Source organism: Urocitellus parryii, chromosome 6, assembly GCF_045843805.1.
Source record: "Urocitellus parryii isolate mUroPar1 chromosome 6, mUroPar1.hap1, whole genome shotgun sequence".
Lineage (NCBI taxonomy): Eukaryota > Metazoa > Chordata > Mammalia > Rodentia > Sciuridae > Urocitellus > Urocitellus parryii.
The window spans coordinates 68766172-69342887 of NC_135536.1; the positions used below are offsets into that span (position 1 = coordinate 68766172).

Sequence of the window (576716 nt, forward strand, 5' to 3'; positions counted from 1 at the left end):
AAAATGAAACTGAATCCCTTTCTCTCACCATGCACAAAAGTTAACTCAAAATGGATCAAGGAGCTTGATATCAAACCAGAGACTCTGTATCTGATAGAAGAAAAAGTTGGCTCCAATCTACATATTGTGGGGTCAGGCTCCAAATTCCTCAATAGGACACCCATAGCACAAGAGTTAAAAACAAGAATCAACAAATGGGACTTACTCAAACTACAAAGTTTTTTCTCAGCAAAAGAAACAATAAGAGAGATTAATAGGGAGCCTACATCCTGGGAACAAATCTTTACTCCTCACACTTCAGATAGAGCCCTAATATCCAGAGTATACAAAGAACTCAAAAAATTAAGCAATAAGAAAACAAATAACCCAATCAACAAATGGGCCAAGGACCTGAACAGACACTTCTCAGAAGAGGATATACAATCAATCAACAAGTACATGAAAAAATGCTCACCATCTCTAGCAGTCAGAGAAATGCAAATCAAAACCACCCTAAGATACCATCTCACTCCAGTAAGATTGGCAGCCATTAGGAAGTCAAACAACAACAAGTGCTGGCGAGGATGTGGAGAAAAGGGTACACTTGTACATTGCTGGTGGGACTGCAAATTGGTGAGGCCAATTTGGAAAACAGTATGGAGATTCCTGGGAAAGCTGGGAATGGAACCACCATTTGACCCAGCTATTCCTCTTCTCTGACTATTCCCTGAAGTCCTTAAAAGAGCGTATTATAGGGATACTGCTAAATTGATGTTCATAGCAGCACAATTCACAATATCTAGACTGTGGAACCAACTTGGATGCCCTTCAATAGATGAATGGATTAAAAAATGTGGCATTTATACACAATGGAGTACTACTCGGCACTAAAAAACGACAAAATCATGGAATTTGCAGGGAAATGGATGGCATTAGAGCAGATTATGCTAAGTGAAGCTAGCCAATCCCTAAGATTCCCTTTCTACATTGTTTTACTTTCTAGAAGATAAAAGCTTGGAAGAGTCCATAAGCGTTCTAATAAATTTCTATTCTAACAATTGGCTTATAATCTTATATGAATGACTTAATTGTTCTCATTTAAGGTTAGGACAATGTTCACTTTTATGTAGTTTAGTACAATGTAATAATAAATGCTATTACTTTAAAAAAATTCTATATTAATAGTAGTATTGTTTTACATTTCTTTATATTTTAAAACAACATATTACTTTTAAATCATTTAATGTAAACATTTTCAAGCACACACAAATAGAGAATATAAAATAATAAAATCTCTCAGATTGGCCATTATTTTTTGAAGTGCTTTATTTTCTTTCTACTTTTTTGATGAAATATTTTAATATTAGTCCCAAATATAATATCATTTTGCCCCAAATGCAGTATTTTTAATACACTTAATAACATAATTGTGTATTTTTGATAAATAAGGATAAAAAAATAAACCCAACCACAGTATTGCAAATTTTTGCAATGGACATTTTCACTCTCTACAGTTCTTCCCACGGCTGTGTTATGCCTAGCTCGGCCACCAGGGGTGCTCATTGTTACTTGGTTTTCTTTATAGACCTGTGCTGTCTGCTAAGGTTCAGTACAATAGCCTCTACCTACAGGAGGTTCTTTATTCTTGGGTGGGGGCGGACCAGGTGTTGAACTCTGGGGCACTCGGCCAGTGAGCCACATCCCAACCCTATTTTGTATTTTATTTAGAGACAGGGTCTCACTGAATTGCTTAGCACCCGCTTTTGCTGAAGATGGCTTTGAACTCAAGATCCCCCTGATTCAGCCTCACGAGCCTTTGGGATTACAGGTATGTGCCACTGTGCCTGGCCACAGGTGGTTCTTGATCACTTGAAATGTAGTTAATCCAAATTGAGATGTTTTGTAAGTTTAAAAATATGCACTGGGTTTTGAAAACTTGGTATGAAAATGTCCATTCTAGGGCTGGGGTTGTGGCACAGTGGTAGAGCTTTTGCCTAGCTTGTGCCAGGTCCTGGGTTTGATCCTCAGTACCACATAAAAATAAATAAATAACATAAAGGTATTATATACAACTATAACTAAAAAAATATAATATTAAAAAATGTCCATTCTAACATTTTTACATGGATTATATGAGGGAATGAGAATATTTGTGATATTATTAAAATGAATTGCACCTGTTTCTTTTACATTTTTAAAATATAGCTATTAGAAAAGTCACTTGTGTTATATTTCTATAGGGTGTTGGTGTACTAGGCCTTTTTAAGTGACTAGAACTAGATAATGCCTATAGTTTGAAAGAGCAAAATAAATAGTGCTTTCATAGTGATTCCTCATTGATGCTAATGATGACATAGTTTTAAAATTTAAAAGACAACTAATTTTGATTTTCTATTTGTATCTCTTTCCTCTTAAGACTGAAAATATAATTTCCCATTTGCTGTGTTTTCAAAGTAATAGCAGCAATACTTTTATTAAAAATGTTATAACTGGATGCCATCTATGATTTTTTTCTTTATTGAGGTGTAATGTACACATAAAATTATGTATATTTATAGTAAACAATATGATTTTTTATTATGAAATGATTATACAATTTTTACTCTAAAATGATTATACAATCAAGTTAATTAATACATCTATCAATCTACGTGTTTATCTTTTGTGTGTGTATAGAGAAAATTAAGATCTACTCCGACAGCAATTTTCAAGTGACAATAAATTATCACTGATTACAATCACTGTGCTGTACAATAGATCTCTGAAATTTATCTATCCTGTCTAACTGAAACTGTACCCTTTGGCCAAGATCTCTCCATCTGACCTCTTCAGTTCCTGGCAACCACCACTCATCCTACTCTTTACTTCTAGGAATTCAACATTTTTAGATTCCATGTATCAGTGAGATCATGTAGTGTCTGTCTTTGTGTACGTGGCTTAATTCACTAAGTGTGATGTACTTCAGGTTCATTCATGTTGTTAAAAATAATGGGGTCCCCTTCTATTTAAAGGCCTCATCATATTCCACTATGTGTGTAAGCATTTGTGCACGTGCTGGTGTGTGTGAAATTTTCCTTCCCTTTTCATTTGTTAGTGGTTACTGAGGTTGATTCCACAGCTTGGCTCTTATGGATATTACTACAGTGAAGAAGGGAGTACAAGTACAAATATCTCTTCAAAATACTAATTTTATTTCCTTTGGGTATATATCTTTGGGTTTACAGAATCAAATCAATCAAATCAAAATTTGGGTATATATTTTTTGGTTATAATCTTTGGGTATATATCTTTGGGTTTGCAGAATCAAATATTAGCTCTATCTTCCCTACTGTTTTCCATAATGGGTGTACTACTTTATATTCCACCAACAGTGTAAAGATGGTTCTTTCTCTTCACACCCTTGCCAACATGGATTATCTCTGGTCTTTTTGATCATAGCTATTTGAACAGGTGCAAAGTAATATCTCATTGTGGTTTTAATTTTCATTTCCCTGATGATTTGTGATGTTGAGCATTTTCCATGTATCTGCTGCCCATTTTTTCTCTCTTCTTTTGAGAAATGTCAATATCAAGTCCTGTTTTCATTTTAAAATAGAGTTATTTTCTGGCTTTTGGATCTTTGAGCACCTTATATATTTTGGATATTAACTATTAGATGATGGTTTGCAAATATTTTCTCCACCTCTAGGTTGCCTATTCATTCTGTTGATTGTTTCCTTTGCTGTGCATAAGATTCATAGTTTGATGAGATTCCCTTTGTCTATTTTTGCTTGTTGCCCATGCTTTTGGAGTTATCTACAAAGAATAACTGTCAGAACAATGACAAAATTTTTTCCCGTTTTTTCTTCTAATAGTCTTAAGTTTTAGATTTTCAATGTAAGTCTTTAATTTATTTTGAGTTGACTTTTTGCATATAGTGTGTAAGGGTGCAATTTAATTTTTTCATGTTGATATACATTTATATGCCATTTATTGAGGAGATTGTCCTTTCCCCATTGTATATCATTGACACTTTTATCAGAGGTTAATTGACTATCGACATGTGGATTTGTTTCTAGTCTCTATTCCATCTTATTGGTCTAGGTGTTTGTTTTGATTGCTGTAGCTTTGAAGTATATTTTGAAGCCAGGTAGTAGGATGCCTTCAGGTTTGTTGATTATTTGGAGTCTTTTGGGTTCTAATCATATTAAATTTTTTTTCTATATGGAAAAATCACATTGGACTTTTATTAGGGGTTGCACTGAATCTGTAGATTGCTTTACATATTATTAACATTTTAACAATATTCATTATCCCAATTCATGAACATAGGCTATCTTTCCATTTATTTGAGTTTACTTCAATTTCTTTCATCAGTGTTTTAAAGTTTTCAATATATAGATTTTTTTTTACCTCCTTGGTAAAATTTATTCCTAATTCTTTTATTCTTTTTGATGCTACTATAAATTGCATTGCTTTCTTGTGTGTCCGCATGCGTGTTTGTGTGTGTGTGATTAGTTTATTGTTAGTTTATAGAGATAATACAGATTTTTCATATGTTGATTTTTTATAACCTCCAACTTTACTGAATTCATTTATCAGTTCTACATTTTATTTTATGAAATCTTTAGAATTTCTATTTATAGGATAATGCCATTTGCAAACAAAGACTGTCTTCCTTCTTTCTTTTTGGTTTGAATGTCCTTTGTATTTTCTCTTGCCTAATTGCTTTGCCTAGGTCTTCTTATACTATATTGAATAGAAGGGGTTAGACTGGACATCCCTATCTTGCTCCTGATCTTACAGGAAAAGTTTTCAGCTTTTCACAATTGAGTATGATGTTAGCTATGGGCTTGTTATATATGGACTTTATTGTGTTGAGATAAATTCGTTCTGTACCTAGTTTTTATTATGAAAGGGTATTGAATTCTGCCAAATGCCTTTTCTGCACCTATTGATAAAATTGTGTGGTTTTTTTATTTTCATTCTGTTATTGTGGTATATAACATTTATTTATTTGTGTATATTGAACCATTATTGCATCCCAGGAATATATTCTGCTTGATCATGTAGATTTGGTTTATAGGTATTTTGCTGTGTCTATTTTTTATTGGAAATATTGTCCTGTAGTTTTCTTTTCTTATAATATCCTTGTGTATTTTTGAAGTCAGGTTAATGCTGGTCTCCTAGAGTGAGTTTGGGAGTGTTGCCACCTCTTGAATTTTTTGAAAGAGTTTGAGAAGTATTGATATTAATTCTTGACATGCTTGGTGCAAATCATCAGTGAAGCTACCAGGTCCTAGGCTTTTCTTCATAGGAAGGTTTTTTAAAAGTGTTTTTTGTTCTTTTTATTTATACATTAGAGTAGAACATTTTTTTGATATATCATACATACATGGAGGCAGGATTTCAGGGACTCCTGAAATTTTTGTGGTTGTACATGATGTGGAGTTACCCTGCTTGTGTATTCATATATGAACATAGGAATGGTATGTCCAATTGATATCTTTCCTGTTTCCATTCCCTCTCCTTCCCTCTATTCCCCTTTGTCTAATCCAAAGCACTTCTATTCTTTCCTACCCCACCACCTTTATTTTGAGTCAGCATCCACCTATCAGAGAGAACTTTCAGCCTTTGTTTTTTTGGGATTGGCTTATTTTACTTAGCATATATTCTCCAGTTCCATCCATTTACCGGCAAATGCATAATTTCATTCTTCTTTATGGATGAGTAATATGCCATTGTGTATATGCACGTTTTCTTTATCCATTCATCTGTTGAAGGGCACCTAGGTTAGTTCCATAGCTTAGCTATGTGAATTGAGTTGCTATAAACATTGATGTGACCATGTCACTATAATATGCTGTTTTTAAGTCCTTTGGATATAAACCTGCAAGTGGGATAACTGAGTCAAATGGTGGTTCCATTCCGAGTTTTCTGAGGAATCTCTATATTGCTTTCTAGAGGGGTTGCACCATTTGCCATCCTACCGGCAAAGTATGAGTGTAACATTTTGTCACTGGAAGGTTTTTTGATTGCTTGTTTATTCTCCTTGTTTGTTTTTGGTCTGTTTAGATTTTCTATTTCTTGTTGATTCAGTTTTAGCGTGTTGTATATTTCTATAAATCCATGAGTTCTACCTCCCTTATCTTATACATTTAAGTCCCTGAAATCCTGCCTTCATGAACTGCTCTCCAATCCTTACAAGTGGCTATTTGAAAATATCATGTTCAAGTTTTGTAATTTGACACCAGCTTCTCCATTACAACTGTGTTTGGAAGGCTTTAAATTCATTTTAAGTGAAAGAAATAGGAAAATAAACTGAGATCAAGGATATATTTATACAAGTAATTTTCACTCCTTTCTTTTTCTATATGATTTAGGCTCTGGTACAACTATTTACAAGTGTTTGGTCACACCAGCCAGTTTGAGAAGTGACAGCCTGGGGTTAATCAAGATCTTAAAAATTGAAGTTCATAACTGACTTGAATCTAATGTATAAAATATGATATGTCAAGAGCTTTGTAATGTTTTGAACAACTAATAAAAAAACCTAGGAACTGAAAAAAATTTAAAAAAATCTATGTATTAAAAATAAATTAAGGGACTAGGATTGTGGCTCAGTGGTAGAGCACTTGCCTAGCACGGGCGAGGCCCTGGGTTCAATCCTCATCATCACATAAAAATAAATAAATAATTAAAGATATTGTGTCCAACCACAACTAAAAAAATAAATACTTTTTTTTCTTAAAAAACAAGAAATCAAAAAAAGAAAAGAATTAATAGTGTTTCTCTTAACCATTCTATAATGGTTAACATTTCCAAAGTGGAACCCAAAGTGTGAATATACACACAAGATACCCCAAACATTCTAGCTTTTACAAAAATCTCTTGATAAAGTGAATGTTTAATGTCATTCCTCCTCTCTTTGCTCTAAGTATCTAGACCAGGTAATTTCAATATCCTTCACAGCATCTTTCTTGTTCAGTGCCCCAGGCAACAAGAAAGATCCAACCACAAAGTTACTTCCTATTGTCTTTAAAGTTTTAGTCTCCAAGCTTGAGACCCTTGCTCTTTCCCCTGTCACAAAATGTTCCCATTTGTCTTCTGTCACCTCTAACCAAGCTACTCTGATATGGAGCCACACATGCTTGGCACTTTCCAAGGTGCTTTGCACATCTTCTGATGGACTGGGCATTTACATTCTTCGTTTGATTGCAGAGAACTTTATACCTTTCCTTAGCAAACTACAGTGTTACCTCCTATGCTCTGTATCCCAGAAAAATGGCAAATTTCTTCAAGGACTTTGTCATATATGCTGTTTGTGCCTACCTCAGATTTTAACAATCTGTTGGTTCATAGCTGTTCCACGAATGTGCTCAATAGCTAAATTTCAGATTTAAATAACATCACCTTCAGAGCTGCTCTCTGTATGATTTTTCAAGGTTATTTTTTTCCCAGTATTATTGGTGTTCTACTTAAAAATTAATTCCTTCAGCAAACATTTTGAAGAACAAAAGTTTCAAAGACACCATAAATGTTGATATGATGCACATTGCCTATGCAGTTAGTGCTAAAGAGCAGATTTTGCCAACATTTTTGCCCATGACTCTCACCTTCAGGGACTTATAATTTCAACAGTAAAAGAGTATACTTATTACATTTAAGGATGCAAGAATTCATAGTACTAAGCTTTTTTGAAAACAGTGGCACAGCATGGGCATTACGGTTATTTTGCAGAGCTGGTTACTTGGGTCATGCTATGTCATGTCTGGGGTGGGGTGGTCATTGCCATGCAGAGCAGCCCTCATTTGTGAACCATTAATTTTGTGCCCTTGGCCGCCTTGAGAGCCAATTAATTGCAGTAGAAAAATAAGGACATTTTATAATGAGACTCAATTTATTCTGGAAATTGAAGACTATAAGTGAATATTTTTCTTCTTGTATTTCCTGACAAGATTTCAAATTGAGAGACAAAAATAAATGTAAGGGATATCTAGGAGTTGTTGCTAGAAATTAAAAATGATCACCAGTTCTTTGAATTACTTTTCTGTTAACATCAGGACCTATTCCTTATTCTGTCCACACTGAGGATTCCTCTTTTTGTCAGAGATTAATGTTCCCTCCCTTTTTGTACAAAAGATTAAAGAGGACATATAAATATGAAACATTTGCTTTTCATTAATCAAAGTTTTAATTCATCTTCTTGATAGACTTCAAAAGACAAATTGCTACATCAGAATTAGAATTGCATAATACAGCTAAAAAGAAGTGGACAGCTTTATTTTAAATATGTAAGAGCATTTAACTTATTTATCCATTTTCCTACTAGAAGAGGAGTGGTATGATGGGTTATGATCCTTGCCTGATAATGTTATGGCCAGATGGCAATAAATCACCAAGTCGATCTTAAAGCAGGAGAGAGAACCATCTTTATTCTTCAGTTGCCAGTTCAGATTCACCAGCTGGCGGACCAAGAGGCAGGCTGCAAGTCTACACCCTTTGACCCCCTCCAGGGGTGAGAGCATACCTTTTAAATCATATCAGTACATTCATCATAAGTGGCTGTTGCTATGATTCGAAACCATAAACAAACATTATGAGATCATAAGCAGAAGGGGAAGTGGGTCAAAATGGTCGCTAATATCTAGACAATCATCCTCTGACAGGATACATTGTCCAAGAAAAATGGGAACCAAAAAAGAGAACAATTTCACATTATATAAGAATTGCCATTTTGTGTTGCCAAACGTGCTATGCTCAGCAACTGTTGATGGGTACAGAGGGAGGGTGTTCCTATGGGAGAAGCATTTCTTACATGACATGGAGTCTCAGAGTAAAATGGAGTCTGTTTGGTCATTGCCCATATAGCCTGGCCCATAACAATAGGATTCAAGGCATCTTTATAAAAACCCACCCCTTCTTTCTCTGTGGGAACAGTGAGGGTCTTTGGTTGGATGCTGTAGCCATACAGAAGGAAAGGTGTGTCTAGGTGAAGGTCAGTGGAGCTAGCTTATTGTGATAGCATATTAGCATTGTAGTGCTTAGAAGATACTAGGGACCATCACTGGTGATCCCTTGGTTACAGACATGGAAAACAGATTTAAAATGGTAATGAACTTGCATCTCTTAAGTGGCCAAGAAGAAACGAATCAGGAAAGGTGCTCTTTATTACCTGAATGGTCAGCCCATACTCAGTCCCACAGCCCTGCAGGGTGTAGAGAAAGGGGGAGGAATTCTTACCTTTCCCTTATTGTTCCATGACCACAGGTGAACTAGGACTTAGCTTGAAGACCTTTGTGATGAAGTATTATAAGGTCGAATGAACACTTTCTGGTGGCCTGGTTCTCATGCAGAATGTCTGTCAGTTCCCTTTCAGCTACCTGTTTTCACACCTGGTGAGCCAGATCCCATCTGCTCCACCAGGAGTGCAGCTCAGGTGGTATTTCCCCAGAGGGAGAGGGAGAGCTAAATGCCACACTAATTCTAACATTGATGAATTGTGCTGACTAGTACCAGATGGTTTTGGCATTGCACATAAAGGCAAAGTGATTAAAAGTTGCAATTTTCACTATTTTAAAATCTGTGAAATTAAAAAAAAATGATGTGCTGGTTGAAAATATTTAAATATCACTGAAGATTCCTCCTCTTTTCCCATCTTTCCTTTCTTGTTCCCTGGTACTCACTGGTGTCAGCGTGATCAAATTTCAGGTTGTTATTTATTTGTAAATTAAAACATTAAATTTTAATTTTATTTATTTATTTTTACAAAAATGAGCTGTATTCCGTATCTTTTTCTTTTGTCCCCAACAATCATTCTTGGATTACACTCTATCTGTTCTTAATTGGACAATGTTTTATAGTTAGGATAATCTACTAGGTATTGTAATCTTTCTGTGTTGAAGGACACATAAATTGCCTCCTTTTTTTTTTGGCTTAATATTACAAGTAGTACTGGAATGAATGTCCTTCTCACATGTGTGAGCATTTCCTTTTACTGAATCTGTAGAGGTTAATTAAGATTTTTGGTTAATGTATTTAGGCATTTAAAATTTTTCTAGATAGTCTTTTTTTTTCTTTTTTTGGATTTGATATAGAAGTGAAATCCAAGGCAAGAGGGTAAATTTACCTAAAAGTTATGAGAATTCTGAGTACCCAAAGTCTATAGTATAAAGAAACTAAAAGAGTTGGTCATTCTGACTTATCTTGACTTTTCACTCAAAGTGGCTCTGAGCCAGAGGTCTCCAAGATCACACTCAGATTTGTGATGTGCCAGAAGGACTTGTAGGACTTAGAAAAGTCCTGTTTATTACAATGAAACAATACAGTTTAAAATTGGCAAAGGTAAAAGCTAATGGGTGAAGTCTGTGAGAAGCTAGGCATGAATTTCCAGGTAGCCCTTCCCAGTGGAATTACACAGAGACACTGAGTTCTCCCAGGGTGACAACACGTGGGAAACAGACCAATCTGGAAAGCCTCCCTGAGCCTTGGTGCCCAGGGTGTTGAGCTTTGCAGTGTTTTAGGCCAGTCTTATGGGTACTCAGCACCCATGGGACTGACCTCAGATTGTAGTCCCTGTGAGATCAAACAGAGCCAGTATAGCCTAAGACCTCAGGCATGCTACAACAGGCCTCCTCCACAAGTAACATGCTAGCATAAACCATCTGGTCAAACTGATGCAGCTTGGCCAGAATCCTAAGAAATACAAAAATGTCTGAGTTAACCCTTTAATGAACACACTCTTTGAACTTCATTGAAGTGATTCTGTGAACATGGGTTTTGATCCACTCCAAGGAATTAATTACCGTATTAATGTTACTTGGTGGATGTTTGATCATTTCTTTATTTTAGGATGGAGCAGTTTCTATTATTTCATAAAACGGAAATATAATGAACACCAGGGGTCCGGTGTCTAACTAGGGCTGAAGTGACTTGATATGAATCCTAGTCTAAACGAGTCTGAATTCAAATCTGGAGACATTTGCCATTCCAACAAAAGCCAGAGATTTGAACATGGGAGCAAAGTAAGACTTTTCAGGGGTGGGTAAACAGTGATGTGAGTCTGAAGGAGGTTGGGTGTTGTCCTATTGGTTCTTAAATGGGAAAAAAGCAACATGCACTAATATTCAAGATACAACAAAAGTTAATTCAAATAGCAAAAATAATTTTTTTTTTAAAATACCTTCCACATGAAGGTGCTAGGATATCCAAGTGGGGATAGGACCAACTATAGGTAGAGGTTCAATGGGACCAGCCACCCAATAGTATAAAGCTTTGGCAACTGTATCAATGACTCAGTTCTAAGGAGAATGAAGTCCAAGGCAAGAATATAATTTCTTGGGTAAATTGAGATAGCAGGCAGAGAATTCAGGCTTTGGAATTTTTATTGTTGAAGAGAAAAAACAATAACCCCACTGTGAGGTTCTAGACTGTAAGTTGGGAAATGAGTTAAAGAACAGTAAGGGTCCAGTGTAGGGATCCAGTCACAAGGACTCAGTATGTCAAGGCAGGAAGTCAATTACTGACAAGCTAAGGTTTTCCATGAGTGAAACTAGATGTATAATTGGAGGACAGACTCCCACATTCCCATGTAGGACCAAGTTTGGCCTCAGAGTCGGGAAGGGACTTGGTGGCTCCAGTTGTAACAAACAGTTGAGGCAAACCATTCTTATGCACACGGGTGATGTTTGGCTTTTGAACTTTAAGTAACAAACAGTTCATCATATGACAGGAAAATATAGATGGAGTTGAGTTATTTGAGAAGGGAGATAGGTGGTGTGAACTGAGGAATAACAATGCAAAACCATGGAGTGTCCTAAATTTTGGTGATTACAAGTGACTTATTAACCAAGTACCACAAGCAAGTGGTTTAAACAACATAAATATATTGCCTTATGGTTCTGGGGCCAGAAGTCCAAAATCATGATGTTGGCAGTGGACAATAGGAAGCACCAATTCTACTCTTGTCCATTCTCAGAAAGACCATCCCTTCTGTTATGGGCTGCATTATATTCCCCTGAGACATCTCCCCATTTTTAGGAAAAGAAAGAAAGAAAATTGGCTGGAGTTCTAGTCTTGGACACCTCAAAGCATGAGCTTGTTTGAAGACAAGGTCCTTTCCTAGGTACTCCAGTTAAAATGAGGTCATTAATGAGTGGGTGTCCATCCAATATCGATACCAAAGTTTACTCTTTCCTCGAATTGAAGTATAACATCAGAGAAGCACTCCAGACAAGTGTAGTCTAGAAAGCTATTTAAAGCCTTTATTTAAAGGATAGTAAAACAAGACTTCTCCCTGGAGGAAGAAGGGCCCCCCAAAAGCTGAATCCCTGGGATGAAGTAGTCCCATCCCTTTTATATCTAAAGTTTTCTTTGTGCCTCTATATTCTTCTCCTTTATCTTGATCTTTTCCCTCATTCTGCATGTGTAATGGGGAATGCAGGTGGGCAGGCTAAAAGCATGGGGAACAGGTGGGCTGAAGAGGCCTGGAGGTGTGATCTGGGCCAGAAGGGAGGCCAGGGAGAATTAATTAACTCTAGGCCAGGCTTTGGGAACATTGACATTTCAATCTCCCAGGTGTGGTTTCTGACTTCCCCGGACTCAAATCAGTCTCCATTTTCTCAGACCTGATTTACCGAGCTATGCTAACTACCTGTCTTTAAATCTGGCTTCAGTGTGACGGGGTGTCCTTACACAGGGTGAAATTTGAAAGCGCAGAGACAGCAAGAAGACAGCTATCTACAAGTCAAGGAGAGAAGCCTGGAACAGCCCCTTCCCTCCCAGCCCTCAGAAAGAACCAACCCTGGCAACATCTTATTTTGAACTTCTGGCTTCCAGAACTGGGGACAGTATGTTCCTACAGTTGAAGCCTCCAGATTGTGGTAATTTGTTAAAGCAATGCTAACAAACATACACCTGGCACAGCTGCCTCTTTCTCAGCCCTGCCTTCTAACCCCAAAGGCATGGACCTCTTGATATTTTACCCTGGCCTGATATTTTCTTATCCATCAATTCTCCTTTAAAATAAATGTCTGCAAGTCAAAAGAATAGATTAGCGAGATCATATTAATAAATAATGATATAGGTATTAAATAGAATGTAGCCTGGAAGTCAATAAAGAGAAAGATAAAAAACACAGTGGGGAGATTCCAAGATGGCCGCGAATAGAGTGCATCAAACCCCGTGTACCGTGTCACTGAGCAGGTGAATAACGAGTTAGAACAACAAAAAGCTATCTTGTTAGGAATTTACAGCAAAATTGGGGTGCACCGAAACCTAGAGGAAGGATTTCCATCACCGAGGACCGGTTATTGAGTCTCAAACGCGAGCCAACTGTGCGACTGGAGATCCAGGCTGACTGATCCGCCGCCCGCCAAGCGGCACGCCCCGCGGGTACAGATGGTGGGGCGCCGCCGAGAAGCAACCGGCAAGCAGAGAGAAACAGTGCTCCAGATTCTGTGGAGTCCTGCTGGCTGTGCCCTCACTGAGCTGTGGGCTGAGTTCGGGGTTTGAGAAGGGAAGGAAGCGGTCCAGTTCTATCCCCCACAATGGAAAGTTCACCAAGGAAGCCAGTGGCCACCATCTTGGAGAGCTGACGTCACCACCGCCAGTTTCCGACAGATTGCAACAATAAAAACAGGTGTGTGTTACTCAGCCCATCTCCCATACAGCGGGGAATTCGCATAAAATCTCTCCTAGGCTTTCCGGGGGAGGGATTATCAGAACGAGCCTGCATAGAGACATGGGGAAAGGTAGAGACACCTGACCTTCAACTCCCCCTCCCATCACCGGCAAAAACGAAACCTGTCTTGCCAGCTCTGGGGGAGGGGCAAGCGGAAAAAAATCAAAACAATAGGGTGCCGGGGTTCCTAATAGCCACCCTCCACACCCAGCAAATGGCAGGCCCAGAGGACAGTTTGAACTGCCGAGAGGCATCACACAGGGGAAGGCCCGGCTAGCAGGAGAAGCCAGGGCTAGCAGGAGAAGCCAGGGGACGAGAGGCCAGGCCCTCGCGACTGGGTGGCTAGAGACCGCCTGCCCTCCGGCAACCGATTGCCTGCCCGCTGCCCAAGCGACTGGGCGGCTGGAGACCGCCCGCCCTCCGGCGACCGCGCGGCTAGACCCCGAGGTGTGGCCCAGCAGGTACAGTGCAGAGACTCTAGGAAGAGGTCTATAGCCAGGCCTTCATGAAGTAACCAACCGGGAGCTGAAACCAACCAGAGACAGACCAGTCCCACCCCTCCCTTCGGACATCCCGGCAAGGAGCCTGGGGCCCGCCATAGCAGAGAGGTGACGTCACCGGAGTTCGGCCAACGGAATTCCTTCCCAGCGGAATCCACTTTAGCAGGCATAGTCTACCACCACAAAGGAGAGACAACAGAGATATACAAAACTAAAACAAATTTATAGGAGAGAGCAGAAACACAGCAATCAAACAGAGCTAGAAAGTAACGTGAACAACATGAAAAAACAAGGGAAAAAAGGATTATAAACAATGCAGGACAACTTAAATCTACAGGAGGACCTAGAAGCATCAGAAACATGGACAGGGAAAGAACTCAAGGCATACCTAACTCAGATGGAACGGAATATTAGAGAAGACATGAGACAGCAAGTCCAAGCAATGAAAGTATATTTTGAAAACGAATTAAACAAATTCAAATGGCAAAGAACGAGCTTTACCAGGAGATAGAGATTTTTTTAAAAAATCAAACAGTAATCCTAGAAATGCAGGAAACTATGAACCAAATTAAAAACTCAAATGAGAATATTACAAATAGACTAGATCAAGTAGAAGTCAGAACATCAGATAATGAAGACAAAGTTTAACAACTTGAAAAGAATATAGTCAACACAGAAAGGATGCTTAAATCTCACGAGCAATCTATTCAAGAGATATGGGATGTCATAAAAACCAAACTTGAGAGTCATCAGGTAGAAGAAGGTATAGAGGTTCAAACCAAAGGAATGGACAACCTATTAAATGAAATAATTCTAGAAAACTTCCCAGAAATGAAAGATGGAATGTATTGCCAAATCCTGGAAGCCTACAGGACCCCAAACATTCAAAACCATAATAGACCAACTCCAAGACATATAATTATGAAGATAGCCAACATACAGAGCAAGGAGAGAATATTAAAAGCTACGAGAGAAAGGAGGCAGATTACATTCAGGGGTAAACCAATTAGGTTAACGACTGATTTTTCATCACAGACTTTGAAAGCGAGAAGATCCTGGAACAATGTATTTCCAATGCTGAAAAATAATGGATTCCAACCAAGAATACTGTATCCAGCAAAATTAAGCTTCAGATTTGACAATGATATTAAAATATTTCACGATAAACAAAAGCTAAAAGAATTCGCAGCCAGAAAACCAGCACTGCAAAGCATTTTGAGCAAAATACTACAAGAAGAGGAATTGAAAAATAGCACCCAAAACTAACAGTGGGAGGTATCTCAGTAAAGGGGGAGAAAAATAACCAAAGAGGAAAAACTAGCCAAACTAAAATAAATAAATAAATAAACACGACTGGAAGTATAAACCATATTTCAATTGTAACCTTAAATGTTAATGGCCTAAACTCACCAATCAAGAGACATAGGCTAGTAACCTGGATCAAAAAAACAAATCCAACAATATGCTGCCTTCAGGAAACTCATATGATAGGAAAAGACATACACAGGCTGAAGGTGATAGGTTGGGAAAAATCATACCACTCACATGGCCCTCGGAAGCAAGCAGGAGTGGATATACTCATATGGAATAAAATCAACTTCAAACCTAAGTTAATCAAAAGGGATAAGGAAGGACATTATATACTGTTAAAAGGAAACATCCACCAACAAGACATGACAATTATCAATTTGTATGCACCAAACAATGGTGCTGCAATGTTCATAAAACAAACCCTCCTCAAGTTCAAGAGTCAAATAGACCACAACACGATAATTATGGGTGAATTCAACACACCACTCTCACCATTAGACAGATCCTCTAGACAAAAGCTGAATAAAGAAACTATTGAACTCAATAACACAATCAATAACCTAGACTTAACCGACATATATAGAATATATCAACCATCATCAAGTGGATACACGTTCTTCTCAGCAGCACATGGATCCTACTCAAAGATAGACCATGTATTATGCCATAGGGCAACTCTTAGTAAATATAAAGGTGTGGAGATAATACCATGCACCTTATCTGATCATAATGGAATGAAACTGGAAATCAATGATAAAAGAAGGAAGGAAAAATCCTGCATCACCTGGAAAATGAACAATATGTTACTGAATGATCAATGGATGACAGAAGACATAAAGGAGGAAATAAAAAAATTCTTAGAGATAAATGACAATACAGACACAACATACTGGAATCTATGGGACACAATGAAAGCAGTTTTAAGAGGGAAATTCATTTCCTGGAGTTCTTTCCTCAAAAAAAGAAAAAAACAACAAATAAATGAACTCACACTACACCTCAAAACCCTAGAAAAGGAAGAGCAAAACAACAGTAAATGTAGTAGAAGACGAGAAATAATTAAAATCAGAGCAGAAATCAACAAAATTGAAACAAAAAAAAAACCATTGAAAAAATTGATAAAACTAAAAGTTGGTTCTTTGAAAAAATAAGTAAGATCGACAGGCCCTTCGCCATGCTAACGAAGAGAAGAAGAGAGTGAACTCAAATTACTAACATATGGAATGAAAAAGGCAATATCACAACAGACACTACAGAAATACAGAAGATAATTAGGAAGTATTTTGAAACCCTATATTCCAATAAAATAGAAGATAGTGAATATATCGATAAATTTCTTAAGTCATACGATCTGCCCAGATTGAGTCAGGAAGACACACACAATTTAAACAGACCAATAACAAAGGAATAAATAGAAGAAGCCATCAAAAGACTACCAACCAAGAAAAGCCCTGGACCGGATGGGTATACAGCGGAGTTTTACAAAACCTTCAAAGAAGAATTAATACCAATACTTTTCAAGCTATTTCAAGAAATAGAAAAAGAAGGAGCTCTTCCAAATCCATTCTATGAGGCCAATATCACCCTGATCCTGAAACCAAAGACACTTCAAAGAAAGAAAACTACAGACCAATATCTCTAATGAACTTGGATGCAAAAATTCTCAAAAAAATCCTGGCGAATCGAATACAAAGCATATCAAAAAAATTGTGCACCATGATCAAGTAGGATTCATCCCTGGGATGCAAGGCTGGTTCAATATACGGAAATCAATAAATGCTATTCACCACTCAATAGACTTAAAGATAAGAACCATATGATCACCTTGATAGATGCAGAAAAAGCATTCGACAAAGTACAGCATCCCTTTATGTTCAAAACACTAGAAAAACTAGGGATAACAGGAACTTACCTCGACATTGTAGAAGCTATCTATGCTAAGCCTCAGGCTAGCATCATTCTAAATGGAGAAAAACTGAAGGCATTCCCTCTAAAATCTGGAACAAGACAGGGATGCCCTCTCTCACCACTTCTATTCAATATAGTTCTTGAAACACTGGCCAGAGCAATTAGACAGACAAAAGAAATTAAAGGCATAAATATAGGAAAAGAAGAACTTAAATTATCACTATTTGTGGATGATATGATAATATATCTAACAGACCCAAAAGGGTCTACACAGAAACTGCTAGAGTTAATAAATGAATTCAGCAAAGTGGCAGGATATAAAATCAACACGCATAAATCAAAGGCATTCCTGTATATCAGCAACAAAACTTCTGAAATGGAAATGAGGAAAACCACTCCATTCACAATATCCTCAAAGAAAATAAGATACTTGGGAATCAACCTAACAAAAGAGGTGAAAGATTTATACAATGAAAACTATAGAACCCTAAAGAGAGAGATAGAGGAAGATCTTAGAGGATGGAAAAATGTACCCTGTTCATGGATAGGCAGAACTAACATCATCAAAATGGCGATATTACCCAAAGTTTTCCACAGGTCTAATGCGATGCCAATCAAAATCCCAATGGCATTTCTTGTAGAAATAGATAAAGCAATCATGAAATTCATATGGAAAAACAAAAGACCCAGAATAGCAAAAGCAATTCTAAGCAGGAAGTGTGAATCTGCAGGTATAGCGATACCAGATTTTAAACTGTACTACAGAGCAATAGTAACAAAAACAGCATGGTACTGGTACCAAAACAGGCAGGTGGACCAATGGTACAGAATAGAGGACACAGAGACCAATCCATAAAATTACAACTTTCTTATATTTGATAAAGGGGCTAAAAGCATGCAATGGAGGAAGGATAGCATCTTCAACAAATGGTGCTGGGAAAACTGGAAATCCATATGCAACAAAATGAAACTGAATCCCTTTCTCTCGCCATGCACAAAAGTTAATTCAAAATGGATCAAAGAGCTTGATATCAAATCAGAGACTCTGCGCCTGATAGAAGAAAAAGTTGGCTCCGATCTACATATTGTGGGGTCAGGCTCCAAATTCCTTAATAGGATGCCCATAGCCCAAGAGTTAATAACAAGGATAAACAAATGGGACTTACTTAAACTAAAAAGTTTTTTCTCAGCAAGAGAAACAATAAGAGAGGTAAATAGAGAGCCTACATCCTGGGAACAAATCTTTACTCCTCACACTTCAGATAGAGCCCTAATATCCAGAATGTACAAAGAACTCAAAAAATTAAACAATAAGATAACAAATAACCCAATCAACAAATGGGCCAAGGACCTGAACAGACACTTTTCAGAGGAGGATATACAATCAATCAACAAGTACATGAAAAAATGCTCACCATCTCTAGCAGTCAGAGCAATGCAAATCAAAACCACCCTAAGATACCATCTCACTCCAGTAAGATTGGCAGCCATTAGGAAGTCAAACAACAACAAATGCTGGGGAGGATGTGGGGAAAAGGGTACAGTTATACATTGCTGGTGGGGCTGCAAATTGGTGAGGCCAATTTGGAAAACAGTATGGAGATTCCTGGGAAAGCTGGGAACGGATCCACCATTTGACCCAGCTATCGCCCTTCTCAGACTATTCCCTGAGGATCTTAAAAGAGTGTATTATAGGGATACTGCCACATCAATGTTCATAGCAGCACAATTCACAATATCTAGACTGTGGAACCAACCTAGGTGCCCTTCAATAGATGAATGGATAAAAAAATGTGGCATTTATACACAATGGAGTATTACGCAGCACTAAAAAATGACAAAATCATGGAATTTGCAGGGAAATGGATGGCATTAGAGCAGATTATGCTAAGCGAAGCTAGCCAATCCTTAAAAAACAAATGCCAAATGTCTTCTTTGATATAAAGAGAGCAACTAAGAACAGAACAGGGAGGAAGAGCATGAGGAATAGATTAACATTAAACAGAGATGAGTGGGGAGAGAGAAAGGGAGAGAGAAGGGAAATCATATGGAAATGGTAGGAGACCCTCAATGTTACACAAAATTACATATAAGAGGTTGTGAAGGGAAAGGGGGGGAAACAAGGGAGAGAATTGAACAACAGCAGATGAGGTAGAGAGGGAAGATGGGAGGGGAGAGGAGGGGGGATAGTAGGGGATAGGAAAGGCAGCAGAATACAACAGTCACTAATATGGCATTATGTAAAAATGTGAATGTGTAACCGATGTTATTCTGCAATTTGTATTTGGGGTAATAATGGGAGTTCATAATCCACTTGAGTCAAATGTGTGAAAGATGATATGTCATGAGCTTTGTAATGTTTTGAACAACCAATTAAAAAAAATACAGTGGGACAAAGACTTGATTGAGATAAAAGGGAGAGAACTGATTTTAAAAAGTCCTTCCTGGGGATGTTTAAAAATATGTCATCATGGAATAAATAACTAAACCAGTCCTCCACTGTGTTAACACTGCATTGCTGATAGGTTTCGATATGTAGTGATTTTATTTACTTATTAATTATTTGGTACCAGGGATAGAGCTTAGGGGTGCTTAACCACTGAGCCACATCCCCAGGCCATTTTTAATATTTTTTATTTAGAGACAGGGTCTCAATAAGTTGCTTAGGGCCTCACTAAGTTGCTGAGACTGGCTTTGAACTTGTGATGCTCCTGCCTCAGCCTCCTGAGCCGTTGGGATTACAGGCCTGTACCACCATGCCTGGCTAGTAATTTTATTTTTGTTCGTAATCTTTTTAATTGGTTTTCCTTCTCATTCATAGTACTTTTTTTTGGATATAGTTGGCTTATAAAAATTTATGGTGGTTTGGTTCATTTGTCAATTCAAATTCCTCTCTTTGTGCTACTTAAGTCTTTGCCTGAAAATTGGTGTGTGTCCCTGGCTTACCTTTTGTTTCTGTTTACCTGATAAATATGACACCATCCTCTAGCTGCGGACAGGTGGTTCTCCCAGCTGGATTCTTGTGTCTAGTGGGCATTGCGATGGTGTGGCATGGCCTGATGGAGGAGGATCTTACTGTACTAACTCATTGTGGCACATGAGAAATTATAATCCCTGACATCTTCTTTTCCAGGTTTCTCCCTTCCTTTACTTCCCTTCAAGGTTTTGCCTTTCAGGATGAAATACTTCCTCTTGCTCTCTTCCTCCATCTACTTACTTGTTTCCTTGAAGCAGTAGCCTGATATGCCCAGAAAGACATGTAGTACTGTATGAGTCATCCAGGCAGTGGCGGCTCAGGGAGAGGGTTTTGCTCAGTCTTCTACCAGTGCAAACCCTGATTTTTTTCTGATCTGGGGAGGCAGATAATAGGAAAAAGACACACGGCCTACAAAAACACATTTGTGTAAGATCAGGCAAGGCGGGCAGCAACCAAAGGAGGCAGATTTAAGGCCGCTGAATGAGGCTTTATTTGAGATATTGTAATGCCAGATTCGTGGGACTCCAATAGACCTCCAGGAACTGAATCCGATGCAATCACACAAGAGTCTTTATTGCAAGCTCCAGCCTGGGCTCACACTGTTTCCGACGCAGGGGTCCCGAGGAGGGAGCCCTGGCCCTTAGTTCAGTGAGGATTTATAGGTTTTTGGGGGATACTCTATGCATCACAACATCACACAGCAAATCATTTCATACCGCGGGAAAATCAAACAACAATTCTTAACATTGATTAGCACATTCACTGGCGGGAACAAGTTGGGTAGGGGTGATTGGTTAGTACAAGAGGGGGATTCCTTTGAACAGATGGGTTTAAGGCTTGAGGAGAGTACGTGCTAAACCACATGGTTTCCCAACATGTTATCAACCACCAAGACCACTGGAGGGTCATCTGGCATGTCAGGTGTTTTCCCTGTCTCATGCTGATTGGTGGTTGCTAGGGGGTTGCCATGGGTCCCCACCTAGCCTGACTGAGTCAGGGACACCTGGTGCAGCAGATCTCTCCTGTTATTTACACACAAACAACTCAGCAGGGTGGGTGTGTGCCTAGGAGTGCTCTGTGGGTTTTTACAAGGACAAGGGCCACGCCCCCTCCTTTTGGACAGACCTTGAGGTAGAAGCTGGGTTTTCAAAAATGGAGTTACATCAGTTTCTCCATATCACCCTCAGGTAGAAGTGGATCAGACTGACAGAGTGGACAGGAGAAGGGTCTGAGGAGAAACCGCATGGGAGCTTGACTGGAGTGGACTTCTATGGGGCTCATGGCAGGAAGGGAAGGGCTTGGGACAGGAAAAGGTGTTTTTAGAGTCCCTTGTCCTGCTGGAGTTGGTCAGGGGAGTTGGCTGAACTCCAGGATTGGCCAGGGGGTCCTGCTGATTGACAGGCGTTTCCCTAATTGATGTTTCTTTCCAGCGCAGGCTGCTTTGTTCTAAGTCGCTGCCACTGACCTGTCAGTTTGTACACCTGACGTTATTTTTGCCAGGCCCTGTGTTGTCTGCCGCTTTGTCTGGTGCCAGACTCAATTTTTCTTTAAGAGAACAATCTCCTCTCTATTCTCCAGGGCTGACAGGAAGCAGGAACAGGGATCGACACTTTCCCTAGAGCCTATTTGCCCAAAGTGATGCTTTCCTAGAAAAGGAGATCCACAGAGGTGGTGGCCGAGGCACAGCTTTGCACACCCCTCCTGTCCCTGCTGGTGGAACCTGGCAGTGAAGGCTGCTGTTCTGCTCAGTCCTGTGCTTTTCTTTTTGGCTCCAGGATGGAGGCAGGTGGCTCTGGCCTGGCCAAAGCACTGCAGGGATTCATTCACAGATCAGATGTGACCCGAGCAGAGCCAGTAAGACCTCCAGGGCCACCACAGGAAGCCTGAGATCCATTCAGCCAACAGAACCCAAAGACCAGGAGGAAATGAGACTTAAGAATATCGTTCCAAGCCTTGGATGGAGCTCTGCCTGTACTATCATGTTCATTTTAGTTGGATTTTTTTATCATCCAATGTAATTATTCAAATGGAAATAAAGGAGCAGTGGATACTAGTGGCAGGGGGATGGTGGCTTCTCTCCCCTCTTGGGATCACTTTGTCACCTCTGCTTTCCCATTAAAAGAGCTACCAACAAACCCCCATCATCCTTGCTCCTACAGCAGCTGCCTTCGGGTCCACTGAAATCCCTCGCAAATTGTTCCAACAGCAGCAGCAGCCAGCCAGTTTTCTCTCCGCTTCTCTTAAACGTTTAGTAGGCGGTGGCGTGAGAGTTCATGAGGGATGCTCAGCCAGGCATGCAGCAGACCAGGGTGATGGTGCCTTTGGCTGAGCTCCGACGGGTTCTCATTTTGACAATTGTTCTCAGCCATCGCTCATTGATTCCTTATTACTTTTTTTTTTTAAGTTTGCCTGCAGGTGGCAGGAAATCCAGGTCAGACTAGTTTAATTATTTTTGTTATTGTTTGTTTGCTTTTCTCATGAAATGAAGAAATGGAAGTGGGTACCGTGGGCTGCAGGTGGTTCTGTGATGTGATCAGGGACCTGGCTTCCTCTGTGTTTCTGCTTAAAAAAGCGCGGGTCATCAACCTCCAGGACTTCGGGTCTTGAGACATAACTAAAGACCAAGGAACAAGCACCAGGTGCCAGTTGAGTGGATCCTTTTAGAGAACCTTCTCGGAGGTCCCACCCAGTGAGTGACACTTCCTACTTCCCATAGCTCCGGTTGTCACTGAACCTCCCCTAGCTCCAGAGGAGGCTGGTAAGGACACATTTACTTAGGCATGTGGTGTTCCAAATACTAACAGTTCTTTTATATAAAAATATTTTTTATTAGTTCTAATCATGACAATAGAAAGCTCTTCGATTCATTGTACGCAAATGGAGCAGAATTTTTCACTTCTATGGTTGTACCTAAGTAGGGTCACATACAATCATACATTACCTAGGGTAATCTTACATTACCTAGGGAAATGCAATCACACATTACTTAAGGTAATGATGTTTGTCTCATTCCACCATCTTTCCTACCTTCTTACCCCTCCATCCCTCCCCTTTGCCCCATCTAAGGTCACTCCATCCATCCCATGCCCCCACCCCCATTATAGATTAGCATCCACTTATCAGAGAAAACTTTAGGACCCTGTTTTTTTTGGGGGGGGTTTGGCTTATTTCATTTAGCATGATTTTCTCCAACCCCATCCATTTACCTGAAAATGCCATAATTTTATTCTCTTTTAATACAAATGGAGCAGAATTTTTCACTTCTGAGTAATATTCCATTGTATATATGTACCACAGTTTCTTTATCCATTCATCTATTGATGGGCATCTAGGTTGCTTCCACAGCTTAGCAATGTGAATATAACAGTTCTTTGAGCAGGCAAGAAGGTGAGAATGGGGCTTGACTGGGCAGCTGGCAGCCTGTCTACAGATGAGTAGGTGCTGGGGATGGGGGGACTGCAGGTCTCATCTAAGTGGTCCTTGGTGCCCCAACTTTTCTACATCCTTAGTGCTTTGTATCTAGTCCTATGCTTTTTTGGTTATTAATATTCTCTGTAGGAGTAATGATCACTCTTAAACATTTTATTTTCATTTTTTAAAAAAATAAAATTGCTAGGCAATGGTACAGCATTCACATCTAGTGTTCATAAACACAAAATACCAGCTTTCTTAAAGTGTAGAAATGATAATACATCTTTAGGAAGAAGTAAGTTGCTTTGCACTGCTTACTTTACTCTTCTCCATATATTGGGATACAATTTTTGAACATGGGATATTATTATTTGAATAGAAATATGTGTGTATAACATATATATGTATATATGTTATACACACACACATAAGCATGTGTATGTATATATAAGCATGCTGTGAAAATAGCACACAACAAATCAATATTTTAAATTCTAGGATTGGGTAGTCTTTGACATGATGATTATTCTTTTGAAGCTAAATCTACTATTGATTTTTTATCTAGGTTTTTACTTCCAGTAGATAAGAATTTTGAGTCAGTTGCATTATTGTCATTTAAAACAAAAAATAAAGGCTATATATTCAAAGATAAAATTTGGAGATCCTTGTTGGTGAAATATAGCCAAATGTGATGTGCATATTGATTTCATAGGATGAGATAGTACAGCTTAGTGTTTGGAGATTTATTAACCAGGGCTACCCAGGAAAAATGATTTTATAACATTGTACCAATAAGTAAATGTGCTCTCTTGGTTTGCTCTTGCCACATTCAAGATTTTAACTTCTCAGGTTATTAACAAAATTATTGTATAAGTTAGCTAATAGAATCTTTAGGTTTAAATAACAGATGGATGGTTTCTGGGGGGTCGAAAGTCATGGGCGTTTTTTGGTAGCAAAGACCCTTTGCTTTGCTTTGGAATGTTGCATCATTTGTGTACATAATTCATCTTCCCTGTCCAATTGTTTTGTTCAAATCAAATGCCAAAATGATATTTCTAGTAGTTTGACGTCCTTTTGAGGAGTAGTTTGTGATTCCAATGCAAGTGTCTTTGTTATCATTACCTCTACACAAGGGGAAAAAGCAAAGCCCCTTTGTTAGAATCACTGCACATATTTATGGGGAAAGTATTTTTAAAAGGCTAGACTGATACATTTGAGCATAAGAAGCTGGTCACCTTGCCTGTGGAGGGGTGGCAATAATCTAATCATTCCAAAGACGGAGCAGAAACTAAGTCCCCCTGGAATCTGAACAGACAGGCACATGGAATTGCCATTTGGAAACTGTGACCAGCTAGTCTGGACTTTGGAGACAGATTAGCCAGTGACTTAAAGCCATGTCAAATGCAGAAACTATATTGGGACTACAGCTATATAAATTGGAACATTAAGTGTAAGTTTTCCTCTCTCTCTCTTTGTAAAAGCATATTTGTAAACTCAAAGCTGAGCAGAAGTGACCTTTCCTGAGTTACTGAGTTAACTGTGTTCCTTCCCCTAGCTCTCCATCTTTCCTCTTTCCTTTCCTGATAACAACTTAGATTTTTTTTCTTCAAAATTAAATGGAAAACTTCCTGCCATGGATTTATTTTTCTTTGCAAGATACCTGTTCATAGGGCCTGGGATAATGGCTCAGTGGTAGAGTGCTTGCCTAGCATCCGTGAGGCACTGGGTTCGATCCTCAGCACCACGTAAATGTAAAATAAAGATATTGTATCCACCTAAAACTAAAAAATAAATATTAAAAAAGATACCTATTTATCGCCTTCTTTAAATATAGATGTTCCTTTATGTGTTTGATATAAATTTCTTTTTATAATTGAAAAATTCTCTCTTGGGCTGGGGATGTGGCTCAAGCAGTAGCGTGCTCGCCTGGCATGCGTGCGGTCCAGGTTTGATCCTCAGCACCACATACAAACAGAGATGTTGTGTCCGCCGAGAACTAAAAAAAAATAAATATTAAAAAAATTCTCTCTCTCTCTTAAAAAAAAGAAAAAGAAAAATTCTCTCTTTTTTTAAAAAAATCTACTTTTTAGTAGTAGTTGAACATGATCTTTATTCTATCTATTTATTTATTATTATTATTTAAAAAATATCTTTATTTATTTATTTCTATGTGGTGCTGAGGATCAAACCCAGGACCTCGCACATGTGAGGTGAGTACTCTACCACTGAGCCACAACCCCAGCCCCTCTCTCTCTTCTTTTTTTGGCCGGAGGTGGGGTGGGTGGGGGAGGCCTTGAGTCTCTTTCCTACAGGTCCCTGTTTTCTGAAGTGTCTGAAGCTCATCCATATTTGTATGCTGAAGAATCCAAGTGGATCACATGTTTCTATTAGTCATGATAATATTTTACATATTTAGGCCCTACCTGGGCCAATGGTAGGCTGGAGGGAGAACTACTGGCCCTGAGAGCTGGTTGTTAAGTGCTGGTAATTTTTAAGCCATTTATAAAATATTTCCATCATGAAAAACTGAACTATGTAAACCTACAATGAAATAAATTACAGCGCTGCACAGCCTAATGACATTTTGATCAACAATGAACACCACAGAGATGATGGTGGTACCATAGATTACATCACCTAGTAGTGGTATAGCCATCTTTCTTTGTGTTAGTACACTCTGCGATGTTTGCACAACAATGAAATTGCCTAACAGCTCATTTCTCAGCATATGTCCCATCATTAAGTGATGTATGACTGTATATTTAAAACAAAGGAAATAAACACACAAAATGAGCACATCCTCATCATTCCACTCTATATTATCTCTGTTCTTGAGGTTATTTATGTTTATCTGTATGGTGAAAATTAAATAATGATGTGCTGCTGCTCCTCTCCTCGCTATTCTAATAGCATCATGTTGGTAGCTGGAAAGGGCCATGTGTGTGTGTGGGGGGCGGGTGACTGAGACCATGGAAATTGGCAAACAATGCTTAAGTGATTGTTTTGTTGATTGTCCGTCTAAAGCTAAGAAGGTGTTGGAGAAAATGCTAATCAATGTGGGTTCAACTTAAATGTGAGGTTTTGTTGTCATAGCCCTCAAATTTGAGAAAATGTTCTAGAATTGGGAAATTGTTATCTTTTTGTTCAGCAAAGAAGTAATTCATATCACAGAGGGACTAATGAAGTTTCAACTGACATATGAATTGTTTTGCATTTGTCTTACTAACATTAACCAAACCAACCAAAATTCAAATTCAGAATCACACTCAGAGAACTACTGGTCCACCCAACATCACTGGACCCTGCCTCTAACTTCTACCTGCCTCTTAGTCTCAAATGAAACTTGTCTGGCACTGTGTTTACTGACTCCTTACTTTATGTGTGGTTTTCTTAAATCAGGTTATGTTCATTTCATTCTTTTAACAATAGATAATTGATAGATTATATTTGACCTCCATGTGGTGGACTTCAGCATTGTGGATAGTGGCAGGGCCCACCCACTCCATTACTCCCAATTCATCCCTTCTCCCATTACATACTGGGAGGCTGGAATTTGCAGAACTTCTCAGATACTCTGATGAACAAGCATGGAGATTCTCATTACACCCCCCTTAATTGGCTCTAACTTTATACTTCAGTGTACCAGATTGCTCCAGTTTCTCTAAGATTGATCAAACTGAGGAAAATGAGTCCAAAAAAGCTGAAATGTGTAGCAGTAGCTGATTTTGAATATAAGAGAGGCAGCAGTATTCTTTAGAACATGGACAATTGGGCATTGTCCACCAGCTCAGTAAAATAATTTTATCAAATCACTTTTTCTTGCCAGTCTATCACATTGTTGGCTACTAAGATGGTGGTGTTTTTCCAGATAAATAGAGAGAAATCTCATTAACTTAGACTCCACCACTGTGTAAATTTGAACAAATGCTCATTTACCTGTGTATCATTTATGAAGAACAAAGAATACTAAATGAATAGTCAAACAAGAAGCAAGAGGGCATTCTTAAGTGCCTCAGCAGAATGCTTGTAAATTGTTTTGTTTTGCCAGGGTTGCTAAGTAAGCTAACCATTAACGTAGCTCTCTTGGAGGCTTCCCTTGGTAGAGTCATGTCAGTTGCTAGGCGTGTTCAACTTACTAAAAAGCAATGTGATTGTATATCTTTAAAAATCAACCATGTTCATATTTTTCACTAATTCAGATGGGTATTTTTCTTCAATTAGATATTATGGTATATGAATTTAGGCATAGTTCTCAAATATTACATATATTGCATAAAAGCTCATTGATATGTATTTCTTAGGTTGGGCACAGTGGCTCATGCCTATAATCACAACAGCTCAGGAGGCTGAAGCAAGAGTATCACAAGTTCAAAGCCAGCCTCAGCAACTTGGGGAAGTTCTAAGCAACTTAGTGAGACTCTGTCTCTACATAAAAATATTTAAAAAGGGGGAGGGTGGCTAGGCATATGGCTCAGCGGTTAAGCACCTCTGGGATCAATTCCCATTATCACTCCCCAAATATTTATTATATTATTAAAATAGAATATTAGCACTTTTTTTCTACTTAAGGATCATTATCCTCCAGTGAGCATTTAAATAATTATGAGTGTGAGTATGTGTATGTATGTGCATGTGTGTGTTAGAACAGAGTCTTGGGTTTCCAACTTTTCTATTTACTTGATATCACTGCTGCTTTGGGTCTGTCTTCTGTATTAGTCCATTAATTTTTACTATAACAAAACACCTGGGTCTAGGACTTTATAAAATACAAAAGTTTATTTGGTTCATATTTTTGGTGGCTGGAGAGTCCAAAGAGCATGGTGCTAGCATCCTAGAAGGTCCCCTAACTATATCACAATATGGTCAGAAGGGAACAGAGTGAATTCAGAAGGGACCAGGTATATTGTGTGGCCCTACTCTGTAACAACACAATCTTACAAGAACTAACTAACTCTGTGAGACCAGCATTAATCCATCTGAGGACAAGGACAGTGCTCCGATGGCCTAACTGCCTTTCTCTAGAAGCCACCTCTTAACGTTACACCATCTCAACACTACCACAGTGAATGCCAAGCTTCTAGTACATGAACATTGGAAGGATAAACTCAAAACCATATCCATACCATAGGATTCTGTATCCCCAAGGTTCATACCCTTCTCACAATGCAAAATACAATCATTCCAAACCCAGTGGTTTCAAAGTCTTAACTTGTTCCAGCATTGCTTAAAAGTCCAAGCCCAAAGGGTCATGTGGGCTCAAAGCAAACTCTTTACACTTGTGACCCTATTTAAAAAAAGAAAAAGTTGTTTTCTTCTAAGATACATTGGTTGGATAAGGATAGAATTAACATTCCTATTCCAAAAGGGAGAAATAAAGATGTATAAAGGAGCAATCGGCCCAAAGCAAGACTGAACCTAGCAGGGTCGATATTAAATCTTAAACCTCCAAGTCTGGTTTCCTGTGTACATAGGATCAAGGTGATACTGGTGGATGTCCAGTTGGGATTCAGGTTCTTGGCATCTCTACTAAAGAATTGAGCAAGACATGCAGAAATAACAAGCAAAGCATAGACTTATAAAAGGTGAAAGTGAAAGTAGTACTCTGTAGAGTGGAGTGGGCTCAGTCAGAGAGAGGCTCAAGAGCCCATATCTGGGTGAGTCTTGTCTTGTTTTTCATTTTATTAAAATTATTATTATATATATATTTTTTAAACCAGGGATTGAACTCAGAGGCAGTTAACCAATGAGCCACATCCTCAGCCCTTTAAATTTTGTGTTTTTATTTATTTATTTATTTTTAAAATTTTGAGACAGGGCCTCACTAAATTGCTGAGGCTGGCTTTGAAACTTGTGGTCCTCCTGCTCATCCTCAATCTTGTCTTAATGTTGAGCTGTGCCTTATTCTCTCCTCATGGGCCTGATTGAATACCTTGCCTCATTTCTTCCTATTGATTACTTTATTTTTGCCTAATTAGAAGACAGAACCTGTGATGGGAGTTGCTGTAGTACTGGGTCCCACTGTGTCAGGGATATGAGGACTCATTGCCTCCACCGTCTTGATGTCCCTAAACTCCTACCTCAAAGGGATGGGTCCCCAAGGCCTCAGGCTGTCTCACCCCGTGGCTTTTCTGGTTGCAGCCTACACAGCTGCCATGCTGATGTCTGTGACCTTTTAAAGCTGGCATCACACTCTGTGGGAGGCTCCACCATTCTGGGTCTCAAGGGCGGCAGCCCTCCTCCGGCAGCTCCATTAGATATTGTAGTGGAGAGTCTGGACCATGACTCTGACCTTGCAACTGGCCTCTGCTTGGCTTCCCAGTCTTTCATCTGAAACCTTAGTGGAAGCCGCCATGGCTGTACAGCTTTTGTGATCTGTGTGTCTGCACAATTACCACCATGTGGAGGCCACCAAGGTTGGTCTCTTGCTCCTTTTGGAATGGCAGCATTAGCTGTGCTTGGATTTGCTTGAACCATCAGTGCAGCAGCTGTGGAGCATGTTCTGGAAAGCAGGGAACAGAATCCCTAGGTAATCCTGGTCATTGAGCCCAGAGAAAGGGCCTGGGGCCATTTCTTGAAAGAGTTTTGTTCTTGTAGGCCTCTGGGCCTGAGGTGGGAAGAGTAGCCACAAGCATTTCTGAGATGTCCTTGATGATCAGTACCTGGCTCCCTTTTATCTGTGCTGATCATTTTTAGCAAACTGAACCCTTCTTTCCTGAACAAGCTGCTTTCCCTACTCTTTTTTTTTATTGGTTGTTCAAAACATTACAAAGCTCATGACATATCATCTTCCATACATTTGATTCAAGTGGGTTATGAACTCCCATTTTTTAACTGAGACTTCTCCCAATCTTTCCACTCTGCCTCCCTTTCAATTACACAGGCTTTAGCTGAGCCGCAGTCTAAGGCTTTGTTTACATCTTTCCTCCACCCGATATCCTGGTTCACTGCTTTAAGTTTGGCCTTCCATAAAGCTCTAGAGTATGCACCCGGTTCAGCCAAGTTCTTTTCTACTTCATAACAAGGATGACCTTTCCCCCCAACTTTCTGTAGAATATACCTCACTTCTATCAGCATTTTGGTCATGAACACTTAGCTAATCTCTACAACATTCTAGCTCCTTCCTGGTCCTCTTGTCTTCTGGGATCTCACAGGAGTACCCATAATCACTATTTACAGCATTCTACCCTTCCCACCCCCAGTCCTTCCCAACTCTGCCCCTTACCCAGTTCCAGAGTTTCTCCATTTAACAAAAGGTAGATAGATATACCCTTTAAGCTCCTTGTTGAGCGGTTGATGTTTTTTTTTCATTCTCCCTCTTCCTCTCATGCTTTTGCACTCCTTATTACTCAAATGTACACTCACCCCTGGAAACAATGCAAATTCTCAGAGATAATAGAATATAATATAATCCTACAAGATAGAAGAAGAATCACAACTACTTTATAATTTGTGAGGCTACTCCTCTAAAATTGAATATTTCACCTTATTATGTAGGGCATAGTTTACTCATCTTTATTCATTCCTCTCCATTCCCTCCAAATGGTGCCCCTTCAGTACCATGGAGAATCAAAACCAAGCAATAGTACATACTTCTTAAAGAAAGCATTCAGTGACAAAGTCCCAGCTTTAAGGGCTTTGGTAAGGTCTTAGGTGAGTTAGCAACTGCTTTTTTTAGTATTCTACCTGGGCTGGAGGAATTTAATTTTTTTTTTTCATTTTACCACTCTTGTACATTATGCTGGAACCTACTCATTCTTCATGATCAGATATTTTAAGCTTCTCCCTAATTCTCACAATCACTCATTCCTCTGTGCTCCAATGTTAACTTTATAGATACCTTGTCTATGGTGATGTTGATGTCATGAGAGAAGAGGTGTCTCCAAGAAAGTGTCTGAGAAGTTCCTGGAGAGAAGGGAGAACTCGACTCAGGACCAGTGGGGACCTTTGCTTATGTGATGGGAAAAAAATTCAGCACATGCCATGCAGAAGCACAGACAGAAGTTTATTTGGGAAAGTAGATACATATTCAAGGAAAGATATGGGGAATCTCAAGAGAGAGAGGCCTTTGGGGTAGAGTAAGGCAAACGCATTCAAGGGAGCATGTGGGCCATCTTGAGAGTGCGAGATGATGTTTTGGGGTTCCAGGCTCTTTTAAAGGAAACTTCATGAGAAGGGTGAATGGAAAAGTATGTAGAAATTATATCAATCAGGCGATCTCAAAACAGTTTCTGATGGTCTAGTCAATCTCTGAATCCTTAGTCTGATATAATCTTTATTATCTGATCAGTAGATAGTGCTAGAAAGCCCCCTAAATATAGGTTTCTCAAAATATCATAACTTTCTTTAATTAATCTGTTTATTGGGGAGTTAATTAACAGTGCACAAGTAGATTTACAGATGTCTCAGGAACTTGGGAATGATAGACCTGGAAATAAGACTGACTTAGGGAACAACAGACCTAGAAAAATTTGTGGAAATTCTGAATTAAAATTTTGTTTTCTTCCTTTATTTCTCTTTTCTACCTATTTTAAAATTTCTTTTTATCTCAGGTACTCAGAGACCTGGTACCAATTTCTTTATATATTGATTTAGACTGTCCTGTCCAATAAGGTAACCACTAGCTACATATAGCTACTTATATTTAGATTAATTAGAATGAAATACAATTAAGTATTCATTACATCCGCTGCATGAGTTCCATTTGAAATGCTCCATAATCACATCCAGCTCATGGCTACCATATTGTTCAGAGAAGATACAAAACATTTCTGTAATCAGACGTTCTTGTGGAAAGCTCTGCTGTAGAATTTAGGCTGTGAATTCCTGTATTAATAATCTTTCTTTTCCTTTCCCTTACTGTAGTAGCTCTAATAGGTGCTCAATAAATGCTTGTTGAATGAGTGAATAAATAAAAGATTGACAAAGAATTCCTTTGTGAGTTTTCAGCAGTCCGGAATAAGTTTTCCATAAGTTTTTAATCTCATTTTAAAAACTGATTGGAGACACAGGCTCCATCATTTGTTCCTAAAGTGTTAAGAGTCCAGTCAAGTGGGCTGTGTTGTGGCTCAGTGGTAGAATGTTTGCCTCACATGTGTGGGGCACTGGGTTCGATCCTCAGCACCACATATAAATAAATAAAGATATTGTGTCAATCTTCAACTAAAAATTTAAAAACAAACAATAAAAAAAGTCTAGTAACGTGACTTGGAACAGGGAACAGGGCTTTCTTTGCATGGCAAACAGAACAAGGAAGGGGATCAAAGGAGGATGAAGTGACAGGAACAGAGCATCAGGTTCATAGATAATTGATAACTTAAAAGTTAGTGATGGTAACTGTAGTTGAGCCCTAACAATGTGCCAATGTGTATCCTTCCACATACTCTACGTATATTGTATCACCTAATTTGGGAGGAACGTTATTATCTCCATCTTACCAATCGGAAGTCAAAGGCACAGAGAGGTGAAATGAGTTGTTTAGGTAACTCAGTAAATGACAGAGCCAAGATTCATGCTCAGTCTGACTGAAGCTGAGGCCTAAATCAACAGGTAAGGCTACCTCTCCCCCTGTGTAGGAAAGGCTGAGAGATTCGACTGGAGAGGAAGTTAGAGCCAAATCATGATGAGGCTTGCTGGGTGCTCTGAGGAAACTGAACTTTATCTTGAAGCTCAGGAAAAAAATAACTTTTTCATGTTTATTTTAGAAATATCACTGTGGTAGCCAGCATAATGGTGCACACCTGTAATCCCAGAGTTTGGGAGGCTGAGTGAGGCAGGAGGATCATGAGTTCAAAGCCAGCTTCAGCACCTTAGCGGGGCTGTAAGTGAGACCCTGTCTCTAAATAAAAAAAACAAAAAAGGGTTGTGGATGTGGCTCAGTGGTTAAGTGCCCCTAGGTTCAATCCCTGGTTAAAACAAACAAATAAATAAATATTACTGTGGTTGCAGGATGCAGGATGGATTATAGAGGCAGATATACTGCCAAAAGATTTACTACTAAAAGTTAGACAAGCTATGATGAGAGTAGTCTGCAGGAGAAAGTGTGGAAAGGAATTGATGTGAGAGACATTTGGGTGTTAGAAGTGACAACATTGGCAACACCATTCGATGTGTAGATAAGGAAAAGAGGAGCCTGGACAATGACTTGCCCGTCTGAGTGTTATCTGTGGGAAGACATTTATTTTAATCTGGGTGGAGAAGGGAGACTAAATGTTCAGGGTGAATCTTTAGATGTATGGATTTGGGATGTTTGTGGGCTACTTGGAGACAACCAGGAGGTGATTGCAAATTCAAATCTGAAGCTTGGGAAAGAAGCGATGGAGATATTTGTTTATCTTAACACTCAAATGTTCCCCTTTGATCCAGTGTTATGATCACCTGGAAGTTTAATATGAGCCATCTGACAAATTTGGGGTGATGTATGCCTTTACTAGGTATTGATTTTGATTATTAGTCCTGAGTCTGGTATATTGCTTTGCTCTGGGACTTGGGCTTGTGTTCATATCCTGTTTTACCAGGATATTTGGCCAATCTGTGACTTACACAAACGATAACCTTTCTAGGTCTCAACTTCTTGTTTTAAAAATATCAGACAAACTGGATCAGTAATTTTATTTTTAGCCATAGAACTCCTTTCTCAAATGATATAGTATGTGGGAACCTCAATATACGACAGAGAAAAAGCTATAATTGCTTTGGTTGAAATAGGGTCACATGTAACCAAATCCTATATTCTTAAATATCATGCTATCCCAATAAATGTTTTTAGAATTGAATGTTAAGTTTTTACTTAAATAGACCCAAGTCTTGAGAGTTCTCTGAGAGAAATATAGTTTGGCCAATCTGATGATGATGGTTTTAGTTGGCTTCATTCTACAGCAATGAAATACCTGAGGAAGTGAACTTATAAAGAGCAAAGTTTCATTTAGCTCACAGTTTTGGAGGTTCCAGTCCAAGATCTGGTGGCTCCATGGCTTTGGATTTCAGGTGAGCTTGCCAGACAGCAATGGTGGAGAGATGTGTAAAGCAAACCACTCTCATTATGATCCAGGAATCTGAGAAACACTGAGAACCTGGGATCTCATAATCCCTTTGGAAGGCATGCTTCTTTCCCCAATGACCTAAGGACTTCCCCTAAGGCCCAGCCTCCTTAAGATTCCACCACTCCCATTAGCACCCCCTGGGAACCAAACCTGCAGCACATAGGCCTTTGGAGGATGCTATCCATAATCAGAGCATAGCAATGATAATGGTGATGACAGTGATGGTCTTCTGTGATGCCAAGGCTAACCACCCTTCCTTGTCCATCTCATCTCATTTCTCCTTACCCTTCGACGACTTTTTATTGTTGGCAGAGTTCTGAAAAGTGAACTTTCTCTTAGCTCCCAGGGCATGAATCACACCTGCTCCAAATCAATTATGGTGATCTCATTAGGGATGGGTAGGGTGTGTAACTCAGTCTTGGTCTATAGGACTCAAGGTAATTCTGCGGAGAAGATTCTGAGAAAGGCCTTTCTCATTAATAATAACAATAAAAAAAGCTGCATGAAGTTTACACACCTGCCACTAGCTGGCTCTTGTCATCTACCGGTGATGTCCATGCCATAGTCATCTTGTGATTGTCAAGGGAGGAGCTGCCTGCTAAGAATCATAGAGCAGGGAGAAGAGATGAGCCTGGAGGCCTGAAGATGTTATTATGTAGCTGAAATAACTGACCCAAAGCTGCCCTATCCTTGGGCTTCTAGCTACATGATACAATAAAATTTTTTATTGTTTAAACCTCTGCTATTTGGATCCTCCATTACTTGCAGCTAAAAGGATCATAACTGATTCAACTCTTCTCTTGTCATAAAGGTTATGATCCTGAAAACCTATTCATTCATTTATACACTCAATAAATATTAATGGAAACTGTACGCAGTGAGCATTGCCAAGGTGCTGAGCATGGAGAAGAGGAGAGCACAGATAAGGAGCTGACAGCCTGGGACAGAGCAGAAACAGGCACTCGGTGTGGCTGGAACATAGGGAGCTGTATTGTGAGATTCAGTCAGAGAGACAGGAACCAAATTATGCACAGTATTGTAGGTCAGGTTGAGAATTTTGAATTTTATTCCATAAAGGGTAAGAAGCACTGAAGAATTTTAAGTGAGGGAGACATAATCAGATTTGCAGTTTTAACAGATACTCTGGCTTCTGTGTATAAAATGCATTGAAAGAAGTCTAGCGTGGAAGAAGAAAGGGCAGTTATTCACCACAGTCCAAGGGGAGATGAGGTTGATTTGAAAAATGGCGGTAGCATAGAAATGGAGATAATGAGGTGACTTTAAGCTATGATTTAGTGGTAGAATGATTAGTCATGGTGATCAGTTGGACCTGGGTGGCACTGGAGGAGACCCCTGGAGGAGGATGGTATGGTATTTGAGGTAAGGAACAATGGAAAAGGAGCAAATCAAAGTAACAAAAGTTCAGTTTGGGACCTGTTAATGATGAGATAAATAGGAGAAACTCAAGTGGAAATATTAAGAAGGAAAGGGGACACATGAGCCTGGATCTTAAAAAAGTCTATGAGGACATAAAGAACATAGATTATCTGGTGTTCCCTTAGTTGTAGTGACTTGTGATTTGTGGTCAACTCTCTGTGGCTTAAAGCCTGCTAAATAGGCAGGCACACTCCTGGGATGTCTCACCAGATCCTAATAAAGAGGAGTGAAATTAACAGAGGATTGAGTCTGTATTCTCAGGGTGAGGGTCCTATTGGGCTTCAAATAATGTGAATTAACCTGCATCCGTAAGTCACTGACATGCCTGTTGACATGACTCTCAGAATGGGGCCCAAATTCTTTTTCTTTTACCATCTTCACTACTCTAGTCCTAAATGAGGCCCCCATGACATTTCATCTAGATCAGGCTTCTAGGGTCCTTTGGTAGAGCTGTTAAGAAGGCAGCTGGGGGCATGGTTTGGGGGGTCAGAAGAGAATTTGGATTAGAGGTGTTAATCTAGGGTCCTTAGAATGAGGTGGGAGTCAGTGTCCAGGTAGTCATGCAAGGGAGTCTTCCAAGAAGGGGGAAAGTGTGCAAAACACAGAGGTGTGAGAAAGAACTGCTGGGAGAGCTACCAGTTAAAAAGGAAAATAGCACTGAGCATAATTAGCCACAGAAAGCTTGTACCTTAGATAAGTAATAATGCCTCAGGGGACACAATCAGATCTTTAAAATATATATGGGGCCAGGCATGGTGGCACACATCTTGTAATCCCAGTGGCTCAGGAAGCTGAGGCAGGAAGATTGCAAGTTCAAGCCAGACTCAACAAGGGTGAGATGATAAGCAACTCAGTGAGACCCTGTCTCAAAATAAAATACAAAATAGGACCGGGGATGTGGCTCAGTGGATGAGTGCCCCTGAGTTCAATCCCTGGTACCAAATAAAATAAAATATATATGGGTCCATAGGTAGTTGGTGATAGGCAAGAGAGATGACTAATAAGGCTGACTTGGTACAAATACCTGGACAGTCTAATGTGCCACACAAGGCCTTTACATGTTTTGACTCTAAGAACCTATTTGTAAGCTCTGGGTGATGGCATTGGAGACAATCATCTGGAAGGGAGATGAGACACAGGAACTTCTGACTGTGGTACATGTTGGGACATGAAGCCAGAGGGCCTCAGGTCAGGAGACGCAGCGAGGGAAGATGGTCCAGGGAAGGGCAGGCGGGTGAAGGACCAAGGACCCAGAGAAAGCTTTTGTGAATAAGTGAGTGAGTTTGTTGTGTGTGCAGAAGGAGACAGGACTGTCATTGTCAGCAGAACAGGTGACAGGATCAAAAAGAGATGTGGACTGAATCTGTGAGAAAATCAGACTTTAACAGATGCCGGCAAATAAAGTTCTAGACTTACAAGAGATCAATTAGGAAGCAGTTAACTCTGTTACCAGTTAATACTTGGTTTCATGAAAGAAATCCCTATCAAATACATAAGCAATACATTTTTCTCCAGGGAGAAGACAGAATCGTATTTAAAGTGTTTATGCCACTCTTCGGCTCTCACAAGAAGTAAGGTTCTAAGACCTTGTTTAAAAAACCCCTGAAAACCCTCCCTGCTATATATAGCAACAGCCTTTTCTTTTCTCCTTGAGTGCACATGGCTCTATGGCTATGGCTCTTTTCCAGTAGCTCAAAGGCAACTGTGGGCATGCACAAAGCAGATTAAAAGTGTAGGCAATGGAAAGAGATTAACAGCCTGAGCAGGTAGTGGGGCAGTTGCTTTGGGGGAAGTTGATCACTTTGTTTTATGGACTATGGTCATTGTGATAATATTGGTCAAAATCTGTCCCAGGGAGGCACACTGCTTTTATCAGTACTGCTGTCCGTCTGCAAGCCATCAAAGTAGTTTTGTATGCGTTTTTGGTAATTCTGTGTTAAATCTGGATAATACCATAAGCATAAAAGAGCCAGCTTAAAAAAATCAGAAAAATTTCAGAATTTACTCTGAAATCATAGGATAGATCTTAAAGGAGAAGAGAAAACAAACTGGATTTTGCTAAAGCTAGTCTGTTTTCTCTGAAAAAAAATCGGAAAATCCCTAAGGTAAATCTCCCAAATTTATATTTAGAACATATAGGGGAAAAAAGAAAGCCTAAAGATTTTAATACTCATTTTTTTAGCTATACATGGACACAATATCTTTATATTATTTATTAATTTTTATGTGGTGCTGAGGATCGAACCCAGGGCCTCACATGGTTGAGGCAAGCACTCTGCCACTGAGCCACAACCCCAGCCCTTAATTGATTTAATAACTTGTTCAATGTCTATTAAAAAATTTACCCAATTAAGACTGTCTTCTGAAGAAATTTTTTTTTTGGGGGGGGGAAATACAGGTTTGTGTCTCTCCCTGACCTCTGTCAACCATAAGCTTCGTAGATTGAAGGTATACTATATATTGTGTGTGCGCATGTGTTTAAAGCTTTTGCTAAATTGGATTTTTTTCGGAGCAATCTTACAGGAGGATTTGTGGAATCCTTTCCAGATATGATATTACATTATTGCAAAAGCTTTGCTCCTCTTATCTTTGTGGGCAGAAGGGTCACAATGGACTGCATACAAGGATTAAAATCAGCCTGCCTGGAGCAGAATAAACTGAATGGATTACACAAAAAAACATTTTAACAAATGCAGAGGTCCTGGCTTGCCTTTAACTTTTACCTCTGAGATTTCAGAAAAATGTTGTGAGAACATCATTTGGTGGAAAGCAGAGATCAGATATAAAAATTCCTGTAGCTGTGAAGGCTGAACTTAGGTAAAACATTAACATTGATCTTAGTTTCAGGAACCATTTAAATTTTTTTTTTTTTTTTTTTTGGTACCAGGGATTGAACCCAGGGGCACTTAACTACTACACCACATCCTCAGCCCTTTTTATTTTTTATTTTGAAACAGGGTCTCACTAAGTTGCTGAGGCTAGCCTTGAACTTCTAATCCTCCTGCCTAAACTTCCCAAGTTGCTGGAATTATAGTCATGCACCATGCACCACCATGCTTGTTTTTTTTTTTTCTTTTTTTAAATAACAGTAGAAATATTCTTACTTCTTCCTGCATTGGGGAAATAGGGCACTCTAAGGCTCTGTTCCACATTCAACTCTCCCCTCTTTTTCAAAGGAGCTCACTCCCCTCCCTGCTTTCCTCTGTAATCTACAAGTGAGGAGCTGACCAGTTCCCAGCTATACTCTCTCTGGAGCTCTCCTCACACCTGTGGGTGGGGACATCTGATTGACCACTGTAGGATTCAAAGTTCTGACAGTGCCTCTCATCCAGCACAGCCAACATATAGCCCAGCCCCTTTGAACAGTTATCACTGAAGGTTTTGTGAGAAAGTATTCACTGGAGAGCCTATTGATAGCATTGGTTGGAATGAACATGATACTTTCCCTCCAAAATGTTACAACCTGAGAATTGCATTGGCTTGCCAGTGCTCTTGGAGAATTACTAAGAGCAGCTCTTGCTACTTCCATTCTGCACAGATGAAGGTATCAATAAGTTACAAACCATGAAGGTATAAACACTAAGGTCTGTCAGTTAAAAAAAAAATACAACTGAGCATCAGCTGACTTTTTAAGTGGGCAGAATACTTGATAAAAGTGAGAGAAAAAAGCCTGGACTGGGAACTAATGAGGGGGAGGGAAAGAAAAAAGAAGCCCTTGAGCCTCTGTCCTCATTTTCTGGACATCTACCTTAGGGAACCTAGAGAAGCTGGTACACTGTTGAGCAAAGAACTCTTAGAAAAGCAGTGATATGCTCAAATCAAGCCACAGGGAGGAGTAGGGACCTAAAGTGTCGTGCAGGTTGAAGTGGGAGGGGAAGTTGTGAAGAATCCCAGGGGAAAACCAGCTTGAGAATCTGAGAAGCATGGAGTTTTTAGGGAGTGACTAATATTCAAATTTTGTCATGCATCCTCAATATTTGTTCCTCAATATTTGTGTTAGTTTTCTGGTACTGTAATAAATACCTGAGGTAATCAACTTATAAAGAGAAAGGGCTTATTTTCGCTCACAGTGTTAGAGGTTTTAGTCCATGATTTGATTGGCCCTGTTGCTTTGGGCCTGAGCAGCATCATGGTGAGAGTGCATATAGGAGCAAAGCCATTCCCTTCATGGTGGGGAAGTGACTGGTATCCCACAGTCCCCTCCAAGGATGATGTACCCGGAATAACCTAAAACCTCCAACTCTGCAAGTTCCCACTAGTTATCAGTTAGTGCCATGGCAGGGACTGAGCCTTTAAGGATATTTAAGATCCACACTGTAGCAGTCTTCATGCCTGGTATTTTGCATAGAAATCAAAGCAAAAGGGGTTATGTTCATTCTCTGACAGAGCTGGAGGGACAGAGTGAGTGTGACTAGAAAAGACAAAGTGACTCTTTTATGATCTTCCCTGCTTGGTCCTACCTCGGGGAAGATGGTCAAGACAGCAACCTCCCATTCTCAAAATGCATCTGAATTACACTTGTCCATGGATCCTGCTTGTCAGGTATTCCCAAAAGAAAATCCAGAAATGGTAAGAATCCAGTATGGTAAAGAACATACTTAGAGAATAATCTTTAGAGCCCTCGTGACCTGAGTTTAAATACTGGATCTGAAAATAGAGAATCTGTATGACTTTGGCCAAATTTTAAGACTTAAAAAAAATGACTTCTCATTCTCAATTAAGGGTAGTGATGCTTACCCAGAGTCTTGTACTGAATTATATTTGTCAATCAAGTGGCCCTGTACCTTGGACATGTTAATACTGGCAGATTGGGTTTCTCCAGTGACACTCCAGGGTCTGCTAAAGCTGAGGGAGGGGAAGTCATGGGAGGTGGCTCATCCATTTCTCACTCCTTTGACCTTCCTCCTTTGACCTTCATTATCACATGCTCTCCCTGCTCTGTCCTGGCACTGAGGTGATGTAAACACTGAAGTCTGAACGTTGGAGGTTCAGGTGGCTATCTGTTCACAGTGTGACAACACGAAGGAAATACAAAGGGGACCCTCAGCAGCACAGAGGAACTTCCTTGATCCTCTGGCCAAGAGAGAGCTTCCTGGTGCTCTCTTGGATGATTGACAGTGAGGCCCTGCAGGCTGCAGAAATACCCAATGGCCTGGATTTTTATCACAACAGGGGATTTTTGGCACATGGCTCCATCACTTTCCTGGGCTGCTTTAACAAGTCAGCACGGACATGGTGGTTTCAAACTACTGATATTTACTCTGTTCCATTGCTGCAGGCCAGAAGCCAAGGTGTCTGCAGGGCTGGTTCCTTCTGGAGGCTCCGAGGAAGAATCTACTCCATACCTTTTCTGGCTTCTGGCAGCTGTGGGAAATCCATGATGCTCTTGGCTGGTGAATGCATGGCTTCTGTCCATCTCTACTTCTGTGTCCACATAGCTCTCTCTTGTGTGCCTCTGAGAATCTTCAACTTCTTGGTGTCTTTTAAGGACAACTGTTTTTGGATTTAGGATTTAGGATCCATTCTAATCCAGGATGATCTCATCTCAAGATCCTTAACTTCCTTATGTCTGCAGAGACTTCATTTCTAAATAAGTTCACATTCATAGGAACAGGGCATTGGGACTTGGCTGTGGCTTTCCTAATTAATATATAAGATTAAGGCAGGGATCTTGTAAGAACTTAGCAGTGATCACTTAAGTGAGCTCCTATAGGAATATGATGTGTCAAGGATTGCTTTGGCTATTCTGGGTCTCTCATTTTTCCAAAAGAATTTTATGATGACCTTTTCTATTTCTGTGAAAAATCAAAGGTCAAATGTTTTCTCTGGTATGAGGAAGTTACTCCAAAATTAGGAGGGTGGTGGATAAAAAAAGAATAGAAGTAAGATCAGAGGAGTGGACAAAGGGGAATGAAAGGAAGGGAAGAGGGTTGGGATAGAAAGTCAGTGGAATAAATCTGACCTAACTTTCCTATGTACATATAAGAATATGCCACAGTGACTCTCACCAGCATGTATATCCACAAGGTACTAATTTTAAAAAAGCTATAAATAAGTAGAAAGATCAATAAATCAGAGGGAAGGGAACAGGGGTTGGGGGGTGAAGTGAGGGGAAGGTGAAGTACTAGGGATCTAATTAGAACAAATGAATATTTCATGCTTTTATAATTATGTCATAGTATATTCTGTTGTCATTTATAACTAAAAAGAACCACCACCACCAACAAACAAACAAACAAACAAAAAACATTAACAACCTGGGGGAAAAAAACCAATATGATATGTCAAAAAAAAAATACCAAACAGAGCTCTGGAGATAAGAGAGGTAGCCCAGAAAGCACCCCAGCATGTGCTTTCCAGCTATGGTCTCAGGGCCATAGTGATAATATGATTAAAAACAATGTTAATGCAATTGTAAAAAATTTCAACAGCAATTATGTTTATTCAGCTTGGATGATGTCACAGACATTGTGAAACCTGCTTGAAATACATTATCTCATTTAATTATTATCTTGAGATAGATACTCAATAAGAGTACTGAATAAACTGATTGGATTACACAAAACATTTAAATCTTATGCTGGCGCTCCTGGACTGCCTTTATCTCTTACCTCTGAGATTTCAGAAAAATGTTCTGAAAACATCACTTGGTGAAAAGCAGAAATCAGATATAAAAGTGAAGGCTGAACTTAGGTAAAATATCGATCTTAGTTTCAGGAACCACTTAAATCCTTTGTACTTTTTTTCTTTCCCCTCAAGGTGAGGAGTCTTGAGTATCTGTTCTGAAGAGAATTGGGAAGCACAGGAAGCTTAGGTTTCTTGGCTGAGGATGCACAGACTACTACCATGGTAGAACTGGACTCCAACTCCAAAGCTGTCCCCTTAAACCCTGATGATATTGCCACAAAGCCTTGGTCCTTTCCCTTGCCAACCACCTTTCCAGTAGGATTCTCTGCAGGTCCCCTGTCAAGCCTCCTGCCTCTCTCCTAGCTACTGGAGCTCTCCTTATTGATCCATGCCCAGAGTCGTTTTCCCTGGCAGAGACCATCTTCCTTTGGTTTCTGTTTTTTGTGTTGGTGTCTGCACCTCAGGTGTTGTTGAAACCTACTTCTCTGTTCCCAGCACACCGTCCAGGCTGCTTATGCCAAGTGGTCTCTACTGTTTTATTTCATTTCTCTATTTTATTCCCTAGGCCTACTCCAGTCTCCTTTCATGCATCCTATGGATACATCCCTCAAAGACAGATATTATGTGTATGTATCTATAGTTTCTCTTTGTGCTATAGTTCTACATATTCTATTTCTTACTAGGTTTCACTTGACAAGTATAGATCTAGGTCACATTTTGGTTGCTGTGCCATGTTCTTGCCCACGTTTTACTTACCTGTCCTTCTCGTGGTGAACTCAGGATTTTAATTAGGGAAATGCACAGACCTGGGCCTGTGACCAACAGGTGTATTACAGACCCAACCTGTTGTGTGTACTTTTAAACACCCGGATCCTTCTAGAGAATAAATAAACAACTGAAATTGTCTTCTCTGACCATCCAGTTGCTCCCTAGGGGTACATGACCCCGCCTGACCTCACTCCTCACCCACAGCTCATCAACAGCTCATACCCAGGGAAAGAAAAACAAAAAATTTTCAAAGTGATCAGGATGTTTTCTTCCTCACTCTCCCCTCCTTTTCTAATCTAAATCTTGTTTTTGCCTTTGTTCAATGAAATCAATCTATCATTATCATTATTATTTTTGGTTACAAGTAAAATTGAGAACTAATAATATTTTTGTTACTCTTCGATGACTCTTATTTGGCCTCTAATTCCTGCTTCTACAAACAATCTTATGTGGCACTGTATTATAAATATCTTTGGATATATTCCTTGTGCTTACAGGCAAGAGTTTCTCTGAGAATCCTGAAGAGAAAGTTAGACGGTTATAGGGAAACGTGTATTTGATTCCATTAAATACTATCGAATTTCTCATGAGGATGATCATCATATTAATTCACAATCACATTAACCATGTAGGAGGGATCCCATCTCCCATATTCTGGCACCTATTGGTACTATTTGACTTTGGAGTTTTTGCCACTGTGGCATTTCTCTGATTAGAGTAATACTGAGCACCTGTTCATATGCTTGGTGGTCATTTGAATATTTCCTTCTGTGAAGTATTTGCTTGCCTTAATTGTGCTGATTTTAAGGAATTCCTCCTACATTCCATGTAGTAACTTCTTGTCGGTTTTTGACATTGTAATTATCATCTCCAAATCTGCCACCTGTATGTTAACTTGCCTGTAGTGCCTTTGTTTAATAAAATTCACATTTTTAATATATTAATTTTTAACTTTTTTAGCCTTTGGTATGTGCTTTTTTGGGGGGGAAAGGTAGCAATTTAGAAAGACTTCTCAGCATCCAAGTTGAGAGAATCTTTCATACATACCTTCCTATTAGTTTTATTGTTTGCCCTTTCATATTCAGTTTTTTTAAAATACAACTATATTGAGGTGTAAGCAATGTGCAATATATGGCACCTATTTAAACTATAGCATAATGAAGTTTAACGTAAGTATACCCTCATGAACTCACAATATCAAATAATAGTAAACATTTCATTGCTCCCAAAAGTTTCTTTCCTTTCCTTTATAATCCATGGCTCCATGTGTTTTAGTCAGCCCTTTCACTGCTGTGACCAAAAGACCTGACAAGAACAATTAGAGGAGGAAAGTTTATTTTGAGGCTCACAGTTTCAGAGGTCTCAGCCCATAGATGGCTAACTCCATTTCTTGGGGCCTGAGATAAGGCAGAACATCACAGAGGAAGTGTGTGGCAGAGGAAAGCAGTTGGGGACATCATAACAGGAAGTAGAGAGCTCCCTACACCATAGACAAAATATATACCCCAAAGACCTGCCCCTAATGACCCACCTCCTCCAGCTGCACCTTACCTGCCTACACTCACCACCTAGTTAATCCCTATCAGGTATTAATGTGCTGGTTATGTTAAGGCTCTCAAAACCAAATCATTTCACCTCTAAACTTTCTTGCATTGTCTCACAATGTCCTTTGGGAGGACATCTCATAGCTAAACCATAACACCATCCAGCCCATTCACAGACAACTACTGGTCTAGATTCTATCACTCTAGTTTTAAATGATACATGATTTTATATGAATGAAATCATGCAGTATATAGACTTTTCTGGCTTTTGCTCAGCATAGTGGTTTGGAGATCTGTCCATTGTGGCATGGATCAATAACTTCAAATTTATTACATTGTATAGATATATCATACTCTGTTTATTCATTTGTTCATGGACATTTGGATTTTTCCAGGTTTTAGCTATTACAAATAATGTTTTTATTGTTTTAGTTCAGGCTGCAATAAAAAGTACTATAGACTGAGTGGCTTGTCAAAAACAGAACTTTATTTCTAATGGTTCTGGAGGCTGTAAGTCGTAGGTTCAGATTTGTTGAGTTACCATTGCATTTTCACATGGTGGAATGATGGAGCAGGAGTAGGGTGTGGGGGAGAAGGGCATGCTCTCGGTCTCGTAAAAAGGCATTAAACCCATTCATGAGGGCTTTACCATGGTGGGGATGGGGCAATATACACATTTTGTCCACAACAGCTCTGAACATTTATGTACAAGTCTTTCCATGGGCATGTTTTCAGTTCTCCTTGTATAATATAGTGTATCCTAAGTTTATCTTTAACTTTGTCTGAAACTGCCAAGCTGTTTTTCAAAAGAGATGGTACCATCTTACATTCCCACATAAATTCCACTCATTCCATGTCCTTGCCAATAGTTGGTATGGCCAGGCTTAAATTTTAATGTTTTTTAATTTTAATCTAATAGATATATCTCATTGTGACTGTACTTTATATTTCCAAGATGACTAAAAATGTTGAACGTTTTTTAAGGTACTTAATTTGCCATTCATCTATCTTCTCTGGAGAAGTAGCTGTTCAAATATTTTATATATTTTTGGAGGGTTATTGAGTTATAAAAGTTCTTATGTATATTGGATACAAACCATTTGTCAGATATAGGTTTGCAAATATTTTTCCAAGATCATAGCTTGCCATTTCATTTTGTTCTTTTGAAGAGCAAGTATTTTACTTTTAAATTTTTAATTGTGGTAAAAATAACATAAAATTTATAAATTATAACCATTTTAAGTGCATAGTTTAGTGGTATTAAATACAATCACATTATTTTGCAACTACCACCACCACCTTCTCTAGAAGTCTTTTCATCTTATAAAACTGAAACTCTGTATCCATTGAGCAATAACTCCTCTTTACTCCCTCTCCCTTGCCCCTGGCCATCACTATCCAGTCTTTATGAATTTTACTATTCTAGGTACTTTATACAAATGCAGTCGTACACTATTTGTCTTTTTGTGACTGGCTTATCTCACTTAGCATAATGGCTTCAAGGTTCAACTATGTTGTAGCATGTGTTAGAATTTTCTTCTTAATTAAGCCTGAATAATATTCCATTGTATGCATTTGTGACTATTTTGTTTGTTCACCCCTTGATAGACACTTGGGTTGGATATTATAAATATTGCTGCTATGAATATGGCTGTACATATGTCTCTTTGAAACCTTGTCCCCAATTATTTTGGATATATATCTAAAAGTGGGACTTCTGGGTCAAATGGTATTTCTATTTTTAATTTTTTTGAGGAGACTCCATTCCATTTTCTATAGCAACTGCATTATTTTCATGACCATAAACAATGTACAGGTTTCCAATTTCTTGACTTTCTCACCAGCATTTACTTTATTTTTCTGTGAATGTGTGTGTGTGTGTGTGTGTGTGTGTGTGTGTGTGTGTTTTGGTATTGGCCATTTTAATGGGTGTGAGATGGTAATTCATTGTGGTTTTAATTTTTGTTTTTTTATTTTGGTGAATTTCAGTTTATTGATTTGTTCTTTTTGTAGTTTATCTACTGCTGTACTCTGGAAGGGATCTTTATTTAAACCAAGATCACTAAGATTTTCTTCTGTTTGCTTCCAGAAATTTTTTTAGTTGTAGCTCTTATATTTAGGTCTCTGATCCTGTTCAAGTCAATTTTTTTTTATATTGGATGAGGCATGAGACAATGTTCACATATACATATGCTGTTTTGCATACAGCTATCTACTCCAGCACTATTTGTTAAAAATAGTCTTTCCCCATCAAATTGCCTGTCACTTTTTCAAAAACAATTTGATCATATATGTATGTATCAATTTTAGGACTCTCTATTTAGTTCTGAAAAAAACCTATATATATATATATATATATATATATATATATATATATATATGTGTGTGTGTGTGTGTGTGTGTGTGTGTGTGTGTGTATGCTGGGCCTTAATATTGGCATTTTGTTGATTCTGTAAACCAACTTATTGAAAACTTACTAATATTGAGCTATTTGGTCCATAAAATGATAATTTACTCTTATACTTAGTCTCTATAATTTCATTCAGGGTATTTTTTTTTTTTTAGTTTTCAAGGTTCATGTCTTATACATCTGTTAAAATTTTAAGAATTTATTTCATTGTTTTTGTGACTAGTATTTTTTAAAATTTAACTTCCAAGTTCTTTGCTATTATAGAGAAATGCAATTGATATCTGTATATTACTTGAAATATTTCTGCTACAGACTGTTTATCATGCCCTCCCCCACTCATATATTGAAACCTTAACTCTCAATGAGATAGTATTTAAAGATGGGCTCTTTGGGAGGTAAGCTAGTTTGGATGAAATCCTGTGAGTGGGGCTCTCATGATGGGATTAGTTCCCCTATAAAGAGAGACACCAGAGACCTTGCTCCCTCCCTATGCATGAAATGAGGAAGAGCCATTTGAGTGCATAGCAAGAAAACAGCATTTGCAAGCCAGAAAGGAGTCCTTTACCAGAACCCAACCATACTGGAGGGTTGAACTTCCAGCTTGCAACTTCTTGAACTTCCAGCTTCCAGAACTGTGAGAAAATTAATTTCTGTTATTTAAGTCACCAAATCTGTGATATTTTGCTATAGTAGCCTGAAATGACATTTACTAAATTCAATTTTGAGATTCCTTAGGGTTTCTACATACATGATCAGTTTTCTATGATTAAAAAGCTTTAATTCTTCTTTTATAATCTGCGTGTCTTTTATATTTAAAAAAAACATTTCACTTGCTAGGACTTCTAGTGCAATGTTGAATAGGAGTGGTGAGAGAAGATATTCATTGCTTGTTCCAAATCTTAGACAAAAGCATTATTCAAACATTCAGAATTTCACCCAAACATTCATAATGCTTCAAAACATTCAAAATATTCTTTTTTGAGGTTGAGGTCATCTTCTATTTATAGTAGGCTGAGAGTTTTTTTAAATCATAAAGTGATGTTGAATTTTGTCAAATATTTTTCAGCACCTAGAGTCAATTATGTAAATAAAGTAAGTTGAAAGTTACTGATTTTCACGTTTAGTCATCATGACATTTACTTGGTCATGATGTCATTTCCCCTTTACAAATTTTTGGAGTCAACTATCTAAGCCTTTGTTGTGGACTTTCAAGAGGGAATTGTCTGTAATTTATGTACTATCTTTGGTTTGGCATCTGGGTATGATTGGATTCATAGAATGAGTAGAGAAGTGTTCCCTAATCTTTTTTCTGGAAGAGTTTAAGATTATTTCTTCTAAGTTTTTGTCACAGCTAATCAATAATCACTCTGCATCTGGAGTTTTCTTCATGAGGAAAGTTGTAAAGCAGGAAGGCAGCCATTTGCAAGCCAGAAAGAAGACCCTTACCAGAACCGAAACCATATTGGCAGAATTTCAGTAGGTGACAGACACTAGGCTATTGAGATTATTCTTGGGTAAACTTTGAGGGTTTCTGTTTTTCAAATAATTAGACTGATTTAAGTTTTAAAACTTATTGGGATTAAATTATTTATAATATTCACCTATGGTCTTTTGAATGTGAGTAGAAATTCTAGTTATGATCTTTTCTCCATCCTGATATTGGTAATTTTCTCTTTCATGTTCTTGAACGGTGTAGATAGACCTTAATTTTGTTGATTGGCTTTTGGTTTCCTTATTTTCTCATTTTTCAATTGTGTTTTGTTGTGTTCTTATCTTCATTGTTACCTCTTCTCTGCTTACATTGAACTTGCTTGAAGGCAGAGAAATTCCTGAGTTCAGTTTGATATTAACAATTCCTTGTTGCCCTCTACCTGAACCTATCCCAATGCATCCTTCCTCTCAGGGAACTTCTCTGTACCTTTATCCCACAGGTTGTTCTTTTCTAATGAATGTATCCCACCGTTGTGATAACCAGGCTCTTGGGTTGATAGAGGTGAGAGAAGGGACTGGCTCATCCTGCAGTTATTGGCTTCCTCCTGCAGTTGGCTCTTCCCAGCTGGGCCCCAGCAGAGGCTTTCAGGAGGGAAAATAACTTCTGCCAGCCTGTTCTCTGTGCATGGTGTCTGGGTCTGTTCTGCTCTCCACTACCATTTCCTGCTACTTCATGTTCAAATTGTACCTCAATAGAGGTTTCTTATGGCTTTTACCTTCTGAGTTTTGCTAACTTCTTCCTGGTATCTGGGCATCACCAAAGCTCAGTTCAAAGATGAGAATACCAGCTATATGTACCATCCTTTCCCCATCTCCATTCAGAAATGCGCCATTTTGCATCTCTGCTTCTGATCAGGTGTTATTTAGGCTATTAGAGAATTTAATTTTCTGATAGGTCTTTTGAATCTGAATGCATCTATTTAATATTGTAGAATCTTGGTTGCATTGATTAAGGAGTAACTTAATTGGGCTGGGGTTGAAGCTCAGTGGTAGAGTGCTTGCCTCTCATGTGTGAGGCACTGAGTTCAGTCCTCAGCACCACATAAAAATAAATAAGATAAAGATATTGTGTCTATCTACAACTAAAAAAAAATTTAAAAAAAGTAAATTAATCAATGAGTAACTTCAGACAAGGAGAAACTCCCGGTAGGTGTTCATCCTGAGTACTAGAGAGATATTTCAGAGCTTGTTAAATAAATAATTTGAAAAAATACCTATAAATTGTCTCACAGTCTAGTTTGAGAAAACAATAGTGTCAGGATTGCATTGAACTTTATAGGATGGGCCAGGTGCAGTGGCACATGCCTGTAATCCCAGTGGCTCGGGAGGCTGAGGTAGGAGGATCATGAGTTTAAAGCCAGCCTCAACAACTTAACGAGGCCTTAAGCAACTTAGCGAGACACTGTCTAAAATAAAATATAAAAAAGGACTGGAGATATGGCTCAGTGTTACATGTCCCTTTCTCTGGGTTCAATCCCTGGTAGCAAAAACAAAACAAAACACAAAAAGCCCCCAAATCAAACATTATAGGATGGGCATTATCAAAATCATAGAACTTGAGGTATGTCTCTTTATTTTAAGATCACATTAAAGTATTCTGGAATCAAGATAAGGCTCTGGGGAAAAAAAAAGCTAATAAAAGCTTTCTTTGCAACATGCAAATTAGCTGTCTGGAGTGGAGGCAGAGGTGACAAATGCTGGCAATTTGGCTGATTTTGTTTCTTTTCTTGAGGGGAGGATTTGATCATCTGAAAGCACTGTGTGAAGGAAAACATTGTAACCGCAAATCATGTCTTTATGAGAAACAATGAAAAACCTACTGGAACCCGCTTAGTTGCAACATCAGCTTCTCTGAGCTATGGAACTTCCAAGTGTAATTAACTGAGCCACGCAAAGACAATGAATTTTAAAAAGAAAAGCCAGGCAACCAAGGCAAGAACATTCCCTCCGTTTATGTGTAATACACACTACTGCCACACAATAAATTTCTTCAGTGTTTTCTAAGCTTTAATAACATTCCAATATATTTGGTATATCCAGAGAATAATTATTTTCCATTAATGAGTGATAATAATTGTTCTATATTGACCTTATGTGGCCAAATGATGACCTCTGTATTTCTGTTACATTTTTTTCTGTGTTCATATTTCTTATCCCAAGACATTTTTAAATGAAATTATTATATATGTCATCTCTGTGCTCTTCGAGCGTACTTGTGAGACTACATAACACATTAAATGTCGGCTGGGCCATTTACTAACTGTGTTGTCTTGGTCAGGCTAATTAACTCCTTGTGCTTCTGTCTCTCATGTGGAAAATGGGAATCTTGATGCTCCACACATGGGGGAAGATTTAGGAGACTTGAGAAAAGTTATGAGTGTGAAAATCGGGTTTACCCTGGGATGCAAAATACAGACGTGAGTTATTTTAATTATCCCTAATGAGATAATGATTACAGTCATTAGAGAAACATGTTCCTATCATTTACTGAATAATCTGGTTTTTAGAACACTCTGTCAGGATTCAGTGGAACTTATCAAAATTCATTGTGTTAAAAGCCCCTATTTCTACGTTTAGCTTTCACAGTTAACTTTTTATTTCTTAGTGGCATAGCTACCAATGGATTCTCAGGGAAGAGCAACAACTTTGACCCTATATGACATTCCCTGGATCAGCCTCTGGTGTGTCAGTCCTTCAGTATTAACACATGTTTGAAAAATGTCCTTTTAAATCAATCACATTTATATCAATAATTTGTTTCTTTTTATGAATTTAAAAATACAACTATATGATTTATTTGCCTAGATGGATCATCAAGACTCCAGCTTGGACATACAGCAGATGTCCACTGATGGTTTTGCAAACTCATTTTACCACCGCAGCTTCCATATTGCACAGTTTATGTGGTTCAAGTGGGCCCCCCGGGTACCATGCTTGTCCTTGTTGGTGACCATGTAACAAAGGAAGAACGCTGAAGGCTGGCCTCCGTCCTCTGTTGAGAAGGTTCAGTTTTGCTTACTCCTTGAGTTTATTTGCAGGACAAATGGCATTCCAAAGGTATCTCCATCATTACCACTTGCTTTATTTTGTTCCAATGACCTTATCCAATTTTTCAGGGAGCTTGACTTTTGTTGCTATGGTCTAGGTTTGTGAACCAGTAGGAGTTATGACAATGACAGAGTCTCCACCTATTTGAGTTGGTTTAAGTGAGTCCAGTCTTGAAAGCAACAAAATCCACAACTGCCTGGAGACACTGCCCAGCCTAATAATTCTATGGTCCCCTGAAGAACGTCATACTTAACAGGAAAATGAAACACTTCAAGGCATCACCATACTCTCTCTTTGTTTCCTTTCGTCTTCAATATTGTGACTTGGCAGAACAGCCTCTCACTCTGATCTGTCGGTAAGGAACATTGACAGTTAAGTTCCTTGTGTTCCTGCTTGAATTTAAGAGGTGCTTATGCTACAAGGTTCAAGTTGATGAAAAATGAACTCTTTAAAATCTGTGCCTTAAAGCAAAAATATCTGAGAGAGAAATTCCTGAGAAGGATACATTTCAAATTGAAACTTATAATTCTTCTCATAGGAAGACAGCCAGGGGTTATTTTGATTTTAGATCATTCTATTCTGGGTTTCTATAATTCTACATGCCTTCCCAGGTATTTGCTGTGTATTTATTTTATGTCCTTTTCTGTTTTACTTTTTAGAAAATGTTTTTATTAGTGCATTATGGCTATACATACTATTGGGGTTCATTTTGACATAAACGTATGTGCATGGAATACAACTTGGCTCCATTTCAGTTCCCAGTACTTCCTCTTTACCTCCTTTTCTCCCTCTCCCTGTTCTTCTTCCTCTATATACTGGTCTAATATTTACTTAATGCTTTTTTTTAAATTGGTACTTATTGGCATACATAACAGTGAAATTCCCTGTTTTATATGAGTACATGGTATGATTTGGTCAATTTCATTCTACTATTCCTCCTTCCTTCCCATCCCCCTCCTTAATTCTCTTCCTCTACTCCACTGATTTTCTTCTATTTTCATGGGACCTCGCTCCACTTTTCCCCCCTTATTTTGCTCTAGCTTCTGCATAGGAGAGAAAACATTTAACCCTTAACTTTGAGTCTGGCTCATTTCACTTAGCACCATGTTCTCCATTTCCATCCATTTGCCAGCAAATGCTATAACATCATTCTATGGCTGAGGAAAATTCCACTACATATATACCACATTTTCTCTATTCATTCATTAGTTGAAGGGGCTGAACATTTATTAAGCCTGCTAGGTGCAAGTCACTATTCGAGGTGCATTATCTACATTATCTTGTTTAATCCATAGAGGGATATTATGAAGCATGACCTATTGTCCTCATTGTTTAAGTGAAAAAACAAGACAAAACAAGGAGCAAAAAGGTTTGACAATTTGTTCCAGTTCCATAGTAAACAAAATACTAGGTGACAGAACTTAGATTTGAATTTAGATGTTGGGCTAAAAGGACTATAGGAAAAACCAAACCAAAGTGTTTGCTGTTTTTCCACAGTATTTCACACAGCCAACACAGACTGCTTCTGACAGCAGATGTGTATGGATTTTTTTCCTTACTTGCCAAGCAGTTCTCTGCTAGTCCCCAGCAGACACCAGCTAGATGTCCTCTAACTCAACTTGGCTCTTAGGCTATCTACCTGGAGGTGGTGGCGACTCCCATGGGCTAAGCACTCAGTCCCACAAGGCTGTCCCCTCCTCCACCTTCAGAAGCCATTTGGGAGCACAGGTTGTGACCTGTGTCTCTTCTTCTTTGGGATTGATTTGTTTGCTAGAGTGGCTCACAGAGCTCAGTGAAACACTTGCTTATGTTTCCCCATTTATTGTAAAGAATATCGCCAAGGGGACAGATTACCTCCAGGGGGAGGTATGTGGGAAGAGATGTGAAACTTCCCTGCCTTCCCCAGCAGCCCCACCCTCTAGAAACCTCCATGTGTTCAACTATTTGGAAGCTCATAGAACCCAGTCCTTTTGGATTTTTATGGAAGCCTAATTACACAGGCAGAGTTGATCGAATCATTGGCTATTGACTAATCTTCAGCATCTCTTCCCTCCTCAGAAGAGGTTTTTAAAATCGTGTTAAAATGTTTTACTTATTTAATTTCCTCAGCAGCCCTGTGAATTAAATCTCAAATAGCTCATGGGGCTGCTGCGTAAATTAAATAAATAAAATATTTGGAAGAGATTGGTTCATTTTTCCATGTGGCATGTACTGATGGGCCCCATGCTGGGTACATACTGGTGTACAGAACCAGAGGAGGCTTTCGCCCCAGGAAATCTTACAGTCCATGGAGGAGAGATGACCATTATTCACAGAGGCATACTGAAAACCATTCTCTAGCCCCTTTCTTTAGGAGAGTTAACTCATTCAGCCCCGAAAGTTATCGAGTGTGGGAGGATTATGGTTACTTGGCCTCCAGCCAGCAAGTCGTGCTTGTGAGTGAAGCTGAAACCAAGTTTCAGTCCATATCTTACTTACCTTAGGTTTGTCGTGAGGATATCTGTGAGCTGATTAAAGAAAGCAACAAAGAGCCCAGGTCACCTTGGAGATGAGCCAGGACTCTCTGCCTCCTCATGGATGCTGGGGCCTGTTGGCTTATGATATCTTGATTCCGTGGGTTTTCCCTCATCGCACTGGCCTTCCATAGCCCACCAGGGCCCTGACAGGATTTCCTGTCCCAGCTCTGCTCATCCAGGCAACCTAATCATCTTAATAGTGTCTAATTTTAATTTCCAAGTTGGAAAAGCTTTTTGCTCCATCTCACACCCAAATCCCAGAACACTGTATGAAATGCTACTCCTCGATCAAGGCCATGTTTTTCATCCTATCTGTTGTGGTCAGGAGTTCCGGAGGAGGGGTGAACAGGGAGGCCCTGTGGTGGCTGATGTGATGTTCCAGGTCTCAGCATGATACTTGGTTGAAATATTTCTCCAGACCATCTTCTTTGTGTATTCACCAGACGACAATCTTCTATTAACTTGTATGTCTTCTCAGGTGCCTGACTTTGGGAACATGGGCTGTGAATACATTATGAATGTCTGGTCACTCCATTGAAAAATAGCACATGGATATTGTGATCGATGGATTCATCTTTTGTTAGTGACCACCAACATGACCCAGCTCTAGGTCTAGTGAAAAATTGAATGTGAAAATCAGAGATCACATGGGCTGGTCATCTCTCCAACAGCCACATTCTTTTTTGTAATCTTGTTTTTTAGTCTCACGTCATTTGAGTATGGTCCTGCTATTTCAGTTAAAATTTGAGAACTAATTTGCTTGTATATCATATTTGAAGTTACTTTTTCTTATACAAAAGCAATGCAGAATAAATATATGAGCAAAATATATAAAATAAACATAGCTATAATCCTTCTACTGAGCAATAATCGCTATTTAGATTTTTATGTACATCCTTCCCAAAAAGGATAAAGTGTCTAAAACATAGATATTCTGGGTTTGATCCCTAGTACCACAAAAACCAACAAAACAAAACAAAACCCTACAGAAACCAAACCAAACCAAAAAACATATATACTGCTGTATTTATAAAAATGGGATTACAAAGTCGGGTGTGGTTGCACATGCCTGTAATTCTAGCAATTTGGGAGGCCGAAATAGGAAGATGTCAAATTCAAGGCCAGCATCAGCAACTCAGCAAGGCCTTAAGAAACTTAGTGAGATTCTATCCCAAAATAAAAAACAAGAAGGGCTGGTGCTGTATCGCAGTTGTAAAGTACCTCTGGGTTAAATCTCCAGTACCAAAAACATTAAACAAACAAACAAATAAATAAATAAATAGGATTATATTGTTCATACTTTTGTAGTCCAGTCATCAATATTAATCAATAATACTGAAAATATTTCCACAATATCCAATTATTTCTATGATTTTTTAAATGATTTTTTTGGGGGGGGGTACTGGGAACTGACCTCAGGGACACTCAACCACTGAGCAACATCTCCAGCCCTATTTTCTATTTTTTAAAAATTGTTCTAATTAGTTATACATGACAGCAGAATGCATTTTAATTCATTGTACACAAATGGAGTACAACTTTTCATTTTTCTGGTTGTACATGATATAGAGTCACACCATATAAGCAGTCATTCTTGTACCTGGGGTAATGATGTTCATCTCATTCCACCATCTTTTCTGTCCCTCCTGCCCCTGCACTTCTCTCCCTTCCCTTTGCCCAAAGTTCCTTCATTCTCCCCATGCCCCCACCCCACTATGGATTAGCATCCACTTATCGGAGAGAACATTCGGCCTTAGTACGTACATGATGGAATATTTCTCAGCATTAAAGGAGAATAAAATTATGGCATTTGCAGGTAAATGGATGGAGTTGAAGAATATTGTATTTTATTTAGAGATAGGGTCTGATTAAATTGCTTAGTGCCTTGCTAAATTGCTGAGGATGGCTTTGAGCTTGCAATCTTCCTGCCTCAGCCTCCCAAACCACTGGAATTATAGACTTGTGCCACTGTGCTTGGCAACCTTATCTTTAATGGCTAAAAACATTCTGATACATGACCAAACATACAATTCCCACATTTTAGGGCAACTAAGTGTAGTTCTTGTTATTATAAGTGGTATCATAATGAATTAGTTTAGTGAAACATTTGCCAGCCCCTAGGAGTATTTCCTTGGGGTACTTAGGGGGTGTGGTTCGTGCCTGCTCAGTCCCCTTTGTTAGAGCAGCACCCTCATCCTCTAGCTTTTGTGTTTTGGCTTCTAATGACTTATGACTACACTCCCTTTCACCAGATAGTAGGTGTTCTCAGCTAATGGGGACCTACTTTCTCAAAACCTTCCAACTTCAACTCCTGGGGGCATCTTCAGCCAAAGACTGACTAACATGGGGTACCTAAGACCAGCCTTCTTGATTCAAGGTGAGGATGATTCTTCAGGGTCAATTTAGGCTCCAAACCCCCATGGATCAGGCCAAAGTTGGATTTTGAATTGGCTTTATTTTTTCTTCCTTCCTGACTGTAGCCCCTACTTCTTTAGACATTATCCTAGAGTACTCCCCCTCAATACATAACCACCCACTTGAATCCACAAATCTATTTCTAGGGAACGTGGATGGCGTAAGATAAAAAATGAATACCTGCAAGTTTAGAGAGCACAAGTAAAGGATTTTGAATTATTGATTTTTTGAATTATGTTTACTAAGGTAAAATTCCCTACCATACACTTTGTCCATTTAAAGAGTACAAGTCAATGGTTCTAAAATATTTAGTTATTGTGAGTAATTTTCATCATCTTAAAAATAACCTGGGGCTGGGAGCTGTGTGCACACTTGTAATCCCTGTGCCACGGGAGGCTGAGGCAGGAGGATTGCTGGTTCAAAGCCAGCCTCAGCAAATTAGCAAGGCCCTAAGCAACTCAATGAGACCCTGTCTCTAAATAAAATACAAAATAGAGCTGGGGATGTGGCTCAGTGGTTGAGTGCCCCTGAGTTCAATTCCTGGTACCCCCCCCCCAAAAAAAAATAACCTGAGGTAACTTTGACTTATCACTCTCCCCAGCCTTAAGGAGGTGCTAACTTACTTTGGTCTATGTAGATTCACCTAATTTGGACATTTCAAATACATGAAATAATATAATTATGTGATCATTTTTCACTTAGCATGTTATTGATTTTTATAATTGTTATAGTATGTATCAGGATATCATTGCTTTTTATTATCAAACATTGCCTTGTATAGGTAGAAAACATGTTGTTTATCCATGTCAAAGACACTTAGGCCAAGATGGATCGAATGCCCTGTGTTCCTACATAAAGAAAATAAAGCTTAAGCTTAACCAATCATAAATGGTCAGCTGAACATTGGTTATATAATCAGGGACTTCACCAGGATAGTCCAAACCAGGCAACTGCTCAAGCTTTAACCAATCAAATAGTCTTATACCTGTGTGTCTAACCACATAAACCTATCCTTTTAAATCCACTAGTGTTTTAAATTATGTAGAAAACAAAATGCAAAGTGATAAACCACTGTTAAAATAGTACTAGCTTTTATCATTGCCTGTGTATTTACCTTAATTGAGATTTTTTCACCTATCTTGCAGGGCAGGTCTAGTGGCAACAAACTTCCTCAGCTTTTCTCTTTTTTCTTTTGAGGAGGAATACTTAATTATTCCCTTACTTCTGAAGGACAGTTTTACTGGATATAAGATTCTTGGTTAACATTTTTTTTTCTCCCTTCTAGCATTTTGAAAATACACCCCACTGTCTTCTGGCTTCCGTGTTTCTGAAAATAAATCTGCTGATAATCTTCTTGAGGATAATTTTATATGATCTATTGCTTCCAAGATGCTCTCTTTGTCTTTCAGAGTTTGATTATAAATCTTGCTGTGGGTCTCTTTGTGTCCATCTTACCTGGAGTTCATCTAGTATCTTGTATGCTTACATTCATGTTTTTTTTTTTTTATCAAATTTGGAAAGATTTCAGCCATTATTTCTTTTAATACTTTCTCTGACTCTTTCTTTTCTCTTCTTTTGAGACTTGCACAAGGCTTTTGGTTGGCCCACTTGATGGTGACCCATGGGTCTCTTAGATCTTGTTCATTTTACTTTGATTTTTTTGTTTTGTTCCTCAAACTTGATAATTTCTATTGTCTTCACTTCAAGTGAACTGACTCTTTTGCCTGCTTTAATCTAATATGGCTTTGAATTTCTTTTCTGATTTTTTTTCCATTTTCATTATTATAGTTTTCAGCTCCAGAATTTCTTTTTTGGTCTTTAAATCTTTTTCACATTTTAAATTTTGTTGATATTGTTCATATATCATTTCCTCGACATCTTTCTTTAGTTCTTTAAGCATCTTTAAAATGATTTTTAATCACTTTTTTCCCTAGAATATTTGCTATTAGGTATTTTCCTTCCTTCCTTTACTTTCTTTCTTCCTTTTCTTTCTTTCTTCCTTCCTTTCTTTCATTCCTTCCCTCCTTCCCTCTCTCCCTCCCTTCCTTCCTTCCTTCCTTCCTTCCTTCCTTCCTTCCTTCCTTCCTTCCTTCTTCCCTCCCTCCCTCCCTCCCTCCCTTCCTTCCTTCCTCTCTCTTTCTTCCTTTCTTCTTTCTCTCTTTCTCTCTTTCCTTCATTCCTTCTTTCTTTTCTTTTCTTTTCTTTCATGGGAATTGAACCCAGGGTGCTTTACTACTAGGTTACATTCCAGCTATTTTAATTTTTTTTTTTTTTGAGACAGGATCTCACTGAATTTCTGAGGATGGCACTGGGCTTGTGATCCTCCTGCCTAAGCTTCCTAGTTAGCTGGGATTACACCTGTACCCAGCTAACCTTAGTTTGGTCTTTTTCAGGGAAATTTTTGTTTATATTTTCCCCCTTTCCTTTTTCTTTGTATGCCTTGTGATTTTTGTTGTTGTTGAAAGCTGCAAATGTGAATCAAATAATGTAATAACTCTGGAAATTATATCTTCCCCTTCCCTAGGGTTTGCTCACAATTTCTCTGTATGTTCATACCAATAAATGTAAGTGGGTTGCTCCAGGAGGTGTCTGCAATGAGGTGGGGTAGGGTATGGGTACCTGCTACTATTCTAAGAACTGTTAATTGACTGAAATTAACCAGAGTTTACATCAAAATATTTCCCTAGAATTTTCAAGCCTTCAATAACTCCTAAGTTCCAAAATAGTTACACAGGCAAATTCTGCCAGTATAATTGGATTCTAGGTGAGTAGAGAGATTGGTAGGAGTACTTACTCTGCTGTCTTCCTAGAATCTTCTAGATCATTGATTTTTAAAAAAATATTTTAATTGGATATAATGTTAAGTATACAGAAAAGTTGCAATGTTACAGGGAACTCCTATAAACATTTTATTCAGATTCACTAATTATATACATATATCCAAAGAATAGTTCTACTTGAAAAGTTAAAAAAAGTATAATTACAAAAGATTAATGTATTTGGTTACTTAAAATTAAGAGCTTAGCCCATAAAAATAAAATAAAATGCAAGAAAAAATTAGGAGAAAATATATGAAACACATATAAATAAAAAGGAAAGTGGCATCTGGATTGCATTTTTAAAAAGGTAGTCCTTGGGCTGGGGATGTGGCTCAAGCGGTAGCGCGCTCGCCTGGCATGCGTGCGGCCCGGGTTCGATCCTCAGCACCACATACCAACAAAGATGTTGTGTCCGCCGAGAACTAAAAAATAAATATTAAAAAATTCTCTCTCTCTCTCTCTCCTCTCTCACTCTCTCTTTAAAAAAAAAAAAAGGTAGTCCATTGAAATGTGAGTAGAAGACATTTCACAGAAAAGAAATCACAAATGGCCAATACACATGAGATGCTTAACCCATTTCATAATTAATAAAATGTTAATTAAAATCCTAGCAAAATACGTTTTTACACATAGTAATATGGTCCAAACTGACAATATCTCATAGTAAGAATTATTGGCAAAGGTGTAAAGTAAGAGAAACACCTAAAATACTATGGGTAACATAAAATGTTTATGGGAAGGAAAGACTGTAAATAGGAAATGAAACAGAAAAATATATTAAGAACCATATTCTGAGAGCAAAGTGTATATGCAATAAGAGTTCTAAGCATGGGGTATGTGAAGAAGGCTTATTAACAAGAAAAATCACATTAATAGATGCCTTCCAAACTGCAAAATATCAACACACCATATGAATCAAAATGCCTTCTGCTGTCATATATACCTAATTAAAATTTAAAAAAAGAAAGTAGGAAAGAGTGAGAGAAAGAGAGGGAACACAACTAACCTACTCTTTTGCTTATAGATTGTGAAAAGATTCATTGGTCTCTTGTTCTTATAGAAAAGCAACAGAATAACTGAGGGATTATTCTACTCTCATCAGTCTAATTTCCCAGCAACATAGTTCTCAGAACCTAATATTGGCAAATGGTTTTTAAAAATCAAAGTTAGGGTAGCTTCATTTTCAATTGGTTGAATGTGATCCTTTGAAATAGTATTTTTTTAAAAAATTACCGTCCATATATGTACTTCAGAAGAATAAAGTAGAGGCTTTTAATACTGTCTCAATCATTATTTCACTTACTCATATGAGACCCAAAAATGTTTTCTTTTTTCAGTTTTTATCTGGCCTATACATTTCAGTATAATAACAATGTGCTTTGACTATTGCTACACTAATCTATTAATAGTGGCTTTGTAGAACAAAGAATTAGTCAGGCATGGAATAGACTATCTTCAGCCAGCCATGTCTTTCTCCTTGACTCCTTTATTCAGGTAATATTTAAAACTCAATATTCAGGTAATATTTAAAGCTCAAAACCAACATATTCTATTTCCTCCACCTAGTGTGATGTCTTATCAGATCACTTGGAATGCTGATAGTTCTACATCCTTTTGCTCATAATTCACTTCTTTCCTACCCTGCAGGGTGGCAATGTAAATGCGAGGCATCACTATCTTTGTTTGAGCTTTCTTCTCGAAAGTTGCACGATAAAAATATCTAGACTCAGTTTTACTTTCCTCTACCCCCATCTGAGTTTCTGAATTCTATTTACCCTAATGTAATAAATCTACTGGATTCATTTTTCACTGAATTCCAATTGTTTATATTTTGATTTCATTCACTTGCTTTATCATTTCTCTCTATAACACATACACATTATTTATCTTTTCTTTTTTTTTAAATTTATTTTTCAGTTGTAGTTGGACACAATACCTTTATTTATTTATTTTTATGTGGTGCTGAGAATCGAACCCAGGATCTCACACATGCTAGGCAAGCACTCTACTGCTGAGCCACAACCCCAGCCCCTTATCTTTTCTTTTTTATTGGAGTTTTATAGTTACACATAGTAGTTGTGTTATCCCAACCAACTCATACAAGCATGGAATTTGATTTCAGTTCATGATCCCCCTTTTCCCTTCCTCTTTTCCCTCCTGTCCTCTCTCCCTTCTTTCATTCTGCTTCCTTTACTCTTCTAGTCAGGCATGGAATAGACTATCTTTAGCCAACCATGCCTTTTTCCGTGACTCCTTTATTCAGGAAATATTTAAAGGCTCAAAACCAACATATTCTATTTCCTCCACCTAGTATGATATCTTTTGTTCTTCTATTAGTTTACATCTGGTTCTTTCTACCTATCATAATGGTGAAGTTCCCTGTCATATATTTATATATGCACATAACATGAGTTTTAAAGAATTCATTCTGCATTGCCTTCCCTTACCCATCCCTTCACTCTTTCTCTTGATCTTTTTACTTCTACATTACTGATCTTCCCTGTATCTTTATGTTATCCTATCTTTCCTTCCCCATTTCTTTTCCTTTACTATAGCTTCTGCATTTGAAAGAAAACATTTGACCTTATAGTTTCTGAGTTTGGCTTATTCATTAGCATGATATTCTCCATTTCCATCAATTTAGCAGCAAATGTAATGATTTTATTCTTTATTTAATATCTGAGGAGAATTCCAGTGTGTGTGTGTATGGTGTATGTGTGTGTGTGTGTGTGTGTGTATGGGCATATGGGTTGAATCCATAATTTAGCTATTGTGAATTGTGCAGCTATAAACATTGAGCTGGCTGTATCACTGTAGTTTGCAGATTTTAGATCTTTTGGGAAAATACAATACCAAGGAGTGGGATAGCTGGGTGGTATGGTGGTTCTACCACTAGTTTTTTCTTGAGGAATCTCCATACTGCTTTCCAGAGTGGTGGTACTTGTCTGCAGTCTTACCAACAATGTACCTTTCTCCTCTACAACTTTACCAGCATTTATTATTATTTGTGTTCTTGATCATTGCCATTGTGACTAGAGTGAGATGAAATCTTAGTGTAGTTGTGATTTGAATTTCCATGATTGCTAGAGATGTTGAACATCTTTTCATGTATATGATGGTCATTTGTGTTTCTCTTTTTGGGGTTTCTATTTAGTTCTTTTGCTCATTTATTGGTTGGGTTATTTGTATTTTGGTGTTAAGTTTTTTGAGTTCTTTGTATATTCTGGATATTAATCCCCTATGGGAGGAGCAGCTGGCTAATATTTTCTCCCATTTTGTAGGTTCTCTCTTCACTCCCTTAACCATTTCCTTTGCTATGCAGAATCTTTTTAATTTAATGGCCTCCTATGTATTGATTCTTGGTATATATTTCTTACGCTTTGGGGGTTTTGTTAAGGAAGTTGGTTTCAGCATCTATATGATAGAGTGTTGACCCTGTGTTTTCTTCTAGCAGTTGTAAAGTGTCTGGTCTAATTCCTAAGTGTTTGATCTATTTCTGTTTGAATTTTGCAAGGTTAGAGATAGGAGTCTAGTTTCATTTTTCTACATATAGCTATCCAGTTTTCCCAGCACCATTTGTTAAAAAGGTTGTCTTTTCTCCAGAATATATTTTTGACATGTTTGTAAAATCTCATATGACTGTAAATATGTGGATTTGTCTCTGTGTCTTCTATTCTGTTCCATTGATTTTCATGTCTATTTTGATGCCAATTCTGTGCTGTTTTTGTTACTATGGCTCTGTAGTATAATTTCCGATCAGATATTGTGATGCCTCCTGTTTTGCTTTTCTTTAGTATTGCATTGGCTATTTTGAGGTCTTATTCTTCCAAAAGAATTTAAGAATTTATTTTTTTTCTAATTTTGTGAAGAGTGTTGTTGGTATTTTGATAGAGATTGTGTTGAACCTGTATAGTGTTTTGGTAATATGGCTATTTTCATGATATTAATTCCATCTATTCAGAACATGAAAGGTTTTTCCGTCTTCTAAAATCTTCTTCAATTTCTTTCTTCAGCATACACTAGTGTTCTGAACTATTTAAAAGTAAGTTTGGTAAAACATGCACCATGAATATTTAAGAATATATTTTCTAAGAAAAAGAAACGTTTCCCTACAAAGCTCTTGTACAAATATCAAAGTAAAAAAATGTAACATTGATAAAATGGTATTCTAGTTCACAGTTTATGCTATAATTTTATTATTTTGAAATTGACTGTTAACAGTTATTTTCCCCTCATTATAACATCTAATACAGAATCATGTAGTATGTTACATTTGCATGTTTAAAATTTCTATGATTTCTTGGTGGATTGGCCTACTTATTATCTAAATAAATAACTTGGATATAAAGTTATTTAATTTAGAAATTCTTTATGTAGTTTGGACACAAATTCTTTGTCAGAAGTATGTATTGCAAACTTTTCTTTCCCTGTTACGTGGCATGCCTATTTATCTTCTTGATGGTATCATCTGACAAGAATCTTTAATTTTGATAAAGTCTAATTTAATGTTATTTTTATGATTTTTGTTTTCAATATCCTATCTAAGCAACATTTGGTCTATGTCCCAAAGATATTCTCCCATTTCTTTTTTTCCAGAAGGTTTAGAGCTAAAGCATTTTCCTTAAGTCTATAACCCATTTAAAAATATTTTTGAGGTATGTTGAGGCTTATTTTTTCCCATAGGCAACATATGTATGCATAATTTTATAAATAGACTTCCTTTGTGGTCATATTGCTTAGATCTTTGTTTAAAAACAAATGATGGTAAAATTTTGCATCTATTTCTGTGATATCTACTTCTATTCATTTATTGGGTTATCTGTATGCCACTATATAACAGTCTTGATTACAATGCTTCTAGTAGTTCTTAATTTCATGTAAGTTAAGTCCTCCAACTCTATTCTCCCTCTTTAAGATACTTTGGAAAGTCGAAGTTCTCTGCTTTTTCATATATATTTTAGAAAAACATCCCCAGTTTCTGCAAAATGCCTTCTAGGATTATGATTGAAATTGTGTTGAGATGATAGATAATTTGGACATAATTAACATATTAACAATATGATTGCCAATACATGAACATAGTGTATTGCTCCATTTATTTAGGACTTCTTTAATATTAGTGATTTTTATTATAGATATATTTATTCATGCCTAATTGTTTATTATTTTGATGGTATTATAAATGGTGTTAAAAATATTTTTTTCCAATGGTAAATAATTTACTTCATTTTTGTATATTGATGTTCTGTCCTGAGACTTTGCTGAGTTCATTTAGGATCATTACAATTTTCTATTTAAATACTCATGTAGCCTGAGAAGAGACTATTTTACTTCTTTCATCCTAATTCTGCCTTATATTTTCTGTTCATGCTTTTTTCCCTGGTTAACACCTCCATCCAAGGTTGAATGGAAGTAGTTAAGAGAGGACACACATGTTTTGTTCTTGATCAATTATGAGAGAGCAATCAATTATGTACGATGGTAAGTGTCTTTCTTAGTTGCCTCTTATTAGGTTAAAAATTTCCCTTCTGTTTATAATTTGCAAAGATTTATTGTACATGGCTGTTGAATTTTGTTACATGCTATTTTTGTGCACCCATTTAAATGATTATGTGGTTTTTCTTCTTTATTCATTTAACATGATGAATTGTATCCATTGATTTTGGCATGTCACACCAAACATGTTTCTGGGGCACATTCTGCATGATGATTCAGTGATTTACTTTTTATGTATCACAGATTTTATTTGCTAATATTTTCTTGAGTAATTTTGCAAATATGCTCCTGAGGGATGTGTGTCTTGATAAAGCTAAATGTTTTAGTCAGCTTTTTTTGTTGCTGTGACTAAAAGACCTTGCAAGAACAATTTTAGAGGAGGAAAAGTTTATTTGGGGCTCAGAGTTTCAGAGGTCTTGGTCCACAGATGGCCAACTCCGTTGCTCTGGACCCAAAGTGAGACAGAAAATCATGGTAGAAGGGTATGGCAGAGGAAGGCTACTCAGGACATGACAATCAGGAGGCAGAGAGAGAGCTCCACTCAACAAGCACAAAATATAAACCCCAAAGACATGCCCCCAGGGACCCACCTCCTCTCACCACATCCTACCTGACCAGTTAATCCATTCAAGAAGATTAATGCACTGATTAGGTTAAGGCTCTCACAATCCAATTATTTCACCTCTAAACTTTCTTACATTGCCCTAAAACAAGAGTTTTTGAGGGACATCTCATATCTAAACAATAACACTAAAAAAAAGAAATTTAAAGCAATAATGTAGTGTCAGTTTATAATGTCTATAGTTAATGAGTGAAAAGCAGTAAGGAAATGTGTTAATAATGTTTGACAAACTTGTATGAATTTACATATAAAGGATGAGAGATTTATAAATCCTCAATTGCAAATTGTCAAGTAGGTTATATACACAAAGACTGAAACTAGAATTTGAGGATTTTCCTTTTTTAAAAATTTTCATGTAGCAAACTTACTCTGGGTCAAGATAACAAGAGATTTCTTTTATTAAGTAATTGTTTTTGGATATGCAAGTTATTGAAAAAAGATTATTTTTATTAAGGTTAAAAATGCTAATAATCATCATTACTTTTAAGAAAATATTGCATATAACTATTTTATTTTGTTTTTGGGTACTTATGACTTATGTTCTTATCTTCTTGGCCAGGCCTTCTTGATTTTTGTCTTTCCCAAAAGCAGACCCCAAATTTATAATGATAAAATTGTTAGGATGACCCTCATGTTTAAAATATCTTTGAGTTTCCTGGAATGGCCCCCAGGAAACACAAAGATTTCCTCCCTCTTACTCTTCTTGTGCTTGCTTGGCATTTTCCAGATTTTAATTAATTCAAAGCTTATTGTGAAAGTGCTTTCGTTTGCCAGACTCGGGACAAAGGAGCAATATATGAAACCAATGAGTCAAAATAGAATTTCAGCCTTCTTGAGATATTTATGTATAAATAAAATGTTAATATGAATAGATTTAGATGATTGCGTATCTTTCATATTAAAATAAACATTAGCGTATTCATTTATAAAGACTGACACACTATCTCTAGAAAGGTTTTGTTTCTAGGTTTAAATATGCTTGTCAATCAAGGATAATCATAATATAGTTTGTGGAGAGACTAAAGGCCCAGAAATTTGTCTTTTTCTCACTTCCTAAAATATACTCTTTTTTTAAGCATAATCAGTGACTAAATCTTTATATAATTGATTTTGTCTTATAGCTCAGTAGAGGATCCTATTATTCTTTCTGATATTGTCAGGTATTATAATAAATTAACAAGAGCGTTGAGTCTTACTGTTTGCAGGATTTTCTGCTTTTTATTTTTGGTTTTATTCCTTTTTTAATTAACAAAAAATAATGATTATATATACATTTATTGGGTACAATGCAACATTTTGATACATATATACATTGTAAAGTGATCAAATCTAGCTAGTCAATATAGCCACTGAATATATATATATATATATATATTTATTATTCCCTTTGATGAGGATCTTTAAAATTCTCTTTTAGCTTTTTTTTTTGAAGTAAACAATACATTATTATAGTTACCATGCTGTGCAATAGATCACATATTATATTCACCTAAATTTCTCTGATTTAAGATTAAGACTTGGAATGTGTGTTCTGTAAGAAACACCAAAAGAATCTGAGTAAGGAATTGTAACAGGCTCCCTCCCTCCCTCCCTGTGTCATGAGCCAGGCCTTGCACAAGGCATTCTGGCCAGCATTTCCTGCTAATGTCTCCACACACAGCCAGTGTAGACCATCAGACAAGCAAATGAGCAAACTTTTAGATGACTTCAACCCTTATCCTTCAGGTCCCAGTGAAGCAGAGTTGAGCTGGCTTTACTGAACCCTGCTCAGATGGATGATCTATAGACCAATTAAATGTTGCTTTAGGTCATAAATTTTGGAGTAATTTGTTATACAATCATTGAAGTCATCAGATCCAGTGAAGCTATATGGGGTCCTTCAAGATTCCATGTGAATTTTATGACATGAATCTATTTTTCTATAATTAGGATATAAATAGATCATTTTGTGTCTTATATTTATTATCATAAAGCACAACCATGAAGATAATTTATCCTCCAATTCTTTGTCATATAATCTTTAAATAATTACCGAGACACATTTTCCCACTACACGTTATTATTTTTGTAGACAATCTTCCTGTTTTGAGTTCCTTCAATAAACTTAATAGTCTTTCTTTCCAAAGTATACTTTTAATTTTCCCCTTGTTTTTATGTACTTATTACATAAAGTCCATTAAGTACTTATTCATTCGTTAAATATTTGTTGAGCTTAGCAAAAGCCAAATGTTGAGCTAAACGTTTCTTTTAGCACCCCTGATCATATTTCTGTTGATAAAGTACTAGTTTCAACTAAATCAAGGACCATACATTTTATATTTAAGGACATAATTTGGATAATTATGGGATGCATTGCCCAAATTACTCTTAATGATATGCAAGGTAGGCCTAATTTAGGGAAAAGTATTTTCATAACATTATATAAATCTTTACTGCACATCAATTTTTATTGAAATTGCTACATATATATCTGACAAGATTTGAGCATAATTTTCCTAGATTTTTTAAAAAAGCTTTAATCCTGTACATAAAAGGAAAATCATAAATTTTAAAGCGAGAATTATAGAAAAATGTTTGATAATCTATATTTAATAGTAAAAAAGAACTAATGTCTGTGGTCTGTAAAACATAAATGAAAATCTCATAGAATGATTCTTAAACGATTAAACAATTAAAATTAAAATTCTTAAACAATTAAAAATTATATATATTTTCCTGCTAAAAATTTATTTATTGATTGTTAATAGTGCTCACAGATCTATATGTCTTAAATGCTTGAAAGTCATTTCCAATTTAAGACTGTGTTGACTTGAAATGCTGAAATCCTGCCCTTGGGACACACCTTCGTCCAGCATATACACATTTTATCTCTTTTGATTCTAATTTGTATCCTTTCATGACTATAACAGCTTTTCTGAGTTTTGTGAGCCAGTTTTAGCCTGAGTGCAATCTCGGGGCCCCTGACACAAAATGCCAAATGACCAGGGCCATCAAGGATGGAGTTGGATGAACAGCGTTTATTTCTCCCATGATTGTTAAGTGATGGCCTATTCAGAGCATTGGCAACCAAGAAGGTCCAGCTGGGCCTGGGTGTTTTAACTGTGGGTCAGTCAGGTTGGCATGGGGCACCAGTGTGGCTGAATTTACTCTCTCCTCATCCAGAGGTCACCCTGGTGTAGCATGGCCCAAGGCCCTCACCTTAAGTCACACTGTTAGCCCGAACTTCCTTGCATTCCCAAGGCCCTAGGTATATACAGACAATCTTATCAAATAGGACATTCCAAAGACTTAGAGGTTATTCCCGAGGAGCTGGCCAGGGGTTAGTCTTTCCTTTGTAATGTGCAGAGATTTAATAACTTAGTCCCCTGAGTCCACCTTTGACTGCCTACACCCTGTACCTGAGGTGTTGAAATCTTGCCCATCTTTTGAGGTCCAGCACATTTTGTATCTCTCCATGAGGCTCTCCCTAAACTTCTCCCTCCACCTACTGGCACTAACTTCTCCAAACTCTGTGTTTTAAAAGCACTTTTTAAATTGAACTTGTCTTTGTAAAATTCATGCAAATAACACCATGAGTTATAAATCAAGCTAGCGTACAGTGTGGTTCCCACAGTACCTGAAATGACATCTTTCTTAGACGAGACCAATGATAACTGTTTATTGAAATGAAATATTATTATCTCTGCTCATGTTTTGTCATCCCTACTTTCTTATCAAATTACTTTATAGGACTACATTGTCTTAATTTTAAAATAGGTACCGGTGACATTTATGAGTCATGTAACTTATTTTTCCTATCTCTGAGAAAATATAATCCCACCAAGATAAACATCGTTAAATGTTGGTGGCTGAAAATATCATGCTATTGTTCAATGGAGGAAGCAGCAAACAGAGCAGAATAATAATTTTATTTTCTGTAAATCTCCTGTCGTCACTGTCTATATGAGGAAGCTGCATCATTGGGTTGAAGTATACCAAGGAGATGCTGATCTGGTATATCAGAGGTTGTGGACCCCCAGAGGCAGTCTGCTATCTCTATCATGCCATTATTTTATTTTATTTTTTAAAAAAGGCTTTGCCTACATGGATGAATTAACATTTGACTATTTCTATTGCAATTAAATTAAATAAATCATTATTTTGCCACCTAATACATCAGAGGTAGACACTTTTATGGCTGGCAGAAACTCTTGCATTTGAAAATTTCCAGTAATTGCTAAGTATTCCTGAAAACTTCCATCTCCTACCATGTTTTCCAAAACTGTGCAGTTTGCTTTCCAAGTTCTGAGAAGCAGAAAACACATACAATCTGATCATTTGCTCTCTCTTCTTTGCAAAGAGAAGTATGTGCTCTCCCTGTTGGCGATCTTCCACTCTGGCACAGACCCAAGAGCCCAGGTCTGTGTCTTCCATGGCACCATGCTCCCTTCTCAGAATACCTATTACTGTCCTGTCCCACTGAGAAATGGGTAATGGGAGCAAAAATGATAACACACATTAAAATCTCTCTAGTTTAGGCTCACCCCAGGCTTCATACCTACTTAAAAAGAGGAAAAATACATATTGGCATCAATACTTCTCCACCTCTTCTCTCCATCATGTGGTGGGCCTCTCCAATTTAATTTCTTTCTTCTCCTTCCTGCCAAATCCTTCCTGATTTCCTGATTCTTCAATCATAGTGAATATTGGTGTCTAGATGCTTCAGGCTGGTCCCTCCCTCCATGCCTCGCTCCTTCCCTTTCCCTCAGTGCTTCGGCTTCTGCTTTGCCATTTTTTTCTTCTTTACTTAGTATTATGGTGTGTGTGTGTGTGTGTGTGTGTGTGTGTGTGGTGTTGAGGATTGAACCCAGGGCCTGTGCATATGAGGCCAGCACTCTACCAATTGAGCTATATCCCCAGCGCCCATTATCCTGCTTTTTGACGTCTTTCTTTTACACTCAGGTTCCATCTTCTATGTTCCCATCAAACTTTGTCTGTTCTTCTGTAAAAGCAATGTTTGTGCATTGTGATAATTGGACTACATATATGTGTTTCTTTTCCCCAAGGTTTTCAACTCCTTGGGGAGAGAGTCTTATAATAGTTCTCTTCTGCATTCCATTGCTTATCACAGAGGCATGCAAAAGATACTGAAATGAATAAACAAATGACTCAAAAACACAGGTTTAGTAATTAGATCTGAGCTGGCATATCAGCGCTACAACCTATTTGCTGTGTAATCTTACACAAGCTACATGTCTTTTCTGAACCTTCTTTTTATCACTCATGAAATGAGGATGTTAAAATCTTCCCCTCAGGGCTTTTATGCAGTTTAATGAGATTACATATGTAAAGTTTCTAACACAGGGCTTATTTTTATTCTAGAGAAAAGTAGTTCCATTCCTTACTTTGCAAAATATATACTCAATTATGTCAAAATAATCAAATACAGGAACTGATGACAGGATGGGAGAAAAGAAAATCATTTTAGGGTCATATATTTGCTACTATGAATTTACAAAATGATGCATCCATATGTTGATTGGAAATTTATCAAGAGAAGAGGTGGGAATTCGGAATTTGGGGTAGATTTAGCTTTATCAGCATTTTATCTTGTGTACCTTGAATAGAAGTTGCATTTATAGCAGTCTTCTCCTTGTGTACTTGCTGGGGCTAGATGTCTGGTTTATCACTTAGTTCATGCATGTTTTTCACTTTAACCAGTTATCAATCTTTTGGTTGTAATTGACAAAAAACAAAATTCAAACTAACTTGAACATTCAAGAGAACGATATGTCACCCTAACACATTCTAAGTGTGCATGCATGTACTTCAATTTGAAGCTCCATCTAGTGACCTACAAAGTACCAGGCTCTTTATTTTTTAATTTAAAAAAATTTTTTTAGTTGTTGATGGACCTTTGTTTTGTTCATTTATTTATATGTGGTGCTGAGAATCGAACCCAGTGCCTCACACATGCTTGGCAAGTGCTCTACCACAGAGCCACAACCTCAGCCCCAGGCTTTTTATTTTTACATATCAAAATGACTGATTTAATACTTCAAAATCTACCCACTAGGGGAGAGAGAGAGCTTCTCTTTCCCAATAATGTTCAGTAAAATCATTTAATATCTTCTTTGTTCTGACTAACCAGTGTGCTCATCTTTAAATCAATCATGGTGGATAGAGTGGGTAGGAAGTGTTGATTGACTTAAGCTCCATGGGACCCCTTTCCTGGTGCAGTAGGGTGAAGGCAATCTACACAATGTGGCTGGAATTGGGAGAGGGATGGTGCCAAAGAAATTTTGGTTGCAATTTCAAAAAGACATGAGACAACAAGGAATACAGTTCACAGAGAGCCAACTTATGTCCAATACACATCTGTTGACCATCTATCCCATTACCTGGCACTGCAGTGGTAAACACTGAGAATTTTTGACAGTATCTCTTTTAGTTTTCAGGTAGAATGTCGCACAAAAGATAATGCAGAGGGTGTAGGAGGGGGTATTCTTTTTCTTTTCTTTTTTTTTCCATGTGTACTAAATAAATAGGGAATGTTGCTAGCATTATCTTGGTTATTGCCAAGAAAGAATGAGCTTGTTTTTAATTTAGAATAGAGTCATTTTCTTACATTTAATTTTTGTCATAATGGATAGATATTAGGTGTTTTCTCCAGTAAGTCCCTTGGGAAGTCACATTTTTTCCAGTTATAGGTGCTTTCTGTTTCCTTCCATATGGAATACAGTTTAAAGCAGAATGGATTTTGAGCATTCCTGAACAAAGAGAGGTTTACAAACATGACATATGGAAAATATTTTTTTTTAAGTTTTGTGAGTAGCATTTTAATTCCTGAGTTTATTTAGGTCGGATTCACTTTGTTACACACAAGACAAAGTGATCTGAGGAGCTGCTAATAGATTACAAAGTTCTATTACATTAATAAACATGAACTTACTCTCTGGAAATTTCATTTCAAGTGTTCTTTTTTGAAGCTCATGTAGGTGTCTGAATGAAAACATTTTCTTCACTATATTTTGGTCAATTTTTCCATATCTTGAATGTAAATAATAAAGTGAATGTGTTATTTAGTACCTAACCTCTTTATAAGATGACAGAAGAGTTTTCATTATCTGATTATCCCTAATTATTTTGTAAGGTATTTCTAAATATCCAGTTCAGATTTTAGGAAGAAAATTTGAGACTTCTATCAGCAGGAATCTTACCATTGAAAGAGAAATCATGTGGGTTGTTGTTATGGGCTAGATCGTGTCTCCCTGAAACTTAGGTGTTGAGGTCTTAAACCCCCAAAGCCTCAGAATGCAGCTTTGTTGGGAGACAGGACATGGAAGGAGGTGATTAGTTTGTGAAGAAGTTCTGAGGGTGAGCCCTAGTTCCATCTAGAGGTTAGGACACAGATGTGAACAGAATGAGAACCCTGTGAAGACATGGTAAGAAGGGGACATCTGTGAGCCGCAGAGTCCTTAGCACAAACCAGACCTGCTGGAATTCAGTCTGGGCTGGCAGCTTTCAGAACTGTAGGAATGTAGATATTTGTTGTTTAAGCCACCCGTTTGTGGCATATTGTTATGATAGCCCTCGAAAACTAATAGAATCTTCTATCAATGACGCCATGTTGTTTCCTTGTGAACTTATGGAGATCAGGGACTGAGGTGGATCCATCTGCTTCCACCTAAATGGAGCCCGCCCTGGAGGTGTGTGGAACTGTTTGTTGAATTGAACTGAACAAATACCAACTATGTTTTGATCACAGCAGTGGCAGAGCAGCTGGCTGCCAGCCTGACAAGTTTCCAGACTATTGCTTGTTTAGTTCGTCCCAAGAAAAATGACTTGTTTGTTGTTGTTCTTTCTTTTTATACAAAAGTGGAAGTAAAAGCATACAGATATAGAACTGTAATCTGGTAAAGCATTGTAAAAATTGTAAAAATAATCTGATAAAGCATTAAAGTATGGGGGAAAAAAAAAGTAAAATTCACCCAGAGTTTCCCCACCCAAAGTATTGACTATTCAAGTTTTGTGTAAATATTTTTTTCTTCAGGATTTTTCTGGGTGGCCGTATCAATATTGTTATCAATTTATTTTTCCCTAGCCAAAAAAGTCGTGATTTACATAGCATATTCTTTATAATATCCTTACTCCCATATAATAGATTGCAGATATTTTTTCATCTTAGAAAATAAAATAAATGTAGATTTATAGTATCAATTTCCTTTTTAAAAAATATTTATTTTTTAGTTATAGGTGGACACAATATCTTTATTTTATTTTTATGTGGTGCTGAGGATCAAACCCAGTGCCTCACGCATACTAGGTGAGCATTCTACCTCTGAGCACAAACCCAGCTCATAAAGTAGCAATTTCAAATAGCTGGATTATAGTTCATTTAAAGAGTATACAATGACTTATTTAGCCTCACCTCTGTTAATGGTGATTAGATTATTTCTTGTGTTTTCCTAATGTGAACAGTACTGTGAGGAGTTGGTCTCTTTGTTGGTGTTCTTGTCACATCATTCCTCTTTTTTACTTCCAATCTCTTTACTTACTAATTACAGACAGATGTAAAACCCCAGGCTCTATTCGATAGGTGAGGAGTTGTAGAACTTGTGGATACAGAGGCAATGCAGTCATCTTTTGAGGTTCTGTGCAGACTTTTTTTGGACGGCTCCCAGAAACCAGAACCTTTCTTGTGAGCTCTAGACTCAACCACCAAATTGACTCCATGCCCATGGCTTGCCTGTATCAAATCCAAAATGTCCCAAATACGGCTTCTGATGTCTGTCCTGAAACCTGTCTTTCACTTATTGGCCTTTCCCCTTTGAATCAAAAATAGCAACTGTTGCTACAGTTGGAATGAAGGGGGGATCCCTGCTTCCTCGATATGTCTTAACTTTCTACATCTATTCACATCCCATCCGAGAATCTCTGTTTTTATTTTCTTCTCCCATGATGCATCTTCAAACTATCATGTTCTTTCTGTCTCTGCTGTCCATTTTGTTCCTTGCCATAGCCTTCTCACTGGTTTCCCAGTCTTCCCTCTGCTTCTTCCACATAGCAGCAAAAGCAATCGTGCTGTACAAAGACTCACTGATATTGCTATCGCAGGATTTCTTCCATTCCCATCTCGTTATTTATGTGAACAACATTTACTGGTGCTTACAGCTATCAAAATGAAAAATGAACGTGTTTGAATGCAGTTTTCTGTTTTCTGTTTAATAATACCGATTTGTAGTGAAATTTTTCATCAATTGCATATTCACAACATTAATAATGACATCTCCCAATTAAAAGATCATGCCACAGCCCATCTTAAAATGCCTCAATGGTTCCTCTTTATACTCTGATTTCAAGGAAAGTTCTAGGTCCTTGCTTTGGTCTACAAATTCAGAATGATAAGGCACTTATTTATGTGATCTCACCTGAGATTTCACAAGTGGTTCCCCCTGGCTGGCCTGCTTTTTCTTCTTCTGGACTCCTTTCCCTCCTACTTTGCTATTTTTGCCCTCCACAGAGACACTTGCACTGAGTATCTAGTCTAAGTCGTGCCCCCTCCTTTATTTTTTCTTTGCTCTCAGCCTCTTGTCCTGACATCTTGGAACTATTTGTCTTGCAAATGTTTACTTTTATTGCTGTTGTTGTTGTTTACTGTTTAACTCCTCTACTTGAAGGTGGCTCCAAGAGGGCAGGGCTGTGTCTGTCTCAGTCACCAATGCACCTCGGAACTGTAGCATGGCGCCAAGCACACAGTAAGCTCTCAAAAAACAATCTGGTGATTTTTGTGATTTCTGTGATTTTCTTACACAACCATGCTTGTATAGCAGTGTTAAAGAGCTTTAACTGCAGGCTTAACCCCACTGTGAGGTTGAGGAAGTCTTAGTACCTAAGGAGATATGTGCCTACCAGATGAGGTCTTGCTACTTTAAGCTCAAGGTCTAGTGACTTTGAGATGAATTGCTAAGTGCTTGCAGTTTGTTGAGCTACAACTTCCATTCTACCCCTCTTCCATTCTGTCTTGTCTCCCTTCTCCCAGTCTCATCCCCTTTTTCCAGAGCCTGTTCCAAACTACTGGACTTCTGCCTTTGATATGGGTTCAAACTTAAGTTGTAGGCTAGGACTCGTGGTTTCTTTGCCTAAGGACCTACCAGCCCCTCTCCTGAAACTGGACTTGTTCCTGAGCTCGTCTATGGCCTTGGCTGGGATGTGCCTCTGATCAGATAGATTGTCCTCCTCTCCTTGTTCTCCTACCCCACCCTACCTGTTCCACTGGCTCAACTGAAAATATTGCCAATCTTTAGAGATGTCTGCCATGTGTCACCCAAGGTATGGATGACAGTCTAAACTGGACTCAAGTTCACCACTGTCATTTTGGATTTGGGGACTTGAACTGCTTGCTGCTCAGTTTCATTGGAGGCAGCTCTAGGGAAGAGGCCTGGATCTGAATGTTGGTTTTGCCACTTATTGGTTGTAGGACCTTAGGTAAGTAATTTGAGTCTCAGTTTTCTCATCTGTAATTTGGTGGTAAATAATGTCTATATTGAAAAGTTGTTAGAGTGAGAGATTGCCTCCGACAAGCACCTGGTACAGAACCTAGCACAGAACAGGTGGTTTCTGTGTTCCTAGTTCCCTTTTCCATCCCACTAGCCCATGGCGCAGGTTCTGGCCTATGTCCAAGGAATCACATGGGCTTTTTTGGGCTGTTCTCTTTCTCTAAATGTGAACTGAGCTGACTTTTTTTTTTTTTCAACTTTCTGAGTTTCTGTTTTCATTTGGCCTGTACATATCCTTTGAACAAAAGCGTTCTCTCTCTCTCTCTCTCTCTCTCTCTCTCTCTCTCTCTCTCCCTCCCTCCCTCCCTCCCTCCCTCCCTCCCTCCCTCTCTCTCTAAACTAACTCTGGTTCATACATCTAAGCCACTTTGATCTATTCCTTTCTAGCATAAGAGCCATTTGTTCACCTTTGGAAGTGAACATGCCACAGTTTTTTTTTTCAAAGAATCCTATAGACAGAGAAGATGTTGGCCTGATTTCCCCAAAGATGGGTATAGGGTGGACATTAGTCATTACATTCACATGAGAAGGTTATTCTTAAAATTGGAAACATTTTTAGATGAATTCTAAAGCTATAATGGCTTTATTCACCAAATGAAATGTAAACAATGGCTGTTCGTGATAAAAAACTTCTTTGAGATGACTTTTAAAATACACGATGCATTTTTTTTTTCCAAAATACAATTGGAATTGCATGACCACAGAACTTCTCTGGAAGGCATAAAGCTGCTCTCTGGAGCTCAGACACCTTGGTATGCATAATTTGAAGAATTACTGGGATTCCATATGTTTCTTCATTCCTCCTAGACAGTGTTGATGTTTAGAGACTTTTTCTTAGTTTGCTCTTTGTTTAAACCAAAGCATGTTTGGTTTAATCAAAGAGGTTACATAAACTGTTCTTTAAAGAATTGGTACCATATTCAGAATGGGATGTTTGTGACACAGCAGATGGGCTTGTGATCCGACTCAATTGCCATTTTATCAAATTTAGAGTAAACTGAAGAAGATCCCTAGCAGCTAACCCAGCTCCTCAAACAACAGAAGCTTAAAATATGTTGGTAGAGAAAGAATGAACAACTCAGGGTTAGAACTCTATAAATTTAAATGAGTTCAGGATTATTTAATCTTAAAATGTCAGAGTAAGTAAATTTTTGTTAGTTTCTTTTCTGGAGAAAAACCATCAGAGATCACAGTGGCTTCTATTCATTGAGTACCTCCTATAATGGGTGCTATCGCTTGCTTAACTCTCTCTTGCATTTGGGAAACTGTACCTGCCTCCAAAGTCAGTGAGACTACCCATATGGTGTTTACCAGCAACCAGGATAGAGTATGTACCCCAGACTAAGCTAGTGAGATGCTGCATCTCATTTGAAACTGTTCCTGGTGTTAGCATTGACGTGTAGACATGTGACCACATTAGGAGAAGTCAGGGAATTCTCTGGACTGACGATTAGATGATAGAACTCCTATAGTTTGGATCTGGATGTCCCTCAGTGACCCAGTATTAAAGTTCCTAGCTGGGTGCTATCTATTGGGAGGTCACAGAAACTTTCAGAGATGGGACCTAGTGGGAGGTCCTCACGGGCATATCCTTGAAGAAGAACATGGGATGCCCTAGCACCGTCTTCTTCTTTTTTGTTCCCTGTGGTGAGCAGTTTTGTCCCCACCCCACAAGTCTCCCACCAGTATGCATTGACTAAAGGCCCAAAGCAACGGGCCAATTGATAATGGACTGAAACATTCAAAACTATGAGCCAAAATAAACATTTCTTTTTATAAGTTGATTTAATATTTGTTACAGCAATGAGAGGCTGACCAACACAGAAATAGAGAAGTTTCTTTTTACATTGATACAGCTAAATTTAGAAGTGGTGGATCTGGGCTGTAGTGTGTAGGTAACAATGTAAACAACTGGCTTTCAGGAAAAAAAATGCATATGTATGTATATACATGTATATTTAAATTCATTTTAAATTCTGTTAGATGTATAACACATACTTTTCAAATGATATTAATATAGTCAACTCTTTTTGTGTATTTCATCTAGTCCTTTGATTCTCATGGGAAATTTTCACAAATTTTTGCCCAATTCCTGGATCTATCGTCAACCTCTGGTCATAAGCGATAAAAATGTTGTTGAACAAGGATTAGTATTTTCATTTATCTTAATGATGAAAATGAAACAAAAAAGTTGTATGTTAGAAATTTATACATTTGTCAATGCTATGAGCAACTTCTTTCTTGAGCAGGGTAATAGGTTTTGAATACTAAAATAGCATTTCCTTGACCTTTTTTTTTGTTATTTACTATGTTACTATGGTTTAAATGTTTATGCCTCCCCAAAATTCAGATCTGGGTTATTGTCATTGGATATCCAAGGTTTGGAGGTCCACACTGAGATGGGGGCAGAACTTCCTGACTCTCTCCTTCCTCTCCACGGTGTCTCCCTTCCTTTAGACAAGAGAAAATGTTCTTATCCAGGATGAAGGTGGAGCATATAGAAAGATGTTTATTACTAGATATTTTCCTAGTCTTTTGAGTGACACTGTGGTGGAGTGGTTAAATAGAATGAGAAAGAACTTGGGCTCTGAAGGTGGAATACCTTCATAATTCTGGTACATAATTCTTGTTATATCAGATACCATCTTTGTGTCAGTTATTTGACATTTTTTTTACCCTAGTTTTATTTTGGGCTCAATAGGGATAATTTAAACACCTGCTATGGTGCCTGGTGCACAGATGTATAATAAGAATTTGTTGAGTTGAATTAAATTCAAATTTACTCTATTATAATTAAATGGGAAAACGCATGTAAAGTACTTAGAACAATGTCTCACACCTGGTAAGGATGTACATAGCCTTTCTTATAATACTTTTCTTATTGCATTTCTGTTAGTCTAACGCGTAGGCTTTTGAGACTCAAATACCAGGAAGAGGTGAGCTGTGGTGAGGAGTGGGAATACAGGAGAGCAAGAGGGCCATAGTCTATATGGGGGTCAGGGAACATTTGATGTTTCAAAAATATCAACTCGTCATACGTAATGGCTTCTTATCTGGTTTATCTAATCCTGGACTTTTCTTTTCCTAAGACATCTTGTATTCTAATTTCATACCGATTTATCTTCCTAAAATACCATGTCACTTCCTACTGGAAACATGCCTTTCATTGCACACAGAATAAAGCCCAAACTGCTCAAGTTGGCCTGACAAACCCCTAACTGTGCCTCCAAGCATCTCTCTCACTTTAAGTACAAATTTTCTACTTCTTGTCACATACACAAACTTTCCTTTCATCATGATTTTTCTTTTTTTTTTTTTTGTTCTTTTACCTAGAACGGACCACTCCGCCCTCCACCCTGCCTTCTCCCTGAGGATTCCCAGAAAGTGGCAAATAGATGCGGAAACCTGATCTTCTCATAGACCAGAGTGCTCTGACTTGGGCCTATCACTCTCTGTCAGAGGTACCTTTTCCTAATTCTCATGAAGATGCCGTAGGGGTTGGTGGCAGTTCTGGTGAAGGAGGTCCACAAAGTTTCAACTGTATTTGTAATCTTTTCTCATCAGCAGCGAAGCAAATGTTGCATCTGGAAACACGGGGTGGCCTTAGAACCAGACACAGAAAATGCTTTTTTGCCAAGTCTTTGGGAAATCCAAGGCCTCTTGGAGGAAGTGACATTTTTCCTATCTTCTGAAGGGGATGGCTGGTCATACAAGCTATCAGTGGAGGAGGAGAGAGGGTGCTGTAAGTGGAAGAAATAAAAAGGTGTAGAGGCAGCAAGGAAGGGTGAGGATGTGGGATTGGAGTAACTGTCCAGGTAAGCAGGAGTTGTTAGGGAAGGATGCAAAAAATGGAGTCAGGGCTTTGGACCTGAGGGAAAAGAGAATCTTGGAGGTGTTGAAACAGGGGAGTGATGTAAGCAGATTTGTGCTTTAGGAGGATCACTTCAGCTCCCACACAGGGTGAAGAATTGATTGGGTGAAGTTTGGAGCTGGGGTGGAGGATACAGGAGCACACAGGACACAGGGAGACCAGTGAGAAGGCTGCTGGGGAGTCCACAGGAGAGATTATGGGGCCTGTCCTTCAGCGGTACCCATGGAGGGAGAGAGTAGGGAATACTTGGCAGAGAAGTGTTTGTGAGGTTGAATGGACAGGATCGGACGTGGAGTTGGAGAAGCATTGAATTCACTGACTTTAATACCTGGCATGGATAGAGGGGGAAATTCTGAGGGAGAAAATTTGGGCAGGCTGCAAGTTGATGCATTTGCTTTGAGTATGTTAAATGAGAGGTCCCTGTGGAATTGCCACAAGGAGAGAGTGAGTCACGACATAGGTATATGGTTCTAAGTTGTAGGAAGGAAGTCTGTGTTTTAGAATCCAGAAATTTATAGATTTCTGTATATTTGTATCTCCTTTTTCAGGGTTATCAAACAATTAATATCTCAGCAGGAAAACATGTCAATATTCACAGCGAGTGGGATAAAGAAAGAATATAGATGGCTATATGACAGCTCAGATCAGGTTTTCCTGGCAAACAAATTTGTGGAAAATTTATGAAAAAAATACTTTATGTCAGATTTTTCTGTTTTGTAAGTATGGACACAGGATTGTCCATCTGTACTATCTAATTTAATGCTTATATCAACCATATGAAGCATTATTACTATTCTCTCTCTCTCTCTCTCTCTCTCTCTCTCTCTCTCTTTCTCTTTATTATTCTCTTTTTTAACAGATAAGAAAACCCTGGCACAGAAAGGTTCAGGTGCTGAGATCTCATAATTAGTATTAAAAACCAGTCAGTCTAAGGTAGGAGAAGGTTTCCAGAAGAAGGGATTACTATTAGAGTCAAATGTTCTAGGCAGGTAAAATTGCCTCACTGGATTTGGCAAATAAAAAAAATGCCCTTTTGGGAGGTAATTTCAGGAACAAGTGGAGTGGACACCAGTGCATGTGGGTTAAGGAGTGACTAGGAGGCAAGGAATGGAGCACCCTGTATAGACTCCTCTTCTGAGATTGTCCAGGAACAGAGTGGGTGGGGGAGAGAGAAAGAAACAGCCAGTTATAATAATTTTTTTTTGTGGTGCTGGGGATAGAACCCAGTGCTAGGCAAGTGCTCTGCCACTGAGCTATATCCCCAACCCAATGAAAGCATTTGTAAAGCATATTTAAAGTTGAAGAGGGAAACGAGGAGACCGTCAGTAAAGTGGGTTCTCTCTAGAAGTACAGGTGAGTAGGATCCAGAGCAGAGGCGGAGGGACAGAGACCATAGTTGCTTCCTATTTGCTCAGAAGAAAGAAGGAATAAAGAACAAAGGCAAGAGTCTAAGAATTGACAGCATGACCTGTTCTCTGTGAGTCATCTTCTGAGATTGGGAGGTGAGAGGGTGACAATTGAAGTGTGAAGAGACACAAGCACTGAGAAAGCTACTGCAGAGAACTAAAGACGCAGTGGATCGAGGAGTATAGAACTGGGTGCATGGAAAGGGTCTGGTTCAGTTTGGAGGTCTGGAATTTACAGCTCATCAGTCTTGGAGGTTTTGTGATTCTCTCCTGAGATTCTCAGCAGCTACAAATACTGAAAGAACTGAGTATGTTAGAGTTGGGTTTTGCTAAGTCTTCATAACCATCTTGGATGCTGAGGTTCTTGGCACAATATCTAAATCCCAGAGATTCTCCTAGAATGAGCATTGTCCTAGATAGTGACCCTCCATCCTGATGCACATTGAAACCACATGGAGAACTTAACAACAACAACAACAACTGACATCAGTGTCTCATCTTCTGTTTTGGTTGATCTGGACTATGGCTTGGACTTTGAGATTTTTGGAACTCCCCAGCTCCCCAGGTGATTCCTGAGGTCAGTCAAGGAGAAAATTTTTGTTCTTCTAATTTCCTATGTCCAAATGAAGTTCAGAAACTATATCAGCCAGAATAGGCTATGTTATAGGATAGTAACAAACTGAAGAATCTCAGTGTCTTAATACAACGAAAGTTTGTTTTCTGCATTAGTAATGACCACCACCTACATAGGGCCTTTATTGAAATACAAGTAGAGGGAAAGAACAGGCTTATGTATTTACTTTCACACCCTTATATAGTACTTATTGCATGCCAGATATTATTTTAATGGATTTCAAATAGGAGCTCATTTAATCCTCATAACAGCCCTATTAAGTAGCTGATTTTATGTTGATTTTTTTTCAGAAGGGGAAATTGAGGTTTAATAACTTGTTCTAAGTCATGTAAGTAGCAGAGATGAGATTTAATTCCAGGCAGTCTGGGTCCAGAGTCAAAGTGCTGAGCCCCCATTTTGCTGGGCCTCTTTAGTTTTGCTTGCTCCCAGCTTAGATCCTGTATGGGGTGAGAGGAAAGTGTGGAGGTGGAAGTGTAAGTTTAAGTGCAGGACTTTGTGCATTCAAAGGTACAAAGCAATGCTTGTATATGGCACTGCTAGTGCTCTAGAAGGGAGGCACGAAGTGAGGTTTGGGGAGAAGGAAGTGGAATGGATTGATGCTGCTGTTTCTGAGACCAACCCTGGAAAGTGACTTCTGACCTTTTCCTTCTTCCCTTCCTTCCATTCCTCCACCAGTCATCCATTCAGCATCAGTCGATTGGATTGCACCCTGGCTCTGTACTGGATTTGCTTAGAAAAAGAGAGCAGGGACAAGGAGAAAAATCATTCCCTCAGAGAGTAGTGGTTGGGCCATTTGTACATAAGGGATCAAACATTAAATCAGATTTTCTGAAAATGGATGTATAATTATAGCTACTGTCAAATAATTTTAATCTAGGCAACCCATATGGGCAGCAGTTCTCCTTGTACTGCTTGGCATTCCTTAGTCACTGAGGCAGAGGAAGAGGAGCATGGGAAACTGAGTCATAGCTTTTCTATGCTTGTACCAGGAAGTAACACCCATCACCTCCAGTCATCTTTCATTGATCAGCACCAGTTGCGTGGCCACAACTAATTTCAAGGAGGAAGAAAAGGCAGGGGCATATTGGCAAACATTAGTATGTTCGCCATTACTCTATATTTTAAAATCCTCAAAGGAGGAGTGTTTGATAAAAAAAATCATTCAGCAAATTGCAGATCATAAATTCCTAATATAAAATTTTTCTAAAGCTTCACTTTTCTATTGGTTTCTGTTAAAGGGGAACACACCTGCAGTTCAGCTCATTGCAGTTCATTCTGTTTTGTCTTCAGAGTCTAAAAATACTTCCAGGCATTGGAACTCTGGGTTTTCATAGAATTAATATATATGAACATACCACAAGACAGAAAAAAGGGCACATGATCTCACTTTAAAATGGATTGTTTTTGCAATAAAATAAACAAAATGAAGCCCTCTATATGACATTGAGGCTTTTAAATTCCTCTCTCACCTGTTAAGTCCTGTGGTTTGGTCACAACATATGGACTCTGTTTGCAAAACACTTTTTAAAATGCTGTATTGGCACCTCATTGCAATCTGCCAGCACAATCCTTAGGGTCAGGCAGTCCATACGGCTGCTGCTGTATTTTCCTTAACTCTGTTTTGATTGGGAGCTGTTGCAAGTTGTTTCCAGGAGCTTCTCCTTTCTTGTGCTGCAGGAGCTGTTCTGGCAATAGAGATGGCTGGATGTTGATGATTGTTGCCAAACTAATCCACTATTCAGGTTATTTTCTATTACTTACAAGGAGCTTTGGCTACAGGGTCAGGAGACCCGATTGTAGTCTCTAGCTGAGTGCTCCAGTGCACTGAGTCATCTAGGACAAGGCATTTCATCTTTCTATGTCTCACTTTCTTTCTTTACAAAATGAAAAATTTAAACTGCAAGACTAAGAAAAGTGTGTCATCCAATAATTTGACACTTTATAACCACCAATTGCTTTTTTTACAGTTATTAAAATAATCAAAAAGTTTCAATGCTGGGCAGTTATTAAGGACAAAGAAGAAAGGACAAATGTCATTGTAATTAAATCTGTAGATGGAAATAAAGGAGGATGTTCTACCAGTAATTGTGTGACTGTGTCTTAATGGAGTCCACAAGAGTTTCCTCTTTGGGAAGTGTGAGCTAATACACCCACAGAGCAATGATTAGGAACAGGGATATTTATACTAGATGGGAAATGCTGGGAAGCTGGGATTTTAAATCAATACCCAGAGGCGAGATGTGGGCAGCTGATGATGTGCAAAAGAACATATAGATTTGAAATATTCTCTGTTAATGATGATGATAGAATTATCATCCCATGCTAGAAATCTAGGGTAGCAATCTGTGAGAAAAAATACACATGCATATTTTAAAAATATAAGCCTGTCTGTTCACTACCTCAGTCAGTGAATGTGATTAGTCTAGGATATTTTTCACAGGTCGTTTAAGACTCACTAGAGGGAAAAAATTCAACTGTGTGGTTTAGGCTGGGGTGGATGTGTGGGTTTTGAGTTTCCCTACGGCTGTTGCACACCCTACCAAACTGCAGTGAGGGAGATGTAACCTCTTTCCTGAGGCAAGCTAAACATAGCGGATCCAAACTGTGACTGAGTTCTTGTTATTTAACTGAAAACATCCCGACGTATTTAAAAGACATTCTAGCTGTAGGGGGATTCACTCACCTTCCCTGCAACGCTTCAGGAGAAAACTAGAATAGTCTAGTATTATTACATCTAGTGTCTCTCTCTCTCTCTCTCTCTCTCTCTCTCTCTATATATATATATATATATATATATATATATATTCTCCCCCCCCCCCCAAAGAATCTTAGCAGAACAAACCACTTTTTGCTTTGTGTCAACCTTCTGGTTTGCTCAGATGCCCAACATCTGGCTGGGCAGGTGGAAATTTCAGAGAGGAGAGGGAAAAAAACGGCCCTAAGTTAAAGTCTGGTTGTGCATTTAACTGTTTCGCCATCTCTGGACCACTGGCGCTGGTCCTTACCCAGCGTGCTCTGGAGAGGGAGGGAGGAGTAAAGGAGGAAGGTGGGCCCACGCAGGGTAGGGAGGAGGATGGTAAAAGGGTGAGTTACAAAGTCCCCTGAGGACTACAAAGTCCCCCCAAGGCAGGTGTCTTAGATGTTACCCCGACCACAACCCAGGAAATGCCTTCTGCTTCTGGCAACCTGACCAAGATCACTTGGCGCTAATATTTTGAACCCAGCAAAAGTGGACGCATCTATCCAATTAACCTTTCGTTTTTGGCACCCACGACTTTGCTGTCACAAAGCACTGACTCCGCTCCAGCGCACTTTGTGTCCTCCACTTATTGACCCTGCCTATACAGTCCACAGGTCCAGGTGGAGACACTCGAGGGGAAGTCTTGCTGGGCTTCTCAAACTTGACTGTGTAACATGTTTACTGGAAGGCTCCTTAACAACAGTTGGTTAAACTCCATTCCCAGAGTTCCTTGCTGCCTAGCTCTGGGATAAAGCTCCAAACTTTGCATTTTTAACAAGTTCTTAAGTGATACTGATGTTGCCAGTATGGAGCGGACCGCTTTGAGGACCAATGCTTAGCTAAAAGAAGGTGCCACGGCTTGCGATCCCCCTTTCTTTCCATTTCTCCCCATTCTATTCGCATTTATGCAATTTTCTCTTCTCCGTGGCAATCCCTGGCTTTTGGACCGCTTTACCCGTTCCACTGATTCTGAACGTGTATGATGGTGGTGGCGGCGGTGGTGGAAAGGGGGTTGCCCCTGCCCTAGTCTTGAGCGCTTCGTCTTCACAGCCTTCACTGATTTCCCACACAAATGCCACCTGTCCCACTGCCTCGCTTGGTGGGGATTAGCCACACTCTTCCTTTACTCCTTGCGTCAAATGAAATCCCTTTCTGCAACTTTGCCGTGGCGATAAGGCTTGCTGCTCGCCTCTGGCGCTCAGCAGCCTTTGGGGAAGGTCCCCTGTGAGGATCCTTGCTCTTTAGTATGCCAGACCTAGCCTAGGGCAGAGGGACCTTCCGGGTGCCAGCTCTGCCCTGGGACTCAATCTGGCTCCAGTTCGGGGCTGCGGGGTAGACCGGGTGCAGAAAGCTCCTCCGTCTAGGCTTCAGGCGCTGAAGCCCGGAGGGGGGCGGTAGCAGCGTCAGGTGGCCGCTCTGCGTCCCCGCGCACCGCCCAGTCAGATCCTACTCCGCGCTCAGCCTCGGCTGGTAAGGGAGTCCATCGGTACCTCTGCCGCTGGAGCCACGTTCGTGGGAGCTGCGGTGGCTTAGGATACCGGCCGGAGAATGAGATGTGACCCCTCCAAGTTCTCATTGCCCTCCCTGGCGCTCTCTTCTTCCACTCTAAAGCGTTTATTGGACAGCGGGCGCTAGCCTCGATCCTCGGGAAGAGAGGAGCGGCGACTAGGTGCACAGCCCAACAGAAGTTGGGCAGCGCAGGGCAGCTGTGATCCAGCTGCCCGAGCGGGGTGGGTTAGGAGACCCGGAGAGGCAGGCGCAGTAAGGGTTCTCTATCTGGGCTAAGAAGGGGCTTGAATTTGTTCTTTCTCTCCCCTGGCCCCGGGGCGCGGGGCAGTGGGAGAAATGCTGAGCCCGCGCCCAGGCGACCGCCGCCGCGGCAGCAGCCTCAGCAGCAGCCCCAGCATCAGCACCGGCGGGACAGCGACAGCGGGGGCGGCGCAGGCGCACTGTGCCCGGCGGAGCCTGCAGTTCCCGAGCCCCGTGTGCGGCACCGCCACAGTCTGGGCAGCGGCGGCCGGGGGAGCGCTACTACCATGAACTGCCTGGTCCTCCTCCCCAGAGCTGCTCATCCGGGTCGGGCTGGAGACGCAGTCAGGGGACCCCGCCGCCGCCGTCGCGCCCCCTCTTCTTTCGGATCCATCTCCTCCACCTTTTCCTCCTCTTCCTCCACCTTCTCTTCCTGCTTCCCCCCCTCCCCCGCCGCGGATCCTGGCCGCCGCTCTCCAGACCCAGGATGCCGGGGGGCAAGAGAGGGCTGGTGGCACCGCAGAACACATTTTTGGAGAACATCGTCAGGCGCTCCAGTGGTAAGGAGAGTTGCAGTTCAGAACACCCCCACTTCCATCCCACCCGCGCGCTCCCCCCGTCCCATCCCTCTCTTAAGGGGGGAGGGGGATTCAGGGAGTCTTTCCTGGTGGTTTCAGTTACTAGTCGGACCCGATTTTGGTGGGCGCGGGGTGGGAGTGAGGTGACAGAAGAAAGTTAGTTGATCTCCTTCCTGGGAGCCATACTCCCCCGCCTCCCACCTGTCCAGAGCCCCGAGCAAGGGAAGGGGGTGGGGTGGGTAGAGTATAGGTACATCCGGAGAATAGAAGTGAAATTTCGCTTTACTGAAGGTTGTCTTTCTGTTTATCCTCTTCTTATATTTATTCCCAAGTAGCCTGCAGAAACTGACCACATTTTTAAGAGTTAATCTCTGAGGAAGGATTTCCTTTGAATTGGGAATGGCTGCGAAAGGAAAGTGGCTACTTAATCAGATTTAAGTCTCTGGAAGGGCTTTTGGTCACAATTGGCACAGCTGAAAGATATCCTGTCTTAGGGAGAGTAGTTGCAGTTTAACCTGAAAAAAGAGTGCTTGAAAAATGGGAAGGAATTACTAGGGTCAAATTTGTGTTTAAAGTTTCTTTCTTTCTTTCTTTCTTTTTTGATTCTTTTCATTGTGCATTGATCTATATGATATATTTCATTTGGCTTAAGCAGAGAAATGTAGACGTGAAGCAGTAGCTCCTGTGCTTTAAATGCAGTTGGAGAAGAGATTTTAAAAAATGCCATCCTACCTGGCTACTGATATGAAGGTTTTGTCTTAAAGTGTCTTTAAAATATCACTTAGGCATGTACTTCCTACAAGATAGTCTGGATAGGAATAGCTGTATAGTTCACGTTTGAGACCCTATTATAAACTTTGCATTTTTACTAAAATCTGTATCTTCTACTTGTTTTTAATTCCTTTATATAATTTTAACTATGTAAGCAACATATATGGAGTATTCTGTAAAGTTTTTCCTTCAGAGGCCTGTTATTTTATTTGAAGACCCCTTGCTAGGAGAAAAGGAGAAAGACAGTTCTGCATATGGAGTACAGTAGACCTTGGAACAAAGCAGTGGAAATACTCTATGCAGTTCTGTAATTCCTTGTTTATTCATTCACTCATTGAAACAATATGTATTTGGGTGCCTTATACAATCAACACTCTTTGAGTCCTTTGGAAAAAAAAGTGATTGAGACACTTCTCCTGTTTTCAAGAAGCTCCTGCCTAGTGGGCAAGTCAGAGGCACACTTAAATGATAATAAATAATCAAATGCAATGATGTTTTTTCTGACTTCGTAGATTATACTGATTCTTAGATTAGGATCTCCTCTAATACTAGGCTTGCAAATATTTCCTCTGTTTTAGGGACTATCTGTCTCATAAGGTTTCCCTTAAATCTCTGACTGGTATTTAATCTGAGGTTTGTGACTTTATTTCTTTCACTTTGGTCAATGCTCAGTGTTATAGAAGTCTAGAGAGGCTGTCTTAAAATTGGGTTGAAAAAATAAACTAATATAACCTAGTCTTGTATACATTTTTAATACCTATAATATTTTTAGCATTCCAGTGTGATTTCATATGAATTTTCAATTTTTACAGTGTAAAATGTAAATTCATACTGGCATGTAATTTCTAAACTTGTACATTACTTACTTGTGCTAATACTATACATAGATTTAGAATATGAAGGAATGTTACTGTTAGAATAACCAATCATTGGGGGGATTTAAAGGTTATTGGAATCAGTTACTTAAGACGAATGAGTATTATTTCAGCTTTCTCATCCTCTTGGGTTATTTCAACTCCACATAATTTGGTCTGTGAGAGGACTTTCCAGAGAAGCCCTTAGGAAACAAAACTCAGACTCTGTAACTCTGCTTGGTAGAGAGAATGAAGATGAAAATTCCTTGGTTGAAGTTTACTAATATAATATCTTGGGTTGAAACTTCTTATACAGTCTGGTATTATGAGCCAGTTTTTATAATGTTTTGCTTTTAAATATAGCATGAAATTAAGGTTTACCTTATATGGTCCAGAAATATCTGCTTCAGTTGCCTCCATTTTACGTCTACCAGCCAACTTGATGAATATTTTATCTTTTCCACGCTTCATGCTCATAATTGTTTTGGTGGTTTAATGTTTCTTTACATGGATAACACCAAGTGTGAGTGTAAATTTATCTGTTTTGGCATTTTAAAATCCCACCTCTAATTGCCTATGGTTAACTTTGAATAGCTACTTGAAACTCCTAGCTTCATTTGAAATGTGTTTGAAACTTGAATGTATGTGCACACCTATATTTAATAAGTGCTGAAAAGTCTCGGTACTTCTTTCACAGGAATTCTTCAGAAATAGAGAATTACAGTACTAGTCCACACTTTCATGTTGGAGTATCCCATAGTTGTCATTTCTATATGATATGACAGATAAATTGAAATATTTATTTTATGAGATTGTTTAATTGAGATTAACAGAACACTTCTTCAGGGTTCTGATAGATGGATCAGGTTTTGTTTTCCACAATGAAGATTTTGTTAGTCCATAACTTAACAACATTGAAGGTGACATTTTGGCAGAGCTTTGGTGACAAAGGAAAGTAAAAGAGCCAGTTCCCAATCTGTTTAAGAATTGAGCAGAGACTTGTACTGTATATTGACCTGTATCCCCATGAAAAGCTTTTTAAATTTTTCCTGGTACAATGTCCTTTTCTTCTTATGAAAAGATCAGATCTTGTAGTGAGAGTCAGATAAACACACACACACACACACACACACACACACACACACACGACATAGAAACATATAGATAAACAGGCATCCACCCACACACAGAGACAAGACACACAGGAAGCAAACTAACTCGTGCTTTTTCACATACACAAAGGGGGAGAGAGAGAGAGAGAGAGAGAGAGAGAGAGAGAGAGAGAGAGAGAGAGGGAGGGAGGGAGAGGGGAATGGATAAGGGAAAGGGAAAGAGATGTTAGACATGAAAGGGAAAGGGGCACAAAGAGAAAACATCAGGCATTTATTTTTGCCCATGGGTAGCTAATGAACAGAAATCTCAGTCAGTTAGAAATCCATCAGAGAACTTTTTGATGATGCAGAACAAAGGAGCCAGAAGTATGGCATATTTGAGTAGAGCTTTTAAACCTTAGAATTTCCCAATAAAGTTTCAAACTCCTCTGCTGCAATTTCCCAGGAAAACTGTAGTATTGCCTTCCCTCAAGTAGCAACTATTGCCTATTTGCTGTTATTTTACACCTCTTGAGATTGGATTTTTATTTTCTTTAGTGGACTCTGTTACAGAAAAGGGTTGCAAGTTGTTACTGTTGATTCAAAGTCTATAAAATAAAATAATGAGAGCCACCGAGTAGGATGGATATCCACACACACACACACACATGCTTTGTAGCCAAATCTCAAAATAAGACCAGTAGGGAATTCCTCTCTTTACTTTTAAGATTCAAGACAAGTTAAGATCATTTGTAGACAAATAAAAGAAATTATAATAATTCTTTACATGTGATTCTAGTAAATTAGAGCACATTCTTACTTCAGAAGTTGGAAAGTAGAGAAGTATAAGGGGCAATAGAAATGTTTAGATAGAAATTTTTAAATATATTTTTATTTTTGATTGACATAGTAATTACACATTTATGGGGTATAGTGTAACATTTCAATATGTGTAAACAATGTATAATGATCAGATCAGGGTAATTGGTATATCTGTCGTCTCAGGCATTTATCATTTCTTTATGTTGGGAACATTCAAATTCCTCTGTACTACTTATTTTGAAATATTAAATTAATGTTATCAACCACAGTTAAGTTTAGATAAATTTTTGGTTAGTGGGATCAATAGAAGTTGTTAGGAAGGAAGGGCTTGAGGACAATGTATGAGTTCATTACATCTGAGCAGTGCCTCCCACAAGGTCCCTGCCTCAAGTATGTACTTACTAGATCTATGGAACATAATTAGGATTTCTTCCCTTATGTAAATTTTAATTATTTATGAAAGCTATTCATCAGTATAAATTGGGCTGTAGGGAGCAGTAAACTTGTGGTTACAAGTTAAATACCTGAAAGAAAGGAATTGTTTTTAGGACTTTTAGGTAGACCTTTTGATCAAGAAGATAAAAAAAAATTGTAGCTCTCAGTCTGATTATGTCATATGTTGTCTTTGATTCCTTAATGAAGAGGCAGAAGTGACTCACTTGGGTGACAGAAAACTAGGTTTCCATTCTGAAAAATTCTAACTATAAATTAACATCTTTTTATTAGAAATCAATGACTGTTTCTCAATATTTTTAAGTACTGTGAAAAATTAGATGTTTTTCTAGTTTTATGAAAATTAGAAGTAATTTTCTCGTTAGAGGAAAAAAGGATTCAGGAAAGAAAAAAAAAAACAGAGAAGATAGTGTTTTCTGAACCTCTCATCTTTCAAAAGGAGAAGCTCAATCTCCCCAATTTTCCATTGTTCTAGAGGTAGCTGGGTTGCTCTGCCAGTTTTTTACAGTCATCTTTTACTTGTAGAAAAATTGTTTTTGTGCTATAATTGATATTTGTAAAAACCGAGATCTTAAACCTATAAGAGAGGAAACAGAATTAGTGATTTAAAAACAAAACCAAAGGGTAATAACTTTTAAGCATCATCCACTTTAAAATAAATGGTGGAAAGCAAATGGATTTTTTGTTATAAGGTTCTTGATTTTTTTTTCTTGAAAGGCTTTCTGTAACATCTAAGACACCATTCAGGAAATATTGATAAAACCACATAGTGTTTTTGAAGCATTGGTTTACCCAGGTCTTATAATATACCACTTTAACATTTAAAATAGCAAAGAGGTTGAAATTATACAGACCACTTCCTAAATTATATTGGTAAGTAAGCCAGAGGGTAGTGGCCGGCTTTCCAGCCCACATTGCATTATGTAATGAATGAAGAGCATTGCTGACTACATGGTTGCTAACCCCTGGACACTGTTGTCTGCACTAGAAATCTGCCTCTTTGTCTATCTATTGCTTGCTTCCAGAAGTTGGATGTGTAAGAAATCCATTTACCTAGCCATCTTTTAACTGACCTACTAAAAAAGCCTATGTAAAACCACTATTTTTTAATAGAAGGGAGTAATTTTGTTTATTTTAATTGATGAGGACTGAGTAGATTTTCCAGGAAGAAACCCTTTAGTTTAGTCAATGTTTACCTTTACTTTCATTGTGATGAATAGCCATTTCCTGGGTTGGAGAATCAGTGCTTCCACATTCCCCAGATAGAGCCTCTGCAAAGGTTGTGATATTCACCCAAGTTCTGTAGTTATCCTGTACCACAAGAGGTCACTGTAGGTTCTGGCACAGGTGAACCAGTAGTCAGTATCTTTCCTTTTCTCCCTCCTTCCCTCCACCCCCACACAATCTAATTGGGAGTCAGTATAGTTAATTGTTGTTCTTGGAAGAAAATATCTAAAATGTAATACAGAAAAGTTCAATGAAGTAAGGTACTTCTTTCTTTTAATTATTAAAATTTACTTTACTGCATGGCAAACAACATCATATGACTAAAGGAATGTGATATTAATACAAATATTTTAGATTAATAGAACATTTACTTTAGTGGATAAAACTTTGTTAGGCAATATATATGAAATATAAAGTTTTGCAGAAAAATGCCTTAGGTATAATGCTCCCTACCAGGAATATGATGACATATTTCCTATTTCAACCAAATTCTTCCTCTACCAGATGTCTTCATATAATTTATATTAAATTTGAGAGGCAGAATCAGTTCATAACAATGCTTTAGTTTTTTTCTTTTTTTGGTACTGGGGATTGAACTTAGGGCAATCAACCACTGAACCACATCCCCAGCCCTATTTTGTATTTTATTTAGAGACAGGGTCTCACTGAGTTGCTTAGTGCCTCACTTTTGCTGAGGCTGGCTTTGAACTCTCAATCCTCCTGCCTCAGCCTCCCAAGCCACTGGGATTACAGGAGTGTGCCACTGCGCCCAACAATGCTTTAGTTTTATTGGAAGATAGTTCACAGATTTAGGATGTTATGTTTTTCTAGTGTTTTGAAGTCATTCAAATTTTAAAAGTAAGATACAAAGCCCCCAAAAAATTATTTTCAAAGTTCTCCAGGTTTTTAAACTCTAAAAGACATATGATTGGGAAATATATTAATTCCTATGAACCAGCAAATGAATTTTGATTTTAGGGATTTATTTTTTTTAATAGGGTTGGAAACTATGTTGAGAGATGCTTTGAAATGTCCCATATAAAGTTGGTTTTAATGGTAAAAGTTAAAATATGCCATAGAGTGCTTTTTTGAATGAAAGAGATATGTTGTGAAATCAGATAAACATGAATAACAAGCCTGAGACCCATGGCATTTATTGTTGTGGAAACTGAAGTCAAGGAAAGTATTGGGGTTGATGGGCTTGAAGAAATTAACATTTATAAAACATATTCATTTTCCAATAATAGAGTAGGATTTTAGAACAATTCTCAGCATGTTCCCCTAAATATTTTAGCTTAACAATACCTGACATGACCTTTCATAATTTAAGAATGACTACAAGTAATCATTTAAATATTCTTATTTTATATAACACAGAAGTTAATATTGGAAAGGCTGAGTCTTAAAAGATATTTGATCAAGTGAAGGCAGTGATAATTATTGTCATAGAAATAAGTATTCCATGTATTATTTTAGTTTTTGGTTATATGTGAATATGATTACCTAATGAAGTGACATACAGGTATACAATCTTGATGGTAGTTTTGTGATTTGTTAAGTTTGCAAATGGAGAAAGGTAAGTAAACAAATGGGCAAGATAATTTAGAAAGGAAGAATGATTGAAAAGCTATTTGAAATTCTATTGAAAATATTTCTCTTTCTCTTTTTGGGTCTGATCCAATCATAGACATACGACCAGTAAGCACAAAGTCTTATGGACTTTGAGAGAGAAGAGATGTGAGATCTGAGCTTAAGTGTACAATCATAGCAGCTTATAGCTATAATGATATATAACTGCTGTCTCCTATTCCAATTTGATGTGAAGCTGAAATATTTTCTAATCATTTTTGTTTTAATCTCCAAGGGCTTAAATGCTGGACTATTTTATATAAGACAGAACTGTTTACAGTTTTGTAGATTCTGATTACATTTTTAACAACTTTGCATTTAGTAGTTATTGATGGTAAATTTTATCTCTGGGAATCAATCCTTGCCTGCTTAAGTATCTTCTGAAAGTTTTGCCTTGGGTAAAAGCACTTACAGTCCAGCCTCAAATTGCTGAATTAAACTAAAAATTGATCAACCCACTTGGGTTGAGGGGAAATGTTAACCTTTTTTTCCTGATTTTTTTCTTCTGGAAGCCTTTTCTGTGGGCTTTTCTGGATGTCTTCAGCACCTTTTTTGTTTGGGGTAAGGGATGCACAATGGGTTTATTTTCATATATTTGCAGCATCGTAAAAATAGAGAAATTCTACATTGGATGTTAAATAGTTTCAGAGTCAGTCTCCTGAAAACAACTCCCACCTCTTTGCCTGACTCTCATGTCTTTTATAGCTAATTGTTCATTAATGCAACAAAATTTTATTGAGTGCCCACTGTGTGCCAGACATTGATCTAGTACTGAGAATGCAAAATAAACACAATGACAGAATAATGTTTCTCCTTAAGAGGCAATATGCACATTGGTTAGGGTAGGCCTGCTTTTGAGTCCTGGCTGATATTCACTAACTGTGACTAACTTACTTTACTTGTACCTGGTGTCCTCATGTGTAATCAAGTAACAATAGTATGTAGCTGGTGCAGGTTAGAGTGAGGATTCATAACATAGTATGAGCAAAGTGCAGGGAATAGTATCTGGCACATAACAAGCACCATATCCATGTCATTAGTATTATTATGATTTTGTTGTTTAATACATTTAATTTCGAGTCATCATTTCCTTCCATACCTTGTGGCAGCTAATTTATATCTAGTTCCTAATGTGGAAACTTCCTAGAAGATTATAAGTGAGCATTCTTGTAAACCCAGAGGCCTTTTTCTTTATCTATATTTTTGTGTCTGCAGGATTTAATATGGCACTCCCCGGCGCTCTAACAGGTGCATCTGTTAGCTTCCATGCCTACATGTTCTCTTGCCCTTCTTACTGGATTTTTTCTGGTTCTCCTCTCTTCTCCCTTTCCTTCTCCTTCCTTGACCTCCTGAAGATCAGCCAGCCACTGAGGTTTTCCCTTCCTTTCTTTTTAAACCTTTGCCATGTGTTTCAGAGCAAGCTTGCTCTGCATTATTTAAACTTCATGCTCCAGTCCTGTGTTTGCAGTGATATATGGAATTTCTTTTGTTCTTCTCCCAAGTCATCTAAAACTCCATAAGCCCAGAACTGAATGTTTGCTTTTGGCCTCAAACAGATGGGTGTTCTTTGGTATTTTCTCATGTCTGTCAAGGGCATCTTTAATATTTTTGTCTTTTATCCTTAAAATCTTAGGGTTGCCTTTGATTTCCCACTCAGTAGAACATTAGATTTACCCCCAACCTGATTTCAATCCTATGGGTAAGAATTTTGCCATCTATTTCTCTTATATTTCCTGAAAGTGCTGTTTGTAGAGTAAGTGAAATTGTGCCATTCACTATACTGACTCATCTCAGGGCAGGAAACTGACCATAACTGACCTCATATGCAGCCAATGCATTATAAATATGATGGACCAAAGAGCAACAAGAGTTGCCTCATTAGCTGAACTCAGAAACCAAAGATCTCCAAGAGTGAATAGTGAAATGTGGAACATTTCTCCTCCTGGCTGCTAAAGCAACCTCTTTCTCCACAAGAGCAACTACAGTCCAGGTTGCTGGTAATCTTCCTAGGTCTCTGAAGGGCACTTCCAAGGCTCAGAAATACCTGTCCTGGCCCGAGCCGTTGCTTGCAGTGACACACTGAGTCTCTCCAGGAATCCAACACCTACCTTACAGTGTTGCTGGAGAGATTTGGTGAAGCCACAGATGTCACAGATCTTGCACTACACTGCATCAGAGGAAGGACTCAGTACACAGTCACCTTTTCATATTTTTCTACATAAGGTAAGGTAGGAGAAATTTTTTTTCTATTTCTTTTTGTTTTAACCTCAAGAAAGTAAAGTAATAAATAATTGAGACTTTCCTAATACAGGTTAAACTTAAAAGCATTTGTGTTCACTTTATCAATGGTTTACTAACTTGGAGAAAAAACCAAACCAAATGAATAAATGACTCACCCTGCCCACCTCCCTCCACCCCCAAACAAAACTTACTACTTAGAGCAAAAGAAGCATCAGCAATGGTGACCTCAGAACCTAGCAGTTCTTCAAGAAGCTGAAGAAGGAAGCAGGGCCTTTAGCCCCCTTTTGTAATTGGCCCAGTGAAGACTGGCCCAAGGAGGAAATGGAATCTGTAGGAGCATATTTTTCTCTAGAACAATTATCTTCTCTTGCATAGATTGTAGAAAAAAATGAACAAAGATTTAGAAAATTTATTGGATTGCAATGCACTTGGAAAAGCTTCTCTTCTGCATTTGTGCCATGTGTGCAGGTTTCATTAGTCTTTTAATTGTAGTTCTTTATCAGTTATCTTGCCATTAGTGTTTGGTTGCCTTAAAAGGTAAGCTTCAAAGAAAAGTACAGTCCTTTCAGAAAAAATGTGGTTCGTTTCTAAAAGAAAATTTGGTCATTTTCAGGATTTAAAATGATGCTTGAGCACCACATATGTCATATCCTTTTTCCTGATAAACATATCTTGACTTATTTTGCTTTTATTCCTCAATATTATGTAACTAGCATATGTCTGAAGGCTTTTTAGGTATTTTAAGAAATTTCATCATAACAGAATTCAGTAAAAATTTGCCATTATTTACATCATGGTGAATATTTTCTATTGTATTACAAGTCTATGAATCATATCAGTCATTATTAAACATTATTAGAATTACATTTTGCTTCTAATAATTTTGGCCAATATACATTTTAGAAATTCATTTTCTTGTGAACAAAACACCAACTAGTAAAAGTAGAAACTGAATTCTTGAACTTTTTTTTTTTGTGGAGAAAATATTTTAACAAAGTTTCTATTGTCCCTGCCATTAGAATTTCAGGCACATATGTTAAAGGAGCTCATGCATTCTGAACCAGTTTGGCTGGATGGAAGAATGATGAAGTTAATGCCATCAAAGAAACACAGAAACTTAAAAATGTACCTTTGATCTTGAAGGAGATGAAAAGTGGAGGCATATTTTTATCTTTGATGACAGCTGAACAAGTTTGAATAAATTAACAGATATTTTTTGCATATTTCAAACTCCCACAGTGATGGTCTGTTTAATGTTGCCAATATTATTATATAATAATTAGTCGCATTGTGGAAAGCACAAAGTGCATGTCTGTACACTTTTCTGTGTGGATATAGAATTGTAGGGTAAAGGTGTATTTTGTAGGGATATGAAAGAAACCAGCTCTGTATTTGGTTATTGACATAGAAACAGGCAATGCACAAACCAGAGATCAACATTGTGAATGTGGGCATGACATATAAATTATTTATGCTTTTGTTTAGCCATCTGCATGAAGATTTTATTTAACCCAAATAAAATGTGCTATGTATGCTTCAGTGATTGCTCTATTACTGTTATGTGAAACTTAAATATATTTGTAGCTATCACTCACAAGACAAATTTAAACAAATAATATAGATTCCATAATTTAAATTCACAAGTTACCAGATGCCATTCAAAAATGCAGGGAATTCTGTTTGGGAACACTATTATTCTTCTTTTATTGTGTGGTCAGTTCTATATGCCTAGCTTAGTCCTTATCCACATTCTTGACAGTATCTAAGCACAGCTTTATGGTTGTTTATTGATGGTGTGACTTTAAATAGGAGTCAGAAAGTTTTTGATTGGTCACTCTTCAAACATTTGTGGATACATAGTGATGAACAAACTGACATGATTCTTGACCTTATGAATCTCTTAGCCTGGTAGGTGAAACAGGTATTCCACAAACCCACTTCAAATATGTAATTAGAAATCGTGGGCAACAAGTGATAATGAGAAGATCAGGAGAGGTCCATCAGCAAGTGTGAAATCATGATCAAGTTCATGATCAAGCAATGGGACTCATGAAGCAGAAATGCACAGTGAAGGAAACCACAATTTTCTCGAGTACAAAAAGGGTACTAAGTTTCTCTGATGGAAACCTAGGGAGGATCAGAATTAATCTAGAATATGTTAATATCACACTAACGAGAAAAGACAGAGAAAGCAGAGCAAAAAGTTATCAGTGAAATACACAAGGCAATAATTGGGCTTTAAATCCCTTGAGGATTTACTTGGAGAGACAGATATACAAATGAAGATGATAATTGTCAAACTCACTCAAGCTGGATGATTATGGGGAAAAGATTTTATATAAGAAGTAGAATTTGACCTAGTCCTGAAAACTACCATGTGTTATACAAGTAGAGTGTGTTTCTGTTTTATTTTCTTTCTTTTTTGTTTGTTTTTTATGTTTCTAATACTTCCTCTCCCAAAGGATTTTGTAACATTCATGAATGTTAAAAATCTACTGAATTGCTAAGAAGAATTACACATTTTAAGTTTCTTATTTTAAAAATAAAATTTTACAAGTAATCACAGCTTTAGTGGGTAAGCAACAGATAATACTAGAAATATTTTGTTAGCAAAAGGTAATCAAGTAATATTTTTAAAGGAATGTATTTTTACTCCAAAGATCATGAAGTCCAGAAACACCTGACCCACATCCTAAACCCCTGTAGCTGTCTAATTTTAAAAGATTAAAAATGAATTTGTCAACATAAACTAGAAGGGAAAAATTAAAAGGATTAACTTTCAAGCAACAACAACAACAACAACAAAAAGAAATTGTGGGCAAGCATTTTGAAGGAAAAGGGGAGGGTCCTGTGATCATGTGTTAACAGAGACTAATTTTGATTGGAAAATAGTGTTAGAAAGGCCTTTCTAAGGAAATAGTGTTAAATCGGTACCCAAAGTCAGAAGTAATGAGATAAATGGGAAGCATATTTCAGGCAAAGAACAAAATGTGTGTAAAGCTAAGGAGGGAAAGAGAAAATGAATGGCTCAGTGTATGAAACTTAAAAGTCTCATACAATTAGATTATAGAGGATATAATATAGAGACAGGGGGAAGTTTTGCGTTATATCCCACACATACTGCACAAACCTGCAGGTCACAGTGATTGCTTGTTCAGGGCTGGAGGGAGAAGGAGCTAAAGTAGAAGATATGCTAGGAGGCTATTCCGATGGTCCAGGAAGGTCGTGATGGTGGCTTGTCTGGGATAGCAGTGGTAGAGGTGGATAGAAATGGACGTGTCCAACATGTTTTGTTGGTAGAATGATCGTAAGGACTTAGTAATGATTTAGATGGCATGGATAGGAAGGTGAAAGATGACTCCCAGGGTTTTGGCTCCAGCATCTGGGTATCACTGGAGGTAGGGAAGATTTCCTTGAGATGGGAGAATTGGAAGAAGGCCATCTTTGGAGTGAGGCTCTAAAGATCACCTGCGTCATCACTTTGTCATCTTGCTCCCTTTTCATTTGTTTGAAGAAAAGAAGACTGCAGCCAAGGACACCCCGCTTAACTTTGCTGGGTACAGGCAGATTTCTGTATTCTACCTGCAGAGTTCAGAAAGGAGATATCACATACCAGGTAGTTACCTTGGACAGTCTTGTTTTTCCTATGTTTAGAAACATGTAGCTTCAAATTTTAAATATTTTATAGATTCCATAATTTAAATTCACAAGTTACCAGATGGGAAACAAAGTAAACTTTGGAATCAAATCAAAGTCCCAACTCATATCTAACTTTATAATGCATGGCAATCAGATTTTTGAAAAGGCCTCTTCAACCAGTCTCTTCCAGACGTCTATATGAGTTTTTTTGTGTTACTTTTCAGTTTCAAATTTTCCTTCTTGGTCACTAATTTTTGGAATGTTTGTTCTTGAGCCCTTTTGAATCAGGACTGTGCAGAGTCCTGGGTGTGATTGCATGGGACTGTGCTGTACTTGGTCCTTCTTCAGTGACAAGACGCAGCTGGAAAAAGCCCTGAGTTGGCTTCTGGATTCCGACCCCACCTTGTCTCTGCTGGAGGAGTTGTGTCTCAGGTCTTGAGGGCTTTCAGAATGGCAGCGACAAGATCCAGGAGGAGGACTCCAAAATGACAACTACATGAATATGATCAGAGCAAAAATCCAATTGGCTTTCTTCAGAGGGAGCCCTAGACCTTGGCAAAGCTGTCAATTAGTGAAAGCGTTTTCTTCATTTTGTGAAGTCCTCTCCCTTCCCACCTCCACCCTGAGTACTTCTGTCTTCCTTTGTACTGTAGAATTCATTTGGGTGTCTTCTCATTTCTTAAAATATATCTGAAAACTCCTGCTAATACTCTGAAATACTTCTCTATAGGATACTTTGCATAAAAAAGTTTAGAGGGAGAAACAGCAGGAGTATGACCCCCACAAAGGTGTTCCATTGCTGTCTTTCATTTATTTCTTCTTCTTTGTCGTCTTTTTTTTTTTTTTAATTACTGTATACCGTCAAGTTGTATAACAGTGTTTTGGTGTCCATATACATAATGACATTATTACTACAGTCAAGCAAATGACAATGTTACAGTCAAGTAACTATCTCCCACAGTTTCTTTGTGGTAAGAGCTCAAATGTTTCTTTTCAGTATACAATACAGTATTATTAACTATATTACAAAAGCTGAGCATTTATTTGATCTCTAGACTTACTCATTATATGTTACTGCAAGTTTGAACATTTGACCTTCTCTCTATTTACTTCTCTTCCCTGCACCCATTTTTAAGTCTGGGAAGTTCTATATGCAAAAAGGGGATAATTTCACAAAAACAAAATCCAAAACCATAAAACCAAAACCAGTGTGTTCCCCAGAATTGCTGTAGAAAGGAAAGAAACATTTTAATGATTTTTGGTGCTCTTATTGACTGGCTATAACCTCTCTTCTTCCCCCAATTTTTGTCAGTCAGGATTATTGATCTCCTGGTTTGAGTTTCTTTTAGGAATGGTACTAGGATGTAGTGCTATTAATCTATTTTTTAATTAATTTTTAAATTTATATATGACAGTGGAATGCATTACAATTCTTATTATACATATAGAGCACAATTTTTATATCTCTGGTTGTGTACAAAGCATATTCACACCAATTCGTGCCTTTATACATGTACTTTGGATAATAATGACCATCACATCCCACCATCACTTCTTTCTACTCCAACCCCTCTGCCCTATCTAGAGTTTGTCTGTTCCTCCCATGCTCCCCCTCCCTACCCCACTATGAATCAGCCTCCTTATATCAGAGAAAACGTTCGGCATAAGGTTTTTTGGGATTGGCTAACTTCACTTAGATTTATCTTCTCTAACTCCATCCATTTACCTGAAAATGCCATGATTTTATTCTCTTTTATTGCTGAGTAATATTCCATTGTGTATATATGCCACATTTTTTTTATCCATTCATCTATTAAAGGGCATCTAAGTTGGTTCCACAGTTTAGCTATCATGAATTGTGCTGCTATAAACATTGATGTGGCTGTGTCCCTGTAGTATGCTGTTTTTCAAGTCTTTTGGTTATAGACTGAGGAGGGGGATAGCTGGGTCAAATGGTGGTTCCATTCTCAATTTTCCAAGAAATCTCCATACTGCTTTCCATATTGGCTGCACCAATTTTTAGTTCCACCAGCAATGTATGAGTGTACCTTTTTCCCCACATCCTTGCCAACACTTATTGTTGTTTGTCTTCATAATAGCTGCCATTCTGACTGGAGTGAGATGAAATCTTAGAGTGGTTTTGATTTGCATTTCTCTAATTGCTAGTGATGATGAACATTTTTCATATATTTGTTGATTGATTGTATATTATCTTCTTAGAAGTGTCTGTTCAGTTCCTTGGCCCATTTACTGATTGGGTTATTTGTTTTCTTGGTGTTTAGCTTATTGAGTTTTTATAAACCCTAGAGATTAGTGCTCTATCTGATGTGTGAGGGGGTAAAGATTTGCTCCCAAGATTCAGGTTGTCTATTCACCTCACAGATTGTTCTTCTAACTTTTGTTTATCATGGAAGGTTTTTAATTTCATCATCAACTCTAAAGCTTAGTTTTGCCAGATATAAGATTATTGGTTGGCATCCCTTTTCTTTCAGGGCTTGATATATGTTGTTCCACCATCTCCTGGCTTTGAGGGTCTGGGTTGAAAAATTTCCTGAGATACAAATTGGTCACCTCCTATATGTGATCTGATTTCTCTCTCTTGTGGCTTTTAAGATTCTATTCTTATTCTGTTTGCTAGGAATTTTTATTATAATGTGCCTGGTGTAGATCTGTTGTAATTTTGTACATTTGGTGTCCTTATAAGCCTCTTGTATTTGGCTCTCCAATTCGTTCTTCATGCTTGGGAGATTTTCTGATATTATCTTATTGAAGAGATTATGCATTCCTTTGGTTTGAAATTCTGTGCCTTCCTCTATCCCAGTAACTCTTAGATTTGGTCTTTTTGATGCTGTCCCATAATTCTTGCATGTTCTGTTTATGGTTTTCTTACCATCTTCACTGTTGATCAACTTTATTTTCCAGATTGTATACTTTGTCTTCATTATCTGACATTTTTTTCTTCCAAGTGATCTAGTCTGTTGACTATGCTTTCTATTGAGTTTTTTTTTTGATTTATTGTATCCTTCATTTCAAGGATTTCTGACTATTTTTTTCCAGAGTGTCTCTATCTCTTTCTTGAAGTAATTTTTGCTACCTGTGTTTGCTCTCTTATCTCTTTGTTGAAATGATCAATTTTTGCCTGTTTTGCTCATTTAGGTCATTCTTTAATTCACAGATCATTTTAATTATGAATCTTCTGAACTCCTTCTCAGACATTTCATCAACTTCGCTGTCCATAGGTTCTGTTATTTAGTGTCCTGGTTTGTTTGGGGCATTATCCTCCCTTGTTTTTTTCATATTGTCTATGTGTCTTCCTTTCTTGCAATGTGCATCTGAGATATTACAGTTTGTTTCCTATGTTCTTGTAGTACCCATGCAGATTGTCTTTACCTCACCTTGATGTTGGGCTTCCATACCCTGTTGGTGTCCCTCAATGTATGCTACTGCATCTAAGGGTGGTGGCGGCAATAGCCAAGGTAACTCGAGATAATAGTTAAGGTGCCCCAAGATGGATGCAATGTCTTATAGAGATGGGGCTGAAAGAGTTGGCCTCACACTCCCTTTGTTATGCCTGCTCTGATATGCAGCTGTTGTCAAAAAGTTATGGGCTACTGCATGGGGAAGACTATGGCGATGACTGCAGTGTCCCAAGATGGAAGTGGGTTAGGCTTTGGCTTCCAGGTTGGACGAGGGACGAACTCGGACCTACCCTGGACCTGGGTCACGTGCAAGTTGGTGTGGATGGATCTGGGCCAGGTCTGGACTCCCAGGTCAATCTGCTGGTTGGAAGAGATGGTCCTGTGTTGGAGGCTGAGCTCTGGTGGGTGCCTGCTGGTGGAGGGGTGGACCCAGGCCCTGTGAGCCTGGATCCCACTCGGTCTGGGCTGGGTCTAGTGCTATTAATCTAGATAGGGTTATTTTCCTGTTGTCTGAAGAAATTATTGTATAAAGACGTGTCTCCTTATACTAAAAGTTAAACGAAACAAACATTTGGACAGAAGTTTTGAAACGGTGTGATAGAATAGAAAGTTTTAGATGGTGAAGTTTAGTTCTGTCTTCCCCCCCTATTGGATTTCCCCCTTTTAAAAAGTTTATTGATTCTTCTTAGTTATTAATGATGCAGAATCCATTTTGATATAATTATACAAGCATGAAATATATTGTATTCTAGTTAGTACCCCATTCTTGTAGATAGATGTACATGATGGTGGGATTCACTGTGTTGTTTTCATATATGTACATAGGAAAATTATGTCAGGTTCATTCCGCTGTCTTTCCTTTTCTTATCCCCCCTCCCTTTCCCCCATTCCTCATTGTATAATCTATTGAACTTCTATTCTGCCCCTCACTCCCCCCCCCCAACCCTCTTATTGTGGGTTAGCTTCCACAAATCAGAGAAAACATTCAACCTTTGGCTTTTTGGGACTGGCTTATTTCACTTGGCATGATAGTCTTCAGATCCATCTATTTGCTGGCAAATGTAGTATTTTTCTACATTGTGAAGAGAGAGACATGCTCTGCTCTGATTACTCTTTGAAAAGAATAGCAGGTTTTAGGCTGTACCTAAACCTGAGCTACTCCATAATGTAAAGCAGTAGTTTTCCATGAACTACTCCATTTTGAGTCCAGGTGCCAAGGCAGAATGACAACACATCTTGTTTATACAAGTAAACAACCTCTGTCTGCCTGGCACCACCACAAGGCACACATTGATAAAGAACTTACATGTGCCATTTTATCAAACTTCATCAAGGAGTATCTAGACAAGTGGACTTACCAAATCATATCAGGAACACCAGACTTGGGAGCCTAACAACCTCATTTGATGAGAACACCTCACTTGAGTCCTATAAAAAGAGGAGCCCCCTGAGACAGATCACAGTGACACCTTGACCCCATGACCTGGTCACTCACTATGGGCCTTGCCCAGGAAAATCACCACAGTGACAAACCTCTGATCTCCTCTCCCGTCACCGACGTCAGGTTTCTCCTGCCTGTGATGATCGCACACTGCTGACTCCAAGCTGACACCTTGAGCTGATACTCTGAAACGGAAACTGCCATCTCTCTGGACCCTCTGCTTTGACAGCGCTGCAGAACTGGTTCATTAAAATCTTTATCTGGCCACTTTCAGTGACTCTTTGGCTCTGTATTCATGTCTCTCTCTCTCTGCCTGTACTCTTGACTCAGCATCTGTGGCCCTGAGTCCATTAAACCCTTTATTAGTCTTTCTGTGACTTATTTATATATTACTGTGTGAAGTATGTGTGACTTGAGTGTTCTAGATAATGGAAATTAAGATTGGAATGAAACGACCTGGGTTTGCCCAGCTTATGACTACCAGGTGACCCACAAGTATTCAGTGAACTGCCATTGATAAAAGTGGTGTAGCTTGTGAATTCATTGTTATCCAATGAATTCTGAAATTGTGGAATGACACCAACATGTTTTCCCCATGTTAATGACATAGGACACTCTTGACTTAGGTCCACCAGGCCAGTCCTTTAACTTTCCTGGCTTGCTTTTCCACCAGTCAAAAAGGAAGGCAAGATTGCACGAGGAGGATACTTTCACGTGCTTGGGAATCACCCGAGGACCTTGTTAAAGTGTAGGTCTTGGTTCAGAAGGTCTTGGGTGGGTCTCAGGTTCTGCATTGTTAATAAACTTCTGGGTGATGCCCGATGAATATTTTGAGTAGTATGGTACCAGATCAAAGTGTCCCAAACTTGACGGAGCATGAGACTTGTCTCTATGGCTGTATTTTTGTATTCTATCCCGAGGGAGTCAATTCAGTGCATCTGCATTAGAATTTAGCAATCTCTATTTTTGACACTCGTGACAAGATTCTATTGCAGCTGCCGGCGTTTAGGAATTATTGCACTAGATTAGTGCCTCTCCACCCTGGCTGCACATTAGAACCACCTGAGAAGATTTAAAAATAAATATTAATACTTGGGTTCCAATCCGGACTAATTAAAACAGGTATGGTGTCTTGGGTGGGTGACTCCTGTGTCCTCCTCCAATCTTTCCCACCCCCCTCTCAAGCAAATATGCAGCCAAGGTTGATCAACACTGATAATCGTTCACAGGGAGCCATTTTTAAAAGATTAATTTTGTTTTTAATTGAAAATTCATGATTGTATATACTTTTGGAGTCCAATGTGATGTTCTTATACTTGTATACATTGTGGAATGACCACATTAGACTAATTAGCATATCTGTCCCCTAAAGTGTTTGTCATTTCTTTGTGGTAAGAATATTTAAAATTTTCGCTTTTAGTAATTTTGGAATATGTAATATATTATTAATAATGGTAGTCACCTTGCTCTGAAATAATCTGATAATAACTTTATACCTATTGGGGCAGTGTGCAAACAGGAACAGGGCTGGGGAGTCCCCAGGCCAAGATTTTTAAGCCTCAGTCAAACTCAGACACTTCACAACTCCACACAATGCACCTGAGGTACTTCTGTCCCAATATCTCATCCTTTTGGGAAAACTGCCCGGACTTGGGTTTTGAGGGGGCTGGGGTCTCCCCTTTTCCTATCCATCTCTCTTTCCCAGTCTCCGGTAACTGCCATTCTCTCTCTGCTTCTAAAAGGTGTGTATGTGTGTGTGTGTGTCTCCTAAAACATTGTATATTAAATTTGATTTTTTGGGGGCTGGAGTCGTGGCTTAGTGGTAGAGTGCTCGCCTAGCACGTGTCAGGCCCTGGATTTGATCCTCGGCACTACGTATAAATAAAAGTATTGTGTGCAACTACAACTAATGAATAAATAAATATTAAAAATTTTTTTGATTTTTTTTTAACTTTTCCGATGGCCTTAAGGGACCATTTTGAACCAGTGGCCTATGAGTTGGTTTTTAACCTTCCAACTCTTGAGAAAAAAGTACTTGTTTTATTTGAGGTCCACCTCTTAGAGGACACTGGGTGGTCTTGAAAGAATATAATGTTTCTCAAGCCTACACCTCTTATAGGAATTCATTCAAGAATCTGCTGATGTGTGGAATTGCAGCTTCTGAAATCCTCCCTGCTGGTAGGGAGAACGCCCTGATCCTCAGGCTCCCCATACAGGACTGCAGTGTATATTTGAACCATTTGGAGATTAAATGTTTGTAAATATCTTCAAGGACCAGAGCAGCCTGGGTATTAAGGAAGGTTGGGTTTTCCAGAATTCATGGCTCCATGTGTACTAAGAAAGTGAGAACAAACTAAAACTAGTTTCATCCTCTCAGGGTGAGGGCCCTGAGAATTCGGGGTGGTTTCCTTAATGGATTCATGTTTTTGAAACTCCTGGGTAGTCTCACTTTCTAGTATTGCAGCTCATTTGCTCTACAGAGAAGTTATTTCTCTGAAATCAGATTTCTTTTCTCCACTATGTTTAAAAACTAAAGGAAATTAAAATTTTCTGGGAAGCAATTTTAATTAATTTGTTATCTTGTTCTTAATATTTATTAATAATATTAGATTTCTCATTTGTTGAAACAAGAAGTTTTATGGTTGCAGGGAATGGAACAATCATATGACTATTTCATATATACATAGAATGTTTCAGTTAACACATGGACAAATTTACAAAAGAAGGTCATAGATCTTTTAGTTTTTGGCATTTTCCATCTAGTTTGGTCTTATTTAAAAAAAATCTGTCTCATGTATTTCTCATTTTAAAATATTTTATTGTAGTTTAGTTCTCACTGATAAATATAATTTTGTAGGTTTGTGGGTTCAATTTTTAAATGTTTTTTTCTTATATATGCATTCACACACACATCTTGCCCACACTCCAAACTTTCTCTGCTTATATGACACAGTTAGAAAAGAATTTTGCATACAATAATATTTTATAAAGCCTTTCTGCTCCAATAGTTAGTTTGTAAAAACTTTGCTGACGTTATCAATTATTTAACCTCCATAATTATCCAGAGTGGTAGTTATCATTATCACTAGTTGGTGTATGAGAAAACCAGTGACCTAATTAAAACTCCCCAGGTTTTTCAGCTATTCTCTTGGTAGCATTGAGAGAGGATCCAAGAGTAGAGAGACTATTTGGGACAGGGATTTTTGTGGTATTTTGATTATTATGAACATTTATCAGTTGATGAGTTCTTATATTAGCATTATGGCTAATTTACTGTACTATGGTTTTATAAAACATTCAGAAATGATAGGAACAGTTCTTTTATTTGTCCTTCATAGACCCGGAGTGCATATTATTAAAAAGCAATCCTTAAAGCTTTATGGTAGGGGCTGGGGAGGACTGGTCCAATGATGTCACTCTTTGATGGTCTAAATTACTGAACTCAATCATAAAGTATAAATATGAATGGAAAGCAAGTTTCTATTCTTTTGAACTTTAAGTTGGTTTTAAAAAATGCTGAGTTTCTAGGTCTGATTGAATATGCAAACAGATACTATAGAACATACCTGGCAGATATCTAAATTGTTCTTATTCTGTGTTATTGGTTAAGATCCAATAGATTTTTTAAAAATGATTTTGAAGTAATGGAAAATATCCACTAGCCACTTTTGATAAAACTTTCATTTTTTTCCCCCTACACAAGTCTGCCTTGAAGCCAATAAGGAGAATTAATCTTCCATGCAGGAAGTTGCTTTAGGTCTTCCCTTTCATGCCTAATCTTCCTATGTTTCTATCTAAAGCAAAAAAAGAGACACAGTTTCCCTTAGAAAGAGTTTGAATTTACAGATCTTTCAGGCAAGAATTAGAATTTAGGGAACATGTGTTCTAGTTGCTGCTTCTCCCTTTGGTAGTCTGGGCTTTGTAAGTTTCTGGCTTATTGTTTGTGAGCGATCAGTAGAAGGGAGAGGGAGTTGTTTCCTGGGTTGCAGGTAGCAGGGACAACATCAGGCCCAAGTCCTTGCACAGTGTGTTCCCCAAAAATACTTACTCATGATGCCCACTACTCAGTCAAAATACTTTCCCTCCACCTTTGGCCTGCCAACCATGGTACTTTTCACTTCGATCCTCTATACCTAAACACCTTTTCTTCCCCTTCCCAACCTGTTGACATTTACTTTTATATAGATGTGAACTGGCATGACTCTTCAGGGCATCTTTCCTGACTAGGTCACATCCCTTGTTACATAATTATTTTTTTTGGACATGATTTACTCATAGTTGCTTTTGTTATTAATTCTGTTATCGGGCAGAGTTATTTTTATTGGCATATAAGTGAAATAATGTTATTGACAACAAATGGGTAGTGATCATTGGGTGCTGCTGAGCTGGACCCTGCTTTTCCATTGCAGAGCTATTAAGAGTGGTATGATGGGGAAGGAAGGGTAGGATTTTAATTGTAGAGTTGACTGGTAACAATTAGAGCTCCTGATTTAAACCTAGCACTTGTCTTTAAAAACAAGTTTGTTTATGAGAGAGGGAGGCCTGCAGAGCTTTGGAGGTTTGCTTCAGACATGTTTTTAAAACCATGAGATGCAACCCTTCATTGAGGTGTGAAATTGATGTAATGGGTTTTGACTTACACACCTCAAACTGAAACAGAACAGAAAATGGTAGAGTACATGTCATGCAGTAAGCGTTGTCGTCAGAAATTCTTCAGTTGTATGTTCATGTGTGTTCATGCCTGTACACACTTTGTGTATGTCTACACCTTATTATTTGTTTCTTACAATTGAGCTTCAGTTAAAAAAAATGTCTGAAAAATACTGGGTTGCTAAAGAGTACCAGAAGAGGTAAATCATGTCCAAAAAAAAAATAATTATGTAACAATAGATGTGACCTAGTCAGGAAAGATGCCCTGAAGACATGCCAGTTCACATCTGAATAAAAGTAGATGTTAAGGGGTTGAGAAGGGGAAGAAATGGTGTGTAAGTATGGAGGATCGCAAGTGAAAAGTACCACGTTTGGTAGACTAAAGGTGGCGGGAAAGTGTTTTGACTGAGTAGTGAGCATCATGAGTAAGCATGTTTTGGGAACACAGTGAAGAAACGGACATAACTGCAGAGGCACGTGGACTTTAATAGTAATGAGATATATGTTTGCATTAGTAGAAAGGTGAGGCTAGATTTCAGAGGGCTCTGTAAGTCTGGAAGGGGATTGGAGATTTGATGGTGTAAGTTGTTTGGATTCCTGAGGAGGCTAGGATGGAGGAGGCTTTCAAGGGGTCAATTTGAGCATGAGAGTGAAAATCAGGAGTTAAAGCAGGGAGACTGGGTGGCTGTGTGCTGGGCCATAGTTGTCTGATCATGAAGTGGAGAGCTTATGGATTAGAGACGATAAACTGGCCTGGGATAAGAGGGGAAAGGACATTTTTGATGATCATATTTATAATTGATACTACATATAAAGGAAAATATGATATATTTATAGAGGAGTTTATGCTTTCTGAAGGATTTTTGCAGCAATTGCCTCATTTTGATCTTCACTGTAACTGCTGTAGGTACCATGGAGAGATAATATTACCATTCTCATAGCTAAGCCTCAGCTCAGATATATCACTGTTTTCCTGAAACTCCTGATTCTCTGGTCAAAAGGGATTATCCACTCTCCTCCTTGGGTTTTCTTTTAAATTTATATGCAGTAAAATGCACAGATTACAAGTATACAGTTCAATGACAAATACGTTAACCTGTGCAAGTTATACCATCATAGAGAACAATGAAATCTCCCAGAATGTTCTTTTTTTGCCTTTTTCCTATGAGTCCCCTGTTTATTTCCTTCAGAAATTGTTGTTCTGGGTAATTAGCATATCCATTACCTTAAGAATTTATCATAAACAAAGAAAGAAATCCTTGTTCTGATCCCTTTTACTATATTAGCTTTCTCTGTATTCAAGTTTTATATGGATGAAATTATACAGTATACCTACTTAAGTATTTGGCTTCTTTTGGTGATCATAATGTGTTTGAGATTCCTGAATGTTGTTAACTGTGTCAGAAGTTTGTTCCACTTTAGAGCTAAGTGTTATTTCTTGTATGAATATGGCACAATTTGGAATCTGTTCTCTTGTTGATGAACATTTGCATTGTTTCCAATGTGTTGGCTCCTATGAATGAATCTGATGTGAACATTTTTCTGCAAGTCTTTTTGTTAACATATGCTTTTATTTCACTTGAATAAATATCTAGGGGTGAAGTTTCTGGGTCATAGATGAATTTTTAACTGTACAAGAGACTGTTTTCCAAAGCAATCATACCATTGTAGATTTTCATGAGCATTTTATAAAGTCATCCAATTGCTTCAGATTCTCATGCTCATTTTGTGGTGTTAGCCTTTGTAAGTACTCTGGTGGTTGAGCAGTGGTATAGCACAGTGATTTTAGTTGTCACCCCCCTCATGCCTGATGACTGTGAAGTCATATTTTGTGCTTACTACTACTGCATATCTTATTTAGTGAAATATCTGTTCAAGTCATTTGCTTATTTTATCGATTAGGTTGTTTGATCTTTGGTAGGAATTTTAAAAAATATATTCTGGATTGGAGTTCTTATTGGATGTGTGTATTGTGAATATTTTCTCCTAGGCTGTAGTTTTCTATTTTATTTTCTTTACAGTATCCTTGAATACTTAGTTGATTTTAATTTTATTAAAGCCTAATTTGGCATCTTTTTTTATGGTGATTGCTAAATGAATCTTATATAAGAAATTTTTGTCTCCCTCCATATTGCAAGATTTTCTCCTATGTTTTCTTTTAGAAGTTTCCTAGTTTGTACTTTTGTAGTTAGGACTATGGCCTTTGACTCCTTCGCCTTAAAAGACATTTCTGCTGGGGCCATATCATTCAATAAACTGTCCAAACTGGGAAATCCTCTTGGGATGGACATAGTTAAATGAGTGTCTCACCTGATTATCTCTATTTTTTCAGTGTTTAATTTTTTTTACCAGTTTCTGCCCATTTTTGTTTTTTTTTTCCTAGCGTTCTTAAAAGGTTTTTTCTCATATGTTGTTCTGTGCTTCTTGAATTAGTATCTATTCTCCTAAGTTGGATTTGGTTGTTATACACTTATTTTTCTTAACATGTAAATTTGTTGAGAGCCAAGGGTATGTTTTATGAATCTTTATTCCATTGTCTAATCAAGAGCAATCCATTTTAAGTAGTAACTACTACTTAGCAAATGTTGAATTGCATTATTATTTTTATAAAGACTAACTTTGAGATAGGACTTCAAGTCTGCTACTCATAAGCCTATTTTTATTTTGAGTATACTACCCTGAATATGAGCCCAAGGGAGATTTTTTTTGAGATAAGTTTGGAGTACTGTATTCATTTTAGAATTTTTACTCTTTAAAGATTTTTATTTTAAAATATTTTTCATTTTTATGTTAATATTTTAATATTAATTTTAATTTATTGTAATGTTATCTATAATACTGCTTAAAGTTGCTGCTTGAAATGATTAGATTTTTCAATCAAGGTTGATACAAAAAGATATTTGTTTTTTGTGTTAATTTTATACCTGAAGCAAACCTACTTTTCTATATTAATAAAGCAGAGATATTTCTTATATGTAATACTGGCAGTTTCTAAATTCTGTGTAATATGTGGTAGACAGTAGTATCTTTGAATAATTTTATTTTAAAAGAAGACCCTTTATTTTTTAATTTTTAAAATTTGTTCTTTTTAGCTATCCATGACAATGGAATGTACTTTGACATATTATACATACATGGAGTATAACTTTCCATTCTTGTGGTTGTATGAGATGTGAAATTACACTGGTTGTGTATTCATATATGATTATAGAAAAGTAATGTCTGATTCATTCTACTGAAAAGAATACCCCTTATAACTATTTAAAATTATACTTCTCAAGATCAATCTAATATATAAAGAATTTGTCCCGTAATTTCAAAATTGTATTAAAAGAATTTTTGGAGAGGGGTCACACAATTTGCCTCTGTTGTCAAGTATTTTTGGAAAAGTGCCCATAGAGTCTTAATAAATTAACCCATTTTTAAGTGTAATTATTATAGTCAATAATATTATAGTAGTAATCACACATTGTTTTCATAACATAGGGTGTACTTGAATGCAAAGAGTTATTATAGTTTCTTTAAATGGCATTTTTAGTTTGTGTATAAATCTTGTATGTATTGCAGATCTCATTGATCATCATGCTATATTGATTTCATAGGTTAGGTTACTTGTACCATAATCAGCCATCTTTTTGAATTTGCCTCTTTGATTACTTGAAAGAAGTAAATTGTTGAATAAGGCTAAGTAACTTCCTTTGTTTCTTTCTTCCTTAGAATCAAGTTTCTTACTGGGAAATGCCCAGATTGTGGATTGGCCTGTAGTTTACAGTAATGACGGTTTTTGTAAACTCTCTGGGTATCATCGAGCTGACGTCATGCAGAAAAGCAGCACTTGCAGGTATGTCATGGAAAAAGTTAGGAATCTTTTCTAAAATTGAACACTCTTCTGAAAGTAAGTAAAAGCTTTCTCCTTATTTGGACTCACATATACAATCTATAGGGTAAAACTTATATTAGTAAACTAGGAAGACTGGATTGTCAATGGAAATATGTAGTTTAAAGAACCATTGTTAACTTTTGCAAAGAGAGAGATTTTTGCATATCTGTGAATTAATTCATTCATTCAACAAATACTTTTTGATCAGTTTCAATGAGCCGGGAGCTAGTAAAGATGCTGAGGGTTCAGAGGAGCATCCCATGTCAGAGAACCACTGAAGGATTCAGCACCTGTGGAGGGACTAACAGTGTTTTAAAGAAAATCAAGATCAGTGGAGTTGAGGGAAAGGAAGAGGGAAGGGACAAGGGCAGGGCAAGGGGAAGTGCTGGGGACTGAATTAGAGCAAATGACATTTCTTGCTTTTATAATTATGTAATAATGAATCCTAATGTTATATGTAACTAAAAACAACCAATAAAGTAAAAAGAAAAAAAATATAAACAAACCCCATTCAAGGAGAACACCATGGTCCATGAATGTTTAAAGGACATGAAAATGAAGTGCTTATATCCTGTGTCAATCACATGTGCTTTGTAATGTTGGCATGTTTTACTGTTGCTATTTTGTCTTATGTAAAACAGAATTCTGACATTTATATTACTTCTGGCAATTTAAAAAATATACATACGCCATTTCTGTAAGTTTAAAGAGAGTATTATGATAAAAGGAGACCAGGAAAAATAAAACTGCATATAAAAAGCAATTTAGAATCTAAAACTTTTTCACAACAATTCAGTAAGGCCAGATGGGGTGTTTTTTTCCCCTTGATTTAATTTTTCTTTTAAGCTCTCAATTAAGCTCTGAAATCAAACTATTTTAGAACTGTGAAGGATCTAAATTTTTTTTTAGTTTGATCCTGTTTTTCAGATGAGAAAACTGAGGTTGAGCTATGTTAAGCAAAACAGTGATTTATCTTTTATCTTCACATTTATACTGAGAAACTATATACATATATCTACATTTACATCTATATGTTCATTCTGAATCTAAAATGAAGCCAGGGATTTCATATTATACTGGTGAATCTAAGCCTGACTAAACCTTAAAGAGCTTTTGCAAAACATAGATTCCCCTACCTCTTAAATCTATTGAATCAGACCCACCAAAAGCAGGTGGATAGGGTCAGTAGTTAGTTTATCTTGATGTTTATCCAGGTTTGAGAAGTAGTCTGATCAAGCCTCCTCTTCCTTCCTGTATCTTCCCCTAGCTGTCCTCCCTACTATAGTCATTCCTACATGCAGTCTTTACTTGCAGGTATGCAGTTGGTAAACAGGAGTGGTGAAAAGTGTGGCCTTTGGTGGAGAAACTCCTTTGGTGGCACTGATGTCTTTGTGACTTTTTATCCATAGGGCAGGCGTTGCCTTTTGTCATTAGGAGTGTGTCGTATGTTCTGGGAGATTGCAGGTCTGCGTCATGCATCACCCTTTCCTGTATCCCCTGCAGTTTTTAAGTTAGGGAAAGGTTAAATTTTGTGGTTGACCTTACCCTGTGCAATAGGCATGATAGAGAGCCCCAGGGAACATTGATGTTCCCACAACTGCTGACATCTCATTTTCATACCAAATCTGTCTCAGATGCCATCTTGTACCTGAAGGTATTTATGATTTCCCCCCAACAATAGGTGTCTCTCTTTTCTTTGATTCCTCCTAGTTCTTTGTGTGTATTTCTGTTGACATCACTCTTTAGTCCTTAACTTATCCCTTGGGTTTGAATTTTTATTGGTTTTGTTGTAATTTTGGGGCAAGGATTGCTGTTCATTTCTGGACATACCATGAAATCCTGCTCCCATTCCTTCTGTATCCCATGTATTTGCCCAATTCCCAAAGGGGTTCACTTTTGTAAGTGTAATTTTTCCTACAAAAGGATTCCTTAAAAAAGCTGGCATGTTATATTAACATATTTTCACCTCTAAAAGAGCTATTTAACCCTTCCTTTCGCCACTACCAGATTAAGTGCCTTGAAATCAGGAACTGGTCTTATTCACTTTGTATGCACTATAGAACACAGGACAGTGTATTGTGTCATTTTTGTTGCATTAGATTGGCTTGTTTTGCAATAAACCCCAACTCAGCTCTTCCGTGCTTCTGTAAAGCATGCTTCCATTTCCTCCATTTCATCCAGGACATCTGATCTGAGTGAGGGAGAGTGTTGGACTATACTGGATTTTTTTTCACTGTGAAAAAGAGTGTGCAAGCCTTCCCCTAAGTCTTCACCTATTAGAGTTGTATTTTCAAAATGATCATATTCTGAACATGAACTGTTTTTACTTGCTTGCACAAGATGCCAAGTGTGTTTTGCTAATCTGAAAATTGCAGCCAGTTTAAGGTCCACACAGAGCGATGAAGTCTAGCATCTGACAAATGAGCAAATGATATCTGAGCCCTGGCAGGTTTTCTTGGAAGCATGATTTATTTTAATGCGCTCCCATTTTAAACTTCCTCATCCCCCTTTTAAAATTAAACTACACCCATTTTATGTTTACTGCAGCATTATTTAGAAGAGTGAAGATCTAGAAATAATCAAAATGTCTAGTTGTGGGAGATTTGTTAAAACACATTATGGCAAAGTCCTACTTTCTAAACCATGTGTTGGAATGATAATAATGCTAGAAAAAGCTAAAAACATATTATAAAAAAAAGAGAGAGAAACTTCAAAACCAAAAAAACCCAGAAAACCACCTCCAAAATGTTTATAAAACTGTGTCTGTGTCACAGTTCTGAGGTTTTGTTTAACATACAGCTTTTCCACCCTTAAATGAATCTATAAAGCCCTTGAACATGAGACTTAAAAAAACAGAAAGGAAAGAAGAAAATTATATCCATATTTAGAGACACAGGGTTAATAATGACAAATTATAGTCTTTTGGAATCACTGAATTTCTACTGAATATGGAGATAAATCATTTGACAGAGAAAATAGCCTTGTGAATAATTTAGAGACCTTCACTGATTTTAATAATGACAAATTTTAGATGAACTCAAGATTATAAGAAGCTACCAATCAGGAAAACTTGGAATGGAACCACCATTTGACCCAGCTACCCCTCTCCTCGGTCTATACCCAAAGGACTTAAAAACAACATACTACAGGGACACAGCCAAATCAGTATTTATAGCAGCACAATTCACAATAGCCAAACAGTGTACCAACCTAGATGCCCTTCAATAGATGAATGGATAAAAAAATGTGACATATATACACAATGGAATATTACTCAGGAATAAAAGAGAATAAAATCATGGCATATGCAGGTAAATGGATGGATTTGGAGAAGATAAATCTAAGTGAAGTTATCCAGTCCCCCAAAAACAAATACTGAAGGTTTTCTCTGATAAAAGGAGGCTGATTCACAGTGGGGTAGGGAGGGGGAGCATGGGAGGAATAGAGGAACTCTAGATAGGGCAGAGAGGTAGGAGGGGGCATGGGGTTAGCAATGATGGTGGAATGTGATGGACATCATTATCCAAAGTACATGTATGAAGACATGAATTAGTGTGAATATACTTTATATACAAACAGAGATATGAAAAATTGTGTTTAAAAATCTCAAACCTGTAAGATTATCAAGCTTTTGTCTAAAAAGAATTTATTATAGAAATGACTGAAATGATTAAAAAAAGAAAAGAACCTAGTGAGCTCCAGTTCATGTGGAAAAATGTGGCTGGTGACACTGTATATCTGAAAAAAAAATTTAAAAAGAATCATTTTTTAAAAATATTCAAATGTGAATTGTTTTATGGGGAAAGTTTTTAAAAATACCAATTTGTGTTTTTACAATGTCAAGAGGCTAAGATTTATTTCTTTTGTTTTCTTATCTTTTTCTTTGTTTTTTCCAATTTCTCCTCTACCAGACAGAATCAAATTGAACATACTTCTCAATTTGTTAGAATATTATCAATATGCTGTCTTCATTTCTTTTTCAAAAATTCCCCTTCCACAGCTGCTCATTTTAGTGTGTTTACTGGATGTCTTCCTAGTCCATCTTCCATTTACTTATTATGTGTGTTCTTGAAATGCTGCTGTTTTCCACGTGCTCATCTACATGACCCCCATTATCTCTGCTATGCAGAAATACTTATGTTTTCTTTTTCCATTTAACGTTATGTTTTTTGAGATTTCTTTATGTTCCTGTATCACAACCTGTTTTATTATATATGAGTGTTGCCTGGAGCTCCGGTATCTTTATGGCCTTTCTTTGATTTATCCATCCTACTGCTCATGCGATCCAACTTCTGACTCTTTGCTACCCATGACAACATGGAGATAAACATCCTATATACATCTTTTTGCGGCTTATGAGAGAATTTTTTTTTCTTTTGTCTGCATGCCCAGAAATGGGATTGATGGATAGTAGACCAGAGGCAGAATTTTAGTCAGGTGCTGGGCTATTGCTCTCACCAGTATGAGTGAGCATTCTGATTTTCCCACATCTTCACTATGCTATTATAGTATCTAAGTTTCAATTAAAAAATCTGATGTATGCTAGCTACTGTCTCATTTTTGTTTTAGTTAAAATTAAAAAAAATTCTATGACTCATTGAATGCCTAGGATTTTCAAATCTGTTCCATTTTGTCATCTAACAATTGCATTTCTGAGCCTTGAACTGTTTTGCTGTTTATTGGAGAACACAAGAAGTATTGCAAGTTTAAAGGAGAGTATAGGTTTTGAGGGAATGCATTTCAAAGTATATGATCCTATCTGATGACCCTTAAGAAACTCTGACATGCAAGAAATATTGTGATAGGTTTGGTAGGTAAGATCCACATTAGCCTTTAACCTGTCAGTAACTTGACACTTAAAAAAACCCTTGCTGCCTTGTTTTTTGTTTTTGGATAGAAGGGTGAGAAGAGCAATCTTGTCTGTAGGAAGGGAGGATTAAAGAGTAGTTAGATGCTTTTAGATATAATTACTTTTTTTCTGGAATGCTATTAATAATCTCTTACTTAAGCTATCAAATTAGACAACCAAACAGAGATACTAAGATACACTTTCTGGGATGGATTTCACAAGCAGTTTTATTAACGCAGGATTAACTCAGCAGCCAACAGGAGCACATTATGCATGATGGATGAAAGTCAGTGTGCTTCCCTTTGGCTGAGGGCTCTGCTCCTCATGGGGGCACTGAGGACAAGTGCAGGGGGCGGAGGTGCCTCAGTGATGTCAGACTCCTAAGGCTAGAGGCAACCAGTCCTACCCATGGCTTTCCTTAAGAACATGTTATTGATCTACCATTTATAACTCTATCTAAATCCTTTTAAAACCATATGAATTAATGGGTTGTGAAGCCTTTTGGTAAAGCCTTTGAATTATTCTAAAATTATAGTTTTGAGATTTTGAAGGCTGTGTTCTTATTTGTTTTTAATTCTTTTTCCTTAACTCCTTTTCTCAGGCTTCCTGATTTTTATTTTATTTGTTTATTTTTATGTGGTGCTAAGGATCAAACCCAGTGCCTCACACATGCTAGGCAAGTGCTCTTCCACTGAGCTACAGCCACAGCCCCCTTCCTGATTTTTGATCTTTGACCTGAGGTCTCAGTCCACTTCCCTTTAGCCTTTGTAATTATCCTACTGTTACAGCCTGTTCTGAGCCACAGACCACATTTCCCAAGTGCATTAAATGGACTGTGTTGGTTCTTGGAGGAAACTTTTGATTGTTTTTGAATTACAGCTGGCATATAATAGCACCTTTAAGAATGGTGACTGAATATTTGTGATGTTTTTGTCTGGGAACATTATCACTCAATAACAAAGGAAGATAGTTTGGTAGAGCTCATGATTAGGTTGTATTTCGTTTGAGTTGTAAAAGTTCTTTTCTTCCTTGGTGGTCCATCAACCATTATAGACATCCTTCCTGTGAGATATAATGAAGCTTGTTTGTACTCAGTGCTTAGTTTAGAGCCTTCTTGTCTCTTCTTAAACATACAGTTCTTAACAAAGTTTTTATACAATACAATAGATGGGAGCAGAAAGAATATTATTCTTTGAAAAAAAAAATCCTGTTGTAAGTCAAAGCTACCTATTCCCCAATTTTTTGGAACACAAACCAAACATAGTCACCAGTCAGTGATATGGCATGATTATAAAGCAGTAAGTTGAGGCAGGAGGTCTGCTTGAAAAAAAAAAAAACACCTTGTAGGCTCACAAAGGGAGATGCCCAGGATTATGGGCATCTCCTTTTGAGATATAGTGAGTCTGTGAACAAACAGGATCCAATCTGTGTCCCAGAATGGGAGAAAGGAAAGGAATAGCACTGGGACTAGTGGGGAGGTCCTTCTAACTCCACTTATAAGACACATTCCAGCAATGGTCCAACCATTGAACACTAACTGCATTGTACTTTGTAACTTCACATGTCATCCTTTTAGTCTTCACCCTTTGAGTTGGGTTAACATTATCATCATTTTGCTGATGAGAAGACTGAAGGTCAGAGAGGATATATGACTTGTTCATGAATTACAGTTTGTAATTTTCCAAGGGCAAGGGAATTATACCATAGCTACTCCCTATTATAGCAGAGATGGATTACTTCTGTGAAACCAATTTTATTTTCCTTCCAATAAGATAACACTGAAGTTGTAGAAGGCATTTATAATTACTAAAGGGGAACTTGGTATTCAGTGTAAGATAGCAAGTGGAAGTTATATATTTTTTTATATTCCTAATATATATTCATTGAGTATATTCAATAAGAGGCATGAAACCAATAACATTATTACACATAGGTTTTCAAGTCTGGTGATGACTGCTTTTAAAATTTGGCTCCCTTAAATTCCATTAACCATCCCAAGACTGTGTTGTGCTTGAGTCTGTTGTGCTTTGGGAAATTGTAATCAGACATTCAACATTTACATGTAACACAGCCAAGCAAATAAACATGTGCCGGGCCTAGAGAATGTGGAGTCATCGACTTTGTACGGTTTGGATAACTTTCGGTGGAAATACTTTCCAGGGTTTGAATTAACCTCTGGAACATTTGCTTTGAGAAGATGGATAGTACATTTCAGACTTTCTTTATAGTCCATTTAAAAATACCTTTTATTCTTGAACTGCCATGTTTCGCCACTTCAGGTATATTCTGTCACTAAAAAGACATAGTATCATAAACTCAGAATGAAAAGTCTGAACGGAACAAGGTAAGAAATATAGAAAGGGCCTTAAAAGAGGTTTTCAGATTTTAAATAATTGGGATTTTTTTTTTCCTTAAGCATTTTTACTTTGCTCTAGTACAGGCTATTTTAGTCTCAGAAAGGATGACTAAGGAAGATGAAGTTTTCAGAGTTTACTTGAAAAGTTGCTTGTTCATTTTAATCTTCTCTTCAGACCTTTAACTGCACCTGACCTGTGTTGTATTTCCTATTTTCTTTTTTGTACCAGGGATTGAACCTAGGGACGCTTAAACAGTGAGCCATATCGCCAGCCCATTTTGTAAAATTTTTTAAAAATTTGAGACTGGGTCTCACTAACTTGTTTAGGGTCTCAGGAAGTTGCTGAGGCTGGCTTTGAACTTGTGATCCTTCTGCTTCAGCCTTCCGAGCTGCTGGAATTAGAAGCATGTGCTACTGCACACAGCATTATTTCCTCTCATGTGAGTGGGTATCTTTGAAGGCTCTGTGTCTAATTGCATTTCAACATTTTCCAGTCTTTTCTTGAAGAGGGTGCTAAAAATTGCCCAGCTTCAGGCACCACCACACCTGCATCTGTCTCTGGTCAACATGCAGCTCCTTGAAAAACGGAAGTAAAGCCATAACAAAGATAAACATTTGACCCTTCAAAAACTTTCTTATCCAGCAGTGTCACATATTCTTGGTAAAAGAAATGGTCTGGACAGCCATTAGCTATTTTAGAATGATACAACATAGCACTATGTACCCAAAACTAGAAGCACAACTTGATTTTGAAAGCATCAAAAATGGAGTTTTAGAGATGAGGGTCCTTGAGAGAGTTCAGTCTTGTAGATGATCAGATGTTTGTGAGGCTGTCTTATAAAAATGGAATGCCAGACATTAGGAAGCTTTTTATACATTTTTTTTTCTTTTCAATTAACACATAAAAGTTGCACTTATTTCTGGGGTATTTCAGTACATGTATGTGATGTGTACTGATAAGATGAGGGTAATTAGCATTTCCGCCTCCGTATTTCTTTGTTTAGAGCCTTGGAGCTACACTCTTCTAGTTCTTCATAATATATGTAGTAGTTCACTGTGAACTCCAGTCTACCTAGTGCACTGTAGATAGAGTATTAGAACTCATGCCTTCTGTTTTGTTACCAATTATCCAACCTCCTTTCCCCCTTTACCTGCTCCTCTTCCCAGTCGCTAGCAATTAGTATTCTACTCTATTCTACTTTGAGTTCAACTTTTTCATTTTCCACATTTGAGAGAGAATATGTGATATTTTTCTTTTTGTTTCTGACCTATTTCATTTAATATAATGTCTTCTGGTTTCATCCATTTTTGCTTTAAATGACAGGATTTTATTTTTTTTAATGATTGATTAATATTACTCTCTCTGTATATATATTTATATATATTTATATTTTTTCTTTACCTATTAATCCACTGGTGGATACCTAGATTGATTCCATTTTCTGACTATGGAGAATAATGCTGCAGTTTACTTGGGAATGCAGTTGTCTCTTTATTATGCTGAATTTATCTCCTTTGGATATATATTCCAACGTGGGATAGCTGGATCATATGTTAGATACATTTTTAGTTTCTTGAGGAGATTCCATAGTGTTAGCCATAATAGCTGTATTAATTTACGTTCCCTCCAGCAGAGTGTAAGAGTTTTATTCTCCTGCATCTTTGTTAGTATTTGTTATTTTTTGCTTTTCTGATAATAGCCATTCTGATTGGGGTAAGATGATGTCTCATTGTTATACTTAATATAATATCCTGTGGTTTTGATTTACATTTACCTGATGGCTAATGATGTTGAATGGTTTTTTTTTATATAGTTATGGACCATTTTTATTTATTCTTTTGAGAAATGCTTATTCAGATCATTTGCCCATTTTTAATTGGATAGTTTTTTTTTGTTATTGTAGAGTTTTTGGAGTTCCTTTTATATTATGGATATTAATGTTTTGTCAGATGAATAGTTTGAAAATATTTTCTCCCATTCTGTAGTTTTTCTCCTCATTCTGTTGTTTCCTTTTTTTCTGTGCGGAAGCTTCTTAGTTTGATAGAATCCCATTGGTCTATTTTTGTTTTTGTTGCCTGTGCTCTTGGGAGTCCAAAAACCACTCCCCAAATCCCTGCCTGTACCAATGTCTTGAAGTGTTTCGCCAGTGTTTTCTTCTAGGAATTTCATAATTTCAGGGTTTATGTATAGATGATGGATATATTATGAGTGGATCTGGGATAATTCATTCTCCTGCATATGGTTATTCAATTTTTCCAGCACCATTTATTGAAGAGGTTTTCCTTTCTCGAGTGTATAATTTTTGGCATCTTTGTGTAGAGCCATTTTTAAAGTCGATGGGTAGATTGATTTCTGGGATCTCTATTCTTGGTCTGTGTGTCAGTTTTTAGGCCAGTACCACATTGTCTGGGTTACTGTAGCTCTGCGGTATGTCTTGAGATCCAGGACAGCAATGATGGCCCCAGCTTTGTTCTTTTTGCAAAAGAACCCTTTTATTATTTGCGTTTTTTTGTGCTTCCACATGAATTTTAGGATTTTTTTTTCTATTCCATGAAGAATGCTGTTGGTATTTTGATGGGGATTGCATTGAATCTATAAGTCATTCTGAATAATATAGACTTTTTTTTTAGAATTTAAAATAATTATCTTGTATTTTTTTCCTTTACTTACAAAGTATAGTGAAATAAATCTTTGTTTAGGTAGATCTGCAATTATAGCCAAATCTGATCTCTAGTTTTTTATTTATTTTTTAATTAGTTGCTCAAAACATTACAATGATCTTGACATATCATATTTCATGCATTTGGTTCAAGTGGGTTATGAATTCTTATTTTTCCCACGTGTACAGATTGCAGGATCACATTTGGTATCCATCCATGTTTATACATACTGCCATACTAGTGTCTGTTGTATTCTGCGGCTCTTCCTATCCCCTTCCTATCCCCCTTCCCTTTCCCTCCCCTCCCATCACCTCTCTCTACCCCATCTACTGTAACACATTTTTTTCTCTCTCTCTTTTTCCCTTCCCCCTCACACCATATTATATGTAATTTTGTATAACAATGAGGGTCTCCTTCCATCTTCCGTGCAATTCCCCTTCTCTCTCCCATTTCCTCCCACCTCTCGTCCCTGTTTAATGGTAATCTTCTTCTCATGCTCTTCCTCTATGCTCTGTTTTGAGTTGCCTCCTATATATCAAAGAAGATATTCGGCATTTGTTTTTTAGAGATTGGCTAACTTCACTTAGCATAATCTGCTCTAATGCCATCCATTTCCCTGAAAATGCCATGATTTTGTTATTTTTTAGTGCTGAGTAATATTCCATTGTGTATAAATGCCACATTTTTTTTTTATCCCTTCCTCTATTGAAGGGCATCTAGGTTGGTACACTGTTTGGCTGTTGGTTCCACAATCTAGCTATTGTGAATTGTGCTGCTATGAACATTGATGACGCTGTATCCCTGTAGTATACTCTTTTTAGGTCTTTTGGGAATAGTCGGAGAAGGGGAATAGCTGGGTTGAATGGTGGTTCCATTTCCAAGGAATCTCCATACTGCTTTCCAAATTGGCCACACCAATTTGCAGTCCCACCAGCAATGTACAGGTGTACCCTTTTGCCCACATCCTCGCCAGCACTTGTTGTTGTTTGACTTCATAATGACTGCCATTCTTACTGGAGTGAGATGGTATCTTAGAGTGGTTTTAATTTGCATTTCTCTGATTACTAGAGGTGGTGAGAAATTTTTTTGTGTATTTGTTGATTGATTGTATATCCTTCTCTGAGAAGTGTCTGTTCAGATCCTTGGCCCATTTGTTGTTTGGGTTATTTGTTTTCTTATTGTTTAATTTTTTGAGTTCTTTGTATACTCTGGATATTAGGGCTCTATCTGAAGTGTGAGGGGTAAAAATTTGTTCCCAGGATGTAGGCTCCTGTTTACCTCTCTTATTGTTTCTCTTGCTGAGAAAAAACTTTTCAGTTTGAGTAAGTCCCATTTGTTGATTCTTGATTTTAACTCTTGTGCTATAGGTGTCCTATTAAGGAATTTGGAGCCTGACCCCACGAGATGGAGATTAGAGCCAACTTTTTCTTCTATTAGACACAGAGTTTCTGGTTTGATTCCTAGCTCCTTGATCCATTTTGAGTTAACTTTTGTGCATGGTGAGAGAAAGGGATTCAATTTCATCTTGTTGCATATGGATTTCCAGTTCTCCCAGCACCATTTGTTGAAGATGGTATCCTTTCTCCATTGCATGCTTTTAGCCCCTTTGTCTAATATAAGATAGTTGTAATTTTGTGGATTGGTCTCTGTGTCCTATATTTTGTACCATTGGTCTACCTGCCTGTTTTGGTACCAGTACCAAACATGCTGTTTTTGTTACTATTGCTCTGTAGTATAGTTTAAAGTCTGGTATCACTGTACCACATGTTTCACTCTTCCTGCTTAGAATTGCTTTTGCTATTCTGTGTCTTTTATTTTTCCAGATGAATTCCATGATTGCTTTTTCTATTTCTGCGAGGAATGCCATTGGGATTTTGATTGGCATTGCGCTAAACCTACAGAGTACTTTTGGTAATATCGCCATTTTAATGATATAATATGGACATTTTAACAGTACGAATTTTTCCAATCCACGGACATGAGGTCTTTCTATTATTTTGTGTCTTCTTCAGTTTCTTCCATTAGTATTTTGTAATTTTCATTGTAGAGGCCATTTACTCCATGAGTTAACCTTGCTTTCAGGTATTTTATTTTATTTTATTTTTTACAGCTATTATGAGTAAGATTGCTTTTGTGATTTTCATTCTTAGCAAGTTTGTGATTGATGTATAAAAGTGAAACTGATTTTGGTATGTTAATTTTTGTATCCTAGAACTTTACCAGATTTGTTTATCAGTTCTAATAGACTTTTGGTGGGATCTTTAGGTTTGTCTATACATGTGGAAATAGAGATATTTGACTTCCTCCTTTTCCATTTGTGTTCCTTTTTTTTTTTTTTTTCTTTTTCTGGCTTAATTGCTCTGGCTGACTTCCATTCTGTGTTCATTAAGAGTGGTAAAAGTTTGTCTTATTCCATATCTTAGAGGAAACACTTTCAGCTCTTCTGTGTTCAGTATGATGTTGCTCTGGGTTTGTCATATAGAGCCTTTGTTATGTTGAGGTATATTCCTTCTACAACCGATTTGTTCAGATGTTTTATTTTATTTTTTTTAAATCATGAAAGGATGTTGAATTTTATTGAATGCTTCTACTGCATATCTTGCAAAGATCATAAGGTTTTTGTTCTTTATTCTGTGGATGTGATGTATTACATTTATTGTTTTGCTAATGTTGAACCATCTTTGCATCCTTAAGATAAATCCCATTTGATTGTGATGGATAATCTTTTTCTGTGCTGTTGGATTCAGTCTGAGTAGTATTTTGTTGATAATTTTTACATCTGTGTTCATAAGAGATATTGATCTCTATTTTTCTTTTATTATTGTCCTTGTCTGATTTTGGTATCAGGGTAATGCTGACTTCATAGAATAAGTTTGGAAAAGTTCCCTCCCTTTAAATTTTTTGAAATAGTTTCTTCTAAGGTTTCTAATTTGTCATGTATAATTGTTTGTATTAGCCTCTAATGATAATTTGTATTTCTGTGATCTCAGTTCTATTATCTCCTCAATCATCTCTGATTTTATTTATTTGGGTCTTCTCCCTTTTTTTTTTTCATTTGTCAGTGTACCTGAAGATTTGTTAATTTTGTTTATCTTTCCAAAAACCAACTGTCCATTTTATCATTCTTTTGTGTGGTTGTTTTAGTCTCTGTTTTGTTTATTTCAGCTCTGATCTTTGGTATTTCTCTTTATCTACTAATTTGGGGCTTGGCTTGTTCCTTTGAAATTCTTTGAGACAGATTTTTTTTAGGTTGTTTAAATGAATCTTTCTTTTTTTTTTTTAAATGCTATCACTTATGGCTAAAACTTCCCTTTTAGTGTTACTTTTGCTATATCTCGTAAGTTTTGGTATATTGTGTTTCCATTTTTATTTGTTTCAAGAAATTTTGCAGTGTCCCTTTTGATTTCTTCAATGACTCACTGTTTGTGCCAAAGCATATTATTTAGTTTTCACATATTTGTACAATTTCTAAAGTTCTTTTTGTTGTTGATTTTAGTTTTTTCTCCATTGTTGTCAGACAAGATACAGGAAATTATTTAATTTTTTTTGAATTTGTTGAGACTTGTTTTGCACTCTAATATCTGTCCTATCCCAAAGCATGTCCATGTGCTGAAGTGAAGAATGTGTATTCTGCAGCTTTTGGAAATGTTCTATAATGTCGGTCATTTCCATTTGGTCCATCTCTGATCTTTGTTGATTGTTTGAATGATCTGTCCATTGATGAAAGTGAGGTATTGAAGTCCCCAACTATTATAGTGTTATCATAGCCTCTCTCTTTGAATCTAATAATGTTTGGTTTACAAAATTAGGTACTCTGGTATTAGGTGCATAAACATTGACAATTTATACCTCTTGTTGAGTTGATCCCTTAATCATAATGTAGTGACTCTTTTTGTCACTATGACAGTTTTTTTCTTTTTATTTAGAATCTGTTCTAGCTAATATAAGTATAGCTACTTATGCTTGCTTTTATTTTCTGTTTGTGTGGAAACTCTTTTTCCATTTCTTCATTTTTAGTCACTGTGTCCTTACTGGTGAAATAAGTTTCTTGTAGCAGCATGTTGTTGGTTTATTCTTTTTAATCCATTCATCCAATCTATGTCCTTTAATTAGGGAATATAATTCACTTACATTCAAGGTTGTTATTGGTATGTAAAGGTTTGTGTCATTTCATTAATTTTCTTCTTCTTTTTTAATATCCTTTATCCTATTCTTCCTTCTCTTATTTATCTCTATAGTTTAGTGGTTTTCTGTATTGATAAGATTCACTCCTTTTCTCTTTCTCTTTTTTAATGTAATTTTTTAATTTATATGTGAAAGCAGAATGCATTACAATTCTTATTACACATATAGAGCACACATTTTTCATATCTCTGGTTGTACATAAAGTATATTCATACCGATTTGTGTCTTCATACATGTACTTTGGATAATGATGCCCATCACATTCCACCATCACTGCTAACCCCATGCCCCCTCTCTTCCCCTCCCACCTCTCTGCCCTATCTAGAGGTCCTCTATTCCTCCAAGGCTCCCCACCCACCTCACTATGAATCAGCCTGCTTATATCAGAAAAAACATTCGGCATTTGTTTTTTTGGGGATTGGTTAACTTCACTTAGCATTATCTTCTATAACTCCATCCATTTACCTGCAAATGTCATGATTTTATTCTCTCTTATTGCTGAGTAATATTCCATTGTGTATATATGCCACATTTTTTTTCTATTCATTCATCTACTGAAGGGCATCTAGGTTGGTTCCACAGTTTAGCTATTGTGAATTGTGCTGCTATAAATATTGATGTGGCTATTTGCCTGTAGTATGCTGTTTTTTAAAGTCCTTTGGGTATAGACTGAGGAGATGGACAGCTGAGTCAAATGATGGCTCCGTTCCCAGTTTTCCAAGAAATCTCCATACTGCTTTCCATATTGGCTGCACCAATTTGCAGTCCTACCAGCAGTGTATGAGTATATCCTTTTCCCCACATCCTCACCAACACTTATTGTTGTTTGTCTTCATAATAACTGCCATTCTGACTGGAGTGAGATGAAATTTTAGAGTGGTTTTGATTTGCATTTCTCTAATTGCTAGTGATAATGAATACATTTTTCATGTATTTGTTGATTGATTGTGTATCATCTTCTGAGAAGTAACTCTTCAGGTCCTTATCTTATATTAGACAAAGATGCCAAGAACATGCATTGGAGAAAAGATAGCCTCTTCAACAAATGGTGCTGGGAAAACTGGAAATCCATATGCAGCAAAATGAAATTAAACCCTTATCTCTCACCATGCACAAAACTCAACTCAAAATAGATCAAGGACTTAGGAATACAACCAGAAACCCTGTGTCTAATATAAGAAAAAGTAGGCCCTAATCTACATAATGTGGGATTAGGCCCCAAATTCCTTAATAAGACTCCTGTGGCACAAGAATTAAAATCAAGATTCAATAAATGAGTTGGGCTCAAACTAAAAAGCTTCTTCTCAGCAAAAGAAACAATCTGTGAGGTGAATAGAGAGCCTACATCTTGGGAGCAAATTTTTACCCCTCACACATCAGATAGAGCACTAATCACTAGGGTATATAAAGAACTAAAAAAACAAAACAAAACAAAACCAAAAACCAAAACAGAAACAAAAAAACCCAACCACATGACCCAATCAATAAATGGGCCAAGGACCTGAACAGACACTTCTCTTTTGTGTAATTGCTCTTCTGTGGATTTTATACTTTCATATATTTTCATGAGTCTTTCACTTCTATATGTAGATTCCATTCATCCAATCTATGTCCTTTAATTATGGAATATAAATCACATATATTATATATAATATATATAATAATTAAGTATAATTTGTAAGTTTATTGTGGTGGTGAGGAATTCTCAACTTTTGTTTCTCTTAGAAAGTCTTTAATTCTTTTTCATTTCTTCATAGCTTTGTTGAATATAATATTATTATTTTTTCTCTTTCAGAACTTTAAATTTGACATCATATTCCCTTCTAGTCTGTAAGATTTCTTCTGAAAAATCTAGCAATAGTCTAATAAGGATACCTTTAAATGTGACATGATTATGAATGATGAGTTTATCTTGTTCTTTTTAGAATTCTGTCTTGAACTTTGACAGTTTATAAGATGCCACGGCAAAGACATTTTTTGGTCAAATCTGTTTGTGGTCCTTTGGGATTTCTGGACCTGGATGTCTATGTATTTCACAAGATTAGGGAAGTTTTGTGCTATTTCATTGACTAGGTTTTCTATACCCTTTCCTTTCTCTCTATTTTCTGAAATCCCCAGGTGTCTCATAAGTCCCCTTATGTCCCATAAGTCTAAGAGCCTCTTTTTATTTTTTATTTATTTATTTTTCTTTCTTCCTCTCTCTTAATGTTCTTTCTATCAAAATATCTTCTTGTATCCTATTGGACTTTTTCTTTTTAAACTTGGTACTTAAAGGAAACACTTTATGCCTTTTTTCTGGCCTATCTGAATTGCCAGAGTCACTACTCTTGCACTTTGGGACCCTTGGTAGGTAAAATAAGGGTTACTAGAACATAAACACTGCAAAACTGCAACAATTGATTTGGTAACTGAGATGAGTAGAGAGTAACTAACTGGTGAGTAGCATATAGAGTATGGATACTCTGGAAAAAGGGGATGATTCACATCCTGGATAGGAAAGAGAAAGAAGGTTAGAGATTTTATATTGTTGCTCAGAATAGCACACAATTTTAAACTTATAAGTTGTTTATTTTGGAACTTGTCATTTAATATTTTTGTATCAATGTTGACCATAGGTAACTGAAACCACAAAAAGCCAAACAATGGATAAGGGGTAATGACTGTACTCATGTTTTGTAACTAGCAGTGAAGTTTGTACTTATCCAGTTACTTTGTTAATATAGTGTGGTAACTGAAATTTGAATGTTGTTGTTATGAAATTGGTGTTATTTAACTAACTCGTGGTAATGAAAATCCATGCACAGAGGAATTGTGTAAAGCAGGGACTCCCTGTCCCCAATATTTATTTATTTATTTATTTATCCATCTATCTATCTATTTATTTATGTATTTATTTTCTCTCTCTTTCCTTTTATCTATAACATCTTAAGTTAGCTGTTAGCAAGTAGTTTAGAAATCATAATGAAAATATGGGTTAACATTTTACTGTGTATATGTGTCCTATAGCATTATGTTGTAAGCCTCAAGCTCAAAAAAATTTATGTAAATAATGTTCTATATATTTTAGCTCATTGTATGGGAGCAACATTTCTGGTTTGTAGGCATATTTGAATGCTTAAATCAAAGATGACTTATGATTTTATGTAGCATTTTAAAAGCAACACAAAACTGAAGCTTGTTTTATTTATTTTTTATTTTTTCTTTTCCAGTTTTATGTATGGGGAATTGACCGACAAGAAGACCATTGAGAAAGTCAGGCAGACTTTTGACAACTACGAGTCAAACTGCTTTGAAGTTCTTTTGTACAAAAAAAACAGTAGGTATTTCTTATATTAGTAAGATAAGCCAACTCTTTATATTTTGGTAAATAGTAGTTAAGCTACAATGTAGACAGAATGTGAACTTTGATCACTTCTTGTTTGGTGGAGGGGGTGCAATTTACTGGTGAAATTTGATAACAAAATTTCTAAAATGATTCTACCAATGGAAAACAGCCTTTTAAAGAATGGAAGAAAATAGGATGCATTTTATTTTTAAAATTTTTGTTATAAATTGTCATATTTGTACATATTTATGGAGTACAAAGTGATGTCATGATTTATAATTCCAATGTAGAATATTTAAATCTATCTAATTAGCATATCAATCATCTCAAATACTCAATTTTTTTGTGGCGAGAATATTTGGAGCTTACCCTCTTGGTGATTTTGAAGTGCACAGTACACTTTTATTAACTGTATTCACCGTGTTGTGTAATAGATCTCACACACAGATGCTTCTCTTGTTAACTGAGGCTTAGTACCTGTTGGCCATCCTTTCCTCAGTCCCTCAACCCCCAGCCTCTCACTTCATTCCATACAGGAAGTAAATCATCCCTTTGTTCAGGGTATCCATACTCTATTCATTACTCACCAGCTAGCTATTCACAGTTCTCCTCTGATTTTTTGGGAGTTTGATTTTTTAAATTAAATTCCACTTAAAAATGAGAATGTGTGGTACTGTCTTTCTGTGCCTGGTTTATTTCACTTAGCATAATATTTTCCTGGTATATCCCATGTTGTTGCAAATAGCAAACTTTCTTTTAAAGGCAGACGAATATTCCATTTTGTATGTATACCCCAGTTTCTTTATCAGTTCCTCTGTTGATGGACATTTAGGTTGGTTCTGTAAGGGGCTATTATGAATTGTGTTTCCATGCACATGAGAAGGCAGAATTCTCTTTGATACAGTGATTTCAAATCCTTTTGGTTAATACTCAGAAATGGGACTGCTACATCATATGTTAGTTCTATTTTTATTTTTATTTTTTTAGAAACCTCCACATAGTTTTCCATAGTGGCTGTGTTAATTTACATTCATAACAACAGTGTATAAGTGTTCCCCTTTCTCCTTATCCTTGCTAAAACTTACCTTTTGTCTTTTTGATAGTAATAATTCTGATAGGTGGGATGGCTATCTATTGTGGTCTTAATTTGCATTTTCCTAATGATTAGTAATGTTGAGTATATTTTTTCCACAGACCTATTTGCCATTTGTGTATCTTATTTTGAGAAAGTTCTACTTGGGTCCTTTCTTCATTTTTTAATGGAAGTTATTTTTTTTCTTCCTATAGAATTGTTGAAGTTTCTTATGTTTTGAATATTAACCCTTATCAAATGTTCTGGCTTATAAACATTTTTTCCCACTATAGGTTGTCTCTAAAATTTGGCTTTTTTGTATATGTGTCAGCTAGGGAAATATTTCATATAAACATCCTATAGTTATAATTAATATAAATGATGAGATTTGTGTGTGGTTAACTGTCCAGTATGTGATCACAGATCTCATGCCATAGACTCTCTGTATTAGAGTTTGGAGGGAAAAAAAAAAAAAACAACCAAAGGAAAAAGCAATGAGTGTGCTCAACCATCAAGTCCCCTTTATAATGTGATTTTTTTCATATGGTCACTTACATTTTTCTCTTTTTGCTGCTTTCTTAAATTGTCCTTCTTTCTTGAAATGAATAGTCACTTCATCTTTAGAATCAAGGCCAAAGAGATATATCTGTTTGAAGTCCCAGCCAAATGTCATCTGGCTTATCATTTAGACTGCAATCCATTCTGAATGATCTGCTCTTTTTCTCTGTAAGAGCAAAGGCAGTTTCTCTGTGCCTTCTGGGTCTTTTTCACAAGTTCCAAATACACATTGTTAATTCATGGGAGAACCATACGCCAAAACCACTTGCATTTTTCATGAAATGGTTTGTTAGCCTTTGAATGACTTAGATATGTAGCCCAAGTGTAGCAAAGAACACTTAAGGACACTCCATAGGACTAAGGTTATGCACTGTGACATTTAAACAGAACAAACAAATCTTTGCTTGATTTTCTAACATCAAAACCAAGTCTGTAGTTTCTGAGTTTATCAAAAATACCTTAGTAAAATTTCTGTTTTGTTTATTGACTTTAAATCACATTAGTGATAGCTTAATATTCATAGTTCCAAAAGTCTCCTTTCAGGGCAGTTTAGATATTTTTCCTGATGTTAATGAATTGAAATTATTATCTGACCTAGTTCAGGCCTGTCTGGCTCTTTTCAGATGGCTGAGTGAAAAGAAAAAAACATTTTATATATATATATATATATATATATATATATATATATATATATATATATATATATATATATATTTATATAACCATTAGGAGGTAGAACCCACAACACCATGGATTCAAACTCTTGTCTTTTTTCTAAAAATACCATCTGCATTGAATTTTACTTTTGATTTTTGCTTTAATATGAAGGATAGGCATCATCTATGTGTTATTATGGAGTTCTACTATTTAAAAGCAGCTTAAAAAAAAGACCTTGTAAAATGTCAGCTGAAAGCTTTTGACCATGACTGCAAAAAGTATATTCTTGTGACTTCTAAAAATGTTAAATAGGGAAATTCTCATGTCTCGAAACTGTTTTGGGAATGCCGGAATGCCAAGTCCTCCCAACACTTCCATTATGTAATTAGGTTAAACATCATTTTGCAAGTGGGGGAAATAGAGGTATCTGATTTAGTATGTCTCAGGATTGACATTTCAGTTTGTGGTCTTTGTTCTGTAGGTCCAGTGCTCTGATTAGCTGTTGCTACTATGGGGAAAGAAATAGTAGCTCTGGGGTAATGATTTCAAATAGCCCCTCTGTGTACACAAAGGCAGAACTATGAGCCTCAGGATTAGGCCAAGTAACCACTACCAAAGCCCTGCCCTGGGTGTTCAGTGGCCCTCCACCCAGGAACCTCAAATCTAGAATATAAACCATATTTCACCAGCCGCTTGGCAGACATTCAGCCTACTTGGGGAAGACTGGCTAGCAAAGTTGAAAAAAAGAAAACTATCTTGATATCTGAAAACAGCTTTTAAGACAGCCCTGTCCGCTAGAATTTGAAAAGTTGCTGTTTTCATAGGAAGGCATGAAATGTTACACCATCTCTTTCTGTCCAGATTTCTAACAGACCTAGGAAAACGACTTATTTTTATGCCCTTTTCTCTTTTTTTATGACCCTCTGCCTCAAGCTCATTGTGTTGGAACAGCCATAGGCCATGTACACACCGATGTCTGAGTCTGGTTATTTGTAAAACTGTTCACATCACTCACAGTTCCTGGACACGCTGGGTAAAATAAGAAACTGAAGACAAAGAACAAGCCTCTGTGGGAGATGATGTGATTGTTTTCAAGGTCCCTGTCTCATCCTGCAATTATTTTGGAAAGGGCCATGTCCTTCCATAGCCCTGCTGGGGTTACAAAAGACATGGTTGCCAGAACTGAATATTCCCATGGAAATCTACTCTCTCTAATTCTCTGACTTCTTTTGGTAGTTGAGTTACTTCATCTTGTCTAAATAGCAAGTTGTCCTCTACAGTGGCATTGGGTGACTTTTTTGGACATGAATATGAAGGTGCTTCCTAATTGGTTTTCACTTGGAGTTGCTAAGGCTATCTACTCTCACCTGCAGACTGTTAGCACCTGCGTAGTTCCTAAACTGTTCAAAAACCTTTGTGTCTTTAAGAGAGAATATTTGGAGGGGCCTTATTGCACTATTGGTGAAAATATGATGAAAAATGTGTCTTTGGTTCTGATAGAGCATTCCTTCAGTGTTTTATCACTTAATGGATAATTATTCTTTGAAGGCATTTCTTATGCATAGGTTTATTATCTGCTATATGCCAGGTCCTGGTTTCTTCAAATCCTAGGCTTTGATGCTCTGAAAACCTCTCCCTGGGTCTACTGTAGCCATTCTTTGAAGAAAAGGGTGACAGTGTATGGCCTCATGCATTGAGTGAGGTGGGTAAGAAGCAGAGGCTGGTGAACACCCCTGAGACTCTCAAAGGTTAGGAACATGTCTTTTATTCCTTTAAGATTGCCTGAAAGGCTTCAGGTAGAGCCCAGTACATCAGGCATGAAGTGTTGTTGATGACCTCTCTCTAATATGGGGATGCGATCAAAATAGTGAAGGTGTACTATAACTTTATCTGACTGATGAGAGAGTCGTAGGATAGAAGCAGCATTTCAGATGTTCCTCCGGGAGGAATACTTATCAGAGCATCAGGTATTGCTGTTGCCGTTAATTGGAAACACTTGTCAAAATGACAAGAGGAGAGAAGCCTGTAGGAGCGATCACACTTGGTGAGACTATCAAAAAGAGAACAAGCAGTAGTTTAGGGACCTAGACCCAAAGGTGACACTGGCCTTACCTAGGTAGTGAGACTGCCTTCACGTGCTTGCTTTGTGAAGTGAGACTCTATGCTGTACTTTAGAATTTTGATATCTTGGGTTGAAAAATGTTTATTTAATTTGAAGTACTGGTAGTTGACATAAAAATAAAGGTTTTGGGATTCTTTGTGGCATTGAACATACTGTTGTTTTGGTGCTAATTCCTGGCAGAGCAATTGGAAGCTGAAGGAAGAGGGAAGGCAGAAGAGCATTGGTATGGCTGGGTCACATTATTGTCCCTTCTGTCTCTCTCTGTTACAGGGACCCCTGTTTGGTTTTACATGCAAATTGCACCAATAAGAAATGAACATGAGAAGGTAGTCCTGTTCCTGTGCACGTTCAAGGATATTACGTTGTTCAAGCAGCCGATAGAGGATGATTCAACAAAAGGTAATAGTCAAAGAATTATTGCACTTAAGAAGTAGTCTATTCCTTAAATAGCTTCTTCATCTTATTTTAACAAACTTCATTGGAAAACAAAATTTTAGTATGTGTGGCCCTCCTTTGCTGCACATTCACACTATTAATTGCCCAGAATCAGTTTTGTTCAGTCACATTGTCTGTATGAAATAGCATTGCTATCCAAAGTTGAAATAGATAGTTAGTTAACTAACATAATAGGGGGGATTAAAATAAGACATTTGACTCTGGAGGCTGAGACAGGAGGATCGGGAGTTCAAAGCCAACCTCAGCAATGGCAAGGCTCTGAGCAACTCAGTGAGACCCTGTCTCTACATAAAATATAAAATAGGGCTGAGGATGGGGCTCAGTGGCTGAGTGCCCCTAAGTTCAATCCCCAGTACAAAAACCAAACCAAAACAACAGCAACAACAAAAACCCCTGATAGGACATAAGGAAGAAATTAAATAAGGCATCATTAATTTAGAATCAGCATAATTGGACTTTCAGCACCTTGTACCATGATGAGCTTTAGAACTGAAAGAGTACAGAGTTCGGGATGATTTGGCTGAAGTCCGACTAGAGCTGTGTTGATAAGTTGATTGAATTTTGTCCAGTCAATTAGAGTTTTATTAGCTGACTTTTCCAGTTTACTTTGCTTTTATTTATTCAGTTGTTGCATTTTCTCTTGAGTAGATGTTGCTAGGTTATGTAAAGTATAATTTTGTCATCAAGAGCGGTTGGCCAAATGCAAACCTCCCTATTGGAGTCTATTGACTATGACATCCAGAGAGACAGCTATAGAAACCTACAGTGTGTGTGCTTTTACCTCTTTTCTATGTAATTTATTCTCTCCAATTATGTTTAAATTAGAAACTGGTGTCATGTAAATGAAGAATTTCAAATACCCTTAGAAGTAGTTTTTATGTTATTTTTAATAATCTCTTAGGAGACTAAAAATGAAATGTCTTCCTTTTTGCATTTGGCAAACATTGCCCTTTTTTTTTTTTTAAAGGAGAACTGGCACAGAAGCTTTAAGCTTTCCAACTATAATTCTAAAACAAAAATCATATCAGTTTATTCCTTGCCTATGAGTTCACATATTAATATTATATCTGCTCATTTTCTGGTTAGCATCAATTGTTAAAGAAAAAAATTTACAATGTGCCAGTTTCAAAGTATGACAAAGAATAGTTCTTCATTCATCAATGAACTATCCGTCAATGACCACATGCTGAGTCATAAAACACTCTGACAAATTTAAACAAATAAAAATCTTAAAAGATATGTTCTCAGAACACATGGAATTAAATTAAAAATCAACAACAGAAAGATCTGAAAAATCCCCAAAATATTTTGAAATTAAGTAAAATATTTCTAAATAATCCAAAGGTTAAAAAAGTCTTAAATTGGATTTACATGGAAATACAATGTATCAAAGTTGTGGGATGCACTAAAAACAGTGCTTTTGAGCTGGAGTTATAGCTTAGCGCTAGAGTGCTTGCCTAGCACAAGTGAGGCACTGGGTTCAATTCTGAGCACCACATTTAAATAAGTAAATAAAATAAAGGTTTACCAACAACTAAAAAATTAAAAAATTAACATGCTTTTATCTTAGGAAAGTAGACAAAGAGGAGCATTTTAATCCAAAAAAGCCAAGAAATTATAAACCTTAGAGCAAAAATCAATGAAATAGAAAACAGGACAACTTTAGAGAAAAATCACCAAAATCCAAAGTTGCTATTTGTAAAGATCATGGAAGGTAATAAATCTCTAGCTAGGCTAACCAAGAAAAAAGGGAGAAGAAACAAATTATCACTATCATAGATTAAAGAAGGTCCATCACTATTCATCACTGGGACATGACAACATAGTGTAGGATTATTATGAACCATCCTGTGGTAGTTTAGATGAAATGACCAATTCCTTGAAGAATAGACTACAAAATCTCACTGAAGGAAAAAATAAGACAACCTTAATTGCTCTGTATTTGTTAAAACTTCAATGAATTTTGAATAATCTTCCAAAACCAAAGAAATATTTCCTAGATAGTTTCATCAGTAAAACCCAGTAGACATTTAGGGAAGAAATAATACCAGTCTTCAAATCTCTCCCAGAAGTGGAAGCAGAAAAAACTTTCTTAACTCATTCTGTGAGGCCAGTACCATTCTGATACCCAAGTCAGAAAAAAGTCATTACAAGAAATGTTTTTCATGAATGTAGTAAAAAAATTCCTCAACAAAAATTGGATCTAGTGTTTTTCATGAATATATATCTAAGATTCCTCAAGAAAAACTGAATAGAACAAAATATAAAAAATTACACTTGACAACCAAATGGGATTTATCCCTCCTATGCAAGATTGGCTCTGCCTTCCAAAACCCATCCATTCATGATAAAAACCATCAGAAAAGTAGGAATACAGTGGAACTTTCTCAATATGTTCACCTGTGAAGGCACGTCTGTGAAAACCCTGTAACAGTGAATACAGTAAAGTGACATATTTTAAAATAGAAGACAAAATGATTGATAATTTGATTTGTGGCCCAACGTCTTCATTTTTGTGTGTGTGGGGTGGCTAGTGGGGATTGAACTCAGGGGCACTCAACCACTGAGCCACATTCCCAACCCCATTTTATATTTTATTTAGAGACAGGGTCTCTCTGAGTTGCTGAGTGCCTCTCTTTTGCTGAGCCCAACATATTCTTCAAATGTATTTTTGTAGCCTCCACACATGAATGACAACCAACCGGAGTAAAAAGCTTTAATGCCCCCTCCCTGCCCCCGCCACGTGCATGTGTGTGTGTATATTTGTATTTATGTATACATATATATACACATCAATATGTTTGTGTTTGTATTGATGAATACCGTTTTCTGTTATCATTTAAGTGCTTTCATGATACAGTTGGAGCTGATCAAGAAAAGTATAGATGTGCAGAATTTTCTCATTGCTTCAACCTGTTGAACCTTCATGGTGGGGAGTCAGCAACTACACACACACACACACACACACACACACACACACATATACAAATGAAATTTGAAAGTTGTTGGCAGCATTTTACAGTGAGTTTGGGGAAAGGAGGGAAGGGGTGCTCATCTGGAAAGGTTGACATTTACTTCTGAAATGAATGTCCCTTCTTTGGTCTGCCACCACCTCCATCTCTCTGCATCTCCACGTCAGAATCACAGAGTACTTTGTAATGTACAGTCTCTGAATGAAGTATGATTTTATAAAAGAAATATGAATAAGCCCAACCACTTTAGAGCATTTGATTTTCAAACTAGGAGTTTATTAGTCGTGTACATTAAAATTTATAGAAGGAAAAATCAGATCCCATTGTGTCAAGCATTAGTATGAAAAATAAAAATTCCAGTGCCAGAATTTTTAAAGGAAGAGCTTATTGTAAAAAAAATTTTGAGATTCCTCCACGTTGTCCAGATGTGTAACAGATTACTGGAGGAGTATTGCATAATGTAACTATGAATGGTGTATATGAGCTACTTTCTATTATTCATGTGAGCTGTATATTTATTATGAAAAATTCAAAAGAAATGAAATATTTATGCCATTGAGTTATCATTCTACTGTATCTTTCATCTGAAGCCAGCATGATAGGAAATTGTGTTTTGAAATCTTGACCTGATAATATTTTTCAACTTTTCAAGTCAAAAAAAGGAGACCATGGAACTCTTGGCAAGTAGCAGGTGAGATTTCAAGATAGCACCATGATGTCAAAGGATCTGGGTCTAGAGCACTAAACTTGGAGGCAGTAAACTTGCTTTTGACTCAGCCTTGGACACTAGAGTTACTTTTCATGACCTTTATAGGAATATTGAATTTCATTTATTGTACATTTAGCTTTTTTTTCCTCAAATCAAAACTGAGGACAATACCTTTGATTATACCATAACGGACAGTAGCAAAACCTACGGAAAGGGAAGAGATCAGCTTTGAGGAGTAGTTAATATATGGAAGGAATTTTATATTTGTTATTGCTCATCCCTGTAATTTTGAAAATTAGTATTACTATCTCTATTTTACTCTTAAAAGAGACTGGCATTCAGCCTGTGGCTTATTTCAAATCCCTTGTTTTCTCTATTACACCATGTTTTCTTGTCCCTTTCCTTTGAAAACTTAGTTTTGGGGTATAGCTGCCTTAATCCCCTGCTCCCTTTTCTTCCTATAAAAACTAAGCACAGGCTGGGGTTGTGGCTCAGTAGTAGATCACTTGCCTAGCATGTGTGAGGCTTTGGGTTTGGTTCTTAGCACTGCATATAAATAAATAAAATACAGGTCCATTGACAACTAAAAAAATTAAAAAGACAAAAAAACTAAGCACAGGTTGGGAATACGCTCCATCTTATAGAGTGGTACTGTTTGAATCAAAGAAATTAACTAATGATAATTCAAAGGGGCAAATTATTCTTGTTATCTTTTGTTCCTGATATTACAGTCTTGGAAATTTTCAGATAATCAGTCAATGGTATCTGATACATTATTTATAATAATACCCAGGGGGAAAAATCACAGCCAAGAAATCCATTCTGTTGATTATCCTTATGTGTTCTAAAATAGATGGCCCAAATCTTTGCCCATTTATACTGTACAGTATTTTCAAACAGACTCCAAAACTGCCAAGATAATTACAGTGTGAACTACCCTGTGCCAAATAGTTATGGCATCTTCTTGCCAATAATTGAGACAAAAAATTCCTGTAGAATAAAAATAACAGCAAAAGTAGCAGCCTTCTTATGAAAGCCAATGGTTTTCTTTAGAGAGGAGACAACAGATGAAATATGAGTAATTATACCATGTAGTCCCTGTGGCCAGGAGCATAATTGTTTACCTAAGCTTTTTTCTTATAGATTAGAATCTTGTGTTGCAGTCTAGTAGATTGATTTAACTGCCTCTGTGACTTCCTTTTATTTTTAAGATTAGGCAGTCCATGACAAAGAGGTTAATTGCAACCCAATAGAGCTAAACTAATGTTTTATTAAGAAGGAGTTGGCATCCTGAGCTTTTAGGAGAACAAATGTTCTTATAATGCCATGAACAACTTACAGAGCAAGTATTAGGCTCTTCATATTCTGCTGTCTGTTCATATTACCCCATATCGACCACATCTAAGTAACATCAGCAAACTGTGCTGAATAATCAGTCACACCAGTTAGGTTTATATAAAGGTGAGACCAGGAAATGTATCACTGGGAAACATTAGAACTGCTGATACATCTTTTTTTCTCTGACCTAGACAGTGTGGCTGCTCAACTTTTTCAAAGTTTGACTGTACAATGGGGGTTGGTGAGAGATCAAATGAACTCACTTAACTGCTAGCATAGCAATTCCAGATGTGCTCAAGAGCACAAAGGGATAAGCATAAGGAAGTTCAGTGTGGCATTATTAATAATAGTGAAAATCTAGAAGCAACTCAAGTGTGCATGCATGGAGCATATGCATGATCAGGAAGGAGCAAATCCTCAGTTCTCTGAGATCAAGGTGCAGGCAAGAACCAGCTGCCATTGTGGCTTGATGTGGAGGTGGAGGGAAGAGAAGGGACTTTGAAGGCTATTGTGTTTCTTATGGCTTCTGTTCTATTTTATTTATTTATTTATGAAGTATTTGGGTATATGATGGAGTGAGAAGAGGTAGACAAAAGGATTACTGAGTATCTTCCAGTGCGTCCATTGCTTTAAATGTGAAATGAGCAACTCTTGGCTTTGCATTGGTTCTCCATCTTTAGTGCATTTTGATAGCAAACTCCTCAATGATCTCTCGATTTGACAATTGCCTTTGGCTTTGATTTCTCCAGGAAGAAAGAATCCTTTCTAGATCTTTCCTCCTTAATCTACCAGTATGTCTGAGTCAGTTCTTCCTTTGCCATTGCCTTTTTTCCCCCTGCTAGTTGGTCCTTGATTTTTCTGACGGTAGAAGCCAGTTGTTAGTACTTCCAACATCCCCCCGCCTGACCCACAGCCTCAACTTCTACCTTCCCCTCTCGATACCTTTCCCAGTCCAAATCCTTAGGTTATAAATTATGCTAACACCTACTAAAAGTTGAGCATATTTCTTTCTTTATATTTTGATTTAAGTACATAAAATGCAGATACTGTGTTAATTCCTATTTAGATTTTTTATTCATTTCTTCATTCATTCATTCAGCAAAACATATTGAATGACCACTATGTGCCAGTCACCCTTCTTGATAACCAGGTACAGAAAGAACATGAAAACTCATATTACTTAATAAATTCCCTTTTCTTCTATGTTCAGGATAATCTAAAGTGAGACCAACCTTTAATCAGAGTTAACTAACTGAAAACACTTTTAGAATGATGAATTAATATTGCATCTTTCTTTTACTTTCTTTCTATTATAGTTCAGTGGGAGTCCTATTTTTATATATGGAGGGAAAAAATACATGTGTTTTATTTTCACTGCTTCAAATTTTTTTCTTTAGGAAAATAAAATAAGGTAAAAAGATGGAATATTCCTTGATTATATTACTTATGATCATTACCTATTACATATTTTAATCAAGTTATATACACACAGATGTATGTGAGCAAGCTTTTGAGGGTGTTTCCTTATTTAGAAATAGACAATCAGAAGATAATGATAAGATTCCACTGATGTGTTTCTCCTCTTCTTACATGTACTTCTCTGTATGATAATATGAAATAAGAGAACACATACCATTTAATGATTCCATATTATTCTTTGTGTCATTGAATTTAGTCCTTTAGTGTATTCTTTTATTTTCAAAATGTTTTCTAGATTAGCTTTGTTGTATATAGGAATAAAAATGATTTTCTCTTTTAATCCTACTCAGATGTACAAAGGGGTACAATATTACCTATCTTAGAATTGTGATCTTCAGATTGTCTTGGAAGGTTTTAGAAATAGTCTATATAATTATAATAGTCAACTGATATAAGACAGGGAAATTATCCTCATATAATTTTTTAATATGCTGATGGCGAATGTAGTTACTGCCATCTGAGGATACTCTTGCCACTTTTAGCCAATATAGCAAAACCAAACCAAAACTCAATGACAATACAACAAAAATGTTGTTTGTTTTTAATCTGATTTTTAATGTTATAAAAATTTAACTAATTATTTATTTACTTCTTTATGCCCTGTTTTATGGTAGCTCTGTATCAAGTACTGAAGTATGGAGAGATGAATAGTAGTTTAGCAAAAGTAACAATGTCAATCAGCACCTGCATTGGTGTGGTTAGTGGCACGTATGGTGTGTAAAGTATGGTGTGAGTATGAGACCAGAGGTGATACTGGAATTGAGAATCAGATTCTGGGACCCTGTTGTGCTGGTGATGAGGATTGAACACCCCAGAAATGCCAAGGCAAGTGCAGAAAAGAAGTTTTTTTTTAAAGGATAGAACAGACACAGACTTCACCTGAGGAAGAAGTGAATCCAGAGCTGGTATCTGAGGGAGTGGGGGTGTCCTCTCCCTTTTAAACATTTTGGGTTCCCCTTCTTCTTATGCCCCCTCCTCCCCTTATCTTGCCTACATGACCAGTGACCAAAATCCTGGAGAGGAGCTGCCCAGAAAGTCAGGAAGGGATTCACCCAAGGGACACTCATGGACAACTCCTTGTTGTGAGGAATGGTTCCCTGGAGGCAGGTGACCTTGGCAACAGGTTGGAGGAAGGGGAAGTGCTCTGGAGGGATTGGCATTTTATTTCCAACTCTCGACGCAATCATTCATTACCTACACTGACTGTCTGTTTGCCCCAGCCTCAAATGTACAGAGGAAGGTACCTCTCACTTAGGGATGGATTGAAGAAGCTTCCAGAAAGAAGTGATCCTTTAATTGATCTGAAGGTCCCAGTAAGGGTTAACCAAATAGATGGGGAAGGGAGAAGACATTTAGGGTTATAACATGTTATAACATGTAAAAACATGGAAACACAGGACATGATAGGGTAGACAGAGAATTTCTAGTAGATTTTACTTTGGATTAATTGTCACATAATGTGCTATTGTTTTAGGAAGGCTGGAATACAGTGTGAGAAGACATTAGGAGATAAACATGGTGCAAATCTTTGTGGTTAGAAACTAAATAATCTGTATGCCAAAGATATACAGTGTTATCCTAGGAGCTTCAGGCTGCTGCTCAAGGGTTGAAATAGGAGAATTGGATGGTCAGGTTTGTGCTTTAGGAAGAACTTTGTGAGTCAGCAGTATGGATGTGGACCTTGCCACCTAACTCAGATAAAAGATGATGTATTGTGTGACATAATAAAGATGGAGGGAATAGACTTGAGAGATATTTATTGACAAATTATAATCTATAAGACTTAGAAGTGATTGGGTGTATGTGTGTGTGCGCGCGCGTGTGTGTGTGTGTGTGTGTATGTATGTGTAGGAAATAGTGAACAGAGGATGGTGAATTTCAAGTTTCTGATATATGCAATTTGAAATATCATGAGGCAATAGATGAAGATCAGGAATGCACGAATGATGCAGAGTTGGGGCTGGGGGACAAGATGGTGATGAGGTGAATTTTGGACATGTTGAATGTCAGACATCTGTAGAGCATCTTAATAAGAGGCAGCCAATGCCAAATAAACACCTAGGTCTAACAAAGAGAAGAATCTGCGTTGGTGAGAGAGATTACATGTTTTTATATGGATATAGAGTTTTTAGAGAGCCGGTGGCATCTGGTACCTCTTTGTGTCTCCTTCACATTGTACAGGGTGAGCCTTAGGGCTGTATATAATTCCAAAACTTAACTTTTTTTGGGATTCTAGTCACTCAGATGAGGTCCATCAGTGAAGAAGAAAGCAGGCCTGTCCATCACTGGTGATAGTTTACTTCTTTCCCAACCTAATTATTAAATACATAGAAGGAGCTGAATTTGGTGGGAGAAATTCAAAGTAGAAATGAAATCAGAATTAGCATAAAGGATAGTAGTAAAGTATAATGTAACTTTAGGTTAGTGTATGTCCAGAATTTCTTCCTTAACCTTTTGTCACATCTGAATTTCATAATGCCTTTAAAATCTTTCCTTTAGACCCGTAGGAGTCCTTCATTTTTAAGTTGTTTGGCAAATGTCTCAACAATAGGTAGTACCATAGAAGTCATCAAATAGTTTTAATGAGATATTTAGTAGATGAGAGCTACTAGATACCCGAGGAAGGATAGTTGAGGCAGGTTCAGGATATGGTTGGTTTTATTCTGTTTGTTTGCATCTCATTGACATTCCTTGGAATTAATGATTTTAATAATGGCAATTTGAGGCCCCAGATGAAATTTCTTTCCCATTAAATTCACATTTCTTTCTCCCAGAAGCTACTGCTCTTTCAGAAAGCATTATTAGAATTCTACGTATTTCAAACATAATTTTTAGATATCACTGCCGTTCTTAAGAGAGAAATAACATTTTGCTGTTACAAGGACAATGGAAATATGCAATATGAAGCATAATAAGTGAGATTTGTTAATATTGGTCTTTTTCTGCTTACATGTGTTTATGTGCACACAAATATATGTAGGACCATTTTTATTAGGGTACTATTAGCTGCTTTAAAATAACAATAATATTGTATTAGTGTTAATAAAAGAAAAAAAAAGGTTGATTTGACACAAAAGAAGTGTTTTTCTTCTTCGTATCAGTCCAAGTCAAGTGATCCTGGCTGGCATATGGCATTCTCCCATGCAGTGATTCAGTGACTTTGCCATCTCCGAGGGCCTTATCATTTGCATGCAGCTGGCATAAGGAGGAGAAAGTGTGCAGAAGCCACACTTGCTTCTTAAGTTGTGACATGGATGTGACACATGTCATTTCTGATTACATTCCATTGGTGAGAACTTGGAATGTATGCCTAGTTCCCAGATGCAAGGAGTACTGGGAAATGCTGAGAACTGGAAATAGGCACCGATTTTCCAGCAACAAATCCACACAATGATAGTGGGAGCACAGAATTTGGTGAACTGCTCTCTGCCTTGGATATGTGATAGACATGAGCAAAACACAAAAGTAACACATAAAATTTGCTCATTACTTTGTAGGCACACTTCAAGTATAAGTTGGTTGGTGTCCAGGTCAATAAAAAGCATTATATTGATATTTTTCATTTGTTCTGGTGTTATATGGTTGTGAGACCCTTTGAATGTTACCAAGAGTATTGGATTCCTTATTCATTCTGTATGAAAAACTGACACCTTTTTTTTCTTATTTTTTAAGGTTGGACAAAATTTGCCCGATTGACAAGGGCTTTGACAAATAGCCGAAGTGTTTTGCAGCAGCTTACGCCAATGAATAAAACAGAGGTGGTCCACAAGCATTCAAGATTAGCTGAAGTAAGTGTGAAACTGACGGGGCTTCCCAAGGTGGTAGTGTTGGTACATTGTCTTGTCTTCCCCCACATGACTCAGTAGAACTATTTCTGGCTATTAAATTATAAATACTTACCTGGTAATTAGTTTTTCTTTTGTACAAGTGTAGAAATTCCAAGTATTTCTTTTTATTCTCTTCAACTTTTGAAATGGGATTGTAGTTTTGTACATTCAGTGATTGATGCCTGTGGAGTGTGCAGTTTCTTTTGAGCAAATGGGATAAGAGATTCCTTTATCCCACCAGTAACCTCAAAGGATGATTGAGGGTTTGCTCTGGATGTGGCTCTCTGAAAAGGATGTGAAGATAAATAAGATGTGGGCCCAGTCATCAAAGAGGTAAAGGGCTAGCAGAGTAGACTGATAACATAATGTAAAAAAGCCCATGACAAACAGCAGGAGTGCATGTGGTAGCATTAACCCAGATTTGGGACGCTAGGGGAGGCTACCTGAGTGAGGTGACACCTGGGCTGAGTAAACATTGAAGGCAAAATGTATGTACTAGGCAGGTAGAGGAGGGAGGTCAGCATGAGCTGAGTCTGATGACTTCAGTGGTCCAGTTCATGTAGGGAAGGGAGGGTTATTTAGGGTGGCATACAGTAACATGATGGCTGTGGGTGTCTCATGCCAGGAAAATGACAAGATCTCATTGGTGAGTCAGAAAAATTTCTCAACTGGAGATTGCTCCCAACTGTCTACTTTTGTAATCCCATGCTTTTATTAGACTTATTTAAAAACATTCTAACAAATAGTAATTTAAGAACTTTCATAGCTTTTACCAGCTTGCCTAAGGAATCCAAGGTACGAAAGTGTTTAAGATCCCTTTCTTGACTTACGGGTTCTGTGGAGAATGAGAAGGCAGGGAAAGCAGTTTCAGTAGTAAAGTCCTAGTAGTAAATTAACTAGGATGACCATGACCCTAATCAAGGTAGTAGTAGCAGAAGTGGGCAGATTGCAGACAAATAAAACATCCTTTTTCTTTTGGTCTGGGGGATTGAACCCAGCGCCCCATGCTTGCTAGGCACACACTCGTCTACTGAGCTACATTCTCAGCCCAACACATCTGTAGATAGAGTAGAACTGAGTGTGAAACAAGGGGATGAGTCAAGGACTTCTGGGTAGACAGAGCTGTTGGTTAATAAAATGAGAAATGCAAAAAGAAGGAAGAGGAGGTTTAGAAGCAATAACGAGGATAGTTTTGGACATGTTAAGTGTGAAGTTCCTGTTGGGAATCTACGTGGAGATGCCTAAAGGGCAGTGGGGTATATGGGTCTGGCGCTCTGGAGGGATATTTGGGTTTGAGTTGTAGACTTTGCTGTCATCCTCATAGACATGTATTTAAAGCCATAGGATGAGACAGTGTCACCCTGAGAGATTGTGTGAAGACCAGACAGAAAAGGGATGAGGGTAGGACTCCCAGGCAGCTAACAGCTTTCCTGTCTGATGTCTTCTGTAATCATCACTTATTTTACTGGTATGAAAGAGCTGAGATGCTAATTGCTGTATCAAAGCTATGCTGAGCATGTAGCAGGCACTCAGGTAACCTACCATAGAGTAGAAAGATAAAGTCAAATTCATATGTTTATCAATTTCCTCTGCCAGAGAAAGTAGCTGAAGCTCTCCAGGGCAACTCTCCCATCTAGTTGTTAATAGGAAATCTGGTTTGTAGAGGGTTAGGAAGTAAAATATGTTCCCAGAATTTACAGAGCTGTGCAGTTTTTGTTAGCCCATAGCTAACTAAAAGACTCATTATAGTCTTCTGCTCTAAATAACACTGTTAGCTTGGGGTAACTTTAATACTTTGAGGTACAGACATGTTTTTTAAAACTAAAGTAAGACATAACATAATGAAATGTTTATTAATATCTGTAATATTTAAAAAGATGATATTCAGTTAGCACACAATTTAAAGCAATTATATGCGACTTCTTTTTAAATATCTCCTGTTTGTAAGTACTGTTTGGTTTTGAAGCTACCTCCTCTTTTGCCTTGAGTTGTTCACTTTTTTCTAGAAATTGGGCTGAGGAGCAGGAGTGTGTTTGACTCTTCAATGTCATGGTCATGATTCCTTCTGAATCATAACTATATTTCATTCAAAGATTTTTTTCTCTGTTATACAGCAGGACAAGAACAGGAGATAGGGGATTATTTTAAAAAACCTACCTTGAGTGGAAAGTTTCTTTCCCTTGACAGCTTATCATCTTTATTTTTTACTTTTGAGACAAAACTTTCATTCCTATTTCTTCCCATCTGATTTTTATTTGTTTTGCCTTTTGATATTAGTACTTTCAATTGGTCATCCCTAATTCATAAATCAGTTCTGTTACAAAATTGCTTTCTGTCAGGTTTTAGGCTTGGGTTTAGAGAACACACCAGAATAACAAGGTTTTCAGTGGCGATTTAATCTGTGGTTTGCCGTATGTGGTCTTAGAGTTCCAAACACAGATCCTGAAAAAACACCAACGAAGCACAAGAATGTTGCTTTTTCCAATTAGACTCAAAGACTCATATCGTCCAAGTGTCTGGTTTTGCTCTGGAATTTCAGGCTTCTTTCCTTTTCCCAAGACAAGTAAATCTGATTTCAATTCCACCTGATCTCTGAAGGTAGGAGTTTCAAGAGATTCCAGACTCTATGTAAGCAGTTAATTAATTTCCCACCTGCACGACATCCTGCTGATTGCCTTCCCTTGGTTCACAAGTGTGCTGCCGGGGGTGAATGGCACCTCTCCCGTGCCTTGATAGAGCCTGACTCCTGAAAGTCCACACTCCCAGGGCCTCGGAGAGGAAGAATGTATCCGCGTTGGTATAGACATACCTCAGCAAATGTGATTTCACCCTCCCCCCAGCTACCTTAAAGTACCTTAAAGTAGTGGTTTGCACATGAGGATGATCAAAACCTTTGTTTTATTGTTGTTGTCCTTCTCCTCCTCCTGTATCTCTTTAACCCCTTACTCCTCCTCTTTGTCCTCCCCATCCTTCTCTCCCTTTAGCATTTAGGCAACAGTTTACATTTGCTATAGTCGTTGTCTAAAGGACTGGGTCAGGGATGTCTAAAGAAACACAGAAGATTTTACCTTGAGCTGTACCTTGTCATCACCTAGAATGGTTTTGAAAATATAGATTCTCTGAGAACCTACACAAGACCAAATTGAGTCATTCTATGGAGTGGGGTCTAGTTGTGAACCCCTGTTGCACTTTCTGAAACATCCTCACCTGATTCTCATGTGTAGCCAGACTTAGACACACTGAACCGGAGATGATCCCCTTCTGTCTCCACAGGAGAAGGTTTATGTATCTCCAGGTGCTTATTCATCAACATAATAGGCACAATATCTAGTAGGGCCCATAACACTTTTAGGAATTCACAAAATATTTTAATTTCTATTAGCAACAGAACTAAAGATGAACATTTAGATAAAAGTTGAATATATGATTTTTAGTATATTCACTGTGAACCACTGTAGTTATAAAATATAACTTTAATTTATTTTTAATGGGAAAATGGGATTCAGGAAAGCAAGAAGGCCCAGTGTCCAGGGAGGTGGTAGTGTCTTCTGGTGCTGAGTTTGTTCTTATTTTCCAACTCTGATTTCTGTGTGCTCAGACTATAGTCTGTGGAGATGCAGCTGGTAAAATACTAATATTGACTGTGAAGGAAATTTTCATGTTTCACACAGTGAAATTGGAGCTGATAGATCAGTGGTTGAAAGGTGAAAGAGAAGGCTGTGATTATGTACGATTCTTTAGGTATAATAGTCCAACTCAACATGAGGCTTACATTCCTGGGAGGATGATTTGCTGTGAGTAATTTAAGATCTTATGGGGAAAATATGCCTGGGGTACTGAAAATGTACGTAAAAACACGAACCATCCTTAAAAACAGTCCTTCTAATCTTCCAACCCCAAATAACAATTATTATGCACAACTGAAGAGAATACCAGTGGTGTTTTTCACATTGAAAATAGTTAGAATGGATGTTATATGGTTTTCAGTTATGTAAGTTCTATGTATGAGAGAAACTAGGGCACTCTCCCGAGTTTCAAAAGATGCTTCTGCATTTGTTTTGCTTTGTGGAATAGAAACCATAGAGCTACATTCTAATGAGTATTTTTGTTTATATCTATTCCTACATTTAAATTTTAATGCATTTATGATTTTATTATTTGAAAATTTGGACTCAATACCTCTTGGTTTCCATTAGTTCTAGAGACACTGAATAATTGGCTGAATAAGATGAAGAAAGTCTGTTGGAAACATTATTTCACAGATTTTCTCAAACCAAACTCTTTAACACATACACTGTCCTTTGCTTCATTGATGGCAGGAAGCAAAGGTTTTTGATCTGCCTTTAACTCCTTATTGCAATTTCCATGTTCCAGGTTCAAGAAGCCAACACTAAGTCCTATATTTGTTAGCTTTGGCTAAGGGTGCCCAAACCTGTCATCTTGCTCTTTCATCTGCTTTTGCTCTTTGTTTCTTCCTTTAATCAGAGTAAATCCAGATTCATATAAATGAAAGGTAGGGAGGAGCAAACCTGGGTATTTAAGAATTATTATTATTATTATTTTGCTAAAGGGAACTTGCATCTGACTATAGAGACAATATTTTAAAAGTGCTGGTTTAAGGGAAAAAAAGGAAAAACAAAACAAAATAGGGTGTAACACAACACATTATACTGCTGCTAATCATCAGAGCCCTTGCTGAGTGTCACTCAGCAGCAAGATCACCAACAGTGCCCTGGGGTTCTGAGGCTATCAGAACTGAACATGTATTTCCTTAGGTGCTAAATATGTGTGAAGAATGGATAATAGTGAGTCACACAAATAGCTGTTGGGCAGTCAGTGAGAGCCCTACAATTCCAGGCTGGCTCGCAGAGTGGGTGTGCAGGCAATAATCCCAGGAATATAATCCAGTAATGTTGGGGATTCGTCTTGGCTACTGGAGAGTAGGACAGATGGAACAGCAGACAGATCCACTTTTGTGGAGAGGTTGGACTTGGAATGATTTCCATTGAACAAACTTTAGGACAACACAGAAGAGGAAGATGAAACTATGGAGCATGACTGTCCTTAAAACCCAGAGTGGTGACCAATAGGTGGTGATTTGATTGTTTGTATGTTTGAATTCAGTACAAATTGTGCAGAGACATCCAGTTAATTCACATATGCGTTTTCTCCCTTTTAGGTCCTTCAGCTGGGATCAGATATTCTTCCTCAGTACAAACAAGAAGCGCCAAAGACGCCACCACACATTATTTTACACTATTGTGCTTTTAAAACTACTTGGGACTGGGTGATTTTAATTCTTACCTTCTACACCGCCATTATGGTTCCTTACAACGTTTCTTTCAAAACGAAGCAGAACAACATAGCCTGGCTGGTACTGGACAGTGTGGTGGACGTTATTTTTCTGGTTGATATTGTATTAAATTTCCACACAACTTTTGTGGGGCCCGGTGGCGAGGTCATTTCTGACCCTAAACTCATAAGGATGAACTATCTGAAAACTTGGTTTGTGATCGATCTGCTGTCTTGTTTACCTTATGACATCATCAATGCCTTTGAAAACGTGGATGAGGTAAGTGTTTTGGTTTTATTTATTTAGTGGATCATATGTTTCAGAAAAAAAAATCAGGATAAAAGAATTCCACTGACAATACAAACATCTTTTAAGCCCTCACTTTCAATCTTCATCCTAAAGGTTACCTGGCTCTAAGTTACAATTGGTTTTCATCCACTGTGGCTATGTCTGGAGCTTGGGGTTGGAGGAGGTGGGGAGAGAAGCAGAATGGTAGCATTTGGAATCAAATATAGTTTATAAATCAGACAGTGTGTTAAAAGATGATGTATATAGCCAGGTGTGGAAGTGCACCCCTATAATCCCAGCAGCTCAGGAGGCTGAGGCAGGAGGATTGCGAGTTCAAAGCCAGCCTCAGCAACAGTGAGGTGCTCAGCAATGAGACCCTGTTTCTAAATAAAATACAAAATAGGGCTGGGGATGTGGCTCAGTGGTTGAATGTCCCTGAGTTCAGTCCCTGGTACAAAAAAAAAAAAAAAAAAAAAAGATGATATATATGGTTTGGGGATGTAGCTTAGTGGTTGAGTGCCCCTAGGTTTAATTCCATGGTACAAAAACAACCCCCAAACCGATGTATGTATATTTAAAAAAAAAACCTGCAGCATTTTAAAATCTGTTCATGCATAGGTCTTACTGACTTATCCTCTCCAGATACATATGGTATCAGTGCTGGATTTAACATAAAGATGAGAAAATTTTCATGCGAGAGTAATTCTTGAATGTTTGCCATTTTGGTTTCTGCTTTTGTTTGAAGTTTTGTCAGAATACATTTGTGGGTAGAAACTTATTGGATGACTTCTCATGTCTGGTCTACTTGAAGGGTCTGCTCCTTCAATGCTGTTAGAGCAATTAGAAGTACTTAAAATATACAGTATCTTAAAAGACTACTTCATTTATAGTTTCTTAACCTCTAACTTAAAAGTGAGTGATTTATCAGTATATTGTGAACATTTTCCATGTTAACAAATCTGTATCTCAGACAGTTGAGATTGGAGGATTGTAAGTTTAAGAAAACAAAGCCATTTTAATTTATTTTAAAACAGAGTACGTTATTTATAAGTTGCTACACCAAGCTATTAGGATTAAATATTATCTCAATGTAGAATATAATCTCAATATGGACCATGAGTCAATACAGAATATCTTTTTTATTAGAATGCTTTCATAATGATAACCTTACTAAATCAATTTTACTGAAGACTCTACTATGTTCTCCATGTTAGACTGCTCAGTTGAAAGATTTTCTGCTACACTGTTATTGCTCTTGTTATTCTATGTGTGTTGGAAGGTAGATCAAAATTTTCTTTGGTGAGTTTTTCCATTAAACTTCTACATTCAGTCAACTCTAATGGGATTAAAAATGATTTCTCCAAGAGACATTTTCTGATACCATAGATATAATTGTTAGTTTAAAAATTATGGAAAAAGGAATCATAAGTAGTTCATGTTGTAATTTTAGATTCTGTTTGCATCCAGCTTTTAAAGCTATGTTTGATTCTTGCAAATTTATACTCTGGAAAGGGTTAAAAGTAGTCAAATTTAAAATATTAGCTTGGTTATAGCAAGAAAGTTGTCAATATCCATCTAGTTTTACCTGCGTGTTTATCAGATTCTTTGCTCATACTATATTCAGTTGCATTCTTCGCTGTTTTTCTGGTTTAGATTCTGTAGATTGGCTCATTAGTATCCATTAGGTAGCATCCAGGTTCACATTCCAGTAGCCTTCCTGCATCATTCTTAAGCATCTGTAATTAATATCTTCACCATTTTTCATCTTCACTCATGGACATGCATGCAATTAATATAGTTAACATTATTTTGCTTTGTTGTTCAAGAGCACTGTAGCAGATGGCGGATGATCTGGGGTCTTAGCTTTTTCAAGGGCATATTTTGTGGTGAGATTTTGGGATGGTTTCTCTTTCTCAGTTTCCATATTGTGAAGAAGGAAAAGGAATGCTTGTCTTTTATATCACAAGATGGTTACAAGAAATAAATTGGAAAAGAGACATTAATGAAATATGGATTTCTGCCAGTCTGATGGGATATTATTATCTCATTTCTAATAATCTCATTTATATAACTGCTTTACAAATTCTGTGGTGGAGAAGAATGCATCTTCTATCTCCTTGGTATGCCTTCATTGTACTGCATACATCCCAGAGACTCACTGACAGGAAGCAATCCGGTGTTAGCAAGGTTTTGGTAAATTGTACAATGTCACAAAAATAAAATGGAACTTAAACATAATGAACTGCGCTAGTGGTGACTTGGGAGTAAGAGAGCATATGAGTCTGAAAATTGCAATTTAATCCTCTAAGCTGATGGTGTGCAGAATGACTGAGAGGACCTAATAATGCTCTTTATTTTCAAGACCATCAACGTACTCTCTGAAGGTAATTTGATTTTTAGGAATTCATGAACTGGCTATGTGATTTTTTTAAAAAGTAAACCATGAGGCAGGAAAGACAGGATCCATTAGAGAAAGCCTTCTGTCTGAAAAGAAGGAATACAAGTTTCCTAGAAAAAATAAACAGAGGGAAAAGATGCTCTCACTAAGAATCCAAATAGAACTGAGCTTTTTGGAGCAGGCATTGTATCGACTTTAGAAGGTGTAGGGAACTTGATTTCTGGGAGCTTAAGGGTTAGCTGAGTCATGGAACATGAGAGGATGATGGGTCAGCTTCAGAGAACACATTGGTCAGCACAGAGGGTGTAGGAAACCTGATACACAGGGAATTTAGATGATGAGGAGTGCTGTTACTACCTGGTAAACAAGGTAAACTAGGTCAGAACAAAATGAAATTGGGAAAAAGATCTCTTGTGTGTTGATTCAGCAAGAAAAAATGAATGAACCAGAAATTTCCAAGTGGAAGTATATAAATATTTTTAATTTTTGAAAAGCTTTTAGGAAGCAATTTATATATTATTTTTTTTTCATGAATTATACTTGTCAAGCTGTCATGTGTATATTTCACTTTATATGTTTATAATTTCATCTCTAGTCACCAAAATGAGAATTAGAAGTCAGAAAGGCTAATTATGCTTGTATATTTTAGTGATTCTTGTCAGCCTAGAATCTCTTTTTGTCCTTTTTGCCTTCTCAGACCTTTTACCAAAAGTAGTAGATTGGAATCATTATTTAAAACCATTACTTTTAAAATTGAAATCTAAATAATGTTTGGGTGGTATAGGTGGGAATTATATAATTTTTCTGTTTCAGTTTTCTAGCCTTAATCTTACTCTCTTAATCTGCCTTGTACTGCTGGGACAAAATACCACAGACTGGGTCATTTATAAAAAAAAAAAAAGTCTCAAGGCTGGAAGTATAAGATCAGGGAGCTGGTGAGGGGCTTCTCACAGAGTTCTCACATAGCAGAGGGCAGGAAAGTGAACCTTTTTATGGGGACGTGAATCTATCTGTGAGGGTGGAGCTCTTGTGACCTAAACACCTCTATCATGTCACATTTCCTGACACTGTGGCATTGGAGATTAAGTGTCATCAGGAGTTTTGTGGGAGACAAACACATTCAAACTGTAACACTGCTCAGTCCTCCTTGGAATTGGTTGATTTCTCTTTTTACTGTTCCCTACATGATGAAGCCATGCCAATGTTCAGTTCTATACAATCTTCTTTAACTCTATAAAATTAAAGCATTTTAAAATAGACTTTCAGAGCAGTTTTTGGTTGACAGAAAAATCAAGGGGAAGATACAGGGATTTTCCATATACCCCTCACATACCTGCAGATACAGATTGACGTGCTATCAAAATCCCACACTAGAACGGTACATTTGTTACAACTGATGAACCTATATGGATACATCATCGTCATCACCCGAAGGTGACGGTTCACCCTTTGTTTTGTACACGTGCTGAATTTTGACAATATATGAAGACAGGTATTCACTGTTATTATCAGATAGATTATAATTTCACTTCCCTAAAACTCTTGTGTGCTCTGCTTATCATCAGTCCTTCCCTGCTATCCCCAGGTAACCATTGCTTCTCTGTCTCCTTTCCCAGGTGTCCCATAGTTGGAATCAGATAGTTTGGAGGCTTTTCATATTGGCTTCTTTCACCTAGTACTATGCATCTATGGTTGCTCCATGTCTTTTCAAGTTTTGTTAGCTCATTCTTTTCAGTGCTGAATAACATATCATTGTGTGATGTACCACCATTTATTTATTCATTCACCTACTGAAACACATCTTGGGTGCTTCCAAGTTTTGTCAATTATGAATAAAGCTGCCATAAACATTTGTGTGAGGATTTATATGTGGATATAAGTTTTCAGCACATTTGGGTAAGTACCAAGGAACATGATTGCTGTATCATATGGTAAGAATGTGTTTAGCTTTGTAAGAAACTGCCAAACTGTCTTTCAAACAGGCTGAACCATTTAGCATTTCCATCATTAATGCCTGAGAGTTTCTGTTGTTCACATCCGTTGCCAGCATTTGATAGTGTTTTGGATTTTGGCCATTCTAATAGATCTGTTGTGGAATATCATTTTAATTTGCAATTCCCTAATAATATAATGATATTGAACATTTTTTCCCATGCTCATTTGTTATCTCAATATATTCTTGGGTGAGATGTCTTTTTGGATCTTTCATGCATTCATTAGTTAAGTTGTTTATCTTCTCATTGTTGAATTTTAAGTGTTCTTTGTGTATTTGGGATTACAGCTATATATCAGATATGTCTTTTATAAATATTTTCTACCAGTCTGTGGCATGTCTTGACAAAGTCTTTCACAAATCAGAATGCTTAATTTTAATGAAGTTCAGCTTATCAACTATTTCTTTCATGGATTGTGCCTTTGGTATTACATCTAAAAAGTTTTCATCATAACCAAATTACCTAGATTTCTATAATTACTATGGTTAAGAATATGTTGTCTCCCATGAAACTCATTTTGAAATTTAATCCCCATTATGAGATCTTCAGAGGTATATCCAGGTGTGACATTTTAGAAGTGATTAGAGCTCTGCCCCCATGAGTGGGTTAATCCATTTATGTGTGTTGACTGGATTAATAGACTGTGGTGGGTAAAGTCAGGAGTGGGTCTTCTATGAAAATCAATTTGATTTTCTTTCATGTGCTCCCTCGCTCATGTGATACCTGCACTGCCCCTGGACTCTACCATCAAGAGGGCCACCATCAGATGTGGTTCTTTGGCCAGAACCATGGGCCCCAAGTAATTTTCTTTTCTTTATAATGTGGCTATGGTATTATGTTAGCAACAGAAAATGGACTAAAAGTTTTATATTTTTGTGTTTTCATTAAAGTATGTGATCCATTTTGAGATATTTTTTTTTTTTTTGTGGAAGGTAAAAAGTCTGTTTCTAGATGCATTTTTTTTTTTTTTTTTGGCATGTGGATATCCACTTCCATTGCTGTTTGTTGAAGGATGATGTTTGCTCAATTGTGTTGCTTTGCTCCTTTGTGAAAAATCAGTTGACTATATTTATGTTGCTCTATTTCTAGGTTCTCTATTCTGCTGATTCATCGATTTGTTAATTAATGTGTTAATTAATTGTTAATTAAATTAATTTGTTAATTAATCCATCACTAATACCATCGTGTCTTCATTGCTATAACTTTACAGTAAGTTTCAATCAGGTAGCATCAGTCAGTCCTCTAAAGTTGTTCTCATTCAGTGTTGTATTGGCTATTCTGATATTTTTGCCCCTTCATACAGATTTTTAGATTCAGTTTGTTAACATCCATTATCTAACTTGCTAGGGTTTGAATTGAAACTTTTGTTGGATTTGTAGTTCAAATTCAGAGGAACTGACACCTTGACAATATTGAATCTTGTTATCTGTGAACATGGAATATCTATTTATTTTTTTTGATAGCTTTCATCAGAATTTTGTGTTTTTTTTTTTGTCATACAGATTTTGTACACATTTTGTTAGGTTTATACTTAGATTTTTCATTTTGGGGAGTGCTAACAAATTGTGTTAGTGTTTAAATTCCCCTTGTGCATTGCTGGTATGTAGGAAGGCAATTGTCTTTTTTTTAAATTATTATTTTTTAAAATTTTGAAACAGGGTTTCACCAAGTTGCTTAGCACCTCATTTAGTTGCTGATGGGGGCCTTGAACTTATGATCCTCCTGCCTCAGCCTCCTGAGTCATTAGAACTGAGATTACAGGCATTTACTCCTTTTTTTAATTTACCAGCTCATGTCTACATTGTGAATCATGTCATTGTTGAATGAAGGTCATTTTATTTTTTACTATCCACATAGGGTATCTGTTATTTCCTTTTCTTTACTTATTGAATTAGCAAATTTCCATTATGATATTGAAGAAAAGTGGTGGGAGGAAAACATCCTTGCCTCTTTTTTGATCTTAGTGGGAAAGCTTTTAAGTTTCTCACTATTAAGTGGGATGTTTAATATAGGTTTTCTGGTATATATTCTTTGTCAAGTTGAAATTTCTCTCCATTATTATTTTTCTAAGAAATTTTATCATGAATAGGTATTGAATTTTGTCCAAAGCTTTTCTAACATATATTGATATGATCATGCAATTTTCCTTCTTTAGCTTTTTGATTATTTGATTTGCAAATGTTGAACCAATCTTGAATTCCTGGTCATGGTGTGTAAATTTTTTTTGTACATTGTTTTGTTCTGTTTTCTAATATGTTGTTGAAAATTTAGCATCTGTGTTTATGAGAGAGATTAGCCTGTAGTATTTTTTTTTTTTTTTTTTTTTTGGTAATGTCTTTGGCTTTGGTATTAGGCTAACGCTGGTCTCATGAAGTGAGTTAGTAAGTTTTCTCTCTGTTCCTACCTTCTGGAGGAGATTGTACAGAATTGCTATCAGTTCTTCCTTAAATGTGTGGGAGAATTCACTGAACTTATATAGGCCTGATGTTTTCTGTTTTGAAAGGTTATTATTGACTCCATTTATTCAATAGATAAAGTCCTATTTAGATTGTTTATTTTTATTTGATTTTTAACAGAGGTTTCTTTCAAGGAGTTAATACATTTCATTAGGTTATCAAATTTGTCTGTATATAGCAGTTCAAAATATTCCTTAGTTATCATGTTAATATCCATAAGATTTTAAGTTACATAGTGGTATTCTCTTTAATTTCTGACATCAGTAATTTGTGTCTTCTCTATTTTTCTTAGCTCAGCTAAAGGTAGATAAATTGTATTTTTTTTTCAAAATTGTATTAGTTTTTCAAATTGTATTAATTTTGTTGACTTTTTTATTGACTTCCTATTTTCAGATTTATTAATTTATTTTCCAATTTTTATTATTTGTTTTATTCTACTTTTGGATTTATTTTGCTCTTCTATTTCTTGCTAAGGTGAAAGTTTAAGTAATTGATATTATATATTTCTTATTTTCCAGTATGTACATTCAAAAACTACAAAATGTTCTCCAAGCATTGCGTTCACTATAGCACAAAATTTGTTAAGTTATATTTTAATTTCATATTGTTCAAAATATTTTTAATTTCCCAAGATTTTTTTGTTTGACTAATGTGTCATTTAGAAGCATGTTATTTAACCTCTAAATGTTGAAGACTTTCCCAGGGATTCTGTTATTGATTTCTGATTTAACTCCATTGTGATCTGAAAGCAGGCATTGCATGATTTCTGTTCCTTTTAAAAGAAGCATAGTGATTTTTGTAATAATTTTAAAAATTACATTTTATTGAGTATTAGTGGTTTACTCATACTTCTTTCATCCTTTACTTCTACTAAAGAATTGAAATCCAACAGAGATCTTTAGGCAACTGAAGGTTAGGCACTGTATCAAAGGCAGACATTATGCTTCCACAAGTCAGATTCCTGTCTTTCTAACTCATCTTTTTTTTTTTTTTTTTTTTTTTTGCAGTACCTACCATAACGCCTAGCACTCAATTGCCATTCTATGAATATTTCTGTTGAAGTGAATGAGCCTATTAAGGTTTATCAAAGTCTCCAAAATATACCTACTTCTTGTAAATAATGGGAAAGACAGGACCAGAAGGAGATCTTTAATAGCCTAACCTTAGCTGTACTCCTAACTTCTCATGGATAAGAGGACTGCTCACATCTCTCATAAGTTCCTTCCCATACATACTTTTATGCTTATATGTAAGAAATATTCTAGTTATATGGGTGGCTCTGCCATCTTTTAATATATGTTTAGTGTCCACCCTAGGATTTAGATCCCTATGCAGGGGCTTCCCACTAGGAATGCCCATTGTAAATTCCTACAGTGAAGAAGTAAATGTGGATATAGTCTCTGGATGGAAACGTACCTACCTTCTAGTTTGAGGGAAAAACTTGCTTATAAACTGTTACTGATATTAACAGAAGAGGGGGTCAGCGTGAAGGTTGAGAAGGGGAAAAGGTTTGGGCAAGAATAAGACTCAGATTCCAAATTGAAATGTGGTAGTTATGATCTCAGCCTCTAAATTCTATTCCTGGTGGGGATTGGTGGTAGAGGATGTTATCAGCATTGGGTAATACACAGATTTAATGATAGACATCCTTCTTATGTTTGAAAAATGTAGCAATGTTGCAGAACCATATTCCTTTGTATGAATTTTCCACTGAGACAAAGCAGACTGCCTAACTGAGGGAATTAGCTCTGAGAGAATAGGAAATAACAAGCAATAAGGAGAGCAATCAGGCTCCTTTATTTGATTTTTTTGTTTACATAAGAAGAAACTTTTGTCTGTACTTATCTTCATTCATGATGAATGCTTCCTATTAAGAATCAGGGAGTGATTTTAATATACAAAGGCAAAGAAGGTTGAAATATACATGAAGTCTGTATGCTTTAACTGTCTAAAATATTTTCCTTTAACTGATCTTAGCTGTAAGTTATTTATTGTTTGTGTGTGTGTGTGTGTGTGTGTGTGTGTGTGTGTGTGTAGTAATTATCTTCATGTTTGGAAGTCATAGTTTTGTTACTGTGTTGTGGAAGCAAGTTCTGGTGGAGTTCATCCCTCTTCCATTTGCCCTTATTATAAGGTTTTATTTTATTCTGTAATATTACTTCTTTCACATAAACACATGAAAACTCATGGAAATATGTTTATCTTTGTATTGGATTTCTTCATCTTATTGTATACATCATTGGTAAAAGGTTAATAAAACCATTTTCATCTCTGCATGTGAATTTGACATTTGGTCAAATTTTTTTCTTTATCACCCTGGGAACTGATGAAGGATGTATACCATCTATGTTTGTGGGCAGTATCACTCATGTTAAAAGAAGATCCCTCATCAGTAAGTTGTATCTGGATGGCAAGGAACTTTTACTGGACTATACATAATCTGATGAGGGTACCAAAGCTGAAAGTTCTTTGATGTCTGAGCATATCCCATGTGGCGCTCTGAAACTTATGCCTGTACTATAGTGATTTATTGTCACTCAAGATATTGGATTAGGTGGAATCTTTTGGCATGAGTTTTTCAAAAGCCACACCTCTTAAACATAATCAATATGACCTGTTAATAAGACGAAGCTGAGTTGAATTTATTGCTTACCAAAGTAAGGAAGAATACTACCTCAAAAAGGTTTGGCAATGCCTCTAAGCAGAAAAACAGGAACAGAATTTATGGAGACTTGCAAGTGATCTTTAAAAGGAAGGGAGAGGTTGAGGGAGTGGACTTTATTAGGATTGGGTAAGGTTCATGGTATAATGGTCCATGATTGGTGGAAACAGAGTGAGGATTATTTAAATTCATGTCTTTATTATTTTGGTGCTGGGGATTGAATTCAAAGCTTCATGCATGCTAAACATGTCACTGGATTACAGACCCTGTCACAAGGTAAGGATTTTGAAGCCAAAACATTCAAAGAATCTTTTAGTATAAGCTTTTGGCTGATATTTTCCACCAGAGAGTTAATGGGTTTTTGACAAGTTCTGGGAATGAAAGGTAATGAAAAATCAGACCAGAATGTGAGCAGGAAAGTTCTAGAAAAATAAAGTCATTCTAAGGGAGAAAACAAAGTAGCATCAAGTCATGTTGATGTAGACAATAAGGGATGATTTCAGTTCTCCGTGTTCAGGCTGAGACAAAGCAGGACGGGAGGTGTACACTTTTAGTTCTCAAGGCTTTTAAGTCATATTGGCTTTAGTCTCTTTCTCACATTGGAATTCTCCCCGGAAGGATGGGACTCAAGGAGCATAGTTCTGTAGATTGTTAAATAGACTGCTAAGAGGTCAACTCCCACATAGCATGGTGCCTGATATTGCTATACTGATAACCAGTGACTCCTGTCTTCTACCCTTCTGAGTCTACTGATGAAAAGCAGGGTTTATGGGAGTCTTGGGAAGCAGAATGTCTAAGTGGTCAGAATTGCAGACACAGATATGGACTTTGCTATCATTTTTTCTAGAGTGCATTTTTCCTAAAGATACTAGTTTTCACCATGATTTTTTTTTCATGTATTTAGGTCAATGTGTTAAAAAGAATATCAGCCATCTTACAGTTGCTTTTACATTTGTACACAAGATTACCCTGAGTTATGAAAGGCCTTACTCATAAGCTTTTGTTCACAACTTTACAGATGTTGCAATTTGTCTTGGATTCATCATTAATGAAGTGGTCTATTGCCTGGGTGACAATTAGTTTAGTATAATTACACATTTTTAGACTAGTTGGATTTTATACTCAAAATGGTGTTGCTTCACATCAAGGAGAAAACTTCAGACCAATATCACTAATGAACATAGATATAAAACATAAGCACTTCAAGAAGATAATACATTATGATCAAGTGAGTTTCACCCCAGGGATGCAAGATTGGTTCAACATATGCAAATAAGTAAATGTAATTCACCACATAAGAGAATTAAGGACAAGAATCACATGATCACCTCAATAGATGTAGAAAAGGCTTTTGATACAATCCAGCACCCATTCATGTTAAAAGCACTAGATAAACTAGAGATAGAAGGACATTATGTCAACATTATAAAGGTTATATATGAAAAACCCCAAGCCCACCTCTGAATAGAGAAATCCTGAAAGCATTTCTTCTAAAATCAGGAACAACATGAGAATGTCTACCCTTATACTCCTTTTCAATATATGTTTTGAAGCCTTAGCCAGAGCAGTAAGGTAAGGAAGGAAATTAAAGGGATACAGATAGGAAAAGAAGAGCTCAAATTATTTCTGTTAGAAGATCCAAAACATCCACCAGAAGATTTCAAGAACTCATAAATGGATTCAGCAAAATAGCAGAATACTAGATCAACATACATAAATTAATCATGTTTCTATAGTCCAGTGATGAATCTGCTGAAAAAGAAATTAGGAAAACTATCCTATTCACAATGATCTAATTAAAATACTTGGGAATTAATCTAACGAAGGATGTGAAGGACTTTTACAATGAAAAATATAGAATGTTAAAGAAATTGAAGAAGACCTTAGAAGATGCAAAGAGCTCTCATTCTTGGATAGACAGGATCGATATTATCAAAATGGCCATCCTCCCCAAAATTTTACACAGATTCAATGTGATTCCCACCAAAATAGCAATGACATTCTTCACAGAACTAGAAAAAAAAAAGTCCTAAAATTCATTTGGAAAAATAAGAGATCCAGAATAGCCAAAGCAATCCTGATCAGGAAGGGTAATGAAGGAAGCATCATAATACCTGATCTCAAATTATGTTACAGAACTGTAGTAAAAAAAAAAAGCATGTTGTTGGCATCAACTTAGACATGAAACCAGTGGAACAGAAAACACAGAGACAAATCCACAAATCACAGCCATTTGATATTTGACAGAGGTACCAAAAATATATTTTGAAGAAAAGATAGCCTTTTTAACGAATGGTGAATGGGAAACTGGATATATACTTTAGTCAACTTTTTTACTACTGTGAACAAAAGATCTGACAAGAACAGTTTTAGAGGAATTCATTTGGAGCTCCTGGTTTCAGAGGTCTCAGTCCATAGATGGCTGGCTGTGTTGTTTTGGGCTTGAGGTGAGACTGAACATTATGGCATAAAGGTGTGGAGGAGGAAGGCAGCTCAGGATATGGAACCTCATCAGGGACAAAATGTATACCCCAAAGCCATGCTCCAGTAACCCACCTTCTCTAGCCACACCCTACCTGGTTATAACCACCACTCAGTTAATTCATATCAGGGGGTTAATACATTGAGTAGGTTAAATGTATCATAACCCAATCACTTCACCTCTAAAATTTCTTGCGTTGTCTCAAACAAGAGCTTTTGGTGGCCACATCATATAAAAAAAAAAAATACCAGGATCCATATGTAGAAGAATAAACTAGATCCCCCTCTCTTACCCTGCACAAAAGTCAAATCAAAGTGGATCAAATATTTAGGAATTAGACCAGAAACTTTGCAATTCTTAGAAGAAAACATAGACTCAGCACTCTAGCATGTGGTACACACAACACCAATTTCCTTAATAAGACCTCTAAGTCTCAAGAAATAAAACCAAGAATAAGTGGAATGGCCTAAAATCAAAAAGCTTCCACACAGCAAAGGAAATGATTAAGAGTGTGAAGAGATCTTTCAGAATAAAAGAAAATCTTTGTCAGCTACTCCTCTGACAGAGGATTAATTTTCAGAATCTATAAAGAACTCAAAAAACTTAGCATCAAACCCCCAAATAATCTGACTAGTAAATGGGTAAAAGAACTAAACAGACAATCCTCAAAAGAAAAACAAATGGCCAACAAATATATGAAAAAATGTTGAGTGTTTCCAGCAATCAGAGAAATACAAATCAAACCTTCCCTAAGGTTTCAATTCAACGCAGTCAGAAAGGCAATTATCAAGAACATGAAAGATAATAAATGCTAGAGAGGATGCAGAGCAAAGGTACACTCATACTTTGTTGGTGGGCAGTGTGGAGATTCCTAAAAAGACCAAACTACAACCACTTTGGAAGGCAGTATGGAGATTCCTCAAAAGACTAGGAATGGAACCACCATATGATCCAACTATCCCACTCCTTAGTATTTATCCAAAAGAACTATAATCAGCAGACTAAAATGATACAGGTACATCAATGTTTATACCAACACAATTTACAATAGCCAAATTATAGAATTATCCTAAATGTCCATCACTAGATGAATAGATTAAGAAAATGGGGTATAAATATATAATGGAGTTTTACTCAGCCATAAAAAAGCATGGAATTAAGTTATTTGCTGGTGAATGGAACTGGAAAACATAACGCTAAGTGAAATAAGCTGGGGTGTTTTAGCAGTAAGCTACATTCCCAGCTCCCTGTTTTATTTTTATTTTTGAGATCTTACTAAATTGCTTAGGGCTTCGCTGAATTGTTGAGGCTCATCTTGAATTTGCTATCCTCTTGCCTCCACCTCCCGAGTTGCTGGGATTATAGGAGTGCACCACTGTACCTGCCAGAATATGACTTTTTAAATTTTGGTACCCAGGATTGAACTCAGGGGAAACTCACCACTGAGCCACATCCCCAGCCCTATTTTGTATTTTATTTAGATACAGGGTCTCACTGAGCTGCTTTGCACTTTGCTTTTGCTGAGGCTGGCTTTGAACTTGCAATCCTCCTGCCTCAGCTCCTGAGCCACTGGGATTACAGGTGTGTGCCACAACGTCCCACCAGAATATGGCATTTTTAAAGCAAGGAAAGAAGTCCTCTATGAACAGACTGCACAGAGTGAGACTGGAGAGGTAGGCAAAGACAGTTTATATTAATGAGTCTGGACTTTATCCTGTGGACCATAGAAAGTTATCAAGGAAAGATTTAAGGCATCCCCCAACTTGGTTTACTTGTACATATTTCATAATGTTTTGGGGGGAAAAGTCAAGGTTTTAGGCAATATACCTCTTTATAATATTGCATATTTTGATTAAACTTTATATTTACTATAGACATAATGGATATTAAAGTCTTTTCCACAACAAGAGACATTTAGAAATTTAGTACATTATGATTATTGCTAAAAACAAATGCCTATTTTTTATGTAACTAACTATCTATCTATCCATCCATCCATCCATCTCTCCAGACATATCACTGTAACTCAGTAAGGATATAAATTGGCTAACACAGGTATTGTGCACAAATTATTTAAATTCAGATCCTTTGCTGAAGGATGCTAGCTAATGCTTGGAGTAATTAGAATTATTTCCCAATGGAGCTCTTGGTAGAATAAGTTGGAAAAGTGGGCTCTGAATAGGAGAGAAGCAATAGAATTTGTTATCTGGGTTAGAGGTTCAGGTAACAAATGTAGATTGCAATTTTCTTTCAGTCTTTAAATTGCCATCTACAAAAGGAAATGGAAATGGACTATGTAGTCATTCATGTGTAAAATCTATTTAGAAAAAGAACCCAATGCTTATGAAACAGATCTTATTTCGTGGTTTCTATCTAGTTGTCCGATGTGGTCTATTCATGAAGATTAACCAGCTCTTAATTATTATTACAGTATCAGTGCCAAGGGAGTCAAAAATTATTACGAGAGTTTTATGTATTGATTATTTTATTCTTTGATGAGTGTCCTCATTCTTTCAATAAACATTTGAGTGCCAACTGTGTGTCATAGAGTGCTGGAGAATGTGCTGGACATAGAAGAATGGTCAAAATATGATGTGCCTGCACAATCACAGAGAGACAAATGTGAAGGGAGTGTTCATGGTCTCTTGAGATTATATAATGAAATGAGCTGATCTAGATCCGAAAGGGAAGGTTCCCTGAGGAGGTGATGACCGTGTTCACATCAAAAGTATTCACAGACCCAAGTAAGCTAAGGACAGGGACATGAAAGAATTGGAGAATATTCTATTTATGATGAATAGCAATTTGTGTGTGTGTGTGTGTGTGTGTGTGTGTGTGTGTGTGTGTGTGTAATAGTGGTGATTGGACCCAGGGCCTCAGGTGAGCTAGAAAGTGCTTTACCACTGAGCTCCATCCCCAGCCCATGGTTCCTGCATTGGACAGAGTGTGGCATCTTCAAAGATTTGGAAGTTGGATGCAGAGTGAACAGAAGAATGGGGAAGGACAGAAGCTAGAGTGATAAGCAGGGGCCAAACCATTGGGCATGTGTGGACCAAACAGATTTTAGAACAATGAAAAGTGATCATATGATTTGAAAACGAGAGTGATTCTGAAAAGCTAAACTATTTTGTAGTGTTCAAACAGATTGAATGGGTTCAGGTAAACACCTTGAATACAGGAAATTTTCATAGGTATAGGAGATGGATGCTCACAGCATGATCTAAGGTGTTGACAGTGGAGATGGAGAAGGAGACAAATTTCAGAGATGGTTAAAAGTTAAAATGGTTAAGATTTAAAGTTAGATTAGGAGTAGGGGCTGTCAGCAGGGATGACGAGGAGATCTCTTGGTTTCTGATTTGCTTAAACAGATAACTGATGTTAGGAGGGTGAAGGGAATCTATCATCATTATTATTATTTCATGAGAGGGACAGGCAATGTTTAAATATCTATGAATGAATCACACATGATTGAAATTTTGAGTAGAGAAAGTTTGAAATATAATAAATGGTGACTTCATAAGAAAGGTAGAATAATTCACAGATAGTTGAGAGAAACAGAGGTTGATTATGGGGGATTTATAGTGGAAACAATCTACTCTATGGTATGACTTTCTTGAGCAGGTTTTTTTTTTTTTTGGTACTAAGGATTGAATTCAGAAGCCCCTTAACCACTACACCCCCAACCCTATTTTGTATTTTATTTAGAGTCAGGGTCTCACTGAGTTGCTTAGTGCCTCACTTTGCTGAGGCTGGCTTTGAACTCCTGATTCTCCTGCCTCAGCTTCCCAAGCCAGGCTCTTGAGCAGTTCTTAATACAGCATAAATAGAGCTGATATTGAGCCAGGATCTATATTTTGATGGAGGGTATAATGAGATTTCAGAGACGATGAGGAATTTGGGGTGTTGATATTACTGAAATTTGGGGCTACATAATAAAGGAAGGAGACAATGAAGAGTGTTAACCAAGGCCAGCTTCCTGAAAGGTTTGTTCACATGGGTATCACTGAGGTGACAGTAAGATTTTAAGTGAGCTTGGATTTGAGAGATATTTACAAGATATTTGAAGTAATAATTTTGAGTTTTTTTGTTCTCATAGAGTATTCACTGTCATAAATCTGTGCAAAACACAATTGTGGTGCATATTCCAATACAAAAGATAAATAAGACTTATTGTATATTAAATTCTATTTTACATATATACATCTTACCTATTTGGTAAGATTTTGATTAAAATGGAACCTCTATATCACTAGATATCTATATTTCCTCCCATCTTAAGTCATACAAGATGAAATTCTTTACTTGTAAACATATAACATATACACTAGTCCCACATTTGTATTAGCTGTTTTTCTTGCTTGCAAAGTAAACTATACCAAAATTTTGTGGATAATAATGACCACCATTTTTGCAAGTTACGAGTCTGTGGTTTAGTTAGTTGAGTAGTTCTGCTTATTTGAGCCATTTTTGATTTATCTCAGTTAAGTTCACTCATGCATCTGTGGTAAGCTGCTGAGTTGGCTGGGACTTCTGGTCTAGGGTGACTGAAATGCATGACTCAGGGGGTTTCTTCTGTGCTCTCTCATCCTCCAGAAGGCTTATTGGTCCTGTTCACATACCGTCTGGCTTGGGTTTCAAGACCACTAGGAGATAAGCAAGGCCTGTTGTGGTCTAGGTTTAGATCTGGCACAATAACATTTTTACCACATTCTGTTGACCAAAACAAGTTATAAGGCAGTCTAGATTCTGGAGATGGAAACAAATCTTATCTTTTTTTTTTTTGTACCAGGGATTAAACCCAGGGATGCTTAACCACTGAGCCACATCCCCAGCCCTTTAGAGACAGAGTCTTGCTGAGTTGCTTAGGACCTTGCTAAATTGCTGAATAAGGCTTTGAATTCTTGATCTTCTTGCCTCAGCCTCCTGAGCTACTAGGATTATGGGCATGCACTATAGTGCCCGGCTCAGGTCTTATCTCATGATAGCCTGGGGGGGGGGGTTGCAAGTTACTTTGAAAAGAGATATGAATACAAGGAGAGAACTGACCACACTTTTAAAAAAAAATCAACTGCAACATCTTGTGTTGTAAGGTTGCAAGATGTAGGTGAAAAAACTGTGCCACTAGATATTAGAAGTCAATATTCCTGATCTATTGTCCACTTAACTATCATGGTTCCTTGGTCAAGAAAGTTCTTTGATCATCTGTTTTCTATTTATAAAACAAGGGAGGGAAGAAGGCAGTAAGGAATGTTGGCTGAATTATTGGCCTACTAATATTAGTGAGGATCAGTTGAGAAAGTTGATTTGCATTTTGGATAGTTGTATCATTGCCAGGTATTATTTTTGTGCCAGTAACATCTCATATCTCTTTATTGTGTGAAAATCCACAAAAATTACGAAAGAGTTAATAGCACAAGAGATGTCTCCTGGATATTGTTCCTTATGCTACAATGGCCTGGAGGGTTTGCCAAGGAAGGAAATTGGCTAGGAAGGTGGAAGGCTGATGACTGAAAGTTCCCCATTAACCCTGCTGTGTTCTATTATGCATTTGATGTGTTTGATATTCTCTTCCATGAGAGAAACCCCAGGGATTTGTGTACTAAGAGCTCAGAGGTTAGGAAGAGGCAGAAAGCCACTGGAGTGCAGAGGAGGGCACAAAAGGATTGGAAAGTTTAGAGTGAAATGAGGCAGAAAATGAATGAACAGAGACGACGGGCGGAAAGTAGAGAATCAAGAAATTGTTATCAAAAGGGTGGGAGTACAGAAGGAGGACATTTTTTGAGGATCAAAAATGTCCAGTCCTATTGTATGAGTGAAGCTAAAATTGCCAACAATGAATTAAATAAAATTTGTGGCTCAATGTAAAAGTTATGTGAATCATAAAACAAGGAAAAATGTCTCTTTTGGGGAGATATATGTTGGATATGAACCCCTAATCATATTGTGAGTAAGAAATCATTAATCTGAATCATGTATTGTGGTGAAATGTTAACCTAACAACAGAGAAATGTGACATACTTAAAAGAAGAGTACACCAGCCTTAAGTGTAAAGCTGAAAGTATTTTCACAAAATGAACACAACTAGTAATGAGTAGCCACTTTAGGAAACAGAGTGTTACTGGGACCCACAGAACTTTCTCTTCCCCTTCATTAGTCAAAGTCCTTTCTCCAGCAGTGGAAGCCCCTTTCTTACTTCCAATCCCATACAGAAGTCCTACCTCTTTTTTTGAATTTGTCATAAGTGGAATCATACAATATATGCTCTTTTGTGTCTTGTATTTGCTAAACATGATGCTTTTTTAGACTTATTGTGTTTAATTGTAGTCTGTTCATACTTAACTTTGAGATAATATTCCATCATGTAAATGTACTAAAACTCACGTATCCATTCTACTGGATGGAGGTGGACATTTGGATTGCTTCAAGTTTTTGGTATCTACCACATTTTAAAAATCACATCGTTTCATTTTGTGTTTTGATTTTTAATGATGGCATTAATTTTTTGATACAAAGTAATGAAGAATGCGAATTTCCTAATAAAGTAAACTTAGTTACTTTTGTATACTGTTACTTTTGAATAACAGTTTCTGATTTGGCAAAAAGATGAAGGGAGAGCTGGGGTTGTGGCTCAGTGGTAGAGCGCTTGCCTAGCATGTGTGAGGCACTGGGTTCGATTCTCAGCACTGCAAATAAATGCATAAAATAAAGGTTCATTAACATCTAAGAAAAACAAAGAAAGGAAAAGATGAAGCGAACACTAATGACAATTTGGGGTTATGTTGGAAGAAAAAAGAAGTTGGTTTGACTGTTGTACTGTTGCTATACAGAGGTACAGTAGAAAATGACCCAGCAGTGAAACAGACATAGGATGTGGGCATTGAAGGTCTACCGAAGAAATTGTACTTAATTTTATATTCGTGATGAAACCCTTGGAAGATGAGCTCAGTGGTCTTCTTTCAGGAAGATTAATATTGAAGTGATTATGTAGCTTAGATTGGGGTAAGGGTAGGAAGACCGAGTAGCAGCTAGTTGCTGTGGAAAATGAATTAAGAATCTGGAGGACTGGGTTGGAGTGACACTTCATTCTTTGCTAACTATGACTTTGGATGAGTTGCTTTTCTATCCTGAGCTTCACTGTCCTCATATGAGCAATCAAGGTAGGAGTCGTTGGTTATTCTGAGAATGCAATGAATTGCTTCATGTTAGAGAACTGCAGATTACATAGAATTGGTAGGGCCTCCATAGACAACTTCTGGAGACTTTTGTTGTGACTGAGTGTTGAGAGAAGGGGGGCTTAGTCATTTAATCTCCTTCATTCATTCTTAGAGAATGACCCATGGCTAAGCCAGTATTGCAGGTGCATAGAATTTAGTTATAGCAAGTTTCACAGAAAGCAGAGATTCTGGAGCCATTGCTTGCATCTGAATCTTGGATCCCCCTTATACTAGCTAAGTGAACTTGGTAAAATAGTTTAACTTTTCTGGGCCATGTTTTTGTAACATTTATCACAGAGAGTAATTTTGAAGGTTAGATTAGTTGAGCCATAGAATACACTTCGAACAGTAAATACTCAATGTTATCCTAACCTTGCTGACATTTCCAAGTAGCAATGAATGATCTAGCTTTTTGGTTGGTTAACTGCATGGTGCTGTATGGCACAGGCTTGTCGAAATCTTTACTGTATCCCTCTCTTCCTGCAGCTCCAACTATGAGCCGGGTTACTCACATTAGGATTATATAGAATGAACTCAACATTCATGCCCTTTGTATCTGAATAAAGTTATGCCTTGCCTCATTCTCCTTTTTTCCAGTTCCTTCCATATTTCCCAGTATAGTATGGTTTTTGAGTTCTTTTTTTTTTGTGTGGCAGTTATCTGATAAATATACACAATGTGTCTCTTACACATGTGGCCTGGTCAGTGAAGAGGTTACACAGAAATTCTCTTTCGTACTCAATGCTATACTCTCTTAGTATAACCCAAAGTTACATTGACTATTTCTTTTCTACATTATACTTTTAAATCACATTGGGTTCATTATTGACCAAATTCCCAATTCACTGCTGAATTTGCTCGTGTTGCAAAAGTTATCCTCTTGCTTATTGACTGCTTAACCTAGTTCCATATGCCAGCTGCATAATTGACATTAGATATACTTCTGGAGTTTCGAATTACCTAGGATGTGATGCATGCAAATAGACTTGTAATAAAGCACGATAGTAATAATTGTTGTAATAGAGATGTGCAAAGTGTGTGTAACACAAAGAAAGGACACCCAGTTCTCACAGTGAGAATGGTAGGTGGGGAAAAGTTTATAGAGAGGTAGTGTTTGTTATCACTATAAGTAAGATCCAGGCCACCAAGAAAGTGGGAGGGAAGGGTGTCTCAAGCAGAGGGAATGATCTGTAATGTAGCATGAGTCTTCTATGAGCTACACATGGCTGAACCTGGCAGCACTATGGCAAGCCCAGGGAGGAATTGGTGGGGGGGATGCTGGCCAAGTGGGCAAGTACCAGGCCCTGATGGACTTTGTATGTCATAGTTGGGAATTAATATTTGATCCCATAAGCAGTGGGCTAATATGAAAAGATTTTTAGCTCAGAGAGCAAGATCATTAGATGGGTATACATTTAAAAAATACTAGACTGACATCCAGTGTGATCAGTAGAGAGAACAGAGGGCGGCTGATGCAAAGGTTATTCCCATCACACAAATGAAAACAAAACCAAACAAAACACCATGAATCGTGACCAAGAAAAGACTGTAGGAACAGAAAACAAGGAATATTTTTGAGAAACTTATTAAATAGATAGATTTTGAGCACTTAGGCACTTGTAGTGAGATTGTCAGGACTTGAAAACCAGCTGGATGTGGCAGAAGAAAGGAGGCATTGAGTTCAGCTTCAGGTCTGAGCATCGAGGTGGATAACGATGTTACTCCTAAGACAGGAGATAAAGAACCCAGGTGGGAGAAGTGAAGATTCCCTTTGGGTCCTATTACCTTTTGGATACCTATGGGACATCCATATGGAAATGTGCTGCAGGCATTTGGCTTGTGTGTAAGAAATTCAAGACAGAATACTTTTTGTGCTGAGAAGTGGACCTGTGAATCTTCCTTATATAGAAGTTTGCAGAAACCTGAATATGCAATGGGTGGACCAGAAAAGGATAGGGCAAGTATGATGAGAACTCTAAGCCACAATAGAAGCATGGAGTAGGTTAGTCTAGAAAATGATTTTGAGGAATTGGTTAACAACCAGTTGGGGAATTGGTTAAAAACCCAGTTGGGGAATTGGTTAAAAACCAGGAGAAAGGGTTGTCTTAGAATCCATGGCAGAAAGAATTTACGATGCTCACAAAATATTTTGTAACAATAGAAGGAAGACCCAAGACCCGCAGAGTAAAGAGAGAAGTGGGGAGAGGGGAGGGGAGGGAAAGTGGAAGTACTGAGATTGAAATGAGCAAGTTATATTGCATGCACATATGAATATGTCAAAAGTAATCCCATTCTTACATAACTATAATGTACTAATAAAAACATTGAAACAATATTTCATAATATTTAAGTAATGTTAAATGTGAGTATAGAAAATGTGCTTTTTAGTGAGTGGCCTCTAGAGCTGGTGCCCTTCAGGGAGAAATCTGCCTATTACAGAACAGAGGAATGTATCTTCTCATCCTTTGAGCTTAATTCTGGTAGATTCCGATTATTTCCATTCTGGTCATGGCTGTTTTTTTTTTTTTTTTTTTTTTTTTTTTAATTCTAGTAGGGTGACGATTTCTTTTGTTTTCCCTTCCTTTGTTTTTAGAGAGAACAATTCAGGTAGAAATGACTTTTCTATTCAGTATTTAAACAGAAATTCCATAGTTCCTTTAAAAATTCAAGTTACCTAGAAAACAGTATCTCCAGCAATGTTATTTTTATTTTCAAATTGAACTCTTGAGTTTTTCATGCATTTTGATTATGGGTTTCTTTAGAACTGAAGCAAGATATATTTATCTTAATGTCCCCAGGGCTCAACTAGAAGCCCAGCCTACAGAAATGCTCAACAAATGCTTATTTTTGTCTTTCATGTTCATGATTACACAGGCCCATTTTTGAGAGCTTCTAAGTTGTCTCAGATCTTCTTACCTTGCAGTGTCTCATGTCACTGAATATTGCTAATTTGTCTCCCAAATTTTATTAATCCTGCTCTTTTTAACTACCTAAATGTTCAATAGCTGCACCCCCCCCCCCAAAAAAAAAGAAGTTCAAGTGAAATGAGAATTTATCTCAAGGTTTCACGTATGACTCGACATTTGAGAGCTCAACTGAAACAAGGCATGACTGAGGAAATCAAGGCTGAGACAGAAAACCCAGAGGGGGGACCCTGCTACCCTTTCATTTCTTTGGGCTCTCCTGTTCTCTTTCTCTGTATTCACTCTCTTTCTCTCACTCTGAAATTCTTATGGTATATTTCAAATCTATACTATATTACAGAGGATAGAATATACAAGCCAAATGTATTCTTAGCTTTCCCCCCTTAACTATCAAGAACTTGACCATTACCTAAGAGGAGCCTGGTGAATGTCAGCCCTTTCCACTGCATCATTCAATCCCTCCTGTTGGTCAGAACTAAACTTCACCTTCTGGGAGACAGAATTAGCAGTAGGAGGTCATGGACCTGATTTGAATTGTAGGTGATGAGCCGATGACAAGAGGCTTCCCAGGTCACTGCTCTGACTTCCCTCCCTGCCTGTTTTGTGATCTGTATCAGGAATACATTTATCCTGACACCCCCTCCCCAGCTCCTTGTCTATCATGTGTTAAAAACAAAACAAAAAAAGCTTTGATACTGTTTTAGTCAGCTTTTCGAGGCAGTGACTAAAGACCTAACCAGAACAATTGTAAAGGAGAAAAAGTTTCAGAGGTCTCAGTCCATAGACAGCCAGCTCCATTCCTTGGTGAGGCAGAAGAACATCATGGCCGAAGAGTGTGGTAGGGGGAAGCAGCTCACATGATGATCAGAAAGCAGAGAGAGAGACACCACTCACCAAATACAAAATATATACCCCAGTGGCATACCCCTAGGGACCCACCATTTCCAGCCATACTCTACCTGCCTACAGTCACCACTGTTAATCCCATCAGGGCATCAAGACACTGATTAGGTTAAGAATTTCATAATGCAATCATTTTTTCCTCTAAACCTTCTTGCATTGTCTTACATATGAGCTTTTGAGGGACAACTAAAATCTAAACCATAACTGTTACTTTTTCTTTGAAGAAAGAAAGAAAGATTATGCTTTTTTTTTCATTTGCATTATCTTTATTTGGTACGTTAAGCTTTTCAAAAACTATGAGTATTTTTTGCTGCTCTTCCTTTTTGGTATTCTTTTCTATAACTATTTCTAGAGGGTGATAGGAATTAGCAGGCTGTGTACCCATCCTAAGTTCGGCTCTGTTCACTTTTCCAGAACTCTGAAGATTTAGTGTTTATCAGGATTGTGGCAGGAAGTAGTCGGATTGACAATGGTATTTGCTCACTCTCCCCATGTACACAGAAGTATTTCTTGCTTGCTTGCTAGTAAGATTGGTTTCCTTCTTCAGAAGTTCTGTTGTTCATAGCTATTATGAAATTTAAAAAAAAAAAACTTTTAGAGTAGAGTCAAGCTTTATAAAAATAAAAGGCCTGAAATTCCCAGCCCTGTTTCTACACTCTGTATATAGCGTATTTGGACATTTTTCTCATTTGTTATTTTATAATCCACATTATGAAAATAAACTGGGCATTCCTTAGCTAATGGGAAATGGTTTTATCTGGTGATATTGGAAAATTGTATTTCTGATTGTGGTGTAATTTGCACTTCTTAAAAAGGTTTATCATTTTGGCCCTTTTTTTGATTGTTTACATATAGTCATAGCTCTATCCTGTCTGTGCTTAGATCAAGTTCCTGAAATTGACCCACTGTAGTGTTTCCCCAACTTTTTGTTTTCTGAAAGTGAGCTGTCATTTCTTATCTCTCATCCAGGGAATCAGCAGCCTCTTCAGTTCTTTGAAAGTGGTGCGTCTTTTACGCCTGGGCCGTGTTGCCAGAAAACTAGACCATTACCTAGAGTACGGGGCGGCAGTCCTTGTGCTCCTGGTGTGTGTGTTCGGACTCGTTGCCCACTGGTTGGCCTGCATATGGTACAGCATTGGAGACTACGAGGTCATCGATGAGGTCACCAACACCATCCAGATAGACAGTTGGCTCTACCAGCTGGCCTTGAGCATTGGGACTCCCTACAGGTACAACACCAGCGCAGGGATATGGGAAGGAGGACCCAGCAAGGACTCACTGTACGTGTCCTCTCTCTACTTTACCATGACAAGCCTTACAACCATAGGATTTGGAAACATAGCTCCTACCACGGATGTGGAGAAGATGTTTTCAGTGGCCATGATGATGGTTGGCTGTGAGTATCTTTATTTTTGTATTTTTAATAAATGATCCGTGTTGACATTTTTCCTGGCTCCAATCTCCAATGGGATTAAAATGAATTACTTTGTCTTCAGAAAGGTGTTTTAATCTCTATCATTTGCAATTGATTTAGTTTTATGTGGCCTTAGAAAATAAAAATGTGAAAGAACATATTTTCCTCTTTAGAATGTATTAACACATGAAAAACAGTATTGGGTAGATGATGCGAAATTCAGAATGATTTAATTCTATTGAGAGTGGTCTACCTGACAGAGCTCTCTTGAAGGAATCGGGACCAGCATCCAGTCAGGGGGCATCTGGCACATTCTGGAAGTTTTGTTGGCAGTGCATTCAATTCCAAAAAAGCAAGCAGAATCTGATGTGAGATGCACAGTTTGGAAAATGTTCCAGTTAATAACTGAGTTTGTGAATTGAAGTCAACCCCAGGATATAGTTTTATGTTTGCTTTTACAATTTAAACTAGTAAAAGAAAGTTTTATTAATCTCTGTATTTAGAAACTCTAGGTTTATAACACTTTAGGTTCAATATATGACTAAAAGAATGGAAGAATTAGTGCATAAGCCCTCCCAAATGAAAAAGTGTCTAGAATTTAGCATTCATGCGTGAGTATGCAGTGGCTTGATCGTATTCTTGGAAGTGGAATGTCCTTTGAAGGAGCCAAAGTCTCTACATTTGAATTGAGACTGTATGACATTAGAAGACCAGAATATTAAGGAAATGCATACCCAAGAAAGCTGTTCTAAAATCTCTTCAGGAAGACTTCACCACTGTCTATACCTTCAAATTCACTTGGATGATTTAGGCTAGTCTAGTTTTGATACCTAGAGAACTTGACAACTTTTGGACTGAAGGTGTGATTAGCATTGTTAGATCATGGCCATTGGTCTTTGGTCTAAGCCATCTGTTTTTGAGATTCTACATTATAGAGGCTTGAATTTTGATAGGAAAGATGTTAGAGTCCCCAGGCATTGGTTGGCCTCGAGAAAGAGAGTGGCTTGGGTCTCAGCAGGTAGCTTTCATCGTTCAGAGTGTCTGAGATCTGTTGGAACACCAGTGTTGGCTCCTGTCTGCCATCCATCACTCTAGCCCTCCTGTGTCCAGATGCAGAAGCAAAAATGCACAAGTTCTATTTTCAGGTGGAAGCCTGCAGTTAGAGGGAGAGTTAAAATTCCAAGCGCTATTGTTCCCGAGGCTTTCAGGAGGACACTGTTTTAATATACACAGAAACCTTGATGATTAATTCAGCGGATACCTACATAGCCAAAGAGATATTGGCAAAAATGTACTTTATAAATTGTGAAGGTGATATTTTTTCAGGTATAATACTTAACTACGATCTACTTTTAATGTCTGTGCAATTCATTTTGCCTTACACTTGGGCATAGTTAGGTTTTTCAATAAAAACTTTCTATTTCGAAGTATAGATTCACTTAAGTTGCAGAGATAAGTACAGAGGGGGCCTTCGTCCCCTTCACCTTCCATCTTCTATAACTATAGCACAGTGTCAAAATTGACATCAGTACAATGTATGCACATAGCTCTGTGTTGCTTGAGCACATATGTAGATTCCTGCAGTTACCACTCTAGTCAAGATATACAGAACTGTCACCACAAAGATCTCCTTCATTTGATCTACCTCTTCCCTCAATCATCTCAGGTTCCTGAATACTAACCATCCAGCTCTATAATTTTGTGATTTTTGAGAATATTATATAAATGGAATCATATAAAAGGCGATTTTTTGAAAATTTTTTGAAATGGACTCCCTCCATTCAGCATAAAGCTATTGAGATTCATCTAAACTGAATGTATCAGTTATCTGTTTCTTTTCATTTCTGTGTAGTATTTTCTATGGTTTGGGTATACCAAGGTTTAATGACTCATCTATTGAAGGAGATTTTGTTTGTTTCTATTTTTGGACTATTACCAGCAAAGCTGCTATGAACACTCATGTATAGTTTCCTTCTTTCTTCCTTTCTTTCTTTCTTTCTTTCTTTCTTTCTTTCTTTCTTTCTTTCTTTCTTTATTTCTTTCTTTTGTTTTTGGTGGAGGAATACTGGGGATTGAACTCAGGAACACTCAACCACTGAGCCACATCCTCAGGCCTATTCTGTATTTTATTTAGAGACAGGGTCTCACTGAATTGCTTAGAGCCTTGCTTTTGCTGAGTCTGACTTTGAACTCCTGATCCTCCTGCCTCAGCCTCCTTAGCTGCTGGAATGATAGGTGTGCACCACTGTGCCTGGCTCATGTATTGGTTTTTATAAGCTCATTATTCTCTGGAATGAATGCCCACAAATACAATTAAGTGTATATTTATTTTCTGAAGAAATTGCCAAACTATATTTTGCAGAATGGATGTACTAACATAGTTTTTCATAAGAGAATCAGAGGAAAATAAAAATCTGTGTAGAGTTGAAGAACGCTGTCATACACTTCATTCCACAGGCTCCCGAGCTGGGAATCATCTAAGATTCCTGTTTTTCTCGTGTGTTCCACCCATTCTAGATAAAACCCTTTGGTTTGACCTGCAAAATACATTTGATTATTTCTCTGTACTTCTTTAGCTTACCACCCACGGGCAACTCACCATCATTGCTGGCCTGAACTTTTGAAGTTACCTCCTGTATATGTTCCTTCTGTTTCTATTCCTGCCCCACAATCTCTCCCTAGAAGCCAGAGTGTTCCTTTTAAAGTAAATAAAGTCACACTGTTCCTCTGCTCACATCTCTCCAATGCACATGAAATAAAATCCAGAGTCCCTGCTCTGTCTTTCAAGGCCTTTCTGATGAGGCCCTGGCCTGCTTTACCCCCACTTTACTTCCCACTAGTCTGCTGTGGCCTGTTGTCCTAAATTCATGTTGACTGCGAAGTCATCAGGCTCAGTCCTGGGACAGTGTCTTCATATCTGCTTTCCCACCGCTTCTAACACTCCTTTCCTTTCCCCCAATTTCAGACAGGTCTCCACCTTTTCAGAAATTCCTCCCAAAGCTAACTTACTATAAAAATCACCCCTGTCCCAATCACCCATATTCTAACCTTTGACCCTCTTTCTTCACCTTTCCTATCAAGAATTGGAATTGTGTTTACTCTGGGTTTTTTTTTTTCTTTTCCATCAGAATGTAAACTCCACACAGTGGGGCCCTTAATTGTCTTTTCCTACCTCTACATCCTCAATATTTTAATTGTCAACAGCTCTCCTCTCAATCTCAATTTGTTATTCAAACAAAAGAAGTTGTCCCAGCTAGTCATCATGAGGATCTCTTGTCCTTGCATCCACCCCAAATAGGTGTCTGAGGAAGATACCTGTCAGGTAGCCTGGCCTCAATTCTTTTGTGAGAGCCCTCAAGTGCTCACCTGTATTATCTCCTTGGGAGTGCACTAGTTCCTTGCACTGGATTGCCCAACCCTACATCTCTCAGTTGGCCCATTAATACAATTTCCAAGAAGTTAGTGGAAATACCAACAGTCCTTTCTTCCATCACTTTTTATTATCTAGCCTCATAATCTACTAATGTTGAAAATAATTTTCACATAGATTCGGTTGAATTTTCAAAACTTCATTTGATTCAGAGTTGGTTCTATTTCTTCCCTACTTCACGAATGGGCGATTATACTTGCTAGATCTCAATTTCATTGCTGGGCATTATGGTATGTACTAGTAATCCTGGCAACTCAGGAGGCTGAGGCAGGAGGATTGCAAGTTTGAGGCCAGCCTCAGTAGCTTAGGGAGACCCTGTTTCATAAACAACAACAAAAACGAGTAAACAATAAATTGAAAAGAACTGAAGATATAGCTCAGTGTAAAGCAGCTCTGGGTTCAATCCCCAGTACCATGAGGGAAAAAATTCTCTCCTTTTCTGAAGTTCCTGTCTTGATTTCAAAATGAAAAACTAGCTTTAAACCTGATCATTTTCTTCCCCGGTTTTCTGTATCTCCTTTCAAAGCCTGAGCAGTAGTTTTCTGCTTACATTCTGATGTCTTCTTGCCTGTTGACTTTGGAGTTATTCAGAGGCATAAAACGGAAAACCAGTTTCTATAGACAGAGGATTTTAGGAAGATACCTCTGAGTTTTCTTCTTGTTTTGTGGGTTCTTGATAATTTCATGGCATATTTCCCTTGACATAAACCGAGAAGATTATAGAAATCTGTGTAGGTGCAAAGAAGTGTTATAGTAAATTTGAATAATTCCAAAATTTATTAGACACGCCTGTACAGAATATCAGCCAAATGGGCATATTGTAGCTGTTTATAATTTCAATATTTTTTTCTTATAATAATGCCAAGGAAAACAAACAGAAACAAACCACCAGTATTCTCACAGCCCAATATGTGCTGTCAGCCAATGCCAGGAATTCAGAGGTGTGTGTGTGTAATATGTTGAGGAAGGAGGAAAAGAAAGGAGGGCATAGGAAACAGAAGGCTCGTGCGTTCATTTGTGCTGGGAATCCAGTCACTGTGTGCTGGCCGCCTGAGAGGCACGACTTGAGACCTTATAACTCAATAACTGTGAAAAACCATTTATCAAAAAGTTGATGGAGACACCAACTGCTTATAGTCTGTGGGGAAAAAATAATCACTACTTGTAAATGATAGGATCTTTTTCTTGGAGAATCCCATCTAAAATTTTTCATGTTTTCTAGCAAAATTCAGAAATTTCAACAGCAGCAAGTCCAGTTTGTAAGTCCCTTTATAAGCCCTCTTCTTTGTTTTATGGCTTTTTCTTTCCTGCCTAATGCTCAGTCACACGTGACTCTAATTATTTAGTCTCAGAGTTCTTCTTGTTAATATCAGACAAATCTTCAAAAAAAATAATTATGACTGTGGCCTATCCCAATCCCAGTCTCCTGATGTTCCCTCTGGATTCCTCCTGGGTCAGCAGGATCCGGGGATATTTCCCTTACCTGCTACCTAGGAATTTCTTAGTCTGAAACCCTTCATTCCTATGCCTGCCCAATGTGGAGGATCCTTCTGTTCAGACTGGTTCTTCTCAACACCCATACAGTTTCCTGAGCCAAGTGACTTCCACCACCTAAGGAGTAGCCTTTGCCCTCACCCATAGGCATGTCCTCCCCATTCTTCTGCATCTGTCCATTCATAAGTGAACCTGTCTATTTGCTGGCATTCATGGGATTCACTACTGAAGGGCTTCAGTGAAACAATATTTTTGCATTTCAGTTCTGCAGAAGTTGTGGAAAATAACAGATTTTTTTTCTTTTCTTTTTTTTTTTAGATCAAGATGTGGGTAATCTCTTTGCTAATTTGCTCAGTAAACACTTAATGATTCCTTCGTGAAATGTTTTCTAATCCATTTCATTTACATAATCTTATTATTGAGCCCCTAATAATTTTCCATTTTCCAAAGAAATGACAGACTGACTAATTTCTCTGCTATTCAGAAAGCACCTTAGTACACTGATACTTTGTTTTGATAGTTATAAAACAAAGGAATACAAGTATGGAATTTTTCTAATATGATTAGCCCCTTGTCTTAATGTATTTTTATGAATCCTTTTCTAAAGGCTCATCAAGGAAGCAATTACTTAGTTCCTTCTTTATTACTAAATCATCACAGTGCTTTCATTTTAGTTGAATCTAACCATCATAAAGAACTTAATATTTGCATATTTCATTAAAATTTTATTAAAAGAAAGAAACATAAAATAAAAATATAAGTTGTGGCTTACTTGTTTTCATAAATAATTTAGTGTTCAAACAAATCTGTCTTCTCATATGCATATATGTATTTGTTTTAATATATTATTAAATATATTATTAATATATGTAGACAGCATACGTCCGTGTTGAACTTCAAGTATTTATTTTGGTTGAATGCATAGTTTACTCTTTTTCTTGCTGTCTGTTTAGCTTCTGCTGTCTGTTTAGGCAGCCTCACACACATGTTGTATGACACTCAGACTATGATGCAGGTTCTGTGATGGTATGCAAACTGAGACTTGAAAAGCAAAAACCAAGCAATGCTAAAAAATCATAAATTTGAAAATTTCTGAGATTTCATTGGTAGACAAGAAACCCAGGCATACTGATGTTGATCTGTAATTTTCAAAAAGGATGTAATTGATGATAGCTTGCACAGTCTAGAAACTTTTTGTAATGGACTGGTATAGCTTATAACCCAGCAGGCCAATGGTTTACCAGTTTTAGAAGTATAGCAGGACCATCTGTCAGTGAAATATGTATGAAGGGAAATTTGAATCTCCATGTGGGTGGTTAAGGGCCACTGAGAAGCATTTAGTCACACACTGGTTACTCAACGTTGTGTAGAGGAGATCAGAGCCAAGTATCATGTTCTGAGGTTGATGAACTCACTTGGCGTCCTCTGTGGAATTCAGATAAAAGCCAATCTGAGGTTATAAGCATTGTCCTGACTCCTACCCATTAGAAAGGAAAATAAATAAAGAGTGGTAAGAATTGGGGGTTGTGAGAATATAGAATAAGTTTGGGACAAAGTCATGAAGGATTTTCTTAGAGAGTCTTCAAATCTGGCTGGGTTCAGCTGTGAAAAGCAGAAGTTGTAACAAATGGCTTTTAAATCATTTTTCCCCAGTGTTAATATTCTATACATTTAGGAGTCTATTGATGCAGTTACACCATGGTCCACAGATTGAGGCTGATTATTGGAGAAGAGGTTACGATGGAGAGGAGGTGGGGTCACAAAGATTTTAGGATTTTTCATGAAAAGGGCATACCTTGCTTTATAGAGAATAAGAAATCTCTTCTACAGAGAGTGTTTAGTAAAGAATTGAGAGAGAAGATTGTCAAAGAATATTATGGAGATTAGAAAATATGCTTTTGGAAAGATAAGTTTTTTTTTTTTTTTTTTAATATCATGAACAATTAGGCAGCTCAGAAGACTGAAAGACATTGTCTCAGGGCAAAGGAAGCTGCAAGGGAGACATCTGGAGACTTGCTCAGTGGGGACGTGGAAGGGTACTTGATCTATATGCATACCCAGACCAGCTTAAAAGTGGGGTGCTGCCCTTTTTTGGTACTAAAAAGTAATTCTACAAATCTTAATATGATACTTCCATCAACTCAGGGAGAGTATTAAGTTATATGTTAAAGTTTTTCTTGCCCTTGCTCTCGTGGTGTAGGTAGGAAATGGAGTGTGAACATGAGATTTTTGTTTCTGGTTTTAGTTTTAGCCAGATGGAGAGAGCTTTAAGCCTAATGTTTATTTTGGAAACTGGGTCAATTCTTTGTGTCTGCTTTACCCTAGCTTGTAAGAAAGACTTTTTCTTTTATCTTTTCTTTTCTTTAATGAGCTGAGTATCCCATGAGGAAAAACATTTTGTGGAGCTCAAAGTTCAGGGTTATAGGTACTTTTTATGGTTTAGTAGTTTCAGATGTATAGTCAAGAAGAAGGAGAAGGAGAAGGAGAAGAGAAGGAGAAGAAGACTATGTGATGTGCACTGTATTCCCTGTTTCTTATTCAAAACAGAATTTGTCTTTGTAGGAAAGTTCTTTTATGTCTACGTTTCTTTTTATGCATAGACACATTTTCACAAGCCCTCTCAGATTCTGGAAAAGTTGAGTTTTTTCCCCAGAAAATAACAGGACATTTCCTCAGTGCCTTATTAACTTGCCTGGACTCTGCAGAAATCTTGGTTCTCTGAAACTGAACTGTGTCCTCGTATCATTCAGAATTATTTAATTCATTCAGTGTTATACCAGGTGGTCTGGTAGGCATTGGTTCTCAGCAGTCAGCAGTGATATGGTGGGAGTGTCAGGAAAATCACAGAACCATCTCCTCTCTCCTCCCTCCCCGTCCTCCTTTTTTGTTCTCTCTTTCTCCATATCCATCCCAGTGCCTCCATCTCATTCTTTATACTCTGAATGGAAATAAATAAGTTGAGTTCCTAAGATCAAGGTCTGTTTGTCCTGTCCATTATTGTATATTTAGCACAAAGCATTGTCTCTGAGCTGTTAGCTGTGTTTATTGAGAATATGTTGAATGAGTGAATGATAAAGCCACCTGTCATAATACATGACTAAACCAGTCCGGGTCACTGCGCTGGCACGAAATGATCACACAGAGACAGAGAAATACTTTTTTCTTTGGGTTCCATGACAGCTCCTTTGAGCCAGCTCTCACCAAGGAGGCAAGACAGGCAGGAAAGAGAGCACGCCTCGAACCCAGGTTTTATTGGGGGAGGTTGTTCCATGGAATATTTTATCCCCAAAAGGGCAAAGGGGTAGGGTAAAAAGGAACAGGTGAGTGTGACTCGACCCCAGCAGTGACGCCTACTCCTGGAGCCACACTTTGTTATCCCAGCTGGGGTAATGCCCAAGTTACTGTGACCTGCCAATAATTGTTCAGAACCCAGTGCATTAGGACTTACAGGCGTCTGCATCCAGTGCACCTCCCGACAGCCACCTAGCTCAGCCGGAGGGAATCTAGGAAGGTGTTTAGGAAGAAAGTGACTCTTGAGCTCACAATACAAAAATAAGTGTGTAATGAGCTAGGATTTAGGTATTTTCCAGAAAAGAGAACATGTTTGAAAACATAAGAATGGGATAGTTTGACCTCTTTGTGTAGCACCATGCTTGTTCACTTTGGCTGAAGTGGGAAGTTGATGTGGTTGGAGAGGAAGAAAGGAACATAGGTGTCAAAAGGCCTTTCATCATTTTATAAGGCATTTGCATTTTACCCTGAAGACTGTGAGATAAATAAGAAGAATATGATTCTTTATTATATAATGTAGATTGGAGAAGATGATAGCTATAGTCAAAGAAACCAGTTAGGAAGGTGTTGGAATAATCCAGGAAGACAGACCAAGTAGGAGGTATGTAGAGGGTGGTGGAACAGAGTTGGCAAGTGATTTTTTTTTTTTTTTGGTAAAGGGCATAAAGTACCTACCTTAGGCTTCATGGACCTTAAGGTCTCTGTTGCAGCTGTTCATCTCTGCTGTTGTATTGCTGAAATAGCCATTGAAAACACATAAACAACATGCATAGCTATGCTGAGCATGACAGGGTTCCTATACAATTCTGAACAGGTGGCAGACCATATTTGACATGTGGACTATGGTTTGTGAAAAGACTATAGACTTTGGAGCCAGACAAACCTGGGTTCAAGTGTTTCTATTTATTTATTTATTAGTATATATTTTTTTTAGTTGTAGATGGGCACAATGCCTTTATTTTATTTATTTATTTTTATGTGATATAGAGGATAGAACCCAGTGCCTCACCTGCTAGGCAAGATTTCTACCATTGAGTTATAACTGCAGCCCCTGGGTTTAAGTTTTCTATCATCACTTATTAAGAACTTACATCCATTATCTAAGCTGTGATCTAGAAAATGGACAGAAGAGTCCCTACACTGTGGATATTTGGAATATCCAACAAGAGATTGCATGTAAATTCCAGACTCATTTTTCTTAAGTTGTACTCGGTGCATAAATGAATGTGTGGGCAAATGTAGAAGAAGAGTTCTAACAGACTTGTAGATTTCTGCAAATTCAGCTGAATGGATGACAGAACACTTTTCTAAGACAGGAGAGAAGGCACAGGTAATACTGGAGGAAAAGGGTAGTTCTTTTTCCTAGAAGTTATTCCTTGGAGATGTCTACTTGGCAATCAGAAATGTGATTTGGGGTTTCAGAGATGTGAGACATGGAGGGATGTCTGTGGGAATCACAGTGTATAGAAAGTAATTGGTTGTCAAGGGAATGTAGGGAATAGTCAGAATGAAGCTGTCTGAGGGTGGACACTTGATGAAGGAGAGCCACAGAGGGGCTAAGGAGAGAGCCCAGAAGGGTAGAAAGTATGGCTTTGTTGCTGACAAAGAACGAGAGAAGCTAGACACTGTGACACACGCCTGTAATCCCAGAGGCTCAGGAGGCTGAGGCAGAAAGATCATGGGTTCAAAGCCAACCTCAGCAACAGCGAGGAGCTAAGCAACTCAGCGAGACCCTGTCTCTATTAAAATATAAAAAAAGGGCTGGAGATGTGGCTTAGTGATTGAGTGCCCCTGAGTTCAATTCCTGGTATCAAAAAAAAAAAAAAAAAGACAAGCGAACTCCAGGATGGAAGAGGGAACCATAAGAGTACTAGGACAGGAAGTTAATAGAGATCTGGCCGACCTTCGGAGATCATTGGTGATTTTTTTCTAGTGGAGAGGAAAGAGGCAGCACTTGAGGAATTTATAGAATCCAAACTGATTTTTTTTTCTCCTATACGAAGGAGAATAATTTTATTATTAGCAATTAATCTAGTAGAAGTAGATTGTGCTTATGTAGTAATTTTTACTGCCAGTGATTTTTTTTTTCTGATTCAACTTTCAAGTTGAATAAATAAGTAAATAAATGTGTTTAGATTGTTAGATGAATAACATGCATGGGATTTTTCTTTTGTGTTATAAAATAGAAAATAAGATTGACTTGCAGAGAAATCTTTTTATGAAATTTCACTTTCTAAGAACAGGTATTTTAATTAGGGGAGAATTTTATTTTCCGATGATGAAAGGATTATTCTTCCAAGAAATTAAGTTTTGATTCCTAAAAAAAAGTATATTGCCCAGGACAAAATGTCCATGTAGGTGAAATGATGCTGTGCTAGAGAAAAAACTGTGGAGCTTTATTGGTTCTTAGAGATGTAGACTCAAGGATCAATTGACATATGATTTTAATTTTGCTGGAAATGAAATATGTAGAATTTTTTTCAAAGGTTGACTCACAGATCCATGTATAAATATATTTAGGACTTGTTGGAATGCATGTCATACCAGAGGGCCTTTATGCACAGATTTAAGAATTGCTTTGCTATGCTGAGAGAGGGGATTTTTTGGGGGAGCAATTTCTAACCTGGCTCCTAAGGGACTGCTTCTTACCTATTTCTTTAATATTTACATAAGTTTTGAAGACTGCATTAGGGCCTCCCTAGGAGGTTAGGTGCCAGGTACAACACGCTCCCTTCGGGCTGTGCCTAGGTAAGGTGATCTTTGTGGAATGAGAACTCTGTCCAGGTTGACTCTCAGGAAATACTGGAAGCTTCAAAAATTGTCTTTGAAGCTGTCGTCTCCCTTTTAGAAGCTAGTTCCATAGTTACCCTTTTAGATCTCATCTTCTTTAAAGTTGAATGTATTTTTAACAAAATCTGAAAGTCTTAATCTGTGGAGGTCTAATTTGGGATCCTCACCAATTTAAAATAAGTGTAAGGGAAGGACATTTAAAAGTACATACCTCTACTTAGGCATCTGCAAAGAAGGCAGGGAGCTATAGACTTTGAGAATGTCTCTTACCCTAGGCTGCCTGTGAGTTTGCTTGTTAGTTTCCTTAGAAAATTCCCCCCTGCCCCCCAAGACCCCTCCAGTAGGTATGTTTTCCCCACTTCCTTCCCTGATGAGGGCCTGGCTAAGGAGCAGCAGCCCTTCTTCCTGTCCAGACACTGATATTCCACAATCCTTTTTATTTCCTTCTCCTTTTGCTACACAATGCTCTGAAGACCCCACCCCAACCCCCCAATCCGCCTGCCTCTTTCCCTGCTCCAGGATTTCTGAGCAGTAGCAGGAGTCATCTGCACAGCCACAGGCAAAGGCGCCACTTTAAAAATGCATGGCTCACAGTCTTGTCTTTTGCTCCTAGGCGGATGCCCTCTCAAGTTTTGCTGAGCAGCTGAGCTTCCCCTGTTCTGTTTCTGTCTCCACCTCTCCCAGACCCGCGGCCATCCTTCCTTATCTCAGTGGATGGCCTGTGCCTTTTTCTTATCTGAAATAGATGTGTATTCTATACGAATAGGAACTGTCACAGGTGTGTGTGTGTGTGTGTGTGTGTGTGTGTGTGTGTGTTTTAAACAACCTTGAATCACTTCTTACCAAGGTGGGCTAGGAGAGGCACAGGCTGGGGGACAAACCTGATAGGGTCTTGAAGGCCAGAGTAGTGACTTTTATTCTGAATCAAATGGGGAGGAGATTTCTAAGGATTTTGAGTCCAAGAGAGGCGTGATTTGTCTTGCGCTGTTGTATGAGGATCAGTCTGCTGCTTTGTGTAAATTAGACAGTCAGGGGTCAGGGATAGAAGAGGTCAGGCAGGTGGCAGGTGGTGGTAGTAGTTAGAATCGGTTAGATTTCAGATGTATGATTAAGACCAATAAAGTGTGTGTGTGTGTGTGTGTGTGTGAGAGAGAGAGAGAGAGAGAGAGCGCGAGAGAGCGCTAGCACCCACAAGCATGCACATGCAGAAATAGGGTGCAAAAGGCTTTGGTGTAGCACCTGCTGTGCCAGGGTGGAAGGGTCATTTGTCATGTCAGGTGAAGGTTACATAGATGAGTCTGGAGTTCATGGGAGCTTCCCAGCATATGAATGTAGATTTGCTTTGTAGCTTGCTTTTTTTTTTTTTTTTTGCCCGTTTTTGCCTTTGTTTTGTGCTCATCTTTCCCTTTACTGGCTCTTTCTCTGCCAATAAATAAATGTGTTTATGTGTCTTCAATCCTAAAAAAAAAAAAAAAAAATACCTATGTGAGTAAAATGCTTGGCCCTGCATTTTCTTCACCTTCTTATCTACCAATTAAATTTTTTTTTCTTCCCCAAACATGGGTCTTGACTTCCTTATCTGGATGGATTTCTTAATGAAAATGGACTTCTTCCCCTGCTTCAGTGCTCCAAGGACATTTATTAGATTTCAGAGACTTTTTTCATCCATTAAAACAGCTCCTTGAGCTTCTTGGGTGTTTTTCTCCCTGGTTTTCCTCCCATTTCTCTTCCTGTTTCTAATCTGCTTTGCTTGGTCATGTTACTCGTTCTCCTAAATGTTGAAAATTGTGATATTGGAAATGAATTATTGAAAGATCCAGGGCAGCTCTGTCGATAGGCTGAACAGTTTCTTCTGCAAACAGTGATGTGGTGGGATCCTGGATTTTCCCTGTTGTCTGATGGTTCACCGTCAGAAATTCTGCTCTGTGTGTTCTTGACTCCATCCAGACTCTCTGAAATGGCTATTTGCTCTCTACAAGCTGTGTCTCTAGCCTGTGTTAGCATACCAGCAGGGACTGGGTTTCACAGTAGTGCCCTATCACGTTGAAGCAAAAACAGGTGATGAGATTTCAGAGGAGGGTGCAGAAAAATTTGGAGCAGAGGGTGCTGCCTGGCAGGCAGGGCAGGAAGGTGCTCAGGTGATAAGGCCAACAGGGAAGAGACTCTTCCAGTACCTCTCTTTCTCTCTCTCTTTTGTCTTCCTTGAGCTCTCTAAGTGGGAAAAATAATCAGGAAAATTGATAATTCACAATACTTTTTCTCTGGTTCACTGTTATAAGACTCCTCTCCCCAGTCCTTCTAGAAAGTCCTTGCCACTCTGTATCTCTTTATCCTGTTATTGTGGTCTGTAACTATAAACTTTAATTTTTAAAAATATACTTACTGCTTGACTCTTCCAACTAAAATGGGAGACATGTAGGCAGGGAGCTTGTTCTCTGGTTCAACACTGTATCTCTGGTGTAACAGAAGCATAGTATGTGCTCATTAAATTCTTTTTGAAGAAATGAGTATGTTTTAAGACTCCCTATTTGATAAGTGGTAAACTCAGAGCAAGCCAAAAACCATTCTAGTTCTCTAAACCCGAGTCCTTTAGTGATGGGCTTAAATTTTTAAATGATAACATGTAGCCTCTGACCATGTGGCTGATTCAATTTCTCTATAGCAGAGTTTGATTTGTGACTGCTCCCTCGCCCTTATCCACCTCTCAAACTGCTCTCTCTGTCCCAGGGTTACACTGGCTGGTCTGTCTGTTACTTCTTAGTGTTCTAGTTGGGAAGCAGAATATACTTCTTGGCTGCATTTGGATTTCCCCTCAACCTATTTTGGGTTTCTACCGTCACCTCCTATTGTTCCTTCTATTCTTGCAGGTTTCACTTCCTCTACTCCTCTCACACTTTCTGTGAAAAGAGGTAAGATTTTAACAGTGAAAACAGAAAGCAAAAAGAACAACAACCACCAAAAGCCATTTGCTGTCTCAAAGGACTAAAGTTTGCAATGGAAATCTATGCTTTCAAGATTATTGTTTTGGCTATCAGCTTTAAAAATGTCTAATTAGAAACTCAAAGTTAAACTGCTTTCTTTGTTCTCGGCTGAATCCACAGTGCTCTTGGAAAAGGACTGTCAGTTTCAGTGGGAGGAGAGCAGAGGGAGCATTAGAAAGAACTAGGAATTAGACTAAAAATATTTGTGTGTGTGTGTGTATCTCTTTCTATTCTTCATCCTCAGTTATGGCAGAGTCCTGTTATAAATGAATTTGCCATACTGCCAATCTTGTCTTGCCTTTTTCTTTTCTTTCTTTAATTGATGATATGAAAAAATTACTTTAGAATTTAAAATGGTATTTTTAATCAGCTTTTCCATATTGTGACCAAAAAAAAAAAATTGACAAGAACAACTTAGAAAAGGAAAAATTTATTTTGGCTCATGGTTTCAGTCTATAATTTGCTGACGCCCTAGCTCTGGACCTAAGGTGAGGCAGAACACCATGGCAGAAGGGCTTGGCAGGAGGAAACAGCTCAGGCAACTAGGAAGCAGAGAGAGTTCCACTCCCCAGAGACAAAGGCTTGTCCCCAGTTACCTATTTCTTCCAGCCACGCCGTACTTGCCTACACTTACCACCCAGGTAATCCACATCCATGGACCAATCCAGTAATTAGTTTACAAATCTCATAATCTAATCATTTTGCCCCTGAACATTTGTGCATTATCTCACATATGAATTTTTTGGGGAATAACTCATAACTAAACTATAACAGATGTTTTGGAAACAATTGTCCATAGAATAGGAAGAATATATAATAGATGAAGTTTGGATATTCTCTTTTATAGAGGGAAACGTAAGGTCAGGGCTGTTTCAACTTACGTTGGAAGTACAAATATCCTTTCTGCTGTTGTTTGCCAAAGAAACAAAGTCATAAACATATATTTTGGAGAAACTTGTCTCTTGAAAGAAGTGTGTCCATTCACCCAAAGAGAGATTTCAGTGGCTTCTATTATTTGAGCCCAGTCATCCTTGGCTACGTGGCTCTAGTTGCTAATTGTCATCAGATGTTTCTAGCAGAAAAAAGATGATTGTGATGATAGTTGGTTAATATGACAATACCAGAGAAAACAGCTGAGATAAACAGGAAGGACACAGGATCTACGGAAGAAGAAAAGAAAATTCCAAATATTTTCTAATCCTTTGGTTTACATGTCTTCTTTTTCATTTGATCTGCACAGTAATTCATATTTTATCTGCATGATTTAAAAAAAAAACGGTTTTTAGATTAAAGTAACACATGAGCATAGCTTAAGGAGCCAAATAGAACTTCAAGGTTTATTTTGAAAAATGAAATTTCCTGGTCTACATGCCTTTTCCCATTTCCTAGTGATTACTTTCAAATCAGCTTCATTTTTGGTGATATTTCTCTCTTTTGTTCTGATATGATTTTTGGAGAGAATTCTTAGTTTGAATCATTACCAATAGACTGACATCTTTGAATGATTGGAAATATAATTCCTTCCTTTCCGCTGTCTCTAAACCACGATGTATATGCTTTTCCAATTTTCTCTGTTATCACTGTATTTAGAACATAATTTTGATTGAATCAATAGTCTGTTTTCATTATCATGATTATGCAAATACTTTTTAAAACCGAGTCCTGTGATATACTATGATGATTTTCCTGTTCAACATTTGTTTTTCTCTAGGAGAATGAATGTCATTAATGTTCTTTCTTAGTCTCCATGAACTTCTATTAATCTGTAAATAGAACTCTCCTCCACCTGTAATCTCAATATACTCACATTATGTGGTTAATATAGGTGTACCTCTCTTGAAGCCTCCTGATGTTCTCCAGTCTGGACTAGGCTTTCCAGGACACACCCACAGTGCTCAGCTTGGTATTTTCCTTCATCCATGACATTCAGGGCATTTCTGCCTTCTCTTGTGGATTGTGTTTCCTACATCAGTTTTGAAGTAACACTTCCTACTAAGTCTTCAGAGAAAGGTAATTTGTTTTGAGATTACAGATAGTCTCCAACTTAAGACGTTTTGATTTTCAAATTTAAGATTTTTTATTTTCTAACTTAAGATATTTTCAATGTAACTGAATGTAGCCCCATTTTAAGTCAGGGAGCATTGGGTATGCATGTGTGAAAATATCTTTCATTTGTCCTTTTAACTGAAGTGATAGTTTATCTCTGAAGAGATTTAAATATTAGAAACAATTTTATGATAACTTTTGGTTTTGTCTTTGAGTGACCTTTCCTTCCTTCTTAATTTCTTCCTTTCTGTAGTGGGGATCAAACCCAGGGCATTGTGCTTGCTGGGCAAGTGCTCTACTGCTTAGCTACATTGCCGTCTTTTTTATTTTTTATTTTTATTTTTTGATAGGATCTTAGTAAGTTGCCCAAGCTGACCTTGAACTTACAATCCTTCTGACCCTACCTTTAATTTTCAGTGGAACTTCTCAGAAGACTGATTCCACTTGAGCCTAATATTTTTAAGTAATATGTTTTTCTTTCTGCCTCTTCTCTGGAAGCTCTAAGAATCTTCTTTTGGTACCTACTGTTATGAAATACACTATGACAATGTCTCTTTCTATTAGTGTGTTTTAATCTACTCTTTGAGGCTCTCAATGGGCATGTTCTATCATTTGGAAACACCGATTTTTCACTCCTGAATTGTTTTCTTCGGTTATTTTATTGAAGAATTCTTCCTTGTTTTTGTCTCTGCTTGAAACTCTTAGTATTTGCATGTCAGATTCCCTGGACTGTTTTTCTTGTTTTCTTACCTACTTTCTATGGTTCTTTCTTTCTTTCTTTTTTTTTCTCTATGGTCTAGAAGTTTTTCTGTAGCTCATTTTTTGAAATCCTCTCATCCATTTTTATTTCTGTTAGCCAATATTAATTTCCAAGAGTTCTTGTATTTTCTCTTTTCCTTCTTATAGCATCTTGGTTTCATTTCATGAATACAAAAATCTTCTTTTGCTGAGGATATAAGAGAGTTTATGTACAGTTTTCATATCCCCACATAGTCCCTGTTTTCTTCAAAATAATGTTTTGTTTGTGAATTTACGTGTCTGCTTCTCATTTTGAAGGTTTTCTGCAGATGTCTGGAGATCCTGGCTATTTATTTATTTATTTACTTTTTAGGGCTGGACTTGTGACTGGTATTCCTAGTCTGGGGAGATGTATTGGGTTATTTTGTGGGGAATCTTTAACATCAGTATTCTGGGGGTTATTTCTGTTGAGCTGCCAGTTGACTCAGAGAGGAATTTTCCAGTGTCCAGCCTGAAGACTTATAACCCTTGCATCTAATTTTCTGGAAGCTGATTGGGGAACAGTGATAAGGATTTAATATTCATTGCATAACTTTTCATATCACCGCCCGACTTCAGTAGAGGATGTCTACTTTCCGCTGTTCCTTCAATTCAGAGACCCTCTTGAGTCTTCTGATGAGGTGTGAAAAAGGAAATTATCTCTGTGGAATTAGGGAGGGTTTGGGGGGCAGTGGGATAGACATCCATCTGCTTGTTAAACAGATGTTCAGTGAATTCTCTGGATTCTACCTCACCTTGGCTCTCTCACTTTCCAAGGTGCTTTGTGCTGGTGATCTTTGGGATATTTGCAGGTTTGGTAGTGTAAATCAGGTTGCTTCTTGGCTTCCCCTTGTGCTGGCCTAAGATTTAGCTTTTTTGCATCTGCTAAGTCAGGCACTCACTCATTGTCCTACGCTTTCCAGTGTTCAAAATTGTGTTGCTACTGTGTTTTCTACTGTTCTCTTTGGGCTTGTGATTTTGTGGGGTTTTGAGGAAAAGCAGAAGTACTTGCAAGTGGTCAATCTTCTATCTTTGGCTGAGTCTGTCTGTCTCTTTGCAAGGTTTTCTTGGCTCTTGCTTCTCTATCATTTGTTGATTATCTAGATTTGTACATTTCTTGATAAAAAAAAATCCCCTGTGTTGTTCATCATTCATCTCAAGCTACTTGCCAAAATGAAATATCTTATTAAACCCATCAGCAGTTTACTGCTCTAATATGTACATAACCTGTAACCCTGCTTCTGGCTATTCGGCATAGTCCCTGCTCTTTGGATGATCCTCGTGGTCATGTACAGCCTCAGCTGAGGCATTATCTTCGTGTTCATTAGATCCAGCCTTTCCCTGATCATACATCATTCCTCAAGCCCATCTCCAGCAAAACATCTTTCTTCAAGCCCTTAAATATACAGATTAGCACTCTAAAAGTGTTCTCACGCTGTTTCTCATTAGCTAGGTTTAGTTGGTGGTCTGATTTTTTTCATAGAGGGTTACATTTAAGAGTTCAAGGAAGACATGGAATTTTCTAGCATCACGGATGAAGCTAGACCTACATCTATTCAGTTTCTTTTCTTTTTAATTTTTTTTTTTAGGTGTAGATGGACACAATACCTTTATTTATTTTTATATGGTGCTGAGGATCGAACCCAGTGCCTCACACGTGCAAGGCAAGTGCTCTACGACTGAGCTACAACCCCAGCCCCCGTATTCAGTTTCTTAAAGTCAAGATTCTGTTACATCCTTTGGACTAGAAGTGGTCAGCAGGGCCCTAGTGACCACTTTATTCTGTGGATAGGGACTTCTAGAGAGTTCCGAGTAGAAAATGGCATGACTGACATATTTTGACAGTGAGAAGAAAAACTGCTCTCAGTGATATTGGCGAAACTTAATGCTGTCTAAATTTCCTCTTCTATCATCCTTCCTTTAATCAACAGCATTCTGTGGTCTATAAAGAATTCAGCACAGTGCTGTTTGGGCTTTGTTGATAAAGCTGTTATAGATGTTCTTCACTTTATATTTGGGCTGAAATATTGTCAGGTTGGAATACTTCAGTGAGGCTGCCAGTGCAGGATGAAAACATATGTACCTTTGCTTTTCAGTTAAAATCACTGGGATTCCTGTGAAGCTGTCTCTTGTGAACATCATTATGTGAGCATCACCTTTAAAATCTTTGGCTTGAGTTACAGTGAAGAGGTTTATAGAGTATGGGTCTACTAGCCGAACAGGCATGAAAAGAAAATGTCTTCTTGGTGGTACTTGGAATTTTTCTGCTGTCAGATAGAACTTGGTCTACAGTAATTTAGAGTAGGGAAGATGAACTAATAAAAGCCATCATGGTTAGTGGTAAAGAGAAAACCTGAAAAGTATTATGGTCCAAAGGCTGTCTCTCTGTTATACATTCAATAACCAGAGTATCTGCAATAGTGTGAAGAAAGGAGAATATGGTATGGGATGTGGTCCTAGTGGTCACCTTATTCAGTGGAAGGGGACTTCTAGAGAATTCTGAGTAGAAAATGACAGGATCTGACATATTTTAACAGGGTTCCTCTGAAAGTGAAGTCTAGGTGACAAGTTTGAATGGGAGAGATGATTTATAACCTTTGTGCCATATGATGATGGATTGTTACCAAGGAGGTCACCATGGTGGTGGGCAGATGTGTCAAGACTGTCTTTATGTCCTGAAGATAGAGCCAGCTGAATTTGCTGGCAAATCTGATGTGGGTTTTAAACTAAGAATTCAAGGATGACTCTAAGATCTGTTGGGTTTATACATCTTAGGGATGGGTAAGAATTTGGAGAAAGCAGAATTTTAGTGGGGAAGGGATGTGGTGGAGGCAAGACTTAAATTTCAATGAGTTGTGTTAAGTTTAAAGTGAAAATACACTGAGGAGGAGCATTCAGTGAGTCAGGGAGAAACCTAGGGGTGAGAGGTGTTGTAGGCCTGTCGAGGGGAGTGTTTGAAGGAAGAGCAAGTGAGCAATTGTGGGAAGTTCTATTTATAAGCCAGGAAGGACTATATCTGGGAATTTTGGATTTTGCCTTCGGGGATCACTGGTGTCTTTGAACAGATCTGGTGCATTCTTGGGGGAAAAAGCTCTTACTAACTCCCTTGAGCCTTAGTTACCTCATCTATAAGGTGGGGTAATAGTTTACCTAGCTCCTAGGGTTGCTGTGAAAACTAACTTAATTCAGAACAGTGCCAAGCACATTGTAAATGCTAAAGAAATACTTGCTGTTGCTTCTAGAAACCTCCATTCAGGTGTTCATTAATTGTCACTCATGGCCTTTTGGTGAGGTCATATGACTAATTAAGACTCCACCTACCTAAATGATCATCTGATACCTCCCCTCCAGGCTATCATGGAAGGCCTTGACCAGTGTTTCACCAAAGTATAGGTCAATCTGAGCAGTGTGATCACAACTATTAAATAAGAGATGGATTATCTTAGCATGACTTGTGCAAGATCATGTGCTGGGTCTTAGGGATCACTCTTCAATTCTGGGTGCTTATCCATTCTAGATTGTGTCCAGTGTTGCTTAGTTCATCAATCTCCTGTTGAAATTTACCCTATTTTAATATTCTTATTTGAAAAGTGTAGTTGGGTTTGCCTCATTATTAGTCCCCCTGGCCCCTCAATTCTGTCTTCTTCAAATATAGCTGGCAGTGGTAGAGCTATGTCTGTGGTTGTTTCTCCACAGTATCTTGGGATGAGACATGATGGAGCCACATCACATGAACTCACTTGGAGATTTTGTTTTCTCCCTCTATCCCCATTTTTTTTGTGAAAAAATACCCATAACATAAAATTTACCATCATAACTACCTTTAAGTGTGCTGTTCAGTGTTACTAAGTATGTACTCCTGATGTTATGCAGCTATAACTTTCTCCATCTCCATAACTCTTTTCATCTTCTATAACTAGTTGTCTGTACCCGTTAAATAATAATTACCCATTAAATAAAAATAGCCTGTTCCCCTCAGCTTAGACAACCTCCATTTTGATTTTTGTTTCTATGAGTTTGACAACTTGAGGTCCCTCATAGAAATTAAATAATATAACATTTGTCTTTTTGTGATTGACTCATTCTACTTAGCATATTCTCAAGGTTTATCTGTATCATAACCATGCCAGAATTTCCTCCATTTTTAAGGGTAAATAATATTCCCTTGCATGTATATACCACATTATGTTTATTCATTCATCTCTCCCTAAATACTTTGTTGCTTCCACCTTTTAGCTATTATAAATAATGCTCCTATAAAATGGGTATTGTTTTAGTCAGCTTTTTATGCTGCTATGACTAAAAGAGCCACCAGAACAATTGTAGAGGAGGAAAAGTTTATTTGGGGACTCATGGTTTCAGAGGTCTCAGTCCATAGACAGCTGGCTCCATTCCTGGGGCAGGTTGAGGTGAGGCAGAACATTATGGTAGAAGATTGTGGTGGAGGGAAGTGGTTGAAATGATGATCAGGCAGTCGAGAGAGGAGAGTCCGCTCACTGGATACTAAATATATACCCAGATTCCAAATATATACCCTAAAGGCACACCCCCAGTGCCCACCTCCAGTTACCATTTTAATCCCATCAGGGGATTAATTCACTGATTGGGTTAAGACTATCTATAACCCAATAATTTCTCCAATAAACTTTCTTTCATTGTCTTACACATGAGTTTTTTGGGGGACACCTCACATCCAAACCATAACAGGTATACATATATTTCTTTGAGATATTTTGGATATATACTCAGAAGTGAAATTTCTGGATTATATAAGGAACTGCTATACTGTTCTCTAGAGTGGCTTTGCCATTTTATATTGCTATCAACAGTGCATAACCATTCCAGTTTCTTAACATTCTTCCCAACATTTGGTATCTTCTTCTTCTTCTTCTTTTTTTTTTTTTTTTGCATTAGCCATTCATGAGGTGGTACCTTATTGCAGTTCGTTTTTTGTGGTTTTTTTTTTTTTTTTTTTGGTACTGGGGATTAAACTCAGGGGCACTTGACTACTGAGCCACATCCCCAGCCCTATTTTGTATTTTATTTAGAGACAGGGTCTCACTGAGTTGTTTAGCACCTGGCTTTTGCTGAGGCTGGCTTTGAACTCGTAGTCCTCCTGTTTCAGCCTCCAGAGCTGCTGGGATTACAGGCATGTGCCACCATGCCTGGCTGCAGTTTTGATTTTTATTTTCCTAGTGGTAAATGATGTTGACATTTTTTCTCGTGATAATTGTCTGTATGTGTTCTTTATTCAAGTCCTTTACCCATTTAAAATTTGTTGTTGTTGTTGAACTTTTGTTTTCTTTTTAAATTTGTCTCCTGTGAGGCGTGTGTCCTTTCTCAGCAGTGCTTATTATAATATGCATTCTAGCCTGAATATAATTTTGTGTAAAGTAGAGCACAAGGCAGAACAGGAGATGAGGGCTTGTGTGCCCTTTGGTATCCATTAACATTGAACGGTAGCCAAAGAAGAAAGTGGAGGGCTGAATGTGCCCCTTGAAAACTATGTTGAGGCCCTTAGCCTTCCTGGGACTGTATTGGAGGTAGGGCCTTTAAGGACGTTATTGAGGTTAAATGAGGTGATGGTGCAAAGCTCAGATGCAATAGAACTGGTGTCCTTGTAGAAAGGGACAGGGCTGTCTACCCACCACATGCAGACACAGTGAGAAGCAGCCATTTGCAGGTGAAGAGCAGGACTCTCACCATGAACCTGACCCCGAACTTTCAGCTTCCAGAACTGTAAAATATGAATGTCTCTGAGTCACTCAGTGCTTTTGTTGCAGCAACCCAAACAGATTGAGACATCAGAGCTCTTTTTTTTACTTTCTCCTATTCATTATTCTTAGCATTTTTATTTTTGCAAGCATTAGTTCTTTGGGGGGATTTTAGATCTCTTAATAATCTATTGAGCCATCTGCCTAGAAAAATACCCCTAAATTTAGGCTTCATGATACTGGCAACTCCTTTAATGGACTCCAGTATAGGGGTTCGTGACAAAATCCATCCAAAAGTTCCATGAATTTATTGGAACCACTCTGAAAGTGCCCTTCTGGTTAGTAGGGTTCCACACATTGATGCCTTTGATTCCTTAGAGCCGAGCCCAGCTGACACTTCTAGGCTTCCTTGGATCCTCTCCTTTTCTTTCTTCCTTTTCTGCTTCCCTTCTGTATGTCCATTTGCAGGATTTCATGCCTGAAGCGTTTTGAGATGTTTACAGTATGCTGTTCACTCAGTATCCATCAGTATATAATTTCTGTCATTTTTAAAGCTGACAAAATCTATGCTGGTAAAAAGAAAACCTTATCTATGCTTCTAGTTTATGCATTGGCCCAAAATGTCAGAATCTGCAAGGGCTCTTCTTCGATTGTTCCAAACCACATTTTTCCCCCTTAATATTGTATCAGAAAGCATGCAAACATTTGTACTTGTAGTCTGTCGAAATCCATAATTGGAAGTCTAGCTGCAGATTACAGAATAATGTCTATAAGGCCATCATGGCCACCAATCCAGTCTGTGGATCTTGCCTGACATATAATCATAAAGGAGAATGACTACTCATTGGGAATTTAAGGTTATAGGAAAAAACCATGAGTATGTGCCAGGGGTATTAAGAGGGGGTTGGTTAATATTTTGTTTATCTCCTACTGAGAAGTACAGAATGGACATGTATTTATATTTATACCTCTATATAGCTTTATACGTTATATGTAAGTATATATATATCATAGGCTGACATAAATCTGATGTTGAAGACTGTTCATTATGATACTCAAGAGAAAAAGGAAAACAGCATATTTTTGGAGAATTTTCAGAGAGGAGGAGGAAACGTTGAGATGAAAAGTTAAGTATGTGAGCTGTAGTTATACAAAAGAAAGACCATATGGTTTAATGCCATACATTAGTTTGTTTTAAATCTTTTGAGGTATATTTTCAGTTTGAAATGAATGTGTGCTTTAATTAACTTAGAAGTGGGCTAGGAAGACATATGTCTTTTAGTTAAATAGTCATTTATGTAGTATTCTCTTCCTTTCTCTTGCTGATAGAGCTAAATTCTAGTTAATCAACAAAATGTCCACAGAGACCAGGCCAACCAATTTTTTTGTTTATTGGTTGGTTGATTTGTTATTTTTATGTTTTATTGAGATATTTTCATGAGATCCACTCGCTTACACACTTCTTTTTCTTTTTCCTCCCAGGCGGATTCCACATATGAGAGAAAACATATTATCCTTGAACTTCTGAGTTATTTTGCTTAACATAATGGTTTCAATTTCCACCCATTTTCCTATATGTGACATGATTTCATTTTCCTTTATGGCTTAATAAATCTCCAATGTGTGTATATACTACATTTTCTTCATTCATTTATCCATTGATGGACACCTAGGCTGGTTCCATAGTTTGGTTATTGTGAATTGTGCTTGGAAGCAAACTTCTAAAACACAGCTTATTCATGTAAGGCGGATCCAAAATTTATATCATTTGCATCATTATATCCTAGAATAAGCCAGAAATTAACCCTGCTTTTAGACATAATTGCTACAAAATCAAATGAAAGAACATATCACAAGCATGTTTTAAACCTGAAAGCACAAAGAATTATTGTTAGTATTCACAGAATACTCAAAATGCCGCCCCTCTGTTGAAATGGAGCAAATTGAGACATATTTTATTTATGGCATCTTCATCCAGAGGCTGTCAGGCCAAAGGACCTGTTGTTGTTTATTCTGACATCAGGTAGTCACCAGGCTGGTGGCCTTGGGAGACAGGACAGTCCTGGTTCCTTCAAGGCCTTGAGAACAGCTATTGAAATGGGTGAAGAGCTGTTTCAGATGGTTCTCTGTCTTATGCTTACTGGGAGATCGATGGCTGCTCTTCCTGTGTTCAGAAGTATATGAGGCTTTAAGTGGGTCATTTCTGGTCTTGGGAAATTATATGGCTTAGTTGAGATTTCCCAGAATGCGGATGACTCAAGACTTGATAACACAGGCTGAGGTCATGTCCAGACTTTTCTCCATCACACTCAATTTCTAGGTGAGAGCCAAAGCATTTTCTTCCTTGCACTTACTGGTCTATCAGACACTTCCACTTGGTCAGGGTTTTGAGATTCCACCTACAAAGCCATAAAACACAAAACTTTCCTGTGTTTTAAACAGTGAGCTTAATTCATCATCCTTGTATTTGGAGAAGTTATGGGTTTTCGGATTGTATTTTTGCTTTGGATTAATGAATAGGTTTTTGATAGAAAGAGAGTGAAAAATGAATCCTTATGTTCCTGTAACCGTGTTTAATTATGGAACATGCTGAGTCTTATTTGACCATTTTTCGTTTCTGAACTAATGTCAGCTTCTCCAGGTTGCCACGGAATGTGTTTTGCAGCTCTACAACAAAGTATAAAAATAAAATCAGTGTTGGGGAAAGCACTTTGAGATAGCTAAAGATAGATAGCCCTACAAAAGCACAGAGGCTTTGGAAGGAATGACAAATTAATTGTGCTGCCTTTAAGTGATAACACAGAACAATTAATGCATTTAATTGCTTTATGGAAACAAAGAACTCTTTTGAAGTTTGCATAATTTGTTTGTGTAAGGAGAATCCTTCATAAATGTATAAATTAATGCCTGGCCAAACTCTGACTTAGGGAGTTTGGGTAATGTATATCTCTCTGTCTTTTAAATTTTACTTTTATTTGGAGATAGTATTTTTCTTTTTTATTGTATAATTCCAGGTCCGAGTTCCTAATCACATAATTAGAAGTAGTTTAGGGAAGGAAGGAAAGTGAAACTCTTAAAAAAATAATGTTCTAATTATTTATTGACATTCCAAATTTCATGATCGAATGGATATTATTTTCAACATTATAATTTTTATTTCTTAAAATGAACATAACATAAATCAGTTTATTTCAAGATTTTTTTTTTTTTTTTTTTTTTTTTTTTTTTTACAAACTAAGAGGGACACTGAATTTAGTGGTCATGAGGATGCTCTGGAAGGTTGAAGATTTCAGAGGGCTTTCCTTGGTCCTCATGGCTGGGTGAGAGAGATGAGCAGGCAGGGCCTCATACTCTAAGCTCCTAATGAATGAACATATTCATTCCTGCCCCTCCATTCCCAAGAGGTTCTGTTATTTTTCTCCCCCTATTTTCTTTACAGCAGACTTTACTAGAAGAGCCCAGAGATGGTATAGCATATTCTCTGGGAGGTGCAGACCCTTTGCTACTGTGGACACACATCAGTATTCTGGCTCCCCTGTCTCCATTAGAGAGCTCATGCCTTCTATTTTCATTTATTTCCACCAGTCTTCCTAAGCCTCCAATTCCTGCACCATGTTCCCCAGTGGGAGTCCTAAAGTGCTGATTGAACACAGTCTCTGTCCCCCATTCAATTAGCAGAGTGAATGGGCAACTTCCCTGGAAGCAGTCAGACACCATAGGAATGCAAGGTATTAATAATAGTTTTATATAGGAATTTATTGATTTCTCAAAGTAATTGATATCACCTTGCCAAAATTGGACAACCTCAGATATCCTGAGACTTTGGCTGTCTGGTGTGCCTTCCTGACCTCTCTTTCTACCCTGGGTTTGGAGATGCTATATTTAATTTGAATTGTGTTCAATAGATGATATGACTCTGAGACAAAGAAAATTATCCTTTCATGGTGTCCTTAGGTGACACATGGTGAGTAGGTAGATGATAGCAGTAGTGGTCATTTATCATTCTTCCATGATAAGCCAAGTAGATTCTGTACATTGTTTCACAACAAAATAAATAGCTGGCTTTTTTTTTAGGATGCTAACTGTGAATCTAAGTGTTTTACATACATTGATTTATTTCATCTTCATAATAATCTTATGAGATCAGAGATATAATTACCCATATTTATAAAGGAGAAAAAACTGAGCACAGAGATATTCAGTAACTTGCTGAAAGCCACCCAGCTAATAGAACATGGAATGTGGTAAGGAAGACTTGCTCTAGTCTGGAGTATGAGATATTATCAGTTTAATCATCTGAACAATGCTTTAATTTCTTTTGCTGTCTTTTTAATTTCTTTTATTTTTGTGGGTCATAGAATTTACAAAGCATTTCTAGCTTTGTCAAACAAAGAGGAAAACAGAACAGTTAAATCATTATTAAAATATCCCCTCTGAGGAAGTAACTAGAATATTTGTTTTCTAATAAGCTGAAAATAGCATCATTTTCTCTAGTTATAAAAATAATACCTACTTTGAAGAAAAATGAAATATACAGAAAATACAAATGAAAATCATAATGGTCCAAAGCTTCACTACCTAGACTTATTTGGGTCTTGACATTTCTCTATGCACATGTACACATATGTGTATAGCACTTTATATGAGACTGTATTACATGTGTTATTTTATCTTCTATTTATGTGCTTACAGTGTGTTGGGATGTCTTTGTATGGCAATGACATATAAATACCGTGTTTTTGAATAATTATACAGTGCTTCTTTGTATAGCTATCTTTTAAGCAACCTCACATTGAAGAACATTTAATTTGCTCCCAATGTAAATATTGTAAGCAACTTTAGGTTAAACACGATTTCCACATGTCTTTGGAGCAATTCTTAAAATTGGGATTATTAGCATAAAGTCATACATATATATTATATATATATATATTTTATATGGATGTATAGTGCCAAACCTGAAAGATTGTAATGACTTAAGTTTGCCAACATATTTTTGAGTGTGCCCATTTCTCATTTATTTGAAACTGTTAATTTGGTCCCTTTTATTTCTAATATTTCATGATTAGTAGAGTTGAATGTATTTATTTATTGACCATTTGTATGTATTTTTCTCATTGCCTCAGATGGGCTGTGATCATTATTTTTACTAGTATGCTGTTTCTTTTTATTGATTTTATGGTTTTGTTTTCAAATATTAGGGATACTGGCCTTGTATTTATCTTATATATTGCAAATAGTTTTTCTAGGTAGTGGTTAACTCTTCACCCTTGTTTTAGTAGTTAGTTATTTGCCACACAGGAATTTTAAATTTTCATCTGATCAGACAAATCTCTTCTGATTTCTGGCTTTGGACCATCTGTGATAATTGCCTTCTTCACCCTAATGTTGTAGAAATGACTTATTTTTAATGGAGCACAGAGCCAGGGTATTATTGCTTGTGTGACTGTCACCTTAAAATTTACTAAGGGCTTTCACAAACACTTTCTTATTGAATTCGGTTCGTAATTTAACATTATTATTAACATTTTTCAGATGAGGAAACTGAGGAGAAGAAAATAACTCACCCAAATCACACATCTAGTAAGGATTAGAGTACAGCTTAGTTTGATGCTGAAGCCATGCTTTTTAGCCCTGTCTCCACACTATGATCCTTACCTAGATGGAAAAGCAAAGAAAGAGGAAGGTTATATGGCCTGCCTCATGCTGAAGAGGATTCCCCTTTTGATAGAAAGAGTAGGAGCGAATCCTTGACTGTTAATATGATCCTTCTTGTTGTAATCGGATTCCAGTTCAGTCTTTTGAAAGGAATATGAGTGGAAAAGCAATTAGATGTTAAAAGAAAAGAGCCATTGGAATGTTAAGGTATTAAGAATAATGTGACGTATGCTTTGGATTTTAAGAATTAAGAGGATGAGGTCCAAGTAGTTAAATGAATTTGTGAAAATGGGTCAGTGAGAGAGTACCACATCAGAATGTTTCGTCCATTTTCAGGCAAGCATATTGAGCAAATTCTTTTCTCATCTCATTTCCAATAAATAGAGCAAGTATTAAGCAGGATTTTACATGTACAATTAGAAAGGATTTTATGCTTGGTATTATACTGGATTTTGGTGAAGATAAATTTCTCATTCACAGAACACTTTTTCAGGCTTCAAGTCAGACTTTACTGTTAGAATAGAGAGAGGTGAATGGATTTTAGTTGATATCACATTAATTAATTATTAGCACTTGTGACGATGCATTGGTATTTTTGTCAAAGTACTATATTTGAGTTAATGCTAAAAGAAAAATATTTTTGGCATTTTTGTCCTCCTCCAAGGATAAATTTGAGCAGGGAACAGGAAGCACATGATTCCTGGTCTTGGAATGAGATAGAGTTTGGTCTCATCAGAAAATAAAGAAAAAAGAAAAATCAGGGCAGAACCAAAGAAACTACATAGAAACCTAAAGCTATGTAACAGTAGTAAAGCAGACCCAACACTATGACAAAACAAGGTGTCCCTGTTTCCTAATCTATCCTCTCTCATAGCATTTAAATATGCCTTGAACAGTAGCATGAACTGTGATTTTTATATCGGTTTGTATTTCTATTTCATAGTCTACCATCATTTCTAGCATTTCTAGAAAATGAATCTGTTTTCCTCCCACACAAATTTCTTTCAGATCTTCTAGGACTCTTCTTAGTGATCAAGTCATAGGAAATTGCCCATCTATAACAACACGGGCTCTGCTATTTTTACCTTCCTCTGGATTCCTTCCTTTACAGTTGAATTAAATCAATCATTTGTTCCAACTGAGAGCTCTTAAAGATGAGAAGCCAGCTTTCTGTGTCTCTGCATTTATTTGCACCTGTGCCACACTCAAGACATACTGGCATGACTCAGGTTGAGATGTGTTTTTTGTTCCTCTGAGATCCAGCCATCCAGGTGCCGAGCCTGTCTGTGTTCTCAATTCCCATCACTAGTGTTATCTGACCTGGAGGTTTTTAGGAGTTATATGGCAATGGGGAATGTTTTTTTCTTTTATCATCAGAAAAGCACATGGGTGGTACAATAAACTTAATTGTTTTAATGTTTTGATAAAAAAAAGGTTTTATTCATTTTCTAGAAGCTAGGGGCTTTCCTTTGAAGTTAACTACCTCTCACATTAGGCTTGTACTTTCTAATAAAATAACACCGTGACCCTAACAAGATGCTGCTTGTTTGACAGTGTTATAAAAAATACATTAATAAATTTGAATTTTGTATCTGTGCTCTTTTTTTTTATTACTGTTCTTCTAGTTAACCAATTATACCAGATAAGGTCGTGGTTAAGAACATGGACATCAGCCACACTTGGATTTGAATCCAGAGTGGGCCAGTAACCATGCAGGTGCCTTTGGGCAGGTTGCTCATTTTAAAGTCACAATTTCCTTGTTTATCATGTGGGAGTTGTGACATCTGTCTCTCATTAAAGTTGTCATTAAGATGGAATGAGGTACAGAACATAAAATGTTTTCATAGAACCTGACACAAGTGAATGTTCAATAAAAGTAATTCAATGCTTTGTAAAGAATTTGTTACCAAAATGTGGGTATTTCCATAAAGAGCTAACCTTTAGAAATGCTTCTTGGAATAACATTTTCCCATATTAAATTTTCACATCAACATAAACTGGGGTTCTGCAATCAAGGCTCTTCCTCTAAAGCAACTCAGGAGAAAAACAAATCCCCCTTTTACTTTCTTGTTTAAACATCATATCACATGTACATTTTTATGGCATCTATAACTCTTAAATACTCTGCTTGGAGAGAATTAAAACATATAGCCCATAAGAACTCCATTTCTTACTGTGGCATTTATCCATCAGATTTCTTCTACAAATGATAGTAGTTTTGGAACCTTACAGACCTTAAATATTCTAATTAATGTGGTTCATGCTAAAGCATATAATCCCCACTTATGTGAGTTAGCTTTCCCTTTCTATGTGACAAATACCTGAGACAAATCAACTTAGAAGGAGGAAAGGTTTATTTTGGTTCATGGTTTTAGTCCTTGGTCCATGACCCTGCTCCTTGTAGGCTGGTGGTGAGGTAGAACATCATGGTGAGCATGTGTGGTGGAGGAACTGCTAATTTCATGGAAGCAGGGCAACAAAAAGAGAGAGAAGAAGGATCAAGAGCATGCTCCAGTGACCTCACTTCCTTCCCACAAGACCCGCCTTCTGAAAGTTCCACCATCTCCCAAGAGCGCCATGATCTGGGGACTAAGCCTTCAACTCACTGGCCTTTGGGGGATATTCAAGATCCATATGATAATGCCACTCTTAAGAAATAGAAAGGTACAGTCTTAGAAGAACATGCAGATTCATATACTGAGTTGATGGCATTAATTCAAGGAAATGGGAAAATAAAGCACATTGATTCATTATTTTTAAATTAATTTTTTTATTTGTTCTTTTTAGATATACATGACAGTAGAGTATATTTTGACATACTATACATATATGGAGTATAACCTCCCATTCTGTGGTTGTACATGATGTGGAGTTACACTGGTTGTGTATTCATATATGAACATAGGACAGTTATGTCCGATTCATTCTACTGTCTTTCCTATTCCCATCCCTCCTCCCTTCCCTTCATTCCCCTTTGTCTAACCCAGTGAACTTTTATTCTCCCCTGTCCCCCTTATTGTGCATTAACATCTGTATCAGGGAGAACATTTAGCCTTTGGTTTTTTAGGACAGGTTTATTTTTTTTAGCATGATGGTCTCCAGTTCCAACCATTTACCAGAAAATGCCATAATTTTATTCTCCTTTATGGTTGAGTAATATTCCGTTGTGTATATATACCACATTTCCTTTATCCATTCATCTGTTGAAAGGTGCCAAGGTTGGTTCAATAGCATAGCTATTGTGAATTTAGCTGCTGTAAACATTGATATGGCCAGTTCACTGTAGTATGCTGATTTTTAAGTCCCTTGGATATTTACCAAGGAGTAGGATAGGTAGGTCAAATGGTAGTTCCATTCCAGGTTTTCTGAGGAATCTGCGTACTGCTTTTCAGAGTGGTTGCACTGATTTGCAGTCCCATTAGCAATGTATGAATGTACATTTTTCTCCAAATCCTTGCCAACATTTATTGTTGCTTGTATTCTTGATAATTGCCATTCTGACTGGAGTGAAATAGAATCTCAGTGTAGTTTTAATTCGCATTTCTCTAATTGCTAGAGATGTTGAACATTTTTTCATATATTTATTGACTGATTATATTTTTTCTTTCATGAAGTGTCTTTTCAGTTCCTTTGCCCATTTATTTATTATGTTATTATTTTTTTGGTGTTAAGTTTTCTAAGTTCTTTATATATCCCGGGTATTAATGCTCTATCTGAGGTGCAAGTGGCAAAGATTTTCTCCCATTCTGAAGGCTCTCTCTTCACTTTCTAGATTGTTTCTTTTGGAGTGAAGAAGGTTTTTAGTTGATCCTGTTTATTGATTTTTTTGTGTGTGTGATGTGTGGGATTGAACCCAGGGCCTTGTGCATATGAGGCAAACACTGTACCAACTGAGCTATATCCATGACCCCTATTTATTTATTCTTGAGTTTTCTTCTTGTGCTTTAGGAGTCTTGTTGAGGATTTCAGTTCCTCAGCTGACATGATGGAGAGTTGAGTCTACTTTTTTTTTTTTTTCAGTAGGTGCAGGGTCTCTGGTCTAATGCCTAGGTCCTTGATCCACTTCAATTGGAGTGCAGAATGAGAGATAGGGGTTTCATTTCATTTTCCTACACATGGATTTCCAGTTCTCCCAGCACCATTTGTTGAAGAGGCTATCTTTTATCCAATGTATGTTTATGGTGCCTTTGTCTAGTATAAGATTGACTGTATTTATATGGGTTTGTCTCTGAAACACATTAATTCTGAACAAATAGCTGGTAGGAACTTTACATGAGCTTTGTGGACACTTACAAAGTCACAGGGCCAATTAGGTATAAAAATTGTTACTTTTCACATATGGCTTGATTGGGACAGGAAGATCTCTGGTTGAGATCTGTGGTACATTTAATCTGACTTTGTAAACATTTCCTGAGTGTTCTGTACCAGGCATTGTTTCCCCTCTGAAAGTACAAGGTGAAAAAGGCAAAGAAAGACCTGGTATTCAGAGAATGTAAAGTCCAAAATCCAATGGGAATGTGCCTGATAAATCATGCTTGAGAATTCACTTCTAGCCTGTTCTCACTGCTCAGATGGTGAGGTGTGCATGTTTGGAAATATGAATATTCTCATTAGCACTGTATTAGTCCACTTCAGCTACTATAACAAATCACCAAAGATGAGGTAACTTATAGACAACAGAAATCTATTTCTCACAGTTCCAGGAAGTCCAGGGTCCAGGCACTGATAGTGTCGGGTGAGGATTTGCTGTCTCATAGATAATGCATTCTTGTGGCATCTTCATGTGGTGGAAGGAGCAAACACCTGCCCTCCTTGGACCTTATTTATTTATTTGTTTAAAAAATAAGGACAGCAAGTTCATGGGAGCTCTGCCCCAAAGGCTCCATTTTCAAGAAGGCATCATCTCCTAATGCCATCATGTTGGGGTTTAGGATCTTGATATGAATTTGGAGGGTCACAACATTCACACCTTAGCAAGTGTTTTATCAAAATGTATTTGCTCTGTGAGTTCTCAAACAGCAATACTGCATAGAGTTAATTGCCAGAGTATGAGGGATACTTGCGTATTTCAACACACAAACACCACAACATTTAGAACTAGTTCACTTGACATGATGATCATTACCTAAAAGTAATTTTTAAGATATGGAAAATAAAGAAAACATTGGCAAAACCAGCTCTGTGATAATTTCTAGTAAATATTTATTTTATGTGCAATACTACCTTTATGTTCAATGTGCAAAATGATACAAATAAAGATTGGGTGAAAACATGACACTAATTTCTAGACTGTCAATCTTTAAAAGTGTTATTAACTTCATGTCAGTTTCTAGACTAGTATCACAGGTTGACTTAATAATATGAGATGTCACTCTTCTAAAGGAGGATTGAGGGAACTGGGAGTGTATAGGTTTATTATGACAGATAGATTCTTCTTCTACTTGACTTTCTTAAGGCTGAAAGTGTTGGAAAATAGACTATTGATTGCGCTCTTGTTTTTCCCACTCAAGGCTTATTTTCTAAAAATTAAAACAATTGATAATGATAATGGTTATGACCCATTCCTTTTCTTTCCTTTTTCCTGTGTTCATTGAGCATCTATGTCTCCTCATGGAAAAAATGATACATACATAGTAATAATGTTCTTCTTGTGTCCAAAGCCCTAGTATTATGTAGTAGTTATTCTGCCTCTGCACCTCCTGGTTGGGCTACTTTGGACCCTTTTTGAACTTTCTACTGTTTCGTTTCCATATCTTAGACAAAAACAGAATATTATGAGGTTAAAGATATTACACCATGACCCCTTGGTATCTGCAGGAAGTTAGTTCCAGGATCCCCTCAGATACCAAAAATTTGCAATGATATAAATTGGCATAGTAGTGCATATAACCTACACTCGTCCTCCTGTGTACACATTAAGTTCTATGTAATATCGTTACATCAGTTTGAGGAATAAGGACAAGAAAAAAAGTCTTTATATGTTCAGTACTGACACAGTTTTGTCTCATATATTTTTGATCCGTGGTGGTTGGATCAGCTGATATGGAAGCCATGAACATGGAGGGTTCACTGAGCACCTGCCACGTGTCATCTGCTGTTCTGCACTCTTGGGAGACAACAGTGAACTAAACAGAGGTTCCTGCTCGCATGGAGCTCATGTTCTAAAAGGAGGAGAGAGGCAAAAATAAGGCATAGCGAATATGGAAATTGGTAATATAGCAACAAATGATAATAATTAGCAGGTGGAAAAAGGATAAATAGAATGGAACATGACATGCAGGAATAAAGGGGTCAGGGAGAGAGTCAGGGAGGGAATCAGATATGCCTATTGAAAAGACAGTGTTTGAGGAAAGACTTGAAAGTGACCACAGAGTCACTCTGTGTATAATCTGGTGAAAAGCACCTTCTAGACAGAGCAAACAGCTAGTAGAGAGCCCTTTGTTGGGATTGTGTCTGCCATGCTAACTTCTGAGGAATAAATAAGGAGCTCCTTGTGGCTGCAGTAATGTAAGGGAAAAATATGTCCTGGCAGTAAAAGGTGCCATTCAATTATATTATTACACAAGAGGGTTGAACAGACTGAGGTAGGCATGAATCTGTTTTGTTGAAGCAACGATGTTTGACGTATGCTTTAAGGAACAGATAGGACAAAGACAGTACCTGCTGAGTAGCCTAAATCTTGTTATTTAATCCTGGTAAAGAGGCTAGGACTTTATCCCAAAGTGTTTTATCATCATAGCAACTAAGCTTCTTGCTTTTATCATCAAAGGTCTGGGCATCACAAGATCCCTCTCCACACATAGCCCTTATATATCTTCAAAGAAACATACACGTAATATGTTTTATGTATATACAAAATACATGTAAACGTGAGAAGAGGGGGAGAGAACAAAATTAAGATATGGCACATTTCATTATCTTCCAATGGAAAATTCCAAGGAAATTCAATAAAAGTTTTCATCACATAGTATAAAGCCTCAGTGTACCCCTTCATACCTTTGTAATGAAATTTTATATTACTTAAAACATCTGTTTATCACTCTCTTGTGGCATTCAGTCTTACTTAATTTGCTCAGTCATTGAACAAATGTGTGTGATACAGAATTCCCATAGTATTCTCTTATCTCTATGCCTTTATTGTGTCTCTGTCAATTTACAGGGGTGGATTGGGGCCTTCAGAAGATCTAAACCATGAGCAAGACTATCTCAGACCATGTTAGGTCAACATAAATGATGACTCACCACAAGTAACTCAATTGACGTGGTTGTTAATACTTTCATTTTTGTAAAAGGAATATGGTTAATGTCTGAGAACTCTTTGTGTATCGTTAGCAAATTTAATTTTTTATAATAACTTTTTTAAGAATACACTAGAGTGATATTCATGTACTTCTGAAGATTAAGCCTTTTCACTCTGATTACATCCATTACTAGAATTTCTATGAATCTGTTTCTTTATTGATATTTGTCAGACTTGATGAAGTGAGGATTTTTTTTTTTTTATACAAACAGTGATTTTAGCTTGAGAGGTTTCAGGCTAACATTATTGTTCCTCTGTTCAGGAATATATTATGAAAAGACAGCCAAAAACAATTTTTTTAACCTCAGGGATATATTATTTCCCTATAGTTGCTTGAAAGAGAATAAAATTCTTTGACAAACTGTTACTTTGGGTAATAATTATGAATCATTAAGAAACTAAAACGTTTTCCAGTGTACACCAAAACCATTTTACCTTGGATTTTATAGTGTTCTTAAATTTCAGCTTCTCCTGAACACTGTAATAAATTGAATTTACAAAGAGTCTCTACTAGGGAGACAGACAATTGCTATATTACCTAAAATTCTGAATCAGTTGCCCACTCCTGTTCTCCAAATATAAGTTTCAAATTTATTGCAAGTTATGGTCTTTTCTTGATTTATATCAAGTTTTTTTTTGGTTTTTCATGGCCCATTTTATATCTAAGACCAGGAAGACACATTAAATTAATCCTGAGGCTTCACTTATTTTGACAAATACTCTCCCCTATTGCCCCTTACATTTTTTTGTCCTTAGGAAGAACATTTTAACTAAATACTGATTTAGAAGTCATTTTCAGATAGATGTTATTAGTAAACATAGATACAATTGTAATTCTACTCAATTTAGGGGAAGAAAACCTTACACATCATGTTCTCTGCAGCAATTTATATTCTCAGCATGGGTTTGGCCTGAAGTAGAGACACATACCAATCTGTGAAACTTGGAGGGGAATATATCTTTCTACCTGTAAATATTTTTTAAAAAACCAATCCAAAACCCAAAAAACAAAAACCAAAACATTTGAAGCTTTATTTTTTGCACTTACAACAGCTTTTAAAAACAAGTAATCCTTTATTTAACTATGTTCTATTTGTGCCTGAAGAATTTCATTTAGAATCAATTATTATAAGAAATCAAAATAGAGAAAGATGTAAAAAATAATATGAGGTAAGAGAAAGTAGAGGACTGAATTCTGATTTAATTCTGCAAACATTTTCAAGACTAAAACACAAGATTGATGGTTGTCATCAACCAATTTTCAGTTATTACTATAAAATTGAACAGTAATTATGTATACAGAATTGACTCAGTGCTTGTTATGTGAAGATCATTTTAATACATTTCTTATTCTTTCACATGAAGCATCTCATTTAACCCCCACAACAATCTTAATAGGAGGTCAGGGTTGGTAAAACTAATCTTGAGTTATATTTTGTAGGTAGGTAAAAATAATCTCAAATTATATTTTGTAAGTAGTATATCTGATATATGTAAAACACTTTATTTTTTGATTTTAGTTTTAAAAAATTAACTAGTTGAAAGTCTTCCTTCAGTAATCTGAAATATTGCTTTTTCCTGATAGAAAATGTTCATATACAATAGACCCACTTCTGCATCTTCTAGTCTATTTAATGATATTTCAGAGTCAGGGTCATGTTTTATTAATTTCTTTATGTAATGTATTTGACATTTGGTAGGGAATAGTTCCAAGCTCTGGCTATTCCCATTCATTCACTCTTTTACATGAATTTCAAAATTATCTTGTCAAGTTTCATGAACACATGCTATTTTTCTCTGGAGATTCTACTGGATTTATAAATTAAATTGAGATCATTGGCTTGCCTACACTATCAACATTTCCCTTCCATGAATATAGTATACCTTCATTTACTCATGTGTTTTTGTATATCCTTTATTAAATAAGTATTTTTGGGTACAGATTATTTTTAGGGCACTTTTCTAGATGTTGGTGATACAATAGTGATCACAATGCTCCTACCCTTAGGTACTATTTTATTTTATTTTATTTATTTATTTTAAAAATATATTTTAGTTGTCAAAGGATTTTTTTTACTTTATTTATTTATTTATATATGGTGCTGAGGATCGAACCCAGGGTCTCACACATGCCAGGCAAGCGCTCTACCACTGAGCCACAACTCCAGCCCTTATGCAGTATTTTATATTTCAGGAGTGGAAGAGAGGAAAGAAGTAAGATGCAAATATATGACACATTCCATTATGATAGAGTAATGTGGGGTACAGGGTGAGAGGACAATAGGTGCATACATGTATGCATGTATACACATGTACCCTGGTTAGGTGAGTCTGCTCTGGTGAAGTAACATTTGAGCAAACTTGAATCAGGGGAGGAAGTGAGCCATCTGAATACCTGGAGCTCTTTCCAGAGGCATACTACAAGCAAGTCTGTGAGGTAGGAAGGAGACTGCCTGCTGTGTCTTAAGAAATAGCACAGGAGCCCAGTATGGTTACGATGGTGAGCAAGGGAGAAACATTTTGTAGTTGTCTCCATAAAGATGTTGATTATATATTTTTAAAATTTTTTTTAGTTTATTGATGGACCTTTATTTAATTTATTTATTTATATGTGGTGCTGAGAACTAAACCCAGTGCCTCATACATGATAGGCAAATGCTCTACCACTGATCTATAACCCAGGCCCTCAATTATATTTTGTTAGATTTGTTACCAAATACTTTGCAGCCTTTGCTCTTTCTTGTATTCTTTCTAAAATAACCTTTCTCATCAGTTATTGCTGGTGGATAGGAGAATTACTGATTTCTGTGTGTTGATTTTGTATCTTGTCACTTTATTAAACTTAGTGCTAGTGTTTTAAAGTCCATTTGGTTTTTTATGAACAGTCCTCCCAAATGACCATCTCCTCCATCCCAGAATACCTGTTTTATTTCTTTTTTTTTTTTCATTATCTGACTGCATTTCTAAGATGCTCAGTAAACTTTGTACTGGGAGCTATGAAATGAGCATTTCCCCCCTTTCTTTAATTTAAACAAAATGCTACTAATTTAACAACAAAGTATGATGTATGCTACTTCTTTAATGAACTCTGTAATTTTTCTTCTATTTATAATTTAGTAAGAATATTTCTACATAATTTTTTAGCTTCTATTATGAAACTCATGTGCATGTTAGTTTAGTGAATTCTATTGATATTTTCCCTAAGTAGAACTATTTTTTAATTCCTAGTCATTCATTGGTTCAAATACATTGTGTCTAGGTTACAGGTAATGTTCTAGGAAGTTGGGTTACATCAGTGAGTAAAACACCTCAAAATTCCTGACTCCATGGAGCTTATGTTATAATTATGGAAAGAAAAAAAAATCATAAGTGAGAGGATTGAATATTTGGTTAGGAAAGTACAGTGGAAACAGAAAGAGCAGAGCAGGTAAGAGGGATCAGGTGTGGAGGGAGTCTGTTCTCTGAGTTTCATGGCCTGACTTTGCATGATTCTGAGGCATGACATTACTTCTGTAGGCTTGCTCTTGATTAATAGATTATACGGTGCAGGGAGACGAAAAAGGGAAGAAAGGTCTTATAGATTAAATGTTGAATGTCCCTCAAAAGTGCATGGGTAGAAGGGTTGGTTTCCAGGGTGGTGCTATGGGGAGGTGGTAGAACCTTTGGGAGGTGAAGCCTAGCCTGTTGGGGAGTCTTTAGGTCAATGGAGGCATGCTCTCAAAGGGGATTAGGGAACCTGGTGTCTACGTCTTCCTCTTTGCCTCCTAGCCATGAGATGAGCAGTTGGCTTTGCTATACATTCTCCCCATTGCTATTGTCCCCACCCTCCACATGAGAGATGGAGAGCAATGAGTTTGCCCAGTCTTGAATTGGAACTTCCAAAACAGATATTTTCTTTTTGTAAGTTAGTTATCTTAGGTATTTCATTATAGTAATGTGAAGCTAACTAACAAAAAGAGGGAAACACGTAAAGAGCTCTTTGTAGTAATTCAAGAGGGGAATTATGGACACAGATCTGGAAGATGGCAGTGGAGATAAAGAACATCTACTATTTTGAAGTAGAACCAACTGTATCTTTATGACCACTTACATATAAGGTCTGAGAAGAAGAGAAAGGTTAAGGTTTTATTCTCCAAGGTTTTAACAAGTTAGGAATTTGATGTGGAAAGGAGAGACCCTAGCATGTTCTAAAACTGACATTTTTTTTGTGTGTGTGTGTGTGATGCTGGGGATTGAACCCAGGATCTTGTGCATACAAGGCAAGCACTCTACTGACTTAGCCATATCCCCCTAAACCTGATATTTTGACCAAGCGTTATCAAGTTAATGTGTTATCAAGTCAATGTGTATTATCAAGTCAATGTGTGAACAAGAGGCAAGTGTGTGAACAGGAGTCAGGCAGGTGCTTGGAAATAAGAATTTGTTATATTTGTGCTCAGCTACACTGAGTATTAATTAAGTAGTCGGCCTCTCTGAGTTCCAGTTTCCTAACCTGTAAGATGAAGATTATAGCTGTGAGGACGAAATGTGCAAAGAATAGCAAGCAGCCTGATAGTTAGTACATTTTTGATGTTTAACAAATATATTTTTCTCTATTTAGGTCAAATAAAGTAATGTATGACTCTTTCATACAAACTGAGGTGTAAACATATGAAATCTATTAACACCAAGAGTTTGTTTAGTCTGTGAACATAATTGTATTGGAAAATAATTTAAATAAAGTCGTTTGTGGTAGAATATCTAGAAAACCCTGGAGATGTTTGGGAACATATTCTCAACATGTTGAGTGGTAGAAGTTGTTAAGGCTTGAATCTGAGAATCTCCTGTGTGAGACTATGCAAAAATGTTCAGGGGTAAAGTAATTAGATTATGAGAGCTATAACCCAATTAGAGGATTAATCCACTAATATGGATGTGGCTGGAGGAGGTGGGTCACTGGGGGCATGACTTTGGGTTTATATTTTGTCCCAGGTGAGTGACACTCTCTCTTTGCTGCATGGTTGTTGTGTCCTGAGCTGTTTTTCTCTGCCATGTCATTTGACTAAGATGTTCTACTTTATCTCCAGCCCAGAGTTATGGAGTTGGCTGATCCTGAACTGAACCTCTGAGACCATGAACAAAATAAATGTTTCCTTCTTTATATTGTTCTTGTTAGGTCTGTGATGCAAAAATTGACTAAAACTGAAGTTGCTCATCTTGCAGAGTACCATCTGAGCAGGAGAGCACTGACTAGGAGTTGATCCACTAGGTTCCTTATTGTTCTGCATGGCAGGTGCCCAGTGCAGATGCCAGATGCTGTTCTCTTTGCTTATCACTTGCCACTCTAGGCATTCAACCCAAGCTTGAGTGGTGCTTCCTACTTCACAGGAAGTACACGAAGAAGCAAGCAATGACAGACAAATACACAAGACCTAGTATTGAGATTCTGTTTGCTTTTACTTGTAGCTCACATTCCTCGTTTGGGTAATTGACTCTATTTCCAGACCCTGCAGGCATTGATGGATCACCGCTACTTGGTGTCCTGTCCAGGATACTGATCACCTTAGACTTCAGGGCACTTGTTATATTCTAACCTTGGCAGTTGCCCTTTCTCTCAATGCTTTCTTGAAGTTGTCATTGAGACCATCATGTGGGAGAGAATAAAAATGCACAATAAAATAGAAAACAGTGTGAAGACAAATCATGGCAGACTTATTTCATTTTCTTCTCAGATAGAGTGACAGGCCTCATAAACCAGGGGAGTAATGGACAAGATCTATCTTGCTTCCCTGAAATCACTCCCGAAACACTCAAGGTATGACTGGGCCATATTTTATGTTTCCACATAGAAGAAAAACAGGATCTTTGTCACAGGGCCTGATTAATCTGTCTCGTTTTCCTGAAATTCCACAGCCCAGCCAACATGCTGGTGAAGTTGTGTTAACAAAAATCAGGACAGCAGAATTCAATAAAGAACTAAAGAGAGAAACTGTCTGTTTAGAAGGACCATGAGAGGATTCCTACATGTGGATAATTAGAATAAAGGAAGGATTTGGGATTGGAAAAATATTAGCTGGGTCTTGTTGAATCCAGGAAGAATCAAGAGGATGGTTTCAATTTTGTAGCACAGGAAAAATGTTTTGTTTTGTTTTTGAGGTACCTTAGGTAAGGGATTGGAGAATGATTTGAGGTGGGTTAAATACTGGTTTCATCTTAAAACCTCTAAACTGTCCTTTTAAATATATAGCCCATTCATGGGGTAAGTGGAATGAGAAAGATATGAATGTCACCATAGAATGTGACAAAGAAAACAAACACTTTCTTGCTAAAACAAAGCAAAACTCTTGAATCAGCCTTTTTTTTTTTTTTTTGATAGTGGGTAAGTTACATGACTCTTGCATCTGAATAGGTTTGTGCCTCTAATCTTTATGAATTCAACTATTTCAATTGGAGGCAAAAGGGAACAAAACCATCTATGTTCTTTCATTCATTTTTCTTTTTTTTTTGCTCAACAAAAACGAATGAGTTTTATACAGTCAGTATCCAAGTATTTTTTTTTTTAAGGGAAGATGGATTATTTTCACTGTTCTTGAAAACTTGAACAGTGTAGAGCCAGGTGAAATATAGATTTGTGTAAAAGAGAAGAAAGGGATTTTGTTATAGAATGGGTTTCTGTGTTTCCTGTCCACCTCAGCTCAATCACTGTTTCATCAAAGAAACCTTTGCTGACCTCCTGGTCTAGGTCAGTTTAGCCTTTTATAAATCTCAGTGGACCAAGTGTGTATGTGTCTGTGTGTGGGAACACACACAGTGTCATACACATTGTATTCTGGCTCTTATGTGTTATCTTCCCTACTAGACAGACTGTAAACTCCACTGACCACAGGGAACGGGGAAGGTTTAGCTCATTATTTTCTAGCCACAGCTGCTTGGCATGGTATTGGACACTTACTGGACTCCTGATAATGAATGAGCCGATGAATGAATGAATGTATTCCAGATATTAAAGCACGGAAAAGAAAAAACCCCATGAGACTGAAGAAAGCTATAGATATTGCCAGTGAAAGGAGTTTTTATTTAAAGGTCAGGTGTCTTAGCTGTTTGAGTACTTGTGCAATTCCCCCCACACATGGAAGAGGGAGCTTGCTGGAGCAGCCCTGCCACATTCTGAATGCGGGGTGAGTGGGACTTGAGCCTGCTTCCAGCCTCCCCCTCAGCCCAGTTTCAATCCTTGTTACTGAATGTGTTTCTCTTTGATGGTGCCATTGAGAGCATATTTAAAGCACTCTGTAGGTCCTTTTGATATAGCAAGTGAAAGTGATCAAAGCCTTGAGAACTAGATATTGTCGACTCACCCTGGACCGCCAGCTTCAGCAACACTTCTTCCTTGGAGCAGGAACAGGAAGTTGGGATTCATGCACTGAGGAGCAGGAAAGTTGATAGGGATTTTCACAGCAATTGGTCACAGTTAGCAGAACTTTCTAACATTTTTTGACTGGGGAAGTCCAAGACTCTAAACTAACATGTCATATATATCTATTTTTTTTTTCCCAAAGTGAAAGAGAAAAGAAAAAAGGAGATCTTCACAAGGGAGGGGAAAATAAGATGGAACCCAAACTTTTTTTTTTTTCTTATAGTCACTATGTAGTTGAGTCCAGGATGATGTTGGGTTTCATGGAGGACATGAGTAATTCTAACCTGTCATCTTTTTCTCTGTGTCTGATAGCTTTTCATACTTATTAGTAATTTTCGGTAGTAGGCTCATTATGCAAATGTTTCCAGGTGTTCTCCTTTTGATTTTAAGCTAAAACAAAACAAAACAAAACAAACAAAACAAAATGGGCTTAACTGTATTCCAGAGGATCTGATGAACTGACAGAGTTTAGAGATTTAAAAATAGGATAAGAAGAAAAATTGTGGCTGCTTGTTTGGATTTCATTAGAAAGGAGAAGTAGATTTTATTTACTGAGTTTACTATGAGTACATTTCCATCTGAACTTGGAGCATTTGGCTTTGTGATTTTTCAATGGTTCCTCTAACTCTTTAATTCTGTAAGATTTGCAAAAGTAATAAAGTTATACTCAGAAGTGCATCTAAATCAACAGTGGACAAATTTTGAATTTTATCAATGGTTTTTCTTTACTTTGTAATTTATAAAATGAGTTGCATTTGCTTCTAAACTTCCTTCTGTCTAAAAATCAAGACTTGAACATGTTAGCCAGGTGTTAGTATTGATGATATGGTTTAGAGATGTTGGGCATCACCAAATTTCAGATGTGTGACCTCCATTTGGCTTGTAGTGGGGGGAAAATGAGTTGAGAAGTATACCCCACCTTGGAATTCAGCACTTTTTATTTTACTAAAACACAGCCTTGTGATTATTAGTAGTTTTTTAAGACTCAGTGTATCATTGGTGAAAAATAATGAAAACGTCTAAAAGACATGTTATTTCTAACTTTGATGAGAGGCTGATTTCTTTGATATGCATATGTGTTGGGAGTTGGGAATGACCCAAGACAGCTTTGCCACATAAGGGAAAAGTATAGTTTATGAGGCTACCATTGAGTTCCATGGGGTATCAGATGGAAATGTGTTTGTGATTCTGCTGAGGATGAGAAGATCATTTTGGTTGGATGGGAGATATCTAATTGTCCCAGGTGACTGTGTGTTTCATCTGCTTTTGCTCTGTCATAATAGTATATATTCCATTCATGACAGCTACATTCAGTGTGGAGACCCTTTACTTATGGAATAAAACTGATTTATACATATAACTATACAAATTACTCTTGCATCTGAAGGGGTTTATGCTTCTAATCTTCATGAATTCAACTATTTCAATAGGAGGCAAAAGGGGACAAAACCATCTATGTTCTTTCTTTCATTTTTCTTTTTGTTGCTCAATAAAAATGAATGAGTTTTATACATTCAGTATCCAAGCATTTTTTTAAGGGAAGATGGATTATTTTCACTGTTCTTATATATTTGTATAATGATTAAGAGAAAATGAACTGACAAAGTCATTCTTAATGTACAAAGAATCTACTTAGGCTAAAGTAGATTACTTTACTTTTGACCTACTTGCATTCATCATGAAGATGATCTGAGTTTTTGAGTGGGTTACATTTGTGACAAATTCATCAAAGAGTAGTTTTGGAATATTTTTATGGAATGCCATGATTTCAGACATGGGAAAGTCACATTCTCATAATTTTGCCATAATATTTTGGTTCCTTAAGAAAGTAATGTAAGAGTGATACTTTTCATTTAAAGAAATATAGCCTCTGATCTTCCCATAATCAGTAATTTCTGAAAATCAAAAAAAGTACAGTTTACCATGTAGTGAAATTATTACAGATGGCATCAGAACAACTTTTAAATATTAAAGTTGCAGTAGCTTTAGTAACTAAACATTCTATATAACTCTGATAACTCCAAGAATGGAACCAACCATTCATCTATTTCTATCCATTCATTACTTTTTTTCTCTAGCTATCTCCTTGGGCCATATGAATGATGCAGTCTAGTTTCATCTTTGCCATGCTAGAATGGTCTTATTTACTTATCACTGAACCCCTGGCATATTTCTTGCTATTTCAAGATTACTTTTTCTGACCTCTTATTGACCATCAGCATTGCATGAGCTCATGGATCTTACATGTTGTCTAGCTAAACTCTTTCTTGAAACTGAAGTTCAAAGGTGTAAACAGTGGTGAGGACATCAGACTCCTTCCTCTATATTCACTTTAACTGCTTTCCCAGCCCTCATCTTTCCTTGCAATCTGATAAGAGTAATATTTTTAAATGGACAGTCTCTGCATTGGGGCCCATTCCTTCCTTTCCTAGAGAAACTTAATTCTCATAATGAACTCTTGATGCATCTTCATTCAGAAAAGAATTTTAGCAAAGCAGAAACCATGAATGGACTGAGATTTGGTAGTGGGCTATCTATGTGGGGAATAGGGGTAGGGAAGGTAGTTGCTATATCTCTAGCAATAATTCATAATATCACTACCAATATTTTTATATTGTATCTCTTGCAATATATGTATTCATGTCTATCAATGATTTGTAGATGAAAGTCTGATTTATAGATGAAGGTCTGTTTAGTCTGTTATTACTACCATTTTAATTTTTCTTTTTATTTGACAGCATGTCCTTTTATTGCCATTAACGTTCAACCTTTAAATGTTCTTTTTTAAAAGTTTTATTGATTTTATTTTTTTTAAATACATGACAGAAGAATGGATTACAGTTCTTATTAGACATAATAATTTCATATCTTTGTATTTAGAGTATGTTCACGCCAATTCATGCCTTTATATATGTACTTTTTTCATTACAATTCTTATTACATATATATACCACAATTTTTCATATCTGTTTATATATAAAGTATGTTGAAACCCAATTTGAGTCTTCATACATGTACTTTGGATAATGATGTCCATCACATTCAATCGCCCTTGCTAATTCCCTGCCTCCTCCCTTCCCCTCCCACTCCTCTTTCCTATCTAGAATTCATCTAATTCTCCCATGCTTCTCCTCCCTACCCCACTATGAGTTAGCCTCTTTGTATCAGAGAAAACATTCAGCATTTGTTTTTTTGGGGATTGGATAACTTCACTTAGAATTATCTTCTCCAACACCATCTATTTACCTGCAAATGCCATGATTGTATTCTCTTTTAATGCTGAGTAAAATTCCATTGTGTATATATACCACATTTTTTTAATCCATTCATCCACTGAAGGGCATCTAGTTTGGCTCCACAGTTTAGTTAAAGCCCCAACTTCTTTAATAAAACTCCTATAGCATAAGAATTAAAACCAATGGGATGGAATCAAACTAAAAAATTTCTTCTCAACAAAAGAAACAATCTGTGAGGTGAACAGAGAGCCCACATCCTGGGAGCAAATTTTTACCCCTCACACATCAGATAGAGCACTAATTTCTAGGATACATAAAGAACTCAAAAAGCTAAGCACCAAAAAAAAAAAAAAAAACAAACAAATAATCCAATCAGCAAATGGGCCAAGAACCTGAACAGACACTTCTCAGAAGAGGATATACAATCAATTAACAAATATATGAAAAAAATGCTCATCATCTCTAGCAATCAGAGAAATGCAAATCAAAACTACTCTAAGATATCATCTCACTGCAGTCAGAGTGACATCTATTATGAAGACAAACCACAATAAATGTTGGTGAGGATGTGGGGGAAAAGGTAGACTCATACATTGCTGGTGGGACTGCAAATTGGTACAATCAATATGGAAAGCAGTATGGAGATTCCTTGGAAATCTGGGAATGGAACCACCATTTGACCCAGCTATCCCTCTCCTTGGACTATACCAAAGGACTTAAAAACTGCATACTGCAGGGACACAGCACAATTCACAATAGATAAACTGTGGAGCCAAACTAGATGCCCTTCAGTGGATGAATGGATAAATGTTCTTATTGTCTTTTAAAATCTCTGGTAAAGGGTACATAGTTGTATTCTTTAAAAATTTACCCCTTTCAATCTTTGTTTTTAACCCCAGGTTTTAGTCTGCCTACATTAATTTTAATTACCAATACATTTAAATTCATCTCTATAATCTTGCTTTGTGCTTTCAACTTATGATTTTTTAGTTTGTTTTTCTTCTTTCTGCTTTCTTTAGAAATGTGTTTTTTTCCCCTCTTTACTATTTTGGAAGTTATAATCTCTGTGTCTTTTTGTGATTTCCCTGGATATCTTAATGTGAACGCTTAACAAGTTCTACTGTTAATGAGTATCTTTACCATTTGCCAAGGCAATATAAAGGCTTTAGAATAAAAACTACTCATTCCCTCCTGAACTTTTATGGCACTGTTTCGTTCTCTTCTTTTAGCTCTACTTAGTTTTTAACCCCAGAAATTAGATATTACAGTGAGTAAAATATATGTCATAGTGACTATTTTTTCCTCCTACTTTCTAAAATGTAATCTTAGAATTTAACTCTGTATCATGTGTTGCATTATGTTTTTTTAGTCTGTGTCCCTAACATATTCTAAGGTCCTTTAGACCAAGTACCTGACAATATTTATTTCTCATTGGCCCACAATGCCTGGGACAGTGCCTTGCACTTAGCAGGTACTTAATAAATTCTTGATAGCTCATTGACTCAGCATCCAGTTATACTCATGAGTTTTTGTTCAATGAGAAATTTTAACATTCAAATCCAAACATTTAGAGTTGTTTTTCTTTTCTTCTGTAGTTAGTATTGGTTTGCCATGTTCCATTTCCATGGGACTGATTCAAGTGGAAATTATCAGGCTAGTTTGGTGTGGGAAGTAGTGGGTAGGAAGAAGACTGGTTGACAATGGGTAACACAAAAATTTGCACTATGATTTTGTCACTGTGTGAAAAGCAGTAAAACTAATATGGTTCCATTTTTCAATTACCTCTCTTTACCTAACTGTATTCTTTCTTTTTTCCCCTCAACTTATGGCCATCTATTAGTACTCATAATATTTGCATGCTGTAGAAGCAGAACTAATATGTTGTATTCTTTGAGCTTGTTTGGGGTCACCCAAGGTCACAATAGATCTAAGACAAAATTCACATCACTTTTCTTTTTATCCATGCTCTTCTTTTCTGGGATCCCTGCATCTTTTAGATAAAAAGCTTCTTTCTTCAGTATGTGTTAGACACCCTTGTTAATTTTTCAGTCTTATCTTTTCTACTTGGTTGTCTAGAAGAAACATTTTTTCCCCAATGATAAAAACACTTTTCTTGCTTTACAATATCTGATCCAAAAATAGCCTAAAAAATAAGCCTGAATTTGCTGAAGGTAATGTAATAAAAGGACCCCAAATCAGACATCTGTTACTCATTATTTATAACCTATGGCTAAAAGTCATGCCAATTAGGAGTTATTGCTATTTATTTCTCAGACTGTTTGCTCACAAGACTCATACATTCTCTTTAGTCATTTTCACTTTGCTTGTGATATCAGTAAAGTTTAAGTAAAATTTGAAATGCAGTTTCTTAAAGAATACGGAGCCATCGTGATAAAGCAAGTTGATGATCAAATCTATGGTTCTCTCTACTGCCTTACAATCACCTTTTGCTATTTTCCTCAAATGTTGAAAATAATTTAAAGTTTTTAGCCTTCAATAATTGTTTTTTCCTAAAGAGAGCAGGGTGCTTGGTATGTATATTCATTGTATGAGAGTAATACTACTTACACATATATATAATCCTGAATAATTTTAAAATATTCTGTTGAGATTATTTTTTTGTGTTAAGTCATTGGGATTCAAAAAGCTCAACAGGTGACTCCCTATGACCTCATGAAGGTCTTCATTTCTGGAAACCTCTTCTAGCTTGTGATAGAGCACTTGCCTAGGTGCAAGGGATGTCCTTCGAAATTTCAAATATCCATTGACAAAGGGAAATTTCAATAGTGAGCCTCTATTGTATACTCCTTCCTGATGCCCAGAACATTTTTATCTTAGATATCTGTGATATGCTGAAAAATGAATCAGATGGTTTTATTGTGTTAATAGAGAGGACATTATGGCAATGGAATGTAAATATGGTTGATTCATGTTTATAACTCTGGGTGGCCGACAGAGGTTTCAGATGGAAAGAGGATTAGCTTGGGTCTGTCAATGACTATTACTTCCATCTTTCTCCTTCTAGACTAAGGATTGCCATCAGAGGAAGTAAGTTTCTCAGCCCTGATGCTTTAGGTTCCTGGTTTCTAGACATACGTATTAACTTTTGGATGGAAGTCACAGTAGAGATTTTCATCATCTTTGCCTACTGGAAATGCCTATGATGTGAAAGCAATTTCTTCCTTTTGTGGCTCTACCCTCAGTTATTATTTTTCCTATTACAAGAGTAAAATTTAAAATGTACCTAAATAAAATTAGGATTTGGGGCATTGCAGGAGTTCCTACAAACAAAAGTTCAAAGCAGGCTCTCCATGCATGCTAAGTAGAGGTTCTCCTCACTGGTGCTGGTGACCTTTAAAAGATCTCTCTCGGTAATCTGTTATATTCTGAAATTTTATAAGAAAAAGATATCTCTTCTGGCTGTCTTGCCTTCAGTTCTGTCATATCTGTAAAACAAAAAAACTATGGTTTTAGATGTTGTATATGGTATGTTTCAATTTGTTCTTTGCCCCCATCCTTTTTTGGCAGGTACTGGAGATTGAACTGAGGGGCAATAAACCACTGAGCCACATCCCCAGCCCTGTCCTGTATTTTATTTAGAGACAGGGTCTCACTGAGTTGTTTAGCACCTCACTTTTGCTGAGGCTGGCCCTGAACTTGCGATCCTCCTGCCTCAGCCTCCCAAACCACTGGGATTACAGACATGTACCATCATGCCTGGCTGCCCCCATCCTTATTCAGGAAATGTTTTGCTTTATTGAAGTCATGATGTTGATTATGTTATTGTTAACTAATAGGTTTCTTAATGTGTATTGATAGCCAAAGAGTTAAATTTGCCAGGCACTAGATTATGAGTATCTTTCTATAATTTTCTAGAAGACTAAAGAAAGTATAGTAACAAAGGGAATATTTATAGTTAACAGTAATAAACTAAACTATCTAAAAAACAGATATAGGAAAGAATACTTATGTCTCACATATACAAAGCTTTAATGCTTATTAAGAGTTAATTGACACATGGGACCTATATATTATTTGTAATTTTATTAACTGAGTCTAAAACCAAGGAAAAGCCAAATGTCAAATTCCCTTCCATGACTAAATTCAGCATTATGAATGTAAGGTCTTTTGCTCTCTTTCTGACTTGTCATTATTGTAGATTATAGGGTTGGTTATCTATAGATTCCAAACTGCAGAAGAGAAGGGAATGTATTCATTCAGAGTTTTAGAAATTAAATTAAAAGGAGTTATCTTTTGAAATATCTGAAAAGTTTATTGAGGCTTGGCGAGTTTAATTTCAGTGCATTTAATGGAAGTCAGAGGTGGATTCGTTTAGTTAAGGCCATCAGATGGAGGCAACGTTCGGTACAGGGAAAAAGTGAGAACAGAGAATGACTTACAATTAACCTTTTGCTTTTAATGTAGCAAATGGTCAGACAGAAGCTGTCTAGAACTCGCTGGATGTTAGTACAATAGAAATCATTGGTAATCAACCTCAACTTCCCGGTGTTCTAGGCGGTGCAGTTTGAATACTCAGTTTAAATGTACTGATGAAAATACAGAATACTTTTCTGACATAAGAAACCTGACTTGATTCTGTGGTGCTGCTACTCAAGATCAAGAAAATCTATATGAGGTGGTTGAACAAACATGTGCAATCACACAAGAGGCAAATAAAAGGAAGTACTTGCATCCCTTGATTGATTTTTATTACTCAACAGTCTGGACTCCTCCCTTCCCACTCCCACACTTCTCAGCATGCAGATATGTTGATCTCTTCTTTTAATATTTAGATCTTGCGTGTATATGTTTCATGGTGTGTGTGTGTGTGTGTGTGTGTGTGTGTGTGTGTGTGTTTGTTATTAATACAGGGCTATAGGATTAGGGACATGATTAATTATCTACATGTACTTTCAACTCTTGATGCCTCATTGATTTTATGACTAGTTGATCCATGACATTTTTATGACCTGAGACTTGTAATTTTTCTACTTAGCTTTCTAATGCCTTTCAGAGCAACCATCTTTAGTACGTGTGGCTATGAGTTATGCATTCAACTAAAATATACTGGCACTATGCAGGATAATTTGTAACTGTACAGAATTATTGTTATGTGGAATATGGCACTTAACAACTCCCATTAACAGCTAGATGTTATGTCTCACTTCTAGAATGTTGTGTCTGAGGTTAGAATCTACCATGTCCTCTTGCGCTGTGATCTGATCCTCAGAGAGGCAGAGCAACGGGAACTGAGCCGGCACCTGAAACTCCAGCCCCACCCAACTGTTGGTGTGGTCATTGACTGCTCCTAGACCTTGCATCATCTTCTCCCAATGCAGAGTGTCTGCCTCCAGTTATTGTCCTGCCTCTGGCTTCCTGTCACCTGGCTTTGCCATTCCTAATATGCTGCTCCCCTGCAGTTGAGATTCCTTTGGTACAATCTCTGCCTTTTCTAACTGGGCTTCTCTCTGATTCTCTCTTCCACAAAGGGAGGGTTTTCATTCATTTTGTGCACACTGTTCTCACTTCCTAGGATGGTGCCTGACAGGTGGCAATATATATGTACTGAACAAAATTTTCTGACTTTTGTTTCTATCATTTGGTTTCCTTCTAATTCTCACCTTTGGATTTCATCAGGGATGGAACGGGGTGATACCAGACGAAATCTCAGAGCTCATGCATGTCCTGCCACTTGTGATCCATGAGAGTCCATGTGTGCTATGACCGGTGATGGGTGTTATCACCCATTATGGTATTTTCTAGTTGGTGCTCAATGATGTTTTATTTGTCACCAAAAGACTTTGGCCTCTCCCAAATTAGATGTTTTCATGACTAAGAGGTTCTTAGGTTTTATCAAAGAACAATTTCAGGAAATGCTTAGATAAGTGGACACATTTCTTTATATTCCCTAATTGGGTGGTGGTCATTAATATTTTCTGTGGCATTAAAAATTATCTGTGGGAAGGACTGGAGATGTGGCTTCGTGGTTAAGTGCCCCTGGGTTCACTCCCCAGCACGCACGCACACACACACACACACACACACACACACAAATTTGACTGTGGGAAGAGAGTTATACAACCAAATGGATTATGCAGATGGGTAACAGACATACTGTGATCTTAGGAAGTCAGAAGTAACAATGACACTGTTATATGGGTCAAGGTACACATAAACACTTGTCTTTTAATATGTTGTGGCACTATTTCTGTTACTGAGAAATAAACTAATATAGTTCTCTGGGGGTGTTATAGTTTGGATGTGAGGTGTCACCCCAAAGCTCATGTATCAGACAATGCAAGAAGGTTTAGAAGTGAAATCATCTCGTGATGGGATTAACTGGGTGAGGGCTGAAGGTGGATCAGGTGTGGCTGGAGGAGGTGGGTCATTGAGGGTGTGGCTTTGGGCCACATATTTTGTATCTGGTGAGTGGAGTCTCTGCTCTGTGATCATCGTGTGAGCTGCTTCCCTCTGACACACTCTTCTGCCATGATGTTCTACCTCACCTTGAGCCCTGAGGAATGGAGCCTGCTGTCCATGGACTGAGACTTCTGAAGCTATGAGCCCTCAAAGTTTTCCTCCTCTAAAATTATTCTTGTTGGGTCTTTTAGTCACAGCAGCAAAAAAAATCTGACTGAAACAGGGGAAACCTTAAAACTCTACAAGACTGAGTTTTAATAGTCTTATAGGAATATGTATCACATTATTTTCCAACATAAAAACCACAGAGATATAAAAATATAGTATAGGTCTTGGAACTTAAACTGATCTGAAGAGACCACCTGTTTCAGGTTAGGTCATTAGAATTTCACACAAGCATCCAAAAGACACTCAAAAAGGTTGAATGACTTTTCTGCCCAGGGTGACAGGGCAAAATTTCAGCGTCAGAGATGTAGCACAGAAGGGAGCACATGTTCTTATAATTTCTGTTTCAATTTTTCCTTTCCTCGGGAGCTTCTACAACAGTGAATAATATCATAAGCACATCTTCTTTAATATGGGCAGGATTTTTTCAGTCTTTCTAGTTTTAGCTGGTGGAATTAGAAGATAAATTAAAGATTGTTCTCTTTCTTCAAGGCAAGAAGTGTATGTGCTTTGTACAACAAAGCCCAAGAAATCTAATAAAATACCCTAGCTGCAAAAGTTACCACCTGAGCCTCAGACTCCTCTAGAATTACTGTGGCATCTCTCTTTTGTTTAAAGAAAAAAAAAATCTTAGGTTTAAAAAAATTAAGTGTTCATAGAAACACATGTTAGGATTAGTAGAAGGACTGATAAAATTTCGTAGACAGCTGAGACTAAAAATCTTCTTATATTTCCTTTTTGTTTCAAGGAGAAAGAACTGGGCCCTCCTAAGTGATGAGACTACTAATTATTTGTTATGGTTTGGGTATAAAATGTCTCCTGAAAAGCTCTTGTGTTGGAAATGCGATAGCCAATGTAGCTATGTTCAGAGGTGAAATGATGAAATTGACAGCTGTAACCTAATCGGTAGATTAATTCATTTGATGGATTAATAATGTGAACGGACTACTGGGTGGTAACTGTGGGCAGGTGGGACATCATTGCAGGAGGAAGTAGGTTCCTGGGAGCATGCCCCTGGGAATTGTATTTTCCTGGCTGCTACAAGCTGAGAAGCTTTCCACCATGATGTTCTCCCTCACCTGAGGCCCATAGAAATGGAGTTGGCTGACCATGAGTTGAACCTTTGAAACTCAGACAAAACTTTTCCTCCTCTCAGTTGTTCTTGTCAGGTCGCAGCAAGAAAAAGCTAACTAAATTTTCAATATTTTCACACACACACACACACACACACACACACACACACACACACACACTGATGCATTTCCAAAAATTTTATGTTGGACTATTCAGCGGTAAAGCCAACACTAGAATATTCTTCTGATCCGAATGCCAAGGCTTTTGCATTTTGATGAAGTGAGTCCCACTTTTTTAAGCCTTATATCATATCCAGTATGATTTCATCTGATGTGTTCTGCGCTGTGGTTTAATTTGGGACTTTATTCCCTCACTTTTCATTGAGTACATTCATATGATTTTTGAAGCATTGATAATAGGCAGATTTTTATCCTTCCTTTTTCTTCTGGCTTCTGGAAATTTCACTGGTTAGTGTTCACATATTGACTTTGAATTGCGATAATCATAGTAAAATAAACATCTCATTTAAATAAGATGTACAATAAAAGTTTACTTAAGGTAAATTAAGAGCAAAAGGGCTAATTGTGTATACTCACTTAAAATGCCCTTTCTGCTGTTGTCAGAGATATAGGATTAAATAAACCAAATATGGCAATTTTCTTGATATTTTATTATGTCTAGAAATATTATTTACTCCAGTAAAGTACATCTTCCTTTATTATCACTCATCACCAATTCTAATCCTATCTAGATTTTCTACTATTGCCCTGTATCATCTAAAATCTTAACTGCTGTAATATCAGTTCCTTCCTTAGTTTTATTTAACTTAGTTATACACAGAGATATAGTAATTTACATACCTTCAAAGGATCCTCATGACCTCAAACTATTCTGCACAGAGGCTGAGTTGTTGGAAAGAAATGTGCATCCAACTATGTGTGTATGTTAGCATAATGTTCCTGTTGACAGGAACCATATTTTCCCTTAAAAGCATGATTGATGAAGCCATTTTGCAGACAAAGAACTCATGACCAATTTCTTTCAAGCTTCAAATCAAGTTTGACAGCAGGAAGAGTTTCTTATAGCAAATGGGAAACAGTCATCTTAAAATTTAACTCATATCACGATCATTGTTGGCTTCCAAACACACTCACACTTCACTTCTGGTTCATTGAGAAGCTCTGTTGTGCCAGAGCATTGGTCCTATTAAGAGAGCTTGCAGCTGGTTGTGTCTATGCATCCTGCAGAATTCTTCTTTCTTTTAGTTCTAAGTGAAGACCACATGGTGCAATATAAAAATCAAAGCACCACTTCTTACGTGCTACAGGTATTACCGTAGTTGGTTAAACTGCTTTATGCTAGGCGATTATCTTTTGGGTTGACAAGTTCCAGAGTAAGCCAACTAGGTAATTAGAGGTGTTTTGGCATATTGGTACCAAAGTTGCTGTCTGAAGATGCCCAGAGAGTAATAGTCTCGCATGTGTGCGTGCGCATGTGTGTGTTTTCTCTGCAGGTGTTAAATTTTCCAGGAGAGAAGTGTTCAGCATGAGCAAACATGACTAATAATTGTGAGCTGTTTATATGCATACAGACAAGCTTGGGAGCACAGAATCCAAAGCAGAAATTATTGCATTAGAGAAGTGCTTTGGGATTTGGGCTTATAGTCCCATGTCTGTCTGCTTAACATTTCTTTTTTGTTAGAGTTTCAACATTTTATTGATTTGTAAACAATTAACTCTGTGTATTAAACTACATCTAACTTTATATTTTAATTGTGCTTCTTCAGTCCATGACACCAAAACACAAAAGGATGCTTAGGTAATGATATTCACCACCCCCTCCAGAAGGTTCTCTTACGATAGTTTAAAGTACTGACTTATTGAACTGCTTGTTACCGCACTGGAATCTTAACTCTCTGAGGGCACAGAGAAAAGGCTGTGTCTTTTCATTGTTTGTCCCCAGTGTCTGAGACGGTGCTTCAAGATGTTTTGAAAATATGTAATAAATGAACTGCTTTCAGTATTTGTTCAATATATTTTTGTACTTTAAATATTTAAAGGTTTTGTCTTCAGGTGTGATATGCAGGGTAATTTTCCATTATCTAATCCTTCCTTGTCTAATCATGTAAAAATATGTTTCTCTATGAGAGTGTTTTCAGATGTAATTCTTTAATAATTTTTTATGATTCTGGCCTAGAGTAAAAATTGGTAATATTAGTTATTATACACAGTGAATTCTCAGAATATAGAATATAGAATAATTTTAATTGATACAGTTGTTCCAGAGCTAAAAAAAGAATTTAGATGTTATGAAATACAAAGGAAAGATCATTAAATTAAGGTATGGAGAGGTGACAAGTATTATGTGGTGCCATACTGGTAGATTGAGTTATGAGTTGTGTGAAGATTGGTTATATTTTTAAAAATTATTAGAATTTTCCTGAGTATTAAGATCAGGCATAGAAACATCATAACCCCTTTATTCTTCAATAATTGCTCTTCACTTTTATGAATTAAATTAGAATATTTCCTTGGGTATGGCGGCTCACACCTGTAATCCCAGTGGCTCCGGAGGCTGAGGCAGGAGGATCAGAAGTTCAAAGCCAGCCTCAGCAGAAGTGAGGTGCTAAGCAACTCAGTGAGACACTTTCTCTAAATAAAACAGAAAATAGGTCTGGGGATGTGGCTCAGTGGTTGAGAGCCCCAGGTACCACTCCCCAGCCCCCCACAAAAACAAACAAACAAACAAACAAAAAACATAGAATATCTCTTTTTTAGATCCCAGGGATTTGAAATTATTATTATTTTTTGTGTACTGGCATTCTGTAAATTATGCAACTGATTCATAAATTATGTACCTTTGTTTTCAATGCTTTATTTAAAGCATTTAGTTTGTGTCTGAATTCAGTTCTTTCATGCAGAAACTAATACAATTTTGTGTTACCAAATTCAAATGAAAAATTTCTGGACTTTGAATTTGCATTAATCCAAGCTTTAAATTTTTTATTTTTTCATCACCTACTAACTACTTTACTAACATCACTTTAGTAATTTATCAAGTAGCTTTTTATTCCTTTATGTTTGCCATTTCCCTTTTTAAAAGATAGCTGGAATATTTATAAATGTCCCATCTGTACACATACCTGTGTAAATGTCATACCTAGTAATTTTCATTTGTTTATTGTTTTTTTAATTAAAAATTTTCATTTCTAATTCTGTTGTTTGGAATGCAGATCACAGACCGAGAGATCTGATCTTAAGTGTGGAATATAGGCATACTTAGTGCTACTATTATATTATAGAAGTATTGTGAGTTAAATAGGATTTTGTGAGTTATTTTCAAGATTTATTATAATTTCAATGAGGACAATATTTTAAAATGTAAGGCAGAAATTGAAGAAAAATATTCCCCTTCTGTAGTAGTGGTGGTTCTCTAAGTGGTAAATAGGGCTGTGGCTATCAGGTTAGATACTTTGGGACTCTCAACTTGTACTGTGTATGAATAGGACAAAACAACTGACTGATTCAATATCCAGATGTAAAGATAGAGATTGGGGCAAATTGGGAGCAAGTATTTAAGTCAGATGCAAAATATTAATATGGTTGTTCTAGAGCAAAATACGTAAATTGGGAGCAAAGGACATTTGCCTCCATAGCTTAAAGATACTTTTTTTTTTTTTTTTTTTTTTTTGAGTATCAGGGATTGAACACAGAGACACTCAACCACTAAGCCACATCCCCAGCCTTTTGTAAATAATTTATTTAGAGACAGGGTCTCTCTAAGTTGCTTAGAGCCTCACTAAGTTGCTGAAGCTGGCTTTGAACTTGTGATCCTCCTGCCTCAGCCTCCTAAACTGCTGGGATTACAGGTGTGAGTCACTGCAGCTTAAAGATTCTTAACTCACACTCTTTTAACTTTGTTCTTTGCATCTATTGTGAGAAATTTATCATTATTATTGTTTTTTATTATTATACTACATATTCATGGTGGAGAAAAAGAACAGCAGAGTATAAAGTGAAAAGTTAACTTTTCCTTTCCTGCCAACTATCCCTTCAGTCCATTCCACAGAATTCATCAGTGTTATTAATAGATTCTTCTCTAATAAAATTTTTTTTTTGGTACTGGGGATTTAACTCAGGGGCACTTGACCACTGAGCCACCTCCCCAGCCCTATTTTGTATTTTATTTAGAGACAGGATCTCACTCACTTGCTTAGTACCTCGACATTGCTGAGGCTGGCTTTGAACTCGTGATTCTCCTGTCTCAGCCTCCTGAGCTGCTGGAATTACTCTTAACAAAGTTTTTGTATTTCTACAAATACTATTTCATTTAGACTAGCTCAGTTTCAATTTTTCTCTTTGTGCCATTTGTAAGTCTAGTATTAAATAACACTGATCCATAGCATCCAAATGTTAGTGTGTTGTGGAATTTCAGTTTTTAAATTCACAATCCATGAGCACCAATAAAGCAGACTTAGCTCTTTCCTGAACCTGGCAGTGGTCCCTAGTTAAGCACACTCACTCATACAGACAAAAGATTTCTATTTTTTTTTTCCGCAGACCAACTCATTACTTTCCCTGAGCTTTGTAAGGGACTGAGTCATTTACTAGTTTTCTAAAGGGCAGCTAAATTTTTTTAGATACCTCCTGAATAATTGAATTCTCCTGAATTTGGAAATACATCCAATTCTTACTCAAAAAGTCATCCTGATTAGATAAAACAGTTAAATGGACCATAAGGATGTGGGAAAAGAAACATCCCTTGGAAAAAAAAGCAAGCATCCACGTCTGTATCCCCCAGATTGATGTGTACAGCTCCATTGGAAGAGGGGGTACTAATGAACTCATCAGACAGCCCCCACTGCCATTCCTCAGTGTAATTTTGTGCTTAACTGATGTTTATAGACTTAGGATCTCACTGTAGAAGCTTATCATTGTAAGATGTTGATAAAGCTTTCAGAGATATTAGAAAAAATGTCTTGGACCACACAGTGAAAAGGAAGTGTAACACAGCTCAGGGCTTTTAGTGTGCAGAAGGTACTTTAAATATTTTTTAGCTTAGTTGCCTGAATGCAAATCAAATTGACCAATAGGAGCTAAATTTGCCTGCTTTATTGGTAAAGACCTTGATTGATTATGAATTTGAGTCTGTGTCAGATTTCAAAGAGTTATGCTGCTCAGTTACAATCCACTCAGGGAGCAAGATCAGCATGTATTCTAATGGTAAAACAATTACAGTAAACTGCATTAAAAAAAGAAAAAGAATATTACTAGCCTTGTTAGGAAGTGAGTACTATGTGGCTAGAAAGGTAATCCTGCTACTGCAGGACTGTATTACACTATAGATTAAAATTGTGATAGTATGTGGCTCTTTTCTATAGTCTGCTATGTAAACCTCAGGATTGTGGACATTGTCCAGTTATGAGTGTCATGTGGTAAGCATGAATCTGATTATCAAGTATGTGGCACATTGCTTGTGAGACTTGACTAAGGTCCCAGAGGTTGTGCAGCTGTTGGAACATGGACATGACAGAGTACAACTCAACACCATTTCTGCCATCCACATTGGCTCTCCTTAGAGAAAATTATTGTTTTACTGAAAGAGATCTTTGGTCTTCCTTCAAAAACCAGGAGGAGAATGACATTGAAGAGTTTTCTGTGGATTCCAGAAAGCCTTCAAAAGATTCTGAAGTGTTTAAGTAAGATTTCTTAGGGTGCTAGAGGTACAGTGGAGTATCAAAGTCGTTTTCAGAGACATTACTTACTTTGAAGGTAGGGTTTTGAAAGTAAATACTCTGAAATTATTTGTAAATGGTGAAATCTTCCATGAAACTCTTTAAGTAAATAATGTGTATTTAATTTCTTTTAGTTCTTATGTATTTTGATTGCTTTTTTGTTTGTTTGTTTTAGAATTTAAGCTCTTGGAGGCTAAGCTTCAAGTCAGGATACTATTGACTACCTCCATGCCACAGATGGGTAGAAAAGTGTGATCTATTATGTGGCCTAAATGATCCTTATTGCATAAGCATTTTATTGAAAGGTGTTTCTGTGAAATGTCAGTATTACCAATTGAAAAGTGACAAATTTAGGTTAGTCCAGTTTTTACAAAATGGAGTTTTGCGTCACATTTCCCCATCTGTGCTAATGACTAGAAGGACTGAGCCATGTCTGAGTGGCTGGTTGGTGCTCTGGTGGAACCCTTGTTAGTTTTGGATCTGGGAACAAACACATTCTGGACCTTATCTTTCATCTAATAGGTCCATGTTTCTGAGATGTTTCCAAGTGAACAAGTACTCCAAAGAATTGACAGTGGCTGGTCATTATTCAACAAGAGGAAAAAAATAAATATTGGGGCTAGGGATGTAGCTCAGTTGGTAGAGTGCTTGCCTTGCATGCACAAGGCCCTGGGTTCAATCCCCAGCATCACCAAAAAAAAAAAAAAGAAAAAAAAAGAGTAACGATTGAGCACAATGTTGAAGTTGCGACTTATCTGCTCACCTGGAGTCCACTTTCTTGCATCTTTCTTGTCCCCAAGAGCATTCAAGCATCATTCATTTAATGTCATTCTAAAAATTTGTGGTGGTTCATAGTTCACTGTTGGTACTTAATAAATACATTTTTTGAGTACTGTTTAACTTTTCATTTACTTTTGTGACAGTTTGGTAAATTGTTTTGGTAAATTGTGTCATTCAGGAATTTGTCCATCTTACCTAAAATTATTGGATTTATTGAAAAAGATGTTTATAAAATTTATTATTAATGAAAGTTCCCAGTTTCATTCCTGATATTGATAATTTTTGTCTTTTATCTTTTATTATGGATTAATATATTACAGGTGTGTCAATTTTATTGCTTTTGTTTGAAAGGTTATCTGTTGGTTTCACTGATTATTCTTTTTTTAAAAAAATTCATTCTCTTTTTACCTCATTATTTCCTTCCTTCTACTTAATTTAGATGTAATTTAGACTTCCTTTTCTAGACTCCTAAGGTAGATTTAGTAATCATTATTCTTGTTCTTTCTTCATTTTTAATATATAGATTTTCATTGAAATACTGCTTTCATTTCATTTAAATCTTTGATTTTTAAAACTGTTTGGTTAAAAATATTTAAAAGTTTTCTTTGTGATTTCCTCCTCAATACTTATACTGCTTAAAAGTATATTTTAAATTTTAAATATTTGGATAACTTTTCAGATACTTATTTATTACCAAGAACCAAGAGGAGAATTGACACTGAAGAGTTTTTACCTAGGTTAATTAATTTTTTCTTTTTTGGTCAGAGATGTTACTTTACAGGATTTTAGTTCATTTTGAACTCATTGAGGCACATTCCATTTCTTGGTGTACTGTTCATCTGGGTGATATACCAAATCCACCTGAAAATAATATGTGTTCTGCCATTGTTAGGAGTAATGTTCTACTATCGTCAATTAGGTTGATTGATAGTGGAGCTCAGGTTTTATGTGCCTTTATCGATTATCTGCTATTTGTTTTATGAATTTCCAAGAGAGAGAGAGAACAGTTAGTATCTTCAAATCTAACTGTGGAACTGCCTGTTTTCACTTTCAATTCTTTCAATTTTGACTTTATACATTTTGAACCTCTTCTTAGGTGTATATGAATTTAGAAATTTTAATGTGTTTTTGATGAATTCACTAATTTATTATCATGAAATATTCCTCTTTATCTCCCTACTGTTCATTATACTGAAGCCTATTTCCATAAGTCTAGCCCATCTAGTTTTCTTATGATTATTATAAACATGACCATCCTTAAATTTCAAACTAGCTATGTCTTCATATTAAATGTACATTTCTTATAGATAACATGAAAGTTAAATTTTGTGGTTTTTCCCCCCCAACCTGACATAACCTGTTTTAAAATTAGACTATCTGAACTATTTATTTTAAGTGTACTATTAGTATGTGTGGGTTGATATTTACCACTTTGTTATTTGTTTTTGTGCCCTTATTTCTTCTTTTTTCTGTATTGATATTCAGTGAATATTTTCAATATTTAATTTTATTGTATTTATTGATATTTTATTTAATCTTTTTGTTTTACTTTTTAATAGTTCTAGAAAATCCAAAGTTTATTCAATATAGCAAAAAATATGCTGAAATTTTGAGATGCTGGATTTGGCTGATTTTCTGAAATCATGTTCTTGTCAAAAAAGTGCTTAGGAAGTATTTTCATGACTTTAGCAATATGATACTGAAATCAAATTTAGTTTCCCCATGGAACAGCCGACACAATTTCACAATCTTTCTCTTCTCTTCTCTTCTCTTCTCTCTCTCTCTTTACTATAGAACTATATCCTACTTACCTTGAGTGCTTGTTAGCCTCTGTGCTAAACATTTTATATGGAATGGTGCTATTAAGTTCTCCCCAAAATCATATGGGCTAGGTGTTATTATTTGTGATTTTGTTTGACTGAATAAACAAAAGAACTTAGATTTAAAACTTAGATATATAAAACCTTTACCAAGGTCATAAACTAGTGTACGGTACTTTCCAGACTTGGATCCAGATATCCTGTGCTCTTACACTCACCAGTCATTTAAAAATAGGAAACACACTTTTAAAAACAAAGTATTCAGTGGCTCTTACTTTGAGTTTTTTTTTTTTTAAGTTCAAATCTTCTGTGGGAACAAACACAGAATAAACTAATTCTCCAGCAAAAGCTTCTCTTCATCAGAAATGGAAGCTGGTGGGACTGCAAATTGGTGCAGCCAATTTGGAAAGCAGTATGGAGATTTCTTGGAAAGCTGGGAATGGAACCACCATTTGACCCAGCTATTCCCCTTCTCGGTCTATTCCCTAAAGCCCTAACAAGAGCATGCTACAGGGACACTGCTACATCGATGTTCATAGCAGCTCAATTCACGATAGCAAGACTGTGGAACCAGCCTAGATGCCCTTCAATAGATGAATGGATAAAAAAATGTGGCATTTATATACTATGGAGTATTACTCTGCATTAAAAAATGACAAAATCATAGAATTTGGAGGGAAATGGATGGCATTAGAGCAGATTATGCTAAGTGAAGCTAGTCAATCTTTAAAAAACAAATACCAAATGACTCCTTTGATATAAGGGGAGTAAACAAGGACAGGGTAGGGAAGAAGAGCTTGAGAAGAATATTTACAGTAAACAGGGATGAGAGGTGGGAGGGAAAGGGAGTGAGAAGGGAAATTGCATGGAAATGGAAGGCGATCCTCAGGGTTATACAAAATGTCATATAAGAGGAAAGGAGGGGCAAGACAAGATAATACAAATGGAAGAAATGATTTACAGTAGAAGGGGTAGAGAGAGAAAAGGGGAGGGGAGGGGAGGGGAGGGGAGGGGGGATAGTAGAGAATAGGACAGACAGCAGAATACATCAGACACTAGAAAGGCAATATGTCAATCAATGGAAGGGTAACTGATGTGATACAGCAATTTGTATACGGGGTAAAAGCGGGAGTTCATAATCCACGTGAATCAACCGTGTAATATGATGTATTAAGAACTATGTAATGTTATGAACGACCAATAAAAAAAAATTAAAAAAAAAAAAGAAATGGAAGTTCAGGAGGTTAACTTGCATTCTTTCTTCTGTGTCTCTTTTTTTGAAAATATAAATTATTTGCATCATTTATTTGAGGCGCTTCAGGCCTCTTTCATGCTTAAGAGTTACTGGATGTTGAGCCCTCTCCCCAGATGCTCGTGTTGGAAGACTGGGCTCCTAATAAAACACAGAGAAGGCAGACCTGAAGAGCCCTTGGTGCATAGGCCATTAGTTGAGCTGTATGGGCATCACTGTGTTTGACAGCAGCAGACAGGTGACAGTCACCTTGTGTGGCTTACAGATTCTAAGGGCTGCTATCATTTCTAGCTACTTCTGTACTTTGCCACCTAATCCTCTCATTTGGGGAAAATATTGAGAGGAATTTTTTGACATTTATGAAAAATGAATAAGAAGTTTTATCTTGTTCTTCTCTTCCAAATCTACCCAGAAAAATTTTTAAAAAGTGATTTCTTATGTTCCTCCAGACACTAGTTAACGAAATTCCAAGCATTGGATCATTAAGCAATCATCCTTCCTGAATGTAATGTCTGGGATCTAACCAGTCAGTGGATTCATTTTTATTGGATGTCAGAGGATGTGTGACATATTGATATGTTCTTGAATCTGATTTGTGTATTTTCACTTTCAGCTAGAACATGAGTTTGTCTGCCTAATGATTGAAACAATTACTATTACAAGTTGCAAAAGGTACTTTTTTTAACCTATCAAGAGCCACAATTTAGAAATATAAATTGGTAACAATAGAAAGAACTATCCTTCATGCATACTCCACACCTTCAAATTATCACTATTTTGAAACAGTCTTTTCCTTTACAACTTTACAGAAAATCAGTGTTTACACCATGGGAGAGTAACATGCCATGTTAGAAATTTATATTTTCTCTTCCTCCTCCTCATTTTTTCTCTCCATCACCACACCATGATTTCATCTGTCACTACCTCTTTCAGTGAGTAGAATGTATGGTCTTCAAACTTTTCTGTAATATAACTCAAAATCTTGAACTTGTTTATTCAATGTCATTACACAGTATGCTGTGAGCTGAGTTGAAATTTAAAGAGATATTGTATTTTCCTCTGTGTTAAAGTGTTTATCAAATACATAAATTATAACACTTTTTTTCAGAAGGTATAAGTACCTGAGAATGTAAACATGCAAACATTAAATCCATTTAATGTTAAAATCCATTTAAAACATGAAAACAATTAGATTCCATGCTATGTTGGATACAGTTTATTGCAAGTAAGCAAATACTTAACGAACTGAATGGAAAATTGTTTGTAAAGTACTTTGTAAAGAATTCAGTTCATAGTATAGGCTCAATCAACATTAGCCATTAATAATTTTTTGGCTTAATCTCGTTCCCTTTCCTTTTTTAAATTAGTGCATAATAATTTTATAGAAGAATGGGTTTCGTTGTGGCATATAAAATACTTTGATCATTTACATTCTTTCATTACTTCCCTTTTCTCTTTTCTAATAGTTTCCCTTCTATTTTTATGTCTTCTTTCTTTCCTTAGATTTCACATGTGAGAGAAAACCTGTGATACTTGTCTTTCTGAATCTGGATTATTTCACTAATGTAATCTCTACAGTTCCATACATTTTCCTGCCAATGACATGATTTCATTCTTCTTTATGGCTGAAAAATACTTCAGTGTTGTGTGTGTGTGTGTGTGTGTGTGTGTGTGTGTGTGTGTTTATCTCACATTTTCTTTATCCATTCATCCATCGATGGGCATTTACTGCTGTGGTGAGTTGTATAGTGATGAACATGGGTATGCAGTTATCTCTACAACATCCTGACTTTGATTCCTTCTGGTTCCTTCCAGGAGTGTATCACTGGCGTATGGTACTTCTATGTTAGTTTCTTGAGGAATCTTCATACTGATTTCCATATAGGCTGTATTCATTTGCACTTTCACCAACAGTGTGTAAGGGTTTCTTGTTCCCTGAATTCTTTCCAGCATTTATTGTCTTTTGTAGTCTTGATGATAGCCATTCTGACTGGAGTGAGATGGAATCTCAATGTAATTTTGATTTGCATTTCCCAATGGCTAAAGATATTGACCATTTTTCATGCAATTATTGGTCACTTGTACTTCTGCCTGTTTATTGATTGGGTTTGTTTGTTTGTTTGTTTGTTTGTTTTGTCTTTGCTGTGTTTTGAGTTCTTTATGCATCCTGAATGTTAATCCTCTATTGGAAGAGTAGTTGGCAAAGTTTTTTTTTTTTATTAGTTTTCCTCATTCTGTAGGCTGTATCTTTAACTCTCTGGATTTTTTCCTTTTCTGTGCAAAAGCTTTTTAATTTGATATAATCCTATTTGTCAATTTTTTCTATTATTTCAGGAGGTTTTTTGCCTGTGCCTCAATCTCAAAGTGTTCCCCTGTTTTCTTCTAGCAGTTTCAGTGTTTCAAGTCTTCTTTTACTTAAGTCTTTGATCCATTTTGAATTGACTTTTGTACAGGGTGAGAGAGAGGGATTTAGACACAATTTTGTATTTCCCTTTGTTTCTTTTATTATTTGGCACAGAAATCTTCAGATATAATGCTTCATTCTGGATCCTTCCATTTGCCAGAACCAGCTTTAGGGAAAAGGTTGAATTATATATCGAGAATTATTTTGTTTTGTTTTGGTTTTGGTAACACATTAAGATGATCCAAACCAGAAGCATTGTGCATGAACTAAGACTGTTTTGCTCATCTCTGTATTGACTGTGGGCCCTACAGCGTCAGGCATACAGGAACAAGCCAATGGATATTTGTTGAGTGAATGAATGGGTGATGAAATTATTTTAAAAATTCAATTCCCCCCACCCCACAAACTGTCACAGACTTGAATGTGCTTACAGGAGGAAGAGGAAGTTCCCATTAAGGGGAAGAAATCCACTATTCAAGAGGGGGAAGGAAGAGAGAGGTGACAGCATATGGCTTCTGTGGAATTTAATGGAATTAAAGCAGTGCAGCAATTAACTGGAGACAACTCTAAACACAAACAGTGACTCAGTTTCAATTTTAAGTTGTTCAAGCAAAGTTGTGCTGAGTCTCCTTCTGACATACGTTGTCAGAGCCAGCTGGAGCCAACCTTTCCTGCCACACTACTTGCACAGCTCATCCCTAAGCTCATCAAAACATATAGCTTCCTCATCCTGTATGTCATGGCAACCCATGTAGTACTTAAAGTGTTCCACTCATTTTAGTTCCTAGTTCCCCGAATCCTTAACACAGGTAATTTGTGGTGGAGTCAACACTAAAATCCAAATTTCCAACCCAACTTTATTATTCAGACGGATCTCTAAATGAAACCCTAGATGTGAACTTCCTTTGTTTTTCACAAGGAGAGATTTATGGCCTCATATTTTGGTGGGGAACCATTTGCACTATCATCATGACATAGCCTGATGTGAATTTTATCTATCATCATATTAGAGTCATACCAAATAATTTTAGAAAATACTTATAAATTCCCCCTTTGGAAGCTTTTCTTGGGCCCCCGTCATTGGGTTAGGTGCTCCTCCAATGAGTTCATATAGCACCATTTAGCAGTTGCAGCATTTAACAGATGTTCATCTGGTTATAATTGGGAATTTTTTCCCTGGGCATGGATATGATCTCATTCACCATTGTATCTCAGCATCTAACAAAGGCATTAGGACATGTAAGATGGTCAAAATTGAATATTATCTAACAAGCCAATCAAAAAATCTGAAGAGCTCACCAAGTTTAACTTTTCATTACCTTCTCCATTTTCTTCATAAATTGGTGTTCAGTTGTAGTGAAAATAGTTTACTCTGAAGTATATATAAAAACAAAGAGCCCTAGTAAGATCTAATGATTAATTAATGGTTAAAAAAAGTTTAAGTGTTTATTAAGAAGTCTCTGGGCTCAGACTACATGGACTTGAATCTTGAGTCTACCACTAACTGGCTGTTTGACTTTGGGCAAGCAACCTAACCTCTGTGTCTTTAGTTTCATTATTTCTAAAAGGGAAATGATAACATATCTATCTCAGAGAGTTATCATAGGGTAAATGAATTCATAAAGGTATGTGATACATGATAATAATTGTATATCATTATTTAATTGTGAGCATAATAGGGACATTTTACAAAAATTTTATTGAAATAGTTTGATTAAAGTCATTTTTTTATATTTTCCAAATGATTAAATAAAGTGTTTCCATGCATTATCTTTTTAAAAGATCCTTATTCTCCTGCTTATATTTTAAATCTGGGGGTTAGACAAAGACATAGATTTTTAAAAATAGGGCAAAATCAAATATTCTTTTTAATTAAAAAAATCAACATAGTTTGAACATCCCTAATCTAAAAATCCAAAATATATAGTGCACCAAAATCTGAAACTTCTTGAGGGCCAACATGATGCCACAATGGAAAATTGTGCAATTGACCTCATGACACAGTACACAGTCACAGGCACACTAAAGTATTACATAAAATTACCTTTAAAGTTATGCATAAAATGGGCTGCAGTTGTGGCTCAGCGGTAGAGCACTCGCCTAGCACGTGCGAGGTGCTGGGTTTGATCCTCAGCACCTCATATAAATAAATAAATAAAATAAAGTTATATAACAAAAAGATATGCATAAAATGCAAATGAAACATAAATGAATTTTGTATTTAGACTTGGGTCTCCTTCCATGATACACACATACAGACACACACACACATACATACCGATGTTCCAAAGCCTGGAAAACTTTGAAATCAGAAACACTTCTACTCCCAAGCCTTTTAGATAAGGGACACTGAAACACTTACCCTATAATTATTCTTAGGTGTGGGACCCACCACTGATCAGAAGACTTGACTTTGCTCCTCTCCCATGCCATTAGCACACACGGCTACTTTGGACACATAAGTTTCCAGTCAGATAAGTCATTTCTTCCTACTCTTACGTGTAAAAGTTTGATCCTTTGAATGAAGTGACATATATTTATATTGAAAATAAAATATCAAGTTTTGGAAGAAATTATTTATATGCATTTCTAAGGAGTCAAGTAAAAAAAAATCACCCCATGCTGTGAAATACTTGCAGTGTTTACTGCAGTGTTTACATGTAGATAGATGTGCCAAAGAAACCTTTGAAGGCTGCATTTTAGGTAGCTTGCTCTAAGCAAATGTGCCACTTGGTATATGTTTTGACAAAAAGTTTCAGCATGTTGAAAGTATTTTTAAAAGTATATGATAGATAATAAGATAACAAATAACCCAATCAACAAATGGGCCAAGGACCTGAACAGACACTTCTCAGAGGAGGATATACAATCAATCAACAAGTACATGAAAAAATGCTCACCATCTCTAGCAGTCAGAGAAATGCAAATCAAAACCACCCTAAGATACCATCTCACTCCAGAAAGATTGGCAGCCACTATGAAGTCAAACAACAACAAGTGCTGGCAAGGATGTGGAGAAAAGGGTACACTTGTACATTGCTGGTGGGACTGCAAATTGGTGCGGCCAATTTGGAAAGCAGTATGGAGATTCCTGGGAAAGCTGGGAATGGAACCACCATTTGACCCTGCTATTGCCCTTCTCGGACTATTCCCTGAAGACCTTAAAAGAGCATGCTACAGGGATACTGCCACATCGATGTTCATAGCAGCACAATTCACAATAGCTAGACTGTAGAACCAACCCAGATGCCCTTCAATAGATGAATGGATAAAAAAATGTGGCATTTATACACCATGGAATATTACGCAGCACTAAAAAATGACAAAATCATGGAATTTGCAGGGAAATGGATGGCACTAGAGCAGATTATGCTTAGTGAAGCTAGCCAATCCCTAAAAAACAAATACCAAATGTCTTCTTTGATATAATGGGAGTGACTATGAACAGAGCAGGGAGGAAGAGCAGGAAGAAAAGATTAACATTAAACAGAGACATGAGATGGGAGGGAAAGGGAGAGAAAAGGGAAATTGCATGGAAATGAAGGGAGACCCTCATTGCTATACAAAATTACATATAAGAGGTTGTGAGGGGAATGGGAAAATAAACAAGGAGAGAAATGAATTACAGTAGATGGGGAAGAGAGAGAAGATGGGAGGGGAGGGGAGGGGGGATAGTAGGGGATAGGAAAGGTAGCAGAATACAACAATTACTAATTGGGCATTATGTAAAATTGTGGATGTGTAACCGACGTGATTCTGCAATCTGCATTTGGGGTAAAATTGGGAGTTCATAACCCACTTGAATCTAATGTATGAAATGTGATATGTCAAGAGCTTTGTAATGTTGTGAACAACCAATAAAAAAAAGAAAAAAGAAAAAAAAGTATATGATATATGATAAAAATTGTATATCTATCATTATTTAATTTTGAGCATAATAGGGGCATTTTACAAATTACCTTATTGAAATATTTTGATTAAAATGTTGAAAGGACTATAAAGAAAAGAAAATATACTCAAAACGCTGAATTTCAGCTACAAAATGTCCATTTTATAGCAGCATGGCATCGAGTAGCAGTAGCAAGGGACCTAAAAACCATAAATGTTGGGTTTTCATCTCTTGTTAATTACTTACCGTAAGGCCTCATGGCTTTTGAAATTTATGGATTGCTATGACATTATTGAATGATGGCAACATGTCAGACACTTTGCTAGAGTCCAAGAGCACTGGGAGGTGCTGATGGGAAGAATGTGGAAGGCTTGGGTAGATTTTCAGCTGAAGCTTAAAGATAGAGTAACCACCAAGTGGCATTGGAGAAAGTGCACAGCAGGCCTAGAGGGACAGGATTCCCTCACTCCATTATTCTTTCATTCATCCAGTGTTGATTGTGTTAAGCTCAAGGAATATTATATTGAATGTGACAGATAACATCTGGATCTCACAGACCTCTCAATATGGAGAGGGTGTCAGGTGTTACAGGCAGCAAGCAGATTCAGAATGCAACATTAGAGGCTGGAGTTGTAGCTCAGTGGTAGAGCACTTGCCTTGCATGATGAGGCACTGTTGGTTCCTCAGCACCACATAAAAATAAAGGCATTGTGTCCATCTACAACTACAATTTTTTTTAAAAAAATGCAATATCAGGTAAAAGAAAAAGAGGCAGGTTAAAAGTAAGGCATAAAGAGGTTCCTGTTTTGGATGGTGACATTTAAGAAACTTGAATAACATCAGGGAGGGAGTCGTAGAAGCATGTTCTAGGAGCAGAAAATGCAGGGGCTTCTGAAGCAGGGGTATACAGAGTGGACAAAGCATCTGAGACTCCAGTGTTAGAAAAGGTGGAAGAGAGGGGTAGATGAAGACAGGACTGGGTCGTGCAGGCTTTGATGGGAACCCCAGGAAACTTTTCAACAGGTCAGTGACATGATATGATTGTATTTTAAAATAAAGTGCTGGCTACTGGGTTGAGAATACACTACTGGAGGCTACGATGGAATAAAGAACAAGTTAGGAGGTTACTGAAGAATTTTAGGAAAAAGATAGGTTGGGCAAGGATGATAGCTGTGGATGTTGCTAGAAGTGGTCATAATTGTGATTTGGGGGGAAAGTAGCCAACAGGAGAATGGGCGTAGTGTACAAGAAGCCAACGGTTCTGGGTTTGTGGAGCTTGAATTTCAGGATGTGAAGTATGAGAAGCTGAAGGTGGAGATCAGACACCACAGAGTGTAGAGTGGTGGTAGGAGCAGATTTACTGCAACCAATCAACGTGGTGTGGCAGAAGCTGTTTTTAGCGATTGACTGTTTTGTGTTCTCTTCCCCTTTCCAGCTTCCCTTGTTGTGGGGAGGGTACAAAGATGGGGAGGAAGTGGTCTGCATGCTCATCTAATGCTCGCTCCTTTGGTGATGACCATGGGGAGCACATGATGAGAAGGTCAAGTTGGTGGGAGCAACTTCACCATCAATTGTTAAACCACCGTGTTTTCAGGGTTTTTTTTTTTGTTGTTGTTGTTGTTGTTGTTGTTCCCCTGGAAAAGCCTAGGTATTGCCCAGTTCTTTCAGTTGGAATGTGACTGTTGACAAGAGCATTCATTAGGAGGTGATGGCAGGAATTCAGCTGAGAGATGGTGAGTGCCCAGACTAATAAAGATTGGGCGGAGACAGATTTCTCATCTCTAAGTGTGAAGGAATGCCGGCACCCATGTTTGTTAGAAGGGTTAAATGGGAATGTGAAAGCTGTGACGTCTGGGAAAGTTAGGTGGCATATTTCTTTTTCACAGTATTAATGACAGCTGTCAGCCTCAGTCACCCAACCTCTTCATGTTAATGTTCAGTTTTAACCTACTGTCAGGTTAGGTACTACCTGACAGGAGCCCTGACGATCTTTTTCATCACATACTTATTAGAGTTGACATTCCTGCCACAATGATGTGCCCCGTAGAATGAACCTGATATGGCTTTATTCCACACATGTCAAACCTTGGCAGTAATAATTTATTGAAAAAGGTGAACATTTGGTACCAAGTGTTGTTAGAAAAGAATAAAACCTGGTGATGCGGTAGATAGTAAGAGATTCAGTAAAGTATAATGAGGGATTTTGTTGGGTGCATAGTGTCTCATGGGGTACACAGTCTTAAAAATTGAAAAGGTGGGGACAGTTTGATCCAAACAGGACTTACAGTGTTTCAAGCCTACTAAACCAAAGCCATTTTTTGTTATTCTAACAGCTTTGTATTGGCTCCATTCATTCTAAGCAATTTCATTTTTGCCCTGCTCTTAATGAATAGGGTGAGGTGGGAAGTTGTAGTGGGCAGCATACTCAGTTTCTTGAAATCATAGTAAATGTACATTTACATAGTAAATGTTAAGTAAAGCAATGTATTCTGCTTTTAAAATTTCCAGATGATGGTGTTCTTGTGTCTTCCTCTATATCACATGGATTTGTTCCTCTAATTTGATGATAATATTATGGTCACATGCATTGTAATCTCATGGGCATTGCTCCTTAAGATATCCAATCTTGTGTTATACACGGGGTGGAATGTTATCATTAAAATAAATCAGCAAGAATGTCCCATCATATATGGAATAACTTACAGTGCTTGCTGAACAGCAGTTAACTTTACATCAGTTAATTTATTGCTCCAAGTAATGCACAAAATGGTCTTAGGAAATGTACAATTCATAGAAAATTTTCTTGCCTGTAATAAATTTGCACTTTACACAGAGAAGCTAAATGTACACATTGAAGTGATTTTCAAAAGGAACTGGAAGTGATTTTCAAAAAGATAATACACACTGAATATGCAAAATGCCAATATTCCATTGATGGTCCTCAGGAAACCAGGTCTGAAGGAGTGTAACTGTGTTCCAGTCTTCTGACCTAAGTCCAGTTATTCTGTCCTGTGGATTCTTCTTTGTGTCTTTTGGTTTGTTTCTGTCTTCATCTGCTCCAATTCAGATTCTCATCATTTCTTTCTTCCTAGAGATGGTGAACAATCTGGTAGCTTATTTATCTGTCTTGAGTCTCTTTCCCATTCATACAATTTGTCTAAAACTGCAAATTGAACTTTTATTTTTCACCCTTTAGTTTTTACCCTTATTCACCACTGACTTAAGATTAAGTTGTGGAATGTGACTTTAATACCCCAAAAGCATAGTAACTGAGGAATATAAGTGTCTGAAGACCCAACAAGCCTTGGTGGAAATAGCAACAATGCCTGCTAACTCATGTATACTTCCTATGCCATGCTCTCTGTCACTGCCTGGGTTATTATTTTCGTCAGATTCATGTTGGACCTTACTACCTAGCCCTCCTACTCTAGCTTTTCCTGTAGGTAGGCATAATCTAGTGTTACTTGTCCCCCTCCCCTTTTTTTTTACTTCAATCTATGACACTGGTTGATATAGCAATCACCTGCTTTTAGATTTACAATAATGGACTCCTCAGTGCCGGACTATCAGTATCCTGGGATTGTGGCGACAGTCTCTCATATGCCTTAATGCCTGCACCTGCTCCCTCTTGTCTACAGCAGTGATTGTAAAGTAGTTTTCCATTGAGATCTGCAAAATGTTTGTAGGTTTCCAATGATCAAAAGGAGTTCCAAGAACAAACAAGTATGAAAAACGGTGTCTTTACTGCAAGTCTTCTTAGAGCTTTTGATATGCTAATATGCATTGTGATATGCTAATGTGAATTGGGACTCTCCAAGAGAGAGAATTAATATGCAATATTAATGAAGCTTATTTGATCCAAAAATTTTGTTTTCTTTTTTGGAGAAACATCTGTTACCATCACAGAGAATTATAGTGTTCCAATAGATGACAGCAGATTTTGGCTCCTCCATCGTATCAAATTTCTTATATCTTTTCCAATTTTTTTTTGCCTTCTCTTTGCATACTTTTCTCATCTCATATATTTAAAAAAAAATTCACTGTTCATTTTAAAATCTCAGAGTTTGTAATCTGCATACAGTCACAGCCTAAACAAACAAAACCAAAAGTACATAGTGGTTTTTAGATTCTAGAGCCTTGTTTCTATATTTTATGCTCATTCAGAGGAACCTAAAAAGAAATATGGAGAGTAATAATTTTCTAGACCTGAAGATAATGACATGACTCCTTTTAGGTATCGCATCAGGCGGTGTGAGGGATCCATTCATTCAAGGGAAGCGATTGTGTGGGTACTTGTGACATAAGAGGTAGTGTATATAAACAGGGAAGCCATTTCAATTCAGGTGTAGGTTGAAATTCTGTGAATGAGTTCTAATGCAAAATGATGAGCAGAAGTCCATCGACCTTTTCTCTTGTAATGGGAGAAAGGGCCACCAAAAGAATTGGAATAAGGGTAGAGTGGACTGTGTTATCTCTGGTTTAACCTGGACAGCTCTCCTTATTCCTATTGTCCTAGCGTAAAGCTACTATGTGTTGTGGATCTTAAGAGGTGATTAATGTTAAGATTACCTTAGAAAAGGGAGGAGACAAGAGCCAGTACAGGAGTAGTGTGTCCTACAATAAAAGGGTTAGCAGTGTTGTAAAGAGAGATGGAAGTTGTTAAGGTCAATGTTAAATTAGCAATGAGGAGACTAAGTCATTTTAATGTAGAACAGTTTCAGTTGGAAAATAAGGTCAGCCCATTTAGCTTTGACCCAATTGACCTTTTCAGAGCATTTTGCCAAGTGTGGTGTTATTTAATGATCAGCTTTCTTATTGTATTGATATTTTGTTGGCTTTCTGATAATCTGTTCAGAACATTTTTTAAGGAGTGTGAGAAAAGTCATATTCATTTAATTTTATAACCAAAATGCTTTAAGTATTTGTTAAGACATAAAAATGGGTATGTAAAATTGCACTTCTGTTTATCTTCTATAACAGCACTCAATGAATGTGTACTAAGTGTTATAAAGTTTGTAAATATTTTGACCACATGCATACAATTTAAGACATCTATGCTCACACAAACCAGTTTTACATTTTCCCAAACGACACTGTATTTCATTTATGTTCATTGGCAACTTTTGTTGATAACCCACTTTATTGAGAATTATTGTGGTTATATTTGATTTTATGAAAGGAATTGATGTCTCAGTGATCAGAGAATAAATTTACTCAGAAATTATTTCCTCTCTCTTGATGAATTGTTTGCTATTCAGTATATGAGTTTTTAATAGGTGGTAAGATAATTCATGCACCACATCAGGCATCTGGAGAGACACAGTTGTATTCATATTCTGTTATTTAGTCAGGAAAAGCTTCACATCTCTTTTTTATAGCAAGGCTAAATTAACTTTTATTTGTTCCCTGGGAAGAATGTGACTTGATTGGTAAAGAAGTTAAGGATGTAGTTTTCTTCTTTCCAGGGGCTCAGAGTCTAGGTAGGGAATTGATAAATTAATTTTTTGAGAAAATATGAAGTACTGAGTTTGATAGAAACTTCCCATTGCCTTAATTTTATAGGCAATGAGGATACACTTAAAGCATTTTTTAAAGAGGAAAACAAAATTACAGAAACTATTGTTTTAGAAAATTGTGGGTCCTTGACATATTGAATATACACTCATTCAGTGCTTTTTGTGGGAAAAAGCAATGCTAGGCATTATGAATAGAGATGGGCCATTTTACATATTTTTTTATTTTTTCACTAATACTTGAAACAATTTGGTTATAAAAATTATGACCATGAATTCCCTCAGACTTCTTACAAATGTTCTAAACAATGTATTATGTGTAGACTGTATTATAATGACCTGGAGGCAGAGAACAGTTAGGAAGCTGTTATGGTTACCTGGCCATAGGATAAGAAGATTAAATTCTGGAATGTTAATAGAAAGGAGAAAGTAGGGTCCTGAGTATAAAAGGTATTTTTGAAGAAGAAAAACTCTTTTAATAGTTGGTTTTACAAGGAAGATCATATGGAAAGAGGAGCCGGAATGGACCTGAGGAGAGTGGCCATGTATTGAACCAGAAGGTCTGTCTGTTAAGCTGACTCAGTTTCACCTTTGAAAGACTTAATTTGTTCTGCAGTTGACCATGCAGAAGGGTTGTACTTTACACACATCGAGGAAATGTTCACAGAATGAAATTTATAATGGTTCAACTGTCTTCTCAGCTCCAAATTGAAAAACTGCATTCCAGCTGTCCAAAGAGGGTTCATCTGGTTGGAAAAACTTGATTTTTAGTGTAATTTCCAGGGTAGAAGTGAAGTGGGGAGGTGGGACTGAGTAGCAATATTGTAATGGGTCTCTATACCTGGAGTTATTCTTTTCAGTGCTTTAAAGAAGGTGTTTGAAGCCTGTTGGTGAAAGACATGTTCATACTGTTTCTGAGTTCCATGGACTGGCCCTAGTATTTAAGAAAATGAAGAGAGGAACCCAGCGAAGGTGGAATCAGCCTTCACAAAGTGTTGGCAGAACATCTAAACTGGATTGGAATGGAAGGCCAATGGATGCAGCAATGATTTATATGACACAAAATTTGAGGGTTGTGTTAGGGACACTATAAATGTTGGATTTGCACTGTTCATATTCCCTGGGTTCTTTGCCTTCCAAGATTCACTAATTGGCATTTCCATTCCATCACTAAGTATATGTCCAATTTTCTTGAATTTTGAATTCTTTCAAAATAAAGATCAACATCTGATTAGTATTGTCTGTTATAATCAATAAACTTTCTTAGCACAAGCAAAGTAAACTGAAAATTTCCTTTTGTATTACAGAGGTATTAGTGCATTTTCTTTTGCATGAAATGGTTGCTTTGGGTAATGTGGTAACTGTTAACAGTTTTGCACGTCATTTTTATTGGTGCATTATAATTATACTTAACAGTGAGGTTCATTGTAATATATTGCAGATAACATAATTTGATCAGTTTCATCCCCTAGTACCTCTCCTTTTCCTTTACTCTTCTCTTTCCCCAATCCTGCCCCTCTACTGTACTGGTCTCCCTTCTATTTTCATGAGGTTCCTTTTCCCCCCTCTGTTTTCTCTTTAGTGTCCACACATGAGAATAAACACACCCTTGACTTTCTGAGTCTGCTTTATTTTGCTCAACACGATGATTTCCAGTTTTATCTATTTTCCTACATATGACATAATTATGTTCTTCTTTATGGCCGGATAAAACTCCACTGTGTATATTTGCCACATTTTCTATATCCATTCATCCCTTGATAGAAACCTAGGCTGGTTTCCTAGTTTGGCTATTGTGAATTGTGCTGCTCTATCTAAATAATAGATTTTAAATCTCCTTGTCTATATCACACCCCAGCTTAGAGAGGGGCCCAGAACATCCACTGGTTCATATGTTTTAAAGGCTGTGTACAGTTTCCACTTGGTCTGTATTCTACTCTCTAGCAGTACTTAATTCTTTGAGATCTGCTGTTTGTGCTTAAGAACTTTTGTCTATACCAATGATTTCAAAGCAACCAATAAGGGCTACAAGAGATCTGCTGCAGGACAGAATATTATTTGCAAAATCAATCTTAAAGCTGATATGAGTTTTAGGTTGTGTAGTTGTTGAAATTGACTTGGGTCAGGTTCATTTCCTAAATTTCTTCCTTTATATTTTTATGGGAGATAAAAGAGTAATTTAGGGAGGTCATATGGATTTGAAAAGACAATGCACATAGGTTTGTAATAAGCACTAACTAAAGGTTTGCTATCACAATTATTAATATCAGGTTTCTTAATGTACTTCTGTTAATGTGTCACCTAGGAATTGAAATAATTACTCTTTAAAGAAATTTATAGCTTCAGACTTTCTAAAAATATATATAAATAACTTATTTTTGTTAATAAAAGTGGTGCATGTTTATTTGCAAAAAAAAAAAAAAAACTACAGAAATTCTCTGCAGTTTAAGAAGGAAGAGAATGGAAGGTAGGAGGAAGGGAGGGGAAATACTGGGGACTGAATAGAATGAATTATATTCCATGCTTTTATAATTATGTCAGAATGTATTCTATTGTCATGTATAACTAAAAAGAACCAATAAAAATAAAAATTTTAAAAACCCACAAATCTTATTGTCCAAAGATAACAACTGTTAACATTTTACAAATGTCCCTGTAGTTATTTTTTTTGTATGCCCCCAAATCAGTCTCCCCTATACATTTACAGACACATGTAAAATGTTGTGCACAACTTTTTTCTAATAAAAATGTGCCATTGTTTTTTTTCTTATTTATGACCAGAGATCCCCATTATCATCTTAAAGTCTATTTTTCCATTTTATTACTGTGCTCACATTTGTATCCCCAATTTTATTTTGGAACTTTTTACTTTTTTTTCTTCAAACTGTAAAAAACATATGAGTGAACGTCTTTGTGTACTCATTTTATAATTCATTTGAAAGAAATGGAATAATTGGGCCAAATGGTATACCCACTTGAACTTTTAATCTATGCTTGGTATAGGCATTTTTTTCTTGATTAATTTGTGATGAATTTTTATCTACACCATTATAATAGGAATTGCTATTATTTTTATTTTATTTTTTATAAACTATCAAGACTTAACAACTGGTGTCCTTGGGTTCTAATATTCTTGGAATAGATTAGTAGATAGTTGTCACCCAAGCTATACTGTTTGTAATTTTATTCTTCTTAATGTCTTTGTTTCTTTGGACTTTCCATCTCTTCAGATTGGCATGTTATAATACTTTAATGGTGTTCTCATATTTGAGCTGGGATGGTTCTTGTGCACTTGCTCTTTGCTATACAGGAGTATTTTAAGTTTAATTCAACTTCTGTCTTTCATGTGTCAAGAAATTATGTGTGTAGGACTATGATATTGAGTTTAAAAGATATTTGCTTTCAAGAACGTTAGTATGTGTACAGCAAGATATGTTAATACATATACGGGGTCACATTAACAGAAGTGCATTAAGAAACCTGATATTAATAATTGTGATAGCAAACCTTAGTGCTTATTATAAACCTATGTGCATTGTCTTTTCATATCCATATGACCTCCCTAAATTACTATTTTATCCCCCATAAAAATATAAAGGAAAAAAATTCAGGAAATTAACTTGACCCAAGTCACATAATGTAAAGCAGATCTATGTTTAATTTTTTGAATAAACTCCATACTGGTTTTCATAAGTAGCAATACCAGTTGACATTCCCACCAATAGTCTGAAGGTTCCTTTCAGCACTTGCTGTCTTGTATCTTTTTTTGTGAGTTGATAACCTCATTGTGGTTTTGATTTGCGTTTCCTTGATGATTAATGATGTTGAACATTTTTTAAGACCCATATGGCTATTTGTATGTCTTCTTTTTTAGAAATGTCTACTTAGTTCTATTGCCCATTTTTAAATTGAATTATTCATTTTTTCTATTTCGTCTTTTTTAGTTCCTTATCTATTCTGTATGTTAATCCCTTGTCAGTTGATTAGTTTGCAAATACTTTCTCCCATTCTGTGGGTTATTTGTTCACTCTGTTGATCATGTCCTTTGCTGTGCATAAGCTTTTTAGTTTGCTGTAATCCCGTTTATCTACTTTTGCTTTTGTTTCCTGTGTTTTGGAGCCATGTCAGAAAATTCTTTCCTGCTGGGCACAGTGGCACATGCCTGTAATACCAGCTTGGGAGGCTGAGGCAGGAGGATTGTAAATTCAAAGCCAGCCTTAGCAACTTAATGAGGCCCTAAACAGCTCAGTGAGACCCTGTCTCTAAATAAAATACAAAATAGAACTAGGGATGTATCTCAGTGGTTGAGTGGCCCTCAGTTCAATTCCCAGTACACACACACACACAAAAATTATTTCCTATTCTAATATCCTGAAGCATATCCCCATGTTTTCTAGTTTAACAGTTTCAGGTCTCGCATTTAAATTCCATGTAATCCATAAATCCCACTATCGGGTATATATCCAAAAGAGATGAAATCAATATGTCAGAGGGACATATGTGAACCCTCGTGTTTATGGAAGCAGTATGCACAATGGCCAAGAAATGGAACCAACCTAAGTGTCTAAGTGTCTATCAACTGATGAATGAATAAAGAAAATGCAGGACATATGTATATGTTGTGTGTGTGTGTGTGTGTGTGTGTGTGTCTATTTATACACACAATACTATTTGGCCATAAAAAGAGCAAAATCTTCTCATTTGTGACTATATGGATAGAATTGGAAGACATTATGCTGAGTAAAATAACAGGACAACTTACACTTCTTCAGGGTTGATGGTCGTGTGGCAACATCCCGAGAGAGTGGAGACAACTCTGTATCAAAATGTTGGATTAGTGAAGTAGCAAAGTTTTGCCATTGTAGTTTTCTTACTTTGTTTCGAACATTTTTTTAAAAATAATACTCAATATAAGAATTTATAAATATTTAAAGGATACAACTCATGTCATTATCATCAATCATCAGATGAGACCATAACTGCACTATTGCGTGTGTGTGTGTGTGTGTGTGTGTATGATAGAATAGGAAATGTTCCTTTTTTTAACCTAACAGAGGAAAATAACTACAAACAAAATAGAAGTGTGAAAAGCACATGCCATCAGTTATATAAATTGTAAAATATACTTATTTCTTGAATATATTAAAATAGCACATTTAGAAATAGACAAGAAAGGCAAACGAAATATCCTCAGTTGCCAAAACAAACAAACAGTTATGGTTTGGATGGGAGGTGTTCCCCAAAAGTTCATGAGTGAGACAACGTGAGAGGGTTCCGAGGGGAAATGACTTGGTTATGAGAGCCTCAACCCAATCAGTGAGTTAATCATCGGTGGGATTAACTGAGTAGTAATTGAAGGCAGGTGTGGCTGAAGGAGGGGCGGCCTGGGGGCGTGGCTTTGGGGGTATGTATTTGTATCTGGCTAGTGGAGCCTCTCTCTCTCTGCTCTCTGATCATCATGTGAGTTGCTTCCCTCTGTCACACTCTTCTACCATGATATTCAGCCTCAACTTGAGCCCCAAGGAATGGAGCCTGATGTCTGTGGATTGAGACCGCTGAAACTTTGAGCTCTCAAATAAACTTTCCCTCCTCTACCGTTGTGTTGTTTGGATCCTTTTTGTTACAGCAGTGAAAAAGCTGACTCAAACACAAACAAACAACAACAACAACAAAAACCCAATGTCTGTCATGCTGTCTTTTCCAAGTTGGTGTTCTACTCTTTTTTTGACATAAAGTTGTGTTGACCCTTGTCCACTTCTGCATCACTTCATGCAAACCTATTTTATTTTCCTTTAGTTATTTATACTCAGCTGAAATTTTTGTCTTTTTTTTTGTAACTATGATTTTTGAAAACTGTCAAAAATAAAAATATCTCTTTGTCCTTTTGGCAATCTCTGAGTGTACACCGACAGTGGTCTCCTGCTCTGCTCCTTTTTTTTAAATGTGTTTCTTTTAGTTCTAGATGGACATAATAACTCTATTTTGTTTATTTAGTTTTATGTGGTGCTGAGGATTGAACCCAGTGCCTCACATATGCTAGGTGAGTGTTCTACCACTGAGCCACAACCCCAGCCCCTGCTCTGCACTTTCTCAAGACTTGCTTCTTTGTGTAGATGGCCATGTGCTTACTGGAAATGGTGCTTCTGGGTGCCTATGGCAGCTCAGCCCCCTCCAGAGTAATTATTTGTGGGTATGTCTAGGTTAGTCTTTGCATTAGCTGGGCAACGGCACCTACTAATATAGAAGTGAGTGTGATGGCATAAGCAATGGAGTGGGCCCTGCCAGAAGGGAGCAGAGGGTAGTGAGAGGCACACAAGAGGAGGGCAAGGGATGGATACTAAGGTGGAATCAAAGATAACACAGTTTAAATCTCTGATTGTCTCAGGTTGCCTGACAGTTGACACATTGGGGACTGTTGTGTAACCCATGAGAAATGAGTCTGAAATAATGAGAACAGTATTTGTTGAGTGTCTCATCTCAGAGGCATTGTTCTGTATGGTCTGACTTGTTTTTATCAAAGGTACAAAAACTTTCATAGCTGTGTAAGCAGGAATCCGTACACTAATTTTATTAGAAATCTAAATGAATTGTGCTAGATTAGAGAGAATAAAGAAAACAGGATTTACTTGCCATGAAAGAAATAACTATCATAGAAGGATAAAGTGGATAAAGTGGAGACCAAGCTATTTTGAGATCCCCACCAAATGCTAGGCAGGCATATGTCACCTTGCCCAGGTTATCTTGATGTTTTAATTTTTTGTTTATACTTTTAATTTCCTAAAATTCTTTTGAATTCATAATCTTCCGAAATCTTTCCATTCAACCCCTTCTTATCCTTTCTTTAATCTGCGATGTAACATTAGTAATTGATTACTAACTCCATGATTATCTTCCTAAAACTAAATCAGCCTTTAGGGTATGTAGGAAATAATATCAATAACCATTGCCATGTAATTGTTGAGACTATTTTGAGGAAGCTAGTTGATGTTATAATCACGATATCAGCTCTAAGCTGGGTGAAATATATCCAACATTATGCTAAAATTTAGTGAGTTCTAAAAATGGTCCCTTCCGTGTCCTAACAGTTAATTCAAATAATAATTCAATGCAATCATTGTATTACCTAAAATTCCTCCTTCAAAATTTTAGCATCCCTGAGAGGGATAATATAATTAGCAGTTTTTAGTATTTAAGACTTAACATAGAAACCAGATTCATTTCTAACCGTATAGCATATGCAGATACTGGGTAGAGTAGGGTTACAGATTAAATGAAGATAAGAAAAAGTGTGCCTAAGTATATGAGTCATGGGGTAGGCCTAGATTAAAGGGGAAGGGATATAGATTGTGACTGTCAATGGAAGAGGTGTCTGAGAATTTTTAGACATTTTTAACCTATCACAGTTATCTTCAAAATAATTCCTTTGTGGTAAATGAGAAAAATATAAGAAAAATATAAAAATATAATTGCAAAAGTGCATCCAGGGAAACCAGGAGCTGTTAGAAGTGGAGGAGAGTGACTTGAAACTGGAGGTTCTTCACTTTGTTTTAAGGCCAACTGGAGCCATTTCAAATGTTTTACCAAGCTGTGTGCTGCACAGATAATCACATATTGATGGAACATTTTCCTTTCACATATTAAATATCATTACTAAAAGTGGACATTAGTGAATATCAAAAGAAAGGAAAATGATGGTTGGACCACTTATGTGGCCCTATGGGTTATCAGTAATGCAGTCCCATGTCAATATTTTAGACTGTGCAAGCCAAGGCCAATGGTCACCTGCCAAGACATACACAATGAAGATAATTAGGAAAAAAATTATGTTGGATATTATTATTCAATAGGCACAAAATTTAAAGAAAAAAGATTGTTATTAAGGAGGTGAATGGATCTAGTGAGCAAACAAAATGAAATGACTAAAGAACATAATATCTTCAGAGAGCCAGATATTATTATTCTATCTGCTATGATGAACAACTCACATAAGTGGAAACTGTTACAATTAATTACCTGCACATAGATTGTTGTTGGCTCTGTGAATTCTTTAAGCCTGAGAAATAAACTGCAGTTCAGTTATATGCTTGACAGGGCTCTAATTTTTTTTGTGTGTGAATTTTTGTAAACAGTGAAAAAGAAAATATTAGCTTTCTTTCAAAGAATGTGACTTGAGATCATTAAAGACTAGCACTTTTCTTTAGGAAATAGTAGATACTCTTTGAAGCTGAGGATTATGTTTGTCTTTTTTTTTTTTAATCATTATATGTCCCTGAGGTTACTTTGGTGACTGGCATATATAAATATTCAATGAATATTTACAGAATTGAATAGTTTTTGAATAAATATTGATATTTATCATTAGTTATAACAGCATTGCTCAATCTTTTAACTTGTATCTTTTTAAAAACATTTAACATTCATTGATGACTTTAATTTTTATAGTTTAAAAACAATAGGTATTTAACTACCTTGCTTTCCCAAGTCCTCTACCCAACTGAGAATCACTCTACTTTATTAGGGCTTAAGTTATTATAGTTGCATAACTAATAAAACTTAGTGGCTTGAAAACCCTGCCATTTATTACATATATGCATCTGCAGTTTATGAAAGACTAGAAAGACATGAATTATTTCTAGGTTATGTGGTATCAACTGGGATGACCTGAATGGGCCAGGAAAATCTACTCTTTTGTTGACTTGGCCAAATAACGTAAACTGATGCTGTCAAACTGTGTGCTGTACGTATAATCGCAAATTGATGGAATGTTTTCTTTCATATTTTAAATGTCATTATTAAATATCATGAATACAGATAAAGAGAAAAGTGATGGTTGAACTTCCTACATAGTCTTAAATGTTATCAGAAATGTATGCTCTTACCAATATTCAAATTGCTCAGCCGCCAATCAGGATTTAGCTGGGAGTTCAATAAAAACTATTGGCCAGAGGCCTTTATTCCTTTCCATGAGGGCATATGTAGAAGAATACCAGGGCTTCCTCACAACATGGAAACTAGGTTCTAATAAGGTGTTCAAACTAGGTGTTCAAATGATGAGAAACTGGAAGTCTCTAGTTTCTTAAGGCCTGAGCCTGTATACTGGTACATAATCATGGTTACTATATCTCATTGGTTCAACAATCATGGGGTAGGCCCAGATTCAAGGGGAAGGGATGTAGATTGTGCCTGTCAATGGAAAAGATGACTGAGATTTTTTAGGCATCTTTAACCTACTATAATTATCTTCAAAATAATTCCTTTGTGGTGAGTGAGAAAAATGTGAGTTTTTGGACAAGATATTTTACTGGTATGTACTCCAGTATTACTAAAACTATAAATATGAAAAGCTTATGAAATCATCATTTTTAAGTCCAAAAGATTACAAAAAGCTTATAAAAAGAGCCTTATGAAATTATCACAAATCTTCCTAATTATTAATATGATATATGTGAATTGGCTATGTACATTATCTCCATTCAAAGGTTAAATAATGTAACAGGTCTCTGTAAAATTCACCATCCCAAAATCATAGTCATTTATGTTTGATAAGTAACAATGGACCTTCTAATTTATTTATTGTCTTACTATGGCGAGGTCATGTATTACTTTAGTTTCTAAATATTTTATTACTGTACCAGCTTTAATAATGTATATTCCTTCTGTATTTTTGAAGCCCCAATAGTGACATTTTTATGTAAAAGAAGAATGTTTCTGAAAAACTGTTTCTTAGTTTGGGGTATGTAAGCTTACTTGAAAAATATTTGAACAACTACTGTGTTGCAGGAATTACTGTATTTTGAGAACATATAGTAAAGAACAATAGAAGTCAGTCCACACCTACCTTCCTGGAATTTACATTCCTACTAGGAAGATGGATAACAAAGAAATAAATATGTAATGTAAATTAAAATAATGATAAAATAAACAAGCTCTAATAAGAGGATGTGGAGTGTGATATTGATGGAAGGGAATGTTTAGACCCTATGGTCAGGGGAGCCATCTAAGGTGAGTTGGGTTTTGAGCAGAGATCTGAATAATGAAAGGAAATAGATCATATAAGCAGCATATATTTTTGAGTGCATATTTAATGTACTCAGAAAGATAAAACATCAAGAAATTTGTCACAGCACATACTTTTCTATTGATATTTAGTCATTCAGTCACTCTGTGTCTTACTTGGGGGAGTTTAATCGATTTAAATTTAACATAATTATTGGTAAGTAAGGTCTTACTACTGACATTTTATAACCCAGTTTATAGTTTTTTTTTTTTTTAGTTTCTTTCTTCCTCTTTTATAGTCTTCCTTTGTAGTTAAATGATTTTTCTCTGGGTAGTAGTGTGTTTTGATTCCTTCCTTACTATTTTTGGTCTGTTATAGGTTTCTGCTTTGTTGTTACCATAGGCTTACAAAAAAATCTCTTTTATTTGTAACAAGACATTTTGAAATGATAACAACTTATTCATTGATCATAAAGATAAGAAAAAAAATAGAAAAGATACTGAAGAACCTGTACACATACACTTCATTTTCCCCACATTTTGAACTTTTGATCTTCTGTTTTGCATCTGTCTATGTGGCTTCTTAACATATTAATGCCATTATTTTTAATTGTTTTGTTTTCAGTCTTTGTACTAAAGATCAAGAAGGTTTATATACCGTGCTTACAATATTAGGTAATTCTGAATTTGCCTTTTATGGTGAGTTTTATACCTTTCCTTTGTCATACCTTAAGGGACACATCTGGCAGTGATAATCTCTCAGCTTATTTGTCTGGAAATATCTTTATCTTTGTTTCATGTGTGAATCAAACAGTATTTGTTAGCATGTTTCTTTTCCCCCTCAGCATGTGAAAATTCCATCCTATTACTTTCTGCCCTGTAAGGTTTCTACCAAAGGTAGTTTTTTGTGTGGATAGCTTCCAAGTGATGCTTCTCTGGGAGATGTTATTCTGTTATCACCATCCTCCTCTTTAGTATGGACATTTGTTAAACTAGAAGGCAGTAGTTAGGTATGTGTTAATATAGCACCCTGCAAACATCTTGGGGTTCTTAACAAGTAAAATATATCAAAATAGGTAGTTCTGTGATATTAGCCGTTTATATAATGGGGCACTATTACAAAAAATGATGTTTTGTAATAGTGCCCCATTATAATTAAAGCATTATTTCATTAACCCCTAAAGTATTCATTATTTTAAAAACATAAACTCCTTTTTTTTCTCTTTTCTGTAAACTTGAAATTCCATTTTTGTTAGATGGTTCTTCTATCATTTAGTTGTTCCCATTGCTTCTTTTCGTCTTTAGTCTTTATTACTAGCAACAATGATAGAATAGTGATGTTAGTTCTGTGATTACTTTTTTAAAGTTTTAAAATATAAATATTCAAAGATTTAAAGACACAGTTGAGAAACTTCAGCTGTATTTCTACTCAGTTTTAGAAAGATATCGTCTATCTTAAAAGTTGTCCTTGGAATCAAAACTTCTACTTCTCTGCCGGAAAACAGACTAAATGTTTATAAAATAATAGCTTTCATTTGTGAAATTAAAATCTGTTATACTCTGAGGAGAACAACTGTTGTTGAAGACACAAATGATATATCCAAAATAGTATATTAAGGATCATAAGTTGCTTTGCTATCGTGATTTTCTACTAGTTTCATTAAATGGGATTTGGCTCATGAAGTTACAAAATGAAATTTATTTTTCCCACACTCCGTTTAGAGGAGTTGTTTTCAAATGATTAGAGGATGCAGGATGTAAATGATCACCACCTGATATTCTGCTTTATTACACAAAGCCTGTGGTTACTAAACACCTGTTTTTACTGACTATTAGGTGGATAAAGTACTGTCCCCTTTTCGAAAGAACTTCCTGGTAATGATCTCTTGCATCTAGAGTCGGAGACTGGAGGTGTGTTCTCTTCTGGCTAAACTCAAGTACTTTTAAAAGTTTTACAGTTCTAAAACAGCAAGTCATTATTCACAGCCTGACCAGATCTGAAGAAAGAAGATTTGGTAAATTAAGGATTTAGAAGGGGGCAACAGTCATTGCCGTTCATGGCTTCCAGGAGATAAATAACAGTGCTCAGTGAGCTGTCTTTATTCTTAAAATGATGGGATCAAAAAACTTGTAGCCACTGGCATACTGACATGAGTTTCATAACTCCAGGCACCTCCAAAATTTTATTTTAGCTTTTAATTCCAACTCTGATTATCTTCCAAAACTTCTAAAAATGGAGCATTTTAATTTGTCTCCACTCCACATATTTCTGATGTGCTGTCAAAAATATTTATAACCAGAGAAGTATTCCAAAAGCTGGAAGCAGTCAGCAGTAAGAAGAAGCCTGCGTTTCTAAGCTAGATCATCAGTCCCTGGAACAATTTAAATGCATTAGGCTTTTTTCAGGAGGATGAGGCTGGAGGTTAACTTTAATCCTAAGGCTAGAATTTCTAAGGTAAAATTATAGCTTTGGATAATCTGATTCATTATTACATATTTTAACCACCCTCATGCTTTGTTAGGTTGACTAGTATGGTACATGCGTACAAAATCATGTTTATCATATGGAAGGTAACATTTCCTAAGTGAATACCAGGAGCCAGGTGCTCTCTTTAGGCATTAACCCATGTAAATTTATAAAATCATCTCTTAAATATTTTGGGGATATTTGTTTTATTTCCTTCATTCTTCTTTTTCAGCTCTTCTTTATGCAACTATTTTTGGAAATGTCACCACAATTTTTCAGCAAATGTATGCCAACACCAACCGATACCACGAGATGCTGAATAATGTTCGGGACTTTCTGAAGCTCTATCAGGTCCCAAAAGGCCTTAGTGAACGAGTCATGGATTATATTGTTTCAACATGGTCCATGTCAAAAGGAATTGACACAGAAAAGGTATGGTTTATTATTGTTGTTGTTATTAATATTCTATTTAAAAGAAGCTTTGATGAATATAACTTTCCTATCCACAGGTTGTTTTGTAGATGTTACTCTGTGTTTTGTGACATTTCAATCCATCATATTTATTTTGATAACTTTAAAGGAACAGAGGACTCAACTATTAATCATTAATTCGTTTTAATCATGATACTTAATTTATGAAATTTGTTTCCTGAAAACAACTAATTATTCCATTTCACTAAAATGCTCTTATTACCACTCAATGTAATTTGCTTCATTCCTCTTAAACTCTCAGAGTGCTGTCATTTCTGCTGCTAGATTTTACTCTGATTTCTTCTTTGGCTTTTTTGTCCATTTAAAAATTATTAACATCTCTGCTATAAACAAAGAAAAAAATGATGTTTTTGTCCATGCTACCCTCCAATTATTATTTTTTCCTTTGCAGATGTTGTATAAAGTAAGTTGAAAGTTTTTATTTTCCACTTTGGTTTACAAGGGATGCCTCCCTATCTAATCATCTGACAACTGTAATTTCTTAATTGTCTTTTCATGGAACTGTTTTTAATTTTTTCTGTTGACTTCATATTTGGGCAAACAAGGACCCAAAGTTCTCCTTATAATAAACAAAATAATTTTTAAAAATTCTCACTTCCTATACCTAGCTGATTCACATCAAACATCAGGCATGACAAATACAATATGTATGTAATTTTAGAGGATGCCCACTTGAGCTATTTAACTTTACAAATTTTAGTGAAGACTTCCTGTTAGGTACTGATTTTTTAACATGTGATAGTCAAATAGCGCAATAACTTCCTGGCCATTTTCTTCAAATTACTTTTGTGTTGTTGTTGTTGTTTTTAAACCACATGGGGTTAACTTGTGTCCCTGCCACCCCAAGACCTGTGCAATAAGCTTTTTTTTTTTTTTTTTTAACGTAGAAGAGAAAGCACTTTGACTACAGTAGATGTTTAGTTAGGGGAATTTTGTAAAACAAATAAGTAGCTTTAAGCTAGAGCAGGTGTTGTTAGGATCAAATAGTTGAGGGGAAGATTGGGGAGTGGATATGGAATGTAACAGTTGAGGCAGAGGCACCTTCAGAAGGAGTGCATGTAAGAGATAATCAGGGGTAGTTATAGGAAGGAATTGAGGAATCGTTGATCTAATCTTCTTCCAACCTTTTTCAAGATGCAATATAGATTTTCTAGTTAAATGGCCATATAGTAGTATTCATGACTATGGAGGGAAAAGCAGCATTTCTATGAAATTTGATTCATATATACCTGAGCCAATATATGAAAAGTCTCCAGAGGAGAAAGAAGATCTTCATCAGAATGAGGATGAGAGAAATAATTGAGTTAAAGTTACCCAATGCAGGAGGTCCTTTGAAGTCTGCATTAAGTTAAATAGATCCAGAGGCAACCCCTGCCTTGTTAATCACTATCTTAGTGAGATGTTTTTCTTTCCAGAAAACACAACAGGGTCCCATGGTAGCTAACAGAAAACATCAATGAAATGGTGTCATCATGACCTTTTGCATATTGAAAAAGGACTTGGCCTAGTGCCTATGCTTACAAGGCAGATTTTGTTCTCTGTATTCCCAGATATTGGGGTGGTTCAGAAATGGAGCTGACTATTTTTTCTCAATGCCTGCCTTTGAGGACATGCTCACCTGTCTGATTTACATGTAGTTAGGGTGTCATGCAGTGACATGGACTGTGTCTGCAGATGCCTGTGCCATGTGACAGAAAACAATTTCTAAGTCTAATATCAAAGGTAAAATAAAAATCTAATTAAAATGACATATTTTTGAAGAGATATTTAAAATATTAAATGGATTAGCCTTTGTTTTAGAAAATATCTCGAGTGGTAATTCCTTATGGTTATATTTTTCTTTTTCTCTTTTTGCATATTTAAAAAAATTAATGCCTAATAATTATACATGATTATGGGATACAGTGTGACAATTCAATACATCGGTACAATGTGTATTGATCAGCATTTTCATTTCTTTGTGTTTAAAACCATAAATATGTTCTTTTCTAGTTATTCATAAAATATGTATAGTGGGCTATTGTGAACTTTCACTGCCCTACTGTGTGTGGAACAGTAGAACTTATTCCTTCTGTCTAACTGCACTTGTGATCTGAATAGACATTTCTCAGAAGAAAAATACAAATGGTCAATAGATATATGAAAAAATGCTCAATGTCATTAGCTGTCAGGAGAATGCAAATCAAACCTATAGGGAGAGATCTTCTCACCCTGGTTAGAATGGCTGTTATCAAAAAAATTAAGAAGTAACAAATGATAGTAAAGATGTGGTGAAAAGGGAAATCTTATACACTGTTGGTGGGCATGTAAATTAGCATAGCAATTATGGAGAGCACTATGGAGTTTCCTCAAAAAATTAAAAACAGATCTACCATAGGATATTATATATAAACCACTTCTGGATACATATGATATGAAACCAAAGCAATATAATAAATAAATATTTGCACTGCATGTTTATTGCAAGACTATCCTCAGTAGCCAAGACATGGGAATCATTGTAGGTGTACATGCACAGATGAATGAGAAAGAAGATGCAGCATCTGTACACAATATAGGATATTATCCACTCACAAAAATTTATATCTTTTTTATTTAGAGAGAGAGAGAGAGAGAGAATTTTAAAATATTTTTTTAGTTTTAGATAGTATGCATTTGGGGCTATTCCAGAGCTCATACCTTTTGTTTCTTCTCTTTTCTCTCTACATTCACTCTTGCAGTGGTACTATCCAATCTCATGACTTTAAAAATATATGCAACAGTGCTAGGATGTGGCTCAAGTGGTAGCGTGCTCACCAGGCATGCGTGGGGCGCTGGGTTCGAGCCTCAGCACCACATAAAAATAAAATAAAGATGTTGTGTCTGCCGAGAACTAAAAAATAAATACTGAAAAATTCTCTCTCTCTCTTTCTCTCTATTTCTTTCTCTCGATCTCGTTCTCTCGCTCTCTCTCTCTCTCTCTGAATAAAGTCTATCTTTAAAAAAAAATTTATACACACACACACACACACACACAAGACCCAAATGTACTTACTCATCTTGAACCTGTTCCCTGAACTAAGGTCTCACCTGTCCTGCCACCTTCTCAGGTCCAATGAAATTGTCGAAAATAAAGCTCCTATTCATTTCCCCTAGTTAAATTCATGGAAACTCTGCTTTTGAGTTGCTTAGGACCAAGCCCCTGGCATTTAAACCTTTTGTCTCCATGTCCTTTCTCACCACTCCATTGCTATCGCCTGGTCCAAGTTACCATCATGCTCGACCCAAGATTGTAATAGGCACCAATGGGTCTGTGCTTCCCTCCTTTGTTCCCTTATGTTTTCTCTCAACATAGCATCCAAAGAGCTTGAGCCACATCCCCAGCCCAACATTTATGAATTTTGTAGTAAAGTTTTCTTTCTAACCAATCATATATTCATTTTCATTTGTTCTGTAGGTGTTTGATAAGAGCCAAATTGATTGAAACTGTTGAAGTATAAGTGTGGAAACAATGAAAGGTTGATGACAGTAATCATAAAAATTCTCTGGTAGTCATAATCTTAGAATTATGCATGGACTTTAGGATATAACTCTAGTAGAGAACATCTGAATTTTAACAATTATTCAGCATTTGATGTTAGGCTCCTCTGTTCCTCAGTAAGCTAAATTCTTTGTCTTATCATGTTTCTTACTGCACAGTTTGTTGATGGTTTCAGATATTTTATTAATGGCATTTTTAAATAATTTAATTATGAGTATAAACTAAAAGATGAGTTATAGTATATAAAGCTCAATGTCTATTTTAATGCTTCTCTTTTGTGTTCTAAAATGACTGTATTTTTTCAGTTCCACATACAATTGAATTTAATGATGCATTAGAGCAAATTAGAGAAAAACTTTCACTCCAATTACTGAGATTTCTTTCCATCTTTTCCACATATATAGTTTCATAGATTTCTGAATTTAGGTTTAACCCACAAGCAAATTAATCACTGTGATATAATTTAGTCTAAACTTTCCTTATACAAATAATGCGTTCGCTAATACTACAGTGGCATTAAAATCTGTACAGATGTGGAGACTAACATTTCTATTAAGAAATTTTATTTTAGGCATAATTTTAAAAATAGATAACAGTGCCTAGATTAATTTTTTTATTTGAAAAATTGCTATAGTTGCTTTAGATTCTTTTTGCCTTTAATAACCAAAACTATCCCCTGGATTTTGCCACTTGTTCCCATTTTGTGCCTTAAAAGACAGAGAAATGGGTGGAATGAGTGAGGATTTGAAAGGGTAAAAGAAGATTATGGGAAAAAAAAATAGGAAGGATGATGGCTGAAGCTCAGAAAAATCTATTCTGCAGTTGGAAATAACTTTCCTAGGAAATAATTCTAATGAAATAAATTAGTAGGATGTTATTTTCAGCTTTTGGGATGATTCAAAACATCTACAATGTATAATTTTTCCCATCATACTGGATTTTTTCCCAGCTTATTTTATAGAATGAAGCCTAAAACCTGACTATTTTATTTGCTGTTCTTACTGCCTTTTTCTAACATATAGCTTGGAAAAAATCAGTAGGAAAAAACCTTCTTGGTCTTCATTTTGTGTTTTGTAAAGGCACAAAGTTTCAGGAGGAAAATGCTACTAAATGGAATGTTCTGGGAGAGTTTTACAACACATTCAGGCAAAATTTAAACAAACTGAGATTTTTGCACATTTGAAAATCTTAGAATTTTTAAACCAAATTCATTACAGATGCACATGATTTCTTCCAAATAAGTAAGTGATGTTTTTTTTTTTTCTACAAGCTAAAGTATCTTCGTTTTGTCCATTTACTTTTATGTTTTGTTTTCTTTTTAAATTTGGAAGGTATTTCTTTGTATTCCTAAATGTGAAAAACAGGGATGAAGTTTTCATATGGGGCATCAATTTCTTGTTTTAATATTTAAATTCTTCACAGGGTTGCTGGGGTAACCCAGGAGTAAAGCACTAGTCATCCAAGAGGGTTCCATCAAGAAATGGGTTGTGGTAATATGTCATGTTAGTGTAGCCACTTGAAGATAAAAATAAAACCAATCTGGGTTGCTCTTACTTGCAGGTCTTGACCCTAAGATTATAGATTTGTGTCTGAATGATTAAACTACTATTATATATCACATTTCATTTACAGTTCACATATATTCGATGGATTCTGTACAGAACTACATAAAAAAATTTTTTATAAATAATTCAATTATTATTTCCCAGCTACATTTGGGTAGTATATCTATGTACTGTAGTTTTATGAATAAAACTTACTGGCTCTTTGAAGTTGATAAAACAAATACTAGCTTTAAAAAATCATGAGGTCTCAGACTCATTCATTAATGGGACTAAACCAGGCTGGTATTGGGCAATTGAAGTGTTTTCCCCCATGGTCTTTAAGTTACCTCTTATAGAATAGGAAACATAAATGGTGTACCATAGAAAGCTATTCTTCAGACTGTGATATGAAACATTAAGCTCCCAATACCTGAAAATTGTAACTTTTTCATTATTTTTTTAAAAAAAAATATTTATTTATTTTTCGTCATAGTTGGACACGATACCTTTATTTCACTTATTTATTTTTATGTGGTGCTGAGGATCGAACCCAGGGTCTCGCACGTGCAAGGAGAGTGTTCTATCACTGAGCCACAACCCCAGCCCCCTAACTTTTCCATTATTACCTAATCATGTGAAGAGAACTCAATTTCTGTGGCAGCTCTGCCTGCTTCTTTCTCAGTCGTTACCTACTGCAATAATATGAAGTGAGCTTTCAGAGTTATTGTTGTCATTTCTCTTTTCTAGTGACCTGCACCCCTTATCTGAGACAGTAAAATTTATTTGAAGCCACAATTATATATTTTCTTCCATGTATCAGAATTTAAATAAAATAACACTCAGGAATTTGTTAGAAATATTACAAGCAAATGAGAACTTTAATATTTTGTCTAATGGTAATTTGGAACAGTCACATGTATATATTAATTTGCCATGGCTGTGACAAAGTTTAAGAATTTTCCAGCACAAGCTTTATATTATTGTTAGCTAATAAAATTATTTATACATTTTGCCTATCAGCTGTTGGGAGGGGGTATTATTTTTCTATAGAAATGATAAAGAGACATTGTATAACCAAATGCTGAATGACTCAAACCTCTATCTAGGAATAATATTAAACTCATTCTTTTTGTAGCATGTGGAAATTACTTTAGTGCAAAGGTGCAGGCTAATTTGTATTTCATTGTCTCATCACTTGGCCATTAACCTCTGAAGAAGGGCTACAAAACAGGAATGAGAAGAAGGAATTGTCCATATTGGTTGTTTTAGTTAGCTTCTGTGTCCCTGTGATGAAAAGACCTAACAAGAACATTTGAGGAGGAGAAGTTTATTTTGACTCATGGTTTCAGAGGTCTCAATCTACATATGGCCGACTCCATAGCTTTGAGCCTAAAATGAACCAGAATGTCATGGCAAAAGGGCATGGTGGAAGAAAGCAGCTCAGGACATGAAAATCAGGAAGCAAAGAGATTTCCACTCAACAGGGATAAAATATAAACCCCATTACTTACTTCTTTCAATTACATACAACCTGCCTATAGTTACCACCTAGTTAATCCATATCAGTTGATTAGGCCATGGATCAGGTTATAGCTCTCCTAATCTAATCATTTCACCTCTGAACATTCTTGCATTGTCTCACACACAAGATTTTAGGGGATACCTCATATCTAAGCCACAACCATAGGGTTATGAGGACTTGCTCCATAATTAGGCTTTATCCAGACCACGAGGGTTGGGTTCCATTGTTCTGTGTTCATGTCTATAATAGAGATACTACCATGCACCTTCATTGGCTGGGTAAGCAGTTATAGGAGGTAGTATATGAGTTAGTCCATTGTGGTTGTAAAACATTTCTTTCTTTACTGGTTGTAAGCCACAAGGACTTCAACAGGCCCTGGCTTCATTTTCTTAATCTTTTCTTGGTATTTAGCGGAATATGGGTATCTTTAAACACAGATGAAAATAGAGCATCAATTGTAGTATATGGGGATGAACAAAGTATTTCTGCATACATATACATTGAACACAAATATATAAATACTTGTCAGACTTTGGGAAAAAATTAAATCATGAATCAATCCACATGCAGATGGTATCATGCTATGAGTAGGTGTTTGTACCCAACCTATTATTTTGTTCTGAGAAGCCTTGATTGATCTATTTTCAAACTCCCACTTGAGTAAATCTGTAGTAATGGCTATTGAAACACCTATCCAAATGAGATCATAATGCTTCCTACTACTTTTGCAGTTTTTAGATAAAGGTTGGATTATGCGGATGATTGGATTTTATAAATTGAACATTTTTTTTAAAAAAATGATGCTTCTCTTTCTGTGATTGCTCTTGTTATCATCATTTGTGTGAGTGTGCTAATTTTCTTCCAGGGCTTTGTGATTTTTTTCCTCTCCACCCACTCTCACATCTCTTTCTTGGTTTTTATGATAATGACTAAAAGATGCCTGTTTTTTGGCACAGGCTGATTGCTTTTGATTTTGTATTCTTTTATATCCTATGAAGAACTGAAAAATCCACTTTTAGCTCCTTTACTAGTAGTGCCAAATAACCATGGGCATCCCTGTCTGGCACAGCAGAAGGCAGCAAGAGGGTGGAGAAAAATGCAGTGAATAATTAAAAGGACACATCATTATGTAAGAAAGAGGCTCCTCTGTCTATTCCCTGCCAATTGCTCACAATACTGTTCTGTGGTCCTGCTCTGTGTGGTTTTAGCATCCAGGACTGGGCCACATGGCTGTGCAACTTGATGGCTTCCTCTCAGATTTACTTTTTGTGAATCTTTGCTTGAGACCTTGACATTCTCTTGTTTCGTTATATTCGTATCCTTGATCATTTCTTTAGATCTTAAATTTTCTTGAGGTCTTAAATTTTTTCTGGGTCATCTCTGAGAGGAGACATCAATGAAGTAAGGATCTATTTTATGGTAGAATTCATAAAACTTGGGAAAATAGCCATTCTTTAAAATTTGCATTCATATAAAAGGAAGACATGATATTGCAGGGTTTTGTAGTCATTGCTATTGGATGGTAAGTGAACATGATCACAGCTCTTATGTTGCTCCGAGTCCAATAGAGAAGGAAAGACTTAAATAATTATAGAGAGAAACACGATTCCAAGTTGTGATGATGCTTGAAATATAGTACAGGATGTTACATAAGACTTTTAAAAAGCAGGGTGAATAATTCAGGTTGTGAGGCTGTAGGTCACAGAAGGTAGTAGGAAAGAAAACACCAGAAATTGGGTAACAAAACTCGCTATGAACTAAAACTTTTCATGAATTTTATCCTAAAATTCAAATTACCTAAGAACATATCATCAAGTAACTGGTCTGAAAGTGGAAATCAATAGAAAGAAAAAAAAACAAAGATCTAGTAAATTCATTAACTACTAATAAGTCATTAATTAACTGTACACAAACTATGCATTCCATGTGTCATAGGGTAATTTCAACTGAATATCATGTTGGTTAAAAATCTTAATGAAAAATCAATAATAACACATTTGTTGATACAGAGACATGTTTGTACCCCCAATCTGATGAAACTAATCAGCAGATATTTGTTGAGAATATTCTAGAAGCACTACCTGGGTTTGATGCCTTGGAGGGCATTATCCACAGACTTGCTTCCTATATATTATGAGGGCACAGATGGCACAGGTGCTATGTGGGGAAGGATCTGACCAGCAGATCGCTTTGTACATTCTATTATCACTTCTCTGAAGGGTGAATAAATGTTAGAACTGAGTACCACAACACTTTTTGAAAAATTGATGTGTAGTGACTACACCACATCCATGATTACATTACTGTTTTGTTTCTAACAATGTTTATTTAATAGAAACACATGACTGTTATATAAAATTAGATATAAGATCCAAAAAAAGAAGAAAATAATAATCCAACCACTTACTGAACTATACCTAATGCCATGTTTATTCTCTGTGATTTTGTGAACATTTGTGTATATTATAAATATATACACAGGTTGAATACCCTTTATCTGAAATGCTCAAAATCATAAGAATTTTGGAATTTTTGTGTATGCATAATGTGATTTGTGGGAATAGGATCCATATCTAAACATGAAATTCATCTGTTTCATATATACCTTATATACACATCCTGAAAGTAATTTTATGCAATATTTTAAGTGCCCCTGTTTTTTTATACAAATATTTATTTTTTAGTTATAGGTAAACACAATGTCTTTATTTTACTTTATGTGGTGCTGAGGATGGAACCCAGTGCCTCACACATGCTGGGTGAACCCTCTACCTCTGAGCACAACCCCAGCCTGCCCCTGTGTTTGAATTGCAACCCATTGCATGAGGCCAAGTGTGGAATTTTCCACTTGTAGGATCATATTCCACAATTTTGGGGTTTTGGAATATTTTGGATTTCGGGTGATGGGATTAGAGATGTTCGATCTGTGTTATATAAACATTTGGGTTCTACTTTAAGGATATCCTAATATATTATATCATTTTTCTGTTATTGGATAATTAAGATTATTAATTATTACATTATAACACTAAGAGTAGGGTTTGCCATGTAAAAGGATAAGCACATTTTATCGTTTATATAATTTTAATCAATAACACCGATATATTTATTACATAGTATATTATTTTAATAGTTCTTTTTCTTAAAGATCAAATAAGCTATAATTAATATAAATTTCATGTAATTTTTCCAAATAACATTATAAATCCTGGATATTAATCTTTTTTACGAATTCAGTAGGCCAGTAATCTCAGCATATGTAATATTTGCTCTTTCCAACACATATGTACGTAATTGTCCCCATTTACTAATACAGAAACTAGACCCTAAAAAATTAAATGATTTGCCTTGGAACACAAACGATGAAACTAAGGTTGGACCCAGTTGGCTTTGCAGAACCTGTTTTTATACCACTCTTCCCCATGCTGAATATCAATATCTGGTAGACAAGTGTCTTCTTATCATACCTCAGTTGTTCCTGTTTTCACTTGCTCATTCTTCTAAGTAAACTTTCCTTACTTATCATCATCCTATACCCCACAAAATAAGCCCAACTAACTTTTGACTGGAATTGCATTGTCATAACCTCAGAGTTTAAGCCATGCAGCAGAGGCTCCCTGCAAATGTGTTCAGGCTGCTTGGGTGAGGTATGGTGGGTACATGAGATGCCATTAGAAATCTTGAACATAGCTCTTCTAATGTGAGTTAGAGGTTCCACTGTGAATGTGCAGGGATTTCACGGTTTTGGAATAAACTAGAAAGAGTGTGGGTGGGGGAGGATGGATAAGATACAACACTAGCAAGTGAGGAGTCTCAGTAGTCACTAGTAAGGGAGTCCACTAGTCTCCCCATTAGTTGCCATGTTCCTGGATGATCAGTCAAACCTAATCTCCAAATATATGTTCTTTCATAATTGTTCAGGACTTCTAAAATTAAAATTTAAGTTCATATATGGAAGACTTAGTGAGATAGAATAGTTGTTTCTTTTTTGATACCCAGGAAAAATCAGAAGACAGTGTTTAAAAATTGTTTTAATATTTCAAATTTTATCTTGACAATAAATGAGAAGTGAATGAGAAGCATTCCTCCCAGTGGGAACTGATCACTGTTGGAAGGGAAACAACTCAGCCCCACCACCAAGTTTTACCCAGCTGTTTCAATTAAGATCCCCCTTGTCTACTGGTACAACTTAAAATGCCAGAACATGTGGAGAGACTTTGCTCTTTAATCTGGTAGTTATTTTGCATCAGAGTGTCTTCTAAAGCGCTAAATCAGTATTCATATGATTTTAGGATTTTCTTAATAACATGTAATTAGATAAATCACAGAGTACCATATGATTAGTAGTTCATTTATTTAAATGCTCTTAACAGCTGAGTAGCATCCTTCCATATGAAAAGGAAACAAGTCAAATCAATGCCTCAAGCTCCAAATCCTTTTTACTTTTAATGGTAAACACATCGTGATCACTTAACTTTTAGGTTAGAAGGATTTTGGTTTAATAATAGCTATTAACTTGAAAACAAAATATTGCATGATTAAAAGAAACATGGAAAGTTCTCCTTAAAAGTAGGTAAAATTCTCTTGCGCTGAAAGCTGAGGCCTTATAGGAAGTTTAGAAAAGAAATTCACAAATACAAAGGTAGATATGGTTGGACAGGTTGAAATGTAAAGATCCACTTGCCTGTTCTAGTATCCAATGTTAAGTTTCCATTAAGGCCCTGCTTATATTCAAGACATGTTCCATCTCTGGAATGACAATGGTGACTAAGATAGTCCTGACGTCTAGGACTCACAGCTGAGCAGGACTGAGTAAATGAGCTTGTACTTTTTTGGGTCTGCTGGTACTGTTTTAAAGAATACACTGAGAGCACGTTGGCTTCCCAGACCTGAGGCACCTGGAAGAATGTGGACCAAGAGTCAGAGGGCAAGGGAGCACCACCCACTTAGAGAATGCTCATCTCAAAGCCCTTCCTCCTGTGATAAATTCCTACTCTATGTCATGATCATGAAGTCCCCATTTTAAAGATAAAGAGGAGATTCTGAAAATTAAATAAATTACCCAAGATGACACAGCTAATAAATGACTGAATCAAAGTTTGATTCTGATTCTTACACTTTTGATTCCACAGTTCATATTCCTGGTCCTACAACATTAACACTGACTTATACTTATCTAGTGTGTTCTAGACACTATGTCAGGCACTGGAGATAAAGCTGTGAGCCAAAAAACAAAACAAAACAAAAAACCCAGCATTTTTCTTCTTATGAAATTTACAACCTGATGATAGAGACAGAGAAAAATAATTCCATGAATCATTAAAATTTTCCAATTCCCTAAGAAAATTTTAAATGATTATGCAAAGTAGCCATTTGAGTTAAAAGGGGGAAATTTTTTTTTTTTTTTTACTTGTTTAACACAGAGGGGAATGGTACCTACCTGCATCGAGAACAGTGAAGTAAATGCACTATTCCTAAATGCCTGTGCTTTCGGATTTGTTGAAATCTCTGAATCCTTATGAACATGCTATGATTACTATTGCAAGTATTCTAAGTCCAAGTATATCTATGATTGTTATAATTTTTGTTTCTGTTTTTATTAATTTATAAAAGGTGTGTAATTTTGCTGAGCACAATTGGTATAATTACAGCTAGAAATAGTGAAGTTTTGAATTTGAGCTTGCACTGCCAAACTTGGACTGGATATTAGATTAATATTGAAAACAAATGTTGTATTTTAATACTGTGTTGAGGAAAAGCTGCTTTCAATTGCATAATTGGTATGTGATATTTCAAAAACTATATCCAAATTTTATTTTTTTAAATTCCCTTGAGGACCTGAGTTCTCTTAAAAACACTATTTTAATGAACAGATTTCAGAGAGCCATGGGATCTTACTGTGCCTCATAATAATCCTGTCCCACTTTTATAAAACACATATATTCCACCCAAACTCCTTGTTCTGTAATCTACATTTAGGGGCATTTTAGATCTAATATTCCTGATTTTAAATTTATCTTTAATTTGTTTTAATAAAGTTCCTTTAATGAAATCTCCCTACAAACCTACAGAAAAAGAATTTCATTTATTTGGATTTTTGAGGGCTATTGTAAAAGATTCAAATGCAGTAAAATAAAACAAGTAAGGAAACAAACAAAAAACCCACTCGTCAAATTAGTGGAAGTTTTTCTTTCCTGACACTTTATTTTTAAGGTATTCTATAGGAGATCAGAAGAACTGATAGGAAAACCCAAATCTTAGTGTTATGACCTTTACTTTCTAATTAATAAAACATGTGACCTTGTGTGATCACTTAACCAAACTGACTTCTTTTTTTTTAATTTATTTATTTTTTATTGTTGGTCATTCAAAACAATACATAGTTCTTAATATATCATATTTCACAGTTTGATTCAAGTGGGTTATGAACTCCCAATTATACCCCGTATACAGATTGCTGTATCACATCAGTTACCCTTCCATTGATTTACATATTGCCATTCTAGTGTCGGATGTATTCTGCTGTCTGTCCTATTCTCTACTATCCTCCCTCCCCTCCTCTCCCCTCCCCTCCCCTTCCCTTTTCTCTCTCTACCACCTCTACCGTAAATCATTTCTTCCACTTGTATTGTCTTGTCTTACCCCTCCTTTCCTCTTATATGTAATTTTGTATAACCCTGAGCCAATCTTTAAAAAACAAATGCCAAATGACTCCTTTGATATAAGGGGAGTAACCAAGGACAGGGTAGGGACGGAGAGCAAACTGACTTCTTATACTGACGTTTCTGCATAGAATGTGTCAGGGCGTGGGTTATTTCACAGAAGGAAGTTTTCCAGGCACTAAGACTTCCACTTCTATGCACATTTCTCCCCCTGGTCCTGGAGATTGAACCCTTGGGCACTTAATCACTAAGCCTTATCCCCAGCCTTTAAAAATTTTTTTTAAAATTTCATTTAGAGACAGGGATCTTACTAAGTTGCTTAGGATCTTACTAAGTTGCTGAGGTTGGCTTTGAATTTGTGATCCTCCTGCCTCAGTCTCCCAGGCTGCTGGGATTATAGGTGTGTGCCCCGTACCCGGCCTATGCACAACTTATTATTATTTCTGAATCTTCAGAAAAACTTTTCAAATGGTATTGCATGTTTGCTTTAGAGCCTGTGTAATTATATGAATATGAACATTATTTAAGACAACATTTTTTTAATACCTTGATCATATTTATTTATTTTTATGTGGTGCTGAGGATCAAACCCAGGGCCTCGCCTATGCTAGGTGAGCACTCTACCGCTGAGCCACAACCCCAGCCCAAGACAACATTTTTATCATGAAGGAATTCACCACATGAACTTAGATGTGTACTTGTTTAATCCTATGCCATCACAGAGAAAGGTAGTTTTGTCCTTATGATTTAAGGAAAACCTCTTAAAATAATTCACCAAACATAACTTTTCCTTATGTTTGTTCATATTTATATTGACTTTTACACAAAATTATAGTCTTAAGATAAAATTAAAATCAATATGAAATGAGATAATAAAACACACATATATATCTCTATATATTAAAGGATTAAACACAATTGAGGTGTCCAGTTCCCTGGAGTTGTCACTGTTACTAAATTTGGTCATATTGAGCCTTTGATTTTCTTGGCAGCTGAATTAAAAAGAGAAATGCCTTGGCCTTTTAAAGGGAGCAAAATCACATTTATCCAAAGATACATGTTTTTCTTTCTTTCTTATTTTTCTGCCATTGATTGTAAAAAGGACTTTTTCATGTGGAGATTTTTGCTGGCAAGCAATAGAGTATATTGGTTGAGACCAGGGGTTAAACAGCTTTTTCTAAAAAGGATCAGATATTCAGTATTTTAGGCCTTGTGGGCCCTATGGTCTTTGCCTCGTGTACGCCACTTTGTCAATGAAATATGAAAAGAGCCAGAGACAATCTGTAAATAAATGAACATTGCCATGTGCCAGTAAAACCTTAATTATGAACACATTATTTTGAATTCTGTATATTTCACAAACCATAAAACATTATTTTCCTAGAATAGTGCTTGGTAAATGGTAGGTGCTCAACAAATATGCATTCATTATGTCTGTGGTTACAATCCTGGAGTTCAGAAGGACATGTAAATTTGGAAGCCGTTGATATCTAAGAGGCCCTGAAAGCCCAGCTGTGATAACTCAGAATGACATGACAGCTAGGAAAGGGAAAAGACCAAGCCTTGAGGGACTCCTACATTCAGATGACCAGCCAATGAGAAAAGGCCAGAGAGGACACACAGAGGGGCTGGTGATATTGGGTGAAAAGTAGAATTATTTGATTTTATGAAAGCCAAATAGAGAATGAACGACTGTCTGGAAGTCTTTTAAGATATAAGTAAAATAGAAAATGAAGAATTCCTTTTGAATTTTGCCACATGGAGGTTACTGGTGGGCTTGATAACAGTAGATTCATTAAGGGTATCATTGGAGCATGTTAAAAAGTCGTGTGAGGTCATCAGGACAGGGTGATTCCATCACAGAATGATCAATGGACATGTGATAATGCATATGATGATTCTAAAATAACTCCAAACATATATAAAGATTTATGGTGGGGCAGAGATGAGCAAATACAGGTCTGTGGGACATGAGAGATCATTCAATTAAGCATTATTGTCATTAATCGTTACCTGTGTAGAAAATATTCAGTTTAATCTCTCCTTCATACCATATCAGCCATCTTCAGACTGCAGAACTTAGGTATTTAAAATTATGACATTTTTGTTCACAGAAATAGAAACAAAAAATCCTGAAATTCACAGGGAACCACAGAGGACCCCAAACAGTCAAAGCAATCTTGAGAAAAAAGAACAAAACTGAAGGTATCACACTTCCTGATTCCAAAATGTATTACAAAGCTACAAAACTAAAATAATATGGTCCCAGCATAAAGACAGACATGTAAACCAAAGGACATAGAGAACCTAGAAATAAATCCATGTACATGGGATCAACTAATATTTGAAAAAACATGAAGACTACACATTGGGGAAAGGATAGTCTCTTCTACCTAGAGTTTTAGGAAAATGGAATATCCAAATTCAAAAGAATGAAATTGAACTCTTATACCATAGATAGCATTCAACTAAAGTGGATTAAAGACTTAAGTGTGAGACTGACTCCAAACTGTAAAACCGGTAGAAGAACACAGAGGAAAAGCTGGTGTTTACGGTAGTTTCTTGGATATGACACCATAAGCACAAGCAACTAAAGCATAGGTAGAAAAGTAGGTGGGACGCCATTAAACTCAAAAGCTTCTGCACAGTGAAGGAAACAATGGAGTGATAAAGAGCTTATGAAATGGGAGAAAATGTTTGTAACTTATATAACTGACAGAGGGCTAGTATATATTTAAGAAACCCCTTCAACTCAGTAGCAAACTCTTCAAATAATCCAATTAAAAATGAGCACAGGACTTTCGAAGAAGGCACACCAATTGCCTACAGTATATCAAGTACATGAAAAGTTGTCCGAACACCAGGGAAATTCAAATAAAAATTACAATGATGTATTACCTCTCATTTGTTAGGATGGCTATTACCAAAAGCCAACCCACCAACCCAAAGAGCAAGATTGAAAGTATTGGCAAGGATGTGGAGAAATTGGTATCGCAGGAATATAAAATGATGTAGTTGCTATAGAAAAATGTATGGGGTTCCTCAAAAAATTAAAAATAAACTATAAATGATCCAAAAATACTACTTCTAGATATTTATCCAAGATAATTTAAATCAGGATCTCAAGGAGATATCTGTACTACCATAGTCATTGTATTATTCACAACGTCATGATGTGGAAACAACATAAATATCCATCAATGGATGAATAGATTTAAAAATTTGGTAAAAAATATAATGGTATATTATTCAGCTATCACAGGAAGATCCCGCCATGTCTGATCAATATGGATGACTCTTTGAGTACATAATTCTAAATAACATATGCCAATCACGTAAGAATAAACACTGTATGATATCGTAATTTGAAGTACATGAAATAATCAAATGCATAGAGACAGAAACTATAAAAGTGGTTGCCAGGGACTAAGGACAGGAGGAATTGGGTAGTTTTTCCTATTCAGTGGATATAAAGTTTCAGTTATGCAAAATGATTAAATTCTAGAGATCTGCTGTACAACATTGTGCCTTTAGTTGTACTTTATTTTTCACCTAAAATTTTCTTAAGAGGGTATAGATCATGGGTAAATGTTATTGCCACTATTTTAAAGAAAGAATATATAGAAAAATTTTAAACATCTCAACTTTCTTGAACATGACAGTTTGGAAAATCGAAGCAAAGATTGATAAATTCCACCATTTAATAGTATATGTTCATCCAAATATGTGACAAAAATAATCTATAATCTGGAAGGAGCTATTGAAACAGATATAATGAGTGCTAGGATATGGAATACATAAAGAATTCCTGAACATCAATAAGAAAATATAGATAACCTGATAGAAAAATACACTAGAGATGCAAAGAGGCATTTCTCAAAAAGAAGAATATAAATGGACCATGAACATATGAGTGTGCTTGGCTTTATTAATGATGAGGGAAATACAAATTAAAAACCCAATGCTGACCTCTGGATTTCTCTGAATTATTAGAATAATTCAGGTGGCCTAAATTTTCCTCAGAAATCTTTTCCCCAAAGCTACAGATTAGCTAGGAGAAGAAATCAAGGCACTCTCAGAGTACAGTTACAGTGTAGGTAAGAGACAGAACTGGCCCACAGGAAGTACATGTCCAAACCATCAATGTAGGCTCTGGGACCCACACTGGAGCTGAGAGCCATGAGACGAAGAAGAAGAGTCGTCAGGATGAGGTTATGATAGGTGGCAGGGTTCTTTAGCAGAAAGAAGAATGCTATCCTAAATGGAAATGCTGAGAAAAGGCCTGAGATCTGGCAGGCAAGGGCACATGCACTGTGCAGTCAGGTGACTGGAGAGTGTCTGGGATGAGAAGAAACAGGTTTGAGAAGGACATACTTTTGGGAAGAGCAGTGCTTTTCTTGGAAGTCTAATGGTGAAGCTGAAGAAGGAAGACTGTGAAAATAAGGAAACCAACCAGATGTCAGAAGTCAGATCCAAATAGTGTTGTCTGTTAAAAAAAAAAAAATAACTGTACTTCACTGTAGTGACAAAGGAGGATGCCTGTGAAAATACTCTCTCTAGGAATGCCTCTCCTTTCTTACCCACCCCATAGGATCACCTGTTATTACTGGTTATAAAATATGCAACACAAATGATCATAAACAGAAAAAAAGAGAACTTATATATAAAATATTTGATTTCAGAAGATAGAAATCTAACTTTTCAACCTGAAAACACATCCCTCCCTGAGAGCTTTGATGCAGAAAACTAATATAACACACAAATTACAGTGAACCAAACAATTTAAGATATGAGAGAACTTCATAAATCAGAAATTCAAAAAAAAATCAGTATGGAAACAAAAATATAAGAGACTGATCAAAGTCAAAAAAAAAAAGGAAAGGAAAACTGAAGACCAAATTATAAGATGACCACATTCTTCCCTCTATTATAGAAGGGACATAGGGATGAATGTAGAGGATTAAGTGAAAAGATTAAAGAAGAAAAGAAATATAAATAAAGAGGTATAAGGGAAGCAAACATGTAATAGAGAAGATGAGTCCAATATATGTGTAATTGGTGCCCATCAAAATAAAATAAGACAGAACTAATTTTTAAACTATAACTCAGGAAATCACTCTTGAAATGGAAAAACACAACAACAACAAAAAAAAAACCCAGACTACTTATATGCCTGTTGTATACCTGGGAAAATGCATCTGTTTTAATCAACATGAAGGTATATCCTGCAAGAGTTATTTGATGTTAAGGTATATAAAATTCAGTCAAAAAGGCCTGCCACTTAAAAGTAAAGGAAATCAATGGTCTGGAGGCTGAGGCAGGAGGGTCACAAGTTCAAGGCAAGCCTCAGCAACTTAGTGAGGCCCTAAGCAACTTAGGGAGACAGTGTCTCAAAATAAAAAAATAAAAAAATTCTGGAGATGTGGCTCAGTGGTAAAGCACCCCTGGGTTCAATCCCTAGTACCAAAATATATATACAAAAATGAGAGAAAATCGAGTTGATGTCATAACACCACAAAAAGCAAAGAACAGTAGAGCAACCTGAAAACACTCCTGTAGGAGAATCTTTCAGGAATGGATACATCTGGAAATATAGTCTCCCTCCCCAGAACAATGTCTGACTATGGGGCTATTCATATTGCCTTTTTTTCCTATTGGTCCTTTCTTTTGGTTTACCTGATAATTTTTTTTATTAAATCATGGTTATGAATTATTGATGTGACTCTAGCTGATGTTAATTTCTTCCAGAGAGATTTTTCTTTGCCTTCTAGAAGGCAGCAGGGGTAATAGTAGGTCAGATGATAAATTAATCCCAGGTGGAGGAGATTAGAGGCATTTAAAAAAATTCTTCGAAGTCAGTGAACATAATTTGTTCTTACTAGTTCAGGAGTCATCTGAAATGTGGTTCACTAATGCCCCTCTACCTTTGTAGTTCTTGAGCTCCACATTTTATTTTCTCAGCACAGTAAGATTTCCCTAAACTCTGTTTAGTTTCCTATGATTTGGTCTGTGATGTTTAAGTAAGCGAATGCCTATAGGAAGCAGCTCAGACTGTTTTGTTCTCCTGTCTGGGCTTTCCATCTCTTTGAGATCTTAGATTCTCAAGAATTGGTTGTTTTGGTAGCCCTGAAATACTGAGTCTTCCACTTAGCATCTCAGACTCTGCCTGCATCACTTATCATTAGTAAATATATTCCACAGAGGAATCTTGAGCTCACCTGGGTGAATTTTTCTTCCCTCTGCGATTGCTCAAATCCTCTGTGTCTTTCTATCTGATGTCTTCAGATACCCTTTTGTTTTTTGGTTTCTCTTTGTATTTTATTTTATCCAGCTTTGTAGTTGTTCTCTGTGGAAAGATTAGCCTGCTGCAAGATTGGTTATCAAGCTGGATTTCTTCCAGAGCCTCTTGTTTTTAAATAAAATATGAGAGAAAGTAATTGGCTGAGATTTAGGGTTTTGAATCAGAGTGGGAAGATTGAAGAAAGGGGGGAAATGTACAAAATCGTCATATTGACATTTAGGAATGTGTAAATGTCAGTGACGTAGAGGAGAAATTTGAGACATTGATCAGTGCCCATTTTAAGTTTATATTCATTCATCATCTTAGAAAAGCCACTCAAAATAGTGTGATATTATCTAACCCAAGAGAGATAAATCAGATGGAATTTTCATAGGTAATATGATAGAGGAAGAATAACCCCAAAAGTGTTTACTATGATGGACAATAGGGATCTATTTTTTTTGCAGGGGGGTACCAGGGATTGAACTCAGGCACTCTATTTCTGAGCCATATCCCCAGCCCTATTTTGTATTTTATTTAGAGGCAGGGAAGGTCTCATGAGTTGCTTAGTGCCTCCCTTTTGCTGAGGCTGGCTTTGAACTTGCAATCCTCCTGACTCAGTCTCCTGAGCTGCTTGGATCACACATGTGTACCACCACTCCTGGCAGGGATCTACTTTTTACATTTAAAACGTGAAGACAGAGTTGGGGTGGTCAGTGGCTTGCAGACATGAATGAAGTTGATGGGCTTCTGCTGACAGTGTGCCTGTGAATTTGACTGTTGGACGTTAGATTGTTGTGTTTCATTCCATAAGGACTGCTTTGTTCATATCACCAGTTTCTGAGTGTGCTAACAAGGTGTACCATGTGTCAGGATGATATGCAGCTTTCTGATTCAGTTACTCTGAAATAGCAAAAAATTTGAAAAGGGGTAAGCCACGTGCATAAAATGATTACATTTATTATATCATTGATTAAGATCACATGAGGGTCAATTTGAGAAGCAGAGAGAATACCAACACATTAGGGAAGTTGGGGTGCTGGACAGGTGGTCTTACTGTTGGAAACTGGTGAGAGTGTTGTCAGGCAAAGTAGGCGTGATGGTAGAGGCCAGGCTCCCTGTAGGAGAATCTTTCAGGAAATGATTCCAAGAGGGTCAGGTGGGAGTGTGAGAATCATGTTGGATGATATTCTGAATTAGACCAAGGTTCTGTGGTCAGGGCACCTCCACCCAACTCACGTTGACACGGGATAAATTTCTGTTGATTTTCTCTACATCCAGAAGCAATGCTGTGTGATACAAAGAGCAAGAGGAATGTAATCACCCAAACATAGACCTGTTATTTACCTTTGTCAAATAAATATAAGAGTATCTGCATTGTACAGCTTTTTAAAAGATTAAATTATTGGTATTGTTTTCCATTTCTTTCAATGTCTGAACCAATTGTATCTAAGTAAACAACATTGAAATTCCCACTGAGCTATGTTTGAACCTTGGGAGGGGGAAATTTGCTCCACCAAAATATGAGATTTTGTGACTTTAAAAATATTTATCCTAATTAAGATGGCTTTTAAGTCACAATTCTCAGAATGTTGCTCATATCTCATTGATATATAATAGTATCCTACTTATTTGTTAATATATCTGACTTGGTCAATAAACTAGAAAAATAGAAAGTAGCAGCACCATACATTTTATATATATGCACAATATATCTTTATACAAAAGGTATTGCATATTTTGAGCGTTCCTGTGTGCCAATAAATGAATGGATCAGCAGATCTGTGAGTGAATAAATAAGTACTAGAGCAAATAAAATAAAAGATTGTTATAATGGAATTGTTTCAGTGTGCTTTGAAACCCTGTGTAGACTTATTTGGGGAAGGAGTTACTTCCTTTTCTTTAACACTTCTTTCTCCTCAGTGAATTAGCCCTTTGGATCACAGTTTTCAGTCCATGGTCATTTGGGTCTGTGGTAAGGTAGAACATCATGGCAGAAGTGCATGGTGGACGAAACTGCTCAGCTCTTGGCAGTCGGAAGTTGGGGGGGAGTAGGGGGGAGAGGAGAGGAGAGAGAGAGAGAGATAAGGGGCAGGGAGGGGAGAGATGGGGAGGGGGGAGAGAGAAAGAGAGAAAGAAAGAAACAGGAGCAAGAGGTCCCAATATCCCTTTCAAGGGCATGCTCTAATGATCAGATTTCCTTCCACTGGGTGCCACTCCTAAGGGTTCCAACATGTCCCAGTAGTGCCACAAACTGGGACCAAGCTTTCTGCTTATGACCTTTAGGGGAAATTTAAGATCTGAACCATCACATTAGCTTGTTTGATTAGATTAGATGGAGTTTTGTACACCTGGTATAAATAAATTAGTAATTAAAAGGAAAATTGACAGTATGAATATATTATTCTGGCATAAAACATCACTATGGGCCATTTTCAATCACAGTGTTCTGGAATATTTCATAGAAAATTCTGTTGCAAATAACAGAAGTAAGTTGATTTCCTAGAGAAGTTTTTGTTTTGTGGAAGGGTGGGGAGTGTGGGGAGTCGAAAGCCCTTGTTTGTGTGTTGGAGGCGAACAATGGCTCCGGGCAGGTATTTGGTGTTGGTCTGCCCTGTGACAGAGGAAGAACTACAGTTGTTTTCAGAAAGATTGAGCAGATCTTCCTACCAAGCTGGCACATTGGAAATCCAGGGATTATAGACAGTTCTCCTCTTGAGGGGCCTTCTCAAGAATTTTTGGCTTTGTTGCAAAGTAAGGCTTCCTAAAAATGTGTTGCTAGCACCATATGTAATGTCCTGATGTTCATTGGTGGATGTTCTCGGCTTTCTGGTGCTTGAAGAACTAGTAATTCCTCTCTCCCAAGGTCCCCAAAGAGAAACTTAGCTTTTTATTTTCATTTTTTATTTTGAGATAAGCATAGATTCACATGTCCTTGTAAGATGCAATTTGGAGAGATTCTATATACCATTTGCTTAGCTCCCCCCAATAATAACATCTTATATAACTTGAATAACATCATATCGAGGAAATTGATATTGATACAAATTATTGGCCTTTTTCAGATTCATCCAGTTTTACATGTACTTCTCTCTTCCCCTCATCTCTCTAATCTGTTCTCTTTAAATTTTTCATTTCAAGAATGCTGTATGCATGGAATCATGTAACTTGTGAGATTGGCTGTTTTTATTGTGTACAACTCCCTTGAGCTCTATACAAGATGTTGCATATATCAGTAGTTTGCTCCTTTACATGGCTGCATAGTATTCTCTGGTGTAAATGTACCACAATGTATTCAGTCATTCACTGATTGAAAGGAACTTGTATTGTTTCTAGGTTGGAGCTATTACAAATAGAGCTGCTAGAAACATTCGTGTGAAGTATCCTGTGTAGCATTAAATTTTATTTCTCTGAAAGATGCTTGAGAGTGCAGTTGCTGGATCATATGATAAGCACATATTTTCTGGGGTATCTGTGCCATTTTGGATATTCATTGGTAACATATGAGAGACTGAGTTTCTTTATATCCTAACAATCAACAGGAGTTATCACTATGTTTTATTTTAGTGAGCAGCAGTGGCATCATATTTTTATGTTTAATATGTATTCCCTAGCAGCTAATTTTCATGTGCTTTTATTTTAATTTGTGCATTTATTTCAGTGAAACATCTGTTCGTATCTGTTGCCCATTTTATAGTTGGATTTTTAAGAAGTGTTTTGAGAGTTTGTATGTATTAGTCACTAGTGCTTTGTTGGATATATGCTTTGCAAACATTTTTTCCCCTTTGTAGTTTGTCTTCTCAATCTGTTCACAGAGACTTTTTACAGAGAAAAGTTTTTCATTTTGACCAGGTGTATAGCTTGTCAATTTTTCTTTTTATGAACTTTACCTTTGGTGTCAAGTTTAAGAACTCTGGCCGGCCTTAGGTTTTTGATATTTATTCCTATGTCTTTTCTGAAAAGTTTTTAGTTTTACATTTTATACTTCATGATGCATTTTGAGTTAATATTTCAAGATGTGGAGTTAAAGTTGAGTTTTTTTTTTTTTGATCAATGATGTTTCATTTCTCCAACATCATTTGTTGAAACACTGTCTTTTCTCCAATGAATTGATTTTGCACTTTTGTAAAAAAAAAAAAATGTTAGGTGTGTTTGTGTTGGTCTATTTCTGTGTTTTCTATGTCTATCCCTATGTGAACACCACATCTGCATGACTATGGCTAGGTTGTGTCTTACAGTCTTGAGTAAAGGGATTTCTCTTTTATTAATTTTTTTCCCAATGGTCTTAGCTTTTCTAGGTCTCATGCCTTAAAATATGAATTTTAGAATAGCTTGTTATGTCTACGTGAAGTCTTTAGAGGTTTTGTGGAGAATTGAATTAGATTTATAGATCAATGTAGGGAGGATTCATATAGATGTTGGGTCTTCTGATTCATCAACATCTCTCTATAAATTTAGACTTTTTTATTAGCACTTTGTAGGGCTCAGGATATATATCCTGTTCATGCTCTTTTAGATTTATACTATGTATTTCATTTCCTTTGGCATTATTATAAATGGTATTGTGGTTTTAATTTTTATTTCTGTGTGTTCATCATGACATTTTAGCTTTTGAACATTTCCTTGGCATTGGGCTGTCATCTATTGTTATTCCTGACAGTCAGCACACTCACCACCAGCAGCATTTCTATCAGTCTGCTGTCTTTGTCCTGCTGTGGGCAGAAACCAGAGCATGCTTGCAGGATCTGGGGCTCCAGCAGATTCCTTGAGGCTTTAAGTGATGCATGAGGGACTCTGTTACAAGTGGATCCTGCATGCTTGGTGGCAGTCTTTCCCCTACTCATTGTACTTTACTTACTCTGGTATTCAGGGTTATTTTCTGGATGATGAAAATTGTGACAAGTCTGATTTCTGAATAAATAGTGTTACAGACATGTCTAGTTTCTCAGCTATGAAGACATTGGTGACAAATACCAATGTAAATAATGCATGAGCTAAAAATTCAAGTTGGGACTTTCCCCCAAAGCTCCTTTTAATAACATCAATATAATATGCTATTTCAAAGAGATGATAATTTGGCATCTGGGATGTTGTAGAATACTAATGAGTATTGAAGGCATTTCTTAATGTTGTCCCTATGCTACTTAATAGGATCATGCAAATAAAGAAAAGTTGGTCCTAATACCATTTTAACCACCATGTCAGCATTTACAGTGCTAGGTAAACAATTCCATAACTAGAACTGCTTGCTGTTTTGTTTTGCTGTTATAGTCTATCAATGACATTGATTTAATCATAATTAGAATTTGACTCTACAGTTAGCAATAGAAATTCATTATGATATATCAATTGTTTAAGAGATGCTGTTTCTGCCGTATAAAGTTAAGATAGGAGTTTCATAGTCATAAAGTTTAAAGAATTGCAAAATGAGCTAATTTCCACTTTGTTTTGACTTGTGTAGATCAGCTTCTTTTTTCTCAAATATTTCTCATCCCCTGCTCTGAGCTGGATTCCCACTGCAGCATATTAGCCTTTCCCTGTAACTTGGAATAATAGTTTGTCTTGTTTTCCTGGTTCAATTGATAGGTAACTTGCACATGAAAGCTGTTTACATCTATCTTTTTAATGTAACTCCTATACATGTTCCACATATAATAGACACCAGAAATATAGAATTATGGAATGAAATGAGGTACTTATGTCTTCTGAGATGTTCTACTCTGTAGATGGTGCTACTCACTTTTGACGTTGGCTTGTTTGTATTTTTAGTGGTTGGAGAATGTCATAGGAATGATTTTTCACATACTCTTCTATCCCAGAAAAGTCTACATACAAATATGCATACCACATAAAGTATACATAGCATAGGTTTACATAACATGATTTTTACATATGTAAATACCATGTAAATGCTATTAGAATCAAGATTAAAAACATTTTTGATGCAGTCTAAAGCCTCCTTTATTGCCTTGTGCAGGCAGTTACTTCTGCTACCCATGAAATAATCACACTTAAGAATTTGAGATTTAATCCACACATCATGTAATGTACCATTTTAAATGGTACAATTCGGTGGTTTTCAGTATATTTGCAAGGGTGTGCAGCTGTCACTGTTTATTCCAGAACATTTTTATCACCCCCCCTAAAGAAATTTTATTCCCTTTAGCAGTTATTTTCTGTGACCCTTTCTACTGAACTGCTGATGACTACTATGTTTCCTGTCTGTATAAATCTACTTATTTTGATCATTTCATTTAAGTGGAATAATATACTGTGTGATCTGTGTGACTATGTGACTGGCTTCTTGAACTTGGCCTGTTTCCAAGGTTTATCCATGTTATGGAGTATATTATTATTTAGTTTTCTTTTGTGTTACAGAATAATATATTTTTGCATGCATTTGCTACTTTTTAAAATCCATTCATCAGTTGGTAGACATCGGGGTTGATTCATACAGTCACTATTTTGCCACTGAGTTTCATTTAAGTGGAATCATACATTATGTGTGTAGTATCCAGTTGTATGAATCTCCTAAAGGTTATTTGTTTATTCTATGTCTGGTGGACATTAGAGCTCATTCTAATTTTAGGCTATTGTAGGTTGAGTATCTCTTATCTGAAATGGTTGGGACTGAAAGTGTTTCAGATTCTAGATTTTATTTTAAATTTTGGAATACTTGTACAGACTTCATTAATTGAATATCCCTAATCTGAAAATAAGTAATCTGAAATGCTCTAAAACCTGAAACTTCTAACATGCCAGCACTCAAAATGTTTCAGAGTTTGGAGCATTTTGGATTGTGAATCTTCAGAGTAGGGATATTTAATTCTTTGTATGTGTTATGGTTTTGATGTGAGATGTCCCCCCAAAAGCTCATGTTTGAAACAATGCAAGAAAAGAAGGCTTAGAGGAAAAATTATTGGGTTCTTAGAGCCATAACCCAATCAGTGAATTAAACCCCTTGATGGCATTAACTGGGTGGTAACTGAAGGTAGGTAGGGTGTGTCTCCAGGAGATAGGTCCCTATGGGCATGCCACTGGGGTATAATTTTGTATCTGATGAGTAGAGTCTCTCTGCTTGCTGATTGTCATGTGAGCTGTCTCCCTCTGTCACACTCTTCTGCTATGATGTTCCTCCTACCTCAAGCCCTGAGGAATGGAGCCTGCCATCTATGAATTGAGACCTCTGAAACTGTAAGCCCCCAAATAAACTTTTCCTCCTCTAAACTTTTTCTTGTAAGGTCTTTAAGTCACAGCAGTGAAAAAAAAAACCTGACTAAAACAGTGTGACAAAGATATTGTGAAATTCTTACATGTGTCTTTTTAAGAACATAGCCACACCCTTCTCTACTACATACACCTAGGAGGGACATTGATGGTTATACTGTTGGAGGTTGGTTAGTTTTATTGGAAGTTGCCATATAGTTTTGAAAAGTGGTTGTAGCACTTGACATTGTCATCAGACTACATAAGAGTTCCAGTTGCTCTTCGTGTTCTAGAAGCCTTGGTGAATTGTTGACCAACATACATTCTAGCCATTGTGATGTGTGTGTACTTGTATCCTATTGCACTTTGGATTTGAATTTTCCATTCCTTATTTATTTATTCTAATTAGGTATATATGACAGCAGAATGCATTGCATTTTCCATTCTTAATGAGTTTGGCCTCTTTTAAAAATATTTTGTTTTTAAGAAAGAAATTTTATTTTACTTTCATTGTTAGGTTTGTTTGTTTGTTGTTGTTGTTTGTTTTGGTAAAGGGGATTGAACCTAGGGATACTTACCCACTGAGCCACATCTTCAGCCCTTTTTCACATTTTATTTAGAGACAGGATCTTGCTGAGTTCTTTAAGGTCTCGCTAAGTTGCCGAGGCTGGCCTTAAACTCTCCATCCTCCTGCCTTAGCCTTCTGAACTGCTGGAATTACAAGTGTGTGCCACCGTGCCCAGCTAAATTTTTAGTTTTATTGAGAAATAATTGATAAAATCATATGTAGTCAGGGTGTGAAATATCATGTCTTGATATATGTGTGTGTTGGGGCATGATCTCCACAATAAAGCTGATTCATATACCCATCGCCTCACAGTTGCCTTTGTGTTGTATGTGATGAGATCTCTTAAGATTACTTTCATAAAATTTGAAATATACAATACATTATTAGCTATATTCAGTAGGCTATACATTAGGTCTCTAAAACTTATGCACTGTACAACTGTAAGTTTGTACCTTTTGAAAGACCAACATCTTTCCTTTTCCTCCACCTGTAGCCCTCGCCCTCCACCTTCCTACTCTCTGTTTCTATTGGTTTAAGTTTACTGGATTTCACATATAAATCAGATCATAAGCCATTTGTATTTCTTTGTCTGACTTATTTCCCTTAGTACAATGTCCTCAATTCATAAATGGCAACATTTCTGCTTTTAAGGTCAAATAATATTTGTATGGGGTGTGTGTGCGCACGTGTGTGCAAGTTTATGAAACCAGAAAAACAATGCATGAACAAAAGAAGAAGTTCAATAAAAAGGTTTGCAAAAAGAACCAGATTCTGAAGCAGGAGAATACAATGAAGGAAGGATGTGATATAAAGTGACAATAGCAGACTTGACCAAGAAGAGGGAATCTGTGAACTCAAGACAGGTCATTTGAAAATATCTAGTTAAAGGGGTGGGGGGAGAAGAAAAAAGAGGAAAGAAAACTCATGTAATTTATGGGACAGCATCAGGTCAACCCACATATACATATGATAGTTTCAGGAAGAGAAGAGATGGAGAGGAAATGGAAAGAAAGCTTTAAAAAAGATTGACAAACACTCCCCAGACATGGCCCATGAACATACATGAAGCTCAAAGATCTCTAATCATGTTTAAACCACAGAAGTGTTTAGGACACATCATACCAAACTGTAAAAAAATCAAATACAGGGGCTGAGATTGTGGCTCAGTGGTAGAGCACTTGCCTGGCATGTGTGAGGCACTGGGTTTGATCCCTAGCATCACATAAAACAAAATAAAGATATTATTAAAAAAAAAACAAATGCAGAGAGCATTATGCTAAATGATATTGGACATACAGAGAAAGAAAAATAATCCATAATCTCACTTCATGTGAAATTTTAAAATAAAAGACATACACAAAGGTAGAGAATAAAATGGTTCTCACCAGGGCAGAGGAGTGGTAGGGAGAGGAAATGGGGAGGTGCAGTGTAAAGAATACAAATTAGCAGACATATAGTGGGAACTAGAGATCTAATGTACATGAGGACTGTCTTTAGTAATATTGTATAATATATAGGAGTTTTGATAGAGGAGTAGATTTGAGGTGCTTTTGCCACACAGAAGAGTGACTGTTTATTAATTAACTATAGTATTGATTTTGCTACTATATATGTATATACATATACTTCATGTATATGTATATCAAAACATCATGTTGTACACCTTAAATATATATAATAGGAAAAAAATAAAAAGAGAATCTTGAAAACAGTAAGAGAAAAATAGGTTCCTTCTAGGGAGAGGAACTCCCATAAATCTGTCAGGAGATTCTTGGTAGAAACTTGGCTGTTCAAGAGCAGGATGGCATGCTTAAACTGCTTCAAAAAAACCAAAAAACATAAAACTGACCAACAATTCTTTACTCCTGCAAGGCAGAGGTGATAAAGACATTCCCGCATCTTTTAAAATCTCATGCAGATAATCTTTTTGTGAACGGTTTAAGTCTGCCTTTAAAAAAACTGTGTTGCCTTTTTTGCTATAAATTTTTAGGAATTTTTCATAGATTTTTCATGATTCCTTTGTAACGTATATATGTTACAAGTATCTTCTCTCATTCTGATGCTTAACTCTTCATTATATTAATTTTAAGAATTATATTTGCTATAAATGTTATGAGTTTATCATATTTATTATAATCTAAATGTTGTCTATATTCTATGTATGCATAAATTACTGTCATAGAATGTTATAGGGAGCATACATGTCTATATAAATACTTAAATAACTCTACTCCCTTTGTTTATTCTGGTCTCAGGAAGTTAAATTCTAGAAGCAAACTTTACTAAAAGTGAGAGGTTCAATTTACCAGAAAGTTCAGTCAAATATTGCTCTTGTCTTTGAACTCTAAGTAATAACATAACAGGCTTAACTCAGTAAAAAATGTATTGATCAGGGACTACTCTGGTAAATGTCAGCATATTTGAAGAGGGAAAGAGCTTGTGCTCTTTGAAAGCTTTCTGATTATACAGTACATAGTCATTTTATACACACACAGGTTATATATACACACACACACTCATACATATACCATATCTATCTGTCATCTGTATGAGTGCTAGATTGTGAAAAAAATGTTTCAATGTGATGATTTCAGTTGCTCAAATGTTGGTATTTTGCTTTCTCAATTTAGTTTTTCTACCACTTAATAATTTTCCAATTTTTTCAAGATAACTTCCTAACTATTATTTTTTATATATTTGATGATTAAATATGACTGTATACACATATGTGTATATATGTATGTGTGAATATATATGTGCATATGTATATACATGACAATATCTTTATAATAATCTTTAATAGAATTAGATCTCAAATTTTGGAATGGGAATTAGATGTAGTAAAAATATAGTCTACCCACATATCTTTTGCTTCATTTACTACTCTGTGACCAGTTTTGACTGCCTTTACTTTCTATATTTGTGTGTGTGTGTGTGTGTGTGTGTGTGTGTGTGTTAAGTTATAGAAAGAATTTGGAAAGCAGCTGACATATATACATTTAGGAATTTCAGTTTGTTCTTGGAAGAATAGTAGATTTATACATAAAAATTTTTAAGCACAGTCATTTTGGAAGTAATTGTCCATATTGATTGGTAGCTATACTTTTCATTTCACTTATTTTTTTTTTCTTTAGATAATGTCTGTCTGTCTGAGGTAGCTTGTTTTTTAAAGTAAACCTTTTCCACCTGTATGGAAAGGTAATTGACAAATAAAAATTGAATGTATTTAAGGTGTACCATGTGATGTTTGATAAACACCTACATTGTGAAGTGATTACTATACCAAACAATGAACATTTCTATCACCTCACACGTTAGCTTTTTTGTGTGTAGTAAGAATACATACATGTCATTTTGTAAATTAAGCTTTTAGAATTGTAAAATAAACTTTTGAAATTGAAATATTGTATAGTACTGAAAGTTGAACACATTGAATTATAAACTAACAGCTGGAGAAGTTTTTACAAAATGCACATAGTTTAGTAGCCAGCATCCCCCAAACCTCATTCCCAGAATCCCAGAGGTATTCTTCCCATGTGTTCTACAGGTATTAACCAGCTATTTATTTCAGGAGTAATTTGTATCTTGATTTTCAGTGCCATAAAATTGGTTTTGCCAGTCTTTGAACTTTAAATAATGGTAGTCACCTCTTTCATTCTCTCTTCTCAATGGCAGTCCATTGTGTGAACATTCCACAATGCATTTATCTATTTAAATGGTTATTGTTCTTGGGTTAGTTTTCAATTTGGGGCTACTGTGAACAGTACTGCTATAAACACTCTAGTCTATGGGGTTTGGTGTGTGCCTATAGATGTTTCTGTTGCACATATACCTAGAAGTGGGATTGTTGGGTCTAAGGGTATACATAGCTTCAACTTTTGTTACTATAGCCAGATAATTTTCTAAAGATAGTCCCAATTTACTCCCATTATGGTGTATGAAGGAGTTCATTCTTTTAAAGAAGCTGGAAAAATTGCTTGTCCCAGGTGACTAAAATGATCATTGGCCAGTAGGAAAAATATCATTTCCACTCTTCAATGAATCAAGTATATTAAAAATATTTTTCTAATTTTAGAAAATGTTTTTAGGTGTATAGAAAAATGCTCTTAGTAAAAGATTCTGCAAATAAGAAATTACAGATGTGAGACTAAGACCACAGCCCTGATTTTGGAAAGTTAGTAGCTAAAAATATCTGTGGCTTAAACAAGTTAGCAAATGATGGTAACAATTGTTGTTTGTTTCTTTTTACTCTTTAACTGCAAAACCAAGATTCCCCAAAATTTGGTAAGTTTGGGTCCCTGTATTTTTGAAACGATATTCTTAGGACTTTCATTGGTAAATGGACCCTGTTTCAAAGAAATTAATCTCTAAAGTGAAACCATTGGATTTTAACCTACAATTCTTCACTGATTATATCAGATTTCAGTTGCTAAATATTAGCTTTTACTTTTAAATAATGGAAGTTAATTTGTTTTGGTTTCATTTCATTATATTGTTCCAGGGTTAATTCCTTGGAGGTTTTTGACACCCCTGGAGACTGGTTAACATCCAGACAGCAGCTCCCCTTGTTCTGTATGACTGCCTGGTTCTATTTTTTATTTTCCAAATAAAAATGAACTTTCTTTTCTCCTTGTAAAATGAGTGAAAATAAAATTCCTGTGAAGATCTACTTCATTTTTTTTTTTTTTTACCATCTTAGAGCTCCTTATATTTAGGAAGGACTGTAAAAATGTTTTATGTGGAAATGTCATTTGCTTGACTCCTTCCACTGATTTTTCACTAACTAATATCAATTCAGTTGGATTCCTGAGGAGAGATTAATTAGCAGTGCATGACTTAATTGCATGAAAATAAAGAGGAATTTTGAAGAATGTCAGGAGTAGCTTCATTGCCTATCAAAATGTCATTAATGTGTTTATATCCTTTGTTCTATGAAAGAAAATGGGATCATTTTGACTTATCAGTTATTATTAAAAATAACTGACACTGTACTCTGAATGGAGGATTTTCTAGATAATCAATAAGATAATTTATCTTATAACAGTAAGGGACCTCAGGAAAAGCCATGCTTAATTCACTCCCTCCAGACACTCGTCTTCTTCATTGCCATTTGCACATTAGAGGTTTGTGAGCTGAGGAGCAGGAGCAGTAATCCACTGAGGCGGAAGCTCTTGCACCTTATTATCCTGTGAAATTCTGTTTTTCTTTCAGGTGAAATTGCCTTTTCTCTTTCAAATCCATATGGGAGATTAAAGACTGAGATTATTGAGACCATATAAGATACTCTCATTCACAGTTGGTTAGAGAAATTTAGTACACCTTTTTCTGAGAAGCGATTTTGCAAGAGCCTTTAACATGCTTTATATTTTACTCACTAATTTTACTTCTAAAAATATGTGCTTTGATGATCTGATATAAGCAGGGTATTTGTTGTATCCTTATTTATGAAAGGGAAAGCAGGACATAGCAATGTTAAATGTAATGTGATGGTTAAATTGTGCTATAACTATGATGGAATAATATCAATGAATGATTGAAGTTATATTTTTAAGTATTTTATGGCATGTACATTTTGATTGATTATAATATCATTTTGAGTGATCATAGCATGAAATAAAACTTTAGAGGATAACAAAAGTTGTTATGCAAGATATATAAAAATATAAATATTTTGCATATTTTTATATAGTGAATATTAGGGTACATTTTAAGATACATTCACAGAATATCTAAGAAAAAGGACAAAACTCTGTGTCTTTGACTCTCTATAATCAATATTTCCTTAGTGGATCTTACTTTAATTTCTTGGCTTCTGTGTTGGTTATCATATTTAGACTCCCTCTTTTTCTATGGGTTTGCAACATTACTAATACCATAATGGATCAAGGTGATAGAGGGGAGAAACATTTATCAAACGTTCACTCTAAATATCTAACTCAAGTCCTTTTCATTTATTCACAGAAACTTTCATTTCAAATTAGATGACTTCCCCTTAGCAAATAATAATGGGATATAAAGGACTTAGCAACAAATTCTTATGTATTTATCAACAAATTCAAATATGCAATACATTTATTGAAGCTAAAATTAATGTATGTAGAAATGGAAAGCAAATTTCCAACAAAATCTTGGCTGTTCAGTGGTAGAGGTAGGGGTATTAATAACTTATAAATAAACTATGGATTTGAATTATTTGACCTTAAATTGTTTCTAGAAATCAGTACTTATGTTCTTGCAGTAACAGAGGACCAAAAACATCCGAATGTGTCAGATGTTATATTTTATTGCTGGTTGATCTTCACTCGGGAATATGGCTTCAGAGATAGGACCCAAGAACTTTTGATAGTAATCTGTTAAAAAGACCTCAGAAGATCGCGTAATATTTATAAGATACATTTGCCTTATCTGTAAAAATGGAGCATTGGATAAGGCACTGCATAGTATTAACACACATAGACAAAGCATTGCTCAATAACTGTAGTTGAATGAATGAATGGCTGCCCAGCAGGGATTCTTCCAGCATAGATTTTGCTTGTGTCTGTCTTATATATTGGGCATAAGGTATGGTTTCTTCAAATACTAAAAAAATATTTTGTAGCTGAAGACAAATGTGTAAAATCTCTAGTAATAATTGTTACTATTTTATGTTATTAAAAAATAGCAACAAATCACAACACCTCTGACTCTCATTTTTGTCTTTAACATATTCCTAAATTTGGTGATGGTTCTGTGTAGACACTGTATTTATGGTTGAGAAAGGGATGCTATGTGCTTTGACAAATATCAGAGAAGACTGGGTAGAGAAAGAGAGGATAGGTTGTGCTTGAGAAGGGGAAAGCATGTGTGAGGGTCAGGAGAGAGCATGGCAAATTGGGTGGGGAGAAAGATGGTGCCTTGGAGGAATGTGGCCTCGGAGGGAGGGAGGAGGGAGGGAGGCTCCTGAGGTACAGAGCCTGCTGTGCTTGGTTAGAATTTTGGCTTTACCTGGTGGGAAAGCAAGGCATCAGATATTTTAAGAAAGTAGCAATAACATGATCATATTTTTTTTACTACGAATTCGTTTTATCTTAGTGTTGAGTTTAGATCTTTGGAGCCTGAGGGATATCTGCTGTGATACCACTTGACCTTGGTGTTAATGAATATGATAAAGAGTTTTTATTTTTCAAAATGTGGCATTCATTTTTTTTTGTTGTTGTTGTTGTTCAGGGCTGGTTTGCAAAGTTCTACATAATGGTTCCTTATATAGTCATAGCTCTTCCAAAGGGAAAACTTATTGCCTCTCTTAATTAAGAATCTATTTAATTTATTAATATCTTGATGTGAAGAGGGGAGAAATAATCAACTCTGGAGACAAACAAAAGTCACTTTTAACCTGAATATTTTCTTCTGCCATGTAATTGTATTTGTTGGTAACTATAAGATGCCCATTAGGGAGCCTGAGCAGAAGAAATTGGATCTGACAGTCAAGACAGAATACATTGATACTGGGACCACTGGACTCAGTTTAAGAGCTACTTTGAATGATAATTTTATTCTATCACATCAAACTAAATTTTGCCTTGCTTAAGAAAGTTATTAGTGCTTTCATTTTCAGGGTAAATAATGCTGTACTTACATTTTGATAGCAGACACACCATGTCAGGCACATATTCTATGTAGGGTAGGGGAGGAAGCTTTCCACTGGGTGTGACTGGTTGGCCTATTTTAACACTTGGTTTTGACTTGCCACCTGTGACTTCCAGAGATAAGTATATACTATCCATCATAATGATCAATGAGCTCGGGTCATAAGTGGAGCAAAACAAAAGAGAGATGATGAATTTAAAATATAATAAAAAATCCTCTCTTGAAATGGCACTTAACAGAGAATCTTGTAAGTATTGAAAAATTCCAATTGTAATATGAGTGTATTAAAAGAACAGAAAATGACTCTTAACCAAATGAATCTAAAACAATGAAAAAAGTCCTATGTGGTAAATGGATAGAAACAGAGCAGTCCATTTTCCATTAAACCATTCAGTGTAATATGTATGTATATGTGTATTTAAAATTTTTTTTTTTAGTTTTTTGCTTTCCTAGACCAAATTTCACTTTCAACTTGAGAAAAATCATCTCAACCAGTGCTTGTAATATCTTCAAATACCTGATAAAATATTTTCTTAATTCCATTTGGAAATTTATAAAACCCCCCAGATGTAGGCTTTAGACAGGGGTAGAAAGTGAAACAAGTAAATTGCTTTTGAAGAAAGTAAAGCAATAATAAACTGTAGGAACACACGTGTTCCAAAGGGATAATAAAAGCTAGCATTTCTTTAGCCTTTTAGCCAGGCTAAACTGGGGTGTATTTATGCCCTTTCACTTAATTTTTGTAATGAGCTTATGATATAAGCACTGTCTTTATTCCCACTTAAATCTTATCAAAGAAAAACATTATAAAGAGTAGGTTACAGGGGCTGGGGATGTGGCTCAATCGGTAGCACGCTCACCTTGCATGCTTGTGGCCCGGGGGTTTGATCCTCAGTACCACATACAAACAAAGATGTTGTGTCCGCTGAAAACTAAAAAATAAATATTAAAAAATTCTCTCTCTCTCTTTCTCTCTCTCTCTCTCTCTCTCTCTTAAAAAAAAAAAAAAAAGAGTAGGTTACCAAGGGGGTTGGGGAAGGTCTATAAATGAGTTCACAACTATATCTCAGAAGTGGGTAGTGGCGACTTCTGTAATCACATCCAGCTCAGTAATCTTCTGATTAAATGTGATGAGGTTGTCCATTTTAACCAGGGTGTTTAAATGCCCTGTTGGAAATAAAAGCCAATAAAAGCTCTCTATGCCTTACTTTCTAAGAATGATTCTGCCATGTGTCCTTCTTCTAAAGGATGCCTAGAGCTTGAATTCTGCTACTGCCCTCAGCAATCTCGAGGAGTCAAAGATGGGAAGGAGCAAAGACTCCTATGCAAAATGATGTATTCCCTGCTGATGCTGACATTTCCAGTTACCTAAGCCCTATGGAAGGCTGGTGAATGCCTTTTATCATCCTTGAAAAAAAAAATATATATTATTTTCCTTTTACATATATATATATATATATATATATATATATATATATGAAAGGAGAATATTTTAGACAGAAGAAAACACAAGAATAAAGCTATGTCAGCTAGCAAGTTGAATTCCCAGGGTGCTTTGGTTGATTATAGTTAGCAAATATGAATCTGCCCACAATGCATGGTTCATAGTATTGAATATCAGTTTAGTTATGACATAGTTGTGACATGTCAGTTAGACTAAAATGAATGTTAATATCATTTTTTAATTGGCTCTTTGATGAAATGACAGTAACTTTTTTTCTTGGGCCCTTTCTGACCACAAGACTACGTTTTTTCATGGGGAGACCCATTCTCTTCTCGAAGCATTCACTATGGAGTGTTGTATTATAATAACCCACATGAACATCAGCCCATTTCACTAGAGTATTAGCTGCTCCTTGAGACCGGAGCTGTGTCTTGTTAATTTTGCCTTCCCAAGAATTAGTAGAACATGCAGTAGACATCATCATAGTCAATAAATATTTGTTGGATTTTTTTTTTCCTGAAATGGCCCCTTTCTCTTTACCTCTCACTTACTCATCTCTCACTTTCTTCAGGTCCTCTCCATCTGTCCCAAGGACATGAGAGCTGATATCTGTGTTCATCTAAACCGGAAGGTTTTTAATGAACATCCTGCTTTTCGATTGGCCAGCGATGGGTGTCTGCGAGCCTTGGCAGTAGAGTTCCAAACCATTCACTGTGCTCCTGGGGACCTCATTTACCACGCTGGAGAAAGTGTGGATGCCCTCTGCTTTGTGGTGTCGGGATCCTTGGAAGTCATCCAGGATGACGAGGTGGTGGCTATTTTAGGTACTGTGAACTTTCCTAATGTAGTAGTAAATGTGGAATGGTTTTAGAGATTTTTCACTTGTCAGCTTTTTTAAACAGAAATTTCCCTTGTTTGGTGATTTTAGAAATTGGGTCACTAATGAGGTGATGAATCTCAGTGAAAACTAGGAATGCTGCTTCAGCAAAGAACATTCGTATCAGTCACAGCCTAATGGGCTGTGAGAGGGTTTGATTAAACTTTGGCAATAGCAGAACACTACCTTTAAGCTATAGCTGCTCACAGCCCAAAGTGCTTTATAATCCCATGTTGGTAAGTGTGAACTGGATTTTGGAATGATCGTCAAGTTAGTAACTCAGGGGGTTAGTCTCAGAGGGGTAATAGACTTATCTAGTTCAACCCTTTCCTTAAGAGAGGAACCAACCAAGGCCCAGAAAAGTTTGGTGACTTGCCCAGCTAATAAATAAATAAGTTATCTCAAGTACACATCATCTTACTCTTTATTTTTCTGCCTCATCTCAGTGTACCTAAGTAGTAAGATGAAGGAGGAGGAAGTTAATGAGTCTGATCCCTTACGTGATAGAGAGCACAAAATAAGTAAATGACATTTAGGTTTATAAAACTTGTTCTATCCATCCATCTTCATTAGCCAGGAAAATGATTTATCTAATAATAACTTTATTCTAAAATTCAGAGACCCAGGAAATAGTTATGCTAACAATGACACAAAGGAATCAATGGTGCATGTGACAAAATAAGAAGTGTACACATGTGGGCACAGGGTAGAAGATACAGCTTGGTAAAAAATTGCTAAGTGAACTTTTAGATCACTTTCTGCTCAAATATCTAAGGCAGGCTCCTGAAATCCACGTAGGTATGCAAGGAGGCCAAAATGAGGTCAAACAAGAACCATCCCTTGTTTTTTCTCAGGTAAAATAAGAATTTCAGGATGTCAACTCCATTTTGATCATATTTTTCATGGTTTGTGTCTCGTGAAAAATGAGCTCAATCTTTAAACTATTGGATTTTTAGCTACTGAGGTCAACCTACCGGAGCTTGAATGCCACTTATTCTCATAAGGAAAAGATTGACCGATGGATTTTTAGAAACTACAAAAGCAAAACTGAAAACTGATTTCAAGTCCAACACAAAAATGAAAAAACTGATTTCAAAAGGCATAATTACTTGAAGAAGACAGAATTCAGAATCTAGAAGAAATGACCTTTCCTAGGAAAACAGTTTCTGTAAGAATCGAGTGATAGAAAATGGACCAGGCTTGCGAATGACTGAACAGCATTGTTTGTAAACCTTTTCTTCACTGCTTACAAACATTACAGTTACAATTAAACTTCTTCTAGGAGCTGTTTTTAAAAAATGCATTCGCAAGAAAAAGAACACAGTGCTTTTGGAACCCTCTGTGTGCTTAGTGCTCAGGGTGTGCTTAGTGGTCCTTAGTGCTTGTGTGCTTTGTTAATTGGAGAATAAAGGAAGCATAGATAATGCTTCATAAGAAGTGCACACATCACCAACATGATCCTTTGTGGCAAAACAAAGCATCTCCATTCTGCAACCATTCTTGTTTGCTTAAAGAGGAGGATAAGAGACACATGTCTTTTATTTTCCTGAATGTTCATGTCAATGGGGGGTGGTGGGAAAACAGATGTCAAATATACTGCATGAGAGTGAGTACTGTCACCGTAAATTACCTCAGCTTGTAGATGCATGGTTGTTTGTTTTGCACTATTTTCTTCATTACAGCTGCACCTTGGTAACTCCTTTTCTGAAAGAAGGTTGGAGAAAGCCCGGAGTACAGTGCCTCTGGGCTGGGTCTCTTAAAATGGAATAATTTGCTCAGTGAGACAGACAAAATGCATTTTCCTTTCATTGTAGAATAAAATGGTAACTGGTTCTGCCCAATGACACAGTAAAAATGAACACGGGGCCCCTGGGTATTGGACCAGCCTTGTCATCTCTCTGCCACATTCTATTTCTTGGAGTGTGTGCTTTTTTGTTCTTTGTCTTCAAAAATCTTGTGATTCAGAGAAATTTTCATGTCTTGGATTCATGAGTCAAATTGCATGGGTATTTCTCTGGCACCCTTCTTTCTTCTTTTTCCATAGGCCTCTAAGAAAGACTAATTCAGCTGAGAGGTAATTAGATTGGGTTTTTTGTTTTTGTTTTTCTTTTTTGGTTGACATTCAAAATGTTTGAGTACTGTTTTAAGGAAGGGGGAGGGGAAATACTAGTTTAACCAGTATCACATCTGACAGTTTGGTGACTCTTTCTTTTAGTTTTTCTTTCTCTTCTTATTTTTTGGTAAAGAAAAATAGTAAGTATGAGCAGGGTGTATACTGTAATTTTTCTCGCTATCTACTCATCCATCTATTTTTAGGTTCTACCTTAATGAATAAGTTCATCAGGTTTTTATATCTTTACTTAGCAGGACTTGCTGTCTCCGGCACCAAAGCATTTGCTAGTTGAAAAGTAGAGAAGGGAGGTCATTTCAAAATTAATTAGAATCTCTGAATCCAAAAACAGGTGCAGTTTTATTCTTTTGGATCCTTGCCTCTCTATAGTCTCTTGGTAGGTACGTAATTCTTTAGTGTGTCAAAAGTGCTGAGGAGTTTAATGAATAAGTTCTGAAGCATAACTAATTAACGGAAAGATTAAAAATGTAGTCAACAAATACCTCCTTCTTTTAACACTTGAGGATGGCTTCAAGATGTTTTTCTAAATAGGGCATTTGAGTATAATTGCAGTTCGTGTCTTTTGCCAACTTGAAGTTCTTTCAGTTTTTACACCTCCACCTTTTTTTGACCTTCCCATATTTTCTGAAACACAAAGAATTCCAAATTAAGTTCATGATGCATACATAATATTTTATATTCTTTAATGCCTTCTTACTTTTCAGTTCCTACTCTATAATTACTTAATGTGAACAGATTTATTGGTATGGTTGAAATAGCCAGGTTACTTCTGTCTTGACAAGTATATTGTACCTTTCAGAGCCTATAAAAATAGCATTTCCCCACTAACAATAGATCCTACTCCTAAGACATTTGTTTTGTTGCATTCACATTTCATCTTTTCTCTCTTCATTGATTATTAGAATCACAGGATTAAAGTTCTTAAACTAAGGTAATCTCTACCTTAAGGATCCTATTTGTAACTTCAGATTCCTAAAACAACTATGCTTGTGTATGAAGGGTCTTGGTTGAGGGGTCAAACATTTTTATATATTTGAGGGAAGGAGGAATAGAGAGGAAAAGAAAGACAAATTAAATAAACTTAGAAATATTAGAAAGATGGTTTTAACACTTGGATCAAGATTCAATTTAAATTAGCACTTGTAATTTAAAATCCGTCTCTTATAAACATATGTACATTATCTGAGAAAACTTATAAATTATGGTTCACAAAATTCAAAGTCTGCTTATTTTTATTCCAAAAATAAAAAAAACAATCTGAAATGTGAATGAATAATATTTTGCTATTTAGAGAATCTGTGAAAATGTGACTTTTATGCTGTGGTTAAGATTTTTTCCTGTATGCTTGCTATTAGACATCAAATGATTCACACTTTAAATACTTAGAAAGGCTTTTCCCAAATTCTGAAAAATTGTTTTTCTGTGTATATCCACATTTTTGTGTTTTTAAACGCTGAACTGTGAAATGTTTAGGATTTTCCTACATATTATATAGATAAACTGTTCATTCAGACATTTTTATTGAGTAAAGCAATTTTTTTTTTGTCTCCTCAATTACAAGCTTGTTCTATTTTAAATATTCTGAGAAACATTTATAACATTATTTATTTGGGATTCAAAGTGTGTACTTTCAGAATTCCTCAGCCTTTAGATTATTTTTGATGAAATACAAATCTTTACAATTCTGGTAGTTTAGGCTCAACTTCAAACCCTCTCCCAGTCCTCTTCAAAACTAAGTCTTTGTCTTGGTTATCTCTTAATCCTGTCTTGGATATGTCTTCCCATGACAGTTGCCTTATATGTCAACCTCCTTACTGACATTCCTACCATGGCCTTCTAGCACCTTAAGATCAAAATGTATCTCCTGACTGGCCTGTGAGACCCTCTAGGCCCTGGCCTCTGCCGTTCTTCCCAGTCTATTTTGTGCGGCTCCCTGTACCTATCCTGTTCTTACCACACTGGATTGTAGGAAGCAGCCTGAATCCTATCAAACTCTTACTGCTTTTGCAAATGCCACTTCTATTTAGAACACTTTTCCTAGTCTTTTTAGTTGTCTGTCTCTTGCTTCATCATTTACTCTCTCCTTTCTCATCCCAGTCTGGGGTAGGTACCTCCAGTATGGATGTCTTACCGGGCTATTCGTGCATCCTGTTTTTATCTGTTACCTGTGTGGCCTCCCCTTGTGCAGTGAGCACTTGAAATGTTTTGCTCATTATTTTCTCACTGTCCTCTGTGATAGGATCCCTTAAACAGGTTCTCAGTAAAGGTTTGCTCAGGGCACCAAATGACTACTTTACTCTGTCATTGAACTCTTTTTCTATTTTTTTTTTCTATTTTTTCCCCCAATTCTGAGTACCTATCAATCAAAAATACCATGTTGCTCTGGGCGTAGTGGCACCGGTGGTGACTGTAATCCCAGTGGCTTGGGAGGTTGAGGCAAGAGAACAGCAAAGTTCAAAGCCAGCCTCACCAACTTAGGGAGAACTGTCTAAAATAATAATAATAATAATAATAATAATAATAGGGCTGGGGATGTTGCTAGGTGATTAACCCCCCTGGGTTCAATACCTAGTACCATCACAGAGTGAAAAAAAAAAAAAACCTATGTTGTGTTCTGTTGACACAATTCCCATTTACTCTGTATTTTATGTTGAAACACTGATTACTTTCTGTTTCTCTTTTGTCTAGATGCTTATAGTAAATATGTATTTTCTGAAAACTTCTAGCTTGAGCTTAGGTCTTTTATGGGTTGGGGAAACATTTTCTTGCTGTTACTTGGGCACTTTGAACATGGAAAACAGGAAGGGTCAAGGTATTCTAAGTATCTCAGGCCTGTTTAAACACTGTAATGTTTCTTCTTTCTTGTTTTCTATCAGGGATCCCTATTACTGAGAAATAATCTCATTGATACCCTTGTCATTAACCATGGTAGGAAAACTAAATGACATCTGTTGAATAGGATCTAGCTGTAATTCCTAAAAGTGGCATTTGCTTTTTCCAGAAACTAGAAATGGTTCTAAAAAATTCTAATTAATCTTTTTAGAAAATAAACATTTAAAAATTAAAAGGCTTAAAGAAAAAAATCATATTTGTAGTTAGTAAATGAGCCTCACAGTAACTAAAATATCAAGTCTAATGACAAATTTTGACTTTAATATTTCTTACCAAAACTTTTGAAGTGTTTTTGAAGTATATTTTCAGGACCATTGGAAGTCTGATTTAAAGTATCAATAGTTATTTATTAAACACTCATTGTTTTATAATCATCATTACATCAAATCATTTTTTTAATCTTGTGAACTAAGCATTGTGGTTTTCTTACAGTTGAAACTGAGATGTAATATCAAGTGACTCACCCTAGATCACACCAAGTAAGGTAGGCATGGGTTTTGAGTCCAGATCTCTGATTCTACATCCATGCTTTGAGCATCAAATCATAAAAATTATGCTTTGATAACAGGAATTTTTGGAGAGTATTTTGAAATTGTACAATTGTTTGGCTTAGTCTGAAACAAAAACCAGAGTGCCTATATTACCTTTATCAATTTGTTTCCTTTTATTTAAAAAGATTTCTCTAATAACACTGCTAAGAAGTGTATCATAGCAGTATGTATTACAAAAATCCTTCACCAAATGTTATTGGAGAAACTGGTCAAAGAATAAGCTGGCTAAGTCAGGTACTAAGTATCTAAAAATGTGGGCTTCCTCCAAGTGACTCGTTTTCCACTAAAGAGGTATTTAAGGCTCCAGAGAATGTGAATCTCATGAGCCCTAGAACATAAGATGGAGATATTAAGTTCTGCTTCCATCTTTCATTGGAGTCACAGAAGAGTTGACAGCCCAATTAAGTAAGTATGAAAGCAGACATTAATCTTTTAAGAATGTTATAAGGTAACAAGCATGGCCACAAATTGTTTGCAGGTGGAGTCCCTCTACACAGGCCTCAGGACTTGAGTCATCCTTTTTTGCTGGCATCTTTGTTCTTTCCTAAAGAGTCGATATTATCTCCATGGGCAGGGCCTGGGTATAATTTGGTGAGTTTGGACATATGCAAAACTCATGATACCATCACTGCCATTAAGGTAATAGACATATCCAATACCTTCCAGAGTTTTCTTATGTGCTTTTAATTTTTTTTGTGTGTATGTGGTAAGAATACTTAACATGACATCTGCTTTCTTAACAAATTATAAAGTTCACAGTACCATACTGTCAACTATAGGCTCTATGCCATATAGCAGATATCTATAATTCATTCATCTAGCATAACTGAAACTTTATGCCTAATGAACAGCAAGTTTCCATTTCCTCTATTTCTGTTTCCTGGCAAGCAATATTGTATTCTCTGCATATATGAGCTGGACAATAATAGATACTTCATATGAGTGATATCATGTGGTATTTGTCCTTCTGTGACTAACTTGCATTTCTGTAACTTACTTAAGTTACTTTTGTAACTTCACTCTATATACTGCTTTCCAGGTTCATCAGTATCATTGCAAATGGTGAAATTTCCTTCTTTTTAAAGACTCATTAATATTCCATTATGTCTATATACCACATTTTCTTTATCCATTCATTTATCGATGGACACAAGTTGCATTTATATCTTCATATTTTGAATATTTTTATAATGAACATGAAGGTGTAGATATCTCTTTGAGATTCTGATTTTAATTCTTTTGGATGTATACCCAGAAGTGGGATTGCTCACTCAATAGGTTAGAGTGAGTGTTAGGGCTAGGATGTCAGAAGCATTAATTCAATGTTGTAAACAGGATAATCATTGATTGTTTCATGTGATATATGCAAAAATTAAAGACTTGATTATATTATGAACATTATTATAGGCTTCAATTTCAAGTTATTTCTTATAAAAAGAAAACAATAGTTTCAAGATGTATCTGATTTTCAATTTAGTCTTTTGCTTGGATTTCTTTTTTTTATAATATCCTACTAACATTCATAATACAGTGCTCAACTTGTGATTCTTAATCTGTTTAGTATCATTTCTTCCATCTTCTTAAAGGTAACTACCACTACATCCTAATACTTCTTTTTATTTCTACTTAATAAAAGAAGGAGAGTTTTTCTCATTCTTTGTATAAATAAGAATATATGAGCTAAATCAGCTATTTTCTTTCTAGTAAAAGTGAACTATTATTTTGTTCAAAATGCCTTTAGTTTTTAATTCATTGTAACTGTTTTCAACAGAATGGTTTTGGATTTATATCACTAAAAGACTGAAAGACATAATTTTTAAATGTTTTAAAAGATTTTATTCTAACACACATATATAATTTCTTAATGATTACTCTTTTGTTCTTTCTATTCCCCCTTAAAAAGATTACTTTATGATACCTGTAGTTTGAAAATAGTCTATTTAAAATAATATTAAATAATATTGCTTAAAAACATCTTGTTAGGTGGAGAATGACTTTTTGTGCATATGTTTTTATATTTCATCTTTTATAAGAGCCAGCTGCAATATTTACTTATTGCAAATGACTAACAAAGTGAACATAGTCACGTCCAATATTTTCTTCGTAATTTTCTATTTTATCTACCTGTTATTGAATGTAGGGTATTGAAGTCCCCTAGTATTGTGATATTGCTGTCCACGTCTTCATTAATATTCATGAATATTTATATATTTAAGTGCTCCGTTGTTGGGAGCACATGTATTTATAATTGCTATGTTTTCTTGACAAATTGACCGCTTTATTATTAAATAATGAACTTCTTTGTCTCTTAGAGCAGTTTTGACTTGAAGTCTGTTTTATCTGATTTAAGCATAGCTGCTTCTATTCTCCTTGGGTCAATATTTCATGGAATATCTTCTTCCATCCCCTTACTTTCAGCCAGTGAGTGTCCTTAAAATCTGAAATGGATGGGTGGTAAACATTGTATAGTTAAATTTTATTCTTTTTTTAAATCCCATTCAGCCACTCTATGTCTTTTGATTGCATTGTTTAATCAATTTGCATTCAATGTTATTATTTTGCTATTTGTTTTCTGGTTATTTTGTAGCTTCTTGCTTCCTCTCTTGTTCTCTACCTTTATAATTTAGTGATCTTCTGAAGTGCTAAGTTTTGATTCCTTCTCTTTCCCATTGTGTATCTGCTCTATATTTTTGCTGTGTGGTTACCATGAGGCTTATATGAAATATTTTATAATAGATTATTTTAATCTGATAACAAATTCAGTTGCATAAAAATTCTCTAGACATTATCCCTCCACACACAAAATTTATATTTTTATTGTTAAAATTTACATCTTCTATATTATATATTCATTAATAACTTAATAAAGTTGTTTTCATCTATTTCGAAGTTTAATCTTCAAACTAGAGATCTGAAAAATTTACACACCACCACTACAGTGATGAACTATTCTGAATTTGATTATGTATTCATCTCCACTCCTGAGTTCATTCTTTCAAATGTTTTCACGACTGTATTTTTCATCCTTTCCTTTCTGGTAGAAGAACTCCATAAGCTTTTCCTATAAGACAGATCTAGTAGTGACAACATCATAATGGATAGAAAACAACTGAAAGCTTTTCCACTAACATAATATAAGGCAGTGAAGCACATTCTCACACCACTTCTTTTAAACATAGTATTGGAAGTACTAGCAAGAGCAGTCAGAAAGAAAGGGCAAGAAAGAAGGGCATACAAATTAGGAAGAAGTAAAATTATTCCCATGATCCTAAATGTAGAAAACCCCAAAGATTATAAAACAAAACAGGTAAAACTAATAAATGAATTCAGTAAGGTTTCAGGATACAAAGTCAACATACAAAAATCAGTAGCATTTCTATATATAAGTAATGACCTACCTGAAAAAGTAATTATGAAAACATCCTATTTAAGATATTATAAAATGTAAAATCCATAGGAATAAATTTAACCAAGGAGGTAAAAGATTTATGTAATGAAAACTTTGATGAAGGAGATAGAAGAAGACAAATATGTAAAGATATATGTGTTAAAGAATTGGAAGAATTAATACTGTTAAAATGTATGTATTCCACAAAGCAATATACAGATTCAATTTAATCCCTATCAAAGTCTCAATGGCATTTTCACAAGAATAGAAAAAAATCCTATAATTTGTGTGGAACCACAAAAAAATCTTAAATAGCCAAAACAATAGTGAGAAAAAAAAAATATCAAAGTCGGTGGCATCACACTTCCTGTTTAAAATTGTAGCGTAAAGTTACGATAATAAAACAGCATGGTACTGGCATTAAAAATAGAAGATGGTGGAATGAATTGGACATCATTACCCTAAGTATATGTATGAAGACATGAATGGTGTGATTCTACTGTGTGTACAACCAGATATAAAAAATTGTGCTCTATATGTGTAATACGAATTGTAATGCATTTTTGCTGTCATATATAACAAATTAAAATTTAAAAATTACAAATTAAAAAAACCTGAGATAATAACAACAGAAACAAACAAACAAACAAAACAAATAAACAAAAACCCCAGAAACAGACAGATGGAGTAAAGAACCCAGAAATAAATTCAAATATACATAGTCAACTAATGTTTGACAAGGACATTTAGAGAAACCAATGGGGAAAGGATGGTTTCTTCAATAAATGGTCCTAGAAAACTAGATTTCCAAATGTAAAAGAACGAAATTGGACCCTTATCTTACACTATACATTAAAGTCAAAATGAATTAAAAAATCTAAATGTAAGACCTGAAATCATTAAATTCCCAGAAGAGAGCATAGGACAAAATGGTCTTGGCATTGGTCTTGGCTATTATTATTTGGATATAATACCAAAAGCTCAGACTATAAAAGCAATATAAATAAATGTGACCATATCACACTAAAAGTTTTCTATACAGCAAAGGAAACAATCAACAAAATGAAAAGGCAATCTATGGACTGGAAAAAATATTTGCAAACCACATATCTGATAAAAATTTCCTATGTAAAATGTATGAAGTCTTACATCTCAATAATAAAACAAAGAAACAAAAACAACAAATAACACTATTTAAAAATTGGCAAAGGACCTGAGCAGACACTTTACTCCAAAGAAGACAGAATGGCCAATGGGCACATGAGATGATTTTCAGCATCATTACTTATCAGGGAAATGGAAGACGAAATCATTGTAAAATATTACCTTGGGCTTATTAGGATAGTTTTTATGAAAAATTCAATACATAATAAACAGTGAGGGTGTGGGAAAGAGCGAATCCCAGTACACTTAGGTGAAAATGTAGATTTGTGCAGCCCCTTTGGAAAATAGCATTGATATTCCTAAAGGTGTATCAGCACCTTACAAAGACATCTACTCCCATGTCCATGTTCATTGCAGCATTATTTACAACAGCCAAGATATGGAAACAACCTAAGTGTCTGCTAATAGATGAATAGATAAAGAAAATGTGGGAATATATATAGCATGCATGTATAAGTATCATTATATAGGTGACATGGAATATAGAATATTATTCCCTAGAGGACATTTTCTAAGTTGAATAAACTAGACGCATAAAGAAAAATATTGCCTGATTTCATTTATATGTGGAATGTAAACAAACAAATAAAGGCCAAATATATAGAGATATAAGATAAAATGATGGTTACCAGAGTGGAAGGAAATGGGAGATGTAGGTCAGCAAATAGAAAATAGCACATATATACAATGAAGAAGTCTAAATAATCTGATGTACAGTATGAAAATTATAATTGATAAAATTGGATTGTATTAGAGATATTTGTTAAATAACTAGGCTTTAACTGCTCTTGGCATGCACACACACAGACACATACACAGTAACTATGTGAGATGATAGTTATATTAATTGCTTCACTATAGTAACCATTTTACTATCAGTATGTACCTCATAGCATCATTTTATAAATCTCAAATATATACAGTACATCGATTAAGTCCACAGTGCAGAAGAATCATCAAATATAGCTATTATTATACCCACATAAACACAGGAATCCTCTAAATAGAGTTCAAGTGATATTTTTTTGTTAGGGACCTGTTGGGTACGTTAGTTAGCTATTCTCACTGATGAAAAAATAACTGATTTTTAAATATTTATTTTTATCCATGTCATTAACTCACAAAATAACATGTCTCACATTAGAAAACAACAAATGCTGGCATAAAGTCAACACTATAGGGGACCATAATCCCCAAACATACCATAATCTGCATTATACCTTAAATTATGCTGTAACTCTGTCTCTGGTATGTCTTTAAATTTCCATTTTCCTACTATATGAATCTTTAACATTAACTTCTATTTTACAGTCCCATTTCCTGTGGTTTAGCAGTGAAATACTTCATAAGACTTGATGCAAAGAAGCGAGAAAATATAAATAGACCAAACAACAACTTTCATGTTGAGTGTGAGATTTTCTACTATTTTAGGCCTTTGAGGGAGGTTAGTTCGCTCAAGCTCTAAAATGTTTATAGCTGAGACTACTTGCACCCAGCAGGAGCTGACCTAAAAAGCAACATCAAATATTCTATAGTCATGAAAATGAAAGGAGTTCCTAGTTCTGAAAGTATGCAAAATCTTTGCAGTGAAGAAAAGGGTGCTTCTCTATTCAAAATTCCATCATGCATAATCCCACATCTTTACAATGGTAACATGCCTTGAAGGACATTAGCCCCCTTTGCTGCACCGTTAAACTAATTAATTGACTTACAAGTCATCTATCTCCCCAGCAGTGTTATAAAAGTTCTTGTGAATTGAGAACCTATTAGGTGACTCAGAAAGTTGGATAGAAGAAACCTATTTTGAAATGACTGATCAGATTAATATCTAATTTATATATTGCATACCCTAATGGAAAGTTTGTGCCAGAAAAATTAATATTGCTTATTTTGAAAAGTTAAATCAGATGTTAGGATTAGAAGTATTCATATCTGTTAATTTCGCTATGCTTCTATAAAGTTTTTGGAAGAGAAGCCAGGAATAAAGTTTATCATGAGCTAATGTTCTAGTTTGTTATTGTTTTTTCCATAGCATGGATTTATTTCCTCATGATACCAAAAAGATACATAATTTAAATTTCAAAATTTTGTTAGATATGGGGTAAGAATTTTAATTTTATCAGGTAAAATACATAAGGATATATTGATTGCCTGTACAATTAAAACGGTCTATATTGGTAAGGGGAAGTTACGTTTATACATTGAGTTTCTTTAACCTGTTAATGATTCACTTTTAAAAACCAATGAATATTTGTTTGCTATTCTGCTTATCTATGCAAATATTTTATTAATTCAGTGTTACTAAAATATGTAAAGAAAAATATTTGCTATTTTAAAATAAAGTTTATGCAGATTCATTATAGAAAATTTTGGAAAATATTAGGAGTACAAAGAAGGAAATCAATAAACTTATCACTTGAAGTCAGTTGCTATTATTATTTAAATATATTTTCTTTTAGTCATATTTCTTTTGGTTTTTCTTTCAATTTATTGTCAATTGACAAATTAGTACTAACATACTATATATAACAACATAATTCTAACAAAATATACTTTGTATCTATCAAAATTCTTAAGAAAAAAAGAAAAAGTGTATTTCTTAATTGACAATTCTTTTAGTCTTAGTACTTTAGTTTCATTATAGCTTTCACGATAATCATATAATCCTTTGTATCATTTTTTATTTGACATTATAACATAAGCATGCTATTTTAAAACATGTTTTAATTTTGTATTGATACTTTACATATTTTTTTTTTGCAATTTTCATTGTTTTGGGACCTATAGTTTCTTTTTCTTTTTTTTCCAACCTAGGGTTACGATTACTAACATTACCATGAATGTTACATATATTGGTTCTACTTTTTTGATTGATTTCCAGAAATAAAATTACTGAGTCAAAGGCTTTGATTATAATTAAAGTGTTCCATACGTGAGAATCAAATAGCTGAAAAATAATGAGCAATTATACATGGACCAGAGATTGTATTAGAATTGGTGATTTGAGAAAGGGTAATAGAAATGGATTATAAAGAAATGTTTCTTTTTCCACCCCTTGTAGGAAAAAGAAAAAGGTTAAAAAAAAAGCATAGTTTAGAAAGAGTAACAATGATATTAGATGGAAAAGACAAGTAAATCAAATCAATATTTTCAAAAATTATTTTTTTGGGTAGCATTAGGTACTATGATAATATAATAGTTATTAATCTTTGCAAAATAATATATGCAGATTGTAAGACAGACCTACCCATTGTCCCATAATACACAGAGATTTTGCCATTGTAATGAATCCCATGCTCTGTGTGTATATATGTGTTTTGGGGGAAGATACATAAAATGATATTATACTGTATGTATTGTGTGATACTATTTTACATAAAGTGAGCCTTCTCCCCATCACTTCTTAAAATTGATGCTATTTTATTTGATAATATGATATTTCATATTTTCTTTATTCTTTGACCTTTATCTTACTTCGTTTTATTGAACTATACTAAATGTCACTTCACTGAACATATTTGTAAGTAAATTTGGCATTTCTGATTATGCAATTAGAACAAATACCTATAATTGGAGTTTCTATTTCAAAGAGAATGCCATGTACAGATTTCTGAAATTCATCCTTGTTAGAGGATGTGGGGTCTGTCTTTTAAATTTCTATAGTAAAGTCTCCCTTAGGTTACCTTGATGCTGTATAGTTCTAGAGAACTAGAATTGAATACTAGATCTCTAATGCTCCTTGGACAAATGTGTGGGTTTTAATTCATTGTGTCCTTCATCAGGGTTACTAACTATAAGGAATCTTTGGTGGGTCCTGAAAGAAATGAATTGCTCAACATTAAATAAACACCTATGCTGGGTTATTTTATGCTCATGACATGATCACCTGGTAGTTTTAACCATCTTGATAGTACGTGTGTTTCCTCCTTCTACCCTTGAGTACCTCTTACTGTTGAGCCCCAAGACCCAGGGTTTTCTGCCTCCTAGCTGCCCATGTGGGACATCTTTCACTCAACCTCCCTGTCTCTCTCATTTTTCTCTCTCATTTCTCTGGTTATACTATCTTCCCTCTCCGTTGGTGTGATTGTTCTGAAGGATTTTATCTTTCTCCCCCTCCCCCCCCATTATTTCTGATTTTAATTGGCTTGATGATAACAAATATTTGCTCATCTCCATGACTGGAGCACAGAGAGAAAACAATCAACAGAGTGTCTCTAGGAAGATTTTTTTTTTCCACTTGGGTTTATTCCTCCTGTCTTTTCCACTTTAAAACTTCCCCACAGAAATCAAACAAAGAATGTCATGGGCTACACTTCGGGAAACAGGAACTCTTGGGGAACTCCCTTAGCAGATGGGGCATTTGGGGACCTCTGTCAGCCTGCTTTTCATTCCTGGTGATCAAAATACCTGACAAGAACAAGAGGAAAAGTTTATTTTGGCTCACGGTTTCAGAGGTTTAGTCGGTGATTGGCTGCCTCCATTGCTCTGGCCTGGGGTGGGGCAGAGCATCATGGCAGAAGGGCATGACAGGGGAAGTGACTCTCCAGTGCTGGCCAGGATCAGAGAGAGTGAGGAAGGAACAAGGGGGACAGGAGATAATCCCCAAGGACATACCTCCAAGAGACTTACTTCAAGTAGCCACACTCTATCTGACTACAGTTACCATCCAGAACGGTAGTGCTTCAAATTCTTAATCCATCAAATGGGTTCATGCACTGATAAGGTTACAGTTCTTATAATCTAATTATCTTACCTCTCAACATGCCTGCATTAACATAGGAGTTTTGGGGCGATACCTCCTATTCAAACCGTAAAAGGACATTTGAATTTTCCTCTTTCCCTTTGCTTGGACAGCTATATCCTCTTAATTTTGGAATGGTGAATGCTTTAGTTTAGACCAACACCAAATGTTACTCTGAAATAAATAGGTGATTTGTGTGATTTTAGCAATTTAAAAAGTCATCTACATTTGAATATAGTGTTGTATTCTTTATGAAAGATTTTATGGTAACAAATCTGTTCCTCCATGTTTATCCCAAATCAGTTTCTTAAGCTTTGGAATTGTGTATGGGGAGCTCTGTATAAGATTTGGCTAAGTAGAAGGGCATCCTTTGGGGTCTAGGTCATGGTAAGTTTTATTTGGCTTGGAGCACAATACCTAGTTACTGAATAATATTAGTTTCAGATTAATAAAGGCTGTAACACAAGCCTTTACATATCACATTTTATTGTCATCTTAACTAGAAGGAGTGGAAGAAAGGGTAACCCTTAGAGGTAACCTTTGTTGCTTCTGCTCAGAATAGGAAAAATTAAGGTGGCAAAAGATAATGAAATTATTTGTTAAAATGAAATTTTTTACTTCTCTGTTAGATAACAATGATACATGACTCTCGAGGTTCCCATCAGAAACTCAATTCAGGGTGATGTTGTTCTACTTGTTTTGTGAAAGTGTCGTACATTGTTATATATACATAGGTGGGATTGTACCCTCAGCTCTAAATTATGTTAAAAGACCATTATCACACGGGAAACTGGAATGTCAATAGTGACTATGATAGGAACTGCGGTAGAGATTTGAATTTGTACCTTATACTGTTTTCCAGGGAAAGGTGATGTGTTTGGGGACATCTTCTGGAAGGAAACCACCCTTGCTCATGCATGTGCCAACGTCCGAGCCTTGACGTACTGTGACCTGCACATCATCAAGCGAGAAGCCTTGCTCAAAGTCCTCGACTTTTATACTGCTTTTGCAAACTCCTTCTCGAGGAACCTCACTCTTACTTGCAATCTAAGGAAGCGGGTATGTTTTTCAATCTGCTTTCCTGTCTTGGTACCCACAGGGTTCACATGCTGAGCAATGGAAAAGTTGACTCATTTTGCAACGGTACATTCCCATCAATATAAAGTGATATCATTTTCTTTTTATATATATGTTTTGTTCAGTTTTTAAGGGGAACTGATGCCCTTATTAGATGAGTGAATATTTGAGTCTTTATTATTTCAGATGTAAAATGAAAAACAGCCTTGAGGAGAAACAAATGAATCATAAACTAACAATGACAGTTCTTGGACTTGATAATGTAACCACAAAATCAATATCAGTGTCTTTTACGTTATTATATAGACTCCTTTAAAGCTGGGTAAGGTTAATCCAGCTGGTTGCCTATTTTACATTCCCAACCCTCTTAAACCATCCTTCTCATTTAATAATCAATTCACAAAGCTTACTCTCCATTAATCCTTTCAAAGAACACTATCTCAAAAATTAATTAGCCACTCTGACATATTCCAATAAGTACGTATAGGAATCCTTTATTTTGTACTGCTGCTCCAAATTTAATCTTCATTATAATTTTCTTTTTTTATTGATGAGTGTGACACAAATTTAATTTGCATAAAGAAATCTCCTAGCTATGATTTATAGGTCATCGGGCATTGACTGGGGCTCTTTTATTGCCAAGAAGGAAACACATGTTTGGATAGCTGCACTTAAGGAATTTCATCTAAAATGATTGATTCTTTATGGTGAAGTATTTTGAAATAACAATCCTTTCTTTCCACTATCTCTTAAATAAAACCTTCTCTGTAGTTAACATAGAGGGGGAAAAAAGTCAAGAGACAAATTAATGTCTATACTGTAGCAACATAGAAATGAACATCATTAAATCAACTTGATTCCTACTCAGGGTTCCAAGAGGAGACAAGACCAGCAGGAGTAGTATTTGTACTGGCTGTGTTGCAATATCTGATCTATATTTGAATGATAGTTTCAATTTATGCTTTTGTTAATAGTCATTGATTGAGCATGCAGAACCTGAGACAAGTAAATAGCTTAGAGAACACAAGGACTAACTTCAGATTCCCTGTGTGAATATGATGTGAAGCACAAATAATTGAACATTGAGGCGGTGATGAGATGCCAGACAACAACTACATATGGATCTTTCCTGCTTGTTTGTTAGGGAGTGCAGAGTCTCTTTGGACTACCATCTATTTTTCGCAATGACAAGTTCCTGGTCTACAGGGAGCCTGTTAGGAATCTGAAACTATATCCTAAGTCTGTCCAACCTAGAATCTGCCAGATTTGAAATCTTCTCCCTTCCTGCAAGATTACCAAAACTACTATTTTTTTGTCATTCCATCTTCAAGACCAATCTCATTTGTCATTGCCCTCCTGAAAACATGTTGTTTACCTTGTATCTCCTTTGATGTTTATAATAGTCCCATAAAATAAAACAGGCAGTTTTACTTCTCTCAAAGTACAAGAGGAACCTTAGGGCCAGAAGGATTAATATTACAGACCAACCAATATATTTGCAATGGTAGGTTGCAAAAAAGGACAATTAAAACAAATTACCCACAGAAAATAAAAAATGAATGAGTCAATCATAAGCCTCTACCTCCTCTGTTTCTCTTATAAACACACAAACTCTCTTTCTTCATTGGTCATGAGGGCAGAGTGCACATGCCAGTGTGGCTGCCTCTGAGAGAAACCAAGGAGAGACAGAAAATTTGTGCTATTTTTTAATAGGAATTGGGACTGAGCTGCCTGTCTCCTTGGGTACAGAGGTGCTAAGTGACATCAAATGGTGCCTTAATAACCTGTTCCCTAGTATAACTGTGTCACTTTTTTAATAATTCCAGGACTTCTGCTCTTGATGGATTATTTCAATAAGTGGGCAAATTGTGGGCACAGGGCGTATTATCAATGTCACTTTATTCTCAGCAAAATAAAAATAGGAGAAACTGTGAAAAAATATCTTCCAAGGACCACTAATATAAACTATCATTTTGAGAGCTTATTTTATATGCCCCCTAAACTTCAACATATTTTGCATACAATAATCTTATTAAATATCAGCAACCCACAAACAAGGCAATGTGGCCTCCGTTTCATCTATGAAGAGGTCGAAGTTCTGAGACTGGGACAGATAGTTGCCAAATAAGTATGGGATGGTGTTTGGATTTGAATCTATCTCTGACTGATTCTCTGACTGTTTCTCATTCACTTTATTCCCATTGATCTATTAATAAAAATATCTTGTTTTTATTGCAAAAAGTATTATAGTACTGAATATTTGTTTTGAATTGTATAATCAAAATCATGTCCTTGGTATGCTGTTGACCCTAACTATCATCACCACTGATTAAAGCCATGTAAATGGGGGAGCAAATTGTGAACCATGTTTTCAGCCACAGTGGATTCCAGCTCTAGCTACATAAGTCTTTACAGTGGCTCAGTGGAGAGGTTTATATAGTGTGCAGTTTTCAGTGGCTGTTGGGAGAGAAGGGACAGTTCTTTAGATGCCTGCACTCCATCTCCATTAAGGAAAAATGAGATGCTTGCTATGAACATGGAGCTCCCCTTAACTATCCTTAAACTCCTCTACATCAAAGTTCTAGAGATCTAAGTGGTAATTACATCCAAAATAAACTAGAGCAGATTTTGGCAAACTTTTTGTGTCAAGAACCCTTGTAAATATTTTAGAATCTGTGGGCCAGTCTCAATCCCTCAGCTTTGCCATTGCTCTGTGAACACAGCTGTCTTAGTCACCCAGGACAAAATGCCATACACTGGTTGGTTTAAAAAACAGAAATTTATTTTCCTCAGTTCTGGAGGCTGGCAAGTCCAGCATCAAGTTACCATCCAGTTTGGCTCCTGGTAAGGGCTCTGTCTCTGCTTTGCCAATGACTACCTTCTCACTGAGTCCTCATATGAGACAGGAGGAAGAAAACTCTCTGGTGTCTCTTTAAAAAGCACCCATCCTGTCTTAAGTGTTTTACTCTCATGACCTCATCAGAACTTATTTACCTCCATATCCCATCACGTTGGGGGTTACAGCTTCAGCATATGAATTTGGGAAGGAGGACAAAATTTGGCCCATAGCAACAGTCATAAAGAATATGTTAGTGAATGAAGATGGTTGTATTCTAGTAAAACATAGTTGACAAAACAGGTAACTACCTTTGGGTCTTAAGTGCATAAACTGCCGAAAAGTTGGAAACTGGAAATTAAATCGGGATGACAATGGGTATACAAGGAGAATTCTTTCTTCATTACAAAGCGAATCTCTGTTACTTACAACCAGCCAGATGACAATCATGAACAGACAATACCATAACGAGAGGAGCCAGGCAGACAGCCAGTAGGAGGGAGGCGAGGCTTATCATTGCTGTGGAGACTGTGAGTTCACACTGTAGAAGGGGCAGCTGCTGCTTGCTCTTACACTACTGGAAATACCAGCAGAGCATTTCTTGGTCTTCAGGTTTTTTTTCCCCCAGAGAAGCTAGAAGTATGAATTTTTATGTGAAATCATATTAGTGTGATAATTTGACTAATTTTTTTAAAAAAATTCTATGCTCAAAAAAATTGAAGGAAGTCAAGTAACAAGTCTACTGGCGATTGGTCCAACAAGTTGTTGACCTAAACCTGAGATTTTTTTTTTTTTTTGAACCTGGAGACTATAAATTTGATGAGAAAAAATATTATATCTTTATTTAATCTAGTTTATTACTGAAATTTAGCTTTTCCCTAAGTTATGGAAGTGGTAACAAATTATAGTGTTATTTAGAAGTGCTAAAATAATTCATATTTTAATATTATCTTGTATGTATTAAAGACACCTTGAAATGTTTATACTCATCATTATTTATAAATCGTGTTCGTTATTAGACCTGCTGCTGCTAGATATATTACTGTGTTAATAAAACACATGTATATTATAAATTAATTCAAAATATTTTGATAACTGAAGTTCAAAATAATGTGCTTCCTTTGCAATTCTGTGTATTTTATTTTGTGCTTTTAAAATAACTGGTCTGAGAAGAGGTTCATGGGCCTCACCAGACTTGAGGAGGTTAAGATCTCTGTGTGAGTGCCAGAAACTAAACTGAGTTGAGCAAAGGTTGCTATATTTTTTCAATAATAAGAACATAATTCCATAGTTTCCAGTAAGTTAAAACATATTTAGAAAAGGCATGAGAGACAAAAAAGTCAATACGCTTGCTGACTTTATTCATGTATTTATTTACTTAAACAACTCAAGACACCATTTCCTGGAATGACATAATGGTGTTTACTCAATTGAGCACCAGACCTCAGGTATGGGTCAAAGAAGGTAAACAATCTACCTAGCACAAGTGATGACTAAATTTTAAAGGATTTTCAGTAGACTATTTTTTTTTTCTTTTTGGTGGTGCTAGGGATTGAACCCAGGGCCTTGTATATGGGAGAAAAGCACTCTATCAACTGAGCTATATCCTCAGCCTTTCAGTAGACTCTTAATAAGTGATATACTTCTGCTTACTCTGCCTGATGGTTACACAGTGGCATTTGCAATCTGTATAAAAAGTGACCAAGATGGTTGCCCTTTGAAGTCTTGCTTATGGAGCCATCTTGGGGGAAGTTGGATTTCATGATAGATCTTGTGGCTCGCTGTGCCTAAATGATTATTTAAACATTGTGACTTATGTGCAACATCTACTTTCCCTCTAGAAGTGTGGAATTTTGATAAGTGCCAGGTGGAAAATGGGTAGGTGACCTGTTCTAATAAATAGGCACTGAGTGTCTGATGAGTTTCTGTGGTAGATAACATTTCACATGTGTTCTCAAAACTCTTGCTGGAGGAATTGGGGAGTGAGCCCCTGAAGGCTTGTGCCTGGCTCCCTCCACACTTCTCCCATGTGCCTTTCTACTTTGCCAGGATTGCTTTGTATCTTATGTTGCAGTCAGTAATGGCCTCAAGTATAACCCTATGTCAAATCCTCAGAGTTCTCCTAGACAGTCATCCAGGCTGGAGGTACTCTTGGGGACCACCAATACACCATTTATAAAGGTTAATAAGAAAAGTATGTTCTCTAAGGTCCTCCAATCTGCAGATATATTTGTGATTTTATTGGAAACTTTTTTCCATAAAAGATGCAGAAACCTACAGACATTATGTTTTATGAGTATAAGAAAATGAACCATTTAAAAATCGGTGGGTATGTTTTTCCTTGAGGCTGTCAAGAGAATTCCATTTCCTTGAAGCTTAAAATAAATGTTGCATTAGCACTTATGGCTACATTAAGCATGGCTGAAATTTTGAATTATTTCTGAATATTTTCTTCACTTTCAAGATAGCAAGAACATATTTTACACCAGATTGACTATTTAAATAGGATGGGTGAAGAATTTTATCTGCTATTTTCTGTACATCTTTGAATGAGACACTTTGTTAAAATAGGGCAAAAAAAAAAAAACATTGGCTGGCTCACTGTGTTTACATCGATATACATCCATCAAGCTTCTACTACAGGATTCTGGGGTCATGGAGGGAAAAGGCCTAGTTCCTGCTCTCCAGGAACCTACCAAATAGGCATTATGAAAAGGTTACAATCAGGTATAAAGGGGGCATGAAGGAGATGAATCCAATTGTCTCAGGAGGTGAGAAGGAAGAGGTCCAGGAGGTGATGATGACACTGAGGACTTCATTTCTAATATTAGCAAGGATCTCAGAGATCACCTATTTTGATTTATTTTCATATAGATGAAAAACATCAAGACCCAGACAATTAAGTGATTTGCTCATGTCCACTTAGTTAGGGGCAGAGCTAGGACTTGAATCCAAGATTTTGGAATCCCATATTGGCAGTATCACTACTGTTTCACTTAGATTAAAAGCCACTTTGTAGAAGATTGTGAATAAAATTCAATATTGGTTGTGTCTATTTTTAATAGGAAATAAGAAAGATATGAATTTGCATGTGATTCATGGATTTATAGATTGATTTTAATGCTTTTTTACACTGTGGTTCAGGAAAATACTAACATCAGTATCAAAACAAACAAGCTTTAAGTGGTGTTTGGAGTCTGTGAACATTTCTCCCAACTGAACCAGTGGGCGTGGTGTGGCATTGATATGCTACCTGCATTGTGAAGCATCTCATTTGAGTGAAAGCATGTACCTTTCATTTCAGTATCATTCAGGAAATATTGGTGCATGTGACAAATAATATCTTGCAGAGAATGTTGCATTCTGCTCTTCTATTTGCAATCATGTCAATACTTTTAAAAACTGCAGGCTGCTGCACCACTTAGTAAATGCATAGAGAAATTCTCACGTCAAACAAACTCACTCTCTTCACTTTTGTATTTCATTTTTAAAAGACATTAGCACTTTCACATAAGAAGCTATGACAATATTGACAAATTTATCTTCAAATAGTAGTACAAATGTGAGTACTGTGAATATTAGTTGAACAAAGAAAAAGAAAGTTGGGTGAGAGAAAGGAGGATAGGAAAAAAACCCCAAGAGTTTTCATATAGAATCTGGAAAATCTGATACTTGATTGTCAACAGTTAACAGGTGTAGGAATGACCTATTGTTAGGGCTGAGAATTAAGATGACTATGCAGTCAATTCCAAAAACTCAAAGAAAAAGAATATTCCCTAAAATTTGAAAAGGAAGAAAATAACTAAGATGAAAGAATGTTAATACAGGCTAAAGTTGTATACTAAAGTGGACTCCCTTTTAAATATGGCTATGTTATATTAGCAGATATAAACCTCTTGTATCGTTCCACATTGAGTGATCATGACCAGAGAATGATCATGCTTTTTCACTCCGTGGCTCTGACGAATTTATCACTGGTGCAGTCAAAATGACCAAGTCAAATGGCCCTAGAGAAAAAGTGTCTAATATGTTTACAATTGTCATGGAGTGGAGCCCAATGGACATCAATCAAAAATAATGCCAAACTAACACTTGCCCTTTAGATTGTGATCTCAAAGAAATGCTCCATTTGTATGCCTCAGAGACCCATCTTGCTCTAGCTCTACAGTTAGATTAAACTTCTTGGCACTGAACAAAGTGGTACTTCTCTGTACCACATAGTTCAAGACACAGGCTAATTGGGACCCCTAAACAATATTCATTTAACTCTTGTATTAGTTTGTTTAGGCTGCTATTTTTTTAAAAAAACCATAGATTGGTACTTACACAACAGAAATTTAGTTTTTCACAGTTATGGAGGCTAGAAAATTTCAAAATTAAGGTGTCAGTAGGGCTGGTGTCTGGTGAGGTCTCTGAGTCACAGAAGCTTACCTTCTTAACGGTGTGCTTTCCTGGCCTTTCTGCCAGTGTTTGTGCATGGAAACTCTCTGGTGTCTCTTCTTCAAAGATACTAACCCTGCAGGATCAGGATTCCATTGTTATCACCTTATATAACCTTAATTATTTCCATGAAAGCTCCATGAGGAGTATATAACCACACTGGAAGCTAGACCGTTGATATATGAATTTTAGGGGGATACCAAAATCCAGTTCATAACAACCTTGTTTTATTTTTTTAAAATAAAATATGAAGGAATAACTGAAAAATATTCTAAAACCAAAACGTATAGCTGAGAGTCAGATGTGGTGGTGCATGCCGGTAAAACCAGTGACTAGGGAGGCTGAGGCAAATTCGGGGACAGTCTCAGCAATTTAGCAAGGCCCTCAGCAACTTAAGGAGACTGTGTTTCAAAAAAAAAAAAAAGGCAGTGGATGTGGCTCAGTGGTTCAGCAGCCCTGGGTTTAGTCCCAGAGTACAAACAAAACAAAACAACATATAGTTGAAGTAGGTCTGCTTTATTGGTTGTGCAGCATCAGCGTTCAATGTTGGTTCTTAAGATAGGCAGTGCATAATTGTCAATGCTAGTGAAGCATTTCTAGACTCTTGCAAGGATTCCCATTAAAACTTAGAAAAATGTCCCCAGGGAATGACCCAATTCAGATTATAAAATGGAAAAAACAGATTGTAGGGATACTTGTAGAATCCCTCTCACCCTTAAAGCTGGGCCCCTGTTCCACAGACGGTGCTATTCTTGAGTCAACTCAAGTCGGCTGGCCTCACAGAGCAGCTCAGCACCAATCCTGCCTGTCATTTTTAAGTGGTAAGAAATGGTGGTTCAGCTGCATTTTTTCATTTGCACCATCTCAGAATTGTTTTCTTCCCGAAAGCATTCTTATCATGGTGAATCCAGCAGCCCAGAATGTCTTATTTTTTCCCTCTTCTGTGCACAATGAAGCATTTCAGCAGTGATTACCTTTGACGAATGAAAAACATACTGGAATTGGACATTAAACCTGCCTAAAGTCTTAGCTTGGTGTGTGTGGGTTTCAGATTGTGTAGATTTCAGCATTACAGACAGGCATCTTTAGAGAAATGGTCTAGGAAAGTGACAGTGGGTGTCCCAGCTTTACCACTTTGTCTATTCTCCTCCATTCCCATGATATATCAGCTCAACAAAATTCGAGACCTCCTTTATTCCACAAATCTGGTTTTTCTGATTCTTCAAAAAAGTATGACTAAAACATTGTCCACACTTAGGAAAAAGGATAATGTGGCTTCTATACAACTCTGAAATAGTGCATATACCTATGCTTTACTTCTCTCCTAGCACGAATTGTGGTACTTTGGCTTCCTATTTGCATTTTTATTTTTCCAACTAAAGGACTGAATTTCTTAAAGTTGGTATTTTCTATAATTTTTTGATTGTGAGTGGCCAGAATGCATCTTCTATAAAATCGAATGAATGAAGTGGTGAATGAGTGAAATGTGAGTCTGTAGGGCTGCCCAGCAGTTTTTACCATTAGTGACCGAAATAGTCACTGTCATCTAGAGAAAAACACATGATACCCTTGACAACTCTGGCAAAGAGCCTCATGAAATAGGATTATGAAAATGACCATTACTAATTAGTGTTAAATCACTATGAAAATGACCATTACTAATTAGTGTTAAATCACGATTAGAGTTAACTTCCGACTGCTGCTTCTAATCATTTGTGCCTGCAGGTTCTGCAGTCCTGCAGCAGCTTGTCTGCTGCTTACAGGACAGTGCAGCAGTTTTGACATCAGTGTGGAGTGAGTTAAGATCATCGGACGTCAGGAGCCGTGATGGCCAGAGTAGTGCCTTCTTCCCTAGCTAAAGGACTTTGATGAGAGGGCATTTTCTTAGTTTCCTCTGAAGCCTCTGCATACCACACTTGAATCTTGAGTGGAGAGTAGTTATAATTCTCCTTATATCAACTGATCATCAGGATTGCAAATTCCCTTTGCTTTACTGGTCCTACTGACAGTAGCTCTGCTCACCTATTATGGTTTGTAGAACCTTCACCTGCAAAATGATGCAGCTTGCTGCTTTGCTCTTTATACACCATGGACATTATCTCATTGGAGCTTGAAATCAATACTGTAAAGGGAAGTGAGCTCAGAGAGGAGAGGTGACACGCTCATGACCACACAGCTGATAGTTGCTCTGAGGCTCCAGCTTTGGTTTTTCACCTCCAAGCTGGCTCTTATTCCAGTGATGGGGGTAGCAAGTGGCAGACCTTCAGCAATTCTAGAAGTTTGTCATGTGCATTTAGATGAAGCAGAGACCTAATTATGGAGTCTTTTGCGCCCTTAAGCTGCTTCTATTTAGGGCTCTCTGTTGGTCTGCTTCCAGACAGAATAAAAACTTTTCCACATTTAGTTGCCAGGACAGGACAGGGGTTCACAGATCCTTCACTCTTCAATATGCCTCCCAAGCAATTATTTAAGGACTGAGCTTCCCAAGTTTCAGAGAAGGGGCTAGATTCAGTAATTTACCAACACACTCCACAACATACTCTCTGTTGTATGCCAGAATTCTTTTCAAAACTAGAATTTATTCTTACTGCAGGAAAAGATGTATTTTCGTAGAAAACATAAAGGAAATAACAAGCCTCTAATGGATTGAAAAGTATCTAACTAATATAATATTCAAATGTAGACATTTTATAAATTATTTTTCTTAGGAATCCTCAATGTATCCAACAATTCAGTTAAAGCATTCATTTTCATCTTAGGACTGAATTTGACCTTATAATGATGCTGTTTCTAGGACATCATTTATAGACACCAGGCTGTTCATTATGAAAGTGTCTACTTCTTATTCTTAACAATATTGATGTGGGGCCACTGAGAGCATGTCACACTATCTTAATTTAGAGGAAAATATTCAAAAGGATTTGAATTAAAAAAACAAGGATTTTATTAATGTTAAGAACAAAATGTGCATACTATTTGCTTCCCTAATGATTTTTGGTGTTGATTTGAATTTAGATCACACAGACTTTTTCAATCTTATGTCTCTTTTTCCTTCTCTCTTCTGGATGAAAAAGTCAGTGGATATTTTCTCTGTGGCAGAAAGTATAATGTAATATGTCAATGTCTAATACTAAGTTTGAATCTTTTTCAAGTTTGAATCTTTTTCAGGACCTGTTTTTTTAGGCAGAGTTCTTCAGTGAGTTCCTCCCTCCCTGATCCCAACATCTGAATTTTGCCATGCAGTGTGTCACTATGGGGGATTTCTTCCCTTCACTTTTTGAGCTGATTCCAGTGATTCTGTTTTTTTTTTTTTCCTGTCCTCTGAGGTATCTGAGAAAATATAGAGCTCAACAGACAGACATGTATTTGAAAACCTCCCATGCTGTTTTTTGAGCAGTAGCTTTTAAAAGTTTATAAGGGCACGGACTTTAGAAGCATTCAGTTATTCAAAGAAAGAATTAATCCAGATGTTTACAGTGAATCCAATCAGACTGTTGCAAAAAGAAGTAAAATAAATATTATCATAATACATATGAAGGTCATTGGAATAGTGAGGACTATAGAACATTATATATATTTTGCAAATGAGGACATGGGGCTGCTCTGCAGTTAGTTTGGATTTCCTAATAGTTGACTGTTCTGAACAAACTAGCTCTGACTTCATTGACTGTCACTTTCTTTTCTTCCACCTGGGAGGTGCATTTCATAGATTTTGGCATTCCAGTCAAGTGAGCTTTTTCCAAAGGAATCAAATCAAGCGCTTCTGCTAAATAGCCAGAGACACTCGGATGACCCAAGGAGACTACAGTCATTTCTCCTAGAGAAAATCATTCGTTTTCTGCCTCTTCGTTCTGAATCAGGTTACAGTCCATTCACCCAACACGTTTAGAAGCTGACATTTGATTTCACTGGGGTTTCATCTGTGTCTATAGTTTTATCCACTAGAGAGAGATGTTGTGTGCAGAAGTTCAGCAGAGGCACAGTCCCTTCGGAAGCTCACAAACTGGAATGGAGACATCAGTGTTAAAACTGCTAATTCTGCACATAAGAAGCTAGTTTCCCCTAATAGCAGCACAACAGGAAATGTGAGGCATTGGATCCTGACCAGGAATTTGCCTCCTTCTTTTAACCAGTACATTAGCAATACTTGAGATACGATTGTGAATACGTGATATTTCAGGCACAGTAAATGGCACATGTAGTTAGAAAGTTTGTTTCCCATGACAGGAAGTTACAGATCTTCTCTTGAGCAAAATAATGTTCTTAATGCTCAGAATTCATAAACCAGGATGCTGAATGACCCACTTAGTCATCATAGAGTGTGCTAGTCCACAGCAAAGGGTCAGCTGAACCAGCAAAAAGTGAGTGGGAGAGAGAGGGTCCAGCCTGCAAATGAGGTTGACCCTCAGCTTATTATAGCAACAGTCTACACCTGAGAGTCACCAAGTGGCTTGTTGCTGAAATCACACACTAGAAGGAATTTCTCTATGGGCTTTTGGGAGTAAACATGGGGACAGAAAGCAAAGAAAAGTGCCTGACTGGAGCTTGCCCCCTTCATTCTAATCCAGCTATCTTTTCCAGAGTGTTTGCAAAAGTCTTCATACAGACTTTTTCCCTCTAGTGTAAAAGTAGATTTGGATTGGGTAGTTTGGTAAAGCTGAAAATTCAGTTGTTGGGTTCCCAAGCCATTTTACTGGATACATTTCTTTAGAGGGCTATTTTAAATTTTGATCCAGCAATTCTGTGGAGGTAAGTAACATTAATGAAGCATAGGTAGTTTTGGGGCGGGTGTCTCTAAGAATTCAGAAATTCACCAATTCAAGCCTGACAATTGAAAAGACTTGCAAAAATGTAATTATATGAAATATATCCTATTCTTGGAGGGTAAAATAATTTTACTACATGGAATAGATTATGAGATTTGAACATGTAATTTTTTGAGCCAACTTTGTAAAACAAATGTTATCATTGTCTCTCTGTTTTGCATAGTCAATATCCATGCCCCAGAAATCAATCTACACTGGTGCCACAAAATTTCAGATTACCCAAGCATTTCTTTCATTTTGTTCTAAGCCTCTTGGGGAAAATGTGCCCAATTTGAAAACTGCTACTGTAGTGTATCTTTCCATCCATGGGAATGTCTGATCCTCAGGTGTACTCTGACTTGTCAAAAATACAGCTGATTAATTTGGCACCAAAAGATCTGAGATGCTTTAAATATGCTATCCAAATAACATCAAACTAATATGGGTGACCATAAAGACAAAATTCAACCATTCATATAGCAACAAAAGTGGTTATTTTAACTGGGAACAAGGGCAAACGTTCTCCTTTAGTCAATTACAAATACTTTTGTTCTCCAAACTAAAAATTTGAGATAGCATCTTTAAAATATGGAACAATAGATTTATGAAGATTTTGATTAACGTAAGAGAACTTGGAAAAGAATATATTCTACAAGAAAAAACTCTGTGTCCTTTAAATGACTTTTATATAAAAGAAACAATCACCTTATCCTAGGACTTCAGCTCCCTCCTTAAGGATCAATGTGGCCCATTTTTTTTTCTGTCCTCCTCTGCATGTGCCCCAGCCACACAAGGCCTCTGCTTTGCCATACTCCACAACATCATTTGCTTAGTATTTACTGTATGTTGCTTTGCAGGTTCTGCTGAACAGGTGCCCTGTCCCCAAACACTGACTGATAAGCCCTTAAATAGGCATGTCTCTTATTCCTTATATCCCACTGGTCTATGTAGTGACATTTGTTGATTGAATGGGTAATAATATTGTAAAGTTCATTAACTTAATGCAATATGCACTGTTTCCTTTCTGGTGATAGAATTTGACACACATGGGAAAGTAAGTACTGGGAAGTGAATAGTAAGAAAAGGAGAAAAAGGGGGGATAGGGGTATGAGATTTATTATATTTTTAATTCTGAAAATCATGGGGATCATTTGGAATGTATGTTTAATAAGAAGTTTCAGAGATTACATTTTATAAAAATTAGTTATTTGAATAATTTAAAATAATAAATTTAGACTTGCCAAGGAACTACTATGAGCAAGTACATGTCAATTGGTTAAAACTAGTCCAAAAACAGTATAAGGGGGCATGATGACATTCGGGAGTCTCTGAGAGGTACCCGAATTCTTTCTTTTCCAGTCTTGGGCATTCAGTTTGGAATGGATCTTTTGTTGTTGTGCTGCTGAAGGAGAAGATGTGGAGAGGATATCTCAATGCATCACCTCCTTTCTTCTAAACGTGTAGCAAGGAGAACTTACATTCAGTTCAGAAATAGAAACAACCCTGATTTCAGCCACAGTCAAAGGTCCTCTATGCTCTTTCCTGGAGAATGTACCAAGTTGCCTCCTTGTAATGACTGGAGTGCTGGCTTTGGGTTCAAGTGTATGATCTTGGCACTTGAAGTTTACTCACTAGGCTTCAATTTATACATCTGCAAAATGAGATTAATAATGGTCAATCAGTATGCATGGAGCATCTGTAATGCTAGATATTTTTTCTAGAAATAAAATACCTAGAAGTGAATAAAACAGACGTGTTCCCTGCCCTTGTGGAGTTTAGGGTCTAATACCTACCTCATAGAGTTGTTGGCAGTATTCAGTCTAAAGAGACCATTCCCTGTAAGGTCTTGGTGAAGGTTAGCACTGACGATGGCAATGATGGTCATCATAATGGTGATGGCAAGGATGTATTTCATAAATAGCAGTTCCTGACTGGTGGTCAATATCCTCTCCCAAAGTACTACTGGTAAGAAAAGGTTAGGATGTAATCTCAGTATTACTGGAGTCTGTCAGTCTTTGGTGATAAAGTAAGGAAAATGTAAAAAAAATGCATCTAGGTCTGATCTCTTTAGAAGATAGAATCCCACTCTTAAAAGCTAAATGTATTATTTAGTGGCAAGAAATTCTGTATACCATAATGGAATGTGCTGAGATTTGCATAAATGCTTGCCCAGAATAATCTTGCATTTTCCCAAAGGAAATGCCTAATCTTCTGGTAACACAAAGCAATATCAAACTCCATTTCTTTCAAACCTTCACACATTCAGCATGACCTCCATTTGGGGTCAGATCTCCAACTATGGTCACTCACATTTGATGAAAAGATTTGGCTAATGATACATCTTAAGAGAACAGGTAGAGATTAGAATGTTCAATTCAGGTCTTGGGACTTTTGGTTTATGGATTACATTTCTGTAATCTACATTAATGAGCAAACTCCTGTGCTGTTTTGCCGCCTATACTAAGATAAGCATTAGCCAATTAAATTTCATCTAAAGCTTTCACTTTATGTTCTCAACTCATCTTGAATTATGTCTGTCATTTGGCTATCTCAGCTCCAAGCCATCTCTTGAAACAGTGTCTTTATAACTATGCCCCCATGGCTACAGAAAGAGAGTTATCACGTAAATGTGTTCTTCTTAATAGGACGCACTCGGCAGAAATAGTAGACAAATGGAAAATGCTTTGCCAATATGTGCTTAGTATTCATCTAGTAGTTTTATGAACCAAGAGCTAAGTTCACTTTGTTATTTACAACTTCAAGCTAAATTTGAATCGTACTTTTATTTTGCTATTTATTTATTGCAGTGGTGGATATTAAACCCCAGGTATTGCATGTGCTAGGAAAACTCTCTACTGCTAAGCTGCACCCCAGCCACTGGATTTCCTTTTAGAAATAAAAGGAAGGCACATTTTACTTTCACAAAGTTTTAAAGTTACCCATCCTTTGCTGTTACAGCATATTAGAGGACTTTATTTTTTAAAATATTATTTGACTCCATTTATTTACTGATAAAAGAATGTAATAAAGAGGCTACTGATGTGGGAAGAAAGAGAAATATTGCTTCAACAAGCTCATTCTACTGGTTAAATTTGTCAAAGAAAAGGTGAACTAAAATCTTTTTTTTTCTTTAATTCCCTGCAAGAAAAACTCGCTCCTTTTATTCATGTCTGACATTTTATAGTAAAGGTAAAATTCATTTTTAATGAAAAATATTCCATGGGGTTATTAATTAAAAGAAACACAGGATGAGAGAACTGTCATTTTAAAAGAGCAACTCATGAATTAGAGAAAGTCTCCAGTCAAAAATACAGCTCAGTGAAGTGCTCCCTAGGGTGGGTGGCTGATCTGCCAGTGGAAATGACCCCTTGTACCCTGCTTGGTCCCTGTGTCACCTGGGCATGAGACACTTTTTGCACCAAAGCCCTGATAAACTTAGAGAACTAGTTCCCCCAGCGTGTTGCTTAAGTTTTATATAATACTTCTAATTTTTGGTCCATGGTTCTCACCTAACTGTAAACTACTTGAGCTCAAAGACTGTGAATACTGTACTCATGGTACCAGGAGAAGCATTTGTGCTTTAATGTTAATTTTTTTTTTTTGGCAAGTGAGTGACTCATCTGAGTGTTCTCTATTTGCAAAAGGGCTGATTACAGTTTTCACATACATGGATTTATAGTTCCCTAATACAAATAATATCTGGAAGGAAGAGTTAAAGAAGACAAACTTGTTTCATTTGTTGAAGGAGAAACTAATGGCTATAAAAATCAGCAGCAAAGCCAAGTTGTGAAAAAATTGTGATGTACAATTTTCCTTTGGTGAGTTCACATTGCTTTCTTCCCAACTCCTACAACTTCTAATCTTGCCTGTATTCCAGTACCCACTGACTTTTGATACTTGGAAATTCCAAGGTTTATGCTAATTCTTCCCATTATATACGTAGGGAGTTATAGACATTTGAGGGGTCAAAGGTATAGAACCCCTGGGACCATTTCATATTTTGAACCAATTGTAATATCAGAATATGACAGTTATTTCTGATAAAGGTGTAGCTTTAGTGCTGTATCTAGTGATCTTTGTAATATTTTAGCTCTGAATTAGGCAGAGTTACCATGCAGGCACCAGTTTGGCTGGGTAACCCTTTAGTAGATAGTTACAGTGGAATGTATCAACTCTGTAGGGAGTTGGCTTCAAAAGCCAAGAGGAAGTGACTAAGCTAATTTTTTTTTGTCTAGCCTCAAAAATCAGAATAGTCACCCCTTTGAAGAAAGAAGTTAAAGACCAAGGGAATTGTTAAGAATATCAGCCTTGTAGAAGTACCTCCTTATGGATACATAAGGGGAGAGTAAACATTTTCCTCTAATAAGTACAAATGGAATTACAGCACTTATAAATGATTTTAATGTTCAGGTGTTATATACAAGTGCATAAAATGCATAACATAACATGTATAGTGTTTACATACACATCTAAATAAATGCCCATAGATAAAAATACAATATACATATGTATGAATATATAACACACAAGTCTTTAAAAGTGGAAATAAATGTGTGTGATGTGTATGTGTATACATGTGTACATATACATCACACACATTTATTTCTACTTTTAAAGATCACCCAATTTCTAGTTCTAGAATTTCAAGCAAAATGATTATGGGCTGAAGGATGGAGGAGAAGCCATGGAGCCATGAATATTTTGAGGGGAGGGCATAGATCATGAGCAGCCTGTGTCAGCATCACTTGTGATGATTGTTTAAGCTGCAGATTTCTGGGCTTCACTTGAGAGACACTGAATCCTAGTTACCAGGTATGAGGAGATTAAGGTTCTCCCCGCATCATTCCTGTGCATAGCATGGCTGAAAAGCTATTGCCTAGGAGGCACCAATCTTCCCTTAAGAGAGTACAGAGGATTGTGATCAGTCCCTCTTCCTTACAGAGAGGAGACAGAGAAAATGGTTCAGCTACAGGGTGAGTTATTTAGATTATGAACAAAGAACTTCTGACAATAGGGAGATAAGAAGGGAGGAATTCCTCTGTGCAGGAATTGTGAATAGTTCCAACTGTGCAGAATTCCCCCAGCCAGAGATTCCTAGTGATTATACTCATGCTGAGACATATGATCTTCTCTGGGTTGGATATGGACTTCCGTGTGGAGATGTTAAGATGGGTAGGACCTGTATTCAGTGGTACCTAGTAGGAGGTTGTTAGATAGTTGGAAATGTACCCCAAGAAGAAATTAATGAACATAGTTCTTAAAGGTCCCTAGTCATTCTCTGGCTACCTGTCATGCTATGTGACCTTTCCTCACATATGTGTCTTTGTGATGCCAGTTACCATGAGGTCCTCACCAAAGCTAGCCTATGTCAGTGCTGTCCGTACTCTTGAACCTCCAAGACTTTAAGATACCTAAACCTCTTTTCTTTATAAACTTCATGTGCCTCAGGTATTTTGTTATAATAACAGAAAATGGACCAATAAATGATCCATGTGGGAAGCAGAACACCTGCTACTACCCAGTCAGTCTATACTTTTACTGGCTTCTATGGTGAATACCTTGCCCCTACATCCTGCACCATCTCCCCAACCCCACACACAAACTATACCCAATAAGTCTCCCAGGCCCCTGACCAATGTCCCTCTTCTAAAGAAGGAGTATTTAAATAAAAATGAAAGAAAAAGTGATTGGTCTTTGATAGTTTCAAGGCATATATCACATAGATATTAAATTTATACTTGTTGAGTTAATAGATTTAGTTTTTTTGAACATTCTGTACCATGTTAAGAATTCTGAAGAAAATACTGCTTTTGTTGGAAAGTCAGGCTTCACTTAATACTGATTTAGTTTAAGGTTGCTTTTTCTGGGATGATGACCTTTTGTAGTGAGAGGACAGTGTATTATTCTATAGAAGTGACATGACTGCTGCTTTGTCTAGATTAACACAGTCCTAACCATGGTGGTCTGATGACTTCTTGAGACTTTTTGCCTCGTGAGTTTATGATCCCCACTGAGTAACCAGCCACTAAATTCATTTGTCACCCGAGATAACTTTTGTGTGTTAAAAGCCTGAAAATTTGACCTTCATTTTTGCTGACAATTTGTGCAATGTCAGTGTCCTACAGGGAAGGAGGTGGTAAGGAACCTCCCCTGCTAGACTCCAGGTCAAAGTAAAATGTAGAGGGCATCTTCTAAATTGAAAAGCTCTGGATGTTCCCTTGACAATCCCCCTGGTTACTTTACTTGACTTCCTTCTTTCTCCCTTCATTTCACTCCTTCTGCCCAAGAAATAGTCTTTCAATTAGAAAGTTATGACATTTTACTTGATTTTTTTTTCATGGATTCAGATTCACCAGTCCTTGGAAATGGCCATATGGTATGGAAAAAAATTGTTCCTGCTATTTTATCCATTTCAAATCAAAGGAGGTTTTCTCATAGCCCTTGACTGGTCATGATTTCTGATCATGGTATGGAGTTTGGTGCCACACACACACACACATACACACACACTCACGCGTGTATCTATAACCTGATTTAATGTTAGAAAGCCCATGGTTTCAGAGTATTCTGAGACTATTTGTAATATTATAAAGGTAACTGGCAGACTAGGAACTAGAAAAACTCAATATGAAACATGATAACATTTCTTACATATTTCTTACCTTCAATGACTATCTTGACCTTTTGGACCTCAACATGATCATCTTTAAAATGGGAATAAAAATAAAATAGTATCTGACACTTCCAAAGTTCTCATAGTTTAAAACTCGATTTTAAATGTAATATCTTATGTGTCCCTCAGGGAATATATCATTGTCTCCATTTCATAAATGAGAAAACCAAGACCCAGGGAAGTTAAGTATCTCGTTAGGAACTCTAAATATTAAGCAATAAAGTAATAGGACTGGAACAAAACCAATCAATTCTTGCCTTATGTAGGTATGTCTTACGGAACTCACAGAATTATTTGAAGAAGAAAGTGAGATAGAGCAAAAGAGTTCTTAAGATATCAATAGTTATATGCATGTTAATGTTAACAAGGAAGGATTCCTTCAGTAGTCTTTCTTTTCTCTTTAGTTCCCTGAAGTTATAAAATGTCAATGAAGATAGAGAATAAAAAAATTAAATTGGAGGTAAATCATTAGATGGCCATCCAAAAACGTACTTTGATTTTTCACTTCTTTTTTTAAATTTTTTAAAAAATATTTATCTATTTTAATTAGGTATCTATGCCAGCAGAATGCATTTTGAGTCATTGCACACAGTTGCAACACAACTTTTCATTTTTCTGGTTGTACACAATGTAGTGCCACACCATATGTGCAATCATACATGTACCTAGAGTAATGATGTCCCTCTCATTCCACCATCTTTCCTGCCCCCATACCTCCTTCCCTCCTCTCCCTTCCCTTTGCCCAATCATTTATTGAATGAACCAACTCTTCCAAATATGGCTGAGACTGTCTCATGGCTTTTGTATTGGATATTGACTACGCCAGTGGCAGCGCTCAACTACACCTGGGAACTCTGCAACCAGCTTTGTCTTCTTGCTAAAAGAGCTCTCCCTTTCAAACTCGTGTTACTCTGTAAACTTGTAGTGAGTACCACAGTCACTAGTGAATAAGAACACCCAGACTGGGAGAACAGTTGGAGTAGATCTGAGGATTATAAATGTGGGTGGTAAGACCCATCTTAGCCTCAGCAGGAAGGAGTGAGCATACAAAGAGAGGCTTATTTATTTTGTTATGAGTTCATATTAATTATTTGGAAGCGGATTTCATCATGCACAGTCATACATGCACATAACAGAACATGATCAATTTCATTCCCCAGTACCTCTTCTTACTCTCCCCTTCCATTCTTCTCCACCTGATTTCCTTTCTCTTCACTCTCCCTTCCTCTTTCTTTTGTTCTTTGGATTTAATTCTATCATCCACCTATGAGAGAAAGCATAGTTTATGTTTGGATACAGATTAGTGAACTTCATATGGATGGTCTGTTGTAGAAAACAGACCGGTTGAGAAGTAGCAAACAGCAGCCCTGATGCACAGATTCTCACACTTATAGGTTATTTGGCATCATCTTAGACCCATCCTATCATTGGGGCTTTTTTCCTCATTTAAAAAAAAATTCCTAATCTACATAGCTGAGGACCAAGAGCAGGGTCCCTAACATACAGCATGCTTACAGAAATAGATAAGGAGAATGGGGCTCCTTTGACAGGCATCTGTTATATTTCAAGAGGGAGTAGTCAGACTCCTACAGCAGTTATTTATAATCCAAAAGGTAGGGACCCACGATTAATTAGGCTTCCTGGAGAAAGGCTGAGAGAGGGGAGGGACCCTTTCCCCAGGCATTGCTTTCTTACCATAATATTTTTATAATTTCATTTCACAACCAGGTCTGATTTTGCCATCACAAGTCAAGGCAGGGACTCTTGAAGTGCTTGATACAAGTGTTTCCCATCCAGTCTTCTCTTTAGAATCACCTGAGAAGCTTTGAAAAAATGTATAATGGACCTCATCCCTAAGGATTTTGATTTAAATTAGTTTGAGATAGGGCATAGCTTTTTTTCTTTTCTTTTTAAGTTCCCTGGGTGTTTATTGTGTGCAGCCAGAGTTGAAGAACATAAATCTAGGTCAGTGATCACACAACTGTGCCTAAGAATCACCTGAGGGGTATTGATATAGAGTCAATTTATAAGTTCTTTTAAGTTCCCATTTTGTGTTTCATGAAGACAGCCAGTACTACAGAGTTAAAAACCATCCCAAATACACTCTCATGAGCTCTCCTTGAGCACCAGTTCTTCCATCCTAATCTAGCCCTTTGATGAAGCAGGCTCTTGTATTGACAATTATCCTCTCATCTGAAAATACAGTATGGCCTTCTGTATCCCCTACATGAGAACCATTAACTACCTTACAAAGTGCTTAAGGAATAGGTACAAGCCTCTTAATCTGGCAGCATACTTGTTTTGCTGGAAAACTCCATTAGGAACCTTCTTCATATAGCAGTGAGTACTGTCTGAGATTATAATGGTGGCCCTTAAAAATGTAAGAGGGAATTTTTTTTTTGTAAGAGGGATATCTTTTACATGTATAAGCATTTACTTTTTTTTTGTACTTGGAAGAAATCAGAGCGTATGTTGAAGTGACTTCTATTTAAAAATAAGGCATGTCAGGAAATTAACAGATTAAGTTTAGTTAACTAAGTAATGGAAGGCAGAAATGAGACTATTAAAAGCTTCCCATGAGTTCTCCGTTTTAAATTGCTGTACACAGCTAATCAGTTTGTATGGCTCTAAAGAGACAAGGGTGAACTTTGCATGCTAGTAGATATTAATTCCATTCTTGCTATTATCCAGAAGTGATTCCTTGGCACTAAGAAATCAGATGTGCAGCATTGAACAGCCCACCTCCATGTCTTTATTTCCTTCCTTCCTTCCTTCCTTCCTTCCTTCCTTCCCTCCCTCCCTCCCTCCCTCCCTCCCTCCCTCCCTCCCTCCCTCCCTCCCTCCTTCCTTCCTTCCTTCCCTCCCTCCCTCCCTCCCTCCCTCCCTCCCTCCCTCCCTCCCTCCCTCCCTCCTTCCTTCCTTCCTTCCTTCCTTCCTTCCTTCCTTCCTTCCTTCCTTCCTTCCTTCCTTCCTTCCTTTCTTTCCTGAGTATTGAACACAGGAGCTCATGCATGCTAGGCAAACATTCTGCTACAGAGCTGCATACCAGCCCTTTTTAGCTTGAGACAGGGTCCACTAAGTTGCACAGGCTGGCCTTGAACTTGCAATTCTCCTGCCTCAACCTTTCTTGTAGCTAGGATTACAGGTGCATGGAACGGCTTAATTTGATACCATTCCAATTATTGTTTCTTGGTTTTATTTTTTTTATCTTGTTCAGGCTAATTAAGGAAGTGGGTGTCTATACCAATCTGTTGGGGTGTTGACCCTGTATTTTCTTCTAGCAGTTGTAGTGTTTCTGGTCTAATTCCTAGGTCTTTAATACATATTGAAATGAGTTTTGTGTGGAGTAAGGAGATCTAGTTTGGGTTTTTTAAAAAAATATTGGTAGTCAATGCTATAAATTTTCATCTTGGAACTGCCTTTCATAGTGTCTCAGAGATTTTGATATATATATTTGGTATATATTATTGTATCTATGTCCTCAATTATTTCTAAGAACTTTTGATTTGTCTCCTGATTTCTTTTATGACACATTCCTTCAAAAGTGTATTATTCATTCTCTATGTGTTAAAATGCTTTCTGTTTTTACATTGTTATTGATTTATTATTTATTTTCATTGTGATTTGATAAGATATGAAGAATTATCTTATTTTTTTTTCTAAGACTTACTTTGGCTCCTTAAACATGATGCATTTTGAAGAAGGTTCTGTGTGTTGCTGAGAAGAAAGTGAATTCAGTGTCAATGAATGAAATATGCTGTACCTGTCTGTTAGGTCCATTTGATTAATTGTATTTTTTAGGTTTGAACAATTTTCTTAGTTTATGCCTGGATGACCCACCTATTAGTGAAAGATGTGTTGAAGTCACCCAGTATTTTTGTATTGTAATCTGAGACTTTATGTCAAATAGCATTTGTTTTATGCAAGTACATGTTACAATATTTGGGTATAAATATTTACAGTCATTATATTTTCTTGTTGGATAGTCCCTTTTACCAGTACAAAGTGATTTTCCTCATTTCTTCTGATTAATTTTGGCTTGCGGTCTGCTTTATCAGATATGAGAATAGCTACTTCCTGCTTGCTTTGGGTCTCTATTTGCAAGGTATTTCTCCTCCTATTCTTTCACCTTCAGCATGAATGTCTTTGCCTATAAGACTCTTATAAACAACATATATTCAGGTCCTGTTTTTAATCCACTCTGCCAGTCCATGTCTTTTAATTGGAGAATTGAGACCATTTATATTCAGTGTTATTATAGAGATAATTATCAATCTCTGCCATTTTGACTTATTTCTTTTTTTAAAAAATTTGTTCTAATTAGTTATACCTGACAGTAGAATGCATTTTGATACATCACACTTCTGGTTTCCATGATGTAGAATTACACCAGTCATGTAATCATATTCATACTTGACCCTCCTTTACTGAACTACTCATCCAGTGAGATTCATTTGCTGTCTCTGAAATTTGCTTTGTATTTCACCAGCATGGAATATTTTGGTAAGTATTTTCTGTAGTGCTGGCTTAGTGGTCATGAATTCTTTTAGTTTGTGCTTATCTTGGAGGATTTTTATTTCACTTTCAATCATAAAAGATAGCTTTGATGGATAAAGCAATCTTTGCTGGTGATCTTTCAGAGCATAGTATATATGATTCCAAACCCTCTTGGCTTTTAAAATCTGGACTGAGATCAGCAGTGATTGTTATTGGTTTATCTCTAAATGTGACCTGACAGTTTTCTCTTGCAGTTTTGAGTTCTATTTTGTTCTGTATAGTAGACATTTTAATTATAATGTGTCTTGGAAAGGGTCTTTTTGATCTTGTCTGTGTGTGGTTCTGAATGTTCTCTGAATTTGGATTTCTATCTCATTCTCAAGGTTTGGAAAATTTTCTCATATTATTTAACTGAGAAGTTTATGCATGCCCTTAGTTTGTATCTCACTGCCTTCCTCGATGCCAGTAATCCTTATATTTGATCACTTAATGTGGCCCCAGATTTCTGAATATTCTAGTCATGGCCTCTTATCATTTTAGTTCATTACTCAGTTCTCAAAATTATATACTTTGCCTTTGAGGCCTGGAAATTTGTCTTACACAAGTTCTAATCTATTAGTGATACTTTCCATTGAATTTTTAATTTGATTTATTGATACTTTTATCTCCAGGATATCTGTTTGATTCTTTTTCAGAATATCTGTCTCTTTATTTAAATGATCTTTCACCTCCTGTATTTTTTCTGTACTCTAAGGAATGAACTCTTAGTTCAAATAAGATTAGGACCTCAAAGAGATTGAACACTTATTGAGAAATGTTGAGTACCACTATATTTATAGACAATATAGTATAATTTACCATTGACATTGTTAATTTCCTCATATTAGGGATTATCCCTAAGTATCCACTTTTCCTCTCAAATTCTCCAAGTTCTTGAAATTTTTTAGTGCTTCTGTTCAAGTTAACCCCTGTGCATGGCATGCACTTACATCTTATTCTTTCTCTGCCCATTGAAGTCCTTTAATACCCAGTTAAAATAGCATCATCCTTAAAAACTTTTCCAGGTTTCCTCATTCAGAATTCATATTTCCATCCTGCACACTGAATTGTTTTTATTGCACACTTCTTTTATTGAAGGCCCTCTAATAGTCTAATTTATGATAATAGAAGTAGAATGCAAACTTCTGTAAGAGCAACACTTTTTAATTCATCATTTTACCTTCATTGGGTACAGTACCTGACCTTTCATAGGTATTTAAGAAATGCTTTCTATTTAACAGATGAATGTTACATTGATACCAAGATATCCCAAGTATGATTGTAGAATGTGATAGGGGAATAAATACAAACCATATATTATACACAGAATATTTTCTTAGCATATGTAAATCTTACTGGGTGAGGTGAATTAAGGAAACTGTCTTAAAATAATTTAAAACATTTTGCTTCTTTAGGGTTCTTCCTCATTTTTCTTATTTTTATGATATACTTTCAGGCAATGATATTGCATTTCATCACTACAAGGAACTCTTTGTGATACCAAGAAATCTTAAATGGCTTGTATTATTTTAAGTATTTTGATATCTACAAGTATATTAAGTAACTCTTAACAGATAGTAGCTGTTAATAATGAAAATTGCATTTTACAGCTTCTATTTTAAAGAAAATTTTAAGTTTTTCTTGACTGGTATTCTTTTTACTTTTTTTTTCTTTTAGACTCTATTTTCAGGAATCCTGACTTCTGAACAATTTAAAATGTCAACTTTTATTACTAATCTCCTAATATATAGAATCATTTTTATTCTACAAAACTATGAAAAAATATTTATTTATTTTCTCTATTTATTATTTCTTACATATATCACAATAGAGGAGTGCATTACATTCTTAATTTTTTTTGCATTGCAATTAGTAATACAACTTTATACCATAATTTATCAAATCTCTGTTTGTATATAAGGTATATTGACATCAAACTCACATCTTTGTACATGAATTTTGTATAATGATGACCATCTCCTTCCACTATCATTGCTATTCCCATTCTCCCTCCCTTTCCCTCCCACCCCTATTCCCTAACTAGAGGTAATCTTCCTCCCTTGCTCTCCCTCCCAACCCCATTTTGAGTTACCCCCCTTGTATCAGAGAAAACATTCAGCATTTGTTTTTTGGGGGATTGGCTAACTTCACTTAGCATAATCTTCTCTAATGCCACCCATTTCCCTGCAAATATCATGATCTTATTATTTTTAGTGTTGTGTAATATTCCATTTTGTATAAATGCCACATTTTTTTTAAAATCCATTCATCCACTGAAGGACATCTAGGTTGGCTCCACAGTTTAGCTATTGTGAATTGTGCTGCTATAAACATTGATGTGGCTGTGTCCCTGTAGTATGCTGTTTTAGGTCCTTTGGGTATAGTCTGAGAAGAGGAATAGCTGGGTCAAATGGTGGTTTCATTCCCAGCTTTCCAAGGAATCTCCATACTGCTTTTCATATTGGCTGCACTAATTTGCAATCCCACCGGCAGTGTATGAATGTGCCTTTTCCCCCCGCATCCTCACCAACACTTGTTGTTGTTTGTCTTCATAATGACTGCCATTCTTACTGGGGTGAGATGGTATCTTAGAGTAGTTTTGATTTGCATTTCTCTGACTGCTAGAGATGATGAGCACTTTTTCATATATTTGTTGATTGATTGTATATCCTCTTCTGAGAAGTGTCTGTTCAGATCCTTGGCCCATTTGTTGATTGGATTATTTGTTTTTTTTGGTGCTTATCTTGTTGAGCTCTTTATATACCCTAGAGATGAGAGCTCTATCTGAGTATGAGGGGTAAAAATTTGTTCCCAGGATGTAGACCCTTTATCTACCTCACAGATTATTTCTTTTGCTGAGAAGAAACTTTTTAGTTTGAATCTATCCCATTTGTTGATTCTTGGTTTTAATTCTTGTGTTATAGGAGTCTTATTAAGGAAGTTGGAGCCTAATCCCACATGATAAAGATTAGGGCCTACTTTTTCTTCTATTAGATGCAGAGTCTCTGGTCTAATTCCTAGATCCTTGATCCATTTTGATTTAACTTGTGCATGGTGAGAGATAGGGATTCAATTTCATTTTGTTGCATATGGATTTCCAGTTCTCCCAGCACCATTTGTTGAAGATGCTATCCTTTCTCCAGTGCACGCTTTTGGCACCTTTGTCTAATATAAGATAGTTGTAATTTTGTGGGTTAGTCTTTGTGTCCTCTATTCTGTACCATTGGTCTACCAACCTGTTTTGGTGCCAGTACCATGCTGTTTTGTTACTATTGCTTTGTAGTATAGTTTAAGATCTGGAATAGCGATACCACCTGTTTCACTCTTCCTGCTTAGAATTGCTTTAGCCATTCTGGGTCTCTTATTATTCCAGATGAATTTCATTATTGCTCTTTCTGTTTCTGTGAGGAATGCCATTGGGATTTTGATCAGAATTGCATTGAGTCTGTATGGTCATTTTGATAATATTAACTCTGCCTATCCATGAGCAAGGTAGATCTTTCCATCTTCTAAGGTCTTCTTCTATTTATCTCTTTAAGGTTCTGTAGTTTTCTTTGTATTGATCTTTCACCTCTTTTGATAAGTTGATTCCCAAGTATTTTTTTTTTAGAATATTGTGAATGGGGTAGTTTTCCTCAATTCCTTTTCAGAGGATTTGTCACTGTTATACAGAAATGCCTTTGATTTATGGGTGTTTATTTTATATCCTGCCACTTTCCTGAATTCATTTACTAGTTATAGAAGTTTCCTGGTGGAGTTTTTTGGGTCTTCTAAGTATAGAATCATATTGACAGCAAATCATGCTAATTTGAGTTCTTCTTTTCCTATAGTTATTCCTTTAATTTCTTTCATCTAATTGCTCTGGCCAATGTTTCAAGAACTATGTTCAATAGAAGTGGTGAGAGAGGGCATCCCTGTCTTGTTCCAGATTTTAGAGGGAATGCCTTCAGTTTTTCTCCATTTAGAATGATGCTGGCCTGAGGCTTAGCCTTTATAATTTTCAGGTAAGTTCCTGTTATCCCTAGTTTTTCTAGTGTTTTGAACATAAAGGGGTGCTGTATTTTGTCAAATGCTTCTTCTGTGTCTGTTGAGATGATCATATGGTTCTTGTCTTTAAGTCTATTGATATGATGAATTACATTTATTGATTTCCATATGTTGAACCATCCTTGCATCCCTGGGATGAATCCCACTAGGTCATGGTGCACGATCTTTTTGATATGTTTTTGTATCCGATTTGCCAGAATTTTATTGAGGATTTTTGCATCTATGTTCATTAAAGATATTGATCTGAAGTTTTCTTTCTTTGAAGTGTCCTTGTTTGGTTTTGGAATCAGGGTGATATTGGCCTCATAGAATGAATTTGGAAATACTCCCTCTTTTTCTATTTCCTGAAATAGATTGTAGAGTATTGGTATTAGTTCTTCTTTAAAGTTCTTGTAAAACTTGGCTGTATATCCGTCTGGTCCTGGGCTTTTCTTGGATGGTAATCTTTTGATGGCTTCTTCTATTTCCTCACTTGATATTTGTCTGTTTAAGTTGTGTATATCTTCCTGACTCAATCTGGGCAGATCATATGACTTAAGGAATTTACCTATTTTATTAGAGTATAAGGTTTCAAAATAATTTCCAATTATCTTCTGAATTTCTGTAGTGTCTGTTGTGATATTGTCTTTTTCATCCCGTATGCTAGTAATTTGGGTTCTCTCTCTTCTTCTCTTTGTTAGCATGGCTAAGGGTCTGTCAATCTTATTTATTTTTTCAAAGAACCAACTTTTAGTTTTGTCAATTTTTTCAATTGTTTCTTTTGTTTCGATTTCATTGATTTAAGTTCTGATTTTAATTATTTCTTGCCTTCTACTGCATTTGCTGCTGATTTGTTCTTCTTTTTCTAGGGCTTTGAGATGTAGAAAAAATTATATTAATGATAGCTCATATTTATGTAACACTCTTCAGATTCAGATGTACTTTTTTGTGTATCATTCAGGTTAATCTTCAGAGCAACCTAGTGAAATAGATAAAGAAGACTTTATTTCCTCATATCCGTAGATGAGTTAACTGGTTCAGAGGATACTTAGTCAAGGCCACTTACCCCGGTGCATTGTCCCCTCATGGGTGATTTGTAGTTATGGAACCCAGAAATTCTAACTCCAATAGCAGTTGGTATTCATTCTGCTACTTTGTACTAGAGATAACTTACTCAACAGACATGTCTTATGCATCCATATATGTTGTAGGCACTCAAAAGTACATCAGTGAGAAAAAGCAAACAATTTAAATTCCTTGTTGAGATGAGTCTCTGGAAAAGCAAGAAATACAGTAAATAAAAATATATTGTTTATTAGATGGTGGTGAATGTTATGAAGGAAAATGAAGCGGGACAGGGAATTAGGACATTTGTGGAGTGTTAGAGTTGTATCTAGGATAATTAGACTTCATAAAAAAATAATGCTTGAGGAAAAACCTAAAGAAGGTAAAGGAACATGTCTTGTGTCCATGGGATATAAGCAGAGGAAACAAAATGCAAAATCCCTGGGATCAAGGTTTCTTGGCATGTTTCAGGGACAGAAATGAGGTCAATGAGGCTATACTATAGTGAACAAAGGAGTTGATAAAGGGAGGTAAGGTCAAAAGGTATAAAGCCTTGGAATCTACTGTCAGGACTTTGGTTTCTACTCTAAATAAGATGGGAAACCATCAGAGGATTTTAGTAGAAGAGTAATGAGAACTGATTTACCTGTTAAAAAGGTCACTCTTGTTTCTATCTTGTATGTTGGTAATAAATTTCAGAGGTGGGAGGGATTCTGTACAGAATAAAATACTAGTAAAGCTACTATTGCAGAAACCCAGGCATTAGTAGGTGCATTAATTTTTTATGGCTGTCATAGCAAAGCATCAAAAATTAGGTGGCTTAAAACTTGAAATTTATGCTGGGTGTGGTGGTGCACAGCTGTAATCCCAGCAGCTCTGGAGGCTGAAACAGAAGGATCGAGAATTCAAGGCCAGCCTCAGCTAAAGTGAGGGACTAAGCAACTCAGTGAGGCCCTATCTCTAAATAAAATACAAAATAGGGTTGAGGATGTGGCTCAGTGGTCAAGTGCCCTTGAGTATACCCTAAAAAACAAAAACAAAAAAACCTGAAATTTACTGTCTCACATTTCTAAAGGCTAAAAGCCAAAAAATCGAGGTTTGGCAGGGCTACAGTCTGACATTTTCTAGAAGAAAATCCTCCCTTGCCTTTTCTAGATTCTGTTGTTTGCTAGCAATTCTTGGTGTTACTTGGTTTGTAGATATATCCCTACATCCATGTGGCTGTGTGTCTCCACATTATTTTCACACTGTGCATGAATTTTCCTTTTGGAAAAAAATGCCAGTCATATTGGATTAGAGTCCATCCTAATGATCTTCTATTAACTTGATTACCTCTTTAAACATCTTTTCTCCAGATGAAGTCACATTCCAGGTTTCTGTGGATCAGGAGTTTAATATATTGCCATGCCAGCAACTTAGATCAGATTGGTGTCAGTGGAAATAGTAAGGAGTATTTAGATTCTGGATATATTTTGAAGGTAGAGTCTACAATTGTTACTGATTAATCAGAATCTATGCATGCTATTATAAGTGCTAATATGCAGTAGATATGTTTTTTTTTTCCTAGTAAAACTATTTTCATGGTCACATGATCACAGGAGCAAGAGTACTTGTCTGAATGATAACAAGTCTATGTCCCTTAAGTAATGTGTCAAAAAGACATTAACAGTGAAAGTAAGGCATCAAATCATGTCTTTAGTTTAAGAGGTCTTCAGAGCATCTTACAAGCCTGTAAGTGTCCTTGCCTTACTCTTCTTCACTGCCTGCTCTGCCCCACAACTGAGGCCATGATCACTCCTAAGCACAACTGAGTCTCTTCCTAACTATAGCTGTAGCTCTCTCATTTCTGTTACCTCCTTTTGTCGCTTACATTGATTTGATCACACCAACCCTAACTTTTGACCCCACAAGTCCTTTTCCTATACAAATTGCCTTCCACATTCCAAAATGAACATCATTAAGCTTTATTTACTGCAAGACCTCTAATAGGGTCTCAGGTATGGGAATTGGACATTGGCTCTCACACATATCAATAGCTATGGTGTCTTACTTGGTCTTAATACATGTAATCCTAGGCTAGCCTGTCTACACTTGTATTGATTTCAAATGAATACTGAGTGTATAGGGCCTTACACTGGTATATCACTGCTATATACAGTGTATCAGTTCAAGAGTGAAAAAAATTGTCCTATAATATATCAGAATACTAATTTTTTATGGATTTTAAACTATTTCACTGTACCTTTTCTAATGACATTGAGGCTAAAAAGTAACAAGAAGCTTGTTATTAACAGTAATTGCTTTTAATTATAAAATGCAATGTTAAGTATTTGCTTTGATTCAGGCAACTATACTATGCACTTTTAAAAAGACGATTAAGTCACGTTTCCTGCTTTAGAGTATTTAAAATTTCATGAAGAAGAAAGAGATGCTAATGGATAATTTCAATATAACATTTTAAATTCTCTGAGAAATTTTGATATTCTAGGAGTTCAAGGGTGGACACTTAGAAGCAGGAGGACAGTGGTGAAGACATGTCAGCTGAAGGGGATTGTGGGATAAACAAGGGCAAGAGGAGGAGCTTCCTGGAAAGGAAGAGTGCTTCTGCTAAAACACTAAGAACAACATCAAACAACAAAGTCCAGTCCAAGGCATTCTGGAAATTGAGAGACTTTAAAAGGCATGGTGGCATGAAATATCATGACTTGGGTTAGACACTATGAGCAGTGTGGTGTTAATAGCACATAAAGCACAAGGCATGAGAGTTCTGCCTGCTGAGACTGAGGATATACAGGTAAGCGTCAGAGCAGAAGGTACTCATGTGCCTTGAAAGAGCTCAAAGTAAAGTCATTGAAGGTTCTTGAACACTGGAAGGGCATCATCAGATTTGCCCTTTAGAAATTTCTCCCTGGTGGAAGTATCAAGGGTGATTGTCTATAAATCATGACTGGAGGCAGGTAAGTGGGTAAAAGATTGGATTATAGGATGACTTAGATTTCTGATTGGAAAAATCGAGCCACAAACCAAGAGTGAAAATTAAGTAGGAGCATTTTTGAGGCATACCATATAAAGATAGTAATTCATAGGATATTGATTATAGGACAATATTATTTTGACATACTGTGTTTGAAATGCTATTGGAATGTATAGATGGTTGTATCTAAAAGATTTGAATAGTGAGATCTGGACCATGTTGGGTGTGGTAAATGTCTTGAGAATGGAGCATCTCATTTAGGAAAAAAACTTAATGTTAAAAGAGATCAGGACAAGTACTGAGCTATGTAGACCACCCATGTTGGAAAGGATAATACTAGGAAGAGCCCATGAATGAGCTATAAAGGGAGAAAAAGAAAGTATGATGCCTAGGAAAGAAATTTATTAGATGAGTAAGATGAATAGAATCCTTGGCAATGTCAATTGCAGCAATAATGTCCACTAAGGTATGGAATGTGCACTGGATGACTCTATATGAGGATGGGTAATAGCGGCTAGCGAGGAAAAAAATAGCTTTAGTATAGGGGCAAAAGCTAAATTGTATGGATTCGTAACTGAATAAAAAAGGAAGTAGTAGCCCTGTGTCTTAGTTTGGTCTGCTGTGATAAATTACTATAGACTGAGTGGCTTGAACAGAAAATATGTTTAAAAAGAAAATACATAGTTTTCAAAATACATAGTTCTGAAGGATGAGATGTTCAATATCAAGGTGCCAGCAGATCATGTTTATAGAGAGCACTTGCTGTCTTCTCATTGTTTCCTTACATAGCAGTGAGCAGACAGAGAGAAACAAGCTCACTCCTCTTTCTTCTTATAAAGCACTAATCCCATTCGTGAGGGCCCTACCTCATGACCTAATTACTTTCCAAAGACTCATCTTCAAATATCATCACATTTGGGATCAGAGTTTCAGTCTATAAATGTTGGAAGGCCAGAAACATGCAGGGCCTATTATTATATAAACCACACTTTTAAGAAAATTGTATCAGACTGAGACTCAACAGGGGGGAAAATGGCAGACTCTTCTTGAATAATTTAAGGAAGATTAAATGAAATACTTATTTACAAAGTATAACCAAGCATTAGGATTTCTCTACACAAGGAATGTGAACCACACGTGGACTACTTTTTATAGTGCATCATTACCATTTATTGACCTAAAAGGATCAGAGAAGGGAGAAAAACTGAAACTGTCTCAAGAAGGTTGCCTGATAGGAGCTGTGATATCTCAAGAAGAGTTTCTAATCGACAGGACCCTGGTGCTTACTCTCTTTCCTGCTTGTAACTTCTGGTGTCTGCCATTAGCCACATCCAACTAGAAGCAAGGCAACAAGTAAGCCCTTGCTGTAGACATATGGGTCAGCATTCCAAAGTAGAGAACAGGGTAGAGAAGGGTGGAGACCGGTTTTGGAGGAACAAATGGAATATATTCAGCAGCAAGTTAATTTGAGTAGAAAAATAAGAAAATATTAAAGTGGCTGAAAAGTCAAATGAAAGGGTTGAGTTTTGAGTTTTGTGATACTCCCAATCCCAATACCATTCTCTAGGATTGGAGAGATGAGCTAACAGCAGAGGCAAAAAAAAAAAAAAAAAAAAAAAAATAGGTGCAAGGATAAGGAGCAAAAGAACAAGAGGTTGACTTTAAACAAAAGGAAGAAAATTTCATTTTCTCAGATGGGGAGAAGGAGAGGCTCAGTGCGTTCAATCTGTAGATGGTAGAGGAGACAGGCAGGAAAGACAAGAATTTCAGAGAGCTGGTTACTTTGCCTCAGTTTTCCCAACTAAGAGGACATGATCATCAGCTGATTGTAAGGGGTAAGGATTGGATGGGTTTTGAAGACAATTATTTGAAAGAGTCACTGAGAAGGGCTGAACGATTTGACCAAAAGCCCTGTTGATGTCCAAGATCCTGAGCTATGACATGTGCCCTGTAGGGATGTGTGGCTGATGAATGTTCCCCTTCAGTAGTGTGTGCGCAGCCACCTGAGAGTGTGACTCAGGAAGGCCAGTTCAAAGAATAATTCAGGATCAGAGAAGCAAAGGAAATGAGGCTATTGGCAATCTTCCTTCCCAATCCATATTAGATATTGGATTGTTTTGGGATTGTTTTGTTTTCCTTCTCTGGGTGCTACTTTTTAAAAAGTATATTCACAATATGCTTGACTCCAACAATGGTGACATTCTTAGAATTATTTCATAATGTTTAGATAGCAAAATACCTACATGTATTATAATTAGCATTTTCATGCATACTACAGCAAATTTCTTCTAGAAGTTAAAGCAAATATCACAAAAGGCCAATGAATATAAATGTGATTCTAAATTTAGCAAAACAATTTACTACATCTATATACCCATAATCCATGGGGAAACCATGAACACGGTTTGCTAAATCCATACAGCTTATAGCTAACAAATTAATACTGTATTTCAAAAGAAAGAGCATTACATTGAATTCAATGAGATTTTCTCTTCATTTCCTTTTATTTTTATCCATGTGGTTGCTATTTTTGAAAACGATCAGTTATCATTTTTTCAAAATTCTACAAATTTTATGTTTTTACAAATAAATTCAATGGAAAGGTAATATTGTTAAACAGAATAGCATATGTCAGCTACTTCTCTCACCTACCCTGATTTCTTGTTTGGAATATAGTTAAGTATAACCCAACTGAAAAATTATCCCTTTGTAATTTTAGTCTATCAGCTTTTGATATATAGGGACTTGCTTGGCAAATAAAAATCCTCCTACCAGTAAATATAGACTTTAATTGTACATAATGTCACCTCAGTAGAAATGAAGATTTCTGTGTCTATTACTTCCTCAAATTCATTTAACAAACAAACACTCCCTTGTTATTGTTCCTGGTTAGATGTGGAAAGAGGTTTCGTGCTTCTGCAGATATTAAACAAGATAAGATGATTTGGAGTGATTTTTCTTTCCATAGTAAAGAGTAACAGAAGGAAAATAAAGAGGAGGAATCCAAGTTGTATAAATTGATTAGCATGTTATTGATTGTAGTAATTGATCCATGGTGGATATTATTTCTTGTAAAGTTATTGATTTTTCTCTCTTGCATCCTTTTTCCCTGTAACCATCAAAGGAGGGAGAATAATCAGATCTGTAGGAATCACTACTTCTAAGGCAATGATAGAAATTAAAATAACTCTATTTTAATAAGTAATATTTTGACCTTAGTAAAATAAGAATCAGAAGACAATATTTTATCCACATTTTTCTTGTCCCTGCATATAATCTATTATGTCCCAAAATTATACTTCCTTTTTAAGATATAAAAGCAAATATTCTGAGTAACTGTATATCTTTTCGAGTCTGAAAAGAAAAAGACCTATTTTTAATGCAAAGAAGTATAGATTATAAATTTTTCTTTGACTTAAGTTCTATAAAAATTAACATAACTAAGATGAAATCAAATTGAAAATTTATAGAAAATTCATCAGCTCCTTTGTCAAGGAAATGAAAGTTACTACAACCAAATGTCACAACACAATAAAATTTTAATTCTCGTTTATGTAATAGTCCAAAACAAGTAATTTAAGGGGTAGTATTCTGTAAGGGGATTTAGGGACCCAGATGCCTTCCATCTGTTGGCTCTTCGGTGCCCTGGCTGCTCTGGTCTCAAGCTATCTCATCTGTCTTGTATGTAGGACTGAGGATTCTTTCATTAGTAGTGTATACACAGAAAGCAGAGCGTATAACTCAAGAAGGTTAACTACAGGAAAGTGGGTCCCACTGGGAAATTATCACAGAATTGGCCTGGACATGATGTCCATCATTTCTGCCTGTTTCTTTAGCTAGCGCTTAGTCATGTGACAATTTCCATCTTTAGGGTGGCAAAGAACTGTCATCCAGCCTTGTGCAAGGGAAGATGAGTAAACAGTTTGGTTGTATGACAGTAATCTCTGGTGAAGAGGTGGACTACATTTCCTCCTTCCTACACCTAGAATTCAGAGGGGAGAGTAGCAATTCTCTTCTAGGCGCCGTGTCCTTTCCAGGAAAGGAACAAGCCTGTTTCACAAGTGTAGAAATCCAAGATTCTGTTTTGAGACATGTGAAGGTTGAGATGCTGATCACCTGAGTGAACATGTTAGTGAATAGCTGGATGGATGTGGTGTCCAATGTCTCTCTTTGCTTAGAGCAGTCCTGATTTGTGTCTGTTGTCCTGGAATAATTATGGATAGCACCCCTGTCTCTACAATATATTCAATTTAGAGGACACATTATATGGATTTGAAGCTAGATTTTATGAAACAGACTGTGTCTACACAAAAGAGATTCTTCAAGATATAGCTGTCACTTAAAGGGATGGAATCTCAAATATTCTGACATTTAGAAATCAGAAGACATAGACCAGTGACTGGGAAGTGAACTAGGAGAATGTGAGGGATAAAGAAGAAATGGTAACTGTTTTTATGGAATTCAATGTCTAATGAAGATTTTAAAAGATCGATTAAATTCAACAGATGAATGGATAAAGAAAGTATGGTGTATATACACAATGGAATATTACTCAGCATTAAAAGAAAATAAAATTATGGCATTTGCAGGTAAATGGAAGGAGTTGGAGAATATCATGCTAAGTGAAGTAAGCCAATCCCCAAAAACCAAAGGCTGAATGTTCTCTATGATAAGTGTATGCTCATCCATAATGTGTGTGGGGCCGGGGGGCATAGGAAAAATAGAGGAACTTTGGGCAAATGGTAGGAAGGGATGAGGAGGGGGAATGGGGGCAGGAAAGATGGTGGAATAAAATGGACATCATTACCTAAGTACATGTAGGACTGCACATATGATGGAACACTACATTGTGTACAATCAGAGAAATGAAAAGTTGTGCTGCAATTGTGTACAATTAATCAAGATGCATTCTGCTGGCACATATACCTAATTTAAATAAATTAATTAATTAATTTAAAAAATTAGATTTTAAGACTATCTTTCCATCTCTTAGTCCTGGGAATATTTGACACCAAGAATAGAGAATAACACAGGGTTCTTTTTGTGCGGGGCAGGACTGGGGATTGAACTCAGGGGCATTTGACCACTGAGCTACATCCCCAGTCCTATTTTTTATTTGTTTTAATTAGTTATACATGACAGTAGAATGCACTTTGATACATCATTCATAGATGTATAATATAATGTATAATAATAATTCATATTATTCTTATGGTTACACATGATGTGGAATCCCAGTCCTGTTTTGTATTTTATTTGGAGACAGGGTCTCATTGAGTTGCTTAGCACCTTGTTTTTGCTGAGGCTGACCTTGAACTCAGAATCCTCCTGCCTCAGCCTCCCAAGCTGCTGGGATTACTGGCATGTGCCACTGCGTCCAGCTCATGAAGTTCTTTAAATGTACCATACTTTTAGTTTTCTTGACTTTTCTACTATCTGTGTCTCTCTGCCCGAAGTTTCTTCCATTCTTTATCTTTTTAATAATTTCCTACCTACAATTCAAGGATGTTGTTCAAAGCTTATGAAGCTTCCCCCAAATCCCCATGCCAGGCAACATTTGTGGCTTCATGCAATTGACTATCACTAGTCACACCTTGCTCTCTACGTCCATTTTGTTTTCCTACACCTCTTATCATCTCTTATCTGATGTGATAGGGATGAGAAATATTGGTAGTTAACACTGACCAAGAGGATGGATGGTGTTCTGGGCACTCTTCAAGGTTCTTTAGATACCACAGAGTATTTGTTCCCAATAATGGCCATATAAGGAAGGCACTATCACTACCCTTCATTTACAAATGAAATGAAGAATTAAAGAAATGCATAGTGAAGAAAATGAGGCACAAAAGTTTAAATATCTTGCCCAGAATCATAGAGATAAAGAATAAATGGGCGACCGGGGTTGTGGCTCAGCAGTAGAGTGCTTGCCTAGCATGTGTGAGGCACTGGGTTTGATTCTCAGCACCACATATAAATAAAATAAAGCTCCATAAACAACTAAAAAAATTAAAAAGAAAATAAAAAGAATAAATGGATGGCAATTTGAATCCAGGCAGTGTAACACCAGAGCTTATGTTCTTTTCAAAGCACTGCAATGTAGTTTAGTAAGCACAGATAAATATGTCGATTAGATGTTTTATTTTAACTTACTAATTTAGCCTTTAAAAGGTACATTCAATTACTAGTGCTTCAAAGTGTTGATAATCTTTCTTTTAAAAACAGTCCATAATATAGCCTCTGGATTTCCAACTTTGGTTTCTTTAAAGTGGAGCAAGAGACTACTGATAACTACAAGTAGCACTGACTCAACTAACAGCTCAACTAACAGAAGTAGAGGCTCACAGTGTAATAGTCTGAAATACCTGGTGTGAGCCATCAGTTGGTACATCTTACAGGGAACAGAAAGCAATGATCAAGCTAGTCAGTCAAAGAGCCTCTAGTCTGTAGCATCTTAGGCCTTCTTTGTAAAATTAACTTTTTCAAATTTATATATGACAGTGGAATGCATTACAATTCTTATTACACACATAGAGGCCAATTTTTCATATCTCTGGTTGTATATAAAGTTTGTTGACACCAATTCATGTCTTCGTACCTGTATTTTGGATAATAATGTCCATCACGTTACTCCCTCATTTTCAACCCTATGCCTACTTCCTTCCCCTTCTATCCCTCTGCCCTATCTAGAATTCCTCTATTCCTCCCATGTTCCCCCTCCCTACCCCACTATGAATCAGCCTCCTTATATCAGAGAAAACATTCAACATTTGTTTTTTGGGGATTGGCTAATTTCACTTAGCATTATCTTCTCTAACTCCATTCATTTACCTTCAAATGCCATGATTTTATTCTCTTTTATTTCTGAGTAATATTCCATTGTGTATATATGCCACATTTTAAAAAATCTATTCATCTACTGAAAGGCATCTAGGTTGGTTCCACAGTTTAGCTATTGTGAATTGTGCTGCTAAAGAAATCAAAGAAGACCTTAGAAGATGGAAAGATCTACCTTACTCTTGAATAGGCAGAATTAATATCATCAAAATGACCTCACTACCAAAAACACCATCCAGATTTAATGCAATTTTGATCAAAATCCTAATGACATTCCTCATAGAAATAGAAAAATCAGTCATGAAATTCATCTGGAAAAATAAGAGACCCAGAATAGCTAATGCAATCCTTAGCAGAAAGAGTGAAGCAGGTAGCATCATTATACCAGACCTTAAACTATATTACAGAGCAATTGTAATAAAAACAGCATGATATTGGCACCAAAACAGACTGGTAGACCAGTGGTACAGAATAGAGGACACAGAGACTAACCCACAAAATTACAATTACCTTTTGCCTTCTTATATTTCACACCTACATATTGGGTTGATGTTGCCTGTTTACAGGGCTGTGTTCTTTACCAGACTGTTAGCAATGATCTTATTTGATTCCTCTTGCATCCTCAGTACCCATAAGCTTTCCTGCATGTGACTGGGGCTCCTGTTCATCTTTTATGAATTAGAATACACTGAATTACCCCATGGCAGTGCAGTAACCTACTTAGAAGGGGGCCTGCTCCCACTTACATGAAAATCCTGAGGATGAGACAAGTGCTTCTGTACTATTTAAGTAAACCTATTTTAGAAATATAATTCATATATAGAAAAATGTATGTAAAGCAGAAGCACATGACTTGGTGAAGTTTTACAATCTGAACACGCCCGTGTAGCCAACATCAAACTCAAGAACAGAACAAGAAGCAAATCAGAAGCCCATTTTCTACTTTCTTGCATGATCTATGTATCCCCACCTAAGACTTAGCTATTGTTATAATTTTTAATGCCCTAGATAGTTTTTATTTCCTTTTTCATTTTTAGAGATATATAAGGGAAATTATGCAATATGTAAACATTTGTATTTGACTTCTTCCACTCAATATTTTTTTGCAGTTGATATTCATATTGCCGTGTGATTCATTAGTTGTAGAGATTTTCACTGAACGAATATATTTCAATTTATTTATCCATTCTACTCTTGTTAAAATTTTGTGTTTAATTGACACAGAATAATCACACACATCTATGGGGTACTGTGTGATATTGCAATACATGTATTCATTGAATAATAACCAAATCAGGGTATTTAGCATGGTCATCTCCTTATATATTCATCATTTCTTTGTCAGAAGAACATTTAAAATCTTCTGCTTCTAGCTATTGAAATATTCAATACAATATTGTTAATGCTACTTTACTCTTAATGGACATCTGTCTTTGCAATCAGGCCCGTTATGAACAGTGTTGCTACAAACATCCTTGTACATTCCTTTTTATTTATATGTGTGCATTTTTTTGCAAGGGATATATGTATATGCCTGAGAGTAAAAATTTCTGAATACAGAGTATGTTTAGCTTTTGTACATACTCATCAAGCAGTTGTCCAAATGGTTCTATGAATTTGCACAACCCAGCAGATTATGGAAATTCTGTTTCTCAATATCCCTTGTTATTTTCTTTTTTTCAGAATTCTAATTATTCCTGTGAGTGGTAGGGGTAATATGTTGTGGTTTTAAACTGTATTCCCTTGATGTCCAATTAGGAAGAGCACTGTCCCATGTGTCCCATGGCTATTTACGTAACACTTTTTGTAAAGTACTCCTTTTTCTATTGGATTTATTTGGGTTTGTTCTTCATGGGTCGTAACAGTTCTTCACAGATTCTGGTATGAGTCCTGTATCAAATATATATATGCCTTGCCTTTTGATTTTCTTCTTGGTATCTCACAAGGAATAAAAAGTCTTCATTTTAATGATATGGGTACTGCTTTTTGTGAAAATTTTTTTTAAATCTTTTTAATCCTAAAAAAAAGTCATGAAAATTTTATCCTATATTTTCTTTAAAAAACTTCATAGTTTTTACCTACCATAGTTGAATTTACAGTTTATTGAGTTGAATTTTGTGTAGAACATGAGGTAAAGGTCAAGATATACATATTTTTTTACATAGATATCCAATTTATCTCATACCCATATTGAAAAGTCTTTTGTTTTCCCAGTAACTCAGTTTTCCCAGGTATGTGAAGGTCTATTTCTCAATGCCATATTCTGTCCATTGATCTGTCTATTGTACCAATATAGACTACCTTCATGGCTGTGGGTTTTTTAAATAGTAAAATAGGATACATTATAAATTTTCCGGTTTTTATTCTTATTAATAAATATTACTTTAGCTATTGTAGGCCTTTTGTATTTCCACATAAATTGTAGAATTAGCTTGTTAGTTTCTAGAAAAAGATCCTGTTCAGATTTTTATTTTGATTACATTAAATATATGAATCAATCAGTAGAGAGTTTCCATCTTAACAATCGTCTGCCTTCCAAAGCATAAATGAAGCATACCCCACATTTATTTAAGCCATTTCTTTTTGTGGTTTCTTTGCGTAGAATGTGCCTGGAGTCCAAGTGACTGTCAAAAATATGAACTCTCATACTTTCCTATTTTTCTATAAGTGATCTTCAACTAAAAATATTCAATTCTCCTTTCAAAGATTGTCTTACTCAGAGCCAAACTCTGTGAAATGTCAACTATAATAATGTAGTCTGTACTTTCTAAGAAAACAGGGCCAAGACTCTTCTCAAATTTCCTGTAGATTATGTTAGTAGGAGACAGTTTCTCTAACTACAGAAATGCATGGAATTTGAGATGTTTCCACCTAAGGGCAGTATACTCACTAAAGATAAATAAAATATGATAGTGGGGCATCTTTTTAACTGTGTAAAGACACTTTCCAACGGAATAAATCACAGATGCATATATTAATTAACACATATTAGATTTGGTACCAATTACAAGAATATATAGGAAACTGCCAGTGATATTATCATTTATTTTAATTTTAATGCTCATATTTTCACAATTCATGCCCCAATGATGTGCAGAGCTGAGATCTCTTTCTTAGACTTTCCAGTGACCACCGCTCAAACTTCACTTCCCTTCCCTTGACTTTGGCAGCTTTGCTGTGTGTATGTGTGTATACTGGTGGCATAGCTCAATCACTAAACAGGCTAGAGCCTTTGAAAATTGTTAAGCTTCAGCTCCTGGCAAATGCAATATTAAAGAAATAGGCTGCATAGCTTCTCCTGTTCTTCTTTGACTGGAATAACTAATTACAGCCTAACTCTGTAGGGACAAAGTTATTAGCTACTACTTGACTCTAGACACAGCAATTCAATTACTGGCCAGCAATGTTTGGAAGCACAAACCTCGGTAATTAGCAGCAAATTTTTATCTTCTCTCAGCGCAGCATGTGAGCAGTTGCTTTCAGAAGAAGCAGAATGAAAATACAAATAAAAGTAGACCTATAATTGTCACAGAGGTTATAGAAATCTCAGCAGTTGGTGTAAGGAATGTTGGACACCTAGATAATGGGACAACTGTTATCTTCTAGCAAGAAATTATATTAGAATAATTTAAAGAGCATAAATTGTGGTTTTTTAATTTATTTTTTTGTTGTTGTTGTAATATCAGATACTGACCTCTTATATATTTAAGATAGAGCTCTAAAGAACTAAGTCAAGCTCCATTGTTCTAACATTATTAAACTAAACTAAAGTCAGGAAAGATTGTGGGACTTGCACACAAGGCCACCTGGCCAGTTAGAGTCCTGTCTAGGATTGGGAACTCCAAGCTTCAAATGACCACTGTTTCTCTTCCATGAGATCCTCTAAACATTGTCTCCTTCAGAGGGACTTTTGAAGTTGAAAGTGGCACGAATTACTAATGTGGCTTCTAGTTTGCCTTTCTTAGATTAAATAAAATCAAATTCTTCAATAAGGAAAATGGTCCAAATAGGCAGGACAAAGTCACTTGCATGTCTGGTTTTGCTTTTGTGAAAATTTAAAAAATAGAATTCATGAATGAAAGGCCATCGCACCAGGATTTGGCTATGTTGCACCCCAAAAAATAGTTAAGACCCCATTCTCAAGTTTGGACCTGGATGAACATGAACTTGTGTTCATTAAAAGCCTGAGAATCATATCTAGGAAAGAATTTATCATGAGGTTCCTGGCACATGAAGTTGACTGTGAATGGATTTGCATTTCTCTAATGACTAATGATAGTATTTTTCAAGGGCCTATTGGTCATCTGTATGTCTTCTTCGGATAAATATTCATTAAAACCTGTTGACTATTTAAAAATCACTTTTATTTGTCTTTTTATTGTTGAATTACAATAGTTCTAGATACCACACCCATATCAGATACATGATTTGTAGACATTTCATCCATTCTGTGAATTGGCTTTTTACTTTGATATTGTCTTTGTTTAATGTTGATGAAGTTTATTCATTTATTTTTTTCTTTAGTGTCTTTAGGATTAGATGTCCATCGAAGAAGTGTTTCCTGATTCAGGATTACTAAAATTAACACCTTTCCTTTTGAATTTTGTAGTTTAGTTCTTATATTTAGAGTTGAGATACATTTTATGTTAAAGTTTGGAAATGGTCTGAGATGAGTATCCATGTTTGCATTTGGTTTGTGGATATGCAATTGTTCCAGTACCATTTGTTGAAAAGGTTATTCCTCCCATATTGAATTGGTTCGGCACCTATTTCAATATGTTTATCCTGGTTTGAACATTACATAATGTATACAGTGTATCAAAATATCACATGGTACTCCACTCCCAGTGACTCCGGAGGATGAGGCAGGAGGATCGTGAGTTCAAAGCCAGCCTCAGTAAAATCGAGGCACTAAACAATTCAGTGAGACCCTGTCTCTAAATAAAATAAAAAATGGGGCTGGTGATGTGGCTTGGTGGTCAAGTGTCCCTCAGTTAAATCCCTGGTACCCTTCTCTCTCCCCACCGAAAACAAATGTACGATTGTATTTGTTAATTTTTTTAAAAGTCAAACCAAAAATATCCATAATTTGCCTGAGTTCATTTCAGGACTCTCAATTCTATTACATTTATATATATATATATCTCTATTTTTATGCCAGCACCAAGTACCTTGATTACTGTAGCTTTGTAACAAATTTTAAAACTGGGAAGAACAGTCATCATCTTTTTCAATGTTATTTTGATTGAATCCCTTCCATTTCCTTTTGAATTTTACTAGTCCATTTCTGAAAAATAGGCAGTTGGAATTTTGATAGGGGTTATATTTAATCTATAAATCAATTTTGGGAATATTGCCATGTTGATGATATTGTCTTCTGATTTATAAACATGAGATATATTTCTATTTATTTAGATTTCCCTTAATTTATTTTCAATATTTTATAGTTCTCTGTGTATAAGTTCAGCACTTTTTGTTAAATGTATTCCTAAGTAGTTTATTCTTTTTGATGCTATTGTCAATGGAATTATTTTTATTAACTTCATAGCTCCTTGCTAGTGTATACAAATGCAACTGATTTTTATGTTAACTTGTATTCTACATCCTTGCTAAACTATTTATTAGCTTTAGAAGTTTTTTGATAGATTCTTGGATTTCTATATACATGATCTTGTCCTTTCTAGAGAGATTTTTAATTCTTACTATTTTCTCTCTCTCTCTCTCTCTCTCTCTCTCTCTCTCTCTCTCTCTCTCTCTCTCTCTCTCTCTCTTTTTTACCAGGGATTACACTCAGGGGCGCTTGACCACTGAGCCCCATTTTGTATTTAGAGACAGGGTCTTACTGAGTTGCCAAGCACCTTGCTTTTGCTGAGGCTGGCTTTGAACTCAGGATCCTCCTGCATCAACCTCCTGAGCCACTGGCATTACAGGCACATGCCCACCATGCCCAGCTATCCATTCTTGATGCCTTTTATCTTTTTTTTTTCCTTAATAGTATCCCTGGCTATAATCCCCAGTATAATGCTGAATAGAAGTGGCAACATCATACATGCTTATGTCTTTCCTGATCTTAGAGGGAAATCTTTCAGGATTTAACCATTAATAACCATTAACATATGATGTTAGAGGCCCTGAATTTTCATGTTGCCTTTGACCCTGCAAATTATGGAACTGAATCTGCTTCATAAAGACAGGCAGAGAGGAGTTGAGTGTCAGAGGGTAAGTAGAATTCTCCAATAAGTGATGAGCCCTTGTAGAGCTAATAGATCTGAGTGGCCAAAGTAAAGCAAGACACATCTTTGTCACCCTACCTGCATCTGAATTTGTTAAATGATCATCTGTAAAAGGTGATCATTGCAAACTTTATTACAAGCTCATCACCTCTGATATGCATGTGGTAGTGTTTAGCGAATAATACTTTGTTTAATTAGTCCAGGTTAGAATGGATTGAAAAGACTATAGGCAGAATTAGTAACTAGGTTTATGGGAACTGTAATAATCAAGAAACCAACACAGCTAGAACCCAGGAAAGTTAGATGAACTAGAGTCACTAGCTTCCTAACCAATACATCCCTGGCCAATTCCTTAGATTCACAGATCTGGAGAATGATGGCCCATTTCAGAGAAACCACCTCTATTTTTCTGCAAATTATATAATACTAAAACCATGTCATTAAATAAATTATTCTAACCTTTTTCCCCCCTTGCCTATATTGGATTTCAAAGTTCAGTACACATTCAAATTATTCAATTTTGATATCACTTTTATGATCAAATGCCCTACTTTTGAAATGGAAAGCTCAGCTGGCCATGTTCCCTGTTAAGTTTAAGAAGCTTTTATCATTTAAATAAATTAAACCTTCCAGCATGGGTTCCGCAGAACATAATGAAGCACAGAGAAGAAAAGCTTAAATGAAATAAACCTCTTTGCTCATAGAAACAGGACAGGCTATTATGCATGTTACCAATAATAGTGCAGCTGGAACCATAACTGATTCCTGATTTTTCTTTTTAAATTTTGTTCCTAATTTTCACGGTGTTCAACAGCAATCTGATTTGCCACTGGACAAAAGACAGATACAGAGTACATCAAGTACAAAGGATGTAAGTTATTAATGCTGAGGAAAGAACAAAGACTAGATTTTTTAAAAGCTGTTTTCTTTTAACACTGTGTTGATAATCATATATTTTTTCTTTTACGTGATTTAAATCAAACAGGTTGAACTCTTATAAACTCAGATCCTTTAACATTTTTTAAAAATTGCTTACTTGCAGGTTTTTAAAAATGTTCATTTTGTAAAGAAAAATCATCATCATTTCCATTCCATAATTGTATAAGATTAATCTCTGTGGTTTGTGTCTTGAGTTAGTAGGATACGTTATTTTTTGTATGATATATTAAAGTGTCATGCCATGAAAAGATTCAAATGGATTACGAAGAATCTATAGGTTCTTTCAATGGCCAATGAGCAGCATGCAGTTTTAAAAATCTAAATAAATAAAAATAGTATTTTAATTGGGTTTTACTAAAGAAAATTTATGAATCTTTTCATTATATCCTTAAGTGGAACCATTTTATTAAAGTCATGGTAAAAAGTTAAAGGTAAAAAAAAAAACACTTTTTAAAAGGAAACATTCCACAGAATTAATTTGAGAATGTTATAATGATAATGTAGAATAATTACCATGGAAGTGTAGTTTACTCAGGTATAAAAACCCAATATTATTCAAAATTGGAGTGTGGGCTTCTGAAGTTATCTTCAAAACTATAAAGATTTAGAGGGAGGGTCTGTTACATATTGTATTTTTTTTAAATACAGCAAGTTACTTACATTAGTCACTCCTGATGTTTTATTTTCTTGTTTGTTAAATAATGCATTTTTTAAAGCTTCAGACAAAATAAAAAACTACTGTACTTTTCTTATAAGATCAACTAATGGCAGCACCTCAGTCATTAATCTTTAAACCTCATAAACATGATAAACTCTTCATTTTTGTATGGTTTTAATTTCAAGGTCTATATTATCTTACTTTTCATTAAGAAAATCTGGTATTATCATAAGTCAAAAATAGAGTTTCTGATAGATGGTGTTGTATCCTTACAATGAAACTAAATATTATGACTTAAGACCTTTTAAAAACTGACTTGTGGGTCAAAATTTAAACGTGCTTCCAGTCAGCAAGCATTTGTTAACTATCTACTTGTGCTGGGCTAGGTGCTAGGGATGTCACAATGGAGCATCTACTTCCAAACGAGGAAATAGTAGATACGGTGGATGATAATAATATTACTACAGTAATATATATACTATAGTCTATTTCAATTGGCTTGTTGTCAATCCTTGGAGTATTGGCTTTCTGAGACAGCCAAACCCTACTGGCTCCATTTTTATACATATATTTAATGGTCTCAAAGTCTCTAGCAACAGGTGCTCTAGAGAGTGCAATAGCCTCTCCCACCTCATGGAATACTTTTTCCTTATCTGGCTTCTGTGGGGCTGAAGTCACACATGGTTACCTTCTGTTCCTTTCTGAGACCACATGAATCCTGGCCAATGCCTATTCAGGCTACTAGGAAGTGAGAGACAAGAACTAAGGGCAGAGAACTTTTGCCTTCCTAAGAAGGTATATATATATTTTTTCCATTGTGTGTTGCTGGCTCCAAAAAGTGAATGTGTAGGTTGTGTTGATCTGCAAACTCCAGTTGAGAGAAGTCAAGGCCAGTCTTGATGTTGATAAGGTCCCTAGAACTTCAAAGGAGCCATGTCTAATATCACCTCATTTACTATTTCCCTGCATCAGAGATAAAGAAAAAGGAAGTGGGCAACACAGGATTCTGTCATCTACTGTCTCAAATCGTAATTTTTTTCTCTTTTCCAGGTTCTTTTTCTTTTCTTTTCAGTAGTCTAATTCTGTCTTCTTTGATCCCTGATGCAGACTGGGAGTCTGCCCTGTGCCAGCACTCCCTTTGTACTGGAATTTTGGTGGAGTCTTTGCTCTCAGCTCAATATTAGCAGTCCAGATAACTTTCTTGTTCTTGGTTGAGGGATAAGGGTGGCCAGCTCTGATCAAGTAATCTGGAAAAAGACTTTTTCTTGGTATTTTCCATGGGCATATTGCCATCTTAAATCACCAAACACTCTGAACTTGGTAAGCACAGAGTAACTGCAAGCAGTTGTTAGCCATTATACTGAAAATATAAAACCTAAGGCTCTCATCTTAGAGGCCCATAATTTCTCAATTATTAGGGATATTAAGTCTCTCATTAGAGTTTCTAAAAGATGTTAAGTTTACATAGCAATTCATGTAAACATTACAGAGAGTAATATTCTTGTTGATTATATACCAATAGCATTGTCAAATTTAGCCAACAAAAAGGCAAGGGTCCCAGTTAAAATTAAATTCAGGTAGCAGATATTGTTAGTGTATCAATATGTCTTTTTCACATAAGTATTATATGTTTTTTAGTATGTCTCAAATATTGCATGCGTGTCCTGCATTTTATCTGATGATCCTATGTGCCAAGAACCTGCTCTCCTCCTCTGATAGTTTGAAATAGATTCCTTTACTCCAAATGTAAAAGCTGCTTTCAAAAAAAAAAAGGAAGCTCAGAAGTGAGTTGGAAAGGTGAAAGGTGACATGGCCAGTCACTTATGTTAGGTCTCTCTTGTCAGTTCATAGAAAAAAAGTGAATGCCTCTTCAATGACAGGAGATGAAATAGGAAAATAGTAACCGTGCTTCCATATTTGGGTCTGTGTGGTCCACAGAGTGTTAGTTATCTTGAAGACTTAGTCCCTGTTCTCGTTTACTTAGGAAGGATAAGAAGTTGTCAACCCTTGAAAGATTTCTAATTAAACTGTGGGTGCTTTGATGTCAGACTTCAAGATTAGTATTACATCTTTTGAAAAGATACGATTTCATGTGCCAATAGAGAGGGAAATATGTTTTGGCCTTTACAGACAATTATTGAATTTAGAGAATACTTATTTTAAAATATAATCATTAATGCTTGATAAGCTGAATTTGGTATATTAATCTAAAATTTAGAAAAATGTTTTGCTACCTAGAAGAAGGATTACTATCTCCCTTACTCTTCAAGTAGTTTCTGGCTAGAAATCAATCAATTATTTATTTATTTATTTATTTAGTTAGTTAGTTAGTTAGTTACCCACCCTGGAAGGTACAGAACCTTTGAAAGGTGATAGTAGGAGGTATTTTGTGGAAGTACAGAGGGGGGAACCCACAAATTCTGAGAGTGTTTTATGGATAGGTATTGTGTGCTTCACATCTATTTCTTCTTTAATCAGTAACTTGGAGAGGGTGAGAGAGGTAAGTAATTTTGCTTGAGTTATAAAATTGTCTAATTCAGAAAGTGTTTTGTCTAATATAACTCCATGTTGAATTTTCCTTTCAGCCTCACCTGCACTTTCTTTGTTTTTCAGGAATCTAAGCAAATAAAATAAGACAAAACTCACCCTTACTAAGTTTACTTCTAAATGAAAATATAGGTATAATTTCCATATAGCCAGCATTTTTATTTCTCTTGATTTTGCATAAGTTTTTCCAAATATTTTCAAAGTACCTTTTGAATAAAGTTTTGTTTATGTATTTGGGATAGCCATCTACCCTCACATGAACTATATATTTAGTTTTATGTTTAAAAGATGAAGAATCAGAATTTGAATAGTCTAATCTCCAGCCCAGGTGGAAGTGTCACAGCATTCTTAGATTTGCTTGAATATTTTTGTGGTAGGAGTTCATATGTTTTTGAGGCAGCTTATGTAATTCATAGCAGTTTGAAATGAAGGCTTAATTGAACTGGTACTTGCCTTAGAGAAACCTTTCCTCATAGATCCTTGTTTTACATCTGGGGCCACATAAATATCTTGATTCCTTACCACTGCGCAACCCAGGTATCATGTTGGTAATCTCTGAATTTCAATACTTTTGTAGCTAAGAACTTTTACTGTCTGACTCCTAAAGAGAGGATGATATTTAAAAAAAAAAAAGGTGTTTCAATTATATTTATGCAAAAAGGTGAAAATATACAAAATATAGGAATGTATTACAGGGAAACTTAAGGGACATATATTTGTTTACTTGTATATGTATACACACGAATATTCAAACACACGTATACTAACGTATACTTACATTGTAGAGAAGAAGCAAAGCCTCAGCTCAGTTGTTTCAGTCACATTCCCCCCACTGACATACAAGGAAATAGAGCACAGCGAGTAAGGAGGTAGTGTTTCCCCTTGAGAAAGGATCTTCCCATTTGTTCAAGGCTTGGTAAACCATGGCATGTCCACAGAGCATCATGCATCATAAATTCACCTCTTTGACTCTCTCCCATTCCACAGATCATCTTCCGAAAAATCAGCGATGTGAAGAAGGAGGAGGAGGAACGCCTCAGGCAGAAGAACGAGGTGACTCTCAGCATCCCCGTGGACCACCCAGTCAGGAAGCTCTTCCAGAAGTTCAAGCAGCAGAAGGAGCTGCGGAATCAGGGCTCCACGCAGAGTGACCCCGAGAGGAGCCAGCTCCAGGTGGAGAGCCGCTCCTTACAGAACGGAGCCTCCATCACGGGCACCAGTGTGGTGACCGTGTCGCAGATTACTCCCATCCAGACATCTCTGGCCTATGTGAAGACCAGTGAATCCCTCAAGCAGAACAACCGCGATGCCATGGAACTCAAGCCCAATGGTGGTGCTGACCCCAAATGTCTCAAAGTCAACAGCCCCATACGAATGAAAAATGGAAACGGGAAAGGGTGGCTGCGGCTCAAGAACAATATGGGGGCCCATGAGGAGAAGAAGGAAGACTGGAATAATGTCACCAAAGCTGAGTCCCTGGGGCTCCTGTCCGAGGACCCCAAGGGCAGCGACTCAGAGAATAGTGTCACCAAAAACCCATTAAGGAAAACGGATTCTTGTGACAGTGGAATTACAAAAAGTGACCTTCGTTTGGACAAGGCTGGTGAGGCCCGAAGTCCCCTGGAGCACAGTCCCATTCAGGCGGATGCCAAGCACCCCTTTTATCCTATCCCTGAGCAGGCCTTACAGACCACGCTGCAGGAAGTCAAACATGAACTCAAGGAGGACATCCAGCAGCTAAGCTGCAGAATGACTGCCCTGGAAAAGCAGGTGGCAGAAATCTTAAAAATACTGTCAGAAAAAAGCGTACCCCAGACTTCTTCTCCCAAATCCCAAATGCCACTCCAAGTACCTCCCCAAATACCCTGTCAGGATATTTTTAGTGTTTCCAGGCCTGAATCACCTGAATCTGACAAAGATGAAATCCACTTTTAATATATACATATACATATATATTTGTTAATATATGAAAACAGTATATACATCTATATACATATGTGTGTATATACAGTATATACATATATATATATATATTTTCACTTGCTTTCAATATGATGAACACAATATGGATTTTGATATGTACATATTGCATGTCCAGCTGGATTCTGGCCTGCCAAAGAAGATGATTATTAAACATAGATATTGCTTGTATATTATGCAGTTGACTGCATGCACACTTTACATTGACATTTATTTATATCCTCTATTCTGTAATTTTAAAATGTATGATTTTTTTGTTAACTAAGGCAATGTAATATTTGAAGAATCAGGGTCCAACCTGCCAATGTTGCCATGACAAATTTGATCTCAGGCTGAGTATATCAAGCTATCATTTCTTCAATGTTATGTTAAGTTAAATTATAGACTAATGCCAAGGAAGTACCATTTTATGATCTCTTTCCATAGATATTTTTCTGTAACTTAGTGTTAGGTTATTTTCCCCTCCATTTAAATACTGTTTTATTGCCTACGTCAGATAGCAGTGTGGGGTATTGAGAACTTATTGCTATGGGTTTTGTGCATGAATTGCATTTTCACTCAACTATACCTCTCCTTTTTTAACGTTATACTTAGATAGTAATCATTAGCTCTTATGTAAGGAAATCCCTACTGCCTCCGTCTTGGAGAACAGCCGCCATCTTGTAAGCTGACATTATCAATACCATGAACACTCAACTACTCATATAGTGTATATTATTATAAAAATACTGCACCACAGGGTATAAGGGCCTTTTGATAATTCATGTTAGAGATGCCAATTTTCCAAAGGTGATGAATGTTCTACATTTGTATTTTTAAAACTTGTTCAAGGGTGTGAGGTTGAAAGGTTCCTTAGCAAAATAACATACAAAAAAAAAATTATGTAAGTGTATGAAAAACTTACCTATTATGATACAGAATTAAAAAAAATAATGTACACTGATAGACATGTTCTGTTGCGTATCTGGAACTAAAAAAGAATGTCACATGATTGCTGACACATGATTCTGACTGTAGAGATGATACAAGAAATGTGGAAACCAGCAACCAATGGAGAGATAGATGTTAAGTTGTTCAACTCAGTTAACTGCTTTTCTATGATTTTTTCTGGTTCCAGTTTTGTAAAGCCTTTTTGCACAAAGTTTACTGCTGGATTCCTGCTGAGTTAATACAATAGACTACCATGGCTCAGGCAGATCCACTTACAAATGGGGGTAACTAAAGACTGAATGTCATTGTCTTTGGGGTCACAAATCCTCTTCTTAGAAAGTGCCTATTATCAACTAAAAAAGAAGTAACAAAGAGTTGTGTTGTCTATAGCTAGTCTTTCCAGTGATATGCATTGAAACAGAATACACATTCCTTTGTAAGAACCCAGGAGAATTTGTTTCTTTCAACTGAAGTACATTTTTTGAAGATGTTCAGAAAGGTATTCTTTTCAATTAGTGCATGCATGGCATTTAATATTGGGAGCAGGGGAGTTAAATAACGAGTATCAAGTTGAAAATATATATATCAGTAATTTGTATATCATGGGACATATATGTTGACATATAAGATGATGGCAGAATCAAAAGAAATATTTTGGTTTATTATACCCATTTTTTTATGAGCTTTTGTAATTATCTTCCAGTTTCCCCAGTCAAATCTATTAAAACTGAAGGACAAGTTATCATCATTAGACTGGAGAAGTGTGAAACAGTAATTTATTTTAAAATGTTGCTATTTTAAAATTTATGTTTGAATTTCTTTATGAATCCTGAGGTGTGCCTGTTTAGGAGTCTCAAAACATGTGTTAAATACCATAGCTTCTTTCTTTTCTTTGTGCAAATAACTTCCATTTCCCATGATGGAAGTTTTCAGGGGAACATATTTCCGTGCTATGCTATGCTACAATATCTACCTACCATAGGCACAAATAATAATAATTATTGTTGTGGAATCAGTCTTGGAATCAGCCTTGAAATTGAGTTGTTTTTTTTTTTTCATAGTGAGGCTAGTACTTTTATCTTGACCTTTGATGTTCATTGAATTTCAGGATAACTTTTTGTTTGTTTAAGTCAAGTTTAGCTAAAGTTTTTAAAGATGAATGAGTACTAAAAACAATTTGAGTACAGAAATTGTTAGCTTTAATCACGTGCTTCAAAAATAATAGTCAATGTAAACTGTAAGAGAATGACTGTGAAATAGCAGGATGATTTGAAGTTGCCAGCTACACCTTTGCAAACGGATGCAAATATTTGTTGCATTCTGACATTGACTCGGTTTTACCTAATTAACATATAATATTAGTCATGTTGTATTCTCTATCTAAATATATTTTTCATATAGGTGGGAAAGAAACAGTGGTTTTGAGCTACTCCAGGCTGTCAGTAAGGGGGAATGCATCAACTGTTTATTTATGGTGCAGTTATCACGGTATTCTTTTTCAGACATCTCAGTCCTCTGTGTGCATGTCATGATGCGGTGCTGAATGCACTCTGCTGTTTTCAGCAGGAATGCATGTATTCAGCAAACATTGTATATAGAGTAGTTTTTAGGTTCCCAGGCTTCACAATTCTTCACAGTAGCATTTACTCCAATTTGAATAAATGGTAAACACTTGCTTTAATACATGCAATAATCATGATACAATCAAGTTCTGCGTCGCCTCAACCAGCATATGGACAGTTGAGGCTTTATGGAGGACCAAATCACTGCATGTTTTATTCCTACACTGTATAGATGCTCTTGGTGCATCCAGAGTAAAATTTTTACTATTATACTTCTGAACAATGTACTAATAAGAGTAAATGGATATGTATTTAAAATCCAAACATTTTTTCCAAAGCAGCATACACATCTTCAATACTTTTCTATGATGCTATTAGTATAGAAGATCAGATGCTGTATCCTGCACAGGTGGTTGTAACATAACAGCAAAAGTCAAATGAAATTGGAAATGTGAACTTTGTATCATAACAGCAAGTTTTATCATCAAGTGTATCAAGATAGTGTTGCATTATATGTGATCCAGTATATGAAGAACTAACAATAAAAGGCAAATAGAAATCCAAAAGGTCAATGACAATACCAAAGCTTCTGGCATCCCACACTGATGTGAATGGTACTTAAAACTGTTCAGGCAAGGTGATTGAATATAGACTCCTACTTTAACAGTTAAAATGGAAAAAAATTATTATGACACTGGTTTCATCTCACATGAGTACAGGAGTATAAATATTCTAAGTATTAAGATAAAAACCAAACAACCAACTTAGTGTGGATCACAGGACAGAACATTTAAAACCTGGAGTTGAAAATTCTCCCTAGGACCAATATACATTTCTACAGAACCCAGAAATTTAGTAGGAATATTGATTATGACAAATAACTAACATGTCGTTTTGAAAATTAAACTCACTGATACCCCAAAACAAATCACATTTCCCCTTAGCTTTAAAGAGATTTTATTCACCTGTGAGATCTGGTCCTTTGATGTTATATTTGAAATAACCAAAATTTTCAACCCCCCTTTTCTCAAATAAAAAAAAATAGTCTTCAGAAAAGTGATTGTTTTGAAGTGTGCAGTGGCTGATACTTGTAAAATTATTTGTCCTATTTCTAATGAATTCTACTTTCTTGTAAATTTTTTCTTTTGAGTTATTTTCTCTGATTCTCTTTTTCTAAATCATGTAATTAATGAGAAAATTTGTCTAGAATGTATGTATCATACAAGGATAACTCTAAAATATGAACATTTTGTAATTGTGAGGATGTTGTGCTTTAATATTTCTTTATTAGATATGCCTGTTTCACTTGTGATTCTTGCTGGGAAGAGGAGAAGAAAGATTTTTTTTTTTTTAAAACACCCTAGGACAGATATCTGGGATCTTTCTTGAATTCTGAATCTAGCTTTGTCACAATCTAGCAGGGTAATTTTGGGTGTGGTAATTGTTTTTAGTGTGCTCAGCATTTCAACTTCTTCATCAATGAATACTAAAACAAAGCTCAGTACAGAACCCTTCTTACATCAAGATGCTGTTATTTCTCAATGGAAAGTAATTTTTCTGTCAGATGAAACTCACATTAAGGCAAATTATCTTTTTTTTTTGTAGGATATAAACCATGATGTGCCCTCCATCTTTTAGGCTTTGGAAGAAATTTTTCTGAATAGAGGTTGTTGGTGAGAGTTGTAGGTTGCTAAATAATTCTCAGCCAGTTACATGGGAGCATGAGACTTGCACATTTTCTGGAAACTTAGAATTATTAGTCAAGTAAATATGGAGAAAATGAAGGTTTTTGAAAGTGAAAGAGGGGTAAATTTTATAGCTTTTCATATTCAATTTAATCAAATTGCTCAGCAGAAATTTTCAATTTTATGAAAAAAGCATACAAATTGTTAAATATTCAAGGTATTCATCCTTTGTCTTCTTATATAAATATAACCGTGATTTACACAAGATAAGTGATTCTACGTGGACAGATGTTCTTACAACAAAATTCTTAACTACAAAAGAATCCTTTCTAATGACCAATAGGTTTTCCAATGTGTATCTTGAACTTAAAAGAACAGGATAAATAAAGGAAAGCCATATGAATGGCATTGAAAACTACTAATTTGATGTATATTAAGTAACAATGTTTTAACTTAGAACATTATGTGATTACTTTTTAAATATTTATTCTTAAGTTTTAGGTGGACACAATATCTTTATTTTACATTTATGTGGTCCTGTGGATTGAACCCAGTGCCTCGTGCATGCTAGGCGAGTGCTGTACCACTGAGCCACAACCCCAGCCCCATTATGTGATTATTAATATTGGTAATTGGAAGAAGCTACTTATAGTCTTTGATTTTTGTAATATTTGTTCATTCTGCAAAGATATGTCTGTATCCTATACTCAAACTATTATTGCTACATACATCATAGTTAATTTATTATCACTACATTTTCTATGACCTTTTGAGTAAAGAAAATAAGAGGATATAGAAACAACAAGGAAATATTTATGCATTGGAAGCAATATTTATATCTCTCATTAGGTTTTGCTAATCATTTCCATCAAACCACAACTTAAAAATGGATATTACAAGTTAAGAATTATGCATATTTTGAAAGCACACATAATTGCCCATGTTAAAAAATACATTAGTTTTAAATGCCTTGTATTTTTGAGTAGAGTTCAAGAGGGTTTAAGGGCATTGGTCATCACTGGCCTTGACATTTTTACTATCCACTTCAATCCTTCCTATTTATTTGTTAAGTGATTAGTAATATTTATATTTCGATCCACCAAAGGCCTGTGACATTACAACTGGTAGCTGCTTTACATATGTATTCTTCACGTATGTAAATAAGTATTTTCAATCAGCTTTCAACATAAACTTTGTGCTTATAGTCTAAACGTATTAGCAGCTTACATTACAAAATCTTTATGACTATGGCATGGCATTTAGTATTTTTTTAGAGAGTTGATAAAGATCAGTTTGTCACTACAGAAAATATTCATCTTACCTTGGCCTAAGAAAACACAGATTAATAATGTCCAGGGAGCTACACAATCAGAAAAAAATCAAGGATTCAGGTTTTAAATAGGTTACTGGTGCCAGGCTGCGTGGATGGTGGGAGTCCAATCAGGCTTCATATATGGATCTTTGGAACAAATCTATAAAGAGGAGCACTGTGGAGGTTGCAATATAGATGCACGTAGAAGTAAACATGATCATTGACAATGTTTATGGATGCAATCAGAGCAACTGCGGCAAGCTTTGTAAATTTTTAAACTGTTTTAGCTTAACTTTACTATTGTTCTGTGCAAGTATATGCAGCTTTCTCAATGAGAGGAGTTAACTAAGTCTGGATCTGATATTTGTTGGAAAAAACATGAAAGCATGGGTAGGGAGCAAAAAACAACAGGAACATTGGAACAGAAACAAACACATAGCTTCCATATTTCTTTATTTAAAGCATATTTTCTCGTTGGCACATCACCAAGCAAAATGAAAGAACAAATTCACATGCATTTTTCCAAGTGTCAAAAAGTATTCAAATATTTAAGTAATATGAATTACTAAACTTAATGCAATCCTAAGTTTTGAACAAGAAATGAATTCAAATATATCTATATTGCATATAATATTCTTTAGTATTATTTTTTCTTTAAGCAGAGGATTTCTTATGTTTGTAGTACACAATAAGTAACTTGTAAAACATGCAGTTTTCACAGGTCATAGAACCACTCTTATTCAAATAAACACGTTTAGGTTTTCTATACCTCTTTCTTGTGAAATTGAGATCTGCAATGAAATATTTTTCTAAAACTCTATTTTCAGATTCATCATCCATAAATTTAATATTCATTGGTATTTTTATTCCTTTCTTTTAGCATTTGCCATCTACTCTGCTAAGGCATCTATTATTTTTCCCCAAAAATTTACAGGTTTTCTTATCTCCTGGATTTCACCCAATTTTTCTCATCAAGAATATTTCCAGAACTAGAGACTGGATAGTAAAACTAATGACTTTGCTCTTAATTCTCTTCCTGAAAATGTAAGTTAGTATGTTTCACATATTTAAAAGACTATTTTTATATTAGTACAAAATACTTTCTAAGTTTCAGTGGTTTTATTTTCCATCCTCATTACATTTCTCCTCAAATCACTTAAGAAAGACTTTGAAAAATTCTTCCCTGCCCATAGGTCTCATTTATACCTTGAAAATGGTAAAAATAAATCTTTATGATATTCTTTGTGTTATTTCTTTTATGAAAAAGTGATGGCATAATCCCTACAATTTCAAAAATATATTTCATAGATTACAGTCAGAATAAATTTGGGGGGGGGGTCATAAAATCTGTGAAGATGAGAAGTGTTAAAAAAAAGAACACTTTGGATTGGCAAAAAAATTTAATTGAATGATGATACCTAATTAAATCTAACAAATCAATTTGTTAAACAGTATTCACGGTAATTATTATTAAGAACTTTAATCTTCAAAGCATTTTATGCAAAACAGTTGGTTCTCAGCCATCTGGTGAGGGCAGAAAGTATCTCACCAAAGTCCAAAGGCCACAGAAACAGTATGGAATTCTCCCACAGTTTCATTATTGTCCCTCTCCACATCTCAAAACACTTGGGAACTCATATAAACAAACAGAGCGTTTCCTTCTACATAGAGTTTGGCAGATTTTTTTATTCTTTATAGAGCATTTATTTACCTTTATTAAACTGCATGATGGAGTTTGGGAATATTTGAAAAATTATTTATGTAAAGAGAAAATAGCTATACATCTGTATCAACATACTTGTTTACATGGTGTTAGAATATGTAGATGGTTCTAGATTCTAACTAAAATTCTGAGTTATGTAGGGAAGGGGGACAAAACTAGAATTTCTTATGCCTTCTATGTATCAAATGTAAGAATACTGGTCTGTGTTATAACTCGAGATTTTTTATCTCTTGATTTTTAAGATGAGACCGATGTGTGTGCATGTTTTCTTAGGGTCAGGACCATTTGGATTGGGAACCAGGACGATGATGCAGGCAAGGTCTGAGAGAAGACTGAGAAAGATCTTTTGGCTTTTGTATCCTTAGGCTTAGAAGTCAAACAGTAAGATATATACTGAGTGCTCACTATACTAAGCACTTTATTTAGACTAACAAAAGTAACTCTTGCATCAATTCTATGAAGAAATAGGTTCCAGAACTTGTCCAGCATAGCAATAGCTACTTAACTGCTCACTAAATAGTAAAGTTGAGATTGTAACACAGGCAGTCAGACCTTGGAGAGAAAACTTCATCTTACAGAAATGACATTGTAATCATAAATTCCAAGTCTTTCAAGACTTATAAAATTTCCAAGACTTATAAAATTTCCTTAAGTTAAAATAATTAAAATAAATGTACCCTATAATATTAATGCAAATATTTGCTTTTTTCATAGTAGATCAGAACATAGGGCAGAAGTTGAAATCATAACTTGTATAAGTAGAACGTGTCCTGTTCCAGCAATGGAATTTTCCTTCACTTCTCTCAAGTTGAAAGTCAGCAGTAGAATTAAATTGGCAAATGTAATTCTAAGTAAGAAATAAGTTTGACATATGATCACTGGTATCAATATTTTCTTTTCTAGTTGAACTTTAAAGAGGTAATGAATAATGGTCAAGGAAAGTAAGATATTATCCAGATTTTTTCTATAATTCATTTTTAATATTAAGATTTGGATGAGACTTGAGAAAGGCTTTATTTCAAAATTTTATTTTATTTTTTGACTCACTGAGTTTTAATATAGATTATTCAGATCTTTTTATTGGTTATACTGATGTTGGCTTCTAGTCCAAATCACTATTAAAATAAATGCATCCTCCAAATGAAATGTTTGTGATTAGAAGGGCAATTTGTTTTCTTATTTCCAAATTTAATGAGCTTGTTGTACATATATTTGCTTAAGAGATATTAAGTAATTTTCTCTAATGAAAAAAATGTTAATTTCTAAACTGGCATTTATTTGTTCTACCCTTTGATATCTTTAAAGCAAATGTCTTGAGATAAGGAGGAAAAAATAAACAAATGAGATATTACTACATTATACTCTGGGATTCTCAGTCCAAATCTTCTTGTTTTCACTTTGTTAATAACAGGGTTGGAGGTAGCCATGAAAAGAAACATCCTGCTTCTTTCTTAACTGTGGAGGACCCCAGTGACACTGTCTACAGATTTTGATAGTTGGCTCACTTCCACCCTGGCTTCTACATAATCACTGTGTTTTTACTTAAACAAGGTCATGGACTTGTGTTGATTGCTAAGACATTTGGTCAAAGAACAATTGACCTAAAAATGCAACCTGTGGTCATAGTTATAACTATGGGAGGAACAGGGAGAAAGGGGAAAGAATAGCAGTTGCTTCCTCTTAATGATTTTTCTCTGTGTTGTGCCTTTTTAATAATTTTTGTTAGTTTATATAGTATGTGTCATGACCACTAAGATTTTAATGAAACATTAGGAAGAAGTTTGAAAGCTTGCTAAATTATTGTTTTAAATAAATGAGGGCTCCCCTACCCATCAACAAATTTAGAGTATCTAGTTTTGACCTGGAAGCCCAGGTCCCTAAGCACTTACCTGTTTGGGATGCATCTTTATTGGGTAAAGACAGGATGATCTGACCACTCTGTCATTTATGCAGAATCACTGCCTGTTGAGTGACCAGAAGGCCAAAAGATCCACCCTGATGCCTGAATAAAGAGTAATCATAATAACTGATATAAAAAAAAATTCCTTGCCAAATATTTGATCTTTATTGTCAGATCATTTAACTATTTCTTTCCATGGTCAGACTCTCAATGAGTTAAGGAAATTGGGCTTCCTGACTAAAAAACCTAAAGATAATTGTCAATCACAAAGCTGTTGGTGTCACAGGCTCCTCATCAAGTTTTACAACCAAAGTAGGATAGAAAGATTTTTAATGAGGTCATGAGTGAGCAAATAGGAAGGAGAGCTAGCTGACAAACCATGCAAAAATCACAATAAAGATTCATTTTTAATTCCATGTCAAAGAAAGTTGGGTAGACATTGAGTTTCTAATGTTGGTATATTATGTCCCAGCTCTGAATCATCAACTTACACAAAATGCAAATGTACTTTCATTTAAAATCATGATTAACCTATTTCAGTTTTAGAAAAATTAATGTTGCAAATTGCCTTTTGATCTTGCAGGCATGTCTTCATGCTGTGATTCTCATGATCTTTGTCAGTTAGGTTGACGTGTGCTGTTCGCTCACATCCTTTGGTTCACTGCACTGGCATCTTTATTCAGGAAATCTCCTCCCATCTTAGGACCTATTCACAGTAAACAGAAGAAGGAACACACACTTTGTTAGGAACAGATTTTGCAAATGATGGCTATCACATTGAGAATTGGAAACCAATTTAGAATCATTTCTCCCCTAAAACCTTCCATTTGATTTACTGAAAGAGCAATGACTTCTAGAAATGCTTGGTACTCAGACAACACAAATTACAATATGAATATTTATGACATAGGGAAAACTACAGATTCTTTTTATTCTATGTTTTTGTCACTTTGTTTACACTAGTTGCTTCACTTTGTATACTAGAATATAAATTCCTGACTGTAACGCTGATGTTACGATGGGAATTTATTTTTGTAAATCCATAAATGCTTTTGCCACTGCAATCATATTTGTGAGAACTTCGGGATATTAAAAAATGCCTCTTCCTTTAGGGTTAATTCCCTGGAAATAATTGATATAGGTGTGGACCACGGAAATAATGAAAAAACCTCATGCAAGATATTTTAATACCATTATGCTAAGCAGTACTTGTATGCAGTTTTCAAAATCTGATTCATGCTAAGCAGATCTTGTTTTCTACTTAAACCAAGGTACTGAAACATGTAATATTGAAATTTTGTATGTACTGTTGACTTATTACCTGATGGCTAAAAGGATGTGTGAAAAAAATTTAAATTTGTGACTTTAGGTTCAATTCTGGAAAACTTGTGATCAAAATTCTTTGCAGTTGGGAAGTTTATAGTGATTATCACTTTACTTAAGGTTTGTTCTCAAGAAATAGTCATTTAAAAAAGTGAATTGGCAGGTGGAAGTTTCTAACCCAATAGAATTATGGGTTTTAGCACAATAAATATGCTATATTTCATCAGGGAGGATTAACTTTGATTTTTTTCACACTTTATTTAAATGTGGATATTTTTTCATGATACAGAATAAAATGTGCATTTTATGGAACTTGTTTGAATTGGGTCTTTCTTGGAAATTCCTGTTTTTAACTTGGTTGGATACATAAAGAGCCCCACAATACAAAAACAGGAAACAATGGATTTAGGGAAAAGTCTTTTGATATTTTAGCTTTGCCAATGTTACTTTTAAAATATTTTGCTCTGATAAATTATACTGGCTTGTATATAAGTAAGAAAATTGAAATAGTATCATATCAGAAGTTAACATTTTAAACCTAGCAGGAAATTTGATTTAGAAGGTCTCTCTCCACCATAAATGATAATGATCAGATCTAAATAGAATTGGAGAAATTTTTATTTTAAAATGGTATTTCTTTTAATGTTCCTTAATTCTATTAATATATTAAATTCTATTAATGTCATGACATTATGAGTTTATTTTAAGGTGTACAAAGATGAAAATATTTTTGTATTTTTTTAGAAAAATCATGAGTGATTTTGTCACTATCTTTTATTATTATTATTATTATTATTATTATTATTATTATTATTATTTTGGTACTAGGGATTGAGCGCAGGGATGCTTAACCACTGAGCTACATTCCTAGAGCCCTCCACCCTTTTATATATTTTATTTAGAGCCAGTGTCTTGCTTAGTTTCTCAGGGCCTCTCTAAGTTGCTCTGGGTGACTTTGAATTTATGATCCTCCTGCCTCAGCCTCCCAAGCCACTGGTATTACAGATGTGCACCACTGTGCCTGGCCATCACTATCCCTTATTAAAAAGCAAAAGCTTAATAATATAGGAAGATTTTAACATAAGAACTACAATTTTTTCTAATTAAGGAAACATAAGTTTAATTAATTTTTAACATCCCTTGGAAGAGTTATTCAGGCATATTTAGTTGTTCTCCAAAACTATATTTTAATTGGAGAGAAATTACATAAAATTTCTTTTCTGCTATGGAATTACTAGGGTATAATTGGGGGGGGCGGGTTTCAGACTCAGCTATCAATGATACGGGAACCAAGGAATGGTAATCACACAGAACTAAAGAGGTAATCAGAGTGGAGGGGTGTTTTCTACACAGATTTTCTTTAGCAAATGTCTCCACTTTTTGTCCCTCAATTCTTTCTTGTTTCCTTCTATGCACATACTGTCTACCATTCATCAATTAATTACAATCTTTTCTTATAGTTCTGTGGTAATAACTCAGTTGAGAAAGATACCATGTTCTCAAAACATGATAAAACATACAGATTTTCATGAGAGAACACCCAAGTACTAAATGCCAATAAATCAGGATGATACCAAACTTTCTATCCTATGGGATATTTCTCCTGGGATTGTGATGAAGGATGGAACACATTTTAACCTTCCAAACCTCATTTTCAAGGCCAGCGTGCGTCCACTCCCAACCAGCAAAGGCTTTGCTTTGTCAGATTGTTGAAGACCGTTTTCCCATATCGAGTTGAATACATTTTGTTTAATCTAAACGAATCAGCACAATGTGCTTTCATTTGATTAAATAAAGTTATGTCCAATCCAGTGACTCAGAATCAACTTCTTATGGCTGAAAGGGACATTGGAAGTGAATCAGCACAACTACTTTGAGAAACAAAGAAACCAAGAACTGGCAAGGTAAGTAACCCCGGAAGTTATATGAATACTTAGAGGAGGAGCTGGGACTAAAATCCAGTTGTATTGACACTGAGTCTGAACTTTTTACCACTGTATCACAAGCTTCTGGGGTTTTCCACAATGTAACACACACACACACACACACACACACACACACACACACTCAATCACTCACTCACACACACACTCTCACATGCACTTTAGTTGATGTTATTGAAGATGCTGCTTGTCCCATCTTTGTTGCTGCAGATTAATAGTTATGTGTCCAAGTATGTGATTCAGATAAAGATGCATGTGTCCTCTATTTCAGTTTTTGCAAATTAATATTAGTATCTCATAAAAGGTCTGTTTTATCTCTTTGATACTAAGATTGCTATTTAGCATCCTATACTCAGGATATTCAGTGTGCAACTAAGAGTTTTAGAATCAGAGCTAGACAGATCATCAGTTTGTTATATCTGGATAAGGCTACTTAGTTTGCCCAGACTTCAAGAATACTTAAAAAAGATTGTTCGGATGCTGACTACCTCAGATCACTGTGAGATGAGTTGAAACTGGAAGTTTGGGGCTTCTTGTCTCCTGTGGGACCATGAGTGCACCAAACACAGCTTTCTGTTTTGATTCTGTTCTCAGATGCCCAGACTTAACTCTTTCAGTGTGTATATGCACACACGTATGGGCAGATGACATTTTCTTTGGTTCTTAAAATTCTCTAGGACTATTCCCATGAAAGAGTCATGAGTATCTATGTTCACAGTTTATAAATAACAGTGCTTAATACAATTAATTAGTGGCTGGTGGAGAAGTACTAGCCTCTGGTCATCTGGTGTCATTTGGCTCTTGAACCAATGTTACTCCCACCTTCAGCTAAACCCAAAGCATGGGTTGTCTTCTACAGCTGAATATTCTGTTTGAAGCCCAATGTCAGATTTTCTGGAAACACTTCGAGCTAATGCCCAGTGAGCAATTCACTGATTGCCAGGAATGTGCCAGGAACAAGACCTGGGTCTTAGAAGGAAGGCAGAATTTTAGCTCTTTCAGGTCTATAAGTGTCCATGTTCTCTGCTGTTAACACCCTTCCCTCAACTCTTAACAATCTGAGACAGGAAAGAAGGGAGATTTTCAGAGCCCCAGATCTCTGCAGCGTGCAGATGCTCTCTCCTCTTCCCTGTAGTTTTCCACTCTGCTAAAAGCTGGGCTAGAAGAAGAAACACTGCAGGTAACCTTGAGCTGGTAGGTTTGTGGCTCCCTGCCTGACTGAAGAGTCTCCCTTCCTGACATGATACTGGGACTACCTTCCAATACTTACAGTGTCCCAAGACCTGCCTCCCTCCCGCATACATCCTGACAGGGGGCTTGTCTGTAATGCTCACCAAACTGCATCTGTTGTGTTTTTATTCTCATTTTTCTTGTTTTAGTGAATTGATTTTGATATAGAACCAAGTTCTCACTATTTTGTATGTGGAATATGAAGAGAAAAGGAAGAACTAAGGCAAGATACCAAACAATCCCCTTTCACCCCCTGGCAAAAGTGGAGGGAAGGCAGGGAGCAATTTGCCTTTTAGGATATTAGCAGCAATTTAGATGCTTCTGTGCTGGAGTGGCCAGGGCCCTCTTTTTCCTCTCCCTTTTCTCTGCTTGTGTGTACTTCATGCTTTGTGTAGCCTAAAGTAGGTTGGGGAGAGACCAAATGAGATAATAGCAGTGACAGTGCTTTGAAAAATATAATGGGCTTTACACAGCTTGAGATTTTCTCTATTTGCCATTGATTATCCCAGGAGTCAAGAACTTACTGAGAAGTACAGAACTTATTGAGAAGGAACCATAAATATTAATAACACATTTGACACCCAGCGCCTAGTGAAGTTAAGGTTTTCATACACACACACACATGTACATATATATGTATATACATAAACATATGCATACATGTGTGTACATATATATTTTCATATATATATGAAAAATTGGGCAAGTTCAAAATTTGTACAGAAACAAAATCTTGAGTACTTGCACTTGCCTGTCAACTATAAGGTGGAAAGCAAACACCACCCATGCCCTCCTTTAACACTTTAACATATGGGCTATAAGTTCATTAATCTTAAAATTAAATGAAAATTCTTCAGAGAGCAGTATTATTTGAGTTTTTCACTTTCAGAATTAGTTACAATATTTGATGAGATTTCTGTTGCACGGATTAGGATTTGGATGTTGTTCGATTCTATCCTGATTTAAAATTCAGAGCTATAAAATAAATTCCCAAATTTCATGCCAAAGTACTAGAGAGGCCACTAGACATTGTGTTGGTTTAGGATTCTGACTTAACCTGCCTAGGTACACATGAGGGCCTAATGCTGGAGTTGACAATTTGAAGTGTGTATTCCTGACATGATACTGGGACTACCTTCCGATACTTACAGTGTCACAAGACCTGCCTCCCTTCCGCATACATCCTGACAAGAGGTTTGTCTGTAATGCTCACCGAACTGCATCTGTTGTGTTTTTATTCTTACCTTTCTTGTTTTAGTGAATTGATTTTGATATAGAACCAAGATTCTCACTATTTTGTATGGGGAATATGAATTGGTGGATGGATACCTGGATGGATAGACAGGAAGAATTATCTACCATTTGTCAGATAAAGTCCTAGATATTTTTGTGTGTAATAGTCCCAGTGACCCCATTAGAGGGAAAAGTCATAGGCTCTGAGTGATAAACAGCCTTTTCCAATCTAACCTAGAAAGAAAGTATCAGAAAACATTTTCAAACTCAGATCTCTGACTCCAAATCAAGGGTTTTTGTGGGGTTTTTTTTTGCCTCTAAGTGATTCTCAGACCCTTATTAGATACCCAATTTTTATCTCAGTACTCATAGAAATAAATGTTAATATTATCCTTTGGAGAACTGTCTAGTAGTCCAGGATCTTCCCCAGAAAGCCATCATCTGATGAGAGAATGTCAGGTTTTGACCTTGTGCTGCAGTTCTGAAAGCAGGACAAATGCTTATTTCTGTCTTCTGTCATGCTATCCTTATTCACTGATATGGAGTATTACCATTCACAGCATCACTTTAGTATTTTCTTTGCATGATGGCTCATGTTGCAAAGTCACACAGGAGGATTGACATCCCTATGGGACACTTTGGTGATATAAGTTACTTAAAAGATTTATGTTTTATTCTTCCTTATAGCTCCCTGCTGTGTTTAGAAGTATGCACTACACACAGACAGTTGCTACAATTAAAGTCAAGAAGGAATGATTAAAATACAATTTTAGCTGAGCGTGGTGGTGCATGCCTGTAATCGCAGCAACTTGTGAGGCTGAGGCAGGATGATCTGAAATTTGAGGTCAGTCTTAGCAACTAAGCTAGGCCCTTAAGCAACTTAGTGAGGCACTGACTCAAAAATAAAAAATAAAATGGGCTGGAGATATGGCTCAGTGGTAAAGTGCCTCTTGGTTTAATTCCCAGTATAAAAAATAAAAACAAAACACACACACACACAAACACACACATTTATTTTTAATTATTTTTTGTAGTTGTAGATGGACAACATGCCTTTATTTGTTTACTTTTATGTGGTGCCCAGGATTGAACCCAGTGCCTCACATGTTCAAGGCAAGCTCTTTACCACTGAGCTATAGCACCAGACCCCACACACTTTTGATGGGAAAAAAAAAAAAAAAAAAAACATGAGCAGATAACTCAGGCAGTAGGTTTACTATTTGGTTTTCTTTTTGCATTCAAGATGAATGAAATATCATAAAACACTTCCAACTATCTGAGAACATGCGTTATGCGATCTCAAATCCCATGTCAACATTTTATTGGTATCTTTGCGCCTCACCGGGCTCCAAAGACCTACCCCAGGTTCTCCTGTCCTGGCAGCGATCTCCCCAGTGGAGAAAGTTCCTTACCTGGCTAGTTCCTCTGTCAGCCAGACTAGCTACACTCCATCAGCCCTCCACTTAACAAGTCCATTTCCCTGCTAGCCCCCAAGGGTATTCAAACAACCAATTATATCCTCCTGTCAGACCCAGGGGTCTTTTGCTACCACAAAGTCTCCCTCCAAAGACCCCTTCTTGTTCTGTTCCCGAGTGCAACCCCAGTGCATCCTGCATGGTGTGCAAGGTCCTTCACCCTCCAGGTTATAAGTGTATGTGACAGTAAATTCTGTCTAATTCATCTGTCCAGCATTTTGTTATGTGTTTGGCCATCTTCTACTTTTTAGCTTGGGGGCTCCCTCCCTCACCAGTGGCATAAATAGGAGGTTGACTGGAACAGAAGGCTAATTCACTTTACTGGAGGGAATTTGAATGTACATCAACTAATAATGGGTCTCAAAAGTTACATTGTATCTCTCCTCACTTTGATGGTTTAATTACATTTGTTGTCAAATGTAGTAATAAAATCTGTATAAATTTGAGATTTTTTTTCTTTGGCAGGTTGCTATGACTTCATAATAAATGGGATTTATTTAGCTTAGATGAGCATCAGCCATGAAGTAAAACTCAGTCTCATTTTTATCTACGTTGACTGCTTAGAGCAAACACATTTCCTTCATTTGTTGAACTTACTGCTGGAGTTTGTTGAGGTAATAAAATGGAATTAATGACATTTTATATTTTTGACAATGTCTTCACTATTCAAGATACCTTGAATTTTCTATGTATTAGCAGATAGGCACTTATTTATACAACTTGATGGTGAAAAAAAAATAATTACATACTTTTTCAAAGTTTCTACACAATTTGTTGACCACTCAAAAGGGTTGGAACTGTCCATGTAGACCTATAGTTCTCAATTGGGGGGCAGTTTTGTTCCCAGCATCCATTTGACAATTTCTGGGAGCATTTTTAGTCATCTAATTGGGGAAGAGTGTTACTGGTATAGTGAGTAGAGACCAGGATGATGCCCAACATTCTACAAGGAACAGGACAGCCCTCCCCGCCAGGCATTATCCAGCCCTAGATGTCTGAGGCGCTGAGGTGGAAACATCCTACTTTAGATACCTATGGCATACTCGTTTCCCTTTTTCAAATTATAAAACTCATAATGTGAATGATTGGACCCACAAATGGAATCTAGTTGTCTTCTTCAGAAAGAAGCCCCTGAGAAAATTCTTAGAAATAAACTCAAGCACCACAATAGAAGCTGGGGCTATGGCATGGCACCCCCAGTTTTCAGCCTTTTCAGTGTATATGTCATCTACACCCCACTGTCCTTTCCCACCTGATGGAATAGAGCAGACCACTCTGCCATGGTGGAACAACAACTCTCAATCCAATGGTGCACCTTCCAGCTCAGCATAGATCTTTCAAAATATTTTTAACTGTTTTTTAAGTTGTTCTAATTAGTTATCCATGACAGTAGAGTGTGTTGTGACACATTATACACAAATGGGGCACAACTTCTCACTCCTCTGGCTGTACGTGGTGGTGCAGAGTAGTGCAATCACACATGTATATAGGGTAATAATATCTGCCCATTATACTCTCCTTCCCATTTCCACATCCCTTCCCCTCCCCTCTACTTAACTATTCATATATTTATACTGGCTTCCTAAATGTGAAATTTGTACATTGAAATACAATGGATAAGTTTTTAACTTTTATTTTGGTAGAATTTTCTCAGCCATCAAATGACTCTTGTAAGTACCCCTCAAGTTACAAATCAGCCTTTTTTTTAACAAACCAAGTCTGTTATAGTTTAAATTGTAAAGGATCAATAAATATTGGCATAACATGTTTCTCAGCACTCATTATAGTCATTTGAAAGAGAGTCTCCATGGATTAACTGTAGCCAAATTCCTTTCCTCATTTGCTCTCTTTACCTTCTTAGTTGTACACAGCTCTGACTAATTCATTAAAGAATCTTTGGAAGGAGAGTCTATGTTCCAGGCAGCTATGGGCTCTCCTGTGTACACTCAATGCACAATTTATTGAGGATCCTGCTCACGTTCATGTTTCCATTACCACTATTATTGCAAACCTTCCTGAATGTGATGACTTCTACATAATTACATACACATACATCTCATTCATATGAGTGAAATGAGCTTATGAGGCAATTAATAATACTAACTGAATAGCAAACACTCTCATTTCCTTGTGAAATAAAGCAATGTCTAGAAATATTTCTTGACTCCAGGAATCTCATATCCCTTAGCCTTGCTGGTGATTCATAGTTTGTTTACAAATGAGTTTGGTCTGTTATTGAAACATTAATGCCAGGTGCAGAGATCTATTGGAGAACCTGCCATTACAAAACCTTATTGCCTTTTAACAAATAATTTTAATTAAGCATAATTTAAAAAGCATAAATTCACTCATTGTAAGTGAAGAATTTTATGATTTTCAGTGAATTTATATAGCTGTTCAACCATCACCATAACCCAGTTCTAGAACATTTCCATAACTCCAAAATGGTCCCTCATACCTATTTTTAGTCAATCTTCACTGCATGCCAAGTCCCAGGCAATTATTGATCTGCTTTCTGTTTCTATAAATTTGCCTTCACTGGAACTTTTATTTAAATAATATTGTATAATATATTGGTTTTTATGTGTAAACTTCTTTCACTGAAAAATGTTTTGGAGGTTAATCCATGTTGCATGTGTCCATAATTTAATTTATTGCTGAATAATAGCACAATATGCAGTTATACCACACCTTGTTTATCCATTCACCAGCTGATGGACATTTGGATTATTTTCAGTTTTTTTGGTATTAAGAATAATACTGTTCTAAACAATTACATGCAAGTCTTCTGTGTGGACATATGTTTTCATTTGCCATGGGTGGATACATAGAAGTAGAATTACTGGGTCCTCTGGTAAGTGTATTTTTAACTTTCTAAGAAAATACTGAAGTGTTCTCCAGAGTTACTGTACCATTTTACATTTCTATTGGCAGCATACATGATGGTTTCAGTTTCTCTGTAATCTTGCACATTCTAGTGGTTCTATAATGGTATCTTATTGTGATTTGAATGTGCATTTTCCCAATGACTAATAATATTAAGCATTTTTAATGCATCATTTCCATATCTTCTTTGGTAAAATGTCTATTGGAATATACCACATTAAGAGAATGTTAAATCTCTCATCTTTCTTTTGCCTCTTATAAGTACTTTTAAGTTCCATGGGTTAACAATTAATTGATTTTTGATCTATTAGACTATGTTCATTTCAGATATTTTAGTAAATTAGTAGGGAGAGAGGTCAGGCACCCATGCTCTTGCTATTACAAAGCTATTTTACTGCTTAATATGTCTTAATATTTCCAGGAACCCACTTAGACTATGTACTAAATATGGTAGTATGTGCCTGTAATCCCAACAACTCTGTAGGATGGGGAAGACTGCAAGTTCAAGACCATCCTCAGCAACTTAGTAAGACCTTCAGCAACCAAGTGAGATCCTATCTGAAAATAAAAAATAAAAAGGACTAGAGATGTGGCTCAGTAGTAAAGTGCCCTTGGATTCAGTCCTCAGTACCAAAAAAGAAAAAAAAAAACTTTATTATTACCTCAAAGGCTGATTTTGAAAAGGAATTCAGGATGAATTTACCTAAATAAATGCTAAGTTAAACTATAAGAAACATCAAAGGTAAGCACCTTAAAAATTAAAAATAGACATCTAGGAAAGTTTTGCTCCTTGCAATCCAAGGCTATTGTGGCTGGACCTATTACTTTTTCAACTCTCTTTGTTAGATTGTTTATTTTTTGGAAAAGTCACTTAGTGGTTCTATTCACTATTCCCTTCAATAGGCTGTGCTTTTCATTGTTGCGTATTTTAAGTAAAACTAAAATAGATTCTTCTAAATTTATAAAGCAGGATGTATGGTTTTATAACTGTATTCTGTTTAGAAAAATTTTAGTTTGATTCACAAGCTTAAGAAATGCAATTATATGGAATTTAAAAGTCTACCTTTGTTGATTTGTTTTGTAAACTTTTTCCTAGAAAGTTGTAAGGAAAATATTTTTATTGTTTGACTTCCTGGCTATGGGTCATTTTTCCAGAATAATTTGATAAGAAAAATCTTGAGCTATTAGGTGTGAAAAAGAGCATACTTGTTCACACTTAAAGGGGTTTGGTATTGCTCCAAATGAAGTCTTTTGACTTACTTTTTGCTTCAATGTCTCAAACCACAGTAAAGATGAGAAAGAAGATGCCTGTTGAAAGTTTTTCATGTTTTTTTTTTTTTGTCCTGTGCCTATAAAGTTCAAACCGAGTCCTCACTAATTTATACAATGAAATCTCATTCCCATTCTCCTGACTCCATGACCTGGTTCTTTGGAGGCTGAGGCTATATTTCCTGGGCTCCCTTTTTACTTCAATGTCTGGCAGACTAATGTATATAGAATATATCCAGTAATTATTTATTGACTAAACAAATATTGAATGTTATCTTAACATTGTTAAATGTCAACACTATAAAATGTTGAATGAATATCTTAATACCTCACTGGCCTGGCTCACAGTCCTTTGTTCAGTATTTTCAGGTTTCTTCAAATGTGTTCCTTTGAGTTCAATATGGCTAAAATGAATAGACCAACATTGTATATTCTGGCATAATGCTAATAACTTTGTGGAATACGTGGCATTATTAATATATAACCATACCACCATAATATGTGCTTTATTTTACAAACATGCATTAGATACTTATTGTATAAAACGATATGCCTAGAAAGGGAGAATTACAGAAGGAAATAAGAGAGAGATCTTTCCTTTGGAGGAGCTTGGAATTCAGAGTAAGAGACTGACAGGTATGTAAATAATATAAAGGACTAAGTACAAATGGAAGGGATGGGGTAGAGATGCAGAGAAAATATTGATTGTGGAAAGAATCATCCTCCAAATGGGAATATGGAGGACATATTGTGCCCCAACTTGTTTTTCCAGAGATGTTGAACTGCAAGGAGGAAAGAAGGTGAACAAACCCTACTCTTGAGCCTCAGTAATGTGGCTAATGGTCCATCCAGAGTGCACCCTACCCAGTTCAAGGGAGCTGAAGGGCATGAGGGTGATATCCAATATTCCTCCCCTATCTGTGGTTCCACTTTCTGAAGTTACCTCTGGTCTGAAAACATTAAAAGGAAAATTCCAGAAATATCATGAACATTTTAAATTGTGTGCTCTTCTGAGTAGCATGATGAAATTTGCTGTCCTGCTCCGACACACCTGGCTCCTGAATCATCTCTTTGTTCAGCCTATCTATGCTGTATACACTACCCCCCGTTACTCATTTAGAAGCTGTTCAGGTTGTTAGATGGACTGCTGCAGTACTGCAGTGCTGAGCTCAAGCAGTCTTTATTTTATTTAGTAATGGCCCCAAAGCACAAGAGTAGTGATGCCATTTTATTGTATAACAGTGCATTGTTATAATTTTTCTATTTTGTTAATAGTTATTGTTATTAATCTTATCCTATGCCTAATTTAAACTTTAATATAGGTAGGTAAGTATAGGAAAACCTCAGAGTATATATAGGTTGAGTATTATCTATGGTGTCCGGCATCTACTTCAAGGTGTTGGAACAAATCTCCAAAGGATAAACAGGGACAACTATATGTAATTTTCCATACCTGATGTATTACTTTGTCTGAGCATAGGTGTGTTAATTTACCACATGACCCAAGTGATTCAACGTCTTTTCTTAGTTGGTTAAAGATTTAAAGTTTAAAGAAACTATATTTATTTTATTGGATAGCAATAAGATTGAAAAATCTGTGGCCTATAGAAGTAAAGATGTACCATTCTGTTTTCTAACTTTTGAAAGTGTTTTGCCATTCCAGAAGTTCATAAATATTGCAAATATCATCCCATCCCAATATTACTGTCTATTAGTAAATGAAATGTGTATCATTTAGTAGTATCCTTTTGGGTGTAGGGCTGCAAAACCTTTTGATGTCTTTTCAATTCAAAAAATGTATAAAAATTATTTGTAATACTTTCTAGCACTAATTTTTTTATTAATTATCTTTTTGTAGCAATTTGAAGTAATTATAGAAACACAGGCAGTTTATAAGGTAGTACAGAGAGGTCCTGTGTCTCCTCACTCAGTTTACCCCAAAGGTTGTGTTTCACTAATTATAGTTTATGATCACAACTAGGAATTTGATATTGGTACAATGTATATTTGTAGTAGCTGGTCATTGTATCACGTGGGTAGATTTGTCTACCCATCACTGCAGTCACAGTATACAACTACAACATCATCACAAAGATCTCCTTTGTGCTGATATTTTATGGTTGCTCCCTCCTCCCTGCCCCACCCATCCCCAAGACCTGACAACTGCAAATTTTTTTTCCAGGCCTATAGATTGCACCCACCTGTAATCCAGCGGCTGGGAAGGCTGAGGCAGGAGATTGCAAGTTCAAAGCCAGTCTAAGCAGCTAAGTGAGGCCCTAAGCAACTTAGCAAGACTCTGTCTCTAAATCAACAAATAAATAAATAGTCACAAAGTATGTGACTTTTTGAGACTGGCATTTTCCATTCGGCTCAATGTCCTGAAGATCCATGCAAGTTGTTGTATATAGTCATAGTTTATTTTTTACATTGTTCTGCAATGTGAATGTATCATAGTTTGTTTCACCATTTGCAAGCGTTTTGGTTGTTTGTATTTTCAGATTATTACAACTAAGGCTTCTATGAACAACTGTACACAGACTGTTGTAGCAACTTCAGTTTCATTCATCTGGGCTAAATGGTCAGGATACAAATTGCTTAGTCCTGTGGTAAGTGTAGGTGTAGTATTTTAAGAAACAAATTTCTTCCCAGAGTGACTGCATCGTTTTACAGTACCACTAACAATGTATGAGAGCTTCATTCTCCACATTATTTGGTATTGTCAGTATTTATCACTTGAGCTGTTCTAATAGAAATATATTACATGGTAGCTTTAATCTGCATTTCTCTAATGACTAACAAAGTTGAATTTCATCCTTTGATGTCCTTATTTCCAGGGAAATGTCTCTTCATATATTTGTCATCTTCCAATTGAATTTTTTTTGAATGTTGAGTCCTAACTAAGAATTAGTTAAGTATTTATTTTAAATATGAGTCTTTTGTTTGACTTGTAATTTTTTTCTCCCAGTTCATAGTTTGTCTTTTCATCTTTTTTTTTTTCTTCTTGTTTTCAACAAGTTTCACATGCTAGGCAAATGTTCTACCACTGAGCTATAGCCTTAGTCTTTTTTCATTCTATTTACTGGATCTTTCAAAAAGCTGAGTCATTTAATTATTTAATTGTAATTAAGTCCAATTTATAGATTTTTAAATAGGGAAAGTGTTCTGTCACCATGCCTATAAACTCCTCATGTAATCTTAGGTGTTCTGTATTCTAAGTTTTAGATTTTTATGTTTTACATTTAAATCTATGATCCATTTTGAGTTAGTTTTTGTAAAAAGTGTAGTATTTAGATTGGGATTTACTGCTTTGCCTATAGATGTCTAGCTATTTAAAAGCATTTGTGGAAAAACGTATCCTTCCTCCAGTGAATTATTTTTGCTAAGAAAATCAGCTGACTTTATAAATCTGTCCCATTTTTTGTGTCTCTCTGCCAATACCACGTGATTGTGATTACTGGAGCTATATAATAAGACTTAAAACTGGGTAAAGTAATTCTTGCAATTTATTCTTATTTTTTTTCTAGTTTAAAAAAAATCTATTCTGGTTCCTTTCACTTCCCATGTAAATTTTAAAAGAATTTTGCCTATATCTCCAAAAATATGACTGAGCCTTTAAATAAATTTGGGGAAGAATTGATAACTTTGCTATGCCCAGTCTCCCAATCCATAATATAGTTAGTATATCTCCCTGTTTATTTAAGCTTTTGATATCTTTAATCAGAATTGTGTAGTTTTCAAGATATAAGTTCTCTATATATTTTGTTGGATTTATACCTAATATTTCTCTCTTTTTGAGTGATCTTATATAGTATTGTAGTCTTAATTTGGTTTTCACATATTATTGCTAATATGTAGAAATATAATTGATTTTTGTGAGTTTCTCTCTCACTCTTTGGCCTTAATGAACTCACTCATTAATTCTAGAAGTGTTTTTGTAGCACCTTTGGAGATTCTATTTATACAATCTTGTCATCTACAAATAGGAACAGTTTTACAACTTCCTTTCTGATCTATATGCCTCCTCCACCCTTCTGTTTCTTCTCTTAATGTGCTGGCTAAAGCAGTTAGAGATGAAAGAAGACACTGTGGGCTATGACTATGCTCAGGTAGCAATGAGAGTTTAACTTGCTAGGTCAAAGTGTACAGATAGGTATCAAACCCCTCCATTAAACTTCTGATACAATTGGGAGAAGGGACAGGTGAGATGATTTATACTTACAATAAGAAGGACCTTGAATGTCAGAGTAAATGATAAGATCTGGTGTAAGAACAAATTAAGAATGTAAAATGACACATTGGATAAAGAAATCCACAAACTATTATTTTTCATAATTTTTCCCCAAATTGGAAGGTACAACCCATATTTTGAATTTTTGAAATATATTAGAATTTTATCCTCATTTCAGAGTCTGGAGTCTAAGATCTTAAAAATTCAAGGAACAGAAAGCTTTTCTAGGGAAACTAGTTTTGAAGTGTGTATGTGTGTGTGTGTGTGTGTGTGTGTGTATGCAAAAAATGTTATTTAAATTGATCATTTTTACTTTTTCACCTTTTATTTTATCATCTTTGTTAAACAACAAATCTATACTTTCTCACAAACCTTCTTGCCCAGGATTATTAAACTTTTCCTTTAGAGATAAATCTGTTAGTATGTTTCAAGGAGATTCTTCAGATGAATTAAGGATAGGTAAATATTTCTAAATCATTTACAAAGACTGACAAATAAAGTAATTTATTTCTCACTATAAATAAGAGTTGGCCAAAGAAAGCTAAAAATAACTTCTAGTCTTAGCATATTCATTGAAGATATGTGTAGGGTGGAGTTTGTGTTAGATGTTATAAAATACAAGCAAACAAAAGACAAGCTGAAAATGGATTATAAAGCATCTTTCTGTTAAATCTAGTCTTGAATACTTTGTTCATATGCAGACTTGTATCATTTCTTAGGGGATTTTGTTGTCATGACAACAAGTTTTACAAGAATATTTTCAACTTCCATAGTTAGAATTACACAGAAAGAGTTTGATACAAGAACACAGGTGAGCTTTAGTTATTTTCTTTGGCTAAAGTCCCCTGCTTTATTACAGTCATATCCTTGAAAAAAAATTATAGAGCTAACACTACTTTCTTCTGCAAAATTAGGTCTTTTGCTATAAGGATTTTTATTTCCTGAGAAAAGGGATTTAAAAGGCTCAAAATTTTTCTCAGTTTAAATACTATTAGATTGAAAGGTAATTTGTAATGAATAAGCCACGGTGACATCTATTACATGAAAGGACTTTGAAATTACATTGTCTCATGTAGAGATAAATTTTGATGAGAATTGTAAGTCAAATAGAGTTGAAAATATAGGTTGAATACGAAAATACTATTAAGAATGTGATGGCAGTCATTCTGCATTGGGCATATTCTTTTATCTTATTTGAAAATCTCATTAATGTAAAAAAAGGGGGGGAAGTTCTGATCCTATTTCTCCTTTGCAAATGATTTCAAGATAAATGAAAAATCATGTGTGTGTGTGTGTGTGTGTGTGTGTGTGTGATTTTCAAGTTGTATACACCTATATTACTGATTTATAGCTATGCACTTAACAGATAGTAATCTTCCAAATAATCAACACACAAAGTATGTTGATTCCTAAAGAGGTAATAGGTGCTAGTTTTTTTTTTTTCCTAATGTGATGCTGAAGATTGAACCCAGTGCCTCACTTGTGCTAGGAGAGTGCTCTACCACTGAGCCACAACCTCAGCCCACCTATAAAAAATTGTGTTCTATATGTGTAATATGAATTGTAATGCATTCTCTTGTCATATATAACAAATTAAATTTAAAAAAATTTAAAAAAGAATTCGATACCAAGGTTGAAACACACAATGTTGTGGTTAATCTGTAGTTTTTGTTAATAATATATGTGATATTTACTTATTAAAAATAAGAACCATATTCTTAAAAAAGAGGTAAGAGGTGGCAAATCTGTATTTGATGATTTTAAAAACCTTTAATATTCTAAAAGATTTAAAAATCATCATTTGAGTCAAGAGCAGCCCTTTATCATAGTAGCTTAAGAGGACTCAGATTTTAGTGCTTTTATCTTTTTCCTCCTTGTCACTTTGAGAATGCTTTTTCTAACCCTAGACATAGGAGACATTCTATCCTACTAACATTTTCGAAAGATTCATTTTATGATTACCATGCTTATTGATTACAATAACTCATACAATATATAATAAATTTCAGCTAGAGTTTGAGGGGGAAATGTTCCCGGGGTTCTAGCCGACCTCTACCGTACGTATAGTAGAATGGAGCCTTAAGCAAGGTTTTTTACTCTTATGTTTTGTTTTGTTGTTGTTGTTGTTACCTTTTATCCAAAATGGGGCTAGTATTACTTTGCTAGAACTTTTGGGGACTCCTGGTTCTATTAGTTTTCTGATTTACCCAGGCAGAAATCCGAATTGTAGAGATGGCTACTAGAGTTCCATCCACATCATCTGCACTCCAAGCAGCAGATCTCGGAGAAAGAAACAAGAAGAGTGAGCTCAATCTTTGAAAGGGATTCCGAGAAGCAGTACACAACATTTCAGCTCACACCTCTCATTGGTGAATTAGTGACATAACATTACTTAGCTACAAGAGTGACTGGGAATGTGTTGAGCTTTAGCAAGGTGGCAATATGGCTGGCCAAATATACTGTTACTTTTGCTAAATAGAAACAGAAGAATGGAATTTAGGAGATGGTTCACAATTCACAGCAGAGACTCTCAGAAAATGTTCATGGTGCTGCTTTACACTGCATATTCCGAAGTAGAATGTGAAAGAACTAAATGCATCAATTAGGAAGCAACTTGGTAAAAACATCTTTTCCTTTAGTGTATAATCACAGGTAGGTAATTCACTTAATGGATTTACAGAGCTGAGGTAAAGAGATGAAGCTGTTTACTAAATTAGCTGCTAATCTCCAGACTATTCCCCCCCCCAAAAAAAAATTCCTGCCTTAAATCTATCTCTGAACCTAAAAATATTTACTAAGAATCATTTTTTTAAAAAAATACTAAGCTTTCATTCTGCCAGGGCTAAATAATGAGTAAGAAACTCTCATCCCATTTATTAGAGGTGAGTGCTAAGGAAACTAACCACTGTTTAAGGTGCTAAAAGGAGTTATAAAGTAAGTTTGTAGGACAAGAGATAGAGGGATGACCCTGGAATAGAATGAATAGAATTCCACGTAGGTCTCTGGTAATGAGGGATGAATTTTGAGTAATGACTAGACCACACCAGGCATATATGAAAGAAGAGGACATAAAACTTAGAAAAGCTTGAACAAAAAGACTTAGATGTCTTATTGAGTGACAAGTATGTCCTCCGTTCATTAAGAAAATGGCGAGCCATTGACAGTGGAAGCAAGGAAGAGACAGGCAATGAATTCTACTGCAGCATGTAGAGTAAATTAGAGACAATGAGAAATGGAGGCAAATGAAATAATATACGGAATCCCTACTGTGAACATACAGATGAGGGGAGAACGGGACTTGAACGGGAGTCTTTAAAGCTTGGTGACTCGGTGACTAAAAGTAGCATTACTATTAAATCTAAGTCAGGAGATGAAACAGGTTGGACATTTTTTTGATACGCCAAATTTTGAAATAACTATTTTGAGGCTCCTGAAAGGTGCTGAAAGTGATAAGCCAGACCAAGTTTACAGATATTTATAGAGCCAGACGGTGAGTCCAAATCTTCTTTGACCACTTACTAAAGGTGTCATGTAAATGAATTAATCAGCCTGATGATGTCTCAGTTTCATGATGGACATGATGGTAGTAGCATCTGCTCCTTGGGTGATTGTGAAGACAAGATGATTGAATACCAGTCCCTAGATTAGAGTAGGTAGTTTACATGGGTCACTATCATAATGATCATCATCATTGCTTGTTACTCAGAGTGATTGAAGGGATCAAAAGGAACATAAGAGGCTGGCAAAGAGGACAGAGGCAGAAGGAAAACCAAGGGCATGTGATGGACTGGAGTCCACCAGCCCTGATATGAGGGCATCTTAGTTAATAGGTCATAAACACCCCAGGAAACAGAAAACAGTTTATGTCAATAGATATGGAAGGCAGAACTTTTGAAATAGCAGATTCAGGACAGCAGTCACGGCAGAATCCAGATTGCAAGAGGTTACCAGGTAAGGAGATGGTAAATGGAGACAAGGTGATGTATCCTATTTGTTTAAAAGAAAAATAGAAATTGGTATGGAAAAGAAGGACAGGAATAAGGTTGAGTTGACTAGATGGCAGGAGAGAAACATATTTGAGATTGGTTTGTTTTTATGTGTCATAAAAATGTGAAAATATTGTTAAGGCAAAGGGAGGATGGGTAGGAGAGAACGAAATAAGAAATCCAAACAAGAGAGAAAATACAAGTGAAAGAGGGAGAAAGAGCTATTCAGGGGGGGATGGGGTTTAGTTTCTGCTAAAAGAAGTGAATTAAATAAAAGGCTTAAATACAAAAATATATTTGAAATGCTGTTTTTATTATAAAAGAATGAATGCTTGTTAGAAAAAAATAGGAAAATACTAGTAATATTCAATGAAAAACAACATATAATTCTACCAAAGAAATGTACTATTAAAAATTTAATATATAGCCTAATAATCTATTTATATTTTCCTATTGTCATTGTATTATGCACATTCCCTTTGAAATCATTCTTTTAATGGATACATACTTACATGTCATGTGGTCATGACAGTAATTAAAAATTTAATTAGTACTTTGAACATTCGAATTGTTGGCAGTATCTCACTTATATTATTAGGGCTTCAGTGACCATCTATATAAGTAAAATCTTCCTCTTGGATTTAGTTCCCCATAATGAATTTTTTTTTTCCATACTGGGAATTAAACCCAGGGTCATTTTATCACTGAGCCACATCCCTATCCGTTTTTATTTTGAGATAGGGTCTCACTAAGTTGCTTAGGGCCTTATGAGGCTGGTCTCAAATTTGTGATCCTTAGTCTTCTGAGTCTCTGGCATTACAAGCATGTGCCACTGCACCAGACCCCTTAATGACTTCTTAAAAATAAAATTACTGAGTTAAAGAATATGAGCCATTTACTGTTACCACATCTGCCGAATTTCTTTCCAGTAGATGGTAGAACTTTGAACCTCCACCATCTCACCCTAGCCTCCCCAGCTGTAGGATGGTCAGCTGTAAAGTAGGCAGGAGGTGAGCAGAAGGCCCATTTTAGATTGGCCATGCTGTTTCAGAGGCAAGATTAAGAAGCCAAATTATCTGCAGATAGTGAGGAGAAGACTACTGGAGATAGACAGGTCTGAGAAATTCCTTGTGAGTTTGTGAGGTTGTTTTATATACCTTCAAGGTCTTCCAGGAAAGCATTGTACAAGAGAACCTGGGTGTACATACAGAGTTCTTGCTTTTCTTCAATGATTAACTCACCATTTAGATGAAAGGAACTAGAATGGATTACAAATGGAGGTTTGTGTAATCTTTTGATGTTTTGTATGGATGGCAGCTGTTAAATCTTTCTTTGCACTAAAAAGTAGATGATAATCTAGTGGTTTTCTGGGTCCACAGTTACATCTCATTAATCAACCAATAAAATTTTATTGGTCCTTTTGTAAGCAATGCTGGGCCAAAAATAAAGGATTTCCTCTTGTGTGCATGAGACAGTTGGAGTCTGGAAATTTAAACAGACTTTCCAAAACACCAGAGAAATATATCTGTTTTTTTTAAGTGTAATTTATTTATCTATTTTGGTAGAAAGCTTATTGCATTTGGTTTAAAGACTTTAAATTGTTTCAAAGATGCTTTGTATCTTCATCTGATTAACTTTCTTCCAAAATTTTAAAAGTGTTGCACAGGGGAATTCATATACACTCTTCAGCAATCTGATCCATTTGGGAAATATATTATCAGAGTTATAGATTATTTTGAAAACTATAGCTTTTTTTTCTTTTCAAATAACTATCATGATTGCAATTAACTATAAACTTTGCTAAGTAGATAACCCACCAGACTCTACGTTGGCCATGTGACTTTACTATTATTTATCTATTATTGCTATTATTATTATTTATAGTTCAAGGGTAATTTATGGAGCTATGAATCTGGAATTATTCTCAATGAGCACAAAAGAGGAGTGCAGTGGTCCTTTCTTTGCAGGTAGGACTGATGGTAATTATCAACTCGGTGTGCCAACTGTGGCTCAGGAGATCGATGCCAAGCAGCAGGCCCTACCACACTGCACCCATGTGGCATTGATCTTTTGATTTGCGGCTAAAACCGTTGTCCACTATAATTTCACATCTGATAAATTGCATTATACATTTTTGTGGTTGGAGGTTACCAGTACTTCTTATTCAGAATGTGTATTCACAATACTTACGTTGAAGAAGGCAGGTGTAACCAAAATAATCTGTTGCAAAATATTCCTCGCACCTGAGTGAGGAACTAGGCCTTAGGAAGATTGGAGACACAGGATTTACTGGTAACACAATTGCTCACCATATCAGTTCCTACGGGTTTCCTCAATGCCAAAAGCAAAGCTCTTCTCCACCTTCTGTTGGTTCAGGTAGCTACCTAAATCTGAGTCCAGAAACAACTCTAGATCTGAGCCCAGAAACAACTCTTACTAAGTCAAATGTGTCTTTGGTTCTTCTCCTCTGGCATAACCTCTCTTTTCTTCTATCATTAGCTGAAAGTACAGTCTCACTATTTGCTTGATATTAAACTGGTGCCTCAGCAGCCATTTTTAAGCTGACATAGGCTGTTTGAAACCCGGTTGTGCCCTGATGCTCTTGGTGGAGTTCAAACAGCTATCACCCCTACGTGGTTGTATGCCAGGCAGCTGCTTGCTGCTCATCCCATCGACCCCCCAAATCCAACACGAGCCACAGCTGCAGACCATGGCAGAACCAAATGGTTTAGACCAGAGTCATATAAATGAGTTCCCACTTCTCAGGTGTTTTCTTTCTTGCTTTTTTTTTTTAAATTTATATATAACAGCAGAATGCATTACAATTCTTATTACATATATAGAGCTCAATTTTTCATATCTCTGGTTGTATACATTGTATACTCACACCAATTCGTGTCTTCATACATGTACTTTGGATAATAATGATCATCACATTCCACCATCATTAATTACCCCATGCCCTCTCCCTTGCCCTCCCACCCCTCTGCCCTATCTAGAGTTTGTCTATTCCTCCCATGCTCCTAGATGCTCCTAGATGGATGAATGGATAAAAAAAAAGTGGCATATATACACAATGGAATATTATTCAGCAATAAAAGAGAATAAAATCATGGCATTTGCAGGTAAATGGATGGAGTTAGAGAAGATACTGCTAAGTGAAGTTAGCCAATCCCAAAAAAACAAATGCTTTCTTTGAAATAAGGAGGCTGACTCATAGTGGGATAGGGAGCGGGAGCAAGGGAGGAATAGATGGACTCATGTGTTTTCTTTTTAATCAATCAATCCACAAGCTTCAGGGGAAACCCCGAGGGGACAGGTTCCTGTAGTAGGTCCTCTCTCTCTTGTTCCTCACCTACTGGTGGAGCTTCCTGCTACCTCCACATTTCCTGTCAGCCTCCTGTCTGCACCCCTATTCTTTCTTGGATCTGTAAGTAACACATTTTATACTTTTTGTCTGTTTTATGCATCTTGGTTTCGCCTCAATTTTGTGTCTCACCTGGAACATCTTAACCTCAGCTTCCCCCATTAATGTTTTCCTGGAGAGTGGCTCCTTTAATGTCCACTCCTGACAGAGACCTCAAGACCAAATTAGAAAAAGCCATAACAAAAAATCAAACACTTGGTCTCCATATACAAATTCATGTCAATATACATTGGTATATTCTACATTAACAGAGACATCCTCTCATGTCCCTTCTAAAAACCAAAATAAACAAAGCAAAAAGTTGGCTTAGTTTGATTGGGCTGGGATTTCCTACCACATGTCTGTTGCTTTGTCTGGAAAACGTCTATGAGTTATTATATTTCCTCTTAAATTCAAAGGTCTCAGCTCAATTTATCAAATCTCTGTGCATCTCTATGTAGATGTCTAAGCATCCTGTGATGCTTTTCCTCACTGTTCTACTGTGTGAATTTCTAGACTCTTTCTTCATGGTTGACCTTAAATGCAGTCACAAAACAAGATGTGACTGGTACTTTCAGTCCTCTGTTTTCACTTGGAACCCCTCCACAATGTGGCCTCCAAGTGCATGCAAACAGCTTCCTTCTCCTCCCGGAACAGGACTAAAATGGATTTGTAAAACAAGTGTTTTACAAATATTAATCCATTTCATGCTTAGGACAACTTTATTATTCTAGTTTTCTTTATTCTGGTTTATAAATGAGAAAACTGAGGCATTGATATATTTAGAAACTTGTCCAAGTTTGCTAGCTAGTTCAAGAATGGAGTCACAATTTGATCAGATACTTTAATTTCAGTATCTTTATTTAGCTAAGGTTATTACCTTCTCTTCACAGATACTCATAAATACTCAACAAGTTGTACGTAAAATGCTATAAATACTGTAATTTACTTTTTTACTTTAAAGAAATTTTCTATTTTCCTTTTTGAATTCTAAATGTTGTTTGGACAGTAACCCCCCATCTTCACCTTGGTTTAGTAGAGATAAAGTATCTTTGGGTATTAGGAATTTGGGCATCCAATCTATACAAGTTATTAAAATCTAATAGTGTAGGATATACTATCACAAATAACAAATCTTCAAGTAGGGAGAAAATAGAGTTAAGAATATTATAGGCAGGTATGATACCAGAGCCTTGAATGGATGTGCTTACATTTTACATGTAGAAATTAGGAAAGCAGGAAGAAGGCATCTGAGGTCAGAGACAAGGAGAGACAGAAGGAGAGAGAAGAGAAATAAAATCAAGGGTTATTTCACATTGCTCAGAGGAAGGCAATGGATGGTGAGCTGTGAACTCCACATGTCCTTTTGGCATGGGAGTTTTACTCTAGGTGAGATACCAGTCTTGCATAAGGATCATCTGTAATATAGCAGGATGCTTCTCCTATCGAGCTGGCTTAATGTCCAGAGATGAGAAGAAATGAGAGAAATTGAAGAAAAAACACAGGGAAAAAGATTTCTTTTTTAAATTAAATTATTTATTCTAATTTGTTATACATGATGTCAGAATGCAATTCATTTTATATTACATGTATAGAGCACGATTTTTTAAGTCACTGGTTGTACACAAGGTATTTTCACACCATTCGTGTCTTCATACATGGACTTAGGGTCATGATATCTAATTCATTCCACAGTATTCCTACCCCTTTGCCCCCTCCCTTCTCCTTCCTCTCCTTTGCCCTATCTAAAGTTTCTCCATTCCCCCCATGCTCTCCCCAAAACCCCATCGCCATTATGAATCAGCATCCTCATATCAAAGAAAACATTTGGCCTTTGGTTTTGGGGGATTGGCTAACTTCACTTAGCATTTACCTGAAAATGCCATGATTTGATTCTCTTTTAATGCTGAGTAATGTTCCATTGTGTGTTTGTGTGTGTGTGTGTGTGTGTGTGTGTGTGTGTGTATATTAGGGAAACACATTTCTAAGGGAAAATTTTTAAGTACATTTTTTCCTTCATAATAATCATTCAAGTGGTGATTGAATGTGACAAGGATAAAACCTGAACAAAGGTTCAGTTCAGTTCAATTATTTATCCTAATTTGGACTAAAGGCAGGTTAACATACAAAACTCTTTTCATTGTCACCAAGAGAGCAACATTCTCCTAAAAACAGCAAGTATGCTGTACTGCTGCATGTGGGGAGGAGGTGGAGTTCTCCCTGTGGGTCAGTGTGATCTCCAAGGTGTGTAAACCATGCTCTTTCACCTTTGCTGACATATTTATTTACCTTCTATCAATTTGTTTGATTAGTTTAAAATGAGAGAGATAAGGACAGCGCTGGCTAAAGCATTTAGGCCTGTAATCAAGACCTGAGACCCTTCCTGAACTTTGGGTGAGATACGAGGGGGAAATAATTTCTAGGAGCCCTCTCTCTTCTCTCTGCTTCCTCCATTCATTTGGAAAAGTGTGATTCCCCGGGGAATAGGATGCTTTGCTTATCCACAAGGCAACCAGCAATGGCTTTATATGTATAGTTTCCTTATGTTTAAATAAAGGAAAAATAAAAACAAAAACAAGTTCCTGATTCCTGCATTTGTTCTACTTATAGATCATATCCTTTTTGTGGCAGGGTATATATTCTTATTCATATCCTCCCTCAAGGCTAATAATTTTTAGCAAATGGAAACAGCTTTTTTTTAAAGGTTAGTTCTTTTTAGTTATTAAATACAAATTCTGGCATAAGAAAAAATACGTCAAGCTGTAGATAGAAACGAAAGGGGAGTAGATGAAAATCCAAGATGGCATAGATCACCTAGACCCCTTGGTTTTGTTTCAGCCTTCAAGTGAGGGTTAGGGCTAGCAGGCAGGGTATCTTTGAACACCCTGGATGGGCCTCACAAAGCAGCCATGCAAATTGCTCTCAATTAGAATGCTAACTGGGATTTCTAGGCATAGAAGATGTCTGGCATCTTCTCTACATTGAAATGCAATTAGGGTTATTATTTAAGAAATCTTGACTCTTCCCTGTGTAAAAAATCAAATTACTGATCATTTGGAACAGGCCAACTATTAAAAGTAATAACTTGTTCCCACCAGACGAAGATCTGACCATGTCTATGCCTTTGGGGGCCCTTTCTTAGCTGGTTCAATTTTATTTCTCTGGAGTGAGTGCCTGATTCACTCTGCAAGCCATTACCTTCGGAACCTGGCTGATTTTATTCAGTGGTGTGCTTAGTACTTAGTGTATTGACCCCTGGAGCAGATACTTTAACACCTCCTTCCTCTGAAAGATAAGAATATTTATGACAGCATATAATAATCAAAAATATTATTTCCAGGTTCTTAAGTTTTATAACAGGTCATATTTAAAGTGAAAAAAAAATATTTTTAAAGGAATTATTTAAATTTAGTAAAATGAACTGAAATTTTCACTTACTAAGTATTATACTTCACAGTTTACATTGAATGAGAATGGTAAGAAATAGAAAAACACACATGTATAATTTTTATATATGTATTGTATATGTATAATTTTATATATGTATATATAGTGGAAATAACTGTATCTGCAGGATTTGTTTAGAATTTAGATCAAAACTCATTTTGAGTGTATTCATTACTGATGTTGTTGAGAAGTAATAAGGGAAACCTTCCCCTTTCTCCCAATTGATGAACTGGAGTGGACTTATCCCACCACAAGCCTTGGTACCACTCTATTTGTAGAAGATTGTCAGTAATTTAAATTAGCATCTTTTATGCCCTTGTAAGTAACTGCAAGTATTTTAGGTCAAATGAGTAGTTTGGGGTACATAGCAGCCAGTCATTCTTTCTCACCTCCCCTCATTCACCTCTTTCAAATGGTGACATAAATGATCTTCATGGGATCAGAATTTTTCTTATAAATGTTTCTTTCAGCAACTCTCTGTGAGAACTAGAGTTCTGTTTGACCTAACAGCCAACCTGAGGATAATCCTGGTCATGAAGTGATTTATAGCCATGTTTCCTTTGGAAACTGGCTTTTCCCAATTCTCTACTGTGTCAACTTCCAAAACTAAGAAACCTAGAAAAATTTCTCTCTGCCCATAGCTCAACTAGAGGAGAGGTTTTCCTAGTCCAGATTGAATATATTAAAATCATGCATAGATAAAAGTCTAATAACCTCATACTGATTTTAAAACTGTTACCTCCAGTGAAAGGGAACAGCAAATAGCATATGTAAAGAAAGAAACACGCATGAACATCATATTAATATGGTTAGAACACAGTGAACAAATCAAAGTAAGTGTAATAATCCAATAAGACTGAGACTATTAAAATGAATGATTATCAAAAGGGAGCCTAAGCCAATATCTCCAAAGTAGAATCCCTTTGTGAACATTATTACATCTCAGCGATGAGAATTTTTGTTTGCTGAGCCTGAAGTTCTGTATTAATAGCAATAGTTAACATTAACCAAGAGATCTAATTCAAAAAGCCAGAAGGCTGCCATTACTGTATGCTTTTCAAACATTTCCTTACGGGCTATCAATAGCAGGTCCTCAAGGGACATATATTTAAAAGCATTTGTGGAGAAGGGGGAGTTGGCAGAATATACATCTGTGGACTCATTAGTTTTGAAACCCCATCATGTGAATTCCAGAAGCATGAGAACCTCAAAGCCAAGTTTAGTCGGTATAAATGTTTATAAACCTGTTTGTGTCAAAAATATTAAGTTTCAAGGAACTAGAAAAGTGCATTTTGTGTGGTATAAATGAATTTCTATAAGAACAGAAGAAAAAAAATGATTATATAAATTATGTCTAAAAATTATTTTACTCCAGTGTAAGCAGTTTAGGGAATCGCTGAACTTAGCCTTTATAATAATTGTGAAAATGAGGTTAATGTTGCTTCTTTGCATATATATTTATAATAAATGTCATATATGTACAAATTCCTCACACACACACACACGCATATATACACAAAAAATTTAGGTAACCCAGTCATCCACTTTTGGGTATTATTTATTATAATTCATATGCCTATTCATGCACAGGTGTTTTTTTTCAACCTTCACAAATTGCCTTCCCTGCCCATTCCCTGACTACTGATGGCTTCAGCAATCACTTGATCTTAGGGTACAGCACTGCTGGGACCAACCCTGCCCTCCAGCAAGGGAGTCCCGGTGACTTGCTTCTTGTGCCGAAATATCAAGATCAGAGATGGCATAGATGAGGCTCCACTGAGAATGGGGTCTTGATTTGCCCACAAAGTCTGTACCTCAAGAAGAAAAGAGCATTCTTGAACCCATCTTCTGAATATTTCTCCTGTACCTTATAGTCCCGGAAACCTGGTACTCAACTACAAGTTTTCTTTTTTCACTTTGTTCTGTCCTTTAAATTGCATGGCATCCATAGTTATCTTTCACAAATTAGGTACTCATAAAATATGTAATGTTCTGGTTTCCAAAATTTTGGACCTTCTACTCTGGTTGCCCTCTGAACTTGGTGCTTCTGGCTCTTTTTTGGATTATTTTTTGCCAGTTTTAAATCTTCTGCCTTGTGACAGTTTGTCTAACTGTCTGGGAAATTATACAAACAATCTTTTGTAAGGGTCCGGCGAAGCGTCGGAGGAAGAGACCACACAAGAGACTGACTTCATGCAATTGGCAAAGGGGATTTATTAATTCAGCATGCTGAGGTTCCAGGCTCACTCAGGAAGATAGAGCAGCCCAGAGCCCAGAGCAGAGGTCAAGCAGAGCTTAAGTACACTTTTTGGAGAGGGCGGGGGGCTTTGCATACATCAGAACAAATCATCATGAGGCGCGGGAAAACTGAACAACAACTCTGAGACATGATTAGTACATTCGTTGGCGGGAACAGGCTGGGCAGGGGTGATTGGTCACTCCTAAGCGGGGTACACATTCAAACTGATTGGTTCTAGGGCCTAAAGGACTACGTGACCAGCTACTCAGAGCCCTTAGCTATTAAACAGCCAGATGATCAGGAGGAATATTTACTGGGCAGTTCGGGTATTGTCCTAACAGCTACAGGGATTACAGGTTCTGGGGGTAGCAGAGGAATTTTAACAATACCTAGTCTTTTACTTTTTAACCCAAGCCCTGCAGCTTGGAAACTTTACAATGCCCGGTCTCTTACACTTTAACTCAGGTTTTGCAGCTTAGAATCAGCTTAGAAATTTTACCCTTACACTTTGATACATAAAGATTGAGTCCAGTCCCTTAATTTTACCCTGACTATGTGCTTCTCATCTCTGTCCCTGGTCTATTCACCTTAAATCATTCTAACCCTATCATCAGAGTCTGGCTTTTGGCTCTGAATTATTTGCCTGTCACCAGCTTTTATAAAAACAATGGCTAATGTGTTTTGGGGACAGGAAGACTTCATCAAACTATGTGAAACAGAGGTAATAACACAGTTTGGATTTGGTGTCAACCCTGTGCAACTATAAGCACTTTAGCTATTTTGCCCTTCCAATTTAGTTAAGAATGAGGTCTTCTTGCTGGCTTAATTGGATAATAATAGCAATGTGCCTGACCCAGGCCCTGGCACATGCCCCATGTGTGAGGATTTGGTCACAGAAGCAAACCATCAAGAATGAGATAGAATAAGGGACTGGATATTGTACAATTGAGTAGGTGGGAGATGGGATTACTTTGTAGCTAATATCTGGAACTAACTGCCAAATGACTACCTTTGTGCCTGGGATTTAACACTACATTTGAAGCTATGTCTATAGCAATTTTGTACTTCCTTCTAGGGTGAGGGTATTTTAAAGCAGTTCCTGTGTGGCTGCTTTTGCATTTGGTGCTGTGCCTAAAGCAAGCATGGAGTTGGGAAGGAAAGGAGGATGTGAAATGAGGTAGAGAAAAGGCAAACTAGAATCCATGAGGTTGAATTGGAACCCAAAGGATGAACTGGAAACTGGGAGATCTTTTATAACCTTCAAGCCTCCACATTTTAAATAATATGACTTGTAGGAGAAGCTTACCCTGTGTTTCAGGGTCCTAAATATGTACCTGCCTATGAGTAGGAGAAACTCAAAAGAGAAGTGAGCAGACAGAAGCCAGCAAATTGAACCAGAATATCCACAACATATATGAACTATTTCTTTCATGGTCAACATCAGCCCAGAACCAAACAGAGCAGGAAACTCTGGGAAATGTAGTGGAAGCTTAGCTAAAAAAATGACTTCATGTGGAGACACCATACGCCTTGGTTTCATCCCATCTGAGGTTAAGTCTATTGGGAACAAGGGGTGTTGAAAAATCATACATGAATTTTCTAGGTCTCCTTTAAATGGCCTAATTTAATTGGCAATCTCAGATTCCATCAACATGGTCAGTTTATTCCATTTGTAAGGAAATTGGACACCTGGTCAAGTCTTTTAGCCTTTGTTCTTTAAAGCTGGATCAATTTATTTAACTTTTCTTTTCCACAGTTATTTTGTGTTTAGGATTTAACACCACCATTGAGACTACGGCTACAGCAATTTTGTACTTCTTTCAAGCATGATGGGAGGATAATTGGTTTATGACATTTGAGGCCCTTTTAAGCTTCTCTGGAGGGGGGAAGGGGCATCATGCCACCCAGATTCATAAAACTGTTCATTTAATTGTTTTACTCATCCAGGCTCACTGCTGATAATCCTGAGAAGAACGCCATGCCTGGCTCTTTCAAGGGCAGGGTTATTTTCGTTTTGGAAAGGTTTAGAAAGGTTTCCAGACCTTTTTAAGCCTATTTGCACTCTGAAGGTCTGGAAGAGCAATGCATTTTTCACCACATTAAATAATACATTCAAGTGTAAGTGGCTTTCAAAGTGAGGAACTAAAGAAAAGGCCACCAGAGGAAGCCGCTCTTGCTGTGTCTCCAAGGTGACTGTCACATAGCAATAGGCCTGCCCCTGACAGGGCTGGAAACAGTGGAGAGGTATGGGGCAATCAATAGAGCCCCAGTCCACACTGTCACTCACAGACTGGTTCTCACTAAATTCCTCAGAACATTGGCTTTAGGTTCAGGAGAAACAATCTCTATCTTTGGCATTGAAGTAAATAGACCTCTGTTTGTACCAGGGTCCAGATTTAAAATCAAAGATGTGATCTTAGTTTTCCGAGGATGATTACCTTAGGAACTTAACATTTGCCCCATCTGCAAGTGCATCTAGACAGAAGAATCAGGTAAACACATCCTTGACCAACACAAAGTCAGCAGGAAGATAGAATCCTTAAATCCTACTTCTGCTGCTCAAGTGTCTCAATATCCTTTCCTCCAAAAAAAAAAAAATGTTAGCATTTCTTGATGTTTCAGATGTCAAAAGAATATATATGTCTGCCAATATTTGGTTAAACTCACAATATTGAATCTGAGTTCAAGTACCACATACAGATGATTCCAATTGCTCATTTTATTTCTGCTCACTGAAGTAACAACTTCTAAGTCTTCCTTTAACAAGTCTATAATGTGTTAGCAAATCATTTATTAAAGATAGAATTATTATTAAAGAAAGATATTAGAAATTATTTGCAGTCAAATACGAACCTGATTAAGATCTCCAGTATTAGTTCAGAGGAACGTGTCAGGACAGGAAGTATGGCCATGGGGCTACAGAGGATGGGATGGAATTAAGATTCTCTCCTTTGCATGGAGAAGTGGGATGGGTAAAAGTAAAGAAAATCCAATTTGGAGGCTTCTAGCTTGGATCATTGAGTAGATGATAATGGAAGTATCTGAGAAAGAAAATACAGGAAAAGGAGCAGGCGGGAACTGAGATGAGTTTGTAACTAATATCTGGAACTAACTGCTCCTCACTGGGCCTGTCTGGGGAAGTTCTTACTGGCTTTCCCATCAGTACCCATCTTTCAGAGCATCACAAAGACACTCACAGGCTCACCATCTGCATTTAGTGAGGGAAATTGCAGCTGCTCTCCCTGTCCCTACAGTTGGAAAGCCCCATGATGCTGTCAGCGTTTCGGAGTGGTTGGTTGGCACTGGTTCGATTTGTGGGTGGATTTCCTTGTGGATAATAATAGTGGTGTTGGCTGTTTTCAGCACTGGTGATTTGTCTGCTACTTGGCATATGAAGCAAAACTGCTGAAATCAGGGCACCTGGGGGAGCGTCTTAAAATTGTGTCCTTTTAAAATGTTAACTAATGAACTCCAGTTCGATGTTTTACCAGCACCCATGGGATTATGGGCAATAAAAAGCTAAAGATGTGAAGTTGATGTGCAGGAAGCAATGATAAAATTTGCTTTTTATGCACTTTGAGAAAATGCATAAATGTTCCAGGTCAGGAGGCACAGTGGCTGTCATAATGTGTTGGCATCTTGTCACTCTTACACTTTGTCCTTTGTGTAGGATTGTGTTTGTTCAGGTTCTGAATTGCATTAAGCTGCTCCTTATGAGAATAAAATATACTCAGTTCCATAAATACTGAACTAAATTCAGTTGGGGATTTGAATGTTGCTTTTAAATCTAACCTCTTGCTTTTTATGCTCAGTTTTAATGAACTCAGATGCATTAAGTGATGATGGAGATGCTCTCTTTACCTTCTTATGCAATGAACAGAGAATGGAGTCTCATGAATATCAACTTCTGGTGAGGGTATGTTGAAAGTTATCTTTATTTTATTGTCACACAGTATATCTTTTCACAGAGTGGCCCTGTCCTTTCACACTTACTTTTATGTTACTCAGAGTAGAGTACTTTTCCTACATGTAGTATGTACCAAGAATGTTGGTTACAGATGTTTTCTATTTAACTAAAAATGGAGCAAGAAAGATGATAAGTTTCTCTAAAACATCAATTTGGAGAATGATGGAGCTACATCTTTAAAACATCTGAACATGTCATATTTTGAAACTTAAACCAATGCCCTGATTCTTGCTAAAGTTACTTCATTATAAACAAGAAATTGGATTTGCTTATCTGTAATGTCCACCTTATTAAGATGCAGTGGCCATAACTTTACGTTGGCTCTGGACAGTCACTGAATAGTTTAATTCTTGCTTTATATGCTTTTTCTTTTCTACCCATTTCTTTCACAATCACTACACTCATTAGGTCTCCATCACATCAGCTCTGGGACTAAAGTCCCATCATTTTGTATCAGATGAACCTTCTTTTATTTGGATTTCTTCACATTATTCCTCTTTGTGGAAATCATCAGTGGGCTCCTATGTGAAATTGAGTCCATTAGCATTCAAGGATTTTCCAAATAAAAAATTATCCCCCTAATTCAATATTTATTTCACTCATCTATTACTACAACACAAGTATTTTCATTATTCAACCAAATATCTCCTCTTTTCCTTTTTCCATTGCTTGCCCTTACCTAAAAAGCCCTCCAACTCCTCTGCCCGACCAAACTGTACCCACCCTTCAATGATCTGCTTTAGGCCCCACTCCCTTTTTGACATTATCCTTGGATGTTCACTGACTTAATCTCTACTATGTGATTTAGCAGTTTAGAAAACATAATTTTAATATGTAAAAGGCATAAATAAACTCACTTTAAAAATTTTTAATTGTGGAAAAAAACATGTCAACAAATGTAAATACGGATAATTTAGTATAAGTACCCTTATTATCCATCTTCTAGTTTCAATGATAGCCTACTAAAAGCCAGTCTTGTTTGATCTGTGCCCTATCCATATCCTCTCCTATAATATTTTGAAGCAAATAGGCATCATGTCATTTTATTTGTACATATACTTGATGTAAAATAAACGGACAGTACTATTTATCCTTTTTAAATTGCCCTAGGCACCTGAATCCCTCCTGAAGTGGTCAGGAGGCACCTACCTAGTCAAAACATCCATGTCTCAATCCACGACCATTTCATAATCATACATCTATCTGTATCTATTCATATGTCTATCTTCATTCATTTCTACATTTAGAAATACAGTCAGTCTTTATGTAGTCAGTCCTCCAAACTTGTGAGCTCTGCATCCAAAGAATCAACAAATGATGGATTAAACATATTTGGGAAGAGTTTTTAAAAAATGCATACCAAATGTTTTCCTTGTTATCCCCCCCTTCAAAATAATACAGCATAGCAACTTGTATTAGGTATGATGAGTAATCTGGAGATGCCTTAAAGTATATAGGAAGATGTAGAAAGCTTACATGAAAATGCTATCCCATTTCATATAGGGGATTTGAGCATCTGAGGATTTGAGTATTGCAGGAATCCTGGAATAACCTCCAGTGGATTCCAGAGACAACTGTATCTGTATCTATCTGCATCTATATTTGTATCTCGGTTTCTCTATCATATATTTATAAGTACATTCTATAAGCAAAGAAGGATGCACAACCAGATTTGATAAAGTCCTATATGATGGAATGAGGAGACTTCATATTCTTCTATTAGTTTAGCACAAGGATAATTAGATATTACAAGTGACATCTTTTCTGCAATAGATTTCTCATATTCACTAGCAAATGAATTCTCCAAAGAAAGAACTGGTGAAAAACTTTAACCAAAGTTTATTGGCACCTCTCTTCTTATATAAATTATACAGATTTTCCTGATTGTTCCAAGCTGTGTTTGCCCCACATGTACCCTGGGAGTTTTAGTGACCTTATCAGGGTTCTAGCTATGCATAAGGTATCTGTAATGTGTAAATAAACAAATATCCCAAGTTTGCTTTCACAACCTTGATCAACCATGGTACTAAGCAAACTTCAGATCCCTCTTAGACGCTTTGCAAAATGCTTGCTATTGATTACCGATTACTCTGCAAGTGACTTCTACATGGTCTCAAAGGAGCCCAAGTTAATCTGCACTCTCTGTCTCTGGCCAGAGGCTTCTTTGTTCCACTTTGTGTTTTATAAATCTGTATTTTCTTTTCTAATTGGCAGATAGGAGATGAGTTAACCTCTCGATGATCTTCAGCTGACGACAAATCTAGAATTTATTTGAAGGTCATATGGGTGCCAAGACATCACCACGGATGTTTCAGCTCAGGATATTCCTGATGAACTCGCTGTTGTGTAGATTTCCTCTAGAGGAAAATTTTGAGTGGTATTATGATGTCATTATGCATGTTGGTAGCAAGTATGCTTTACACTTCAATGCTAAGAACATTTATGAGTACCTGTCATGTGCTATATATTGTATTCGATGCTGGGAAGTTTGGGTTTTGAAAGAAAAATGGCACAGGGCTGATCAAACACACACCTAGGATAAGAAGCAGGTTTATTGCCAGGAGCCTGACAAGGCTGCTCTGCACAAAGAGAGGGGACAGCAGCAGCAACTCCCCCCTTAAATGTTACCTTTTATAGTCTAGAATCATGGCCAGGTGCCAGGGTTGGGTTTAGTCTTGACTGACTTAGTAAGCATCCCCTGATCTTAGGGAAGGCAAGTTTGTTTCTTGGAAACAGAGACAGGCAGTTTTCCTATCTCTCAGAGGGGAACAGGAAAACCGGCATGTCCCTTTGTGTTCTCAAGGAGAGAACAGGGAAAACATTTCAGTGGCTGGGAGGTTGTCTCTTATCTCTTGGTGAGAGAAAAGGAGAGACTGGCACATCTCCAGGCCTATCGGTTTTATCTCGGGCTAGTTTCTATTTCTTGGGAATAAGAACAGTATTCATAAAGCAGGGGTGGGGAAAAGGAAGAGGGCTGCAATTATGCTAACAGGTTTTAAAAAGGCACTGTTCCTGCTATAGATGGCCATATAGATACTTAAAACAATTTCAATTTAATATGGTATTGACCATGTCATTTTTCTTTATTTCTCTCCTCCCCCAACATTCTTTGTTATCACTGTCCCTGGGCTCTTCTTACCTCTGTAATCATTCTTCATTTATTCCCACTGTAGGCTCCTCTCTGTCAATTCTTCAAATGTTGGTGTGCCCCAGGGCTTCTATATTGGCCTTTTATTCTTCCTCCAGGTGGCAAAAAAATTTATTAATGAGCTTTTCTTTCCATGCACATTTTTGTTATTATAACATTAGAGTTAAAACTGTTCAACATTCTTAGCAATCATGGAAATGCAAATCAAGACTACATTGACATCTCATCTCACTCTACTTATAATGACAGTCATGTTTTCTCTGATATGAAGATGCTAATTCACAATGGGGGGACCAGGGAGGAATAGGGTTACTTTATATTAGGTAGAGGGGAATGAAGGGAGGGGGTGGAGTATGGGGGTAGGAAGGATAGAAGAATGAATAAGACATTATTACCCTATGTACAGATACTACATGACCAGTGGAATTCTACGTCATGTACAACTAGAAGAATGAGAAATTATACTCTCATGTATGATTTTAAAAAAAGAATACAAATAATAATAAATTCTGGTGAGAATATGGGGGGAAAATGTACACTCAAACATTGTTGGTGGGCTACAAATTTGTACAAATTAGTACAATTGCAGGTTTCTCATAAAACTAGAAATGAAACCACCATATGGCCCAGCTATCCCACTCCTTGGTATTTATCCAAAAGAACTCTATTGCCTTTTATTATGTACATATTCTCCCAGAGTGATCTTCTGTACTCCATCCTGGTAATTGATAGTACTATATCTAATTAAAGTATCTCTTGAATCTCAAGCTTGTATATATCTAAGTTTACTGGGCATTCTTTTTTTCTTGCCAAATCTTTTATTTTTCTTTTACTGGTATCTTGTGCGTCTGCCAAAGACTAGCATCCTCTTCCAGTTATTCTCTTTGTGCTGCTAGTGAGAAAGCCTCGCCAAGCCTTTTTTTCATTTCTCAACTTTCTCCCATTTTCCATTAATACTTCAACGTCACTAACAGTGGCTCTCTTTTTTCCTTGAAGTGTTACCAAAAAATCGATCAGACTTCTCTGCATTATTTTTCCTTCTCCAATCCATTCTTCCTATTAGCAACTCTCATAAAATACTCCTTCAAACATAAAGTGCAAAAAATAAGATTTTTCTGAGAAAAAATAAAATATGGTTTTCTTCTGATTAAAAAAAAAGAACTTTAGAGATTTTCTATTACCTGTATGATAAACTCAAAATTCTCCAGTAGGCACAGACTCTCCAAATTTGGACTCTATTTCCCCAAACGCATGTCATTTCAGGATCCCACCTCTGCCTTCTCTCACCTGCCCCCATTCTCTGCGACATATACATTTTCTTTCTTTTCCAAATCACACTCAGCTGCTCTTCTTGTGCCTGGGAATGCATCTTCCTAAGTTTCCCAGGAAAACCCTTCTTCATTTTCTAAGACAGTTTACTTGTACGTAATTTTGTAAAACACCCTAGCCACTCTGTGACACAATCCTTTTGCACATATGTCATCTTCTACTATAATGTAAGTCCACTCAGGGCAAGGACAGAGTCAAATTCACCTCTGAGTTCTCAGTACTTCACAGAGTGTCTCAACTATAGCAAACACTAAGTAAGCAATTACTGATGGAAAAGATGGAAGAATGGTAAACATTTTTATATGTATTGAATGTTATTCAACTACATTAATTGTATGTTTATAAACTATTTTTGGCCATAAATATCTGATTTTCTAAAGAATCCCTAACAGTTTATATTCCTGAAAGCTACTAATACTGTGCTATGGAGTTGATAATTCATTCGACTCCTTCAGATATGGGATAGCCCATGATAAAAACTAGGCATTCTGAGTCAACAAGTTCCCAAAGAACCATAATGCGAACTTCAGGTTGGGTCTTTCCACTGAGTGTAGTGGACAAAAAGGATTATTTTACTTTCCACTATTCACCCTAACTTCCTATGTTTCCTCCATGGGTCTGGATGGAAGAGCGAGTCTGTATCCTACTGAAGATTCAGAAAGCCCATTTAGTCTCCAGCGTCTCTCATACCCACTGTCACCTAGGACAGAGACACAAGATCTAGGCTTGGCCAACAAGACCAAATATCTCTTAGCTTTTTGAGTTTACAGGAGTGACACAAAAGTCGGATATGGAATGCATTCCTTTTTTACAGCAACTCAACTCCCTTCCCAGGGGGTGGTGCAAACAGGAATACTTCCTCTCTGGTATAGAGGAAACACTCTCCTCACATAATGATTTCTGTGGTTCTGGAATCCCCCACGATATTTCCCTTTTCCTGCTCATTTCCCAAATCTCATTCCCTAGCTCCCAGAATTTCCTGAGTTACTGCAATCTCTTTAGTAAGATCACTTGGCCTCAATTGGCCAGATTCAGTTTCTGGTTTTTCTTTTCTCAGCTTAAAAAAAAAAAAAAATTGGCTGATATTATTGATGAAGTTTACTTATGCAAAATTGTTTAAGTAGAAGATGATGTGCTAGTATGTCTCTAAATTAAAAATGAATATAATCAGTTCACTGAATGCACTGGGCAAAGCTATCTCAAGGAATGAACATAGAAGCAAAGTATTCTTCTAACACAACACCAGGGAACAGACTCCGTGGGTGAATGACATAAGTAATTTACGGACAATAACCATTGCTTTGGCTTCAGATACTTCTTTATCTCTTTTACACTACTTTCCCCAGGTGCCATCTGAAAGGGGAATAGTAGGCGGCTAATGAAGGTGTTCTCAGTGGTATTATTTGCAGCCTTGAGAATAAGGAATGGAGCAATTGTCTGCAATCATAACCAGATGCTCAAAGCTCTATAAGCCTTAATGGCTATTGTTTCAATACAGCTTTTTAGAAGGAAAAAAAATCAATAATGGTAAAATAAATTATCTATGGGAAGCATTTATTGGCCATTTTTCATGAGAAAATTACTGTTCAGAGATTTAATTGTGCTCTTTGGATAGAGTTTGAAAGTTGGAAAGCTGAAGAATTGTGTTTGTGTGTTTGGCTTTTGTGAGAAGTTTTATGAATTATGGTGGGATAACTATTATTCTTTCCTACTCAAAACTATGCATGGTGTTAGACTTTCAGCAACTTAAAATGATTTGAAAGAAAAATTATATCCTGTTCAGCTGACAACATGTATCACTAAAAGAAACAGATGTGAAGGTTCAAGATTTGAATGTTATCAAAACTGAAGATTATTTCCTCTATTTTAAATTGGGTCTCTGGTGACAGCAAGAATAGTAAGCAATATGTACATGAAAACAATCAGATATTTTCCTCCTTCTATGACATTAAATTCATGGATAGGCCAGGCTGTAAATTATCAAGAAGATGCTGGGATCTGAGTCATGTTTTGAAAGCAAAACCTTATAGTTGCTATCAGTGTTTCCGAGGATGGCTCTTGGATCATATGTATCAGGGCCCCTCAGCAGGGACTCTGTACAGATTCCTTGGCTGCATCCTGCACACTTGAATTAGGACCCTTGTGGGAAGAGCCTGTGCATCCTTCTTATGACATTCTCTGAGTGCTCAATGTGCTCACCATAGGTCATGGGTAGTGTCCCTCCTTCTTAAACATTCATATCAGGACCCAATTTGAAATCCATGTTTATAAGTGTAGCCTACCTTTACCCCATTACCTCTGCCACCCTCTCCAATTCATGTGGTAGGCATCTTCCCTCCGGTCCTCTATTATTTTCTGCATAATTCACTATTTGAAAACTTCTTCTAGCCTAATGCCTTCTTCAGTGACTCCCGCCACTCAGAATTTGGCCATCACATTCTTCAAACTCCATTTTATACTTATCCTCAAACTTATCCTATAGCCAAAGTATCTAAAGCAGAGACTCTGCTATTAACATGAGAGAGAAGAAGAAAATTTCTGGAATAATGCTTTTCTGGACTGACACTCACATGTTGAACAGAATCTCCTCTGTGCAAAACACCTTATTGACTGTCTTTGCCAAGGGAGTTGCTAAAATGATAATTTTTAGCTAGTACACTTTTATTATTTGTTAAAAGAATGATGGAAATTCAGTTCAAGTTAGAGAAAATGGTAGCGTGATGGTAGGTCTGTGAGGAAAAAGAAAGTTCCTAGTTCAGTCATGAAAAGTGAGGAAGGATTTTCAGTGGCAGATAAAATGACTTGATAGAAGTGAAGTCAGAATTTACTGCACACTCTGAGAAACAGTCATTAATCAAGTGTAACCTTAGAGAGGCATCTACTGCTTAAATTAGGAGAGTAGGAACTAGGCTTGGGGTGTGTGTGTGTGGGGGATGGCGTGGTGCAATAGGGCAGGATAATTTAAAAACAGATCTTAAAGGAATTTAAGTCGAATTTTTAATAGACAACCTTGAAGGGTTTCCAAGTGAAGAAAACAGCCTGAGCAAGTCAGGAATGGAAGGTCGTGTGCCTGAACATCTAGCAGTCAACATGGAGGTGGGATTACTTCTGGAAGGACTGAGGGAGGAGAATGCAGAGGGGATGGAGCACAGCTGTCTGTGGGTGTGTGAGGAGAGGACAGGCTGGCTCCGCTTTCAAGTCCAGCTGACACCACATATATTCAGAGTTTGACTGTGATAATAAGCCTCATGTTTCTATAAGTATTAAGACGATTTTCTTTGAAAGTCCTTTTCATGTAGAGTTGGGCTTCCACACAGTAGTAAAAATACAGCTCCTATTTTCCACATTTCAGTTATTTGCTGAAAGTATCCATGTGATAATAGTCTTCCTATGGAATTGCCCTAATAAAGTTTTCAGGAAATGGAGAGAGGGTGTTTGAAAAATGCAGTCTGTTTTTTTTTTTTCTTTCAAACAAAAAGCTTGATTTTCTTGGTGGGACTAGAAATTAAAGGCCCTTAATATAATGTCTTTCCATCAAAAATAGAAAGCATCATGATTGTTTTGTTGCTTTAGTAAAGGAAGAAACATCACCCATAAGCAAAAAGTTTTAGGGGAAAAAATGCAAGAGAAACATTATGGTTATTTTACAAATAAAGAAATCAAAATGGCAGACTGCATTTGGTAAGATCCCCTCTAATCCAGGAAACATACAGTGTCAGTGTATTCTATTAATTCAATAATAAAGATTTAAGAAGTCACAAATATTTTTATTTAAATAGTAATCTTTCTTCCTATCAGTTCATTTGGTGTATCATAGTTCTGAGATTTGGGTATTTTTTTAAAAAAATCTATCTACAAGTTCTTTATGTTCAACTTGTTGTTTTTATTCCTTAGAAAATTTTCTCCTATTTCAAATCAGTGATCATTCTTCCAAGGTTTGATATATTTTTTTTTCTTGAAAAGTTTGAAATTAACCCATCACACATAGGTATCCTGGTGAAGAGTGACATGAGTCTTCTCTCCATATCAGTCACCAGACCTCCCTCATTTCAATTTGAAAACATATTTAAATCCTCTTTGCCAGCTTGACTCAATCTTTCTTTAGCTTTATAAAGAATTAAATGTCACTATAGAATGGAGAATAAACTGTTACTGAAGTATAATATATTTTAGTTTGCACATTGCATATGAATAGAAAAATTGATTTTGTTTCATTCTAACATAGTTAACTATGTCTCATACGCTCTGTAAAAACATACCAGAAACAAGATAGTAGATATTGTACATGGAACAGATGCTAATCATCTTTAAAGCTTTCAGTGGCTATAAGAGTAAACGGAATATTTGGATATTTCTAATTCTGATTATAATTAAAGTGAATTCTTTACCCTACAGGGTAAAGAGATCTAATAGTTAAACAGTGATATTAATAGTGCAAACTTCTATAACACTTTGGAGTTTTCATTTTTTATGAGTTTAAATTTGTTTTAATCTTCATAATAATACAAGGAACTCATAAAGCAGGGCAGGTATCAGTTTTGATGTGTCTTAAAATTGAGCTGGTAAGTGAGTAGAGTTAGGTCTGACAGCTGGTAAGTAGTAACACCAGAATGCAAATATTGTTGGTCTTCCAATTTCCATGGGCAATGTGTCAAAAATGCAAAGGATGTAAGGTGTTTCCTAACTTTTATATAGGAATTCAGAAAGGGGTTATCACTAAAGTCAAAAAGCACACATATATTAAATAAATGGATTTTTTAAATATATTTTATATTTTAAAAAGTATATATCTTGTGAGAATGGTATTTAAATTTTTTATTGAAGAATAAAAATTGTGTATACTTTTTCCCAACATGTTTTGAGACCCATGTAAGTATGCAGTGGTTAAATTGAGTTAATATGTTACTTCACATACATATCATTGTCTGTGGTAAGAACACTTAAAATCTACTTTTTAAGTAATTTTTAACCTTTTGTTTTTGGGGATTGGTTTATTTCACTTAGCATAATAGTATCTAGATCCATCCATTTGCCAGTGAATGTCATAAAGTCATTCTTCTTTATGGCTGAGTAATATTCAATTGTGTATATACACACCATAGTTCCTCTATTCATTCATCTGTTGAAGGAGACCTAGGTTGGTTCCATAGCTTAGCTATCATGAATTGTGCTGCTATAAACATTGATGTGGCTGTGTCACTGTAGCATGCTGATTTTAACTTCTTCAAATACATACCAAGGATGTGATAATGGGGTCAAAGGGTGGTTCTATTCCTAGTTTTTTGAGGAATCTCCATACTGTTTTCCAGAGTGATTTCAGTAATTTGTAATAATTGCCATTCTGACTAGAATGAGTTGAAATCATGGTATAGTTTTAATTTGCATTTCTCTAATTGCTAGAGATGTTAAAACATTTCGTCATATTTTGGTTGATCATTTGTATTTCTTCTTTTGAGATATGTCTTTTTGGCCCATTTATTTATTGGGTTATTTAGTTTTGGTGTTAAGATTTTTGAGTTTCTTTGTATATCCTGGAAATTAACACCTTATCTGAGGTGTGAGTGGCAAAGATCTTCTCCTTTTCTCTACTCTCTCTCTCTTCCTGCTCTTGAGTGTTTCTGTTGCTGTGAAGAAACTTTTAGGATGGATACCATCCCATTTATTGATTTTTAAATTTTACTTCTTAAAAATCTATTTTTGTTGAGGAGGTCAGTTCCTAATCTGACATGTTGGAGTGTTGGGCTTACATTTTCCCCTAGTAGGTGCAGAATTTCTGGTCTGATAATAAGGTCTTTGATCCACTTTGAGTTGAGTTTTGTGCAGGGTGAGAGATAGGAAATAGAGGGAGTAGAATTTTATTTAACTACATATGGATTTCCAGTTTTCCCATCACCATTTGTTGAAGAGGCCATCTTTTCTCCAATGTATGTTTTTGGTGCCTTTGTTTAGTATGAGATAACTATATTTATGTGGGTTGTCTCTGTCTTCTATTCTATTCCATTGATCTTCGTGCCTATATCAGTGCCAATGCCATGCTGTTCTTGTTACTATAGCTTTGTAGTATAATTTAAGGTCTGGTATTGTGATGTTCCCTGCTTTGCATTTCTTATTAAGGATTACTTTGGCTATTCTGGGCCTCCTCTTTTCCAAAGCAATATCATGACTGCCTTTTCTATTTCTATGAAGAATGTTATTGGAATTTTAATAGAAATTGCATTAAATCTGTATAGCACTTTAATTAGTATGGATATTTTGACAATATTGATTCTGACTATCCAAAAACATGGGGGATCTTTCACCTTCTAAGGTCTTCTTCAATTTCTTTCTTCAGTGTTTTGTAGTTTTCATTGTATAGGTCTTTCACGTCTTTTGTTGGACTGATTCCCAAGTGCTTTATTATTATTATTATTATTATTATTATTAGTCTATAGTGAACAGGATATTGTTCCTAATTTATCTATTAGCTGATTCATCATTGGTGAATTCATTTGAGTTCTAAAATTTTCTGGTGGAGTTTTTGGTCTTTAAAGATAGGATCATGTCATTGGCAAACAGATGTAGTTTGAGCTCTCCTTTTCCTATATTTATCCCTTTCATATTTTTCTTTTGCATAATTGCTCTGGCCTTGGGCTATAATTTTAAGGACTATGTTGAAACGAAGTGGTGAAAGAGGGCATTCCTGTCTTGCTTCAGTTTTTAAAGGGAATGTTTCCAGTTTTCCTCTGAATGACGTTGACTTTGAGTTTAACACGTATAGGTTTTACAATATGGAGGTACGTTTCTACTATTTCTGGTTTTTCTAGTACTTTAAACATGAATGGATGCTGTATTTTGTCCAATGTTTTTTCTGCATCTATTGGGCCAATTGTATAATTTTTTCTTTGTCTATTTATGTGGTGAATTATATTTATTGATTTCTGTATTTTGAACCTACTTTGTATCCCTGGGATGAAACCTAATTGATCATATTGTAGTACTATGTTGTTAATGTGTTTTTTGTATCCAATTTGCCAAAATGGATACAAAATCCATGTGAATGATATGGATTTTTTTTCATCCTTTCACTTTCAGTCTGTGGATGTCATCGCCTATGAGGTGAATCTCTTGGAGATAGCATATTATTGGGTCATTTTTTTTTAAATTCCAGTCTTCCATCCTGTGTCTTTTGATTGATAAGGTTAGGTCATTTACATTTAATGACATTATTAAGAGAAAGATCTCCTTTTGATTTATTTGAAGTTTTTAATTAGTTTCTCCTTTGATTGACTGTTTTTCTTGTATAGTTTCTCCTTCTGCTGGTTTTCACTTTATTTTTCATTTCTTCTTCATGAATTATTTTATTGAGTATGTTTTGTACTGCAGGCTTGCTTGTTGTGAATTCTTTTAACTTTTGTTTATCATGGAAGATTTTTATCTCATCTCAGTTCTTTAAGCTTTACTTGCCTGGGTATATTATTCTTGGTTGCCATCCATTTTCTTTCACAGCTTGGTATATATTATTCCAAGACTTCCTAGCTTTTAAGTTCTGGATTGAGAAATCAGCTGAGGTCTGGGTTGGTTTAACTCTAAATGTGACTTGTCATTTTTCTCCAGCAGCCTTTACTCTTTCTACTGTATTTGGTATATTCGCAATAATGTGCCTTGGTGTGGATCTGATGTAAATTTGTATATTTGGAGTCATGTATGCCTCTTGTATTTGTTTTCCATTTAATTCTTAAAGTTTGAGAATTTTTCTGAGGTTATTTCATTGAAAATATCATTCATTCCTTTAGTTTGTATTTCAAAGCCTTCATCCATCCTACTAAATCTTAAATTTGGCCTTTTTTATATTTTCCCATATTTCTTGAAAATTTTGTTTATGGAATCTTAATATCTTTTCTCTGTGATTAATTTTATTTTCAAGGTGATATCTTCCAAGATGTCTAGTATGTTGGTGGGGCTTTCCATTGAATTTTTAATTTGCTCCATTGATTTTTTTTCACTTTGAGGATTTCTGTTTGATTATTTTCAGAAGCTTTATCTTATTATTGAAGTCAAATTTCACTTCCTGTACTTTCTGATTTCACTCATTTCATTGTATTTTATCTCACATAAAAGTTTAACTATGAACTTTCTAAATTCATTCTTTGACATTTCCTTCATTGTGGTACAAATGAATTCTGTTATTGAGATACTTTGATTTGTTTGGGAAGGTTTGTTCCCTTCCTTTTTCATATTTATATGTCTACCCTACATATTTATCACTATGAATCTAAGGTGGCAGAGTTTCTACCTAATGCATTTATAGTGTCCCAGAAGGTTTCTAATACTGCATGGTTTAAAGGAAGACAAATAATAACATAATCCAATGCAAACAATATATAAATAGCATTAATCTAAGTACTTAGTTCCTACTATGACATCTACAATGTTAATTGGCACAATAAACAGAAATGGCATGATAAGCAATTATCAACAGTAAAAACAGTAAGTTTGCAAAAGGGGTTTGCAATTTCAAAAGGTGAACCAGGAGAATGCATAAGAGATGTAGGATGTAATGATTATGAGGGAGAAGGAGAGAAAGTAGAAGTAAAAAATTAAAGGAAGAGTGAAAGAGAGAATGACAGAATTTTGCTGTTAGCAAAAGAAAGGAGGACAAAAAAATGCTAGAAATGTGAAAAATTAGACAAATATGTATATGTATAAATATCAAGGACCAGTCAACACACTTTTAAAAAAGGAAGAAAGAAGAAAGAAAAAAATAAAAATCTTAAAAACAAAAGCATTTTATAAAAAAATCCTTGATAGAAAATTAAGGAATTGTTTTCATTGCAGTGGTCAAAAATTTTCAATGAGAATGTATGTTCATTATTCCCAAATGTCTTTCTTTTTCTTTTTTCTTCTTAATAAGAATAAAACCTGAAAGAGACATTTGTGCACAAGACTAGTAACTGCAGACTGCAAGTCCTTCCTATTTTTGTGTTGCTTATCAACTTGCCAGTTGGAGTTCAAAAATTCTCAGCTTTCCTTTTCAGCAGTATGCAGTGGAATGAGCTATAGAGTGTTATCTGCTCCACTCTTAGGGTGGGGGTGCCCTAGAGTTCTTTGAGAGGAGTTCCCCTAGGTGGAGTTCCTAGGTCAGGGTTTAGGTCTAGGTAGGCCCCAGATGCTTCATTTCAATGAAGCATTGGAGATTGGTCTGAAGATTTTATATCAGCCTACCTCTAGAGCCTAGCAGCTGTTGGTCCATGCTGGGAGACTGGGTTCCACTTGTGTGGCAGAGGAGCCAGTCCTTTGTCTGTCCCCCCTCCTCCCATGGCTCCTGTCCTTTCCAGTCTTCCAGGCTCAGTCCCCAAGCACACAATCACTCCCACCCTCCTGAATCCCCAGCCTACTCCATCTGGTCCTGGGAGCCACCAGACTCAGAGTGGGGGAGAGGGAGCCAGGATCTCTGAGGTCTCAATGACCCATATTCCTTTGGGTAAAACACTTTCTGTACCTGAATTTCTCCTGATCTCTTAGGCACTCTCTAAGTTTTGTGTCAGGCTTCTTCCAAACCTGGTTTCTGGACCCAGCTTGGATTTCCCAGGTCTGGGCCCTGGACTTGCTCCCACAGCCACAGCACAGTAGAAAGATGGCTCCTGCTTTGGTTCTCCACAGACAACTAGGAGATACACTGCATCTTTCCTGCATGAGGATGTGGCATAGCATACCCTCTGGATTAGTCCACAGTATCCTTGGTCTCTGATTTCTCTGCACCAAGACATGCCATGGTGCCACATGAAATGTGGGTTCTCTTAGTCCCCTCCACTACTTTGGTGGTGGGTTAGCTCTCTAGTGGGGATTTTCTGGTGAGAGCCACAGCCGAATGGGCCCCAGCAAACTTTCAGACTGCCAGCTGATGATTGGCTCACAGCGGCCCCAGCAACTTCTAGCTGATTGGCTCCTCTGTGGTGGTGCTCATTGGGCTGTTTCCTTGCCTTTTCAGACCACAGAGCTGCTCATTGGGGGACTTTTTTGGCTCCACCCACGCAACCCAGCCAATCAGCCTCAAGAGCAGGAGGATTGTGGGAGGTGGAGAGGCTTGTGGTGGGGAGAGAGGCTTGTGGGAAGCCGGTGGTGGCAGTTGGGCTCTGAAGGTTTTCCTGAGGAGCTGTTTTGTGTGGTTCTAAAAATAAAGTTCGTTTCTTTTGACAAGTGGCTCCTGAATTGTGCCCAGCCAGACTGCTGCGATTTTCTTATTTTATTTTATTATGTCCAACCTTCTGAGTCCCCAAACTGTTCTGAGAGTCTGTTACTAAAGCCTAGTAGAATCCTTTTCACCCACATCACTGAGAAGTTGTTTTTCTACTTTCTTGGTATCTCTCATGCAGCTTGGGGAAAAAACCTCCTCTACTCTGCCATCTTCCCAGAACTAGATTTCCTTCTTTTTAGGCTGGATAATACTCCCTTACTTATTCGTTCATCCATTGATGGCTAGCTGGTTAACCTATAGCTTACCTGTTGTGAACACCTGTATTTCCATATTTAGTGCAACATTATTTACAGTTAAAATTTTTTTGAGGAACCACCATGCTGTTTTCCCTTATGACTATACTTCTTTACATTCTCACCAATGGAGTCCAAGGGTACTCTTTTCTTCTTATCCTTACCAACATTTATCTTTCCTCTTTTTGTTAATAGCCATTCTGATAAGAAGGAGGTGATACCTCATTTTGGTTTTTTAATTTCTATTTCTCTGATAGTTAGTGATATTGACCACTTTTTCACATGACTAAGGACTATTTGTATATCATCTTTTAAGAGATGTCTTTTCAGCTCCTTTGTCTGTTTAAAAGTCAGATTAAGTTTCTTGTATATTTTGCACATGAATAACTTGTCAGAAGTATGGTTTCCAAAATTTCCTTCCATTCCATTCCATAGGCTGTCTTCATTGTGTTGGCTGTTTATTTGGTTGTGCATTTTAATTTAATGTAGAAAACCACTTGTCTGTTTTTGTTTTGTTTCCTGTGATTTGTGGTTAGATAAAAAATATTATTCCCCAATTCAGTGTTGTCTTTGTTGGTATAACTGAATACAGCAGACTAAATGATTTATAAGAAATAAAATTACTTAACTCACAGTTTTGGAGGTTTGGCAGTCCAAAATCGTGGCTCCAGCATTTGGTGAGGGTTTCCTTCTGTCTCTACCATTGTGGAGGGCTTGACAAGATGAGATGAAACAAGGCAATCATTCTAGCCTTTGGAAAACCAGCAATGACAACGAGGGCCTCTTCTCATGACCTCATCTAATCGTAATTACTTTCCAAAACTATCACCTCCAAATATCCATTAACGTATAAATTTGGGGATTTAATTTCTAACATATAAACTTTAGAAGAAACTTTAAGCCATAGAAAATATCATGGAGCTCTTTCCTTATGTTTTCTTCTAGTAGTTTAATAGTTTTGGATCTTGCATATAAATCTTTAACTTATTTTGAATTGATTTCTTTTTTATTGAGATCTCTAGTGAGAACTCTAGTTAGATAAAGGTCTGATTTAATTCTTCTGCATATGGACACCCCATTGTCTAATACCATTTGTTGAACAGACTATCCTTTTGCATTGTGTGTTCTTGGCACCCTTGTCAAAAACCAATGGAATGCAAAAGTATGAATTTGTTCCAATTCCTTTGAACTATTTGTGTTTTTATGCCAGTATTATACTGTTTTGGTTACTATAGCTTTGTAGCTTGACTTGAGGTCAGGTAGAATAATACCTACAGCTTTGTTCTTTCTACACAGTATTGCTTTAGCTAGCAGAGACTTTTGTGCTTTTAAGATTACTTAAAATCTTAAAAGCACAAAATTTTAAGATTACTTTTTTATTTCTGTGGAAAATGTCATTAAAATTTTGATAGGAGCGCTGGGGTTGTGGCTCAGTGGCAGAGTGCTTGCCTCGCACATGTGAGGCACCGGGTTTGATCCTTAGCACCACATAAATTAAAAAACAAACAAAATAAAGATATTGTGTCCATGTATGACTAAAAATATATTTTAAAAATTTTTTGATAGGAATTGCCATGTATCTGTAGATTGCTTTGGGTGGTATGAGCAATATCAGTTCAATTCATGAACATAGGATGTTTTTCAATTTATTTGTGTCTCTGATTTTTTGTCATTGATGTGTTCATAGTTTTCAATATATCGGTCTTTCATCTCCTCAGTTAAAATTAGTCCTATGTATATCTTTTTTACTTTTGTAATGATTGTTAGTGTTGCTTCCTTGATATTTTTTGGATAGTCTGTTATTAGCATTTAGAAATACCATTGCCTTTTTAATGTTGATTTTGTATACTGCAACCTTACTGAATTTGCTGGCTAATTCTATCAGTGTATTGGTGATGCCCTTGGGGTTCTCTATATATATAAAATCATGTTGTCCACAAACATGGACAACTTAATTCCTTCATTGGCAATTTGGATGGCTTTTGTTTCTTCCTTGTGTGATTTCTCTGGCTAGGACTTCCAGCAGTTTATTGAATAGAAGTGGTAAGAGCGTGCATCCTTTTGTTTTCCTAATCTTAGAGGGAAATCTTTCAATTTTCACCATTGGCTATGATGTTAGCTATGGGCTTGTCTTGTATGGCCTTAACTGTGTTGAGGTGCATTTTCATTACAGCTAATTTCTTTATAGTTTTTATCATGAGAAAATGTATCTGTTGAGATGATCATATGATCTTGTTTTGCATTCTATTAGCGTGTTCTAACATTTTAATATATTTGCATGTGTTGAATGATACTGGCAACCCTGGGATAAATTTTAACTAATCATAGTAAATGATCCTCTTAATGTGCTGTTGAATTCATCTTACTATTATTTGGTTGCAATTTTCATATCTCTGTTCATTAGATAAATGGATCAATAATTTTCTTATTTTGCAATATCCTTGTATGGCTTTGGCATTAGGCATTAGCTGGCCTCACAAAATGGGTTTGGAAGTACTTCCCCTACTGGGGATTGAACCCAACACTTCATGCATGCCAAGCATGCACTCTACCACTGAGGTATACCTCCTGCCCAGTAATGAATTCTTGGCAGAATTCAGCAGTGAAAACATCAGGTCCTGGGCTTCTCTTGGAAGATTTTCAACACTGACTCAATTTCTTCATGATTCACTTTCGTAGTTGTATGTGTGTAGTAGCTTTACATTCCTTTCTAGGTTACTCAAATTGCCAGAGACAAAATTGTTATATATACAATGTATATATAATTGCTCATACTAGCCCCTTATCCTTTGTTTTTTTTTCTTTTTTTTTATTGGTTGTTCAAAACATTACATAGTTCTTGATATATCATATTTCACACTTTGATTCAAGTGGGTTATGAACTCCCATTTTTACCCTGTATACAGATTGCAGAATCAATTTCTCCTCCTTTAACTCTGATTTTGAGTCTTCTTTTTTCTTTATCTAGATAGGGGTGTGTTGATTCTGTTTAATTTTTCAAGAAACCAACTTACACATGACAGTGCAATCCAGTTGATAACTCTGATGCTTGCATAATCTTATTCTATTTAGGACCCTGTTATGGTTTGGATGTGAGGTGTGCTCATGTGTGAGACAATGTCATAAGATTTAGAGGGGAAATGATTGAATTATCAGAGCCTTAACCCAATCAATGAATTAATGCCGCGATGGGGATTAATTCAGTGGTAACTGAAAGCAGGTAGGGTGTGGCTGGGGGGAAGGTGGATCCCGGGGGGCATGGCCTATAAATTTTGTATCTGGCAGTGGAGTCTCTCTCTGCTTCCTAATTATCATGTGAACTGCTCTCCTCCACCCTTCTGTTCTGCCATGGGGTGCTTCCTCACCTCAAGCCCCTCAGAATGGAGCCAGCAGTACATGGGCTGAGACCTCTAAAACCATGAGCCCCCAGATAAACTTTTCCTCCTCTAAAATTGTTCTGGTTGGGTCTTTTAGTCACAGTGGTGAAAAGGCTGACTAACAACATTGTGTGGTGGGCACAATGGTGAGGTTCATTTAGGTAATTTCGTATGTGTACATAGAAACATTATTAGATTCATTCTACTGTCTTTCTATTCCTTCCCCTCCCTTCCTTTCATTCCCCTTTGTCTAATCTACTGAACTTCTCTACCGCCACCTCCACCCTATTATTGTGGTTTAGCCTCTACATATCAGTGAAAACTTTTGGCCTTGGGTCTTGTGGCACTGGCTTATTTCACTGAGCATGATATTCTCCAGATCCATCCATTTTGCTGGCAAATGGGGTCTCTTTTTTTCATGTAAGCTTTTATTACCATAAACTGCCATCGTAGAACTGCTTTTGCTGCCTCCTACAAGGTTTTATATATTGTTTCTATTGTAATTTCTCCCGAGATATTCTAGACATCTCTTTTGATTTCTTCCCTAAACCACTGGTTGAAACATTGTTATTTAGTGTTCATATATTTGTGATTTTTTTCAGAATTCTTTAAAAAATTTTTAAAAAGTTTATTGATTTCTAGCTTCATGCCATTGTGGCCAAAAAAAGATACTTGACAGGATTTCAATCTTTTAAAATGTTAAGTCTTGATTTTGGTCCATGCCATGATCTAGCACTGGCAGGACCTAGTGTGCACTTGAAATAAGTGTGTATTTCTGCTGGCATTAAATGGGATGTTCTATATATTTGTCAGGCCCATCTCTTGTGGAGTTTAAACCAGGTGGTTTCTTATTGATTTTGTATCAGGATGATCTCTCCATTGTGAATGTAGGTGATATAAAAGTTCTCTACTGTTATTGTTTTACAAATTATCTCTTTCTTCACATCTATTCGTGTTTACTTTATATATTCAGTTTTGATGTTGGGTGCATATATATTTATAATTGTTGTTTTCTCTGGATGAATTCACCCTTTTATCATTGTATAATGACCTTGTTTAATTTTAGCTTTTTACTTAAAGTTGATTTTACCTTATATAATTATGGCTGCTTCTATTCTGTTTTTTTCATTTAAATGGGATATCTTTGTCCATCTCTTCACTTTGAGTCTGTGTTCTCACAGAAAAAGTGAGTCTTTCTCCCCCCGCGCCCCCATCACTTTAAATATATCCAGCCACCCTGTCTTTGGCTTGTATAATTTAATGCATTTTTATTCAAGGTGATTATTAATAGGTAAAGATTTATTGCCACTTTATAAATAGTTTCTGGTTTCTTTGTAGCTCCTCTGTTCCTTCTTTCCTCTCCTGCTGTCTTTTTGTTATTAAGTCATTTTCTCTAGTGTTTTGCTCTGATACCTCACTTTTTATCTTTTGTATATCTACTTTGAGTTTTTGCTTTGTCATTGCCACATGGCAAAATTTCATATAACGGCCAATTTTAAGCTAACAACTTAACTTTCTTTGCATAAAAATCTGCACACTTTTATGCCAACCTCCCCTTCTGCATTTAAAATTACAATTTATGTCTTTTTGCATTGTATGTCCCTTTAAAAAGTTCTGTAGTTATTATTTTTATCTTGAAATAAATTCCATTGTCGATGTTCAAGATACACTGCTAGATTATGGGATACATATAGTTCATTATATGGTTACTATAGTGTAGCAAATTAATACTTATACCACATAATTATCCATGTGTTTGTTTTTGTGGCAGGTGCAACTAAAATCTCATCATCTAGCAGGAATCCCAAATGCAGTGTAATTTTATCAGCTACCACCCTCCTGTTGTCCATTAGATCTCTAGACTTTCTCATTCTACACATCTGTCACTTTCAAACTCTCAACTGTATAACCTCACAGTCTCTTTTTTTCCTGGTCTCTTTCCCCATGTCCACCCCTGGTAGCCACTGTTTGCTTTATCTCTGTATATTCTGTTTATATTTCCTTTTTGAAATCTGATTTAACCTTATGTCTCTCTGTGTTTGTGCTGCTATAACACAATCTGTAAGACTGGATAATTTGTGAACAGTAGAAATTAATTTCTTACAAGTCTAGGGCTTTTAGGATAAGATCACATTGTTGGCAGGTTGAATCTCTGTTAAGGATTTGGTTTTCACCAGATGTAGCCTCACTGTTACATCCCCCAAAGATAAGAACACTGTATCCTCACATGACAGAAGAGATAGAAGCAGAAGAGGACAATTCCTCCAACCTTAAATCCTGTGATAAGGGTGTCAGTCCCATTTGTGAGGGTGAAGCCGTCAAAGCATAATCGCTGTTCAAAGAACACATCTCTTACTACTGTTGCGTTGGGGATTAAGACTCATTCAAAGAACAACAGCATATAAATAGGATCATTTAATAGTTTTCTTTCTGTGTCTGGCTTATTTCAATTTGCAAAAATGTCCTCCAGTTAATCTGTGTTATGGCAAATAATACAATATCCTTCTTATTAAAGGGAGACTAGTATTAACATGTTTTCTTTAGTCACCTGTTGACAGAATCGAGTGTGTTTTCATATCTTGGAAGCCGTGACAAATGTTACAATGAACATTTAATGTTCAAAGATATCTGTACAAAGTGATGATTTCATTTCCTTTGGGTATATATCCAGAAAAGCTATTACTTGGGTAATATGGGAGTTCTATATTTAATTTCTTTAGAAACATCTATGCTGTTTTCTACAACAGATACACCACCCTGAAGTTCTACCAACAATCTGTAAGGGTTACCCTTTCTCCATGCCATCACTGACTTTTGAAACCTATTGCCTTTTTCATAGGAGCCAACCAAATTGATGTGGAGTGATAAGTCATAAAATTTTTAATTTACCTCTTTCTTTGATGATTAGTAATGCTGTAGCTTTTTCATGTAACTGTGGGCCATTTTAATATCTTTGTTGAAAACATGTTCAGGTTATTTGCCCATTTTTAACTGTGAGGGGTGTGTGTGTGTGTGTGTGTGTGTGTGTGTGTGTTATTGAGTTCTTAGAATTCTTTATACATTTTGGGTGTTAATCTTCAATACACAAGTGGTTTGTAGATTTTTTTCTCAATCCATTTTGCTTTATTGATTGCTTATTTCACTATATTGAAGTTTTTAGTTCAGTATAATCTCACTTTTTTTGTTTTGTTTTGTTTTGTAACCTGAGCTTTTAGTGTGATATCCAAAAATATTACTAAAAGGACAGTGTCAAGAAGTTTTTTCCTGCAGTGTCTTCTGAGTACTTAATGGTCTTTTATTCATTTTTATTTACCTTTAGTTCATACATTAACCACAATTTCTCTTCCTGTTAGTGATTTCCAGTTTTTATACCATTGTGGTTAGAAACAAGGTCAGACATTATTTTAATCTTCCTAATTTTTTAAAGATTTGTTTTGTGATATAATATGAAGTATAGCCAGAAGAATGTTCATGTATCCTAGAGAATAATTTGCAACCTGCTACTCTTAGATGGCAAGTTTTACATGTATCTGCATGTCCATTAGACCCCAAGTGCAGTTCAAGTCCACTATGATTAATTTTCTATCTGGTTGATCGGTCTACCATTGAGACTGGGATATTGAAGTCCCCTTCTATTATCATACTCTGGTATATTTCCCTCTTTACCTCCATTAATATTTGCTTATATATCTAGGTGCTCCAATGTTGAGTAAAATAATTGTAAATATATATTTACAATTATTATGCCCTTTTGATGAATTGATACTTTTCACATCAAATAATGACCTTTTTTGTCTCTTGTGACAGTTTTTTTTTTCTTACACAATATCTATTTTATTTAAGTACAACCACTTCTACTCTTTTGGGTAGCATTTGGATAGAATATCTTTTCATCCCTTCTTTTCAGTCTGTGTGTTTCCTTCAAGCTTAAGAGGATCTCTTATTGACAGCATATTGCTGGTTTTTAGTTTTTTCTTCATTCAGCCCCTCCATTTTTCCTGATTGGGTAATTTATGTTCCTTTCCATTCTAGGTTATGAATTAGGACTTCTGACATGTGGTTAGTTTTCTGGTTGCTTTGTAGCTCCTTTGGCCTCTCTCCCTCTCTCATCATGGACTTTTGTTACTAGGTAGCTTTCTGCAGTGCTGCCTTTTAATTTCTTTTCCTCACTTGTGTATCTGCTATAGTTTTTGTTAGTGGTTAGAATGAGGCATACATATTATATTTTATAGTTATGATGAACTATTTTAGGATGCCAACTTCTTTTGCATATAAAAAATTTGACTTCTACCTTCTCACAATTTCTATCTTTGCTCTCATAATTTATATTTTTAAGTTTTAATAGCTTTTAAAAAATATTTTTACTAAAGATATGAGTGATTTCCACACCACCATTATAGCATTAGTGTATTCTGAATATTTTTGCATTGTACTTTCAAATATTTTCATCTTATCAATCAATGATTTTTACTTTTAGCTTAAATAACTTCCTGTTGCATTTCTTCTAAGATGTATTTGGTGGTATATTCTTTCAGCTTCTATTTGTCTGGAAACATCTTCGTCTCTTTATTTCCAGAGACCTCCCTCCCAATGTAGTATTCTTGGTTGACAGTTTCTTTCCTTTTAGCACTTTTTTTTTTGGTAGGGGAATTGAACCCAGGGGCACTTAACCACTGAGCCACATTCCCAGACCCTCTCCCCCCGTTTAAAAAATATTTTATTTATACACAGGGCTTTGCTGAATTACTTAAGGTCTCTCTAAGACTGGCTTTGAACTTGTGATCATCCTGCCTCAGCCTCACAAGCCTCTGGGATCACAGGCATGTACCATTGTACCCATTTAGCACTTTGAATATGACCCCTTACTCGTTCCTGACTTATAAGACCTCTGCTGAGAAATTTGAGCTAAATTTTTCAAACTAACTTTTGCTACTTGCTTAATTTCATTTTCTACTTTCAGAATCCTCTTTGAACTTGATTTTTTAAAATTTTAATTTATTATATATGATAGCAGAATGTATTGTAATTTATAGCACACATATAGAGCACAATTTTTCATGTCTGCTTGTACACAAAGTAGAGTCAAACCATTCGTGTCTTCATACATGTATGTCCATCTCATTCCACTGTCTTTCCTACCCCCCTGCCCTCTCCCTTCCTCTCCCTCATCTTTGTCCTATGTAGAGTTCATCAAGTCTTTCCATGCCCCTGCCTACCACATTATGAATCAGCATCCTTAAATCGGAGAAAACATTTTGCATTTGGGACTGGCTAACTTCACTTAGCCTTATATTCCCCGACTCCATCCATTTACCTGCAAATGCCATGATTTTATTCACTTTTAATGCTGAGTAATATTCCATTGTGTATATATACACCACATTTTCTTTATTCATTCATCTACTGAAGGGCATCTAAGTTGGCTCCACAGTTTAGCTACTGTGAATTGTGCTGCCATAAACATTGATATGGCTGTGTCCTTGTAGTATGATATTTTTAAGTCCTTTGGTTATAGACAGAGGAATAGAATAGTCTGGTCAAATTGTGGTTCCATTCCCAATTTTCCAAGGATTCTCCATACTACTTTCTATATTGGCTGCACCAATTTGCAGCCCCACCAGAAATGTATGAGTGTATCTTTTTCCCTCACATCCTCACCAACACTTCTTGTTTGTATTCTTAATAGCTGCCATTCTGAATGGAGTTTTGACGCTTTAATCAAACTATGTCTTGGTGTAGTCTTCTTCAGGTTCTCTGAGTGAAAACTTTTGAACTTTCAGTACTTTACTACTTAGCTCCTTCTCCAAATATGGAAATTTTCTGCTATTATTTTTTAAATAAACCTTGCACTTTCTCTTTCTCTTTTCTTTCACAAACTGTGAGCTTTACATTGATATCTATATATCTGAAAGTGGAAGAACTCATTCTGGTCTTTTCAGACTAGTGTTGTCTGAGGAAACCCTTCACCAGACAGCCCTTGCAACATTTGGACGGGTTGTCTTGTGTGGTCTGAGGGTGGGCTTGCTGCTGGAGTACCCAGGTGGGCTGACCTTGTGCCTGGGGAAGCATGTGGGTGACTCTGGCAGTTAAGTTCATGGGTTGGGATCTAAAATTCACATTTACTGAGGTGTACTTCTTGGATGAGATTTGCAGGGAGGGGGTAGTTTTTGATAATAAAAATTCCCCTTAAATAGTAAAACAATAAGAATAGGTAATTTCTTTTTAAACTCTAGCACAAAATGCTTTGCGAATTTAGAAACTGTAAATATAAAATTGTAATTATAAATATAAAATTGTAGTAAGTTACTTAGATTTGAATCATAACTGATAAGAGAATTGATTTAAATAAATTCTTAAATAAGAATAAAACAAGATAACAGGGAAGTAAGGACTCATTTTATATCTTTTACTATAAAACACCATAGTTAGTTTAAAAACAACACCATTATAGCATCTTTAAGCTTCCTATAAGTTAAAGTTTTACTAATATGAAATATCCCATATTTAAGTTCAGCCTGCAGTCAACAATTAACAAAAATTTTAAACAAAAATCCTTCACACTTTCAAATTATGATATATTTTACATCTATTTAATTTAATAAAGAAATTTTTCATCATAATAGATGCTTTTCCTGTAGCTGCTTGTATCTTTCCATTTGAGCTTTTAAACCAAAAAGATTACTAAAAATTAGAGATTAAAAATATGCTAAGACATTATGAGTTTGCTCACAGAGAAAGATGCAACATTCAAATAAGACTTCATGAAGCCTCCATTCAAAGTTTCATGGTCAAAAATGCCAAACCACCTTGTTAATGTGGAAAGCATATGTGGATGCCATACAAATAATATATGGTATGGTTTTGGTATCAATTTCCAATTCTTTCTGAGTACCACTCTTCAATGTGTACAGTGGAGGTATATCTCTCATCAGTTGGCTTTTCTTTCATGGTCCTAATTCTGAGGAAAGCATCACAAACTGACCTTCACTACTTTGTTAATTGTGACTAGTAAAACACAGCGATTGCAAGGAAAGTTTCAGTCTCTTTTTGTGTTTTAGACTGGGGCTGTAGCTCAATGGCAAAGTATTTGTCTAGCATGTAAAAGTCCCTGGGTTTGATCCTTGGCACTGCAAAAACAAACAAACAAACAAACGCAACAACAAAATACCTAAACTGGTCACAGTGGCACATGCCTGTAATTCTAATGGCTTAGGAGGCTGAGATAGGAGAATTGAGAGTTCAAAGCCAGCCTCAGCAAAAGCAAGGCACTAAGCACCTCAGTGAGACCCTATCTCTAAATAAAATACAAAATAGGGCTGGGGATATGGCTCAGTGGTCCAGTGCCCCTGAGTCCCTGAGTTCAATCCCCAGTTCCTCACCAAAACAAACAAACAAACAAATAAATAAAAGTTTAAATGCTTCATCTAACTCTTAATTGGTTTTAAGTTTGCTCTGTACCACTCAGAGAAATTCTATAACTTAAAAAGGGAATGTAACTTAATTCCTTTATAGCTGATTATCTGCAAGAAAAATGTCTATAGAGGTTCTTTCACAGTAAATATAAAGATATCAATATGTGTATTCATAAATATAGACTCTCCTGACTTTCAGTAGAGAGAACCTCTCAACCCCATATTCTTCACATACATACCCATACTATAAGAGTCACGGAGACCTTATTACCTCCCATGTAACACACCAGAACCTTCTGTCAGAATTTTTGTCTCTTGATATGTTTCATATCCATCTTGAACAGAAGTCATCTTTGTCTCTTAGCAATTAATTTATACCAAAATGTTAGGAAAAGCATTATCTTTTTAAACAAGGTGTTGTTCAGTAAAGGGAAATGAAGAATTAAATTTTAGACACATGAGTGGCATGGCTAGAGGAAGATTTATCCCCCCAGTCCGGGTCCTCAAGTGAGGATCATGTCGAGCAAGGATCTCAAATGACCCATGAGAACTATGTAACATGAGAAAAAAAATATGCTTTTGTTGCTGTTAAAAATTATATTCTGCAGTGGTTTGTCCTTAAATCTTCCAAACAAAATCTATCATATCCTTGCTGATGTAAGAATCAAATAGAATAAACTGTAACGTTGCTTGAAAAAATGTAAAGCCTATGTGAATACAATACCTCACTTCCATTACGGACTCCCCTTATTATTCATAAGCCAAGTTTTACGTTTATTTGGCTCATAGGAAGCAATTAAATTGTAAATTCAGTCTTGATATTTGTACTTTATCAATAAGTTTTTCACTGGTAAATTTACTGATGCATGGGCTATTCTGTTAACTATGTAGGTAGCTTCCTTTGAAGGTGGGGACATTTTAGAACAAAGAACCAGAGCAAAGTATTGAACAATAATGATTTTAAGGTAAGTTTCTAGAATAATCCCTGGTTTCCCATGCCAGGGATTCATCATGATTAATGGAGCAAGAGGATGCCATCAGCTTGCTGGCCATCCTGGAGACCTAAGGCAGTTTGTCCCTCTGGTGTCTTTGTGTCCGAGTGCTTGTCTGCAAGTTTTTTACCTTGTTACCCAATGAGAAAATGGGGTTCCAATTAGGTTAGAACAGAGTTCACAGCAAAAAGCATTTTCAGTGAATGGCAGGAGTGCTGTACTAAGGTATATTTAAAATAAAAAATAAAAGCAATTTAAACCTGGAATAGATAGGTTTGCATAATTTAATATAATGACATATTACTCTAAGCATTTTTAACAAAAATACATATCAGACCAATTATAATCACTATTTTTTTAGTGTGTGCTTCTCAAAGGCTAGTTTTTCTTTTTTTTAACCTTCTTTTTTTTTTCTCTCCATGTAATTGGAATCCATCCTTCTGCTCCATTAACCTTCAAAGATTTTATGTAACAAGGTGCTCAGCTCAGGTAATGCCAGGCCCTACAAAGATGCATTGAGTAACTAACAAGCACACACAATGTTAACAATTTATCAATGTACTAACATTTTAAAAGGACTATTGGTAAATAGTGATGTTTACATGCAGCTGTGAAAATAATAAATATATTTGTTGATCTGTCCTGGGGAAGTAAACTTCTAATCTAATTACAGCAACTGTTTTGACTGAGTTTATAATATTTTCCTACCATTATTTGATACTTTAAGTTACTAGATTTTTTATCTTCTATGAGAGACGGTACTGAAATCAGAATACTTTCTTCCTAAAAATTATTATTGATACTACACTAACATATAGATGTTTTAATGGCCCATGTGAGTAGAATGACAGTCAAAATCTTCAGGTTCTGTTGAGAAGAGCAATTCTTCTTCTTCTTCTTCTTCTTCTTCTTCTTCTTCTTCTTCTTCTTCTTCTTCTTCTTCTTCTTCTTCTTCTTCTTGTTATTATCATTATTTTAATCATATACTGCTTTATTTGTGAAAACATCATTTACTTTTTTTTTTCCCCCAAGAGAGATTAGCTGAGCACATATGATATGAGGTGCTCTATTTGATGGCTTTTTGAGGATGGTATTTTGATCTCTCAGGCTTAACAAGCAGCTTGTTTTATGCTTGAGCAAGCAATAAAAGCACTCCTTTAGCACTCCTTTACTGGGTGACCTGAGAGTCTGAAGAGATTATGCTTCCTAACCTCAGATTCACTCTGCCCCACCGAAAGTGCAAAATCTATGAAAAGAAACCTACACAAGAGATTCTCAACTAATGAAATCAGTAGGAGAAATATTTACACATTTTAATATGTTTAGTGTTTTGTTTCTCCTAGTGCCACTGTGGGCGTTGAAGAGATCTGCTCAAACATGACCATCTGTTTGAAAGTTTATGTAAAATGCATAATGAATGTGTGTGCATGTAAGTATATATGTATGTATTTGAGTGTGTGTCTATGTATACACACATACACACACAATCTCAACACACACACACACAGAGGAGATTTGTGTAATTTTATTTTCCTTTGTAAGGTACAAATTCCTAAACTTTTCAGATCCAACAAGCTGATTGTTTTTGGCTCCAGACTTCCAGTTGACTGCCCTTCCTGAAATGTTCTCTTTGTGCTTCTTTAATCTTTAAGCAGCTTGTGTTTTGCTTAGCTAGTCATCCCAGTTTTTTCCTTTTCTCCATTTTTGCCGAGAGAAAAATTGGGATGTGGCCAAGCTCAATGATTCAGGGGACTTGGGGATGGATGCTCTCCACACAAAATAGTCATTATATTTCTTCTGGGAAGCTGCTGGTGGTTCACTTCAGTATGTGTCCAAATTGTTATTGTCTTGCTTGTCAAATTTTAAAATCATTTGTATTATGAGATGGAAAAGCATCTATGTTGGATCTGTGGAAAACTAGTTTAGAAAAGGAGAGAATGAGGTAAATTGTGATTTTAGCCAACAACAAACACATTAGAAAGGAATTAGAAAGTGTCCAATGAAGACAATCTAAAGAGTTTACAAATATTGACAAGTCTTTTTGGCATGCCTCATTGGGTGGGCTTTTATTTGCGAATTCACATGTAGTTTTTCTTTCCCCCCCAAATGCAATATCACTACTCTGATAGTGGAAATATTCTCAATTTTAAATTGTGAATTATCAATGTGAATGATAAGGTTTATAATAGATTCACTAAATTGAAAAAATGACTCATTCTTATTGTAAAACCTAGCCTAAAAATTCTCACAAATATGATTTAAGATGTCTTTCATTTGTAATGAATACTAATACAGGAAGAATGAGACACATGCCATTCTTTGATTAGTCAGTAATTAAACGTCTGTTGTTTGTAAGACTATATGTAAGCTACTCTAGGCTCAGTTATATACAGATAATACATATAACAATGCAGCAGTTGGCTAAATTTATTACAGTTTCCATCGCCAGCATTGATTCAATACTAACATAAATACAAATTCCTAATTGAAATAATCTTAAAGGAGACAGTAGGAAACTTTCAAGTAAATCTACTAAACTTAATGGTTCAGGAAAGCACTGTTGGTCTGATTGAACTTATTCACAACTTAATCACAAACACTGCACAAATGAAAAGTAAAAATACCTATTTATGTTGACATGTAACAATGGTTACCTTGATCGTGACTAGTTTTCCACTTATCCTCTGAGCCTCATCTATGAAGTGTAGATAAAAATTATAATTCCTACTCCATAGAATTAATGTGAGGACTAACCAAAACAATGCACATTAATTAGTCAGGTGTTTTTTTTGCAAATGTAGAGTTTGGGTCGTTTTTCTCCTGTCTTTTTAATTGCATTGAAAATAAAAATCAATGGTCTATCATAGCCTTTGAGGACCTGAACATCTGGCACTTGACTATGTCTTTGTTGTTACCTTCCTCATACTCCACATGTGCCAGCTTCAAGTGCTGGTTTTCTTCTTGTACCGTGAGCACACCAAACAAACTGTCACCTTAGGGTCCTTACCTCTTTTGCTGCTTCTTCCTCAGGACTTTTCAGGGGTGTTCTTATCATCATATGGGTCTCAGTTCAATGGTTCTCTCCCCTAGTAAGTTTTCCTGATGAACAGAAGAAAGCCATTCAGCCCCTTAGCCCACACCATCGCCCTCTGCCATATTAACCTAGCTCATTTCCTTCAGGTATCCGTCATGGTGAAAAGGTAACTCTCAGTAAAAGATAAAATCACAACCATCATAAAGAAATAAAGATGAACATTTTAAAGATTCTATTCTATCCCTTAATTAACATCCAGGCAGATATCATAACTAGTTTGAAAGATGGTCTGTAGATCAAATTTACAGATCAGGAATATTGACAGGAGTGTGCCAATGGCGACTAACTTTTCAAGGGGGCAGGTGGAGAGAGTTGAGGTAGAGTACTCTGCCCCTACGAGACAAGTCAGAACAGAGCACGCATAAGGACAGTTTTGCATTGCTGTGTTTTCTGCAACTTACAGATCTATGAAAGTGCTCAAGGCAATGGATGACTGGAATGAGATGTCCTCTTGGTGGAGTATAATTTCATTGTGGCATATATGCATGCTCTTAATGCAAGCTTCCCAAGGGTAGGGATTTTGACTTGTGCATGGATAAATCTCAAGTGCCTGGAAGGGTGCCTGATATATAGCAGTCACACTATAAACAGAGTTGAAAATACAAAAGAAATAGTTGCTACAGATAGTTTTCACTAGTATGTATGTAACTTTTTCACCTTTCCTGAAATTTGTTAAATCTTGTTCACATTTTTTTTATTCTCTTTCTCTTTGAACATACTTAGAAATAGAATTGTAGAGCAGAGAGGAAACTCAAATTATCAAATTCAAATCCCTTGTTATATAAATAACAAAATTGTGGTCTACAGTGATTTGCCAAATGTTGCTGGCAGAGTTGGGGCTGGAATCTGTTCTTCTGATATTCAGCCCAGGGTTCTTTTCCCCTAAACAAAAGCCTGTTTTGTTTGTTTGTTTATAATTTAGCAACCACATTAATAATAAAAAGCCTGGGAACTCAAAAGCATTGATTTGAGAACTCAAGTCTTCACAATAGCTTTCAGTTCTGCTTTATCACCCTCAAAGACATGTTTTTTTCCTTTGTAACTGATAAAATATTATTTTAGGTTACCCATGGATTCCAGTTGAAGAAGCATGGCACCAAATTATGACCCTCCAGCCAGTCTGACATTGTAGCTTTGTTCCTTTTTTCCATTATCGCTCCTTTGAATTTGTTTCAATTACACAAATGTCTATATACTTGGCTATCAGAAATAAGACAGTATGAAACGGTGAATATAAAAATGTCACTATCTCAAGAGATTGTAATCTAATGAAAGGACTCATTCAAATATATAGTAATTATAACACCAGGGCAAAATACTTGTATTTGTGAGGGTTCTCTTGAGAAACAGAACTAACAATATGTAAGTAACCATAATAGGTAAAATTTAATTCCTGTAAACACTTAAAATAATTTGAAAGAAGAGTTGAAAAGAAGGGTCAGGCAGAGGCTCCTGGTTTCCCTTATCTAGTCTCCAGTTGGTCACGCAACACATGTTTATTGAGCAATTACATGAGAGGATGCTGTTTTAAGGGACAGGTCTTCAGCACAAAACCTACCCCCATAGAGAAAGTGTGTCCTGGACTCTGGACAGCATCTGGACCAAAGTCACTTGGCATTCCCCCTGCTTCCCTGTGAAACCTCTGGACATGGGAAACAGCTTGTACGCTTGCCAGTACTGCTTCCCTGACATCTGTCTCACTTGCTGATGCTCCTGGCACATGAGCCTTCCTCCTGTTCACACCCCATACTCAGGGAGGTTGTTGACTATTAAGCATCCTATGTCTGTAAATGTTCTCCTTTTCTCCTGCGGGTCCATGTTCATATCGTCTTGGTGACCTCCACTATACCCGGACTACAAAGGAGCCTCATGGTCACGTTGGATGGCAGCATTTTAGGGACCTGTGTGGTCCCTGATGCTCTGTAAAACCTTTCTATAATTATCTATTATCTGTCTGTCTAACTATCTCTCTACGTCAAAGGCCCTATGTTAGCAGCTATCACATTTTCACTTGCCAGAAACCTCAGAGGATGGAAATTATTATGATTCCCATTTTGCAGATGAGAAAAAAGAACTTTTAACAGATGAAAAAAAAAATATCCCAAAGTTACACATCTCATAAATGATGGATCTCGAATTTAACATCCTATAGCCTTGTTCTGGATTCCAAAGCCCACTGCTCTGTTATTTTGTCTCCTGTTATTAGCCTCCTCTCCAGATATCTTCTACTAACATTCCTCCTCATGGGCTCTTGTTTCCCCCGTTTATATCCCTTTTTAATATCTGTTTCTACTTTCTTTTCCATTAATTCTTTCCTGACTCCAAACCTGCTCAGCTGTCTGTCTTAAAAGGGAAAAAGTCCGTAAGTTAAATATCTGTCTAGCACACCGTCTCTTTATGCCAACATGCAAAAATGTTTCCAAATTCAACTTCTCTTCTCGTACATCTGCTTTTCTTCCAAATCTTGATTGTAGTCTAGAACTATATCTCCCATGGAGTTCATACCATTAAATAGAATGGCCCATTTTGAGCCCCTTTCAATGTGACCTCTGTGTACTGTTTGATACCATGGACTACAGTGTCATTTGGAATATTTTATGTATGTCTAATCTTTAAATAGGAGAGCAGTTTCACACTGGGTAGGGGTGGGTTGTAGTTTTGTTTCACAGCACATTTTTCAATGTCTATAGACATATATTTTTTAATTGATGTAACTTGGGGAGAAAGTGGTGCCATTGGCCCTGAGAACATAGAAGCTGGGTAGGGCTAAACAGCCTACAATTTACAGAAAGTCCCCTATGGTAAAGAATGGCTCAGACTAAATGTTGATAGTGGTAAAGGTGAGAAACCTTTAGACAGGAACAAAGAGGAAAAAAAATTCTTGAAATTTTCTGCGGGTCAAAATCCATGTGGATACACCTGGTTTAAAGTGCCACAATTAGGCTATGGAAAAATTTTCTCCTCTTCTATATTCCATTTCGGCATCTGGCACAGCACCCAGGAGTTCAACAAAATGGTAAAGGCTGCAGACAGCACATTGTGACCAGCGGGTGCAGGTGTCAGAGTATAATGCCAGGTGCTAACTACCAGCTACAAATTCCTAAGAGGTTTGCAGTCTGGATGTTTTTCAAAATCTACCTGTGTGCCATGATATCTAGGTCGGCAGCAGTGTTCCTATTAGTAGTGCTCAAAATCCAGCTTTGTGCCACTAACGCCAGGGAATTTTCCACAGAGAGCCTGTTCTCCCTATTTCTGCTCATTTCTGACTTGACTTGCAAGAATAGTACTTCAGTTTTCTTGTTGTCACTGCTCAGACAGGAGGGAGGGTATTCAGAAGGAGTTTGCTGCAGGCTTATTAAAAATAAGATTTTATTACATTGTGGAGTATGTGAGGAATACACAGTACAGCACAGAAACTTAAGCTTAATCCCTGACACAAAAATGAAGATTCCTGTTCAGTTGTAGTTTTTTAAAAAATATTTATTCCATGAACTGTGTTTTTTGCATGTTGATTCCAGAGATTGAAGTTGTTAAAATCCCCCTTCTGAACTCCATGGTCAGCTGCAATACCAGGATTTTTCCATTTAGCTCATGGCCTGGCCCCCAAACTATCCTCTACTTTTCTTTCCTGCCAATATTATCTATGAACTTCTACTCTATTCAACAAATACAATTAAAGTCTCAACAATACTCAGTCTATCACCACATGTCTCTCTGAAGTACAAGATATGTACAGTAGAAAAAAAAAACTCCTGAAAATGTAAATTCTAGGCATTGAGGACAATTAGTTTTAATTATATTTTATGGGCAGAACTATCACATTCTTACTAATATTGTTTTTAATAAGAAAATCTTGCACAAAACGAAACAAAGCTGAGCTTATTCATGAAAACATAGGTACATATATACATATGTTAATGCCTATAGATGAATAGTCTTCTAACCAAGGATCTGATGGTAGACACACAGAATTTCATCTTTCATACAAATAGAGAAAACTTGCCAAAATGTTACTCTCCCTTTCTCCATCTAGTCTATGGTCTTCAGAGCATGTAAGAACTTTCATTTCCACCATTACTTCACCAACAATCAGATCGATCCTATAAAGTTGATCTAACCCTACAAGGTTATTTGTGATCATGTTTAACACCAAAGATGCTTCCTTACAATATCCTTCTTCCACAAATGCCATGAAGACATCTGCTCCTTTTTTGTCCAGTGCTGTGGAAGCTCCTTATTTTCCTAAAATGTTACCATCCTACCCACTTTGTCATTTCTTAATTCCCCATTGCTAGTGTTTCTTCTTCCACTGAACTTCTCTCCCTCCCATGAAGCTCATTTTATCCAAGCTATGGTGGGCACTATACCATAGGATTAAGGGCACCTTGGTTTGTAAGTCACTCTATTTCTGAAGCTTCTGTGATAGGGAGCTTGAGTCCTCTTTCTGAGGCTACATAGTTGCTGCTGATTCAAGCATGGCCTCCCTGTTTCAAGCTGGAAAAAAAAAAAGAGGATCCAAAGGAAAGTCTTTCTCTTAGCAAGGTTTTACCTACAAAGGAAGGCTTTCTCTACAGCCTTCTGGTTATCCCCATTGGCTAGAATAGTGCCACATGCCTACACTTGATGAAGGGAAGACTTATAATTGGTTTATTTTGACTCCTGTTCATAATGTTAGAGCAGATTGAGGGATCAGTGTAGCAGAATAATGCTCACAGGGTTATTCTTTGCCACAGGTGGTATCCCTCGTGTGGGCGTTCCATCAAAGTGGAAGACTTGATATAGTGCCTTCATTTATTTATTTAATCTCAGTGTATTTTCATGTATTGAAAGTTATATGCTCTTGAGTAGAAGGATTCTTTGGTTATATTAACCCATTTTTGTTCCATTGTCCCAGATGTGGAACACCTATAAAATCTTAAGTGGAGCAACAAATATACCACTTATTCAAATAATAAGTATGTTTTTAGAGATATATTCTTTTGATAAAAGTAATGAGTAAATGATTAGAGCTTTTGAAAAAAATATATTTTTCCATATATGTTAAATACTTATCAAAGATAGGAAATTCTAGGTTATGATTTCCAACCTATTATAATGAATGCATCAATTTCATTGAAATAGTCACAGAATTGAAAATTTGGGACCAAATGGGTTAACTAATTATAGCTAACAGAAACCTCACATAAAGAACTAGTCATAAAATTGATGCAAAAAAACCATGATGTAATGATTTTAGTTATCACAAACTTTCTGAGCTTAAAATGACAATATAAAAAATTAAGAGCCTGACAGAAAAACTTAAATTATCCTGAAATAAAAGAACTTTAAGGATGTTTTTCACTTCATGTATATTGAATCTTGTAGCACTAGCATAAAGCCATCATGCTAATAGTTTGAAAAATACTCAGGATTTTTTAAAGACATGAACATCATGCATTTGGAACATGAAAAGCAACCTCTCCCATTATTTTAGCAATGTTTAAATTCATGGGATTCTTAGTCCATTACTTTAAAATTCTTAGTCCATTACTTTAAAATAAATTCAGCGAATTTATTGACACATTTTAGAATCATTTTTTAAATTTTTCTAACCTAAGAGGGAAAGACAAACATATCATTGGGAAACACCTGTTTCTTTGCCACAGTATCACTAGATGAAATGACATATGGAAAATAATATGTTATAAACTAAAATTAATTTCTATGTCAGCAAATGCTACTTGAGACTCCAGGGGAAACATTGCTGCTATAGATTAAGAGAGAATGTGAATATATTATCCAGTATGGGAGCACGGTTATAGGTTGGCTAAAAGTAAAAGTGTTTTTAAAATTTTTCAGCATAAGGTGTTTTTAAAGATTATTTTGAAATAATGGCTGTATGAATTTAATAATTTTGTGAATCATTAAAAAAAAACACACACCAGAGATGACATATTCTCGCCATAAAATGAATTACTTAATGTATCCCTCAGGGGAAACTGTGCAATGATTTGGTAACAAATTAATTCAAAATTACAATGACTTATTATATTGATTTGGCATGGGTATAATGGTTTCTCTTCAAGGGAGCTATCTTCCAGGCAGTGACCTAGAGATCCAATTTGCTCCACTTTCGTGCTCCATTATCTCAGAAAAGGCTGTCAGGTCACTGTGGTAGGAGAAACAGGGGCTGGAGATTCTCCCAGGGGCCTTGTACTGCCTCGAGCAGGAAATGACTCTGGACACTTCCACTTACATTTTAATGGGCAGAGCTAGTTTATGGCTCTATTAATGGCAAGATGGTGGGAAGTATAGTTTCCTGTGTGCTCAGGAAGTAGTACTGAGTGCTGATGACTACCAGCAATGTTTTTCACTTTAAAACACATACTTTTCAAAGGGAGGAGTTGTAAGAGTAAACGTTATGGAGTAGTTTCTTTCACCACAACACAAAAAGAATTCCAGAGCAATATTACAGAGATAGCACCATATGTGAAATTCATTTACTGTACTTTTCACAGGCAATCTATGTTTGTAATGAGTTAGAATTCACAGTATTACCAATAGGGTTGAATTTAAAATACAAAGACTTCTCAGTGCAGTAGTATCTTCGAAACATTCACACGAGATGGAAAATAACCAGGAGAATCATTTGCATTTCACGGAAGTTTGTTGGCAATCTCATGATGATGTGTGATCCAGTTGTAGAACTTAAAGATAAATCATACATTTTTTTAAAATAAAAAGTCAGGGTTTCAAATTTTTTAAGGATGAATGACTGTTAGTTTTATGTCGATGGACATGTTTTTGAAAGGGATAACGTGGACCTTCAAGATAAATTATACATCTGACATGCACATAACAAACAACAACAACAATAACAACAAAACACTTAAAAATCATGCTATGGAGAAAGGGTTTTGAAAGCATATTTAGAAATGTAGAAATACTTTACTCATTATTGAAAGCATCATGGAATACTGCCTACTTAAAGTGTTTTCAATGATATGAATGATTAAGTAGAATTTTTTTAAAGTGCTGAAAAATTGAAAACTATTGAATGATTAGTAGATGGTACTTAAACAATGTCTATGTGTGTGTGTGTCTGTGTGTTTGTGTGTACAAGCATATATCTCTGTTAAATGGAAGGGTGGCAGTGGGCATCTTTGCCTTGTTCCTTAAATTAGAGAAGATATATATTTTTTATACTACTGAGTATGACATTAGCTATGGTCTTCATATACCTACTATGCTAAGGACATTTCCTTCTTTTCTTTGTGTTTTTTTTTAATGAGTTTTTAATCATGTAAGAATACAGAATTTTGTCAAATGCATTTTCTGTGTCTCCAGAGATAAATCATGTGATTTTAATGACTAGTACTGTTAATGTGGTATATAACATTAATTGATTCTCATATGTTGAACCATTCTTTCGTTTCAAGGATAAATCTATTCCACATGGCAGCATTTTGTGAAGGATTTTTAGTATCTATATTCATCGGGGTTATTGGCCTCTAGTATTCTTTTTTTTTTTTGTCAAGTCTTCTTCAAGCTTTGATATAAAACTAATCCTGAGCTTATAAAACATATTAGAACGTGTTCTTTTCATTTAGATTCCTTTGAAGAGTTTGAGAATATTTAGTATTAGTTTTTTAAACAATTGGTAGAATTTGCCTGTGAATCCATCCAGTGCTGGGCTTTTCTTTGTTGGGAGGTTTATGATTCCTGATTCAGTTTTGGAAGATTATATGTTTTTAAAAATTTATTTCTTACATATTGACTAATTTGACATGTAATTATTCATTTTGGTCTCTATTACAGTTAATTTGGTGACACTAGTTGTAATGTCTTTAATTTGGTCAGATTCTAGAAATGTTTAGAAGGACTATCTCGTAAGATTTGCATAAAAGTACACTAGAGAGCATGAATGAAATTGAATAAAAGAGTGAAGTCAAGGATTTTGGTCTGAATGACTGGGGGGAAAAAGGGCTTTTATTTTGAGACTGGAAAAACTAAAGAGGCAGATTGAATTGAAAAGTTCACCCCAGGATATGTTAAGTTTTAGAGTCTGAATACATTGGAGGGGACAATAGTAGAGTAGAGCAGGTTGCTTTCCAAGCTGCTCCCTAGTGTGAGACCAAGAAAGTAGTGTAAAGGTCAGGCGAACGTTGGAGGAAAAGACCACCACGAGACTGTCTCATGCAACAGCAAAGGGTTTATTGAGGGTCTAGCATGCTGGGGCTCCAAGCCTACCTCGAAGAGGTAAAGAGCAAAGAGCCCCGAGAACAGCTTGAGCAGAGCTTATATACATTCTTTGAAAAGGGCAGGGACTTCACATACAGCATAACAAATCACCTCACGCTGTGGGAAAATCAAACAACAACTCTAAAACATGATTAGCACATTCACTGGCGGGAACAAGTTAGATAGGGGTGATTGGTCAGTACAAAAGGGGTATTCATTTGAGCTGATTGGTTTAAGCCAAGAGGGGTGTACCTGCTGAACTACATGGTTTCCCAATTTGTTATCAACCACCATAAACTGCTGGGAGGGTCATCTGGCATCCCAGGTATTTCCCTGACTCATGCTGATTGGTGGCTGCTAGGGGGCTGCTATAGGTCCCCACCTAGCCTGACTGAGTCAGGGACACCTGGCACAGCAGATCTCTCCTGTTATTTGTAGATAAATAACTTAGCAGGGTGGGAATGTGCTTAGGAGTGCTCTGTGGGTTTTTCCAAGGACAAAGGCCATGTCCCTTCCTTGGACAGGCTTTGCTCTGAGATAGAGGCTGGTTTTTCAGTAGATAAACAGCTTCTCAGTGAGATGGGTGAATGAGGGATTTTACTGGGATTTAATACTGGACTCACAGAACAGTTTAGGGACTCAGAAGGTTGGTTATAATAAAATAAAAGAAGAAAGCCCACTGTTGGTCCTGGCAAGTGCTAGAGCTGATACACTACAGGCAAATTGAGGAGTGGGATTAAGGGAACCACATTTCAGGTGGCACACTGGCATGTCTTGTTAGAGAGAAGTCAGAGATCAGGGACACTGCCAGACTGATCCAGAGGATATTCTAAATTACATCCTCTTGCAAGGAAGATGCTGCGTGTCTCCCAGCTGTTCATAGTGTAATGCTGAGGCAGGAGACATCTTTCCATTACACTATGGCAGCCAGAGTTGTGAGAGCAAGTCCAGGAGCTAGGATCTGGGAATTCCTAGCTGTATCTGAAAACCAGACCTGTCAGAAACCCACCACACAACTCAGAGTGTGCCTAGGAAACCAGGAGAAATTCAGGTGCAAAGTATGTTTTACCCAGGGGAATGTGGGTCTTAGAGACCTGAGAGATCCTGACCCCCTCTTTTCCTTTGATTCTGGCAGTTCACAGGACCAGCGGGGGCAGGCTGGGATTTGATCTCCTCGGTGGAAACGACTATACACCTAGGGACTGAGCGTGGGAGCCCAGGAAGGGTGGGCCATGGGCTCTGGTGGTGCACTGATTTAAAATGTTCAGCTAAGTTATCATTTAACAAAGGACCTGGGGCCTAGGTAGACCTAAACCCTGCCTTCAGGAACTCCACCTATGGGAACTCCTCTCAAAGAACTCTAGGGTAATCCCACACTGTGAGTAGAGCAGACAACACTCTATAACCTGTTCCATCTCATACTGCAAAGAAGGGAAGCTGAGAATTTTTAAATCGAGCCTGCAACCATTATGCCTGTGTGAAGATAAAATGAAAAGAAAGACATTTCAGAACAGACAACAGACATAATCTCTCTCACCTCTCCAATATAAATAATTCCTTAATGTTTTAATCAAAAAACTTTGTATTTTCTTTCTTCCTCCCTTTCTCTCTCTCTCTCTCTTTTTCTCTCTGGATTGTGTGCAGAATGGTTCATTAACATTTATATATATATTTGTCTCACTTTTCTAATTTATACCATTTTTTGAAGGTAGTTATTTTTCATGACTGTCTTTTGATGGCTAGGGTTCTTGATTAGTATATTTTGGTTTTCTTTGTACTATTTGTCACTTGTCTGTTTCTCTTGATTCTTTTTTTGTTTGTTTGTTTCTTTTGCTAACAGCCAAATTCTATTGTTCTTTTACTCTTCCTTTAATTTTTCACTTCTGATTTCTTTGAAGTTTTGAAATTCCAAACCCTCCTGAAAACTTACTGCTGTTACTGTTGTTAATTGTGATAGACCCAACCTGATCTTTTCTTAAAATTGGGAGCCATCTCGCCACAAAGCCATAAAAAGATAATTTCAGCTTTACCATAAATTACTGCAAATTCTGAGCCTGCTTGGAATGCCTTCCCGTGCATTGAACTCACCCATGCCTGGCTTTCTGACCAGAGAGCAGCCCTCTCTGAAACTGTAGTTACGCCTCATAAATCCTGGCCTTCCCTGGCCAGACAACGACCCTCTCTGAGGCTCTAATGGTCCTCATAAATTCTGATGTTGGGGCCAGCAAAAAATGTAAACTACCATTAGTGTGATGCTTGTCAGAGTTCTGTTATCTGTAACCCCCCTTTGTGTAACTTTCTGGGCTATAAAGCTGGGCTGCAGGAAAGCTGGGGTTGCTGTCTTGTTGCCGAGATTTGGGGAGGGAGAGGCAGCCCGGCCGGTCGAAATAATAAGCTAGCTTTAACTTGATTTTGATTGGAGTCAGTGGTTTTTCTTGTGTCCTGGTCCAACAAATTGTTCATCATTATCATTTCTGTCTATTGTTTCACATAACATTGTAGATATCATAGTTGGCACTAAATATTTTAGTGCTGTATGTTGTTTGCAGTGGTGATTGTTATTATTTGTCTCCCCATAAACTGTGAGGTAAAAGAAACCTTCTGGGACACTCTAAGTTTGTAGGATTAAAAACTCTGCTACCTCAGATTCATAATAGATGGGTAGACACACAAACAATGTGAAAAAGTAAGGGAACAAGCCTCTCCAAACAAACCAAAATATCTCAGTAATAGAATCTCTTGACACCATAGTGGATGAAATGTCAAAAAAGCAATTTAGAAAGTTCATAGTTAAACTGACATGCAAGGTAAAAGACAATGTGAGGAGTGAAATCAGAGAAAATACAGGAAGTGAAAGATGACTTCAATAACGAGGTAGATATCCTTAAAATAATCAAACAGACATCCTTGAATGAAGGAATCAATAAAGCAAATTGAAAATTCAATGGAAAGCATCACCAACTGACTAAACCACCTGGAAGATGGAATTTCAGGCAACAAAAACAAAATATATAATCTTGAGAGTAAAGATGACCATGGAGAAATGATGATAAGAGACCATGAACAGAATTTTCAGGAAGTATGGGGTAATATGAAAAGGCCAAATTTAAGATGGATGATGGCTCAAAAATCCAAACTAAAGAAATGCATAATCTTTTCAATAAAAATAATCTCAGAAAACTTTCAAAACTTTAAGAATGAAAGGGAAAATCAAATACAAGAGGCATACAGGACCCCAAATATACAAAATAAAAACAGATCCACACAAAGACACATTATTGTGAAAATGTCTAACATGCATAATAAAGGCAGAATTTTAAACATTGTCCCAGAAAAATGACAGGTCACATTTAGAGGTAAACTAACCTGGATTTCAGATGATTTCTCAACCCAGACCCTAAAACTAGGAAGTCTTAAAATAATACATACTAAGATATGTAGAAAATGGATTCTGATAGAAAATGGATGCCAACCAAGAATATTATTCCCAGCAAAATTTTAAGTTTCAGAATTGAAGACAAAAACCTTCCACAATAAATAAAAGAATTCACAACTAGAAAGCCTACAGTATGAAACATACTCAATAAAATAATTCTTAAAAAAGAAATGCAAAGTAACAGTGAAAATCAGCAGAGGAGAAAACTACACTAGAAGAATATTCAGTCAAAGAAGTTAACATAAATAAAAAATAGAAATAAACCCAAATGACAGAGAATTAAAATAGTCTACCAATAATAACATTGAATGCAAATGGCCAAACTCAACAGTCAAAAAACATAGGCTGACAGATTGGATTAAAAACCAAGACCCAAAAATATGCTGTCTCCAAAAGACTCACCTCATAGGCAAAGACATCCACTGACTGAAGGTAAAAGGATGGGAAAAAAACATATCAATCACTGGATTGCATAAAGAAGCAGGAGTTTCTATCCTTATATCAGATAAAGTGGACTTCAAGCCATAGTTAATCAGAACAGACAAAGAAGGTCATTACATACTGCTTTAAGGGGATTATACACCAAGAAATAACAATTGTAGATATTTGTGCCCCAAGTAAGGGAGCATCTATGTACATCAAACAAACTCTTATCAATTTCAAGAACCAAACAGACCACAAAATAACAATATTATGTGACTTTAACTCACCTCTCTCATCACTAGATAGATTCTCCAAACAAAAACTAAATAAAGAAGCTATATAACTAAATGAATATTTAATAATTTATACTTAACAGACATGTATAGAATATCTCATCCATCAATGACTGAATACACTTTCTTCTCAGCAGGATATGATAATTTTCTAAAATAGACCATATCTTAGGCCACAAAACAACCCTCAACAAATAAAAAAAGATTAGGTATAATACCTTGTATTCTATCACATCATAATGAAACGTAACTAGAAATCAATGATAAAATTAAAAAGTAGAAGGTACTCTAATACCTGGAGACTAATTAATATGCTATTGGATGATGAATGGGTATTAGAATAAATCAGTGATGAAATAAAAAAAAAATACTTAGGGGTAAATGTGAATAGTGATAAAACATATCAAAATCTCTGGGATACTATAAAGGCAATTCTATGAAGGAAGTTCATAGCATTGAGCTCATTCATCAAAAGAATAGAAAGTCACCAAATAAATAATTTAACAATACATCTTAAGGCCCTAGCAAAAGAAGAACAAATCAACACCAGAATCAGTATAAGACAGAAAATAAAATCAGAGCTGAAATCAATGAAATTGACATAAAAAATCAACTTTAAAAAATCAATGAGATCAAAAGTTGCTTCTTTGCAAAAATAAACAAAATTGATAAAACCTTAGCCAAGGTAATAAAAGAGGTAAAAAACTCAAATTATTAAAATATGTGATATAAAGGAAAGATCACCACACATACTATTGAAGTACAGAGGATAATAAGAAACTATTTTAAAAATTTATACTCAAATAAGTTAGAAAATCTTGAAGACATGAAAAAATTTCTGGAAATATATGACCTACCCAAGAGCACATAGAAGATTTAAACATATCTATTTCAAGTAATGAAGATGAAGCCACCATCAAAAGCCTATCAACAAAAGGAAATCCCAATCTAACAAAAGAGGTAAAAAGATCTCCATAATGAAAATAGCAGAACACTAAGGAAAAATTCAAGAAGACCTTAGAAGGTGGAAGAAAACCTCCATGTTTTTGGACAGCAAGAATTAATATTGTCAAAATGGCCATGTTACCTAGTGTGCTATTATGGGAAGAGATGAAGTAGAGGTAGCAACTCTAGAGTTTTGCTGTAAAGGAAACCAGAGAAATGTGTAGTAGTTGGCTCAGAATATGGAGTTGAGGCAGTTTTCTATTAAGATGCAGTATATTAGAGTATTCTAATTCAACTTTGGGAATGATCCTGAAGAGAGTAAAAATTGATGTAGGTAAAACACAGCAACTGCAAGAGTATGAGATTGAGTTCTCTGTTGGAGGAGTGCTGGGTCTTGTAAAAGAAGGAAAGGCAGAGTACATGTAAGTGGTTGGTGGGATGGGCAGTGGAAACATGTCCAGATTACTTTGTTGTTTCCCCAGTGGATTTTAACAAGGAATTTGAACCAACTGAAGTTGGAGTAGGAAACAGACATGTTGAAAGCCCAGTAAAAAAAAATGAAAATTCAAAGCCATTAGGGAAGTGAAAGAATTTAGGACAATTTCTTAGTAGCACTCAGGAGTTCTTATGGCATTTATCTCAGTTATATATTCTCTCCTTTCATGTTGATCTCAAGTTTGGTTCACTCTAAGTACATATTTCTCTATACAAACAATCTTGTCTAAAACAATAAGAAATAATCAACATATGCAAAATATCTGGATTTTTTTTCCTCATTTCCTTAACACTGTAATCTTGCTGTGTGGCTTGTATTTCAAGGTGCAGCAGGTGAAAACTGGCCAAATGTTTCACTACCATAACAAAGTCACTGGTTTTTAGTATGCAGTGTGCATGTCTCCTCTCTCATCATCCTGCTAAGTTAGTTCCATGGTCTAGTATTCTCTTTACTCTTTTCAAATTCTGTTGGGGCTGATAAAGTAATCAGATGAAAGTCGAAAAGAATATAAATAACATGGTTGTTCAAACAAAGTGAAATTTTATTTTTCATTAAAGACTATTCTAAAGCTATTAAACTCCTCAGTGCTACCAACATCTCAGAATCTATCTTTGTATCTAACTGTCTTTGGTTATTTATCTATTTTCTACCAAACAATTTTTATACCTATTCTTCTCTACCCCACTTCAAACTACTGGAAGTGTGTGCCTGAAAACTATGTTTACTAGACTCTTATGTCAGCTGGCTTCTTGTTATAAATATAGCCAAAATGGAGCTCTTGGTAGAATGTGGGAGAACAGAAGAACAATTCTGATTCTGGCTCTGCTTGCAAAAGCAGTTGCTCTAGTAGCTGGTGGTGGTTGTAAGAGTCGTGGAGACCAGATGGCTGTACATTTACAGCAGCAAGCCAACTCTTCATGCATTCCAGCTCTGGCAGGGATAGCAGTCTTTGGAAGTTCTAGTGCCTGCATATTAGAAAGTACATGCAGTATTTTCTATTACTGAAGTATTTTCTTGATTTCATTGTGACATTTCTTCCTTCTCTCCTCCAGCCTTTTTCATACATTTAAACTATTTGGTCTGTATTGCATTCTCTTTGCTTGAAAAAAAATTTTTTTCCTGTGCAGTTCTTGATGGATAGTTGGCACCAGTAGAGGTATCCTGAGAAAGATTATCCAAATAAGAAATCTCGTGGGACTTAAACAAAATGATGAGATCATTATCAGTGAAAAGATATGATCCTGATGACCCATGGCATGCTTTATTTTCACAATAACTTAATGTATTATCTGCTGAAACCCAGGAAGGATTACCTTAGAAGATAAGACTTGGGAGTCAAATGGGATAATAAACCTCATTATTACAGTGGTAATGGTGGCTTAACGGTGAGGAAATGATTTGATCAGTTGTGGCTGCTTTAGAGAGCTTGCACAAAGAAAATAACAAGCTCATGGGTTAAAACCTTTAGTCTCCACAAGGACAGGATGCTGAAAACCAGAATTTGTATTTATAGCTTATAAATTATAAGTAGTGTTTACACATTTTGCAGCTCTCTCATGTGTAAGTTGGGACCTTAATTAGAATAGAACATTTGGGTAAACCTGAGAACCATGAACCATTCCATCTCCTGAGCATCCCTGCCAGTAGAAGTTCTCCCTTTATTAAGGCGATTAACTTGTCTGAAGAGTCCCTGAGGCAGGTGCCTTTTAAGAAGATACCATTCTCCCCTAGAAGTACCCCACGACTTCTAATTTCTTCTAGACCCATAAATAGAGTCAGAGTACAGAAAGTTCCAGAAAGAGATGCAATAGTTATAACCATGATTACACTAAGTTTGAACTAAAAAGTAGAAAAATGCAAATTTGTAATAGCAGACATTTAGAAAACATGTGTTGGAATGGATTCCAAGGGTCTTAGTGGGAGCTCACAGATATCAGCTGTTAAATGGAGTTTGACTAGAGTAGTCTGTTTTGCAGTGGACCTAATGATTCTGCCTAACTATCCTGGTTATTTCCTCTGTTCTTAAATGGAGACTTGGAATAGATGTACTCAGCAAATGTGAAAATCATCACATTGCTTCCTGATCTGTACAGTGGTGTTTTAGCTTTTCTGCTGCTGTGATCAAAAGACTTGATAAGAACAATTTGAAGGAGAAAAAGTTTGGAGGCTCAGAGTTTCATAGTTCTCAGTCCATAGATAGTGTGCTCCATTACTCAGGGCTCCAGATGAGAAAACATCTTGGCAGAACAGTGTGGCAGGGGAAAGCAGGTCAGAACATGGCCACCAGGAAGGAGAGAGAGGAGAGAGAGAGAGAGAGAGAGAGAGAGAGAGAGAGAGAGAGAGAGAGAGAGAGAGAGAGAGACACTCCCCTTGTCACAGACAAAATACATACCCCAAAGGCACACCCCTAATGACCTACCCCTTCAAGCATACCCTAGGGGCCAACATTTACTTCCCAGGTAATTCACCAATTGGGCTAAGGCTTTTATAACCCAGTTTTCTATCTCTAAACATTCTTGCATTGTCTCAAAAATGAGCTTTTGGGGGACACCATATATCTAAATCATAACAAGTGGTGCCTTTTGTCAGTTTGTTTTTGTAGAAGCTCTGGAATTTCTCCTCCTTTTCAGGATGGAAGCTAAAGCCACAGCTCTTTCTGTGGGAATATTTACAAAAATAGTGCTCTCATGGAAGACGAGAGTTGAAGGGGTGATGATTCCTGTTGAATTGGACTGCCCAGTTTGCCAAATGGATTATGGAGAATGATGGACTAACAATCATTTAGCTGGTGATTTCAATGCACAGTTTCTATTCCAGATGTGGCAACCTTGACAGCTGATATACATACTAATTAGTTAAATGCTCTCTCTCTTTTTTTTAAAGACCAAACTATTAGTAATACCAACTGTTTGGAAGTCTTTTTACCCATGGTAATACAATCACACAGCTTTCTTGTGTTAATATGGCACATCTTTTTCTCCTGTTGGGAATGGAGCCATATCAACTCTCCTCCTCTCAGCCTTAATAGAATGTGGAGAACTTTGACTGACCTGACATTCCATAGACTATTCATGATACTGACTGGACATGAAGAGCAAGCAGTACAGGACAAACATCTTCAAAGTCTTAATAAGACAAGAATGTGCCAGAGGGTAGAGAAGGAACACCACAGAACTTCAGGTGTCTCTTTGCAAAAGTGTCTAAAGAAGGTTCAGATGTCTGAGAATTGTTGAGATGTTCTCTCCAAAGTGAAAGACAAGTTGCCTACGATTAAGAAAATGCCACAGTGATCTCTTTGAATTTTGGAAGCAGTACATACCAATTTGATGGTGTCAGTCTTCCTTATTTTCTAAACAGCTGACACTTTGGGGTGAGCCCTGCAGCAAAACAAGGTCTGCACTGGGTCCAGATTCCAGCACAAACTGTTTTACCCTTTAGGTGTTTTTTGACCAAGCTGATATCGTCCTGAAGTCTATGATAAAGAGAGGTGTCTGAATGTGTGAGACCAGAAATATCACAGGAGCATTTTTTGAAAATACAATCTGACACACCATTATGAGGGCTAGCTGAGCAGAGGAACAAAGCTTATAGGTCTATTTTCAGGCTTGAGAATGGTTCATTCAGGAACTGTGGTAGTCTTTGGTTTATGGATGGATTTAGTTACAGAGAAGTAAAAAGAGGTGTCAGGGGCTTACTGGGGAAAAGGTTTGTCATTTATTTACCTTATTCACCTGTAAGGAATTCCTTCCTGCCTCACCTATCCTCTTTGTTCCATCTACCTATGTTGGTTGAATGTTTTGCTTAAGTGTCTTTTGGGGCGGTAATGAATCTTTACTGCCTTCTTTGAGTGGGATTATACAAAATGTCCTGGGGATGATGTTTATGAGGAAACAACCACACATTGTTCCTACTCTATCATAATTTTTAAAACCATGATTAATTACCAAGTCATTTTTATGAAGGCCAAAGAGTAAAGAAGAGATGAGGAGATCAGGTTATGTTCACAGAGTGAAAGCCTTCCTTATTTCCCATCAGAAGTTAGAGATGTTTGGCATGCTATCTGTGCACTGACATCCTGAACAAGGACAGGGAAGGAATAGCAATAAAAAGTTAGTGAATGACACCTAATGGTTGAAAAATTCCACATATCCCCAGGCCACTCTATCTCACTGGCTGGTGGCAGCCTGTCTCCTTCAACTCCTTAGCCCCTGTTCTATCGATACCCAGGGATCCTGGGTGGTTCCCAGGAGAGGGGGTGGGAGGAGGAGATGCTGCATGTATGGATGAATGGTTCCCAAATGGTCTACCTACTTTGGTGAGAACTCTCAATTGCATTCCATTCCAACATTACTATCTCTTGATTAAACAGCCAAGACCTCCTCACAGGGCCTGTGAAATGTGAAATCTCAGGAGACCTCTTCCAAACATCCTGTCATGTGCCATTACTTGCCTCTCACCATAACCTCATGAAACTGGTTTCTTCAGCTTCTCCTTCATTAACCTGGTCACCATCTAAGAGGAAGGACTGGAGAGGGACAGCCCAGACCTGTGGGTCAGCCTACCTGTTCCCTCAGGCTCAGCATGGACATCATCCATGCTTTGAGCTAAGCCTAGATGGTTTTGAATCTCAATCCAGGCTCAGGAGTGGGCCTGTATTACAAATACTTGCATTTGGAAATGTCTTTCAGTCTTCCCAGTGTTCCCTAAATGTCACATAGGGTCATGGGCAATGGTGATATTTGGTGAGATAGGCAGGACTTGTGGCCTGGAAGAAAATCTCTGAGGGTGGACTTGGACTTGGGTTATTCTGGGAGAAAGATAAAGTGCGGGGGTGGAGGGGGAGTGGGGTTTGGAAATAAGACAAAGGTAGTGATGTGGTTGTCAGGGAAAGTAGCTTGAAACTTGAGTAGATACCTAGAAACTAACTTAGTCACTTTTCTTCTCCTTCCTTGGACCAGGAATGCCAGCTAGGGACAGAAGCAGAATCACTTGGTACAAAGGTTAAATAGTTCTTCAACAGGACTTTTATATTTCTTCTTGATTTCAATTGTCTGATGATTCTTCATGGCCTTCAGAAGAAAACAGAAAACAAACTCCCAAGTACATAGTAGGGCACCTCTAATCTAGTCTTGGCCCACTTTTCGGCATTATCTCTTGCATTCATTTACTAGGACTATTAAGTCACTGAAGATGAGGTGACTCTCCTCCTCGACTGCCTATTTTGTTCCTGCAGGTAAGTGACTTGGTTTCTCTGAATTTGTTTCTTCATCTACAAACATCAGATTAATAATGCTAATTTTGAATTAATACTGTGAGAATTAAATGAGATAATGTATAACAGTAAAAATAATGGTTAGTTTTAGAAATGCATTGAAGCAGCAGCATTCTAATATTTAATGTGAAGACAACGAACACAAAGTTGTTAGGAATTCGGTCTATGGTAGAAGCTCAGTTATTTAACCCAAATCAACCACATGCACAGAAATTGGGGGGGGGGGGAGACTAAAATTAAGTATATCTTTATGCCAGTTGGGTATTCTGGGAAGAAGACATAATGAAATCTAGTTTTGGTGGTTTGTTGGGAAAATGATATCTGTAAAAGATAGAAAGGGGAAGAAGCAGGATCTGGCAGAAATAGCCTTCAGATAATTGTAGATTTGATACCTGTGAAAGGAAAAATCGAGAGCCAGGTTGGACAGGAAGGATTTACAAAATAGATGTGACAAAGTTTCTGCCAACCAATAGGGAGCTCTGCAGCAAGACTGACCATTGAAGAAGTTCCAGTCTTGGCCAGGCCAAGGCTTGTGCCCAGTTACTCACTGGCGCTGCCTGGGTCTCAGCTCACAAGCCGAGGAATAGCCCAGAGATGTCACTCTCCGGAAGCTGCCAGAGGACTTCATGCCTTTCAACTTCACTGTGAATTCTTTCTTGAAGGGAACTCAAGGGACTTTATCTCCCTAGTGGCTGCTACTTTTTTGTCAACAGAGTAATTCTTTCCATGACTTTCCTAATTTTCTATAGTTTCAAAACTTCTTATACTACACTGTTCATTCTCTTAATCAGAAGCACATTTTCAATTATGCCCAGAAAAAAAACTTCACTTTTCTTTTATATACAAAATTATCTATAAAGCCAGAATGGTCAAAGTTTTAATAATTATTCTAAAAGCTAATATTTGGTTGATGCTCATTTGTTGGGAGCTGTCACAAGGGAGTGAGCACAGACCCTTAGTCTTGAGCAATGGAGGTGTAGGACTGGTTTCTGCTGCACACAGAAACAGGTGGATCTCACCTCCACTTGCAGGGGATTGATGCTCTGGGAGTGGGTGTCACCCTATGAGATGGGCTACACCCCCCTGAAACCCAATCCCTTGCCTCATTTGGGTTGAACTTTCTCGAATGTCTTTCTCCCCAATAAACAGAGGGTTTTCGGGTGGTTCCCAACAGACCCTTAAGGTCGAGAGCTGTCCCTGATTCCTGCAAGCAAATGGTATTTCTGTGTGTTGTGTGCTTCCTTCACCGTTTCCTTAAGTTATTGGTGCCAGCCAGCTCTTGTGAACCCAGCTCAGGTCGCCAGCAGGGCTGGTTGGTGATACTCATTGTATGCCACTTTGCATTTGAGGTGATCAGCCTGCACTCTCCTTTCTAATTCCTACAACAGTATGATTTTTTTTCCCATTTCATCTGTCAACATTCTCAGATGCAAACAGTAGAAATGACATTGGGTAGCTTAGTGAAGGCATTTGTTAGAGGGACATGAGGAAGCTAAGAGTCTCCATGAAGCCCAAGGGATGGGACAAGAAGACAGGATTATGGGTGGGAGCACCTGTCCGTCAGCTGTGGCTTTGGATGCCCCTCTGCCTCTGTTGTGTTCCTCTCCTTGTTGGGACTTCATCCTTCCTTTCATGTGGGTGCCACTCCCTCCAGAGGCACAAGTCCCAGCAGGCAGAATTCAAGTCATTCAAGTCCCCAAGTTGGAATCTCAACCACAGTGTGGAGGGTCAAGAGGCTACCTGGCCTCTTTGGCTTCTTCCATAGCAGAAAGATTAATAGTGGAGGAATCCTTAAGAGAAGAAAGTGGTGGGATGCCAGGGATAAAGAGAAAGAGGACAGAAAGAAGAGGGAAGAAAAGTAAAGCAAGAGAATATAAGGGGGAAAAAATCCTTCGTTTTCATTTTATAGATGTGGTAACAGAAGTTAAGGAACTTCCTCTCAGACATCCAGATGGTAAGTAGTGGAGCCGAGATTCGACCACAGGCAGCCTGAGTTCAGATTTTGTGTCTTAAATCATGCAATTCTTCCTGCACCCCAGGCTCTGTCGGGTCAGAAGCATAGAAGACAGTATGCTAACTACTAATGACTGCTTCCAAAGGTCTCCTTTCTTCCTGGATTCTGTAGCATCCCAGACTGAGGGCTGTTTGGTTTGAGCACTACCTCTATTCCTTAAAGGAAACATATTCTAATCAAGACAATGAAGCACCCTGCATGCACATTACAAGCCAGAAAGGGGAGGGGGCACACTACTTCCAAGTGCAGACTCAGCTTTTCTCCAGTCTAGCTCACAGTCCTTCTTGCTGTCCGTGTTGCCAGGCTGAAGCACAAGTTAACTGAGACCATTGTTTGGCTGCTTCAATTCCCGTCCTTCTATGAACTATTGGGAAAAAATAAATGAAGAAATGCATTTTCCTTCAAAACAGTATTTATCCTGTTTTTCTCCCCCTCACCTTGATACAATGATCTATCCTCCTGAAACCTTTACACATTCAATTTTTAAAATGAAACTTGTCACTGAGACAGTGACTTCTTTGTTTTAACAAAAATATTCCTCATTCCTTTCTCTTAGTGTATTGCTTCCAATGGGTGTCTCATTCAAGATCTTAATGTGTGCTTTATATTTCTCAGTTGTCTAGACTTTCATCTCATAAAGAAAGCAACACTGGCCCTTTGCATTTTTTTTTCTTCTAACTGGCACTTGTAGCATATTTGTTTTTCCAGCACACATTCTGCTCACCACAATTAAATTACAGAGAGATGAGAGTTGTTTCTGAGGTGCTCAAAAAGCCACTGAGGTTGGGATATAGACATTTATACTTCAAATTGTACCAAAGAATATCTTGGGGAATAAGCACCTTGCCAGAGTGGAAAGAACTCCTGCTTTCAATACAGAAGAGCTGGATTTGAACCCATGACTGTAATATAGTGTGTCCTTGAGCAAGACACTTAACATTTCTGGGCCCAGCTTCCCTTATCTTGTAAATGAGAACACTAAACTCTGCCTCCCTGAGGGTGGTAAGGCTCCAGCTGGATGAAGCGTGATTGTGTTTGCAACTAGAGAGTGACAAATAATTACAAATTATTACAAATAATTCTAGTTGTAGGAAATTAGAGGAGTTAAGTTTGAAGCCTTCCTACTTTGTAACAAATGTTTTTCTTTGACAACACTGAAACTTGCCTCTCTGGAAGTGGCCGATCATAGGCAATCCTTTGGAGCAAGGCAGGGGCTGTCTATGGCTGTCAGGCCACAGGGGCTCCCCACTAGTTCCTGGCCAACATAGCAGTGGATCCTAATCAAGCAAAACGTGGCTGGTCCGCCGGTGCGGTGACTTCACGACTGTTGGCTCACATCATTTCCGGGCCACTGCTCTGCACATCTATGCTGAGGCTGGAGGTGAGGATATAAACCTGCTTAGCATGCTATATTAGCATGCTTAGAAATTAAAAAAGGAAACAACAAGTGAAACAAAATATATTATCTCTGGTGGTGGTAGCAACTTAAATAATTGATTCTGCTTTGTATTTTTAATTTCATATCCATTATTAGTTAGTATTGTTACAGGAGTCCTCGCCAGAGTCCTGCTTAGGGTTCCCCACAGACCAGGTTTAACAAAAAAAAAAAAAAAAAAAGAAAAGAAAAGAAAAGTAGAACAAAGTTGTGATGAAGCAGGAAAGAAATTTATTCTCGGAGTGGCTGTACTAGGAAGATGGAGGGTCTAGTGACTTAGTTCTGTCTCAGAGGTGTTCACAATAGCTCTGGGGTGCATAGGAAAGGGACAACAGCAGGGTTCTGGGGTGTTTTGCACAGCTGGGATCATGGTCAGGCCCTGGTCTGTTTGATCCTTATCCTGGACTAATTGTGCAGGTTCTTGTAAGAGCCAAGGAAATTGCCACTGCTTGCGGGGGGAGTTTCAGTTTTCATCACAAGATGTTTATCAGATCTATGATCCTGAAATTTAAGATAAACGGAGGGAAAGAATAACTCAGAGAAGACTAGGTCAGAGAGAATCACCATGGTGCTAGTTAGGTCAATGATAGGGTCCTCCATTATAATTATATACAAATGGGAAATGTTTAATGCTGTTTTTTTTTTCTACATTTGTAAATTCATTGAGAGCATGAGCGGTGTCTATTTTTAATGTTTTTGGATGCTCAATATCCCACAAACTAGTCACTTAAGAATTTCCCAATACATTATACATAGCAAATACAGTAGTCTTAAAAAATTGAGTAATCAAACATAGGATTACACCGTTATATTTGGAATATTTGCCTTGAAGCAGCCCATAAAATGAGAACCATAGGAGAGGGATTAAACTGATACAGGTGTGAAAGCAAGGCTTAGAGAAAATACTGTATTGTCTATTTCATATTTTAATCAGTTATTTGAGTTGCTAATACTCCATGAGATAACATATTTTGTTTCTTCCATTGCTCACCTCCTTTTTTAATTTCCAAAGCATAACACAGCAGCGAAGTGTTTAAGCTTTTGTTTGCTCCTCAGAGACCCTTTAGGAGCACTGTACACTTAGGCTCCCAGGATGCCAGGGACACTGTTGCATAAGCCTGTGACTGATAGTCACCTCTTTGGTGAGAAGAGACCATTATAAAAACAGCTGGGGGCCATTTATGGGCTGTGCAGAAACATTTCCCACCTCACTTCCCTTTTTCCATGTACAGACAATTCACACACCTAATGACAGGCATAAATTTTGGAGACTTGTTTTATGTAAAGCATTTCCAAAGAATATCTAAAATTTACCTCAGGAGGCAAGAAATATGAAAATGCGGATTTTTTTTCTTTATGATTGTTAAGAACAAAAAGAATGCTTTCTCAAATTCACTCTGGCATTGATTGGAAGAAGAAAAAAAAATGAGTTCTAGTAGCTCTGAGATACTTTCTCCTCCACACATCCCTATTAAAACCCCATCAGAAATTCAGAATTATGGCTGTTGCTTGAATTGGATTCATCATACTATCATGGCGCAGTACTTTGCAGGCCTCCGGCAAAGCCCAAGGACTAATGGCTTACAGCTGTCAAGGGTGCTCCAGTGGGGGCTAATAAGAAAAGCTCTAGGGTGTCTATTAAAGCAACTGGAATGCAAAATAAGAAAACCAAGTTGTCAGAGATAAGGACTGATTAAATAGAAAAGTTGGCACTTGATGCCCTCCAACAGGGCATGTATGGAGGAGAGGAATTCCATAAATACTGCCTGGGAACAGTTGCTTGGGCTTCTGCCAGAACTCTAACAGGTGTGAGGAGAAGGGAGACAGAAGCTGCATGTTAGGAAGAATTCCCCCCACCACCAAATCATCAATCTATCTATCTATCTATCTATCTATCTATCTATCTATCTATCTAACTGCCTATTTTCAGATAGACATGCTTATTTGTGTGTAAAGGGAACAGACTAGACCCAGGCGCTTCCTAGACGTAAAAGTGTTCATATCTTTCTCGGTTCTAGCCCAATACCTGGCACATGAATTCAGTTCTTAATAAAAAGTCTGCAATTGATGAGAATTGAAATGCTACTGTAAAGCTTCCTAATAAAAGAGATAATAGGAAAGGCATAACATAAGAAATCTCTTAAAGAAGTCTAGGCTAAAAGGTGAGAACAAACATGTCCGGAGACAACTTTGCAAAGGAAATGGCTTTTGAATGAATTTGTTAATGCCAGGCAGGGGCCAAAGAGGTTAAGCATACTCTAGGCAGTGGAAAAGTTTTTACAAGATAGGAGAGTGATTAAAAGCAGAATATTTTCCTAGAATTGCAAATACAGTTCTCTGTTATATCTGCAGCACAAGGGGCTAGTAGGAACTGGTCAGACAGGGCTTAGATAGGTGGACAGAGACAGGATCTTTATAATGTCATGCTAATGAGCTTGAGTTTTAACCTTAAGGCAATTGAAAAACCACTGAAGCATTTCAAGCAGGAGACTGTTATGACTATGTCTGTATTGTTAAAAGGCCACTAATGATGGCTTTTGTGGAAGAGTACTTAGCGGGGCAATGAAATTGCAGGCAGGGTGTGATTGAGAGGCTCTGAAATGATCTAGACAAAAATGTCTGTTGGTCTAATAGAATAGGTGGCCACAAGGCCACCTAGCTGTGTGCTAATTTGAGAGATCCAAAGAAGGTAGAGAAGGAGAAACCGGAAGATTTCATGCAGGAAGTGAGAAAGAAAAAAACTATCCAGAAAAAATGTTCTGGGTTCAGACTTGAGCACCTGGGGAAAGGATATTGTCATGTGTCACCCAAGGAGACTGGAAGGGAGAAGATTAGCCAATATAGATATAAATGGATTCTCTAATGATGAACTGGAGGGTTTAGGCAAATTCAAACCAAGATACCCACTAGGTGGCTAAATATTTAGGTCTTGTAATTTAAAATTGTAGCATGGAGAATAAAAGAGATCCTGCAAAAGATTACATAGAATCGAAGAAGTATTTGGAACAGAGCCTTAAATGATCAGCAAAAGGGAAAGTAAAGCTTTTCTGAATCATTGGTATGCAAGAAGAAGCTGAATAAAAAGCATAATAAATAAAGAAATGTGGACATCTGGGGGTGTACATATATCCATTAAAGGAATTGCAGTAAGAGAATCAGTATATCAAGGATGGGTCAACATCTTGATTCTCAGGATATGGCTTAATTTTACATTTATTTTTTCCACTGTTCAGCAATTCCAAATCACAGGTTATGTAAGGGAAAAAGAAATTGAAGTTAAAGTGTAAGAGTTAAAGTGTAAAAGACCGGGCATTGTAAAGTTTCTAAGCTGCAAGGGCTGAGTTAAAAAGTGAAGGACCAGGTATTGTTAAAATCCTCTGTTAGGACAATACCCGAACTGCCCAGTAAATATTCCCACTGACTCCCTGGTTGTCTAATAACCTGGGACTCTGTGTAGTTTGTCACGTAGTCCTTTAGGGCCTAAAACCAATCAGTTTGAATGTGTACCCCGCTTAGAAGTGACCAATCACCCCTGCCCAGCCTGTTCCTGCCAATGAATGTACTAATCATGTCTCAGAGTTGTTGTTCAATTTTCCTGCACCTCATGATGATTTGTTCTGATGTATGCAAAGCCCCCCGCCCTCCCCAAAAAGTGTACTTAAGCTCTGCTTGACCTCTGCTCTGGGCTCTCTGGGCTGCTCTCCTTTCTTGAGTGAGCACGGAGCCCCAACATGCTGGTTCAATAAATCCCCTTCTGCCAATTGCATGAGTGGTCTCTTTCTCCGACGCTTCACCGGACCCTTACATTTAGACATATCAGATTCCCATCCTCTTTTCTGTCTTAGTGTAAGTGGCATCAAATCAGCTTGTTAAATCACACCTGTCATTCCAGCAAGGCAGGATGATTACATATTTGAGGCCAGTCTCAGCAACTTTGCAAGGACCCAAGCAACTTAGCAAGACCCACTCTTGAAATAAAAATGAGACTAGGGGTGTAGGTCAGTGGTAATACACCCTTGGGTTCAATCCCCAGTTCAAGGAGAAAAAAAAAAAAAGACCTCTTAGGTAATAACCACAACAGGCCCAAAGACAAATAATTTCCTCTGGAAACCAAGGCATAATTTTAACTCAGCCTCTCTCTTTTGACAAAGATCTTGAAGCTTATTTGAATATGTGTGTTTGTTGTTCAGGTGATGGGAGTTGAATAAATGGAGTCTAAGGAGGAGGTTGTTAAAATGCTACAAAACACAAGAGGGGTTAGCCTTGATACACTCTTTTTTCAAAGTATGCTTCTTGAAAAGAATATATGGATATATTGTTATGCTCGAATTCGGAACCCCCAAAAGACCACCAGAGACCCCAGATCCATGTAAGCAGCAAAGAGGTGTTTATTTCGAGCTAGCTCGGTCCTCCGCACACACACAGCAACAGGTGACGCTAAGAGGCCCCGAGCCCAGGGTTTGCAGCAGTTTTATACATTCTTTGGAGAGGGCAGGGACTTCACATATCATAGCAAATCATCACACACCGCCAGAAAATCAAATAACAACTCTAAAACATGATTAGCACATTCACTGGTGGGAACAAGTTGGGTAGGGGTGATTGGTCAGTACAAAAGGGGTATTCATTTGAACTGATTGGTTTAAGCCAAGAGGGGTGTACCTGCTGAACTACATGGTTTCCCAATTTGTTATCAACCACCATAAACTACTGGGAGGGTCATCTGGCATCCCAGGTATTTCCCTGACTCATGCTGATTGGTGGCTGCTAGGGGGCTGCTATGGGTCCCCACCTAGCCTGAGTCAGGGACACCTGGCGCAGCAGATCTTTCTGTTATTTGTAGATAAATAACTTAGCAGAGTGGGAATGTGCTTAGGAGTGCTCTGTGGGTTTTTCCAAGAACAAAGGCCATGTCCCTTCCTTGGACAGGCTTTGCTCTGAGATAGAGGCTGGTTTTTTAATATGTGCCAACCATGTCTAGGGTGCTGATGGGCACCACATGGTCAATCAGCTTCCTGTTACCTCAAGCCCTGGGAGTTTTACTGCAGTCCTTTAAGGGTGTTTTATGAGATTGTGTTTTTATAATGCTCTTTCTTTAATCAACTTGAATATTTTTATGATATAAAGTTTACTTTATTTGTCACTCTTGGCACTTAATTTGATGTGCTTCTTCCCACTTTAAGTGCCATTGGCAGTCATATTTAAAGTGGAAATCACAAAAATGAAATCTAGACTATCTAGACTTATTATGTGGAGCTGAGAAGCCTAAAGTGGCCTAACCTAGGGCAAGTCTTCTGTTAATTAAAAGCAAGTATGACTCCTGCCTGATTCTTTAAATAAGTGAAATGATTATTTATAGTTGTTTCTGGATATAAAATTTCCCTGTTTACTATATACAATAAAAGCAGCATAGGCTGGATGTGCATTAAAATAGAAGAGCGAGGCCTTGGAAATATGAAGGAAACAGGCCTCCACACCTTCTTATAAGAAATATGTTCAAATGAAAGTGGCGCATTCCTTGTGACTAAAACACTCAGGGTGACTTCAGGGGAACTGGGCTGCACAAAATAACCACACAAGAGACAGAGATACCTTTTTCTTTGGGGTCCTGTGACGGCTCCTCTGACCTTAAGGGTCCTCAGAAAGAGCGAGAGCGAGCACATGCTGAACACTTTTATTGAGGAGAAGCCTTTCACATGAGGCAAGGGGTCAGGTTTCAAGGGGCTGAGTCTAGCTTCCTGATGTCTGCTGTCAGCAGGTTGATTGACATCTAGGAAGGCCACACCCAAAGGCAGAGCAAGAGAAGGGGACACACAAAGGGTGTTTCCATGGAACATTCTATCCCAAACAGGGCAAAGGGGTAATATCACAAAGGAACAGGTGAGCGTAGCTCAATCCAAGGGGCGACCCGCCTATGTCTGAAGACTTGTCCTCAAATTTCCAGGACCAGGGAAATGTCCAAGTCACTACAAGATGTAGTGATGGTCAGAGGCTCTCCAGCTCATGGAAGGAGGATGCAAAATCATTCAGACTAACTCCCCACATGAAAGTGAAAATAGCAGTTTAAAAATCAATAACATTGTTTTCAAGCACAACTATGTTTTATTTTTTAATTTTTTAAAAATATCTTTATTTCATTTTTTTGTGGTGCTGAGGTGTGAACCCAGTGCCTCGCGTGTGCAGAACCACAACCCCAGCCCTCACAACTACATTTTAAAAGTCGCCTCACATTCACTATCTCCTGGCTTTACTACCAACTCTCTCAATCAAGAGTTGTTATCCCCATTTTATAGATGAAGAACTGAAAGAGGTGGATTGAAGGACTTAAGTCAGAGAACAGATCAGAATTTGAACCCTGGTCTCCCATAGTCTCCTGCCAGAAATTATTCTTTATTCCATGGAGATGGAGAACTGATGATCTGTAATTCTGTTATTTAAGAAATGATTGGGAAATCATGCCCTTCCAAAATATATTGAAAGCCTCAGTGTTACCTGTTGTCTGCAGAGCAGGCTGAACTGTGTTGTCTGCAGGGCAGGCTGAACAGATGTTGGCTGCAAGATAGCCCACGCACTCAAACCCCCCTCTATCTGGTCCTTTATCACCTGTTTGCCTCAAGTCTGAACATTCAACCCCGCTCAAGGCTGAACACTTAACGCCCCCTTGGGCCAACAAGGCAGCTTGCAGACCCAGAGGCCCCATTAGATCTGGGCTATAAAAACTCCCTCCTGCCAGGCCCCCCTCTCTCTTACTCTCTCTCTCTTGCTCTTTCTCTCTTGCTCTCTTTGTCTTTCTTGCTCTCTTTGTCTTTCTTGCACGTGCTCTCTGTCTCTTGCTCTTGCTCTCTCCCTCTTCATCTCTCCTCTTCTCTCTCTCTCTCTCTTCCTCCTTCTTTCCTTCTTTCCTTTCTCTTTGTTGCACTGCTGCAATAAAGATCTTTTGGTTGCTCGGAGTGTTGTGGTCACTTTTCTTTCATTACCAACCTTGGGAAACAAATCTTTCTAGATTTGTTTGTATTTGGCATTCATTAATTAAAATTTTCTTAAATATAAGTGCATTTCTCAGGAGTCACACAAATATTCCATCAAAAAGAATGTTTAGTAAGGAATCTAGCAAGAGTCCTGGGTAATTTCTTTTCTTTCTTTTTTTTTTTTTCTTCCAAACATGTAGGAAGCAAACTGAAGAGTACTTTTTCTTGTTCTTTTTGGTTTTATGAACTTATTTAATGTGAATATTTCAGAATAGGCAATTCTTTGAATTCACAGAGACCTCATTTTACCTGGTGCATATTTTAATACATCATTTTTGGGGAGTGGCAAAATGTTTCTAGCTAGATGTGAGAGTCATCTTACTTGTGTGATTCGTAGGTGATTTATATGTATGTGTGCTTATGTATCCCCTGAATCACCTCTTTTCTAAGCCAGTTCTTATTCTTCTAATGGGATAGTTGGATCTGGTTTTTGTTGTTTTTATTAATTTTTTTATTTATATATGACAGTGAAAGGCACTACAATTCATATTACACATATACAGCACAAATTTTTCATATCTCTGGTTGTATATAAAGTATATTCACACCAATTCATGTCTTCATACATGTACTTTGGATAATGATGTCCATCACATTCCACCATCACTGCTAACCCCATGCCCCCTCCTTTGCCCTCCCACCCCTCTGCCCTACCTAGAATTCATCTAGTCCTCCCATGCTACCTACCAACCCTACTATGAATCAGCCTGCTTATATCAGAGAAAATATTTGGCATTTGGTTTTGGGGGATTGGTTAACTTCACTTAGCATTATCTTCTCCAACTCCATCCATTTACCAGCAAATGCCATGATTTTATTCTCTTTTATTGCTGAGTAATATTCCATTGTGTATATATACCACATTTTTTAATCTATTCATCTACTGAAGGGCATCTAAGTTGGCTCCACAGTTTAGCTATTGTAAATTGTGCTGCTGTAAACATTGATGTGGCTGTGTCCCTGTAGTATGCTGTTTTTAAGTCCTTTGGGTATAGACCGAGGTGAGAGAGAGCTGTATCAAGTGGTGGTTCCATTCTCAATTTTCCAAGGAATCTCCATACTGCTTTCCATATTGGCTGTACCAATTTGCAGTCCCACCAGCAGAGTATGAGTATACTTTCCCCCCACATCCTTGCCAACAATTATTGTTGTTTGTATTCTTAATAGCTGCCATTCTGACTGGAGTGAGGTGAAATCTTAGTTTTGATTTGCATTTCTCTAATTGCTAGAGATGATGAACATTTTTTCATATATTTGTTGATTGACTGTATATCATCTTCTGAAAAGTGTCTGTTAGGTCCTTTGTCCATTTATTTTTTGGGTTATTGGTTTTTATGGCATTTAGTTTTTTTAAATTCTTTATATACCCTAGAGATTATGCTGTATCTGATTGTGAGTGGTAAAGATTTGCTCCCAAGAGGGAGGTTCTCTATTCACCTCACAGATTGGTTTTTTTTTTTTTTTTTTTTTTTTTTTTGCTGAGAAGAAACTTTTTAGTTTGAATCCATCCCATTTATTGATTATTGATTTTAATTCTTGTGCTATAGGAGTCTTATTAGGGAAGTTGGGGCCTAATCCCACATGATGCAGATTAGGGCCTACTTTTTCTTCTATTAGATGAAGGGTCTCTGGTTTTATTCCTAGGTCCTTGATCCATTTTGAGTTGAGTTTTGTGCCTGGTGAGAGATAGGGGTTTAATTTCACTTTGTTGCACATGGATTTCCAGTTTTCCCAGCACCATTTATTGAAGAGGCTATCTTTTCTCTAATACATGTTTTTGGTGACTTTGTCTAATATAAGATAATTGCAATTTTGTGGGTTGGACTTAGTGTCCTCTATTCTGTACCACTGGTCTACCACTTTATTTTGGTGCCAAAGAATTAATGGAAGGAAGTTCAATCAGAGTCTATATTTAGTAAAGATTGAAGCAGTTAATCATTTCCAGGTGAAATGAGGATAATGATATATTTCAGATCAGATTTTGTAACAAGTGTTTGTAGGTGTTTAGTCTCTAATGAATACAGTTAATTTTGTATTTTTAGTAATTTTGAATTGTATCATGTTGACTGCTTATGTAAAAATCAGTTCAGATTTCTGTTTCTTTCATTCTTGGCTGACCAGGCATTGTACATATGTCACTGGCTTGTTTTAAGTGCCATTCTTTAATCCAGGAAAATATTTCAAGTTCAACTCAAATATATTGTGTGATGTTAGTGTTGCAATGTTTTAGTTAACTTAGTAAGTGAAGCATAATATATTGCTCATATGAAAGTTTATATATCAAAATATTTAACTCAACACTTTATATTGAATATCAATCCTGTTTCTTCAGAAATATAATTTAATTTTGGTTTAGGGTGATTTAGTAAATGTTATACATAATAAATTGACGTTATTCTTTTTAACTCTTGAAAATTTGGAGATCACTAAATTTGTCAAGTTAAGTTATAGTTTAATATGTACCTGGAAGAAATAGACATTTAGAAAGCTGCATTATCTTCTCTCTGGTGGCAGAAAACTTGTTTCTCCAAAGAAAATGATCTTGAGGAAACTGTAGTATGATTCAGATTCATATTCAGTCAAAAATACAAGCAAGAATGAGACTAGAATAAAGATATTTTATTTAAAAAAACAGAAAATACAAGTATACTCACTTGCCTCCATTCTCTAGAACATAGTCCTTATCAAACTTCTAGATCTGCATCAGTTCAATGAGTGAAAATGTCATATTTGGTGTAGCTTGAATTGTTATGATTTATTTTGTGAAAGAGACTGGCCATTCTGATGCTATACTTTTCCCATGATTTTTTTCTAATTTTGTTGTTCCATTCTTACATAAATGAATATTTAACTCTTTGACACATTTGGATTTTATCTTAGTAGAATACATAAATGTATTCTAGCAGAACATCAATTGTGGATACTGTCCCATTAATTTCCTTATGGCTACCTGTTGTCAAAACACCAATAATAAATGTCCATTTTTTTCTCACTAATTTAAGGTAATGCCATCAATCTATGATGATGGCATTACCTTAAAAGCACCAGGAATTCATTGTTTTAAGCATTTACTGTCTTTTAAATTTTCCCAAGTGAATTATAGTTACATTATCAGTTTTCTCTCACTTAAGAATATTCATTGTAGTGTTCTTAGAATAAATTTTGTTGAAGTATCATTCACACAAGGTAAAATGCATTCATTTTAAGTGAATGGTTTAGTGAGTTTTGATAAATAGGTTCATTGAACATCTTCCTTACCCCATAAAAGTTCATTTATGTTTCCTTGTACAAATTCTCCTACACTAGCCCCAAACCACAGCTGATTTGCTTTCTGCCAGTACAGATTAGAGTTCTATATAAATGAACTCATCATGCTTCGTGTACCCATTTCTCCAACTTATTTTTTAGCATGTTTTGATATTATTCATCCATGTTGTCAGTGTACCATGGTTTGTTTCTTTTTACTGCTAAGTAGCATTCCATTGTGTGGGAATATGACTTGTTGATCCATTCACCTGGGCAAATTCATGGAGTAGCAAGATTAGGTCTTCAGTGTGGGGTGGTTGTTTGTAGTAGCTGTGGAATCAAAGGTAAGAGTCTCTCTTGGGTCCTCTTTTTTTTTTTTTTTGTTTCCCTGTTTTGTTTTTGTTTTGGGAGATGAGTTCTTCAAGATACCTGAAATAGGACCTGCAGCCTGGAGTTGTTTAGCATGAAAACCCCTGTCATTGAGCAGGAGCTCTATCGGTGTGTGTGTGTGTGTGTGTGTGTGTGTGTGTATTTGTGTGTGTGTGTGTGTGTGTGTGTGTCTGTCTGTCTGTCTTGGGCAAGCCATTTCATATTCCTGTGACTAGGTCTTTCAGTCATCAGTTAGATATTTCACTTCCCACACACAAAAGGCTAGAAGGAACTGGAGTTGGGTATTTCTCCTCCCTCATATTGTAAAGGTAAAATTTCTAAGCTGATTCTAAGCTGCAAAAGTCTGAGTTAAAGTGTAAAGGACCGGGCATTGTAAAGTTTCTAAATTGCAAGGCCTGGGCTAAAAAGTAAAAGACCAGGTATTGTTAAATATCCTCTGCTACCCCCGGGACCTGTAATCTCTGTAGCTGTTAGGACAATACTGGAACTGCCCAGTAAATATTTCCATCGATTCCCTGGTTGTTCAATAGCTAAGGACTACAAGTAGCTCGGCATGTAAGCATCCAGGTCCCAAAACCAATCAGTTTAAATGTGTACCCCGCTTAGGAGTGACCAATCACCCCTGGCCAGACTGTTCCCGCCAATGAATGTACTATTCATGTCTCAGAGTTGTTGTTCAATTTTCCCGTGCCTCATGATGATTTGTTCTGATGTATGCAAAGCCCCCCGCCCTCTCCAAAAAGTGTACTTAAGCTCTGCTTGACCTCTGCTCTGGGCTCTGGGCTGCTCTCCCTTCCTGAGTGAGCCTTGAGCCCCAGCATGCTGGTTCAATAAACTCCCTCTTGCCAATTGCATGAAGCCACAGTCTTTTGTGTGGTCTCTTCCTCCGACGTTTCGCCGGACCCTTACAATATCAGTTAGACTCTGGTCAAATCCTTTTTTTTTACCCCCAGCAGTCCTGGTTAAAGAAAGTAGAAAGCTCTGATTATATTTTAAACTGGTTACTTTTCCCTTATGCTTGGAAGCACAAGAATTGCTGAAGGGAAAACTCACAACAGAGTGGGGACCCCTCTAAGCCTAGGTCCCCTGGAAGCTTTTGTTCTCAAACTAGCCCTCACAGAGCTACTAGCCATTCGCCAATTGCAGTTTATAGTGTTCCTGCTGCTTCTGTTCCTGCACACAGCATTCATCCCTGTATCCATCTACCTGTGTCTCCAGGTTTCAGGGTGCAGTGCATCCTATGGCCTTGGTTCTCAGATGGATTTAAGAAAGGTTGTTAATCTTTGGTTCACTCAGCATTTTTCTTACTGTGAAGATAGAAGTGATTTCTAACATTTTTACTTGTCGGTTTGGAAACAAAGTCCTCTTGGCTATCCAGTTTTTATTTATTTGGCCCCTTTTAAAAAGTCTCTATAGGTTCTGGATAAAAGTTTTGTAAGAGACAGGGATCACAACCAGTTTCTCTTTCAGTTTTCCTTTTCAGTTGTTCTCTGCTGGTACATATAAGATGTCAATTTTTCTATGTTGGTTTTGAGTCCTGAAAGCTTGCCAAATTAAATGATTTGTTCTAGTAACATTTTTTTGCAGATTCCTTAGGATTTTTTAAAATATACATGGTCCTGTTTTCTGCAAATTGATGGCCATATTTCATTGTTCTTAGGTCTTTTTATTTCTTCTTCTCGACTTATCACATTACCTAGAAACTTATTGTACAATGTTGAATAGAAATGGTGAGAATATGCATGCTTGCCCCATTCCATCTTAAAGGAGAGGGTTTATTTTTTGACCTTTATTATAGACTGGTAGGTTTTTATCATGTCCTTTATCAAACTGATAGTATTTCCTTCTATGCCTAGTTTTCTGGGTATGTGAGTTTTACTTTTGACAAGAATTATTTATGTATCTATTGAGTTGATAACACTTTTCTAAATTTTTCTTTGTTATGTTAATAGAGTAAATTATATTAATTTTTTAAAGTGTTAAACTAATCTCACATTCTTGAAATCCAACAATCATAATGAAATATTCTTTTTTATACAGTGCTGAATTCAACTTCTTAATATTTTAAATGATTTTTGTATCCATGTTGATGAACAATATTTTTCTACAAATTTTTTCTTTCGATGGGCAGTGCTCCTTGACTTCTGGTCAGGTTACATTCTGATTAAATCATCATAAATAGAAAGTATCATCAAACCATCATCAACCCATAAGCTCCTCAATTTATGATGGGGTCATGTCCAGATAAACTCATTGCAAAGTCAGAAAAAATCACAAGTTGAACCATTATGAGTTAAGAACAGTCTCTCTCTCTCTCTCTCTCTCTCTCTCTCTCTCTTCTTCCCTCCTTCTCCTTCTCAGTTTGAGTATTATCAATTTTATTATTCTTTTTAAAGATCAGTTTGGTTTCACTATTTCATTTTTTCTTATTTTTTTAGTTCTCTCTAATATAATAAATTCTCCTCACTTTAGGTTTTGGTTTCTCTTTGTTTTTCAAGGTTTTGAAGGTAGTTTTAGATCATTGACTTAACCCTTTATTCATTTCTAATATAAGAATTTTAGGTTTTGAGGGAAATTCTCGAAATCACTTTTTAGCTGCATTCCACAAATTTTGATTGGATGTAATTCATCATCATTCTTCCCAACATATTTGCAAAATAATCTATCACTTTCTTTTTGATCAATTTAGAAATTTGTTGGTTATTTTCCAAATATAAAGAGATTTCTGAGAAAACTTTTGGTTTATTTCTACCCTAAGTATTTTATAAAAGAATGTACACTGTTTTATTTCAGCTCTTTCAAATGAAAGAATCTTGTTTTATAGCGCAGCTAATGCTATATGTTGTTAAACTTTTTAAGATTGTGTATTCTGTAGGTATTGTGTGGACTATATCACCAATGTCAATTAATTTGACTTTGTTAATATCAGTTCATGTCTACTATCTCCGTGTTCACTTTTCTATCTACTTTTATTTACTACTGAGAAAAAAACTATTACAATCTCTAACTGTAATTATGGAATTATCTCTTTTTTCCTTGAAGTCTCTCTGTTTTAGCTGTAAGCAATCTGAAGTATCAGGTACTTGGACATTTTGTTACAGATACCTTTGGAAAATTGTTGAATTTTTGATGAAATTTTTCTTTATCATTATGAAACATTACCCATGTCTCTTATAATATTGCATATTCTATCATCTTTCTTGATGTTAAAACACTGTAATTTTCTTATGTGTTTGCATTATATTGTATTTTTCTATTCTTTACTTTTAAACTCTATATTTATTTCTGTATTTCTTATAGGACGGGATGTAGCTCATTAGTAGAGCACTTACCTAGTATACCTGAGACCCTGGGTTCAAACCCCAGCACCACCACCACCAAAAAAAAAAAAAAAAAAAAAAGAGTGTTTTTTGTAGTCAGCATATTTAGGTCTCCTTTAGATCCTGTCTGGGAATCTTTGCTTTTTAATTTGAGTCCTTAAAATATTTCTTTTAATTCAATTATTTATATGGCTGTACTTAGGTCTATTGATATCTGTTTTCTCTTCGTGTCATATTATTAATTCTTTGTTCCATCTGTTCTTATCTTCCTTTAGATTAAGTTAATATCTTCTGGAATCCAAGTTCATGTGACTCTTGGCATTGATTTTAGTTGTTGATCTGGCATTTACAATATGCAGATTCAACTTATCTTGTTATACTTTTAAAGTATAATATGCCATTTCTCAAGTAATAAGAAATTTAGGGCTGGGGTTGTGGCTCAGTGGTAGAGCGCTTGCCTAGCATGTGTGGGGCACTGGGTTTGATCCTCAGCACCACATAAATAAATAAAATAAAGATCTACAACTTAACATTTTTAAAAAAGAAATTTAATTGTTGCTTCAATTCATTATTCCTATACTTTCTGATCTTGTTTTTATGCCTTTTATTTCTAATATAACTAAGGCATAGTTAAATTTTTGTTTCAGTTAGTGACCTTTTAAAGAAATTTAGAAAGAACAAAATGCTTTCTATATTTATCTACTTATTTACCATTTCCAGTATACTTTATTACTTTGTGTGGATTCAAGTTATCACTTGAAATAATTCTCTTTTCTGGCTATTTTTATAATTTTTCTCTTTATGGCTTGTTTAGTAATTTGATAATGACACACTTTAGTATGCTTTTTAAAATGTGTTTTTTTAAAGAGAGAGAGAGAGAGAGAGAGAGAGAGAGAGAGAGAGAGAGAGAGAGAATTTTTTAATATTTATTTTTTAGTTTTAGGTGGACACAACATCTTTATTTTATTTTTATGTGGTGCTGAGGATCGAACCCAGTGCCCCATGCATGCAGGTGAGTGCGATACTGCTTGAGCCACATCCCCAGCCCTAAAATGTGTTTTTTTCTTGCTTGGTGTTTACTCAGCTTCTGGGATATTAAAATTTACCAAGTTTGAAATTTTTCAGTCATCTTCTTCCAAATGTTTTTTTCTGCTTGACACTCCCTTTGGGACTACAATAACCTAACATCAGATTATTTTATATAGTCCCTCAAGTCACTGAAACACTGTTGAGTTTTTTCTCATGTTTTCAGTCATGGTACTTCAAATCTCATACCATTTGTTACAAGATGTCTAGAAGTCCTTCTGTTACTATTTTATTTCTATAGATTTAAACTTCAAAATATGATTTGGTTTTTGTTTTTTTTAATTTTTAATTTTTTTTATTGGTTGTTCAAAACATTACAAAGCTCTTGACATATGTTTTATACATTAGATTCAAGTTGGTTATGAACTCCCATTTTTACCCCAAATACAGATTGCAGAATCTCATCTGTTACACAACCACATTTTTACATAATTCCCTATTAGTAACTGTTGTATTCTGCTATCTTTCCTATCCTCTACTATCCTCCCTCCCCTCCCTTCCCATCTTCTCTCTCTACCCCATCTACTGTATTTCATTTCTCTCCTTATTTATTTACCGGTTCCCCTCGCAACCTCTTATGTGTGATTTTATATAACAACAAGGGTCTCCCTCTATTACCATGCAATTTCCCTTTTCTCTCCCTTTCCCTCCCACCTAGTGTATCTGTTTAATGCTGATCTTATCTTCCTGCTCTTCCTCCCTGCTCTGTTCTTGGTTGTTCTCATTATATCAAAGAAGACATTTGGTATTTGTTTTTTAGGGATTGGCTAGCTTCACTATCAAAATATGATTTGATTATTTGATTTTTTATTCATATTAAGATGTTAAAATATAAAAGGAATAAAACATATCACCCAAACTGAAAACAGAATTATTATATGTATTCATAAACAATATTTGTTCAAAAACTTTGTTATCTATGCAAGGAAGTTACCTTTCAAAATTATAAATGAAAAACCAAAGACCATCAAATATGTTAGGAAAATCAACAGAACAAAAGAAGTCCAATATGAAGTAACAGAATAAATATCCCTGAAAAAAATTAAAGATAATGAAAAAGATGAATATAATTGGTATGATCAGAGGGATTTTAAAGGATACTGTAGTGAGAATGAACTGACCTAAAAGAGCTTTAAAGAGTATTAGAAAACACAGGTAAAATAAAATTCAACAGATATGATTAAAAATCACAGTTCTACTGCTCTAGGGTGTATCTCTGTATGCCAGTTAATACCAGTCACCTTGCAAATATAGAAAAATATTCACAGCAGGAGAGAAATTAAGTGGTCAGTTCAGTAAATTTATTATCAGCTTTATTACTGTGGAGATAACTATAAAACTCCCTAGGTTATCCAAAACATCATTTTGGTAAAGAAAGGACAACACCTTGCATTGTGCTATAAATAAGATTTTCTCCCTAAAGCCATGCATGTGCTTTTATTTTCTGTCTGTGTATTCTTTGAGCAATTTCTAATTTCATTGTCTAGTCAGAAAAGAGAAATCTTCTCAGATTTCTTTTAGAGAAGGAAGGTAGCAGAATTCATCCATCAAAGGCAAAGATTAAGGAGCTGGATCTTAACCTTACCTTGACCGGACTTACTACAGCATGAATCAGTAGTTCAGAGTAATTTTAATCTAATTGTCTGTGCCTTTAGGAGTTAAGTTTTAAAAAATGAATTGGAGCTACAGATATGGAACTTTTGCATTTATCTGATGTAATTATAAAATTAGAGTCAGCGCATTAATAAATAATTGTTTAAAAGCTCACAATAGAAGCAAGAGATGAATGTGATTGCTTGGACCAGCTTATTGAGCATGGAAAGTTTGCTTTGCATAAAATTAAATTACATAAACAAAACACTGATGAATGTTTAACACCAGACCAATGCTTACACCAAATCAAATAAGTTGTGCTACTCTGAACTGGTGTTAATAAACTAGACTGGACTTTGTTTTGTAGGGTTATTAGTATGAGTGTCTATCATGTGAAATCTGTTTGAGAGATACTTTTCATGAATCAAAATAATGAGCTTAAGTTATCAAACTGTCTCAAATAATCATCATTAGCATCTTGTATTTCCAAGATATTTTGCAGTCAATGTTTTTTTTTCTTCAAATCACTGCTTAAGGCATTCTTGTGTCTTAATCCAATCTTAGTCATTGCTAGTTCCAACTAAGTTATTTTTCACAGGTTTATTGAAAGGTTAAGGGTTTGGAAATCAAGAACTGTGTTTAGATGGTTCCTATATGGAAGAATTTTCTCATCACCTTGAAAATAAAGTGACTGAGTGTTAAAAATGTTATTTTCTGTGTCCTTGGGGAAATTATGACTGATGCTTTCTGATCTAAATTTTACCTATCAGTGCAATTCTAAAAAATAATTAAATGTCAGTCATTCCTTTGTTTCTATTGATCTAATTGCAGAGCTATTTTAAGTGATGTTTCTAATTTGGATTTGTACCCCCACAATGGAATATTTGTTGTCAGTGGTCATGTCTAATACATGTTTGGGAAGGCATAAGTCCTTACAATTATATTTGAAACATGTGCACTTGTATCTGGAAGACCATCAGTTAAAAGAAACTTGCTTTTTTTTCTTCTATTAGGTGCAGGGTCTCTGGTTTAATTCCTAGGTCCTTAATCCACTTTGAGTTGAGTTTTGTGTGTGGTGAGTGATAGAGGCTTCATTTCATTTTGCTGCATATGGATTTCCAGTTTTCCCAGCACCATTTGTTGCAGAGGCTATCTTTCCTTTTGGCGTCTTCGTCTAATATGAGATAACCGTATTTATGTGGGTTTGTTTCTGTGTCCTCTATTCTCTACCATTGGTCTACCAGTTTATTTTGGTGCCAATACCATGGCGTTTTTGTTACTGTTACTCTGTAGTATAGTTTAAGGTCTGGTATAGTGATGCCACCTACTTCACTCTTCTTACTAAGGACTGCTTTATCTATTTGGGATCTTTTATTTTTCCAGCTGAATTTCATGAGAAATGTCATTGGGATTTTGATTGGAATTGCATTAAATCTGTATAGTGCTATTGGTAGGATGGTCATTTTGACAATATTAATTCTGCCTATCCAAGAACAAGGGAGTTCTTTCAATCTTCTAAGGTCCTCTTTACTTTCTTCCTTTAGTGTTCTGTAATTTTCATTGTACACATCTTTCACCTCTTTCATTAAGTTGATTCCTAGTTATTTTATTTTATTTTATTTTATTTTTGAGGCAATTGTAAATGAGGTAGTTTTCCTAGTTTCTCTTTCAGAGTATTTGTCACTGATATACAGAAATACCTTTGATTCTTGGGTGTTGATTTTATATCCTGCTACTTTGCTGAATTCATTTATTAGTTCTAAAGTTTTCTGGTGGAATTTTTTGGTTCTTCTAGGTACATAATCAGGCCATGGACTCTGTGATGATTCTCACTGTATCATCACTTGTTCCCATTCCCTCCACTTGGTCAATTCAGTTCTCCTTGGCCAAGTCGTATAATGCCCATGACACTATTGGAAAGAGTGCAGATAGGACTATCAACACCAATACTAGTCATTCCATTGCAAGACCCAAGGGCTTTTACTGTCTTGGGTGTTTCACAGTTATGTTGTCCTGATTCATCACAATAGCCAAGGACCTCCATGTGGAAATAATCAGTAAGAAACCAAGGTGAGAAGCATAAGGAGCTTAAATCCACATCTATAATGGAATAGATCATAGGATGAGAGAGACTAATGATTCAGGCTTAGGGAGATGGCTTCAGATTTCTACTTCTTATTTATTTTTTATTTTATTTATTTTAATTTTTTATGTATGACAGCAGAATGCAATTCAATTCATATTACATAAATCACAATTTTTCATGTCTCTGGTTGAACACAAAGTACAGCCACACCATTCATGTCTTTATACATGTACTTAGGGTAGTGATGTCCGTCTCATTCCACCATCTTTCCTACCTTCATTCCCCTTCCTTCTTCTCCCTCCCTTTTGACCTATCTAAAGTTCATTTATTCCTCCCATGATGCCCCCATCCCCATTTTGAATCAGCATCCTCATATCAGAGAAAACATTTGGCATTTGGTTTTTTGAGATTGGCTTGCTTCACTTAACATAATATTCTCCAACTCCATCCATTTACCTGCAAATGCCATGATTTTATTCTCTTTTAATACTGAGTAATATTCCACTGTTATATATACCACTTTTTTATCTATTCATCTACTGAAGGGTATCTAGGTTGGCTCCACAGTTTAGCTATTGTAAATTGTGCTGCTATAAACATTAATGTGGCTGTGTCCCTGTAGTATGCTGTTTTTAAGTCCTTTGGGTATAGACCGAGGAGAGGGATAGCTGGGTCAAATGGTGGTTCCATTCCCAGTTTTCCAAGGAATCTTCATACTGCTTTCCATATTGGCTGTACTAATTTGTATCTGTTAAGTTCCTTGGCCCAGTTATTGATTGGGTTATTTGTTCTTTTGGTGTTAAGATGTTTGAGTTCTTTATACATCCTAGAGATTAGTGCTGTATCTGATATGGGTGTGGTAAAAATTTGCTCCCATTCTTTTTTATTTTTAAATTATACATGGAAACCTAAATATGTTTTATGGTGCATCATGTGATGTTTTATTACATGTATACATTGTATAATATTTAAATCAGGAATAGACTAACTTCTCAAGTATTCATTATTTCTTCATTGTAAAGACATTAAAAAACTTCATTCTTCTAGGTTTTTGAAGTGTTTAGTATATTATCTACCACCCTATAATCACTCTATTGTCCACTGGTACACCAGCACTTCTTACTGCTCTGTAACTATAAGTTAATACCCACTGATCAGTTCTCCTTCTCCCAACCTCCCTCTAGCCTCTGATGACTACAATTCTATTTTCAACTTCTATGAGAGCAATGTTTTTAGCATCTATGAAAGAATGAAATTGTTTGATACCCTGGCTTACTTCATTTAACATAATGATCTTCAGGTTCATCCATGTTGTCACCAATGACAGTCTTTCTTTACTTTTCATAGCTGATTATTATTTCATAGTGTATATGCACCACATTTTCTTAAATCTATTCATCAGGTGATGGACACTTTGGTTGTCTTCATTTCTTGACTATTGCTAATAGTGCCACAATGAACCTGGGAGTTTAGGAGTCTCTTTGACATACTGAGTTCATTTCCTTTGGAAAAATACCCAAAAGTGGATATTTTTAATTTTTTCAAGAAACCCTCATGCTATTTTATATAGTGACTATACTGATTGACACTCCCACACACCGATAATGTGCAAATGATCCCTTTTCTCTACATCTTTGCCAGTAGTTAGCTTTTGGTTTTTGGATAATAGCCATTTTACTGGAGGAGGTGATGTCATTGTGATTTTGATTTGAATTGCCCTGATGACTACTGATGGTGAGCATTTTTCATATACCTATTCTTATTTGTGTGTTTTCTGTTGAGAAATGTCTATGTATGTCTATTGGTCATTTTTAAATTTTTTTTTTTGCTATTGGAGTTTTAAATTTTCTATCATATTCTGGATATCAACCCCTCATTATATACATAGTTTACAAATATTTTCCCCCCACTCTGCAGGTTGTATCTTTACTCAACTGTTTCCTTTGCTGTGCAGAAACTTTTCAGTTTGATGTAATCCCATTTTTCTATTTTTCTTATTTCCTGTGCTTCTGGGAACCTGTAAAAAAAATCCTTGCCTAGCCCATTCCAATGCTCTGAAGCATTTCCCCTGTGTTTTCTGCTAGTAATTTCACAGTTTCAGTTATTACATTTAAGTCTTTAATAAGATTCTAATTTCATTTTTCTACATGTGGAAATACAATTTTCCTTCTCCATTTATTGAAAAGTCTGCTCTTTCTCCTCTGCATGTTCTTAGCACCTGTTGAAAATCAGTTTGCTCTAAACATGTGGATTTACCTTTAGATTCTATTTTGTCCCATTGGTCTATGTGTCTCTTTGTGTGTCAATGCCATGCTATTTTGATTACTATGATTTTGTGGTATATTTTGAAACCAGGTAATATATCTCTTCTTGCTCAATATGGCTTTAGTTATTCAGGGTTTTTTTTTCTTTTGCATGTGGCTACATATAAATTTTAAGATTATGTTTTCTAATTGTGTGACTAATATAATTGGTATTTTGATTGAGATTTCATTGAATCTGTAGATCACTGTGGGTAGTATAGACATATTAATGATATTGATTCTTCTAATAACACAAAATGTGGTGTGTGTGTGTGTGTGTGTGTGTTTGTGTGTGTGTTCTCTTCAATTTTTTTTTCGTTGGTGTTTGTATAGTTTTCATTGTAAAGATCTTTCCTCATTTTAGTTAATTTATTCCTTGGTATTTTATTTTCTTGTACCTATCTCATCCTAAATTATATTGCTTTGATTTCCATTTTAGATAATTGGCTATTGTTATATAGCAATGGTCTTGATTTTTGCATGTTGATTTTGTATCCTAAAACTTTGCTGGATTCCTCAATTAATTCTGATAGTTTGGGGTAGATTTCTACCTATTAAATATGTAAGCTGGTAGGACTATCATTTCAAATAACTTGCATGCTTCTATGCAAAATATATGAATAAGTACCATGATTTCTTTCCCTGGTATTGAATTGAGCTCCTTGCATAGTTTGGATAATAACTCCTTATCAGACAAATAGCTTGCAAATATTTCCTCCTAGGGGTTGTCTCCTCACTCTATTTTTCTTTGCTGTGTTGATGCTTTTTAGTTTGATATAAAGCCATTTGTCCATTTTTCCTTTTGTTGCCTGTGTTTTGGGGTTCCCAAAAATTCATCATTCATCAAGTAGATCAATGCCCTGGAATTTTCCCATTTTCTTCTAGTAATTTCATAGTTTTGTATCTTATATTTAATTCTTTAATCCATTGTGGATTGAGTTTTATGTATGATATGAGTAGGGGTCTAATTACATTTTTTTCCATGTAGATATGAAGTTTTCCCAAAAGAACTGATTGAAGAGGCTAATTCTTTTCACCTTACATGTTCTTAACACTTTGGCAAAAAAAAAAAAAAGTTGTTTTTTAAATGAGCAATTTTATTACTGTTCTTTTGGTCTATGTGTTTGTTCTTATGCTACTACCATATTGTTTTGGTTTCTGTGTTAACTTTTTATCACTGTGACCAACATAGCTGGTAAGAACAACTTATAGGAGGAAAGATTTATTTTGGCTCATAGAGGTTTAAGTCCGTGATTGGCTGGCTCCAAGGCGGAAACATCATGGTAGAAGGTTGTGGCTAAGGAAGTTGTCAGCTCATGGCAGCTATGAAGCAGGGAGAGAAAGGGGCCAGGGGGCCAAGATATAATCCCCAGTTGCATGCTCTTAGAAATCTACTTCCTTTAATCATTCCTCATCTGCCTACACTTTTCAATTCCTCCCAGTAGTCTATTCAAATTATCAATTTATTAAGTGGATTAATCCACTGACAAGGCTAAGCCTTTGTACTGCACTGGGGACCAAATCTTCAACACATGACCTTTTGGGAAACATTCTAGATTCAAACAATAAGAGTTACTAAAGTTTTGTAATATATTTTGAAGTCAGGTAGTGATCTTTGTTCTTTTTACTCAGGACTGATTAAGGTATTTGGAGTCTTTTGAGGTTGCATGTGAATTTTATATATATATATATATATATATATATATATATTTGCTTTTGCGAAGAATGTCATTAAGATTTGGACAGAGATCACATTGAATCTGTAGACAGCTTTGTATAGTGTGGGCATCTTAAAAATATAAATTCTTACAATCCATGAATAGAGAATTTCTTTGTATTTACTGTCTTTGAAAGTCCTCCGTTAAATATTTTTAAAATTTCAGTATGCAGATATTACTTTTCTTTGGTTAAAATGTCCTAAATATTTTAATTTTTTCTATCTATTATAAGTGGGATTATTTTCTTGATTCTTTTTCACATAGTTTGCTACTAGTGCACAAAATGCTATTGATTTATATATTTTTATTTTGTACCCTTCAACTTTATTGGATTTATTAATTTGTAAGAGAATCTTCAGGATTTTATAATTATATGATCATTTCATCTACAAATTAATTTCTTTCCCAATTTGGATGGCAATTTTTCTCTTGCTTGATTGCTCTTTCTTATGCATTCAATATTATATTGAATCTCAGTGGTAAGGGTAGGTATTCATCTTAATCTTAGAGGAAAAAGCTGAAAGATTTTCTCCATTAATTGTGATATTAGCTATGGATTTTTTCATAAGACTTCCATTATGTTGAAGTACATTCATACTATTCTTAATTTGTTGAGGACTTTTATTATGAAAAGATGTTGGGTTTTTTTTTCAAATGCCCTTTTTTGCATCTATTGAAATGATCATTTTTCTTTACTTTCATTATGTTACTATAATGTATTAAATTTATGAATTAGAGTATGTTGTGAGCCATCCTTGCATCTATGATAAATCCATTTGATTATTGTTAGTAATCTTTTTAAGGTATTATATTTGGTTTGCTAATATTTTGTTGAGAATTTTGCATATTTGTTAATCAGAGATACTAGTCTCTAGTTTTCTTCTTTCGTATGTCCTTTGTTATATTCTTCCCTCTTCAATTTTTGGAAGAGTGGGAGAAGAATTAATGTATTAAAATGTTGGGTAGACTTCATCAGCAAAGTTATCAGGTCCTGGGATTTTTTTTTTTTTGATGAAAGACTTTTTGCTTCTGATTCAATCTCTTTACTCATATTGGTCTGTTCAGATTTCCTGTTTTTTCATATTTCATTCTTGTTAGGTTGTATGTGTAAAGGAACGTGTCTATTTCTTTAGTTAATCCATTTTGTTGGTAATTGACAAGAATAATTTTTATCCTTTGAATTTTTGTTTTATCAGTTGTTATCTCTTCTTTTAAATCTCTAATTCTATCTATTGATATCTTCTCTTTTTTTCTTAGTTTAGCCAAAAGTGTAATTAGGTATCATTTTTTAAAAACAATTCTCAACTTTACTAATGTTTTCTGTTGTTTTTCTAGTCTCTTATTCATTTCTGCTGTGATATTGATTATTTCCTTCCTTTAAGCTTTTGGTTTTGTTCTTATTTTTCTAGTTCCTTGTGGTATTGCTGTGATGCTTGATCATTTATTTAGGATTGGTCTTCTTTTTGATGTAGGCATTTATTGCTATAAACTTCCCTCTTATAACTTCTTTTGCTCTATCCCTTAGGGTGAGGTATGTTATGTTTCTTTTTTGGTCTCAATAAATTTTTAAAGTTCTCTTTAAAATTCTCTGGTGACCCCTTGGCTGTTTAGAAGAATGCTGTGTAGTTTTTATATATTTATGAATGTTCCAAAGTTCCTTCTGTTATTGATTTCTAGTTTTCTATCACTGTGGTCAGAATGGATACTTGATGTATTTCACTCTCCTTATATTTATTAAGACTTGTCTTCTGGCTTTCTGTATGGTCTGTCCTGGAGAATAAATATCCCATGCACATTGAGAAGAATGTTTTTGTTTTTCAGCTGCTGTTGGAGGAGATGTTCTGTCTATATTAGATCTATTTCACCTAGAGCACAGTTTAAATCCGATGTTTCCTTTTCTATTTCCTGTCTGGATGTTCTGGTGCTTAAAGTGGGGTGTTGAAGTCCCTTATTATTGTACTGCAGCCTGTATCTCCCTTCATATTTTTTTAATTCTTGCTTTACCTTCTTGGGGCAGCTCTGATGTTGAATGTGGGTATAGCTGTTATATTCTCTTGCTGAATTGAACTTTAACATTAAATAATGACCTTCATTAGATTTCTGCCAGTGTTCCACCTGAAGTCCATTTGATAAAGTAGAGCTGCCCCTGCTCTTTTGGTTTCCCTTAGTGTGAAATATCTTTTGCACCCCTTTACTTTCTGTTTAGGTATATCTTTAATGCAAAGTTTCTCTAGTAGGTAGCAACAGTTGTGACCTATCATTCATCAGCCACTCTCTGTTTAAAAAATGAGAGCAAAATTCTGGATCAGATTCAAGGAAATAGGCTAAATTAGGAAAGGTAAGATACTTAACCAAGTAAGGCAGTTGTTTCAGTTCAAGTCATCTTGATATTGGTTACTTGAGTCCGTTCCTTGGCTAGCTTTATTTATATTCTCACTTTGTGTCAGTCTCAGATATATGCTCACCCCAGACACCATGACTTATACATGTATGCTTTTCCTCATATTTCTGCTATCTGTATTGCATCTAACATGATGTTGATTTTAATTCTCAACTCTTCTTACCTTTCCTAATTTAGCTTATTTCCTTGAGTCTGATCCAGAATTTTGCTTTTGTTTTTTTTTAAAGTAAGTAATAAGTCTCATAAATAGAAACAATTTTCCAATTTCTTAAAACCTAAAACATGAGTATCTGTTGTGTTTCATCAAGATGATGTATTTTGGCATATTGACTCTTAAACAGGAGATTTGAAATTAGGAGAGGATCATAATTTAGATAAATTGAGTTTAGCAAGAAACAATGAAAGTCTGTTTTCCTCATAGTATTTTAAGTTTATGCAATTAGGGAATTATTAATACTAGACCATTTTTAGTCCTATTTTTCTCAAAGTCATATTTCAATGTACAAATAAACATACAATTCTTAATTTTGACGTAGTCACTCCAATAAAAATGATGTATTTTTTTTCAAAAATGGCTTATATCTACCTGCCAGAAAGTAAAATAAAATATAAAAAACTAGATATATGAGGGGCAGAGCAAAATGGCAGAATAGGACTTGAACAATTATTCATCAGCTTGAACAATTATTCATATATGAGCACACCTTCATAAAAACTAAGGAAAGCAGGTAAGTGATCACTTTACCTGGTTGTGGCAAAATAAGTACAGAGACATAAAAGATGGTAGAGAGGACAGTTTTCTGTGAACTGTATCATCCCTGTCTCAACCCCAGGCAACAGTTGGGGAAATAGTGTGGGATTTGTCTTAAACTCTAGTATCAGCACCCAGAAGGCCCCCACAGACTCAGAGCTCAGGCTAGCACCCACAACCTGAATTTGCAGAGCCACTCAGGTAACTGGTGGGATCCCAGAGCACCAGGCCTGTTAGGTGGACTCAATCTCGGGTTTACCCCAGAAGTATACCATGCTGGCCACCATGGCCCAAGGCTCTGGGGTCCACCCCAGCACAGTACATGCTCCAGGAGCCTCAGGCTTCAGAACTATGCAAAAAGACCTGGCCTACTGAAGAGCTTTCCTGACAAAGCCAGTCTATGCAGATCCAAATTACCTCCTTCTTCAAATGCATATACATTGACATGTAACCACAAGAATCAAGAACCATAAAGGAAGTATGACATCACTAAGGAGATAAAATAGAGTAACTGTATGGACTCAGAGGGATATGAATGAATGATTTGCCTAAGAACTAAAAGGGAAGCTCAATAAACATCAAGATAATATTAATAATTCAACAAAATGAGGAAAATAATAATTGGCTGGAATGAAAAATTTAATAAAGAGATTGAAATAGTAATATTAATAATCAAACAGAAGACCTGAAAAAATATAGTGAATGGAATGAAAAGTGCAGTCCAGAGCATTAATAGCAGATTGATGAAAACACAAGGAAGAATCTGAAGTAGAATACAGGTTATTTGCAATGCATAGTTAAGGAGGAAAAATAATGAAAAAAGCATAGACAATTTATAAGAAAGCATCTGTGTTAGTTGGCATTTTATCAGTGTGACCAAAATACCACAGAACAATTTGAGGAAGGAAAGTTATATTCAGTTCATGATCATCGGGCTCCATTGCTCTGGGCTCAAAAGGCAGAACATCATGGCAGAAGGGGAAGTGGTAGAGGAAAGACAGTTGGGAAGCAGAGAGAAGAGGGGAAGGGGTCACAAGGAAATGAACTCTTCCAGCACATGACCCTAGTAACCCACCTCCTCTAGCCATGCCCCACTTGCCTACAGTTACCTTTCAAATTATTCATCCATCAAATTGATTAACCCACCCACTATGTTACCACTCTCATAATGATTTTACTTCCGGCATTAACACAGGAGTTTTTGGAGGACATCTCATACCCAACCCAGCATCAAGTGTTAATATTTGAGTCATCAGAGTAACAGAAGGAAAAGATAAAGATAGGGGGATAGAAAACCCACCTAGTAAAGAAATAGTAGGAGAAAGTTCTCCAAACCTGAAGAAAGATTTAAATATCCAAGCACAAGAAGGTAATATATATCCAATAAGAACATCCAATACAAACAAGACTACCCTAGACATATTTATTTCTACTATTAAAGGCAAAAAGAAAATCATAAAATTAGCAAGAAAAAAAGCAAATCACACATCTCATCAGAGTGCTTCTTACAGGCCTGGAAAGAGTAGAATGATATCATCAAAGCGCTGAAGGAAAAAAAAGTGTCCAATCAAGAAAACTGTAACAAGCAAAAACAAGCAAAGCTGTCCTTCAGAATAAAGGAGAGAAAAAGACTTTCCTAAACAAACAAACAAACAAACAAAAGGAGATTATTACTACCAGACCTGTTTTATAAGTAGTATTAAAGGGAGTTCTTCAAGTTGAAAGAAAATCACACTAATGAGTAAGAATAAAAACATTTAAAAATTAAAACTCTGAGGGCTAGAGTTGTGGCTCAGTGGCAGAGCACTTAACTGGCACTAGGTTTAATCATCAGCAACACGTAAAAATAAATAAATAAAGACATTGTATCCACCTACAACTAAAAATAAATATTAAAAAAATAATTAAAACTCACTGGAAAAGCAAGTACACAGTTAAATTTTGAATAACCTACTGTGATAGTGATGCGCAGAAAATACCTTTAGTATGAAAGATAAAAGGCAAAAATATTAAAACAATGATTTGTTGAGGAACATACAACATAAATATGTCAGTATGATATTAAAAAATTTTAGTGTAGTAAGGAGTCAAGTATAGACAGGAGGATTTTTATTTTGCAAAGTTAAGTTTGTATCAGCTTAAAATAACCTGCTATAACTATGTTTTTGTAAGCCTTGTAGTAGAAAGTAAAAAAAAAAAAAACTAGAATAGATATATATACACACACCTGTGTATACACACATGGATAATGATCATACCAGTAGGTAAAATCAGTTAATCAAAAAGGAAGACAGCAAGAAGGGAGGACAAAAAAGATACACAAACAACAAGAAAATAATAAACAAAGGGTTAGGGTTGTGGCTCAGTGGCAGAGCATTTGTCTAGCATATGTGAGGCCCTGGGTTTGATCCTCAGCATCACATGAAAATAAATAAATTAAATAAAGAGATTGTGTCCAACCAGAACTAAAACATAAATATTTTTTAAAAATAAAGTGTCAGCAAGTCCTTATCTATTAATAATGCCTTAAATGTAAATGGATTTAACTTTCTAGTGTCCAATAGGTAGCTATTTTCATGGGACTATTTACATTTAAATTGAATAATATTTAAAAACCCAGTTCATCAATTGAACTAACCACATTTAAATGCTAAGTAGCTTTATGTGGCCAGGAGCTGCTTTATAAGGAAGCACAGATATAGATCGTTTCCATTACTGCAGAAATTTCTACTAAGTAGAATTGGCCTAGAAATAGTAATACATACAGTAGTTAAACCTAAAATAGCATTTTAGGTTAAATGCTATTAAATCAAAATGTTTGAGGATACTATAAAAAATGCCCTTTTTGGTTTGATTGTAGTATAATATTTATACTATCAAGTCAAATCAGATAAGTAAATTAACATTTATACATTAACTCAAGCAAAAATCAAATGGGAAAATGCCACTACTCTTATAACCAATCATAAAATGAACAAGACAAATGAAGACACTCTATTCAGGCACTGCACAACAGGTAGTATGAGACTGTAATTTTTAAGGGCTGGGTCTCCAAAGGTGAGATCTATTATCAGAATGGCTATCTTCCTGGGAATAACATTTTGAACACAGCACAGTGGGACATAGCAAGCATGTTGAGCTGAGGAGTCTAGTGTTGAAAGCTCCTTGCAATTTAGTCAGTAGAATATGCAGGAAAAACATATTGGAAATAATTCGGTTGCACAGAAGACTTTCTGGTGCATTCTCAGCAATTAGATGGTCTATGCCGGGGAAGAACATGCTAATATGGGGTTACTAGAGAGAGGCTGCTATGGAATTGAGACTACCTAGAGGATAGAAACTTGTAACCATGGTGAACATTCAGCTGAGACATCACAAAACTTCCACTTTAAAAAAAAAAAAAAAAGGTAAAACAAGATCAGTTATATAGCTGTTTTTTTCTATTTTTATTTGTTATTTATAGATATACATGACAGTAGAGTGTTTTCTGACATATTATACATACGGAGTATAACTTATTCTAATTAGGATCCCATTTTTGTGGTTGAATGTGATGTAGAGTTACACTGGCTGTGTATTCATACATGAACATAGGAAGGTTATGTCCAATTCATTCTTCTTTCCTCTTCCCAATCTCCTTCCCTTCTCTTCATTCTCTTTTGTCTAATCCAATAGCTGTTCTCAGGAAGCCTAAAACTATATCTTGTCCAGATACACAAGGGAAACGGAAGAGTTTAAAGTTGAGTCCTAACAAATTCTGACTGGGGAAATACAGTGTGTTTTCAGAGATCTCCACTAACACATAGAAGACCAAGCATATATAAATTCAAGGTATTTAGCCAAAAATGAACGGTGAACTAGAATAAGAATCAAAGTAAACAGAAAATAAAATAAAATAAACAGAAATTAGTTTCTTAAATGTGTCCTCTGAAATTGCAAGCGCAAAGAAATAGGGAATTGTGAACTACAGCCAAGAGAAAAAATAGGCAGTAGAAACTGACCCATAGATGATGCAGATGTTTGGTTAATTGAAGATTTTTAAAAAACCTTTATAAATATGCTCAAAGAAGTAGGAGAGAAATAATATTAAATAGGGATTTATCACAAAGAATATAAAAATCAAATAAAAATTCTTGAGCTGAAAACTGTAATGATTACTGTGAAAAAATTCATGGAGGGGCATGAAGAGATTGGAGATTTTAGAAAAAAGAGTCATAAAATGTATAAAAATAAAACAGGCTAATACAGATTATCCAATATGAAGAACAGAGAACACAAAGAAAAAATAGAGAGTCAGAGACTTGTGGAAAAATAATATCTATAATATCTGTTATAGAAGTCACAAAGAAGGAGAAAGAAAGAGCAGAAATTTTTCAAGAATTTCTTCAGTTTGATGAAAAATACAACTTAAGTTCCAAGAATGTGAGTTAACTCAAAGGTACACATAAAGAAAAATACACCTAGGTTTGTCATATTCTGCATATAAAATTCAAAGCTCTAAATAATGTATAAATACATGGAGATAAATGTGTTTATGGATTAGAAGACTCAAAGTTTAGATTTAACAAAATCCTAATCAAAAACCTAACAGGCTTATATTGTGCAAACTGATAATTGAATTTTGGAATTGAAATTAACTAGAATAATAACCAAAACCTTTTGAAAGAAGAGTAAAATTGATTTTAAGTCTTCCAATACAACTATGATAATTAACGTACTGTGTAAACTGGCATAAAGGTAGACTTTTGAATCTACAAGACAGAATAGAATGTTCAGAAATAGACTGATGTCCAACTTGTTATTGAAAATGTGACCAAACATGCAAACAAATAGAGAACTTATTTATTTAGAATAAACTGGCCACCTGTGTTAGAAAACAATATGGATGTTTTAAATTGTTACCCTTTATATTAGGTCTGAGATCTATTCATCATTTTAAGATTAAATAGATCATAGATCACAGACTAAATATAAAGGATAAAATCAAGAGGTTTTGATGAAATAGAAGAAAATTGTGGAGGCACAGACACAAAGAACACTAACCATACAGAGAAAAATCCTATAAGATTTATTTTTTTATCAAGTTAAAACCTTCTTTCAAAAACCAATGACAAAGAAAAAAGGAGAAAAGTGTTCACAATATTCATATTTTCAAGAAAGGACTTCTTGATAGAATATATAAAAGACTTTCACAATAAAGAGCAGAAAAACAGTTTGAATAACATAATGGGCCTGGAATTTTAACAGTTCACAAAATAAGATATATGAATGGTCATTAAACACAGGGAAAAATGTTCAGTATAATTAGTCATCAGGGAAATACAAATTAAGACCACAATGAAAGACCTATGAGGACTCACTGGAAGGAATTTTTAGAAATGACAATATCAATTGTTTTGGGGAATGTGGGACAATGACAGAAATCATCACTAGTGGAAAGGGTACGATTTGGAAAGCATTTGGGTAGTTTCTAATAAAGATAAACACACATATCCTAGCAATTTCACTCTAAATATTTATCCAAGTGAAAGGAAAATTAAAAGCATGGACCTAACAAATTTCTGCACATATTTAAAGCAATTTTCTTTTCTTTTTTTAAATATTTTATTAGTTGTTGATGGGCCTTTATTTATTTATATGTGGTTCTGAGAAGTGAACCCAGTGCCTTACCGTGCTAGGCAAGCACTCTACCAATGAGCCACAACCCCAGCCCTTAAAGCAATTTTCTAATAGCCAAAAGGAGAATCCATTGAAATGCCCATCAATAAGTAAACGAATTAGTTTTTTGGTTTTTTTTTTTTTTTTATCTTCTTGGAAGCAGATGCCAAAACAATGTGTTAGAAGAGTGTATTGGGGGAAAAACCTGTAAAAGATAGAGAGATAAAGGAGATGAAATAAAATGGGAGCCTTCAAGAACATAATGTGTGGGGCTGGGGATGTGGCTCAAGCGGTAGCGCGCTCGCCTGGCATGGGAGCGGCCGGGTTTGATCCTCAGCACCACATACAAACAAAGATGTTGTGTCCGAGGAAGACTAAGAAATAAATAAATATTAAAAATAAAAACAAAGACTTTTAAAAAAAGAACATAATGTGGGTCTCACAAGTATGAAAAAGCTCAGCCCTAGAATATAAATTGTGCTCAGTAATTATCTGGAAGATCAGATAATCCAGGAGGAGCAACAATTGCTTAAGCCCTGGGCAGGATATAAAGGCACAGCAGCTGGGGGCTGGCAGCTAGCTGCACTCTGCAGATGACTCCTCATTTATGATATGTTCACAAAAGAGATCACTCAGCAATGAAAAAGTACTTACATATGCAACATCATTGGATGAGACCTAGAAAACATAGAAACACTTAAAGGAATGATTTTATGCTGCATACATAATCATCAAATGACCACATGCAAATGTTAGTGGACTTGTCTCATATTGTACACGATACATGTTACATAAACCAATGTTGATTATAAATTTTAACTTTACATTTAGGGTCACTTCCCCAAATAATTTATTAATATTAATGCATATATAATTTATTTGTGCATACTAACATGGTCTTAAATTTAAAAAGATACATACTTTCTTCTAAAAGGGTTTAGAACCTGGGTATGTTTCCATGTTACTTAAATTGGATATCAAGATTTTCCCTCCATTTTATAATATTAAAGCTATAATGAATCTTTATGCCTTTCTTTGTATCTGACTATTTTTGTAGTGTGGTTCTAGAAGTATAATTCCAGAAATGGACATTTGATACATATTTTTAAATTGCATTTTAGAAATATTTATCAGAATAGTTGAGCATCCATTATCACATTTCACAACTTAGAAAAATCACAATATTTTAGAAACATTTGCTAATTTAAGCTCAAGAGTATTAAATATCAGAATTTTATTAATTTACTTGAATTTTCATTTGTCATGAAATGGAAATTGTTTCAAACATTTGTTTACTATATTTTCCATTTATATGAATTATCTGTTTCAACTTTTTGTCTATTACACTATTTTACTCTCTCTTGGGATCTTATATTCTTAATGTTTCACTAACTACTGTAATGAATTTTTATATATTGTGATGTTTTATAAGCTGCATTGCAGGATATCTTTTAAATTATATTTCTTTTGTAATTCAATGCCCTTTGGGCATGAAAACAAACATCCACTTATTTCTTGACTCATCATTTAGTCATTACATGGAATTGCTGTTTTTACAACAGCTATCCATAATTTTATACAAATGCTTCTACTTACCATTATTTCACATCTTTGTAGAGATTTATATTACACAGTTCTTTGAATTATGTCCACCACTTGGATCTCATTGACATTCAAAATTTTATTTTCTCAAAGATATATTTATTTACTGTTCTTTGGAAGCCCACTTTTCCTCTTATCACATATCCAATGAATCATGAAACCCACCTACATATGGTGCTGTAAATAGGGAAAACATGAGAAAGCATTGAAAAAAACAGACTATATATAAATAATCAAAAGAGAGCTTCAGTGGTATTGTTAGCAACATATTAGTGGACTTCAGATCAAAGATAAACAGGGACAAGCATGTCAATTCACCAAGAACACAAAGCAAGGCTAAATATCACACACCAAGTATAAGGTTACCAAAAATACACAAAGCATATGATGTCTATAAAACCTGACAAAAGTGAAAATGGCAATTGTAAATCTATAATTATAATTGAGTAATATAATTCCCTCTCTTGATAATCTATAGAATTACTAGGCAGAAAATAACTAAAGATATCGAAAAAATCTACATCGTCTACCAGCTAGATCAAATAGAGAATTTCCCGTACAACATCAGCAGAATGTATATTCTTTTTAAGTGCCTATGTAGTATCTACCAAAGTAGATCCCAGAAAATCAACTAAAAATTTTAAAACATATAACTCACAGATGTATGTTCTCTGATTTTAATGGAATTAAATAGGAATTATTAACAAAAACACAACAGGAGATTATATACAATTTAAGCAACTTATTGTAGTTAATCACGGGTAAAAGACTGTCTTAAGGAAAATTAAAATTTGTATTTTACTTCGAAAATGAAAATCCAACTTATATCTAGCAAGTGCTGTTAAATGAATGCTGAAAAGAAAATTTATAGGGCTAAATATTTATATTAAAAAGGAAGATAAGTTTCAAAATAATCTAAAACAGCTTCGCTAAACATTTTCTATAAAAAGCCATATAGCAATTTATTTTTCGTTTGTTGTTGGCCATGTAAGTTTTCAATATTCGTGCTATTTTTAAAGCTCCTTAAAGTGTAAAGAAAAGAAATTAGCCTACTCTTTACATAAAATTGGTTGGAAAGCATTAATTAGCCTTACATGTCTAAGATTCCCTGCATGAATCAAGAAAAAGAAAGAGCAAAATAAATTCATTCAACAGAAAAAAAGGGAATAATAAAATTAAGATCAGAGATCATGAAATGAAAAATATAAAAACATTTAAAAACAGTCAAACAAAAATTTGGTTCTTTCAAATGATAAATAAAATTACTAATTTTCAAGAAGTTATTAAAGGAAAAAAAGGGAGGGAGGAAGAACAAATGCAAATTTTCACTAATAAGAATGAAATAATTATCACTACTCTTTCTAAAACATTAAAAGGATCAGGAAATATTCTACACATATAAAGTCAAATAAATGAATTGGGCCATTTCTTAAAAAATTACAAACTTCTAAAAGTAGTTCAAATTGAAATAGGTAATCTGCATAGTGGAAATTATTCAATTAGTAGTTAAAATCCTTCCAAAAAGAAATTACCACACCCAGATTGTTTCACTGGAGATTTTTTTTTAACCAACATGTAAACAATACTCAACTCCAACTCTACACAAATTTATAGAAAATAGAATAATAATTAGTACTTTTTAACCAATTTTAGGGAGCTGTCAATATCTAAAGCAGGCAAGGAAGAATAAAATGGAAACTGCAGTTCAATATCTTTCATAAATATGGTCACAAAACTCCTTCACAAAATTTAATTAGAATAAGAGGTATTCCATGCTTGTATAACTATATCAAATGTATTCTACTGTCATGTATACTAAAAAGAATCAATAAAATTTCAGCAAATAAGCAATAAAATAAAATACAATTTTGAAGTTTGTTTTGAGGAAAGTAAATTTGCTTTGATATGTAAATTTCAATCAATGTAATCCACATTCTAATAGTCTAATAAAGAGAAAAAAACCTCATGATCATATTATTAAATGCAGAAACATTTATGCCAAAAACTCTTCAAACTGAAAAAGAAACCTCTTTAAACTGATGACTATCCCAAAGCCCCTATGTCTAACATCATATTTAATGGTAGCAGAATGACTACCCATCTGATCAGGAAAAAGGCAAGACTGACCATTCTTACCACCTTGATTTAAGATGGAACTGGAAGGGCTAGCCAGTGCAATAGGACAGAAATGGAAACAAAAGACATATGGAATGTAAAGGAAAAGATAAACAGGACTCTGACTATTACATGACAGGACAATCTACATTGAATGTCACAGTCTAAAGACTCCCAAAACTTACAAAATGTTCAATGTCTTTAGTAATTAGAGAAATGTAAATCACAATTACTTTAAGATTTCATCTCATGCCAATCAGAATGGCAGTTATCAAGAATACAGACAACAATAAATGTTGACGAGAATGTGGGGGAAAAGGCACACTCATTCATTGCTGGTGGGACTGCAAATTGGTGCAACCAATCTGGAAAGCAGTACAGAGATTTCTTGGAAAACTGGGAATGGAACCACCATTTGACCCAACCATCCCACTCCTTGATTTATATCCAAAGGACTTAAAATCAGCATACTGTAGTAATGCAGCCACATCAGTATTTATAGCAGCTCAATTCACAATAGCTAAACTGTGGAAGCAAACTAGATGCTCTTCAATAGATGAATGAATAAAGAAACTGTGGTATATAAACAATGGAATATTATTCAGCATTACAAGAGAATAAAATCATGGCATTTGAAGGTAAATGGATAGAGTTGGAGAATATCATGCTAAGTGAAGTAAGCCAATCCCAAAAACCTGAAGGCTGAATGTTCTCTCTGATAAGTGGATGCTGATCCATAATGGAGGGGGGGAACATGGGGAAAATGGAGAAACTTTGATGGGGCAAAGGGGAGGAAGGGGGAGGGGACATGGGGGCAGAAAAGATGGTGGAATGAGATGAGATAATACATAAATATTATGTAAGATGTGTCAAAAAATCAGTAAACTAAATTGAGAAATACTGAGTTTCTATATTGGAAAACTCAATATTTAGATACATGAATTTTATTTATATATATATATATATATATATATATATATATATATATATATATATAAAACTCTGATAATCCATAGCAATAATTAAAAACCAAATTAAGGCAAAACTTTAAACAAACTTATCAACAAAAGCATGTATATAAGAAAATGCTCCACACTCTTAGTTCTTATCAGAGAAGTGAATATTAAAATCAAAATGAGGCTTTTACATACTCACTGGAATGGATGAAAGTTAAAAAAAATTTGTATAAGAACATTCATTCATAATATTCTATCATAGAGTCAAATACTGGGGAGGATTCAAGTATTTACCACTAGAAGATGGATAACTGATGTATTCATTCAATGGGTTGATATTCAGCAGTCAGAGACAAATTATTGACTCAGAACTACATGGATGAATCTCAAAAAAGTATGAAGAGGCATATGAAGAATATAAATTGTATGATTGAATTTATCTGAAGTTCTAGAACAGACAAAACAAATAACTGCTGAAAATTATACTAGAACAGAACTTGCCTCTGGGAACCAGAATTGCCTAAGGATAGGAATGAGGGAATTTTCTAGTGTGAATGGTAACTCAACAGGGATAAGAGGTTGGGACATGCTGTTTACAAAATTTAAAAAGCATTCATCTTGTTGTACGAAAATTTTATCTCAGAAGAGAGAGAAATGTGAACCAAGGTGGAACTTTAGTTAATGTAGGAACAATAAAGTATTATGGGACAACTGTGCCAATGCTTGGAGATGTACTTTGAAACTCATCAAAAATTAAATGGCTTTATATATTGATAGAGGAACAAACAGAGGGAGAGATAGGTAATAAAGAATAGTATATAATGGGCACCATAGAATCCAGATGTTGGGTATATGATTTTCACATTAATGTTCTTTCAACCTCATATTTGAATATTTTAATAATTAGCTGTTGGATCAAGCTTTATTAGACAATGTAACTGCATTACAAAGAAAGAGCTAAATTCTATGGAAATTGCTAGGACACCTGTCAGAAAGAAATTTCTCTTAGATAGGGAAATATTAAGGTGGATGACAATACTGCTGCATTGTATAGCTTGAAGGGATACCTGTGCAACATGGTGGCCACATTAGAGCCCTCAGGGTGAGGGAAGGACTATAACACACTTATCCTCACCAGTATACTTTTATTTGACAAAGTAAAATTTTTATCCCTATAAGCATGATATCATTGGTTCAAAAAACACCTTCCTATAAGTTTGACCAAAAATTAACTTCTGTGTTCTCAATTTTTAAAACTCAGGGTTTTGGAGAAATTTTATACAAAGGTTGTAAATTCAGTTATGTAGCTATGAGATCTTATTTATGTATAGAAGTTTCACTTACAATTATTTTAATTCAATTCATATACATCACACAATAAAAATAACAGAATATGATGACACTTTTTTTTGCTTCTGCATTATTTTGTGATGATCCTGAATACTTGAATTTGTGAGCAAATGAAATTAGTTTATATCTGATGCATTACTGGATCAGCAACTGTAGAAACATATTTGTAGTAAATAAAAAAATGAATCCTCAAACTGATAATGACATACCTTCTTATGCTTGTTGACAAGATTTCTATTCATTGCTTTATTCCTTAGATGTAAGGACATGTACCGTTACATTCCAAAAGATGCACCAAGCAACTCTTTTGGGGGCTTCTTTCATGAATAATACATTAACAAGCTTTCAGAAGTTCATAGTCATCTCTTTGACTTAAAATAAGAAGAAAGAAGGGAAAAAACTAATTTACAGGAGGAAGAAATTCTGAGTTTTCTACTGACTCATTTTATGAATTCATCTCTTTGAGCCTCTCTGGATACAAAATAATGGCATATACTATATCTTATCTATGTTAGCGTTGAATACAAAACTTTACAACTAAAAATCTGATAAAAGTGGAGCTTTTTTTCTCTGAGGAAACTTATATCTGTTGCACAAAGTGATAATATTTTTTAAAAAGTCTAAATATTTATGTGTATTAACTATAAGATGGAATATTATAGAAACCTGATAAATTATAAAACAATTTATGGAGAAAAGCAATGAAGCTTACTTAAAGAACTATAATGTACAGGGCTCACATAATTATGAATCTACATAGAAAACTATGTTGTTCTTGACTTTTAAATTTTTTTCTTGTGTATATGTCCTCCCCCAGTTTGTTGCTAAGTGGGTCAGGGAGAAATCCAGTTGCAAGAAATAACTTAAAAGACATGACCTCACCAAACTTACCCTCTGTAGTTCCACCAGAAGGGGACTGATTCATGGAAGAGAGGACTCAGAATTCTGTGTAAATTAGATAGGATAGGCATAAATCAAAGTGAGCAAAAAAATTAGGAGTAGGCAATGGAAGTCTTTTCCTCAGTGGGGAACATAAACTAAACTTCTGAACAACCATCTAGTTCAGAATGGGGAGTAAGAATTTTGTGAAATGGGCTATAAAAAATTCAATGGGGAAATTGCATGGGAAAGTAACTAGTGTTATGGTTCACTCATCACCTGAAGGTCATAGATGCTCAGGTTCTCAGCACCACATCACAGAAAAGTCAGAAATCACTAATATAGGGTCAAATCCATCCCAGAAAACCTTTAACAAGATGTTACAACCTCAGTGTTACCTTATCTTCTTTAGTCTCCTCTCTATTCCCTGGACTCTCTCATGTATCCAAAATGAAGGAAAACGAGATAATGATCACCTTATCCAGTTTTATTTATTTAGAAAATTGTTAAATGTCTATTTAACTATGCACTTAGTTGGTAGAATTAAGTGGAAATACAATTGTGAACAAAAGGACATTCAGTTTATGCTTTCATGGAGCTCAAAGGAAGAAGAAGAGAGCTTGATATTTAAAAAATCTCACTAGCTAAATACTTTGAAATTCTGATTGTCTAAAGAAGAGAACATTACTCTCTGAGGGCTTATTACACAAGACTTGGTCTAAACTGTGTTGTAAAGAAACGAAGACTGTAGGTGAGATCTGAAGGGAGAGTGGCAATTAATGAGGTGAGACTGTTGAGAAGGTGGTTCTAGCCAAACGTATTATAGACTTGTGGTAGGAAAGAACTTGTTTACTGAATAACTAAGGAAAGACTAGAGAAAAGACTAAAAACAACAAATTGGCACTATGCTAAAGAGGGGGCCACTGACCAAACCAAAAAACCCTTCTGAACTTGCTAAGGATTTGGGTCTTTGTCCTAAGATCAACAGGCAGCCATTGAAATGCTTTAAATGGATAAAGAATGTGACATAATTTTGATATAATATGCCACAATTCAGGAAATGAATTGTTTTAGGGAGGTTTTCAAGGTAAACTTTAAAAGAGAATATTAGTAGGGGGTTTCCATCTTCCCAGCAAGAGATGATGATGGCCAAGACCAGGGGACAGTGGCCAAATGGAATGGATTTGGACGAATTCTTTAAACTGATCTTTCAAGGGATATGGAGGTCACCTGCAACCTTTAAAAAACCTTTGGTGCATTGATAGGGGGACAGATTGAGAAATTATCAGAAAATAAGAAAATGAGATAGAAAAAAAATATCTATTTCTTCTAAAGAGTTTGTGAAGGAGAGAAGATAATTTTAACAATAGAAGGAAGATTTTAAAAGGGTAAACCTGTGAAACCTGAAGATGTTTTAAATGAGTTTCTGAAGGATAAATACCAGAGAGACAGGTCAATAGGGTGCGGTTTCTGAGTAGATAGGAAAGAATCAGAACCAAAGCACCAGTGGAAGAGTTAGATTCAGATATGGGGGTTCATCTAATGACATAAGAAAAGGGAAAGAGATAAGTAAAGATGTAGGTAGGTTTACTGGTTTGTCCACAAAGAGCTGATGAGGTTTCTATCTGATAGCTTCAATTTTCCATGAGAGTTATGAGCTGAGGCTATCTGCTGAGGATGAGGAGGGAGTTGGAGAGATGGTACATTATTCTGAAAAGAATAGAGAAGGGGGAGGTTGTAGAGGGTGGGACAGAGGGCTGAGATTGGTAGTTCTGCATTTGAAAAGAAGCTGATTCAAGACTTTCTCAACAGAAGACTGATCTCATTCTCAGATAAACTATTTTACCCTCTAAACAAACTGGAACAAAACAGTTCTCCTTGGCATCCGCTTCCTTGTTACAAAATCATTGCCATTCTAGCACATATTCTGTGAATAAGAGACGATGTCTCATTATTATCCTTTTACTCTACTTCTGTTCTTCACTGAGAACTCTCTCTCCCCTAATTTGAAAGTCCCAAGATGGCAGGAAAGGCACTCTGAGATGGTTACTATGAGCATGAAGACACTCCCTTACTTTGGGTCTTGCCCATTTTAATCCTTGCTCATGCTATTTTCATTCTTTCCTTCTTCCATTTTGGTTGCCTTCCATCATTGTTCACTTTTCTTCTCATACCTAAAGAAAACAATCGGAGAGCCACTGTGCAAACTGTCATTTTTGGAAGGATATTTTGATTAAGAGATCATGCCTTAACAGACAAATGGAGCAGGGAGAAAGACCCCAAGTGTTTTCCCATCTGACTTCAATCTAATGCATTTTGAATGTTAGGTCTCCTGAAGCTGAATGTCCAGATTCTGAAGCTCCACAGATCTGCAGAATTTCAAAAGTAAGGTCTCTAAAATACTGTAAGACAATAAGAAAACTTTTTTTAAAAAAGAGAGAGAGTACAATTATATAAAATACTCTTTCAGTTTAATTCATAAAAGATAGTTTGCTACAAGTCAGTTCTTCAGTCCATAATCCTTATCCTTTGAAAAGAGTTGATTTTAGGAGACAGTGTTCATTGTTGCTTCTCTCACAAGCCCCAGAACCAGAGAAATGCAAAGGGAGTACAACAAGGGAAGAATATTACTTTAGAGAGTAATATTACTTCTAATTAAAAAAAATTCAAAAGAGTTTGAAATGAGCTATTCCCTCTCTCTCTCTCTCTCTCTCTCGCTCTCTCTCTCTCTCTCTCTCTCATTATATATACTTTCATGGTACAAATAATTTTAAAACCAAATATTTGTGTACTCACCAGCTAAAAAGTAGAACATTCTATTCTGACTTCGCTATCATCTCTGAATATATCATCAGAGAAAAGGAAAAGGAAAGATTTTTAAAAAATGAAATTGCCTGAGATCAACTACTGCCCACATGAAGGTGACCCCAATTACCCCAGGAAGCTCTCAGCTTAACCTCCCAAATGATATGGCAAGATTCTTACATTGCATGGCTGAAGGAGAACTGTGGGGGGGAAAACAGTCTTAAAAAATGGGGTCCCTAGAAGCTGCACAAAGCTCTGATGCTCTTTGCTCCCCTCTTTGTCAGATCCTAAATAACCTGCCAAAAAATAAATTTCCCGTGATATGCTACAGGAACTGTCCCTTGATATTAGTCTTGCTGAAAGAAGCCATGATGAAATTCCGGGTTGATAGTTTAACATCTATTTTAGAAGAATGCTATTTTTATTGCTTTTTTGGCTGATGACAAAATGAGAAGAGAAACATGTCAAAATCTAATAAAAGTCTAACTTTCCCCACGTGTGCACAATTCTAAGCCAAATAAGACAACACATACTGTGGCAAGTGGTCCTTCCATTCTCCAAAAATGCTAACCCCAAAGTCTTCACAAGCCAACTTCTGAAATAAAAGTTTTTGTTTCAGTTATCCATGTAGGACTGAATCATTGTGCCCCAGATTAAAACATGCCTCAGGCAAAAAGCAAATTTCTGTCTTGCTACTTTCTCTCGACTGCCTGACGTGGAGTATGTCAAAAGCTTCTTATATATCTGAACTGCAGGTTTCAGCTAAATAATTAATAGTACCATAGTGCAGTTTCTTTTCTCTCCAGTAATGCCTGTATAGTCTGCCTTTTATTTCTCCAGTCTGAAGCCTTCCTCATGCAGCCTGGCTGTATGGAAGCTGGAAAGTGAGATAATGTTCCTGTAATAAAAGATTGCCTTAAATTCACAGGAGCACATAATAGACATGGAAGTCTCATTTTTAAAAAAATCCTTGTATACAGTAAATTAATATACAACTGTTAGACCTATAAAATCAATTTGTAAAAATGTGAGTGCTGAAGATAAATTCTTATTCCATATTTTATTGTGTATAGAAAAGAATAATTTAAAGTTTTTATCTAAATAGAAAGGTAATGTGATATGTGAATTTTACCAGAAAGTTCTCTGGGCCAGGATCTGTCTTGTTCAAAGCAGGTTTCTTCATCAACAGAATATAAGTCTGTTGATTAAAGAAAATAATTCCTGTCTGAATAGCACCTAATTAGGTAGTATGTGAAAGTGTTTTGACAGTTACAGAAATACCATATGCATAGAACTATTAGACTTCTCTTATTCTTATTCATTAACTTTCATCTTCATCAGTTAAACTAATTCTCATTATAATAATTTGATTTTAGTGCCTTGAAGATATATTCCTGAATATTATATCATCTGAAAAAAAGAATAAAGAATAAAAATTAATATTAAAATTTTATAGGTAGAAAAAATATATGTGTGTGTATGTATGTGTAACTGTGTGTACATACACAATGTTCAGCCTTTTAGAGATGATCACTCCCCTTATTTACCAAATTTTTGTCCTCTCCCCATATCATGTGCTCTGCTTTCGTTTTGAATGACTTCAACAACTAAGTTTCTTTAACAAAATCCCATTCATCTTTCTCTCTTCTATGCTCATAGTCTGCTTCATCTTCTATGCTTGCAGTCTGCTTCCAACTGGGTTACCCTTGGATGTGGCCATCACCTCCAACAACTATATTTCCCAGTAGACTTAATTTTGTGGGTGTTTGTCTCATCTACCTGAAAATTTGAATTTTAAGACATTCTTTCTGCTTTGCCAAAGGAACCATAGTCCACCTATGTGTTTTCTTTTACCCATCTGAAGTCCTCTCATATTTTACTCTCTTCTTTGCAGGGTTACTTTACATTTTTTGCATGTTTTCTCCTAAAAAAAACATCAGTTTGATTATGCTTCTCACTTGATGTACCTTCTCATCCGAAATACTCAATATTATAAAACATCATCTCTGTTCATTCTCCTTCCTCAGACTTTATGCACCAACTTACAGAAGCTTGGATTTGGCTGTTACATTGTCTCTGAATCTGCTTTGCTAGTATTCATCAAGGACTGTGTATCACCAGAACCAACAGGTAATTTTTGCAATCAGTAGACTTGGCTTGCTCACAGCTTGGACCATTATTTGTCACTTTTGCTTCTCCATGCCTGTGTTAGCTTTGTATTGCTGTGACTAAAATACCCGGCAAGATCAATTTAGAGGAAGAAAAGTTTATCGGGGGCTCACAGTTTCAAGGTTCAGAACATGGTCAGCCAATTCTTACTCTGGGCCTGAAGTGAGACAGAACATCCTGATGCAAGAGTGTGATGGAAGAAACCTGTTCAGCTTGTGGCCATCAGGAAGGACAGGGAGAGAGGAAGAGTGAATGAATTAATGAGGAGTCAGGGACAAAAGATAATCCCCAAGGCTATGCCCCAAGTGACCTACTTCCTCCAGCCATACTTCACCTGCCTACAGTTATGACACAGTAGTCCATACTGGTGATTAGTCCATCAAATGGATTAATCCACTAATCAAATTACAGTTCTCATAATCTAATATTTCATCTCTGAACATTTCTACATTGTCTAATATGAGCTTTTGGAAGGATACCTCATATTCAAGTCCTAACACTGCCTACCTGAATCCCTGTATCTGTTCCCTTAATGGATTCACTTCTGAGCCAACTATCAAATACTTGTGTCTTCTCAGGTTCTCTCCCTAGGATGGCTACATTTTCTTTCCCTGGGTACCTTCATCCACAAATATAAATGAAACTCATGAGCTTGATGTAGAGGACTCTCAGATCTCTCCAACCCCAGCTTCTCTTGATTCCAGATCAGAATTTACAATAATTACTAAGACATTTTCGCATTAATATCTGAAGAACTATTAACAAGCAATCCTAAATCTATTCAGTGTTCCTGAATTGAACTGTTTATTTCAACTCACTGTAACTTTGATTTATTCCTCTAAGCACCCAAAGAATGGGAACATAGAGCATTACCTTATCCCTACTGCCACTGCCTTAATATGAAGTCTCATCTGTTCTTGCCTATTATGCTATTATTTCTTACAACTATTACAACAGGCCCAAACTCATCTATCTTTCCATCTCAACATAGCCACAGCATTATCTTCCTAAAGATTCATTGTGATCATGACCCATTATTTCCCAATCATTGCTACTGTTTCCAGATTTTCTACAAAAATGAAGTCCATATTATTCGCATGTATTTGGTACTACTAACATCAGTTTTACCTTTTTCTAAAACCTCCCCTATTCCACCCCAGACATTATTGTCATCTCCCCAATTTTATGATCTGTGTGCCTTTCACTGTTTATATTGGTCCTTCTGTGGAACTATTCATCTTGCTTTCCTAATTTCTTTACTACATCTGAATCCAGATCTGGGTTCACCTATGATCCCCTTAATGGTGCCTAATTACCAATATTGCATTTAATTTATATTTTGTGTTTACAGAACACTTTTGCCAAGTAAGTATAATTGTATATGTACAGTTTTGAATTTTAATGTGTTTTCTCCACCAGATTTTATGTCTTTTTTCTCCGCTAGATTCTCAGTTCCTTTCAAGAGAGGAAGAATATATTATTAAATTCCTTCATGATACATGTTTTATACAAATAGGAGTTTGATCAATATAGTTCAATTTGAAATGTAATTTATGGAGAGATTTTTCATAATCGTGAACACCAAAAAAGAGTCCTCAACAGTAACAACAATCTATGCATATATGTGTAGATGCTAAATGCTAAATGTTGATTTTGTTGTTGTTGTTGTTGTTAAGGCACATCAAAACTTATACAAAGTTATATAGTTTTTTAGATGCAATAGTAGCATGACCACTAATAATATTTTAGATATTACTCAATAAATACTTGTTTAAAAAATGTCCCAAAGTATATATGATCACAGAGATTCATTTTTTCTTTTGTAAAAAGTGAAGAATTATATTGCCAAACACAGGATTAAAGGGAACGTTTTCAGGTGAGGTTCCAGAAAAGCCTGCTCTCCTTTCACACCTAACTAATAAAGTACTTCAGGGCTGGCTTCCAAGAACTGTTTTCTTATCCCAGAAGGCAGCTACTCTCCAGAGAATGGCTTCGTTTCCTCACAGCTGTCATCTTTCAACCTTATTTTAAAAATCAGATGTATGGGGGGGGTAGGAATAAAACCGCCTGCAGGTGCATGGGACAAACTTTAGTTAGAGGCAGCAGGAGCATCTTCTCATATATAGATTAGTGAGGCCTGCAGAGTGGTACCCTCACCATTCAGGTACCATTTAATCCAGAGCGTGCCTTCCACAGCCAGTCCATTTTAACGCTTACTGTTTGTGACATCTCATAGCAGCCTAATTACCCAGTTGAAAATGCTCCGTAGTTTGAGTCTTTGGGTAAGTCTAAGTCATTTTTCTTCCCACCATATTCCGTTTGACAGCGAGGAAACATTTCATTAGCCATAAGAACGACTTTCATTTTTTTCCTTCCATTTTCAGCTTTTTGAAGAATTCTTCTCTGAATGAAAATGCTAGCAAAACCTGATTTTCATTTTGACTCATTGTCACTTTGATTTATTTCTCTGAGTACCTAGCGAATGGGAACATAGAGCAAGCAATAAAAATGGCATCCCACTTCTTCTTTTTAAAAGAACACTCTCGTTTTGGCTTCAAGGAAACTTTTCCAGTAAACTGAAAGAGTTGATGCAAGAAAGCTTGGTTAGGCCTTAAATTCACCAAGTCACCCATAGCAAGAGAACTTTACAAATTTTACTGAGATGTTTTGTTTCTGCCCTAAGTGTGTGTGGGTGTGTGTGTGTACACACACATGTATGCCACATATATATTTACCTTAGATACACGTATACTGTTTTATATACAAGTACACATTCAGATGTAGTATGTATACATTCACACACTAAAACAAATTTTTACTATTTTATACAAAAACAAATTTCAAATAAATTAAGACCAAAAAAAATTATTTTAGCTCATTAATTCTTACAGCCCTAATTTACTTTTCATTTAAGGCCTGTACAAGCCAGAGGAGAGGAAGTACAAGAAAGAATAGAACAGATTTGGCAGTTAGATCTGAGTTAAAATTCTGGTTATGTCATTTCCTAGCTCCAGAATTTGGGCCATATGATTGCTCTCTAAGACACAGTTGCTTGATTTACAAGAGAAGGATAATTTTTGTGAGGATTATGTGCTAGCATATGTAAAGCATCTAACATGAAGCCTAGAACACGAGGTAATACCTACCAATGTGTATCCAGAATGTGATGATGAGCTTTAGAGTGTTGTTATGTGATATTGGAATATTCATACATAATATGTGTGGATTATGGAGGAAGCCCCCATCCTATCTCCAGCCTCCCTTTCACTGTGTAAGCTCAGTTTTGTCACAGGTCAACAACAGTGAAGCAGCTCTGCTCTGAACATTAGGACTACCGGTGCTCAAGGTTGTAAAAGAGCTTAAAGATCATTTGACCCAACCCCATCCTGCCCTTCTTCTACTTAAGCATCAAATAGACTCTTCTCAGTTGAAGAACCATCATCTAAAGTATACGGTTTCGCTTTAATTGGTAAGAGGTCATGGAGAAATCTAAGAATTAGTACTGATTTCTTATTTTCAAGCATCTCTAGTCTTAATAGCTATATTTCCAAAATATGTTGAAAACATGCATCTTTCTCATCCCTTCTGCTATGACCCTAGACAAAACTATAGCATGTATATGGACTCCTGCAACAACCCCCAGCTAACCTTTGTGTGTCTCCCTTGCCTCTCCACAGTCTATTCACACAGTAGCTAAGGTGATTTTTTTAAAAAATAATTCAGAACCATCTAAGGATGCTTAGGATAAAATCCCAAAATCTGACCATCAGTTTCCAAATGTTTCCTTTTATTCTCATTTGTACACCTATTACCTCATCCACCTGCTCCTCAAATGTTCCTAGTTTATTTCTCATTAACCTTTCTTGAACAATCCACTGAAATTTGTCCCAAAATTCCAGTCTCTATCACATCACTGTTTGTTTTTATTCTTTGTTTATACCTTTTCATTCATCTCTTCCTCTTGCAGAATGTAAAGTCTATGGGTGGAGGAACCACGTTAGCCTGTTTCTCACAATGTCCACACTACTTACGGCAGTTCCTGGAGCATAGCAATATGTAAACCTTTGTTCAATCAATCAATAAATTCTCTACATTATAATTACTAAGATTTCTTTAAGAACCATATGAATATGGTTTGAGAATCAGGATAGAGTGTTGTAGTCCCTGCTTTCAGAAATAATCTGTGGAACAGATAAAACGTAAAAGAATAAACTAACCATGGAATTTTAAATGGTGAAAGTATCATGGAGGGCACAGTTATATTAGTTTTGCAGGGTTTCTGTAACAAAGTACCACAAACTAGATGGCTAAGAACAACAGAAATTCATTGTCTCACAATTCTGGAGGCCCAAACCATGAAGTTATGGTATCAGCAGAGCCATACTTTCTCTGAAGGATCTGTTCCAGTCCTCTCTCCTTCCATCTGACAGTCCCTTGGCTTGTGATAGCATGATTTCAATATTTACATGACATTTTCCTTGTGTGGGCCTCCTTGTTAAAGTTGCTTCTATGCCTGCGTTCTCCTCTCTGTTCATCTGTAAATATCTCAAGGTCAAAGACCATGTTGGTATTTGCTGGGCACGTATGAGACCTTAGTGTGTTTCTTCTAACCACAACGATATGTTTAATCATTTTAGAATATGAGGGTGTTTTTTTCTTTTCTTGGCTTTACTATGACATAAGTCTCATGTGGTTGTCTTCCATACCTATGTCAATAGACTAAACAAAACAAATAATGCGTCATCATACTCGTCCCAGATCCTAGGCCTTCTTCTACCCCTCCTTTCATTAACATCATATCCCATATATAAGACATACTGAAATGAACATATAGTTAGAAGCAAATAGGCTCATTTCATTAAAGAGAGCAGTTAGGAATGAATTTGTCATTCTTATTAGAATGGATAGACATTTGGGAATGGCATTTATATTTACTGTTCTATGACCCCAAAAGAAGATGGAAATAATTTTCATTGGGAGAAATGATAGTTTACTTTTAACATATCTTAGCTTATACATTTAAAGGTAGGATTAATCACAGTGGAATACACTGAAGAATTGACTTTTTAAACAGAGTTATAAACAGAGATCAACAAATAAAAGACACTCCATACCTTCAACCTTTCTTTCACCTCTCAGCTAACTAATGGGGTTCTGTGGTGTCATTAATTTGAGCTCTATTGCAGTAATCAGCCTGCCGTATGTTTCCCTACCATTTCACTACACTTAATATGCTGTTGCTGATGTCTGGCTTTATAACTCCTTGGAATGACCCTTACTAGGGAAGGCAGACAGGCAGAGGAGACTTTTAGCTTTTCAGCCTCTCCAGGCATAGGACTTAGGAGTCAAGCACGTTAGCTAAAGAGAGATGCTGTGCTACCTAGGAACTGTTCCTGCACAGGCCAATTGAGATACTTAATTCTGAAACTCAGTCTTGTCATTTGATGGTTCTACCAGGTGTACATCAGTCTGGAAACACAGATGATTTCTTTATGCATTTATATATCAAAGACATCTTTCACGATCTTCTGCTTTTTCTTAGAATTTTGCTGGACTTGTCAAGTTGAAGTTGCTGAGAAATAGGCTCTTTTTCAGGGAAATTAACATTTCTTGGTACAATTTTAAAAAAGAGTTTCTCTAGTGTTTATTGAATCCTAGATTAGTTCTATCTTTTCTTGAGGGCAGTTTGGCAATATGCACTAAATGTATTTTGTATCTCATATAAATTAATAATTCCTTCTTCAGGAATTCATCCTAAAAACTTAGCTATATAAATGTTTGCCCAAGTTCTGCTTATAAAAGGGAAAGGCTTGAAACATTGTAGGTTGTATGTGGTTGTAAGACACAGCAAACTCTCTTAGGAGTCTCAAAACAGTCTATTCCTGGTCTGGTTGTGAGAGCTCTGTGATCTCTTAGACGTCATAGCCTTTTTCTGTCCTCTGTCAATGTGGATGGCATTGTCTTAACCTTATTTCTTTTGGCTATGAAGTTATAGCCACAGATCCAAGTAGCCTGGATGGTAAATAGTAAATGGAGGAGCAGTAGCATTTCTCAAAAGTTTTCTTATCCCATTAGACTTGTGCTTCCCTCTTATTTACCCAAAGTAGATCACATGGCAGATTCTGGCTGGGAGGAGGTGGGGTAAGTAGGTATCTAACACAGAAGTTCCATGGTTAAATTGGACCTTCTTATTTCCTAGGGCAAATGCAACCCAACCCTCTAAATCAGGATTACATTATCAGGGGGAAGGAAAAAGAACAGCTGTTATATGATACTAACAATGTCTGCCAAATATAAATAGGCATAGACACAAGGAAACTTTAAAATAATGTTATGAAATAGACTTAATACCATAGGATATGATTATTATATTAAATTACAACTAATTATTACAGTACTGTATACTTTGGAAGATTAATTAGCAACAACATCAAAGCCTTCCTGGACTCATATCATGAAAGAAAGATATAAAGGCTTTGCATAAATTGTCACAAGATATGTCTACATGTAGGAGGAACTGTTAGAGAAACTAGATTATCATGCTTGTAAATGATATTTGATCAGATAATCAAGGAATATTGGACATCTGCTCCATATTTCGGTTACTTTTCTATACAACTTCTCCAAGGAACAACAAATTGGACATTCAGCTCTGTATCTGAAATCCCCATATGCTAGTGACCCAAGATAGAGATCTAAAGCATTACTTCTAAACTCAGTGTCCACTGAACTCTTCATTTCCCTCCATCCCTACGCTTAAGGTGCATATTGGAGCCTTCTATGTTCTAAGGACGAAACAGAAGGGAGAAGGACACAGTTGGGTTTCATAGAGTCTAGATCCAATGCCAGTTTCTGCCTTTTGTTTGGTAGTGTGAGAAGAACGAAAACCACATCCAGTTTGTGACCTTATAAAATACATAGATTCTGACCACTAGAAAATATGTTCTAAGCAGCATTCCAGAATATTTCCTATAATGTTAATCTTCTGTTTCAGAAAGCAAAAGGGAAAAAAGGGGAGGGGTGTGGTGGAATGCTTTTTTTCCTTGGCTGATGATTTACATTTCATCTGAATCTACTAAGTTTGCTACAATAAACATATTTTTATTCTGTAATGAGAAAAAGATGTTACATTGGCATGAAACTTTTGATACACATTGCATATGTAATGAGGTGTTATATTCTGAAAGAACATTTGTTTCCCACTCTTTGTTTTCCTTGATCATGAATTTTTCCCGCAGTAAATAATATGCAGTAATAGATACAGGTGTAGTGATAGATTTTGCATCTGATATGTATACAAGAAACAAACAGAAATAAATGAATTTTTTATAACTTAAAGGAGTAGAATCAGGAAAAGGAAATTAAACATGACAGAAATTATAATATCTCAGATATTAAATTATAATATCTCAGATTTGAAATGAAGCTTAGATGTAATCTACTTGTTCCAGCTTTTGCTTTTGAAAGGGAATCACCTTCAATGATCTCTCTAAAATATAGTCATTTAAGGTCTGCCTGAATGTGTTCAGTAACATAGTCACAATTGTTTATTTTAGTACAGCTTATATTATTAACATTTATTATTTCTTGGGTTGTGCCCAGACCTTCTAAGAACTTTCTTGTTTTCCAACTCAGAGTCAACATATAAGCCCTTCCCAGTATGTGCCCCATAAGATGGATGGACAACAGTGATGTGCTTTCTGAAAGTTTTATATCATTTTTGCTCCAAAGACAAAATTTTCTACCTCTTTCCATTCCTAAGAAAGTATTTAAACTCTCATATTTTTAATGTTAGATATAATTCTAGTTTTCCCAACTGATTCATTACCAGATAATTTTCTTGATCTTTTTTTTTATGAAAAAAATCTTTTATATGTGTTATAAGTTCCATCTTTTTTACATTAATTTTTCTAGATCTGAGTTCCTTATCTTTATGCTGTTACTCTTATTTTTGATGACTTTAGTTCCTGCTCTCTTTATTCTACTTATTGTATGTCTATCATTGTGAAGCTATTCCAATATAGATCATATGTTCTTCATTTACCTTTTCTTTCTGTGACATTCTATAACATTTCCATGACATTCAGATAATTCTTATGTTACAGAACTTGTTCTATGGTGTTTCATCTCTCAAAATGTAGATGGAAGGCTCCATGTCTTATATAAACTTATATTGCCACACAATAATTAACAGTCTTCTACATGTAAGGTTTTCTCTTCATGGCTGTATACAAAGAAGGCAGTCTCTGTCCTTAAGCCATATCTTACATGCATGTGTATGTACAACATATACATGCACACTTACATATTTGATAATAAGAAATTTACACTGGATCTAACAAAATGGAATTATTTTCTTGAACATTTTAAGAAGCTTCAATACAAGCAAGGCTAAAACCACTGTGTTGTCTTTTTCTCAAGTAACTCTTGAACTATTTAATACTTCTTCCAGAACTGGGTTTCTTGCTCCTGCTGATAATTTCTTGGGGGCACTGAAAAAGCTCTGAACAAAAAAGGCAAGTATTTCAGAAAAGACTGCTAAGTGAAAGAGCAATTCCAAAACTATAGAAACAATAAGGAAGTTTGACTCACAGCCATACAGCAGAGAACAGGATTGATCCTCTTGCCAAAGTAAGGCTCTGTACATCTTGTGCATTTGCAGTTCTTTCATATAAATAGGATCATTTTGGAATATGCCAAGAAGGATGCTAATCTATGCATTTTCCCATAATGGTGAATTTGTTCTTAAAAGACAACTACAAAATTACTTTTCTTTATGCATCATCACACAAATATAGACACCCTGTCTGGTTTTAATTAGTAATTCAGATAAGATACAAACTGAGCCTAAAGAATCTTGAATTTTCTATGTTGCTGATTTGCCACTTATGATGCAGACTCCAAGTTACCCATATATCATGTACCTTATTAGGTACCACACAGTTATGGAAGTCTAGTATTCATCCACTCTAATTAAACATTTCACACTTGGTCTCTCTCTTCCCAGCAAATACTTAAAATTCCGAATGGCCACAGATGTAAATTTTGGTTAGATAAGTTTCCTTCCTTTGAAATCAGTACTGAAATAAGATACTTAGATAAATATTATAGAGAAAATGAGAAATATAAAAAACTGGAAATGCATTAATGACACTGCTTCTGTGACTGACCTAAAAGCCAAGTGTAGAAGGCACTAAATAGTTTTTGAGGTCACTCACACTTGATTCAAACTAGGTCTGTCACTTCCTAAAGTATGCTCTAATGTCATTTATTTAACTTCTGCTGCTTTCTTCTTGTCTCTAGAGTGAAGATTATCTCTTGCAGCACTGAATTTTACTAATAAAAATTAAATAGGCACATGCATCTAAAACACTTAGGTTATTGTCCGGTATGCAATTTTTATCATCATTGGTATCAAATATGGTCTCAATCCGAATCCAAATTCCTATCTTTTCTTTTGTCCTTATATAGTCTGTTCTCCACAGAGAAGTAACTGACCATTTAAAAACCTATTTGTACCAAATTAGTTTATTACTGAAAATCTGCCTATGGGTACACAATGTAGAAACAAACCAGAAGCATCTCATTGTCTAAAAGGCACTGAAGGATCAGGGTTTTGTCTGGTTTATCCCCTAACCCCCATGCCTCCTATTCCAATCCATGGGTTTTTCTGTTTATAAATTGTGACAAGCTTGTTCTTATCAAAAGACTTTTAATTTACTTCTTCCTCTTCTTGGAATGCTTATCCTCTAATTTTTCACATGAATTGATTTTTCATTACATTCAGTCATTGGCTCAAGTAGTCTGTTTTCAGAGATGTCTTCTCTGAGTTAGCCTATAAAAATAGCCTCTACCCAACCTCATGTAATCATCTGCACTTTAAATCTATTCTTTTTGCTTCCTAGAGTGTCTATTCCTGAATTTATAGCACACATTATTTTGTATGTTTGATTGTTTTCCATACATCTCTCTGGAGTTTAGACTCTACGAAGGTACTCATTTTTTCTTTTTTCCCACCTGTATGCCTAACAATAGAATGATGTCTGTAATATATGAGACACTCAACAAATGTTTATTGAAAGAACACCTAAAATGCATATTTATATATCAAATAACATTATTATCAGGAAGGCAATGTATAATAAATTCATTGGTATAAAGTGTGATTTTAACATATCATTTCCAAAATTTGACATAAAAATGGACAAAAAATAGTAAGGATATGGCTTTATCAATGTAGGATGAACTACATCAATGCAGTTAACCATCTGAGGTCTTTTAAAACTCTGTGTATTTAACTAAAAAGAATGAGTTTAAAAAACTCTTTGAATTAATTATAACAGTTATCCATGTAGTTCAGAGAAATTCCCAAGGTGGTAGGAAAGGCAATGTCAAATTGGTAAATGCAGAAGAAAAAGACCTAACAGCCAGCTCTGTCTTCAAACCAGTGAGTCTGGTTATCACTAAAATCATCTCATGCCTCTTGGCCTCCAGATCATACTGTTGGACCACAATCTTGATAGATAAATTTTAAAATATTACATTAGTCCCTTCAGGGTGCTATAACAAGAGGAGTTTATTCCCACATTTCTAGAGCCTGGAAATGGTGGTGCTGAAAATATCCATTGATGTGAACTTGGGTGCTGGGCTTATGTCACCAGACAAGAGCGAAAATAGATGTGAACTGAGAGGACTAGCCCTGATAAATGGCATATATTGGAAAGGAAGAAATACATGTTTCTCTTCACAGGTCACAAAATTATCTAATTGGAAATTCCCAGAGAGTTTACAAAACACTAGAACTAATATGAGTTTAGGACCGTTGTAGGATACAAGGTCAGCATACAAATATCAATATTCACTTACAAGGCAAAAATTTAAAATATTAAATTAAACTCCAAAATGGAAATATATCTAACAAAACATGAGCAGTTAGTCTATGCATAGCACTATGAAACACAGATGAAACAAATCAAAGATGATAGAATAAGACGGTATGCCTTAACTTGGATTGAATTTCTCAAAACAGTTAAGATGTCATTTTTTGTCAAACTAATATGATTTTAACAGATACTAAGGGAAACTTTTGTAAATATACATGAGAAAAGATGATTCTAATATTTATGAGGAAAAGCAAGGAAATTTGAAAGGTAAAATAATTTCAAAAAAATAGTCACAGTACTCAATTTAAAAACATAAAAAGCTAACTAATGAAGACAATGTGGTATTAGTTGCCATGTGTGTCCATGTTTCAGTGGAACAGACCCACAAGTAGATCAGTTGAATATAAAATCCATAAGTGGATCCTCACAAATATAACTAGTCAATTTTCTTTGTGTTTATACCTAATAAAACTCACCATTTTAACAATTTTAAGACATACAATTCAGAAGAATATAGTTCACTCACCAATTTATTTTTAACATGAGTACAAAATAAATTCTCTAGAGAATGAATAGACTTCAACAAATGGTGTTAGGACAATTTGACACCCATATGCAACAAAAGTAATCTTGATTCAAACCTCGTCTCTTATATGAAAAACAAAACAGAACCCTCAAAATGGATTATAGAACTTAAATGAAAAGTTACAATATGAAGCTTTTGAAAGAGAAATCTGGATTCCTGAGATTTAGGTCAAGGTATGATATAAAAAAAATCCATAAAAGAACAAGACATTTTACAAATTGGACTTAAATTGTTGTGTATTGTAAAGTGCACTGCTATGGGAATAAAAAGACAATCTTCCAACTAGAATAAATATTTGAAAAAATAACATATCTAAGAAAACATTTGTACCAAGAATATATAAGTAGCCTCCAGATTTTCAACAAGAAACAAGCAAATTTTAAAAATAGAAAAAATCTTGAGAAGACTCTTCATCCAAGAATATATACAAATAGAAAACAAGAACATGCAAGAATGTGATGCCAATTAGGGTTAATTATATTGCATATATGTGTAATATATTAAAATACACAGCCATGTATATCTAAGAAGAACAGATTTTTAAAAACATGTTATATATCATGATACAGAGCACGATGGCAGAGAAGTCTCTAGTAATCATTACCCCCAAAAAAGATAAATTTGAACAACTGTCCACACATGAAAATAACCTTCCAAGAGCTAGGGAAACCAGATGAGAGACCATAGTACTTGGGTGTAGCATCGTAAGAGGTAGGAAGGGCCGTTTTATATTATCCATATTGCCCTTCCTCCAACTCAGGAAACCCAAAATGGATTGCAAGAAAGGAAAATTAGCACTGAATTTTGTCCTGGATCCCTGTACCTGTCCTGTCCTATTACAGCCCCACACTGGGCAAACCCCATGGCTCCATATTGCAGGTCAATCCCTGTTGACTAAGCCTTTAGACTTTTCAGAGTCAGATGGGACCTTACATCCCCATTGATCTGTTAGCTGACACCAACAGCCTTAGGTTCCAGTCATCTCTCACCAGTATACAGGCCTGAGAAGCCATTGGCTTCAAGTATGATATAGCACAGCATGGACTGCATCTTCCCTGTTCCTTCCTGGGCTCACCCCAGTATTACACCTGCAATAGGGCCATGCCTACCTCAAGACTTTCCAGACAAAGCCAGTCTGTGAAGCCTGGAATAATACTCTACTTCTTCATCTGCTCAGATACAGATACATGACCATGAGTATCAAGAACAATGAGAGAAACATGATATCACCAAACAATTAAAATAAGTCCCAATCAAATGACCCTAAAGAGAAGGAGATGAAGTATATGAAGTACATGAAAAAGAATTAAAAATAACTGTGTTAAGGAAGTGCAGTGAACGTTCTAATAATTCAAAGAAATAAGAAAAACTGTAAGTAACCATAATAAGAAATTTAATAGGGAAAATGAAATTATAAAAATACATAAAATATTGGACATGAAAAACTAAAATGAGTGAAATGAAAAATGCAACAGAATATCAACATCAGAAATTATCAAGGAGGATAAAAAAAAATCTGTGAATGTAAAGACAGCTTATATGGAAAATACAGATTTAGAGGAGAAAATAATTAAGACGAATGAAGAAAGCTATCAGAATGATGGTACAGCATGAAAAGAGCAAATATTCTAATCATAAAAGTTCAGGAAGGAGAAGAGAAAGAAAAGCAGAAAGTTTACTTAAAGAATTAATAGTAGAAAACTTTTGAATCTGGAGAAAAGATGTGAATATCCACATGTACTAGCATTTTCTTTTGATAATAATACAATACCACTGACTGGGTATGTTGTTAAAAAAAAACAACAACATAAGGCTTATGGTTTGGGGGGTACAAAGTCAAGGGGTCATGTATGGTGAGGGTCTTGCTGGCAGAGTCCTGAGATGGTGTAGGGTAGTATATGTCAAGAGATAGGGAGCACATGTATATCTGTGTCTCTTTGGAAATCTCTTCCTCTTCTGAAAACATTACCAGTATTCAATCAAGTGAGAGCCACCCTAATTACCTTATATAATCTTGATCACCTCCCAAAGGCCCTACCCCTAATACCATAATCAGATTATTTCCACTCTTAACACCTCACAATGGAGATTTAATGTAAACCCACTGTGTGACCAGCTTTTCATGTATGAGACCAAAACATCTGATAAGAACAACCTAGAGGAGGAAAAGTTCATTATTGGGAAGCAAGGATAAAATACTGTTTTTCAGCAGCTGACCCTCAGAACTTTCAGAAACCAACAAGAAAGACTTTTCTATAGCAACAACAACAACAGAAACTTATGGAGATTCCCACCACCAGACCTGGGTTATAAGAAATGGGGGAGGAAATTCTATAAGCTGAAATAAAAAGATGCTCATTAGTAACACAAGAACATCAGAAAGCAAAAACTCACTGGTAAAAGTACACAAATTCACCAAACTCTAATAACGTCATTGTGTTGTGTAAATAATTTATGTAATTAGTATGCAAGGTGAAAAGACAAAATCACTTAATCATACCTGCAATAATGTGTTAAGGAATATAGAAGAAAATATAAATTATAACACACCAAATTCAAAATTTGGGGATAGAGTGGAATGAAAGTGTAAAAGTTTTATTCTTAGATTTTTTTTTTTTTTGCTTTTTAAATCAAAGTTAAACTGTTAGCAATTTAAAATATCCTATTATAACTAGAAGATATTTGTTGTAAATCTCATAGTAAAATAACCACAAAGTAAAAATGCATAATAGATTCACATAGGGGAAAACAGAATTGAAAACTTACCACTAGAGAATCACTTAACTAGAAAGCAGATACCAAGTGTAGAAGATAAAAGAATTTAGAAAACAATTAACAAAATGGCAGATGTTCTTGCCTATCAATAATAATCTTGCATATAAATTTGTTAATCAAAAGATAGAATGACTGAATGGATTAAAAAAAAAAAAGGACCCAATTGAATGCTGCCTACAAGAGACTTACTTAACACATAGACTGAAAGTCTAGGGATGGAAAAAGATAGTCCATGCAAAAGAAAACAAGAAAAGAAAAGGAGTAACAATACTCAGACCAGATAAAATAGACTTTTAAGTAAAAAACAACTAAGAAAACCATTATATAATAACAAATGGGCTAATTCAGCAAAAGGATATAAAACTTGTAAGTACATGTGCACCCAACATTGGAGCACCTAATAGATAAAGCAAATACTAATAGGAGAGAAAGACTTCAATACAGAAACAATAAAGGACTTCAACATCCTACTTTCAGAAATGAACAGCTCATTCAGACAGAAAATTACAAAGGAAACATTAGACTTAAACTTCACTGTAGGCCAGATGGCTATGACACATAGAACATTTCATCCAAATGGCAGCAGAAAACACATCTTTCTCAACCAAACATGGAACATTCTTCATGACATATCATATGTGGGCCTCAAGGCAAATCTTAATGTAAAAAGACTAAAATCATATAAAGTATGTTTTCTGACCATAATGACATAAAACTAGAGATTAATAACAGGAGGAACTTCAAAAATATAAAATAATCAAAAATACATTCCTCAACCAACCAATAAGTCTACAGAAAAAGGAGAAATTTAAAAACTCATTGACACAAACAGAAATGAAAGCATAATATCCCCAAATCTCTGGGGTACCACATGAGCAGTTCTAAGAGGAAAGTTTATATCCATTAATGCCTATATAAAAAAAAAAGAAGAAAGACCTCAAATAACCTAATTTTGTACCTCAAGGAGCTAAAAAAAAAAAGAACAAGTTAAATTCAAAGTTAGTGGAGTGAAGGAAATAACAAATTAAAGTAGAAAAACAACAGAGAAGATGAACAAAACTAAAAGGCAGTTCTTTGAAAAGATAAAACCAACAAACTTCTACCCAGATTAAACAAAGTGTTTAAAGACTCGAGTCAGTAAAACCAGAAATGAAATATAAGGCAGTATCACTGGTAGAAAACAAAGAATCATAACAGGCTCTTATGAACAATTATATGGCAACAGATTGCATGACCTAGAAGAGGTGGATGTATTCCTTGTCACCTACAGCATTAAAAGACTGAATTGTAAATGAATAGAAAGACTGAGACAGACCAAAAATGGAAGGAGATCGAAACTGTAAGAAGAAGTCTCTCATCCAAGAAAAGCCCAGAGGCTGAAATTCCATAGGTACGTTCTACCAAGCATCTGAGGAAGAACTATTACTTTTTCTCAAACTTTTCCAATTGTTAAAAAAAAATTAGCACTTTCCAACCCACTTTATGTGGCTCATGTTGTTATGTGCCAAAGCCAGGCAAGGCCACTACAAAACAAAACTGTAGACCTATAACCCTGATGGACACAGATGTATAAATCCTCAACAAAATCCTAGCCAAGCAAAGAAAGCAGCACATTTGAAAAGATCATTTACCATGATTTATCCCAGAGATGTGAAAATGGCTCAACCTATACAAATCAATAATATATATATGTGATATATCATATTAACAGCATAAAGGAACAAAGTCATATGATCATTTCAATAGATAAACAAAGAAGCTTGACAAAATTCAACAACCTTGCATAATCAAAAACTCAACAAATTAGGTATAGAAGGAATGTACTTCAACACAATAGGGCCATATAAATGTTAACCCCATAGCTAATATCACACACTAAAGAGAAAAATTAAGTTTATCCTATAAGATCCAGCCAAACATAAAAATGATTACTTTCACCACTTCAATTTAATGTAGTACCAAAGGTCAAAGCCAGAGCAAGAAGCGAAAGGAATCTAAATTGTATAAGAGGAAGTTAAATTGTCCCTGTTTATAGATGACATGATCTTATACAAAGAAACTCTAAAGGCTATGCCCCCAAACTTTTACAACTAATAAATGGATTCAGTAAAGTTTCAGGATACAAATTTAACACACAAAAATCAGTGGTGTTTCTATACACTAAAAGAAACTATATGCAAAAGAAAAATTTTTTAAATGCCATGTACAATAGCTATAAAACATATAATACTTAGGAATGAATTTAACCAAGGAGAAGATAGATTTATATACTGAAAACGATAAAACATTGATGAAAGAAATTGAATACATAAATAAATTGACAGTTATCTCATTTTCATGGATTAAAAGAATTAATATTATGACATTGATACTGCCCCAAACAATCTAGAGATTCAATGTGATCCCTATCAAAAAACCAATGACATTCTTCACAGAAATAGTAAAAACAGCTAGTCAGGGTGGTTCTCATTTGTAATTCCAGCTACCCAGGAGGCTCAGGCAGGAGGATCACAAGTCTGAAGCCTTTAGGGAGACAAAATAAAAAGGGCTAGGATTATAGTTCAGTGAACAAGTGCTTGCCAGGTGTGCATGAGGCCCTGGATTCAATCCCCGGTATTGAAGACAAAAAAGAAAAAAGAAAGGTAGGAAGGAAAAAAAATAAGAAAAATAATCCAAAAATCTCTATGGAACCATGAAAGACCCTCTAAACCAAAGCAATCCTGAGTGTAAAAGACAAAACTATATGGTTTCAAAATTTACTACAAAGCTCTATTATCCAAATCAGTATAGTGCCGGCTTACAACCAGGCATATAAACCAGTGAAACAGAATAGAGGGCTCAGAAATACATACACACATTTATCTATAGCCAACTAATGTGTTTTTTTAATATTTAATTTTTAGTTGTAGTTGGACATAATACCTTTATTTTATTTATTTATTTTCATGTGGTGCTGAGGATTGAACCCAGAACCTCACATGTGCTAGGCCAGCACTGTACCACTGAACCACAACTCCAGCCCCTCCAACTAATGTTGTAACAAATGTGTCACAAATATGCAGTGGAGAGGGACTGGAAGCAATGGTGTTAAGAAAATTGGATATTCATATATAAAAAATATGAAATTAGACCCTTATCAACTCAAAATATATTAAAGATTTAAATGTAAGACACAAAACTACTAGACGAAAACATAGGTGAAAATCTTTACCACCATGGCAGGGACAATGGTTTTTTGGACAAGATGGCAACAAAAGGAAAAGTGTTAAATGAGATTATATCCAACCAAAATGTTTCTGCATAGGGAGGAAACAAGAGTGCAAAGATAACCCAGGGAAGGGCAGAAAATATTTGCAAACCATACATCTGATAAGGGAATGATATTTGAAATATGTAAATAATTGAACTCAAAGCTGAGAAAACAGATCATTATATTTAAAAAATGGGCAAAAGACTTGAATAGAACTTTCTTAAAACCTAAATGGCTAGCAGGTATTTTTTAAAAAATGTTCATTGTCAGTAATCTTCAGGGAAATGCAAATGAAAACTACAATGAAATACCAATTTCCACCTGTTGGAGTGGCTATCATAAAAAAGACAAAAGAAGGCAAGTGTCGGTGTGGAGAAGCTGGGACTCTTGCCACACTTCTGGTGGGAACGTAGATCAGTATAGCCATTATAAAAAATAGTATGATGTTTTCTTGCAAAATTAAAAATAGAACTACCTTATGAGCCATCAGTCCCACTATGCATATATATCCAAAGGAAATGAAATCAGTGTGTGAAAGAGACATCTGTACTCATATTTTTTTTTCTAGAAATATTCACTATAGCCAAGATGTAAAATCAACATAAGTGCCTATCAATGGACTGTCCACCCTTTTCACCATTCAGAGTCTTCCTTTTCTTGTTATGTCATGCCTAGGGTTTTTTTTTTTGTTGTTGTTGTTTGTTTTTGTTTTTGTTTTTCTTTGCTTTGCTTTGTTTTGTTTTACCAACTGATTTTGGACAAAGCCATCAAAGCAATTCAATGAAAATTCAACTATATTCGGTAAGTGACTTTGAATGTGTCAGTTATGAATACAAAACTAAAGTAAACTTCAACACTATGTTCTACCATATACAGAAACGTTTTATAGAAAAGGAAGGACCTAAAAATGAAAGATAATGTTATATAACTTCTAGAAGAAACCAGGAGACTATCTTTGTGCCTGTGGTTTAACAAACATTCTTAAGCAGAACACTGGAAGGAGTCATTACAAAAAAACAAAGTGTGCTTAACCAAAATTTATACTTCTGCTTATCAAAATAAAAATTTAATAAACTTTACAGGCAAATATTTGAGTAACATGTATCCGACAAAAATTTATAATCAAAATATTCAAGGAATTGCTACAAATCAGTAATAGACAACAATCAAATCTTTTTTTTGTTTGCTTATTGTTACTGTGGATTGAACCCAGGAGTGTTCTACCTCTGAGCTACATTCCCAGCTCTTTTTATTTTATTTGGAGAGAGAGTATTGCTAAGTTGTTGAAGCTGGCTTCGAACTTGCAATCCTCCTGAGTCACTGGGATTACAGGAATGAGCCACAATGCCCAGCCTTACAACAATTCAATCTTTTTTTTTTTTAAGACAGATAGAGAGAGTGGTTTTTTTAATATTTATTTTTCAGTTTTCAGTGGACACAACATCTTTATTTTTTTATTTGTATGTGGTGCTGAGGATCAAACCCAGCTCCCTGCGCATGCCAGGCGAGCGCGTTACCACTTGAGCCACATCCCCAGCCCCAAATCTTAATAATATATATCAGACTTGAGTAGATCCAGTACAAAAGATGATATTATAAGCATATGCAAGCATACTCAACACTATCAGTTTTCAAGAAATCAGATATCACTGCCATAATGAGACACCATTTTAAATCTACTAGAAAGGCCAACATTGAAAAAGCTGTTAGTACCAAGTTTTTATTAAACTAGAGAACAATGGTAACTCTCATAAATGAATAGTAAAATAGTAAAAGAAGTTGGGAAAACAGCTTGGCAGCTTAAATAAAGTTAAATATACACCTTCTCTATAATATAACAATTTTACTGAAGGGATTTACCTAAAAAAATATAAACATAACACCATAAATATTCGTATAAGGATATTCACAGCAGTTTTACTCATAGTAGCAATTAAACTGGAAACCATGTAGTTATTTATCAAATAGTTAAATTTTATATAATCAAAAAATGGAACACTTCTCATTTACAAAGAAAAACACGTAACAATGTGCAAAATCACACAAGCATTTTGTGAAGAGAAAGCATTCAGACATAAGTACTGCATCCTGTGTTACTGCATTTGTATGAGAGCCTAGGACAGGAAAAATTCATCTATGGTAAATCAGAAAAGTTGCTTTTTTGGTGGAGAGAAATTAGCTGGGAAGAGCATGAGAGAATTTTCCAAAGTAATGATAATGTTTTAAGTTTTGAAAGGTACATACTATTTCCAAAATGCTTAAATTTGTACACTTAAGTCAACTCATGTACATTTTAATGTATGTCCGTTTTACTTCAAAAGAAAAAAAAAAGAACAGTGAATAAGTTTTGAAGTAGAAAATTTCAAATGCTAGGAGAATTGATTGGCAACTCATGTTTCAACTTGTGGAAAGAAGTTGAGGCCAAAAGAATATGCTAGTAATATTGATAATGGGGAAAAATATCAATTCACATCTTTCAGGAAGATAGTATTAATATATCCAAAGAAACAATGCTAAGAGAGACAATAATGCTCAGGTTTGTTTAAAGATGACCCTTCTCTCCTGAACTGGATCCTATTGTGTGGTGATTCTGTTACCAATGATGATCAAGGTCTGGAGAAGGAAAACAGAGTAGGCACACAGGCTGTGCAGGTCTGATAACAGTGAAGGGTGAAGAGCTCTGGTTTGAGGAGCTATTTTCTGCAGAACCACTTTCAAACATATTCATGTATTCATTTTCATATGGAGATAAAAGAGCCAAATCTTGCTCGTAGTCTGAGTTATCTCCTTATTATACTGAATAACAATTTTAAAACAAAAGGAATTGAGCTTAGGCCTTCAGATTCTTGATTAGGTGAAATAATTTCCCAGATCCAAAACCCATCGAAACTTTCAGTGGGATAATAAGGAATTTTTTGGAATATCCACTTTCTAAAATAATGTATATATTGAGTAGTGATAGTTATCCTTGGGCTTTGGGATGAGTAAGATGATCTATGAAAGGGCATCTTAGTTCTTGGATTCTTTGACATCTTTAAAAAACCTGCTTCCAATCACTATAAATATTTTTGATAACCAGCATATTGACCTCTCCTTTACATACACTTCTTCAGATGTTATCAATACTTTAGAGCTCCCCTTCCAAGATCCACTGCCAGAATGTCAATTAAGCCTAAATGCTACACTATGAAGGCCAGGACACACTATTTCAACAATGGTTATTTCTTGACATGGCTTTGAGCTGTTTTGGTTGTATACATCTCCCTCTAGTTCAAATCAAAAACTGAATCTTAAGTAACTATTAGTAGTGACTATAAAATCATGGTACATGGAGAACACTCTGATCCTCTGAATATGCTGCTAATAAATTTTACCCTTTGAATGTTCCACTAGGAAGTTGAAGAGAAGTGTGGGCTGTCCCTGTAGGTTTTTAATGTGTTTTATTTTGCATTTATTTGTTCCTACCTAGAACTAGAGTTCATTAGTGGTAATAATACTGTATTAGATGATATCAAAACACAACTTTCCATCATATTCCCATTAAAAGTGACAGTTCTAGTCAATTCTATGTTCTTAGGAAACATGCAGATTTTATGAGGATGAGCTTAACTTGAACCATTATCACCCTGCTAACACTATAACATTGCCAATAACTGTAATGGAAACTGCTATAATTTCTTATAATGGTCCAATTAGAGTTAATATGACCACAATCCTCTGATAGATCATGACTAATTAACAATTAGATGGTGGGTGTAGCCATTGTTCTTTTCCTCTTAGGAGAGTTGGTTTTGTAATATATGAAGTTTGAGTGTAAGCTTATAGTAGCAATAAATATGTACTCATGCTATGGCCTTTAAATGCTATTGTCCCTAGGACCATCAGAAACATTAGAACTTCTGAAGCATTCTTAAATTTATTTTATTTTAATATATGATTATAAAAAAAACTCTTGATAGAGCATCATTCTTCAAAAGGCTCTAGATTAGAGGAGCATATTTCATGTCCGCCATTGTAGTCTAGCTCTAGGACTTTGCTTCAGTTAATTCTAGAGGCAGGGGAGGAAGTCATAAAACCAGGCTTCACTAGGTCCTGAAGCTAATGTTCCCTTCGCCTGCCCCAAACATAATTTTCTCCCTCTGGTGACTGGTTTTCAGTACCAACAAAGGTAAAATTTTCTTGTAAATTACAGAAGAACACTGTATACAGGAGTTCTTCCTCTTCTTATATATTTTGTTTTGAATGCCAGGAAATGAGTTAAGTGCTGAATTCTAGGTTTTAGGTACAGGAGTAGCTATGAAAGGAAATTACCAGGATAAAGATTTTTTCCTGTGCCGAAAATCTATGTTCCTATCACTTGGTATTTAAACTAGTAACACAATAGTGAACTGATGGTAATTCCTTAAATGATTGCAAATAGCTGGAACTTTTTAAGCCATAACACACGTAAGTGTATAATAACTATGGCAACAGCATAAGAAAACTACAGTAGAAGTAAAATAACATAATAAACTGTATTTACAATCACTTCAAAGCTCCAAGTAGAATTAGAATGATGGCATATAAAAACCTATATTAACGCTAAGGACTTTCTTCGACTTTGTAGAATGGAATACTGAGTTTTCACCTACATAATCTTTCTACCTTGTGTGAGATGCTTTTAATTAATTTTAGCCACAGAGTGGGTCACTTCCAAGCAGGGCCTCAGGAACAAAAGGGGAGAATGTTCTACCATGGGCCTCCTGGAAAGACGTAGAAAATAGTCCAAAATTTCCCCCTGGGGACACAAATAAAATGTTCTCTTTGTGAAAACAGTGTCTGGTCTTAACATGGTTTGGGACTTAATTTTAAAAGCACTCACTGAGTGCTACTCTATGTTATGCACAATGCCAAAACCTGAGCCCAAATATAAATAAGGCACAAATTTTGTCCTCAATGAACTCAGTCTATTATGAGAACTAAAACCTTTAAAACTAACTATGAAGTGATGTCCACGTTTGAAAAACAGCAAAAATTATGGTATCCCAAATGACCTCATCAGCCATCATTTATTTAAAGACTTTTCATTTTCTCATATGGTTTTATGTTAAGTGGAGAATTTATGAGGCTGTTCTAGAGAATGAAAATTTTTAAAACATCCTTATACTAAACAAGTAACATCTTTGCATGAATAACAAACCCAGGTAATTTTAGTTTCTGATCAATTATACAAAAGGAAATTCATAGAAAACAGTACAAAGTGTAGATATGAATAATATCAAGTAGCTCAAGGAGTTGGAAATGGAGCAGAATATGCATACTGCAGATGGAAGTGCTAGCAAAGATGGCTTTGGTCCCTTGCCATTTCCTTTAAGGCTAGAGAATACAAGATGATTCTAAGTATCTAAAGTAAAAATTCATTTATATAGATATCTCCTTTCCATCCTCACACTGAATTGGAAAACTAATCTCAGCTATCTTTTATCTTGTCGTGATATTCTGTCTTATATTGTCTTGATTGACTTTCACTAGCCATTGTTCTTCCAAACAATTGACTTAGACAACTTTCCTGGATTCTTCTCCTGAATTCTGCATTGTTTTAGCTGTTTTGTTTTCCTATCTTTTAATGGATAGTCTTATATAGTCATCCTAAATTGAGCATAAGAATAGAATTTTGCATAAAAGACATTCTGGCTTTAAAATGGGCACCAAAGGGAATGTCATTAGGAATAGTTAATTGAAAAAAGAATTTCAAGTTGGGCATGGTGGCACACACACCCATCATTCCAGTGACTTGGGAAGCTGACACAGAATAATTGCAAGTTGGAGGCCAGTCTAGACAACTTTGTGAGACCCTGTCTCAAAATAAAATTTAAAAAGGGCTGACTGAAGATGTAGCTCAGTGGTGAAGAACTTGCCTAGCACGTATGAGGCCCTGGGTTCCATTCCCATTCACACACACACATACACACACACACACACACACACACCCCAAAGAATTTCCTATAACTAATCTTTCTTATAAAGTTTAAAAATCACTTTGGTGGGTTTTGTTTCAATTGTGACTTGAAAAGGACATTTATTTCCTCTGAGGACTCAGGGTTGCTGCTTAAGTTAGGAGTTATATATATATACACATTCTGACAGACTTGAAAATACAAGTCATCGTCCATAATACACAGATGACTGAATCCAAGTCTAACTTCACTGGGCACATGTCAACAAGACAGCAGCCATGTTACCTCTTTATTTTTAAAAGGGGAGGGAGAACTTTGATAGAGAGTGGGTGAGAGAAAGAGAGAGAGAGAGAGAGAGAGAGAGAGAGAGAGATAGTAAAAATGATGATGAGAAAATCTTAGTAGATGTTGCAGTTTCTGTAGTGGGTTGAATAATAGGCACTCAAAATTCATATTCATCAGATCCTTAGAATATGACCATATTTGTAAATAGGGGTTTTTCAGATGTAATTAGTTCAACTGAGATTATACCTAAGGAGGTCTTAAATCCAATGATACAGACATTTATACTGAGAGGTGAAAGCCACACAAAGACACTGAGGTGAAGACTGGAGTGGTATATGACCACAAGCCAGCAGACAGATGGCTGGCCAATACCAGTAGCTAGGAAGACCACCTGGTCAGATTCCCCTCAGGGCCTCCAGAGGAAACCAAATCTGCCAACACCTTGATTTTGGATTTCTAGCCTCCAAAACTGTTTAAAAATAAACTTGTGTTGTTTTAAGCTACCCATTTTGTAATAATTTGTTCCATTATCCATAAGAAACTAACACGGTTTCTAACTATTTTAATAACCAAATGGCCTAAGCCTCATTAATATCTGGGTGGATAAAGACTCACACAAACAGTAACAACTCAAATTTGTTATTTTCTCACACCTTCTGATGCAAGATACCCAGGCTCTTTGAAAATAATTTTTCATCTTCAAAACCAAGTATTTGCGGATGTCCCTGGGGAGAATTTTTCAGGAATACACAAATGGAAATCTGCTCCTAATGGATCTCACTATTGCTCCTGTATGTACCGCTTTGTGCCTGGTACTATCACCAAAAAAACTGAGTTATACATCATGTCACACCTTCAGGGATCCATGAAAAGGGTCACCAGGCCAGCTTCAACCAGCCTCTTTCTATGTTACAAGACAATGAAGGGATCCTAAAACATCATGAAATATATTAAAACTGTTTCAGTTTTTAATCACATACTTTCCCCTACATGGTTGGCAAAGAATTATGGAAAGAACAGGGAAAAATTCAATCATATCTATCACACTGAACCTGTCACTATCCACTTCAACAACTAAAAAAAACTCAAACCTGGTTAGCTCATCATTCTTCTCTTGAAAATGACTTCCCTTAAATTTTCATACTCCTTGCAAATAGACTTTGGTTAGTCCACCTACCAATTCAGTCCTGTCTGTATTCTAGCAGTGAATAAATAAAGGGAAACCCTGATGACATGTTCACATGATTTCAGAATAAAATATAACTTTTTCTTTCCAGAGAAGAATACTTTAAAAATTCTATTATTTTTCATAGTTCCTCTTAATTCCCAGGGGAGCCTCTGGAGGCTCTGATATAGTATTATGACAGTTTTATGTTCCTGCTATGTGTTTCCAGAACAAGGTAAAAAAGAAGAAGAAGAAAAAAAAAAAACTAGTTGAAGAGGAAATCTTAGGCTTGCCTTGAAAATAAAGAGTAGCAAGTGTTATTCTAAAAGCAAATACGCCCCAGCCACAAGAGCAGGTGCCAAACCCCCGTCATTCATGTCAGGGCTCTCCTGCACCTCATGAGCAAACACAAGAGTAGTTGTGACTGACCCCCCAAAAAACTTCCTGTGACACAGCCTTGCTTGCTTGCTTGTTCTCTTAGGTAGTAGTAGACATGGTGAAAAAGAGAAGATACCACATGTATGTACTGATCAAGTACTTTCTAATTCTAGAATGATCTTAGAACTACAGCAGTAGGGAAGAATGGACTCTATGTGGTGGTCATGATGGGACCTGGGACAGGCCTGAAAGCTTCAGTGATCACTAGAGGGAGCTGCAAGGCTTTGGCCCTTGTATTTCAGTCCCTGTGAGACTTGGCTCTGATTTGTCAACTTCTTTAAGCCACAGGCTCTATATGATAATTGCCACCATTTGTGATTGGTCTTATTCTAGGTCTCTTCAGGGTTAAAATGTCATTTCCCTCTAAAGAGCCCATCTTCAAATTCATGGAAATTCCACACACCAGAATATGAAATCTGCTTTAAAAATTTTGGGACGTGCCTTTCATTTCTACCTTTATCCCTATTTTTTTCATCTGCTTTAATCCTCCTCCAGTCATTTCCTTAGTTCTATAAGCCCGAATTTTAAATTTTTTCTCTATTCCATTGGACTCATCTAGATGAATTGCTTGAGCCTGGCTTCCTTTTTCCCCACAATATGCTGTCTTGTGTAGCTCCTCTAGGCTCCACATACTGCAGTCAGGAGACAATGAAACACGAAAACTTTAGTCTCTGCTATGGATCCTAAGGCCCAAGTCCCAATTAAATGGGTGATGGGGGAAAAAAAAAAGAAACAAGAAGAATGGTATCATGAATCTGAGCAAAAATTAAAATTTTATGATGCATTTGTTTTCAAAAAACTTACATTTGTCATTTACCATCTTTCTAATTAGGTAAACAAATCACAAATGTAGGGAAACAAAATCCCTGAATATTTAATAGTACCTTATTCTCTGGGCAGGCACTGGATTTTCATATGGTCAGGGATCTAATGGCTCAACATGGGAATATAATTACTTTCACTGAAGCAAAGCAAATGATGATAATTAGACAATCAATCTAATCTTTATGACTATGTTCGAGATCATATTTACTTAGTAAGAACTGCCTAAAGAGAGCAGTTGCTTCAAACAATAGCATAAATAATGAATGTCAGTGAAGGTCAAAGGAAATGTTAAGTTTCTATCAAAATGTGCCTTGTGCATAAACCAAATTACCAGATTCTTCCTGCTTGTTGAGCAAGAGTGGTTGACCTTATTATATCACCATGGATGTCATCAGAGCTCAAGTGCATTGCATTTTATTGTTTGTCTTCTGGACTTTTCTTCCTCTGTGGCCAATGCTGGACATTAGTTCCTGATTCAGTCAGAAGAGCTGGGTTCTACCATGTATTTGTCTTGAGCTCTGGACTAGGCCAACTTGACTAAGCTACAGGACTATAGTATGTTTCCTAGAACTTCCTTCCTTGCATGATTTTGGGTTTATATAGGCTACAGGATATTTTGTGTAAGATTTGGAAGACAGAAATGAGGCAGCTGTGAAGATTGGTACAGTGCACCAAGATATCAGCTCTTACACAAGCAAATATGCAACCACAGGTTGGAAGCACCAGCTTCTCTTATAGGTCTATGGTATTGGGACTGGATACGGCAAGAGTCTGACCCTAGTTCCAAATATTTTTGAAGGTTCCAGTTGCTCATTGTGCCTTGCTCCATTCTTGTAAGTGCTTCTTTATACCTGCTCTCATCCACATCCAGTTTTCCTTTCTGATTTCCAGTCTGGCTGACCAGTCAAGCTCAACAATAGATATGGAAGCAACAGTTTTTATAGACTGCTGTAGCTCTCAAAGTTGCATAAAGTCCAGCCCCTAGAGGGAATCACACATTCTGCATCACTTCAAGCAATTCTGATTCTGATTCTATGATATAACCCTGCTCTGTGCACTTTCAAATAAAATAAACTTAGATATGCCTCATTTTTAAATTCCTTTTTGAGGACCAGTAGACAAATATCATATGGAAATTTTTGGAGAATTTCTTACATATGAAAAAAAATGTGGGTGTGAACAGATATATATGTACAGTTTTTTACATACAAATTATTATATCATCAGTGAGTTTGGCTTTATCTAGGACTAAACATAATTATTACCTTAACGGAAGCTCTTAAAGCCTCATGTTAATTTTAAGACTTCCAAATAAGTGCCCTGGGGAATTTCCTTGACATGTGTAATTAATATTGAAGATTATCAAGGAAGATAATAGAAAGCTATGGAGGTATGTGGAAATGCAGGAGATTATTCAATGGAATGATATTTTTCTTTTTAAATCAAATTTTGCTTGTAAACTAACTGCCTTAAAAGTTTTTATTTCTGATATTTAAAAACAATCATTTTGGGGGGTTTGTCTCCAGAACTTTCTGGAAAACAGTCAATATCCAAAGTTTGTGTGATCTCTCATCTTTTCTGAAAGGAAGAAATGAGATCTTTACACTTGTTGAAGGAATAAAGCTGGGCAGGGTGGTGAACACCTGTAATCCCAGTGGCTCTGGAGGACAAGGCAGAAAGACCACAAGTTCAAGGTCAGCATCAGCAACCTAGTGAGGCCTTAAGCAACTCAGTAAGACTCTGTCTCTACATAAAATATTTAAAAAGGGGTTGGTGATTAACTCAGAAGTTAAGCATCCCTGGGTTCAATCACCACTCCCCCTTGCAAAAAAAAATAAATAAATAAATAAAAGATTCATCAATGCCTTCTGGGTGATAATAGAAAATATTGTGATCAGAGGTCAAACCATACAATGTTTTGGATTATATGAGCTGAAGGATTTGATTACAATGAGTATGCATATTTTAGATTCAGAATGTTTTGATCAATAAAAATTAATTTAATTAAGTTACACTGCACATGTGACCCAAAAGTTTTATGCAATGGTATGCAATATACAGTATTATTTTTTTTTAGGGACTATGCAGTATTTCAACTACTGAACTCTTTGTTTTTATACAACAGCCTGAAGCTCTTGTCAGCTTTTAAAATAAAAATGACTAGAGCACAAAACCAAAATTTTGCCTTGATGACCTACCCTTGTTATAAATGTTTGTATCTGGATGTCAATTTTGTCTATTCTCTTAGGCAGAAGAAAGAGATCATGGAAAATTTCACTTACCAGGATTGATAGCCTGTTAATACCAAAAAGGTGACAATTTCCCCTTTCACTTATTTTAAATGAGTGCATAACTCCAAGCATATATTTGTCTTGAGTGATAAGGTGAAATACCTTCAATTTTAGGTCCTTTACGGGGATAAAGAAGTCAATTGCACAATGGGAGTGCTCTTTAGACCCGAAGGTCAGGGATGCTTACTCAAAACTCTTATCTTTGAGTGTAATTGATTTTAAATTGCTTTGTTTTAATAGCTAATAATCAGAAATGGGCACTGTGTAGACCAGAGAAAAGGCTATGTATAAGTAAATTGGGTCATTGGGGTATGGTCTAAACTGTTTCAAGAGGGCAGGAAGGTCAAAGGGGAGATTGCCATGTTAACTGATGCTTCAAAATCCATAATATAGCTATTAAAATTGATACTACAGTTCTTCCATTGAAGGTGAGAATTGAATTTCTAAAGAAAATTTCTGTAAGAGGTCTCATGATAGAAAACCTATGATTAGCAAGATAAGCCAATCCCACAAAACCAAAGGCCAAATGTTTTCTCTAATATGTAGATGCTAATTCACAATAAGGTGAGGGTAGGGTGGGGGTTTTGGGAAGAATAGCATTACCTTAGATTAGATAGAGGGAAGTGATAGGAGGAGAGGGGTGGGGATGTGGGCACAGGAAAGATAGTAGAATGAAACAGACATTATTACTGTATGTATGTATGTGACTACATGACCAATATGATTCTGCAACATGTACACTCAGAAAAATGAGAAATTATATCCCATCTATGGATGGTATATCAAAGTACAAAAATGCATTCTACTGTCATGTATAACCAACTAAAACAAATTTTTAAAAAGCCAAAATTATTGAGGCAATTTTAAAGCATCGGCCCAAATCCACTGAGTGGTAGGTAGTGTCTATTCCCTCCCCTTGACATATTTCTACATGACTTGTGAGGACACAACAGGAAGGAAAATAAAGCTACTTCCTTGGTCACTGGAACATTTGTGCAAGAGCCCTGAGATAGCCACACCTTGGGGAAGGCCTAACCACCCCATGCAAAAAGATTATAATAAAAAGTCCTATAACTCTCTATATAGAGAGGGCCCAAAGGATGGCAGTTACTGCTCCAACACCCTGATCTTTCATCTCCAGCAATGGTCCAAGTGAAACTTCTTAAATATGCAAAGGCAGGACTAAACTGCTACACCCTCCTGGAATTACTGAGCCACAGGAATTGTATAATATAACAAAATGATTGGTTGCTCTGTAAAGGCATTATGTGTGTTATAGTTTAGAGATGAGGTGTCCCCCAAAAGCTCATGTGTGAGACAATGCAAGCAAATTTAAAGGTGGAATGATTGGGTTATGAGAGCTCTACCCAATCAGTGCATTAATCCCCTGATGGGGATTAGGTGGATAGTAACTGTAGGCAGGTAGGTTGTTCCTGAGGGTGGTGGGTCACTGGGAGTGTGATTTGGCGGTTTATATTTTGTCATGGCAAGAGCTCTCTCTCTCTCTGCTTCTTGGTTCTATGTCCTCAGCTGATTTCCTCCAGTACACTCTTTGCCATGATGTTCTGCCTCACCTCGGGCCCAAAGCAATGGGATCAGCCCCCTATGGACTGAGACCTTTGAAACCATGAGCCCCCAAATAAACTTTTCCTCCTTTAATTGTTTTTGTCAGGTCAAGGCAGCAAAAAAGCTGACAAAATCAATGTGTTAATTTTTCATGCAGCAACAGATAACCAGAATAAAATTTTGTATCTGGAAGTGGAGTGTATGTGGAACATAGACCTAAAACAGCTGGTGTTGGCTTTGGGCCTAAATAATGAACAGAGAGTGAACTTGAGGAGACTGTTAATGGAAGCTGGTCAGGCCCCAGGAGATTGTAATGAGGGCTTAAAGGAAATAGAGAAAAATGACATTTGAAGCTAGAGGATAGGAGATTCATTGCATGTGGTGGCATTATGTTTATTAAAACTCCGACTTATGTTAATATTGAAAATAAAAATGTATTTTATGAACTTGTTGCTCTGGCTATGGATATGTTGGACCTGTAAGCATTTTTTTTTCCTTGTAGCCCTATATAATAAGGTACAAATACAGACAGATGAAGTACAGAAAGCAGATATTTAGTTTTCAAGCAAAATTTAAAGGAAAGTAAAATGATTCATGGTCTGATGGGTTACAGAATAAATCATTTCGCATTTCTTGTCTTTCCAGATGACAAAAATAGTGGAACGTTCAAATTAAGAAATGACTTCAGGGCATAGATCACACCTAAGGTGGACCTATAAACGTCCCTAAAGACCTCAGAAGAAATGTGTTTGAAGCCACATTGACCCTTTCAAACAGAAGCCCTCTGAAGATTTTAAGACCATGCCCTCCCTATTAAACAATAAGACAGACATTCCCTATTAAACAATAAGCTCTATAAGAATCTTATGAATGTTTTCCCATAGAAGACTCTTGGCCCACATCATTTTAAGAATACTTGTATCCTCGTGGACAAGATGGGACACAAACAGTACCAAATACAAAAAAAACACTTGGATCCTCAGATTTCTACAGGCAGGCAACAGTCTTGGAAAATGACTCAATTGATCACCTGAGTTCTTATAATTGGAGAAAGGAAGGATGACGATTCAAGCGATTGAATCCCACAAGACAGAGCCAAGATTTCTAGGGAATCAGTCCCAGGGAGCAATGTTAGTGCCCAATGAAAGAACTAGAAATGTGTGTCCAACTGGATCTCAAAAGTATCTTTTCTCAGGGAACTTTGAGCCTCCCATTTCCCCTGTTTATAATTAGTCTTGCCTGTAGCATTTGTCCTAATACCTTTAAATTTATTTTTTTAATTGACAAAAATCAAATGTATTTATTTTGTACATGATGTTCTGAAATATGCGTCCCTTGTGGAATGGCTTAATGTGTGAAGGCAAAGAACTTTTTATTTCACACATCTTAAACTGCAGAGGAACCACACCTAAGAAGATGTATCCGAGGAACTAACCCAGGGAACCTTGTGTTCCTGTATCATAATATCCTGAACCCCAAACCTGAGCCTGATTACTCTAATGAAATCCAACCTATGGAGGCCATTAGGAAAGAGTGGTTGCATTTTGATGGTGAAAATAATGCAAATAATTTGTAACCAGAGTGCAGAGGATGAAGTTTTATAACAGCCCTGAATAATTTGACCCTCCTCCTGTTGAGAGGCGGGTGTATATATGCCTTCCCTTCATGTGACTACTAGGCTACATCATAAAAAGTGTCAATGAACAACCCAAATGAGCATGAATCAAACAAATGTTGACCTTTTACTTGTTGACCAATAAAATTAAAAAGCAATAACAGCCTATTTAATTAAGAGAGTATTAGTTACATTATGCATGCTTTAAATTTGAAACACTAATTATTCAATTATGTTTCATTTTCAACACATTGCTCATTAGAAACTTTATGGTCTTCCCTCTCCATTTTGTTTCAAGGTTATGCTGTATATCCTTTCTGTATCTTTGTAGCTATGTACCAATCTTAATATATATATTTTAATGCACATACTTCTCCATGCAAACATTCTTTGAAAATTCCTCATTTGAAGATATAAATATGTGACTCCCAGGTTTCTAGGTCTCAGAGATAGTAATTTAGAAGTTTGTGATGGAAAATATTTTAAAATATTTACAAGTAGGGTCCCAATAGAAGTGTCCTGAATTTCAACTACATTGGAACTGAAATACTAGAAAGTGATAAATAGGCTTAGAGAAGTGATTTTTGTATTAGCTTGTATATTGCAAAGGAGAAAGCAAAGGTTATAAAAGGATAGATAAATCATGATTGATAATAAAACTTCTATAGTCTATAAACTGCATATCCTAGAATTTCCAAAATTCATTCCTTTCAACAATCCCATATTGATCCACCCACTCCTCCAGAGCTAAATAGACACAAGTATGATGGATTCTCAGTAGAACTGAGATGAAAAGAGATGCAGCTCTGGAGGGGTTGTGGGGTAGCCACCTTCTTCCAAGGGAAGCAGGAGGTGGGCACTTCCATTTCAATATGGTACAGTGATTACGATTTCTAAAATGGGTCTGAACCATTTCAAAATGGTGTGATAGAAGGTGAGGTAGGTCCTGAGGGAGAAATGGGAAGAGACAAAGGAAGAGCACTCCTCAAGGTACAGTTTCAGGGGAGTAGGGAGACTTACTGTGCTGTATGTGACTTGAAAGTGTCAGTGTTGGTGGCGAGAAGTCACATGAACAGGGAGAGGTGGAGATGTCAACAAAACTGGGTATGCCACCCACATAGATGCCACCTTTGGGCATAGTGAGGAAAAGGCAGATTTCTGGAATCCTCCACTACCTGAGTTGTGTGCCATTGAACAGACTGAATATCGGAAGCAGGCTCAAAGAAGAGGCCCTTCAGCTCCAACAGTAAATCTAAACGTTACTTCAAAGAAGATGATGAAGATGAGGTCAGAGAAAGATAAAGACTGAAGAGGAAGAGCAAAATGGAAAAGGAGAGATTACTTATACATGCTGACATTCATGTTAGTTTTAGAAAGCTGTCCACATGACCCTATAGAGAAAAAAAAATGTGTGTTTTTCCTACCTTCTTAAATAAAGTAGAATAATGGACAGAATTTCCATGGAAAAGACACAAGGAAAAGTTTGGAAAGCCACCCACCCAGATCATGGGTCCTTCAACATGAGAATCCATTTTTCCCTCACCAATCTGACTAAAAGCCAGCAAGGGAACTTGCTTTACTACTTGATGGGTAATTTTGTGTTTGTTTATTTGACTAAGTTCCCTATTTTCTTTATTATTATTCTGTGCAGGAGTGTGTATATATATATATATATATATATATATATATATATATATATATATATATATATTCTCCATATATATGGGGAGAGAGAGAGAAGTTTATATCCACAGATATCAAAATATCATACAAGGCATCTCATTTATCTTCAACTCCTTAAAATGTACACCTGTGGCAAAATTTCCTAGTCAAATCCTATAAACTGAAAGATATACACCTATATGAAGTGACCCAAGAAGGTTTTAGATGATGAGAACTGTCAGGGACTATTTTTAGAATGGAGAGGATGCAGTGCTTCTAAAAATAAGGTTTCCCTGGGCTAGAGGCCCTGCCTTGCTGACAGCAGCCTTTGGAGCAGAAGTTTCCAGCAGGAATTTGGTAATCCATGAAAGCACACAGAGTGACACAGGGGCTAGCGTTTTCTCCTGGGAGTTAGTTAATAAGTGGGGGCAGTGAGCTCTGAAGTTGCAGGCAGATTCTGTTATATATATTTTTAACTGATACTGATAGTACAAGAAAATGGCTCTGTCACTCTTAAGATGGTCTCTAAAACTAGCCATACATCATAATGACATTCCCACTAGCAGGAAGGAAGCTAGGTATGTTGCAAAGAGTTTGGATCTGAGTGAGAAACAGGCATTTAATCTTACCAGCCCTTAATAACAAAATGACAGTGATAGGAAATTAGACTTATGGGAGTTATAGCCAAAATGCTGAATTGTTAGAGCCTAAGGTAAATGAGGAGAGGATATGTGGGCAATGAAGACCAGAATGGATAACCTGAATGGCATGCTAAGACATCTGGGTGTTATTCTGAAATAAAGGCAAATTATTAAAGAGCTTTCATCTAGAAGGTACTGGTCTACCCCTTGGAAACAGAGGTTATCGTAAACCTGAAAGGCAACTAACAGACAGGCGTGTCCAACCCTATGTATATCCTTATACTTCTCCCTACAAAACACAGGAGACATCCCACCTCCATTGAAAGTCTCGTCTCTTGTCTAAGTAGTTCAGTTCATAAAATATTTCTTCAGTGATACGGTTTTGAATTTCTTCCTGTCTCAGATATTATTTCTTGTAATGAAAACTAACCCCTTTGCGCTTCAACATGCATATTGGCTTCTGCTGCTGGGGAACTGCTTGAGGCAGTGGTGTTCTCAAGACTGCTCACTGCGGGGGAGGACCTGGTGCCTGGTCCCTGGCTGTGTTGTTACTTACTGCACAGGGGCTAAGACATAGGATTAGACCACAATCGTTGATGAGTGAACATATTCCACAGAGTATGGACTTGAAATATGCAGAACGTTTTAGAAGGTTTCCAACATGGATGGGGTAAGCCCTGGTGTGTTTCCTTTCTATGGCTTCCGTATGACCGCATTGAAGGATTGCTTCCTGTTGTTAGGAGGATGACTTCATCACCTGTTCTCTTATCTTGATAACATAAAGTACTCAATTTCAAGTGGAGTATACTCCAGTTTGCTTACATCATTTCTGCACTCGATTTTTAAAATTCTTTCATAAATATTCTGGGTATATTTTTAACAAAATTAACATGGCTTAAAAAAAAACTACAAAGCCCCTTTGGAAAGTTCCATACAAGAATATATTTCTTGTTACCATTTGATATTTTACATTATAGAAGAACTTATGTAGTGGGGAGTTACCAAAATTGGAGTAATAAGTGAAAAATGTATTGAAGCACTGTATTTATGGAGAAAAAAAAAATCAATCAATTAACAGTGACTGGTTAAGCCTTCAGTTATGAAGAAGCTGGTTGCTGTGTTACTGTTATGTTATGCATCTTGATAGAGCTTCAGTGCTTGTTGCCTTACTATTAAATCAAAGTAAAATGAAGTATGAGGATGTGATACAGTTCATAAGACAAACATGTTGTGATCCTTTTAACAACAACAGTCTTTAGAAAAGTATCACCCTAAAATGTGATTGTGTTTCAAAGACTCTAGTAACTGTAGAAATAACTATTGTGGCCAGGCCCTGTAGTTTATGCCGGTAATCCCAGAGGCTGGGGAGGGGGAGGCAGGAGGATCACAAGTGTTAGGCCAGTTTCAGCAACTTAGCAAGACTCTCATAACTTAGTGAGATGCTGTCTCAAAAAAAAAAAAAAAAGGACTGGGGATATGACTCAGTGGTAAAGTGTCCTTGCATTAGATCCCCAGCACCAAAAAAAAAAAAAAAAAAAGAACTGTTGTGGTCAATGAGACTGAGCTTCTTGATGCTATTTACCTTGGAAATGGAACTTGAGATAGGACCTAATTTTTCATTCATATTAATCATCATGGTAGCTAGGCAAATGAGTCCAATAAGCTTCCATAGGAGTCTTGAAAAATAATTTTACCAGGTCATGTGTTTCACATAATTGTCTTACAATCTTTATGCATATTTGAATACTTAACAAAAGATTCTTGCTGTTCAGCATTTCAAATGTATTTATTCCCTGTGTTTTCTTCTACTATGTGATCCAGAAATCCTACTTTGGGGTATATATCCTAAGGAATTGAAATCAGAGTGTAGAAAGCCCATATTCATTGTCACTTTAGTCACAGTAGTAAAGATATGGAAGAAACACACATCAATGGCCAATAGAAAAGAAACTGTGGCAAATACACACGGTGAAATCTTATCCTGTCTTAAAAAGAGGGAAATCCTACCATTGGCAAAACATGGACGAACCTGGATGACACTATGCTAAGTGAAATAAGCTAGTCTCAATGACACATACATTATGATCACATATATATGAAGCATCTGATATAGTCAAACTCACAGAAGCACAGAACTAAATAGTGGGTGAAGGACATGGGAGAGGAGGAAATTGATGTTCCATGGGTATAAAGGTTCAGTTATACAAGATCTCTCTACCACAGAGTGCCTATAGTTAACAATATTGTATGGTATATTTTAAATAGGGTAGGTCTCATGTGAAGTATTCTTAACACAAACACACAAAGAAATTTTTGGAGGTGGTAGATATATTTGTTACCTTGAGAATGGTGCTAATATCACAGGTATATGCATGTATCAACTCATCAAACTACACACTAAACATACAATGATTTGGTATATCAATTATACGTTAATCAATCTTTTCATTTTATACTAGTTGATATTTCCTGATATCATGTAGCATTGGATTTTTTGCAGGGGAGAGTGGTTACCAGGCATTGAACTCAGGGGCACTCAACCACTGAGCCACAACCCCAGCCCTATTTTGTATTTTATTTAGAGACAGGGTCTCACTGATTTGCTTAGCACCTCACTGATGGTATAGCTGGCTTTGAACTCGTAATCCTCCTGTTTCAGTCTCCTGAGCCACTGGGATTATAGGCACTGTCACCAAACCCAGCAGCATTGAATTTTTAAATGTAGTTTCATGATAGAATCCTAACAAAGTATAAGATATGTAAAAATAATACTTGCATAGATTTACTATCACACAGAACTAAAATTCCAGGAACTATGAATGTGAACACTCTATAACTTATGTGGTTTATCTTTCAGGCATTTGAAACACTGAAAGCAGGTTCTGTGTGATTATTTACCTGCTCACTTTATGTTTTCATATCCCATATTCAGTATATATGAGGTTTGCACAACCATTGAGTTTTTGTTGGGTTCTTACCAAATACTGTGATTATGTAACATCTTTATAGAAATCTCATTTTGTGTTGTTACAGGAAACCTCCATTGTGAAAATCTGCATTGTATAGAAGCACATGTCTTTCATGCTTCAGACAAAAAAGCTTTATAGTTCATTTAATGTTTGTACTTATGAATACAAATTTATAGGGAAGAACTGAAAAATAAATAGGAGGGATTAGTAAATTAAAAATAAAATTGTTTTCTTGGACAGAAAATGTGGAATACACTCTTTTGCAAATATTTTTAAAAGGTAGAGATGATTTGTTATGAGTAAAACAATGCTCAAACATCAAATTTTGAAAACTTGTTATTTTTATAAGTATTAGATATTGTTTATCAACTATCATTTTTGTTGGAAGTGTGAATTTCTTCTTTCTCCTTCCAAATTCTTTTGCAAAAAAGTGGTCTTCTGGTAATAATTGAGAATTTATGTTTTATATTCCATTTGAAATGTGTAGAAATATTTTATTTTGTAATTGGTAAAAAGATGATTGCACTAATGTTAATTCAGCAATATATTTATTCTTTCTGGAAAAGTATGGCTATAGATTTGTAAGTCATCATCGAAAAAGTATAGGGAATGGACTTAAATATCTAAATAAATAATTAAGTATAAAATAAGATCTCTTCTTTGTATTTGTTGAAATGAAACACCCACATTTATTCAAGATGTCTATTTCAACCTTCCTTCTAGGATGTGATCCCAGGGACATGTACTCTCTAAGACAAATGATTCTTTTTTTCTCAATTACATGTCTGTCCTGTCTCATATACCTACTCTGAATGCTCAGCTAATACTGCTAAAATAATTCTTTTTAGGATTTTAAATTCTTTTTTCTCCTTTCTGTGTTCCCTGTTGGATAGTTTCTCTTGTGAAGTCTTCAAGTTCACTAATCTTTCCTTCTGTAATCTAATCTGCTTTCAAGTAATTCCATGTTTTTAAATACATATTATTGTTTCTATCTTTAGAAGTTTGATTTGCATCTTTTTAAATATTACCTGCCTATACTTAACTATTTTGAACATCTGCCATTCAGTTGTAATAACTATCTTAACATTTTTATCGCTTATTCTAACAGTTGTATCAGTTCTGAGCCTGTTTCCTCCTAATTCAATTTATATGCTTTACCCATGTCTGATAATAAATGACATCCAATCGGAAATTAAGAATTTTATGGCTGTGGGTGCATTTGCATATATTTTTGCATTCTTATAAACCTTGAGCTTTATTCTGGAACACAGTTATTCTGGAATTCCCTACTTTTAAGACTTGTTTGGTCTACGGCTCATTCTCAAGTTATTTTTTCCTACCAATGAGTCAAGACATTTCTGATAGCTTCCCCCAGTGCCCTGTCAGCTGGTGGAAACAGGTACCACTCCTGGCCCTTCTAGAGCACCGTGTACTTATTCCCTAACCCTTCAGGCTGTCTTTTTCTCCAGCACCAGAGTCTCCACACAGGCACATGCTAATCCACATGCAGCTGAAAACCTGCAGATGATGTTCGTCAAACTCTAGAGTTTTATAGACTGTTCTCTCCCCTTCAGTCTTCTTTGCCCATGAACTGTGGCTTTTCTATTTTATTTTATTTTATTTTTTTTTTATTGTTGGTCGTTCAAAACATTACATAGTTCCTCATACATCATATTTCACAGTTTGATTCAAATGAGTTATGAACTTCCAATTTTATCCCGTATACAGATTGCTGTATCACATCAGTTACCCTTCCATTGATTGACATATTGCCTTTCTAGTGTCTGATGTATTCTGCTGTCTGTATTATTCTCTACTATCCCCCCTCCCCTCCCCTCCCCTCCCCTTTTCTCTCTCTACCCCTTCTACTGTAAATCACTTCTTCCATTTGAATTATCTTGTCTTACCCCTCCTTTCCTCTTATATGTCATTTTGTATAACCCTGAGGATCGCCTTCCATTTCCATGCGATTCCCCTTCTCGTTTCCTTTCCCTCCCACCTCTTAACCCTGTTAATGAAAATCTTCGTCTCAAGCTCTTCGTCCCTACCCTGTCCTTGTTTCCTCCCCTTATATCAGAGGAGTCATTTGGTATTTGTTTTTTAAAGATTGACTAGCTTCACTTAGCATAATCTGCTCTAATGCCATCCATTTCCCTCCAAATTCTATGATTTTGTCATTTTTAAATGCAGAGTAATACTCCATTGTGTATAAATGCCACATTTTTTTAATCCATTCATCTATTGAAGGGCATCTATCTTTTAGAGAAGATGACCAAAAGTTTTTGTTATCTCAGGATGCAGGTGGAAAAGGACTGTGGGATTCAGGGCTTTTTTCCTATAAACTGGTAAAGTCCCAGACAAACTGGGACAAGTTGGTTACCCTAGTGCCAGGCTCTGCCTTGTCTCACTCTCTTTGTGGTGCTACAGTCTGAAAACTCCTGCAAACTGAAGCACCTGTTGGTTTCCATTGTTTTGGGGAGTCACCGTCCTGCCTTGCCTCAGATCCAATGTCAAACATTGTCTCATATGTTTTTCTCTCTCTTTTTTTTTTGTCCTTTGATTCTTTTTAGTGAGACAGTAAACCTTACTTCATTTTGGCTGGAAGCAAAACTCATTCTCTCTTCATTCCATTCTTTCAGGCCTTTATTCCCACCTCTTCCCTGAAAGTGCTCGCATTTCATTTTACTTTACCAAATGGATGTAGTTATCATTTGCTTACTAGTTTTCTTTGAAACATGTTTTTTTTTCCACTTTTCTACCAGGACCTAGCTCTCTTGGTTTTCCTTTGACAACCAACTCTCTTTTTTAGTCTCCTTTGCTGAACCATCCTCATATTCTCAACCTGTTGAGATGCAATGCCTTATCTCTTAGTCCTAGGACAGCTTGCCAGGCATGCTCATTTCTCAGGCTATTTCCTTGACTCTCATATTTTATTTCTAATTTATAATTCCAGTCCTCCAAAATTGTACACCCAATACCTCATCAAATTTTACATGTAGAGAAGGCATCTCAGACTTAATATTTCTAAAACTGTATTCATATTTCACCCCAGCTCCTACTGATTTTCAAAATCACATCTTTCTTCTGATTATTTTTGCAAAAACCTTAGCACCATCATTGACTGAATTTTTTTTCACATATCCAATTCATCAGTGAGTCTATGCAGCTTTATCTTCCCACCCACTTCCCTCCTAATTCAATTATCATCCATTCTCACCCAGATGGCTGAAAGAATCTCCCAGCTGGTCTTTTCTGCTCAAACTCCTAGACCCCTACATTCTGTTTTTTACATTTTTTTCCCAAATTATTACTGTTAAATATGAACTAGATTGTATCATTCCTCTGTTTAAAATGCTGCAGTGTTTTCTATCCAGCTCATATTAAGATAAGGTTGTTGATGTGTCCCTCCAGAGACTTCATGGCCTAACCCAAGGCAACTAGGGCTACCACCATTTCTTTCTCTTTAGTCCATCTACAGTGGCTTTTTGTTTGGAAAATGGAAAGCCCATTCCTGCCTTCAAATCTGTGGCTACTGGAACTTGCTGTTCTTTCTTTCCAGTGCACTGCCTTCTGAGATGACCTACTCCATCATTTCCTCCAGTTCTCAGTTCAAATGTGTTGTATTAGAGGAGTCTTCTCTTCTATACTCGTCACAGCAGCCCCTGCCATCTCCTTCAGTTATTTTATTCTATTACATTTTCTATATAACAGTATGGTAAATATCACCCAATCTCCTTGCTTATTATACTGAATTGGAAGCTCTGAGAGAACAGGGGTTTTGTTTGCAAGCACATGCCTAGTGCAGGCATACAGTAGTTATTCAATAAGTGTTGAGTGAGTGAATGAATAAAACTATAGTTACAGACACTCCTGATCCACAACATTAGACAGTGTCACTGCTACGAAGTGAGCCCTGATTAACAAGTAACCTTTCATGTTGTTTGTAGAAGCATTCTTCAGAGGATTTCTTGAGTACTCTTGAAAGATGCCAGTTGGAAAAGCCTTATATTAAGATATATATATATATATATATATATATATATATATATATATATATATTACTATTCATTGGGTCATTAAAGGATATAAAACAATTCAAAGACATACAACATAGAAGGACTTTCTTCATTCTAAAAAAAAAGGAAAAGCATCTTCCAACTGAGGAGATAGACCACTGAATTCCCAGGAGGTGAAGAAGGATATTATTTTCAGTTATTCTCTAATAGAACAAAATGGTCCTATTCTCTCTCAAAAAGTTGTTCTCCTGTTGACATGATGAAAGCCTTTTATCAACAATACAATTGGTTCTATTCGCTCAATGGAATAAAAATCATAATTTTCTTGATTGATTTCAAGCAGGAAAAGATATTTTTTTCCCTACAGAATACCCATTCCTACCATCCTGATTTCATTCCTTTTTATGTTCAAAATATTCTTTCAGTTCAGGTCTCTTAACTTATTGAACATTACATTTGAATAATGTGATTTTATTTTTGATTAATAATAATCTTCTTTCTCAAATTTAGCTTTTTTAAACCAGTACAACACTTTAAAAAGATTTCTCTGGGCAAAGAACGATGTGGTTCTTCTGTTGTAATGGATGGACTTTTGCTGTATCTCTTTTGTACACTTGATAAAAGTGATATTAGAAGAAAAAAGATTCAACTACCTGTTCACATACCCTGTCCTGTGGTACTGGGAGAACACTTAGAGTAAGAAATATTGTTGTCTTTTACATATGTATTTATGGATATACCCATTCCTGTGAAAAAAATTTATGATATATTCCTAAATCATGAAAGGAAATGTATTTCTAAATTTATATGATATATTTCTAAATCATGAAAGGAGATAATATTAGAATATATATGCACATATAGACAAATAAGAGGGTTAAATGAAAATTTAGCCTACTTTAAAAAAATCATCACTTGTGGTTAGTAAATTCAAAACAGTAAAATTATTTTTCTTTTTGAAAATTTTCCATCTAACAGTTCTCTCTCTACATAGATTTTGTAAGGAAACTTGTAGAAGATATGATTATTTGTATTTTACTTATTTAAAGAGAACAGAAGTACAGCTAGGAAAAGTAATTCTCTGAGGGTTTCATAACTGATCGTTGCTTTTTACCAACAATGATGCAACATTTTTCTCCAGTGTGCAACCTGGGGAAGAAGGATAGAAAGGGAGGCCTTAGGCGACAACAGGAGATGACAAGGTTTTTTTGGTGCGCTGCAGGGGCAGTTCTGAGCTTTGGTTGTTCTTTGGTTTGGTGAAAACAGGGAATACATTCCCAGGAATGGTTTGTCTTTGACTCAGAAAGTCTTAATGAATCACATCAGGTGAAGAAAATAGAAGCAATAAAATAAAACAAAAATCAGAATTGTTGAGCCTCATAATACCGTAATATGAATGCTTGCCTCTCTTTAGTCCCCTATTCTTTGGGAAGGAAACAATTAGTGAGACCATTTTTCTCTGCTCTAGATTTTTAGATACAGAATCACAACCTGGTGAGCCAATCCTGGCCCCTGTAGTACAGCTTACGGGAGTACTGTAGAATATGAAAACATTTGATGTGTCCTACTGTCCCAGAACTCTCTTAAATTACAATAGCTGGTGCTTCTTAATGTGCATCACCAGTCTGGTCCCTGGAGGAATCTTGAGTATTACCTCGTAGCAACACACCCCTTCCATCTCTGCTGCTTGGTTTTCCTCACTAGACTGCAGATCATCCATCCTGACCTTTATTTTCCCCGTGAGTAGAGTTAAGGCCGAACTGTTGATTACACCTCAATCAGAAGACTCCATCGCCACTATCTATAAACATCAGCTACAGTGCTTCCCTCTAGCATTACAGAAAGCTCTTCCTGAACAAAACTTATTTTTAGAAATGCAGCACAATGACTTTTTTTTTCTAAAAGTAAAGTTTAAATTTCCATTTGATTTAGAAGCCTCAGGGACATGATGGCTGAGGAAATGCATTCTTCAGCCCAGAGACTTGATCATATTGTCCTTACAGATGACAGTGGTATTTTGCTAGAGTAAGGACAATAAAATTAGACCTGTCATTCTTGTTTAGGCATCTGAGAAGTAAATGTACAGCATGAATGGTGCTGGCTCAGACACTTAGACCGGAGCTAAAGGAGCAGCGGTAAGATTCCATTTTCAGTAGCTGGTACTCTAACCTCAGTGCTTATTCTGGGCAAGGCCACCACTTAAGGTCACAATCTCACCTTTTCTCAAAATTCATGTTGCGATATGTAGTGATTTTGGCATCTGTTTTAGATCCGTACATTGTTATTGTTTATTTCAAAGTCTTCCATAATACAAAATGTGCCCTAATTGAATCTGTGCTGTATCTAACATACCTTCTAAAAACAACCACTTGATATAAGCCTCAAGCCTACTTTTCTTTGTAGTCATTGCCTTGATGTCAGGAGTGATCTGAAGGATAAAACATAGGAATATGTTTTCAAACATCTGATGTTTACAATGTAAACTCTTACATTTATTCATGTTCTCTGCCCCACACTCAGGAGGTTACCTGAGCACAGTAGAATATGAAAAAGTGGCTGGAACACAAAAGAAAGTGTGCAAGTAACATACCCCCCCCCGACATTTTACATCACACAGAATGCATTTTATTTAATTCACTGTAAATAATGCGACTCTTCAAGGAACTGTGGCCCAGATTACTCTTCAAGGTTTCTGTAAACTCATGAGTTAATTTATTACAATTCTTTATTCCTGAACAATTAAATCACTCATCATCATATTTCCCTCGGGATATATTTGGATATTATCATTGCAAGGTGCCATGCTTATTTTGCCTGTCAATTCTGAGCAATAGAATTTCCACAGCAATTTTATCTAGGTGTATAAAGTTTAGACTTTTCTTGAGGGACTGTTTTCACTTAAAGATAAAACTGAACTTTTATGATAGAATCAACCATGAACACACTGATGGAGAATACAGAAATTTTTTGGACACACACACAAACACACACACACACTCATACAATAACTATACAGTGTAGGAATTCAGAGTCAATCACAAATCTCTCTTCATGATGGCACTGATATATCCTTGTATTAACTGGGTAAAAAGAATTACTTTCTCTCATTACTCGTGTTTTGGTACCTATTTTCCTCTGAATCTAGAGAAGTCCAAATGAGATTCATAACTTCCTTGCATTAGAAAATCTATGCCAACACAAGGATAGGTTTGTTTCTGTCTACAAACACTTAGGGTTTAGACTTTTTGAAGACAAACTATTTTAAAAGATCTATTTCTATTTCTGCTTGCTAATATATCGACTTAAGTTTATAAATCTCCCTGCTCTATGAGATAATATGTCTTCTACTTTTTTCCTTTCCTGTCATACATTTGGAGAGACTCTGAATCTTCTCTCATTCTTGACAAAAACAGGAAAAATATTGCTTTCATAGTTATAAAGAGGAGAGTTACCCGCTTATGAGCATTTTAAAAGAAGCTCTTTCCCTCACAATTTTTCCATTTCTTTCTTATCTCTCTCTCTCTCTCTCTCTCTCTCTCTCTCTCTTTTAATACTGGAAATTGAACCTATGAGCACTTAAACACTGAGCCATTTATATACATATATATATGTATTTATATAAATATATTTATATATACTTTTTAAAAATTTAAAGTTAGTCTCTTGCTGAGTTGCTCAGGGTCTCTTTAAGTTGCTGAGGTTGGCCCTATTGCTCTTTGTGACGTGGACTCGTCATCCTTCTGCCTTATCCTCCCAAGCTGCTGGGATTACAGACATGTGCCACCATGCCCGGCTTCTTTCTTAACTCTAATCATCTCTTCTGCCTTCTGATGCTCACCAACCAGAGGTCAAATCTGGGATATAAAACTGCGAAATTAGTTCCTCCAAAATATTCTGATACTTAACAATTTTGTTACAGTTATTAGAGCTTATCTTCCCAGTAGTTGCAGCATCTTAAATTTTCTAAGGCATTGGCATAATTTAAGAAAGATGCCAATTTGGCATGGGAAATGCCTGACACTAAGAGAGCTAGATAATACCCTTAAAATTGTTTTTGTATAAAGATGATTAATCACATATTACCTTTTCCCTTCCAATCTCTTCCTAATTCTCCCTATACTTCCATCACCTTGGAAACCCAGATAATGAAAGGCAAGCAAGATTTCTGGTACTTATCCAGCCTAAGAGCTTTTGTATCCTTTAATGAATCTTTAAATAGAGACTTGCCAAATAAACCATAGCTAGATTACTGTGTCTCCAGTCCATGAGTTAAAACCCCCAATGCCCCATATTTTGTATATTAATATGGAGAAATCTGTGTTCTTCTTCTTAGCTATATATTTGTAGCAGGTAACTGGCTCCAGGAGTAAACAACTTCAGAGCCATCAGGAGACATTCCTAAGTGATTACCTGCAAACAAGAGAGATCTGTTTTATAAGAGGCCTGTTCCTGTTTTCAAAGTGAAGAGTCATTAGGCTTTGGAGAAAAAATAAAATGTCAGGTCCCTAAGAGATTATGAAAAAGGGATATATTCAAATGTGTCTCTTCCCTTTGTTAAACCTGTTATTCTATTTTACTATTAATCTTCCAATTCAATCTGAATTGTTTTTATTTCTCTGCTGTGTTTATTGCTCTTTGTGACGTGGACTCTCATTCCTACAGCATGAAGCCTTCCTTTAAAGGAGCAACCCTCTCTAGATGGCTGCTATTAACTAGGGCAGAATTTCAAGACTTTCTAAGCATTTCTCTGCAAGCAAAATCTGCTTACCTTGCAGGCTAATCTTCTCAACAATTTCCTATTTAGAATTCAATAGAATTGACACTACCCAACAAGGACTAATGCTGTATTAGTGATTTGATGCCTGTTTCAATTATTTCCTAAAGTTTCAACATGTCAAAAAAAAAAAAAAAAAACACCCAGGCTCTCTGAGCACTTCTCAAAAAAACCTTTCTCTCTCTATCACCTGCCACCAAAGATTTATGCACACTATGCTCCATGGGCATCTGTAATTGATATTTGTTGCAATGAGTCACCTGTTTTCTCTCTGACCGGCGTTTTTGAGTACTCATCATGACTGTCCATTGAAGTGCCTGTGTTGAAACTGAAGTATTGAGGAAAATGTAACTTCTCAAAAGCCTAGAGTATGACAAGTCAAGTTCTGGGCAATAAATGTAGACCTTCAATCATATGGCAACAAAATACATATTTAACCAAGAGATTGTAAATTGTCAGGGTTATGGTCTTTACCAGGTACTTAATTCTGAACACGGAGAAGATTCTCCATCACATGGATTGCTCATGGATAGGATATACTACTTCCTCACGATACAAGCTGTTTTGACTTTTGTTCTTGATTTCATTTGACATGAAAATGATCAAAACTCAAAATTTTCTGTTAAAATCACAGCTGTATCTTACCTCTCTGAAAATAAGTGCTATCCAAAAAAGACCCACCTACTTTAATCATCAGTTTCTAAAAGGTGGTGAAGTTCCTTTGATAAACTTGTTAAGGTTAAAATTCTCAGGCAGGTTCAGGATATGGTCTGGGGAATTTACCTCCAAGAAAAGCAATTCAGGGCACTGAGTTCTCTCTTCCTGGGATTCTGAATTAGTACACAGAGCTCTCTGTGTTTAAATCTGATTCACTGCTTCTTCTTGCCTTGATCTTTGCCCTGTAATTTTCTACTACTTTCAGTTTAGCTTTGGCTTTAACCCCATCCCCCCATATTTCAGTTAACTCATAAATCACCGCTGCCTTAATCTATCGTCACCCTGTTGCTTAGTCTTATTACCACAGCAAGCTGTCCTGTGAGGCCTATTAACTGAGAATCCTGTCTCTCTCTCTCTCTCTCTCTCTCTCTCTCTCTCTCTCTCTCTCTCTCTCTCTCTCTCTCTATTGGTTGTTCAAAACATTACAAAGCTCTTGACTGAAAACAAAATTAAATGGGACCCCATGGGTTTTACCTAGACTTTAGAGTGCATTCCTCTGTTTACAAAACACAACCTAAGTTAAGAAAATATACACTTCACAACAGGCGCCTTAAACTTTCTCATTTGAATAAAGGGCTGTTAATAATGGAATTGTGGCTCTGAGGATTTCTGGGGTACCTGGTTCTATGGAGGAATCTCTGGAATCAGAGAAGAATTATGAAGTTGATGTAGAGGCCTAGAAGCAATAAAAGAATCTTCCAGATACAGCCTGAAGGCACATGTCGAAGCATCTACTGGGATACACAGACTAGGCAGGAAAAAATTTTCATAAAAAGAAGAGGGCAAACAGGACAGAAATTTCACTATCTGTGTGGGCAACATGATGTCCCCAAAGGACCACATATTCAGGTTTGAAGCTGGGCACATTAACTAATTACCAGTTGGAGTAGGAAAATGTCTTGGTATTTTATCACTGCTTAGTATTCAACTAACTGCCTTTCAATCTTATTTTGAAGTACTGTCCTTATAATTATTTTCACTTTTCTAGAAGAATTTTCAGTATCCAAATGAATGTATGAATGTCCTTTTCCAGTTAATGAGTTAAAGACTTTCCATAATGAATAAATTAGATCATATCAGCTTTTAACAACACTATGAAAGGAAAGGATGCCCGGAAGATAGGTAGGAAGATGGTTAGGTAGGAAGCTCCAGAAAATGTTCACCCCACCTGAACAACAAGAGCATTGGCAGAATCTATCTGCTACAACTATTGAAGGCCTAAAGCTTCCAGAGGAAAGCTTGGGAGGTAAATCTCTATCAACATCAGCTCTTAGCAAAGCCATAGCTACCCGTTCCCACTTCTCAGCCATATCACAGGCAACTATGCCCATCTTCCTCAGCAACTTGCAAACAGCTCCCTTGAGATAGGGTGTGTATGTGGGGTTGGGGTGGGGGTGGGGGTAAGGAGCCCATATTCAAACTATTGGAAATCTGTGCTCCAGGCACTGATTGCTGCTTCTGATCACAGAGGTGAAGACAAAAGAATTAGTGTACTTGCCCTCTTATTGCAAGCCAGAAATTAAGGAGTAGGACATTCAAAAGAATTGCTTGTGTGGGGAAAATTAGAATCTGACCTCACATCCCTATAGAAAGGCTCAGGGGAATATCTGAGAAGACCTTAAGTTCATACCTCAAGTTAATCCTGATTACAGAGATGATTTACAATAATAAAAAAATAAACAAATAAAAACAGTGTAAAAAAGAAATGCCTGAAAGGATGTGGAATATGATTTGCAGAGATAATTAATGTCATTAGACTCAAAAATCCACTTATCAACAACAACAACAAAAATCACCATAATGAATAAATTAGATTTTATCAACTTTTAACAACACTGTAAAAGGAAAGCATGCTGGGAACATAGGGCATACAAAGAAACAAGAAAAGATGGAACATTTAAAAGAGAAAATAAGTCAATGTATATTGTCCTGAAAAAGACTGGATGGCAGATATATTAGATCAAGACTTAAAAATCCTTTTCTGATTCATAGTGGTGCACATTTGTAATCCCAGTGATTTGGGAGTTTGAGGCAGACTGTGAGAAGGATCACAAGTATGAGGCCTGCTTTAGGAACTCAGTGGGACCCTGTATCAAAATAAAAATGAAAGGGCTGGGGATGTAGTTCAGTGGTGGTTAAATCCCCAGTACTGAAGGGGGGAGGAAGTAAAAAAAGAACTAAAATCAGCATATTACAGTGATGCATGCATAGCAACGTTTATAGCAACACAATCCTCAATAACCAAGTTATGGAACCCATCTATGTGCCTGTCAATAGATGAATGGATAAAGAAAATGTGGTATATTGATACAACGGAGTTTTACTCACCCATAAGGAATGAAATTATGTCATTTGCTGGTAAATGAATGAAACTGGGGAACATCATGCTAAATGAAATAAGCCAGACTCAGAAATTCAAGGGTCATATGTGTTCTCTCATATGCAGAAACTAAGAAGGGGGATCTTGTGAAAACAGATGGGCGTTCAATAGAGTAGAAGCAGGGTTCTAAGGGAGAGGGAGGAGAAGATGAAATGAAAAAGAACTGGGGAATGAAGTGGACCACATTATGCTAGGTACATGTATAAATGTATCACAGTGCATCCCAATTTTATATATAACTATGATACACCAATTGAAAAATAAATAAAAGACCAATAATAGAATAGAGTAAAGGAAATAGGGTGAAGGGAGAGAGGAGAGGATCATAATGGAGCAAACTATGTTATATGTGTTTATGAATATGAGAAATGAACTGTATTATTATGTGTAATTATAGTATACTAATAAAATCTTTTGAAAACGTATCACACATATGCATCTGGTGATGTTAAGTGATATAATGATGCAGGCATACAGTGTGGATTGATTGAATCAAGCTAATTAACATAACCATCACCCCAAATCCTCGTCATTTCTTCCTCCTAGTTTAATTTTGTAGCTTATGTCCAATATCTGCCCATTCTCTTCATTCATACCCCAGCCTCTGGTAACCACTATTCTACTTTATGCTTCTATAAATATTGAAATGCAGATATTACTCAACATGCTGATTTCAAATTCTTAGACTATATGCCCAGAAGAAAGCTGGCTCATATGGTAATTCTATTTTTAGATTTTTGAGAAACCTCCATACAGTTTTTCATATTAGCTATATTAATTTATATTTCCCCCAAAACCTGCACCAAGACACATTCTAATCATACTTTTGAAAGACAAAAATCAAAGCAAGAATTTAAAAAGTAAGAAGCAACTTGTCACATGCAAAGGATTTTCAATAAAATTAATTTTCATCAGAAATTTTGTAATTCAAAAGGCAATGGGCTGAAATAGTCAAAGCTGAAAAAAAAATCACTATCAGTTGAGGATCCTGTATCTGGCAAAACTGTTCCTCAAAGTGAGGCAGAAATTAAGACATTCTAAGATAAAAAAGAGTTAAAAGATAATGTTACCATTGCATAATGCTCTAAAGAATCAAACTTGGTTAAAAAAAAAAAAAGTAGACAGTAACTAACAGCTATATGAAGAAAGAAAGATCACCAAAAAGGTAAATAAAATATATGAACAGTTATAAAATCTAACATTATTTCTTACACCAATAGCTTATAATTCCACTTTTTGTTTGCTATGTGGTTTCAGAGACTAATAGATTTTTTGAAAAATTTAGTCTAAAATCTAGTATTGCTAGAACTTTAATTCTGTAACTCCAGATTTCATTTTCCACACAATTTAAGAACATAATACATTTAAAATACTTATTAAATCTTTTGAGCACCCAATGTATAAAGATGTAATTTTGTGACCACTGAAAAGGAGCCATGAAGGAACAGCATTTTTGTATGTTATTGTAGTTAAGCTGATATAGATTCAAAATAAAAGGTTATAACTTTAGGATATCAAATGTACTCTCCTTGGTAACCACAACGAGACACAAGGTATACATAGGAGAAAAATAAGAATTGAATTTAGACATTTCACTGAAAAAAAAACCCTAATAATAAAAGAACACAGAAACACAAGAAAAATAAGGAAGAAAGGTTAGAAGGCATATAGGGAAAAAAAAGCAAAGTGAAAAAATTTGTTCCTTCTTATCAGTAATTACACTAAGTATCAATGATTATGCATTCCAATCAAAATGCAACATTTGACAGAACAGATAATAAGACATGATTCAATCTAACAGGTGACTCAGTTTAGATCCAACACACCAATTGATGAAAGGTGAAAGGATGAAAAAGATGTTTCATGAAAATAATAACCCAAAGTGTATCTATTAGTACAGCTATGCTGCTATACTAAGAAGAGACAAAAGAGATTTAGAATTAAAGTCTTAAATAGAATTTTTATTTAAATATAAAAGATTAAAGGAGAAAATGAAGCACATTATATCTTATACATTAATAAGTTTCAATACAGTGAGAAGATACAATAATTATAATTATTTAGGCCTAATGGCAAACCATTTAAATATATGGGGCAAAACTTGACAAATTTGAAGGGAGAAAAAGTTCTACAAGAATTGAAGGAAATAAGGAAAATTAGAGAACATAAAAATAGAGAAAATCAATGAAACACAAGTTGGTTCTTTGACAGTTCAATAAAATTGAAGCTAAATGACCAGCAGAAAAAGAGAAAACTCAAGTTAGTAGAATCAGAAATGAAAGTCCTCTTTACTCATTACAATGGATAACATAAAAATACAAAGGATCATAAGAGACGACAATAAACAACTTAAACCAACAAATTGAAATCCTAGGAGGAACTGGTAAACTTCTAGACATACACCAAAATCATAAAGAAATAGAAAATATGAACAGAACAGACCAACAATCTTCAAGGACATTGCATTAGTAATCAAAATCTTATGACAATGTAAAACAGCATGAAAGGCTTCACTAGTGAATTCTGACACTTCTAAAAGGAATATGTTTTCATCTAAAGTGTTCCCAAAAATTTAAATAGGAGAAAACACTTCCTAATGCATGTATAAGGCCAGGATTACCCTTATACCAAAGCCAAAGTCCCTACAAAAAGAGAAAAGTACACTTATGCAGAAGTCCTCAAAAATTTTCAGCAAAATTAATTCAGCATTGTATGTAAAGGGTTGTACACCATGACTAATGGGATTTATTTGCTGAATTCAAGAATGGTTCATACTGAATTCTGTCAGTGTAATACATTAATAGAATAAAAGGTAAAAAATATAATCATCTCAATAGATACAGAAAAACATTCAATGAACTTCAACATACTTTCCTGATAAATACTCTCGATAGTTAGGTATATAGGAATCTAATATGATATAGGTCATATGTGACAAACCCACTGCTAACATCGTACCCATGGTGAAAAGTTGACAGCTTTTCCTCTAAGATCAGGATCAAAGGAAGGATAAACATTTTTTGCAACTTCTCTTCAACAAAGTTCCGAATTTCTAGCCAGTGACATCAGTAATGCAAAAATGTATGTATATGTGTATATGTGTATATATATAGATATATATATATATATCTATATATATACCAGAAAGGAAGAAATAAAATCATCTCTTTCTACAGATGACCTAATTTTATATGTAGAAAAACCTAAAGCCCCCCACCTAATAAACTATTAGAACTAGTGGATGAATTTGGTAAAGTAATAGAGTCCAAGTCAAGCCAAAAATTAGTTGTATAGTAGTAAAGTATACTGAAAATTAAAAAATCCCAAAAGGAAATTCTGAAAACAATTCCATTTTTATTAGCATCAAAAATAATAAAATATTTAGGAATTAACCAAGGAGGTAGAAGTCTTTCCCAGTGAAAACTACAAAACACTGCTGGAACAAACCAAAGAGAAACAGAAACAGTTCTCTTCCATGGATAGGAAGACTTAATATTGTTAAAATATCAATATTACCCAAACCAATCTGTTGATCCAATATACCTCCTATCAAAATTCCAAAGATGTTTTCTTGAAGAAATAGAAAAATAGATCCTGAAATTTATAGGAAATTTAAAAGAACTCAGAATAAACTAAACAAAAATAAAAATAAAAATAACTTGAAAAAATAATAACAAACTTGAAAAAGGAGAACAAACTCATGAGACTCATACTTCCTGATATCAGAACTTACTACAAAGCTACAGTAATCAAAACAATGTGGCAGCAGCATAAAGACAGACATACAGATCAATAGAACAGAATGGAGAGCTCAGAAATAAACCCTCATCTCTAAAGTTAAATGATTCTGGATGAGGTTGCTAAGACCAGTGTTGGGAAAACTGGAGATCCACATTCAAAGGAATGAAGGTGGATTCTAACCTAAAACCATAAACAAAAGCTAACTCAAAAGCTAACTCAAATGGATGACACACCTAACCATAAGACCCCAAACTAACTCACAGAAGAAAATATAAGCCATGTTGGAATTGGCAATACTTTCCTAGACAGGACACCAAAGGCACAGGTAACAAAAGAAAAATAAACTAGAACTCAGGAAAATTTTATAATTTGGAATATCAAAAGATAATAATAGAGTAAAAAGGAAACCCATAGTATAGGATAAATTACTCATAAATTACATATCTAATAAGGGACTAATTTTCCAAATACAAAGAGAATTTCCCATAACTCAAAAATAGCTAAATGATACAATCTAATTTAAAAATGAGAAAAGGACTTAAACAGACATTTCTCTAGAGAAGATATACAAATGGCCAGTAAACATATCCAAAGATTATCATCATTTGTCATTAGAGAAATGCAAATCAAAAGTTTAAGTAGGGTAGTGGGCATCCCTCAGTGGAAAAGCACCTGCCTAACATGAACAAGGTCCTAGGTTTGACCTTCAGCACTGAAAAAGAAAAAAAAATGTAATGGAATAGCATCTCATACCCATTAGGATGGTTACTATTCAGAAAAGAAGTTTTATGATGTAATTAGAATCCTTGTGCCTTGTTGGGAGGAATGTAAAGTGGTACAGATATTATGGAAAACAGTAGCAGTTGCATAAGAAAATTAAAAATAGGATCACCATATGATCCAGCAATTCCACTTCTGAGTATTTATTCAAAAGTTTTGAAAGCAGAGTCTTGAAGAAATATTTCTACACTCATGCCCATGACAGTTTTATTCACAACAGGTAAACCATGGAAGCATCCCAAGTGTACATTAATGAATGCATAAATAAGTGAAATGTAGTATAGACATAGAAAAGACTGCTAAGGAAGGAAATTCTGATTTGTGCTAAAATGTGGATGGAATTTGAAGACATTATGCTAAGTGAAATAAGATAGTCACAAAAAGACAAATGCTATATGATTCCATTTATATGAGATAGAATACTCAAAATTATATAGAAAAAGAGTAGAATGGGGGTTGCCTGGGGCAGGGTAAAGGAAGAAAGGAGAGTTGTTTAATGGGTATAGACGTTCAATTTGATAAGATGAAAAGGTTATGGAGATGCTGTTAGTAATGGTGGTGACATTTTGGCTGTAGTAACCCTGATCTGTACACTTAAAAATGGTTAAGATAGGAAATGCAGTTATGCAAATTTTTCCACCATAAAAAAAATTGAAAAAGAAAAGAACGTTGTAGAATCATGGCAGCCACACACAACGTGAAGGTTAATAGTGCTCGAGTTGCTGTTATTAGAATGATTTGAAAGTTCAGTGCTTTGAAACATGCAATTGATTGACCTATCTTGAAAGTTTTTTCTACTCCTCTAAGCCAGACATTTCAATCAACACAGAACTAGAAATATTTCAACTAGAATTGATCAGTCAGGTTAAAGGCAAAGAGTTTTGACTTAGGGTAACTCTGTAAGACATTTTAGTTGACACTGAAATGATTTCCTTAAGTGCTTAGGTCCTTGTGTATTGCCAAGATCTTATTAGATTTATACTAACTTTAAAATAATTTATTGCATGTGTCTTTTTCCTATATCATTTCAACATTATTAATAGTTTCTTCCTTTATGTTCCTAGTAGAAAAAGTTCTAGCAATATTACAACTGATTATTTTGAAGGGCCTTTTTTGTTTTAGCCAGATTCCTTAATGTGAAACAAGCCTTAGAGCCAGGAACACAGTGCTTATTGCTTTTTTGAAAGATCTGCTTTCTTGCAAAACAATGCGTCCACACACTATTGGTTTCTCTTATTAAAGTATGCATCATTTAAGGAGAGAGAGAAATGGTTCTCTTATAGAAATAGTGCTGATTAGGAGCTGCTGTTCAGTTTAACTACTTTACAAATTAAGTGTGTTAATGTTTAGTAGCATAGAGTACGATGTGTAGCTCTTAAATACTAAGGGAATTCAGAAGTTCGGTTCAAATGATTAACTGTAATAATAATGTTCACTTCCCTAATCTTCTGCTAACTGTAATGTGAGGTGTTACATTTAACAACCCTCCTTATGATCTTAAAGAGAAAGATGTCTAACTTAAGTATGTCAGACAATTGTAGTTCTGTTTTCCTCTACAATAGCTTTAGTGGTAGCACTTTCACAGTTTCCTCATGAGACTGAATACTATATCGCACAGATGTTTTCTCTTTCAGCCTTTCATTAAGTGAACACATACACCTGGCAATCACACTGCTTTCCTTAACTATCCACTTCGCCAGTTGAAAACCACATGATCTGAACTGGCAGCATTGGTGAGGCTAAATTATCAAGTGGGACAAATTACAAAAAGACCAGGTAATAATAAGAGGCTTCTAGGAACAGGTAGTTGTAGAAGATTTCATTTTATCTAATAATTTCTAATATGTTTTAGAGTAAGTGGTTACCTGGAAGAACAGATGAGTGAGCTAATCTTGGGTGAATACATCCAAGCTCTAAGTAGAGAAAAAGCTAACCTAGTTATTATCAGGCATGGGGCAAACTGTAATCCCAAACTTTAATATGATAGAAAAGTTGGATTTCTAACATTTCCACAGTCTTTAATTTTTTCTTCTCCTTTTGACATTCCCTCCTAAATACTGATGTTTACCAGCTGACCAAAGTTTCCGTTACGAAATTTTGGTTGATCTAATGAATCCCAAGATTTTTATATTACTGAAAGCCTTAAAATCTTTCACTTCAAAACACAACTTGCACCCTTCACTTCAGACCATCTGCTGAACACATGGATATTCCTGGCACTGCAAGCATGAGAATAAAGTGGCCTAAAACTTGGAATAGAACGCTTTATGTAGGAATCATTCCAATAATCTACAGAGAGATGCTCAGCACCAGAACCAGAGTAATAGTGGCAAGAATGGAAAGGAGATGAATGAAAAAAAAATGTTTGCATAATAGAAGTCTTGTGACATTAAAAATGGTCATACATTGAAGAAATGGAGAGGAAGAGGACTCAATCAATCTGTGATGGCTCGGAGGTTTCTGATTTGGCAACCTGAATGGGTGGAGGGAATATGGGGAAAGAAGACAAGGTGAGAAGAGGGCACCGATAATCGAACACTGTCAGAACTAGGGATCAAGATGTCTCAGAGACCTGCAGGTAATGATGGATGTTAAGGACCCAAATCTAGAGACCTGAAATATAAGACAGAATTCCTGGCTTCTGTTGAAACCATGGTCATGGAAGACATTCACCTGTAAAAACATGTATAAGGAGAAGAAAGATAAGGAATAGAAAATACAACTTGAGATGTTTCACTTTCCCCTTGTAGTCATCATCAAATTAGCTTTCAGTATATTGCAATTGCCTATATATTTAAAAATATCACAGATTATTTATGATTAACTGTAATAATAATGAAAGCAAAAAAAGGTAATTTAACCCTTGCAAGTATTATGAAAAATGATGCACATCAGAACTAGATGTGGCAGTTCTTTTATGGATCTTTTAAAGTCATACCAAATGACTTTAGGAGAAAAATGAGACAATAGGTTTACAATATTTACACTTTAAATTGCTAGAATGTATTCGATAGGTGGAAATTAAACCACAATTACCCAGTCTGGAAGTTTACCAGGCCACTAAAATTAACATTCCTTCCAGTGACTCAAAGGAATCATGTATATCAGCATGGATAAAAGCAGCAAACTAATTTAGGGCGCCCTCAGCCTTGCTGCCAATGCACTCATTCATGCCACCTGCAGTGAGGCAAGGGCATGAGTTAAGTTAACTTTGCAATGCAAAGGAGGCTGCCTAAGAGGTATGAAAACATTTTTTTTTTTCAGGCATCTAATTGATGTTTCTATAATGCTAAGTTTCTGAAATGGGTGAACCTATGTCAGTACCAATAGCAGTAAGTTCACTTCTATAAAACCATTAAGAAGACCACTGTTGTCTGTGATAGCACATCAATGCCTTTGAATAAATAGTCCTATTGAGAGTAAAGGAAATGATCAGCATTTCTCTCCTAACCATAGATGCACATGTTACCCACTTTGCATTGAGAATTATATTCTACACTGAGAAAAATATGAAATATAAAAGCCATGACACTTTCACCTAGGATAGGTATGGAAAAACATCTAGGATTATTAATAACACGTTTCAAGAATTTGAGCACTAAGGATTTGATACTTACTTTTGAAAATGCAGAATTTGAAAATATTCTAGAAATTTATTTCAGTGCTTTGCCTCTCCCAGATGTGTGTGGGTTTAGTATCTCACTAGCCTTAGCTCCTACCATCTGACTATAATTGATCACCCCTCCTTCCTTCTTATTTCCCAGTTCCTTATATGCACTTCTGATACTGTAAGTAGCACACACATTATAATTTATGATTTCCTGTCTACTTTCCCCATCAAGACTGTGAACAGCATAGAGAAGGGACTGTGTCTTCCTCTTCTTTAGTTCCTAGGATTTAGAACATAGAGGATCTAGAAGTAGGTGTTTGTTGAAATGAAAATGAAACACATGTTCCTATTTTGGAGGTATAAAACTGAGAAAGAAAGTGTTCTGGAATGGAGTTTATGTTATGAAAAATCTTAGGTTCCATACTATTTGAGAAAAATAAAAGAGATAGGAAAATAGTATGTTTTCAAAGCTCAGAGAGATGATTGAATTTTGAAATAAATTATTGTTCACATCAGTTCCATGTGAGGAAGTTATTTTGTTTCACAGTGGTGAAAACAAATTTTAAATGCATGAATGTTACATTTTCTTCTCTTTTGGGTCTTTAATGTTTCAGAAATGTAAGTGAAATAAAGCTAACAGTGTCATTTTTATTATAATATATCCAGAAATATTTGTAATTGAATTTTAGGAATAATTAAGCTAATTCTGCCTCATGAAAGAACTCCCAACTGGTTGTGCTTTAGATGGCTTACAGATGTGTTGAGATATTAATTCCCTTGACCAATTCCATTCATTTACCCCCAAATAAACTAGAAGTATTTCTTTCTGCAAAGGCCATGACATGAGAATGGTTGAGAAACACTTCTTGTGGCATAAGGGCAACATATAATGTTGATCTAAAACATTTTCTTCTGAATGGTAGAATATGTTATAAAAACCAAATTATATTCTCCATTTATGTATGAAGAAGGAAAATTTTAAAAATCTTTGGCTGTGATGTGATGCGTATTGGCAAGAAGCTTTCATAACCTCAGCAGGCAACGCATTCAGGCACAATATTAGGAGTAGGTGTCTTGCAGACATTAAATTTTCTTTACTTAATTAACCAAATCCATGAAGTCAATTACACAATAGGGAGTTTGCGGAACCAGATATTGAAATATAGAATTAGGATAACGGCCAAATAGTAGGTGTAGAAATGTTATTTCAAGTTAAGTATCAAGAAAAGAACTATGTAATGTTATGAATGACCAATAAAAAAAAAAAAAAGAAAATTGGGTAATGTATGCAGGAAAGTTCTCAGTGTGGCATTGGACTGACAGAGTTCTCGCTCCTTTTTTCACTTGTAATTCTCAAAAATAACTGTGCTGGCAATGTAGCATCCTGAGATAAGAAGGAACTGGCTGTAAAAGCCCAGGCTCTTTTCTGTCCTTCAATACTTTAGCTTTGCAAATCTTGCTTCCTTGCAGTATAAAACCCAAGGAAGACTTCTTCAGGCTTCCTCAGCTGCAGTACAAGTAGGACAAGAATAGACAAAATTCCAGAAAAGTTTGGCAGCTTTTCTGAGCCTTGGGGGACAGGCTCACCATGAATGCTAGGTTTCTACTGTCCCTTACTACCACAATCTGAGTACTGAAGTCGCTTTGCTTAACATTTCTCTGAGTATCCTTTCTTACCAGATTGAGGCAAATGATATAAATTGCAGCACAAAATGCAATGGGATGAAGGGTTCAGATGCTTACTTCTGGTGGTTTGCTAATTCCATGCTCCTAGCATTGGTAACCTGTTTACACTGAGCCTACTTCATGATGTGGAGGAGGAAAGCCAAAGTTTGAAGAAACTGAGGAACAAGGTCATATTCAACCAGAGGTCGAGCAGCTTGGAAACAGGGTCAGAACACAGCAGAATGCAAAAAAACAATTATAAATTAGAAGGTCAAAGATGTAATTCAGAGTTCAGATGGCCTATTAGTAGCAACTGCTTTAATTTGGATTTTGAATGTATCTCAAAGGACAATGTGTTGAAGACTTGACTTCCAGCCTATGGCACTATTGGCAGATGGTGGAACCTTTAGAAGATGGGCCCTACCGGAGGAAGGTTACATTATTGGAGGTGGGTCTTTAAAGTGGATCCTGAGACCCAGGCCCCTTTGTGTTTCTTTGCTTCCAGGCCATCACAAAATAATTAAGTCTTCATGGAGCACTCCTGTCATAATGCTTTGCTGCCTCAGGCCTAAAGTAACAGAGCCAAGTAACCATGGACTGAAATCTCTGAAACCACGAAACAATTTTTTTCTCTTTGAGTTGATTTATCTCAGGTATTTGTTACAGTAATGCAAAGATGACTAACACAGACACCCATCATCTGAAAGAAGTCACAGGTCCAGAAGTGTATCAGTTGTCTGGAGCACAAACCAATGTCAGAGAAGGCATGAGGTCCAGAATTCAGACTCAGAAACCAACTTCAGGGAACCAATGCCCAAATTGCTGACATAATACAAAAGCACAATACAGTGGTGTCTTGACCTAACCATCCTTTCTTCATTTTATAATCAGGATGGGGAGAAGTCTCAAAAGGAAATAGCCCAAGGTCCATTCTCATAAGCTTGTATTTATTTGATATACTTCATTCTTTGGCTTCATTCTTTAACACTCATTTCATTTAGTTGTGTGTGGTATCCTTGTTGAAGTACTTGATTTTCTTTGAAGATGCCAAGCATTCTCAGGACATTCACTTTTGATCTTTCCTCCAAAATCTTTCCCCAAGACATCTGCACCATTCATTTTCCCATGGCCTCTATTCCAACATAACCTCCTCAATGAGGCTTTTCCTACCAACCCTAACAACCTTTTGTGAAACAGAACACATCACTTTCTAGTCCTTTTCCTTTCATTTTCATTCAGAGATTTTATTCCTATGATACTGCATCACATCTTCATTTATTCATGAACAGAATACAAGTTCTATGAGGATGGAAATTTATCTGTTTCTCACCTTTTCCCCAGAACTAAAAAGGAGTATAGAATATACCATTTATTTAAGAAATGAGTAAACATTTTAAATTGAAGCTATACCTAGCTGTAAATTTGTTAAAGGGAGAAGATGGAGTCATAAATATGTATGAACTCACGGATGAATACCATGATGACCATGTCAAAATTTAACAAGAACAGTACTATTATGTAATTATGGTTCTAACAAACTATTGATCGTGTCCCTATTTTCTCTCATAAAATTCCAGTTTGGATGATAATAAAAGATCATTGTGAGTATAATGTTTGGTGAAAACTTACATATGATGAAAGCAAGCCATAGGTAAGTTTCGGCAAATATGGTCTCATCTTTTAAATTATTAGTACCTGAAGACTTGTTTTGATTGGTTCTTTAGCAACTGAAACAGTGTGCCTCCTTTGGAGGCCAATCTTTCAGGTGATAGCAACAAATTCTAATGATTTGGGAGTCTGCCAGGTAATGTGTGGAGTCTACAGTGAAAAGTGAGAAGCACTATCTAACGGTTGGGTGGAGGAGCTCTATGTGTACACAGCCAATTTGTTGCTATGTTAAAATGCTAGGGATGTGGCTCTTCCATAGTGTTTGCATGTGCAAAGGCCCAGGTTTGATCTTCAGCACCACAATACAAAACAAAACAAAACAATGCAAGTCTCCAAATATTTGTATTTAAGGTCTCCAAATATTTAGATGTTGACAACTAATTTAAAAGTTATAAAATATTATGGAAACAAAACAAATCATTTTTGCCTTGTGCTGATGAGCAACAAGGGGATTTTTATCATTTCCGTATATATACCTTGTTAAGGAAGTAGGAGGATATAATCATAATATTATTTGTTCACTTTAGAATTACTTTATTTCATTTTGTTTTTATAACTTTTGGGGAAATTTGTCTAAGGGCTTCTTTGCATACTTTCAGAATGTTAAATAGAAGTACAAAGAAAGATTTAAAGAAACAGTCTCATAGAGAAGGCATAATGGATTTAGGATGTAGAGGAAATACTAAAGAAAATAAAAACTAGAAAAGAGAAAATGGATCAATGTGAAACAACCCTATTGAGAATGGAAATAAATCATTCCAGTGCTGAGATTTGATGAAACTGATATTTAAAATAATGATATGGTTCCCTGGTTGATTATAGATGAAAGAGAAGATGAATTATGGGAAATCAAGCTGTTAAAGTATAAAACTTCCATAATGAGATTATTATCACTCTTATGTAATATATATTAATTATATTATAGTAGGTAGTTGGTCTAAAAGATAAATAGTAAAGCATATGCATTTTTATGAGGAGTCATAGGATTCAATTTTTACCAATTTTTCTGCTTTGCTGTCTTAATAGAACTCAGGTGAGGAGTCATGACAGACCTGAACATGATCAGACCATGTGGGGAGAGTAATGAGTTACAGTAATGAAATATTACTGTATTAGGTTGTATTAAATGGCATGTATATAATGTTAGCTGTCTTGAAAATGGAATTACCTGACATTGAAGAGGTGCACATTGTCTGATTGAGAGTGAAGTATGTGGAAAAACACTCCTGCCCAAACTGAATAGTTACCACTTCCAAGGGTAGCACGTGATGAGTGAGAATATTGGGGTAAAACAGAGAGAAACCTAGCAGGACAAAGTATTCAAATCACTGGAAGAATGCAAGGATATAAAAAGAAGAAAATGACATTGGGGAGAAGTAGACATGAAGGAATGATGGAAGGGGCAATAAAGAAGGAAGGGAACCCAGTGGAGAATTGGTCAGAATGCAGAATGGGGGCAACTAGAGCCCCAGAGGAACAGAGGACATTCAATTCCTACACATATGACACACCAGTTTGCTTTTGTTGCTCTTAGGACTATAAAGAGAACAGTTTTGAACCAAGGTTAAAATCAGTGAATCAAACTTTGGTGTGCACTCAGGATGCATAAAGTTGCAAAGAACGTGCTCCCAGACTAACAGGGAGGAAATCTGTGAGAAAGAACACAGTCCTTCCCTGAAGTCATCAAAGAGATAATGACACAAGGAATCCAATGATCCTGAAATTCAAAAAAAGAGCAAGCCCTTCCCGGGATAAAACTGGACCCACAAACTGTCTCACCAGTGAATAAGTATAAGAGAAAAAGACAGTTGACAAGAGCCCAACGCCACATACAAACTGCTCTTAAAAAGCTAGTCTAGGTGCTCAGAATTAAGAGTTGGTGTCAAGTCAGAAAACTACCTGGAATACCCTTGGTGACATGCTTGTATTAAAACAGGAACTATTAACCTAGAAATCTATACTCAGTGAAAACACTCTCAAAAATAAAGATTAATAAAAGTGGTTTTCAGATAAAACCAAAGAGAAATCATTACCAACATTTATACTACAAGAAATCCTGAAGTTCCTCAGGCAGAAAGAATATAGTGACACTCATAAACGTGAATCTACACAGAAAGTCTGGAAATACTAAGAATGAATGTTAGTATAAAATACCAAATTTTTTCTACTGAGCATGGTTAGCACACACGCCTGTAAGCCCAGCAGATCAGGAGGCTGAGGCTGGAGGATCACAAGTTCAAAGCCAGGCTTGCAACTTAGCAAGGCCCTAGCAACTTAGTGAAACCCTGTCTCAAAATTAAAAATAAAATAATAAAAAAAAGAGCTGGCTCAGTGGCTAAGTGCTACGGGGTTCAATCCCCAGTACAAAAATAATAATAATAATAATAATAAAAATTCTGATTTTAAAAGGTAACTATCTAAAGCAATAATAATAATAATGTATTACAGAGTACAAAACCAATATAAAAGTACAATTTATGAAAAATAGTTGAAAGAGATGGAGGAATTGGAAATATAAGTGTACTATTATGAATGCTCATAGTGTACATTGTTATTGTAGGCAGTAATAAGTTAGAGTATGTCATAACATGGGAAAAAACTAAAATCAACTTCAAAGAAGATTCAAATAGTGGAGATAAAGTAGAATAATAAAAATGTTATATTAATCTAAAAGCAGGCAGAAAATGGGAAAAAGCAACAGCAACTCAATGGTACAACTCAATAGAAAACAGCTAAAAAATTTAAAAAGCAAATGCAAACACTTCAATACTTACATTAAGTACATATAGTTAAACACATGAATTAAAATATCAGACAGGGTTAGAAGTCAAGACTCTCGACCATGTGCTACCTACCTAAATCATTTAAAAATAAAACATAAATATGGTTTTAAATTATATGGATGGTTTAAATATGAAATGATAGAAAACATGCTAAAAATATTTACCAATACAAATAAATTTGATTTCCTGTATTAATACCAAATGATAGAGGCTTCAGAGCACAGACTATTGCCAGAAGTAAATAGGGACATTACATACTAATGAAGGGAACAATTTATTAAGACACACGAGGAAGCAAAAACAGAAATAAAGGAGAAACAGAAAATTCCACAATTACAGTTGAGAACTTCAACAATCCTCTGTCAATAGTTGATAGAACTAATGATATCGCATCATTTAAAAAAATATACTCATCTTCCACAAATTATTTGGAAAATAGGGACAACAGAATACTCTCTAACTAATTAGTCTGATGTCAAATCCAGACAGAAACAAGTTTTAAAAAACTTTGAAATGAATATCTCATTAATATAAATGCCCAAACTCTTAAGAAATGCTAAACAAATCCAGCATCATTCAGACTATTATACACTGTGATCATATGAGATTTTTTTTTCCAGGAATGCAGGACTGCTTTATCATTCAAAAATCAATTAATATTAATGCCCATGTTAATAAAATAAAAAGCAAATTGATAGGAACATTTTAACAGACACAGAAAAATAGCATTTGACAGAAATTTAATACTTGATAAATTTTCTCAACAGACTAAAAATATTTTTTTAAATTCCTCATTATGATAAAGGGAATCTACAGAAAAATCCTACAAATAGTATCATACTAACAGTTATATAACAAATGCTATCACATTTGTATCAGGAAACAAATCAAGATGCTTGCTTTCACCCTTTCTATTCAACAGCATACTGGGAGTTCTGGCCAGTGAAATAAAGCAAGAGAAAAAAATGAAAGAATTGAAAAGGAAAAAATAACTTTTAATTCACAAGTGATAACACTGTCTGCAAAGATAAAGGCATAGTAATCTGTGAAAAATCTAGTTAATCTAATAGGTAGTTTCATGAGTTTTCTGGATATAAAGTTAATAATTTAAAAATCAATTTTATTTCCATACATCAGCAATGAAGAACTTGGAACTAAATTTGAAAAGAGCACCAGTTATAGTAGCACCATGAAATATGAAAAACTTAAGAATAAACCTTTAAAAAGTGCAAGATTTACATGATAAATAACTATAAATCATTGTGAGAGAAATAGAAGACATATCGACAGATACTTACTCATTGATTGGAAGATAAAAAATAGTCACAATGTCAGTTGTAAACAGTCTTAATCCTAACCCCAGCAACAGTTTTGGCAGAACTGACAATGGGAAAAAAATCTAAAAAAGCCAAAACAATTTTTGAAACAGAACTTTTAGACTTCATACTACTTGATTGCATGACATACTATAAAGCTAAAGTAATTGAGAAAGTAAAGTACAGCATTTGCAAAAGAATGGCTATATTAATCAATGGAATGGAATTAAGAGTTTAGCAATGACCTTACCCATATATATGTCAATTGATTTCCACAAAGGTACAGTGGTAGTTTAATTGAAAAATTGTAGTTTTCAATAAATAGTGTTGAATAATTGAATATCCATATGCAGAACACTGAATCTCAATAATTACCTCATACCATATACAAAAATTAACACCAGTTTGACAGGAACCTCATTGTAAAACCAAATGCTATAATAATTCTAGAATAAAAAAATGAGAAAGTGTTACATAGGGTTAAGATTTCTTAAGAGTCTTAAAAGACAATCCACAATAGAAAAATATTATAAATTGGGCTTCATCATAATTTTAAACACGTTCTTTGAATAAATATTCCAAATATTTTGGGAAAACCAAACACATATCTGATAAAGAAGTTATATCAATGTATGAAGAATTCTGGAAATTCAATGACAGGGAAAAAACAACAAACATATGAGAAAACGAATTGACTAATACTACACCAAAGAAGAGATTTAAATAATAAAACATACAGATGAGCTAAACACCTCTAGATAATTTTAAAACTAAAACCACGAAAAAAAGCTACTATGAAATCTAATAACACAATTAGAAAGAAAGAAAAATACCTAACATACCAAATGCTGGTGATGATGAAGACCAACTAAAAATCTCATACAATGCTAATAGAAATCCAATATGATACTGTCACTTTGAAAACAGTTTGACAATTTCTAATATTTAAACATACACTTCTTATAAGATATAACAATCTTCATCCTAGTGTTTACCTAGAACAATGAAGATATATGTCCACATGAAACATCCATGAATTATACAATGGCTTTAGTCATAATCACAAATAACCCAAATGTCCATCAGTTTGTAAACTGATAAACAATTTATGGCATATATATATACAATAGATTACTCTTCAATAATAAAAATGTTCAACTATAGATGCATGCAGCATCATGGATGAATTTTAAAAGCATCGTGTTAAGTGAAAGAAAACAATTCAAAAATCTGCATAATGTATGATTTCATTGATAGGACATTTTAGAGAAGGCAAAACTACAGAGAAAATCTCAGATCAGTGGTATTCAAGAGCTTTCTGGAACTGGTAGGAGGGGGAATAAGGAACATTAAGGGATACTTTCTGGAACTGGTAGGAAGGGGGAAAAGGAACACTAAGGTGCTTTTGTTCTTGTCACTGGTGTGGTCAATTAGTCACTCGGCTACCTCAGTCGCTCTGGGGGTGGGGGGGGGTAGGGGTGGGGGGTGTAGACAGCAGAGGAGTTAACACACAGACAGTGGGAGCTGGTGAGAACTGGCTGGTGGCGACCTAGCTGACATCCAGTAGCTCCATTTATTTTTGGAATACATTCAACTGTTATAGGGTTCGGGTGGGGCGTGCCCATCAATCATACATAAGCAAGATAATATACCTAAGCCAATCATCTTATGCCTAATGTAAGGGCACTATGAGGACGCTCTAAATATTGCTATCATCAGGAAGGGTCTTTGTCCCTAGGGTATGGGGCTTTCTAAGTTAAGGGTTTCATGCCTTGAAGCTTCTGGCTATTGGTTTCCTGGCCTGATAGCTTGGCAATGCTAACCACAAGTGCTAAGGATGTGTTTCATTAATGGCTCACTAGAGCAGAGCACCCCATCTTGCAGGCATTCCTATCAGGCCTGAATGAGCTTGGATTCTTCAAGCACTCTGAGCTGCTCATAGCTGCTAGCTATAAACCAAAAGTTATTCCAACATTATTTTGATTGTGGTGATATATAACTGTAAAAGTTGATTACATTTTACAGACCTGTACTCTTTAAATGGTGAATTTTACTATATTTAAATTGTATTTCCATAAACAAGAAGAAAATGAGTGAGTCTTTAACTCAATAAATGAGCCCACTTTTTAAAATATATATAGTTTTTTTTAGTTGTTGATAGACTTTTATTTTATTTACACATGGTGCTGAGACTCTAACCCAGTGCCTCACACATGCCAGTCAAGTCCGCTACCACTGAGCCCCAGCCCCAGCCCTAGCCCTGAGCCCACTTTTTTGAAGCACAAAGAATGCTTATATTAAGAACAACAATAACAAACAAAACCACACCCTGGCTATTAGAGAGAAATAGGAGAGACACAAGTAAAAGTCTATAGCCAGAAATGGTTGGAGCTGCTTAAATTATTAAAAAATATTTGCCCCTGTCTCAGCTAGACCAGTGGGACATAATGCAAATGTGAGCCCTAACTTCAAGTGCAATCATTTTGGAACACATTGAGAGATCAATTCAGTATTTGGCAGAGCTACAGTGATGGGAAGAGATAAGTATGCAAACAAAGATATTGGTTATTATCTATGAGTTTTTGGAAGAAAAGCCTCCATTTGTCCTCCTGCCTACTCAAGTCCATTGAACCATACCAGTGTCTTTCCCTTAGATTCACTTGGAATGTATATGTATTCACTCCAAGATGTATGTGTTTTTTAGGGCTGCTATAACAAAGTACCACAAACAGAAACTTTTTATTTTGTGGCTGTGAAGGCTAGAAGCCTGAAATCAAGGTATTGGCAGATCCATGATCCCTCTGATTACTGTAGGATAATCTTCTCTCTTTCTAGCTTCTGATGCTCTGCAGGAAATTGTTGGAATTCCTAGCTCATAGTACTGATCTTTACATTTGCCATTACATGGTGTTCTCCTGTCTGTCTGTTTTTCATGGCTTTCTAGAAAGATTTGAAGCCCACTATATCCTGCTATGATCCTAAGTTAATTACATGTGCATCCTAAGTTAATTTCATTTGCAACAACTGTATTTACAAATAAGGTCCCCTTCTGAGATACTAGGAGTTAGGATACACACACACACACACACACACACACACACACACACACACACACACATATATATATATATATATATATATATATATATATATATATATATATATTGAGGGGGTACAATTCAACTTATAACACAGGGCATAGAAAATCTGTTCTTTATGGCCTAGGAGGCCCTCCATTCCTATAAGTTGGCAGGCAAATAAGGTATTTTCACTTCTAGATCAATCATATTAAGAACCAGAGACTCATTTACAAAACTACAGGCTCTAACCAGAAGTAATCTTCCTGTGTGATGTTATCCTTTATCCCAAATCTCACTTCCCCAATATAATACCCAAATTGAACTGGGCCTTCACTCAGTAGGTAGAAGAGCCTGTTCCTTACTTCTATCAACTATGTCTTCCTGGAATAGACCCTGCTACTCTTATTTCAGTCAGGATATTCCTACTTATAATTAAGACATTGTCATTTACCAATCTTGCATATCCACCTTACCCATTCCCTCACCTGACCACTGGAGTGTAAGACAACTCAGATGGACCATCAATTTCTTAAACCCCTTTGTATTAGTGATTTTTATTGCCAGCCCATCCTTAGATAATGTTTAGTTAGCTTTTGCATTGCTGTGACAAAAATACTTGAATAACTTAAAAAAGGAAAATTATATTAGGGTTTCATAGATTCAGAGTTGGATATTGATTTTAGTCCATGGATATTATGTAGCCAATATCTATACTGAGCACAGATGAAATAAAATTCTTAACAAAGTAATATACAAACCAAATCTGACAACATATTTAAAGAATTGTTTACCAGGATCAAGTGGAATTTATCTCTGGAATGCCAGGATTTTCAACACTTGCAAATTAATGAGTTTCAAGATGATTATTTTCCATCAATTTCCAGGCATTTCCTAGCTCTAAAGTGCTCTTGGATTTGTTTCAGGTTAGTTATGAGAGTCTATTTTGTTCCTTTGGTGGTGTCATGTTTCCCCAATTCTTTATGATACTGGTATCCTTGAATTGGTATCTGTGCATTCTCTTTTCTGTTTTAATTGAGTAGCTTCAACAGGGAAAACTCTTTATGAGTCAAACTGCCTAGAGATTCTGGGTCAGTGAGTTGACAAAGTTTAGGGGCCAGGTCTGCCCACTGGAGTCTGTGGGTGGCTTTCCATTCCACTAGGATATATGGGTGAATCCGCTGCTGGAGGTCATGGCCTGGCTGTTAAGGTCTACATGATGCTTGTTGAATATCCCACCCCTTTCCTATGTTCTCCATTACCTGTAGGTAATCTAGCCATGCTGATTCCTTCAGTGTTCTGGGTGAGGCACCGCAAAGTCAGCTTCTGAAGGGCTGGAGAAGTTGGACATTCATTTGCTGTATATTCCACCATGAGAACTCAGGGCTCATGTGCTCTCTCTTGATGCTTTTACTGAGCCAACATGGAATATGGCTGATATGGGGAAATTAAAACTTATTTTTGCTTTTTCCATGTCATCTTATTTGTGTGCTCCACAGGAATGCTTTAACCTTTCTTGAATTCCAGAGATTTCATAAAGTTAATTTTGTCTACAGATAGTTGTTAAATTGGTGTTTTTGTAGGGGTTTGAGCAATGGAACTATTTATTCTGCCATCTTGCTGACATCATTCTTTAAGATTTCTAAATACTACGAATAAAGAGGAATTCTAACAAACTTTCTGATAACAATGTTATTTACCAAGTTTAAAAGTCATAGGGTGTCATATTTCTTATTAGTACTTGATTATTGTATACTTTAAGATATTTTGGGGCTGGGGTTGTGGCTCAGTGGTAGAGCACTTGCCTCACACGTGTGAAGTACTGGGTTTGATCCTTAACACATAAAAATAAATAAATAAAATAAAGGTATTGTGTCCCATCTACAGCTAAAACATATATTTTAAAAAAGATATATTTTGTAAGTGCTGCACAAGTATACCCACTTCCTACTATAAAATGAATATCTAATTTTCTAGAAATGAGATTGCATCACTATTGTTTGTTTGATGACTACAACTTTATTATGTTTATTGTATATTTTTAATAACCAGGATTTAAGCAAATGCTTATTCCCAACACCAAATACAATAGAGTGAACAAATCAATGTGAACAAAAGATAGTCACAGATATGTAAACATTAGAAAAATGTATAAAATATATAACCCACCTGAGCAAAATACTCAAAAAGCAAGACTTTAGAATAGGGGTCTTTCCTCCCCACCCCCCATTAGTACTGAAGATTAGACCCAGGGGTACTTAAACACTAAGGTGCATCCTCAGTGATTTCTATTTTTTTGACACAGGGTCTCACTGAGTTGCTAATGATCTATCCAAGTTTCTGAGCCTAACCTCAAACCTGCATCCTACTGCCTCAGCCTCCCAAGGAGCTAGTACTGTGATCTTAACAATGGACACACATTGTTAAGCAAAGAGCACTGTGATACTTACAAAGTTAAATTAATACATATGTAATAAAGCCAACTGTATAGGAATGTGTAGCCTCGTGCTGAATAAGAATTTTTTAAATTTAAGAGACCCACTGTAAATTCCTTTTAATGCTACTCAGCTATATCAGCAGAGATTTAGCATTTGGAGAGAGAGTTAGTGGTAGTTAGAAAAGGCAGCCAAGTAAAAGAATCCCTAAGGTTTCATTTTCATCAGAGGAAAGGAAAATGTGAGGTAAAGATATTCAAGAAGTTTCAATCTATTAGGAGAAAAATGTTTGCTGGGAATCGTTTGAAAAATCTCGATTTCATGTAAGTACAAGAATATGTTTGATAATGGATTCTAAGAATAAGAACACAATAATGCAATGGAAAATGTAAAGAAATGATCAAATTTAGAAATAGAAAAGGATATCAGCAGCAATTTGATCAAACTAGAAAAAATAAGGAAAAGATAAACCATGAACCAACATAAAATGTAAAATCGCCATTAATAAATAATAATACAACATCAAAGCATCCAGACTTGACAGACTCAGGAAATAGCATGTGTTCTCCTGGTGATGACAACTAAAGAGGCTTGATGAAAATTATCTTCTAAAAAGATCAGAGATCGATGGAGAAACTGACAAATGGCCAGGCGCAGAAGAGGAAGAAGAGTACAGCTCACATGTGAGCCCCAACTGTTTCTTCCTTAGGGCACATGCTTATGCAAAAAGGCAGCTCAGCAAAAGGGTCTGATTAAGGATCAGAGACAAAGAGAGCTACGTTTGAGCCCTGAGCCTATGAGAGAGGAGAGTGTATAATACCTTAGTGTATAATACCCTCCACCTCCCATGAACCCCCCAAACTGGCCCTGAGACCGTTTTCTCACTCAGAATCTTAACTGTAGATGTTCATACAGGGCAGAAGGAATGATGTTTGTAGCTTTGTGCCCGGCAAAGGCAGAGACATCAGTGTGACAGTCCTGCTCTGGATTGGTATCCTGCAGAGCTCTTTTCAGAAATGGTGGCTCAGATTATGCTTTGGTTGGTTATCCTGCTGAACAAAAAGACTCTCAACTCTCAGTCCTGAACTTGCTACTACTACCCTTAGACAACTTGTAAAAAAGGGCAAAATTCTCCCTCAAAGAAGCAAACATCATCTTAGACTCAAAATTATTTCTGAAAATGTTTCTCTCCTAATATATTCAGAAAGTATTATAAATAACAGATGGTGACGATATTTACGGTGTCCCAACATA

General features: G+C 36.2%; 1 protein-coding gene and 1 non-coding gene across 2 annotated transcripts; both read left to right on the forward strand.

The window, feature by feature from the left end:
* The first annotated feature begins 87403 nt into the window (after positions 1–87403).
* On the forward strand, positions 87404–368015 carry Kcnh5 (potassium voltage-gated channel subfamily H member 5). The gene is made up of 11 exons (XM_026385185.2): positions 87404–87476; positions 113449–113572; positions 130872–130978; positions 135667–135795; positions 146023–146138; positions 151357–151749; positions 175761–176187; positions 264062–264261; positions 301265–301517; positions 317300–317496; positions 367068–368015. Exons 1-11 carry the CDS (start codon positions 87404–87406, stop codon positions 368013–368015), a joined length of 2967 nt encoding a protein of 988 aa, XP_026240970.1.
* On the forward strand, positions 236331–236402 carry Trnaa-ugc (transfer RNA alanine (anticodon UGC)). The gene has a single exon. It is a non-coding gene; the product is annotated as a tRNA-Ala (tRNA).
* Positions 368016–576716: the final 208701 nt, after the last annotated feature.

Bases quoted from the DNA above. Each gene is read 5' to 3' on its own strand.
- Kcnh5 (XM_026385185.2), top strand. From the start codon at position 87,404: ATGCCGGGGGGCAAGAGAGGGCTGGTGGCACCGCAGAACACATTTTTG. The intron at 135,796-146,022 runs GTAATAGTCAAA...TTATTTTTTAAG, and splicing joins AGAGGATGATTCAACAAAAG to GTTGGACAAAATTTGCCCGA. The intron at 264,262-301,264 runs GTATGGTTTATT...CACTTTCTTCAG, and splicing joins AAGGAATTGACACAGAAAAG to GTCCTCTCCATCTGTCCCAA.